This window comes from Aptenodytes patagonicus, chromosome 4, assembly GCF_965638725.1.
Source record: "Aptenodytes patagonicus chromosome 4, bAptPat1.pri.cur, whole genome shotgun sequence".
Lineage (NCBI taxonomy): Eukaryota > Metazoa > Chordata > Aves > Sphenisciformes > Spheniscidae > Aptenodytes > Aptenodytes patagonicus.
The window spans coordinates 20,672,977-21,249,692 of record NC_134952.1 but is presented as its reverse complement, the minus strand read 5'-3'; the positions used below and the strand labels follow the sequence as shown (position 1 = coordinate 21,249,692).

Below are 576,716 nucleotides of genomic sequence, written 5' to 3'. Positions count from 1 at the left end.
TTCCACAGATTAATTAACTCAAATGTCATTCTTTTATAGCTGCATGCACTCTACAGAAGAGTACTTGGTAGCTGCTGTGTGTTTTGGATCAAACAAAGCTCTGCAGGGATACAGTCATAACTCCAGTAAATTACTATTGCAGTGGAATGCTATGGAACAGCTTTTCAGATATATTCTGGGAAAAATCTTAGCCCAAATGCATTTTCAGAGCAAAAGATTCACCACGGCCCTTTCTTCACCATTAGAGGCAATCTGTAGTTGCCTTTCTACATGCATTCTGAGGACAAAAGATGCTACCTTTGCATAGACATGGGACCCCAACTTGGATCATTACACCTTGATGGAAATACTTTATTTCAGAACATTCATACCTAAGGTACAGCTATGTAACATTTATTTAGTAACGTGGGGAGTTGTTATGAATAATTCCTGTTTGTCTGTTTACTTAACCTGCATCAGGTAAACAGCACATGCACACACATCCTCTTGTGCAGTCTTGCACGTTCAGTCCTGGCACCAACCCTTGAAAATAAGACCCAAAATTAATCTCTACATTCAAAATATCTGAAAGACATTCAGTAACATATATAAAATTTGCTTCTTACTCTGTTCAGGCAAATCCCCTTGTATTTTCAAAAACATAAGTGTGTCTTCATCTTCATGGAATAAAACAAAACAGAAATAACATGACTGTGCTGGTCAGTACAAACATAAGTGTTAGAGAATAGTTCAGCAGGCTCCAATGCTGCAGGTGACTTCACACAAACTTTCATTGCCCCTTACTGACTTTGGTAAGTCTGAGTCTTTCTTCGCCCTCATCAATGGCTCTTTCCTCCTTAACGTCCATCCTCAGCAGCAACAGATCACAATCTCTTTTTCAAAGGTTTTTCCTTCCCCCCCCCCCCCCCCGTTCATTGCCATTCTTAAAATAAGACCAAGAAAAGGGTGTAGCTCTAATTATCTCCTTCCAAACAGTGTAATGATTTCCCCTTTACAATTTTTCCTACTATGGTTTAGAATGCAAAGCAATTATCCACTGGCATTGAGGGTAAATGACACCTGGTATAAAACCTACACAGGTAAACCAGTAAATATACAAACAGGTAGCAAAAATACATTGAAAAAAACTATTTCATATTTGAACTTCATACAAAACAAGTCTGAATATTACATTTATTTTAACAAAAAAAAAATCCAGTATAATATAATTACTGTAGAAACCAGAAGGATAAAAATTCCTCCGAATTCTCACCATTCTTTGAGCAACTACTAAACTAACAGTTAAAAGGGGCTGAATGCTTTCTAGGCTAATATAGGGAAGCATTATGACAATCCTGCTCCTGAGCTTCTCTGAGCTTAAATCAGCATGGGTATATTAAAATAATGTCACATAATTTTCCTCATGAAACTATCGTTTCACTGTTACCTGGAGGGATACTATAAGATACACTATAGTACTATAAATGTAAATATTCTGTACACCAAGCGTTCCGTGAGAATGGAAACTTAATGATGTTTATATTACAACATCACTGCTGGAGTTAGGGTTGTATTAGCATTTCTGTGATAACCCACCCCACCATTTCCCAGAGGTTTATAACTCAACTGTAAAAATTTACTACAAGCTGAAATTTAACGTATCAAGTCCACCCCAAGAGCAATTTTTTTTTTTTTTTTTAAAGGAGACAACCATCTGCATGTTTTGAGAATGTATATATAAATATGTTAAACATACTTTTTGGTGCTCAATTTAATGAAAAAAAAAAGCCACTAATAAAATGGTTTTAAGAAAAAAAAATCCATAACCACAGCTCGATCTGAAAATGTCAGGTGGAAAAATATGATAAACAATTAAAATATAATTTCAGAAAACAGTTTATGAAAAGTCAAAGTAATGGCTAGGGGAAAAAAATCTGATGAAAAATGCCAAGGTCTTGAATTTCTTTAACGTGTGTTTATTTTTCTGCCTTGTAAAGACCTAATTTTCATCCTGTTCTGTTTGAGGACATGGCATTGATTTTGCTGGTACAGCTACAGATTCAGTCCCTGAGATATCGATATGCTTTTAAAATACAGGTTACACTGTAACATAAGCTGAGCCATAAAAGAGTTTCTTCTCGTCAAGTATACTTCTTTCTCCCCAAAGCTCAGCATTTCCATTCTACAGATTTAGGTCACTCTGGTAGCCATGATGTCCGGCCCAAATCCCAAGTAGCTGTATAGGGATCAAAACCTTCACCTCCCTATTCTAGTGCCTATAGTTTCTGAGGTTAGTTCTTAAGAGGCCTTTTTGCTCAGGTCATACCTAATATGACTAAGATAGACACAGTTCTTTCTGTGTCTGCACCTGTATTATGAAGCTTTGATACTCACTTTTATTTCCATTGATTTTTCTTTGTTATTGCTGCTGTATACGTTTTTCCTTCTTGAATATAAATGAGGTTTATTGCTAAGGTCTAGGTTATTGCCATGAGCTGTTCTAAGGAAATGTAAACTATTCTTTCTTCTGTAAGACTCTGGGAATGATCTGAGCCCAAACTCAATATGTATTTTTCCTCCAAAGTATAACCACAAAGTTCTGTAGCATAGCCCAAAACTGGGAACTTGGGGGTGAGATGGGTGAACACACGCAAATTTGAAACTAAGATTTCAGAACTACCTTACACTTTGTTTTCAGAAGATCAAATTACCTCTGTGAAGCTTAATTTTTTGCCTAGAAAGTTAAGACGACTCTTAGTATTTTCCTATCAGCTAAAAGTATTTGTATTACAATCGGGCGTGCAATGGAATTTGGAGCAGAATTTGAAAGATAAACACTGGAAATGGCTCAGTAATCAAAATCTTGTTGTTCAGGGAACATTACAGATTTTAAGTGTGAGGACACTATTTGTTAGCTGTTTATCATTGACAAGACCTCTGCATTGTACAACTGCAGATAGACCGTGCACTGAAGAGCGTATGTGTAAAATACAAAAGAGATACACAGAACACAAGAGAATATTAAAGAACATAAAAATTTCCAAATGTATTTCATTCTTTAACATCCTCTGTTTTTGTTGAAGGATGACTGAGAGGACAAAGCAGTGCAATACTTAAAACAGGAGTCTTTAGGATGGATCCAAGCGAGAAGAAGAAATTATTCAACTGCAAAAACCTTGTGATGGCAACAGTATAAACTGATGTGCGTGGAAAAAAAAAATCACAAGTTCTTGAGCAGAAATAGCAGAAGAAGTAGTCACTTACTTGAAGCTGACTAAATCCTTTCAAACAAAACCAGATATTCACTTAGAGAAGTAACCATGAAGCCGGGAACAAGAAAAGCACAACAGCTTTGAGGATCATGATCAAATAGTGATGTCTACTGTCTGAAAGAATTTGCTTGCACTTTGTAATCAGTCACATGCTATTTCTCTCCTTAATAGTTTCTAGTCCTAGCACTCTAACACTATGACAGTATTTGTTTTTCTTCACATGAAACCACTGCATATAATTCATGTTACAGAAGTGTCAAGGAATGACTGCTATAGAGTCATTCAAAAGGTAGCCAGGATAGACCTTGAGAAGGCAGGACCTGTGCATAAGCATTATAGACAGATCTTTGCCAAAAGTGGTCTTAAGAAACCTTTGGTGATGTAGATACCATACCCATCTCCAACAGTCCTTTCCTGCCCACCAAGTGGCCCTGAGCCCAACAACTAGCCTCAGCCAGGTGACTAGCCCATCTGTAGGAGAGAAGGAAGAACAGAGCTCCAAGTGAAGCATAATTCAAAATCCGGCCTTCCCACCAGACACTTTCCAGACATGCTGTATATTGGCTCTCCAGTCTGAAGTCTTGCCAGCTTTGATAAAGTTGCTACTTTTGGGTTTTCAGAGGATCTTTTTTCTAACATTTCTCATTTTTCCCTCTTACAGCTCCCTTTGCAGATGCACTGAATGATAGTGTTATACAACTCAGCCTGGAGAACTCTCATGGAAATCAATTTGACTAATGCACACACAGCATAAAAGAGGATTATTTAACTGCAAAGAGGACGTTTTTTCCCCTGGACTGGAGAACAAGAGCAATCATTTGAGCTAGAGTTTCTATATGGAAGTTGGAGAGAAGTGGTGGTTTCCCCATGGATTAACATTTCCTGACTTTGCTCTTCACACAAAGGTTACAACTACTTATGTTATATGCAAGCTATGCATAATAATTAGAAACAGGGCGCACTGTCTAAATCATCATACTTGTTAGCATTTCAATGCAGATATCATTTTAATCCTTGAATTTCTAATGTCAACAGCAGCTGCTTAGAGTTGTCATTGAAATCTTTAATTTCTCTCCTCTTCATACTGCATCTATGTGCACACATTGTTCATTGATTATGATTTGGTATTTCTTCTAGGTTTTTATAACCTTGCAGTAGATTTATGCGCATGAGAACTTATACTGGCAACCCAGTACATGTTATACAAGAGAGGAGTTATATTTGAATGAAAAGTATTGAAGTTACTTTAGATCCTATTCAGCAGGATTATATAGCATAATAAAGGTCAGCTGTGATACATACTATTATGTTAACATGCAAAAGGATGTGTATTAGTAGATGATGGGAAGGGTTTATTTATTATAAAAGCAGGTCATGCTTTAGGAATAAGTTTCAGATAGTATTAGACAGACAGTGACGGTGGATTATTGTAGGCTTATGGGAAAAAACATTTTCATATCAGATGAAACAATCATTTTAAAACTGGAGTCAGAATCCCAAACCTTCACAGAGCAAAGAAAAATACCTGAGGAGCTTTAGAAATAAGCTTTTGTAAGAGCTCTGAGCTGGTGTGGTTGCTTCTATCAGCAGGTTTCTTGGTATTGGATCGATCCATTCATATTAAACTCATACAAAAGTCCTCACAGTGACTTCTGCACCTCATGCATCAAGAATACAAGTATTTTCTGTGATGTGCTATAGTTAGTAACAACTAACTAAATCAGGACATTCCGTGATAATTAAAAATGAGCGTTTTGGACTTTTTTTGACCAATGATTGCCTCCATCACCATTCTTCCAGATTTTCTGTGGTTTGGAAAAGAAAGGGGGAAGAATTTCTCTTCTCTGCAGTTTCCTTATGGAAGGTGATGAGACTTACAAGGTACTTAAGGCTCTGTACAAGTCAGTTCTGAAATACAGTTCATGCATTACTTATGAGATTTCACTGAAATGTAAATCTGAGTGATTTTCATTTGTTCCCTTGGTCTTAAATGAAACAACATTTAGTAAGTCCAAGGAATCATTTTCAGAGTTCAAATTCTAAAAAGAAATGTGTGGTATGGTAAAAATTATTAATAAAAAATAAAAACATGTCCAAGCAAATAAAGCTTCTGCACTATAAAACTTCACATTTGTCTGTATTAATGTTTAATGCATTTGTAAAAAGCAGTCCTGCTTTGCAGAGTATAGCCACAAAAGTGTCCTGCAACCTACTAGCACTTACGATCACAGCATGGGTCCAAAGAGGATTGTTAGAAATGCATCATCCGTGTTTGATAGATCAGAGGAACTGTACAGAGTATATTAAAGCCATATTATAGTTACTAACAGGAAAGTAAATGCAAAAATATTTCTGGGTTAGCTCTAAAATTAGATATTAACTTATTATTTGATTGGCTTAAGCACACTTAGGAAATTAGCAGTAGGTGTTGAAGCTTGCTAAAAAAACTTCAGTTATGACCTACAGAAACCAATTGCACAACAGGGACCTAAAAAAAATAATTAAAAAAAATTACACTAATCATAATGTTTTATAAATGGCATGTCTTTCCATTATAATAAAACAAAAATACACCTTGAAAGACTCTGAGGTGCTCTACAATAACCAGTTTACATCCATGTTATTGAGAGCAAAGCATAGCCCATAGTTCCTTAGTCATCTTTAAAAAATGCTTAATAAATTATCTGTAATATTTTCTTCCATCTCTGAGCTACTAACACATGTAGCATTTAAAAACAATATGAATTTAGAATACAGACAGGATACATTTGCTCTAGCATTTATTCAGATGGCTTTGCACAGGGTCATTTCAGTGATATTGCTGCTGTTCCTGCATTTGTTTCCAGGTAGGAGTACCACGATCTGCCGGTGCGATGGAAAAGATTTCCAACTACGTTTACAAGATATTTCAACTGACAAAGACATTTAAAAGGGGGGGGTTTATATGTAAAGACTGTAGATCTCATGTCGTGGTTTAATCTCAGTTGACAACTAAGCACCACGCAGCCGCTCGCTCACTCCCCCCCACACCCCGGTGGGATGGGGGAGAGAATTGGAAGAGCACAAGTGAGAAAAACTCGTGGGTTGAGATAAAAAACAGTTTAATAATTGAAATAAAATGATAATAATAATAATAACATGATAATAATAATAATAATACACAAAGCAAGTGATGCACAGTACAATTGCTCACCACCCACCGACTGATGCCCAGCCAGTCCCCGAGCAGCAGCCCCCCCGGCCAGCTTTCCCCAGTTTATGTACTGAGCATGACGTCACATGGTATGGAATGTCCCTTTGGCCAGTTTGGCTGTGCCCCCTCCCAGCTTCTTGTGCACCTCCAGCCTTCTCAGTCGGTAGAGCATGGGAAGCTGAAAAGTCCTTGGCTAGTGTAAGCATTACCTAGCAACAACTAAAACATCGGTGCGTTATCAACTTTGTTCTCATCCTAAATCCAAAACACTGTACCAGCTACTAGGAAGGAAATTAACTCTATCCCTGCCAAAACCAGGACATCTCAGTAAAAATTAAAGCACTGAATTGAGCAATTGCACAGAATTTTAAAGAAGTGTTAATATTTGCAGTAAATGTGATCCCAAATAAACGTTAGATTCAGACACCTTGTAGAACTGCAAGCTCAAGCTAGTCTCCCTTGAAAGATAAAAAAGGGCAGGGGACCTGAGCATAGTCTCAAGCTTGTTATACATACACACATGACTAGTTACAATCGGAACTTGAGACTTGAATTCTTTGTTATTGGACAAAAGCTTAGCCCTCCAAACTTCTCGGGAAAATAGCTTTAAACAGGTGAAAATAAAATACAATTAACAAAGTGGTGAAAGGATATGAAGAGCCATTTGAGGCAGCAGTACAAATAAAAAAGTCAAAATAAAGTAAGTTTTCCAACCTGAATAAATCTTTGTGGGAAATACTAAAACAAAAAAGGATAAGAGGAAGAAGTTAAATAGATCTGAAATTATGAGTGCACTAGAAAACACACTACAATAAACTTCAAGCCAGCCTCTTGGGGAAAGATTAAAAATAAGAATTGTAAACTATACGAGAAGTATTTTGCAGAAACTGTATCTTGTTCAAAAATAAAGCAATCATCTAACTTATCTTCCTAGATGCAATATTCTACAGTTTAATTTGGTAAGCTAAATATTGTTTTTGATCTTTTAGCTGATTTCTGCCTAACTAGCTTTAATTGCAATGTTTATTTTTAATTGACACTCAGCAATTCCATGAGTTATTATGCCAACAACAGGTCTTCACTATGTAAAAAGTCTCAAAAATATCTTGAAGTCAGAACAACCAATTCAAATGCTGTTCAGAAATTCTCAAAACGCTAAAGAGGTTCCAAAATGGTCACAAACTTTTTCTATCAAAGGAGGAATCCAGAATGACTTACAACCCACTCTTGTAGTTAAAGGCTCACACACAAGAGAAGCAGGGCATACCACCACCACATCTCCAAAACTGTTTATGATTGAACTGTAATTTGTAAGATAAGAAAGTTTCCAGATATATGTCATGTGATTAGGAATGCACTTTTGTGCATTGTGCAGAATTCACTTGTGTGTGTAAGGCAAATTGGTCTTAGAGGGGGATTTTCCAAAGTGTGCAGCATAGTGGGGCCAAGGGACCAAGTAGATGTTGAGCATTTAAAAAAAAAAACATATGGTAAAGTCAGTCAGACCAAGACTTCCTCCTATCAGATTCCCTAGGATTACAGTCTCATTAGGGGCAAATTCCCATTTATGGGACAGAATGGGTGGAGAGTTGAACTACTGTAATATCACATCCTTTACCATTAATTTGGCAGCAAGGAGAAGTTAAGCCAAGGTCTCCAGTTTCACAGGATAGTTGGAGAGTTTACACTAGAGAATGAAATGTACGTGGGTATCTTTGTGCTAGCTTCAATATACACGGTAATACAGCAATGGAGATGCAGCGACAGATTGGCAACCACGTACTTTCAACCCCTAGAGAGTTTAATTTTTAGTTATTAGTCCCTGTGTTGTTGCGTATGTAGCTGGAGAGATAGAAGTATATTCATTTTATTCTTAGTATGCTACAATCACACCTACATTTTACTCTGTAGTTAGACCTTTAGGGAGTAAGTTCTCAGGCTGATTATGCTGGGAAACTTCCCAGGAAAATGTCATTCAACCTTTGTACCTTCTCTCCTATCCCTCTCTGCCTTATCCACCTCCCTTCCTCCTGAAATCTTCTCCTTCACATCAAAAGTTTACTGTTATTTTGAAGCAATAGGAATCAAGGACAAGGGAGAGAGCTGGCTCTATCAGAGCCTGTGTTGAAAAGTTCCTGACCACGTGGGAGAGAGGAAAGAAACATGAATTGTTGCAATCCAAGATGAAGAAGTTGGAGGTTAGGATGCAAGGATTTTTGGACAAGCCAGTGGAAAGGGGGGTGAAGTATACATATATTTACACACACATTTGTGGGGCAAAAGGAAGTAAGATTGCATAAAGTTTCTGACATCTACTGCAATAGACTATTCATTAAATCCTTGCTTCGCCTCCATTCACTCAACTTCTTGGTACCATTCAAAATGAATCCAGGCTTAAATAAAAGAGTTCTAGAAAATATCTGCAAAGCTCTTCAGAGTGAGTACAATAGGCGACAACTTTTTGGAATGACAGAGGAAAAATGTTGATATGTTGAGGCACTTCATCCATTTAAAACCTTTCTTCCTTTTATCAAGTATGTTTTAATTTTTGTAAGTTCCTAGAGCTAGAAAGAGGCCTCTTTAATTATAAATGTGAAAGAATAAATACAAATCTTGCAACACTTCACTTTAGATTTAAGAATAAATGTGATTTAGAATATTCCTTTATTGTATATCAGTTTTTAGTAACTGGAAGTCAGAGCCAATGAAGACTGAAAGAACAACCTAACCAGCTTGGCTTGCAGAAATTCAGGGCAACTGAGAGGCTCCTCTCAGACAAAGACATAACATACAGATGTCCTAGAACTCATCTGGAAGGAACACTGTGCACTCCAATATGCATTTCTGCAGGTAAAAATGCTTTTTTCTCTGCCTGTAGTTTGCAAAACCTGCTCATTGCAATCCTATCAATATTCCATTAAATCAAAAAGAGGTATAGTTGCTAACATCCAGCCTGATGTCCCATCTTTGAAGACTCTCAGAAGAGAGCAAACTTTCTTCCTTTTCTCTTCATCACTACAGGGATCATTAACAAAGATGAGAAGGCACCACAATAATAATAAAGCCCCAGTTGTGTCTCCAAATATATGCAGGCAAATCCAACACTGCAAAATCAATAGCTCGGGCTTCACCCAGAAATGAAAACAGCAAGGCAGAGATTACATTTCAGTGATATGAACAGACAGGACTGCAGCTCTGCCAGTCATCTCACCATCTGGGCTTGGATGGAGCAAGGAAATACACTCTGGAGCACAAGCTATTTCCCCTAACCACAAAAGCATCAGCTTCTCCTAGACCCTGCACAATGGTAGATGTTAGGTACCATTTAAACAAAATAAATGTATGGAACATAGCAGAGGACAGGGGGTGGAACTGGTACCTTTGTGCTAACCCTTCTCTGAGAAGCAGCAGCTCTGGTTTCTCAGAACCATTTAGCCTGGAAATAGATCGAAAATCAAGAAGGTAAGCTGAAGATCAGCTGCTCAATGATATCAATTCAAAGTGATTCCACCAGCTTTTCAGCAGACTATCGACTGTGCATATCTGCAAGTCAACATCAGCAACAGCAGTGTGAAACTTCAGTGTTTTGCTGAGATATAAACAAGGGGAATAGGTGTTGAGTAGTGGGAGCAAAGAGAGCAGAGAGAGAGTTCAAATTATGCATAATCCCTTGATCATGCATATCATGCATGGATCCTGCACACCCTGCACATCTTTGCAGCTTTATTCTAATTCTACAGAATTTCATGCGGGGCTCGGGGCGGGGGGGAGCGGTGGGGAAAAAAGCACAGCTCTAGCTATCACAGCTACAGAGAAATCCTTTAAGTTTGAATCATGTTCAAAAATCAAGCAAGAAATCCAGAGATGCAAGAAGATCAGAAATTAAAAGCTGTGCTACTAATCACTCCTTGCATGAGCAACACATCAATTTGAGGGTGAGAGTTATTGCCCTCCTCCCCTCACCACAGCCTGACACATGAAATAAAAAAAGGCAGAGGGAGGGACCAGAATACCCAGTTAGGAACTAAACTGAGAGACCACACCATCAAAAGATGAGAGGTCTAGTCTGCTTGGGGCCAAAAGTGGTAACGATCATCATCTCCCTTGAATTTATCAACTGCAAGTCTTCTTTCCATTGGATTCTCTCCACAAACTTCAGATGACATCACTGCATAGATTACAATGCTCAAGTCTCCTTTCACAACCAGGACGGCAAGAAACATGATACCCAAGGATTCAATCCTAAATTAAATTCATATTACTGCCAGGTTTAAAAAAAAAAAAAAAATCCTGAGTCCTGAGCCTTACCAAGGATATCCTCAGGCTTACCAATATATCCTTACCAAGGGGGGTGCTAAGCTTGGAGATTTCATAACAGGAATTATGATCTTCTTCTGAACACATGTAGAGCCTGTTATGTGAGGATCACAGGATAATTGAGCTTGGAAGGGACCTCAGGAGGTCTCTAGTCCAACCTCCTACTCAAAGCAGGGCCAACTCTGAGGTCAGACTCCTGGAGCCTGGCTCCATCTTCTTTATGACATCCTCGTAGGTATTGGGAGCTGCCGTTAGGTGTCCCCAAAGCCGTCTCTTCTCCAGGTTGAACAAGCCCAGTTCCCTCAGTCTTTCCTCACAGGGCAAGTGCTCCAGCCCCCTCACCATCTTTAAAGCAGTTGAACGTTAGCTTCTAGATAGATATAGAGTACATCACAAATTCCTTCATTCATCCAGTAACAATTTACGGAAGAAATACAACAGAAGGGTTAGAAAAGAGGTTAAGATACACTTTTTGATAGCAATGCTAAAATCTATACTGGTGCAGTCAAATACCAAACTGTATTGAAAAATATTGCTATAGCATCTCATATAGGAGATAATTCATAAAATCACAGGAAAATTTGGGTTGGAAGGAGGTAATCTAGACTAACCTCCTTCCCAAAGCAAGGTCAGCTATGAAATCAGGGTTTTAATTCTTCAGACATCCATTATCACTGGCAGCAGATGAAGAATTCAACCTTATTTTCAAAAAATCCATTTCTTGCTAACTCACATTTCATTATAGGATTCTAAGGAATGAAAATATTTCATTATGAACATGGGAATTATAAGGCAAGAGGGAGGGGTAGCCATCTGTAGTAGAACACGCTGCTCCTGTTTACATTCATCTCATCAGTTTGTTTACAGTGAACCCTCCTGAACCTCTCCTTGCTAGATAGGATGCCTTCCCTTTGTGTTAAGCAGGCTTATGCTTAAAGTCAGAATGAGCAGATGGAAGGAAAAGTTTTAACAACAAGAGTGCTCTTCCATTGTACTTTTGATGACAAAACAGTACAAAGTGTCAGCAGTAGGCAGAATCTGCTGCCATCTACAATATTAGGTATATTGCCGGTTTTCTTAAATCCAGAGTAGGCTGTTTCTGAGCAACTTGATACATGCAGAAAAGATTAAAAAAACCCAGTCAACTGAGGACAAAATTCAAAGGAAGTCTTTCATTCCACGTCCTATCCTTTTGTATATAATAAATATAAAAGAGGCAGTCAACCTACAGCCTTGGTTCAGAGGTAGTGCACAAGTACAATTCATCTACCTCTCCACTTGCTGTTTTTCAGTCAGGGGTGCCTTAGGCACAGGCAGGAGGTGAAATGAATGCCTCAAACAGGCAATTACAACCTGCTTCTAGCTGACCTCCTCAGTGTTAAATTCAGACGCAGCAGTTTGCATAGCAGTTTCTGGGCTCTGCTTCTAGATTTTCCTGAACTCCTGGGATTGCTGGAGAACTCCTGGGAACTCTCTGAGGAGCATCAAGGTTCCTGCTGCTGCCAGGAAAGGATAGCTCCAGTAGGCTGCAACTTCTAGGAAGCTCTAGCAGCTTCTAACAAGATCTGGCAGCTGTTCCTGATCAAAGGGTGTTCTAATCCTAATCAGGAGATTAGGAAGGGTCAAGCATCCTTTCAGCAGGTACTGGAGAGAGGCCTAGAGTGCAGCAGTTTGTGCAGAAGGGGGCCAAAAAATCTTTGTACGTGCCTACGCAGTGGCAGTGACAAGACTTAGGGCACAATCCCCACCAGTGACTGGAGCAACTAGCCCTGGCATCATCTTTGATGACTGCGGACTGCTTGGAAGAGACTGGATCCACCCAACCAAGTGGAGCAAAAGCGTCTTTGCCAACAGGCTGGCCAGCCTGGTGATGAGAGCTTTAAACTAGGAACAAGGGGGCCAGGAGAGATGGCAACACTCAGTACAGCAAGGAAGTGATGGACGGGGTTGGCAAGTAAAGTGTGCAGCATGATGTAGGCAGAAGACACCTCAATCAATGGAACCGGGCTGAAGGGTCCACCCCAAGTCTATGCACACAAATGAAGTGCCAAAAGGATTGCATGTGTTTTCTCAGAAATCAGTAAACTGGTGCCTCTCTGAAGTGCCTATACACCAATGTTCACAGCATGGGGAACAGGCAGGAGTAATTAGACATCTGTGTGCAGCTGCAGGGCTACAACCTCATTTGGATCATGGAGACATGGTGGATTAGCTCATTCAACTTGAGTGTTGCAATGGGTGGATACAGGCTTATTAGGAAGGTGATAGTGGATCCAGATGGATCCACCATTAGGAAGGCCAGGATGGTGAGGAGGAGCAGTTGCCCTTGATGTGACAGCAGCAGACAGGTGATGAGCCAGCTGACAGCTTATGGGTCAGAATTATTGGGCAGACCAAAATCGGTAATGTTGTGGTGAGTGTCTGCTACCAACCACCCGATCGAGGAAATATTGGATTTTGTGGCCTTCTTCAGGCAGCTGGAATAAGCCTCACATGCACAGGCCCTGGTCCTCATGCAGACTTTGACCACCCTAATATCTACTGGAAGGACAATACAGCAGGGCACAAGTAATTGAGGATGTTTCATGTGTGCACTGAAGATGACTTCCTGACACCAGTGATCAAGCAGTCAACAAGGGGAGATGCTCTGTTGGATCTTATACTTACAAACAAGGAAGACCTGATCAGGGGTGTGAAGGTTGGGGGCAGCCTTGGCTGTAGTGACCACGAGATGTGGAGTTCAGGGCCCATGGAGAAGGGAACAAGGCAAATAGCAGGATCACAGCCCTGGAATTCGGGAGAGCAGACTATGGCTTGTTCAGGGACCTGCTTGGCACAATCACATGGACTATGACACTGGAAAGAAGGGTCCAGGATTGCTGTTTGATTTTTCAAGAATCACTTCCTCCAAGCTCAAGAATGGTCCATTGCAATGTGCAGAAGGTCAAGCAAAGGTGGCAGGAAGCTCCTGAAAAACTCAACTATCAAAAAGAATAAGAGGTGGCAGCAGGGACAGGTGACCCAGGAGGAATACAGAGACACTGTCCAAGTGTGCAGTGATGGGGTTAGATATACCAAAACCCATCTGGAGCTGAATCTGGCAGGGAATCTACAGGGCAGTGAGCCTCAACTCGATCCCTGGGAAGGTAATGGAGCAAATAACCTTGGAAGATATTTCCAAAAATATGAAAGACAGAGGGAGTAGTCAGCACGCATTTATGAAGCAGAAATCAGGTGTAACCAACCTAATAGCCTTTTATGATGAAATCAGTAGCTCAGTGGATGAGGGGAGCACAGTGGATATTTTTATCTTGACTTTAGCAAGGCTTTTGACACTTTCTCCCATAACTTTCTCATAGACATATTGAAGAAATACAGACCAGATTAGTGGACAGTAAGGTGGATTGAAAACTGGTTGAACTGCCAGGCTCAAAGTGTTGTGATCAGCAGCACAAGGTCCAGCTGAGACCAATCACTAACAGTGTACCCCTGAGGTTGATACTGGGGCCAGTGTTGGTTAACATGTTCATTAATGACCTGGAACATGGGCCTGAGTCCACGTGAATGGGGAGGAGTGGCTGGTACACCAGATGGTTGTGCTGCCATTCAGAGGGACCTCAACAGCCTGCAGGAATGAGCCAACAGGAAGGTCATGAAGAGGGAAGGGCAGAAGTCCTGCATCTGGGAAGGAATAACCCCATGCACCAGCACGGGCTGGGGGCCAACGGGCTTGAAAGCAGCTCTGCAGAGATGGACTCTGCAAAGGAGGGAGTGGACAAGTTGACCATGAGCCAGCAATGTCCCCTTGTGGTAAAAGCAGCCAGCAGTCTTCTGGTTTGTGTTAGGAAGAGTGTTACCAGCAGGCTGAGAGAGGTGATTCTTTTCCTTCACTCAGCACTGGTGAAGGCACTGAGTGCTGGGTCCAGTCCTGGAATCCCCAGTACAAGAGAGACATGGACATACTGGAGCAAGTCCATTTAAGGGCCATGAAGACGATTAAGGGACTGGAGCATCTATCCTATGAGTAAAGGTTGAGAGAACTGGGACTCTTCAACCTGGAGAAAAGAAGGCTCACACCTGATGGTATGAGTAAAGAAGGTGGAGACAGGCTCTCAGTGCTACCAGCCACAAGTTCAAATACATGAAATACCATTTAACCATCAGAAAAAAAAGAAATTAAAAAAAAAAACCATTTTTACTGTGAGGGAGATTAAACATTGGGACAGGTTGCCCAGAGAGGTTGTGGAGTCTTGGTCCTTGGAGATATTCAAAATCAGATTTGACATGGCCCTGAGCAACCTTCTCTGACTGACTCTGCTTGGAGCAGGGGGGCTGGACTGGACTGTCTCCAGATGGCCCTCCCACCTCAATGAGTCTGTGGTTCTGTTTGGTCGCTTTTCCAAACAAGTGACCAAAGTGCAGGAACCTTTCATTGCGTCATGTGTACACCTGTGATAACTCGATGGAAAACTCATCTGTTTTAGCTAGAATACACAAGAGTGCATTCACATCCATAACAGGAGAGGATCATGACTTATAAGCCCTGGAGTACTGTAGGAACTGTAGGAACATTGCAGTTTCCATATGCTGCACTGCAATGGAAACATTAGGAACCACTGATGGAGTAGATTCTTTTAGTTAAAAAGCCTAAGCAATAACATAGACGTTATAATTAGCTATGGATTCAAAGCTATATTTGCTGGTAGTGGAACACGCAGAAGAATTACTCTGATTTACAGTAATTTACCACTGAGGGTTTCAAACTTCACCAAAAAAAAAAACCCCTAATGAGTTCATAATATAACAGCAGAGATGAGGAAAATCCCCAGGAAGGTTTTCTATGTTGGAATATTTTTGCAATATTTTTGCATCCTTTCTCCACTCTGATTACATACAAGACTGTACTTGCTAACAAAAGAATTAGGAAGATTGAAAACACATTAATTAGAACCAGAGATGAACAAAAATGGCTGTCTAGCTTGCAAAATATTTCTAGTTTTCAGATTCTTTTATTTCGCACTGGTTTGAACTAGAAATCATTCAAAAAAAAAAAAAAGCCCCAAAAAAAGAAAATCCTACTTCAGACTAACCTATTGACTCTGGCACCTGCAAAGGAAAGCAGAGATGGAGGTTCACCCTCTTGCTCCGAATTAAACAAAGCAGGGACTTGAAGTTTGGTCTCCAGAATCCCAGTCAATGCCTTATGGGCTAATTCAGTGGAATACGTTAAGCAAAAAAAAGTCTATGGGGCTAATATGACTTTATTATCCCTTTACATTATCAAGCACTAAAATAAATCAGAGTTCTAAGGTTTGCACATTTTAGCTTCTTAGAAGATGATAACCATTATTATTTTTTAATATTTTATGGAAAACAGAAAAATAAGGAAAAAAGTTGAAATCTAAAAGGAGGTATTTCTAGATGGGAATTTGTTTGTTTTATGAGGGAATCTTTTCTACCACCAAGCACGTTGCATGGGATGATTACAATGTTAATAGAAGTCCTTTTTAGGAGAGCAAGGCATTCTGTGAGGTGAATTAGCTTAATTTTAAGAACAAAAAAGAACAAGGCAGAAGGAGAAGCACCTACAAAATCAAAAAGTTAGAACATATACTACCTGTTTGTGAATCTTATACCATCATGTGTTACAGTTATATGATGTATATATACACATAACCGCATACATGCACAGCAACATGAGATATCATTGCTGTTTGCATAGACACACCAAAGCTAGCTTTAAACTAACTAGATAGTTGTTGCTGTCGGCATAATCACAGCAGCTCAGTGCAGACTGGAAGACCTACTTGAGAAGCTTACTCAAGAGCCTTTAGTAACCCCTACCAAGACCTACGCTTCCAAAGCAATACTATAGTTGAAATAGAAAGTTTAAAACTAACCTCATACATTGGCACAAGACATAGTTAATTCAATACCACTGGAAAGATATTCTCTAACACATAAATCATCCATAGACAGACAAAGAAAATGAGCAGACTATAGCACTGCCAAGGAGGCAGTGACCTTGTAAACTTATACCACTATTACCATCACCTAAGAAATGTCTATCTGCATCTTTGTTCAAAGGTTCACATCACAATGTTTCAGAAGACACAGTCTTACCTGGCTAAGAAGCAGTCACGGCAGAGGTCAGGGAGCCTATGAGAGCAAGACAACTGAGGCTCATTAACTGAAACATCCTCTAGAACCCCTTCTTACTCCAACTGTCCGATCAGTCTCTGTCTCTTTCCCAAGCCCAGGTTATCCAAAGCCCAGAAGTATCTTGAGGAGTCCCAGGATGTGGCAGGAGCTATGAAATTCAGGCTCTTCAATCTAGCTTTCCTCCAGAAAGGAGAGAGGCAAATGGACCAACATGTAATTGTTTCAACCACCCGGGTTGTTTAATCACCAATTAGACCTCATTTCTCAGCTGCTAAGTTCAACCTATCGATTTCCAGTCATACACTCCTCGTGTTTACTGTAAAGACATGCCTCCTCTCTGCTCAGAGAAAGCAGCCACGTGTGGGCCCCACTTGTGCCCCAAGGCAGCTGGCTGTGAGCCCACTCCAGCACAGCACAGCCCCATTAGCATACAGCTCTGCCCGTGCCTAGATGTCCACCCGAGGAGCAGGACATTTTATTGCAGGCATAGCTGCACACTAACAGGTCTGAAAGCTTCAGGCTGAACTTGGCTCAGAGCAAGCATCTGACTATGCAGATACTTCAGCTGAAAGGAGCCCTTGGGTAGTGCCTGCAGAGCTCTCTGTTCACATTAGCTTTCTAACTTTTTCAGACTTCTCTTAGAATAATTTTACATAACAGGTTGGGATGGCACTTGAGGGAGGTATAGCTACATATCCTTTTATATAGGGGCTGTATAGAGGCTTCTGTACAGTACCAAAGTAAAAGCAACACTCATCCTTAGTGACTGGCTGTTAGCTGTTCTGGGGTGAACATATTTTTAGCACTATCTCAGTATTCCTGATGCTAAGACACCTTCCTGACAAAGTTTTATTAAAATCACTGTTTCCACAAAATGTTTCAGCTTCAACAAAATAGTATTTCCTGACAAAAAAAAAATAGTGCATCCAGTAATGCTGAACAGTTCTACCAGCTTCTTAAAATAAGCAAAAGCATCGGTATCGGAAACAGTGAACTGTGTTCATATGCATAGTAGGGGCAGGAAAAAAAGCAAAGAATGACAATGTAGTCCACAAATGAAATTCAAAAAGAGGTTTGCATTTATTGTCTGGCTATTTTATATACTAACCAGTATAATTCTATTGTTGTTGTAAGACATCGAGTCATCTCAGCTATGTACTATACACTTTCCTGTTGCAGAGAACAGAATGGGTCATTCTTATCTACCTTTCACAGTTTATATAGCTTATTGATACTATGAAATCAAATTTTTAGCAAAAGGATGGTCTGTGATTTTTGTGGAAAGAAATGTATAACAAAGCTATGCTTCTGTGAGTTTATCTGCATCCATCAGATTAATCTGATTACTTCTAAGCTTAGCTAAACTATTCGGAAGGAAAAACTCTGTTAGAATTAGGAGTTACGATTATTATGTCATTCTAATGTGCCTACCAAGACAAATCATTACGGAATTCAAACACTTTGGCAAACACATATTCCTGGCAGGGGAATGGACATTAACATGGCAGCAAAAGCAGTTTTTCATGCTCAGGAGACACTCTAGAGGGCTGTCCTGGAACAGAACTTTAGTTCTGGATGGGCTTAAGTCAGATAAAACCAGTTGAAAGAAATAAAATAAACAAGAATGTTGGAGAACAGAAATTTCAACAGTTCCTATGAAGAAACAAAAAAATTGCAAACCTACCATCATAGATAGCTGTAGAGACAGAAGCTGATTAACAAAAAAATATAGCATCTGATCCTGTGTTTGACTAGATGCTGAAAAGCAAAGTCCATTTTAGAAGAACAAGACGACAACGATAAAATCTGTTTAGAACAAGAATGTAATTTTCAGTTGCATGTCCACTTTCAGCAAGTGCAGTTGCTGGGGGAAAAACAAGAATCGAATCACACTTGCTGCTAAATACATATTTAATTGCTTATTTTTTTTTTTTATATTTTGTTTTGCACCAGACTGTTTACTCTGCTCATGATGATGTGGAATTAGTGCTGCAGTTTTCTGCTTTCCTTCATCAGTCTTAAAGTGCCCCCTAGTGCACGTTTAAGGAAATAGCCCAGCCTAACAAAGTGCCAGGGATGAGCACAGAGAATATTCTGGCAGATTTTATTTCATGTGAAAACATTTCATTACCTCCCTCCAGTCGATTTCATCAAATTTTAGTAGCTGAAGTGGATTCTGCATCTCTGGGAATGTGAATTAGTAAAAGTGAACCCAGTAAGGTCCTAGATTGATTTCACGTAAGAAGTAGTACTAGTCCTTTCTAGCCTTCTAACCTACACAGCTGTGACAGGGGAGATCTTGTTAGGGAGGCTGGAGCACGCCGGTATCAGCTCTCTGCACCGGCGCCCACCTGCCAGGACACTTGCAGTGCCATCAGCCCGACACAGCGGGCACGGACCCTGCCCAGGGGCCATCATCAGCCCTGCAGAGGACATCCAGGCTCCAGACCTTCTTTCCTCTACTCAGCAAGAAAGGATGAGACCCTATGACTGTTTAGATTTAGGAAAAGAAAACTTAAGGAACAGATCTACCACTTCTGAGGCTTTGGAACAGAGTGGCAGGGCCTGATACCCATCCATAGAGTTACAGCTGGCTGCGTCAAAGCAAGCAGCCACAGCAATAAATATTGCTGAAAACTGCAGTTATTTAACCACATGCAGACATTGCATTTTACATCATCATAACAGTTTGTCTTTTCCTCAGGTGTGAAAAAAATCACGAGTGCTCTGTGACACAGTGAAAGGAAGAGAGAAGAGGGATTATTCCTTTTTTAATCACAAAAATAAAGAGATATAACTTACCCAAAAGCCCATCAAGAATTATATGAAAAATCTGAAATTACCTGAGCTTTTGGTTGCCTGACTTCTGCTTGAACCACAGACTTCTCCCTCCCTTCCAAAACAGGGTACATCTGAAATGAGCTCTGTTTTTCACTCCCTGATAATCTTAACACTGCAGTGGTACAAAAGAGCTTGTTTCTCAGATGCTTGAATATTACTCCTGATGTACAGGGATCTACCTGTCTTTTGTGATATGTTATGATAAGCTAAATTCTTCTGCAGAGCTTTCCTGGAAAGAAATTGTACTGCAGTATGGAAGTCAAATGGAAATAAACTGTTACAACATTTTCAGCTGCAGAATAAAAAAAATTAAAAAAAACAATTAAGAGCGTCCTTCAGTCATCACTGTCACATATAAACCCAAAAACAATTGAGGATCAATAAGTGTGTCTAGCTGGCAAATCTCGGTGACAAAATGTCCTTATAATTAGGGCAACGTCATCTGTGGCATGCTTTCTAACTGCTTTCCCCATCCCTCCCCCATAGAAATCACTTCAATCTTGCCTGTTTAGACATTTAGGATTTATACTGGTGAGAAGAATACAAATTCCTAAAGAGAAAACACTGCACATAGACATCAAGAATATTTTAATTCCTCTAAGATTTCTTTTCTCTTTGGGATTAAATCAGAGTTCATTCTATGACCCTACATTTTGGGGTTTTATTAATTCGTGTCTAGTTACTTAGAGAGCTATTTTGGCTTGACATTATTCCTACTTGGGTTCTGTTAAAAGATCTTCAACAGCTGTTCCAGATCAGTGTAAGAATTGATTTCACATCCATTTTATCATCAGAATTAATGAAGAGAAAGAAGCATCTGACTTGCTGTGTGGTCCATGGCAAGTGGCTTTGTCTCTCTGCTTGAGTTTCTACATCAGTACCGCCTTCACAGAGACTTATCAGGAGTCACTTTTTTACATTCATACAGTAATAATCACCAAAAAAAATGCAGAGAAAATAACCAACAGCATTCTTATATGTATCTTTTAATGGTGTATTTAAAATTTGTCTAGTGCAGATTCCAAATATTTTAAAATGTCATCAGATCATAGATAATAAGACCCAAAAGATCATTAGTCCATCTGGTCAAACTAAGGCAATAAGACTTTTTACTACAAGATTTGAAAACACCCTATACGCCACAGCAAGAAGTGCTATGCAGTAATGAATTAATTTATTTATATTTGCCACAAGCAGCTTGTTCTCTCATTCTCTTCCCTGTAACCAAATTACATATGCAAAGTAGGATCTGGTAGGATTGTTTTTCCCTGCATAAATATATACATGCTGCTGTGTGCTTATATTAGAGAAGTCAAGGTCAAAAAAGTATACTTTCCATTTGAAGCAACAACTCCCACTGCAGTTCCTATAGGAGATTATTAAAAAAACCTCTGCTTAAATAGACCTTACTTTAATACTGAAGAGCATCACTTACCTGGAGAGCAAAAGTGTCTATGTCTGAAGGCTTTCTTCTGAAACTTGTACTTGGTGGAATGCTGAATGGGCCCAGCTTTTAAGCACCTTCAAGGTCTTGGGGGTTCAAATCGGGTCAAGTAGACTGGGAAGAGAATCACTGAAATGTTGTTTGTAAGAGACCTCTGAAGCTCTCCAGTCCAGTCTCACCCTCCGAGCGGGATTATCAGCAGAGCTGAAACAGGTCATCTGTAGAAAACCCCCAAAGATGGTCACCTGCCTGGGTGCTGCACTGCACTCCTGAGAAGAAAGGATAGCTAACCTGATCCTCCCCACGCAGAAATTGTGGCCGTTGCCCCTTGTTATATCATCTGCACCTTCTGAGGAATGTTTGGTACTCTCATTTTCATAACTCCCCCTCTTAAAGTAGTTGTAGACATCTACTAGATCACTCCTTAGCCTCTACTTGACTGTAAGCAAGCCCAGCTCCCTCAAAGGGCACGTGCCCTGTACTCCATCTTGATGGCCCACTGACAGACCCTCTCAATAAGTAGATTATGTATTTACTTAATTGAAACATGGCCGTGTTCTGAGTTCAAACTTCCTAAGTCACTGGGTTGCACGTTTAAACATGCTGTATTGCTGCAGACTCCAAAGCTGTGGATAAGACATCATCTGCTGGACAGGACAGTACAGGAAATAGTAGAGGGTCTTTCAGATGCTATTATGCAAGAACTCACACAGAGGATTTATCCTCGCCACAGAGAATACTGTACTGTGGCTGAAAATACCTCAAAGCACTGTTTAGGTCTACACTAAACCCCTTGCACGTGCCTTGTTTACATTCTGTATAGTTGTGCTTTCAGCACCTACCTCTGAATCATTTTGATGGGAGTCATATCACCTTACGTGACTGAACAATGCATTATGTCATGCATTAAATTGCTCATATCTTAGCTCAGCTCTTTCTAGGTATTGTCAGGTTGCATAACATCACAGTCAACCACGCCATCCTAATGGAACTTCGTAATATCTCCCTGTAAACTTTAAGTAGGTCTGGAAGAAGATTGACCCTCTTGAGAACATTGAGCCACATGAGAGACCAGTTAGCAGAAGCATAGTGCTCTTGATACTAATGTTTGTCTTGGAGCAAATATGTACAAGTCCTGGATTTACAACTAAAATCTAAAGCGGACACATCAACAGAATAACCACAGATGAAATTTCGTTATCAAACTGAAATGCTAGAAATGAAAATGTGGAATGTATTTTTAATATATATTCTACTGTTTATACTCTAGCTCAAAACAAGAGCAGCAGTGTCTGGCCTGCAAAATGGCCCTCAAATACCACCTGAAGCTGAGGCCAACATAGGATCTCCTTCTTGCAGCTCTTGTGTAAGTCACTTCCTTTCCAGTCACTGGTCTGAAAATTGCCTTTTTATCCCTGGACATTTTGACTTCAGAAAACCGCTCAAGTAGTTTTAGTTTAGAACTTTGTCAGCTTCCCTCTAGCCTGAGCTATATCATATTTTCCTCAGTCAGACCTATTTGATCCAATGCATCCAGTTCACTGGTTGCTCTGACATCTGCATTCAGACGGCCACGCCTTTCCCATAAGCAACAAACAAAAAAAATCACACACTCTGACGAGTAACAAACTTCTCAAAAGAGAGAGAAGCTGGGACAAGATTTATGACAGACAGCACATCTCAAAATTTAATGTAAGAGTTGAAAGACAGACTTCTGTTTGTAAGTTGCATGGTCCGATTTATAGTTGCTGTTTTGTAATTTTGCACATGCATGCTAGCAAATGAGAAAACAATATTTTACTTTTCTCTTCCAAAAGAAAAAAAACAGTTTAATCCTGGATTTGAAAGTTTTCTGGCTGCCCAGAGGCAATGATAAAACCTAACATCTACCCTACCTGCCAATATTTGTGTGCAGATAACTCATCTAGAATCACAAAGGTTTTGGCTTTGTTTTAATCTAGCAACTGTTCCTGAGGATTTCCATCACTTTTACACAAATGCAAATGGTTTCCATGCATTGTTGCACACCAGCAACATTTTCCAATGTCCTTCTCCAATAAATTTGTACAGAAGACCACAGCAGGAAATTCTACATGCCCCATTGGGCTAGCAATCATTAAATATACAACATCCTAATAAAAGGCAGTTTACAGTACCAGCAAAGAACTTTTCACACATTGACAACCAGTTTCTCAGCTTTTGAAAGCCGCATAAAAAGGCCTCCAGCTGCCATACAATATCTGCAACCAAACAAAAACTAATCCTTGGCAAATGTCTTTGCAAAAAATAACTACAGAGAATAATAAAGTGGTTAAAAATGGAGTCATACCAACAGGAAAAACAAACATTAAAACAATACTTTTTAGCCCCCTTTCCCATCTCAAATTGATATGACTCACTCTTCCACATCATTCTCCAACCTGTGCAAACTTTGAGGCAATATACCAATTTCCAGTCCTTCAGCACAAATATAACACCACCTGTCCTGGACACAGCCAAGTATCACATATCTCAGCATTCAGTAGTACACAACCTCCATTTAGTTCAGCAGAAGCCTAGTGCAGGCTGACGTAGTAGTATTTTGACATTCAACTATGTTTTTCAGAAAATTATGATCAATTCATGAGTGAATCTCATTTCAAAAATCTGACCAAGACAGGGGAGTACAGCTTCTCAAGGCTCTTGCTTTCCCTTCCCCCTTGGCTGCACGTGGACCTGTGACAGCCCTCAGAGCAGCAGGACCATGGTTATGATCTAGACATTAGTGATAGAGAGTAAAAGTCTTTCAAAAGCGCTTGCATTTCACTCTTTTTCGACTGCAGGAGCTAGTCAGCAAGGCAGATGACGGCGTTAGCCCCCTCCAATACAGCTAGAGGAGCAGGTGAGACCTGCACCCAGAGGAGGAACGCCAAGGGGCGAGCAAGGCCAGTGAAGTTGAATGGGGAGTATTTGGGGTCGTTATGGGCTGGGCATCAGCAGGACAGCAGGGGCCATGTTTGGCAATGCACCAAGGTACAAATCCAACCCGGCAAGAGTAACGAGAGAGGCAGACGATTTGAATCAACATCAAAGGCTTTATCACAACCCCCCCATCCAAATCCTACCCAAAAAGTATCTTGGCATTTCAGAAGGAAACTTAACATGATACTTGTGGAACAAGTCCATGTGGGAGCGAGACTATCATGCTGCACTCTCAGTAAGAATTAATCCTCCCAGCCAAAGCCTGTATTCCCAGATAGCACACTGCAACTTTCTCAGAGAAGACAGTGAGTTTGCAGCTATGTGATATGACTTAATACAGAACCAAAGGGGATGACACGCATCTGACCTATTTTAAAACACAAAGTGTGGAAACAACTCTCAGCAAGAAAATATGAGCTTTACTTTCAAGTGCAGGCAGGCCAAAGTAGCTCAATTATTTACCACCCAAGACGCTAAGGCAGAAAATAAGTCTCTCCGCTGCCAGCGTTGTTACAGAATCTCAGAAATATTTGTGTCTTTAATTACTAGATGATCCTAATATCCTTCACTAATGCTCTCCCCTCGCATTTTTTTTCCTGGTCATCAGCAGGCTCAAACTACAAATCTCATGAACTGACCCCATTTAATACAGCAATGTTTTTGTCTAGATTGTGTTACATTATTTTCTTATTTACTTTGGAAATAAGTAGTATATTACTTAAACATAAATTAGTTGGGATCAGAAAAAATGTAATGTTAGAAAGAAATAATAAAGGGGCAAATGTGTGTTTAATTTTCAACTCAGTTTTAATTTTGTACTTCCACAAAAGAAGACTAGGCTTTTCCTGCTCTTTCCATCACAGCAAGCAAAAATATCACTAATGCAGAAACAGTACATTGCAAAGGTACAAAAATTATTTCCCTATTTCTTTAAGCCTGCCCTCAAGAACTCCACATAAAAAAAAAAAACAAACAACCTAGTAGAGAATCCTTTTAAGTATTTTGACTTAAAGATCTCTTTTTTCCTTGTTGTATTTTTAAACATAGGGAACAAAATTGTTATGTGATGCATTTGTAACTTGCACCTTAAAAAAAAAAAAACCAATGGCAATGTGTTTTTTTCTTTTCTCTCTCACAAAGAAACCTGTGCAAGAATCACCTTTCAGCATATCTGCTAAGCTTATTGGCCTGGTCATACAAAAAAGCAAAATAAAAGCACAGATGTCTAACACTAGAACTACCTAAGGTAGCAAGAGCCAGCCAGGAGCCTGCTTCCAGTGACACCTATGAAGATGTCCTTTCACAAAAAGGAAATGGTTGCTCCCTCTCATCACTGATTTTAATAAGATTCATTGGCTGAGACAGCTATTCATGCAGAGCAGTTATGATCCCCTCAGACTTTCACTGACCTTCAGGGAATTATAAAAGAAGGAACCGATTTCAGCTCCTGGAAAGGAGGAGGGAGAAAGGCAAGCCCCCTCTCGCAGGGTAAAGGTAAATACTTCAACAGAAAGAGCTCTGATGTTATAAAAGAATTCCTAACAGCAGGGAAGAAGGCATCAAATCAACTGCTGTCATTTTAAATATTTCCTACAAAGGAGGAAATATGCTTTAGTGCAATGAGATATCCAGCAGTGGATTTTTATGTAGCATGCTCAAGAATTAATCTCTATGTTCAACCCTGCACTACTACAGCTGAGTCAGCACCATTCTTTTAAATGGCCTGATTCTGTAATCCTATTATTAATACCATGAAAATGACTTTCCTCTTTGCTGTTTTGTGCTATCAATGGAAAGCCACAGAACCAAAATGCATTAGCTCTCACAGGTCTCCTCTAGGATTATTTTCATCAATACAAACTGAATTAATCATGGAGACATTTGAATAATCACCACTCGCATGCTAGTGCCAGAGCTATGTCAGGAGCTGTGGTTCACTTCTGTAAAATGTTGCATTTTATTTGTGTTATTGTCATCTGAACCATGCATATTTTATCATTCTCTATCAGGATGATATCTTGCAATCTACATTGTTATTCTTTTCTTATTTCTTGGCATATTATATACACACTGTCTGCTTTATGTTCCCTAATCAGCAAGCCTAAATTTTTAAGTGGCACATGTTTACATTTATGCATCTGAAGAGGGGAATTCATCACAAGAAATAAACATAGGAAATACCAACATAATGGAGACCCCCTTTATTTTGGTGAGACGTTGACTCAACCTTTGATTTGTAGCGTTTTATATAGCTACAGCATTTAACTCCAAAGAGGAGACAGTCTACTAAGGTACCAGAGGATTGCTTTGATGGCCAGTAAAGTTTAACTCTTATTTCTGGGCAGTGCTGTAATTCAAGTGGACTGCAAATGTGAAGAGTAAAGTGCTTTAGAAAAAAATACCCATGATAAAATTGACCATTTCTAATCCAACCACGTTGGTAACCAGCGGGTTCAAGGCAATTTGTGGAGCCTGTTTAGCAACCTAAACTCTAAAGTCTTCAGCATTTGTAGAGACATATTAGTAAGCATTTTAAATGCAAAAAAGCCTCAGATAGCCAGGGTCAGAACTCTGATAAAAGTGCTGTACAGTTTGTCAGTATATTTATTCTGCAAAATAAATTAAAAAAAATAAGATGCTTCATGAAACAAAAGCAACCAAAATTCTCACAAGACAAAGGACATACTAGGAGCTCATCAAACGTTGTGATATACTGCTGAAGAAAAATTACATCTCCCTCAAAAATAATGCATAAATACATATGAAAGAGATGCAACAGGCACAATAGTGATAACAAGCAGTCTTACACACTTGCACGCAAAAGCAGGAGTCAAACACATGACTTGTACTGAAAATGATCATAGAAAAATATGTTTATGTCACTGTTAAACATGGTTGAAGCAAGTTTTCAGCTATGAAAGAAAGATATCATTATCAAAGAGAATTCAGAATAACTACAGTGCCGCACAGTTGCCATGGGCTCTGCAAGAAGGACGGAGGTAGTAACCACTGTCCCATCAGTTGTGCCCACCACTTTTCTGAGTCCTTCCAACTTCCAGGCCGCCTGTTGCAGCAGTATTGCAACATAAGCACAATTTCCCAGAGACACAAAATTTCATGATGCAAACACCCTCTAAGCAAAACTACGGAAACAATAAAGAATCACCATATCAGAAATAATAAAACTGAAATAGCAAAAAGCGACAATGTATTAAAAACATCCAACCAAAACAAACATTGACTTTCAGTGGAGTAAATATATTCATCTCCACCTGAAAGGAGGCAAGACCTATCGTTTATGAGGGGCAAGGGCTTTTATGAAAGTAAAACAGCCAATTTACACAAACATTCAACTGGGCTATTTCCTCATTAATTTTCTTCTGAAATGTTTTTTCTTCTTTGTGTGTGGAAAACAATGCTTCACAAAAGTCCACACAGGGAAAAAAAATCAAGTATTTAATCCTACCCTGTTACTGTACAGCTCCAGTTACCATAACAACTTGCTGTAGCTCTTCTCATAATAGGCTTAGAGTAGTCACAAAACCATTTTGTGACTGGAGCTACCGGTAGTATATTATTTCACATCCATGCAGCCTCTCTGTTGCCAACAGTCAAACCTATTTAATTTTAAGTGTAAATATAATTCACAATATTTTGAGATTTCATGGCTAGAAAAGTCAGACTACAGGAAATGCTAGTAATCACATCACTTATCACTCAACGTGGCACCAGATTCATCATTTAAAAAAAAAAATAATAATCAGCCTTTACCCTACTGGTGTTCTTCAAATACTTCAGTATTTCACTGTGCTTATAACAGGAAATAGACAGTATTTTAAATACATATGTGAATTTGTAGCTGTATTTTCAGTCATCTCACCAGTTCATTTACACCGAATGTGTAGTTCTCTCATTTCTATATTTTAAAATTAAATGTTATTTAAGCCTGCACTACATAACAACCCTTTCTGGGGTATCTTTTATTCCTGTTCTTTGAGAAAGTACTGCAGCTATGGAGAATGATTGTGAAATCTGCCAAAATCCTGTGGGTAAAGTTGGAAACCCGGTCTTCAATTTGGGGCTCAAATATTTTTTTGAGCTCCATTTCACAACATAGACATTCTTTCATGTAATTTATTATTAAATATCAGTTTCCCTCAGCCTAATTTTGGTAGGAAGTGTTTGTACAAAAGCTAAGATGGATCTTGATGTCAAAGTACTAGGTTTGAAAGGAAGATCCTCAAAATATCTTTTAGATGTTTTGAGCGCTAATAATTCTTTAATGAAATTATGCTGTTTTTTCAAGATAATTATTCACAGTGCCTCAGCGCAAGGGAAAATGTGTACATCCAACCTAGCCTGCTATTTGGTGTTTCCAGTGGAGCACGTTAGAGCAAAGTGCTGGGCAAATGCAACTCTCAAACGTTCCAGGTCTTCTAGACACATTCTACTGGCAGGGAAGGTAAAAGATTAAACTAAAAGCTCCAGACTTTTCTCTCCTGAAGGAGAGAATAAACACTTTTCTCCACAGGACAAATCTAAATGCAGACAGCTCCAAATTTTTTGCTCTGCAGAAAGTCTTAAAACCTCCTTTTAAGTAGGTCATGAACAGGAACTTATAGCTGATGGTCAAGATCCATCCACATTCCCAACAAAATTTTCTTCCTCTGGCTCAGCCCCTTGAAGCAGGCTACACTCCAATCCTGCATCTGGTTTTGGTGCAGCAAGACTAACAAATCCTTACCAATAACAAGCACCTACCCGTTAGATCCAAGACCCCATAGCACCTCAAAGTAGCAAAGGAGTGGTGCCCTCTAATTCTACAGGATAAATATCACAAGATCTGTGTGAAAGTCTCTGCCCTGGATGGTGACTACTTCCCCATGCGAGGGAACTCTCAAACACTCAAAGTGTGTGTGCATGTGGGAACCAGGACGAAGGTGGGCAGTGGTCCTGACGCAAAATCCCCACAGTTCCACTGGTTTTCCGTGCAATTTTCTGTACTCTGTGTGAGACATTTTAACCACCTTGTCAACTGATACAACAAAATTAGAGTCCATTTGCAGGTTTTTTGTAATTTCTTTGTTTCCTTTTTAAAGGCATTTCCTAATCTAAATACTGCCCCACTAAAGCTTATTTCTATCTAAATCATTTGTATCTACAAAGATCTTTGAGGTCTTCAGATTTGAGATGTGTTATTTTATGAAGCTTGATGTTTAAAGCATTCCTAAATCAAAGTAAACAATGTGACATATTTGGACTTAATTTGATGTGTGAAGACCATTACTATTTAGTTAGCAATCTCCTCTCAATTGTAAGTATTTTAAAAAGATCACTAAGGGAAAAATTCTGCAGTGTTACAGTCAACACATACAAGTCATTAGCTAACACAGTAACTATCCTTACCTATGGATAGAATTCTGTCTTTTACATTAACAAGTGGTGAAAAGCAGCAAGCATTTTTGCGTGTAGACATCCTAAGTGGTTCTAGTCTAATTGATTAGCGTTTCCTGAGCAGAAGTGGCAGGCTAGCAAACACTACTTTGCTGATGTCAGCTCAGCTCTGACATCAGTAAAGTCCCTACTGCAAACTTAGAAAGGACAGGTAAGTACAATGAGCAGATTTTTATTTTGGACCAATTAAAATGCTGGAGATTGAATTGTCAAATAGAACCAGCAAAATGGATATGAAAAGCAATTATTTCCAACTTTAAATATTACAATGAAAAAACGTAAACTAAAATAAAAGTGTACTTGAAGCTTCCTTGGAAAAACAGGAATATCAAATGTTGGAAATTCATTAATCTGTACAAGTTGGTCCAGCTTAATATTGTAAATTTCTCAACATGCATAACTAAACAGTCTTCTGTGGAGGGAAATGCAATGTAAAAGATAAGAAGAGGTGATGAAATAACATCAATACAAACTGAAGGTTAACAGAGCCTTACAATTCTAGTTACCTCTGTGGTCAAGTTATTAGGTTTTTACTGTCTACAAACTAATGCCTTGTTTCTATTAAAAGACAGGTGTGTGATCCATGGCAATCACTAGCCACTAGACAGTCCATTTAGATGAGGGAACAAATAACCACTCCTTTAGGAACACATTGCAAAAACCAAAGCTGTTGTCCAAGACACTGCTTTGTAAGAGACAGCCTGAGCAAAACTTGCAGGCAGGGTGAGAAGGAACTCCAAGACTTCAGTGCAAGTGCAGCACTTGGAAAAATAAATGGGAGCTTTGAGGTTCTGGCACAAGGAATGGTGGAAGCCCAAGAGAATTTTAGTTAGCGATAGTCTTAGAAGGTTTGGAAATTTGCAAACACAGAAACTGCTTCCTGTCCAGTAAAGCTAGACTTTCATACATCATCTTCATACATCTGTCATACATATGAACAGAACGGTGCCAGAGAAATGCTTGCCTTATCTCAACCCAACTCTGAACAAGCCTCAGTGGGGTCAGTCATTTCAAAGAGCAAAAATGCTAAAGGCATTCATATCCTGAGATGCTATAACAGCTGTACATCTACAAAAGACATGAAGAACCAGGTGCAAAGCCACATTCAAGGATATGTGCAAAGTCTGCTCTATTGTCATAACACGAAAAACCTGTTTGACCAAGTGAGCTTATCCTTTATGCTCTTCTAAACACAGCCTGCATGCTGTATCTCTTAACAAGCAGCTGGATGTTGCACCAATTCATAATACCCTGAGTAGCACCACTTGCAAATTACTTCCAAGGAAATGAGTTCTTAAGAATTTGTCGGAGACCTGATTAGATGGTGAAATGAATCAGTGTTAGAACCACAATAGACTTTGATCAGTTTAAAAATGGCTTGTTTGAACATTTGTAATCATTAGCAAGGTGCAAATGGGAGTGATATAATATAGTGTTGAGAGCAATTAGTTTGGAGTTCATTTTGTAGTGTCTATTGAGTACATTATTTTTATCTGGTTTAGAAACATTATAATACTTGCATAATAGATGTGACACCCATTCTCCTTGAACATTATTATAGAAGTCTTTTCAGTAATATTCATACATGTGAAAGCAGCAATAAAAATTGTATTTGCTCATAACTTGATCTTTCTCTGAGAGAAAGCTGAAGATTTTGGTGGATCAAATACTTATTCTGCCTTCCAATCTCTTTAGACATTTATCCGAAGATCTACTAAAGCAATCAATGCAGATGGAAATGAAACTTTAAGACCTAGATCTACAAGGTATTTAGATTGAATTGGTTTAGAAAAATCCAACTACACATATTAAATAGAATGCAACTTCCTTACAAAATACCATTAATCTGGAAGTTATACCTCTAGTTTCTCCCAGACTTTAAAGTATTACTTTTAAAATAAAGCCAAGCAAAATGAACATGCTCCAGAGAGAGTCCATTCAAAAAATATAGTGATCAAAGTCCCAGCGTTCTCAGGTTTTTATCAAATTAATTTCATATTTTCTATGTGAAATTCTGATGGTTGTCTCCCTGCCCTCTTCCCAGCAGTCCTGCCTCCTTCTCCAATAACAAAAATTTAAAGCTGTCTTATATCACTTTGCAGTAAAGAACAGTTGGGAAATATAGCTGTTTTAATGATAGCCTGTAGAAAAAAAAACACATTGGCTGTAGTGGTCTGAAAATCAAGATACATAGCTCAGGAAGTGACCTGCTGACAGACAACAGGGTTTTCAAAATCTCATTGTTCCACATAGTTTAATATCCTCTTTCATTAGAGTAGATCACATTAAGGACCTGAGCCAAACCATTTCAAACTCAACAGCAGTCTTTCCATTGTTATTAGTAAGCTTCGGATCAGACACCTAAGCATGGAAGTCTATATCCATGGGATAAAAAGTGCCATTTAGAAACCAGTAATAGGACTGCCTCCATGTGATTTATGTGCAAAAGCAAAAAGCACTCAGAAACAGACTAGTAAATGGGGGAGGCGTTTAGTTTTTTTCTAATGGCTGTGTTCACCATGAGTCATTTCTAATACACAACACTTACCTGTTAAATGGAACACTTCAGTCTTTCAAGTAGTTTTCCTCACAGTACCTGCATGTGAGGTATGGAATTAATTTTATCTTCATTTATATACAAAAATTTGAGGCATTTATATATGCTCACAAACAGAAATTCTGCAACAGTAAAGGAAGTTACTAAGCCAAAACACAAAGCTCATATAACCAACTTTTTCATCCCCACCTCCTAAGTCTCTTGCTTACTCAGGCACTGCTGTGATATTTGTCGCTGTACCGCTCCTAGTTAAAAAGCTACAGCTTCCTTCAAGGAAGCATTGGGAGTTCAGACCAGTGGCACCAGCATGCTCCGCAGTGGCTCTGGATGGGCATTCATCCCAAATCAGAGAATAACTGCCTGTTCCTCAAAGTCCTATTCCAGGTTCCACAAGCAGGTTTTGTTGTTTCTAGGGCAGCACTGACATGGGAATCTGCTTTGGCACATTAACCAGAGCACCCGTAGCAGCTCTGCTAACAGGTCGGAGGAAAGCAGCATATAGACAGTAGCCTTCGCTATTTAATGTTGCAAAAGCTCCTCATCTGCCAGATTATTTATGCCTTTTACTGAAGCTAAATCCTTCGAACAAACATATTAACTATATACAGAATCAGTTTCAAATAAATGATGACTTCTGCCCCGATGCCAAGTTTTCACTCAGGAGCTTAAATTTTTGTTGTCAAGCAAACCAAAACCTGCTGTTCCCCTCATTAGCACTCCACAGCTATCAAACTATTACTTCTCATTCAAATCCTTCCTAAAAACTCAGCTTGCTTAAACATGTGATTGTGGGAGACTATGTCAGTGAACTTTTACTAAGCTTCATTCATTCTGCTTTTTCAGTCAGATATTTTATGAGCGCCACAAAGCACGGTCTTTGTCATATGTTTTGTAAAGCACAGAGTAATAATCAGTAAAAGTAGTAATAAAAGGTTAAGAAACAGAGTCAAACTAATCAGAAAAAGAGGTTTTCCCAGCATCATAGGTATTTCCAATATTTTTTGTTACTGGTCACATGGGGACATGGAGGGCAGAGCAAAGCAAGGTAATCCAGCTCATGAGTTACCTCTAGTTCCCATGAGGCAGCTGAGAGGAACAAGATTAAGTGGAATCATCCCAAAACACTTCAACTATGAACTATTTTTCTGAAGCAAAATATTTCATTTTGTCTGTGCAAAATACAGAATTGTATAAATCAAAAATTTTCTGTAGAAAATTGACCGTGTTTAAAAAGTAACAATCACATTTTTCTTCTGCAGATGGCCAGATGGAAAATAAACCAACAAGCTTTTAAATGCAATTCATCCATCTTAAATAGTTTCATTGTTTGGGGGAGGGAGGGGTTTTTTAATATTATTTTATTTTAAACAATCAGCCCTTCAAGAGCGTCAAGTCACTTAAAACAGAACCATTAAAAGAAAAAAAACTAAATTTCTGCCTTTGTTGGAAAATGGGTAATCAAAAAAAAGCCAACAGTGAAAGCAAGATGATTTCAGAGAGTTAAATAGAGAGAAGCTCCCGGAGGACCTTACTAACAGATGTGGATAGTATATTACGCCATTGTTATCAGGAAAAACTATTCTCTGCTTGTAAATTAAGTTAATGTGTTAGTATCAATACTTAGGGATTTGAATAATAAAACAAATTTCAATTACCAGCACATTTCTATACTTGGTGAGGTTCAAGTCCCTTGTATCAGGATGCATCCTGCAGAGTATTAGCTACTTACAAGTGATTTCCCTGTTCATCTACCTCTACTGCTTGAAGGATAGCAGGACAGGAGCAAGGGAGGGAGGGGAAGCTGGCGTGGGTGGCAGCAATGCTGTTTCTGACCAGCCCCAAACTGAGCGCCCGTGTAGGCTCCCAACACCACCCACCCATCCACGCAACAGGGCTAAAAGACAAGCAAAATTAGCGCAGGCCTTACAGCAGTCAATTCAAAATGTGTCTAGGACTGATCTGAATAGACAGTGCAGAGCTAAGGGCTATACCATGTACACAAGTAGTGAGAAGCAGCACCCAAGGGTCTCAAGTCTGACCAAGCCAAGAGAGAGGGAACCAAAATGCTTCCTCACCTCACCTGCTGCAGCCTCACAGCTCATTTGTATTCTCCAGTTTGACCCCCCGTGGGCCTTGCCAGTGGTATCTCCTTACATTTGGGCAAGGACCCCTACCTTTTATATCCATCTCCCCCTGAGCAGCTCCACAGAGTACTTCCATATGCCAGATCCAGGTGATGCAAACCAGGGCAGGAAGCTCCTCAGTAGAACAAGGAGCTTTCCCCCCACCTTTACAGCGAGAAACAGGAAACTTGTATAATTAGTTAATTTAGACCCTGTAATGAATGTTGGTTTATGTTCTGACATTAAAGGATGTAAGAATCCTTTAAAACCTGGAAGGCAAATTCACTGTTGGTGCAAACAGCTGACTCCAGTGACATTCAGCTTGTTTATGCAAGCAGCCAATTTGGCCTGCGTGTACTTTTTGCTCAATGCTTCTGTCAGACAATGCAGAGCAAACAATATTTGGCTTCATCTCACTCTGGGCAGATCAACTATTTGCACCCAGGACTTTTTCTTTGCCCGCCAGTTTGAATTTTCCCCCAGCCCGGGCTTTGAGGTACCTTTATAACAGCTGCAAAACACATTTCATACCAAGGAGCAATTTGCAGGCACAGCACTAGACATTTCAGAGCATTGCTAGCTATTCATACAGTATTTTCTTGGCAGCTTTTCGAAATATAATACCATAGAACTGTCGTCTCTCACAGTAACAAGTATTTTCATGCATTTATCTTTTCTGTGAAAATAATTTATAATTTTTTACCACAACAGAGAACTCATCCTAGCAACGTAGAAATTTTAACCCCATAGTTTGCTTTTAATAATTCTAAAGCAGTCTTAATGAAAGCTGTCTTGACACGTGTGTACAAAACATCTCTTGCAGGTAACAGAAAGGAGGCAATAAAAAAAAAGAAAAAACCTTACATCCCCCACTGCATGCTTCAGCTGACCTACCTTCCCTCAGGGAAAGAATGGAATGCCTGATAAATTATATGCATGTTGTGAAAGCAAAGGCTCATCTCTCTGTTCCTGCTTTTTCTGTACAAAATGTACAAAGAAATACTTTCAATTTGGATAATAATTCCACATAGGAAAAGGTTTCTGTTAAGCAAGCATAGGTCATATATACTTCATTTACTTGAAACTCCTAAAACCAGGCTAGGAAGGCTCTGAACTTCGTAATTTATAAGTGATTTCACCATAAAGATATAGCATTTTTTTTTTTTTTTTTTTAAAAAACAAAGCTGTTCATAGTAGCTTTCCTCAATAAGAAGAGTTTCCATCACAGGCCAGCTTCTGGAATATGAGAGGATGACTTAGTTTAGTTGCCTTTTAAGACCCAAATCATAGAATCATAGAATCATTGAGGTTGGAAAAGACCTCTAAGATCATCGAGTCCAACTGTCAACCCAACACCACCACCCACTAAACCATGTCCCTAAGTGCCTCATCTACTCGTCTTTTAAATACCTCCATGGATGGGGACTCAACCACTTCCCTGGGCAGCCTCTTCCAATGTTTCACCACTCTTTCAGTAAAGACATTTTTCCTCATGTCCAATCTAAACCTCCCCTGGCACAACTTGAGGTCATTTCCTCTCATCCTATCGCTTGTTACTTGGGAGAAGAGACCGACACCCACCTCGCTACAACCTCCTTTCAGGGAGTTGTAGAGAGCGATGAGGTCTCCCCTCAGCCTCCTCTTCTCCAGGCTAAACAACCCCAGTTCCCTCAGCCCCTCCTCATAAGACTTGTTCTCCAGACCCCTCACCAGCCTCGTTGCCCTTCTCTGGACACGCTCCAGCACCTCAACGTCCTTCTTGTAGTGAGGGGCCCAAAACTGAACACAGTATTCAAGGTGCGGCCTCACCAGGGCCGAGTAGAGGGGCACGATCACTTCCCTACTCCTGCTGGCCACACTATTTCTGATACAGGCCAGGATGCCATTGGCCTTCTTGGCCGCCTGGGCACACTGCTGGCTCATGTTCAGCCGGCTGTCGACCAGCACCCCCAGGTCCTTTTCTGCCAGGCAGCTTTCCAGCCACTCTTCCCCAAGCCTGTAGCGCTGCATGGGGTTGTTGTGGCCCAAGTGCAGGACCCAGCACTTGGCCTTGTTGAATCTCATACAGTTGGCCTCGGCCCATCGATCCAGCCTGTCCAGGTCCCTCTGCAGAGCCTTCCTACCCTCGAGCAGATCAACACTCCTGCCCAACTTGGTGTCGTCTGCAAACTTACTGAGGGTGCACTCGATCCCCTCACCCAGATCATCGATAAAGATATTGAACAAGACCGGCCCCAAAACTGAGCCCTGGGGAACACCGCTCGTGACCGGCCGCCAACTGTACTTCCTACAAAGCTGTCCAAGAACAATTTCATCACAGAATTTAAATTCCATTGATATTCAACTATTAGTAATCCATTCCTACAGGCCAACAGCCACAGGGCACCTTTTCTAGCCTTCTATCTTTCCTCAGTTCAGCATGTATATGACTGTTTTCTTACTTTTTGTTTCACATCACAGGCAGACTTTAGCCATCACCCTGAGCTACTTTTTCAATGTAGAAATCAGACATCCAAATCTCATGTTCTGGAAGACGTTCATCTCTACTCACCAAACCCTCCCCATCTCATTCACCTTGTCAAAAACTCATCTCATTGGACTTAAAGGCATCCTGATATTCTGACTTTTAGGAAAGTACTAATTCATCCCTGGGGGCTGGGCTGGAGGCACTTCCAGGAGAACCTCCTGAGAAAGCTAAATGCAGCAAATTTCAGCTCACCAGTGCACGTCCCCTCTGTCCTGGAAGGCAGGTCAGCCCTGCTTGTCCAGGAAGGGATGTCCTTCTCCCATCTGCTCCAACCCCAGAACCTCTTTGGGAAACAGAGAAAAGGATAACCACTGCCAATTCACCACTCTGCTCCTGCCCCCTCATGCGCTGTCCCCAGCTGCCAAGCAATTTGATATTCAGTTGGCAGCAAGCATCTTGTTCTTTCAGAGAAAGTAAACTAATTGCCTTCATTATTACTGTTGTTTCTCATATCCCATTTGTGCTTTGTACCACTTGGCTCTTTTGAACATTCATCTTAAATATACACAGATTTCAATCCATTTAGAATTATCAGCGTTATATTCTGCAGGTTATTACTCTTTGCAGAAAGTAAGATTTCTTATAGGTTAACAGTATTTGGATAAGTAAGGAGTCAGTGTCTTCCTTTGCACCTTATTTACTTTTCCCCTCCCTCCACATATCAGTTAATAAAAAACCATGGATGCAAAGTGTAAGAAAATCTTATGAGATAAGAGCGGCTGCAGAAACATACAAAGAAGTTAAACAACATCACCTAGCAAATCTATAGCAAAGTCAGAAAAACTTCCAGCCTCTTGATCTAAATCCTAGACAGCCTCAAAAAAAACCCCTTTATTTCTAACATCACCTTGGTTTCATATATGACATATTTCTCATTTCAGTTGCTTGAAATACTTTCAACAGTGAAAGAAAAAATACGTGATGAGCTCTCCTTTATTTTCCTGGTTTAGTTTTAAATTAAAAAGAAGAACCTAGCATGATCCCTAAATCCTATATTTCAAAATTTAGGTTTGATTAAAAAAGGAGAGATCAAATGGATAGCAGAAAGTGTGGAAGTTTTTTGTTCAAAATGAGGCAATTTTTATTAAAAAAGGAAGGAAAACCTCTACAAGTATTTCTCACCTGTAACTTGCTATAACTATATAGATATAAAATACAAACATTTGACTCCAATTTGGTGTACAGAATAACAACTACATAGGAACAATAGTCAAAACCTAAAGATTCAGTTTTCAGGATCTTCTAATATTGAAAACTTCACTTAGAAGCATTTTTGGCTAACTATTTGATAGATGAAAGAGATACATATACCCAAAATGATCAGAGCAGATAGTGCAGCAACTAGGTAGTCTTCAAGTTGTCATTTAAGAGGCTCAGAGAGCAAAAAATACAACCAGCAAGGCAGCTGGATACACAATTTATTTTCAGTCTCTTTTCTCATATTAAAGGCTATTTCTCTGTCATAGCAGCAACATTCATTATATTTGGAGCAGTAAAACAATGAAAACATCATCACACTGTAATTGGCCTGGGGGATGCTGGCATTAGAGCATGTAAATTCTTTCAGTCAGAGGAAGATTCTGGCTCATTCCTCCAGTGATCTCCACCCAGAAACAGCTCTGCAGCCAAGAGCTCCTACACCTTTGTTATAGCTATTAGTTTATCCTGTCAGGCTTAGATATCCTAAAACACAGTAAGCAAACTCAAAACGAGCAGTCAGTCATCCCTACTGGATTCCACTCTGGCTTATAACAAATTGTGGGGTTTATGAGCAATTCCAATTAAATCATTTTGTGATGAAACTTTTATTGAAAGGCACCATAGGAACAAAACCAGCAGTGTAATTCAATTTGTTTTCTCACTAAAGATACATTGTTGATCAGTATTTTTCAAATCAAGGCCTTCTACCCTTGTGTCTTGTAAAAGACAGAGAACATTTCTCTAACCTCATTAAGTTCATAACAAAGACCAGAAGGGATACTGTCTTCAGTTTTCAAAAGATGACATATGGTGTGTTCCACAGGATTGTCAGAACTAATCTCTGAAACCTTCACCTTAAATTGGCTGGCAACTGTGCTAAGCTAAATTTATTTTTGTATTAACCCTTAGGAATACAAGCACTTTCTAGATTGCCAGCAAATAGTAAAACTAGTAGCCTCTGCAATTCCATTTTGCTGTTCGTCTGAAAGCCTCAAGGCAGTATGCATGTGCCAATCTTCAGAAGATCCAGTAGGAGGGATACTAAAGCCACTTTAAAGTTAGAAACATAGAGTAACAGATAGAGTAAATTAGATGGCAAGATAAGATTGCAATTCAAGGACAAAGCTATGGAGCTAATTTCCCAAGTCTTAGCTCATAGCTGGAGACAGTCTTACCGTTAAGGGAAGTATTTCCTAAATGTTTGCCAGACCCACTACAATATCAGCATCAGCCAGTTTGAAAACTTCTGAAAACCACCATTTTTTACATTCACAGAAAGCCATCCACACAAGGCACTGCAGTCTTGTTGGCTTTATGAAAGCTGTTCTGGTTGGGACCCAAAAAGAAACTAATTCCAACACTTCCATTCATGTATGTCAAGAATTTGATGAAACCTGGGAGACCTCTGCCTCGCTAGAGAATCAAATTGCTATCATCCTGAGCAAGGACTTTGAAGAAAGATGCTCAAAAATATCAAGCAACTCGTTTCCCCTACCCACCCCAAATTTACAAATGGATAAAACACCATTCTGTACTTCACAGATTCTATGAGGAAAGCTGACTAAATACGAAGATACTCGGTTATTATAACCAGCAATCATGTAGACAGGACAGGACTTTAGTAAAAGGAAAGTTTTTCCATTAAGTGCAGTTACCAGGTAAAACTTCTCCTTCCATCATTTCAGGTGGTCTCTTCTAGCTTTTGCTGAAGGTTGTTTCTAGCACTACTCTGTACAGCATATGAGGCTATCTAAAAAGATCAATAAGATCAGTGAACACTAGCAAAATCAGTTTTAACAATACATCCAGACTTATATTTCTCAGAAACCAGACAATGTAGGCATTCTTTGACTTAGTAGCAGAGAAAAGGAAAGCTTACATCTTTACATCTCTAGAAATCATTTCCCTTTGATCATTTCTTGATCAGACACAACAGCTCCCCTCAACTCCATCTGGAGAAGCTGCCTTAACCCTTCCTAGATTTTCTTCACACTAAGGCATATCACAGCATACTACTATTCCAAGGTGAGATATTTTTCTCATAAAACGTTTGACTAGAAGAAAAGAAAAGCCTTTTTGGAAGCGAGGAATATCTGCTGTCCCCAAGATATTTTTATCCCCTCAACTGTAAGTTAGAGATTCCTACACATTGTTATCTCTAAACCTAGCTCCTCACAGCTTCTTCCCAGCTGTATTTCCATAAACAGCTACAACCCATACTTATTTTTGATCTGCATGTTCATTGTGCTTGACTGTAGTGTTAGAAATTCACAGCCCATCTGGGTATGGCTTTTTTCTTTATCTGACTACTGCTTATTATGGCTAACGAGAATTTGCCTCTGCATGCTCCGCAAGCTGTGTATGTGGTTATTCAATCATGATACATAAAGATCATTTCAGAGATAGTCTCGGATTGAACAAAAAGTATAGGCAAAAAGTATAAGCATTCATCTCATGAACAAAAAAATCTTCAGCTGGTGTTGTTCAGGCAACAACATCAACCTACACACAGTCTTTGGGAGACATCGCTTGGATTCGCTGTGAATAAAGAGTCTTCAGAGCCAGAGACACTCTGTCACGCACCAAAAATTAATCTTGCAAGCTCCTCTAGGCAGAGAGGAAGAAAGAAAGAAAGAAAATATTCAAGTCCCTTTTACATCAGATACACATAATACACAAGTGAAGGAGCAAAAATAACACCAGTATAAACCCTTCAACTAGCAGCTCATCACCTCCATTGGAACTGCTAAAGCAAAGACTTTGTGTCAGCTTCATCTTGATCGCAGATGGAAATTGGTTAAACCATTTTCCCCTTACAAAGATTCTCGCCATGAAACTGCAAGCATCTTTGTGATCTAAAAGTTACTTGCTGAACAACAGAAATGAAACTTTAGCTTCAACAGTCCTGAAAATTAGGCCGCTAACTCCGTTGTGCCGCAGCCTATATTCAAAACTCCTGCATTCAAAGGAATTAGAAATGTCTATCTACTGTTCAAAATGGTACCTGTTGATTTTAGGGGGGGGGGGGGGGGGGTGCTGCTATACAGTCCTAATAGCATAGGTATGTCTAGATTTTTGTAAAATTTATTTCAATTATTCCCTAAAAATTAATGGTGACCTTTTGCAGTAGGCTAGTATAAGTTCAGTATCTATAGACTTTCTTACAGAGCTCTGCAGAGGCATTCTTGAAAGAAATACAGACATTACTGCTGAAATTCACATCATCAGAATACATGAAGTGTTACACCAGAGAATACTGTAAGTTTGTAAGATCAGACAGGCACAGTTGGCCTTTAATTAAAATCATTGCACTGATAAGTGTATGCATGTGTGTATATACTGAAAATTAGTTATATGCATAAAAAGTTTGTATCTTGCATAATATTAATTTACATATAAAGTAATATGTAATATAAATAATTCTCTCCTACAATGATAATGGTTTCCAGTTAGACCTCATATACAGTAAAAGCTTATGCCTGTGCCAACCATGTATAAGCACTTTTATGCTAAGTCAACACTACAGCACTGTATCAGCAAAGCATTTGGGAGCCGGCAGGCCCGAGGTTCTCAAACATCTTTGAATCCAAGCTTGTTTTACACCAGCTATATTGGCAAAAGTGTTTTGCTTTTAAACCAAAGTCTTGACATTTCTAGGGCAACAAAACTTTCTACTGTGCATTGCCATTTCTAAATATAGGCAGAAATAGTCCTTTCTGTAGCAGGTTCACAGAAAGGTATTCCAGTTCATTTTCAAGTGAAATACAAACCTATTTTCCAAAGCAAAGCAGTGAAACACCAAGGGTTGGAGAAATGGTTACTGCTGGCCTTCAGTAAGATGATGTCTACTAGGTGAAGCTACATAGCTGGCCAGGGTCTAGGTGTCCCAAGACATGTTCGGGACAGCCTCCAAAAAGTACAAAGAGTGATAAGATACTGTTTCAACAGCATATGTAGGCCCTAGCTTACACAATCTTTCCTACTGGTTTCAGTGGTCCGATTGGTTTTACAGTGCAAGTCTTCTGGCCACCCTCTGGTAGGCTCAGACTCCCAAAATGTGTTCATCCTGTCTCTTTAGGAGGGGAAGCAGCTCTCTGAAACAGCAATACACTCTTGTATGAACATGGAACTGCTGGAAACAGACAGCCCAGCACAAGGGGATGCTCTCGCCCCTCCCTCACCACATTTTCACACTTCGGTGTTTTAGCAAAAGGTTTATCTTCATGACCATAACATATTTAGAATTCTCCTTGGTGACTGCAGAAGAACAGGACCCCACACACATTTGCTGCCTTCTCTTGACTTTCGATTTAGCAAAAATTTAACTAAATCCTATCATTTAAATAATCATGACATTAACATGAACACTTGCCACCACTATGTTACTTACTCTTCTTGTATCCCCATCAGGTCCATTTAACTTATAGTTTCTCTGAGATGAGGAATAATTATTGCTTTGTGTTTGCACTCCATCATGATTGAGCCCTACTTATGAGCATTTAAGATAATAATTGCATACTTGTATAAATTGCCACAGAGACAATTCAGGCACAACTATTTTTCTTCAGTGCATGTAAAAATCTCACTTCACTTTGCTGTTATTTGGAAAACAAGATATAGCATTGAGGACAATAGGAATTAGGGAAAGAAAAAAAAAAAAGATACATATATTGAAGTCCCTGTCTAAAGACTTCAGGACCTAGGATCAAATTTTCATGCCTAAGTCTGTTCCTATCTGAACCAACTCTCTAGTGAAGGCAGAAAACAATTAAATGAAGCTCATGAAGCAGCCATCTTTGAATTTTTGATTGAAGATGAAATTCCATGCAATTTTTATTGTTTATTTTCCACTATTTGGGGTTGAATTAGCTTAACATTTGTAAGATGTAGACATCATTGAGTCTAAACTAGAAACTACATCTGATCTGGCCTCAATTATCACAAACATAATCAAGTCCCTAATGTTTTTCTAGGGGAGCAGATTTCTGCATGGAAAATAAGTAAAAAAGTTAGTAGCTCCAGTTCCACCCAATACTTCATATAAATGATGGCATACATTAATGGGACACAAGCTTTCCAAAGAGTTCATGATAGAAACATTTCAGCGTTCATGCATCAGTGTTTCAAATTCATTTCTAGTAGCATCACAACTAATTATTTGTTGTGCTCTCCATCAGACTATGAAGAGTTGTGCTGGCTTGGTTTTGTTTTTTTTCTAAAGCAAAGAACCTGAGAAAAAGTGGATATTTTAATCTATGTAAATATAAAACTACATAAAATGATGATGAGACAGTTAAGGTGATACAGATTATTAAATTAACCTTCCTCAACAGCCCATGAGGAAGGAAAGCTGGGCTATCAAAGTCAGCTGTAATTGTTTAATGTGGATGAAAACCAACAATTCAGAACTGATCACGTAACTCACAGTTAGAGTGTGAGTGTTAATGTGCAATACCTACATGAGATAGGCTCTATTGATATATTTTGAAGATCTAAAATATATTTTTTTGTAGCAATTGTTTAGAGAGATGGGGTTTTAAACTATAGTTTAACATCTTCGAAATGCAACTCAGAAATTGAACAGCTGAATATATTATTGTACTAAACACCCCAGTATTTTCAGAGAACAGGACAATGTTTGCTTAATTTCCTGAGATGTTATAGATTAAGACATTAAAATTGCATGGGAAAGCATAACTGTTCCCCTTTCTGTGCATTAGTAACATCATCATATGACAGGTCTCGAACACACTACGTGCTTTTCTGCCAGCTTAGTTTTTAGTTTATGAAACTTTTCATAGAATTGTTAGCTCTGGGAATAATGAGCAGCACAAATGTGACAGATAAGAGGCAGCAAAGGGAGATGCACTGTAGGCCAGCCCTCCATCCCTACCTCTCATGAGCGCTGTTTGCCCATGATATCCTCCAACACCGCTCACAGGCAGAGGAAATTAAAAAGTTGAATTCAAACTGAAGAGAAGAACAAAGTACAATACGCCTGCAGCACATGACTCATTCAGTATCACTACCCCCAGGCCAGAAATGTTGGGGAACAATGCCACAGGCAGTGTTTAATGCCGCCTTTAATATGCTTAGCATAAACCTTTTTTTTTTTTTTTTTTTTAAATGGGCTATACTGAGTAAGGAGATTTTTTTTTTTTTTAATTAACAATAATGGCACACAGTCTCCAGAACTCCAAAGACTCTTCCCAAATAATGAGGAGTAGTTACAGTGACAGCCTCAGCTTTTCTAACACAGTGAAAGAAGGTAACTCAGGTGTCATTGGAAAATGACATTGGCTGCAGTATTCTGCTCTGTCCACAGGCTGATGTACTCCTCAGAAGGGAGCTATTGAACATCTTCAGGCAAATTTGTTCCCGTTCAGAGCCACATGACTAAATACCACTTAGATTAAGTCAAAACCAAAAGTTATTTATTCTCTCTGCTTTTAAACAAGCTCATTTTGAGTTATCACATGGATGAACAGAGTGCATGAAAGTCTGGCTGGGTACAGCACTGGATTTCTCTTTGTAGACAAGCTAGATTCCCTTCTTTCTCACAAATAATTAAGAAAAAAAAGGATTTCTAGTTTAGACAATAAGGTTTAATTGTATAAAAGTCATGTGTCTGATGCTAAGCAAAAAAAAAAAAAACAAACCACACCGCAACAACAAATTTTAGGAAAGTTTTAGTATGTAAAGCAGGAGATAGCTTTCTTCGTTCCCTCCCTCTCCCCACCAGAGTATTTATACTCTTGGCACAGTGTGACAGAGCAATACCTTAAAAGAGTAAGTAGGATATAACTGTTTTAAAATATATTTCAGTACTGACTAGGTATGACTAGGGTACAGCCTCACTGCAAGTGTTTGTTGGTGTCCAAATTATTGGTCTACAGGAGAAGGGAGTCTTTACAGATGATTGATTGACCTTTGTAGGAGGTTAAAGAACGTTAGACCCTTTTCTCATCCATGTATTCTGTTCTCCCTATTGCTGGTTTTCTGGTTATCATAACCAATAAAAACAAAGAACTGCAGGTCAAACAGTGTTCCCAGTTGTAGAAGTAATATGCACATATTGGGATTAAGGCAATGAGTACAGACTTGTAGCCCCAAAAATTTCTACCTAGAAATCATGAGAACATATGTAAGTATATTTTCATATACAGACATATGCACACAAGAGAGTGAAGGTGATGCATAAAACACCACCTGATTTTCAGAAGTAATAGGATCCGACCCTTAAAAAGGAAGAAAAAATTTCTGAAAAAGTATGTGTGGCATTGAAAGTACATTACCAAGCTACAAACACGGTAGCTGCACTAGGTAACTGGTATATTCTCTTTTCCGTGTATGAGACCTGTATAGTCTCTCCAAAGACACTCACCTCCCTGTGGGTGTAAGTTGTCCCCCATGCTGTACACAGACCCCTGCGCTGTGCGAGCGACCATGTGTGCTGCTTCAGGAGTTTCATTTGAGACACACAGAGCCATAGAAACCAGAGTTAACCGTGCCAGGTAGGCTGCTGTTGGGGCTTACATCAGGCTGCTTTCAATCTCCCCCACTTCTACCTTCCCCATTCCAGCAACCATTATAGAGGGGGAAGAATGTAAAAGGAGAAAAACCCTGAAGCCTACAAAAGAAAAAAAATAACAAAATAGCAAATCTAGGTCTGCAGAAGAGCAGGCAGAGCCTCATTGCCAGAAATGGAGGAGTCTGAGACAAGTTCAGCCATCCTAAGTATTAGGAAAGATAGGCTGTTTTGCTGTCTAAAAATCTTTCCACTCCAATTACTACGAATAAATATCATATTTTAAGAATCTGTTCAGATGAAGGGCATGGAAATTATTTTTATATCAGATCTTGAAATGTTTGAGGTTTTTTTCCATGTTGATTCGAGAACTAACATAGGCCTCTCCATGTAAAAAACATCAGGTATCCACGTGTATTACTCAGCAGACATTAGAAATGCTAAAAAACTACTGAAATACAGGCAAATTGGTATTGAGCTACATCAAGAGAACCTTAAAAACCTATTTCAACATGTAATGGAGAGAGTTTTAGCATGTTGAACAAACTTTAAAAATCCCATTCTTGTGCTGTTTGCAGGAAAAAAACCCAGAAATTACTCCCTGCAGCCAGAGAGTCTGCTCTGATAAGAGTTTTATGTGGCTAAGCATGATTTAAGATGGAATAGTCTTTTTTCCATATAAATTGCTGTTTCTCCCCATTCTCCCTCCACCCTAGAAGTTAATTTTTAAGCAAATCAAGATAAGTAGTTTTCCCTTGAATTGGATTTTAAACACTCATCATTACAATTGTGTTAAGTACGAATGCAAGCACAAATGCCTCTCTCAGTCAGGAAAAAAATCTGTTGTGAGAAGTAAAATTTTAAAACTGTTTAGTTTTCAGGTAGCATCTCAACTTGAATTGCCTTTTTTTAAAAATGAAAATTCTGTAACTCCTAAAAATCCAGTATGTAAATGGATCCAGTCTGTTCAAGGATCTCCAATCCCCTGTTGACACAATAATCCTCTTTTTTTCATGATCCTTCAGCTTCCAATGTGTGCCACCTGTCCAATCTCGACTTTGCTGTTTTCAATCTTTAATAACATTCTAATGTTAATCGTTCTTCAAAAATAGATGAATGATGCATCTGCATGGATTTTAAAGTAGAAGGTTGAATCTTTATTAGCTGCGAGGTGATCCTCCTCTCCCAAAAACCTGATACCTTACTGGGTCTAGGCTGAAATTAAATGACCTCTTACATCAGTCAAGGAATTACAGTTAGCACTTTTAAAGCCAATCCCTTGACTCCTCCCCTCCTTACGAGGATAAGAATATACCAGCTATACCCTAAGACTCTGTTCGTTATTTACCCCTGGAAGCTGGTTTTCTCAGCTTTACCTTCCTTAAAAGAGCTGTAAATCAATAAACTCTCTCCCTGTAATATGAAATAAATCCTATTCTCACTTCCCTTTAAAGCAAAACTGTCCCTTAAAATGCAAGCAGAGACACAGCCACCTGCTCTCTTTTCTCCCAGATAGAGAAAAATGCTTCAGGCCAAAAATACACAAGCAAATCAGACATTTAGGGTCTAGGCAGTACCTCCATTGTATGGGAGAAGGACGGGCAACACTAGCAGAACAACTGTCTGATTCTCAGGACTGCCTTAAATGAAGAAAAGACTTGTCAGATTGCCAGTGGCTTCAGAAGGAAGACCAGACCCTCTCCTCCTTCAAAACGTAAGGAGAGTTAATGTCCCATAAACAGCACATTTTAAGGGCAAATCTATAAAGTAACTTTAGTTAGGGACACATTTTAGGTAATCCAACAATGATGAAATGTTACAATTAATAACTAAGCAATACTCCAGCATGCAAACTCCATTGAAACATCTTTTAATTCCAAAATATTTATCTTTATTCTGAGTAACCCCATTAATGCATGGGGGTTCAGCATTTACTTCATCTTCAGCATTTACTGTATCATAATATTCCCTTTTAATAACTGGATTTGAGATACAGCATAGACTATATCTCTTTCCTCAGATGATATTTTGAGAACTACTCAACTTTAAATTATTTTTTCTGCCTGTCAGCTGGTAATAGAACTTCCTTCAAAGGCTCTTGTAGGTCTAAAATCATCAGACCTACAAATCAGTATACTGCATGTCCTAAAGTATTCTTATGCAATCATAGATTTCTTACAACTCTCTTTCCTCTGCAGGTCATACCACATATAATGTTACAACCATCCCCTAAAATGGTTTGTGCTTCTGTTAAAATATGTTTTCCACAGAGAAAAGCCTAAATTGAAAATAAAACAACTCTGAAAACTTACTTCTCTCTTTTGATTAAAAGGCAAAATATTCAAGCAAATACGTTTTATTAAGTTGTCTCCAGGTTTTCTCAGTGAAACTACAGCAGCCCCACCAGGCAGCTGGCTTTAGCTGCTGGAAACAGCCCTTGCCGGGCTTTCCCCCATGGGCTCCCCAGCAGCAAGGCGGCTCACCAAGGCGGGCAGACGGAAGCGCAGCACATTGGTTTCAAGAGGCAAGGCAAATCATTTCAATCACTGTGAGTAGTAAAACACTGAAATGGTATTGCTAAAGGAAAATGAGAGGAACATTGATACAGAGGAAGGTCAAAGCACACAAACTGACATGTCAGAGAGAAGCAAAGATGATTTTTCTTAATGCCACGTTAAGAAGACTGGAATAGATACCGATAGTGTTTGCAGCTCATATAAATAAAATCGTGTGCAATACCTGGTAAAGTGGTGGGTGTAAAGGTTTCACTTATGCTTTCTCCGGGATAAAACACAAGTCAAAAACCTTTTGTAAGATAGCTTCATTAACATTAAAAAGATGTAAAAGTATGACATTCTTCTAGTACAGAGAGCAGCTACAAAGGTAGTAACCCTCACCTTCTGAACATCACTTTATATTACTTGATAGCAAACCCGTGTGGAAAACACATTAAACAATATTAGCATAGAGCTTCCTACTTCACAGAGAATAGAATCTCCTCACGGTGACTAGAGCAAGCTAAAAGAAAAATGATGTCGCAAAAGGTGACCTCTGAATAGTTTTATAGAGAAGTGATAATATAAACCTATTCTCCCAAAATAGAACAGCACAAGAATTGCAATTATGAGCTAAAGAGGATTAGTTCAATTGTCCTATAGCAAGGAGAAAGTATTTTGTTTAAAATTAAGAAAATACAAATTAAGAAATATGATTACGTTAAGCAGAATTCAGTTTTGTATGACCTTTCCCATTGACAACAAGGTATGAGTAATCTATAGAAACACCGGTCTTGTCATATCAAGCAGTGCATAGCAGCATTAATGCTGTAGACCTTCAAGGCTCCCCAGTGATAAATGGTTATGTTGTGGTAGCACTAGTTAGCATGCAGAATGCCAAAAATCTCTTGAGAGTCAAAATATTCCCACAAATATGTATCACCAATTACAGTTTTGTAAAGTAAACACAACAGATTTCTTACAAATTGAGCAATTGAAGGCAGTCTTCAATTTTATTCAGTAATGGGGTTGATTTATTTTTTTAGAAGCCGTAAGAGTACAAATTCATACTAGTTTTAGTCAATAAAAAGCTGCCTTTATAGTCTATAGAAATGCTAAACTTGTAGGCTTTAAGAATTTACACATAAATAAAGCTGAAGCTCAAAAATAGGGAAAGTATTCTTTCATTCTTGTTTAAAAATATTTCAGAGCCTTTCAGCCAAGCTGACTGGCGTTTTTTTCATAAATTTAAATATTCATATTTTCCTGGAATTTTTACATTAAAAATTTTAGTTATTCAAACTTTTTTTTTTGCTTTTCACAGTTAAAAAACCCTCAGCAGCATGGTTTTCTTATCATTTAATTTTTTCTAGAACAAAAGGACTTTATTAAGGGACTTTGGGAGCAGCAGCCACCTCCAGCAGCTCTCACCCAGGACCCTCCTGCCCGGCCACTGGAGCCCAGGCTTGTGCCCGGGGTCTCTGCCCAGCCTGAGGGACACGGCTGCTGTTTTCCCCATTTGCACATTCAACCGGTGGCAAAGCTGCGCACGTGTCCCAGAGACACACCCACGGACACAGAGGACACTGACGTGGCTGGTCACACAGGCTGCCACATACAGGACTCAGGTAAAACACAAGCACATACAGCCAAGTCCCCTCCTCCTCTTCAGCTGGTAGAGACAGGAGGTCACTAGTGAAGGCACACACACACCACTCTACATTCACAAGCACACACACATTTGTGGATCCCCTGAGTACCAGCACAGCTCCTCTGTCCCTCCAACACCCCTGCCCAGATCCTGGGCCCTCTTACCTGCCCCACAGGTCTCCTACTCGCCAGCTGGTCCTGCTTGAGGTTTGCTAGTGAATACACACACACACCCCTGCTCTGGGGGAGATACACTCACCCCCACAGCAGCCGGCACCAGGCACGCAGGCTGTGGCCCACAGCTACAGCTGCCGGCGCCGAGCCCCTCGCTCGCCTCGCTCACGCTGTTCCCACCCCAGTGGCTGGAAGTTAAAGACCTCCACTCGCTCCAGCGGGTGGCACGGAGACACCACTGGCTCCAGCAGCCAACACCACAGGCCAGGCCACGGGTACCCACACCCCCAGTCTGACTCCAGCTGCCCCAAATCCATTCACACCAGCACCCAGCACCTAGTCCTTGCAGCACTCACACACACGTGGGACACACAGTTAGAGTACACAGAGAGATCGTTAAGAAAGGATTTAATCAGGAGGCAGGAGAGACTGTGGTGATCAGGCACAGGGGCTCAGGTAGACGAGCATGTTGACCGGCCCTGTTTTACAAGTGAGCAATCCCTTTTATACCCCTTTTTGTCTGTGCTCACTTTAGTCCTCCCTGATCCCCTTTCCCTGCACATTCCCCCATCAGTTTGTGCAGTACCACCGACCCCCTGCAGCATCCTGGACGCTCAGGTTTGAAACCTTATCAGTTGCAAAGTCCCAGTTTGCCTGCAGTTTCCTGATAGCGCTTAAGTTTTTGTCTGTTTCTTGTCTTTGTCCCATTATGTTTGGCTGTCAGGTCTGTGTCTCTGTATTTTGGTTATTGCTTATCCCTTCTCCTTTTCATCACATTTGACAAGGTCCTTGACCAGATAATCTTACAGAAATAAATGTTCCCACGTTCCCCACACCCTTTATCAGTAGTGTGACATACCCCTACATAACTTCAATCAGAATTTTGTAAGGGTAAGTGAAATCAAGTAAAAATGCACTCCAAAAGTATCCGTGGATAAATTGCCATGAGAGTCTTCCACCTCCTATTCTTGCTTCTGGTGTGCTCAGGTAAGGACTGCATTCACACTCATGTAGAGAATTTATACTCCCTGCATTTACAAAGTGTCTTCATTTTACTTCAAAGAATCCTTCAGGGAGGACAGTCATACTCGGTGTGAGTAAAGGGTGCTTTCAATTCAAAATACTGTAGTAAGCCAATCTTAGAGGAAAAAAAAGTCTAGATAGTCCACAAACCAAAGGCGGGCATTTAGTCAACAATTCTACTTTCTGTAAGAAGGAGGAAGAAAAAAAAAAAATTTACTCTTTTTCCAACTTTGAGGAGAGGTTTGTAAGCCAATACTGTAGCTGATTCACTCTCTTTTTAAACCACTAAAAATGTAGAAAGTTTTTGGTCAAATCTAGCATAATTTTGAAAGAAATCATATTGTTTCTTTCCCCCGTGTTCCAATAGTTATTAGCTATGTGCCCAGCTAACTCCTCCCACCTTGCAAAGAAGGGCAACATCAGTCTCCAGCGTAGCACTAAGCAATAGTGCTTAAAACTTCCACAACAGAAAACCTGTTACAAAATTTAGAACAAATGGTAAGCACAGTGAGAGGATTTTTCCTAAATAGTTTTCCATTTAGGAGTAGCAATAACATACAGGCCAAGGATGGCCAGGGAGTGTAACAATGTGGGCAATGAAAACACATAGTAAACAGAAGAACTGGCATCATTAAAGCTGGAGAGAGAGGAAAAAAAAAAACCTCTGACATCTTTGGAATTCTCTGCTGCCCTCCACAGCTCCAGAAAGAGTTTCTAGACTTCAAAAGTCTGATCTCCTAGAGAGTCTAATTAAATTCTCCCCCCTCCTGAAAAAATTTATTGCTTTTTTTCTGTAATCTAAGGTTCAGAAACACTGTCATGAGGACACAAGAGATTATGCTTAAAATTTATTGCATTGGGTAACAAATAAATTATATCCAATGTTCCAAAACAAAAGTTATGTGAATTAGAGGATCTAGGATGGAGTTTTTGTCAAAGTGTTAATCTAGGTAACCATCAAACCGCCAGACCAGCTCAATCCTTCTAAGCTCTTACAATGCACCTGACAGAGCCCACACTCGCTCAGCATACGCATGTGTATTTTAGCCTAAAAGGGTTGTTTCCTTACAAACGTGTGAAGTCCTCCAGCTCCCTGTTTAACATGCATTTTGTGTTAGAATTTAATTCCTCCATATGCAAAGAATTTGACATAACACTGGTGGAAAGATTAACTCTTCCCCCAACCTCAACCCCTCCTAGGAAACTATACATACGTGGCAGTTCATACACATTCCCAAAGAAGTTGCTCCAAGTATCAGCGTTTCATAGCAATTATACTTTACAAAATATTCTGCAGCTTCTAATTGAGTCAGGCAGTTTTTATGAAGAAAAGCTTTTAAGAGGGTGGGGGGAAAAAAAAAAAAAACAGCACAGCTTATGAATTCTACCTGCTTACTGATAAATTTGACACTATTGGAAAAATAAAGCAGCTGATTTAGGAAACAAGAATTATTCACACTGGGGAGGTATACATCATTAACCATTTTTTGTTTCTTAATCTGTTCTTCATATGCCGTAGATAGAACAATTCTGCCACCTAGAGTAAAATTCAGGACCAAGATAAAAAGATTGGGTGAACATGCACTATCTGCTCAACTAATTTGAAATGGAAGATACCTTCCATGGCAGATAATTAAATGGAAATATTATGGGTTTATTCATTTTTTTAAAATCATGCTACAAAATATTTAGTAGGCTGCTTGCTATCAAAATCAGCAGCATTGCCAGAGAACGAGGTGAAATATATGATAAATACAGTTGAGATCATTTACATTTTTATTGGCCCTTTTATTACACACATCTCCAAATATTTCCAAAACTTCACAAAGTAGTTATCCATTTCCCCATATAAATAGGATAGAATTCCCTTAACAAGGTTTTAAATTAGGAATTGATCTATTTGTGCAAATCAGGAAATCGTAAACCAATTTAACAGAAAAATGGTTCCAGTTCATATCTCTCTCTCTCACACACACACACACTTCCAAATATTTCTATTTCTGAGGCCAAAACCTGCTGTCAGTTGATATGTAAAACACTGTCTGTTAGCTGGGAGGGAAGAAGTGAGGTAATAGCAAGGCAAAGTAGTTCCTTACAGAGACCTGATGATCTTTAATTTATATAAAAGCTAAGATTTTAGCATGTTATTAATATTAATTAATGCATCTAACTCCAGTTCTCCAGCTCACAAGGGTGAGGAATTGATGTTTCCTTGGATCTGAATCTGTGGTTTTAAAGATTCAGACAAATTTAAAGCAATAAATCATCCTATTCTGAGGGCTGAAAGGACACATGCTGAGCCCTTCCATGAGCAGTTACATCAAAATACCAAATAGCACATAATTTTTCCTCTAGTGACTGAAATACATTTGTCATCATGGTAGATGGAGATTTACTTCCAACTAAACAGACTAAAAATATTATTTTCTTCCTCTAGGTTCTCTGTCTCAGGCAGAGGAGAACACCCTATGGAGAGTACGCAAGGTTAATCCCCCGGCTCACCAAGCGCTGGTTGAAAAGGCATGGACAAGAATTCCCTTCAGAGGCAGGTTCTGGATGTAACCTCCAGATCACAAAGTCTTTAAAATATTTGTTGCTAGAAGCCAGGAGGGTTTGCCAGATAAAGCATCTGTCTTTTTTGCAGTTCTCTTCCTTAAACACCTGCTAGTCCTGGAGACTAGACAGTGAGATAGCTGGACCTTGGCACGACCCATCATGGCCATCCTCATGTGGTTATTTTTGTGGTAGGAAAAGCACCAAGGATGAGTTGTTGCTGGAATAAAAAATTGCCTGTGTTCATTGGCAATAATATGTTGCACCGGATGCACATAGCGCACTTCATCTGAGGATCCAAGTGTTTTGCAAACATTAATTAAGCTCTGCACTGCTGTTATGATTCACAGAATGCCATTATCACACCCAAGGGATGCAGCAAAGAAAGGCATTGAAGCAAAGTATAGGGAAGCAAGTCCTTGAAAGCACAATGACTCTGGTTCCATTTCAGATCACATCAACCTAGCTACATCCCAGAACAAAGAAAGTCAAGGATTACTCAGAACAGAGCACTTCATTTTTATATGCTTTATGAAGCATAGATAATTTAAAAAAAGTACTGGTTTCTTCTGACCATTTTCTTTTCTTGTCACTTGTGGGATTATATATTATTAACATTTCCCAGTCCTATTATTATTTCTGTTTATTCTGATCTCTTCCTAACCCTGAGTACAATCACCTTTCTTTTCAAATCTGCTAGTCTTGACCTACTTCCAATCATTTGTCCTTTGAGTATCACATTTCCTCCAAACACCCTCTCTCTCATGTTCTTTCACTTGACATTCCCCCCAGAAGTCAGAGAACATTTTCCTCTCTCAACCTTTATGACATTTCTCAATACTGCGCTAATCATTTCTGACTCCCTGGGGAGCAAACCGCTTTCTATTGCTAGGAACAGGGAGTAAATAGGCATAGTGGATCTCGGGAGCAGAGAACCCCAACCAGCATTCATTGTCCTCCACTACTTCCTTTCTTCTTATCTCCATTAAAGCAGAAACCCACTGAAGGACGTGCCCTCAGAGTTTCAATAACTGGTTCGTTTTGTGTTGTGATAGGTCTTTATAGTATCAGTCATGGTATCAACAGGAAGCCAGCATGACTGAAGGCCTCTCTGAAGTGCCTGCACACTAGCATTCACAGCATGCAGAACAGACATTAAGACTTAAAGGTCTGGATGCAGTTGCAGGGCTATGATCTCATTGGGACCATGGAAACATGGTGGGATAGCTCACAGAACTCAGCTGCTGCAATGGGTGGATACAGGGCACAACGGTGAGGAGGTGGAGTTGCCCTTGATGTGAGAGCACTGCAGAGATGCACGGAGTGCTGCCTGGGGATGGGTGATGAGCCAGCTGACAGCTTATGGGTCAGAATCATAGGGCAGATCAAAATTGGTAATGCTGTAGTGAGTGCCTGCTACCAACCACCTGGTTGGGAGGAAGTATTGGATTTTTGTGGCCTTCTTCAGACAACTGAAGAAGCCTCACGTGCACCCACCCTGGTCCTCATGCAGACTTTGACCACCCCAGTATCTGGTGGAACTGGGAGTTCCACCACTGTGTTCCACTGTGGTGGAACACAGCAGAGCACAAGCAATTGAGGACGTTTCAGGAGTGCATTAATGATGACTTTCTGATACCAATGATCAAGCAGCCAACAAGGGGAGATGTTCTGCTGGTCTTTATACTTACAAAGAAGAACTGATCAGGGGTGTTGTGATTTAACCCCCATAGGCAGCTCAGTCCCACACAGCCACTCACTCCTCCCACAGAGGAATGAAGGACAGAATTGGAAGGGCAAAAGAAAGAAAATTTGTAGGTTGAGATAAAGACAGCTTAATAAGGGGTGGAAAAAGAGGGGGGAAAAAAACAACAAAACAAAGAAAAAATATGCAAAAGCAATCGCTTACCACCAGCCAACTGATGCCCGGCTAGTCCCCAACCAACAGCAACCCCTGGAACACTCCTCCCCAGTTTTATTGCTGAGAACAACGTCGTATGGTATGGCATATCCCTTTGGTCAGTTGGGGTCAACTGTCCCAGCTGTGACCTCTCCCAACTTCTTGTGCACCTCCAACCTACTCACTGTGGGGTGCAGAGTGAGAAACAGAGGCAGCCTTGACACTGTGTTAGCACTGTTCAGCAACAGCGAAAACATTGGTGTGTTATCAGCATCGCTTTAGTCACAAATCCAAAACACAGCACCATACGGGCTGCTATAGAGAAAATTAACTCCATCCCAACCAGACCCAGTACAGGGGGTGTGAAAGCTGGGGGCAGCCTTGGCTGCAGCAACCATGAGGTGTGGAGTTCAGGATCCAGACAGGAGGGAACAAGGCAAATAGCAGGATCCTGAACTCCAGGAAAGTTGACTTTGGCCTGTTCAGGGACCTGCTTGGAGGAGTATGGTCCTGGAGAAAAGAGGGGTTCAGGAGAGCCATTTGATTTTTTTCAAGGATCACCTCCTCCAAACTCAAGAATTGTCCATCCCAATGTGCAGAAAGTCAAACAAAGTTGGCACTACACCTGCACAGATGAACAGGGAGCTCCTGACAAAACTCAGCTATCAAAAGGAAACAACAGGGACAGGTGACCCAGGAGGAATACAGACACTCTCCAAGCGTGCATTGATGGGGTTAGGTACGTCAAAGCCCATCTGAAGCTGAATCCAGTGAGGTACATGAAGGGCAATAAGAAAGGCTTCTACAGCCATATCAGCAACTTAAGGAAGACTAGGGGCAGTGTGGGCCTGCTGAATGGGACACACAGCATATGGTGACAGCTGGCATGGATAAGGCTGAGGTACTCAATGACTTCTATACTTGGGTCCTTACTGGCAAGAACTGCCTTTCAGGAATCACAGGTCCCTAAAATCAGTGGAAAAGTCTGGAGCAAGGAAAACTTACTGCCAGTAGAGAAGGGATGCACCCACAAGTGCTGAGGGAGCTAGCCGATGTCATTGTGAGACCACTATCAATTATCTTTGAAAAGTCATGGTGATTGAGAAAGGTTCCTGAGGACTGGAAGATAGCAAATGTCACATCTTCCAGAAGGGCAAGGAGGAAGATCTGAGGAACTACAGGCCAACTGACCTCACCTGAATCCCTGGCAAGGCGATGGAGCAAATAATCCTGGAAGCCATTTCCAAGCACACAAAGGACAGAAAAGTGATGAATCAGCATGAACTTACAAAGTAGGAATCATGCCTGAACAGCCTAATAGCCTTCCACAATAAAGTGATGAGCTCAGCGGGTGAGGAGAGAGCACTGCATATGGTTTATCTTGACTTCAGCAAGGCTTTTGACAGTCTCTCGTAACTTTTTTATAGACATACTGACAAAATGCAGACTAGATAAGTGGACAATAAAGTGGATTGAATACTGGCTGAACTGCCAGGCTCAGAATGGTTGTTGTGATCAGCAGCACAAAGCCCAGCTGGCCTGCCGAGAAGGACTTGGGGGTACTGGTGGATGAAAAGCTGGACATAAGCCAGCAATGTGCACTCGCAGCCCAGAAAGCCAATCATATCCTGGGCTGCATCAAAAGAAGCATGGCCAGCAGGTCGAGGGAGGTGATTCTGCCCCTCTACTCTGCTCTGGTGAGACTCCACCTGCAGTACTGCGTCCAGCTCTGGAGCCCTCAGCATAAGACAGACACGGACCTGTTGGAGCGGGTCCAGAGGAGGGCCACAAAAATGATCAGGGGGATGGAACACCCCTCCTATGAAGAAAGGCTGAGAGAGTTGGGGTTGTTCAGCCTGGAGAAGAGAAGGCTTTGGGGAGACCTTATTGCAGCCTGTCAGTACTTAAAGGGGGCTTATAAAGAAGATGGCGGCAAACTTTTTAGCAGGGCCTGTTGTGACAGGACAAGGGGGAATGGCTTTAAACTAAAGGGGGACAGATTTAGACTAGATATAGGGAAGAAATTTTTTATGCTGAGGGTGGTGAAGCACTGGCACAGGTTGCCCAGAGAGGTGGTGGATGCCCCATCCCTGGAAACATTGAATGTCAGGTTGGCCGGAGCTCTGAGCAACCTGATCTAGTTGAAGATGTCCCTGCCCACAGCAGGGGTGTTGGACTAGATGACCTTTAAAGGTCCCTTCCAACCCAAACTATTCTATGATTCTATGTTGTATCCCTGAGGCTGATACTGGGTCCAGTACCGTTTAACCTCTTCATTAACAAACTGGAAGATGGGACAGAGCACACCAACAAGGTTGCAGATGATAAATGAATGGGGAGGAGTGGTTGATACACCAGATGGGTGTGCTGCCATTCCAAGGGACCTCAACAGCCTGGAGAAATGAGCCAACAGGAACCTCATGAAGTTCAGGAAAGGGAAATTTCATGTCCTGTAATCGGGGAGAAATAACCCCATGCACCAGCACAGGCTGGGGGGCAACTGGAAGGAAAGCAGCTCTGCAGAGAAGGACTAGGGGATCCTGGTGGACAAAAAATTAAACATGAGTCAGCAATGTACCCTTGAAACAAAGACCAACAGTCTTCCAGGATGCAGTAAGAGCAGCCTTGCCAGCACATTGAGGCAGATGGTATTTCCACTGTTGATACTCACTGTAAGTTCTGTGACCAGTCCTGCACTCCCCAGTACAAGAGAGAGATGGACATATTGAAGCAGTTCCAGCACAGGGCCATGAAGATGATTGCAGGACAGGAACATCTGAAGAGTGGCTCAGAGAGCTGAGATTGTTTAGGTTGGAGAAGAAAAGGCTCAGGGGGACCTTATCAATGTGTATCACTACCTGATGAGAGCAAGACTAAGCCAGACTCTTCACAGTGGTACACAGTGAAAGGACACAGGGTAATGGCCATAAATTCAAATAGGAATTTCCATTCAAAGAAAATACTGTTTTTACGCTGAGGCTGATCACACACTGGTACAGGTTGCCCAGTGAGACATTGTGGAGTCTCCATCTGTGGAGATACTCAAAACCAAACTGAACACGGTTGTGAGCAACCTGCTGTAGGTGACCCTGCCTTCAGCAGGGTTGTTGGATTAGACAGTCTCCAGAGGTTCCTTCTGATCCTAAAAGTTCCGTGATTCTGTCATCCATGTTCTGGTGACTGAATAAGGTGAAAATAAATTTAAAAGATTAAAAAAAAATAAAAGGAAACTGCCTGATCCCCAATATGTTTCAAAATCAACATATGGCAAGAGATCAGAGATTGTTAGACATTCTCAGGAAACATACACTAACTGCAATCCACCAGCAGGTTAAGCCACCAGTCATCTCACCCGGAATAAGATCTCAGAATACTTTTGAAATGCTAGGTGGGCTTACGGAGCATGTTGAGTTCCAATGAAGTCAAGCTGCAAGACTTTTCCAGGAAAGGAAACACAAACTCCAGAAACAGGGACTATGCTTTAGCAGAGTACCTATGTTAATGTCTTCAGCTAATAGGCAGCAAGGATAAGCTTGAGCGTTCCTCTCTCCTGTTTGTGTGCACTCCATTAATTTATAGAGGTTTTTAGAATAACTAGCACCACAGATGCAAAATACATATAGAGCACTCTTTAAAGTCTTTGCGATGGTTCCATACCACTTATGCTTTACATTCTCAGTACATTCGTGTCTTTTCCTTCCCCCCATCATGTCACTTTATGAAACTCTGTTTAAGATTAAGTAAGGTCAAACCTGCTTTTTATATTATACTCTCTCCTGGCTTTTCATTTTACTTGCCACTCTTTTTTTTTTCCCCTGAAAATGAATAAGTTAGAGTATCTTGAAAGACAGAGCAGAGTTTCACATAGCTTTGAAAATCAAGACTTATCTTTGCAAGAGAAAATGCTTAGCTCTCAGAAGAGTTTTATCCCTTAATCTGGTGAGTTACTAATAATATCTAGAATTCAGAATAGTACTTTCAATTAACAGAAGCTTAACATTCATTCAACCCCTTGCAGGAAGCCAGTCATTATTGCTTTTATTTTACAGAATAATTGAACTGTCTAATTAAAAGTCACAAAGCAAATAAGTGACAATAAGAACTAGATTTCAACTTCCTGTCTGAAGCTTAACTAAATGTATTATGTTATCTATTTGTATTCATTAAAGCAAAGATCCAAAGGTGCTACCTTTGGCGATACTCGCCTTTGAAGGGCCAGAAAACAACAGAAATCTTTCACTTCAAAGGGACACCAGACAAAACAATAGAATTTTTCACTTCAAAGATTCATTGCTCTCAGGTGTTAGTGGGAATTTATATGGATCCTTAGCCATATATTTATTTTATACATATGTATGTACGTGTGTATATATATATAAAAACACACACATTTAGCTGAAGTTGAGTTTGAAGCAGACAATGTCAATTTTCTTTTAAGGAAGGTTTTTTTTTTCCCCCCGTCTTATTACTGTGAAGATTGCTGTGCTAGGTAGTAGCTATTTCATTTAGACTGAACCTGGCTGAACTGCTCTGGGTTGGGTCCTATCAGGTAAGGCCCTCAAAACGTACAAAGAACAATCAGTAGCAGTCTAGGCAGAGTGATCAAATACTTAGAGTGCACTGGGAAAGCTCAGCTGGGGCTGCTTCATCTGGCTGCTGAAACGGAAAAGAACGAAGTCCTACTGGTTCATTAAAAGCAGCTTTGAAAGACCTGCGGTTTTGTAGAGTATTTCCAGAGCAGCCATCACCACATAAGATGAAGTGGGATGTGTAAAGAAAGGTTCATGAAGCAAACTTCTTGACAGTTGTGAGCAAGACATTATTGCTACGTTTTACCACTGAAAAACAAAAATAAAGAACACCACACTACCTCATTTTCACTAAGGACAGGTAAATGATTTGCAATAGTGCAGAGTATATGTAATAGTAGTTATATTCTTACGCTATAAAGACAAAGTGCAGTCTCATACACAACAGCCATTTTCTACGTATTTCTACCTACAATCTAATTCTACAGTGCTGTAGAGGGAAAGTGTAAATAAAAATTCAGAAATTAAGGTTTTGGTTGCACTTCCAGCAAGTCTTAGCAAGAATTTGCTAGTTTCAGCTGACCATATCACACTACCAGAGATGGAGACAGAAGTGTAATAGAAACATTAGTAATAATCTTATTGGAAGACACACCCAAGGTAACTTGCATGAGCTATAAGTTCAAGTTGGCAAGTTGATGGAGCACTAGTGTTTCAAATTTATAGGATACTATTTTAAACTTAAACTTAAACTTAAAAACCACAGGTGTTGGTAAATCTTTCTGGTGTTCATACTAGTAAGCTATAAAAATTCAAGGAGGCTTCCGATTACAGATTCACAATCCAACACTAGTTTCCTGAAAAGTAATACCGATGCAATCTTTGAATTCCTGCCTTTTCTATTATTCTCTCTCCCCCAAATTCTTCCTTTCTCCAACTATACCCTACAGTATTGATCAAAGCAGGCATGCTTTGCTGTTACAATCCCCTCTTTTCTGGTATGAAAAAGCATCCACTGGTAGGACACACAGATTTCCCTAAAGTCTTCGGTAGGCAAATTATGAATGTGATATATCATGAACACAGCACTAAAACAATGATTCACCAGTGCAAGACCCTCAAGAAAAAAAGAGGAAGCAGCTAGTGTTTCAGCAGAGTTCAGGCTGCATTTCAAGTGAGGGAACTATTTGTTTAATTTCCAAGTCTTTCTGTTCAAATGAACATTTGACTTCTCCCAGGCAGGGAATACAGTAAGAAATAAAAGGCTTTTTCACAAACAGCTAAGAAATTGAGCTGCCTGCCTAGTTTATATAATTCTTTGTAGAGAAGTCATCCTCTAACGTGCGTAATGATTTTCCCTTGTGAAAAGGAGCAGCAATAATAACCAACAAGTTGAATGTTAGCATATTTGCGACCTAGCTGTCAAATCAAAATGTGTGAACTACAGTGCTGCTTTCTCCATTGATGTTCAGAATTTAACATATGCCAGCTTACACAGTGCTTGGAGATGAAGAGCATCTTTAAAGGGATGGAAAACATACGCCCCCTTCTCCCTCTGGAACAAAAGAAGAAAATTAATGTTTGGTTGTAATGCAACAAAATCAATCACAGCTCTTTGATAATAGGTTTGTCAGAGCTCCCCTGGAAAATAGGACACTTGAGAATTCTTAACTACAGTAGATACAAATCCAAAATAGCCTTTGCGGTTGCAGCAAATTACTGCCAAGGACGGCTGAATTATTTCCATACAAATCTCAGAACAGTTTGGTTCCACAGGAATACTGAAAGATCTGGCAGAAGCCAAAAAGAGAAGATGATCATCTGAACCAAAATACACCACTTTTTACCTACAGATGTGTATGGCAGGTAAGCAGCATGGGGCAAATATTATTCCCGAGTTTGGCAAAGGGTATATCTAAGAGAATCTAGAGAAAGGAATGAAAGAGTACATGTTATTGGGGATTTTACTTTCAATAGCTGTAGATAAAACAGGGGGAGCATAAGCAGCAGAACTGTATTCTCTGCTATACACTCAGGAGCAAGGCATGGGAAAGTATATGGTCTTTAGCTGTGTTAGAGAAAATGCCAGCAGGAATTTCTGCTTTTGTGCAGCTCCCCTTCACAGGACTCCTGCAGAACCTTTGTTTAAATTACAGGATCTCCAGATAATCCTCAAATTACTACCATTCAGTTTTATTAACAAGGGCTCTGAACAGCAGGAGTCTCTTCAGACATGTGGAGGAGCCCAGTTTGGTTTTCTCTTTAGCTTGCTCTAATGCTGAAGAGGACACTACAGCGCTCAATATGCTTGATTCAAAAAAAGCAAAGTTAGCTCTTATCAGAGAAATTGGCATCATGGCAGCTAATGATTACTTTGCACAACTGGCCATACTTTAAATGTCTTTATCACTGTATTTTCTACACACCCAATTCCAATCCTGACATCGTGCATGTTCAATTTGATAGCAGCTCAACACCAAATTCTACATTGGGCTGCCAAGTCTCTTTCCCAAGTTCTAAATTACATCTAGAGCATTCTAGGGATAAAGTAGTTGACGTTTCTAACATACATTTATCAAAACTGATCATCTAATCACTCTTCTACACTTGCTTATACACATTCCGTCTTTCCCATCTTTAATGAAGTTAAATACCGATAAATCTAACATGGAGCCTTGAGGTGCCTTCGTTGTTCCCATCAGCTATGCAAGCATATTACTCCTTTTAGTTTCTTAACTCTTGGCTGCTGTGTCATGAACACTTTCATTTGTAGCCCTTTGCAAGAGGAATTACTATGTTTTCCCCACATCCCCTATTCACACTACTTTGGGATGTGAATCCCAAGGATTCGAATCGAAGGACAAAGTAATACTAATTTTTTCTTTTCAAGAAAATAACCTGATTCAAGACTGCAGTAACTAGAGCTCCTCCAAGGCTTTTTCTTAAATTATATTGGCATGATTCAGATAGAAAAAGCCTCAGTATTTTAGTGAATGAGAATTTTCTCCACTCCCCACAGAGCCTCAACTAGTATACTTGTCTATGGCTGATAATAGCAACGGCACTTAGTAGCTACAAGCAGTTGCCTCAGACACATGATCCCCAGCAATGCCCAGTAGCTCTGGCCAGACCTGCCAGGAGTGAAGTATTCCAGGCTCGACAAAACAAAATTCCAATAAAAAACTTTGAACTTGTGTCCTGGTTTTGGCAGGGATAGAGTTAATTTCCTTCCTAGTAGCTGGTACAGTGCTGTTTTTTGGATTTAGGATGAGAACAATGTTGATAACACACCAATGTTTTAGTTGTTGCTAAGTAGTGCTTACACTAGTCAAGGACTTTTCAGCTTCCCATGCTCTACCGACTGAGAAGGCTGGAGGTGCACAAGAAGCTGGGAGGGGGCACAGCCAGGACAGCTGACCCAAACTGGCCAAAGGGACATTCCATACCATGTGACGTCACGCTCAGTACATAAACTGGGGAAAGCTGGCCAGGGGGGCCGCTGCTCGGGGACTGGCTGGGCATCGGTCGGCGGGTGGTGAGCAATTGTACTGTGCATCACTTGCTTTGTGTATTATTATTATTATTATTGTTGTTGTTGTTGTTATTTTACTTCAATTATTAAACTGTCTTTATCTCAACCCACAAGTTTTTCTCACTTCTACTCTTCCAATTCTCTCCCCCATCCCACTGGGGGCAGGGGGGCCAGGAGGGGAAGGAGGAGTGAGCGAGCGGCTGTGTGGTACTCAGTTGCCAACTGAGGTTAAACCACAGCAACTTGCCCAAAAAATTAAGTTTGCCTGTAACATGAGGAGATACATTGACAACAGCAAAGCAGCAGAGGTATCCCAGGCCTGATTTAGACAATGGAGGTTGCAGAGGTACACTTAAGGGCATAAATTGCACTGCAGAAACTTTTCTTTGCATTACGCAAGACAAAAGGAAGTCAGATTTACTACAAAACATAACTTCATGTTGAGGCAGATGCTGGGAGTGATGGGTTGAGCAGCTTATCAAAAGAAATCAAGATCACTGATACACAACTAATTGTTATATTTAGCTATTTTACACTAGAAAACTTGTCTGAAAAGGATGTATTCTTTCCTATTTGAAGTGTCTCAACTGAGGTTTTTGAGCTTGGGGGGTTTTTTTACTTCTACATATTAAATTTGGAGGTTTTGCTGTTTACAAATCCGAAGACATACATCAAAGCAGAAACTACACAGTTAAAGCACACCCTTGGCTGAACAATTCAGCAATGCCTAGATGTACGAATGCAAGGACTTTTTACAGTGTCATGAACCTCATTAGAAAAAGTCCATATTCAGAAGCCCTCTGCTTGGTAGGTACTGACGATACATTATCAACTTTCATCAAAACTCAGTGTTTCTTTCTTATGTCTCTGCTGCTTCTTCTGCCATAGACAGAAATTAATCAAAATCTCTGGCAATGTAAACTACGGTTATCCAGGCTGTTATATGCTCTAACTAGGCAACAGCATACTAAAAAAAAAAACCATCTGCGTTCCTGGCAGATAACATCGGATATACCATTGGAGATAAATAAAATATCAGAAATAACATTCTATCTTTCTCAAACTATTTTATCCAAAATTGCTACAAAAAGATTAACACATTCTATAGGTTGAGCAGAAAGCAGTATGGATTTTTCTTCCACAAAGCAGCATTTTCATTCACAATCCTCTTTAGGATTTTATCTCTACACCTTAAAAACAGGGTATACTGGGGGGGGAGGGGGGGGCACTTCAGCAATTACATAGTCTGTGTTCGAACTTCCCTCATATATACCTCATCTTTCCAATCATTCTTCCAGACTCCTGCATTTCAGAGTACAAACAAATAATGGTATACTCTTTCTCCTGTGCCCCTGTCCCCAGCCTCTTTCTTCACCCACACATGAATTCACATGCCTTCACCCACATGCTGTAATTGTAACTTACAATTTCTGGAATATTTTCCTATTGCTAAGCCTCCTCTGTATAAAACCAATGAGAAAAACTGGAGAACGAGTAGCTTTACAAGATGTAAGTAGTATACAGAACAAATGGAAATCCAGCAAGAGGTTTAGAAATTACTTCCAGAATATTATCAGCCACTAGCTGAAAGGTAAGACCTCTTAGAATACAGACAAACCCTGGCCTTCAGAACTTAAACATGTTTATATTTTAGATTCATGAATTCGCCAGTTAACTTCCTCTTGGAAACACTGGGGAAAAAGTGGTAATTTTAAGTACAGAAGTAGGAGAGAAACAGGACTGAAGCAGACAAGTACTGCAGCATTAAGCTGATAGGACACAGCTAAACTTTAGTTGGAATACAGATAAATTCCTTGAATAAAGAAATATTTTCCACTGTATAGCTACGTTAGCAGGTACTTAGCACATCCCTACAAGGCATTCAAAAAGAACAGGGAGTATGGGAGACCTTTATGAAACTGACCCAGCACCGGCTTAACCAGGAGCACTCTACCCCTAGGAACAGCTCAACGCCCAAAGGACCTTACAAGAGATTACCTGTCCCATTTCAACCCTATTCCACATTCTCCATCTCACCGAGGGCAAGCAGGATGCTATAGAATTTCACAAGCAATGCCATTACCCAGTAGAACTGGTTAAACTGTCAGTTTAAAAGCCTAAATCTGGCAGGGTAAGGAAATGGACTTTAATTCAATAGTAATCAAAAGCAGTTCATCTGGGGCAGAGCGGGGGTGGGTGGGTGGGGAATCTGACTTCAGTGACTGAATACCAGCTTGCTGAAGTTGTTAATTAACCAAAGCTCAGTAATATCCCATGGGATTAGAATGCTCTGTGTTCCACTTGCTTGGGTGCCAAATCTTGCAGTAAAATAAAACATTTCTTATACACTATGCTATAATAGCTCAATCAAAATTTGCAGGAGAAACTAATAGTAGGTCCCCAACAGAAAGGTATTTAGCTCTCTGAAGATGCAGAGCTGATTTAGGCTTTGCCAGCCTATATGCTTTCTCCATTGATAAACAGCCAACACTGTTTAATCAAGAACACCAAGGACAAACTGAAGTGAAACCAGCGACCAGCTCATACACACCAAAGCTACTGCTTTTGAAGAGAGCTGTATTAGACAACTACAACTGAAAATAATTTCTATACAGATTCAATTACCAATATCCTGTTTTTATTGAGGAAAAAGTAACTGATTTATTTTGCAGAATAAGTTTTCTAAGCACCATTCACATTGATCCCACAGTCCACACCTGTATTGTCACTCACTCATTTATCCCACTGCAATCTTGTCACCTCTGCATAGGCGGGACTTTTGGTTACAAGAGAAGCCGCTTTTAAAAAGCTATTCTTGATGTACAGCTAGTGCTTCTTCCTTCTCAGAGTTGCTACAAGTTAAAAGGAATATTAAACAACAGCAAGGAGTTTTGTTTTGGTTTGGTTTTCTTTGGTAGAGAGCCACAGGTTCTCAAACTAATCCTCACGCTCAAAATCACAAGGCTATGCATTATCCCAACAGTCATTTGGAAAGGCTTTTCACCTTGTTCGGAGGAAGAAAAAAAACAAAATCCCAAATCTTCAAAATATGAAGCAACTTAAACTCAGAAAGGCTCTTTCATGCAAAAGCAGTAAGACTCAGGATTTCCAAGCCTAACTGTAGCACCCTAGCTGCCAAACAAAACTGTCTCCACCTTTCCCTTCCCAGTGATATTGCCGTCAAGCTTTAATAGCACGAAGCAAAGAAATATTGGCCAGAATCCTAAGCAGAACAAGGAAAATTCATCTCACTTAAAAAAAAAATAAAAATCAAAGTTTATATACTCTGGGAACAGTCTAAGATGAATTAACATTACATAACATTTTCACTAACACAGTTTCACTTTTCAAAATGGAAGTCAGATTTATTCAACATTAAGTGTAACAACACATCAGAAATCAGTATCCACTTATAAAATAAAGCAAAGTAACATGAATAAACACAGGAAAATACTGTCTGAGACTCTCCAAGCAGGACATTTCTCATAAGACTCACAGAAAAAAAAAAAAAAAGATTTTTATATGCAAACAGACTCAATTCCCAAAAACTCAGTTTTTTTCCAGTTGTAAAGCAATATATAGCTAATGGGAGGTAAACTAGAAAGGGGAATGAAATGCATCATGCTGTACAACACCAAAGAAGTACTCCAACTGCATTTGTGTACAGCATTAACAACATGCAGTAGATGAGGTTAAAAGCAAGTACAGTGTGTATACATTAGAGAGACAGAAACTAGTCAGTCTGAAGGCTTTGTTTCTTATTTTAGTTCAACTAATGAAAACAAACAGAAGCTAAGAGCAAACAGAGGAAGAGCAGAATCTGCATGGAAAACAACATCTCTTCCCAGAACAGTAAAGCATCTTAAGTAAGATTTAAATTGTGCACATATTTACTTGTCTTGGTCCTCTTCTTGCTATGTCACTGAAACATACCTAGATCCAGTGATGGGCTTTATGCAAATATCTACATTTTTATAAAGCTGTAATTAAACAAAACAATGCAAGTCATTCAAATTCTGCTAATCTTTTAAGTCAGACATTAATATGCTGAACACTCACTACAACTCAAAGTTATTTAAATTAAAAATAAAAACAGGGCAAGACATCTCCCAAATAGCCTTGCCGAAATGTAGGTATTTTAATTATTTTTGTTGCTTGGAGGAAAGCAATGTGAAAATACACATGCTACCCAATTCATTTCATTAAGAACTATTTAAACAATTCTTTTAGACAAAAAGCTGGGATGTTTGTTAGTTCTAGTCAGTTCACAGCCTGACAGATTTCTCTTGCCCTTTTTTTTTTTTTTTAACAGCACTTTTCTTTAAACAAACCCCCAAGATCTCCTATATCTTTTGTCAGCTATTGAAAAGCAAGCAAGCATAGCACACATGCAAGTTATTAGAATTAGATAGCCAAATATAATTAACTACAAAGTTCCAAGCAATAAGTACATCTACATTCCCCTGGGGAGACTCGGTCTTACTGGGAGATGGATTTGAAAGCCGATAAAGAACACAGGTTACCTGGTTCACTTCAGAAGTTCTCTGCCTTCCACCTGAAGACTTCCAGAAACCCATTCTACCACCTAACAAGCTAATAAGCTGGTACAAATATTCAAGATTTGAATTAATTTCAGTAAGGATGATGGCTGACAATTGAAGACTGACTTTTTAAACTAAAGGGGGGTAGATTTAGACCAGATACAAGGCAGAAATTTTTCACGCTGAGGGTGTTGAAACACTGGCACAGGTTGCCCAGAGAGGTGGTGGATGCCCCATCCCTGGAAACATTGAATGTCAGGTTGGCCAGGGCTCTGAGCAACCTGATCTAGTTGCAGATGTCCCTGCCCACGGCAGGGGGGTTGGACTAGATGACCTTTAGAGGTCCCTTCCAACCCAAACTATTCTATGACTTTTGTACAGCTGGACATACTGACCTTAATTTTAAATGAATTCAAGTCTGAAAATAATTGTGCAGCAGCAAGTTAAGATACAAATAAAAACCAAAGAATTTAAGAAGGATAACTTTACCACTCATACACAAATTGCACCAGTCAGTGCTGTACCTAGTTCAACTGAAGTACAGCAGTGTTTTTACAGCAATATCCAACCATGACCTAGTCTTTAATTATATACCACTTATCAATTAGTAATTATCAGCTGAAAAAAAATACTGCATTCTAAACTTGAACATGAATCAACTATCAGTACCTGCTTATTTTTTTAACAGTAGAGGGATGAGAAAGAACTGAGTTGAATTAAAATAAAAGGAACGTAAAGGAGAAAGTCTTAATCCAGATGTCTTTAGCACATACTAAACCAAAATTGACTTTAAGACATGCTACTGAAATCATTATCTGAAACTGCTCTGAGGTCTGGCAATCATATAAGTTAGTGCTGTAACTACCAAATTTAATGCTGGGTCAATAATGGAATAGAAATATGAAGGTAATACCCTGCAGAGTACCTCTAAAGAAGAAAGGTTTTTTTCTTGGATGAAGAGTTACTGATCTGAAAGCTCTGAGACTGAATGTACCTCTCATCTCCAGCAATGTAAGTCATAAGCATTCCTTAGTCTTCTGACTTAGAATCATAGAATCATTGAGGTTGGAAAAGACCTCTAAGATCATCGAGTCCAACCGTCAACCCAACACCACCAGGCCCACTAAACTTAGGAGCAGATGAAATACTTCTAGAACTCTTTTTCATCTTCTGCAATGAGCAAGAGGAATTTCTTTTTACCCTGTTCAAATGTGGTTTCCTTACCATCTAAGCAGAGACCAACCTTCCCACTTTCATTTCAGTGAAGCATTAAATACACAGAACACACACAATTTGGTAAACTTAACATTCAAAGTTGTAAAGAAAAAAAGGTAACACAAACCCATTTTATTTCTGAAAGACTGAAGTGGACTGATAAGTACTGCCATCTTGCTTAAGTAATGTCAGATGCAAGAGCAACTGGGAATAACAGTTAAAGGTTAATATTGTTAAAATTTCTATGAATCAGTGCGTTCTGTTTATGCAAGAGAAGACTAAGTGGAGTTTCAGATCAGCACCATCTCTACAGGGCTGGCAGGGAAAGCTATCTGTTGAAAATGTGTATGACACTGTTGAACTGCTACTGAAGCCTCGAAGAATGGTTACCTAAACATTTACACGCTGTCAGGCAGTGAAACTCTACTGGCAAAAGCCTTTTTTGGTTATTGGTTATACCAACATCTGTGTTTAAGTCACTAGTAGAAAAGTTTACCAGTACTTAGAATCAAAACAGCCTTAGTAGGCTTAACTATTATTCAATGAAGATGCAACATCCAGGATTAAAATGCCTACAGCAATTCAGAGCAAGCAGTGTTTCAAACATGAGATAGTAATGCATCACTTTAGCCAGTGCAACTGGAACAGATTAGAAAACTGTATTCACCCTACTTAACATACTGTACAAGGAGATAAGCAAACAGTAAAGAGGTCCAAGAACCAGTAATTCCTCTATCTGGCTTAAAAAAAAGTTTGTTTGGGGTTTTTTTGGTTGGGTTTTTGTTTTTGTTTTGGGGTTTTTTTTGTTTTGTTTTTGTTTTTTTTTAAGGTAAGCATTCAGTTTATATTTACATTCTTCTCCCCTGCTTGTAAGTAAATGAAAAATAAATGCTTCTTTTCATACATTATAAAATTAAGGTAGTAATCGCTCTCCAGCAATGTATCTTGGAAATGGAATTAAACTATCCTGAAGCTCTAAAAGCTGGTGGTATGGGAAATGCTAATTAGAGCTCATTGCTCTCCTGTGCATGCTGTTTTCCTATACATTGGGAAGCAAAAGGGCAAAGTCTTGAAAGCTTCAATTTCTAATTAATTTTATCTTTTTAGGCTTTCCATCAGTCCTAAGTTAATGCCTAACTCAAGCTGGTATCCATAAATATCATAGGAAAACTGAAGTCAAGTATCCTTGGCTTCACCCATCTTCGAGGCTTCCAAATGAGTAACTGTATTCTTACTATAACATTATTACTTTGACTACGATGGAGACTCTTCCCTCTTTCAGGAAATTGCCCATCAGAAAGTGGAGGGTAATCCGCTACCTAGGTACCAGTGAAGTGGGCAAAGAAAAGTTGACAGATATGCCTGGAACTGCCAAAGAGCAATTTTAAATTCCATCACTGAGCAGGGAAAAAGAATCAACTGTTTTAATCTCAAAAGTCCACCATAAGCTGGTCAAAAACATTCCCCATGGCAATCAGAAATGCCTTTCCTAAAATTTTTATGCTATTAGGAAAAAACGTCACATAGCTTTAGTAAGAATTGTGGAAAGATTTGGGTTTATTCAGTTTTGGAAGAATTGGGGTTTTTTTCTTCTTCTTTATATAGAACCACACACTTGACGCTTCTTCCTTTATAGGTGAAAGACTTAAATGGTAACCTCTTCAGGGAGAAGCCTTTTAGGCAGTTTCCACAAAGGCACTGCTGTCCTGACAAAGGACTCTAACAAAATATTTAAGAAAGCAAAGATCCTAATCTTCTGAAAAATACTGGAGAATTTAAAATAGAACATGGATTTTAGCTATAAAAGCTCAAAAAAAAAAAAAAGAAATACTCTGATCACAACCATTCTGAGATTAGAGCTTAGGAGGTCCTCAGCCATTTAAGGATGATGACACTAGATGATTGTCTCAAATGACTGACATGTCTTACAGAAATCCTAGTGGTTAGAATGCTGGCTGGACTCACTGACTGCCAGACAGTTCAAGTTGCACTGTTAAGCAAATGGAGGAAAAAATGGAGGACCTTTTAAAGCACATTGTCTCACTTCTGAGATGTTGACATATGCCAGGTAGTTCAACATTAAGACTGGATTTGATGTTTGCCAGTGAGGATCTACCTTAGAGTCAGTGCTCTCAAAATACCTTAGCAAAAGGATGCTAACAGTTTGAAGACGAGCATTTCTTCTGTAGCCATAGTAGGAGCAATGCAAGTCACTTAGATTGTGGACAAATTTAGGGGTCTATTCAAATAATAAAAAAACCACGCCAACTCTATGAACTTAAAATTACAGTTTGTGCTCCAACATACAATACTCACCACTTCTGGTCATATTAACTTAAGCTTTTAGTTCTATAATATTTATTAAGTAGCAGCTACAAAGTTACAGGACAGCTGGCGATAAACTGAGTGTTGAGAGCAGTCTCTGTTCCAAAGGTTTGCCATTTTGAAGCCAAAATCTAGCACTACGATAATTTCATCTGATTTGTTTGTACAACACCATAACATTTTTTTTTTCCAGAAGGCAGTTAAATTGTGTATTTTAAAAAGATACTTAACACTTAAACTCGCAGCCAATGAAGAGTTGAACACCTCCTCTATTTCAATTTTTAGTTATACTTACTACAGAAAACTGAATTTGTCTGGTTTGGCTTCTTAGTATTTGAGCTTGCCTGACTTTGATGTCAGGATTAATAAGTGCTGTTCTCCCACTCCTCAGTACCAGATATCTTTTTCCATGTGTAAATATTTACTCTCCAGTATCAAAATGTCGCTTCATCTTCTTTGGTAATGATAGAGGCAGAGTTCCTCAAACCTCACACTGGAAGATCTACTATCCAGCCACAGGTCTTACTTTAAACTCAATTATTGCTAATGCCTTCTGAAATGCAGACATGAAAATTGAACATTTTTCTGGTAGTAGTCTTCTCCATGCTGTTTGGGAGGCAAAATAAGTTCTCTACTTTTATGTATTTTTTCCCTTTGTACATGTTCAAGTACTTCATCAGGCTTTTAACTACAACTCTGAAGGCTCAGCATTGAGGTGGTTCTCTGGCACAAGTCTTTTTGCATCGCTGCTTTTTTTGTCTACCATGTACAGAGCGTACAATCTTTGTTCAAAGAGACCACTGGTACCTTGTGCTGACTTTTTTTGCAGGTATAGCTATTCAATCTGATGATTCAGAGAACAATGGAACAATATCATGTTCTCATTATTTTCTATCCCAACAATTTTTCTCTTCTCCAAACTTTACCAAACAGTTGATTCCTCCTATGCTTTTCTGTATAGATGACATACAATCATTCTTTGTTAGACAGTAAAACTCTGGATTCCTTTGGTTCTCTTAAAAGTCCTGGTACATTGATTAATTCCTTAAGGTACTTGCACACATAAGGTCTTCATCCCATTTTCTAACCCTTCTCTTCTGTTTCACTAGCCACAATAAATGCTTCTGTTAACATCACCACCACTTCTTGAGGACAGAACTAACACATCGGTTATGTACAGTGGAACCTAAATAGAAAATGATAGAAAAGACATGTATCGCTTGATTTCAATTAGCTACAGGTTTTGAAGGCTCCTTACAAGAAAAAAAATTTAGGCAGTCAGTGAATTAATTCTTTCATACAGTACAGCATGTACATACTGGCAAGAAATGAGCCCCTAATCACAGGTCCCTGGCAGTGGCACCTGTTACTGAGGCAACCAGAATACTCCTCTGGAAGAGCTGAAACTATGTAGTCATCACTGGGTAAATTGCTTCTGTTCACTAGAGCAAGAAGTATTTCTTTGGAATGTACCTCAAAAGAAATTCCTGCTCAGTATTAATATTTTCAGACAAACTGAATAAAAGGCACTGTTGCTCAAGCAGTACATTTGTTGTCTCCAACCGTTTAAAAAAAAATAAAAAGATGTTTTTGAACAACTAGCTACTGTTGCCCTAAGAAGGCTTCCTTGTTACCCCTTAGTAATTTCACCTCTCCCTATAAAAGCTTAACATAAAAATTGCTTTTATCTGAAGCATGTCGAGTCTCACCTTTATATCTATCTTTATATCTAAAATTATGAGTTAGTATAACAGTATGCATTATAAAATTATACCATTTACTTCAGACATGTCTGAACAGCTAAATCTTCAAACTATACAAAAATAAAGTGTATGAAATCTTACAAAAGGAGGACATTAAGACATTAATAGCTAATCCAAAAAATAGAATAACAACTTATACACAGCAGTAAGCATAAGCAATGTAGCCTACAACAGCTTTCAATTAACAGGACCTCTGAAACAAGCATCAGCTAAAATTGGAACATTCCCAAGCACAATAATGTTTCCAATTTATTACCTTTACCACAGTACAAGCTTTCACAACCCAAATGTCCATTGTCTGTTGGTCTGTAAACAAAAGCTACTATCCACCCTCCTCATTTTAAGAGGGTGAATATTTTCAGTCCTCAGTCAAGTTTCATATCCATCACTTGCATAAGGAATCAAGAGCCTCTTCTCTTGTTAAATTACTCTTGGTTTTTTTTTTTTTTTTTTTTGTCATACAGCCTGCAGTGAAGTAAAATCACAGTGAAAGTCCTGGGAAAAACATGATCTTTACAGCAGGACTTGAACCATTCTAATAATAAATGCATCTAACAAAGCTTCCCATAATAAAAGCATGGCATTTCCATTTCCAGAAATCAAGTCGATTAGAAATCCTAAGTTCTACTTAAAAACCCCAAAAGATCTAAAAGTGAAAAGATTCATCTCCTCAGTCAAATACAAGTCTTTCAGTTTCATTTGCAGAGAGACTTTTCCAGTCTGTAAAACAGTAGTGCAATTCAATTAGTTCTACTTCTTTTATTTTTCTTAAAGTCCAGTAGATAAACGTCCTAGCTCTATGGAAAGATAGGAAGATGCTCCGGTAAACAAGAAACTTTGGCAAGCCCAGGAAGGCTTATTAGTCCATTAAAGCTTAGAAGTCCAAAGTGGCTTAAAAATGGTTTATGAATAAACTAAAAAAAACCCCAACAAAAAACCACCAACACTAAAAAGACAAGCTAAAAAAAAGAAATAAATAGGCAGAAATGAATGTAAACTGTCTGAACTTTTTAATGATTTCTCATTGACAGCTGGCACAACCTTTGACAGTACAGTCAGTAAATATAGTTGACCTACAGAGCATTCCATTAGGGCATCCAGTCTGGAATGCTCAAATGGAATTACATTCCTAAAGATTTAAAAAATAGAGTTCTTATAACATTACTATAGGTTTCTTCTGCCCACCTCACTTACACTTCTTCTTAAAGAGGCTTTTTATTTTTGATGGCTTTTTGTTTTTTTCACCATTTTGGTACAGGTCCTGTGGGATGCTACTTATCCTAGGAACAGAAGCAGCTTCATGGCTGGGTTTACTATCACTGCTGGCTGAAGAACACGAGGTGTGCCGAGGCTTTGGGACTGGGATCCCAGTTGAAAGCTGGTTCATGCTGCAGGACTTCTCCAGGATTCCATTATAAACTTTGCTTGCAGGACTAAAGATCATGCTCTTAGTTTCTGCCATGCCTACACAGTCAGGAGAGCCCCTAGAAATATCTGCAGTTAGAGAAGAGGAGTCTCCTGTAGATGATTCCTCCAGCGAGAATTCTTCCGGGGATACTTTCTGAGGAGAAAGTGTCTGGTACATCTCAAGACTTGCTGGAGGAGACTGCTTCCTTCCAGTGGATGAATTTAAGGAGTCACATTCCGAACCTGTTTCCTGTACTTCCCTGAGTCAGAGCAAAGAGAGGAGAAAACATAATGAAACTACTATTTCCTTCATGCAGTTAAAAAGGAAATTAATTTAGAATCAATAACATTAGTCTAAAAGCACCACCCACACTTTTCCTTAGTAGTTAATTAACAAAAAACATTGTTAAACATTTTAACTTACAACTTGCATTACATCATCTTATTATCTAAACTTAAGATAATTAATTTGTGCAATCTTGTTTTTGTGGGCGGCAGCATTTGCCCGGAATCAGTCATCTGTATCTCACTTCAAAGAACAAAAACTATCTTTCTGGCACGTGAAGTCAGAGAAGTTATGAAATGAAAGAGGGAGATTTAAGCCTATCATATACAAAAAGTTTCTTCAGGACAAGTGTCCCTACCTTTCAACAAGCTCATTTGCTCCTTCCAAAAGGAATTTAACCTTTTCCTATGAGGCCATGTAACAAGAGTAGGTACACGCTCAACATGCTGTAAGAATTGTGTTACCATCCATCTTCTCTTCGCCCAGTAGCTGACATTGCTTTTGATCCTAGTTTCAGATGTAAAAGCCAGTAACATATTGTAATGGAGAATCAGGGTTAGTTCAGTGCACCCTGGTTTGTAACATTACTTAACTGTATATGACATGCTAGCTATTTACATACACATACCAGACAAGAACTCTCTCTGTTCCATGTGGACTATATTAATTTATATTATCCTACAGATTACTTTAACTTTTGGCTTGGTTCAACCTCTAATTCTAAACCGTTAGTCTCAAATAATCCTATCAGAGTTCCAAGTGCTGTTTGCTAATCTCCGTACCATTGTTTATCAGCAGAGAAGTAAATGGCTTCCTCCTCCTCTTCGGTTCGATAAAGAGCTGGGCAGCTCGACACAGAAAGGATGTCAGGGTCAGGGGAGTGCAAAGCATGCTGAGACTGTGGAGATGATGGCACAACATTGCGTCTTGATCGACACAAGCTACTGCTTCTTGCCAGTGTGCTGGGAGGTTTTACAATGGACCCTGAGGCAAAGAAAAAGCACACCAAAACCCTCCAGGTGACATTGATGTTAACATTATCTACTCTGAAGACTAAATAGCAGGTATCTGCTTCAGCCACAGTGATTCTTAAACTTTGACATTGCTCAACTGTTTAGAGAGAAGAAAGACTGGCATCACCTTATACATTCCACATTAGATGAAGCAGCTAACCAAGACGCAACTGCAGCAGTTTGTGCCTGCCAAATATTACTCTGACCACATGCACCAAAACTCTGGCTCACTATGCTCTCTTGAGAACAAAGAGAAAGATTCTACTGAAACTCCCAACCCTTTATAAACTAAAAATAGCAGTGCTGAAATTAGTCTGTTACACAATATCCTGTATTTTACTTAAGTGGCGATTTGGAGCTTAAAAGAATATGTAAAAGTTTCGCAATGTAGGTATATCTAACCAAACAGCCAACTGAAATACACTGCATTAGTTGCAAGTTACATTAGACATGGAAGACCAATTTCATTTCTATAACGTGACAAAATATATAATTCAACCTCATTTTAAGCTCAAGAATTTCCTATTTGATAACACTTTCTTTTGCCAGGCTAACTATGAATTTCCGGAAACAAAAATACTAAGACTGGGTGGAGACAGCAACACAAGACTTGACCAGGAAAGTATCTAACAGGAAATGACAAACTAAAATGTTCCTAATCCAATTCCTCCTTCAAAAGATGATTAGACAGCAATACTTCTATGGAAATAAATCTACAGACCTGTTTTCAGGCCAGCTGATATGAGCCTCAGGATGTCTCATACTCCTCCTCAAACTGTCCCACAGAACGCATCGCTGCTTAGGTAAGACAGACCATACCCTTACTGATGTTCAAAATGTTTACCAAATACAACACACAAAAAAAATTCAATTATTTTTGTAGACAAGGATGTTTAGCCTGGCAAAATGCATTTTATTTTTTGAGATGCCAGTTTAGCATCAGGTAAATTACAGTTTCCCTTCCTGGAATCTCAGAAAAGGTCGAGTTGTCATTCTGCTTTTAGTGCAGGAAGTCACAACTTTCACAAAACAGCAAGTAGCTGCACCTTCATCAACACTTAGACTTTGTTTCCTGCCGGGCTGAGCAGAAAAGAAAGGTTTACGAGTCCCAACATGACAGTCATCATGTAACTCAACCTTTTGACTTCATTTTTGATGAACTCCCTACTGACCTGAAAAGCAGGTGTTGGCAGCTCAAAAATAAGCTTGTGTCATTACAAAGATATTCCTAAAAAAGCAAATGTGAACTGAGATAAGAGAATAAGAATCCCTTTATGAAATTTGTACTATGTGTCCAGGTAAATCAGATACTGTCCTACTCACTGGTGTAAAAAATTAAAAGATTGCACCATCAGTGAATTTTGAGAGAAGTTACAAACATTTTCGTTCCTTATAGGTGTATATACACGGGATTATGAAGGATTCAGCTATGACAATTTAACACCTAGAATTTTCTAGTACAAATGTGTGCTGGTTTTGGCTGGGATAGAGTTCATTTTCTTCATAGTAGCTAGTATGGGGCTGTGTTTTGGATTTGTACTGGAAGCAGTGTTGATAACACAGGGATGTTTTCGTTGCTGCTGAGCAGTGCTTACACAGAGTCAAGGCCTTTTCTGCTCCTCACACCATCCCACCCAGCGAGGAGGCTGGGGGTGCACAAGGAGTTGGGAGGGGACACAGCTGGGACAGCTGACCCCAACTGACCGAAGGGATATTCCACACCATATGACATCATGCTCAGTATATAAAGCTGGGGGAAGAAGAAGGAAGGGGGGGACATTGGGAGCGATGGCATTTTGTCTTCCCAAGTAACTGTCACGTGTGATGGAGCCCTGCTTCCCCAGGGATGGCTGAACACCTGCTTGCCCATGGGAAGGAGTGAATGAATTCCTGGTTTTGCTTTGCTTGTGTGCACGGCTTTTGCTTTACCTGATAAACTGTCTTTGTCTCAACCCACGAGTTTTCTCACTTTTACCCTTCTGATTCTCTCCCCCATCCCACCGGGAGGGAGCGAGCAAGCAGCTGTGTGGTGCTTAGCTGCCAGCTGGGGTTAAACCACCACAAAACAAAACCCACTAAAATCAAGGAATCAGCTGAATCCTAATCAGTCAAAGAAAAGTAGAAGTTTCACTATCACCTTCCTGTAATGACTTTGTTCCAGTCTCGTACATCTATTTCTTTATCCCCTTTTCTTCTTCAGCTCAGGATTGATTAAACAGATCTATTACTTCACACCATTTTAGCCTATCAACCCAATTGCTGTGGCACAAAGAAGTCTGTCCGGCAGATTTCAAGTTTTGTCAATCTTAAGAGATCAAAGGATGCTGGGGCAAGGTAACAGCCCAGACAGTTCAGTTCAGGTCCAGACACTGAAACAGTCTTGCTCATAACTGACCTGTCTGCACACTGCATTTTGCCTGAAGCCTCATGAGTGAGACAAGCCATTTAGCTTCTGCCCTTCCTCATGTGCATTTGTCATTTTTGTCTAAAGGATGGGAATAATTTAGCAGTTACCAAACTAACCTACAATAATTTGACTCCTGAACTGGTTTCAACAACAGATCGTTTAGCATATTTTCCCTCTCTTTCCCCACTCCCAAGTGTTTCCAGGGTTTTTTTACTGAGTAGAAATTTTAAAAGCTAGTAAATTAAGGAGAAGCTACTTCCCTCACTTTAACAAAATCAGGCTCTCATGCTTTACCAAAATTCAGAAAAACATATTTAAAGTTTTTGTAATGTTACTAAGATTCAGATAATTTTCATCACTGACTGAGACAACATCCATTAGCTAAATACTTCCAAATGAACTGAACTTTAACAAAAAAATTAAACCATAATTGCAAAAGGATACAGTAAAGTTTCAACTAAGTATGCTCTTACAAACGGTACAGTCCTTCTCTAATCGTAGTTCCTCTGAACCAACTGCACTTTGCTCTCTGGCTTCACTTCTACGCAAGACCTGAATGAGAAGAGTGACTAAAAAAAAAATCACAAGTCTGAAGTCTTATATACATATCTAAGTGTTTTGTCATTTTAGACCATCTGGAAATAATGATAATAAATGGAGGTCTTCATTTTGAAATCAGACCACAGGTTCCTCCATATAGACTTGGAAGTTTAACTCTAGGCATCCATATTTTACTGGGCCGTCCAAGAAATTTGTTGCTAAGGTTTAAATCAAAGCCTTCACAGTGAAGACGACTAGACAGAGTATTCTTTAAAAGTGATCAGAACTTGCAGTAAGTAGTGTTGCAAGGAGATTAATGAACTTCTGAATGTGGCCTGTAGAAAAAAAGGTTGGTACATTTGGAAGAAAAATGTGTGCCCAAGGCACACTAAATGAAGCCAGCAAAGTGGTGACTAGTCTCCTTACACTATTTTAAAATACAGTTCTAATTTCTTCTGAGAATCCCAGCCCTGGAAGAAAAATGTACACATTTGACAAAGTTTTCTTCCCTACTCATTCCTCAGCTTGATATTGCTTGTTTGAATAGCTACACGGGAGCTCATCTTTTTGATTTGCCTCTAGAATCCAGTTAATCACAACTTCCATGAAACAAGCTCTTGTACCGATGCAATGACTCGAGATACAAGGGTGGTCTGAATCCCCAGTGTATACCTTTTGATCATAGTTTAACCAAAGCTGGATTTCCCTCCCTCCAGCACTTGGCCTCTTTGCCTCACACTCAAACCACCCACTTATCCAAACACAAACATTCTGCCTGAAAGCTTCCCTTGAACAACAACAGGATTTTGTTCCAGGCACTAAAGAATGTTTGAAAAGCTATGTACCATGCAGCTTCTCAAAGGGTGTGATCTTCCTAGCAACTCAAGGGACCCTAGACTAACTCCATCCCTTCCATCTGAAAGAATAAATGTGCTAACAGAAACTCAGCATTACTCATTATAAATTTTGTCTAAGTGGCAATCCAAGCATGACCAGCAGACTTTCAAAACTTTAGCTGGATTTGCCCCCCACTCCCTCACCCCCCCACTGAAAGGGAGTAAAGGCTTTTTCTTCATATTACCTTTATTGCAAAACCCAGTTTTCAGTTTATGCAAGTCCAAAAAGATACATCCAAAATGCTAGATAAAATTTTGGTCCTTTTGACTCTGATCCAATCCTGTTTGATTTCAGCACTCTTCTCCCACCTAACTTTAAAATCCCACGCCTCCACAACTTTTCCCTTTTCTTTTTACTGAGCTCACCACTTACCATGAAACTGTGAAACTATTGGAGGAGTATCTTCATCTAAGTCATCTACTCCCCCTGCAATCGGGTAAGGAGGAATTGAAACTCGAGGCATAACTACCCAGCTGTGATCAGAGTAGAGGGAGGAGGTCAAGCTTGGTAGCCCAGAATTGTGTGCTATTTGAAAACCACAAATCTTCTCAATCTGTTGCCATCGATAAAGACGCTCTCGCAAACACGTCGTCAACTCAGAGAGTGCTTTCCTGAAGAAAAGCACACATTGCAATTATATACACTGTTCTTAATGATAAAGCAAAGCAACACAAGTGCAGTCATTTTAGCATACCAGAAGATCCATTAGGACTGTCCAAATACTCGCACTTCAATATCTTTTAAACTGTTTTACTTAAAAGTGCAAAACCACTAAGACACTAAATTCCATAACTCTCAAAAAATTCCATTGTTCCAGGAATAATCAATCACAAAAGAATAAGCATCCTGGTAATAATCTTACTTTGCTTCAAGAATTTTATGGTCCACTTCATCCAGGGAGGAGCTGTGTGCAACATGTAATGTTCCAAATACAGTGCTTCGCTTCTTTTTTATCTTTTCTGCCTAAAAGCAAGATAAAATGAAATGCATAAAACTAGAAGTCATATACTTAACACAGATGACAAAACATCAGCAATATTGACAGGCAGCAAAGAACAACTCAGAGGAGAAAAAAATATCCAAATGCTTATCTGAATAATTTGTATTTACTATTTCATATATCTAGCAACAGATCAGAAAAGTCTTTAAGTAGCTGAAGAGTAAGAGTTAGTACCTCATCTTTGGCGATTGCTAATTGCATTTCTGCATGCTGTCTTTTGATATTGTAATATTGTACTTCAACTTCATGCGTTAACTGAAGCCACTTCTGCAAAGCTTCAGGAACAGACCAATTACTTCTCAGCTCAAACTCCTTCTCAGCTTTTTTTAAAGCCATGCGAACCTAGCAATCAAAAGAAATAAAAGTGTCACCAAGAGTATGATTAGAACTGACAGCAGAAGAAAGTGAAATATAAGCATGTTCATACCCCACAGCAACATACTAAGGCTTTACAGAGCTTTGGTGTGTGCCAATTGCTGTCAGGAAGGCAGATCAGGCATTTCTGAAATATAGCATACGAATTTCCATATACTATATTATACTCAGATTTTTTCTATGATATATATCCCTAACTTGAAGCTTAAATATTTTTGTAAGACAGCATTTTATTTAGTACAATAAATCCAATCTATTGCTACTCAGAAGAGTGAGACAAAGCTACTATCTCTCATCTGATAACAAGATAGAAAAAAAAACCAGCTTTTGCATATATTTTTTTCCATGAATCCAACAACATTATGATAAGCTAATATACAAGGTGTATGTCTTTTTATAGTTAAAGGATTATTTTACTAGATAACAGCATGACAGACAATCATTAAGTGCTCTTAGAATTTTTCCATTCAAATCTAGCATTAGAGAAATGCTGCTTTAAACACTCCTAAGGATCTAATAAAACCAGGACCAATTTAAAGTCAACACTAAAAGTATAAACAGTTTGCAGATACCTGTACTAGCTCTTCCTCTGCATATTTGAGCCTGCTGAGCTCACATTCAGCTCCCTCCCTCAACTCCCTTAGGCGATGAGCTTCCCGTTTTGCATCATTGATCTCATCCATCATTTTGCGCTCCAGATTTTGCTTTTCCACAGCAACATTTCTATTCTCTTCTTGTGCTTTCTCAAGCCTTCACAATTGAACAAAAAAATATGAGAAAATACACAGCATTTTTGTTAAAAGTTGCAGTCCTCGGGAGAAGAAAATGTGTCCAGCAACAGGGCAAGAGGCAATGGGCACAAACCAAAACACAAGAGGTTCCATCTGAACATTAGGAAACACTTTTTCAGCGTGAGCATGACTGAGCACTGGCACAGGTTGCCCAGGGAGGTGGTAGAGCCTCCATCCTTGGACATATTCAGAAGCTGCCTGGACGTGGTCCTGGACAACCTGTTCTAGATGATCGTGCTTGAGCAGGTGGAGCTGGACAAGATGACCTCCCAACCTCAACCATTCTGTGATAATAAAGACCGTGCAAGCTTCATGAACCAGCAGCAATTACATCACACAATGTGATGTCCATGTCAGATAAAACATGCGAACTTTTAGGTGAGCCTTCATTAAAGGTGTAATAAGATCAAAATACACATCTTTATAGGCAATTGAGTTAACAAGTGCACCAGAGAAGACTTATCAGCTCTCACACTGCTGAATAAGCAATAGAAAGTAATCAGCCCAGCTCCATTTCAATCTTAAGAGCTTAAAAACAGAAGAAACGTTCTCATTTCCATGTATGTAAGTATTCCAAAGTAAACTGTAATTATATGGAAAAAAATAGTACATACTTCTAAATCTGTAGGTAAAAAAGATTGAACCTCTATTCTCTACCTTCATCCCCAAGTTCATATTGCCTGCTAAAATACCCAGAAGCAATTTCTACCCAAAAACCCGTCGTCACTGAAATCACAAATTCCCTGCAAAATGAAGATGAACAACATCCAAAGGCAGCTTAATGCAAATAATTTATGACTGTAAAGGATCTGTATTTGTATTTAACCTCAAAACAAAAGGAAACTAAACATTAACTTTTTTAGATTTATACCTCTCCTGCAAGTCAAGAAGGCTTTGCTCTGCTGTTTGGAGACTTTCTAAGTCCTTCATCATTTTTGTGATATGTTCTCTTGAGGTTCTGTTCTGTGTATATGCAAACCAGCAGCCTCCAAAACCAATAACTATAGAAACTGTTAATATAAAATCCTTCATCCAGTTGTGAGGGGGACCTGTGCAGAGAATAACATGATCATTAACTAGTTCATTGATACAGACAATAGACTTTTTTTTTCCCCCCACAACCTAAAAGGTGACAGAACCTGATGCTAAACAGAATTCCAGCTCATTTATCTCAAACCATCTCCATCTCCAACAACTACCTTTCAACCTTTCAAATAGATTCCAGAGCATTTTCCATACAACAAAAGCAACTCTGCTGTAATACAATCTACTTATTCTATACTAAAACATACATTTGATTGAGGAAAGCTTACTAAACTTTTACAATACATAGTCTGTATCTTTATTTAAATGAGTTAAGAGAGAGTTTCCCCAATTACACTTTATCAGGCCAGTAGGAACTTTAGTTATTTCTGACTAAGTTCTCCCCAGTCTGTGCCCTCTGGAATACCCTATGCTGAGTTAAAAATGCACTTGTACAAAATAAAGTAGATTTTAAAAGGGTAAGTAGCTAATAGCAGCACTTTTTAAAAGCAAAACCTGGATGGTCAAGGTACTATATCCAAGATTCACATACACTTCTTTGTTAGTACAACTTTTATAGTCACTTGCACCTTTGTAAAACAAACTTTTAAAAGACAGTTTCTGCTAGCATTAAAGGTATAATGCAAACACAATGTGCTTTTTTTCCCCCTAAAAATCTCCAGCTCAGATGTGTCAGGCTAACTCAAATCAGTCAGGCCAGCTCACATCTGGCCTGACTTTTGCAAAGTCATTCGCTACTCTCTGAACTGACCACCAAGCTCTGGAAGGGCCTCCTAGTTCAGGAATACCCGACATGCACAGTACCACAACAGATCTGTAACTGCGTACAAGCAAGCACACAGACCACTGGTGATGTGGTAAGGAAAATGTCTGCATGTGCTCAAATGGGTCATATGTGGAACTGCTGCATTAAATTTAACTGTACTTAAACTCGAGTCTGCACAAAAAACACTGGTACTGGATTTGCACCACCATCTCCTTTTTAATTCCTTGGGGAAGGTCATCCCCTCTCATTTCAGCATCCCAGCTTACGCTGTCCAAGCTAATTAGGAAGTGAATGTAACATTAGCTATAAGTGTAATTTAAACAGTCAAAAACATTTAGAGGTCACTTCTTGTGACACAAAAGCCAACATCCATCTGTCAAGTGGGGTTATACTAAAAGTTCTACATAATCTTACACACAGAAGTGAACCTTTGTCCTGATCCCAGCATCTTGATAACCTTTTTTTAATTCATTGCCCAGTTCCATAATGCATGCCAAGCAATCCATCAGTACATCCACAAAGTAGATAAGCTGTCCTACCTACAGTATCAAGTGTCACTGAAAATATTCTGTTGAATTCTTACAAATAAGAGATAAGAACGAACTCCAAAGAGTTACTAACGTGTGAGTGGTCCAAATAAAACAACGTCCAAGGCTTTAAGCTGAAGCTTCTGTCTATGGCTCCGGTCAATTATTTTCAAGTGAGAGATCATGAAAGCATGTTCATTTACTGCTATCCTGTTAATAAGACAAAACATTACCTATTGCACAAGCTATATTGAAAACTAGTCTATGGAAAGAAATACATCAATAGCATTTCCCACAGTTACATAGATTATAGTTATGAAATTAGAATGAGAGATATAATGCAATGACAGTAGTGCTATAAAAAAAAGCATATCAGCATGTGGTAAAGGAAGAACATAAAATAATTTCCCTATTCTTTTCTTTCTGGAATAATCATGAAATAAATCCATTTAGCACAGTTAAAGAGGTAATGGTATATTTGCAGACTTGTGACACCAACTCTCTAAAATACATGCAATACTCAAATTTAGTAGTTATGCTTAAGAAAAGGGGTTCTGCAGATAGTTTTTGATGTATACCCATACAACAGATTGAAAGTTGTTCAAAATAAAGTTCACTACCATACAGAATTATGTGATCATCAATAAAAGCTTCAAGAGCAAGAAACAAAACTAAGACGAAAGGAGTAGCAAGAAGCATTTATACTTTGAAATATTTTGGCAGAAAAAAAAAAATGCAACCAGCTCTTCAAAAACTGCAAGGACGCTTCTCTTTTCTTGCATTTGACCATATCTTGTTAGACTTAGGTTCACATAATTTTTCCCACATACAGACTAAAGTAGCAACCTACAGGAAATTATTTGAAACTAATCCAGAAGAAAAGTTCACCTGGGAAGTGTTGTTCCATTGACATTGCTGTCTCTAAAATTCTTTTCATATTGGGGCAGTTCAACAAACTCTGACAGCCACTGAAGCGTGTCCTCTTGAGTCCAGTTATGAACTGGAGGAAAAAAATCAGTTTACCTTTAATTTTTGTAAAAATCAATAGCAAGACATAGAAGACAAGCAGTAGAAAAGCACGTTACAGTGAGCAAGAGGGTTTAGCCAAATATAATTGCAGAAAAATTAGCATTAACATTCACCAAGGTGTTTCTGGCATTTTGCCTTTTTCATTATGTGCTTCTCAGAGGAAGCTTAGGCAAACTATACACAAACAAGCATGGAACCAATAGAAACATTTTTTTATTAAAAATTCCACAGAACAATTTAGTGTTTTGCTTTAGTTTAAATCAGGACAGCATCTCGTGACTTTTATCTACTTAAACTGATCTCAGCCTCAATCCTTTTGTCCTTGCTACCCTTGCCGAATTAAACACATCAGCAGGTGCTGTAACCATTTAAGGCAATGTACCAAGATCTTTCCCAAGATGATAGCTTAAGAACTTGTTTTCACAAGAATCTTCATAGAGGCTCATGCCTACTAACCACAAAATGGGAGCAGAGAAGAAAGGAAGAGAGGAGATTGAAAGAAAATACTGAAAGACAGAAGAAATTTAATAGGAAGACAATTAAACCTCTCAAATAGGCCCAAAACAGCTGTATTACATGTAATAATATTCCCACTAAAAAGAATTATTTAAATATGTAGAGAATAATCAACAATTTTCCTGTATAACAGCGAAAGTCTACATAACCTTTCATAGCTACAGATGCTCTAAGAAAATACTGCCCATAGATTTCACAAAAAAAAAAAAAAAAAAAAATCACATTTCTGGCCCTTACAGGCCAGCTGCTACAGCTTACAGCTTCACACTGACAAAGTTGAAGGGCAATTGTTCTCTCCATTTCTGAAGTCTGCAAACGTTTGTCTGCACATGAAAGAAATAAAGTGACAGCCTCCTTCTGGACAGACATACCTTTGCATGAACAAATATCTTTTTCTTTAAGCATTGCACTCTCTAAAATTACTTGCATGTGACAACGCTGGGCAGAGATCTCTTTAGAAACCTTATCACAAGGACACATACTCAGTGGTGAATTTTGACAGTGATTCTTTAGAAAGAGCTGCTGAAAGCTTGACAGGTAAGCTGCAGACAATTAAAATTTTTGAGTTCAAATTCATATTTCAGTTCGCACTGAAACTGAAATAAGGTCTCCTGCCTACACTCAGCATAGCTGAAAAATAAACTTAAACATTTCAGATTTTCATCATTCCAGATAACTGGAGACAGCACACGTTTCACAGACCCACTTATAGCTGTAAAAAAATAAACTTGCAATACAAACCACTTGTATTCTATCTGTATTAACGGGTACGCCTCCTTCCCACCATGCTGTCCTATTTCTTCCTCTGCTTTTGAGTCACAAACTGTTTTCCAGGTATTCCAGGTATATATCTTGCAACAGACTCAGTTTTGTCATGTTAATCTAAGCTTTTATGCAAAATGTCTGGGCTCTATTTGTAAACAGATCATTTTCACACCACAAAGATTCTTAACTGTTTTGTGAATAAGTGATTAGACTTACAAGTCATTCTAAGCATCTCAAAAGGGTGGTAAGATCATCCAGAAAAATATCACCTTAACTGCTTTCCGGAAATATGTTCATAAACTGATCCATAGCAAAAGCATTGTTTTGATGTGACATAGGAAAAAAAATCACCTAAAATAGCTACTACACACTACAGACTTTACCACTGACAGTACAGAACATGCAATTTCGGAAGCAACACAATTCACTGAGTTTATAAATTGAGGGGGAGAAAGAAAAAGAAAAAAGAATATCGAGAAGTTTCACTTCTACTGCTGAAAGTATTTTGTAGTCACTGTCAAAATTTACATAAATTTGTACTTTTTTATAATTCAGTAGTAATTTTAAACATATTATCATGTAATAAATGAGGTACATATTGAAGTTGTTTACAATAGTCAATCACATCTGTCCTACTGCTTAGACTGGTGTTATGTTTCCTTCATAGAATATCAAGGAAAATTCCCGAAACAAACCAGTTATATTTAGGAAAAACCACTTTACTATTCAGTATCTATCACTGTATCAGATACCTCTATTAGTACAGAAACTGTGAAAAGAAGCAACCAAAGTCTACCCCCAACTAGAATCAGAACTTGTACTTTCTGTATTCTTCTTACACTGTTACCTGTTTACATAAAAGTTAATATCAATTACTTTTTGGTATATGTATATACTATTATATATATACACATATATTTTTATGTGTCTATGTATATATAGATCTGGTATACAGAGCTCAGTATTGGGGCCGGTCTTGTTCAATATCTTTATCGATGATCTGGGTGAGGGGATCGAGTGCACCCTCAGTAAGTTTGCAGACAACACCAAGTTGGGCAGGAGTGTTGATCTGCTCGAGAGTAGGAAGGCTCTGCAGAGGGACCTGGACAGGCTGGATCAATGGGCCGAGGCCAACTGTATAAGATTCAACAAGGCCAAGTGCCGGGTCCTGCACTTCGGCCACAACAACCCCATGCAACGCTACAGGCTTGGGGATGAGTGGCTGGAAAGCTGCCTGGCAGAAAAGGACCTGGGGGTGCTGGTCGACAGCCAGCTGAACATGAGCCGGCAGTGTGCCCAGGTGACCAAGAAGGCCAATGGCATCCTGGCCTGTATCAGAAATAGCGTGGCCAGCAGGAGTAGGGAAGTGATCGTGCCCCTGTACTCGGCCCTGGTGAGGCTGCACCTCGAATACTGTGTTCAGTTTTGGGACCCTCACTACAAGAAGGGCGTTGAGGTGCTGGAGCGTGTCCAGAGAAGGGCAACGAGGCTGGTGAAAGGTCTGGAGCACAAGTCTTATGAGGAGCGGCTGAGGGAACTGGGGTTGTTTAGCCTGGAGAAAAGGAGGCTGAGGGGAGACCTCATCGCTCTCTACAACTACCTGAAAGGAGGTTGTAGTAAGGTGGGGGTCGGTCTCTTCTCCTAAGTAGCAAGTGATAGGACGAGAGGCAACAGCCTCAAGTTGCGCGAGGGCAGATTTAGATCGGATATTAGGAAAAATTTCTTCACCGAAAGGGTTGTCAAGCATTGGAACAGGCTGCCCAGGGAAGTGGTTGAGTCACCATCCCTGGAAGTACTTAAAAGATGTATAGATGTGGCGCTTAGGGACATGGTTTAGTGGTGGACTTGGCAGCGTTAGGTTTACGGTTGGACTCGATGATCTTAGAGGTCTTTTCCAACCTAAATGATTCTATGATTCTATGTTGTGTACTGTTAAATGACCACTCTCCATTTAAGCTAAGCATAATCAATACAGTCAACTCTTATTCTGGGATTTCATGGTCTGAATCTCTGCCCATGGACATGTTTCACAAGAAATTTACATTTGTTATGTAAACTAATTCTGCATTAGCGTAATTCCAGTGTCCATGCCTGCAAATCCCCAACTTTTTCAGGTGGAACCAGACCCTAAACTACCCTGTCCTCCCTTTCCTACAGCACCACAGTGGAGCCCTGGGAGATTGATTTATATCAGTGAAAATGTTCAGACTGTTTCTTCTTGTTGATATCTTCTGTATACTATATACTGGTAAGAAGTATTGCTTGACTTGTCTCCAATAAGACCTTATGACCAACATATATGTTTATTCTACAACAGCATACAGTACTGAGAAGCAAACTGGCCTTTCTTCAGCAGAAGCAGTTATAAGCTTACTGAAAGCTTACACAAGACAAGCAATATACACCAGGTGTACTGAAAGTCAAGCAGGCCAGCTGAAATTCATCTCAATCAGCATTGCCAATTAGAATGTGCCAGCTCCTACTAATTAGCTGAGGTTGTAACTTTTCCTTATTTTAAAACACCCAAAAAGAATATAGTACTTCAGACAGTGGAGTAGCAACTGACGATTACTTTAAATTAAATGCATATAGCATCAAAAATTAATCATAATATCCTTCCCTCTCACACCTATTTTCACAAATCGATATCTTGAGAGAGAGGATGTTAGCAACATGCCTTGGGCAGGCAGGTGTAGAAGCCACAGTTGTTTACATGCCAGTGCAGCACTGTTTCTAGACTTGCATCAGCTGTTGTATTTCAGATCACAAGTTTGGGGTTTTTTTTACTTTTTTTTTTTTAAAGTGCTATAACATGCCTGAAGGTGAAGACAGCAAAAGTAGCTTCAAACTGGCCCTGTATGAAAGCTGCTCCTTGTTAACCCACATTAATGGCTGATTAGAAGATCAAGCTACATATCACTTCTTCATGTTAAATTTATCATGTAGCACAGTGCTTCACAGCAGGGAGGCGTGAAGTAAAACAACATTACAGTATCAGTCCCAGTACTCCTATAGACCTCCTACTCCTTTCAGAAATCAAATTACATTCGGTAAGAGTGTTTCATGGCAAGGAGTGAATGACAGCAATATACTTGGCTTAAAAGTTCAGAACAGGCTGACCAGGCAATATAGAGAATCACAAGATTGTTCTGTATCAAGCACATAGAAGGATTCAAAAGCTAGTTTTGTTTTAGCAGGACCTTCAGCAGCAACATCAGCATGAAATATGCTGCCACTAGTAGGTTTTTAAATAGCATGAAAAAGCAAAAGAGAGGGGTGACCTTGACTATCTTTTCAACAGTTTAACATTACAACTCTTGTTTCCTCTCACACAGAAGGGCCAGTCTGCAGTACTGTACTGGTCTTGCCTGGAACAGAACGCAGCATTATGAACTCATCCTTAGCCAAGCCCTGCTTACATGCATTTCCAATCTCTGGATATTTAAAACCTGAGACAGCAAATGATTAAGAAAGTGCAAGGCAACTATAACACCTTTGTGGTATGCAGCTTAGTCCCAGTTGCTGCAAGAACACTTGTGCAAAATTACCTCAGAATAAAACAAATGATCACACATACAAACATAAAGCCGTTTTTTATCTTTATCCCCTAATAAATAAGGTACCAGACTTCAGGTCACCTTCTACTTACCACAGAGAAGGAAAAAGAGTTAAAGAAAAAAAATACACAAGGCAAGGGAGAAGCTTTTTTTGTATTATAGGGCAGTCTACAGGACATACTATAACATTAAAGGTCAAATATGCCATAATGGTAAAGAAAAACTGCTTTAAGGCAGTTTATAAAAACTAGTTTGTGGTAGGACTCAGATTAGTCTGACAATAGTAAACCATTCATGAACTCCAGGTTTGACCACTACAGTTTTACTCTGCTACAAAATCATTTCCCAAGGGACAAAGCTACATCACCAAGAATGCAGCACCCTACCTATTCACTATGACAGGTCAGAGAAGGGCCCTGCGTCGAGTTTACAGACTCCCTTACTATTGAGACTAAATACCTACACATCTCTCTTTAGACAGCAAATTCATATGATCTTAGCCCATTAGAGGGGCAAAAAAAAGAGAAGGCAGACACCCTTGAGACAAAACTTTCAAAGATAGTTGTACAAAGACTGGTATTCAAAAAGACATCAAAACAAATGTCCATCTGTCACCTTTGCTGCACTCACAACTAACACCTCTTCAAGGCCTTTGTAGAAAAAAAATACTGAAGATGCACCCTTGATTTTAAACTACTAAGCTTGATACTTTAGAATAGCTGAAAGGCTCTGTATATGTATAAATACTGCTTAGTTGGAAAGAAAAGGAGATAGTCAAAGCAAATACCACACAACAAGCATATACTAGCATTTACATTTAAAGAACAGACACACATAATAATAGAAGTCAGAAGGCTTTCAGAAAGCAGTGTTTTCTACCCTTTAAACAGCTATGCTAGCTCCTAGCCATTCCTCTAAACGGAGTTCTCTTTGTAGAATTACATTATGAGATTAAAAAATTTAAACTGTCACAAAAAGCATAAGTAATGTCAACTAAACTGACAGTCTTGTTTTGTACTAAAGAACTCACTGAAGCCTGCCCAGTGCCAGAAATATTAAAAAGCAATATTCCAAAACTGCTTTTTTTATTTTATTAGGCAATTTTTAAAGCTTTGAATGGAGCCAATCTTCAGGGTTCCATTCACTGTATAAGATCCTTCTCAAGCAATTACTTAAAAATAACCTCTGTTTTTCTTAATGCTAAAAGGAGACACCAAACAGCAATAGCACACTTACCATACCCATGTTTTCAGCTTCTTCCCTCAAATCTTATGTGTCTCACATCATCAGTATGTTAAACAGAAAGCAACTTTAAGCTATTTGACAAATACTTAAGACAAATATCCACATAAAGCAAGCTTTATGGGAAGGCAATTCTACTCAGCATAAACTAAGCAGCAATAGATCCAGAAGACATTTCTGCATAAGCACTAATGGGCACTGTCAAGGGCACTAATTAGAGCTTGTAATTCTCACCACAGACACCTCAACAGACTACTTAATGAAGTTTCAAATTACTGGTACCATCATTTACACTACCTTCCACCCTCTTGTTTAATGCTGTCAAATTGCATTAAACTGGTACTATAAACTAGCAGCACGTAAGAAACAAATAAATCAGAATTCCTAAAACATCTAGAAAGGGAAAGCAGTATTTTCCATGTTTCCTAATATTAAATGAAAGTAGTTTATTATTTGAGAGGCTTCATGCTTTCTAACAGTCACCAGATCACTGTTAACACTGCTTGGGAGTCTCATTCTAAGGGCCTCCCTGTGGTGCAACTTTAGTTTCCTCAACAGGATGCACAGTAAAGCCATTATAAGCAGACACAATAAGACCAGACATTCCTCTCAAAATATTCTGAGTCTTACTCACAATGATCACTACATTCAAGAAAACTGAAACAAAGATATACACAATAGACAAATTAGATACTTCTGATATCACTATAGCCTAAATTTTTGAAGAGTTACTCATAAGTTAGACAAACAATTGTATGGAGATAATTTTCTCTGATAATTCAGTTGCAATGTTTTCACTGAACAAGATCTTTACTGAATAAGCATTTACAGAATATTTACAGAATAAGAGATGAGGCTAAAAATCGCTGGTTAAAACTTAAGACATTTACTACGCAGCAAACCACCAATATATTACCTCAGACCGCACTTAAATGACTTCCTACATCAGCTGAACGAACCAATGGCATGTTCCTAGTTTCATTCCAATTTTGTTCCTACTTTTAGTTGTTTTACTAATACCAACTTTTAGATCTCTATACGCTCACCATTAGCACAACACCTTCTGAATGGTGTGGACAAAAACCAAGTATTTTTCTCCTAACAACTAAAATTCCAGATCTCTGGAAATTTCTTTTTTTAATCACTACATCCTGGACCATATTTGGCAATGAACACTGTACTGCTCATTAAGTACTGTCTTTTGATATTTAGAGTATTTGGCTCAACTTATTTCATTCAAATCAACATCGGGGAGGGATGGTGGTGTTAGGTTCTCAGTCCATTTTCCTGTATCCCAAGTTTACAGAGATTTTCCAAAATGCTTTGGACTAATAATTCTGGCTCTTCATAGCACAAAGAAAGTTTACATCAAAGTGCAAGCACATTGGACTTTCCACTTAATACAAAGTATAATAAATGTTTAAAAACAGCTTGACAGCAGCCTTTAGGGCTTACTAAATTAAAAACATGCTTATCTGGAATTACGCGCTTGCAACAGTCACCTTTGTAAATTACAACCTCATACTGATAAGTGTGTAAGCTAGCTTACTTTACTTACAATACACCCAGCACGTCAAGAGGAAATTAACACTAGCTGGACTGAATGAGTTTTTAGTCAGGTTTACGTACGCCTATAAATAACAGCACCAAAACGGATTCATGAAGATGCTTTAAAAGAGGTCATCCATTTACTACTGTAAACGACTTGGTGGAAAAATCGTTGAATTATGTCTATTTCAATAACCACCATCATTTTTAGCTACTCTTCTTTACCTACCTTCAGATGTTTTCCAGCGTTTCCACAGATCCTCAATGGTGATATGTTTGTCTTCTCTGTGCAGGTGACTATGTTTATTAGAGGCATCCTTGTATTGCATATCTTCCCTCAGAAACTGAAGAAAAGGAAAAACACCATCTTAAATGCCAAAATAACAATTTCTAAACAGAAACTACAAGGAAATCAGGCAGAGGAGAATCTTTGCTATCCCTTCCCCATGCAAGCAGCACACAATTCATGTAAGCTGACTACATCAAACAGTCAGAAAACAAGTTAAACACTCTTACATGATTTGATTTTCACAATGATTAAATCCTAGGAAAACTGAAGGTGCAGTTGGTAGTATAGTAGATTTAACAACATTATTAGTATGCCTTAGATTTACAGGGATTACAAGAATGCACCACACAAGTCACAGGGCGTACTTCTCTATTCTGAACGCATTTAACCAACTTCACCTACCTGAAGATAAGACCATGCAAGATTTGAAAATGTGCCAGTCCTTTATGGATGAGTAATACCTGAATCCTGCTATACCAGTTAAATGCAACTGCTTGAGGGATGAGAGAAAGGTTTTGACTAAGTATTACTAAAGTCTTTTAATTGGACAACAAAAATTTGACTTCTATTTCATGAAATTAAACAGAAGGCATCTTAGGGCCAATTTTCCTCTTGCTAATCATTCCGCAGTGGTTACACTCCAAGCACAGAAGCATTACACAAAGCTGTTTCATTCTCAGTAATTAATAGGAAGCCTATGTCAAAATACCACGCTTTGCCTTTTAGTAAACATGATAAAAAGGAAGGTCCTGCAATCATGTCACACATAGCAGTGTTGTACCAGTATTTCACAAGTCACTACAAAGGGGTTCTCCACATACGTACAAGAAAAAAAAAAAGCATGGAACTGTAAAACCCATTTTATTTTTATTTCACACAGGCCTAGAAAAGTTGGAACACTAGTTAGCAAACTACCTTCCATTAATAGTGGAAACCTTTCATAGATATCAGTCCCTAAAAGCACAGCATGAGCAGTCTTTGTGGGTGGACACCTTAGTGTTACCAGAAAACTAACATGAGAGCTAAGTAATCCTCCACAGCAGATTGCTTGCTTTCTTCAGTTCCTGAAGGATAAAGCTGCTCAAACAAAAACAGCTATAGATAGTCATGACAGCTAACTCAAAAACCAGCTTTTTATGTGGCTGGTCATATATCATCACCACTTCAAGCAGAAGTGAGGAAGAAGGCCAAGCTAACGATGCACTGCAGAAGACCCCACTTCTTAAAATTTAGTCCTGGTAATAATTTATCTGCAGAGCTTCCTGCATAGGCCCCATTTCTAACAAATCTAGAGATTATGTCATTCAAGAAACTGCAGGAAAGACTGAAAAGTAGTCAGTGTTAAACCATAATATTAACTCTTAGTAACAAGAGACAGTGTATGATAGCAGAAATATACAAGAAAAAGATAACACTTATCAATTACCCCTTATTAAAAAATTCCTAGTAAGAATGAAGTAAGGGAATCTAAAAACCATGGGAAGGGATTCAAGTTTCTCCTCTAACTGCTAAAATGGGGATAAAGTACTAGTTGCCTTCCCTAATCCAATCATAAAGCCGTACATGTCTTTTGGTTCCAAATACAGATTGGATGCAAACCTTCTCTCATTCACCTACCACTTCAAAACTTTTTTGATTGTCAGACATTAGCTTTCTAAAGCCTTTTGATTCCTAAAATAGTTCCATTTAGCCCATACAAATTGCACAAGCATTTTTAACTCTTCTTCCTTATGTATATGAGAAAGGCATAAATACAGATACATATACACACCACATATATACATGAGAAATATAGGAGAAATTTATGAAATATATGAGAACAATTGAAAATAGCAGCCTGTTGGGGCAGAGTTAATTACAGAACTTCTGAAACACCATGGACCAGCAACTGTAAAAAGGTACAATAAGCACAGAAAAGGACTGATTGCTGTAACTATATGTTAATGTACTAAATGTAGCAAATGTAAAAATATCTGCTGCATAACCTCTGCTGCATATGCCATAGTCCAAGCGTGAACTCTGAGTACTTCCCAAATTGGCACAACTACCACGAAGCTGGTAATTTCCACAGCTAACATGCAATGTGCAATCAAAGGCGGATTATCTTATTTGTTCCCACTCCACATTTATTAAAGGGTAAACTGAAGAAAAGGAACCAAACAATAAGAAAACAAAAAAAATCTTCTTATTCACTAATGTCTCTAAGCCATTCCAGATTAAAGTACAGTCTCACAGTTGGAGCAGCAGGAAAGAACTGATGTTTGCCCACCTCGCCTTTTCCCTTCAGACTACAAGTACCTTCTATCAACTACCATCCCCAACGTGTCTTTTGGGAACTTGTGAAAAATGTACTAAAGAGACAGAAAAATTTATTATAGGTCCCACCCTGTAAAGACTATCTCCCTTCATATGGGGGTTAAGATACATGTTACACTCACTGTTCAGCTTTCTAGTGACTGGTGCACTGCCCTTGCGAGACTCCAAATGTCAGGCGTGGACATTTGGTTTTTTAAAACAAATGTCGTAAGCCAATCAAGTTTCTGAAGCGGAACAGAATGGAATATATGCTGCATGTGAAGGTTTCAGCACACTTTGCATCTCCTTAGCTAAAACTCATACCTCAGACCAGTTTTGTTCACAAGAAATAAACTTGCTTCTATCTTTACTGCTAGTTGTCAGCAAAGGTTGTAAAATACTTTAGGACGAGAACGTTTGAACAGTTACAGGTGCTGTCAAGGAAAATCTGAATTGCTGTTAACAATACTACATACAGGGTTAAGAATAAAGAAGAGAAGATGCCAAATGGTAAACAGAAAAGCTTCAATGGGTTACATCTCACCCCAAAGCACTATAAGCTACTGTAAGAAAAAGTGTTCTGATTTTAAAAATGGGATGGACATAGGTTACCTTGGCACCCAGATAAGCAATGCAAGCAACAGTTTATGGAAAACTTGCAGCATTTCATGTCGTTCTGCTATGGAGCCCGCAGAGGGAGCAAGAGTTAACATATGAATTCACGTTCTCAACACACTGCTGGAGCACAGCCGGCTACGCTAACAAGTTGAGGGGGGAAAAAATGAAAAGCCTGATTTCAAATTTCATCACAAATACAGAAAACAAATCCAAGTTCGAAGCACAACGTTTCCCAGGAGAAAAGGACGACAGTGGAAAAGATCTGGTTTATACTGAGAGACTGTTTAGCATATTTGACTAAGTCCCTTTTTTAAAAAGGTACTGTCAACACACAAACTTGTAAGCCGTTTGCATTTAGTAATCAGTACGCAGTTACTGCTCAGAGGGAGAGATTATGCATTTATGAGAATTTCTTCAAGAAAAGAAAAGAGCCCCTCTTCTGCTCAGTCCTACCCATGTTGCTCCCAGATCCTGTGAGAATAACCACGACTGCTTCCTCAACGAGGTTCTCTAGCACCGGGTGGTCACAACGGTAAAGTTACAGTGTGCATAGCTAGAAAGAGGCCATCACATTTCAAAGAATGAATGGATTTACTAATGAAGAGATATGTGACATCAAATATCTTTCTTTTAAACAAAAGATCTTTGTTTCAAAACTGGCCTAATATGGAAGTTCTCCTTTAAGAAAAGGAACTGTGTCCTAAATTCAAGCAAGCCATAAAACCAGAACAACTCTGGTACAAAGAGAGGATTTTTCTGTTCCTTGTCATGGCAGCTAATCTCTCTTCTGTTGTCCTGGTCATTAAGTATACAAAGAAAAGGTTAGAAAAATAACTCTAGGGAGGTTAAAAGAGTAAGATCTAACAAAAAACATCTAAGGAATATCTTAGCCAACATAATTACTCAAGAGGGAGAAGGCCTTTTAAGACTACAAAGTTGAAACCAAGAAAGCAGCAGATAAGTTACCTAAAACCTGTGTGAAACAAAAAAATCATTTGTCAAAGTAGTTACTTCAAAAACAAGTAGAGAGTAAAAAAACACCACACCTAGACTCAAAACTGGAGGTTTGATTCCAAAAGTACTATAACAACTGTGCCTCTACAAAGACTCACATCCCAAAGTCCAAGGTTCAGCAGTGTAATAGGTGGAGAGGAAACTCTCTCCTCCCTGGAGGGGACAGGACTTGTGGAGCCCTGGAAAAGAGTTACAAGGTCAGGTATGCCACAACCTTCCTCCCTCTTCAGAAAGCCTTTAGTACTGTAACATTCACCAAAAGCCAGTCAACTCATAACCAAAAACTAACCTGAAGTAAGAAACAAACAAAAAAAACCCCAACAACAACAAAAAATTCTGACCCTTCCAAAAGAGGAAAAAAGACATGCCAAAATCCAATACCAGTTTGACATGGAGGGAGCACTTACAAACTAAAGCCACATGCAACAATACAAAAAGTTAAAACATGCTAAGTTGCAAAAGATGCTTGCTCTTTGAGGAGCAAATGAACAATTGCATACTTTTGCAAACACCAGTGAAAAAGTAAAATTAACCACACTCACTAACTGCAGAAGGAAGTACTCATATGCTATGTTTATATTTCGTTCTGGGTGAAGGCTCAAGTTTATGATTTTCAGTTTCACCAACTTAAAATAGACTCTCTAACTGACAAGTTTACTTTAAGAGCAATTAGTAACATCTCCTGGCTAAGTATTACTGTATTTCTTGAGCATCTGTTCCTTAAACAGTGTTATTTCCTTCAGTTTTATTCCTTCAAAAGAAAACCCGCAAAAGTTACAACTTCAGTTTTCCTATAATCCTACCTTCAGATACAGCCGGTCACTGTTAGACAGCCTTTTAGTACATTCCCTCCCACCTACTGCTACCAGACTCATTGCAGCTATTACAATGTCCCACTTATTGACCAAGTTAGGATGGCGAGTGTGCTTTTAAAAGGCAACATACTGTGATTCAGGTATGACAGCATTCACAACTGCCCACCCTATAGAAATGGCTTCTAGAGATGTTACACAGTAAAACAAGAAAACATATTTAAGCATAATAGAAACATTACTAGAAAACTGTAGGACATAGCTGTGAAAGTGTTACCAAGTGTATCTTAAGTAATCTACAAATTCTATTGAAAAAGATTATTGCAGCTCAAAACAAAACTGTAGCTGTTCTACTGCAAAGCAAACTTTGCAATCTCTTCAAAGCCAAGTTAGAATTTCCAAGGGGTATTTCATTGTAGCAGGACTAAATGCCTGCAGTGCTACATAAACAGGTGCAGACAGCTACATATTAGCTTAAGTACCTCCAACGAGGCAAGGCATGAGGTAGGTCTGATCCAAATCACATTGGAACAGGTTTCTATGCAACCGTACCCACGAAAACACATGCTGCCTCTCTCCAGGACTTCTTTGCACAGGCACAGTTGTAGACTAACACAGTCATGATGTTTTCAGGCAAGACCTGGCTCCTACCTATCCTGCTCTGAAAAAATAGACTGCGTAGACATGCTCAGAGTTGCTTACAAAACTTCAGGAGGCTAAAAGACACTCTGCCTAGGGACAAATACATTAGCAGTTGAATGATAAAATTAAATGCAAAAAAGACCTCTATTAACAGATCTAAAACTCAGGGAATCGAAGTAACCCAACAGCTTTGGGGGAAAAGGTTTGCTACGCTGGTTAGGAAGCTCAAAATACTCGTTTGAAAGATCAATGTTTGTAACAGAACGTTCTTTCACAGTGAGATGTAAAACACGCTCAGGAGGCATCCCAGTATTATGCAAAACTCTTAAGAGTGTTTTCAGTTTCTGAACCACTGCAGCAGGTATTTCTTTACCACACAGAATTTTGCCTAACCGGCTGACACTGAAGTATAAGCTACTTTACACAAATATGAACACCAGTGTAAGGACCTTTATTATATAAATGATAAGGATGAAACCAGAATACTAAGGGAACTTTAAAGGACTTTTAACATCTTGCTGAGCGTATATTTGCAGACAACAAAATGAAGCAAGGGCTCAATCTATAGCAGAACCTCTCCCAGCTAAAATTATAACACCTGGGGTAGGCTCCTGAAGTTTAACGAGGTGCCAAGATGCACTAAACAAAGGGAGATCAAGCTTTTGAACAGTCATCCATTATTTTTTTAACATCCGTTCCATACACAGCTGTACTTCCCCCCAAAAAAACCCTCTTCTGCTAAATCTTTACTCCCTCCAAGATGTAACAATCAAAAGGAAGAGAAATTCTGCGCATAAATTTGCTTTTGTTCAAGAATACAGAAGGGCTATTCACTTAAGAGTCATCCTGAGTTTAATGTTAAATTCTGAAAGTGTTTTTCCACCTCACACTTTTTATGTTCCTAATATCCAAATCATACACATTTAAAACGGGAGCACCACACTATCCTGGCATCTAGTTCTTCAGGATTTCCTGTCATGGAATTTCTTGCAATTTTGCCTGTAGTATTTAGTACTCACTACTGTCCAGAACAGCTTATTGAAATGAATAGGTCTCTGGTCCAAACTAGTAAATCATGTTTCATTCATTTTTTGCTCTCTCTCAAGGAATTACAGAACAAAGATATCCACAGACTTCTTTCACCATCTCATCTTTACACAAACTGAGTAGTCAGCTCTACTTCAGGAGTAATTCACAAAATAATTTCATGTTGAAAAGTTACACATTAAATTTTATTTCTCCAGATTCTCCTAAAATAGTAATACTAATGCATAATATTTTAATTTAGCAAGCTTGTAAAATAAATTGTGATGTACAGATGCATGTACCATTTTAACTGCTAAAAGGAAGCATAAACAACCAAGAATATGACTAGCAAATTAATTACATAATAAAAATAAGTAATAAGAGCATGAATCGGTTCTCCTTTATTATAAAACCTTTAATCACAAATCAGCACTAAAGGGAGAGTATACTGAAGCATACATTTCTGAACTCACCCCAGTTCTATAAATTACTTATTTTTAACTGAGTTGTTTACACTTGACCTCTGTATCTTCTCCATTTTTATTTCCTTCTGGATTCTTCCTTTGACTTTTTTTTCTTTTTTAGACTCCACCTCTTCATTTTCTCTCAAAAAACACAGCGTACTCTCTCGGACATTATGTTTGTTCCACCTCTCTTGGATTTTTGCATCCAAGATGCAAATATGACCTCAAGCCCTTAAACAATAGCTTCACAGAGCCCATCCGTTCAGAAATGGTCACTTCAAAGGAAGACCTTGAGCTGTCAAATATTCTGCCCCTGTCAAACTTCCTATAGCCAAAGCGCTGTATTACTATTGCTATTCCTGATCAGATCATACTAGCTACTTTTTCTGCGTTAATCACTGTACAGAAGACAATCATCCTCCCTGTTCTAGGCCACTAAAGCTAGATTCTTTCTGATTCTTGCCTCCGGAGAACATTTTAAGTCAGGCACTTCTGCATATCACCCCTGAGATTCCAACTTCTTTGACCACACTGTTAAAAGCCATTCCCTGATCGTTTCTTGCTTTCAATACTGCAGTCTCTTCCTCACTACACAGTGGTTTTTGTCTCTTTTTTTTTGGTGGTTTTGTGTGGGGTTTGTTGAGCTGGGTTTTTTTGTTAAGTAATTAAGCAAGTGCACGCAAAAAAAACTCAAACAAAATATCAAGATATGAAGTGATCTATCCAAAGATCCCACGCAAAGCTGTAAATTCATGCCATTAGCTTTGTCTGACATTAGACACACAGTAAGATATTAATATTTCAAAAACATCAAATTTATTCTATTTCTGTGGAGAGATTCCTTGAGGAAATGACTTAATGTAGGATCTACATATAGAGGTTCTTTGGAAACAGGAAAAACCTATGTAAATAGTGAACATATGATAAGTCTGTCTTACTGCTTGTGCCTCTTCATCATTAAAACGAGTCACGTACATGTGGTGCAACAGATGCTTCCTGAGGCAGATAGCCTCCCACAACACATGACTAAAACCTCAGTTAGTAATATGTTCTCCCCTTCACCTACCCTTTTACAGCCTACCTCTTTAAACCAGTTTAAAAAATTGTAATCTTTTGTATGTTAATAATAAAGTAACAATAGCAGGAGCTAGATTTGATAGAGAAATTCATATTAGCCTGCCATAATGGTAAGTATAGTCTTTTTCCACATCCTTCCTTTTTTCTCTTCTCTGCTGTACCATACACTCTGGTTTTCACACTGTGATAGCCTACTTTACAGAAATTAGTAACTGCACAGTAAAGCACACTCTGAAGTATGACACAGATTTATTATCCAAACCAATTTTTTTTTTTATTTTTTTTTTTTTAAGTTATGCTTCTTGTTTTGGAGTACATAATTCTACACTGAAAATTAAGGGCAAGTATTAGAAAGTTATGTGAATCCTGAATGCAAAAAAAATTCAAACATATGAGTAGCTATGACAAAAGCTCTTTTTTCAAGTATTTTGTAATAACTAGAATTAGAAAAGTATATTCCACCAAATTTAAAAGTTCAAGTTCTTTCATCTTCGTAAATCTCTTAAGTTATACCATCTAGTCTAACCTAGGTAACAGACCAAAGAATAAGCAAAAAAAAAAAAACAAAAAAAAAAAACCAGTCCGTGCTCAAACTAGAGTCCCTCTATCTTCCTTAGAAGACTTCAACAAATCCTTCGTGTGTTTCAATGACTAATAAATCCCGTGCTAAAAATTTAGACCACGTTTCCCCACATCAATTTCATCAGGTTCAAATACAAGCTTCTTTCCAGTCCACACAAGGTAGATCCAAAAGACTTCCAGTATCAGACAATTTTTGAGGAAATAAAAAGTTTCTTCTAAAAGTTCCAGTTTTCTTACATCCTCTACAGAATGATTTTATGTCAGTCTTCACTTCACAGAGGAAAAACAAAACTACAGCATAAAACAGGGCATGAGGAACATGAGGAAAAATAATAGACGGTGTGCAGATGAAGTGTCTGGAATCACTGTTGGGAGTTCTCAACTGGATTAGCAAATTAAAACAGTTAAATAGTTCAACATCTTTAGCTCTTGTTACCTTCCCCTCTCAAAATAACTTATTTACAAGATCTTCCTTCCTTGGTGTAAATATACACTTGTAATTTGTAACACTGTTTTAGTGCTCGTAAAACAGCAGAAAGTTATTGTGCATTGTCACATTCTTCCTGCCAAATAAAAAGCCAATGAGTATCTAATCAACATATTCAATATACTGCTCTTCCAGGAGTCTTGCAAGCAAAAACCACGCAGCATGAAGTGGGAAATCCACTACCCTGCTGTTGAGTAAAATCCCTGTATTTCATGTAAGCTTTACTTCTAATAAAGTTGGGGTTTTTTTAATTATCAGTCCTCATTCTTAATCAAAACAAGCAGCATTACCTACTGTAACAGAAAAAACCCATAAATCTGGTTTTGAAATAGTGTATATTAGGACATATTTAGTATATATTCAGACCTACCATAATCAGGTAACTACGTAACTGTGGTTAAAATGTCAGATCTTTTAAGATTATGGTAAAGATCCAGTAAGAGCGCTACAACAAGAACATATAGATTACTAGTTGAACTTGCAATTAAATTGCATTTCTCATTAATTTCAGGTTTGCCTTTAATGTCTTAGAAGAAAGCACTCTGTGAATACATATTCACCACTGATTTGTATGGAAACTATACGTACAAAAAAGCTTATTTAGGATTTTTTTTATGAAGTATTTCTTCAATAACTAAAAATGAGCTAGCAGAAGAAAGGGCTACATTTCAGTCATTTTATGCACAGTAAGTAGTTTGAATATATAGTTTCACTAATCTCTCATTACCCCAGCTATAACAGCACCCCTCATGAACTGTTCCAATTTCAATCATTTTAACAGGTTTTAAGAGTAGCTTCTGTCGCTTGGATTTATCGCGACATTCCCCTGGGACAGGAAGAAACTTAAGGTCAGATATAAAGATGGTCCACTGGAAACCAAGACAGATCTTTTAAATGCTAATAAAAAGTTTCCAATGTATAAATATTTCAGTATTTTCTTTTAACTTTCTTAACTTTCATCTATAAGAAATGTAGCAGAAGTCAAGAGAATCACACAATGCTGAAGCTCATCAGAAAGCTCACACTCCATCACTAATGTTTCAGTTTGCAGACTGGATTGTGCCTCTCCCAAACATTAATGACAATAACCAAACATTCTGCGAGAACAGAGCTAGACTATTTCCAGTGCCTGAACTACCTCACTGTGACAGTCCCTAAGGTACAGAGCAGATTTTTTCCTCCAAAGTTAAAAAGTACGTTATTTTATTCTGGATCATTCTCTCCATTGTACTGTATTCCTTCAGAAAACTCGTATCAACCAAGCATCAATCACTGTTGATGCTGTTTGTATATAATCACACAGAAAAGTAAGTAGCATCACATTAAACTTGACAACGATAATTCACAACTAAACTCATTCAGGGGGAACAATCTTCCTTGAGATGTTACAAAAAGAGAAACCAGGGCTAGATTCTTCTCCCACTCACCTCCAGTGAGAATAGGCTTCAGAACCATATGGCAATACCCTCAATTTTTAGGGGACGAGGAGATAAGGGGACATCTTCACTCCCCTTCCTTTCTCAAGCCTGTACCTGACAACTGCCAGAAAGCAGAAGCAAGAACAATGAAACTACATGGATATTTCCATTCCTACCCAGTAATTTTGAGAATCCCGATGGTAAAGTTGAGTAAGTGCAAGGGCAAGTCCTTTGTCAGGACCAAGTGCAAGGGCAAGTCCTTTGTCAATTTGGTTTGCCTACCAAACTCATTCGAGCACCATCACAAAAAACTTCAGGCAGGTCTGAATAACCTTCCTTAGTTCATAGGACTTAACCTACCATTAACCTACAGCAGGAGGTGCTTACTACTTGCCTGTAAAATGTAAGCAAAAACACATAAGAAAGCTTTCTAGACTGCTGTCTGTAACAGGTATTGTTTTGCACCATGAAGTACCTGGAACAGATCTAAGGTAAACAGGAAAGCCTAGTGATGACTTAAGCAAGAAAACCTTAGAGCAAAGAAACTAAAATACCAGGTGGCAGATCACATCAACTCTTAGTTACCTCATTGCAAGCTAAACCAACACCATTTGCCTACCTCTTACACTGATCACAAAAATAACAACTTTTATACATAGTCACATAAAACTTTCCTTTAGGCTAGAACAATGGACAATAATATTCCATTTCAGACAATTCTAGAAATTAGACTTTCCTTCCACATTTGGCTGTGGGAAGGGCTGAATTAAGAAAAACAGCAACAACTACTCAAGTACTGGAACATAAAGAGCAGCTATATAAAACAGGAGGAAAAAAAAAGACAGACCTCATGTATGCACAAGTGAAGGCTTTTTACTCCTACCTCATCACTTTCCTCTACTTCAATACCACCATCTTTGTCATCATCCATTTGCTTATGGATCATGCGGAGAGCTTCTAGGCTGAATCGGTCCTCCTCAGTAAAGCACGGTGGGCTGAGTGAACTGCAGGGATCTAAAGGGGGCAGGGGGGAAACAAAACAGAAATATTAGCTGCTGTCACTCTAGAACACGAAGCTCCCAAGCAAGAGAAAGGGCTTAAATTTCTGTATGTGTACATGTACTTCACTGTACATAGCCACCAGGTCATAGATGTCAAATTTAGCTGTAAAATAATAATTCTTACCAAAACAGTGAATGGGGGGGGCAGGGATCAACCCTTTTTTTTATCCAGGAAGGAAGCCCAAAGAATAGGCTGGAATAGTTTGATGCTTGGATTTTTTTTTTTTCCCAGCCCTGTAACTGCTATCTCCACCTCTTCTTCTATCTGTCATCCACCCTTAGTAATACATCACTGCAATAGCAAATAAAGTCACTGCGTTTTCCAACCTCCTTTCTGAAAGCCTGGGCTAAACAGAGAGCAGCGGAGGAAGCGAAAAAGAATTGTCATGTCCTGTAATTATAGCTTCATAAACAGGTAACAAAGGGATGGTAACCACACTGCAGATCAAATTCAAAGTAGATAGTACTACTGAGTGCAAAATATTCAAGGAGGACTGCAAGAGAAGAAAGCACACCACAAAGAAAATTCAACCGATAACAATACATGATACCGCACTCCTGTATGCTCTGATCAAAAACAGCAGTCACTGTGGAGCAGAACTGCAGGTCAAAAATAGTACATTTTCTTTTGCATTCATTACTGAAGGCTCATGATTTGTGCGCATCTGATGGCTCTGCTTCCACCATGTCAGATTGTTATATCTCTGTTCTTTGCCTTCCACAAGGCACACGCCAAATGCTCCAAAATTCTACAATGCATGATGATCAACCATCATTAAAGACTGGTCTTTCACTTGGCATTAACTAATACCTAGCTATTTCATTAATTCTGATGTACCAAATACCATCAAAGAACAGAAGGTGGAGAAGGATACAGAAACCATTTTTTGAAAGTTCAGCTTTAAGAAGATAGTGAATTCCCACTGTAATAGCCATTATAAAAATGCACTGATTAGTCCTATGAATTGGTACACTCCACTTTAATCATATCAATGCAAACAGAAATTGAGGCAGCACATGAGTAATTTTTGCTTCTTCTAGTCTATCAAAGGATTAAGCTTTCATGTTACTACAGAATTTATTAAAGGCTCATTTATATAAGTAATGAATGGATAGGATCAAGAGTTTGCATAGAAAAATAAATTTATTGTGTTAGTATTTCCAAACCAATTGAGTTGGCACGACTCTGCTTTTCTGTCTTTATTATAAATTTAAAAATAATCAAAAATAATGGATGCTGATAAGACTCCGCTTGCACAAGGCTACAAAGCAGAAATACCAAGGTAGCAACCATGGCATAGCTAGAATCTCAGACGCATAGTAACAGGACTGATCCCTATAGCTAGACATGAGTCAATGCATTCTTACTTTATACACCAGCTTTATTATACAGAATTTAACATTTATCTGTTATCTGTGCCCACATATGAATTAAAAAAAAAAAAAAAAACCACCACCAAAAAAACCCACCACAAAAAAAAACAAACAACTCACTGACACTGCCCCAGAATAGAGAGAGATGCTGGGTTTAGAACTACTTCGTATAAATCAGAAAGACAAATTACTAAACATTAAACCAGGCCAACCACAAACAGTTTTCAGCTTTGGAATGCAACAACTACTTCTTGAAAAAAGTGAAACTGAGTAATTTCTTTTACTTAAAAAAAAAAAATCTATTTTATTTGTCCACCTTTGTTTCATTAGAAAAGGTTTAATTTGCACAATATACAACCTTTACACTTTTGCCTTGCAATGAAAAAATTACTATCATTGGGGGGTTTAAGGACTTATCCCTACAATACAGAGTGCTTGGTGTAAAAAGGCTTCCCTTGCAATAGTAACGAATCACCTCAAAGTTCTGCTAATAATTAAATTCCAACAGCCACAAAGAAAGAAAGAATATGACACTACTTAAAATCATCTTTGTATTGCAAGATTAGATCTATACTATGTTTTAAGTTAGAAGAAAGCATAATTGTCGGAACAGATAAACAGGTCCCTCAAACATACCCAACTTGTTTAATTTGTAATTAGTTCTATTCTTACACAGAAGAAAATGTCAGATAAATAGTGTTCACAGTTTGCGAGCACCCACTCAAACACTTTTCCATTTTGTTCAGCTGAAAGCCCAGCTTTTCAAATCACAAAGGTTTTCTCAGAGTACATTTTCTCAACACTGAGGTTAATCAGTTTCTTAATCAGAGTACTTATTTATCTCAAATATGCCTTTTTTGGTTATTTAAGCATGAAGGCACTTTAAAGAGCTATGGCTCTTCTTGAGAGAAGTAAACAGGCTGCTTGTGCTTCAAATGTCCCATGTGCTGGCTCCAGGAACACTTGATCTTTCTCTTAAGAGACGATAGAGTTCCAATTGCTCCTTTTGGGACTAAGAAACATGGAGTAGGACCACATCGACTGTAATAAATATTAACCCACTCTAAACAGAATCCAGATTTACCTTCAAGCTTATTTACAAATGGTAAAATTAAACATTCCCAGACTGACAACACTTGTCATCCCCCTCTTCAGAAAACAATCTCAAAACAAAAAACAAATTACAAAGCCACAACCTAAAGAATAAGCAAAAAGCATTTCACAAGCATACCTATGAAGCCCTACCAAATCCAAAAAACAGCTGATGGAAATTTAATCATCTGCAGCTCTGCAGAAGATTCTAAAATGCAGTATTTTGCCTCACTTGCACGGCAGAAACAATTCAAATTAATACTAGATGAAGTACAGTTAGAAACTTCTCAAACATCCACTTAATTAAGATAAAAGCCAAGCGGAAAAGTCTCAAGATACAGCAAGCACCGTAAATAGAGGCCTGAGGGCCCGCAACAAATTATAAGACTAGTTGATAACCTATTTTTCACTTCGAATCCACCCTGTTGAAGGTGTTCTGGGATTCCAAACCTTCTATTGTACTTTAAGGACAAACCTAATTTCATGTCTGGACCAATTTGTCTGTCCTAGTCTGGTGTGTTGTCATAAATACACTTAGCCCAAAATCATCATCACAGGAAAGAGCACAGAGACAATACCAAGAAATTGACTCAGGGAGTGAATCTGATAGCTTAGAATTTGACCCTTCCTTTAACAAACAGCACAGAATAATTAGCAAACAAGAGAGATACACTTTAGATGAGGTGGACAAGAGGCGTACAAGCACACCATACGTCACTCTAGGCAGGAGTTATTTTACAGACCAGTTTTTAATTTTGCTCAGAAGTGAGGAAGCTCCAGAACTTCTGGTCATGATAAGGAGGTAATTTGTTACTAAAAAATTAAGTCTCAAATTAATGGCTCAACAAACTTGGCAGAGGCTTTTGAACCAAACCTTCCTGCCTGCCTTGAGTACCTCAGTAACTGCCTCCTAGCTCTGAGGCGAGAGGAGAAATTAGTCTTCACCAGTCCAGGGAGCTGCACAAAGCCATGGGTACAGACCAGTCATATAGGAGACAGTTTGATAATGAACCGACTACAGAGTTATCCAACCCGGTATACAGGAAACTTTGTATTTACAGATAAGGGGAAAGTAACACTTAGAGCTCCCTCCCCCCTCCCCCCCGCGCCCTTCCCCCCCCCTTCTCTCTTTTTCAGTGAGGCTAAAATAAGACAAGACTACAAGAAAAACTTCAATTCAAAGTTCTTCTAAACTTTAGAATCACGGCTTTTTCATCCCATTTCCTGAACGCACCAGGAGTTAAACTTACAAAGTGACACTGTCAACACAAGCCAGTAAGGAAAATTAATTACACTCATATCTTCAAGCGGTCACGTCAGCACAGCCCTTGAAATTTATTTTAGGAATACACCATTAGAAATGGTTCCAAAGCAAAAGGGTATATGCACCTCACAGTCTTTCATCTATCCTGCATTTACTTTTCCCTAAACTGTTGTGAGCATAACAAACTTCAGAATGAAAAGGACTGACAGACGAACAAATAGCTAATAATCCTGCAGTTATCTCACACGCACCCTTTTGCATATGGACACTGGAGCATAAAAGCTATGACTGTGCCAAAGCCTGTGACAGAGGGACCCTAGCCAGGTGTTTGCAGTTCCAACCTGGCCTCCAAAGCACCCGAGTCCTTAACCCTTTTTGATGCCTCAAAGAGCCTTTTTAAGAATACAGGGACACACAAAACCTTTATGATTTTCAGAGGTACCTGGAACCAGATACACACCTCCAAATTTGAAATTTAAATGCCTTTAAATTTCCCCGTTAGTTCAGTCAGAGGAACTTAGCGGTTGGGAGTTATTTGGAGAGACTGGCTACTACACATCATTTTTGTTCTGTGAGGATCTTCAGCGTTCACCGAGGAGGAAGAGCACTTTTTTACGCTAACATATGGCAGTCCCATGGAAGCCCGCAGTGTTTCCGTGACTGCCTTTTTCTGATGAATTCAGGAGTGTACCATGTTCTGCTAGTTTTATGATTCCTCGTTCCTAAGAAGCCATCTGGGATAAAGGGAAGCCTCACAGAAAAGGCAAGCACTATATACAAGCGTCAGCTTCCTAAGTACAGCTTAAAATAACTGTTTCAGCAAGCCATGATGACAGAAGTAGAATTTCTTTGCATTTTCCAGAGCCAAAGCAGGTGGCCACAATATCCCCAACCCCCACCAAATGCATCTTCATCTAACGAGGATTTCTATTTCCTTACATTTCTTTTGTGCTTTAGTCTTACACTGTACTTTAATATATTACAGTTTCTTCATCAATTCAAGAAGATTCTTTTCAAGGCAAAAAAACTTGTAAGAGAACAACAATTTTTCAAGACCTGAGTACAAATCTGTCAGGTACAGTAGGGATTGTTGAAATTACTGAAAAGCAAGTGTGTTCAAGAATTTCACCAGATGTTCAAAACAGCCATTCACAATAAAGGCAACAAACATGTTGCTTTTATCTTAAATCCTTACATAAGGTGTCATTAAAATCTTCAAATGCTTGAAGAGACAGCCTCAGAGTGAGCTTCGTTTAATCTTTCAATTAAAAGCTCCCAAAGCAAATCACTCCTACTCTTAATAATTAAACTCCTCCATATGGCAAGTAGGCTGAGCAGGATGTAACAGTTAACTTGACAATGTCATTTATGACATTTATTTAAATTATTAGAGTGAAAAATAAAGTTCATCATTGCAGCACATCTTTCCACTAAAAACATTTTAAAAAACAGACAAAATTTTGACAAAAAGGGCAGAATACAATTATCTCCTAATCATAACACTGATGTTACTTCAATGAGCTTCCTGAAGAGGAAAATGCAATAATATTAATGACAGCAGGGAAAGGGGAAGGGGTGCAACAGGAAAGGAGACTCCGGACATTGTCGTCTCCACAGAATTTTCAAAAGTAAAGTTTCACATTAGGCTTTTCCACTACTTCATATTAGAAATTAAGGTAACTTCTGAAACTATGTTTATAACTCATGCAGTAACAGCCAATGAGACTCACAGATGAAACTCTGGACTGCGGAGTCTGGTACGTGAAGCACTTGTTTCTGAATACGTATAACGCCTAGTGACTGGCAACACTTCAGTTAAAAAAGAAAAAAAACCCAAACAACTATTTGCAGTTCAGCTCTGTGAAAGCTGCCATAATTCTTTTAAAATCCACTAAACATCCTTCAGTAAAAAGAGATGACATTTCAAACAACCTTAAAATAAATCATTACCACTTCAATACGTATACAAGTGATCTTTTCATGAGAGATCCAAACCTGGTTTTGTCGCTATTGAGAAGAGTCCATTTATTCTGCTATTTCAGTATCTTTTCATATATGCAAATCAACTATATTTTTTCCCCCCACATGAAAATTTCAAACTTGATGAGGCAAGAAAGGCTTTGATTTTTCCTTAAATCACCATTAGCTCATCTCTGCTTTCCCCACACCCACAAAAAAGCTGTCTAATTCTGAACTTAAATTTCATTTTTTATACACGGGGGGGCGCGGGGGAGGGAAATCAGTGAAATCACAGTTCATTATTTAAAGCAGAAATTCAGTCAAATAATGCCATTAGCAAAACCAAGTGTTAAGACAGGTTTCGAGTAAAGCTTTTCTGATCTTTCCTAGATAAAAAAGCTTCAAAACAAACTGCAGAACAGCTGTTCTGTTAACTCTCTGATTACCTGTTAGGACATTCAAAACATCATACACTATCTTAGAAAACTATTTAAGAAGTTTGTAGCAATAAAAACGTTTACTCAAAGGAAAAGATACAAAAGGAATTCTCTAGAGAATTAAGTTTGATGTTAAATCTAATTTTGCTTTAACAGCATCAAAAGCAACTATCCCAAATCAGCAATGCTTGTTTAAAAAGGAAGTTACAAAAAGGGGGTTGAATATGTTAATCATGTCAAGGATTATTCTGACAGGACAAAATATCAGTATAAACACCTCATTTAGACTGTTAGGAAATTAATTATTACATTACAACACTGCTCTGTCTGACTAAACAAAAATCAAGAAGATGGATTTCATGGCTTCCCCATCTCCTTCCCACACCCTCCCTGAGCAATGACAGTTTGAAGGGAAGAGGAAGTTGGACAATTATTGTATACAATGGTCAAAGTAGACTGATTTAGAAGAGGAACTCCTGCCAACCCTAACAAAGCAGGATGACAGGAAACTGGGAGATGAATCTTATGCAAGCCATCAAAAATTCTCCCTTTTTTCCTCCTTCCAACCTTACTTGTACTTTAACGATACTTACTATACACACCTACAAATGAACATTCAGTTAAAAAAAAAAAAAGATGCCAGATGTCTGATACCTACTCTCAGCAATAGGAAAGTCTGTCTCACTTGACTTATATTTATTAGTACAACAAGACCAAGAAGGGAAATATTTAATGCAGTTTAAATCTAAGTTTTCATCCATGTGTCTTGATTTGGTAGTGAAGACTATTTAACACACCTTTAAAAATGTATGATGTACTCTTTGCACATTAGAGAAATTATTAACATCTAAAATTAGAATAGCTCCAAGAAAAAACAAATTTACATAGGTTCAAAGATAACGTAAATTCATAATCTCACATGGAATAAAAACACACCCTTAACTCAGACAAAATGAACAAGACAGTCGCTATTTTTGCCTTCTATCCCCTATGTGTTTAGAAGTTACAGCTATCAAAGAAACAGGACTGTAAGTTTACTATTTGAGTTCATTTGTCAACAGAACATTAATTAAGCTGATGAAATAAGCTACAGATGTGTATTCATACATATTCAGTGACAAGTAATGCGTAACACATTAAGCACATAAAAAGCTTAGATGTGTGTTGTTTTATATATTTTAGTTCTGACTAGTTCTTTTCTGCTGTTCTAACAACCTTCTCCCTTTTCTAACGGCAGGAAGCTGGAAAAGACACAGTATATCCCGTATCATATACTTTAATCTGCCCAAGAATTTGTCAGCTCTTATGGAAGAACAGTAGCACAGCATTCAAGCCACTGTCTGAATTTGGTCAGGAAATCAGAAATGTGATTTACAGGTAACCTTCAAATGCCTAACAATATGTCCATGTGATTTCTGAAGCAAACTTCCTAGTAACTGGTTTTTTAGATAAAACCTCATCTTCTTGCTTAGAATTCCATCCTTGTTAACACCTCTGCTGTGCATTAATCTGGAAGCCTGATCTTTATCCTCCTGGTGAAAGTGTAGGGTCAATATTCAGCATACCAATTTCTATTCAGATATGGCTCAAAAGCTAAGCAGAGCATGAGCCACTAAATTCTTTTCTGGAAGACAGTGATCTGCAGAATACAACCACCATTATAGTATGGCTGATAATTTAAAAGTTTACAAGCTTTTTTCATGCTAAAAGGGTAGTTCACAGCTTAGAATGAAAAAGCAGAGGGAGGGGAGCACTTGAAAAGGATTTTACCACTTTATGTAATTTTTAAAAAGTTTAGTAAAAGGCATAAAAAATTTACAGATGTGGTTTTAAGATTAAAAAAGCATCTTTTAAGACCTAAATCCTTACACTTTTAGATAAATAAACTGAAACATGCTAAAATTGTAAATTAGAGGAGTATTAGTCATATTATTTTCATATAAAATTATATATAACTTTAAACTTATACTTTTAATCACACCAGTTTTTCCTCTGATACATTTGTTTTCACATGTGATTCATAAGCATATCCTATATCCATGAATCAGGCATGTAAGCATGACATTGCTGACATTACTGAATTACTTCAGTCTTCTACACCATCCGATCTAGTATGTATATTATTAACTGTTCTAACCAAGGAATCAAATTTAATCCTCTGTGAGCACCATCTGTAGCATCGTCAGTTCCCTCAGAGTTCCTGTAACAACATGTTGTCAGGATGTATTTATACTTTAAGAGAACATACCAGAATTATACAACTGAAACCTAAATTAAAAAGATGTAACATTGTACTTACAATAAAGGAAGCTTAGCATCAGGGCACTCTTTTTTTTTTTTAAATACACATTCTGTTAAGATTCTAGCATTTGAGTATTAAATTTGTCAGCCTATGCAATGTTTATCCTTTCAGAAATACAAAGGCACTGAGTGCATAGATTCATTTTATTTAATCAATAACACCATAATGAAACACTTCCTTTTAGCACCATTCAACATACCAGTAATTTTAAGGATATATAAACATCAGTTTCTTTAAATAGTCCTGTTAGCTTATGTGAAGATTTAGTAGTGCAGATTGCTGGCTAGTTAAGGACTATCCTACTTCCAGAAGCTTACATGAACTGCTCTGCAGTTAGCACTCACATCCAAGTCCAGACTGCACAACTGGCAGTTTTGCTCCTACTAATACACTGCTAAATATTTTTCTCATGATGAATTTCACCAAGTGATAAACCAGGCTGAGAAATCTAACGATGGTGTCCCAGTTCACCTTGGCTTATTTGATGCAAATAAGATCTAAAGAGCCCCTTTAAAAACAAAAAAGTTTTCAGAATGTAAAAAAATATCAGATATTCACATCTTTGGAAATAACATATCATCATGCTATTGCTCAAACTTAACACAGATATTGATATTTACAATTATCAGAATGTTAGAATAAACCATAGTTGCACATATCTTAGATATATCTTAGTTGATACCATTGCGATAAATGTATTTTGCTACTATAAAAATAGTAGCAAACGGTGTAGTTCTCCAGTATGTATTCCATAGCTGTTAAAGTGGTCATGAAAATAGAAGACAGTTCTTACACAATGAGCATACACTGAACACTCATACTCTGTGCATACAGTCATGCACTGGAATCACGCAGAGTAGCAAAAGAGGAAGCTCAGTTCAATTAAACAACTTCAAAACTTAGAGTAAGTCATATAATGTTAGAGAGGATTAGCTCAAACTGATTCTGTTTAAAAAAAAGAATTCATATTACAAACACATGGCTCTTCCCATCAAAGAGTTAGATAGAATTTGCATACAAGTTTAAAGCAGTAGTCTTCCACATCTAGGCAAATCTCGAGAAGTCACGTGCAAAAGAAAACCGTAAGGTTCCTGAATATTCTACATTTGCCTGAACAACACACATTGCCAAATACTACTTGTACAGCTTCAAATACCGTCAGTTGTTCCCCAACAGCATGAGCATATTCAGGATGCAAGAAGAGCCAAGGCAATAATTTCACATATGCTCTAAAGCAGAATAAGCCAAAGACTAATGCTAAAAGGATTCCCACTGTTCGTGCCCCCACCATTCGTTCCTGTCCCTGTACTATCCCCTTCCTTGTACCTACATAAGCACATTTGTGCAGCCATGCTGCAGGAAGGAACAGGAAACTGATTCTGCCTGAATGGTTCTCTATACGCCTGCAAAAACACTTGCGACAGCAAAAGGATGGGGGGAGGAGGAGGAAACCCATGCAAAAGCAGGCAGAACCGCACTTTACAGCCAGTGCTGCTGCTAAACCCTGGTCCCGAGTGTCCTATGTTACAACTGAATCTTGCCAGCAACACAGTAGGTGAGCAATAAACTGAAAAATTGAATTAATGCAGTGGAACATCATCTACGCTACTTGAGCGAAAAACTCCAGCTCCATTTTTTAGATCCTTGCTCTCTCTACTAGGAGGCACAGGACAAGACAATGTCCTAGACTACTTGTTGCAATTAACAACTATGAAGTGGAAAAGTTACATGCGTATTTACCTGCAACAAGTTGAATCATGGCTGGACTTTAAACACAACATTGAACTCTACTTGAAGCAATCTGCATTTTTTCAAGTAGATTTTGTGGCCTATAAAACCTACAACAGACTTTTGTAACACTATAGCAGGAGTTGGAGTAATAGCAAACACAAATAAAACACTCCATAAGATTTGACAGTACAGTTTCTAACACCACTGTCGGCAAGCTCAGAATTTGTCCTTTCTCCAATGCTCACCCCACGAGCCTAGATAAGTCACAAGCTCCAGATGTTGCCTACTTTGGCTGCAGTCAGTCCACATCATAAATGGTAGGTCTCCAGAGACACCTCATCTCTACAAATTTACACCAGCCAAGCTCAAGGTGTCTGCTAAGCACGTCTATCCCAAACATCGCTGTAATTTACGTAGTCCCTTCATTCAAGCTTCAATTTTTTGACCAGTTACGAAAACCTAGGAGCCAGAACATGCATTAAAAATTCAATACACAGGACTATAAAAAAAAGCAACATAATAGCATCTGTCCCAAAGCTAATAAACTGTGAAACTTGGCTACATAAAGCTAAGTGAGTTTGTGTTTGGGGTTTTTTGTTTTGTTTAGGGGCTTTTTTAATTTTTTATTATTGGCAGCACAAGAAGACAGTTTTCTGAAGAGAAGAAACAGCCAGGAAGATACTTATGGAAAGCTTAAAGGAAAGAAAAAGGAAGTGTAAAGATCTTTTAAAATTTAACACTGTGACAATTGAGGTTACAACTAACTGCAAAAGAATATTGGTATAAGATATCTCTAAAGGTAACCAATGACATTAAGAGATATATAACCTACTCTTAAGTCCTCGCTTAAGTCCCAGTGTATGTTCCTGACATACATTGGGAAAAATCAAGATGAAACGAAGGGCAGTAAACTTTTTCCAGATGATGAGTACTACTTTTACTTACAAGAGTCATTACAGGTACTTTATGACATATATACATATAGATTAGTTAAACATAAAATTTCAGTGTATATTTTAGAGTCATATAAGACTTTAAACACTAATATTGATTTGTAGCTATCAGATTTTAAAAGGCTGAAGCATAAAAAATAATATCCTAGATTTTTTTTTAAACTCTGCTGGACACATACTACAAATGGAACTGGGTATCTCATGCACAGAATTACCAATGCTTCTGTTGCTATTTGCTCCCTGCAACAGACAGTAGGAAAACAGGCACAGAGCCAAATTCCAACAGACATAAGTGTTTCCGCTACATTACCTTTTTTTGATATATCAAATATCAACATGTACAGGCAGTCCATCATTTTCAGTATCAAAAAGGAAGTAACTTCCAAAAGTTAAAAAAGCCACCTGCCCATCATTAGGCACAAGGAAAAGTAAACCAGAACTGTGAAAGATTAATTCTACTTCAATACATTCAATTAGATCCCATTTTCAAAAACCCCAGGAAGTTAATTTCACGAGACCTTCCGTTTCCCACAGAAACAAAAATATGTTACAAATAGAACATATAGAAGAAACACTTTTACTAAATTAGGATTGTTTTCAAATATGTTGGGATTTCTGTCTTGTTCTGTTAGGTGTCCTGTTGCTGGTTTATGGCCTCCATAGACAAGAAAACACATCTGAAGTTCTTCATTCAGATCTCGGTGAGAAGCATGTTTTGTAATACTATTCTACTTTGTAATTTCACTTTGATTTAATCAAATACAAGGAACGTACATTCTACAGGCTTTATCTCCAAGGTCTATTCTCATGCCCTAAATGTAATACCTGACAAAGCTGACATCCAAAAACCCAACTATTCCGTGTCAGTCACGTCTATAAACCAGCGTAAGTGTTTTAATCTTTTCTTTATTAACACAGTGATTTGTAGGTTATAAATCTTCACTTTAAATCTGGTTTTGTCTGTAACCATTTTAAAGCAATTTTTATACCAAGTCATCTGCTGGGGGCAGGGAGACAATGGTTTTCTGTTCTGCATTTCTGAGGAATACTGAGCACAATCAACATACAGTTGATACCAGAAAATGGGTAACATAGTTATGCCTTACTCCCCATAACACAGAGCTACATTCTCTATTTACTCTATTAAAACACAAAGGAAACTGTTTCCTCCTTTCATTGTTTCATTTCTTTAGTAATATTTAAATTAACACATATAAGTTAACACATGGAAGAGTTTCCAGTTAACATGAAAACAGATAAATATAAAAAACACTCTTCTGACATTTAAAATGTTTGCTGAAGTTCTCTTCACACAAGTGAAGTTTTACTACCAATGCCAAACCAAAGCCAGGTGACGTTGCCACCAAAATCATGACACAAACAAGTATTTTTAAACTTACTCAGTTAACATTATCAAAAAATTAATCAAAAGTTTTCAAACTAGGAGGATACACTCAGAAAAATTTCACTCCTATTCAGAAGTTCTCTCTGGAAACAACATGAACCAAAAGTCTTGACACATGCTTGAGACAGACGAAAGAACAGCAATATTTGTATATGTGACAAGGATGGGGCTATTACAAGAAGAGAACTGAACCCAACTTTGAAAAGCATGGTTTTAATGTTACTTCAAAGTGGTAGCATCACAAATTGAAAGTTTAGTACATGCACCATATTGTAAGCAGACAGCTATCTTGCAAAATTATTTTCTCACTTCCTTTACCTATGGTAACATTACAAACAGCCTACACCAGACAGACTACGCTACAGACCCACTATCCTACTAGCTTAGCAATTATCAATTAAGTTCTCGATTTTTCCTTCTTTCTTTTCTTTAAAATTTGATTTCGGTATCTAAAATCTTAAGATTTATTTAAAGGAGGAAGTGTCAAGGCATTAAAGAAAAAAGTCTTCCATCTAGGCATATCAGAAATTCCATTTGAAAACTTTCTTTTAAACAAGTCTACAGATTTACTTCTCTAAATTCCCTATCTCACGTAAGATAATACTTACTCTCAAGAAACAGTCTGAAGCTGTTAAATGTTTTGAGTGATAAACTCTCCATCTTTTTCTCACTGGAGTAATAAGAAATTATTCTATTTTCTGCTCACATGCCTTCTTCTCAAACTCAGTTGAGTGAAAGAACCTTTCAACATGTGATTTCACCTAGTTTCTCTCCAAAGTCTACTAGTTATTATTCATATGTTATGGTCTAACACACGAATAACCTCCAGGCAGAAAAATTCTTTCAAAAATGCCCAATTTAAAGTACTTAGACTGAAGCAAAACATTATAATCTGTTTCTGTATAGAAGATATTTAATGTTTGCAACAAGCCAACTGACAATCTACGATATTCAATTTTTTTTTGTTGTTGTTGTTTTTAAGTAAAACGTTGCATTGTTTGACCATATGTATACACATGAACACACACATAACTTGCAGCATGCAACCGTGGTGGGTTTTTTTTTTGTTTTGGAGACTCATTTTGAATCCATTAATACTACATGTTCTTATGACTTGCCTTCCAAATCTTGTGCTAAATGAACTTGTTCAATTTTGTTGGGATTAAAAGAACACAAAGTTTCAGTCCTACATAATTTCAAGATCATCACTGGTTTTCAGAAAGCTGGGCTTGTTCAGTCTTGTGAAGAGGGGGCTCAGGCGATCGAATAGTAGCCTGCAGCTAACTGCTTGACAGCAGATGGCAAGCCCTCCTCAGCAGGGGCAGACCATATAACATGGGGCAATAGTCAAATTATGCACTGGGAGGGTCAGGTTAGACATCAGGAAACCCTTTTCTGCTAGGAGGGCATTGCAGCACTATGACAGGCTACTCAGAGGATGTGGAGTTTTCACCCTCAGAGGCTTTCGGGAGCTGGCCAGATGACCTGTTCTTGCAATGGTGACATTCTTCATCAAAGCACAAGTTTGACATGCAGTGGTCCCTTTCAATCAGCATCTCTATCACCTCTTTTGAAAGGCAGATTCTAGAATAACAACTGCCCCCGATACCAAGGGCCCCAATTCACAAATACAAATAAAAATGTAATACCAGTAGTCATACTTACTTATGAAATGTTAATTGTATCCTCACCATAAGTTCCTAGGATGCTCCTAGGAAGCATGTTGTTGTGAAGAAGTTGCTGACCCCACCACATTTACATCCCAAAGTATTAAATAAGTATCTAATGATAACAAACAGAAGAAAGAACAAGGCAAGCCTGAAGAAACCCTTGGAAAATCCTGATCAAATCCCAAATGGGATCTTACAGCATTGACATCTGTGCACAGGTTTTACTGCCTTTCAATGTGCATATGCATTCCTCATGTCAATAGTAAAGAATATTTGTATTCATGCATACAAATGAACTTCTCCTTAGGAATGCCTTTGCAAAATCTGTATGTTTTTACCATCACATCAGTTCAAACCAATACATTGTATATAATGAAGAGATACGAGTTTCAGCAGCACTTAAGGCATGCTGAAAGACAATAAAGAGAACAAGTTGTCAAGAATTGGTATGCCTGTAGAAGCCCAGAGCTTGAAAATAGGGTGATAACCATTCAGAAGAAAGAATTCATCACAACCAGAATAGGCATGTTCATTCAAGAATGAGCTTTTTTTTTTTAAAGCTACACTATGTTGTATAACATTGCTCTGCATCTTGTAGTTCCAGAAGAAATACTTTTTATATTAGGAGACATTTTGTACACACAACGTTATGAAGACAAAAAAGCTAAAATTCTACTTTATGTGGCCATGTCTAGCCCCAAATAAATGACAACCCATACTTTTAAGTGAGATATCTATTGCAAAAGTCTACACCTTTGTGTCACGGCTAAAGCAAAGAAACTTTCTGACATTGTTAGTTTTCTAAAGCTCCAAAATGATTCAGTGTTGTTTTGGTAAGAAGCCTCACCTTTCCCTTCAGCGATTTAAAAATTGAAACATTTGAGATTCTCTAGGGATGAATACTTAAAAAAAAGGTTTAATGGCTTTATTGACATTTACACAAGTTTAAAGCTAAACATTTTGAGAAGGGTTAACAATTTTCATACGCAGAAGGAGATGGGAAGAGAAGACAGGGTTGTTTCAAAATGCTTTCACTGCTTTTATAAGCAGAAAAAGTAATTTATGAAAAAGTGTTACATAAGTTACTGCACTACAACTGCAATCTTGATCAAAAATAAGATTCAAGATGCTGTTAGCTTAGTCGCAGTCAACAGCAGGGGGAAGGGAAAGAGAAGGGTGTGGAAATGGTAGAAAAGGAGGTAAAATAGTAAACCATCGGTTTTATTGATCTACTTAGAGCAGTGTAACAAAAGCACCTTACAAAAACATTCAATATATTCACAAAAAATAATTATTTGTAGCCTTAGATTTAACCCATATTTTGATTGGAAAGCTGTAGAAATGATTGCATATATGAAATGCACTAATACAGAGAAGCAACCAAATCAGATACATTGAAGTGAAATTAAGGAGATATGCAGAATTAATGCAACCAACACCCTGAAAAGGTACCCAAATCTATTCTAATAGAGTTCAGTTCTTAAACAGAAAGAAGTTCTACCTCAACAAGAAAAACACAGAGCTCAGAGCTCATTTGTGTGTAACAACCCGCAGCAGCACTTTACAGAAGGTGCAAACCCTGAAGCAAATTCAGGGCTTAAAACAGAACACTGTAACAAGAATTCATTCCAACCTTTTCTGAACAGCATCAGCTGTTCCATGTAACTGCACACTGAACTTGAGCATTATTTATTGAAAGGTGGGCTTTAATGCAATTAACTAAAACCTTTTCTCTAACACTTGCCAGGAATAGCTTACCTAGTAAGCAGAGTAAAGCTATTAACATTTTTAAGTAACAGTACTTAATCAGTCTCAAGCAGCAAACTGACATGTAAAAATCAATGTATCAAACATTATTTAAGTTTACTAAATTTACAGGTATAAACAATTGCAAGTTTCATTGGGCTTTTTTTTTTTTAAATCTACAAGTTTTGAGAATATAGAAGTCAGTAGGAGATGTAAATTACTGGCAGTAAAATTTAATCTCTGCACTGTATAAAAGATTCTTTGTTCTTTTTTTTTTTAAAGTGTAATTATTTCAACCCAAGTTTTAATAAACAAACTTAAACACTGGAGTTCTTTAAATTCCCTTGTTTCATACGGGATCACATGGCTATTGATTTACTGATCCCTTACAAAGGATTATCTGTTGTAGTAAAACCTGATTAATAGAATAGAATTCTTTTAGCTTGGCAATTAAAATATTACACCACTATTTTAAAGCCCTAGACAAGACTGCAAGACCACTAGACTGAGGCAAAAATTAAGTATCTACTATTCCAAGTACAGAATGCCAAAAACTTACAGAAATTGTCAAAGAAAAAAAAAACCCCACAACTTTGGTAACAGGAAAGTTGAGAGCCAAGTACAATCTTTCAAATGACAACAGAATTCTGAAAACACCTGCAAAAACGATGAAAAAAAAAAATCTGCATTACTAAAAATGCAGCCCTGTGTTGCCACCAAAGCACTGCCTTGAAAAGAATCATTCCTTTCACCATCATTTAAGCATGTCTTTCCATGAGAGGTCAAACGAACAGAAGAAATTCCACAAATGCAGACCAGTGAGGTGACAAATTAAATACCCAGCTCCAGAACATGCATTTTCACATACTTTTACTCTAAAAGCAAGTATTCCATTTATTCTAAAAACAAGTAAGAAGTAATTCCTGCCCACTCTCTATAATATGCAACATCACAGATACACACTTTTTTTTTTTTTAAAACTCCTTAAATGAACACAAGCACGCCCTTTTCTTACCTGAAAGGGTTTTCTATCTGCATGCCAATTTGAAACGACTCCAAAAAAGAGAGCAAGAGGGTGAGGCTGTCACAAAAGGAGATAATCTTTTATATGCTTAAACACCCACTTGCACTTTTCAAATTAGATCAGCATTTGTCAGAATTGTATACTTCTATGTATGCACAAAAACCAGTACACTCATGAGGGCAAATAAGTGTGTACGTAATTGCTAAATAAAAGATATCCAAAGTAAAAAAAACAAGCAACTAGGTAAAATTAAAATGAAGACAAGCAGGATTTTAGCCACAGTTTTTCAGAGGGACATCTTGATACAAATGGCCTCTGAAGACTTACCTTTTCTCACAGTACCTTTATTTTTAATCTGATAGGTATTGCTACATAATAAATGACATTACTATATGCCAAGTTCATATACCAGTAACTGAGCACAGGCCCATTGACCTACTTAAGAAAAACACTTGCAGTAGCCCAGTCAAACCCACAAGGGAGGAAGAATTTGAGAACGGTTTTCAACCTTGTCCAAATTAAGCCAAATGGCAATTTAAAAACAACAAACCTGGGCAACAGTTTCATGTCACATTTTCCTTCAAAAAAAATGCTAGAGTCCAGAATTTGTTCAGTCACCCCCAGCATCTTGATCCAAACCCTACAGTGCCACCCCGCTCTGCCCGCACACTGTACACTAGTTTGATTAATCGGTTTCTGTAGTCTAGAGAATTACCTACCCACAAGAAGATGTGGCTGATAGAAGCCACACCTCAGAGAGGTTTCAAACAGTAACAAGGAAATCAGGCCAAGCATTCAGCCATGTCTGTTGTATCGTGTCTTCCTGTCACCTCTGAGACTGCAAATTGACTCAAAAACCTCTCTCTTCTCATTAGCATCTTCCCTTCTCTGATCAAAGCTCCACTGCCTAGCCACCCCAAGGTCCCTTGCATGAGCATGAGACAGAAGAACAAACTGCAGCACAAGCCCAGTGCAAGCTGAAGCCTCTGTGGTATGTCGTTAACTAATCAGGAAGACAATAAAAGGTGATTTCATAAGTCAGTCTTGAGGTTTTCTGTATGGGTGCAAATATTTAACTCAGCTTGCACAGGCCTTCAGCAGTACTTGCAAAGCAAACATAATCGCTTTTAGCACATCACTGAGCAGTCTATGGCTAGAGCCACCAGCCTGTGGTTTTGCATGCTCAATTCACAGCCAGGAAAACAGCATGATTTGAGCAAGCTACAGAAATATTTAGTACTCCACTCAACTTGTTATCTAGCACAAAAACAAGTTTACAAGATACTACATATACTGCCAGATAGCTACAGCTACCAACAAGTATTATAATGTAAATCAAGGTGAAGGGAGAAGCACACAATGCTTATTCCTACTATACACAAGTTTAATATTTAAAAGTATAAAACCGACTATAACATTACTTTCTGCTTTCAATGCTGTCAATTCCTACAATAAATTAGGTTGCTGCTTTTCCCATTTGTGTCACTCCTCCCTCCACTTTATCACACGCACATAGCTATTCCCTACTTTGCTTGTATTGTTGTTCTTCCATTTCCCGGTTTTCTCTCAATGTCTTCCATGTTTCATTTCCAGTCACAAGGTTTTCATTCCAGTTTCTCATCAATCTCCTTATCTGTGAAAGGGGTGTTATCAAACTGTTGTCAGATAGTTTTGACGTTCTGCTATCAAATCCATCTTCTTACTGCATCTTCCTAGCCTTTTTTTAAACCATAAATATCATTTATGTCATATGTGGCAACCTATCAGTTCTCTTACTTGATTACAAAGACCGCTACTTCCCTCTTCATTCTAAAAATTCGGGTTTTCACTTTCTAAAACTTTTTTTTTTTAAAGCAATGTCAACAATTTATTTCTCCTTACCCTTCCCACTCCTGGCAAAGTTACAGTGGTTCATTCTGGTTAGTTTCTCATTTTATCAGCAATAGAATGGCAGATATGCATAACTAGACATTGTTAATCAGTTAGGGTTTTTTCCACTGAACCAGCCAAAGTAATGTTTGCATGCATACACACTACTCCAAACAAGATTAAGAACCCATTTTTTGTTTTTAATTTCTGAAAACTGTTTCTTCAAATAGGACATGGCAGAGAGGAGAATGAAGGAAATGTCATCACAGGGACAAAGACAAGTTTCTAGATGGTCAAAGACAATTACCACTCGTTGTAAATGAAGATCATCTTAAATCAGTGTAAGCGTGCCAACACTGTTGATACAGGAACATCCTTATGCCATCAGAGACACTGATGAACACCAGGGCAGAAATGCCAGAGTGATACTTAAAGCTGTCTTGCTGTGGTAGTTCATCTGTTCAATTGTTGTACATGAACTAAAAAGCCCTGGCTTTCAAGCTCTTCTGCATGTGGGCAGTTGGGACTGCCTGGTGCTGTGCAGGTTTCTAGAAAAAGTTCACATTAGCTCAGAGATCTCAGCAAAGTATTCCGTCGAACCATAAAACTTGGTCCGTTATACACTTATTTTTCACTCTGAAACAGTGGTTGTGTTCTTTCATTCCAAATTAGTATTTCTGGGGAAAGATGCTAGGGGCATTCTTGTTAAAAAGACAAACAAGTCTCGCTGCTTGTTTATCCCACCTAGAACTTTCCTCCATTAAACCAGATCACAGTAGAACAAAAAAAAAAAAAAACCACACAAAACAAAACCACACCCTGTAAGCATTTTGCTTTCCCTATTTGTTCTTGTTTTCCCAAAAAGCAACCACAGAATTTCATTTTTGCATGATGAAAAAGTGTGTTTATATGTGGGGGTTTTTTTTTAAAGATACTTTCCCTTCTGTTAGGGAACAGAAGAGAGACAAGAAATGCGATGAAACTAAAGGAAATAATATTCCCATAATTACATATTGAATTGGAGATACTGTAACTCACTAGAATCTAAGCAAAATTATCAAAGATTTGTGCATAAACATGCACAATATATAAATAAAATGTTGCTTCCTAATAGGAGTTACTCCAAAAAAAGGTGGTAGTATTCATCATTTGGCAGGTAAAATATTTTATTAGCAGAAATCAAGAAAATTTTGCCTTGTTCATTTCAGTTAGGATCCACAGGAATGCTTAGTCACACAAAACCAATAGGTTCCTGATAGAATGTCCTCCATTTGTTTGCTGTTTAACATAAAATGTTACCAAATAAGGAAAAGCTATACTTCCCCTTAACGTCTTCCTTTTATTCAGCCTACCAGAGCACTTTTACAATAAATATTGTATAAATGTGTTCTAGGAGAAAACCAGCTACATTCAGTTCTGTCCGGAAAATGTTGACTTTGTTTCTTGAAGGTAATCCAGTATTTTACCTGAAGTCAAATTCAACAGTCAATAAATCGTACAAAATCCTTTTCATAAGATGTTGTACTCAACAGAAGAGAAGGTACATGTAAAACCAAACAAAAGACAACTTTTCAGAAACAGGATACAAATGCAGCAGAGAAATATTGAACACAATGTATGGAGCAAATCTTTTCTACTCAGAGGCTTTCTCAGTTTATACCCAAATCAAACACTGAGGCTTCCCTTTTTCCCCGTCAATACTGAATAGCTAAAAGTTCAATTGCAGAAATGATACCGAGCACAACAATCATCTTCCTTCCTACTGAATTTTGCTGTTGACAAAGTAAAGCGTGTTAACAGCAAATGTCATCTATGACAATTTGAAGAGAAATCCAAGCCCAAGCTGTGGAGAGGGAGATGTGGAGGCGAAGGCGCAGAAAAACTGACCATTGCTGATCTGCGCAGTAAGTCACCTGAGGTAATTATACACATTGGAATGTTTTGGCAGAGAATTTCTTACCAGAAAGATTGCTAATTGCTGTTAACTCCATTAAGTTATTTGCTTAATAAGCAGCTATTAAAAGTTACTAAACAGAGAAATGCAGAGGTAATCACACCTTCCTTGCTTGAGTACTGTGTGCTGTTTTGCTCATCTCCAAACAGAATGAGCATAATTCCAACAGAAGAAAGGGGAGATCTTCGTATGCAAAAGGCATACGATAGAAAACAAAGTAGAGAAAAACAAACCAGTGATTTTTTTCCCAATTGATAGTATTTTGAAAAGCTACTAGCTTAAAAAAAAAAAACACAAACTGCTTTTACATGGTGTATACACAGTTATGACAATGAGTTCTACTGATCATCATGTCCAAGACATCAAATTTTTTTCAAAGTGAGATCTACACGATGGAACATAAAGCCATGTTTATATTAGGTAAGATAAAAAGCAAGCAGTCTGCAACAAGTCTTCACACCTCAGAACATAAGGCAATTAGTAAATGGTTTTTGTTAGGAAGAGTTATACTGAATCACTATGCCGCAACTATGTGCTAGACTTCTTGCAATATCCTTTTCTCAAGCCCCAGGTAGACAGCTATTTCAAGGTATTAGATAAGCTACTTCACTGATTTTATAAAATTATTATGTTCTTAAACAAGGTTTTAACCAGTCACTTCTAGACCAATGAAGGGGGAGAAGCACACAACAATATGACTAAAATCATATTTGTGAATAATAGTGTCAATTGTTGTCTGAAAGAGCTGTCTCTGGAAAAAAACTACAGTTCCAATATTCCTAAAGAGCCTCCATGAATTTCCACATTACAACACCATGGATAATATACATGGCTTTTCTCTTAAAGAAGCAGACACCAGCTTTTTAGTAGAAGTTGATGCCACAGGAATTGAATCCTCTCCCCTCTCAGGAAATGAAATTTTAGCAAAATGGTTCTGAATAACAGACGACAGCAATAGATGCTCTGTAGAAATGCAAGTAAGTTTGCCCTTTTTTAAAAGCAGTAAAAATATTGCCCAGGATCACTTTGTTCCAAATGCAATACTTCAGTGGTCTGTAAAGATCTACGGTCACATCCAAAATTTGATTCCATTAATTCTTTTAAAAAATTAGGTAACAGAAGAATATGATACATGCATACAATCCTCCTTGTCTGTTATCCAAGTCTTTGGAAGTAACCAAGTACTCATAAGTAAGGCTAAATTACTTACAGAAAAGTGAAAAAAGCCTTTAGGGTTTCTTGCGGCATAATTTCAGTAGTACTAATTTTTGGACAATCAGTTCTCATGCATACACTAACACAAATTCTGTTAAACCAAGTTTTGTTTTTTTTTTTAAAAAGAGTTAACCAATTACTAAACTCTACCTTAAAAACAAAAGGTGTTTTGTCAGTGAATTAGCTAACAACTTCCAGCCACATAACAAAAGTATGCAAGAGAGCATGCCATGAGTGGAATAAAGAATACACACTGTAACCTGCCAGGCACCCTCAGGGTGGAAAATTTCAGAATCACCACATTTCTCATATAAAAATAACTGACATAATTAAAGATGTGTCTTAATTTAGCATTTCTGTTTTGCTTTATACTTGTTTCTTAAACAGCTATGACAAAATACTGTTTACTTAACATGAACAAACACACCAAAGGAATGAGAGACAAGGAATAATCCAAAGCAACATTTCCCAGCTTCCCCAACTTGTTTACCACTGGGAACTGCATATGCAATCCCTTAAACACTACGCAAAACAAATCTGTCACCACTGCTGTCCTAATGACTTGTATGTCTAAATGCCATTAATGCCAAAGTATTTTTTTCTAGACAGATGCAACATTTTTACAATGCACTGTGCAGCACAGAATCTTCACTACTCTCCCTTGACAGAGCTTTCCCCTGACCCATCCCTCATTTCACTGGAAACTTTTACTTAGTTTCTCTACCAATGTTCAGCCAGCATCCATCTTCTGTTGAACATTCATGAGGCCATACTGGCAACCTCTCATTAGTTACTTTTATTTGCCTCTGATTTTCCTATTTCTTCTCTTCTTTCTACAATCTGGTCAGGCAACAGTGACAGCTGATTGGCACATTAAGCATTACACCAAGCAGGTGCATGGACAGAATGCAGGAGTTAATTTTGACACCTTTTGCTGAAAGCTGACTACACCACTGTTAATAATGGAATACTTCATATTCATGGAATATTCAGTTATTCACTAGTGTCAATTCATAATTAAGGTCCCAGCTCAGAGGAGATATTAATGCTATAATACCACATATAAAGTCCTTTTGCATATATTGTGTTAGACTGAACATAAAAATCATTCCCAACGTTAAGTGTTGGATCAACTATCAACTCTGAATGCAATGATACAGGCGTTCATTAATTGGGCAGAAAACACAAAAAGTCAAAAAAAATTCAGACAGTAATAAGGCCTTAACTAATCTAAATGGCTTTGCATCATATTTGTTAATTAACAACAAACTCCAGATTTCTCAAGTACTCACCCTCATATCATTCACCCCCTATCTGAACTGAACCACCTTATAAACAATGTTAAAGCAATAGCTGCACAAAAATCTATTTCCAGATTATTTTTTTTCTTTTGAACACATTGCTTACCAAGTTCCACTGGACATTCAACTGAGAAGGTAAACAACTGTGTGACCAAAAGTGAAGGTAGTATCGGACAGGTATCCAAAACCAGAGTTTTGCCGGGGGGGGGGGGGGGGGGGGGGGACGGGGACGGACATTAATTAAAAGAAATTACATGACAGAGTAAGCCATTCTATACTAGGCAAATCACTACTTCTAAATACATTAGTTATTGAAAGATTTGCATATAAAGAGTTACCCTGTATATTTCTAGAAGCCTTAATTACGTGAAACACATTCAGCTGTGCTTAGAAGTACAGTACAGAATTTAAGCATAAATGTTGATTTACTGCAACTTGCATTAGTCAGATATAACAGGTAAGAGTTCTCTGCAGATTCCAATGTTAGCCCAAAAAGGGAACAGAAATTCAGGAGAATCCTATCAGATATTCTGAATGACTAGTGAAAGATCCTCAAACACAGGACAACTGTAGCCTCCTAACAAGCTGCAGATTATGTCACTAAACTTTCTTGGAGATTTTGGGTTTTCTCTGTCTCTCTGGTATCTTTCAAAGACAAGTCTACGCCATCAGAAAAAAGACATTGCCCACAACTCTCATCCTTCCTACTGCAAAACACGTATGAATAGTAATGAACCACTAAGAGCAACTCCAATGCTTGCAAAGACAGAGTAGGCAGACCAGTATTCTGCTTGTGACTAAACCAATCAGTTGCATGGTACTGAACAATTGTGGGCGAGAATATCACAATTTCTAATTTAGCACAACATTCTGCTATGAAGTACAAAGTGTTACTTGAAGTTCCCAGATGCAATTAATGCAGAGGTGGAATTGTTCTTTCCTTTTTCAATAGCTGTGCTTCAGTCTTATCTACAGATCTAAAATATTTCTGTTAAGAGTTTCAGAACCACATTAACTGATGGCAGTCTACTCTACTTCTGGTACTCCTTATGAACATAGGCGGATTGGTCTAAAACCAGCTGAGCACCTTATACCCACAAACAAAAAAATCTACCAAAGCATGGAAATTCCTTCTGGTACCTACATGGCATTTTCACTTATGTGCTGTTATACCCAGCATTTTACAAGACCCACACAATTCCTGCATCAAAAGTTTGGCAATAGAGAATGGAAGTATTTAGCTTTTCAGTATTCCTTTCCCATTCTTAAACTGGAGCAAAACATAAGTGGTGAATCAAATGAGGTGAGAAGGCCTGTTAAGGAGGTTGGGGTACACAATCAGAACATACCAAACACGGACAAGATTTGTTGGTGTGGAGGATGCAAGGCAAGACAAATGCAACAGCATGACTCAACAGGTAAGACATTTAAAAGAATCTTACAAAATACATTCTGAAACATTACATCCTAAAAAAAAAAAATTTTTAATTTCCTTACACTGCAACCCAACCACACAGATGAAATCTGTACAACAGTTCAAAAGCTGAACTGAATTCAAGCATAGATCATCTTCTCTAGTAAATAAGTCATCTAAGAAGTCTCAAACCTTCTGAAAGTAATAAATTACGGCTAACAGGGCTATCAAAGATGCGGAGAAGGAGTTAACACCACCTCCCCTGAGTAACATATTAATTATAGCTTCCTAGGTAGTATTACTGATTTGCTGAAACTTAATCCTGCAACATTTTAAAACTAAATGACATAGAAAACAAAACTTAAGTGCACTTAAGAAGCACTGTGAACATAAATACCAAATTAATATCCAACCTGAGCAGTAATTATTCATTCTGTAGCATTCAAAAAACTTAAACACATTAAAGAAACACGGCAAAAATACCTGACTCAAAAAGTGTTTAAGTTTAGATAGAAACTTAAACAGGTTACAGGCTCCTCAAACAGGATGAGGCACTGCTCCTAGAACAGTTCTCATATAAAGCCAAGAGAGCAACATTTTTTCCCTGTATCTGAAGTAAATGTCCTCTTTACACTCAACAGAAATCTAACTGACACAGCAACTAGATTTAGTGGTGTGATCCACGTGTCCGAACAGGGCTTTCTACCTCATGGCAAAACAAGTTTACTCTGTTATAGAAGGAGCCTAGATTCCTAGCTCAGATGCCGACACCTCAAGAGATGTGAAATTAATCCCATCCTTAAAGCTTCTGATCAAGTAACACCATGGGTAAGCACTTTAACACCTCTGGGTCCTACGAACTCAACAGTGTTAAACAACAAATGAAAATAATGAATAGGTGAAGCAAGAAACTGTGCAGAGTAATTGCTACCCAAGTATGCTTTTCCCACCACATCTTGAAATTTGCATCGTCTGAAACACCAGCTCCCAAATGATGCTGCATTCCCGAAGTCCAGTATAACAACAATAGCCTCAGCACGAGCAACAGCCAGGCAGAAAAGCCAAGGAGAAGGAAGCAGGCTTGCTGCTGGAAATAACCAGTGTGGGCAGCAACAGCTGCTGCTGGGGCTGGCTGCTTCCCTCCACTCTGGGCCCTGTACCCCACCAGTAACCATCCCACATGCTTCAACCCCTTCTGGAAGCAGCGTTGACACCAACAGCAAAGCTTTCTGCCTGCCCTGCCAAATGCAAATCGTTATTTCCTTACTTCCTCTGAAAGGAATGACAACCGGACAAGAGCTGGAGGATGCCTGAAAGCCATCCTTTGGATGATGACACCTTAACAAGAATAAAATATAATTTCTGATAGTAGAAGTATTTAACCCATATTCAGATATCTAAGTATACCCAATTATCTTTAAAATCTTTTAGGTTAGGAAAGAAATAATTGAGGTTGCTTTCATTACAACTAAACTTCATATCCATTTCAATTAGTAAACAGAAAATTACTAACATGTAATCAGTAAAATCAAGGGGTTTTGCCTGTTTAACAAACCAACTCACTAGAACTTGCACTTTGAAGTAATCTGTGTTTAACAAAAGTTTGAGATAGGCCAAAGAGGAAGCAAGTTTCAAAATATTTCTAAGTGAGAAATCCAAGACCATCAGGTGCAGCTATTTCATACAACAAGTGAACATGTCAGAGCCAAAGGCTCATTATTCATGCAAATACAACAGGCTACTTACAACTCTTGGACAAGATGCACAGGAAAAGCACAATATTTACCTCGCCCTAGCACTTACAACTGCAATACTTTGAGAACTTCGTTATTAGTGCTGGCACCTGTACTTGCCACCAGTATGAACATCACAATTTGCCCTCTACCATGTCTCTAACTTACACGTACTTCACATATTAACATCAAGAAAATATCCAGGAAGTATGCTCTCCACAAAGTATCCAACAACCCTGCGGTTAAGTAAAGTACTCAAGAGAAATGCCTTATATGCTTCAGTTCCACACAATACAGAATGCTCTATATTCAAGTTCTGATCTTAAATTCACTACCTAGCCAAACAAAGGGAGCGCTCTGAAATATCCAAGCAGTTGTACAAATGGCAGCCTCCATGGTGATCCCAGGACGTATGCCAGTTTTCCACAGTGGTTTACAGTTGATGTTTCCAATTCTCATCCGTGTGCAGAAAGTGCCAGAGAACTTCATATTTAAGTCTGTCTTCTCCAAAATTCCAAATGCAAAACTTGCCAAGGAAAACATAATTACAGCTCTGTCTTGATAGTGAAATACATGTTCCTTCCTGCTTCTAACATTACTACACTCCCAATAAACAGACCAGAATTAAGCTTGTCCTTTATGATCATTGAAAATACAGCACAGACCTGGAAAAGCAAGCTGAATTATCACTTCTTCGAACACCATACTTCTCTTAATTTTCATATGCAAAATGTCCTTGTTACTAGCAGAGTGTTTCACTTCCATTTTTATTGTGTACATCAAAAACATTCTGAAAAACACAAACTGAACTAGACACATTCAGGAAAAATTTCTGCAGTCGGTTTTCAGAGCAGAACCCATGGCAAGACCAGATAGTTTCACTTAAAGTATTCACAATCATACAAGAAGCAGTGAACCTATCATTTTCATTCCAATAAGCCTTAGAAACCTTTTGGAGAGAAAAAAAAAATTTAAAAAGAGACAAGAGGCCACAAAGTCTGAAAAATTATTTAAAGTTATTTTCCCTCAACATCCTGCAAATAAGAGTGGCCTGGTAGGAACTACAGAGTGAAAGCCCATTTTCCAAAGCAAATCGGGTTGACTGATCTTCAGCAACAGGTTGATTGATCTTCAAAATTGTCACACTACTACCTATCACACTACTACCTAAAACACTACAGCTGCCTAAAATCTCCACTTCACCTACAATCAGATCTGAAGGTAAAAGACTAGAGACTGGTTCTTTCATCACAGATAGCAAGGCACTATATCTAGACTTTAAGCAGGTTAACAATATTACAGAATTCTGAAAACTCAGTATCTTCAGCTGGTATGCTTTGTCCTCTGCCTAAAGCCTTGTCAAACACTTCATAGACCCAAAAAGTACAGTATGAGAACAATGAATGACCAGAATTAAAGAAGCATTTATTAAAACATTTGTGCTGAAACTTAAAAAAAAAAAAATCTATTCAAATGAATAATCAACTACTTTCATATTTAATGAATAAATGCAATAATTTGGGTAACAAGACAATGGCTCTCTTGTTCTTTGGCTTCTGTAAGAATGTTAATCTGCTGCTGACAGCATTTTGAGCATAGAAAACTAAAAGTGGTAAAAAAAAAAATCAAAAACAGAAACGTCATTGTAATTTTACTAACTTCTGGCAGGAAAGAAATTTCAGCCTTAGGATACCATTTAGGAGACTGCAAACCAATACAAATCAACCAAAGAAACACAGCTCAATAAAATCAATTTACAAAGTGAGTCAGTGCCAGCAAAAATTTTGCCAGTTCTCAAGTTGAAAACCCCCACTTAGTAACACCTCCCAAAAACTTACAATATAAATTATGACGCAGCTTACTACAACATTATGACATTCTCCTTTAACCATTTTACCCTTATTCTTTCTACATTAGCAGTCACTTTAAACATTTGCACAAAACCAAAACTGAAATGCTAATGGAAAACAACAAGTATTTGTCAAACTGTCTTGTCTCAAACACCACAACAGTACCTTGCAGTTTTACAGAAGACTAGCAAAAACATATGAATTGGCCACACTGACTCAAAGGTGTCCGTCTAGTTCAACCTTGCACAGCACCAGTTAGCAGCAGATGGTGCAGAACAAAGGGTGATGGCAAGAACAATTTTTCCCTAAAACAACACACTTTTGGTTTGCAAAACAGTCCACTGTAATGAGTTTCCTAGTTTAATTCTACCTGTTCACGCAGGTGTGCTCTCCCCCTTCCCCCAGGAAAATGGGAAGCAGGGGGATATATCTATTTTTAAACCTTCTTCTGATTTTCAATTAATGCTCCCAGGTCTCATAGCATGAAAAATAACTACCAGTCTTCCTACAGTTGCCTCCTTTATAATACTCATGATTTCAAAGAGGTCTACCACATCCTCACTACCACCTCCTAAGACCTGAAACCCACCTGGCTGCCTCAGTGCTCTTCCATCCTTCCCTCCACCTCCTTGGCCTTCCTTGCTTCCAGCCCAGGGTTCATTCGACCTTTGCTTAGCCAATTTCAGCAAATTATTCCAGCAGAAAATGAACCCAACAACTAAACTGAAATAGCTCAGCAAGAGGAAGACGACAGGCTGAAGGCCTAAACCACAGCTGCCAACATATATTGGCTTTAGCTTCCTAAGAACTATGGCCACAAGGCAGGTCTTAAAACCAGGAGTCCTAGTTTCTCTTCATACACAAAAACATATACACAAAAGCACTGGCAAGCTTTATTCAAGCCTTTTCTAGTTTTACATACCCTTTCAAGGGACAACAATTAGTATACTATTTTCCTTTCTTCATAATTTGTAGTATTTCTTCCTGACCAACAACCAGGTTTTTTCCAAAGAACAATCCACTATTACTCCCAAAAATCTCAAGTATAACAGCTAATCAGAGCTCCAATTATTCAGTTAAATCCAGTCCAAGTATACACTTAATGGTATGAAAGTACTGAATAAAATAAGCTCCTTCTTCCTTGCTCTCCCTGCCCCACTTTTTTGCACTTCGACACTACCATCTCATCACCCTGTCACACAATATCATGAAATACCATCAGAGATCTCTGCAGGCAACAGCAGTTTACGTTGAGTCCCCCTTCATCATCCTGCTACATGTCAAACTTCCACTCACTTCCAAGCTAAATAGTATAATGCTCCATTTGTAACCATCTAGTACAGTGAAGATGCATCCTTTTTCTTCCCATTAAGATAACATTTAATCTGTGATTGTTTATCACTGTTTTGTAAGGAAATAGCAATTTCTGTGGACCTGATCACAGCTAAGGTTGTATACAGAGCTTCCATTTTGTTGAAATAAGGAAGTCTTACCACTCATCAACATCAAGAGAAATTAGAGCCTTGACTACTGTTCATAGTACACTATAAACAGACATGAGGCAACATAAAACAAGTGTCTGAGTGCTTCTGTGACAAAAAAGAAACACTTCACAGATGCATAGTTTCTTAGAAAGGATGTTTACTTAATAAAGGAAACAAACCAGTTTCACCTTGGATTCCTTTATAACAAAGTTTAAAAGTAGTCAATTGGATGCATTTAGAGCTCAGATAGGGTTTGGTTTTTTTCTTTCAAACATTTACAGCTGAATCAGAACAGGACAAGTCTTCATTATCCTGTATTAATTAAACCACATTTCATCAGTTTTGCTTTATAGAAGTAAATAGTTATGGCGGGCAAGTGATTTTAGTTTTAAGACATGAACTCACTCTTACAATAAATCAACTGGTAAAAACCAAATTAACTCCTGAAACAAAGGTTTCATTCCAAAACATGGATTTTTCTATAAGCTAAGTTACTATCATCTACAATAACCAACCTCTTTAAGAAACCCTACTAAAATCTTGGATCTACTGCTAATCTGTCTCCCCCTACAAATCTTATGGATTGCTGAAGTATTTCCTTACCTATTTTGAATGTCATTTTTCAACTTCACCGTTGGTAACATCTGTGTAAAACATTGCTTTTTGTGAGTAGCTAAGTATCCCTTACCCACCTTTCTCAATCACTTACTATTTACTTGGCATGCGTGGGCTTCTAAAATGGTTAATATTACTTTCCTCCAAAGCTGTCACGTTCTCACAGATGCCCTCGTGCAGCTGTGCACTGACCTGAAGGATCTGATCCTGCTGAAAAAAAAATTAATACCAACTTCCAGCTCAATCAATTCCCCCAAACTAGCTCACCTCCAGCCATGATAAAGTTAAGGGAGCAGCTGGAACACACACAATAGGCAGGGAGGGAGAGAAAGCAACAAGCACAAAGGAGGAGCACCCCTTTCTGCAGCAACAGCCTACACCAAGGTCAGTTTAAATCAATAACAAAGCAAGATCCTTCAAAGACTGCAGAGCTACAGGTCTCATATCACTGCCTGCAACACAACCAAAATAAGTCCAATTATCAGGAGTGCAGTTTCATAAGACCAAAACCATAAGACCATGCTTAAAACGCAGTCTTAGAAAGAAATCCCAGAGAATATGTAATACAGGTTCATACATTGAAGTCAATGGAATCAATTTCATTGTCTCTTAGCTGTACTTCAGACTGACACATTACTGCGCTGTTTCCAAAGTAACTACAATACCCTCTTTGGCTCTGACAGCAGTGTTTCAGTAGATATATTCAGGGGACATGAACCAGGTAGGAGAGAAGAGATTGAGGAAGCCATATTCCAAAAAAGTACTGGCAAAGTTAAGTCTTTCAAAGAAAAATTAAAAATATACTCTGAGGAAAACAGAGCTGTCTTGATGCATTTCACTTGCAACTAAAAATCGCAAGTAGGAAAGGATATAAATATATTTTTCCTTCCTGCCACATCATGATATAAGTATTGGAGCTACATGATATTATAGTCTAATTTTCATATTTAGCAAAACAGTAAACAATACTTAGCACTACAAAAGTAATTTCATCTTCACTTCAAAATCATCTTTAAGTCTTTAGGCAATGAAAATAACTTAAGCCAACGGTATTTTTCATATAGGCATACAATGTTACAGGAAGAAGCTATCCTGCAACCTCCTATATATAGCAATCTAGGATTAAAACTACAGTAGAAGGAAGCCTCCTACTCAGAATAATTAACTTTCATATTTGTTTCAAAATCATCACAGACCACATGGTTTGAGTGGTTTTGTTTATTTGTAACAATATAACACTTCTTGCTTGTTGTTCTTCAAATAAAAATACTGGGTAGCATTTCAAATTGAGGAAAAGCTAAATCAAGCTTGTAATTTTCAGACTATAACTAGTGAGAAACAACATAAGACTTATTCTTTTTATTTGCTTTAGGTCTAAGCATACAAACAGAAAATTCACCTGCTTACTTCATCTAGTGAGGGTAGGAGGGAGGAATGCATTTCAAGTAAAATCCTGTGGTTGGGGGGGTGGGGGGCAATCAGCAGATTGACAAAAGTTATGTTGATAATTTCCTAGCAAAGCTTACTGAACATATTTCAACAAGTAAACAGAGACTGTAGTGTAAATCTAAAAAGAAAAAAAAAATCACTTACTGAGCCATTCACTCATTCATCAAATGCTACACATAGAGGGGGGGAAAAAAAAAAAAAAAAACAAGAAACACTCAGGAGTTACTGATGACCAATCTCAATGGGAACCTAGAGGAATTATTTACCATTAAGAATAAAATGTTTGTGTGAAAATTTCCTTTCTAAATAACATTTAACTTGCAGAGAACTCTGAATTTTAATTAATTCAGTTCACACAGTCACCCGATGGAACTGAGAAAAACTGTTCCTTTATCTGTGTAACACTACTACATGTGCTTAATAATTACATACAACTAACCCCTTACTTTATTCTAAACCACAAAGCAAGAAAGAGTATTCATACCACACCTTAATGTATGGAAGGTTTCCCATTTTAAGGAGAAACTACACAGAGCTTAGAAATCCAAAATGTCTTCACCAAATTTTTTATTCAACAAAAACTTGTTTAAATTAATACTCTACCACAAAGTTTGTTTGCTTTTAAACACAGCTTTAAATAGGTTCAGATAAACTACTGTTTATGGCTCACCTCAGTTTTAGAGGCTGAGCACATGACAATTTCTTACAAATGAACAATAACCACAGAAACAAAGTACACAAAAAAAAAAAAAATCAGGTATTAAAATTTTAACTGGAGACAGTACCAGAGGGCTGGGCTGCTGACAGTTTTTAAATGCCTCATGATGCAGAAGAAAAGGTAGGAAACAAAGTATTGCCTAGAGGAAAAGGATCAAAGCTATCTTTGCATTCCTATAAATTCTGAGCTGCTGCAAAAGTTAAAGCTTCACACAATCCAAGTAGCCTGAACAACCGTTCCAATTTACACAAGTTTCTGTGGTGCTGCTTGTGGTTTGTGATACAAGCCGCAATAGTCAGTGATGGGTTCCCTCCCACCTCTGCACCCAGGGATCACCGGAGAAGTAAGATTCACCTGCAGTAGTTAACACTACCTGCACACAGGGGAAATTTTCTCCTGTTATATTTAAAAATCTTTGCTAGAGACCACAAGAATGAGATTTAAAAGAAAAGGTCAGTGGTTTTTACCTGTTAATTCAAATTCTATTCTGTTAAAATGAGTGCTGTTAACTCAAATTCTTAACTGCTCTGACAAACATGTTATTTTCAGTTTCCAAGACAGATTTTATTTAAGACTCTGGAGTACTTTTCATTATACAGATTTAAGGATTCCTCTAACAGGTCTCTGCAAAACGCCATGCTTTTGGGATTGGAAGGAAAAGGAGCAAGGTCCAGAAGAAGGAAAAAGAGAAGAAGAAAACCCCATGAAAGATACAGTAATAAACTCTCTTCAGTTAAGTTTGAAGTGCTCACAGAAATCAATTAAACAAATGCAAATTTTACAGAACCCAGACAATCATCACATTCTGTTTATGCTGATTCTAAATTTTATCAACGCGTCATTTTATTCACCCCCTCCCCCTTTCAGATATGTAAAGACAGTTTCCATAGGAACAGGAGAGACTTAGTAGTATCCAAAGGCAGAATAACACTAACTTATGTAATAACTTGAAACTCACCTTGGTTTGTAAAATGTGTATGTGCTTATTTTAGGACAACATACATAGTGGTTATTTACTCTTAACACATACCACATGTGGTCAATTTCTCAAGTTCCTGTATTTTAAAAAGCCAGTTTCACAGATAGGATGTAACAGACTAATCCCAATGAAGTCTTCTCATACATCAGGATTTCTGCAGTAAATTAGAGTCAACTCTTATGTAAAATAATACACTTTCGACTTCTGAGGAGTTTTTGACAACGCATTAAAAATTAGCAAAAAAACACCAAACTGTAGTAATTTTCCTAGCTTTCCCACAACATCACAGCTCTTTGCAATATGTTCCTCTCCCCCCGATGCCGATTGAGAACAGATATTAAATACAAAAAGGACATACAAGTTACAGCACACGAGCTAAAAATCAATTAAAAGGATATCAAATTGCTTACTTCACACAAACTTCAAAAAAGGAAACTACATTTTTAGGTGGTTTTCATAGTGATAGTATCACCATGGGAAATCTTATCAAGATCAACTGCCTCTGCCATTTGGTCCAGTCCTCCTTTGACAAATACATGGCAGCTCAACCTAGTTATGATAGATCAGTATCACTGAGGTTAGTTAGAAGAAAATGAGTCATGCCCAAGTTGCGTAGGAGCAGCTAGCCAGAATCTGGTAGGAGGTCCCCAGAAAAGCAGAGCTGTCTTCAGAAAGCTTATAGCTGAAAGGGCAACACAAAAACCTGCTGATGGAGGGATGATACTGAGTCAAGGAACTTCAGGGAGGGACACTGAAGGGTTTTAAGAAAGGGTCTACTACAGACTACTGTAAGACAAGAAAAATAAAACACCAGCTAAATAACCTGACTAATTCCCAACACTAAGCCCAGGGAAATCTTCAGAAGAGGTGAAGCTGATGGTCAAGAAAAAAGCTCACAGGACACTAGAAGATGCAGAATGCACCAGCAGAAGCACTGAAGAGTTACAATGAAAGCACTGGAAGGCTGTAAGGCAAAAATACTTAGCTATCGGCAAAGGAAGTTACAAGTGCTTGAGATCTTACCTCCAAGTGGGACTCCAATGCCACTCAGCTACATAAAGGCCAAGATTTTTCCTGGTTGACTGGTTTTTAATCTTTGTTTCAAAAACTTCTACAAATCCAGCCAGCTACAGCTGTTTTAGCTATATCTTGTAGTTAAAGACAATTCACCAACTGCTGATTGAGCTATCAAAACCTGGAAACCTTGTTGCACAAGGTTTCTTTGCTGGATTTTTCCTATTGCTGGGTTCCTCCCATTCATTATCACTAAAAATAAAAAAATACACTAAGAAATTAAAACCTAACGAAACTGAGAACAGAGCAGAAACTAATTAGATTTCAGGGACAGATGACTGCATTGAGATGCTGACAGAAAGTAAATGATTGCTTGAAGTTGACATCCTTTAGTGGAGAAAGGACTCAAAATTTCTGTCCTCCCAACAGAAATGGTAAGACCAGATCATGAAGAGCTTAACTAGAGGCAAACAAATACAAGTAATGGAATAAAAAAAGTCTGAAATACTCAGTTTTCACTGCTAGAGAAATCTACTAGCCTTAAAAAGCAGTTTGCTAGGTAAGTAACAGAAGTCTCATAGCTCACAACCTTTTAAGACCAGTGCATGCCAAAATAATCATGCAAAGATCATTTTGCTACGCGACCAAAATCACTGCACTCTTTGTATTACTCCACCATACATACATGAAGTCTCACACACAACCACCAACTTCCAAATGGATTATTCAAGCCCAAAAAGGTCACTACCGCAGTTTCACAGTCACCTTAGTGATGCAATTCTATGGACAGCTAGGCTCATGCCATCAACAGGAGGCAGGCCACCCTTCTTCTGCTCTGCTGACCCCACCTGCACAGTCCCATCCTCTCTTCTTTGCACTGGTGCTAGTGCTTAAAGCATGTCAGGAAAAGAGTCTGGTAAGAAATCCATCAGTTTTTCTGTTGCCTGCATTTCTTTTCACGCTCCTGCAAGTTAAAACAACAGACAGTGCTCATCACAACGCTGGGGGCAAAGAGGGTACAAAGTAGGAAGGGAGCAGGAACTCCCTCCCTCCTTGTGGGTTGCAAGTACTGGGGTGAGCATGCCCACTTCTACTAGCTCTCTTGTGCTAACAATATTGCTTGCATGGCCAGCTGGGGTCAACCCCAAAGAAGAAAGCCACCCTTCAACAGCCACTCATATTAGAATGGCTTAAACCAATTGTGAAGTTGCAGCTAAAAATGTATGTTTTCTAGAAACCCTCACTTCTCAACGGGCGAAGTCAGATTAATTTGAAGAGCTCAGAGTGTTAAGATGATGGGTAAGTTCCAGAATAGAAACTCAATTAAGAGGAAAAAAAGAAATCTTCAAATGACTTTCAGGAAAAGGTTACATTATGTTGTCCATTGTTTCTTCAGTAAATACAACGTAGCGCTGTAGTTAAAAATGGTCTAGCTCAATATTATAAGCCATTATTTGAGAGAAATTCATCAGCCAAACACAGGTCCAGGTTCTCTGTCTCACCTGAAAAGCAGACAAATTAATCCATGATCGTGGATTAAATTTAGACTTTTAAACAATAAAAGAATCCACAATTATCCAGAATTACAAAGCAACTTAATTAAAAGTCAATTAATAAACTGAATGTGAAAACCCAGTGTTTTCTTCAGGCTCAGAACAGAAGGTTCCTCAAAACTTTCTACCAAAAGTACGGAACAAGCAGAGCCAGAATGAATAGAAAATCGCCTCACGGTGTTCCGTCCAGTGGAAACACAGTTTTGTTGATCTGATTTTCATAACTGTGACTAAATACCTTCAGCACAGTGTCAGGTGTTACATATACAGCTGTCATTTATAAATTACCATTAAAAAGGCACATATACACAGGAAGACAACAGTAATGATAATCTACATAAACAATTAAGTAAAGCCCTGAATATCTGATGAAATATGGCAGGAGTAGAATCTTAGGCTCTTTCCTAGTCCTAAAATCAGTCATATATCCCTTCTCTGTCAAGTGTCCAGATTATCTTTACCAGCTTCTTCTCTAATCCAATAAAAACCTCTAATGATGGGAACCTGTTGAACAATCTATGCAATTTGACTGTTATAGGTAAAAACTTTCCAGCCTATATTTAACCTAAATCTCACCCACTACAGTTTACTTCCTCTTAATCTACCTCTTAACCACAGAGAAAATGGAAAAAGTTTAAAAAAATATTTTTTATATTTATATTCTTCTGTGAACTATTTCTTACATACACACCCCTCCCACAGCCTTTTCCACCCCCAAAATAAAGCAATACTTTAATATTTCTTTTTGCATCAGTCACAGGTTCTGAGCCTCTCAATCCACACTGCTACTTTCCTCTGTACTTTTTGGATTGTTTAATACTCTAGACTAGACACAAAAGTGCAATCAAAAAGAAAAAAAATAAAAGCCTTCTGTAATTTAAACTGGATCAACATATCGCAGGATAGCACCCACTTTTGCCAGCTGCATAATGTTGCTTACTCGGATCAATTTGTGACTAGAACTCCTGGATTATTTCCTACAGCTCTGCTACCCGTACACCTCTATTTGAGCATCTGATAGCCTCTTCCTAGCGCAGCATTTTATACTTAGCAGCTTTTTATCTTCTGGATTGTACTTCTCAAACCTATCAAAATGACTGAATTAAAAGTTTATTCTATTCTTCTCTAGATGAGTGTTGGCAATCCCTCCTAACTCGATGGCACATCTGCAAGTTTTATCTTTTAGGGAAAGGGTGATAGATAACGTAACTAAAAATCACCTCCTGAACATGTCATCTGTTTTTTCCCAGCGTTCAAGAGTTCCTCCAGCTTTGCAAAGAGCAACTTAAAACTACTTGGGGGTTAGTTATCAGACAGGCAAACAAACTTACGCGTCAACTGAAACGCCGTATTTATCAAGCGGATGACCATAGAACTATGTAAAAAACCTCCTAAAGATTAAAACTGATTCTAAGATGGCTCTTAACCATCCGTATTTTCCAGACCAAACTGTCATGTAACACAATAAATCCACTTATAATATGTTAGATTTCTCAAATAAATTTACTTCTGCACCAGATTCACTGCTGGGGAGGGGGCACCATGATAGTTGACAAGCATCTCAGTACTTTTACAGTCCATAAAATATTTTAAAAATTACTTTTTTCCATGCAGCCTGACACATCGAAATTGATTAAGCATGAAATGTAGACAGCATCAGCACTATACATAGCAAGAACTGTTTAATACCACCTACAACCAGATTAATTACAGTCTGGGAAAAAAAAAGCTGTTCCAACACAGCATTTTCAGAACACCCTTGGGAGGTATGACTCCTGCTTCACAGACTGCGGATGTTCCAACTTCCTTAGTTTATATGGCAAGCCAACAGATTGGACAATTTAGATTTCAGAAATGCCGTGTCCTCAAACAAGATCGCTAGATCACGTAGCCTTGAATCTCCATCTCAGAGTTATTTCAGGAATACCATTGAAGTTTCATTAATTATAATTAAAATTCACGGTTTTAAAGTGTTATGTTGAGAAGAAACTCACGCATGTTTCATCCACTGAAGTTCAGTAATTTTAGCTCAGAACGTCAATACTATTCCAAACAACATCAGAAGTTTTTCTCTGATAAGAAATGCACACTACTTGCGTTCAGAAGGGGTATGGATTTTTCTTCTTTCTGCCACCTGCCGCACTCTCCCTCCAATTAGAGAGCTTTTTGAAAAGCGCATTATGAGACATGACAAACTTGTAAATGTTTTTGAGTACTTCCTAACATGCAAATCCCATTTTCTTAAGTGAACAGTCTAAAGACCGTAAAGCTTCCTACTGTTCATTACAAGATAGATTCAGAATGCGTATAAGCAATTCAGAGCCGTCAAAGCCTGCTGAAATTAGATTATTTTAAATGTTTCAGTGCAACTGCTGTTTTTAACCGCGGGCATTACCATTTGCCGTAAGTACGATAGTATGAATAAATTCACTTTTTTTAAAAGAATTTAGTGAAGGCAAAAAAGCTTTCCACGCTTTTCTGGAGAACTCAACCCCTCTGAGGGTACGGGTTGGGACATCCTTGTCTTTACAGCGTCGGGCTCCTGGGCGGCGTCGCAGCCAGCTGTGCCACGATACAGCAGGACCCGCAAGCTCGCTGGGGCGGGTCACCTCACCTCACCTCCTCCCCCGGGGCCGCTGCAGCCGCCCAGCCCCGCCGGGAGGCCGCCCAGCATCTCGCCGGGAAGGCGCCCAGCATCTCGCCGGGAAGGCGCCCAGCATCTCGCCGGGAAGGCGCCCAGCATCTCGCCGGGAAGGCGCCCAGCATCTCGCCGGGAAGGCGCCCAGCATCTCGCCGGGAAGGCGCCCAGCGGGTGTGGGAGCCGAGGCGGGCGCACACAGCGGCTCACGGCCGGGGCCGCGCCGCGGCAGGCGGCTGGCGGCGCCCGAGACACCCACCCACCCGCACGCACGGGCGGCACCGCGGCAGCCGACGCGGAAGCGGCGGCTCCGGATCTCAACAATATCGCTATTCAACAGGATCCTGCAAATATCCTGCGGCGGGCTCCTTCCCGGGAAGGGGCAGCGGGGCCGGCGGCCGGCCAGCCCCCGCCGGGGCAGTACCGCAGTGCCGCCGCCGCAGCCGGACGCCCTGCAGACCGGCCCGGCGCCCTCTGCAGAGCCGCATCGTGGCTGGCCCCCCGGCGGAGGGAGGCGGCTCGGAGGCGCCCGGGAGCACCGCGGATCCCGCCGGGCTGGGCAGGGCCCCGGCAGGAAGGCGTCCCCACCACCGGCGGGATGCTCCCCCCGCCCCGCCGGCGGCACGCGCAGGAGCCGTTACCTGTCACAACCGCCGCCGTCTCCGCCGCAGAGGAGGCGGCGGCGCCTCCCCGTCCTCCCCGCCGGCCACCGCCAACGTCCGCAGCCTCCAGCTCGCATCCCCCTCCGGCGGCGGCGGGCAGGAGCAGCCCCAGCAGAAGGAGGCAGGTCGGCACCGGGGTCGCCGCCGCCCGCCCGCCGGGCGCTCGCAGCCCGCTCATCGGTAGCGCCGTTACAGCGAAGCGAAGGGGGGGAAGGAAGAAGGAAGGAAGGAAGGAAGGATGGGGCTGGAGCGCCGCCGCTGCCCGCGCCGGCAGCACGAACCCGCCTCAGCGCCGGCCCCACGCTGCCTCCCGCCGCTTCCGGCGGCCAGCGCCGCCGCCGAGCCGCCCGGGCGACACGTCACCGCGCGGTGACGTCACCGGGGAGGGGGCGGGGGGCGGGCCGTGCGCGGCTCCGGGGCGGCCCGGTGGTAACCGCGAGGTGCGGGGGGTCGCGCCGAGCCGCGGGAGGAGCGCGGAGAGAAACGGGTCGTCGCGTCTTCGCCGTCGGATGGCGGAAAGCATCCAGGCCGCTTGGGGCGATGGAGCGCTCCCGCGGCGGTACCTCCTCCCCGGTGTGCTGGGGAGGGCTCGGCCGGCTGCCGGCCCTGCCCAGAAATCGCGCGGAGGTTTCGTTCCCCCTTGGCAGCAAAGGCCGGACAGCGGAGGTGCGCCAGCGGCCTGAGGGGCGCTGACCGCCCTCAGATCAAGACCGGCTGCTTAGCCGGGTTCAGGAAAGGCAAACCATCTTAAAACAAGACGTCTTAGCTACGGGGGCGCAGGAATGAGACCTTGGAGTTTGTTAAATTTGTCCTTCTCACCCCGACACTGCGACAAATGCGGTCACCGAGGAGAGCTTTCTAAAGGGGAAGAACGTACGAAAGAAGTTTCAGTTGGGCACGTACAGCCGTTTCGAAACAAAAAAAATGAATGGTGTTTTGAATCTGATCCCATACAACTGAAATCAGGAAAACTAAGGCCTCACAAAGATTAAACCCTGATTTAATTGTGTTTAGGACCTCGGCAACACAATCCAAAAACCGAAAAACTTTTGCTTAAGACGTTTCCATCAAGCTGCTGAATAGGAATAGAATCTATATCACGCTTTGTCCTGTCCAAATCTGTGGGATTTTCAACCAGTCTGTTTTGAGTCATTCCACCAAGAATAACACAGCTTTAAAGACCAAATCCAATCCAATATCTCAGATACACAATACGAGAGAAAACAATGCAGCATGGATGGTAAAAGCTATATAAACATTACATTCACTATTAACTATTGCGATCACCTAAGAAGTAACAGAAGTGTTTTGAAAGGGTCTTGAGAAAAGCCTTTGCCTGCTTTGTAGACCCTACAGGAGATAGGAGCATAAAATGGAGTGGTACAAGCTGCTTTCACGGGTCAGCAGAACCCAGAAAGCTAACTGTGAATTGTTACAGCACTGTTAAATGCAGCAGGAAATAATTTCTCTAGCAACATAGTTAACATGCATACTCCATCCCAGCTGAAACGTATTTTTATGGGGAAAAAAAAAACACACAAAACTTTATAGTTGCCATATAGCATATGAAGATTTGGAAAATGTGTCTAAACCTAGCGAATTCTGTTTGAATTGTCAAGTCTGTGGGTAGCCTTATCATTTCTGTTGCTGAATACAACAGCCTTTAAAGACGAACAGTATCTGACCAGATCTTGTGCAAAGAGAACAATGAAATGCCTGCATCTTACAAAAGCTTGTTCAGTGTTGTTTAACTTTAGGGAGGGGAGCTGGAGCAGAGTAAATTCCCCAGATGGAAACAAAGAAACCAGCTGTTAATTTAATTAATTAGTTAATTTTAAAATACAAAGAGAGAGGTATTAATAAAGGGTACATGAAAGAGGCAAGTTTCCTGCGTGAGTGTGAACTGTTTTAACTGAGAGCCACTGGATTCAAAGGATATAGACTGCATGAGTCCTATAGAGAAATGCTGTACATCAGAATAGCTGCGAGATCGGGACACTAACAGGGAGCACTTCAATGAAAATGCTGTGGGCCTGAAGTAGAAAATTATCCTTGTTAAAAATCCCCCTGCAAAGTTGGTTCATTTTCACTTCTGGCTTTCAACTACAAGTTCTCAAATTAGGCAGCACGGAATGGATTGTTTTCAAGCAATTTTTCCTCATGTCCAAATGCTGCTGAGCGCCCTGCAAGGCTTGATCACAGAATCGTAGAATAATTTATGACCTCTAGAGGTCATCTAGTCTAACCCCCTTACTCAGCTCTGAGGAACACCACTCATAACCACATGCCAGTTTCATTGTGGATTGTTGACCGCTACTTTTTGAGTAGAGTGGTTCAGATTCTTTTCCACCCACCTTGTCCACTTACACAGTCCATACTTCCTCTACTGAACTACAAAGATGCTACGGATACCGTGGCAAAAGCCTTGCTAAAAGGTGTGCTGCTCTAATCACTTCATCCATAGAACCAATCATCTCATCATAGAAGGCAATCATGTTGGTAGAACTGTGCTGGTTTTTCTGAATCAACTTCTTGTTCTTCATCATCCTGGAAATGGCTTACAGAAGGTTTTGCTTCGTGGTCTTCTCTGAGAGAGAGGCTGGGTAAGGATGACTGTCCTGTAGTTTCCTGCATCTTGCTTTGATGATAGATGTGACATTTGCTTTTTTCCAGTAACTGGAAATCCCATCTGATTGCCACAGCCTTTCAAAGCTGATAGGAATCAGCACAATGACATTAGCCAGCTTCCTCAGCACTTTCACAAGCACCTCCTGTCCAGCCCTAAGGACTTATAAACATCTAATTTGCTAAAGCAGCCCTAATTCAACCTTCCTCTACAGTTAGTAGTAGTCTCCTCCTCCAAACTTTGCCACTAGGCATAGAGAACTCTGAGGCCTGAGGGCTGACCTTGCTAGTAAAGAACAAGAGGGCTTTGAGTATCTCACCCTTTTCCCTGTCCTTCATCACTAGGTCACCATTCAGCAGCAGAGCCTGTAGTTCTTAGGGTTAGTATGCTTGTAATGAAAATGATTTAGATTGTTTTCTCTACCTCTGGGTGTAGACAGCTATAACAGAAAGGCTGGAATTGCTGTGAATGGAGAGGGAGTGGTAACGTCTGGGCGTGGGGGCACCGGATGGAGCACACAGCAGCAAAAGGGCTCTCAGCATGGTCTGTGCTAACAGCACCCAAATTAGCAGGTCATCAAGACCCCAGCACATCTGTGTGCAGTTTCACAAGACACCCAGATCTGGAGAAAAAGAGCAATGAAGAAATCCTGATGACTCACAGAGGTAGGACAGGATGGAGAGACTGATCACTATCAGCTCTTAAAGGCTACAAAGAGGCATCTCCAAAATCTGCGCAGGGTCACCAACCTAAGAAGAACCCAGGAGACATGAGGAGGACTTCACAGCTTGCATCACTTGTCCTCCATGTAATTGCAATGAATGCTAGACGTATGTCTGGACACGGGCATCACAGTGCTGCATGGGCAGCTTGATCACCGCTGCCTTGGTGCCCCATGGCTGTACAGACTTGCTGGACACACACATTCTGGTGCTCCTGAGCATGACACCCTGAGGGCATGAGCGAGAGTTAAAGGTCTTTCATTTCAACTTCTGTTTTAAATAAAACCACCTTTCCCTCAGAAGGTCTGGCACTGGTGTGTGCTATATTGCTGATAGAGTGTTGCAATACTATTTCTCACAAGTGCATCTTTTTGCAGAGAGCAAACGGGTCTCGAGGCCTAGAGTCAAGCCATTTATGTTGCTTTCAGTCATGAGTCCTGCTCAGTATTAATGGACTCATACAGTCTTGGTCAAACTTTCTGAGTGTACTTTGCTGTATGGATAACCTGAGATGCTTTTTTTGAGTCCTGTACTCCATCCTTCCATTGACCTTCAGAGCAGAAAGCTATTTTTTTTTTATAGTGTATATTTTACTGCTTTGAGTTGCCATTTCTGTCAGCAGTTTTATCATCCACGTAGCCTTGTTGTGCACATTGATTTATCTAAACAGAAAAAGGGAGAGGAAATATTCTTCAGTTCTTTAATACCCATAGTTCTTTCCAATATACACATTCAGCCGGTCCTAAAAACCCCTGGAAGCAGGTTTGAACAGTAGAATAAAGGAAAAAATAAATATTTTTACTGCTATTTGGTGCTATTTACAGTCTCTCCAAACTACAAGCTGGGAATGCTCTGGGTAGATGTGAGGACTCAAGAGGAAAAATATTAACCAGGTAAAGAAAGAGGCTGACAATAACAGATGAGCAAGAAACCTGGTGGGTAAAACAGAAACAAAGCACAAGCTGAAAAAAATGCTGGGAGGTCACATTACAGAAAAGACGACTTAGAAATAATAAGCAAAAGCTCAGGTAGAAATTAACACAATCATCAGATTTATTTATTAAAAAACAATGCAAATACAAATTGACAGTAAGTTAATGTAAATTCAAATAAGCGATGATCACCAGATTATTGGTAAATTGTCCAAAAAGCATTTGATTGTACAAATGCTGTGAAAAGAAACAATCATTTCGAACAGGCTTGAGAGTAAAATTCAAATGACTTCTCTTGACTAGGGAAGTTGCGCATATCTTCACCCAAATTATAAAAAAAAGTACTAATTGCAACGTTCTTGTTCTCTGATTTCACATGCTGATAAAATCTCAAATGAAGGTGGAATTTTATAAGCTTTATATTTGCCAGGATGAGAGGATCAGTTTAGGAAGCCCTTCTCAGTTGTTTCTGAGTTACTGAAGTTTATGTTTTGAGGAGGGAAAGTCGTTAGCTCAAGAGGAAACTATACTAAGTATTTTAAGCGGTCCTGTATTCCCAGCCCTTAATGGACTAAGAAACTATGGGCCATAGATGTTATCTCAGTCCAGTAATGTCATTGGAACTGAGAGATGGAAGGGAATTAAACATTTTCCTTATCTGATGAGAGTATTAGCCCTTGTGATCTTCTTATCGATGACCAAGAGTCTAGGTAGCTCTCAAATGAGCAAATGGCCCGGTAATAGGCTGAAATGCTGCTAAAATGACAAAATCTCTTTCAGTCAGCGAGAAGGAGCAGTCATTAGCTGCAAACTAGAGCTGTAGATCTGCAAAGAACTTTTTGATTATGTCTTCTAATTTTAGATATTTTTTCCAATCGGTATTGTCACTAGTATTGCAGAAGATTTTTTTTTTCTATCACACAAAGAGTAAAGTACAAATATAAAAAAAGTCTTGAAAAATACAGAATGTTCAGCAAATGTTCATTGCAGCTGAGTCTCCCATTTGCATGGAAACTTTGCTTATGCCTTTTTCAATTTGTTGAGTCCTTCAAGGGAACAAAGATGCCATTCCAGCTAGAAGATGTTGGCTAGGCAGACTCTGGTTGGATTTTGTTTATTTCAAAAATAAACAAAGACTCAATCTGTTTACACAAGATCTGGAGGCACATCCTGCAATACCAAATCTGAAGGAAAACAATGGCAGAACGAGTGAATAAAATATTTCAGGCAGCACTTTGATTTCTGGAATCTGTATTGGGAGCCAAACAGCTTGCCAGGACACAATCTTACTGGTGATGGAGGAGCGGGAATCTTGCTATCTGACTGAATATTATTTGGCATGTCAGTTAGATTACAACAAGGTGATGGGTTGTTATATGTTTTGACAGCTAAAGGACATTCGAGAGTAACACAAAAGCACTTGTGGAAATTAATACGTTACAGATTAAGGTGATCAGAAGTATGTTAAAAACTGCCAAGGGACAATCTTGGAGATCATGATGCGACTGAGTCCCTCTCCTCATCTGATCTACTTAGAGCATACTTCACTATAACTTTTTTTGCCAAAATTGATTGCCAGACTGTAGAAGTCCAGACATCTTATTAAATTTTAAGAAGGCTCTGATTGTGGCAATTTTGCACCTCCGGTAAAGTAATAATCAGTTCATTTGTAGCTCGAACTGTCTTTAAATGATCAATGTAACCATTCTTGATGTTTAACGAACAGCACTATTACACAACCAACCCATACACGAAAAATAGTTTGCTTGCCATCTTTCTTTTTCAGTTTTCAAGCAATGTAAGAATTCAACCCATTTCAACACAGAAGTGATAGCCTTTTTCAGTGAGTCATCTCTATAGCTATCTCAGAGGGAAGGGAGTACAGATAATTTCATTGCCATATGAAAAAAAAAAAAACCACCCAGTATGTACATAATCTTTCTTTCACCTTCTCTGAATCTCAGTAAATCTCTAAATCCACCCCTACCTAGAGCAGAGACAGTCAGTGCTTTGTGCCTGCTTATTCCCTCCCTTCCTGCTAGACAGGAAACAAGGAAAAAAATTACAATCAGGAGGTGATGAGAGTCACTACTGCACATGACTAGCTTTTGTCTTATAACAAGCATGCTGACCAACTGTGTGGAGAAAAAGAGAATAAAAGTCACAATTAAAATATCATTTGGACATATAATTTAGCACATACTCGTGATCCTAGCAAGTCTTGAAGACTGCCTCCTGGGGCATGTTTAGGTATGTTTTCACTGGGAGAAAAAAGTTCGCACTCGCTTGCAAGAGGAACTCTTCAGGCTGGTAGAGCTGTGCTGGGGGATCAGTTGTAATCTCTTCAGTGGCTGGAAAGTAACTGTTGCAGTAAAAATAATGTAAGTTGTAACTTTCAGAATATTTTTTTTCTGCCTAAATAAGGAGCTAAAGCCCTGCTAGCTCGTAATGTATAGAGTTGCTCTTTACCTGAATGACCGTGGTCAGAAAAATGCTGTCAGATTAATTATTTATAACGGAAATCATTTGCCCCTTTAAGTAAATATTTGGGATAAGAACAAAGAATGTTTATGACCTTATGAAGAAGAAAGAAGGAAGTGACCAGAGCTTCAAGTGTGGTTCCGGTAGTTTTAGCAGCTGTTGATTGAAAAGTGGAACACAGAGGCCAGAGCTCGAGTGAGTAGGAAATTATATTCTCATGATCTGTGACTAGCAGATAGTAATAAAACCCCTAGTGAACATGTGTACATACAATTCTGTTGTCAGATGGTTTGTTGTAGATTGAAATGGCTGCTCCGAGGTCACAGCCAGCAGACTGTTTCCTGGAATTTCTGCAGGCAAGTTGTACATCCTGTAAACAGAAGCTCTCTAGATCCGTCACAACTCTACGGCACGTACTGCCAGGTATCGTGAGCAATGCGGTACCTAATACATAAGATCATTCTGTGGAGGCAGAGACAGCTAGTTCAAATCACCCAGAAAGTTGAAGGAGGTAGGGAAACTACTGCTGAGAAAATCAAATAACATGTATTTTGTCTTTGTCTGAATTTTTTTATGTTTTGATTTGGGTAACGGGGAAAAAAATATTGGAGACGATATCCTCAGTTACAAGGTCATTGGAAACAGACCGTCTTCCTACTTTCAAACACAACCTTGGGCATTTGGCATCGTGACTCACTACAAACAGCTGTACTTCTCAGGGGAAAAAAAAAGTGAGAGTGAAATTTCATCCATTGCTTACCTCTTCAGAAACAGTACGTACAGCTCATTTTTGTTCCTGCTTGCTTTGCAGGTTGTGATACTTGGAGGCTTGTGTGCAATGCGCCAAACGTCCCTGAGCACTGAGGTTGAACGAGCTCCATGATCTTCCTTGGATCTGGTCTTTTTTTATTCCTTTATCTGCCTTCATGATGCAATTGGGAGAGTTTTGGTTAGGGGTGGGACAAAAAAGTTCTGCCTTCAGTGAAGTTTGTCACCTTTCTCTGATATGACCTGTTTAGGACTTACTTATCTACTGTTTAATGAGTTTTAGCAGTTCTTTTTAAACTGTTCATGGTAGTTAATGGGAAACACAGGGGAGGGCTCAACTAGAAGTTAGACATCTGAATCAGAGACAGTCAACTCCTGATCCCTTTAGAATCAATAGAGAGTAATGGGAACTTCCAGAAGGTTGTTCATTTCATACTAAAATAAGCATCTAAGATCAGACAACTTTTCCTTTTCAACACTTGTTTCTCTCTGCTGACAATAAGGGGAGCCTTGCAAAACTATTTTAGCCATTTAACTGCTGGATTTCTAAAATAAGTTGAACTAGATCCTGCTCTACATGTCTTGCCATTAAAAAAAAAGAGTTGAGAAGGGAGTGGAGAGGAGAGGCAAATCAACTTCCAGAAAAAAGAAACTGAGTGATCATTTGTCTCTTATCCACTAGGGAACGAGCCGCAGAAAGTGGTCCTGATGCTTTTCCATATGCCTTATTTCACGTCCTTGGGACACAGGAATTCAAATAACTTTTAGGCCTTACTGAAATGGTATACCTAGAAAACAACCATAAAGGTAAATATTTACCGCATGGAAGAGTTGGAACACACATCCAACGGGTAAATGGGCAATGGGTAAACCTTTCCTAATGATTTGCTATTTGCCGTCATATTTACACTCAAGTTAGTTCAGAGAGTATCTTCAGAACCAATCTTGAAGGACTACGGAGAGACTCAGAGAAGCATTTGGCTCCAAAGATGCATTCCCAGTGGGAATAGCTGTGCTAACACCAGCAGTGTTCCCCTTCACCTGGAACCAGGATTTGTGATCCTTCAAAACTGAAAGTTTCGATATCACTCCAGGACTGGTACCTTCTACACAATCTTGATATTTTTGTAATCTGAAAAAAGAAAGACAAGCTCAAGAAGCTGTTAGCTACAAGACCAAAAAATTAGGTTGCTAATGTCTCCTGAATTATAAAGGTTTGAGGTAGATGTGGCACCTGTCCAGAGTTACTGGAGAGAGATTGCAGCAAACCATGAACTATGGCAGTGGGTGTTGTTCCTTAAAGCAGGGCGGTTGCTTTGTCCTGGGAGCTTTAAGCTGGAAAGAAAAGCACAACGTGTGGTGTACTTCTTAAATTATAACAACTCTTCCTTTTAGATCTAACAGATGGCCTGTAAACTCACACTGAAATAAGGGGGCTAGTGAAAATTTAAAATAAGTATTATGAAGGAAATAAAAAGCTAAAATGCCTAGCAATAATCTTCACTAAAATCTTAATACAGCACTGAGTCTTGAAAGAATGTCTCTGTCCCATAATAACCCCGCCTTTGAATGGCCCGGTCCCACCAAAAAGCAGAGTGTACAGTGTTGACCTGTTTGCATTGGAACAATTTCCTGAGCAGTATCAGTAACCATCTCTCTGTTTAAATGTCTGGACTGAATTCAGGAAAGAGAAATTTATCCTGCACTTGCCATTTAATAATCTCACCATGGTGTTTTCAAAAAAGGGGCAAAATTTCAGTCTAGAGAAAACCGAAAGGCTGCCTTACATTTGTACTGAGAACATACTCATTTCAGTTGGGTTGTGTCCAGTTTTCTGAGAGATCTACAGTAAATTCTACAAAAACAGAACAAAAAAGGAACTGCAAATATTCTTCATTAAACTGTTTGGAACTTGTTAACAAAAAATATGTATCTATGAAGAGCTATTTCTTCTGTAACGTTTTACATTGCATATATCTCTGTGCTGGTGAAAAAAAGGTGATCTTTTCCATTATAAAAGTACAACAGACTGAACTGAGATTTTATAAAAATGTTTGGAATTGCTTAGCTATAAGAATACTAGCCTTGAGTTGCAAACAGCTAGAATAACCGTAAGAATTACGGTTCCTGCTTCTGAACTAGGAAAATACAAATACGTATTAATATCAATTCCATTATTCAATGGAAAAAAAAAAATCACATCTGAATAGGCAAAGATAGACCTCACATGTCAGAGCGCGCCTTACTCTTTATAAAAAAAAACCAAAAAACACAGTTTACTCAAAAAAATCAAGATTTTAATCAACCTCTGGGAGAAAATTTTACCATTTTGTGGAACCCAGGAAAGATCTGACAAACTAGAAAAAAGTGTAAAGCCTCTAACATCGCAAATTTCTATTGTACATATTGTACACATCATATAAGATGACCTTTTTTTATTCTTTGCCCAGATTTCACCATTCTCTGGAAGTGATACTTTTATTTTGTTCTACCCTTATGTTCTAGAATACTGCATAAAGATCTAGTGTATGCAGAACAAAGACGTTTATTTGTACAAACATCCTGACCCCAACCAAAGCCTAGTAGTAGGGATGAGTTTTATGAGTGGCATAGAATAATGGGAATATATTCCATTACCTGCTTGACAGTATATACACTGCTGTGTGTGACTTCTTTCAAAGCCAAGGCGCTCAATATGGTTTCAGACAGGTTTTTTTCCAACTTTGAGTGAACACATAGGCTACCACCCAACCTGAGAAACTTCGCACTCATTATGGTGTCTGTAACTTCCCTGTTTCTCTCTCATTCTCTCCTTCTAACTGAAAACCTGACAGGTATGCAGTGCACCCTTTCTCCACACGGTTTCTCCAGTGTTTGCGTTCAAGAACTGTGACACAGGATGTTCAAGAAAACATGCCGGGCATCAGTCCCTGCTGTTTCGGGAGGACTGCACTGACAGGAAGGTCTTTGATGGATTTGACTTTCTAAGATTTCAAACCTCTTATTTAGGTCTTTATTAACCTAGATTGTTGCAAAGCCCAAACAACTACTACTTCCATCTTTTAATCAGGTCTGAATATTGATTTTCTGCCTAAATAAATAATACACGCTGCAAACCGACTCTCTACTATAACACTTACCCTTTATCCATATCACCACCTAATGCAGGAATGGACTGTTACCAAATCTTTTAAAGTTTTTCCAGGATTTCTTCATAACAGATTAGAAATGCTATCTTTCTTAGGGAAAGATGAGAGTCCTGATCAGAAATGTTTATATTTTCTTTAAACTGTAAACTGTAATTCACAAAAACAGGGAAACCAGATTACACAGAACTATGTAAGAATGATGAATATTGCAAAAAGAGAAGAGAGGAGAAGATAAAGCTCTGGAACAGAAACATCTAGTCATAAAAGTTTGAATTTCAAAATTTATACGCACATATCAAAAAGATATTTTCTCTTTCTTATGATTAACAAAACTTACTCAAGCTTTTAAATTAAAAATAATGAATTCAGAAACACCTTTTTACCTTTTAATTGATATACACGTTTTAATTGCTGAATGAAGATGCAATCTAAAGTCAGTAGAAGTGTACTTTGCTAAATATACAAATAGCAAATGATCCCTTTCTGTGTCGCAGAGATCACAGTACACAGAATTTGAGCACTTCTTCCCACAAGCTCTTTCTTTCCAGAATCACTTTCCACGTAGTGGAAGTGTGTTTTGTAAGAGTGAGGCAGAGGCGGGAGACAGACTCTCCTGCCCATATGTTAGTGGTGAGGGGTATTAATATGGATAACACTACTTTCCCATGTCTACCACTTAACTGTAGCATCTTCAGAAACTGCTTATGGTTAGAATATCTCAAATGTATCACAAACTAAAATTAAATATCTAAATATGTCTTTATGTCGGAAACTATGGAGCGACCTACTTCACCGCTAACGTGAATGCCGAAAGCAACCCGAACTTTCTTCACAAGCTGTAACAACGCCAGTTTTCCACAGTCAGAACTTGATGTTAACATTAACGAACCAAGACTGGGCTTCAAAGCAATGCTTATGTTTTTGTAACCCAGAAGGGCTTTGAAAAAAAACAAAAGGGAGAAAAGGGAAAATGTTGTGACACTAGACATATTATCAGAGAAATTTAGATAATTCTGAACAGACAGCAAATATTATTGCTTTTTACAACATATATTTGTACCGATTTACTGTTTATAATTGGACTCATTAAGAGCATAACTATCCTAAATAGAGCTTTTCAGAAAGAAGAAAAAAAAATCACAGAATGTACCATTCATGGAACACACAACCGTTGAATAAAAATGAACTATCAGATAACCACTAAAACATATGATGTGGCTATAACGTAATATTTTGTCTTTGACTATCGAATTCCAATTTGTCTCTTAGCAACATGAAACAGATTTTTTTTGTTTAAAACAAAGCACAGAAATTGGTCGCATGCTTTGCCTTGCGCAAATTGTGAGTTTTAGCTCCTTTGTTAAATATTCCATTTATTTTGGTCATAATCCCAAAAGAAACAATTCGTTCAAACTGTTCAGCCAAACACAACGTCATTTGGCAAACCGCCACGGTCCTCCATAAAGCCAATTCCCTGGAGATAATTGTTGGCACATATCAGTAGTCCAACATCTAGAACAACACACTGGTTTTGAAACATGGGCAAATACAGGCCCCGCTACATCCTCCTTCACAGACCTTGAAGTTCACCGCCGGCAACCAGCGATGTCTGACAATACACAGAATCAGGTGAACCTCCTGCGCTTAAATGCAGACTCAAAAAACGTGGTTTGCCAAAAAGCAGTATTACCGCCCTGTAATTACTTTAAGGCTGATCCCCAGTCAGTAATTAGCACAGTTTTAGACTCCGTTATAATCATTTATGTGTTGCAGTCCTACAAATCCTGCTGAACCCAAGACAAACATCCTATTCTAACCGTATATTCGTTCTGTCCCCGTTAACATCTGCACTGTTTGTCATCCGCAGAGACACGAGTACCCCGAGGTGCTTCTCAAAAGCGTAATTGGTCTGTATGGCCATCGTTTGGGAGGTATACTATTAATTGCCGAATTAAAGAGAACACTAAGATGAGACATTTTAACACTGTTTTAAAGCAGAGCACAACTGTTCCACTGCTGGATCAAAATGATCTTCCCTGCATTAATAGTTTTGTTAAGGTATTGACAAAGCTGAGCATGAAGTGTGCAGGAAAAAAAAATGCTTTCAGTGATTTCAATTAGCAGCACAGTTTATTCTGGATTCTAGAGATTTCGGATTATTCTGTGGTTATTTACTACAATAAATGGTTCTTGCAAAACTGCTCACAGACGTGCAGTCCCTCGTAACAAGTGTGGCCTTATGCTAAAAGCCTGAAGCCTCCAGAAGGGGTTTTTTTGCCCCCTTTCATACTCGTCCTAAAGCTGTAAAAAAAACCCCAAACCAACCAACCCCGCCACAGTCGTCCTTCAGCGCCTCTTCTGAAACCCAGTACCGTTAATAGGGCTATCCGGAGGGGGAATAATTCACAGGGATGGTTCTCCTGCCGGCGCTGCCCAGGAGGACAGGAAGGCTGGCTAATGCCCCCGGCCCTGCTGCCGGTCCGGGCCCTGGCCCGGGCCCTGCTTGCCGGTCCGGGCCCTGGCCCGGGCCCCGCTGCCTTCCCCTGCCCAGTAACTGCACACGAAGCGAGTTTCTGGGGGCCGGAGGAAGGCAGCTGCAGCTGGCCGTACAAACCACGCAGCTCTGTTGATCTCAAATAGGCGCTCCCGCTAATTGCCTTTCCTGTGCGGGCTCTGGCGATGAAAGCAGGCGGCGCAGCCGCCTCTGCCGGCGGCCAGGCAGGGACGGGAACGGCCTTTGGGAAAGGAGGGCAAAGGAAGAGCCCGGCAGCTCCCGCCGCCCCTGCCGCATCCTCCCGCCCTCCCCCATTTCCTCACACAAAATACTGGACAGAATATTTTACCGATATGTTAAGATATGCCGTAAAGGCTCTTCTCCTTCCTCACTGAAGATACAGCCCTACGGTTTTGCAGTATATTTCAGTATCTTTTAAATAAACTTATTTAGTGTTAATAAGCAGCTTACTAAATTGCTTTCCCCTAACTGATCTTTATACAGCGATTCCGTTTAATGAAATCCCTTCAGTCTTGTTGGAAGAATTTTATAAAATTCACTGGATGACAGTAAAAGAGGCATATGCTTGGGCATATTTTTTTTGCTGGTTTCTGGTAACAAGTAGAAATTTGTCTTAAAATAGTGTCTCTTTCCAGCCTTTTCCCTTTTCTGGGATATCTAACTGTTCTACAGTCTCCATACTCTCTCCATTTCTCATAATAAAATTTGTTACTATGACAAAAAAAATCCACTAAAAAGTAGAAACTGTTCTAGTTATTCAATTGTTCCATTACCCAGCCACCAAGATTTAAATTTCAATATATTTTTGGAAGCACTGAACAAAGATAACTTGGGTACATTTTTAGACAAGCCTATTTACTTTTGCGTTTTTTAAACAGTCTATTTTACATCACAAGAAACCTCTGACAGATCATAGCCAGAATATTAAGGTAAGCAGCAAAAAAATAATCTTTAAATGTGGACACAATTGGTTCTTGTACTGAAATGTCTGTTTATATTGATTTCAGATACGGAGGAACAGACCAAGAAAAACAATCTGGTTAAATTGAGCCACTGAAAGTCCAGCTGAGCCTGTTTAAATCAATATAATTGTCAATTTAGATATGATTCTGGTATCAAAATCTGGCCATTACTTAAAACAGCAAAAATGAAAAAGGAGTTTTAGGAATTTGGAAGTCAAATGATAGACTACAGACATCAACAGGTTTGAACTGGTCTCTAAACTTAAAGAATTAAAACTTAAATAATTGATACTACCTACGTATACAAGAGAAGTATCTAGCTGTAAGATAGAAACCAGTCATTTTAATATTTTTAAAAAAATATTTGAAATGAAAGAATGTTATTTAAGCAAGGGAGATTAAATACAAGTATCAGCCAGAATCTGAAACGCAGTATTTTGTTGGAACAAAAATGAGAAACTGAGGGCAACATGAAAGCAATACATCTTCAGTAAAGGCAATTTTTTAAAATAGATTTTAAAAAAGATATAAAAATCTAACAGTATAGTTGAAGCCTAAGGAGAGGATCTCATTCATTTTTAATCTCATCTTAACCTCATTTTTAAAGCAATTATACTCATTTTGCCTGTATACACGTCCCTCCGTGTGTGTGTGTCCATCTTTCCGTGTCTCAGAGAAGTCAACTTAAACATCTGACAAAAGGCAGCAGAGGTCTTCAAGAGATTTGCTGCTACAGCTGGTCCATACGATACCTGGCTCAAGAGCTGCATGCAGTCCGTGAAGCCTTTGGCCAACCCTGAAGTAAGAGGCACAGCATCGCCCCAGGCTCACGGAGCAGCCAGCCCGGGCAGTCAGCACGAGTGGCACAGCCGAAGATGCGTGTTGGTCCACACTAGCCGCAGAGCGCAAGGTCCCTGTCCAGCCATCAGGAGAAACGAGGGTGGAGGTCAGGAAGAGGAGTTTAAGTACTCCAGTGGGGAAGGTAGAGGGGACACAAGGGAGATGCAAGGTTGTTCGGATGAATAACGAGGTGCCAAGTCAGAGGAAAACAGACCATATTCTGTTAGTCGCAGAACTGCTTGTTCAAACAAGAACCCAACAGTCTCTATCTCTGCCTACTTATAACATTTTCAAAACTAGTAAAAATGAAAAAAAGAAAAAATATCACTCAAAAATCCCAGTATGGAACGGGTTAGGATACTGTTCAGATTCTGCACAATGTACTTGCACAGAGCAATGGGAATTAGAGGGTCAGCAGACCTCTAGGGAATCTCCCTTGCTATTTACTAAATACTTTTAATTCCCTAAAAAGCCATGGTAACCTTGTAATGACCTTACTGAGCCACAATTCTTGTGACTGCTTTGTAACATTATAATTTCTAAATTGCTACCCAATCTTACAGATTTTAAAAACTGCAAAATGCCGCATTTTTAGAGGTAGATGGGCATTATGTGTTGTTCTGAAGATGAAATAAGGTCTTGCAGTTAATACAGAAACTGAGCATCCTGAAGTATAACCAGGAATTCAGGAGAGGAGAGACTGCTCACATCTTTTAGGAATTTACTCTGTAATCTTTAGCAAACCACTTTATTTTTCTATGCCTCCATTCCCCATATGTAAAACGGGGTAATACTTGCTGTAAAGATAAAAGCTGTCACGTGTGTCCTCTTTTTAAAAACTACATGTCATAGAAAAGCCTCTAGTTAAACAGTTAAAACCATTTCTTGCAAATATTAAGGAAAGATCAATTTTCTTTGTTATCCAGAACAAAATTTCCCTGAATATCCTCATTCAGTATGTCACATCTGTTAAGCAGTTTGGTTCTTTATACAAGAAGTGATCATATGGAGTCTACAACTTTACCTTTTTTAAAATTAGCCTTATAAATATACTAGCAGTCTATAAAAGTTCAGTAAGTTTCTTACTACATTATCCTGACAGAGACAAGAATCACAGACATAAAGCTCATAACCCTATCTGAGACTGCACTTTAGATCACTTTTCAGACAACTTTTGAGCAAACTATGAAGGATTCATGTTTCACTGTCATACGTTCAGTATGTATGACAAATGATGACAACTACATGTATGTAAATTAGGCGAAGATAAAAGTCCTACGGCAAACACAGTGGCTAGATTACCCATTATGTTCTTTTGACTTTGATCCTTTTTCAGGTATTCAGATATGCTTAATCAAATCAGATTATTGATTCCAGCTTTGGTATTAAACCAATCAGTGGAAAAAGCTGGAAGACCTCACAAAAAGGTACAATGACTAACAGACGATGAGCCAGCCTGAGTGTGTAGTGACAGTCCGTCACACATCGATACAAGTTTGGATTCTGAACTGAAGCCCGAGCTGTTGAATCAGAGAGGCTGGAAAGTATGCAAAGGCATAGCACTGCTCTCCCAAAGAGGGTGCGGGGCACGGCGAGAGGACTCTTGGCATCGTCCTCAGGGGAATAGTTTGGCTCACTTAAGGACCGGCTCCAACAAGTTCTGAAGGAAGCTATGCTCAGGCCTTCTCTGCAGGGGAACATACTTTACGACACGGGGCCTTTGATGGGGCTCTGGGTAGGAGTTTAGAAGACGCCTGAGATAGCTGTATACCTACCTGAAGATGAATGGGGAATGCGTGACTACATCTCTGTATATGAAAAGAATAAACGGAAGTAGCTAACGTGAGAAAGAACATGGAGAAAATTTCTGTGAAGCGAATAAATAAGATAGAGATAGCAGAACTGGTGTATGATCCTATCTTTTTCTTAGAAAATGAGAAAAAAATTCTTGCAAGTTAAAGCATCTTTATTTTCTCAATTGACGGTATTTGAGCTGATACCCTCTAAGCTGTGAGCTTGAAAAAGTCATTTCATATTAAAAGAGAGCTTTTACAACTCCAACTTTAACATCACAACACTCGGATCACAAATTACATTTACTTAATTACATTTACATTTATTTAATATTACATGCATTTTTAGACACTGATTCACATTGTTCATTTGCACAAGTAGTAATTCTTAATGTACAAGTAATAACCATTGCTGTTACGGTGAAATTCAGTAGCATGCACTGCACACACTCGTGTGCAAAGTTATTGTTTACACTTAGAAAATTTTAAGGTCATGATTTCTAAATTAATATTACACATACAGCTTAATTTTGGTTTTATGCAGACATTGCATAGTTGATGATTAGCTTCTCAAGAAAGACTGGAATTGTGGTACCAGTATTGTTGAAGCAGATCAAGTGACAGTAGCGAACAAGAAGATTTGAAGAAGAGGCATAACTTTCAGGGTTGAAAGGTCAGCAAGCACAGCCTGGGATAAAAAACAAAAAGGCTTGTTAAACTTGACATTTGAATCAAATTTCTGTAAAGGAAGTCAAGAAGTCAGAAGAAGATTCAAATCCTACAATACTAACAATAATTAGATTCAGACCTGGCTAGAAACAAATTACGCTGTTTTATGTTAGTGCCTTATTGTATTATTTTTCATTCTAACATTTCAAAGAAAAAGCATATGTTTACGTATATAAACCAAGTAACTTTATTTTAGCCTTTAGCCTTACTTCAAATATACATGGCATCATGGGTGAATAAGGGGTCTAACATTTCAACTTGCTTCTAAAAATAATGGGGAATTAAGAATCCTTATCCTGTGGCTTGGATAGTACTTGTGAAGTAAGTCCAATGTAATGACTCAAATAGTCAATGTCTTCTCATGAAAGTATGTTGAAAAAAAAAAAGAAAGAAAGGGTCATCACAAGCTCTCAAAGTTTGAAAAAAATACATCACCAGATTTTTGGGAAACAATATATTTTAACAAATTCCTAGAGATAAACAATAATAATCTTCACCTTAACGACTTAATTTTCTTCATTTCCCATCTGTAAAATGACAGTACTTGCAGTGAAATTTCAGATTCAATATTGACAAAAATAATCTTGTAAAATTTTTGTAATATCAAAAAGCACAGAAGCAACTACATTAAAATGCACTGAGAAAAAAGGTGCAAACCGTCACAATATTTCGAAAATAATATATCCCACAAACATAGATTATATATTAAGAGACAAAAAAAATCTGATTGTACAAAATAATTTGATAACATTGCATTTTTGTAGCAAATATACTCTTTTATTTCTTTTTACTCCAGAAAAGCAGTATTATGTACTGCATGTTCACAATTTCCTTAGTTTTTTATCTAAGGTAAGAATTTAGGCAGAAAGATTTGCACTATGCACCACGTGCCATGCGAAGCTTAAGTTACTCTTGTTGGCAAAGCAACAGAAACTATTTCAATCTCCTCTAACTGAAACTTATCCTTACTTCAGCTGCAGCCAGTGATGTCACCTCCATCAGGTTGACTGCTCGGAAAGCAAACACAGCAGCTGCCAAGACTGAAAGGAAAGACCCAATATTTAAGTTGCTGACCTGTTAATTAGTAGTTAGAATTTATCTTGATGTAAAATACCCGTTCTCACTCCCTCAGAGTAACTATTTTGATTCTGAAGAATAATATACAATGGATGGCCGTGTTCGAGTTTCTTTGGCCATTCTTTAAAACACAACATTCTTCCAGAAAAGTCTGAGTGAAAATGCTTGAGTTTCAGGTGACTAGCTTTTAATTAAAAGGGACAAGGTGATTTACAATTAGTTAATTTCTAAGCCAATAATTTTAATTTATTTAAATAGCAATATTTCAGTTGTGAATATTATATAACATTAAAAACACCATTCATTTATTTTGTACTATCTTACATAATTGTATTTCTCTACATAGCTGTCTTACATGAACCAAACCCTTTTCTCTTCTCTTCACCTACTTTGCATTTAAAATCTGACCCAACTGAAGATACATGTCTTCCTTAGAACCCCCATCTAAAACCTTGCATAAAACTTGGGACAGAATTTCCTTTATAAGAAATAAGTACAAAACTTTCAAAGCCTCTTAAAAGATGGGGCTTTGAAAGAAGAAATCCAGCAAAATCTGGGGAATTCTCAGTTGCTCTAAGTACTGAAGAAGTACTTGCCATAAATGGGTAACATGAATCTTGTATTCTGTGAAAGGTGATAAACTCATTTATTGTTACCACTGAAGCTGAGAGAACATCCTATGTTCTGTTCACAGACCACTTAGCATTTTTGGAGTGCTGTCATAAAAAAAAAAAAATTACCTCGCATATTTTTGTTAGAGATGCAGTATTTATGCAGTTCTAGTTTTCTAAAAGTTATACTCTCTGACACGTATGTCATCTACTTTCAGCATTCAAAGAGCAACTATTTTCTTCTTGTCACAAAACACATTGAAGCTAACATGTATTTGCCTTACATCCACCTGGACTTAACACATTTTGTAAAAATAATTATATTACCAGCAAGAATTTCTAGAGAGTTGTATCCCAGGATTCTGTCCCAAAGAAGCAAGAGCTGATCTGTAGCTAAATAACCAGAAAATGCCCGTACCATCCATTTAAATGAAATTCGTAGCCTGCAAACAAGTGATAAACAATAGTTATTATATTTCTGTCTCCCATAATGATCAGACAGATCCTCTATAAATTGAAAATATTTTATTATTCTTCTGCATTTCTCTTCCAGGAAGAATAGCCATTTTCTCTTGCTGCATTAATAATCAATATTTTTGTTTGCAACAGCCATCAGAAAACTATTTAGCATCTCATTTGACAAAGTACTAATATCATTAAAATAGTCTGACCAAGCAATCACATTAGAGGGATCCTCAGCTATTATCACCCCCAATGTTTCATCCTTTCTGCTTTTATGCTATTATGGTGGATACCAATTATAACAAGATTTTCAGGTTCTGTTGCACTTGGTGCCATGAGTACACTACAGAATGACAGCCTCTTGCTCTCTCTCCCCTTCCAGTAGCTTCTGCTGTAACTAACATATCTCTGTCTTCTGTCCTCTAGGAAATAAATCACTTAGTTCCATGAGATCTGACATGAATAACTGAAACTTAGCTAAATAATGCAGCATTTCTCATGGAACAATTCTCCTCTCTTCTTCACAGAACATACAGAAGAAATATGCACAAAGCACATATATGCAGGTTAGAGGAAGGGCTCCAACTGACTTTCAAGGAAAAATGGCACATTGATGTTTGCACTTTTGAATAATTTCCCATAGCTTTTAAATCAAAATACTGCAGAACAGCATTTTCTGAACAATGAATCTGCAACATTTGTAGCAAGTCAGAAAGAAGTACTTACGGCTGAGCCCCAATTTCTCGAAGGTGATAAAAGAGCTGGGGCAGATGGGTTTGTAGAAGAGTCTCGAACAGCAAACACAATGACACAATGCCCTAATGAAACAAGATCATATCCTGAATACTAACACTCATCCTGTCAAATCTGATAAAACAGTATCAGCATGTAAGTATGCATGAATTTTTAATTCAAGCAATAAAACACTATTAATGATATAATACATAGCTCACGTAAGCAGGACAAACAGCTCTAATGCCTTCAGTCACTAAAGCCTTGCTCCTACAATTCTATGTATGTATTAGCAACATAATATATTTTGATAGTCCCTTTCAGCTGTAAGTTACTTATGGTATTTGTATGTCAGGGTCTAAGTACCTAGTGGGTTATTATAATATGACCTACTTGAAATATTTCCACTTCGATGAAACAGAACTCAGTTACACTATATATACACTAAAAAACAGAGGATGTGAGAAATAATATATCTCTGAAACTAGAAACAAACAGCAATTACAAAAAGTTAAATGCAAACACATTTTAAAATTTCTTGTAAAAATTACCATGAAAATTAAAAGACTCCTGTCTGACTGGTTTCCCTGCTATTAATGACTGAAAGCACAATGCACAGCCTTGAAATGGTATATCAAGGAAATGATTTTCTTTTAACCAGGAAATGTTTTCAAAAAGTAACATAACTATCCAGCACTTTGTGAAGGAGAAAAAAAAATTACTATGTTTTATTCTTCAAAAATAGAAGATGAGCAAATTTCTTCAATTGTCTTACATTCAAGACAGCTGGTCCTGATCATAAACATAACTAAATTATTTAAAATTCATCTAGTAGTGCTAAAAAGCACGTGCTGTCACATAAAGCTACTTGAGTTAAAGAAACAGACATCAACTTGATATCACTGAAACAATATCTGTATATATATGACCCCAGAAAACACTAAAGTGTGTGTGCTTACATGTTATTGATTGAAATGAAAGCAAGTACGCATTTATGTAACTGCTTGAACTGAGAAACCTATTACACAAAAGACTTGACTCTCAAAAAAAAAAAACCCTCATAAAATGAGAACTGTACTATTTTAAAGTACATGATATTCTATAGCAAAGACTAACATTGGCGTAGAAAACAACAATATCCAAACTGGAGTTACCTAATATTCTTTCCAAGCTTGTATATAGTTTTCAGTCACATAGAAAATCATGACACTGTATATTATTGTTACATAGCAAACAGAATATCAAGTGAGTGGGTTTTAATTCCTAATGAACTTACAGAGGGATGAGAAGAGATGGAATGGAGTCTGAAGAAAAAACGCACATACATCTCACGGAATATCTGATACAATTTGGAAGGTTCATGGTACAGAAAACAAAGTGGAGCAACTGAAAGGATAAAAGAATTATAATTGACTCAACACTGTAAACTGCTAAAAGAGTTCAATGATTAAGTGCATGAAGCATGAGGAAAAAACAAGTAATTTATAGTAGTACAATTTACAAAAACAATACTAAACCAATTATTTAGACAGAGATATTTTATAATAGAGTCTATCATTTGATGTAAAAAGTTAAGAAAGGGAGTACAATACATTCTAGATAATAGTTCTATATATTTCAAGAATCTAAACCAATTAGAACCTGCTTACTACAGCGCTGGCTTCCTAAGCATAAGAAATACGCTTTAAGGATAGCTTCTCTGGGGTGTAGGGCAACGATATGTTGAACAATGCAAGTTTTTGATTCAACGGTCTATAACTTCCAGTGTGCTCTTGGGCTAGTGACCATCTCCAAATTGGTTCCCCGTTTGTAAGACTGGAATAAGTTTACTGCTTGAAGATGGGTGTTGTGAAAACAAAAATATTAAAAAAATAGCTTCTGGTTGCCACAATAACATCACGTAAGTATGACTGATTGATGGAGACCTGTTTATTTCTTATAAGATCTGAAAAACACGGACGTTTGGTACTTTACTGTTTAGAAGTGTTTTAATATACCTGATTCAAAATAACAGTTGGCTACATTTGTAAAGCAGCGGTTCTCAAACTTTTTTTCAATCAGTCCCTTTTTTCTTTTTGTAAAAGTCTAGCATATAGATAAATCTATTGTATGTATATGCTGTACAAACACAATCAGTTCCCCGCGATTTCTACGCCATTCATTCAATGCATGTTTCACAGACAGTTGTTCTCTATGCATTTCTGTAATCAGCTTTTTCATCTGTCCACTCACTCACCACATCTACTGCTTCATTTTACAGGCGCATTCATTCTGGATGACAGCTTACATTTTAACATACTCATAGTCCCTATCTCTAGATTCACCTTCCCTTCCAGTTTTATTTACACAAAGATAGGGATATGGATACATTTGTTGTATGTATACATATGCACGTAGGTATATGTACATATATATATATGGGTGTATGCATGTGTGAATTCATTTTCATACATATATCAGAGAAGGTGGCTTAATAGAAAATAATGGCGTATGTGTATGAGAGGTGGGGTGCTAAGGTAGCGTGAGATGTTCACAGAAATGTGCACTTACGTAGGGGTAAGAAAAGCAGAGGGTGTTACTAGTGTGCCTGTTTTTAAGGATTGAAGATGGAGGTGGAAGAGTTGGCAGCGTGCATATGTACATAAAGGCCAGGAGGATAACAGAACAGTGCCTGACAGTTGGCACTGTACGAGTGTATGCATGCGAACATGCAAAAGTGTATAGGATTTACATAAGGACCCAGATACTTCCTCCGAGAGCAGCACAGCCTGGAATACACGGGATGCTCTGCTTGGTCCCAGCTACCTTACCCACAGCCTGGAGTTACACTAGTGTTTCTGCTGCCTTACTTTTCAGCCTCCCTCTTTCTCACAACCAGCATATTCTGAGCCCTTACAAGGACAGAGGACAGGAGGGAGGGAAGAAGCTCACACCCAGTTTGAGAGACGCTGTTCTCAAGGGCAGAGTCAAATACAAACATTTTGAAAAGTGGTTTCACGCAGAAAAATTGAAAGCCTCCTAGTGAGTACCTAAGGAAGAGTTTGTAACTAAGCTGTTCATTACTTCAAAGACTTAGATTCCCTACTCAGGTTCAAATTTGCATTTCATATTTAAATCGCCTGATTTTAGTGATCATGTGATCATTAAACTTTCCAATTAGCAAAACATAGCATTTTAAGTATAATCTTAAAATCTGCTTGCCCTGTGATGCCACAAACACCTTTGATAAATCAAAGGAAAAAACTGGAAGGCTGTAACAAACAGTCTCACATTGTTGGAGTCTCTTTGCACTAGCTGCCTTGTTACGTCAGAGACCTGAGGAGATTTTTCTGCTCTTTTCCTAGAAATCTTGTTCCTCTGTGCAGTAAAGTAGCAACCATTCTATCATTTAATGCTCCTTTAACACTTGTTCTAGGCAAATGGATACAGCAACAGGCCTTTCACATAATTCATGTTTTTAAGAACTCTTTTCACAGGTAACTTGGTCTATCCAGAAGTGATACACAAGAAAAGAGCAATCTGTCAACAAACTTTATCCCTCTATTCATATACATTAAGATGTATAGCTCAACTATTAGCTCTCAAAGAAGGAACTCCCACACGGTAGCGAGCTGTAATGTGAGTAAACAGAAACAGCCTGGAATTTTTAAAATTATATACAACAGTCTTCATACACAAAGAAACAGAATACACACGTTTAAAAGTTGCAGAAAAGTACATACAGCTTTAAACTACAATACAATAAAAAGCAATCCTGAGGTTTTAAGAGTTTATGAGAGTCACACTTACCATACATAGAAAAGCCGTGAAAAGGAATTACACCTACAAAACAAAAATATTTTTTTTTGTTCTTTCATATTTCTTTTTATCCATGTAAAAAAAAATGTATTGTTCCCCCAAGTTTCTAAACTGTATTCTGCCTACCATAGGAATAAAATATTTCCTTGTTATGGCACCTGCAGTCTTAGATCTCAATCTTATAATTATTTAAGTACAGGAATTGTATCACTTACTTCAGTACAACCAACTACGTGCTTGAACACATGCTATAGTTCCTAGAAAGCCAAGTAAAGCTCTGTTTCCATGAAGTTATTACATATAAGCTTTGCTGAAATCAGAACCTAATTTCAGATAAATGACAACCTGTAAATGTCATGCACTGATAAGGAGGGAGCAGGAAAAAAGGAGGCCAAGACCTCTAGTCATTCATGTAGTACTTGGATAAAACATTTAGAGGACTTGGCAGTTGTATCATGACAGTTCTCTCCTCCGTTCTAGCTGATCTTAGCTCCCATTCATTAATTTTCATAGAGGACCGGTAAGAGAGAGCTGCTTTGGCAAAAGGTCATAAGGACAATGCTTCATGGCTACAAAGCTGCAAAGAACTGCAGAGGCAAAAATGGAAGAAGGGGGAACAAAAGTATGTGCTACAACTGACACCACTGGAACACAGAAGACATAAAAGACAAGGCCAGAGACACAGATTTAAGATTGGTGACCTAAGGCGTAAGGCCTTGAAAGCAAGAGCAAAGAGCTTGAACGTAAAATACAAATGCAGTGCAAAAACAGGGAAAAGATTCAATAGACGGGGATTGAAATGGTCAAAATAAGAGCTGAAAAAAAGAATTTTAATAACTGAAGTAACAACAGCAGCAATAGTATTAACTTAAAATTATATAGATTAGTTATATCTGAATTTTTAAAATGAACACAAATTTTGAAAGGAAAAGACTTTAAGGTGTGGTTTGTTGAGTACTGAAAAGCTGGGGGTTAGACAGTTTCAGCAGGTATCATTCAGATCTAAGTGGTGATACAAGACTGGAATACAAGCTGCTGCACCAGAAGTTGTTTTCCTTCTCCTTCCCACACACATAGACAAACTCCATATGTGACTACTAACACCAGGCTGAATGTGGTTTTGGAGTAGCTTCAGTCCAGCTTACTCCTTTAAATTAATGAATTTTGCAGAATAACAGCAAAACATAATTTGTAATAGAAAGAGAAGTTATCAAGTATTTGAGAAAAAAAATCCTGTATCTTTCCAATCTACCACTAGAGGAGGCAACAGTATAATTCTTACCATTTGGAGGATAGAAAACAGCATATTCTTCCATTCCAAGTTTTCCTGTGAATCATCAAACCACAATTAAAATGTGATTAAACTGTTAAAAGGTATGAAGATTTAAATTAAAAAGGTAGATTCTAAGGTACAATTTATAAAAATCATAACTAATTACATTATTGACCATTTGATATTGTCTAAAACAAGCAAGCAATGCAATTGGACAGGTACGGTGTCAGATCTAAAACTAAAACGCAGCACCAATACGGGAGGAAGACAAACAGCAAAAAAGAGGAGGAAGATTTCAGCAATGCTATCCCACAGAGATTTTATTTGGGTGTGTCTTAGGAGCTCTAAAGGTGTTCGCTGCAGACCTTGAGGACAGTGAAGCTCTATGAGGGGATAAGGTTAAGGGGACCTAGGGACAGGAAAGGCATTTAAAAAGATACAAGAACAGATAAAAAATATTCAAGGCTTCATTAAGCCTGCAACAGAGAGGAAGGTGGATGGTATAGTTTTGATATAACAAAAAAATATTTAAGCAAGCTGTTGGATACAAAAGATTAATTAAGTCAAGACAATCACTGATAGTATAGACTGACCATATAACTTTTTCTCTTCCTTGCAAAATGAACGTTATATTAGTTAACCATATTTTAACTATAGAACCTAATAATTTAAAATCTACTATTAAAAAAATAACAACTTATTTAGAAATAGAAAAGTGTTTTTAAGCATAATTACAACTAATTAAAAGCTGTAATTATTTTAGTTTTAAAATGAGAAAATTCAACTAGAAAATGTAATTACTTGTATGAAAATTTATAGAATATTCAGAGATCTTTTAGATCTCTGTGTATTTTGTTCACTCTACACAGAAGAATTTAGCACAGGGAACTTTTGTCAGGTTCAATGGAATCTGGACTTAGCTATTTTCCTGTAGCATGAATTGACTGAATTAAATTCAAAATTAACCTGTGAAGCTCTTGCCTGCTACCCCATGAAAACAAAACCAGTATTTTCCAATTACAGAAATCAGTTGTTTCATTAAACTAAAAAATACTTTTAACTTTTCCTTTCAATAGTTTGCTTGCTGTGCAGCAGGGAGTTGTAATCTGGAAGGAAAGTATTTTTAGCATAAAGCACATCTCTTGGAAAATTAGGCAAAAATAGGACCTACAAGCCTTTCGGATTTACACTGCACAGGTTCAACAGAGATTTAGATTTCAGCAACTTCATTCCCCAGATTTGTCTAAGAATAAGTAGGATGCTCCCCATAGCTGTGTTTCTGGGCTGCCACGGCTCTGTGCCTGAAGTGAGACCTGGGATCCCACTGCTGTTCAGCTCTCAGGTGAGCCCTTTGCTTGTTTCAAGAAGTAGGTAAAGAAAACTCCCTAATTCAGTTAAAGAGAGAGAAAAGACCTACAAAGCAATAGAGGAAGGAAAAAAAAAAAGAAAACAAACATTGCCTCTAGTGAACATAAGAAGCAGCAAGAGGAAAACTGTCAGCAGATGTCCTGTTCAAAAAAGTACTGGTACGGGGATGTCGTGGTTTAACCTTAGTTGGCAACCGAGTACGACACAGCCGCTCACTCACTCCCCCCACCCCCACCCCCCCCCCCGGTGGGATGGGGGAGAGAATTGGAAGAGTAGAAGTGAGAAAAACTTGTGGGTTGAGATAAAAACAGTTTAATAATTGAAATAAAATAACAACAACAATAATCATAATAATAATGTAATAATAATAATAATAATAATAATAATAATAATAATAATAATACACAAAGCAAGTGATGCACAGTGCAATTGCTCACCACCCGCCGACCGATGCCCAGCTGGTCCCTGAGCAGCGGCCCCCCCGGCCAGCTTTCCCCAGTTTATGTACTGAGCATGACGTCACATGGTATGGAATGTCCCTTTGGCCAGTTTGGCTGTGCCCCCTCCCAGCTTCTTGTGCACCTCCAGCCTTCTCAGTCGGTAGAGCATGGGAAGCTGAAAAGTCCTTGACTAGTGTAAGCACTACTTAGCAACAACTAAAACATGGGTGTGTTATCAACATTGTTCTCACCCTAAATCCAAAACGCAGCACTGTACCAGCTACTAGGAAGGAAATTAACTCTATCCCTGCCGAAACCAGGACAGGGCATCACATTTGGCTAAATACACTGGCACGAGGGACCAAGGAAGAAAATGGGAACACAGAAGGTGAACGTACATGAAAAAGAAAGTGATTGGATGGCTGAATGATTCAAGAAGGAAGACAAAATTAGGAACCTCTGGGTAAAGCCAAGGCAGGTGAGGATCTAAGAAGCAAGGAAACAGAGCCCAGAGGTATGGCATTAGAAGTTGGCAGCGAAGGCAAGTGGACCAAACCAATTCAAGATCCTTAGGGCAGCGAGGAGGGCGCAGAGCAAGCTCACTCCCCTGGAGTTCAGGAGAGCAGACTTTGGCCTCTTCAGGGATCTGCTTGGTAGAGTGCCATGGGACAAAGCCCCGGAGGGAAGAGGGGCCCAAGAAAGCTGGGTGATATTCAAGGATCACCTCCTTCAAGCTCAGGAGCGATGCATCCCAACAAAGAGGAAGTCAGGCAAAAACACCAGGAGGCCTGCATGGATGAACAAGGGGCTCCTGGACAAACTCGGACACACAAAGGAAGCCTACAGAGGGTGGAAGCAAGGACAGGTAGCCTGGGAGGAATACAGAGCAATTGTCTGAGCAGCCAGGGATCAGGTTAGGAAAGCTAAAGCCCTGATAGAATTAAATCTGGCCAGGGACATCAAGGGCAACAAGAAAAGATTCTATAGGTACGTTGGGGATAAAAGGAAGGCGAGGGAAAACGCGGGCCCTCTCCGGAGCGAAACGGGAGACCTGGTTACCCGGGACACAGAGAAGGCGGAGGTACTCAATGACTTTTTTGCCTCAGTCTTCACCAGCAAGTGCTTGAGCCTCACCGCCCAAGCCGCAGAAGGCAAAGGCGGGGACTGGGAGAATGAAGAGCCCACTGTGGGAGAACATCAGGTTCAAGACCATCTAAGGCACCTGAAGGTGCACAAGTCCATGGGACCCGATGAGATCCATCTGCGGGTCCTGAAGGAACTGGCAGATGAAGTTGCTAAGCCACTATCCATCGTATTTGAGAAGTCGTGGCAGTCCAGTGGAGTTCCCACTGACTGGAAAAGGGGAAACATAACCCCCATTTTTAAAAAGGGCAAAAAGGAAGACCCAGGGAACTACAGGCCACTCAGTCTCACGTCTGTGCCTGGGAAGATCATGGAACAGATTGTCCTGGAAGCTATGCTAAGGCACATGGAGGACAGCCAGCGTGGCTTCACCAAGGGCAAGTCCTGCCTGACTAACCTAGTGACCTTTTATGATGGAGTGACTACATCAGTGGATCAGTGGACAGGGGAAGGGCTACAGATGTCGTCTCTCTGGACCTCTGTAAGGCCTTTGACACGGTCCCCCACAACATCCTTCTCTCTAAATTGGAGAGATATGGATTTGATGGGTGGACTGTCTGGTGGGTGAGGAATTGGTTAGATGGTCGCATCCAGAGGGTAGTGGTCAACGGCTCAATGTCCAGATGGAGATTGGTGACGAGTGGTGTCCCGCAGGTGTCTGTATTGGGACTAGTACTGTTTAGTATCTTCATCAATGACATAGACAGAGGGATCAAGCTCACCCTCAGGAAGTTTGCAGATGACACCAAGCTGAGTGGTGCGGTCGACACGCCAGAGGGACGGGATGCCATCCAGAGGGACCTGGACAAGGTCGAGAAGTGGGCCCGTGTGAACCTCATGAGGTTCAACAAGGCCAAGTGCAAGGTCCTGCACCTGGGTCAGGGCAACCCCCAGCATCAATACAGGCTGGGGGATGAAGGGATTGAGAGCAGCCCTGCCGAGAAGGACTTGGGGGTACTGGTGGGTGAAAAGCTGGACATGAGCCAGCAATGTGCGCTTGCAGCCAATCATATCCTGGGCTGTATCGTGGCCAGCAGGTCGAGGGAGGGGATTCTGCCCCTCGACTCTGCTCTGGTGAGACCCCACCTGCAGTACTGCGCCCAGCTCTGGAGCCCTCAGCATAAGACAGACACGGACCTGTTGGAGCGGGTCCAGAGGAGGGCCACAAAATGATCAGAGGGATGGAACAGCTCTCCTATGAAGAAAGGCTGAGAGAGTTGGGGTTGATCAGCCTAGAGAAGAGAAGGCTTCAGGGAGACCTTATTGCAGCCTATCAGTACTTCAAGGGGGCTTATAAAAAAGATGGGGACAAACTTTTGAGCAGGGCCTGTTGCAACAGGACAAGGGGGAATGGCCTTAAACTAAAGGGGGGTAGATTTAGACTAGATAGAAGGAAGAAATTTTTTACGCTGAGGGTGGTGAAGCACTGGCACAGGTTGCCCAGAGAGGTGGTGGATGCCCCATCCCTGGAAACATTCCAGGTCAGGTTGGACGGGGCTCTGAGCAACCTGATCTAGTTGCAGATGTCCCTGCCCACGGCAGGGGGGTTGGACTAGATGACCTTTAAAGGTCCCTTCCAACCCAAACTATTCTATTCTATGATTCTATGAATAAATTGAAGATTGTCAAGAAAAGTAAGACTCACATGAGAACTTAAGCCAAAGAACATCCAAAAGTGAGCTAACACTTTGGAAGATGCCATGCTTTAAAAAAAATCAGTATAAGTCTGCTCTACTCTCCGAGACCTTTGAACAGAGCGCACAGTTCTTCAGCAACATGTTCTGCTCCTGTCTACAAATATCTGCAAAATCACTGCTTTGGGAAGATAACATCTTACCACCACTTCCAGCTGCTAAATTTATTGAAGTTGCAGAGGACAACGTTGTGTATTTAAATTTGTAGCTCTGATGAAGATAGATGTTCTCAAGATTTTATCATATTGTCATAGTTGTGTGTTTATTTTGGTAAAACACTGGAGAATTATACACAGAGAACTACAGTAAAAGAACAACATTGCAATCTGGCCTTCATGTGATCAGCTTCTAAACTGTCACAGTAGAATCTGTGCAGATGTCAACTGGATACATGAAGTTTTTATTAACGTTCTTTTAAATGTAGTCTACTAGGTGTAATGAACATAAAGGAAATTCACATACTGTATTACTGCAGCAGTCAACAAAAATCTATACAACCTTTTATAAAACAATTCCTTTTACCTCGTATATATGATTTGGGTGGGGTGGCACTACTGTAAGCAAAGTGCTCCAATACAGATGTATCTCGGGAAAAACAGAGTAATACCTGTAGAAAAGACAGCATATAAAAATCAGCTGACTTACTGGATCAACAAAGCAATGTCTAACAGATTTAAGGACCTGCCTTAATTAGCACCTATTAGATGCTATTGAAGAGCACTAACATGGCTGAAAGCTCTTGATCAACAATTTACTTTCCTGTTCAAATTTCTAGGCTCGCTTTGAACTTGCTATGACTTTACCTTCACATTCGTTTGTTGTCAGTAAAATATCCCCATTCTTCAACCCTCCTCTTTGCCTCTCACCATGGGTTTATCCCCTTCTATCACATCATTAGTGACTGTGCATGCAGCTGGCTGCTTTGATGTCTATTAGGTTATTTTTCTATTCAGTTACTATGACCTGGGGAAGTCCTAGTAAGTGAATAAGCAAATGAAACATTTACATTTTTGCATGTGTGCAGTTCCAGATCCTTACATTCGCTTTTATTCCCAGGAGCTTTACAGAATGCTTGCACGATATTCAGTTCTTTCAAAAAGCACAGATTATAATGTTCACCTCGTATCCATAAGTTCTGAAACGCACACTGTATTTTGTAAAATATATTTGTATTTTTTATTGTTTACATAAATATCTAGTATTCACAGCAATTGAGTATAAAATTAAATACTAAAAGCATTCCTAGAAAAAAATTAACAATAAAGAATCTCATCCTATATGCAGTTGTAAAAAATGTAATAATTAGTATTGTACTCGAATATTTTCATGTTTTCATGCAATGAAAGACTGCACTATCAAGAATGTACACAAGAGGGCAGAAGTAAGACGTCAACTTGCTGCTGACTTTTTTTGCATACATTAAACCCTCTCTGCTCTTGTAGGTTTTAAGAGTTTGTTTGTTTGTTTGCTTGAACTGTAGCCAAGGTGTAAAAGGTGGAAATGTTTCAGATGGTGTTTCACTACATAATTTATTGTGAATAAAAATGAATGAATTTTTCCTTCAACTAATTATTGCAAACGTTTTCCAGATACCAGCATTTGTCAAAAGGAAACACGCAAAACTGAAACACTGCGACATCTGAACATCATTGCTTTTTTTTATTTTTTATGGAAAGCAGGTCATATTTTGAGACTTCTTCCTCTTTTGAACCTCAAAACCATTTCTCAGATACAAACAACTTTTTAAAAATAAATAGTTTCTTTATCTTGAACAGTTTAAGCTAAATATTATTTTTGTGCAATACACAATCATTTTCATAGCTGCCAAAATATAGCTGACAATAACAATACACAGGCAAATGTAATTCTCTGTATATGTTAACTGAGGTGAAAGAAAAAGAAACTAATCTAGAAAGGACATAAATTATGTTCTCTCACAGGGGAAAGAATGTAACCTTAATTTGAGGCCCCCTTTTTTAGGAATACAGTGTCCAGTACCAGTATCTGGAAGTCTTTAAATTAAGACTATGCATCTTTAAGAGATAGACTCTAGCTCAACCATAAGTCATGATTATACCTAAAAACTGCTGGGTGACATTCTTTGCATATATTCATTATGCAGGATGTAAGACTAAAGTATTCAAATTGAACATCTGGCCTGAAATAATGAATTTACAAATTTAACAATTTATGTATTATTTTTGTCATTCACAAAAATTATAATGCTAAAGAAAACAATGGCACAAACCCCTTTTTAAGTACAGGAATGTTTGGCAAACTATCGGATATTTATAATCAAAACTAAAAAGAAAACCACTGAATTCAAAGGACTGAGAAAGAGGAAAAAAAACCAAAGCCAAAGCTTTTATCTAAAAGAAATTACTGTATTAAAAATAACTGTATTCTATTTCAATAGCTATAAGGAAGTAATAAAAACATGTAAACTTTGGGATGAAGAAAGCAAAGATATTAAAGGAAATAAATTACATCATTTCACAGTGCTCTTCCTGAAAAGGATTGCATGCTACTAAAGAGATACCAATAATCCAACCAAATATGTTATTTTAGGCCCAGATTTTTTGGTTTTGATGGATGCTTTATCTGTTAAGTAATACACAGACAAATGCCACACTCTGATCAATGACTTGGAAAACTTAGAGGCAGTAACTAGTCATGGAAAAAAGCCACAAACGCAGTGCAAACAGAAATAATTTATCTGGTTTAAGCTAACATTTTCATTACCTATTTTATTTAGCCAATATTTAATTCCAGTTATCGTATGAAATAAATAAATAATATTCCATATCAGAATGACTCATACTGCAAAATTTTTCCAGGGGCCACAGAACAAAATAATTTGGCAGCAATGCATTTGCAAATTAGGTTGGAAGAGAAAATTATCAAGGAAAATGGATAACTTTCTTCTAGAAAAAGAGTCTGAAGAATACCACAAAAGTACCAAACAAAACTAGAGCAACTAATAATTAGAAGTTTGAGATATTCTTTGCCTCAAAGCCTTGCAGTAAAACTAGGTACTTCATTTTTCAAAGATTTTTGGTGACTCTCCTTCAAATTACTATGGATAGTTTAGTCCTTTTTATGCTTTTCATTCTGTGATCATTCTTTTAGTTAATAGAGATACATAAAAAATTATTCAACTGCGCTATACATTGAGAATGATGAACAAAATCTATTTCTGATGGTCTTAAAACAAAAGATTATACTGTATACTAGTTCATAATCCTTCACAGATTATAATTCTGTGTCCACTGGAACTGCCAGTTAATGACTAATTAATATGCCTTAGTAGTCTATGTAATGAATGAAGCAGAAATAACAATGAGATTTTCACATCCCACAATGAAGAAATAACGTTACAATAATGAAGATCATCTTTGACCCTTAAATCAAGAAAAATGTGTACACGTAAATATTTTAGTGAATAAGTATCAATGTTTGAGTTGTCATTATGTAGTCACTTTTCAAATGTTAATTCAGAAACAAATTCAGATACAGATCTTAATATTGGAACTATTTTAAGTAAGAAAGACTAAAATTATAACCTCATGAAATTGTAAGTATTAATGTTTAAATGCTTATTACGCTAAAATATTATATATGTAGACATGATTGAATAGTATGCTTAAATAGTAACGCATATTTTTATACCTATATGGACTAAGCAGCAGTAAGGACAGTTTCTTGCTTAGTTAAATTTCTAGCAGTTTTACATATTACCATCAAAGAAGAAATCATTTAGTTTCACACAGTTCTAAAACAAAAAATTAAGCAAGTCTAGCCTAACAGATGTGACTAATGAAACTGAAAGCACTGTGGAAATGGTAAGTTTGCTGCATGACATTTATGTTGACACTGCAATCAACTACACATTAGGAAATTCATAAACATAACGTCCTTCTATTTAAGGGTATTTGACAGGCAGCAATGAAGATAATTCTTTATAAATCAGCTGGGTTCCCCATTGCTAGAAGCAGCTTTGGAATGGGAGCAATCCTAAAAGTAACCATACATATCACTACCTTATTCAGAGTCAATGTCTTCAATTAAAAAATACGTCAATACAATATCTTCTACACTTATTGCAGTAGATCACTGTAAAGCAAATTTTTTTTTTTATTTTTTTTTTTTTTAAACTGGAACCCTGAATATAGGGAAGAAGAATATGGCTGACCGCGTATTTTCTGGCTTACTGCATTGGAAAGACATTGTGTATGGTCCTTCAGAGTAGGAGTTTTAGAAGCCTGTCCTGCTTAATCTGTTTAAGTGTACAAGATTAATTTACAGTATTGTTACTCAGAAGGGAAAGTATACGTAATGCAGCAAACAGATGCTGTCTAGTGTCCCACTGTACTCTGCCTACACATGAAACACAAAGGCAGTCCTTACTCTAAAGATTATATAATCCCACGGGAGTATACTTTCTAGCTTTTCTAAGAAAAAAATAGTTACATACCTGATATAAATAATCTTCAAATACAAAATAGTAGTCATCGTTGCTTGCTGTCAGCTTGACATCCTGTAATCAAAAAATACAGCAGTTTGAAGCCGAAAGACATCTTTTCAGACTCCTATAGAAGCTAAACTTAACACAGTAGTAGAAGACACTGTTTCACCATTGAATCATGAAAGAGCTGTAGTTAAGCATATACTCCACATTTTAAAATCTAAAAATGCTATATTAACTTGACAATTAAAATATTCAGAATTGAAACGTGAAATGGAAGTGCTTGGACCCCAGTGCTTTCTTCCTCGCAAAACCAGTTATTCCTTCAAATAAGGTTACTGTTTCTTTATGACTTAATGGCTCAACTCAAATGTCTCACACAAGAGCCAACACAGGCACAAGGAGAGAGTTTACAATAATAAATTCACACTAATTTTTCTTACACTCCTTAAAACCAAACCATCTAACATTTTCTTTGTTAAAAAAACAAGATATTGGTGTGATGAGTATATAAATATATAAATCACTTAATCACTGTTTAGTGAATCACTTACTTTGAAAATCAGGCTGTCCACTAAAAGGTCGTGCTGAATCACATTCGACTTAAGCTGTTCATAATACAAGATATCCTAAAATTAAAAATATTGTCATTATCAGTCTGAGACACAACTTTAATTTATATTTAAACTAATGAAGCCAATTTTTAACAATTAAAAAAAAAAAAAATCGAGAAAAATCATAAGCATGTATTCAGCTGAAAAACCCACTGCATAATTGCATTCATAATAACCCACTGCATAATGAAGCATTCTATCACTGTTTATTCTAGCTTAAGCCCTAAGAAATGAGACAGATATTTGAGACTTTATTAATTGACCTCCCCTTTAGATAATTAATAAAATGAGAATGAAGGAACTAATTCAAATGAAAGATCCGTATCTTCCAACCTTTGGGTCTCTACAGCTAAAATCTTTTCAATGCTCAAAATCACATCAATCTGTCATATCTTCTAGCATGAGTGAGTTGCTGCAAATATTTGATATTAATCTAATATGAATCTCTAAATAGTATAAATTTGTGAAAAGATGAAATGATAAATATATTAAAAAAATCTTGTGAAGATGTGCTCACAAGGCATGTGCGGGACAACCAGGGGATCAGGCCCAGCCAGCACAGGTTCATGAGAGGCAGGTCCTGCTTGACCAACCTGATCTTCTTCTATGACCAGGTGACCCGCCTAGTGGATGAGGGAAAGGCTGTGGATGTGGTCTACCTGGACTTCAGTAAGGCCTTTGACACCGTCTCCCACAGCATTCTCCTAGAGAAGCTGGCGGCTCATGGCTTAGACAGGTGTAGTCTGCGCTGGGTCAAAAACTGGCTGGATGGCCGGGCCCAGAGAGTTGTGGTGAATGGAGTTCAATCCAGTTGGCAGCCGGTCACGAGCGATGTTCCCCAGGGCTCAGTTTTGGGGCCGGTCTTGTTCAATATCTTTATCGATGATCTGGATGAGGGGATCGAGTGCACCCTCAGTAAGTTTGCAGACGACACCAAGTTGGGCGGGAGTGTTGATCTGCTCGAGGGTAGGAAGGCTCTGCAGAGGGACCTGGACAGGCTGGATCGATGGGCCGAGGCCAATTGAATGAGATTCAACAAGGCCAAGTGCTGGGTCTTGCACTTGGGCCACAACAACCCCATGCAACGCTACAGGCTTGGGGAAGAGTGGCTGGAAAGCTGCCTGGCAGAAAAGGACCTGGGGGTGCTGGTCGACAGCCGGCTGAACATGAGCCGGCAGTGTGCCCAGGCGGCCAAGAAGGCCAATGGCATCCTGGCCTGTATCAGAACTAGTGTGGCCAGCAGGAGCAGGGAAGTGATCGTGCCCCTGTACTCGGCACTAGTGAGGCCGCACCTCGAATACTGTGTTCAGTTTTGGGACCCTCACTACAAGAAGGACGTTGAGGTGCTGGAGCGTGTCCAGAGAAGGGCAATGAAGCTGGTGAAGGGTCTGGAGAACAAGTCTTCTGAGGAGGGGCTGAGGGAACTGGGGTTGTTTAGCCTGGAGAAGAGGAGGCTGAAGGGAGACCTCATCGCTCTCTACAACTACCTGAAAGGAGGTTGTAGTGAGGTGGGTGTTGGTCTCTTTTCCCAAGTAACAAGCGATAGGGCGAGAGGAAATGGCCTCAAGTTGCGCCAGGGGAGGTTTAGATTGGACATGAGGAAAAATGTCTTTACTGAAAGAGTGGTTAAACATTGGAAGAGGCTGCCCAGGGAAGTGGTGGAGTCCCCATCCCTGGAGGTATTTAAAAGACACATAGATGCGGCACTTAGGGACATGGTTTAGTGGACATGGTGGTGTTGGGTTGACGGTTGGACTCGATGATCTTAGAGGTCATTTCCAACCTTAATGATTCTATGATTCTATGAATACAAAGAACTCGGACCTTTTTTTAAACTCCAATTATTTCCTGAATGTCTACAGAACATACACAAGAGTGAAACGATGGGGAAGTATCAGAACAAACACTTCTCTGCTTTAGCTTATTCTATCCCTCTCTTCTTAGAAAGAGCTTGCAAAGAAAACAAAAAATTAAATATCGCACTATCATCATGTAATTCCGAAATCCCTAAATACCTCTGTCATCATGCCTACAACTGAATAACACAGTTTCAGATTGAATACCACAGCTTCAAACAGATTTGGAATAAATTCATAAACTAAATCAGCAGCCCCAAAGCTCCTTCCCACTTCACAAAACTATTTTGATTTCACTGTGTCTCTACAGGCACCACACAAATGCTTGTATATTCCAAGTTTTACATAATATTTACTGCCGATTTCTTTGCAAAAAAAGGTAAGTCGAGTAAGGATTTAAAGAACAAATAGGAAGTAAGATGAAATTTTGAGAGGGAGAGAATGGAAAAAAAGTAGATAACGCAACTACTAATTTATTGTAACTTGGGAAAGAGATTCTAATAACCTCATGGTTTCTTGTTATCATTTCCTAGTTTTTAGTTCTCTAGAACTGCCTTAAACAATCGCTATAGGCTGTTTGGAAGTGGGAGAAGAAAGTGGTATGAAGGAAGAGAGTAATCTTTTGCTACACACATATAGAGCAGACTTGAAATTTGTATGCAGAAACAAGTTTTCTTCTTAAAATACTTTCACCTGTGGTCACACTGTGGCTCCAAGCCACAAGTTAACATTATCACTAGTCCAGTATTTTGTACTAACCTTTTCCTTCCTCAATTAGGAAGCCATTCAATTATGTTTTACATTTGCTTACAAGAGTCCATTTTCCTGTTACTATTAAAATTATTGTAAAACCACAACTAAAAAGTAATCACTTAAATACATGGTCCATTCATCTTAACAGTCAGAATAACTTGGTATTAAGTTGAATTGCTGCTGCTTTATTCACACTTAGACGTACTGATTTCGCATGCAAGGAATTACTTCACTGAATGTATGAAGAACAGATTTCTGTATAAGAAAAAAATATTCCTAAATGATGCCCTACTGTGTGCCCTAAATCATGAGTTTAGAGTGCTAGTTTCAGTGCAGTTTTGTTTATGGCATCATACTGAACTATGATTGTTATGTTATTAATCTCTAAAATATTTACTAGCTTCCTATGCCTTAATTCAACTGCATTATTAATGGAAGTGTAAAGAATCATGTTAATTGCAATTATGTATAAATTACAGTTTAGTGTAGCCAGTGAACAGTATCTTCCACAGAAGAAAAACAGAAAACCGCTGAAAGAAATTTAAATTAAGTAGGTTTAATCAGAACAGAGTACTTGCTATTTGTTAATCCAGAATGACATATGTATTTAAAACATTTTGTAAAATTTCTTTTTGTTTTAGCAAAGGAATCAATAAAGCTAAAGTGTAGAAACTTTCCATTTCTCACCCTTCAGACTTGTGTACCTATTTTAGAAAACAATCTGGTTCTTAGAATATAGAGCAAATATTGCCTGAGTTAGAACAGAGATTTGAATCACTTAGCCTTAACCAACAGGATGTACAATTTCTGAAATATATATCCTTCCCAATTTTCCTCCTTCATTTATTTTGATTGGTGTAAATATTTCAAGCAGTTAAAAAAGTGGTAAGAATAAGCAACCTGATGTTTAGGGCACTGTCTTAACAGAGAGAACAACTGCACTCAGATTCTTCAGCAACTCGCAGAAACTGAATGCAAGTTCTTTATAATTCAGTTGAATACTTTCTTCAGTATGATTTTAAATAAAAAGGGTAAACGGTTTATCACTTTTTCTTTTTTCATAAATAATAGTTTCTACTTTGCTCTTACAAAAACCCACTAGGCCAACTTGGTCATTTCTCAGAAAATAAAACACCGTTTGCTGTCGCTGTTGTAATTTCAGCATGAATTAAAATTTCAAACACAACTCAAAACTCTACCCTGAAAAAATGAATAGCAAATTTACATTGCAAATATTAGCAGAGTAAAACAGTACTTACATACTTTAACAGTTAAATAATTTAGTAAAAAGAAGGCCAAGCTGTCCACCTGAACTAGAACTCATGAGAAAGAGTTTGGGAAACAAATCAGAAATTATTAAAAAGGGACTTGCAATGCAAAACCAATCACAACCATTCTAGGAATAATGGTTTTAATTCATTACTTGTCATTCATTTTCTCTGAAATTGTGATTGTTGTGATTGAAAATGAAAACAGGGCTTGGGAATCACACTGTTTTTTTAGACGCAACTTGACTACAAGTAGATCTTGCCCATGCCTCTTAGTAAGACAAGAGGCTTGTGATTCATGCTGTATTAATAAATTTATTCCTCATATCTGAATCATAAACAAGATTGGTCACAGATCTACTTTCAAGCCACATGACCCTTTTGCTCGGTGATCAGTTTTTCTCACTTACACAGTGAGAAATGTTTTTAAGAGCCTCATGCAGACTTCAAAAAAAGATTCAAGACTTGTTTTACTATTTTATTGGTTGCATTTCTTCCTCCACACGAGACAACTGATTACTACCAAGTTTCAGCAGTGTCCAGAAATGTGGTAGGTTTCTTAGCCTAAAATGTTTTCATTTATAAATCCAAAAACCTTACCTTTTTCATTGGATTCAACCTTTCCTCTCTGTCTGCCAAATCTTAATGTAACCTTGATTTGTAAACTTTTTACTTTTTCAAAATGTGTTGCATTTTTATATAGACCATAGCTTTTCTCAAAATAATATATATTTTTTATACTGCACCTCCAAAGATACTCCTCTTTCCAAGTTGAAACAAAGTACATTTCAGAATTGCGCTGCCCAGCCCTCTTGACCCTACCACATACCAAAATTTCCACCCAAAAAACTCATACTGTATCCATCTGAGAGCATAAGGAAAAGGGAGCTCTGAAAGTATCTCACAGGCAAGAGAGAACAGTATCTTTCAGCAGTACCCAACAAAGCTAGTTTAAGCAGAATCTAGTGATTCACCTCTTTGAAATTAAGGTGTGGATTACTCAGCAGCCTCTGCGCAGGCACAGTCCACCTGTGGCCTGTCATGAAATCCCTGGCACAGGAGCTGCATTCCCACTCCTGAACTGTAGGCAGCTCATGATTCATTTTTAGGTTACCCTCATCATTTGAATGCACTGTCTATACTTGCCTCTCCAATCTAATACAAGAAATGGGTGGGTGAAGCATAGAACTAGGAATATGAAGAAAGACTGACACTGGGGAGTCTAGAAAGGAGACACTAAGATTTGTGGGAATTGGATGAAGCCTAAAGAATGGCAATGAGCATTAATTAGGTGAGCTGTAGATTCTGGAACAAAAGTACCAGAAGCAAGTACAAAACAAAAAACTAAACAGATTACATAAAGAGATAATGGACAAAAGAGCTAAAGAAAGTCCCTCCTGGCAAATCCTGAAGAGGATCCAAAACTTATTCTCCCTTTACCAGACATCTGTGAAATCTACTTGTAAAGTACATCCTTCTCCAGTCAAAGATGACGACAGTCCATTACTGCTACTGGCTTCTCAGCTGTCTGAATGGTGCAGTGGGTACCTTCGGCAACTGATCCTAATCTAAATAACCCTACTGATAAGGCACAGAGTTACATCATGCTCCATGATGAACTTACCACCTCACCTATTAAGTTTTTAAACCTAGGAAATTACATTCAGTAAAAGCTGTAGTAAAGCAAAGCATTACTAATTTCTGCATGCTGGAATTTTCAGAATTAAGATTGATTTTCAAGCCATTAACTTAAAAAAAAATAGAGGAAAAAGCCTATAAGATAGTGAACAATTTTGTTTTTTAAGCACTGCTTGAATAGCATGCAGTGAATAAACAATAGGGTAACACAACAAACAGAAGGAAAAAAAAAATTAAACAGAATCTTAGTAAGTGTGTGCCATCCATTTTGTGCAATCAATGAGGCAGACATCCCACAGGAAAAACTGTGTTTTTGTGATTCAAGAGCATACGATAAAATACATATATACAGCAAATTGGACTGTTTGCACAGACAATATTAACTGTGACACTGTTCAGCTTTTAAATGTTTGACTTTGCAACCTTAAAAATGCTCTTTTAACACAGTTTCTCTAAAATGTACCATTACAAATGAAAACTAATAAACAATTCATTGCCAGGAAATGTGTTTACGCATTTCTAAATAATCCTGCATATAGAGCTGGTAGTTTATCATTTTTACGATTACGATGCTAGATTGCTAGTATCATCCCTTGCTTGGCTGCATATTAGCTTTATACAGAGGCTGAGCTTTACTGAATAAAATTTTCCAAACAATATTGGATGCTAACACACACAATGCTGCCCATACCAAACCCTCAATAATGTTTTACATTAAAGAAAGGAAATTCACAGTCCTTATGAGTTATAGATTCATACAGCTATAAATGTTATACAGCATAAACTGCAAATCAGAAATATTACAGCAAGAAATCTCTGCAACCACACAATTCAACTTCAGCAGAGAAACAGTACACAAGAGGTAGAGAAAAGAAGTGTTAGATAAACCAATAAAGTCTATATGAAATACAGCAGATCATAAAACAGCTACATGTATCTGAAAACTGCTTTGCTATACTTTACAAAAAATAAAGCAGTATATTCAGTATATGCAAGAAGAACACCTCAGGGTGTTAGCATTCTCGCAGTAGTTACAGCCTTACTTCTGTGAAACGCTAGTAAATGCAATCCTTAAAATGAACTATGGACACTCATAACATAGCTATAGTAACCCATGTGCTATCCTACCTGATCTATGGGCAGTCTGCTAGGTCTCAGTCAGAAAGCCTATCCCTTTAATGCATTTATATTTTTAGTACTCCAAGTCCATAAAACAACTGTAACTTAGAGCCCAGGATAACAAATACTATACTATGCTATGCAAAAATAGTCTTGGAAAAGAAGATAAAAGGCTCCGACAGCTGTTACATTAGAAGATACAGTTTCAGTTTAGCATGATAGGAAAACATTCATATGGACTTACATCACCAGCTTAGATGATTTTCTCCAACATAGCGTATCTTTTCCACAGACTTGATAATTTCTGTTCTTCATGGGGAGGGAGGGTGGATTTTGTATTTTACTGTCTTCCAATCCTTTATTTCAACAATCTCAAAGTAGTGACAAATTCGCAGTCTGCATCACTTCATCCATCCTTACTTACCACTTTTTCTTGATGTTATCATTACCATTTTCCAGCCACTTATCATCATCTTTCTCAAGTTCTTTCAGCATCATCACAAAATATTGTCTCACCAATAATTCCCTGCACGCAGTCTACTCAGTTCAGTCTCAAGGCTCTGGACCCTGTAGAATGTCTCCTAAAGGAGAATGTCTACTGCACTGAATCTCAGAATACTGTATGCATATATAGTTTATTTTTCTTCTTCATCTATAGTTGACGAGCACCATTTGCTAAGTGCGTAGAAAGTTATCTCAAGGTAAAAATATTATGTCAACGAGAACATATTAGCTGCCCTGACATAGGTGTCCACATGCATCCTTGCAATAAGTTGGAACTGAATTACCATTTATTACACAATAAAGGCACATACATGAGCACTTCTGATCAAACAGCTCATGTACTGTTCTCTAGCTTACCTAACAGTAAATTGAGTTAATACCCTCACAGCAGAGACTAACATTTTGAGAAGGTCTAAAATATTCACACTTCATGCATAGTATAAACACATATTAAAAACTACTATAAACTAGAGTCAACTTTTAAAGGATCTAACTGTGGCTGACAAATATATTAATAGACAGACATAGCTTGTTCCTCTTGTAATTAATCTAATAAAAAGGTAATTGTTGAAAATTGTCCATGTGAATTTCAGGAAACAGATTTTAATAAATCTATTTCTGTAACAACCCATGCTTTACGCAAACATAAAATGAAATATTTTATCATTTTTCTGATTATTACCTTGACTTTCAGTCATTAAAACAGAATACCTGGCTTTTTTATGCAATTATTTCATTTGCCACATTAAGATAAAAATGCTCTTAGAGCATGCAGCATTTAACAGGATATAAATAGATGCAATGTAACCAAAAACATTAATTTCACACCTCTAATATTCCTGCTCTCATAAAGAGAAAGACTTCTAAAATTCAAGCTGTCCCAATAATTTAAAATAACTTAAATCTCGTGTTGAGCATCTTAAGTAAGATGTATAATATTATTATTTCAACAGCTTGCTCTTCTACAGAAAATTCTATCTTTTATTTACTAGAAACAAAAGCCTATTTTATTTTTTCAAAAAGGAATAAACTAAGTAATTCTAATACCAGACCAAATAACTTCAACTCCTCAGGTAAGCTGTCAATGAACAAGATTTACATTTGTTTTTAAGGGCAAGATCTTACGATTGTACTATGTAGTTACCAATAAATGCCCCAGTATTACAAGAAAATGGCTACATCCTCAAGGGACATGAGATACTGTAAAATTCTCACATTTATGAGCAAATGTACATGTATGCATGTTACCTTCTATTGCAATAAAAGCCTTGCATCAAAGAATTCAAAATTCTGCAAAGATTTAAATAGGGATTTAACTTTTTATGGCATATTAGATATGTTGACTATAGCATGTCTTCGGATACTGCAAAAGATTTCATTGTTGAGGACTTGAGTCAAATAAATATAAGGTACTAAGAAAAACTGCTGCTGTACAGGGGAGTATGAAAACAATCCGCATCTTACTAGTTCCTCTTTATGTCTTTTTGATTGTATATATGTAGAGTATATGCAATAATATATAAAGCAATTTACAAGATATGTGCACGAATATGATGACAGGTTCAAATAGCCAGGAAAAAGGTATAGCGCATCTTCTTTTTATAAAACTTAGCAAAGATAAGAGAGATTCAGTCTTCTTTCCAGGACTTTTTTTCTTGTCCCCTTCTGAAAAAGTCAGCACCATATAGGAAAACCTCAGGAGCTAGGCAGATCAACTGAATAGTTTGTTCTACAGTATTTTGCTCCTATATCTGTTAAAAAATTAGGGAAGAGCCTAAAAGACTTCACCACAGCATGGACCTTTTTTATAGGCAGGTGCATATTTCTCATAAAATGTTTATCAGTTTCTCTGACAATTCAGTAGAGCATTTCTATTTTGGAAAAAGATCACTAGAAGCTATGCGCTTGCACTTTTGTGTTTTCACCCAGTCTTCATATTTTACTTTCACTTTGCTCCTTACCTCTGGCTGATTAGAAATATTGAGAATGAGGGCCCACAGATCAGCGCGGAGTGCTGTTGGACATCCCTGACGAACATATTGTTGAGCTGCAGCACTATCTTGCTCTGCTAAAACTGTTAAGAAACAAAGCAGGTAATTAATTGATATAGTTTAAGACTTCCAAAGTTTATCAAATTATCAAGTACTTCAATTTTTAACTTTACAAACTGGTTTACCATGCTGTAAGCATTAGCTAATGGGAAAATACCTAAAAGGTCTGGTTTCCACAATGCAATTTTGAAGTAGTTCCCTGGGAAACAAGGCAACTGATATTAATAAGCAAGGCTGTGCTTCCTTCTATCATAAAGTAGCACTTAGTATGTACCCTCTTAGTAGGTATCTATGACTACATCAAGGCTAGTTGCAGCTAGTAGGCTGGCATCAAGCGGAACTAGCAGCCATATGTAGCCACAAATACTCCTGTTTAACTACGAGTGGTATCTCAGTTCAAATAGGAGATTGTCACTCATTCTGGTTTTTTGTGTCTCCCCTATTTTCATATTAACTATATGAATATCTTCACAGATAACTGTGGGGCAAGAATTTTCCATTTCAGAGTGTACTTCAATAAGTTCTCTAATTATTGGTATATGTACTCTGGGGGATAAAGACTTTCCTTCTTAAAAGATTTTGTTTTTCCTTCAGACTGACATAAAACAAATACTCTACTGTTGACAGGTTTGCCTAGATGGGTCATTGTTGTCAAGCTTTAGGCTACTCTGTCATAAGGGCCTCATCTTGAATAAAGTACTGTACATACCTTAGAGCAGATGATCTCATTCCTTACTTAAATCTATAAACTTGAGAGACAATGATCTTTAGCTATCCTCATCTGGTAGAAGTGTTATTTCCCATCGAGGTTATGTGATTAACTGTACCCTCGTACCTGAAATGTCTTTCACAACAGAGAGAGAGTTGGGAGAATATTTCTGAGAGATTATCTAGACATTAGATAGGTGTTGTGCTGGTACTCAGAAGTTTTCAAATCCATATCCTCTGATTTTTCTGAAGTCTCTCAGAAACAACTTGCTTTTCTAAACTTCACTAAATTAGATATTCACAATATACTGCCCTGACATGACTTAGAAGGATGAGGTTTGGAATTATAAATCTAATTATTTTATTCCTCTCTCCTTCCCCCTCTTCTTAAATACTGAATAGAACAGTCTGCCAGTTCTCTGTTTTAACCTGCAGAGCTCTAACACAGATGGTGTGTGATCCTTTTTTCCTAAACGAAGAGGGCAAAAAGAAAAAAAAATTCCTACATTCCCCACAAAATTTTAGAAAAGACTGTGGTTCATCTCAGTGTCCATGAGCATTTACCTTATTGTTTCTTACTGAAACACAAAATATTAAAAAGTAGTTTTGCTATATACAAGATGGGGTTTACTAAATACAATAAAGAAAATTCCTCAGACTTGGCAATACATCTAATATAAAAGCAAAATCAATACATCAATGGCAACCAAAGTCATTACCAACACCCAATAGAGCATGCAGTAGGATTCCCACTGAATGAACTGAGATTTCAGTTTATGGTCAAGACTCTTAACTCATATTTTTACAAAATTTTGTGTCTTTGCATGTAGGAAAAGCTAAGACAATCTCTGTAATACAGGCTGTTCTACACAGACAAGAGATGAGGAGTAAGAATTACATTGTGGAGTTGAATGACTGGCTCAGGAAGTCTGGATGGGGAATTTATTTGGAAGAACAGGAAATGAACAGCAAGATGGACAGTGCCATAATGACTTGCTCTTGGATCAGAAAACAGATGGTGAGGGATAGAAGGAGGACCGCAAAAGGAGAAGTAAGAAATAAAGGTCACTGTTTTGTTACTGCAACAAAAAAAAAAAGGGATGGAGGACTTTTGGGATGGTACTCACTCTATTTTTTTCTTTGATGGTGATAATGTTTAGCAGGATTCACAAGAGACAGTAAGGAGCAGATATTGATGGATTTCAAACACTCCTTGTATGTTTCTTCTATAAGCAAACTTGAGCTAATAAATGATTGTTTCTTTTATCTTTCCCTTTCTTTTGTAGGTTATTTCTTAACCTACAAAAAAAGCCTGGAACTTTCTCAGCAAAAGCAGTTTACAGAGACAAATGAATGAATTTTCCATGGTGGTTAAGTATTGCAATACTTAGCAAGTTCTGCAATTGCAAATAACAATTAAAAAGACTCTGTTCTGATGCACAGGTGTAAACCCCATTACACTAGTAAGAACTGTGTGTGCAAAGAAGGAGTCCACAGTCTTTTGATTTTAAAGTGAAATTCAGTAGTGACATAAGTTCAGTTATCACCAGAAAGTTATGTCTCTATGCTTCCTATTTCATTTTTAATGAAATATCTGTGGAGTTATTTATCTGGTAGCTACTGGTAGACTGCAAATGCTTGCTTTTCTGTCTCTGTCTAAATTACAGCGGTATTACTGACTGTCTCTGTCTGAATTACAATGTTATTACTGACTATGCTTTGCATTAGTCTGTCTAAATTGTTAAAATTCTAAAAGGTATACATAATTGAGACAGAAATTTACTAAATGTATCCCTAACTAATCACAGTTTATTACAGATGAAAACAGATATATACCTTTCTGTCCAACACGTACATGTTCATTTTCAAAGAACTCTATAAAATAAAGAAATAGAAAAGAATGGCAAAAATTAAATTAAAAAAAAACCACTCCAGCTAGTAATGTATTTTATATTTTTACTACACGCCACTACATTCAGCTGATTTTTACTGTTAATGCCACTAAAAATCAACCTGAATCAGCATCAATGTTCTTTTTCAAAAACTAAGAAGAAATAATACTACAGAATTTTTTCTTGTCCGAAGGACACAAATACCAAAGTAGCACTATACTGCATGAACCTACACTTTCAATTAGGCAAGTTTCGATCTAAAAAGAAAAATCACTTGAGACTATAATGTTTTCCACTTCTGTATGAAAAGACCATTTTAAAACCTGTTTCTACAGGAATAAATGCGTACATGGAAAAACAACAGAAATTATGCACTATTTAAGCTACTGAATACTAATATATGGATATTTTCTGTAATCTTTTCTTAAAGATAGTTATTTAAAAGATGTTTGTATATATGCCTATCTGTTAGTTGGTTTAGCTTTTATTGATATTTTCTTTATTTTTGGAGACAGGTAATTTTGTTCTCTAGATCCTCAAGTGTTCAAACACACTGGAATTAACATATTTTCAACTTAAGGTGACAATTTTAAATCTTCTCCAAATCTGACCTTTCATATTTGCAATGTTTTCTATTGTTAGCTATAATTTACTAAGAAAATCACTACAATCATAGTTACAGAACAAATATTCATGGTTTATTATGGAAAAAATACACAAATTACTTGGTAATTGCAAAGTATTCTACTCATTAGTGTTCTATTTAAATGACTGAAGCACAGCATTAGCTAACCAGGAGGCACTTGTGCTGAATCATCAATACCCAGCTGTCCTATATTTAAGCCTAGTTCACTGAAGTCTTCTTTCTGAAAAGAAACAAAACCATAAAACAGTAATTAACAGTGTTTAATTCTCTAAATCACTAGAGATTTCTTCCGAAAGGCTTAATGTGAATATTTTCTAAACCAAACATAGTACTTTTAAATGCAGATATATGAAATATGAGCTAAGGTTTTTAAAGAGAAGAATCTCACATCAATTCTTACTCTAGTTTTAGTATAGGCCCCAGTTTTCATGTCAACTATGAGCTACACCTGGATGTAGTAAAGTGGTGAATGAAAGATTAGGTTAAGGATATCTAATTCCCAGCTCTTTCCCAACCCAGGTGCAAGTTTTTCTACTAGCATAAAATCCTCAAGAGACTTATCAGTGAAGCATTAAGAGCAGCTCTCCTATTTTCCAATTATAATACTAGCACCCAAGCATTTCCTTTCATTTACAATCTGACAATAAAGGGATTTAAAATTACTTTGAGAAGAAAATTAGAAGCTAACTGATTGTCAGATTACTGATCTTGTACAGCGTCAAATAAAGCTGTAGAATTAAGATAAACTACATATTTAAAGTTTCTTGTATAGAAAAAAATGAGTGAATAACACGTACAGAAGTATATTTTTGGCACAAACCAAAGCTGTGTAGCATAAAATGAAAACTTCCCTACTGGCAGATAATTTAGTTTATGCTTTACTTTTCATTAAAGATGTCTTTTCATAAAACTTTTTTATGCTCTGTGTTTTAACTACATATTTAGATTGATTTTCACTTTCAAAAGAAGAAATTTTTCATGGTATTAGTATTCTTCCTTATTGTTTAGAATCTTATTCATTAGCAAGGCAAAATAATTCTTACAGAAACCTCTTGTAAGAAAAAAATCTACTCACCAATTCTGGAATATCTTTAACTTTTAGAGGAACCTGAATTAGCCCCAGATGATTTCTGAAACTAGGCTGTTCTCCATTTTCATAATTTGGGTTTCGAAGATTCATCAGTACCTTAAAAATGGTAGCTCTGTCATTCCTTGCATATATTCAGAAATTTACATTCAGAACTCTTCTTAACATCATCAGTATTACAAACAGTACGTTCAGCATAAAACCATTTCGTGCAACTATCATATATGTATGCCCAAATTTTATCTCAACATTTTCAAAATCAAAAAGGAGCCAAATTTTTAAGGAAGTAAACATATTCTACTTTGAAAAGTAAGCTCAAATTATGAAACAAAAAAGCAGAAAACATTTTTGATATATGGGATTAAGTGCTGGCTACATAGTAATGTCTTGAGTAAAATTTACTTCCTCATCAAAGCCATTCAAACACCAACAGTATACTTCTGATGGCTACAATATCCAGGATATTCTTCAGTATTACTTTTTTCTGAAAGAATTTTTATCCATATTCTTACACTGGCAATCCTATGTAGCTTTCAGTCAAAGTGCTACATAATTTGCTACTAAAATAATTTCTTACTAAATAGCAATACACCAAAATAATCTTCTTTCGTTTAAGGAAAAAAAAAAACCCTACAGAATTGAAAACCTAAAGTAAGGATAAAATTTAAGAGACAAGGAATCATAATGTCAAGATAAGTAGCTTGGGGAAGTAGCTTGGGGAAGTAGCTTGGGGAAGAGTGGCTGGAAAGCTGCCCAGCAGAGAAGGACCTGGGGGTGTTGGTCGACAGCCGGCTGAACATGAGCCGGCAGTGTGCCCAGGCGGCCAAGAAGGCCAAGGGCATCCTGGCCTGTATCAGAAATAGTGTGGCCAGCAGGAGGAGGGGTGTGATCGTGCCCCTGTACTCGGCCCTGGTGAGGCCGCACCTCGAATACTGTGTTCAGTTTTGGGCCCCTCACTACAAGAAGGACATCGAGGTGCTGGAGCGTGTCCAGAGAAGGGCAACGAGGCTGGTGAGGGGTCTGGAGAACAAGTCTTATGAGGAGCGGCTGAGGGAACTGGGGTTGTTTAGCCTGGAGAAGAGGAGGCTGAGGGGAGACCTCATCGCTCTCTACAACTACCTGAAAGGAGGTTGTAGCGAGGTGGGTGTCGGTCTCTTCTCCCAAGTAACTAGCGATAGGACGAGAGGAAATGGCCTCAAGTTGCGCCAGGGGAGGTTTAGATTGGATGTAAGGAAAAATTTCTTTACTGAAAGAGTGGTGAAACATTGGAACAGGCTGCCCAGGGAAGTGGTTGAGTCCCCATCCCTGGAAGTATTTAAAAGATGAGTAGATGAGGCACTTAGGGACATGGTTTAGTGGACATGGTGGTGTTGGGTTGACGGTTGGACTCGATGATCTTAGAGGTCTTTTCCAACCTCAATGATTCTATGATTCTATGATAACTTTGATCTATAAAGGAATTTACAGCCTCTTACGTACTGTTATTTCATGGGTATAGATTTTAATATTATAATGTTGAGATGGCAAGGATTCTTTCTAAAATGAGTTTCCAGCTCTTAGGAAATTCTTCCACAACATCCTACCTCTACAACTCTCAGTCTTAAGTATTCTAATACCACATCAACTCACTGTCAGACTTGTAAATTAAAAGATTAATGTAAGAAACTGCAAACTCTGGAAAGAAAACAGTATAAAAGAAAAAAAGAGTGACCTTGAGGGTCACTGGTTAAGGCTAAAATGAAGATAGATTTGTTTACAGATTCGAGATTAAACACACAACTTGGCTGTTAGTACAGTGATGGAAAAACAGAATAAACTAAAAATTTCCAATATTATTATCACTAACTGAACAAGAGGAGCTCTTTAGAAATGTAATAAAATGGATAGAAAGTTTATTGTTGGGATTCAGAAATGCATTCACAATTCATAACCATGAAACAATTTACACTTAAGTCAGAAATACTATAAATCTCTACCACTACAAAAGACATTCCACTAAACTTGCACTGAATCACACTGAAATATTAATACATTAATTCTGACTGATAATTCAGTATTAGACTTCTAAGTTTTATTCTGTAAATTAGGAGGCCATCTTAACTCTATAATTCTACACTGTCGTCATGCTCTAGATTATTTGTTTCCTGTGTAACTCACAGGATATACAGATACTGATTTTTTAAATTTTATTTTCAATCACATTTTAATCCAAAATCTCCTACTGTGTCACCATTAAGTTCACTGTCATCAACAATGTTTATTGTCCATCGCCCATGCCTATTCTAGGCATAACTGGTAAAGCAAGTTCTGTTTTACTGAGATGTTCTGTGCTTGAACCATACAGAATGATGAGCAATACTGTCATTTCTAACTTTAAAGAATCAGCAGTCACCATTTTTTTAATGGTTTGGTTTGATTACAGACAAAAGCCTCCAAATTCCACACAGTTGTTTCATGTTTAATCTTTCACAATCTTCATAGATGACCTACAATTTCAACTGCATACAGGTCTACTATCTACCACCAAATAGTCTATCAGCTTCACACATTGCCATTTATCAACTTAACGTATTGCAATTTAAAATGTAAAATGATTTATGAAATCAGTTGGAGAACTGCTCTCAGGGAAAAAGTTAGCTCCAAACTGACTGTTCTTTGGAGAAAGAGAAGTTTACCACAAGTACAATTTAAAAATGAAGTTTTAAAAAAGAGACAATAGCATTTTGTTTTGTAAACAAAACATGGAGTCATAAAAAACATGCCAAATTTCACTTGCTATAAAGGACAAATGGTCTGAAATACACTTAACAATTATTTTTCCCACTTCACATAAGAGACTATAATGGATGCAAGTCAATGGCTGAGTCATTGTTTCATAAATGCTTACCTCAAGAAAATCTTTAGGTGCATAAACAGGCCGGAAGAGACTTAGATCTGAAATAAGATTTCAATGATGCTATGTTAAAACCAAGAGACGAAAAACCCATGCAATTTTCCCATACCGGTAACACAATCTAGCAATTTCAATAACTTATTAAAGCAAAGATGAAAATAATGTTATCACAGATATCATGGCTACAACCACCACATCTTCTCCAAGATTATGCTACTGTTAGTGCCTTAGTTTTGTAAACCCCAAATAAGTGAACAGTAGTCACAGGAAGCTTTTTACTTATCCCACATAAGTCTTTAGATTGAACCATTCTTAGAGATGGGGGAGAGATGATATTCAAAAGAGGGTTGGGGTTTTTTTAACAGCATAGATTGTTGAATTAAACGTACTGCTGTCAAACAAAAAGTAGGGACTAGTCATAAATAATCCATTAAAAGTATTTGCCATGGCAGAGGAGGTACTGCAATACAAACTAGTACCTTTGCAAAATCATTTCTTTTAAGGAACTTGGATATGAACTAACAAGGCAGTTAGCCTTGCTCTCCCAAAGGATAATATGACTATTTTTTGCAAGTGTTATTTTTACCTTTTGTTAATAAAACATCTGAGCTTAATTATCCATAGTTCTGAACATTTTCTTTCTATTAGCCTGAGCTTACACTAAGAGGAGCAGTGCCCTAGCTCTATAAATCTCTAAAGCACTGGAATGAGGAGTATTATACCATAACCTCTCACTGATGATTCAAAGATAGTACAAGAACTTGAAGTGAAATAACAATGAAATGAATATTTATTTATGCATAATGACACATTACCAATGAGAAAAAAGACTGAAATCAGTTTACCTTGATTACATTAATCTTTGACTGATAAGTAAGATGTATATGCTATTTTTCTGTGTAAAAAAATTTAATGCACATAGATTTAGTTGATCTTACCTGGCTCATCAGTTCCCATTTCATTCCATTTACTAAGCAATTCTTTCTGTTCACTTACAGGCCTCTGAAAGGCACAAGAAAGTAACTCTTCTTTTTTTAACAGAATGAGTAAAAACATGCCTATTTCAAATACAATGTAACACTTTAAAAAATAGATTACACTAGCAACACAAACTTATTCTGCTTACAAATTATCCCCAGCCTGAAGGTATGTTCTACTGTAGAAAGTCCAACTTCCAGTTCAAGGAAAAAAGAAGCCCATTAAATAGTTTCATGTGTTTACTAATGAATTTTAGGCTGTTTAGTAGTCAGTTTCATATTACTGAAGATTTACTGCTCATTCCATAGAGCTGTTGGACTTTGTCATCAAATTCCTGTCCCTGGCACAGTCATGAAAAGCAAACACAGCTGCATCCTTTATCTCATATGATGAACCATAGAGGTTCCGCTGCCTATCCTAGATATACAACAGGTGAAAGATAAAGAACAAAACATTCTAACATTATTCCCCAATTCCATGATCTTTAAAATTAAAGCTTCTAAATTAATAAAAAACAAACCAAAACAGAGCAGAATGAATGACAACCAAAATTAGCAATGTACCAGTATCTCTCCCTCCTAAAGTACCAGTTCAGCTATAGCTTTCTCCAGCATACAAAGCATATATTGTGTACAGGCTATGCAGCTAGAAGTTATACTGCTGAGTCTGCACACAAAAATGCTCTATTAAGAGCAATTAACGTAGCAATTAGCTTTCCAACATGCTGCTCCCTCAAAAGGCTAAGTACTGCAACAGCAAAGAGGAAGATCTGCCTATAGACTTTATCTTTTCCCAAGTTGAGTTGATGCATACATTGCCACTATCCCTGAAAATTATTCTGCATTAAAATTATTTGGAAACTGGCCTTGCAGCTTTTGATAACCATGTGTAAAATGAACATTACATTACAAGTGTGCCAGACAAGGCTTAATTTCCAAAAAATGTCAGTTCAGCAACGTAAAGTTAATAATACATTACCTTCTGCGCTAGTGGGATACTGAGTTCTGTGCACATGCTGTTTAGACTTCTTAGAATTCGCTTCTCCCAGCTTCCCTAAAACACAAAAAAATTAAATTACATAGAATTTCTTTTTCCTCCAACTGCATTTATGATGTAATAACAAGCAGCTTTTTAAAGTTATATATAAGAAAGGATAGCAAGAGTCACCGACCAACACCTGCAAAAACGTTAAGGGAATCTTTACATGCTTGTTTAAATAGAAACAACAGAGCAAACAGATTTCATCATTTACATCACACTAAAGAACCAGAAAAATTAGTTGTTCACATTTCAGATCTCCAAAAAGCACATATTTCACAATTACTGATTTTTGATATATGCTTAATGATCAAGCTTCTTTATATATCAACATTTAACCAATTTTTCAAATGATTAAAAGCAGGGCAATCAACTGTGTACAGAGAATGCCTTCTCCACTTTGTGACCTGAAGGGAGTGGAAGTCTTTCTCCACAAAAGGTATTTTAGATGTTCTCAGAAGTTAAAAAAGTTAGAAACTTGGTATTCTGTAACGCTCAGAAAAATAGTTATCCTAAAATAATTGTCAGGAAATAGTTCTCTAATTGAAGAGAAAACCAGAAGCAGACAATACCTCGGTAGCAAGTGGACAGCTTAAAGAGCAATCAGATTCTTCCGACTATTGCATTAGACTTCAAACTTAACATATGGTGCCTAATCCGTGGATAATTCCTCTGAAGTTAATGCCAACTAGTATTGACTTCCTAGGCAACTGACTTAGGATTTTGCTGCTGTGATTACAGCAGCACCGGTGGGTTTTATATCTAATTTAGTTTTCTGTGGATGATGAGTCAGGCCCCAATCAAATGAATGCAAAGACTCCTCTTAATGTCATTTAGCTCTATTTATTATTTGTTATTTGCTCTAGACACGAATTCTACAAGTTAGTTACGGTCTAACCACATGTTCCTCAAACTTAAAAGTTCTGTCCGAAAGAGGCTGCAGTTTATTAGACAGGAAGCAAATGAAGGGAAGGGCAGATGTTCAAATGTTCTGTTAAAAAAATAAAAATTATATCTTGTCTATAACTGTTTCATTTTAGCTTCCATTTACAAGATCCTCTCATGACTTTTTCCATCAAATGAAATAGCTGTCTTTCACCAGAAATTTCTTCTCACAATCAAGCCAACCCTTCACCTTCTCTTGCATAAACAAAAGAGATCTGAGTATTAACTGTAAGGAGTGTTTTCCAAATTGCAGTATTTTTTTATAATATTCTGTATAATATTTTTATTTAACTGTATTATCGTATTCAAATGCCTTCCAAATGCTGCAGTTACACACCACCATGCCACAAACTGGTTATTCTCTCACGGAGGGGTGGTGTAGAGCATTTACAGTACCCTATTTTGCTGAGAAGTGGGGTTTTGTTGCTGGAAGAAATGAGAAGTGAGAGAGCACGAAGACTACCAAGCTATATAAGATAAGAAAGTGGAAACAAAGAGAGAATACAGAGGTGTTAGTAGCAGTTTAAAAAAAAAGTGAAATCATCAAGATCAAAGTTAAGCAAAAAAAAGAAGAAAAAAAAAAAAGAGCATGGATATGCTCTAAAAGCTACAAAAGAAGCACAGAGGAGGCAGATGTCAGCTCTGCAAGACCAAGAACCAGCTCGTTCCAAGGAGCAACGGAGGCTGATACTCTCGGTGTGACTGACAACTGCCAGACCAGACATTAACCCACTTATCACACTGGGGATGCAACATATTAGTACTAAATCACTTCTGGATACTCATAAACTGTGCCATAATTCAGCCTTCAAGACCACCCAGTAAAAGATCTTCAAATAAAAGCAACCAAGTCAAAACAAAAGTGAGGCTTGGAGAGGCTGTGTGACCAACACGCTCTCCCCTCTCCTCAGGACAGTGGAGTTACCTGCAGTGAGCAGAAACAGAACGCTGTATCCTTGACTGAAATAAAAGCCAGAGGCAGAGTTCATAAAGTCATTTCATTGATGGGAACAATACATTTTCCAAGATGATTCCTCTAATTTTACAAAGAATTTTAACACTAAGAAAACACGTTGCTGGGATTGCTATGGTTACAATGATAACCTTCAGTAAAATAGTTGAACTGAGGAAGGCAGTGCTGTAATTTGCTAACAATTTCAAACATGTCTATTACAAACTGAATTAATCTTATTTTGTATCAAAGCCATTTATAAACTTTCACTGGAGTTAAGTGAAACTGGGTGGACAACAAATAAACTAAACAGAAATATGTCCCAACTGCATAAACTAGCCAGGATTACTTAGTTTTTTCCACAATAATGAATCCTAAAATTCTTTATTCTAGAAGACTAGACAGAAATGTGATTCTTTCAGAGTGTACGTAATAAGACCTACTCTGTGGGTAGAATTCAAGGTGTCTGGACACAGATTTCATTTGGTACATTTTCTCTAATCAAAACCTGTAAAATTCAAAAATAAGAGAAATACAGAAACTATGTTGGTACTGCTCTCGTTCTGATGCTCACGAACTTTTCATTTGCCCTCTGATAAGAGGCATAACTTAATTTAGGACACAAGAAACCAAATCAATACATGATCTAAAAGAGATCTGAATATCCCCTACTCCAACTTCTGTAACAAGAAGCAGAAATTCTTTTAGGAATAATAAAAATGTTATCAAATTTCTTTTGACTTTAATACTTTTCAAAGAAAACACCATTTTTCTTTAACAACTATTCAAGCACTCAAGTCTATTTTCTCAAAGAGATTTAGAAACTAGGAAAGGTGAATTGACTAGTGAAGGAAGATGTTTTAAGCAGATCTTCAGCAGTCACAGCATTAGAATATGTAGCATTGTCATTTTATTTTTTTCAGAGTCCACCAGTCTCTTTCAAGAAAGAAAATTAATAATTTAGCTGGTTTTTGTCCTTTAGGGATTATTTAACTCTTCTGGGAGAAATTAGGATATGGATAGGAACATCTCTATTATACTTTAGAAAGTTCCTAGTACCCACGCTCCTATTGAAATCAACTGTAATGTTACTCTTATTTTAAATAGACGGGGGAGTGCTCTAGCTCGTAACTATAAACCTGCAAGTCAGAATGCTTTTTTGATTGTGTGTCTGTATAGCATGTACAACATGGGGAATCTGGTCTTAGCTGGGCAAAAAACCTACCAGAATATCAATAGCAAATATAGCAGTGTAATTCAAGGTAATTTTCTAATCAAGTCTGTTGTTTATGTATGGACTTTCTTCAAAATGCAAGATCTGAAAATGAACGAAAAGGAACATAGGAAAATTTAAGAACTGGGAGGAAAGGATTTGCTTTAGCAAAGCTCCATTTCAGTAAGATCTTCACAGATTTGGCACGGAGGTAAAAAATCTAATGAAGCAAGGGACAAATGGGTTAAAACACAGATAATTATGGTCTTCTATCTTCCCAGAATTCTAAATTGCAACCCACCAAAGAACAATTTATCTTCTCAGGTCCCTGTATTTTTAGATAACCAGCTGATGCTACTCAAGTAGAACATGCTGAATTACCCTTAAGAATTCCATCAGAATTCTCATTTTTGTGAATGCACTCCAGCACCCTAGTTTTAAGAACTGCCCTACCTTCAGGAAGGTATACTGTATCACAAAAGACCACCCCGAGTTATGTCGCTGACTGAACAAATTTCAGATAAACCTACCATTTTTTTCATTGGAGACAAATTTAGAAATAATGGAACAAAACTTCAAAGAAGATCAAACAAAAATAAGTATCATTAACTCAAACAACACGGGTTCTCCACAGCCAGTAGAGTATCTCAGCTTTCTCTGAAGATAGCTAGTTACCTTAAAGTTGCCTCCCTCTGGAAAGCAACACCTTTCCCACTCCTGTTGTGGAAAGCAGCTGCTGGAGCCAAGCAGACCTACTCCAACGCAGAATTGGCTGCTCCTTTCCCATTTTCTTACTCCTTATGCTTTGTAACTGGATGATGGGGCATCATTTCTTATCTACCTATCTCCTCCTTAAGTTTACTTGTTTAACATTTCTCTCAAACCCCTGAAACAAGCTCCTAGCTTACAGCTAAAACCAGGAAAAAGGACCTGTATGGAGTAAAACACAGCAATGCAAATTTATGAATTATATATTATGGGACTATCATGATAAGAGTTCCTGTTGAGTTTTACAGTGTTTGGTTTTTGTGAACTTTGTAAAATCTCATATGACACAATTAAAAAACAGCTTCATGGGTGTCGTGGTTTAACTTCAGTCGGCAACTAAGCACCACGCAGCCGCTCGCTCACTCCCCCCCACCCGGTGGGATGGGGGAGAGAATTGGAAGAGCACAAGTTAGAAAAACTCGTGGGTTGAGATAAAAACAGTTTAATAATTGAAATAAAATGATAATAATAATAATATGATAATAATAATAATAATACACAAAGCAAGTGATGCACAGTACAATTGCTCACCACCCGCCGACCGATGCCCAGCCAGTCCCCGAGCAGCGGCCCCCCCGGCCAGCTTTCCCCAGTTTATGTACTGAGCATGACGTCACATGGTATGGAATGTCCCTTTGGCCAGTTTGGCTGTGCCCCCTCCCAGCTTCTTGTGCACCTTCAGCCTTCTCAGTCGGTAGAACATGGGAAGCTGAAAAGTCCTTGGCTAGTGTAAGCATTACCTAGCAACAACTAAAACATCGGTGCGTTATCAACTTTGTTCTCATCCTAAATCCAAAACACTGTACCAGCTACTAGAAAAGAAATTAACTCTATCCCTGCCGAAACCAGGACAATGGGAGGTATCAGACTGTGGAAACACTTCCTAACATTTCTTTGGACTCAACTTCTTATGCTTCTCTTTAGCTCTTTTTGCTCTTATTTTTACATTGTCCATTTCATACCTTCATTGCTGTTTGCAGCAGACTTGTCCTAAATTGAGCAAAGGCTTTCCCAGTGAACTCTGGGAGCAAAACAAACAGTTGAAGAGGTCTGCAATCATTTCACCTCATCAAAACATAGATATGAAAATAGTCAATACAGCAGTTCAATGGATTCAGGAATTTCAACTCACAGCAGTCTCTGCTGGGCAGGTAATGCAAATTAGCAAAGTTCAAATATTTAACCCTAGAATCTAGTGCTAACACTTTGTCTGCATTAAGATGCATAAGTTTTAAGCAATAATTCTGCTGTTTAACAAGGCAGGAAGAGGTGAGCTATCGCCCCAAAATTGTAACCGGACCAAATAGCTCAGAAAACACCAGAGGTGTGAAATAACCCGATGTTTTAAAAGAAAGGTCCTAAATATTATATCTGACATTTTCCAGGAAGCAAACAAACAAAAAAAGACCGAGTATTTCTCTGTCTAGGAAAGACCTAAACAATGACAGACTAAAGCAGCTGTATCCAGTGATCTATCTCAACCCAAACACAGGTCCAGCTCTCCAGCACACATGATTAGAAAATATGCGTTATGTTACATTAATATTCAAAGATACGTAAATATTAATGGCAGTACTTTTTCTACACTGGACAATACCACAAATACATGAATGATTTACAGCATTACTATTCATTGCTGTTAATGCTCTATCCTTTCCCAGAAAGCTGTTTTTCTTTTGAGGTAGCAAAGAGAATACAGTATAAAAACTTCAGTCTGCCACCTAAGAATGAGAAAACAGAACCAATTTGAGGAGAAAAAGGGTTAATTATGAACATTTTAAAATCTACTCTAGAATAATACTAATAGAGTTTTAATTACTGATTCAAAGTTATTCCAATAACTGATATCAAAGTAAGATGGGTTTCAGAATATTACCCTTCTTTCCAAAATTCTGAAGTAGAGCAAAATTAATTAAGATAGAAAAGGATAAAGAAAATGTCAACGAGCTCATAACAACAGAAACAGCATCTCAAATGGTGGCTGTGCATAATAAAAATAGAATATGACTTATATGGAAAACAGTTTTCTACCAGGACAAATTTTGTTGATAGCACCAAAATATTCTTTTCCAACTGTTGTGATGCTAAGAGACAAATAAGGTGAAAAAATCTACCTACAAATAAAACAAAAACAGCCTTCTACCTTCAAAACATTAATTAGATTTCCGATACCTCATGAAAGTAAATTGGTACATTTCCACTTTTATTTCTCTCCCAAAAGGTTTTAGCAACATGTATATTTGCATTTTAGCTATTTCCAAATATTTTAAACAAAAAAACAAAATCATGGAAACACTGACTTTGTAAGCTTTTTACATCGTTTATTGCTCTTTAATAAAAAAGAGTAACAAAATAAAACCTAGTTGTGATTCAACTGATCTGATCATGATTGTTTTCTTAGGGACCTATTACCTACAGTGATAAACGTGTGTGCATCTTAAAAATCAAATGCTCACACGTACCTCAGTGGTTTTAGAAAATATAATGTTAAATCCTTAGCTGTGTATTTATTACTATTTCACAACTATCACCATTTATCAATAGTTCTCTGTGAAAAGGATTCATATGTCTTTATCGAAGAGCTGTATTTCAAGAACAGATTTGAAAGAGGATCTACTGGTTTTGGCTGGGATAGAGTTAGTTTTCTTCATAGTGGCTGGTATGGTGCTGTGTTTTGGATTTCTGACCAAAAGGGTGTTGATAACACACCAACATTTTAGCTATTGCTGAACAGTGCGTACATAGCGTCAAGGCCTTTTCTGTTTCTCATGCTGCCCCACCCACGAGTAGGCTGGGGTGCACAAAAAGTTGGGAGGGGACACAGCTGGGACAGCTGACCCCAACTGACCAAAGGGATATTCCACACCACAGGACATCATGCTCTGAATAAAAAAGCTGGAAGAAAGAAGGAGGAAGGGGGGACATTTGGAGTTATGGTGTTTGTCTGCCCAAGTAACCATTACACGTGATGGAGCCCTGCTTTCCCAGCGATACCTGAACACCTGCCTGCCAATGGGAAGTAGCGAATGAATTTCTATTTTGCTTTGCTGGCATGCGTAGCTTTTGCTTTACCTATTAAACTGTCTTTATCACAAGTTTTCTCACTTTTGCCCTTCCGATTCTCTCCCCGACTCCGCTGGGGGGACTGAGCAAGCGGCTGAGCTGCCTACCAGGGTTAACCCACCCCAGAGCATAGGGATGCATAATACTCTTTGAAATAGGGCTATGAAATTTTGAAGCTAGTAAAGGTAGGACTTCTCCTACTCATTCCTAAACTATTAGAAAAACAGTCCTTTCCACATAGAGCTAAAAATATTGGTTACTGTAAGTATTGTATACACTTTTATAAAATAATAACCAATGAAACTGGTTTAGACAAACATACACATAGATCCACCTCTGTAGTTTTCGCATTAGTAAACTGATAAGAGTGATTATTTTCAGGCAGTAAATTGTGGCATTACATTTCACATCACAGAAGAAAAATTAATACAATCTGTGTCCCCAGATGCTAAAGACTGAAACCCAGGACAGCAAGATAAGACTTACTGGAAAACACAACAATATGATTGAAAAAGTAAAACAATTTTTTGAATACCTTGTGAAAGAATACTGCAATATATTTCTAGGCACAGCTGAGTTAAATACAATTTTATCCTTACCTCAGATATTTTGGTTCGATCATATTCTGGAAGCATTTATTTTTTTACATTTTTATGTGGATTTTTTTTATTTATTTCAAATGGCATATATTGGTGAAAAAATAAAACCAGTGAAGCAAAAACACTTTTTTTCCTGACACCAAAAATCCTCATTTAATCTTTTATAGTCCAGTTTCTCTTATTTTCCTTCAATATGCCTTAAGCTCCTTAGCTCTATACTTTTCATCTTCCTTTCACATTTCTAAGTACTAAATATATCTCTTCTTCCTGAAGATCTCACTATCTCTGCAGCCCGTTGTATTTCATTGCCAAACTGCCTGCCAGTGTCTCTCCATAACAGTATTTTTGTAACCCTAAGTGAAATGGCCGATAGCTACACTTTTTCTTCTTCCCAACAAAATCAAGTTCTCCTCCTTGACGTATTTCACATTGTCTCTATTCTACAATATTCACCTACCTGCCACTATATCCTACTTCTTTCATGGTTGGAGAATTACTTGAGCATTTTTTTGTATGTATGTAAAATGTCACATATACAACATCACTATTAACTTTGATGCAATTACAAATTTGTGTTTTTCCTATGGTATAAAACCTAGAAATTGTACAATAACATTATAGAGAGTAAATCTCAAATAGTCTAATCAAAGATCTGATATGAACGGTAAAATTAGTAACAACCAACCTGTGCTTTCCTCATATAGGCTAATGGTTCTTTCATATGCTCGGGCGGTGCTGCAGGATGACAGGGTGCAGGAAACCTTAAAGAAAGTATAGTATATTTTAAATGTTCACATTTTTATTTTGCTTAATTAATCCTGTATTTGTAAACCTAAACATAACTTCTTTCATGACAGCACTAGCAAAACCACTGCATATGTTGATCAAGAACTAAAAATAAGCATTATTTTTAGAAGTATTTCTTCCTCATCCTTTCCTATGGACACAAACAATATAAAGACATGTAAGTATTAATAACATTTCAACATGAGTTCTTCTTGTATTAAAAATAATACTTCCTCATAATTGCATGTATTTGTAAAACAAAATCAAATAAATCTATGAACAAATCAGGTATTTTAGAAGTGTATCCTCTTCACATCATGTCATCTTTATGATTCCCTGGAACTTTTACTATCCAGGATATTATATTTTTTCAAGAGACAATACATTTTTTGGAGGATTTCCTTTTAAAAATCAATAGTGAACATGTACATGTCCAAAGCAATTAGAACTTTGCGGTGTTGACCTAAGCAAAGTTGAATATCCATTCATAAACTGCATTATGCCAAAATATAAAAGCTGGAACAAAACTAAAAAAACCCCCACAAACCAAAACACTGATTTGTCTTCCAGTAGTGCAGATTATTTCCAATGAGTTATTGCCAAACATTTCATCCAGCTTAATTTTAACTGTCTCAAGTGTCTTTCAGGAAACAAAATTTACACAAAACTTCTCTTATAGTTAGCCTGAATTTTCATTTGTTTATATGTATTCAATCAGTTCTTTTCATATGATTTTGGGAAACCCTCCCCAAATTTCTTCCCATTTTTAACTGGTAAGGTCATTCTTATACTTGCCGCTAATTTGTTCTGGACAACTCTGTGCGTATGTGTAAAATGGAATCAATACTAACAGATTTCAGCAATGCTCATGAAATCATGGTGTTCTTAGCTAATTTCAATTTTCCAGGACTAATTTCATTATTGTTTGCAGCTTATTTCCGTGAACTCAAAGAAAGCATAAGCATTAGTCCAAAAGACAGATATTTTTCCCTTGAAAGATATGATGAAGATGAATCCTTACTAACTGATACAAGTATTTTGCTGAATTGAGTCCCTCATACTACTAAGACACACTGTTCAAAACTGGTAACTCTAATAAGCTTATTTAAATCAGCACAAATAGATTTGCATATACATTTCTTATTATACAGTTGCATTTATGGCTATATCTGTTATGAAATTCACCTTTCCACCTTGCCAGAATGTAAAGGTAACTTATGCTTCCCAGAAGTCTAATCCAAAGTTCGCTGAACAATAATAAAAAGGGAATTTCACAAATTTCAGCATGTTTATAACCATATCCCAAGCATGATGAGCACTGATCTGGTAAGTCTAGAGATCCAATATCTTAAAGATTTTTTTTAATAATTAATACAACAAATACGTGCAATGCTGTCATAAACATCTGAAAATAATTAAAATCCATTTGCAGCAACTACGTCAGCTACACAAGAATTATATTATGACTGTTGGTACCTTTGGAAGTAAAACAACAAAGAAATTACTAAAGTAACTAAGAAATGTGGTGATATTTGTTTCACTCATTCTTTAAAGTTTACTTGAGTCCAATATTTTCACTAGGACGAAAAAGAAATAACGGCACTTTAAAAACAGAAATGAAGCAGGCACCCTTAGTATGACAGATCTTGCAGATAATAGTAACACATCCTACACCTATATATACACAAATGAATCAAAAGTAAATCATGTGAGTAGAACTTATTAAATAAAAATACTAAATAAACTCACACGTTGAGTTCACTATAAACAGCATTCTGAAGCTTCTTTTCCCAACCTGTTAAAATCAAAAAATATCCAGAAGACAACTTTAGGAATTAATACTAATGGAACATGAATCAGAGGTTGCTTTACAGTCACTAGAGTCTTCTGTCCTGTCTCAATTCATGTCTACCTACCAGACAGACAGGAAGAGACAAAGAAACCTTAACCTAATTAAGGTAGGAAAAACTGCAAGTTGAGACCTGTATAAAGGTTGAATATCCTTTATTTCCATCTACTGCTCAAATAATTAAAACACAGTTTTGGTTAAATACTTATATGCTATTTTTTCAAAGCCATTATATTATTAACACAACTATAAACATTAATAGACACAGTGTTCCTGATGATTATAAATCTTATATCACTTATCATCAAATCTTCACATTATGGTTACATAGCCTATAGCGTCCAATAGAAATTGGAAATTCAACTAAGGGTAAAATTTTCAAGAGTACCTCCATGAATGCTAATTTCCATTTTCAGAGGTGACTGAACTCTTGTACCATTCAGAACTTTCAAAAAAATTACCAGTATCTTATAAAATGATAAAATCACTGCTTTGCATAGTATGTTTTTCAAAATGCTGCTGGAATCCAAGAACTTTTTCCCTTTTAATTTTCTCTATCTCATTTAATAATCTGGAATCACTGAATGTCTGCTTCTGGCTACCGTCAGCGACAAGATACCAAGCCGCACAAACTACTATTTTCATCATGTACGTCACGTATATTCTTACATAGATGAATACAAATATCCACAAATGTATCAATGAAGTATTACAAACCTGACGTCTTCAGAAAATCCTTAATATCTTCTTTCAGTGATTCCAGTTTAATTTCTGGTTTGTGTAGGCTAACCTAATACGAAAAATTAATAAATTAATAAATAAATAAGCATCAAGCAAGCACTAAAAAGTAAGTAAATTGTGTATTTTAAGTTATTAAACAAGAAACATACATGCTTAAGGTTACACACAAAGCAAACTTCTTCCTACTAACTTGACAATGGTAATTGCAGCCAAAAAAAAAAAAATCAGCCAACTTTTTCCTCACTCCGTATCTTTGCTTTTACATCAGTGCTAAAAGCTGTATGCAGGGAAGGAGAGAGAAGGCAGAGGGAGTATCCAGTGACATATATGCTTAGTATTCTGAGCAAGTACCCCCCACACTTAGCACAAATGCTAGACTCTACACATTAAAGGATTGGTCATAAGGTACACAAGTTAATAACCAGAAGCCACTCACTGTATTCTACATGAAAAAAATCAAACTGAAAATGTTCCATAACTGCTCACTTAACCTCCCACAGTTCACCTCTTTCAGATAAGAAATGCCATCCTCAAAGTTCAAATAAAACCTGTGGACCAGATATTCCCCACTGCAGCTGTGAGTACCAGGTATATCCAGCCTCTTGTAATGAAATGCACTCGACACAGACAATTAGGCACCAACCAGTTTTACAACTGTACCATGACACTACCACGCAGATGTTGCTGCAGATTTTTCAGCAACAGCAGGAGCAGCTGCTATAGCATCTCCTTCTTCTTCTATAGCTAGACCAAAAGGAGAAAACAAACAGACCGCAAAGGTCCAAAAGGACAACAATCAGAAACTCAGGAGTTTCTGTGAAGTGACTTCTAAAACATATTTTCCTAAACATGGAGTGTGGCAATAGCTGATCAACACCAGAGGATAAAGCTAGAGGTTTAGAAAAGAATAGCAACCCTGGCTGCTAACTCAAAAATAACACTGGGAGATCCGTGTGCAACTTAATCCACTGCCATGACAGCTCAAGGCATATGTTAGAAGCATATGGCCACATCATCTACTTAGAAATGTGAGATAGCTCCTACCAAAAGCTACTCAGCAATATGCTGTAGGTGTATCAGCTGCTGATTCTATTGCAGTAAGTTATGTTGCTATTAAAAATAAACTTTTGCCAGCCCTAACAGCATGGCATGCTTTAGGCCCATCGCACACAACTAACAAACTCCACAATCCTATCATTTGCCTTACAGTTTATATACAGAAAAGGGTACTTGCTGTGCTGCACAGCGTGCTGGAAAAGTTGGTCTAGATGAATTCAAAATGCAGAATTTTAAGGAAATCTTTCCATTTTCCCTAGTTGAAAGGGGGAATGGCCAATAATGCAGAGACTGATAGCATCAGCGTTTCTGCTCTTATTTTAAGTCACCTTGCCATTACAGGCAAGGAAGGCTTTTATATTTGGTTTATCGACTGCAATAGCAAAGAGACTGTAAGCATGCTTTCTGAGAAAGAAAGGTGATCATAAGCACAAACCATAAGGTGTGGTGAGTTGCATAACTCTCATGTCAAATGACAAACATATAGTCCGTTCAGCACAATGGTAAAGACAGGCAAAGGATCATCGCTAAAGGCAGGGAAACAAATAAAGATTTTCATGGGAGTTCTTGGGCAGCTCACAAAATACCCTTTTAAGCAACAGCCTCAAGGAATATCTTATGAAGGACTCCTTCTGAACCTACTTTGATGGAAAGTCCTACATCTGTTTTGGACTGATGTATGTCAGGCTGAGTTTAATTTTTTTCTGCTGCAAGGCAGTGGTTTTGTACCTCTCCTGTATGAATTTTAAATAAAGTAACATGCGTCAAACTGGGCAGATTTTGCCATAGTGTTCCTCAGAAGTTGTTGCGCACACTTTTGTAAATGTTCAACTTTGTCTTCTGGGTTAAATATGGCCAATTTTAATCCCAAGGTCTACGGGGTGTTTACCTGTGGGGCCTGGTCCACATGCTTCAAAATCCTTTTTAGATATGCAAAAAAACCCTCACAAATACAATTCATTGACAGATGATGAATCACAACAGAAAAAAAGCTTTACAAACCATTAAAAAGTGAGTTCATTGTCTTGACACTGTAAACAGTGCAAGAACTGACAAAAGTGCAATCAGGAAAATAGTATTTTAATTCTCTGCTGTTCACACATCTGTAAAATTTGTGAACTTCTGGCTCCTTAAGGAAGGTCTGACACTCATACTGATGATCTTTTTTTTTTGTGGTTTCCTGGAAATTGATATGGCATATTGCATTAGAGGGGATAGAGGAGTTCAGTCCACACAGATGACTTCCTATTTTCCCTGTCAGCCCAAAAGATACAACAGAGGACTTTCTTGTAAACTGCTGTTCCAAACAGAGCCTGTTCCCCAGCTGCAGAACAAAAAAAACAGTGACTCTCTTGTATGCAACAGGGTGGCAGTCCAAAAGGAAGCAGGACAGCACTTTGGGGAAAATTTTCTCCAAGGATTACATTAGTGCATCATCTCCACCAGTTACCGTCACCTCTTCGTGCCCATTTATTCAGTCAAGTTCTATTTTACTATTCCTAGCCCTGCTGCAGCAAATATTTCTATGCTAATCTTTAATTTATCAAAACTTTTATTTTTAGCCTGTTTCCTGTGTCCTTTTCCTTCTCTTGACTGCAAAATGCCCTACTGAGACAAATTTTCATATAAGAAATGTGAAAATTCTCCCCCAAATTATGGGGGCACTTCTGTCCCCACTCTTGTCATTTCAGGATGCAATTGCCAAAGCCTCCTCCCATTTCCACTTGTCCTTTTGTTTACTTCTGGATTACGATCGATAGATTCCTACAGTGCTACGCAGAGCTACAGAGCCACAGAAACTGTTAGGACTCAGTACATACTGGATTGCCGACCAGTTTTCAAATCAGAAATTAGATGCCTGAAAGGTGAGAATCTGGCAGATGGTCCAGCTAGCGGCTGCAGAACAACATACCCTAGCTCTGTGTAATATAGCCAAAGAAGAAAATATTTATTTTGGTAGGTAAAAGGAAATCCCTTCAGAATTGCTTTGCTGTAACTTAACAGAATGGTACCTCTTTGGAATTTAAACGGGTGTTTATGGGCACTAAATTGAAGAGTCAAAGAGACTTAGCAGAGCTGATGTTCCAAAATTACTAGACCGGGTCTCCCACAGACCTTTATTTTCCCTTTGGACTAACTGGTCTAACTTATTTCTGTGTTGCACTATGTTGCAAAAAATATTTAGGTATTTTGGTAGGGTTTGTTTGTTGTAAACTGGTTGATACAACATACTGCCTAAGTATCATTTGCATTTTCATCCACTTTTTTTTTTTTTGTAGAATGTAAACATGTTGACAAAATTTTATTTATATAAAAAGCATTACTATGATTTACACTGATAAAAATGCCTGGCTAAGGTTTATTGGGAAAACAACACCTTGATGACATTTGTACTGATGAACTGAATTAATTTCCTGCATTATCAAAATGCAGCATGTACCCACCCAGGTAGAACTAGAGACTCCCCAATTTCAATACACACATCTCGATGAACAAGTATCTTCCTTCTTTTAAAAAAAATCTGGTATTATCAGGAGGCTATCACAAGCAGGGTAGAGAGTGAGCAATATAAGGGAACAACTTGTGAAGGCAAAGAGTGACAGCCAGACCAAGGAAGAAATCACACTATTCAGAGGCTCAGTCAGGCCAAGACAGAGTCCTGAAAGGAGACAGGGATGAATGCAGCATAATTCAGCAAGCAGTAACAAATTATTTTTAACAGAAGTTAATGCCTTCCAGTGTAACTGGCATTGTGCATACTCTTATGGATTGGGCACCAGGGTTCAGGCGCTGGGTGTCCACATTAATCTACAGTCTCAGTCAGCTTTTCGCAAATCAAGAAGCAACCAGCTGTTAGACGTTCCTTCATAAAACAAGCTATCATTACAGCATTTGTTGACACCCTCTTGTCCTTCAGCTGTACAGAAGAGAGAGGATAGTTTTGGGACTTTCAAAATCTTGCCAAACCTTCTGAAAGGTGGCTTTGTATTTATGTTCTGTGCACATCATCTTTGCCTTTGATTTTGATAAGGTATCCTGCTGAGATCTGGGCAGTCACCATCATAAGTGATACTCCAAACACATTATACTTTCTGTACCTGGCTGCCAAGATGGAAGAAAATCCAGACACTCAACATTGATCTGGCTGAAAGCAAGCAAAAGGATAGCACAGAGCTAGTTGGAAAAAGTTGGTGGGTGTAGTAAATTGATTTGTAGAGCAAGTGAACACAAAGAGACAAATCTATTTGCAAATTAGCATCTAAATTTGGAAATGGCGTTCAGTCATCATGACTGGAGCAGCACTGATCATGCAAGACGACAGATGAGCCATGAAGGCACAGCACTCAAAGAAGTATAGGAAAATACCTGGAGGACCAGCAACATACTACAAAGAAGAGGCTTGACAGAACGAAGTGTTCCAGCATAACTCCAGTGTTAAACCATTTCTTTTCTCAACAAGAATAAACACTGCAGAGAAGTGATCCAACTATACTGAAATGTGGAACTGCATCAGATGAACACATAGTTTTATCCTGCTGCAAACAGTTCTGCAGATAACTTTACACAATCTAAATATTTTTACAGACTACCCACCATAATTTCTCTTAAAAGCCCCTTTTGTTTCAGACCAGTATGTACACTCTCAGAGCATTTATTACTGTTCACTATGATTTTGCACAAGTACACGTTTTTAGCTTTTATTGCTATTATTTCCCAAATTACAATAAAGCACACTACCCCAAATATAGTCCAACTTCAGCAGCAGTAAATTCAATGAAAGCTAATAAATATTCACCTTTTCTCACATACTCCATTCTGCCATTACTAGATTTTATGAGGATCAAGCCAACTTGTTAAAAACCACTTCAAGTACAACCACAACAATTTCAACGTAAATACTCTCTAAACACTTAAAATCCTACAAATCTAAGGGAGTGATTTTGGTTTTGGTTTATACTTTTCTGTAACAGAAAGAGGAATGATTCTGAGCATAACTAAACAAATTTCAGTAAGTATAAAACCCTTATTACATTGATAATTTTCCAACCCTTGTACATTTCTACAGTAATTACACTAAGGGAAAAAGTATTGTGAACTTTCTTATACAAGTAAAAATAACCTAGCAGGTGAAACAGAGAACTTCAATTAGCCTCATACAGGAATAAACAGCTTCAAATGTTATGTTCTCCCACAAGATATGCAGGACACATTTCTAATAATATAATTTTGATGTTTTAATAAATTTTCTAGGTTTTATTTGAATATAAAACTAGTGCTGCAAATAAAATACACACACACAAGGTAAAACATAATCTACATTACTAAAATAAAATCTGCAAATCAGGCTTGCATTGCTTCTGAACTTCATAATCTGTATTCACAACTGCTTTCAATTTAAAATTCACTGCACTGCAAATGTTACTACTGAACCATTTAAACCAAAGTACAAGCTCTATCAGGAGGGGATAGTAAGCCCTTTGTTAAATACAATGCACGAAAAGGAATCATTAATTATCTATGATGACTCATGAGCCTACATTTATTTGCTAAGTTTTATTAAATAAATGCTACATTTCACAGAAACATTCTCCTTCTTAATGTGATCTTTTACTTATGTAGAGATCAGTATCAATTTCTTTTTTTAACTGTTGGAGAAAAATGTCATTAAAATAATATCCTCAGATTTCTAAGATGTTTATCTGTACTCCCTTTAGAAGCACACAGTCGGGCAATACCCCAGCTGCAACACTCCTAGTGGTCCCAAAGCAAGCTCCTCTCCTTCTTTGCCCCATTTGAAGTCTTGTGAAGACCCTTACCTCTCACTTCGATTAATATTTTCTTTAAACCTTTCTGGTACTAGTCACAGGTCTGTTCAAAGAGTGATGGCAGAGTCCTCTCCTCTGGACAGTCATTCTGATCGTGACATATCCTAGCATATCTCCTCTCCACACCTTATTCATACCTTCAGGTACCTCCTAAAATCTTTTCTCACTCCCAAACCTAATACTCAATTGTCAGATTGGGGTGGGGTGTCAGGGCTGATTCTTACACTCAAGTTACCACTTTTAGCCTACTTTGACAGCCTTTATCCTGTTTTTCTACAAGTTCTCCTTCAAGCTGTCCCACTACAGACATACCTACAAGAAACAAATCTGAGAACGTCTACACAGAAAATGCCTGGAGGGATTCCTTGTATTGTGAGTCTTTCTTGTTCATTTTAAAATACAATTTAGAACCTTTATCTTTCATTTTATTTTCACCTCCTGTTCTAGAAAAGCTCTTTAGGAATAAACTACTGAAGCTTTTGCTTGGTTGCTTTGTTTTGTTTTTTTTTATTTTAAACTTCACTTGTTATTTGCCCCTGGCCACTAGAGGTTCCAGGCAACTCAGAGTCAGACTGATTTCTATTAGAGGTTTGCGGAGGACAAAAATTAAGATTGATTAATCTTAATTAATTAATAAAGCCTGGCTTCCTTCAAACATGATGAAAAACAAAGTTTCTGAATTCTCTGCAAATGAAAACGTTGTTAAAAAGGTAGCACTTTTTTCATGTTTCTGAACTGTTCCATTTTTATTGTCAGTTCTCTGACAAAGATTTTCCCTAAAACAAAATTTTAGCAAGATTTCACAAAAAAATTTGTTTTCAAACTGCATTTTGTGATTGAAGATGTCCGTGTCTCAGTTTTCTAACCACCTCTAATTTTTACCTTAAAAACATCTACATTTCAGAAAGGGAGGAGAAAAATTAAGACAAAAGCGAACAAACAAATTTGGTTACAAACTCACACAGTGAAAGTTGTGCCTGAGAAACTGAGATCAGATTTCTCCTCCGATACCCCAATAACCCCAGCAGCAATTCTACCTGTTGAAAAGCCACTATCTAATATTTTGGCTCTTTGTAACTGTTACTCTTTCCTTTCAAACACACTACAAAATATGCCCTGAAGAAATTCCAAGGCAAATGACAGGCACGTTACACCTTTTCCTGCATTAATCTCTTTGTATTAACTGCAGGCACATTATCAATATACCAAAACTCAACCTGTGAAATCAACATAACATTTATTTTCCAAATCGTCACTAACAAGCATATGACCCTACCTCTACTTCAGTCCTCAGGACAAAAATGTGATTATCTTGGTATCCACAGAGCTAAAGCTGTGACAGCAAATCATTTGGTGCCCATGCCAAACTTATTTCAAAGAGACTGTGTATCACAGTCCTTGACACTAGCTCAGGCTCTCAGTGACAGCCAAGCATAGCGCTGGTGTGATCAGTTCAGAACCACAGGGCTACTCTGTCAACTCTCACAAATAATGTCAGGATATTGTGTTTTCCCCAAAATTCTATTAACTCGTGAAAGAAACTGTTCATTTTGAGCTCTCCTTCCTAAACATTAAAAGAAGAGGTGAATTTACAAAACAGAGTTTTTAATAGTTAAAATACTGTTTGTGAGACTACATGACCTCTCAAAAATTTCAGGCAATATTATAATGGACCTTACGATCCATTCTGACTCTCATGTTTTCAGAGACGGTAAATATTTTTGAGGAAGGAGTTATCAGCAATGCCGGTTTCTACACTGACAGATAAACAGCAATCTTTGTAAAGGTAAAATATAACTGTAGTATAAATATCCAAAACAATAAGTAAGTTTTATTCTGATGCATTGCCTCAACAGATTTCTCAAAATACAGTATGCTTCCCAAAAAATAGCTTAAAAAACATATAAAAAGGGACCACCTATAGACTAATATTGCAACCAGTGCAGACTAAGCATTGTTCAGAAACTGACTGTTAACCAGCAGACAAAAAACCCACCACATCCTATCAATAAACTGGAGTGCAGGTGTGATGCATAGCGATAGCAAAGATTTCATATTTGATAATTCAACTACAGAAATACCTCATGTAATGGGAGGGAAATCAAGCATTAATTTAATACACAGAGTAGCCAAATTCAGAAACCTTCAGAATTCTGTACAGCTGCTAAGGGATGGAGCAAAGATAAGGAACTCACTGATAGGGTCTTTGCAACTGCATAGTATAGCAATAATATGACTATACAAGCATTATAAATAAAACAAGTCTATACTGTACATGAAAGAACATAAATGCATGCAAGGTCAATTAAAAAAATTCAAGATCAAGGAGAACATACAGATTCCTGACTCTTTACATTGAGAAATTCTCTAGTTGATGTATCTAAAAACTTTCCAGTCTTTCAGATCACTACACTGAACTATAGCTCTGATTTAATCTTCTACTACAAACTCTTTAAACACCTACTCTAAGAATCAACTTGAAAATTTGTTGCCCTGTTTATTTTCTTTCCCCTTAGCACTTCATACGACTAGAATAATCTTCTGACCTGTATATCTGTGAAACAGTGTTCTGCAAAGCTATCATGACAGATTTGGCTGTGGTCAATACACTGTGTTTTATTTATTTTATAGGTTACCTTTATGCTTTAATTATGCAGAGTTTCTGCTTGTATTGAGTAAATTGATATGCTATAGAGTCAGGGAGGGATTTAGGCATTTAACTGCCCTTTCAGACATCAAACACCACCATGGAAGGGCACTGCTAAGGTCCTCAGAGTGTCCACCTGTACAAAATGGCTGTACAACATAGCCATCCACCAGCAATATTTAAACACCCTGCCAAGTCTTGATGACACCAAGCTTCCCCGTGTTTCAAAACAAACATGCAAAGTATCAAATGACTGTGAAATCAGGCCTCATGGGAGACAGAGACGAATTAATGCAGAGGTGAGTACATACAGGTTTTATTATAATCAGTAAGGTAGTTGTTAAAAGAGAGTCCTGTTCTGAAATCCCATCACTGCTTTTATTGAGGACAAGGTCCTGAATTTGCCTCTCCACACCTCATATCAGGCTATCTATTTGGGATGCTGAATTCCCCAACACTTAGCAGAACCCAACGTCTACACTCTTTTATAATTCCAGCCCCCTTCAAATGATGCACATTTGCTTACTTACGTTATTTAGAGAGCAGTCAGTCAAAAGGAGCAAAGCAGACTTTAAAAAAGCATTTAGAGACCAAATCAGCAAATGTAGAAACAAAACAAAACAAAACAAAAAAACATAAAAGGCACGCAGTGATGTCACTTGCTATGGAAAGCTTTAGAGACATTCAGAGAAGAAAAGCATGTTTCATTTAAAAACCTAACAAAACTAAGGCAGATAATGGACATTCTATCCTAAAAAAACTGTACAATTTTAAGCACTGTTTGGAAAAAAAAACCCCACACAACAAAAACCCCAAAGATTTTATAAAACCCAACCCAAAATATTTCAGTAACACAATAATCGTTACAGCACCACTATTATGTTATTATGATCATGAACATTGACACAATTTTAATCTGAAACATCCTAAATGAAGTTCAGCTGAAATATGAAAATCTGGTTTCAAGTGCAGATAAGTTACTAAATATAAAAAAGCAACTGTTTTCCCAGCTACAAAAATGTACTTTCATGTGCGTTTTTCATTTATTTTCACTTCCTTTCACCAAATCCTCATTTTCTCAGGGGCACTCTGGAGGAGGAAAGGGGGGGGGGACGGTATTTAAAGCTTTCCAAATTAGAGATTGAAAGACAAAGCGATTCATTTTAGGAACCATTTGAAGCAGTGAGATTTCAAGAGGATAGTCTTCATATTCACTGCGAAATCCTTCAATGCCAGGGGGCGAAACTATAAATACAGCTCTAGAAACCAACCAGCCCGCTCCCCGGCCCCGTCGAGGAGGGAGGGAGGGGAGGCCCCCGGCCCCTGCCCCTGCCCCGGCGGAGGCCGCATGGGCTGGGCCGGGCCGGGGGCGACGGCCGGGAACAAAGCGCCGGGGAGGGGGAGCGGGAAGGGAAGGCGGGACTGTGGGCAGAGCGCCAGGTCGGGGCTCACCCGGGCCTGTCGCTCCAGCTGGGAGTGGAGGCTGGAGCCCTTCAGCCGCTGCACAATCCGCGCTATGGTGAGGGAGAGCCCGCTGTCCGGATCCAGCATCGCGGCGCGGCGCCCCTGCCCGCGGGAGCGCTGCTGCACCGGACCGCTTTCGCCGCGGCACCCCGCCTCATTAACTGGCGTTACCAGGCAACTGCGGGAGCGGGGGCGGTCCTCCGCGGCGGCGTCCGGGTGGAAAGCGATGCCTCACAGAAAAGTTCCCCGCCGCCCATCCTGACTTGAGCGGGACAGCGTCCCTTCCGCTGCCCGGTGTGGCGCAGACCCCCACGGCCCCCTCGCCGCTCAGCCCAGGAGGCCCCGCGCTGTCCCCAGAGCCGGGAAGACCGCCCCGGTGGTGCCTTCAGCTGCCCCCTTTCCCCAAGCACCTGGCAGGCTTCCTCCAGCCCGCGTGCCACACGCACCTTGAGCTGGATAACGGTTGCCTAAAGCTCTGGTGAAAACCTCACGCGCTGCTTCTGTTTCCTAAATAAACGGTTATGATGTATCATTGCTAGAAAGGAAGTCGGAAATAAGTGTAAGGAAAGCCTGCGTGTGGGTCTTGGGCTTTGGCCACGCAGCCTGAGTGCCAGCGCCTGGCCACGCTGGTGTTGGAGACATCCAAATGTGCCCAGCCTGCTCGCTCTGCCCTGCACTTCTGCGGAGCTTGCAGAGAAAAGTGTCCTTGTCCCCACAGTCTGCGTGACTCCTTCAGCCTTAGCGTGTGTCCAACCGCCCACCTAGCAGAGGCGGGTTCGTGACAGCAGCCTATGAAGGTGTTTGTAGCTGCTGTCACTTGCTAGCCTGCCAGGCCAGGTGGACTGTAACTGGCTATAAGCATTCCAGGTCCATCTCAATAATGAGTTAAATAATATCTTACATCATCATAACTTACGGCTTAATTAACCTGTCTGGCTTTGCCTTGGAAAGGACTAAGCTTTCTCTTACAGTCAGCTATTGCACCTCAGCTGAGCTGCTGCAATCAGTACCTACAAGGCAGCATCTTCTTGAATTGCTTCTCACTAGAGCTGACAGTGAAAGGGCTTCAAACCCGTTCCAGAGCAGTCAGAAAGATGAGCTTAAAAACGTTTTTAGCTGTGGTTGAAGCAGCTTTGCACTAGTATGTTGTAGCGGGATTCATATCATTAAAGCCTGAGAGACAGTTTAAAAAGCTGCTTTTTAGGGCCTAAGGTATGACATTCAGATGGTGTGAACAGCAAATTCAGCCCCAAGGCTCCTTTCTGTGTGCTTCCTGAGGAATATTAGTTGACCTGTATACAGGTGAAGTTTTATTGCACTCTTGAATATTTTACCCCTGTGTCGTGGTTTAACCCCAGCCGGCAACTAAGCGCCACACAGCTGGTTGCTCACCTCCCCCCCGGTGGGATGGGGGAGGGAATTGGAAGGGTAAAAGTGAGAAAACTCGTGGGTTGAGGTAAAGACAGTTTATCAGGTAAAGCAAAAGCCACGCATGCAAGCAAAGCAAAACAAGGAATTCATTCATTCCTTCCCATCGGCAGGCAGGTGTTCAGCCATCTCCAGGAAAGCTGGGCTCCATCATGCGTAACGGTTACTTGGGAAGACCACCACCGTAACTCCCAATGTCCCCCCCTTCCTCCTTCTTCCCCCAGCTTTATATGCTGAGCATGACGTCATATGGTGTGGACTGTTCCTTTGGTCAGCTGGGGTCAGCTGTCCCAGCTGTGTCCCCTCCCAACTCCTTGTGCACCCCCAGCCTGCTCGCTGGTGGGGTGGTGTGAGGAGCAGAAAAGGCCTTGACTCTGTGTAAGCACTGCTCAGCAGTAACTAAAACACCGCTGTATTATCAACACTGTTTCCAGCACAAATCTGAAACACAGCCCCATACTAACTACTATGAAGAAAATTAGCTGTACCCCAGCCAAAACCAGCACACCCTGTCTGCTCAGCATGGTGGGGCACTAATTCAGGCTCAGTACCTGGAGCCGACAGCCCTCATTTAAGCAGAGCAGCTGTGTGGCACTATGCACATCTCATTGGGTGATGTAAATGCAAGGAACTTTAATCCACTTAGTCCTTCTGGGAAAATCTATTCCTATGTGCATCAGTAACAGGACCATGTAATCAAATTCTCACTTAATAAACTAATTTACTAAGTCAAAGTACTAATTTTGAAAATCCCAGAGTAATTAATAAATAAGCTAAGAGACTTTAAGGAGGTAACATGGAAAAGCTGATCATTGACCTCCGAAGCCAAGCGTTAATACCCATTTTCAGCTCTGAGGATGGCCATACCTTTGTAAAACAAAGAATGTTTCAAGATTCTGAAACATCAGGTTGTAACTTTTTCACTGCTGTAGGCTCTGCAGGTGAGTGACACAGATGTGAGGAAATGAAGATAGATGGCATCAGTTACCTTGCTAGAAAAAAACAACTAGATATAATAGGTATAAAAATGCACCTGAACTCATCTTTCTGCAACCTCTTTTGACTTATCTGTGAGCACTTCTGGATAAAATGAAGTTTGAAGAAGAATAGTAATAGAAGATCAGAGATAGAAGTTCTTTAACCAACTGTAGAGAAACCTGAAAAAGTTGCTTATGCTAAATCAAAACACTGAGGAGAGCTCGCTTCTCAATTCATGGAGAGCACGGGGAAATCAAGTGCCCAGTTGTCTACCAATGCCTTGAATATCTATTCTGATTTACATCAAGTTTTCTGTCAGTTCTGTGCTTACCTGCATATATGAAGTTAGGGGCAACAGTGAGCACATTTTTTCTCTGTGTGTATTGGGAGTTAATGAAATGTTTGCCTATGTTCCCAACTGAACAAGCATACAAAGTATAATAGCTTTGTGTGCTAGTTCATAATAAAATTCTGCAAAGAGTTCACATAGAGGCAATACCTCTCCTGTTTTTTGGTTGGGTTTTTTGTTGTTGTTGTTGTTGAGGAGGATCATTGTTTTTGTGTAGGAACTTTACCTGCTAAGCACATGCAGAAAACCAGGGCATGCCACTAAGCTCTGCAGCTCAGTGTCTGTAAGTCCAGGGTTTTACATTGCAGCTGGAAGTGTGAGAGGAAGCCCTGTCCCCTTGCCTAGCACAGTCCTCAACAGCATTTTCTTTTCCAGTTTTTGGGAGAACCTGTGGACCGCCACCGGGATGGCAATATTACATTGCATTTGGCAAGCATGTCAGTTATCAGGACTGCTTGATATGTGGGGACCCAGTGGTTGGGTATGTTCCTACTGGTAGGACAGCATGGTGTCTGGCTGTTTTCCATGCTGTGATCTGCAGGCACCACGTTCAGCCAGATGGCAGGTCGTGGAGCGGGACAGAAGCTATGACACCTTGCTGGTTAGAAGTGTGAGTTCCCCTGCTCCTGGGGAATGTGGGGAAATGACACATCAGGTGAGTTTCATGTGCAATGCATAAGACTTCGCAGGTCTGCAAAAGCCATCCTTATCTTCTATAGGTCAACAGAACAGGAGAAAAAGCTAATGTCAGCTGCAGATGAGTAATTTCCTGCAGTTGACTATCTCCACTCCAAATCTGCCTTTGTTACCCTCTGCACGTGCACATCTGTCACTCTTCATCCCTGTTTTTCCAGGCTATTTCCAGTCTGGTTTCCTTCCTCCTGTGTACTGGGTTTCTCTCCGGTCAGTTATGTCTCCAATATGGGTAGGAAAACTTACTTCTTGTAAATGCCAGTCAAAGCTAAAAAGCAAGGCGATGTAAAGAGATAATCTTTACAGCATCTCGTCGAGTACTGTGAACTGCTTCTTGTGTATCCTTACCATATCCAGTTAAGAAATCTCATGCTTAAGTGCGTGCTTCTTTTTTGTTTCCTTACAAGGAGCTTACTGCATAGCAGCTTGAGAAATACAGGGTCATTGTTAAAAAATATCACTTAAATAACAGGCAGTGGCAGAAATCCCAACCAACTCTTTAGCCTGCCCCCCTGGTATCGCATGACTGGTTTAACTTGGTTCATGTGATAAGTGTTTGACAATTACTGCTTTTTCATCATGATTTACTTTTAAACTGCAAGTAAGCAACTGCAGTATAGTCAGCGTAGAGTGGTTTTATGATGTCCAGTACCACATACCAAAGGTAGCTTGCTGGTTTTATCAGAAGGTCTGGTGTAGGTGTCATTGTTTTTCTGTTGGGGTTTTTTTTGTGGTCTTTTCCTCTTTTCATCTCTGTCCTACATCCCTGAACACCAACTCTCTTCCCCATTGTGTCACACCTCCTTTTACAGCTGCAGTGCTCTACAATGTTATATCTTCCTTTACTGTCTTTTTGTGTCAAGTTACTGCAGTTAGCTATAACTGATACTGGTATCCAAGTGTCTTATATTTATCTGCCGCTGCAGGTCTGGAAAGCATCGAGAATTTGGCAAGGGAAAGTAAAAATTACATAGCCAGTATCTGAAATATTTCACCCATATTCTCTCCCTCTTTCCCCTGGTGGGTTTTAGATTGAGGAGAGAATATGAAGCAACAGATATATCATACTGTCATTTTTAAGGCCACATGAGACAAAATACATTTTAATGCTTCCAAATGATTCTGAAGACCAGTTTATTTCCTGGAGTGTAAAAGCAGGCAGCAAAAAGGAAAACCATTCAAATGAAGCACTGAGTGCCTGGAAGCTTGTCTTTTTTTCCCCACAACCATATTAGTTCACCTAATAACCAGAACTGTCTGCAGGACTGTCTGCAGGACATACCAAAGGAGGCAGTTGCCTTGTATAACACAGTAATGGGTGAGGGAGGTCAACAAAACCCCAGCAGTGTCAACAAAATCCCAGCAGTCCCAATCCCAACATCCCAGCAGTCAACAAAATCCCAGCACTCTCAAGCTGCTTCCAAGACGCTCTTCCCCTAAGGAATTCACAGCGCTCATGCTGCCCTGATCCCACCTTCATCTTTCATTCTCTTTCTGCTAGAAATGCCAAGTCATGAAGTCTCCTCCTAGGGGTGCTTTCTCTGCTGGGGGTACAGGGATGGGCAGGGACTGGGGGGGGACACTGCACCTTTACCTGTGCTGAGAGTGGGTGCATTCATGCAGTCAGTGTTGGCAGGGTAAGGGAATGAGTTACGGTGCAGAATAGAGCTAAGCATGCAATCGTTGTCACTTATTACTGTAGATAAGCCACTTACCTTTCCTTGACACCCTGAGTAATAGGGGGTTAATGCTGTCTGGGGGGGGGGCTACACATTGCATTCACCCTGATAATGTATCACAAATGTTGTGTATATCTCCAAGTTCCTTTTTTTTTGTGCTACATGAGACACTGCCAAGAGAATGACGGTGTGTGCAATCCCTAATGGCAGACTGGGTCACGTGTAAGGATGGCTGTGTCCCAGCCAACAAGTGCCACGGAAACCCAGGTTTAAAAAAACAAACAAAAAAAGCAACAACATTTTTTTTCCTGCCAAAACAAAAGGATAAGACATTAAAGAAAAAAAATTAAAAAAAAAACCCAAAGCCACACATACCCTTATCCCCCCCCAAACCCTCCAAATCTGCCTTCTTTCAGACAGGAGAGCATGGCATTTTTATCTCCTCTCAGGTAAAGTGGAAATTTTTTTGTTTGTTTGGGTTATTTTTTCATCTAAAAAGCTACTCTTGTCCAGACCTTCATTTCTTCTTTCTCCACTTGGAACCATTTTAAGTCATGAGGGTTTCAAATCCATAACCCAGATCCTCCATCTCAAGCTGTTAGCAGAACTTCACCTGTGAACTAAAGCATCCAGTTCAAACAGCTACTGTCTGGATTTCTCATCCAAGCAGGTTCTTTCAGAGAAGAACATATTCAGTCCTTTGCTCAGCATGCTCACTCTTTGTATTAGACTAATGTATATTAAACTTTAATCTCAGTTATGGGCCAATCCTGCAAGCTTACCTCTATAACATCCGCTGGTTTCTTTGTGTAATCAGAACCACAATACATTGTTTGTAGCTGATAATAGAGAGGTGTAGCAAAAACTAGAAATGCAAGAAAAGGAAATTTCTGACAGTGACTCACCCTCATCAATTTTAAGCTTTATTTAAATTACTGCCCAAAAAGTGACAGTGTATATTTTGACAAGTTTCAATACTTTATTTAAAATAATCAGCTCCTGTGGAGTAATGAGATTTTTTGCCCAAATACCATCGATGCAATCTGAAGAATGTAGGAAGCTTAGATGATGTATCTTCACTTATCAGGGCAGAAAACATCTCTTATTGCAGACTATTGTTCACGAGAAGTAATACATTTTATCTAATATGTGGCTGAACTTGAGAGCTAGGCTTGACTACCAATGACGTCAAGGATAATCAGTCTAGTTTTAGGAGTTTCACATTGCTTCAGTTCTTGATTTTAGGTAATTTCCTACCAGACCTTGGCTTTAGATAGCTATAAGTCTCCCTAGAGAGGATCATGTATCTCAGGTCATAATATCTATTACTGGTACTTTTTAATGGTATTACTAAGTCATAGCAGCAACTGTGAGTTATCAGGCATGTAAAACAAATAACATGCACAAAGTCCCTAATTTTTCTAGTATTACTAGTTTTAGTCCAGTTTTCACGTGTTTTATTATTAATCAAGTGACATGGGCTTTAGCAGTAACATTCTGTATCTTCTGATTCATAAAATCCCATGTGTACATTTACCATGACTATTAAGATATAACTACACAGATGTAGGATTTCTTGTGCTTAAAACAGAAATGGAGTCTATTGATCTAGATCCATTTTAAAGAAAAACACATGCTGAATCACAAATACAGTTTATATACTTAGTAGCATATGCACTTCATACATGACATATATTTTACATATTAATTTTAAATTGTATATTCACCTATCAGCAAGTCTGTTGGAAAATTTACACAACTATTGTACATATCCAAACCTTTTAAAAGACATAATTCAACATTCACGAGCATTTTCCCAGTACACATGTAACAGCTTAATTTAGCCACTTCTTTTAAGGTTCTTACAAATTTCAACTAATCGATCTATAAGCAAGAAATGCACTAAAAAGAGCTCTCTTAGGAGATTCTTTGTTAACATCTCCAGGTCAGAGTTTATTAGTATATAGGTGCCCCTGTACTCGGCCCTGGTGAGGCCGCACCTCGAATACTGTGTTCAGTTTTGGGCCCCTCACTACAAGAAGGATGTTGAGGTGCTGGAGCGTGTCCAGAGAAGGGCAACGAGGCTGGTGAGGGGTCTGGAGAACAAGTCTTATGAGGAGTGGCTGAGGGAACTGGGGTTGTTTAGCCTGGAGAAAAGGAGGCTGAGGGGAGACCTTATGGCTCTCTACAACTACCTGAAAGGAGGTTGTAGCGAGGTGGGGGTCGGTCTCTTCTCCCAAGTAACTAGTGATAGGACGAGAGGAAATGGCCTCAAGTTGTGCCAGGGGAGGTTTAGATTGGACGTGAGGAAAAATGTCTTTACTGAAAGAGTGGTGAAACATTGGAAGAGGCTGCCCAGGGAAGTGGTGGAGTCCCCATCCCTGGAGGTATTTAAAAGACGTGTAGATGAGGCGCTTAGGGACATGGTTTAGTGGGCATGGTGGTGTTGGGTCAATGGTTGGACTCAATGATCTTAGAGGTCTTTTCCAACCTTAATGATTCTATGATTCTAGGTATGCTAGGGTGAGATTCTGTGTTGTCTTTTCAAACCTATTGATTTCAGTGAGGCTATGTGATGTAAATACAAGCAGAACTTGGATTTTGTCTGTGACAGGAAGTATTCCCTTTTTAAAAATATCTAAAAAATGTGTGTGGTGGAGTTCTATACCTACTATTAAAAATATCTAAAACTCTGATTTTCTATTTATTTATTATACAGTATTGAGTATTACTCCACTGAAATAGCTTCTTGGTACCATATCCTACTTAGAATAGACTCATGGAATCATTTAGGTTGGAAAAGACCTTTAAGATCATTGAGTCTAACCGTAAACCTAACACTGCCAAGTTCACCGCTAAACCATGTCCCTACTTATTGCAGTAGGGGAATTTGTCTTCTGTGGAAAATGTAATAAATGTTTTAAGGTAGTCTGTTGTACTTTTGTTCACTGCCTGGAATATATACAACTTATTACAGAGTTGTGTCAGTGCGTGTTGCAAGTCTTCAACAACCAGTAGATCACCTTGAGTACATTACTTAGTGTCTAAATCGTAGCCTTCCTCTTCTTAATCATTAAGAAGTAGAACTATCAACTTCAATGCAGAACAAGGATCTCTCCCTGGGTATCAATTCTAGGCACTTTTTATTCCTGAGATTAAGATTTGATGACAAAGTGGATCACCCTGGTTATGTAGGTGGAAGATAACCAGATACCCTAACTGTTAAAAGGAGCACTCTAGTTTGGGTCACAGGGATCCTCACTTCCATTACTAGGATTTTTCAGATATCTTTTACCTTCATTTCTGCTTCCTTAACTTGATGTCTGCTCTGATAAAAAGACAACTAGAAGTGCTAGTAAGATAAACTACAAAATGGAACTGCTGAACTGAGCATAGCAAGCAGAACCTTCATAAGTTTTTCATAGTTTTGTCTCCACTGATGGTGCTTTTGTTTCCTTGTACGGACAGATGCTTTATACCATCGAAAGGGAGCACCGGGCCCTGAATGAATATCTTCACCAACTATGGAATAGAGTCTCCTCTGATAGATCTCAGGCAGTGGCAGAATTCTGTATTGAAATACTTGCAATCATCCTGTATGAGTTCAAAAGAGATTAAGTCAAAATGTAAAACTGAGACCTAATTTCTAAACACAGTTTCTCTGTTTATATACAGGATTAGATTATTGCAGCAAATGATCTGAAAAGATTGAGTACTAATACTGCCTGTTACAAGAATTTTTGTGCATATATGAAATGCAACTAAATGAACATTTTTTACTGTAGAAATAAGTTCAAAATAAGAACGTGCACAAGAATTCAAAGCAACCACCTGAAAAGAGTGAAACAATGAGGTGGAAGAGCAAGCATATGTAAAACACAGCTCTGAAGGCTGGATACAGGGCTGTTGAATAGCAGGCTACCCTGCTCTCACTAACCCCCAAAATACAAATTTGTATGCAAATCTCCTTAAAGGAAAAATGGCACTGAAATATTGTACCCAGCTTTAGGAGCACAAACAAACCCAGATGACTTGGTTTCAGATGAAGCTCTGTGCATTGAAAGCAAAAAAAAAATTAAATATACAAATGCAGTCAGGTTTTCTGTTTTGCATCACTGTTTAGAGCTCAGTAAAGAAATCTTTCCAATACACAACAAATTTGCTAAATCAAAAAAGGGACAGAGGTACTATGTAAAAAAAATTGTATTATTTTATTAATTAACAGCATACAGGACTGAATCTTATATGCTATATTGCAACATGTTCCCAGAAATACCAGGAAGCAAAATTAGAAAACATTCACAAAGGTCATAGTGCTAAAGGGCTCAAGAAAGGTTGGAATTATTTGCATTCATTGCAAAAAAAGAAAGTGAAGAGACAAGATATGAAGCTGGTAAAACAATTCAGCAGAACTGTAGAGGTTTGCCCTAGCCGAGGCGATCAGTAATTAATGTGAGCAAGCAGACATATAGCAATGTAATTGGAGGAATATGTAGTGTCAGAAGCATAACTGTGATACATTAGACAGCTAAGGTGTGGAATATTTTAAAGCCAGATTTTCCCTGATCCAGCTCCAGGAGTCCACAAGCCTGAGCTGAAGATCATCAATAGCTTGCCATAGTCCATCCTCCTCAGTGGGATGCCTCCTTACCCTCCCTAATGACTTTTGTCATCGATCACTTTTGATCTTCATAGGAAGGACCCCTGCGGCCAACACTCCTATGCGCTGTTTATTAAAAGGGCATATCTTCTGGAGCAGATAGGATAAAAGGTGCTCTCAGCTTAAATAAAAATGTGGATACACACTAGTAGCCAGTGTGGATAAAAATTTCCTGGTCTTTGTCTGAAACTGCATTGAGGCTTGCACTCATAGAGAGTAGAGCAAGGTAAATTTCTGCTGGATAGAGTGTATAGCATCAACCTAAAATACAGCATTAAAATACCTGATTGGAGTTGTTCAACAGCACTCTTGCTTATGAAGCTTTTCATTTGGGTAAGATTAGATGAATAATAAAGGCAGCATAATAAAGATCTCGATCAAAGAGGTGACACATAAGCCTGTCCCCCCACATATGTACTGACATACAGGGAAATAATAGCAGGAGATGACATGGATTCTTTGAAGGAAGCTACTTTCAAACTGTAGTTAATTTTTTTCCCCAAATAGAACTGTCAAGGTTTGCAACAAGTATATGAATGGGGCAAACTTAAAATAGTCTATAGAGCAGGTTTGGTAAAGGATTTGGAGGAGAAATTGTATGTATGCATATTGATTTTGTAATCAAATATTCACTTAGAAAAACACTTTGTTTTGGCATCATTATGCAGTGGTTTAGGACATCAAAACCCCCAAATCTCCATAGCCATGCAATGGTTTTAACTTTCAGTGAGCTTTAACTGTGACATGAGTTAATATGCTTTTTTTTTTTCCTAAATTTAGAATATTTTTAAAAAAATATCCTTATGCAGTAAGGTACTACTAGCTTTCATAACTTTATCCAAGAGGCACAAGTCTTGGAGACCTAACCATTTATTTACTCCTTAGAACTGGAAATAATACCCCTGTTGAAGGTATTGAATAGAGCTCAGTTGTGTGGCCTAAGGGATGACCACTCGGGATTTAAGGTGCTATTTGCAAATTCACAGTTTTGGTTAAGTTGGCTTGAAGGAGGAGAAAATGCACACAGATAGGAAGGGCAATAGCTATAGAAGCACTCATGAGGACACATCGAAGAAGGAACAGAGGAAAAGAAGTCGTTGTCATGTCACTAACTAAACGAGCCACCATATAATGAACAGGATGATGGGAAAAGTGTTAGCAAGGAAAAATCCCATTTTGTTTCTCATTCCCCTGTACTATTCAGGGAAATGAAATTTACTGCCTTCTTGATAAGCAAGCCGGATTTCTTCAAGGAAATATCAATTTGTACTGCCAGTTTCTTCTCAAACAGCATTAAATCAGGAAGGTCTTGGATATTTAGTAACACATCAATAACAAAAGTTTTCTATCATTTTAGGTTGGATAATATTGTATACAACCTACCACCTACTCCTTCTTAAAATAGAAAATCAAAATTTATTTAGCAATTTATATCATGATCGGATTTTTTAGAATTTATTTGACTATTTCCCACAGAATCCAATTTTAAATTTCCAGCCTTCTCTATACAAGGTCTTGTGAACGAGATATTCCAGTATGAAATGACTCAGTTTAACAGCTAATGAAATAAATAGTGCTTTACTTTTCATTTTGCCAGAACATTCCCATTTGACTTCTAGTAACAACTTTCATGAGCAGTCATTAAGAATTAAGTGAAGACTTTGGGGAGGTCTGTCTTTACAAAGTATAAAATTGCAGCTGAAGCTTCTGGCTTTCTGACTGAAATGTAAATGAGATTTAAAGAGATAAGATCGCTGTAAGATTATGGTTTGAGCAAGATTATACTTCTGGTACTGCTGGGTTTAAAACCAGAGTGAGTGAGAGTGGAATCTGGGAGCATTTCACTAGCATATCACTTAAAATATTTTAAAAACCCTTTACTTGCTCCAGCAACTTAAATAAGCAAAGCTTGTAAAAATAAAACACTAATAGTCACTGGTCTTTTATCACGGTCTCATCAGAAATACCTTTCCTACTTCAATTTATTTATGCAATATTTATGCAAAATGAATGCATTAGAATAAAAGGAGAACACTGGGAAGAAATAAGGTATCCGAGAAGTGACACAGTAGCCACAATTCGTATGATCTGTGACAGTTTTGCACTGCTTTGTCTGTACAAAAGACACTTAACACTAGTGCATTTGATTACAGAAAGGGCCAAACCAGTATGTATGAAATTGCAAATGTAAGATAATGACTTCAGGCACACAAAAAATTATTAAAAGAAATCATCCACGTTCATTGCAAATTTTCAAATGTTTGTTAAAGCAAAATCGATGGTGTATCATATAATTTTTGTGTATACAAGGATTACATCCCAAAGATCCAACTTCTGATATGTTTGTCTGGATATTTGGGAATACCATAGCATCCTGAGTCTGGCTCTATCAAAAAGTGAATGTAGAGAATTCAGAGCAGAATTTGTCCTTGGACTTTTGTTTCTCCCTTCTTTTGAGAGTTGAGTCTTCTCCTTGGCAGCTTTAAAACAGTTTTGTAATGTAAGCAAAGACTAAACAATGAAAATTAATTTAAAACTTACATGCTTTCAGTCACATTAACTCCCTGCACAATGTAATATTGTATAAACATGGGCGAATATTCCAAACTAACTACGGCAATTGTTCCTCGGAGTGTGTTTTCTTAAGAATTATATAGACAAAAGCAGGGCAAGTAAGGCCAATAATACTCTTTTAACAGCCCATCTGTGGTGAAACTCTGGAAATTATTATTTTCAGTGTTTCAATGTTTGAATAATATTTTGAAATGACTCTGTATGGAAATACTATCAAATACTCCCAGGACAGCTTAGCACAATAGTTGAAATAAATCAGAGCATTTGTTATCACTATGGGCTTGACCTGCCTCTCTCAGTTTCTCAAAAACTTATAACTGACCACTTCCTACGTCCAGTAATTGGACAGCATTATACCTATCAAAGAAGTCCAAAACACAAAGATAATTTGGCTAATTTACAAATAAAGATAAACATTCCAGAACTGAAGACCTAGAACAGAACTTCAGCTGGGGTAAGTTGTCTTTGCTCCTGAAGGTCTCCCTGTACCTCATCTTGGTTCAATAATTAGTCCAAACTGTCAGCTAGCAGAGTTCCAGTCAACAAAAAAAACATGGCCTGGAGACTGTCGCAGTAAAAGAACAAGAGTAAAACAATAAAATACTTAAATGTGTACAATGAAACGCATAGCCATGCCTAACTTAAAAATCTTACTTTCATTCTAGGAGCCCCAGAACTTGAAGGGGACAACCCATCATCTCACTGTCAGAGTACCCTTCCACGCAAAATCATGACGACGGAAAAACAGCAAAATTCTAGACATCACGTAATCCTTTGCTTTTCTTTTTATTAGATCAAAGTTAGTTACTTTCAAAGAGAGAGTATTGTTTCTTTTTGGGGATCGCTGGTAGGGGTTTATAGATGATAGTAGCTGTCTATGTTGTAACCAGTAGTAATGGTAGAAGGGTCTTCTGGAGGAGAGAAGTTTTGCAATATCTCCTAAAATTTTTAGATTCTTCTGAATTCTCTGGCTAGCTGTTTCATAACCAGATACACTACTGCAAATACTTTATTTTCTGTTCTACTTTTTTTCTTATTCTTTACCCTCACTTCATGGTCTGAATTGTCTTAAATAACTAAAATTCATACTCAAAATTCAGCTGTTGATAAGACTTAGCCCGTTAGTTACTTTGAAGAAAGTGAAGCTATGTGCCCCTTTTTAGCTACTCAGTAATAGAGAATTCATCAAAACATAAGCAAACTGTATGTTCGATTTCTTGTGCAGACTTGTGCAAATGTATGTCAAATCAGAGGACTGCTGTTCATAGAAAGTTTATGATTCCTATAAAAACTGAAGCTTTCAAGAACTACTGTTGTTGATTAAATGAATTCTTCTTATGTAAGTGTAATTTTCAGTATTTTTCTAATAGAGACAATACTTCTCTTGCTACCCATAGCTTAGGTTCCTTTAAGCCAAGGATTATATGATTCTTGGGAACTTAGATGTCAATGAACAAATTTCAATAGTATTACCTTAAAGATATTTATCATCTGTTACAGAAGCTGATTCTCCTCCAAAAATGCAGATGTCAGATCAGATGTCATGAAGCACAAAGTAACTTCTCTCCACACATAGTAAGTCACATAAACTTTGGAATCTTAAATTAAAGCCCTGGCTTCAGACATGCTGGTACCAATTCACCCAATAATTCATCAGCTGACTTTCTCTATTTCCTCCCTACTAACTGCACAGCCAGTCCCTTAATGACTTAGTTGGTGTTGTGAAACTAGCATCTCTTTATCTAATTCTGCAGAAATATGGAAATCTATTTGATCTTAATGTCATGAATATAGTGTGGCTTCTTCTGAGAGCAGGGCTGTCTGACAAATATAGCACCGGACCAAGTCTGAAGAGACTGCCTTCCTTTTCCCAACTCTTCCACTGGCTCATTGAGTGGCCTGTGCCAAATATTTCACTTTCCTGTGCTTCATTTTTTTCGTCTTTAAATTGAAACTCATAGCGACTGCAGTTAACATAACTAGCTTCTTTCATATACTCCTGTGAATTCTACTAATGAAAATCTCTAGTGGTAAAACAGTAGTGACTCTTTGTTATGTGCTTAACTGGAATCTTAAAAAGAAAAGACTGCAGTTCTCAGTTGTTACGGGGAGGGGTTTATTTAGCAGTCTGTTCCAGTTTTGAGCTTTATTAAGCAGCTGAGTAGTGTCAAGAACAGCTATACCATTTTTTGCTGACATTATAACCTATGGGGGCTGTTTCTGGTGGCAGCTCCTGATCTTTTACCTGTTTGTTACAAACCGTGTCATGACCGTACCTCAGAAAACAGTCTCAGGTGACTGGTACCTTAGAACATGTGATGGATTTTGACTTTGACTGATGTTGGTCTAGTATGCAAAAATATGCTCAAAGGAGCCCATTAATGGTACCAACACCTGATGGTGTTAAGGTAATAAAAGAAAAGTGACATCCTGGGCCATGTGTTCATGCTGGTAAGTTGGCATGTGGTTCTAGCACCCACAACATAAGGGTGTGCAGGGCTATTTCCTTGCATCCCTAGCTTGAATCCTGAACTGTCTTTTCTGGCAAACTAATATATTCACAGGGTGAAGAAAAAAAATAGGACTGTACAACCCAGGGTATAGCCTACAAAAGAGACAAGCACCTTTTAAAAATATCTATGTTCCTCTTTCATGGGTTTCTATTCATTTCTCATACGCACTTATGCATCAGTTATGATAAGCCACGAAAAGGAAAAGGGTCGGCTTCAGTTGTCCAGCAAGCATTATTATAACTTCTGCCCTCAATTTTAACAATTAGTTAGAGGGCTAGGTGTACAGAGAGAGGCAATGCAGCTGAGCCTAGTGATAGGCCAACATTGGCTGAGAAGTGCCAACATGAGTCGCAATATGCATGATAAAACACGCGGGAGGAATGAGTGGATAATGATTCATCCCAGGCCTCACTAATGGTATCTTATTGGCTGTCACAGGGTATAGGATTTTTATGCGATCTTATGTTACACTGGACAGACCATTTACACATATTTCTTTGAAGCAGTTTTCCCTAAACTTTATACAACACTTGCATAGCAATCTCTGGAGCGAAACTGAATTTCTGGCAGTTCTTTCACCCAGAAAACCCACAGAAGCTTTAACATTATGAAATTGGACCTGAAGATTTACAGAGACAATATGCTTTATTTGTCCTGTTCATCAGTGAGCCTTGAACACTGTACAGAAGCCAGAGCCATCACCTGAGAGGCCTCATTTCCTCTTTTCTGAGGAAGATGGTTTGACAGGCTGACTGGATGCCCATGAGGGCATCAAGGCCAGCTCTAATCTGTCTCACGGGTAGGTCAGTGGATGATACTGCAAACATGCAAGAAATTCAAATACTATGAATTGGCACTTCAAAAGAAAGAAAAGTGGTCACCCCCAAAATCGTTTGAAAGATACCTTGAGATGTGTCCAGATGGAGTATCATCTATCAAGACCTGTGGAGTCTTCCAGGCATTTATTAAGCTACATGCCACAGCACTGTCACACATGACCACTGGAGATGCACTGCAGGGGCAGCAAGAGCACCTTGTTCGCCTTTGATCCCCTCTGCAGTTGGCGAATGCTATTTCAGAAATCATTGATGGTACAACAAGGTGCTCTGAAGTAAATCTCATCCTTATGTTAGTTCAGATGAGTATGATATAAACCGGTCTTAATTGTAGTTACTGTGAGACACTGATAGGATTCAAGCTCAGATCACCTTGAAAAAGCTTAAAATAAATGTGTTCCTGAGAATTTTGTGTGTTCTCCAAAAGTGTGGCCTAATTCAGATCTCCCTGTAGCCTGTATCTGTGTGAGTAGCTCCACTGAATCAGTGGCCTAATGCCAGCATAACCCTGGCAAGTGAGAACAGAAGTAGACCATGACTTTCCATATATATTTCTTCTAATTCATTTATTTTACTTCATTTGCCAGGACAAAACAGACCTGGCAACAAACCCAAAATTGTTTGTAGGTTTGACACAAGATAAAGATAAGCTTTTCCAAATTCGTCATTTTACAAGTGGAGTTTCTATTTAAATTTAAGTGAAAATCTTTGTCAAATTAATGAAAAAAACAGAACAGACGCTTATTCTTCAGGAAAAAGAATGAGGCAACTGTAAATTGATGTGGTTTGGTTTTGGATGAGAAAAGCATTATACGCTTAGCATGAAATGACAGAGCACAGCAACTGTTTTGGCTGCAAAGCCGGTGTGTTCAGTATTTGACATTATAGGAGGAAAAAAAGGATTAAGACTAAAATAAAAAAAAAAAAAATTAAAAATGGCAGATTCTTTTGTTATTATGGGTTAGCAGGCCTCCTCTTTTTCGAGTACAGGGAAAAAAATATTTTTGTATACTTTTTTCTAACCTATCTACACAGGTACGCTATGGTACCTAAATTATTTCTTAATTAACAAAGCCAATTTTATTAATAAATTAGTGTTGCTAATAAAGCAGCCAACTCAAAGGAAGTTCTTGCCTAAAACTTCCAACATCCCAAATAATGCATGATTAAGTTCAAGTGGGACAGACATTCAGGTTTTTGTTTCTCCTAAATAATAAAATTACACCTGTGATTAGCAAGCATTTCATTAAAACAGCTTCCTTTTTTTCTCTCTCTTAAAGCTTGCAGGGGGACAATGAGATGATACTGATCTGCATGAGAGAGTGATCTATCATGCAATTAGCTAAATGTAGTGGAGAGCAAAATGATGTTAAAAAGGCAACTCAGAACTGTCCAAACATTAAGATTATTGGCTGTACGTTTGGGTAAATCTATGCAAAAAAATGCCTAGAAAAACAAAACTCTTTGATCTAAATATGTTTCATGCAGAAGTCCACTCCAAAAGGGGAGTCAAGAGTTCATAGCAAATTCTTACTTATTTAATCTGGCAATTTAACCAGCAGACGCTGAATCCAGCTCAGCCCAGGACCAGATGGTATTCATCCAGAACTTCTAAAGGAAATAGTAAAATTATTAAACATGATGTTAATCTCTTGCTTAGAACTACATCGTTGCCAGAGAAAAAAATTGTGCAAATGTGATGCCAATGTTTAAAAAGGGCTCCAGGGGAACTAAACCCTTGGAATTAAGAGCCAGTCTGTAAGCCTGGCACCCACAGAAGGAAAACTGGTGAGTATGGTAATAACAGATAAAAATCTCTGGACACATGGTCGGCACAAATCTTGTAGAGGAAAGCCACACCTTGCAGATTTAGAGATCTGGGTTTGTGAACAAGATGATTCAGTTTGTTTTAAACTGTAACTACACAGTTGTTGGGATTTGCATGAGAGAGCATTCCCTCACTCATTCTGCTTTTGGTTGAAATTAGTACCCTCCGGAGTGAATCATGGCTCAGTAGTTATCCCTCAACCCTTCGTGTCTATGCTCTGCCCTCTGCCTCTCTCCACTATGCTCTCCACTCATTTGCTGTCTGCACAGTACATGACTAAGCCGAGAGGCTCCACAAAGCGGGCTGCATCCAAGGCAGTTTGGTCCGTTTTGCATTTCAGCTGACTACATGAAGCCTCCGGCCATGGCTGCTGGCCTCATTGGCTTCAGCCCTCTAGCATGTGCTTAGGAAGCATGCCTTGACACTGTAGCAGGCGCATCCCTTGGGATGGGGCTGGGTGAGGGGCTCCAACCATCCTGGGGAAGCTGGCCCTTCACACCTTCCCACATACAGTTGAGAAGACAACTGAGAGCCAATGTGAGAGACATGCACTGGCTTTATAGTGTTTGTTGTACTGACCTGCAACCCTAAGGGGGTTAGTGGGATCATGCAGCAGTATGTACCACTGATGGCCAGCTGCGTCCAGGACTTCCAGAGGTGAAGAACATTATGCCAAGTCCTCCACAAGAGCTCACCGCTCTCTGACAGTTCAGCCTTTTCTGTGTGGTATGGTCATGGCAGGCTTTTTTATGCACAGCCTGGCTCTGCCACTGCCACCACCAGTGGGCTTGCGTTGGAAAGACATGAATGGCGAGGGATGAAGCCATCTGCTCACATGTAATTCAGGACAATAAGCCTGACAAATGTCATCTGAATTTGCACATCCAGAAAAAGTGAGCTGTAATGCAAACATGGCTCTGGGCTACCTTTGCTAAAGTGGAATGGAAAGGTCTGATTTCCTTCTCTCCCCAGAAAAAAAAAAAAATCAAAAAAGCACTCTCTCCTTAGGCTGGCAATCAGAGGCAATTACTTGGAAGCCAAGTTTCTGTCATCCATGAGCATCATGTGGACACAGAGCCAGTAAGCCATGAGTAACTGGTGATTCCGTGGTTGCCATGCTGCTAAAGATCTTAATAACTCAGTAGAATACATGCTGAGTTTTTCAATGACCTGCATGCATGCTTCAGGCTTCATGTTTTATTTCTTTAACTGAAAACATTATTTACTCATGCTATGGGCACAACCCACATCATTGAGCTGCTGTATCACTTCTTGGTTTGTTTCTTCATTGCTCCTCTAGAAGGAGTTTCCCAAGGCCTGGGATGATTCAACACATGGCCATCAATGTTCACAAACAGTCCTGGAAGACTTATCTGGGCTGCGGAAGCGAAGCTGGCATGGATCTGCGTGCCAGAAAGAACTACGAGAATCATGGAAGCAGGAGTTCAGGAGCAATTTAACATCATGGACAAGTAGGACTCCATTGGTCTGGAGTGAAACAGGGAACCACGTAATTAAAAGATTGGAAATAAAAAGTAGGAATGAAAAGTAGGAATGAAAGGCAATTATGAATGGAGCCCCACAGGAAGTTTTGCTACAGCTGTTCATCACTTTCATAAATGCTCCAGAAAATGGGAAGAGGGGTGAGGTAAAAAAGTTTTCTGCTGATGCTAAGTCATTTAAGGAGAGGAGAAGCAAAAACTGACTTTGAAGAATTACAGAAAGCTCTTTCCGATAAAATGAGAGAATAAAAATCACTGCAAAGTAGAAAAAAATTATAATTTTTCATGAACAGTGTAGGGCTCTAAACTAGATATTACTATGCAGGAAAGAGACTACTGAACTTACGGTAGGTTCTTCCATGAAAACATCAGTTCAATTCTCAGTAGTCATAAAAAAGGCAAATAGGATTACAGGAATTATTAGGAAAGGAAGAGGGGAAAAAACAACACAGAAACTCAATATGCCGTTTTTTAAATCTTTGATTCATCTTTATGTGTTAGCATCTGTGAAAGACTGTAGAATAACTATAAAAGATTTTAGTCTTGGGCCACGATGCTCATGGAAGGTATGAAACCACTTGTTTACAAGGAATGAATAATGAACCTGATGTTCTTCAGATATGACAAAATCATGGTAGGTACAGAGAAGTTGACTTCAGAATGATAATTCACTCTCTGTCACGATACAGGATACAGTACAATAGCCCCAGTGCAATCTCTTTGATTGCAGTGATCTCCCTAACCTTGTCTTCCTCCTGACCGCTAACTGTGTCTCCCCCAGACTTGCATTCACTCTGTTTCTTTTCTTTTTAACCAGGTCCTGGAGACTTCATGGAAGGCTCTCTGCAATCCAGTTTAGCAAGTCTGGAAGCCCAGCAGATGATGACAAGTGCACAGTCTCAGTCTGTATCTGACAACATAAGTAAAAATTAATCTCTCCCTTCAGTATAACTGAAGTATAGTTATATATATACCTATATATTCATATATAACTATGTATAGAGTTTAGTATAACTGTAGTATAGTTGCTTATTCATGGTACAGGAATAACCAAGCTATAACTCATCAGAACACCAGCAATTAATCCCTCACCCCAAAAGTATAGTGGTATAACCAGTATAAAAACTGTAGATGAAAAATGAATCGAGAGAGAATCCAACCCCAAACAGCAACACATCTATGGTAAAAAGTAATATAGGAAATACTGCTAATATCAGCCATTCATCACAACTGAAACTGATTTCTCTAATGCAGATCTAATAGAAGGTGCCAGGAATCCAGAAAGATCTCTTCCACATTAAGAATAAGCCCAGAACAACAATTTGACATCTTGCTTACAGAAAGACTCAAACTCCATTACAGACTATTTAATTCAGTAAAGGAATTGCTAAACACAATTACCCAGCCTGTGTTTTGCAGCAGGCCAGACCATTATAATAATTATAAATAACTGTAATAGCTTCTTTTGATACAGAAAGGTCTCTTAAAGCTCAAAATTGTTCAGATTGAATGCTACTTTATGACAGAAGAAAATGTTCTAAAATTTAAAGACTTCGTTGAAGTGAGTCACATACAGATGGGGAAAGCAGGATCAGTATCTCGAGTGTAAAGGACACCTTAGAAAGGCAGACATAGGCTACAAAATTTGGTCTGAGTTGGTTTGTTGCTGCTTTTTCTTCTGTAGAAAGTAATTTTCAAAGAAAAGAGAAGTTGTTAACCAGAAGTTTTGGCAGCTTAGACTAGTCTGCATCCTTTTGTTGTCTATGAAGAGCAAAAAAGCAACCTAAGTTCAGCAGTCCTTTCCAAAAAGCATCCGTTACTTTTCTTGTGCATTACCACTACTAAATCAGCACCTGTCTTGGCTGCCATTTCAGTTGTTTGGGATCTTATAATAATTTGAAATTGTCAGAGAAAATGTTCAGGAAATACTGGAATAATTAAGAATAAATTAAAAAATAAAACAACAAAAAATTTTCTATGTTTAATTAAATGGTCAACATTTGTCCTTTAATATAGGGTTGATTAGTAACACCCATCAATTTAATCATAGAAAACATATTAAAAAAATGAAGGTGAATTAGGCAGCTAAGAGAAAATCGGGGTTTCAGAGACATTGGTACCTGATGTTCAAACTTAATGCTTAATCAATGCAAAAATGGAAACATACTTTAACTTCTATTTCTTCAATATGATTTTCTCCCATTTTGAGATTCACGAGTGGAAAAATAAACCAGAATGTGTCATTCTGGATTAATTTCCTACCAACATGTTATACCTTTGAAACTGGAATTGAATCCTGCTGGACTGAATGGTTTTTTCAGCTGAGATAGTTACACATTGTATACACCGATTGCCGGCTTGAGTCGTTTTATGTCAGATTTTTTAAAACTGCAAAAATCTGTAAAAGAAATGGAAAAAATATAATTACTTTGCTAAAGAAAAGATAATTTAGAAATCAGAACTTTAGATGTAACTTTCCAATCTACTCTCCTACATACCCAGTCCAGTTAATGGCACTACAGAGCAAGGCTGGCAAGGCTGGAAAAGAAACCCAGGCCTTCCAGTCTGTGTATATCAACTTTAAGGGGTCCCGAAACTGTTATTGCTCTGCCTGTTTAACTAGAAGAGATTTTAAATGTGAAATTTGTTTTCCATTGAGCTACAGCAGGGATTTTTTTATAATATTAATTTACATTTTTGGCCATAAACAAGCTGTATACTGGAAGTTAAAAGCCCATGACTTTGTGGAAACACCAGAGAGGATGGTGTTTATGTATTCAAAAAGCAGAACTCAGAAGAAAGAGTTTCTGTTAAACAGTCAAGACTGTTGTGTTTTACACTAATGCGTAACTAATGTGCCACAGTTTATCAGTTCATGAAGTTTGTATTCAAGTCTTATACAAGTCCTTGCACTAAGAAAATGTGTAGGCTTCTGCTTATATTAACCAACAATTCTAATATCATACTTGCATAAGGTTTGATCCAAGAACATTGAAATTAGTGAGGCTTTCTATTGACTTACTGGGGTTTGGATCAGTCATGTACAGCGCTTTCATATGAAGTCAACACTTCACCAAATGAGATAAATGTAACAGCTCTTGTTTTTCTGAGCATACCCAGTCTTCAGTCTGCTCCGAAAAATGTGAAGATAAGAATCGTTTTCATGTAAGGCATGCAAAATCTTCACTATGTTTTTCTCTTCTCTGCCCTTTTATTCAGTTACTCTTACCATTTTATATGTTGTTGGTTGAGAGATGGATTTATCACTCTCATCACTCACTGGTTGTGATTTATTGGCCGTGGCAGTACAGACTGCCTCTGAGAAATATTGCAGAGATGTGAGTAGAAGCAATCTTGCAAGGGGTTAATGCTGTAGTCTTTTTCTAGCCTGTTTATAATCCCAACAGTAGTCCAGTAACAGAAGAGGGTGGATCTAAAAAAGTACCAAAGAGTGTGTGTGTGTGTAGATGTGTGTGCATACGTGCGAGTGTGTTATGTGCACGCATGCTTTGCTTTTCTGAACTGCCTTGTGTGCCACTGGAATAAATCTTGTTCAGCCTGAACAGGACTCCGTGTGCCGGGTGTTCCTGCCGGAGAGTTAGAAGAGCTTCCTTGCACAACTGCCTCTCTCGTATTTCTCCTGAAGATTTCATTCAGAGATGTATTTGCTTGCTGAAGGAATGGGCAGCTAGTTACAAACCCACCCTCTTCTTCATCAAAGCTAACCTGTGGGTACTGAAGAATGGAAATAGTTGATGCTAGCTTCCTCGGAAATGGTACCAATATTACTGCTTTCCTGTGCGATATCATCTTGGAAAATGACACTTTTTTCTGTGTGGATGATCCACCTTATCCTTCTAAAGGTATGTATAGAAAAATAGATTTTTTCAGGCAGTTTTAGTTCTAGCTGGAAGTAGAGACACTATGGAAAGAAACAGCTACACAAGGTTTTTCTGTGAGGGAATGCAAAATCAACTGCTTGCTGATAAGTTAGGATGAGAAACAGGCAGGAAAGAATTTAGTATGTGCTGGTTTTCCAAGTTAAAATTTCAACTAGAACAAGATTTGGATATAATGGAAAACTAAAACAGTAGCACTATTGGGCACAAAATGTAAACAGCTCTGCTAAGGACTGGGAGAAACATGATTTTTACTCTTTGAGCAATTCAGTAACAATGGAGTTACCTGATCTGCTACCGTGTATGAAAGTGATTAAGTATGAAATTATAGCACTCTGAGGCTGAAAAAAATCACTCATGTATTAAAATATTTTTGATTGCTGTATCGTTTCTTACTTCTGCATAAAGGAGGAACTCCCATGGTGAGTAAGTGTTGCACACTAAGTAGTGTGAGCAGAACATGCTTTTAAGAAGTTGTATTTGGCTCTCCAAACGGACATTGTATTGCATGTATTGTGTTTTAATGTTATGCAGTTCAGGTAGATCAGAATAAGTTTAAGAATTTCAGAACTTCCACTGATTTTATATTGGTGTAAAGACATAAACCTTAGTAAAACTGAATACAGAAAGGTTTTTGAAAGGCTTTACCTTTTGATTAAAGGATGAAACATACTGGTCTATGATCTCTATATTGCATAACTGATTTTTTCCTTGTGACAATTTTCAGATTTGCATCAGATAATTCGGATTCTGCTGTATTGTTTGATATTTCTGCTCAGCGTTTTGGGAAACATTCTGGTAGTTACAGTGCTGATAAGAAACAAGCGGATGAGAACAGTCACCAATACGTTTCTGCTGTCACTAGCAGTCAGTGACCTGATGCTCTGCCTTTTCTGCATGCCGTTCACCCTCATTCCCAACCTGCTGAAAGATTTTATTTTTGGTAGCGCTGTTTGCAAAACTGCCACTTATTTCATGGGTAAGTCTTGGAAGTTTACACTTATTTTGAAGACTGGCTAATGAAATAGGTAACCTCCCTGGGCTCGGAGGCAGGAGGAGCAGGAGGGGATGGAGGAGCAGGCGGGACCCTGTAATAGGTACCTATTACACAAACAATAGGTAATAATAAGTAAAAAGCTGATTGCTTCCCTCTGCCATCAAACAGTTACCAAAATCAGAGACCACCTCGTAGTGCAAATATTTGTGGTTCTAGTTTCCTCAGTATGATCCAGCAAAACACAGAGGCATCACTTAAGGTTAACTACACATAGAAATGTTTCACTGGATCAGGTTAAGTGAGAAGTATGTTGCATGATCAAGATTTAATGAGGAACCCGGCACATGTGCTTGCTTACCCATCACTGACAGAGTTATTAGCGGTGTTCAGATCACCCATCACAAATTACAGGGTTGTACAATCCTCACGGAGGGCAGATTTTGCCCACAGATTTTTGGTAGCAGTGATACGTGAAAAAAATAGGCCAAAGTAGGTGTCATTTGTGGAGCTGGGAGTTAGAGCGAGCACTTTTTGAGAACAGACCAGGTGCGATCAGAGCTCACCAGGAGACCACAAAATACAGATATAGTTTTTAGAGGCTGACTTTAAGAAGCGTCACTTTTATATGCCTTGCCATACCCTCTTTGGTTGTGGAGCCAGGAACCAGGAGTTTCAAAACGCCTGGATTATGTATGTCTGTGTAAGTGATTTTGTCTCACTTCCAATACTTCCTGTGCGTTTGCTTGTTTCTTAAAAAAAAAAAAGGAAGGAGAACATTATGTAAAGTTTTTGCTACCTTGGGAGACCCTTGGTTAATTACAGAAACCTTAGGTCCCCTTTCAACCCGTGCCCTTGAGAACTTTGATGTAATGTGAAAGTACGCACCTAAAGTGTGCGAATGGGAAATCAACATCTTTTTGTAGATAAAACCAATAAAACTAAAGGCCGTGTTTAAACAGTTATAATGAATTGCTGCCATGAATACCATAAAACATTACTGAAGCGTTGTAATCTTTCTCTTATTTCACATTGTCTGAATTACTTTATAAAAAAAAAATCCAGTGAAATATTTTTGAACATGAAGTTTTTCATTACGAAGGTGTTTCATTTTAAAAGTCAGAATGTGGATATTTCCCATTAGCAGTTAAGGTTAACAGAGGCTTCAACTGACAAACAGACACTGACATCCATTGCGTCACCTACACTCAATTTTTCATTTTAAGATGTAGGAAGGTTTATTTTAAATTACAGATAATTTGTGTAAAGCAAACTGTAAAGATACTGGCATTGTGACAAAGTTAAGAAGAAATATTTATAATCTTGCAGTGATAAACTGGGCCACCTCAGTGACAGAAATACAGACCACTGCGTTGTATTTTATAATACACGAACAGGAGAAATTAAGGGCGCTTGAAGGGCAAAGATTCTGCTTCATGACTTCATTTCTCCTGCCTTGTAACTCCATTAGCATCTCATTAAAAGAGTGATAACATATTTAATTCTCTTGAATGAGAAAACCTGATCATGAGTCAAGCAGGACACTTAAAAAAATTAAAACAATAGAAGAGGGACTATGAACTTCTGTGTTAAAGGAGTAATTAACAGCATAATCCCACCGATTTCAAATGCATGTTTGAATTTCAGTGCAATTAGTGGAGTGGATAAACCACAGTAGCAAAGAGAAGAATTAGGAGGAAAATTGTCTTCTTTCCCTGTTATCAGAATTTCATGGTTTGACAGAATGAGTCTTTTCTTTTGGACTTCTGGAGTTAGAGAAGCGCAGAGCAGGAACATCAGTCTGGAGACCCAGACCCATTGCCCACATATTCTTTGCTGACTTAATCAGTATGATATTTATTAATATTTTAGCTTCTAAATAATTTGCTATATTTTTAGTTTTCTATATGCATACAAAAAGTTAGCAAGACTATTTGAAAATAACGCAAACCTTTAAAACAAGAGAATAACCTTTTGCTTTATTTTATATATATAGGTGTCTCTGTAAGTGTATCTACATTCAACCTGGTTGCCATATCTTTGGAGAGATACAGTGCCATTTGCAAACCTCTGCAGTCCAGGGTCTGGCAGACAAAATCTCATGCCTTGAAAGTGATTGCTGCTACCTGGTGTGTTTCCTTTACTATCATGTCACCATACCCAATTTACAGCAAACTGGTACCTTTTACCAAGTATAACAACACCACAGCAAATATGTGTCGGCTCCTTTGGCCAAGCGATGTCATTCAGCAGTCTTGGTAAGACATAACTGACTGTTAGCAAATACATAATTATCTGGTGGAAAATCGGATTTCATGGTAGCATTAAGACTATTGAAATTCAAGTATTAACCTTCAGCAAACATTTACACTTCTATCATGCCTATTTAAGAAGTAAAAAAAAAAAATCATATTTTTACGCTGCTTACATTTTGACACTTGTATGGCTTTTCCCTTGTCATAGGAATGATACCCAACATGGCAATGTTTCTCACATTATGGTCTGCTAAGCCCCTACTGTCACTGTAAAGAAAGCATCTGTCACTCTTCAAGTAGGAATACTGCTTTCACTCATTTATACATAAATATTTTCAGAGAAATCCTTGATTAATCTTTGAGAAACACAGACACATACAAGCACCCCTCGGTGTGCTGCCTTGCCTGTTAATAAAGAAGGTCCTCTGAAGCAGAGAAGTAGAATATGAGAACTTGGAGAAGTTGCAAATGCCCTTCTTGAGAACTGAACCCTTTTGGTCACTTATAGAATATAGGGGCAGAGAGATGAGGGGAGAGACAGTGCTCCAAGTCCTACACATCCAGGCAGAGTAAGTAAATAGTAGCACTATCAAGCAGCAATATTAGACATTGTGTCCTTGCACGATGACTAAACACTTTAACTGCCACTGAGAAAATAAAGATTTTTTTGGATACTGAAGGTCAGTTGGAACTGGGAACAAGATTAAAGTATGCACCACTTCAGTATGGTGTATCCACAAACATAGTAAATTTGTAGTAATGCTTTCGGTAGTCTCAGGTACTTGGCAGTATGAGTACAGATGAGGAGGGAGGGTGCAGGGTGAAAGTCTCTTCTCCATGGTGTCGTTGCAGATTCCCAGGTCCGTTAGTGAGTTTGCACCGAAGTCCCAGGGAGCAGAAGAGACGTAGGCTCATGAATGCATTTAAACAGAATTATTTCCCCGACTTGTGATCACATTAGAGAAGCTGCCTAGGAGAGTAACAGATGTGCAGCAAAAGCTGCTTCTTTTAGCAAAGGGGTTGGCGGCCCTGGGATCCCTCCCTGGGGGGGATGAAAGCCCAGGTCGTGGCTGCTCTGTCCCTGCTCACGTGTGCCACGACCCTTAGCAAGGCAGATCTCAGTGAAGTAGTGACTGCCAGTACCAGGGGTTCCTTTGAGAATCAGCAGCCGCTCATTTGGCTTCTGCAAGGCGATTTTTACATAATTCAAAGCTACAGGGCATCCGACGCTCATCTGGTTACAGCAGGGAGCCCCACTCAGGCAGAGAGACTTTCTGCCCCCTCTAACCACTATGGGAGTGCCCATCTCCTCTGGGCCTGCAGAGGTTGGGTGACGGATATTTTGCAGCCACACTAGCCTTGTTCCTGCTGTACTTTTCTGGGGGAAGAAGGAGGAGAAGAGGTGGGAAGCTTCTAATTCCCAGAGCTGTCAAAATGATGCTTCATATTAGCATGAAAAAATTTCAGAAGAATCTTGAAATCCTGCCCCCCCCCCAGTTCTCACCTGGAGAAAAAGGAGGTTTTCTGGTTTTGTGCTGTTCCCCGGTCTCAGTTTGTCTTTTGATTATTCAGGTACACTTTCCTGCTACTCATACTCTTTCTTATACCTGGGATTATAATGATGATTGCATATGGCCTAATTTCTTTGGAACTCTACAGAGGAATAAAATTTGATGCCAGCCAGAGAAAATCTTCACGAGGTAACAATACATTTAGTTGTTTGGGGTTTTTTTAAGTTAGAATAGAAGATATGAGCAGTCATCTTGAGGCTACTAAAAGCAAAATTTTCATTATGGTCAGTTATGGTCGTGAACCTGCCAGATGCATTTGTTGATTGAAGTTATTCCATTATTCACTAGCAAATAATTCCTCACCTATGGCTTGCTTGCAAAGACTCTGGGCAGGATACATTAAATTTCTAATTTGCTTATTATAGAAATAAGGTTTTTGTTCTGGCCATGGATGAGGACCATTTCTCTCAATAAGCACCACAATAAAAATTGCCAAATTAAGACAGAAGCATATAATTTTGAAAACTATCTTCAGTGAATACTTGAGCAAACAGTGTTCTTACCTCTTTTGCATCAATTTGTGTAGACTTAAGACGTAAGAATATTGGGAGATAGCGGACGCAGAGCAGCTGGTACACAACTGACTCAGAAGTAGGCCAGTGCTTTCTTTGCAGCAGTTGTTCAGCCATGAATTATGTTATTTATTTAGACTTAGACGCCATTCTTCGTTTTTTATTTTGAATCACTGTTCAGAGATATTTTGCCAACTATTTAAACACTAATTTTTATGTACAGAAAGAAAAATAAGTACCTGCAGCGCCAAATACGAGGATGGAGATGGATGCTACCTCAACAAAACCAAAAGAAAAAAGAAAATGCCATTGCAACAGCTCTCTGCTACTAGCCATAGCAAAATAGACAGGGTGAGAAGCAGCAGTTCTTCTGCCAACTTAATGGCCAAGAAACTCGTCATCCGCATGTTGATGGTGATAGTGATTTTGTTTTTCCTTTGCTGGACTCCCATCTTCAGTGTCAATGCCTGGCGTGCATTTGACACCGCTTCGGCAGACCAGCATCTCTCAGGGGCTCCTATCTCCTTTATCCACTTGTTGTCCTACACTTCTGCCTGCATGAACCCTATCATATACTGCTTTATGAACAAGCGTTTCCGCATGGGTTTTCTAGCCACTTTCACCTGCTGTGCAAAGCAAAAGCCCCCTGCAATACGGGGAGAGGTTGGTGAGGAAGAGGACGGGAAGACAACAGGGGCTTCACTCTCCAAATGTTCTTACACGCACATGAACGCATCTGCACCCCCCTGAGCTGCGTCAGAAGAGGCAACAAGTGGCCTACAGAAGTCCAAGTATCTGTCATCTGGTTTTGGAAAGTGACTGTGACATCAGCTGAACATGATTTAGTTCTGAGGTAATGAAACACTTCAGCTGACAGTAAACGCAGTGAGAATTTTATGGGAAATGGATGCTATCACTGTCTGAGGTTTATATCACTTTCCCTTCAAAAGTACAAAGGAGAAAGAGGGGTCTTTGAAGATAAGTGACTTCATAAAAAGCCTTAGAAGATGCTCTATTTGTCATAAATTCTCCTGTAAAAATTGGTGTCCTTTACATCAACAGTTTCGCTCAGTTTTCGGCTGCAGTTCTGAGTATCTCTTAAAATTTCCAAGACGCTAATAGATTCTCCTCAAACATGAATACATGTATTGCAGACTTCACTTCGATATCTATGCCTCATAATCAAAATCTTTCCGTTACATCCGTAGTATTTTTTCACATTATTTTAGCTGAGCTAATACATGTTGAGATCATTTTGGTGTCACAGTCAATTAAAAGAAGAATTTTGGGGTGGGGAGAATGGGCTTGTCCATGTGAAAATAATGCTTTTAAGTAAAATAATTTCATCTTTTTTTTTAACAAAATGAAAATAAATATTGGTGACTTTGTGGACGGAATGCATTCTTTACTTAGGCAATAACCTAAATTAACATAATTTAATGTATTTTTGGTTTAAATAAACCCCATAGAACAAGCACAAAGAAGTGACTTTCTTCTGTGCAGCTGCAAGCACCCACACGTGCAAGTGGCAGGCTCTTAGATGAGCCCCAAAGGCTCTCGTGGAAATTGTCACACCGGGAAGCACAGGGATAAAGGCAAAGAGGTGATTTTACAAAAGACACAGGACTGAAGACGTAGGACGATGCCCACGGTAGTCATACATTTCACAAATATATTCACAGTCACTCCTGGCGTGGTACTGCCCACGTGGAAGTAGAAGCCATGGGATGTAGAAAGGCAGAAAGAGCAGACACAACGAGCAAAGACTGAAAGACTTTGTCAGAAAACAGCTTTTCTAAACTCTGGAACAACTGTTTTCCCCAACTACACATATTTATAAACAGAATTAACATAGAAAAAAAAAACTTTGAATGATGTAATTATTGGTGTTTTATTGAGCAAGGAATCCAGTCTCTTCCCTGTGCAGCGCACAGGAGAGTGTGGGTGTTCAGACCATGCCCTTTGCTCCGTGGAGCGCAGCAGCAGAAGTTATACCATTTATTTTGTTTTGTGAAAATATCCTGTTGGAGATGCTTCTATCTTCTAGCTGAATCAATATCATTTAAAAAACTTGTTATTAGACAGAGATTAAATTTGAGCACAGCGTGGAATGTAGATGTGGATATTAAATATAACCCCTCTCAAGTTTTTTAATCAGGAAAATCTGATCTCGTTACAGAATGGTTTTAAATTGGAAATACAGTTTGAGTTCCAGGCACCTAAATGCATGTTCTGCACTCAGTTATTGCCTGAAACGGTTTACCCATGCAACTTTGCACACAACTTTGGCTATTATTCTTTTTGCATCTAGCTTGTCCACAGACAGGAAATTAAAAAAAAGATTCTAAACAGTATTTATGCACAATCCATAGAAACAATGTTTTGCCTGCCACGTTAATAAAGTAGCACCGTTCCTGGAACGGTGCTGAGACTACTGACATCGATCTGACCTTTTGCAAATGCCCACCGAATTAAATTATGGGATTTAATTCATAACAATGAAATGAAAATTTTACTTCACTTAGGGGTGCAGGACGAGACCCTCTACAAACCCGTCCTGCATGTTGAAATTGAAGGAACAAACTTAGTTGCTCTTGGATTTATGTAGAACAGTGAGAGCAGAAAAAATATTTGTGAAGTATTTTATACCATTTGAAAGTCTGGCTTTACTGTAGGACATAGTTTAAAAATTGTTGTTTAAGTAAAAAATAAAAAAAATCATTTTAATAATATACTGGATGTGAATATTGCTGACTATGCGCTGTATAGTGAGGCAGCCTACTTCACAGCTCTGTGTGCACTTTAAAAGGCAAATTCCTTTTTGGAGATGTAGATTCTCTGGTACCTTCAGAGTCTGTGTAGCAGTACGTGCACCGTTCACCGGCTCCCAGTGATTTAGTCTGAGGATAGTGGTTTCAGATGAAAGGCAAAAGCTATTATTTTCAACAATGCCTTAATCAGATCATGGCCCCCTGTGGCCTCCAGTACCTGTGGCTGAAAGGAACAGAGTTTCTGATCGATCCCCCACTCGTAACTATCAGGGAGCACAATTTGGAGGTGATGAAGTGAGGGAGGCAGGAGAAGAAGATCCTGATGGAGCGGTGGTCGGCGACAATCAGGGAAGGGTTAGAAATGTGCCAGAACAGACACGTTTCCTTTTGTCCAAGGCTCATCTGTGCCTGTGTCACTCTTCCCCTCCATTGCCCCCTGCGCACCTTTGTTCTTTTTAAACCAGCACATTAACTCTTTGACCAAGCTCCCAAAGTCACGAGCCTTAAGCCAAATTCCAGCAAGGAGTAGGAATCAAGTTTTTAAAATGCAATATTGCAATCCAGTCATTTTGTCTTCTTCTGCCCTGGTCTCCTAGCACAGGAAATTTCAGCCTTTCTGCAACCTGCATGCATCTTGATGCCATTTTCCCTGATCTGTGCGCTGCAGAAGTCATTCCTGGCTCCGAATGTTGCCCTTTCATTGCTAAAGAGTCGCGGAATCCCCTCAGCACCCTTAATTCAGATACTGCTGCTTGTGGAAATGTATCTTCAGCAATAAATGTGGGTGGAATAAACAAATCAAAATAAAAGAGCCCATGAAGTCTCCTTATTTTAACATTAGTTTATAGGGGTTGGGGGCAGAAATCCTATCCTAAAAGTCTACTTCTACAATGGGCAGTACCTAAAGGCAAACTGTTTTCCAGATGTAGCAGACAAATAGCAAACCAATAAATTTCAGGTGTATGATGACCATAAATCTCCGAAGTCTTTCTCTTCTTCCCCTTTCTCCCCTGACTCTGGGTTTTTTTCTCCCTTTGCCTTTCTCTTATCTCTTTCAGCTACATGTCACCATCTTTTTTTCTTCTGTACCCTTCCCAGTCTCTAGGTTACTTTCCCCCCACCAACAATTGCTAGATTTTCTTTCGTCTTTGACAGGTTTATTTGCCTTCCCAGATTTACTTTCCCAGAAAGCACTCTCATCTTCATTTCCCCATATCATCTCCGGTTGACAGATTCCTGAAACACATTGCTCCAAGAAATATATCCTGCCCACAAAGCAACAGTTCTGCAATTGCCTCTTACAACCCTACGTCTGAGTTCACACATCGTCCCTCTTGGACACCGGCTCCCGGCATGCTCAAACAAGCGGTATATACTAGTTCATAAAACTGTAGCACTAAATAATGTCCAAGTTCTCCTTTGCTCCTTCTGTCATCATTTCTTGCAAGCTCTATTATTAGAGCGCACTTTAAGGCAGATGCCTAAAATACTGCTAAATACAGCACCTGGTGGTGGGTCAAATTAAGGATACATTTCACTGTTGCCAAGGCAAAATACAGGTGCTTTAGATGAAAAGCGGCATGTGGATTTGGAACTGCAGCCACTAAAGGTTTACACCCCCCTTACACGAGTCGTGGCCTCTTTTCCGATGCCGCCAAGCCCTTCTTGGCAAGGTGGTGAGGCTGTCCGGGGTCCCGCCTGCTCCTCCATCCCCTCCTGCTCCTCCTGCCTCCGAGCCCAGGGATGCTGCAACCTGCGTTCACGCAGTGTGGCTCATCGTGACGCTTTTCTGGCTTGGAATAGATTATTTCAGGATTGGACAATAGTGAAATAGTACAATACAGTACAGAAATATTGCAGCCAAAGCATAGTAAACAAACACACACTCACACAGTTTCTAACAGCATTTAGCAGGATTTCCCTTAAAGGCAGGCACTGGCTCAGACCACACGCACGACCGTACTAGGGCAGAAGGCTGATCTGAGGATAGCTGCTTTTCGCAGGACCTCACAGAGAGAGGCTGCCAGGAAAATCTGGATGAACCACTGTGTAGCGCAGGGTATAACACTGCTGGTGTTTCTGAATCAAAGCTTTTCTACGGTCAGATATACTCACACTATGCCCAGACCAGGATGCGGTAGGCACTTACTGACTGCAGTCAAACCACCTTGTAATCGTACGACTGCAATGGTGAATGCAGTTTTTTAAATGTTTTTTTCCTCATGAAGCATTAAGCTTGGAAGTATTCATTTAGGTGCTGAGAGGATTTTAGTAGCTACTCATCTCCTTTATTTTCTCAGATACCCATTTTTCCCATAGCTGATGCTTTTTTACACAAATCAAGATACAGAAACTAAGAGTGTCTTCAGATTCAAGGACTGTACTTACTTCCTCTTCCATTTCTCAGGACTTTGGTAAACATGCCTCTTTTGATTCAGTCTAAATTGAATGGATGTTGAGCTAAACTTTGGGTTCCTAGCAGCAAAAGATGCCTATTCTCAAGAGGGAAGTGAAGAAAGATAAAACTTAATGGCTTTGAGTAAGGATTATATGAAAGGAGAGGCTGTAATCTTATTACAGCATCAGAGGCAGGATGGTAAAGAGTATAAAAAGAAGTTGGGATTTTGGGTTTTTTTTTTCGTTTGTTTGTTTTTTTACAAAATGTCTTGCTCTTCCATTTAAAATATGACACAGACCAACCAAATCACACTTCACTCAGGTGTGCATGTAGGTCAGCAGTTTGCTCGCCCTCTGACCATAGTTTTCCTATCCATTTTTCTATATGCACCATTCATTTCTGTTAAACAGCTCCAGCTTTTTATGCACAATCCATCCCTGGCTCTTCTCTCATCAGTTACATCCACATCATAGTAATGGGTGCCTTAAAAATGCCAGATTTTCTGTCCAAGTGGTTTATAAAATGACCCATTTCTAGCATTACATTTTTATTTTTTCCTCCTGCAACGCTTGTTAGGCTGCCTTGGGTACCTACCAAAGAAAAAAAAAATAAAAAGGAAATGTTCGTGTATTGTAAAGCTCCTGCTTTGCTTGCCTAATGGCAAATCATCCCTGCCAGGAGTTACTTGTCTGCATCTCTACAGATAATTATGGCATGAAGAGTTTTCTTTGGCTTCCACTCCCAGTTGTGTCCAAAAAGCACTAATTTTGAGCTAGTGAGATGTCAGTTGTCCTCTGTACTGTGAGACGAGAACAAAACATCTTCATTAGCATCAGCAGGTAGCAAACAGCAAGTAGGAATCACCCCCTAAGGGGCAAACACCATTTAATTGATTTCCTGCTATTTTGGCAGTTATTAAAGATTTTAAAAATGCAACTTATATACAGTTTCATTTAAAACAGTGGACAAATCACTGCATAGCTCCCGTGAACGTCATACAAATACCAGTGTTACAAAACAAGCGTGAAGAACAGTCACACGTACAGAACCTAAACCCACAGGAAAGACGAGGGGCTGCTCATGCTCTTGGCTTGCTGTCAGAGCCAATTTTTTTTTTTTATTAAACGGACAGTGGCTCAGGGCCTTGTTCAGAGAATATTTAGCAACTGATAAGAGGCCCCATTCACGACCAAGTGAAGAATGACACACAGAAGTGAAACCACAGGGGCAACTGCAATAGAGATGACAATACCCAGGAGAGAACTGGCCAGTCAGCTGGGAACGCTGCATTGACTCTTACAAACCTGCTATGGCCCTTCTAACACCTGAGATCTTCAGGATTTCCTAGCTAAACTGAAGGTAGATGTGGAGTAACCAGAGCTGCTTCCTTGCTTCTGAAACTGGCTCCAAACTCAGTCCACATCCCTGTGGTGGCATCTGGCAGCGTTACTGTGACTGGTTTGCTGTTATTGTAAAGGAACATAAGGATAGTAACGTCCTCCAGGACTCTCTGTCTTTGGAGTTGCTTTTTCTGGTGGCTTCCCAAAAGATGGTCCTGCCACAGTCCACAGGCAAGTAGGAAAAATAACGCTATAGTTATGGCACCGAAACTAATTCGTTGTATCAGAGAGGGTGCAGCTGCTGCTTCTGCTGAAAACCCAACCTCACGTCCCTTCTAGCTTCCCAGGGTGCTACCACTAATTTAATGCAGCTCTGGTCATCTGATGGGGAAGGACAGAGGTCATCGCAGGATGAGGCGGCTGCCGTGTCTTGAAGAGAAAGAGCTTTTTATTTGCAGTCCAGATGTGGTCAGTGTTCAACTGAGTTACAAGAAAAACAGTAGTGACTAAAGCAAATTTTGGGCTATAAGGCAGGTTCTCACAGTGGATTTTTAACAAGAAAGTTCTGCTAATATCAAAGTCCTCGCTTCACTGGGATTGCAGAACTAGGAAAAGGATCCAGAAAACATATCTCCATGCCCTTGTGTTTGTTAAAGAGGAAACCTGTTTAAATAGTGTCAACTGAAATACAGTGCAGGAGAGACTGTCAGGCATAGCTGTGTGTTCCCTGGTTATTTTGCAAGCATTTTCTTCCTTTTTTATTTATTTGCTTCCTTTTTTCAAGCAGTGAAAAGTAAAAGCTGGTGGAAATTCAAAGTACATTTATTGGAAGGCAGGGTTTTCCACAAGACATCAAATGTTTATTAACATCCAATGTGACTCCTCCGCCGCACTAATTTGTCAAATATTTATTAAAACCAGGATAGACTTCCTTTGCTACACACTGAAGCCAAGACTGACAAGCCTCCAATTACAGAGGCTGCATAGAGAGGAAGAGAGAGAAAGAGCAAGCTGCAGGTGTACAACTTTGTCCTATATTGCTTTTGTGAGATTTGTAAAAGATTAATGAGACTGGTAGAAGAGCGAATATTTAGAAAGACAGTGACTGAAGACAGAGCTGAATCCGATGCACTTGCAACTGGAATGTGGTTCTGCAGAGCCCAAACATAGGGCTGGGGGAGGAATGGAAGGGAAGGTGAATGGGAAACATTTCGGCCGTGTGGAGTAGGGGGAGAAAGAATATAATAAGGAGGAAAGGACAGTGTGATCTGATCTGTGGAGAGAGAAAACCATCGCAAACACTTCTTGGCTTTGGATTGTCAAGACCCTCTTGAGAGCAAGAGAGAAGGAAGCTGTGCCCTGTATGTGAAGGAGGCATGCGGGGGGCAGACAAAGGTTTCCCTAGGCAGCAAGATGGAAGGAAAATTAAACTTCATTTTGGGTACAAAACCACTTGTTTTAGGCAAGGTTGAAAGTGGAGATTTGAAAAGAAAACAACTATTCTGGAATGAATTCCTTTTCTACAGGCTTTGCATAGGGTTTTGCTGCTGAAGGGATTCTGACAGCAGGACAGACCAGGCAAGCGGAGCTGGGGGTCTCTGCAGCATGCCCCAAGCAGAGAAGCCAGGTGGAGAAGGGCTCTCAGGGCCACAGAGAACCTGCTGCGCACAAAGTACTGCTGGCAAGCAGAGCGGGCCGTACTACGCCTGTACGAGTCAGGCATCTGTCGCGTGAGGAGTTTAAACTACACTGCCACAATATTGTTATGTTCTAGTCTAGCTGACGGGTTAAGAGAATATACCGCTATGTTCCTCTGTCCCCAAAGCCTAGTACCCCAGAACACTGCGCACCCATGGGACCTACTGAGAGCTGCACCTCCACGTCTTGTCCACCAGCCAACACAGACCTCATCTCTGCTACCACTGGCGTGGTAGGAGGCAGCCTATAGGGACCCTATATTCCGTCAGACAGAGCTAGACGTGACAAAGTTTTCAGAAACCGTAAAAACCAGTTGCGGTCAGGTAAGTAGAAAAACAAGGACCTAAATAAGCAAGGGATTATTGAAAAAAGAAACCAAAAAACCTCCACAACCAACCCCCTCCTCCCTCCCCCAGATTGTGGTGCCTGCATTTAACAGTTGCCAGTAATTGAAAGAGTTTACTCTTCACTAGCATCCTGTAAATGAACTTAGAAAGAGTGGTACTCTCTGCTAGGAGGAAATAGGTATTACCCCTCCTGCCCCACATCCAGCTCACTTTTGCTAAAGCTCTTTTTCACCGCAGAGCTTCTGTGTCCTCATTCTGACGACTGACAGCAGCAGTCTGTAACGCATCTCGGTGCTACCAGTTGGCTTCACTAGATAATGGTTTCCAAATACACGTGTCTGCTTAGACTACAGTGCCTTGTACATTCAATTATTCTCCTAACTCTACCAAGAGCAACATGTTTCTAAATTAATATAAACTTATAAAAATGCAATTTTATAACTGATTCCTGTTGCTTCTGCGCTTCCTCCAAATTTAGTTTGAATAATGTTTTCTAATCTACTACTAGATAAAACAAACTGAAGAACTTTGATATGATTTCCATACGCCTGTGGGCTCAAATGTAGCCATCTGTGCAGCTTCAGGCTCTGCTTCTGTGCCAAATATTGTTATTTACTTACATTTGTCCTTGGTCCTCTCTGGAGGAACATATTTGTGCAAGTGCTTTTGAGTACTTTCCTGTGTCTGTGAGACTCTCTCCACCTGTGTGACCAGTTATCGTAGATAGCAGTCGGGAGGGCTTTTGAAGAAGGGACACTTGGAAACACCTGCTTTTTAGTTACACGATCAGGTAGCTTTACATCCACTTTTTTTTCTTTTGTACTGTAAAATTTCATATCTGGCTTCAGTTCCCTTTACTTTGTTTCAGAGCTTTAATATGAACCTTTCTCTTTCGCCTCCTATGACTGATCTCTAATTCTGGCAATTCCCCTTTTCCACATGGAGAATGTCAGATCTAACGTTCTCACACACAGGTCACCAACAAAACTATTGCTGTTTTGTATCCAGAAAATTAAAGCAATTTTTGATTGCTCCTCCTGATGCATTTTGGTTGGCTTCATCAAACTCTAAGGTTAATTTTATTAATATTTCAGGATTTCCATGTCCTCTCTGACAAGTTACCTTTCAAAAATGTTGGACCATCTTACACATTTTGGTTTCTTGCATTTGGGCCCTTCAGCTCTTTCCATGGAGTGAAGCGAGATGTGACGATTAATCTACCTCTCATGGAGTGGCCTACCAACAGCGCTGAAAATAAGGGGAGACACAGGTGTATTTTCTAGATTTCACTCTTTGCAATACATTTGACGGACGGACAGCACATATATATGTATTGTTAAGGGAAGTAGAGGTTTGGGCAGCAAGGCGAGAGTGGATTAAAATTTTTGGCACCGGGTGAAGTAGGAGCAGCATTTTCAGGCCACTGAATGAGTACGTAGATTGTGTCTGTATTGAAATAAGAGGAAATTAGTTTAAAACATAGGCATTTAAACATCTTTTGGCCTGGGTGAGTGGACGAGGTGGTTTACACCTGCAACAGAAATCTTCCAAAAGGGATAAATCTTGCAAGAAATGGTCTAAATAAAGGTGCAGAATACCTGAGGAGCTGCTGATGACTTGGAAACCTCGTATACTTCATTAGCTAGTTCTGCTTCAAACCCAGTCTGAGGTCAGTCCCATCTAATCCTGTTTGTTCCCAAACAGCAGCTGCTGCAAACAATTTTGGGCTTACATTTGCAGATTCTGTTGTCATAAATGAGAGTTTGTCTGGGTAAGGATGTCAGAATAAAGCACAACATCCCTTTTCTCTGGGTATCCGAGAGGAAATTGTATTTTTATTTTCAAGTGTTTGTTCCCACTGGTCTTAAACACATCAGCCCAGAATCCTACTCAGGTGTGTCCAGTGGGACTTTTAATTCTGACCCCAAACACCCATTTATGGAGGGGGGGTGTGGGGCTAGGGCTTGGAACACCACTGAAGCCAAGAGTCTCCATCGGGCCAGCTGAAGTGCAGGCTTTTTTTTAATTTTTTTTCCCCCAGGTTATTTAGAGCAGATAGAACAGTTTTAGTGTTGTAGTAAGGTGCTGGAGGGTTTGTATCATTTACAAGAAAACAATTCTTCTTTCACCTTCCTAATGAATCGACATTTTAGCTCTGCCTCTAAGCTGAGATTCCTGCATCTCTCCACTCAAAAGCTCAGCTGATTTATCAGGCTGACGTATTTAGATGGCTTAGCAAGTAGCAACCCAGCACATTATTGGCATATTCCTCATCAAACAACAGCCAGCAGGGGTTTTCTGGGCAGCAAGCTACAGCCTGAAGTCTAGTAGCCCCCAGTTTCCCTTATACACAAATCCATTCTTATCCCTTGCATTTTTGTCTATGGTCTGCTGTGCCCAGATCCTTATCAAGGACCTGAAAGTACCGAAAGCAATGGTTCTTCAGCATCCTCAGTTAACACAACTTTGCTTTTCATTTGAGTGCATCAAATCACTCGTACATCCCCGAGATGGAGAAATAATTCACTCCTTGAAGAACTTCACAGTTCAACTTCAACCGGGAAGTTAGGTGAAGTAGAGTTCGTCAGGAGCTTTCCTATTAAACTATCTAATCAAAAACTTTTTGATGGAGATGAGCCAGTCAGAGTGAACCCTTTTTGGCAGGGAGAAAGCTCTAGTCCAAGACAGAATTTCTGATTTAAGAGGAGAATCAGGTTTTAGTTCTTCCTGTTCCTGCTTCAGAAAAAAGGATTTAAACCTCAGTTTGCTCCATTCCAGGTGAAATGGACCCAACTAAACGGTTACCTGGAAGACAGACTTTACAGCCTCTCTGGCCTGGGGTTTTATCAATGCCTGTAAACTATTCTTAACTGGAAAAACAGGGAAAACAGGTTATAAATCCCTAGAAAAATGATTACTGTACTTCAGTGGGATGCAGGAGAGCTACTCATGTCCCAGCTTTGCATCCAAAGCAAGTATCTTGGCCAGACTGCCTTTTTTTTTTTTACCCTTTTCCACTTTTTTTTAAACTTGCTCTGTGTGGCCCTGTAAAATACATCAAATTGGTTAGGATTAGGTAAATTCAAGATGACTTCAACTTGGATGGCACACATGCCTGACTTTTCCTAGTAGATATCTTGCATATGATTTGATATTTTATAACTGAGCTTCTTGACTGTTTACCCATGACAATTAATGAATTGCGAGAGAACAATAGATTGTAACTCAGTTCTGCTAGACTACAACAGCTTATTGAATTGTTATTATTCATCTGTTTTTTTTTTTTTCCTATTTTACATTGTTAGGTTTATAGAATAAAATGTTTCTTAAGTTCTGGCCATCAAGGCGACACCTTAACTGGTACTCGACAGAGGGGTTTCGTGTGCGATCATTCCTCCTTCTGAGGCAACATCACCGTTGGCCAGTGGAAGAAAAACCCTCCCGAACAGCATATCCTCTTGGCTTACGTGACAAGTAACGCTCAGACTTTAATGACTGCATCTATTACATGATTCGCAACTCTCATCAGCCCCGAAATGTCCAGCAGTCTGGCTTTAAAACTAGCATTCACCTTTGCTGTTACCTCTCTCCTTCCATCTTATGTTACAATTTGGTGGTACTTACGTTTAACTTAAGGTCTAAACTCATTGTTTCCACCCCCAACTGAGACCTGGACAAATGTCCTTTGCATCAGGACATTATTGTATTGGGACCGTGAATTTCCTGCATCAGAATAATGAACACAGTTCAGTTTGCATTGAACATGCCATACTGCTTTTGCAGAGAACACTTCACAAGCTGACTAGCATCCAAACATCATTTTTAAAAGAAAGGAGCATTTTCATCGGCACATAAATACTGAATTAATTAAAAAACAAGATTAACATCAATATTGTTAGTGTTCACTCTAATGTGACCAGCTGCAAAGAATTTACTTGTTAAAACAGGATGAAAGTACAGGTGAGAGAAAGAGAAGTTAGATTGTAATACAATGTGAAACTGGTTATGAACTTTTCTCAGATCCCGGCACATGAATGGCAAAACTCTACCCGTATTTCATGACTGTATTCCTCAAGGTAGCTGGAGGAACAAGCTGCAAACAGAGATTCACATATAATTTTTAAAAGCTATGACTGCATGACATATGTAAGTTTTCTCCTTGCTGTGAAGATAATCCCATGCAGGTAGTGAGCCTGGTTTATTGTTTCGCCATCCTAACGTCCAGTGAGAGGAGACAAATTTTTTTGTTTTCTAATTTAACACATTCATATTGGTAGCTGGTATGTTTTCTATAAGTTTACCTGTAAGCTGACAGTAAGAAGTTGTGCAAAAGTAGAATTTTATCAAAATTTGTCATTTCAAGCTCTGTATTCAAATTCAAAGAAGTCCAGCATATAAAGACACCCAGATCGTAAGTTTTAGGATGAAACACACTTGGCTCATGACAGGCCAGATAAAGAACAAGGTATCTTGAAGGTAGAAATACAAAACAATAAGAATCACATCACATTTTTTCTTTGGCTGAACAGCATAAAATTGTTATTAACTTGAAAAACGAACCACGTGGTAAAAAGTGCAGATGTATTTGAAAGCTTAAACACTCACCAATTGCATTTATCCTCCCAAAACAAGGAAAAGAATTTTCCCTATCAACATTACTTGTAAATTAAAGAATAAACCATTTTTTCAGACCATTGTTTGATTTGTATGTCTATTAAATCTCCAAGGTAAAACTGTTTACGAGAAATTGATTTAGAAGTCCAAAACTTTCTGAATGTGTGAAACTGGGAAGATGACATAAACACCAGTCTCACAACTGAGGTCATCACATCAAGCGGAGTCCAAAAGCCAGATGGCTCCTTAAACCCAGGCAGGCTGCAAAAAGCAGTATGGAGCAGCAAAAGGACTGTCAATACAGATACAGATACAGATGCCCACGCAAAGGTTAATCCACACCAGGCCCTTCAGAAATAATTTAATTTGCTTGGAACTCTATTCTGAAATTTGTAACAACTAATCAGTAATGTGCACGGCACTGCCACAAGACATTTTCATTTGGAAAAAAATAACCCAAACTCCTACTTCATCAAGAATTTTGTTTCAGTTGCCTACTTTGTCAGGACAAGATTTAAGACTTTTTTTTTTTTTTTTTAAAATGGTTTCGTATGGCATTCTGCTTTGTATTACAGCAGATTGCCAGACTGTGCCACCTTAGCAACTATACTTAATCACAATGCTTGAAATTATTGTTACACAAATCAGGCTGCGAGACCCATAAAATCTGAGCAGGATGAAGGAACAATGGGACCGCTTACTTTCTTCCCTCAGAAGAAGAAAGTAGATGCTGTATTAGAAGCTGCATTGACATCAAGAGGCAAACCTGCAGTTGCCTTGTCTGTATGTTGAGGTGCTTGTTTTCTCAATCTTGCAAACAAAGAATTCCACAGAATTATGTTAAACAGTGTGAGAAATTTAAAGTTCTTGCTTTCAAAGGCAAAGCATAGAAACACCTTTTGTTACGACCAAGATATGAGTACATTAAAAAACCCCAGATATATCATTTCCTATCCTAATGATTTATTTCATGTTAAAATCCAATAATGTTGCTGAATCTTTCTTACATTTTTGGGGAATTCCCAATTATGTTTTTTAAGGCAGTAAATTCAATCACCATGAATCCTCTATCTGCCCTTTCACAATTTCCACAAAGTAAAATTGTTGGCAGTGAGAGAACTGAAATGGAATTTGAAGCACACCGAATTGAGAACAAACAGAAAAAAGTACAATAATAGGAAAAAGACATAATTTAAGACATTATAGTAATACATTACTGGGGACGAAAGGGAACAACGGAAGCTAACAAGATACAAACCAACCATTTCTGTCTTTGCGGGGGAGGGGTGTCTGTATATCTATACGGTGCTGCATGAGACATGTTTCTGCAGGTAAAGAAATATTTAAAGTTCACACTGAACTAAACTCAGCAACTACATGCACATACAGAAGCATCACGCAAAGTTGCCTTGGATAAAGACCAAAAAACCAAGTCTGGATTAGCTCTAAACAGATTATGTACAATTCTGTCAGAATTGTCAAAACCAACAAGAAACACTAGAACAAACTGGCTCACTGAAAAAAAAAAAAAGTCACTGGGCTCAAAACAGAATTAAACTCACTTGGAGATTTTAAGAACTAATTATATGTTTGTGACCAGTTGGCTATTAGATAATTTCAAGACAGAAAACACAATATCTATAGGTATGTGCTTCTATCTTTTATACAATTGTTGAAGTTATTCTTCAAGCAGAACTATGAAGTTCTTAAAAAGATTCTGATGATACGGTCTGTAAGGCTGCAGTTTCTGTAATGAAATCCTTCTTTCTGTAAAGGATGGCCAATGGATAGCAATTTATTATAAATGTCTTAATGTATTGGTATAGCAACGAACAAATGAATGCAGTTTCTATTATTTATACGTCAAAGGCCTCAGTCAAGTCACTCGGGAGAAGCTAAAGTAGAAAGTAAGAGAGGGAGGTAGGGGACAGGAGTAGGTCGAATGGCACAAGGTCCCATCTTGCCTGTGAAACACATCTGTGGGGATTCGTAGAGGCGGAAATGGACAAATTTCCCAGTGAACAAATCAGCAAATAGAACAAAGGTATTTTAGTTAAAAGCAGAGAAGATTTAAGGTTTTAATGAACATAGATGAGGGGGCAACATGACAGCAAATATAATTAAAATATGAATAATAAGCAAAGAATTTCTAAATTCCGATAAAGATTCACAGGTACCTTTATATGGTTCCAAATTACATGTGCCATCTTCAGATAAAGACCTGCAGATCATTAAGGCCAGGTCTGTAGAAACTTCCATTCAATGTACCTACAAGCAGCTTAAAAAACAACCAACTAACATGTCTTTCTCCCCCACCCCACAGGACAACAGTAAAACAGCAGAGAGAGATGACAGCACATAGTCTCAAAAGTTACAGCTCACCTTACTTAACACCATCTCCTCTCTCCTAAATTATGCAGCAAAATTAACACATTCTGAGAAAAACTGCAAACTAATTAAGGATCTGGAAAAGTACACATGAAAAGTATGGGAACTGAGACTAGAATACAAAGGCAATAGTGCATGGAAAAGACGACAGCAAACTTTTAACCATCCTTTTCCATACTTGAAGGAGATGCAGAACCTGAAAGATGTCAAATTCAGAAGGCTTTATCAGATCTTTTTCAGACAGCAGTTAGCTTTCAAGTTTGCCGCTACAGAGAATCAAGACTTCCTCAACTTATTTCTCTTCAGCATACATAATTAATTTTGATACTCAACACAAAAGTATTTTTAAATAAATAATATAGGCTGTAACTCTTCGTGCTTTTGGCCTCACGCTAAGCATGTGCTACTGGGTACCAGAAATAAATATCCTTTATGGACACACTAATTGAGCACATACAGGTTTTTTCTACCCTTCTCAGAAGCATGCAACTCCAGTCTAAATAGGGCACTGTGAAAGGTAAACTACCTGTCCCAGTTCTGTAAGTCTGAATGTTCTGAAATGGCATATATTGCATGTAATCCTCCAAATGAATCCTTTCCTCTAGCCAAATAATTTCACACCATTCTCCTTTTAATCCTCTAACCTGGATTTTAACAGGATTTATTATTGAGACTATCTATATAGCTAATTGCCAAGGTTTAGATGAAGGGATGTTTTAATATCTGTAGTTCTTCATCTAAGACCAGCACCATCCCACGCAGTTTCTTCCAAGTGTACCAACACTGAAGTTTAGCAAGTGACCGTTCTCTTTGCCAAAACCTCAGATCTAATTTCTATTCCGTTCCAGAAGAATCAATCTATCATTCCAGAAACAGACTGCAGAAGTCTTTAAAATAATTTTGAAATGTAATCTGCCCATACCACCCGTTTCAAACAGCAGAAGCTCTACCAGTGTTGACTTTCTGGCTATTTTATGTGTCTTGGGAATAATGGCATTCACCTTTGCAGATGTTTCAATAGAAATCTGTAATGCTTCCTTATAGTTAAATGATCTATTTTTTCCAATGAAATCTCTCTCTCTCGCCCTTGCCACACCTTCGTAACAACCACTTCTGGCCCCTTCGCAGTCTTATGGATAAACTGGTACTTCTTGTATTAGTTTAATACAAAACTGGTACTGGTAGGTTTCTGCCATTCCAAATTCTCTCTCTGCTGTGTCGTCCACTTCCCATCTCAGAAACTTTTTTCAAGTGACTGTGTCACTTGTGCTTGCAAACTAAAAGAGCACATAATTTCTAGTTTTTCCTTATGGCCCTACTAGAGCATTCTCTCAAAGCAAGAAATAAGCTAGCTTGCTAAATTTCTAGTTCTAATTATTAACCAACTGAAAGAAATATCAGACAGTCTGCAACTAAGGATGAAAATAAGTCAGGTTTACTAGTTGCAATAATAAAGTTGCTAAAGTTAAACAATTAAACACAGTTCATTTTTTCTTATTTAATAAATAATATAAAAAAGTGAACCCTTTTTTTTTTTTTACATTATTGGAAAAAACAGTTTCTTATCTAACTCCAGCAATAATACAAGCAATAATGAAACCGATTTAGATTTTTGGGTGGACATTCCATATCCTGTTTAAGTGGAGTCCAGTGTGCATAGCCTCACAACTACTGATGACTTTTCCACTCCTGGGGTTGGTCGTCTTTTGTGTTGTTCTGGTTCCATAGATGACCTCACTGTTCATTCGCAAAAAAAAAAAAAAAAAAAAGATGAATCATATTCCTTGGTTAACATTGAAAAGAAATCCACAAAAACGTGGCAAGTTTCAACACCTGATCAAATCATAACTACTTCTATATCATCATACAGATGTTCAATTATGTTTGTCACATCAACAGTAACACGGCATTTTATCTTTAAGCCTTGTAGAAAAAAATGAAACCCGATAGCATATGCACATACACACACAGAGTACACTTGACAAAAACACTTTTATGTGGTTTACATTTCACTTTTATTTAATCCTCAAAACTGCCCATATTGCAGGGTTTTTCTTGATGAAATATGGAACTGAGCAATTAATTCTACAAAATTATGGTAAAAACTTGCTCATTTTTCTACCTTATTGCTAAGAAACTTTACAGGTGCACAGTTTGTAAAAATAACCCTTTTAAGACTGAATGTATACACATGCTACAGGATTTAAAAAAAAAAAAAAGACATTAGCATAGCACCTCCAGATAGGGCAAATGCAGTGCTGAACACAGACAGAATGTTACATAGGTAGAACTGCTCATTTATTTTACAGCTTCTAAAGGGAAGAAATTGTTCAGTCCTAAAAGGGTTAAGTAAAAACCCTAATATACTTCTTTTTCTAACAAAGCTGCCACTCAATCCCACAGTACAGTGCTTGAAAACAAAGTCAAAAGTCTGGCACAGGAAAGTATACACATTTGTTCAGTACTCATAAACACAGCTGCTTTTGAAAGAAAGTAAATAATATGGTTAATAATTGAAGAGCATCTTAGTTTCAAGATGGACACCTCTATGGAGTCATTTAATCTACAAGTGGGTAGCTTACTTCCAATAGATAATTTGTTTCACTTGGCATTAATATTTTGTATATGGGGAATTCACTGACTTAATGTCTTGAGTTCATGTCTTTTCAGGTAACCATTCTGATCTTGTAAGTCTGTGCAACGAAAAGAAGTACAGAATACCATTAACAACACAGTTGTGGGATGCCCTCAGGGCAAATAATTAGGAAAACCAGCAGCAGCAGATTATTAAAGACTACGCTAGTGTTGAATTCTGAAATGCAGTTCCAAATAAAAGAAAACAAGAAAAGGCATAGCTAAATGTGAGCACTTGATTTGCTTTTTCTTCCTATAGTTGGAACTATAACAACATTCTGAACAGACTCAATTTCTATGTATATAGAATTAACAGCAGACTTAACAGCTAGACTTGAACAGTTATAATAGTTTCATACTGAAACATTCTAAAAGTAGTTTTATCAAAATCTTGAGATATTGTTAATATCATGAAAACTGATTAACAGCTCACAAGGCCAATAAATGTAACAATATCACCCCACAGGAAAAAGTTCAGGAAGATAATATATCTGAATAACAGGACATCTTGACAACAGTAAGGACCTGGAAGACCATTTCTATACTACGGAATAACTACTGGCGACAATGGAGCCACAAGCCCAAGGGAAAAATGGGGTTTAAAATGGTCTTGTAAGCAGAACTTAGCAGTCTCTTTTTTTCACCCACTTGGCTGTAGTGTGTAGAACAGCAGAAATTAGGCTAAGTCACTACGTTCTTTACAAGTCAAGGAACATCATATCTATTGGACAAAATTATTGCAAGTAAAGAGACTGAATATAAAAAGTATTGCATTTAAATGTAAAAATTTTAAAATAATGAGTAAAAAAGCAGGTGTCAAGTTCTGAAAAGCTATTTTAAATAGTCTTTCAAGGTTAAAAGGCTTGTTATAGTTTGCCTACTGTGTGTATATCATGGTTTGTTCTTGAATACCCTCTAAATCTGATGTATATATCACTTATTTTAATTCTCAGTCTAATTAGTGATGAAAATCTGTGGCTCTCGAATTAAGCCGTACTCTAAGATACTTATGTGCTTCTAACAAAAACACTGTGAAATGATTCCTGCCACAACACAAAATGCAATTCTATAGCACGTACAAAGGTAAACAGATTTGCAAGTAAATGCCAGTAAACAGTTTAAAACAGAGATAAGGCCACAATGAATTCTGCCCTTGGTCACTGAAACGGAGATGAGGTGAGGCAGTATTCACTAGTGCTAAGAACCAGCATTGCAACTATGTCATGGGAATAAGTTTCGTAATATAGAATAGCAAATATGAAGGCCTGTAGTAGAATACAAGCACATTTTAAAAGGACAGTGGCACTGATTTTACTATTAGCTAAATACGCTTTATAACCGGTTTCTTCCTTTAACCACATTGTTTTCACACATACAACGGATCACTAAAGCAAACAAGTAGAATGGAGCGTCAGAGTACACAAATATGGTGCAGAGACAATGCTTTAAAATGGTTGTGGGTGTTGAAATTGGAATAAGTGGTCAGAAATAAAACCCCTATGAAAATGGTCAACAGATAAGCTTGTAAGCAATGCACTGTAGGAAGCCACAGGTTCACATTTACACAGCAGTTGTGGCTCTTGCTTTAGGGTATAGAAAAGGCTGAACACACCATAAAATTTGTATTTTGGCTTTTAAAGAGGAAGATCACACTATCAGAACTTGTCCTATGAGTCTATACCTAGTTCTGTGACTACAAATGAACTACTGGGGTATACTTTCAAATACAAATGAAGCAGGCAGGTCCACAAGGAGGGACAAAACATGGCAAAGTCAAAATGAAAAACAAATGCAACAACCAACAAAGTCAAAGTGCAAATGAGCCTTGAATTTATGATGGAGAGAAGACTTGAATGTTGCACAAGCTGTTGGCAGGGAGAGAAACCCACAGGAAATAAGGATGGGAGGAGTCGACATCTTCATAGTGCTTTTACGATTTTCTATTTGCCCATTTCTAAGTAATAAAATTTACTTCTAGTTATTATGGTATGATCACTTCACAATGAAAGCACGTTCTCAATACAAGTGTTACACCAAAGTCTGGCCTAATTTACTGAACAGTATGAAGAAAAACATGCTTGTTGTGATTCTCAAGTGATGAAGGGCATCATCTACCAATCCCATTTGTAGCACATACTTCTCATGGTATTTTAGTTACATGCCAACAAGACAGAAGACATGCTGCCAAATGAAGTTATTGGGAACATTCCACTTTCAAAATAAAACATTTAACTTACACTTAATACAAATTATGTACAAGATTAGAAAAACCTGAACAGATCCTGAAACATTTTCAGATGCAATATGACTGAGCAAGGAAGAGGGGGAGTAACCCAGTAACAACCCTTCAAAAACACCAACGTATGCCTGTGACATGAACAATCATTAATATGACTGCTTGAGATCCCACTTTAAAAAGAAACTCATGTAATGTTAGAACCTCATGAATTATCACTATAAATACATATTTAAAAAAGGAAAACAGAAATAACTATTAACAATGACTGAAAACAGAGCACTAAAGTTAACATACATTGCATGTATTGCAGGCAAGGCAGAGGCATTTTTTAAAGCTTTTGCACAGACTTCATATAATCTTAAAAAAAATATGCTGGCCTTTACAAGGTTCTACTTGCTGAAATAAAAACAATTTCAGTTCATAAAAAGTCACAAGACTTCAGTTTAAAAAAAGGAACAGTTCCAGCCACAGACCAAAAATATATATATTTTTTTAAAACTGGAAGAGTATGGTAATTAGATTATACAAGCATGGTCAGGCTTGGAACCTGAATATACTTCAGAGCAAAAGCTCAGAGGAAAAAAAAATATAAACTATTTGGTAACAAAAGTGTACTATATGTTGTGATACAAAAAAGGTATGGTGAAAATGTACCTTTTATACTAAAGCTTATACAAGTTCCTTGGTCCATAAAAACTATGTTGCGTTCATGTTTTCTAGTTTGCTCAACATGTATCCCAGCCACATTTTTTGTTTCTTGCCCATTAAAAAAAACAGCTGAAAAATAGATTTTCAATAAAGTTCTTATGTTTCGGATGTTTTTTTTTTTTTTATTGTGGCTTCTATATTTAAGATCAGCACTTGCAGGTAACAAGGTTCAAATAATATCACCTAAAATGGAAAGGTGTTTTTCCATGAAACCACAAAAATTGTTCAGTTCTCTTGAATGTAGCACTTAAAAGTCAGTTAAAGTCCAGACAAACAATAGTAGTTAGGAAACTACAGTTGCTGTAGATGATGTGACATTGGTTGGATTTGTGCTGACGTTTGTGTAGCTTCCCTCGCTGTTTGTATTTGTTTCACTGGAAGCCATGAGGCTTGAGTTGGCTCTGAGGATTGCTCCAGCAGCACTGCAGTGTGGTCGTGGCCCTGGTTCCGGTGTGTATGTAAAGGTAAGGCTGGTGGAGTAAATTATGCCATCGTTACGGACCAAAGTTACTGGAACCTGGACTGGCTGACGGACCCACCTCCAACCCTCTCGAAATGCAGAAATGTCTGGAACAACACATAGCATGCTCTCTGCGCATCTGAAAAACAGGAGAGTCAACTGAGCATAATAAAACTTAAGCTTAAAGAATAGAATAGAACAGAACAGAATAGTTCAGTTGGAAGAGACCTACAACAATCATCTAATCCAACTGCCTGACCGCTCCGGGGCTGAGCAGAAGTTAAAGCATATTATTAAGGGCATTGTTCAAATGCCTCTTAAACACTGACAGGCCTGGGGCATCGACCACCTCTCTAAGAAGCCTGTTCCAGTGTTTGACCACCCTCTTAGCAAAGAAATGTTTCCTAATGTCAAGTCTGAACCTCCCCTGGCACAGCTTTGAACCGTTCCTATGCGTCCTGTCACTGGATCCCAGGGAGAAGAGATCAGCACCTCCCTCTCCACTTCCCCTCCTCAGGAAGCTGTAGAGAGCACTGAGGTCGCCCCTCAGCCTCCTTTCCTCCAACCTACACAAACCCAGAGTCTTTAGCCACTCCTCATAGGACATTTCCTTCCAGCCCTTTCACCAGCTTTGTTGCCCTCCTCTGGACACATTCAAGTACCTTAACAGCCTTCTTAAATGATGGGGCCCAGAACTGCACACAGTACTCAAGGTGAGGCTGCACCAACGCTAAATACAGTGGGATTATCACTTCTTTTGACCAGCTGGATACGGTTTGCCCTCTTGGCTGCCAGGGCACACTGCTGACTCATACTGAGCCTACTGTCAACCAGCACTCCCAGATCCCTTTCTGCAGGGCAGAAAGTATACACTTGAATGTATACATATGAGTATACACTCTTCAAAGCATCCAGTAAAATGTAATCACCATAAAAGTAGTGGGAAATACTGTACCTGTACATGGTTTCAGCTTCCACATCCCCAAACCAGACACGTAAATTTGGAGTGAAGTTCTGTCCTGTAAGTTCCAACATCGCTACATCCCCGCCACCATTCAACTGGAAAGGGAGCAAATAGAAAAAAGAAGAAAATCCACAAAAAAATGTATTAATAAAAAAACCCCACCTCCCCCTCAGAAAAAAAAAGAAAAAAATTCTTCACATGCATACAAGAACTGTAAACAGTGCTGTTTCTATGAGCTGGATAAAACTGAAAGAAACATACCTACACAACTGAACTGTAAAGAAGTAACACATCTAAAAGATACTGCCAATTAATTTGATATCCTGAAGGAACTTCTAAGTTTTGATAGTGGCCACTAGAATAGAAGTCAACAAGGCTTTGAAAACAAAGAACAAAGAATCTTTCAGAGAACATGTTAGGAGAGCTTCAAGTTTTTCCACAGCAGAATGCTGACTTTCTTAATAAGGTTTCAGTCTGGCTCTCTTTGATCTATAATTGGCTGTTTTAAGAGCCAAAATCATTTTCTAAACAATCAAACAGAAGTAGAAGTCCTAAGGATATCACTACCGTAGTATTTTAAGAAATAAAATTCCTAATGTATAGAACAATATTAATATTACTCCTGTGACAGATAGGCTCATGTATTCTGAAATGTAGGTAATAAAAATTATTGCAACATAAAGTAATTTTCCTATTTATAAAGCTAGTAAGAATGTTTTCCTACAGTATTCCACAAAGGTACCATGAAGTATGTATGACAAAAATAATCTCACATAAAGAGTTTATTAAAAAAAAAAAACAAACTTACTTGAAGACTTTCTACAACAGGCACAGGTGTCACTGGAGCATGGACCGGTCCCATCCCCTCATAAAACGTGTATTCTGCTTTATCTGTGCTAATGATTGTCCAAGAAGCTCCATCATTAATCATTTCTTTATTTGGTTCTTTTGGGCATGGAGTGGCCTTAGAAAGAAAGAAAAGTTTTAAATCTGACCTGTAGACTTGTTTGCCAAATCACAGAGCTAAAAAACAACCCAGCCAGTAACAATGTCTATTATTTCAAAAACATGTTTCCTTATGTTTTTCCTCTAACAAAATGACCTAGAGAAACAGTCACATACATTTCAGCAAAACTAGTAGAAAACTAAAACTTGTGAGAACACTAACTCTCACCTATGACACTGTCACCTCTCCAACCTCCTGTTTATTATTGGGTTTTATTTTAGTTCAGCTTTCAAAGTTTTAACATTATTCAATAGCCATTAACCAACGAACTACAGCAACTAGAAGTAGCTACTTTAAAATAGATCTCGTTTTATTAATGCAAAGTGACTAAATCAGCTACAGACTGAAGTGGAATACTTTTAATTAGTTATGATTTACATCTGGCCAGGATTTTTTTCTTTTTAGAGAGTTCTTCACCATCTACAAAATGATGGAAAACACAAGCTTATGTTTCAGTGTTTGTGCAAAGACATGGGAGAGAAGCTGAAATTACAACCTTGCAAATTAGTCAGAAACTTTCACTGTCTCCTTGTAAATATTACTAAATATTACTAAATTAGTATACATACATATATACATAGATAGAAAGTACACTGACAACTATTTTTTATGGCAACAAAAGCCTCTCTGAACAATTCCATCATCTAGCAACTAATAAGGAAATTGTGTATAGGTTAAACACAGGCACAGAAAAAAATGGGACTCAAAGATTCTAATTTTAATACCTAAATTCTGTTTTCTTCCATTAAGCTTTAAGGATATCTAGGCATGTAACCATAACCTTCACTCTTCAAAACTGTTAGATAGACTCCAATTAGCACGAATTTACCAGTTCAGATGAAAGGAAGTTAAGATCAAAGCTGCATTCTCATGTGGACTCTGGTATGATCATGTGAAAAAGCAATGAAAACAGCTTGCAAGGGAAGTGTGCAACAAGGATAGCAACTACAGATCTTTCCAAGCTCAAGAACCAACTGATATTTTTATTAGAAACATATAGAGCTTCTAAATTACTAGCCCAACTTCAAAAGAGGAACTGTTGTATACTATTTCAATGCATGACATTTTTCCTACAGGTTGACTACAATTCCTGTTGGCATAGACTGACGTACTTTAACTCATGACAAATAAAACCACAGATACCAAAAATGAATGACCCTGTACAAGATCCTTGACTGGCTTCTTCAGACCTGCTAAATCCCAGCTACAAAGTGGAAGGCAAATGCCACAGAATTTGTTCTGAAAGTCCTATGTCACAAATCATTTCAGGAACACATTACTCCTTCTGTCACAGAAATCCTTGAAAGATTATGATTCCTCTTCCAGAGAAGCATTCCTCCTTGTCACTTCCAAATACAGCAGTTCACCTCCAGGCACTTTTTCCCACCCCTCTTGCCTTTCCTTTTATAGCTAAACTTTCTCAACAGGTGGCACTGGAAGATTGAAATGCCCTAACACCATGCTTAGTACCTCATGTATTGACTGGCTTCACATGGAGACAGGATGGGAAACAAACAATTGCATAACATTAACAGATAAAGGACAGAATTCCCCAAGAACTGGTAAACACAACAAGGACACAGACAAAAGGAATCCAAGAATATAATATATTTGGATTTTAAAAAAAACAAACAACCAAACACCACTAACCCCTCCCCCCCAAAAAAAAACCTCAAGAAAGCTCTATATGAAAGGATATTAAAGAAATGAAATTATAATGGATTAGAAAAAGTTGTGCTTTTTTTTTTTTAATAGAAAGCTAATTAAAGGAAAGCAAAAAGCAAAAGGTAGACCTTAACAGTCATTCTCCTTTCAAAATGCACAAAAGCCAACAGTGCAGTCCCCTCCCCGAGACTGGTGTTGCGATCAGTTTTAGTCAACGTCCTCACCAGTGTGCTAGTGAGGTCAAATCTTCAAACTTCTGCATGATCTTAAGTTTTTCAGGTAGTTAAATGCTGTTACAATTGCAAGGACATCAAAATGAACATAGAAAGCAAAAAAGTGGTAATGAGCTTCAATTTAGGTAAAAGTGAGGCTTCTAAAGAAAAATTCTGTAAATGATGCCCATAAGATACTGAACTTGGAACTGGTAGTTACAGCTTAGGATCCTGGAGTCACCACTGACAGTTTTCTGAAATCACCAGCTCAATGTGCAGCAGCAGCCGCAAGTGGCAACACAATGTTGGACACCATCAGAAAAAAAAATATTGAGAACAAGGTATCAGGTACTATTTTGCCAGTGTAAATCTTTTGTTCACCTAATTCTGGAATACTGTGTGCAGTTCTGGTCTCCCCGTCTAAGAAAGGTGAAAAAAGAGAAGGTACAGAGAGGCAACTAAAATCACCAAGGAGCTGCTGACCTTACGAGAAGAAATTGAAAAGACTGTGACTCTCCAATTTGGAGAGAAGAAATTAAGATGTTGATGGGTAAGGTGAATGCAGAACTGTTGCTCACTAAATCCTGCAAAACCGGAACTAGGAATCACTCTCAGAAACTATTAGATCATTCAAAACAAATACAGCAAAAGTTTACTACACAGAGGACAGGAAACCTCTTGAACTTTCTGCCACAGAATACTGCAGAAAAAGAGAGCATCAGCACATTCAAAAGGAATCAAACTGATGGACTACACATCTACAAAATGATACTAAAAGATAGAGTAAGGGACGCAGCCTTTAACAACCCTTAATACAAAAAGTGTGGATGCTGGTAGAGTACAACTGCATTGGACTGCATAAAGCGACCAGATCCACCTGCTTCCTGTAAGCACCATGTCCTATTGCTGCTGTTAGACGTAGATATGCACTATGCTCTGATCCAGTAAGGCATTATTTATATTCTTTCTGTATTCTCCAGAATACACGGACATCTTCAAAGAGAGATCGGGCTGGTACTTCAGCAACTGAATTTCAAGGGTTTTGCAGGTTCATGCCTCTCTGCTTTAAGCCTCTAAGGTCTCTATATTGGGCTATTTCCATTCACCCAAGAGAGACTTGTCACCCTAAAGTAAAGTTTGGGATTTTTTGTGGTTTTTGTTTTTTCTTTTTTTACAGTGACCACAGTCTGTCTAGACTCCTACTGTAGGAACTGTATTCAACAGCAAATGCTTAAGAGCAGGCAGGTGAAAGATGCTACACATGCCTGTTTCTCTCATCTTGGTCTTCTGGTCCAAAGGAAAAAACAGATAAAATGGGATTTCTCTCCTGCTACTGGTAGAAAGAGTTTATCTTCCATAGTGGTTTCACTTACCAAAGAGTGATAACAGCCCAATGTGCAAGTTAACAGATTTTATTCAACGAGTAGAAGCAGCAGGTACCTACTCCACTAAAAGAATTCAGAATAGTGGGTTGTCCTTTTACCTAAGCCCTACCCATGTGGAAAGTTCAGAGCTCTTATCAGATCGGGCTTCATGAGTGCTGCAGAAACTGAAGAGTGGTAGGATGTCCTGGTAGTCCCACAGGTAATTCCAGGACGTTGAACTAGGGCAGCTGTCAGAGAAGCAGGAGTTGCTTCTTCATTCAGCCCTTCCCACAATGTACTTTGAGAAAGATCAAACAGCAAAGCTGATCCTGAGTTATTGCAATTCCTGTTTCATCGCTTTCTCTTCTTCTTGACGAAGGTCCATTCTCCTTTACAAGAACGTATATTGATAGATATTATCTGCTACGTGATGTGGGTAGAACCTATAGATCCGGTCCCTTCTTGAGCCACAAGTCATGAATATGTTTCCTGAAATATGAACAAAACTTCTCATATTCTCTTTCCATTGTCCCAATTCAGGATAGAAGTCAACTGAGCCTTTACCAATCCTTGTCCCTTCCCTTAAATTAAGGGAAATCTTTAAAAAGTTAGCTTCCCCCTTTCCTACCTCTACCTTTCTTACCCAAGAAGCTACAGCTGTTCTCCTAAGGAAGTCCTGAGTCTTTCCCGAGTGTGGCCATCTTCTTGGAGCACAGCATTATCTCTCAACACCCTTTGCTATTTGAGCTGCCCTGGGTGTTTAAAGAAAATTGCAATGCTTAGGTAGGCCTGAACTTGGTCACAGTCTTGTTACTCTGATGGGAATTACCATGCTGAAAGTCTGCTAAAAGCATGCTAACATACACGAGACTAAAACCACAATTTGTTAGCATATTGTACAAGCTGTCAGAATAATTGTACACTGTGGTATTTTTTTTTACAGCTCTCCCTAGGGGTTCATTCCTATTATAGTAACTTGCTAGGGACATTTTTCTCCACCTGCTGGAGAAACAAATACTTGAAGACTGAGACAGCTACATTCTTTACAGACAAATCAAATTTCTGTGGCTTTACAAATTACTGTGGTCAACTACCCTAGCTGTCTATGTTTATGCTCTTAGCCAAGAGCAAGACAGCGCAACTCTGCTAAATTCACCATGAAATAAGATTATCACAAACTGTATCATTTCCTAGTTGTTGTAATCTAGAAATGGACACACAAGTAAGTGGTGCAACTCCACTGGCATATGTCAACATGTTAAGCCACAGTATCATGATTGCATGCACAAGTTCCTAGTGTGTTTCCATTTCTTGCAGTGGAGAAAATAGAATTCATTGTCTAGACAGACATGGAAGGTTACAAGAAAAAACAATTTGGAAAGGGACAGAAAGTTTGTTGCTTTTCATCCTCTGTTTTTTCAAAACAAAATATTAGATTCTCACTCAAAACCAACCGCAAAACTGGCATTCATACACATTTTGGGAATATTTGGGAAAACTTCACAACCACGCTTCTCATCTATTGAAATAGTTTTAGACAACTCACTTGAAATTGGATTATTCTCTCCTGGGAAAGGCACAAATACATTCTCTCAGTGTCTTTAAGGTAAAATGCACATTTATGGAGCTGCGATACTGGATCATCTGCATCCAATAACGCTGTTTGTTTATCTACTTTTCGAATTATCTGTGAATGAAAATTTTACATATATATTTAGGACAATTTCTGTACTTCATTACATTGGAGATTACACATGTACTGTTAGTAAAGCAAATGAAAGGTCATTTTTTTTTTTCATTTCCATGCCTCCTGTTTTAGTACCAACATTAGATTCATAATTCTCAATGCTTTTGAAACAAGAACACAACATTGAAGTGACACTCCATTCATACAGCTTCAATGTGCTGCATGCATATATATTTTATCTTTTTTGCTATAAGAGTGGGGAAAAAACTTGAAGCTTCAGCAAAATCTACTTTTGTTCCATTTCCTGGTACAAAAGAGCAGTAGGGTCAAGTATTAATAGACTTCTACAGAAGCTTCCACCATTGATAGCATCAACAACATTCTGTGGCAGACTGGTTGCTGAATGAGAACAGTTGAAAATAAGGGTTTACTTTAAAGGTATGGAGATGTCCTTAAGTACAGTTTTGCAAACACAACAATCATAGCGTATCTTAACAATAGTTGGTCATTAAATATTACTTAAAGACAACTGCAAAGAACAATTGTTCCTTACATCTGGCAGTTCAGTGAAAAAGTATCTGCTGACTTAATTCAGAGCTGTTATGCTAATTTATTTTTAAAAATTAAAAAAGTTATTCCCTTACAGACAGTGGAAATCTGTAGCTTGGAATTTTAACTCAACTTCTAGAAAAAAGTTTAATACTTCATTTTATGCAACATCAGCAGAAGCAGCAGCCAAAGTGCTTGAAGATTTCTAAGCCGACAATCAGAAAGCCAACCATGTCCTCTGGGATTTCTAATGATAATAAATGGCATTATTAGCAATATAAGTTTCAAGGTTAACCTGTTTCTTCAAAGTTCTTTGCATTAACCTATAAAATATCTGCAAGTTACCTTTTAATCACATCACCTTCAATCAATCTTGTAAGGCAGCATGACAAATGTTCCCAATAGCAAACAAAACAGGAACGTTTAGCCTAATTTGTTTTAATCTATTTCTACCTACAAATAAGGTTTCTGGAATCATAAATGATGGCATCTCCTTTCGGCAATAAAAAAATACTAACACAAAGCCCACAAATAAAGTGAGATCCTCTTACTGAATTTCATGTGCACTGAACCAGATCAGTAGTAACCAGGTCTGGATTTTTCTGTCAAATAATGTGATTAAAAAAAAAAAAGAAAAAAAAAAGATCTATTTAAACGATCATTTTATACCACTTACTCTGAGCAGGCTATCTTCTTTTTTAGCTAAGTTTGATATTGGGAAAGAATTTGTCATTACAGTCCTAGTAAAATAAGTCTGTGAAGGGGAACAAAAACCTGCCTGCAGGGAAGGTTGGTTTTACATTGGCACATTCTAAAAATTGTTTTTACTTAAAAGTGGAATTAGCAAAGCCTTGTATGAAATTCATAATGGGCTGACAAACCACAATTTCACAGAAGATCTCATATGAAGCATTGTTTATTATCAGTCACATAAAATTCCACTTAGGCTGGCATTTAGTGCATAAAACAGGAGAAAAAAAAAATCTACAATTATACTTAAATTTATTTACAAAAAACATTACTGTGTATCCAGCAAAAAAATTTTTTTTTTGGTTCACAAACCTTAAATGGTTATAATCAATTTTGTATCTGTGACACAGACAAGGGCTGAAATTGTCTCTTTCTAAAAAAAAAAAGTTATTCCAAAGGCTTTTCCAATGTTCCATATTTAAAACAGTGTTAATAAATGTCCAAAATGCTTTTGCAAGCTGATATTGGTATAATTATGTATCCTTAGAAATACACAGAAGTGCTTTTAGATTCAAATCAGTAGAACATTTTTAAAGCTGTGCTGAACTCAACAAATGGAATAGTCCTACTGGCTGCAAAGACTTTACTCATCTATTCGATATCAGTATTTAAAGTATTTTGCTACACTGGGACCTACATTACTGTTTTTAAAATAGACATTTTCTTAAGGACAGCTTGCAGATTAACCTACTTTGGCAGGTTTGAATTCTGAAAAATTCTCTATGCTTATTTTATGAGCTGTTCTTTGCTTACAGAATTAATCTGCAGGTATCAAAATACGCTTTTATTAAAATGAATGCCATTTTCCATATAAAACGTATTACCAAAAGGAAACATACAAAGCCAAAAATTGTAAACAATGCAAACCCAACTATGCAATTACTCTAAGTAGCCATCTACAAATGAATTACAGCATTGGAGAAATTAAACTGTACCAGTCTTGGGAGTGCCATGCCAGTTACTGAGCATACAAGTTTGACAGTCTGCCCATAATGAATGTAGCCGTCTCTCACTGTGAATTCTTCTCCTTCCGATTCATCATCATCCACTGTGTGAAACAGGAATTTTCACATTATTTGTTTTAATCACTGTTTTCCTCGATAGGAGGAACATTTAACATCACACTATTACATCAAATATACACTCAGTAACAAAACAAATCTGCATATGGGCAACTAATACGGAGGAAAAAATGCAGGACTTTTTTTTTGTGGGGATGAAGGGAGGGAAGTGAAAAAATATATTGCTTCATTTTTACTTACAGAGGTGAATGTAAAATGCTCCCCACTGTTGTGAACTGGCATGGAAATTACCACCTTCTACGTGCAAATATCTGGTGCTAACTGTTTGGGATCGAAGTCTATTAAATAGTGCCACTTTTGTCCCTGACGCAATACATACTGCAAGGAACACATACAGACTTGAGATTATAAAATTACTTCATTATTACATAGAAAAGTAACAAAAAGTCACAAATACAGTAAAATAAACTGATGAATACTGGAAATCAAGAAATAATTCTCAACTACTGGTTAATATAGAAAGTATTTATATTTGTGACAGATCAAAAATAATCACAAAATTACAAGAGGGATAACATACATAGTGGCTGTTCTCCAAAGACATGCTAGTTCACAGAATTTTGCCACTTAGCCAAATGGGCCAGTGCTTGCCAGCTGAAAACTCCCTTCTGTTCATAGCTCTCCAACAACTGATTATTTGAGCAGAAGCTTTAGCTTGCCCTTGTGAATTACTCAGACAACTTTCAGTGATCATTTGAAGTATATTTGAAGTATAAAGAAAAATTATTTTTACAAATAACAATCAACTGAAAGGAAGACAGACATAACTATGTAAAATTGTAACCATGCAACTCAAAATTTTCTCAGATCTGAACTTACTTATCATTCAAGAGAGAGAAATGCTAAGTCTGCTCCCGTAAAAAAAAAAATCAGCAACCAGCATTTTGCCGTCAAAACGGGCGTGTTCCTTCTACTTGGTTCATATTCACTGTCCATCAAAACTATCTGTCTGAATACAAAGTCAACAGTGGATACTCTGAGCTCACAGGCGTGAATTGCACAGTAACAGATTGCCTTTAGCCATGTGGAAAGCTAGCGGCCACATTCCATAGGTGAATGGGTTCCAGCCCAACACAGATGGAAGAGCCTTTTAAAGCACTAGTGAAGAGAGAGAGAAAAACAAACAAACAAAAAAAGGGTCTCTCTTGAGGTGCTCCAGTGGTATGCAGGCAAAAAACTTTGGAGGAAAAGCAAAAATGCTCCCAATTATATGTTAGCACCAAAGATACCTTTAGTTGAAAAACACAGTAAGCAAATAAATCTGGATGAAATATCACCATACAGATTTCTTAACCAATTACTTAAAAGGAACCATGCAAAAGATATTAAAAATAAAACCAACATGAAAATGGCATTAGACAGTAAGAAAGCGGCTGTGATGTGACTAAGTGTAGTTTGGATAACATGCTACTCATTTATCACAATCTGAAAGCTCTCTCTTTGATACTGATCAAAACATCCTAAGCACCAGATCATCGCAGCTTAAGAGATCCAACAGCTTAGAAAGCCGAGGTAGAGCATTCTTTATGCATTTGTCTACAAGGATTCACTCCTCAGAATAAAGTTTTTTTGGTGGGCCTTTTATATTTACTAAATAATAACTGTGACTGCATAAAACTCCACAGCATAACCTATCTATATTGGAATACTTTAAAATACACTGATGTGTACAGTTCTGAAATACATTAGAGAAAACAGAAATTGAAAATTTCATTGTATTTACTTTGTAGTCAGACATCAGAATACAAAAGAAAAAATTAGTAGGAGACAAAATGAATTGCTACATAAAGAAAAGAACTGTAAAATACTTACAGTCTGCATTTTTCAGTGACTGTTTCTTTTTAGAAGGTTTCGAGATGACTTTGATCCGTTTACTGAGGAACACACCGATGTCGTCACTATTGCCATAGAACATTTTTACCGATAACATGAAGTGCTTTCTCTTGTCTGAGTCTGATATGTATAACGTTTTGGCAGTGCAATAATTCTGTAGGTGAAAACATACTGTTGTTTCTTCTTTCAAGTCAGCCCAGTTCAAGAAACTATGTATATTTAATTATTAACAAAATAGGAAAACTGATGCAATAGTTTCTAAAACACATCAGAAACTGCTTTTTCTCTCTCTTCCATAGGGATATAATTTATGACTACTGTTTAGCTTTGTGAAGTTTAGCACCCGACTTCAGTACTTTAGCATCTTTCTAAAGACCCTTACCAGGACTGGAAAACAGATGATTAGAGACTGTAGCTGTGTCAAAGCCATCTCTGAGCGGTTAAGAGCACTACTAAAAATTACATTTGAGTAGAGCTATACAGGTAGTACACTAGGCATTCACAAGAGGCTGCCTGTGCAGAAAATGTGTTGAGCCAAACTTTTCTTGAAAGGATGGGAGACAACTGGGTTTTGAAACACTAGGAAGTTACTTTTGGCTAAGTCTTTATGGTAGGTGACAACAGGAGCTTAAAAAAAAAACCTCAAAAAGAACTTTTATTATTCTTTTTCTATTCAGCAACATATGAAGCATTTCTAAGTAGACTGTGCTGGAAATAGTAGGTAGCTGTAAAATACTGCTTAATAAAACAACCAGCTAAAATGAGCACTCACGTGCTGCCAGTTCTATTCCAACTGTTTAAGTCATCACAAGTATCTTGAAAAAAAATCTTGTAGCAATTTATATCACTGTAAAAAAATAACCTACTAAATTTATTAAGATGCTATTTTAATTGTATTTTTATGCAAAGGGACTTAAAGACCACTTCTAGCAGCAGATGTTGTTCAGATACTTCCTTGATGAGATTATCCATTCATGCAAGCCAGGAAGAGGGACACAGAGTTTGGGCCAGAAACTTTACTTCAGTTAACCACTGATGCCTACCAAATAACCTAACAGTTTACTGACTCTGAATCAACAGTCTACTAATGAAAGGTTAGTACCCTGCTATGATCCCATCAACCAAATCCACCTATTCAACTGTCCTACATATTTTTGAGGGATTTTTTTAAACCACTTATGTAGTATCTGCTACAGTGTAACAAAAGTTATCAAAAATAAGCAAGGGCATTTCTTGAAATATGCACCACGTAGCTATAATAATATCCTTTGCAGTAATCTGAGTGGTTTATTACAATTCTTCTACCTTTCCTTCCAAGTTGAGCTGCTGCATTTCTTGGTCACTGTTTCCTATTCCAATGAAGGCGCAAGGTTGTGACTCTTGCTCAGTGCAACCATCCCGTTCCATTTGCTCTTTTTTTTTCTTCCATCCACTGCCCATAAGATACACACATGGAGGAGGACAAAAGAACCTGAAAATGAAAAATGCATTATGAGATTACACACAGCTTTCAAGAAAATTCTTGAGACAGAAACTGTTGTGTACCCGAAACTTTCTCAGCCCATTCACACTTTGCATTAGAGTTTATACATGCATGCCCTTCATTTGCCTTGAAGATTTTCTAAAATGCAAATCAAAAAGAGAAAAAGCAAGGAAAGTCAGCATTAGTTGCACTGTCACTGAGTATCTTTCCAGTTCAATATATGATAGGTAACAGTCTGCATCCCCTATAAAACCAAAACGCTTTCTACCCTTACAAAGAAGAGATTCTCAAAGAAAATAAAAGGGCCTTGAAAGTGATGAGAGTGTTTTGCTTTTGTAGGTGCTTAACATGATGCAGCAATTAATACACACAGAACAGTTCCACAAACTAATTTAATGGACAACTGCTGACTATAATTCCTAAACATTTAGTGTTTCATCATTAGCAAGGAGGAAGTCTATTCTGTCCAAGCATAAATCTCTTCTGTTTTTAAATGGAATAGATGATTTTACATCTTCGTTGGTAACTGTAAAAGGTATGATCTAGTCTTTAGCAGCACTGACTGAAATCAGTCTAGATGCTACTTACAGCAACATGTTCAAAATTAAATGCAGCATTATACATACAATACAATGTATTGGTGTTGAAGTTTCTGCAAATTGTTAAAACACAAATCCTAATCACTTTTGGTTTTAGTTTAGCCAACAGCTGCAGTGTTTTTATCATCATTTAGTTAAGATCAAAGGTAAAAAAGCAGAATGAATAGATCCAGTTGTGAGGTAGCTAAAGAGGCACGAAGGGAGAGAATAACTGAAAAAGTTTAATTATTCAATTTATTTCAAATTGGAGAGTAGTGCTTAACTTGACGTTCCCGAAATCCAAAGACGACTCCTACCTTATACAGGTAGGTAGGAAGGATTTTTTTTTTTTTTTTTTTTTTTTTTTAAATTTGGCTTGGGGCAACTGAATTCATGGATTATTTCTATTAAATACCATATAAACCTCAATTAGTGGAAGTCAGCTTTAGTATGAAAATCAAGTCTAATACACTTCTTTATCTCACCTATTCAGCAAAATTACCTTTATTTAAGATATAAAATGCTCTTCTAAGTAACAGAATTCTTAATAGATGAAACCAAAGTCCTGAGATAATACTCACATAATAATAAAATGCAAATATTAAGAATCCATATAAGTAAATGCAAAGATTTGTAATCATTTCAGTTAATGCACACAATTAATGTATATTCTTTGTTAGAGAAACAACCAAATTTTAAGTTTTACTGCAATTCAAAATGTCTCAGTAGTTATAATGAGAAAAAATTACCCCCTGCAGGCAAAAAAAAAAAAAAATCAAACTTGCTGTCTTGCCAATAAATCCACAGTGAAAATTTTTCACTTAATTTCACTCTTTTTTAAAAACACAACAAAATTGATGATATACCAATATGCATGCAGCTTAAAGATCTATGAACGTCTTTCAAAAGTATTGTGCCTTGGTTTGAAAAAGACTGCCTACAAAAGAGAATTTGTAGAAAGCAGCTCACTACATGACATCAAAAGATCTGCACGATTGAGAAGCACATTAATTTGTGAAACTGCTCCTACAGATTGCTTTTTAAACTTAATTCTAAACAAATAAAAACAAATGCTGTATTTCCTCCATTATGATAATCCATTTCAGCAAAGACTTATAATAACAATTATTTGCTCCTTTTATTGCGTTCATACTGTTCTCAAACATAGAAATTTTGATAAATATGGAATTATGAGTTAACAGAAAGCCACTTGTAAAAGCAAACTATTCAAAGTTTAACAACTAACATTTTTTCATGTGCTTATTGCATCAGTTTTAACTATTTATATTTTACTCTTTGGGGTAATTATGGGTCATATGAAGGCTCTGGAATTTTTTTTCTTCCAATTGAAAATGTAGAACACAGAGAACCAAGGCAACAGGTAGAAACTTGCCAATTTGCAAAGCAGATGTTTCCTGATGGAACTGTCAACTTGAGAAACTACACAATAACTACCTCAAAAATAAAATTTAACACACTTGCAGTAGCAGCACAAGAGAATACTTCCACTAGCCCAGCCAGGAATCATAGAGCTGAAATCTATAGTTATCTGACATTAGAATGGGTTATTGCAATTTTATTGCTGTAAGAATAGAAGTTCTGAAATTTGAAAATCACCATGAATAGAAAGATTAAGCAGTAATAAATGTTATCAAACAACACACACTGTGTATCCCCTTTTTGCTTGCTATTCTGCTTTTTGCTTCTTATCTTCTGCTACCTGACCTCTGTTCCAGCTTTCTTCATGAAGATGCTGAATGATGCAGTAGGGTTATATTTAAGAACACCGTGAGTTTCTGTTACATGCCAATTAAGTCCTCCCGTCCCTACTACAAATTCTTGATCTCAAAACCAGGAATGCATTTCCTACTTTTCAATTGCATTTGTTTCAAACATTACATCAGCACAGATGACATGACCTAATTTCCTTCAAATGCTTCTCTATCCTAAAGGAAAAATGATCTTAAGAGGACTTATGTTTGTGAAGGAGACAGTGCAATGACAATGGTTAAAATCATAAAATTCATACTAAAGTACAAGGTGCATATTCACTTTCACATGACTGATCTGATTTATATATCCTATACCACCCCACATCTAGATGTAAATACCATAATTGTTGTTAAAAATCTATTCTGAGGCTCATCTACTCATTGCTGCAACTTTTGGCTTGTTTTAGGAAAACAGAAAATCAAAACAAAGCAAGAAATAACAGCTTTGGCATTACACTGAGAAAATTTCTACTGTAGACAATTGTGATCACATTTTAAAAAATCATTATAGATACACACACACATATATATATATATGGGTGGGAAGGAAGCAAGAGGTTAAGAGTCACCTTTTTATTAGACTGGCAAGGGGTCAAGCGAGGGCAACGATCATCCCCAAGTACTGTTTAGGAGGCCTACTCTACTTTGCCATCCCAGATAGAGGACCACCATCATGTTTCCCCTATGAACAATACTTTTCAAATGGGGGTTATGAACTAACTCCAAGGTTAGGAAATGCAATTTTTTGGAGAAGAAACTTCAACAGATGCATTTATTCAAGAGTTGATCTTTTGCCAGAAAAAGCACACCGCATAACTAGTCAGCTTTTGAACTCTCAAACTCGAATGACAATACAAGATCTTTTCAGTGTTAATGGATGTATCCCACTAATTTTCTTCTCAACAATTATAAGGTATTTCCAATAAAGAAATTATACAGAGACTAAAAATTGATATCAAACTTTATTAATGGAGCAACACTTTGCAAAAAAGAAACCAAACCCCTTGTATTCCAAGTACGTATAACACCATAAAGCAGACATCACACATTTACCTTTCTTCCTCATGTACTCTTTTTTATTTATCTTACTGGTTAGAACACAAGAAAAAAAATCCCAAACTTTTTTCATAACCTTTTTCAGTCCAGTTTTATTCTAAACCAAGTCCTTTGAATAACTGTGGCCACTAGATGGCAATGAAGACCTATAAGAAGCAAGTTTTAACCCATTGATGATGAGAAAACAAGCCACAATAATTAAAGCACTCTTTTTAAGTTAGAACACAGAGAAAAACCTTGGAAAACTGACTTACTGAACAAAGAAAGAAACTTTTGAAGCCGAGACAATTTTAAGTTTGGTTAAAACTTAAAAGTTTTAACTTTTAAGAGTCTGGACATTCACAATTTGAATGGGTTTTCTTAATGTGTCAGCCTCTAACTCACCCTTCAGATACAGACAAGTACAGTGTGGGGGCTTTTTACTTCATATTTACAATCCCAGGAACTCATGTATAGAAGAGATTAACTACAATTTTTCTATCCAATATAGTGTGAGTAAACCATGAGTATCCTCATATTTCTAATTTTCACAGACGATTAAAGAAAGTATCTTTGATATGTATAAAATAAGTGCTGGAAACAGGTTCTCTCATTAATAAAACATTTCCAATGTAAATAGAAATGTAAATGTTTATGTGAGAGGCTGGCTTTCAGATCACTATAAAGAGGAAAAGAGAGAAAGAAAATCACCTCCCCAAAATAAGTAAAGTAATTGAGGTAAAGTAATTTCCAGTATTAGTGATAGGAAATAAGGTAGGACAAAGTTTGGTGGAACAAATGAAAATACTCTTCCTTTGACCTTTGATTTACAGGGCCTACCTCTCTTTTTTCTTTAACCACAAAACTAAAGTAAGACTGAGTAGGAGGTAAAAATTCTTCTGAAGTATTAATCTGACCTATACTAAAAAGAAAATTATGTTGGAGGGAAAGGCAGCTGTGTCTGGTTCTTCTGAGCTTGTTCAGAATTTTCAGTACAAGAAGTAATGGTGGAAAATCATGTAGGATGTAATTTCCTCACTGGATTTATAACATATTCTTTTAATACCTCTTCTCTATGCCATGAGCAGACTGGCAATTCCTTGCCGAATGAGCAGTAAAACAACACAGGACATTCTTCCGTGAGGTAAACACCTAACAACTTAATCTAAAAAACACGAGATCTGTTAGGGATCAAGTCTGTGAGCTCTTTCATTACTGGAAGTATAACAACCAGGAATGTCTTTCCTGGACAAAACCTATTCCACCCTTGTTGGAGCTGCATGACAAGATGCAGATTCAGTGCTTCCTACTTGCTGATATAAAGCACAGTGACTGAACCAGGGTAACATTTTGGGATACCGGGTGTCTGCAAATACTTCACGTATTTAACACATCTCTACAACATTTTGTAGCGGACTCCTAGTTTCTCAGAAGAGTCTCTCTGTGATGCTCCTCCTATGCACCTTCCAAGAATTTGTGATCAGTATAATTAAAACGATGGGCAGTTTTAAATGAAGCTAACATTGGGACTGATACTAGCCAGAAAAGGTCAGAGGATCAATCTCCAAGAAGTAATGTGCCTTCTTACACTACAATGTCATGGGCTGCTCAAGTGAGGAAAGACCATAGTATTACCAACCTCACGTTAGACTCCGGGCTCAGTAACTCAGTACAGCAAACAGAAGCAAGCTGTTACTCATCTGTTCTGACAAATCTGTTCCATCAGACCAACTGGAAACTGAACATTTTTCCATGGCAAGAAAACCAAGCTGAGATTTGTCTAATGATGCTCCCCTTTATTCCAAACGACTTGAAGGGAAGAACAAGATAATTTTTAGTGTTTTCTGAGTCTTGACTGCAACAACAGAAAGTGGAAAGCTGAGTCTTTGGCTTATTGAGAACAATATGCCTTCAATTCCTTCAGCCCCTTCAGTCAATTCAGGCCAATCAATACAGAGAAAATATGTCACTTCAAGCAGACAAGCTACCCTAACTGAACTTGCCAGGAAGCAAGGAGTAGAAAGCAAAATAAAATCAGCTCATGTCATTGCTGCCTAGTTCTGATGCATTCAATGCTCTTTTTAAACCACAGGCTTCTGTTCACAAAGGTTTACTTTTTCAAATCATCCAAGTCACCCCTGTGTTCATCTTAAAGAAGTCTTTGCCTTCAGGAGGATTTAGAGGTGTCTACCAGCTGGTTTTATGTTCAAAGTGACATTAGCAGGGAAGTTTTTCCTTTGTACCTGTTGGTCAATTCCGAGTCGGTCAGGGCAGGAGGTGTGTTTGTCAATTACGCACGTTGTTCTGAGCATGAAACTACTCAGCAGTCTTCTGTCCTTTTTAGGAGCTGAAAGAACTAACAATATCCACTAAAGAATTCAATACAACAACAAATAAATGAAAAATCATTAGGTGCTAGGGTGCTAAGGGTGAAGTAGTAGAGTCATGGGGTAGGCCCTGGAAAAGGCTATGCTCTCAATAACAAGAGCATTAACCAGAGGGCAGGCACGCTCAGTTCAGTGAAGGAAAGTAATTGAGCAGAAAGTACAGGAGCTCCTTCGCTAACAGCTGTAAAACAAGACACAACTAGACCACTCTCAGGCTAATCAGTAGTGATAACGTTTAAACTCAGAACAGCATGTAATCCACAAATACCAATCTGGCTCACAGTCTTTGATGAACTATGTCTTGGAATCCAAAACACTTCAGTCCTTTAAACTGTTGAATGTTCACACTGTTCAGACTCTGAAGAGAGAAGTCCCAGTGAACAGTAAATATGGAAAAAATACAGGAAGCGCAAGCCAAACACCCACGCTCATCAGGACTAAACATCACCTGAGCCTCTATCAGCTGAATGCCTTTGAAAGATGACAGCCATCCAAAGGGAAACATTAGGCAAAAAGTCTTAAATTCAACTAAAGTCCATCCCTGAGCTTCTTACCTCCTGGCTTCTTTGTTAAACTAAACAACATTAACTTTGGGAAGAGCAAGGCTAATAAGAAGAGTTCACTCAAAAAAGAAAGAAGCCTCCTTTAATTAATGTTATTTAGGGACAAGTATCAAGAACACGCTCAGATTAACCCAGAAAGTCTCCATGCACGTGGCAACAACCTGGAATTGTGCTTCTGGGAGGCCTATTTAAACCAGGCCACACTACGTGAGATCTGCGCCGTCTACAGTGCGTTTTCAACAGAGTATTTCACCATCTACTAAGCCTCGTCAAAACACTGAAAGGTAGTTATTGTGCTAACCTTTTAATTATGCCATGCAAAGTTTATTAATGATAAATATTTTCCATGACCTCACAACAGACAAGGTTTAAAGACTGGAACAAAAGGTGGAAGTTTGTTTAGGGTTTTTTTAGGTTCTATATTTACTTGAAAGACATGTCAAATCTAAGAAATCATTCCTTTTGTAACTTGTATTCTTAGTTACAAACATGGTGCTATTTAACTTATTCTTTATGGATCAAAAATTAACCAATTATATCCATGCCATAATGAAGTCCCATGGAAAACATGAAATTTCTCCATAAAAACAGGTATGAAATAGGCTTCTGTCTATAAAGGAAAACAACTCACTTCAGAAATGGTATTTAATGTAAAAATGGTGAAAACGTGATTGACCAGTTGCATAAAGCAGCCTTAAACCTTTACTAATTTTGCTCAGTCCAGCAATATGAAGAACCAAAGGGCACATTCTGCTATGAATAAAACAGAAGCAATTAAAAAAGCCTAAAAAAACCCCACCCCAAAACCCTAAAAAAACCCCTAAAAAAAAAAAAGAAAGAAAGAAGCTAATTCATTATTCAGTTTCACTAAGTACCTTAGGGCACACATGGATCCAAGGATTTAATAAATGGCATTTTTCTGTACGCTGATAACAACAGGACATCATTACTGATGCTAACAGTCTGGGAATTAGCAGAACAGTACCAGACAGTCTAAATGGCGCATTAAAACATAAGAAAAACTAAAATATTTAAACTGAAAAATGAAGTCTTAATATGTATTCCAAACTTTCATTTCATACCCATATCAGAATGGCAATCATTTCACCATCATATTATTTTATAACAAACATCCAACCATTTTCATTCCTAGTCATCTTTTGCAAAGCTCTGAAATTCTCTACACTTATTTGACATGCTTCCATTTTTAAAGAGGTGAATCTGAGATACCTTTCATGAACAAATGCAGCTGTGCTGAGATAGGGAACTGAACTGCACCTCACAAAATCTAAAGTGGTAAAAGAATGCCTAATTCCAGTTAGCAATCATTTCAAGCAGTGAGAAACCAGTGACTAGTTTACTGAACATTACCAGTACTTAGGTAATGTATGTGCCACCGTGACTTTAACAGCATCAAGTGAAATATACACAAATATTTTCAAGGCAACAGGAATTTATGGCAACACTATGAAACACACACAGGAGCTTTCAGAAACTGTTAGCAAATAACAATTTGAAGCTTTGCCCTGTATTCTTCAGAACAATTATGTAAGTTTTCCAAACAGTAATGGAACTTATTAATCAAAATTACATACTTTATCTTTTTATTTTCTCCCTTCTTTTGATGCAATTTGTTCTCCAAAATGATGATACACAGGACAGCTTTGCAAAATGTTCCTGCCCTCATGAACTACTCTGGCCCCAGGAGAACAAACCAACTGAAGTTACAGATAGACTGTTTAGAAAGTCACTTTCTTATCTTCAGGCACACCCCTCATTTTTTGGGAGTAGTATGCTTAACTCATCTGCAGTGATGAGTTAACTATGCAACTCTTGAATGACAATACAATCTGAGAAGATAACAATCAGAGGTCCCTATATTGTCATGATAAATCTTTTTGGCTGTTGAGTTTGCTGCAAACGGTTAAAGTTGTCATTTACTGCTAGTAAGGCCTTGCAATGCAACCCTTTTGCATTTAAGCGTGGCAGTGAGCAAGAGGGCTGTACAGTTATATAGCAGATAGAAGCAGACAAGTATGCTGTGTGTGTTTCAGAAAGATCTAAAAAGCACTTTGAGTAAACAATTCCATGGAGCTGCAGAACCTGGACGCTGCCCAAAAGAAAGGTCTTGAGACACTGGCTAATAGAAAAGACGACACATATTGAAAGACAAGTACTCAGGCACAGAATACTGAAGAACAGTTGAAAATATAGTCTGCATCTCTGTGATTCACAGACATCAGAAGTGTGATTTAGATTGGTAGCAATGAACTGAGAACTTTGCAGGCTTAATTCTAACATTCCTGTTTTCTAACACTTTCATACATAAATATGTTAAAATCTCAAATCTCAGAAAACTGTAAAAAACATAATGATGTAACAGGACTTACACAACAGTGGTGAAAGAAAGGTTAAAACTTCAAAACCACTAATGTGCTGAATATGTGGTCTTTTGTGGTGAACAAATATTAATAATACAAAGTATCTGAAAACTAACCAAATACTGCACTATTTATTTTAGTGAAATTTAAGGTAGGAAAGTATCATTTATACTTAAAGAAAATTCTATTTCATCATGAGAGGACTAGAAATCTGCATATGAAGGACCACCCTACTTGCTTCTACACTAGTCATGCAATAAAAACATCACATAGAGAAGACTGCAGGAAATTCACCTTTGCCTAACAAGCATTCATCTTCACGTCTCCCTGTAGATTCTGTCCCTTAGAAAACTACCTATTATTGTAACTTGTACTGTACTGATTTTTACGAAAGAATGTTTATCGTAAATATGGTTATGATTGCCCTGTCATTCTTTTTAAAGCTATTACAGATCTGATTCAGAAAAGTCTCTTACTGAGGCTAGCAATCTCCCTTTCATATTAATTTTAAATTACTCAGGAAAACACTCCTCTACAAATAGTCACCATTAATCGCCTTGTTTACTCCAGACTTAAAATGGAAGGTTTAAAATTTAAGCCATTTTAGGTCAATGGAAGAAAAACTTCACCCACAGATACAGAACCTGTTGGTAGAAACAGGCATCACTACATTGAATGCCACAGGTTTGCAGCATTTGTTACATAATTAAATGATTTACAAGAACACACTTTGTTTTATGTTTCTTCAGAATATAGTACAATCTGAGGAATTCTGCAATGTACTATGTACCAGACGACACACTATAGTTTCCCCAGCTGGGAGCTGTAGAGGGAAGCCAGGAAAGAATAGACACTTACCTTTTTTCATTTCCATACGATTTCTGCGCAACTTTTGCATGGAGTATTAGCACTGTTTGATCACCTCGCTCCTTTAGGTAATTTCGCATTGCTTCCCTAAAAATTAAAAGACAAAATAAGCTTTGAAAGTTCTTTTGGTTTTGTTTGTAACTATAATAATCCAAAGACAGCTTTAGGACCAAAAAAACCCCAAAACACCTGAAATTCAAAAAAGGCAACCATTAATAGGGTCAAGAGGAGTTTGTCTTGTTTTTTAAGACAATTACACAGCAAAAAGAAGCAACTATCTTGCATGAAGCTAGCAGTAGGGATCTGTGGTCATTTACAATTACTACATTTTCCAGAAAAAAAGATGCTTGTGATATAAAATCGTACAAACGCCAATCACTATGCCATGTTCAAAGCCCAATTTTATAAAGTACCATGCCACAAATATTTGATTAGAACACACTTTATTAATTCAATACTGTCTCCTTAGCCAATTTAGTCTCTCATGATAATGACAAGTTGTTCTGAAATTTTGTTTAAGCTATTAACTAAATCAATGCAATGTTTATATAGTTTTCTTTTGGTTGTGAAGATACTAAGAAAAAGTTAAATTCTTCAGCTTATTGTTTGTTGTGGTTTAACCTCAGTCAGCAACTGAGCACCACAAAGCCGCTCGCTCACTCCCCTCCCCGGTGGGATGGGGGAGAGAATTGGAAGAGCACAAGTGAGAAAAACTCATGGGTTGAGGTAAAAACAGTTTAATAATTGAAATAAAATAAAATAATAATAGTAATAATAATAATAATAATGATACACAAAGCAAGTGATGCACAATGCAATTGCTCACCACCCGCCCACCGGTACCCAGCCAGTCCCCAAGCAGCGGCCCCCCCGGCCAGCTTTCCCCAGCTTATGTACTGAGCATGACGTCACATGGTATGGAATGTCCCTTTGGCCAGTTTGGGTCAGCTGTCCTGGCTGTGCCCCCTCCCAGCTTCTTGTGCACCTCCAGCCTTCTCAGTCACTAGAGCATGGGAAGCTGAAAAGTCCTTGACTAGTGTAAGCACTACTTAGCAACAACTAAAACATGGGTGTGTTATCAACATTGTTCTCACCCTAAATCCAAAACGCAGCACTGTACCAGCTACTAGGAAGGAAATTAACTCTATCCCTGCCAAAACCAGGACGTTTCATCTAGTTTTCTAGAGAAAGCCTCTACTTCCTGCATACAATCAGGTTAAAAAAAAAAAATTAGATTTTCTATTGTTCATCATCACTGTAATGACAGACGTCATATAAAAGCTATAATTACCTCAAACACACCAACAGCGATTCCTTGAGAGAAATAAGAGAACAATACACCCTATCATTCTTCTGTATAATAATCTAACTGCTCATTAAGCAGCATGCCAAATTCAACACCCTAGGGTTTAGCTGTGTCGGAGTGCTGACAGGAACACTTTTAAGTCCCTGGAGGAGCTTTTGCAGGTTGAATGCCCACCAATGCACTCATCTTCAAAGTCATCAACCAGAGAAACAAATTATGAATTTAACAGGAAGTCATATGAGAGATGAAACCCTACAGAAGAGGGATTTTTGGGGGTTTTTTCTGTGAACTGCACCCAACTGTTGAATTCCCTTTGGACAGATCTAGAAAACCAAACATTTCCAGTGAAAAAAGATGCAAGATAAAAAGCAGTATTTTGTGGACAAGACCTTTTCCAAAAGAAATCCCCACATATAGTTTCACAGAGGAAAGCAAGCAGATTGGGGGGTGGGGCGTGCTGGACAACAATCCAGCTTTGCTAATGATGTTTTGTAAATTCTTGCATTTGTCATGCCTACGTAAGACAGTGATGTGTGTGCTAGATTTTCTGTGTAAATAGCAGGATATAAGAGCAAAGACTTGAATTACTGTTTTAAATTTGGACTAACTTGATCTATGTACATTTGACATTGGTAAAACTGATGTTTATCCATGAAAGCACAGATGGAAGAACTGTCTTAAAGCGCACAGACTTACTTTATTTACAACTATTGTTTAAGAATATATTTTAAACCACAAAACAAAATTCACTGTGAAATTATTATTATACATTTCATTATGATATACATTAGCTGCATTTAAGTGGTTTAAAAACTTATCTGACAATTTGAAATACTCTATTAAGAGTACTGTCATACTAAATTAAGAACATCTGTCACACTAAAAACTTTAGACTTGACTACCATTAAAAAACAACACTGAAAACCAGCAACCCACGCACAAAAACACTAGGTGCTATCTAATGTTTATTTAGCATTGTACGAGGAAGAAATTCTGCCTTTTCTACTTGTCTGTTGCTACAGTGGACTTGTGCAATCCAAGCTCCTAGGAGAATTAGGAATGTTCCCCTCCAACCCCTCCCACTGATAAAAGAAAACACATAACCATTGCAATTCTTACACGACATTTTTCATTATTAAAACTTAAAATTCTCCACGAAGGTAGTACTATTATAGTTTACACATAAAAACAACCAGCACAGTATGAACAAAGTAGTGTTGTTCAGCTGGATCTTGCATGACGATGAATAGATTATTAGACAAACAGGACTGCCTTTACACAAAAAAATCAGAATAATTTTCCAATAATTGAACTAAATGCCTTTAAGCGTTTACAGATACATTTTTTAGCATTACATAAACAAATCATACTCTTAAAAATTTGTGTGACGGTTTTTTCCATTTCAGCATTTTTCTCCTCAGAGGAAGAGTTAGGTTGCTTGTTTCCAGTCTCTATCAGTATAGAAAAGGTTTACAAGATACTGCTTTGAAGGATGGCTAGCAGTTCCCAGATGCCTACCCTGTACTCACAGAAAGAGTACCTGGCACATCTAGTAGCTAAAATCCTGCACACGAAATTTAGAGTCACTATAGTTAATAGATAACTTAGTTAAAAGACCTTACACTGATTAGTCATAATTTTATTGTTGTTCTTAAATCACAGAAGAGAAATTCTATCAGTAACTTCAGGGTGATACTAACAGGTGTTACTGCTCAAGATGGAAAACAGTTCATGACTTAAACTTAGTACCTTTAAATATCCCTGAAAATAGGTAGACCAACAGGAAACAGCAATGTTTTTTCAGTTACTTCTAAGTCAGTATAGATCAATTTTGCACTGAAATGACTGCATTTAACAATGACACAAGCTAACCTGAAGCTTATCCAGAAATGCAATGAGACAGATAGCCCCAACACAAAATGTAAATACTCTCCTCCATCCCATGCTTTACACGAGGCATCATGATTTCATTCAAAACAGAAGTAGGTCAGAGTGACAATGGGTTTCCATGTCTTTATACAGCACTATTACCACACAAAACCATAAAAAAATTGCACATCTTTTGTACTTCAAGCAAACAGTGGATTTTAAACTCAGTAGCTACTTATAATTGGCACAGTTTGTGGCACAGAATAATAAATATTTGCATAGACTGTGTTACAACAGTTTGAAAAAAATGGTAACTACTTAACAGCTTCTACTATAAATACTTCCCAGGCAGACCAGGAGCAACTCAGGCACGGTACTCCAGTCACTCTAAACACTTTTCAGAACGGATTGACTTGATGGTACTATTTAATACTATCTCTGACTGTTTAGATTTCACCAAAAATTGGTTAAGATCACTGACAGCACTGTGTTCATTTTGCTCTTACCTGCTGCATGACAGGTAGTAAAAAGTGTTATTTTACATGACCTCACCAGACACTTTTACCCCAGAACAGAAATCCGGCTCATTCCTGGTGATTTACAACTAAGGAGATTCACATCCTAGTGAATAATATACACTAACTGATATGTGAAGACAATACCATTTTTGAAAAGGCATTTTGAGCATCATATTAAAAACAAGCCACTCACTGTTCAAAATTTTACTTCTGGCTGCTGATTGCATACAATAATTGAAAAGCTCTGATATTTAAAATTCTAGGATTAGCAAGCCACAATTTTTTAACTTAGAAATCCTTCTGAGAATGAAAAGGGTAACTTCAGAAAATTGTTAAAAACGTAATTTCTTTACTGCTTACCTGGTGAGCCGTTTCGGTTGAGGTCGCTCTCCAAATTTCCTGAAAAAAGAAGAAGTTGCTAATTTAAAACAAAAGTGTTTAGTCATAATTTTACAGTGAAATACTATTCCAATTTTACAATTCTTGAAAATGTATTGGAATTTGGTGTCTTTTCTTTGTAGTTTCCTAGATAGATTACTGTTAAAATATCAACCACCTCCTTGCAACAGCTTTTCCCACAATAGCAGAGGCTTTTTTTATTTGGAACACTAGATAACTTTCTTTGCTAGTCACATTTACTTTCTCTCTGAATCACTTTTCAAAAGTTCAGATATCACAAGTATGTAAATAACTAGAAGATCTTTGCCATAGCATTGACCAGAAGTGCCAACAATTTCTATATGTTAATAACTGCTTTTTAACAGACTTATCTCTGAGTTGACAAATCACAGTGAATGCTTCCCATCAAGACAATTTCTCAGAAATCTGTTTTTCCTTAATGACTTCTTACAAAAAGGATGACAACGTATTTCATACGTGCCAGTACAGAATTATAAGAAAAATCTCTCTCATGGAATGTAGCCAAGCATGATCCAGAAATATCCTGCTATACACTTAACGTTTTTTAGCCATAAAGTGTTTTGACACAGCTATATTTCTTTCAGTGCTTTAACACTGTTCTTGAGAGACAGTACACTCTTTACACTAGGTTAAGACTTTCCACAAAAGTCTTTATTTACATAAGACAGTGAATTTACACAGGACAAACATTTTCATTAACAAAAACATTCTCAGAGTAAACCAAAATGGTCAGGTAAAAGACCTGAAAAAAGGAAGGCCATACCCAGCAATGTACATCTGCTCAACCTGGTAAGGAAGTATAACCACAAGCTAAAATGAGGACACAGAGGGAAGAGAGGGGAGGAGAAAAAAAAACAAAACCAAACCAAACCAAAACAAAACCACTGAGGCATAAGCGACTGTGCTTCTGCTGCCAGTGTTCATAAATATCTCTATGACTTGCCGAACTCTTTGGTAAGTAGGCATATCTTTCCCTTTATGCTTCCTGGATAATGAAAAACCCCTCCCCTAATACTGCCCTACAACAGTGTTGGAGGCTCCCTAGGACAACAAGAATTTGATCGCTAAATGACATGACAAGAAATTCCCCTGTTCATGCAGTGGATCCGTCCTGAACTCTACAGCAACTGGTGGTGGAATGATTTGATACATTCCTATTTCATTTAAGTAATTCTAGAAATGTACAAAGTAAAAATACATAGCTATTGCCATTTATATAGTTGAGCCGAATAGCACTCTCCTGAAAAGACAGCGACAACAACATTCAGCAAATTTTGAAGTTATTTTTCAAGACTTGAGAAATTAGACTTCTAAAGTACTGGTAGTCCACTCTATGTAGAGGAATTGAATAAGCAAGTGACGCCAAATTATTTTTTTCTGTTTAAACAATGAAATCAAAACTTACTTTTCCGACCAGACATAAGTTCCTTTCACGTTTTACTTTGTTGTTGTTAGTATACTGTTCACTTGTTTGGCTTTGTTTTAACTTTAAATGAAACAATGAAACTAAAATTCTTGCTGCAAGATTTGTTTCTATATATTTTAAGTTTCGAGGTCTATTGGATACATACTTCATTTATATTTTTCTCTGTGGTATGTATCACTACATTGATATTTGTAATCATAGAATCATAGAATCATTGAGGTTGGAAAAGACCTCTAAGATCATCGAGTCCAACCGTCAACCCAACACCACCATGCCCACTAAACCATGTCCCTAAGCGCCTCATCTACACGTCTTTTAAATACCTCCAGGGATGGGGACTCCACCACTTCCCTGGGCAGCCTGTTCCAATGTTTCACCACTCTTTCAGTAAAGACATTTTTCCTTACATCCAATCTAAACCTCCCCTGGCGCAACTTGAGGCCATTTCCTCTCGTCCTATCACTTGTTACTTCAGAGAAAAGACCGACACCCACCTCGCTACAACCTCCTTTCAGGTAGTTGTAGAGAGCGATGAGGTCTCCCCTCAGCCTCCTTTTCTCCAGGCTAAACAGTCCCAGTTCCCTCAGCCGCTCCTCAGAAGACTTGTTCTCCAGACCCCTCACCAGCCTCGTTGCCCTTCTCTGGACACGCTCCAGCACCTCAACGTCCTTCTTGTAGTGAGGGGCCCAAAACTGAACACAGTATTCGAGGTGCGGCCTCACCAGGGCCGAGTACAGGGGCACGATCACTTCCCTACTCCTGCTGGCCACACTAGTTCTGATACAGGCCAGGATGCCATTGGCCTTCTTGGCCGCCTGGGCACACTGCCGGCTCATGTTCAGCCGGCTGTCAACCAGCACCCCCAGGTCCTTTTCCGACAGGCAGCTTTCCAGCCACTCTTCCCCAAGCCCGTAGCGCTGCATGGGGTTGTTGTGGCCAAAGTGCAGGACCCGGCACTTGGCCTTGTTGAACCTCATACAGTTGGCCTGGGCCCATCGATCCAGCCTGTCCAGGTCCCTCTGCAGAGCCTTCCTACCCTCGAGCAGATCAACACTCCCGCCCAGCTTGGTGTCATCTGCAAACTTACTGAGGGTGCACTCAATCCCCTCATCCAGATCATCAATAAAGATATTAAACAAGACCGGCCCCAGTACTGAGCCCTGGGGAACACCGCTCGTGACCGGCCGCCAACTGGATGTAACTCCATTCACCACAACTCTCTGGGCCCGGCCGTCCAGCCAGTTTTTGACCCAGCGCAGAGTCCACCTGTCTAATGCCAAAAGGTAACTAGAAAACCCAAACAGCTTTGCAGTTTGGCAGCAGGGAAGTTATATCCCAAAGCCTTTCTGCTTCTACCACTTATCTTTTCAGGATCTGCCTAGCTTCATCTCCCAAGCACGCCCTGTGCCTCTGATTTTCCCTGGATAACAGTGTGAGTAGGCGTGCATATCCCACCCCCCTTCCCCCAGTACTATCTATGCAGTTACTGCTCTCCCCTGAAGACCTAGGATCATTGTATCTGGCAGAGGATTCACCTGTCTGTGCCTCACAACTAGACAACAGATTACCTTTAAGCAATAATCTACAGACAAACAACATCCCTATAGATTAGCTCCCTGATTTTGAGTAGAACTACAGTCTTTGTTTCAATCCCTCTGCACATTTTAATTCACCATGAAAAAAATTGAGGTGCCTATTTTGGAGCAAAGGAGGCATTAAGCACACCACACTTGCTTGTACTGTGGCCAACAGATCCAGTCCAAGATGAGGACACTAGTGTATCAGAAACTGCATTAACACAGAAAACCTCCCAGACAAAATCTTACACTCCCCTAAGGCAACATCTACCCATGCAGAACTCTGGAACGCAGCAGATACATTCCCCTTGCACGTATGCTTATTGCTGCCTAAAAAGAGCTTTATTAACAAGGCATCTACACAAAACAGTTGCAATTACATAAAGAAATAAAGCCCACCTTTTTCTTTAGTCAAATCCTGAATATACAGCACAGGAAAAAGTACCAAAATCCCCATTCTTCAGAGGCAGACCTAAAGCACTGAGTCGCTCTAGAGATGCACAGCGTAAACTCTGATCATCTGATGCTCAGTGCAGTACCTTTATAAATCACATGCCAGCTTTCCCTAGCCTCCTCCATCCAAAATAAAGTTAATGTCACTGTAATCAACTTGTGAACACGTATAAATGCTACCCTTAGCAACATGAACCTTCCAAAGAGATGATGCATAATTCTATGCATCATTTGGTAGATCTGGTAGATCTTTTATTATTCTTTCAATATACATTAGAGGGAGAGGTAGAATAAGAAGAAATTACATATTCACATTTACTTACTGTAAGTCAAATTTTTTACTATCTCTAAATTAAATTCAGCTACTTTTTCCTCGATAATGTCCTCTTGACAGATGACTGATGGTTATGTACCCTAGCCTTGGTGTCAATGAACAGCACTTTCCTGTACCACCCCAAAATCATTCCAAAGATCCCATAAATGTTCTTCAGAGCTAAGAACTCTATGACTTAACCTACAAACCACTTAGATTAGTAGACATTTTCACAGGGATAACTATATTTTAGGAAAAATTAATGAGACTTGTACAGGAATGCTATAAATCATACTATTTAAATAAGTGACCAATATGTACATGAATAAGGTTGACTGACATTGCATTCTTACACATCCTGTAAAAAACCTCCCTAGCTCAATAGCAAGAGTCAAAGAAGTTAGAATTCAAGAATGATTAAGAATGGAATAGGAAACACAGACATTACCATGTCATAGCATTATTCTGCCACACCCCCACAATTCTGAAAACTGCCTGAAGTTCACTGAAAACGTAGCGGAAAAAAGCTATCTCAGAGTAATAAAAGATACCACAAAAGTCAATATGGGTGATCAACAGTTTTCATATGCAATTGGCTAAAACTCTTTAGCCTTTAGTGAGAGTGAGAGCATGAGGAAGAAGTGACAAACAGAGGCAAAGACCTAAGAGACTAATAAAAGATATGCAAAATGTGAAAAGGAGATGGTTATTCTCTCTCACAAACACAGGAATTAGGAAATATATCTAATATCTGAAAATTTCATTTTAGAATAAAAAAAAAAATTTCCGTGCTCTACAAACACTGTTATAACTAAGTTGTGAAACATATTGCTAGAGGATATCGTGGAGGCTGAAAGCACAAATGGACTCAAAAGATTAAATGAAAGTCTGGTACAGGACTCCATCAGCTTCCATTCAGCATGACCTATTTTTTACAACCTTGTTCTCAGGAAAACCTAAACCACATTCTACCAGCAGCAAAGAAGTTACCGGGAGTTAAAAAAAAAACAGTCTACATTTACCCTGTCTTTCATATTCTTTCCTTAATTGTCCATTAGCAGGCACAGTCCAGTATATATACTCCCATGAACCTGATATATTCCACAGCAGCAATTGCATCCAGGATGTCAGATTTTCAGTCACATTGCAAAACTCAAGATATACAAAAAAAGACATGAAAATTTAAAAAAAAAAAAAAGGCATCACATGTATTTCATTTAACAGTTCATCTGGTTTACTCTTTCCATATGTTTGCAACTGGATGTAGATACTTGTATTGACAATGCAACCTGAAGTACAAAAACATCAGTAACTACCACGTAGAAGAAAAGACTAAGAGGCTTTTTAATTTTTCTGATATTAAGACAGCCCATTTGAAAGTGCAAGAAACACATTATCAATGGTTTTGTACTAAATGACAGATGTTGTACAAGCTATGATTGCTGTTATTTCAAACTTTCGTATTTGACTGACATGTTGAAAAATGAACCAGTTCAGACATTTCAAGGTTACCTGTCAGAGATGACAGAGACTGCAACATTTTTCTTGCGTAAGTTCTCCCTGGATTTCACTGTTCTGGAATTTCTTTTTATATTCAGTATTTCTTTTCCTCCTCTTGTTTACATCTTGAAAATATGCAGATTGATGGATAACAAATATACAGGAGAGGAAACTAAAAATGTGTCATAGTTCTATTCCTATAGTGGTTATTAAACAAGCTAAATATATATAATTTGAAATCTTAATTATAAGTTATATAACATTATATCTGAATGCTCTCCAAGTTCCTTTCCTTTCCTGTTTTTGTTATCTTACTATCCAAGACTAAGCGCCATTTCAGGTGTATGTATTGGAATTCTGGACATACAGTCAAGTTACCGTTTCAATTCACAAAACTAATTCAGTGCAAACTGTATTTTATTAGTATTTCCCTAACACACTGCACTGCAAACATGAGTGTAAGCATTAGTCACACCATAATCACTTGCTGTTGCAGCAAGTTACACTTGTTCTAATAACTCTTTTCCCAGTCTGTAGGAATAACTTTTCTCCCACATCATGTCCCAAGTCATTCTTCTTTTCAAGTCCATCCTTTTTATTTAGCAAGTCCCAGTTCGCCATTCAAACTTCTTTTCCCCATTCACAGAATGGGAAGTGAACTTACTCTTTTTTTTACCTCTTTACTGCCCATCAAGTAATGAACAAGTGCGCTAACATTAATTTTACAAGTACACTAACTAGCTTTGCTCAAACTTAATATTCTCAGGTTAGGTGAAAACATGACACAACATATAGGGTAAGTTTCAAACGTTTTCAGAAAATAGCAGAATGCCAAATCCTATTTGGAATTCCTAGCTCAGATACAATATGTACTATACTATAGTTTTCTATGGCTGCAGGAGCATGAATTTCCACTGTTTCCAGCACCTACAAAGGAGCACAAAGACAAAGAAACTCCACTTATTATATGCCTCTACTGTAAGTACCAAACTTTTTTTCTGTTATACAATCTTACTTTCTGGAGATAAACATAACTGTTTGACTGAATATTTTTTTCAATGGTTCTATGTGTGAAGTCAACTTTGGAAGGAAAAATAAATAAATTAAAATTAACCGAGGCGATTTTGCCATTTGCAAGAACAAAATTACTAAATATATATATATAAAAAAAAAAAAATAATCACATGCTGTCCCATTCTCAACTTTAACTGAAAATCTGTGGTCACTAAACTGCTCTAGCATCCTCCTCCCTGGAATATGAACTTCAAATTTTTCCGGTATTGGCCTTCAGCCAAGAGCATCCTTTTTACAGTCCCTGAGAAAGTCCATTCACCTTTATTTACCAAGCACAGAAGCCTTAAAACAATATTTCCACAACATTCAAATAGAGGCAAACTTTAGCAATTTGCCTTAAGAATTCTATCTTCACTTGGCCTATAGACTGACAAAATTTTTGGCATCCAGTAGGAATAGCATGGATCTTTCTGTAAATAATGCTCTCCAGAAAGGCAAAAAGCAAAAGAGAGTTGTCAAATTTGAATACAGTAGGAATAACAGCTGAGCAGAAAGCAAGCCTGTTGGAGGGGCCAACACGAGGGGAACAGCAGGAAGGGTGAGGACTGAGAATGGGAAGACATGAGTGGCAAACTAAGACTTGCTAGGTGAGAAGAATGGGCCTGAGAACTTTATGGGAGATGAGGCACCAGAAAAGCCTGTGGCAAGGCAAAACATTCAGATTTAACCCCAGAATATACAAAGACTAGTACAAATACGCTACAGTTACTGTTTTCTCTGTTGACTTTTTTTGTGACAGAAGTTTTCATGGTGTCTTAAAAATTTCAACACTGAAAATAAAAGCAAAATACTTGCCTTACCCTGAAGAATCCAAAAACATATTATAGCAGATATCCCTGTGTTGAGATCTGAGTTGAAATCTCTATTTTCTTTTTGCCTTACACAAGCATGAAGAGATCATCATGGGTGTTGGGGGCTAAGCCTGATAGGCAGCTAAGCACCACACAGATGCTTACTCCCCCACCCGCCATCAGACGGGTGAAGAAAAAAAAGCATGAGTAAAAAGCAAGAAAATTTGTAGGTAGAGATAAAAATTGTTTAACAAAGGAGAAGTGGAAGAAGAGAGAAACAAAACAAAACAAGCCAATCACTCACCACACAAGCCAATCACTCACCACCTCCCACAGGTAGACCAATGCCCAGCCAATTCCCAAGCAAAAGCTGGGCAACCTCTCTAAACTCCCCTCCTCTCCATTTTATTGCTGAGCATGACATTATATGGCATGGAATAGCTCTTTGGTTAGTTCGGGTCATCTGCCTGGTTCTGTCCCCTCCCAATGTCTTGTGCACCCCCCAATCACTGTGGGGGGACGGACACGGGGCAGAGTGAGAAATCAAGAAGGCCTTGACGCTGTGCAAACACTGTTCAGTGAGAGCTAAAACATTAGTGTGTTATCAGCACTGTTTTGATCACAGAACACAGCACCACACCAGCTGCTATGAAGAAAATTAACTCCATCCCAGCCAGACCCAGTACGATGAGAAAACTAGAGAAAAACCGATGCTTTCTACATGGGAAGCAAGTGCCGGATTTTGAAAAGGCACAGAGTGCCTGTTCATTGGAAAAGTTTCACTCCCAAACATCCGACTGTCAAATCATTTCCAACTGGACCTACACACTTGGTGCTTTTGACTGATTTAGCAAGGGCCTAACATTTTTCCTGAATAGCGAAACCAATTCTTTATTAGTCCAGTTACATGATAGCACATATCACAGTATTTGCTGCAGAACATGTTAGAGGAACTCTTTAATAAACTACAAGAGATGACTGTAATACCTCAGTATGGATTCTGGAAACAATCCCCAGACAAGTGCTCAGAAGGAAACTTCCCTGGAAGGAAGTTATCCCGTAACTGTTCAGTGCAATCATTCCAGCTCCTTCTCCTGAAGCACAAACCTCTCAACATTGTCAGAAATAAGATACGGCAATCACTAATCCAGGGCAGTATAAGACCCGGAGACTGACTGAGTGGCAAGTCCCACTTGACTTAAACAAAGCTGTCAAATAAATAGGTTTCGAGACAAATACAGTGTGCTTCACATAGGCTTACTAAGGGATAGAGATGATTAAGAATACTGAATTAAACACAGAATAGAGTGACTGAAGAAAGTTTTTACTTCCTCAGAGGTGGTCTGAGGGAAACAATGCTTGAAACGGGAGGAGTCTAATGAAGAGAATTTCAGATTTTTATATAATCTCTAGAGAAGTTCAGGATACACTATGCAATTCAGAAAGAAAGAACTTAAGAAATTCCAACCTCTGCTCTCCACCAATATGAAGTGACAAAGAAGTTTGGTGAGAGGTTGAAGTGAAGTTCCAACGTTTCTAATATCTACCCAATAGCTGGTATACCAAAAGCCATTAAGTGTGACGGGTTGGGGAGGGAGAAATACTGCCATTTCAACTACTAGATGTATATTGTAGTTAGGAGCGTAGCAAAAGAAAACTCTGTGCTTCGCTTAATCCCAGTTCTAAAAACATGGTCAACTGTCAAATGCAACCTTCTCCTAGACCTCTTACATAGCCATGAAACTTGTGAAAAAATGTGAAGAGTTTGGGGTTGGGCAGTGAGACAAAAGCCTTTTAAAGAAAGAAATTAAAATAAGACAAGTCATTTACAGGTATTTTTTATCATTCTCCCTCAACTTTAAAACAACTGCTACATACATTTGAAAGAGTTTCTAGCTTTCCAGATAAGTTCAGCCTTTAGCACAAGATGACCCTTGTCATAACAGGACCTATTGTTTCTACCATAAGAGACAAAAATACTTTTCAAAGAATTCATTTCAAGTTGCTATGTGAAAAGTTATCACAAACCTATTAAACGTGGTATACTACAAGCTCACCAGCATGTGAGCTCACTAGGTTTGCCTACTGAGGTTAGGAAAGTGAAATACTAGGTTTTCTAGTTTGAGGTTTTATATAAAAGTATTCCTTTTCAGCTGTTAACAGAGACATCATCTGAGAAAAGCTGAAAGAGATGGATTTAAGTAGTATCCTGGGACTCTGTTTTCTCTTTCTTTTAATCCTCTATCCTCTGCCCATTTCCAGCTTCAATTTCCTTACCATAGACAAATTAGTGAGGAACTGAAGCAGCACTGAGGAAAGTTCATACTCATGGATTTTAAACATGCTTAAAATTATCAAAGCCAACATATATACAACAATGCCCATGTACAGGACACATTGAATAGTTCTCAGGAGCTATCCCTTAATCTTCCATTTGTTGAAAACATGTCATACAGGTTAAGCAGTATACTGCAACCTACATGGTAAGACTCAGCTACTCCACATCAGCCTTGTTTTGTTTTTGCAGATTTCTACATTTAGAATAACATCTTATATCAACAGTAAAAGCAAAGCAGCAGATGTATGTTTTAAAACACAGGAATTTTCTGTTACTGTAAGCATATTTTCCTGTGCACAGATTTCTGTGAAGACAAGATGCAAATACTGAAAATATTTCTGTGCATTCACCTACACAACCATATTCTCTTACAAACATTTTAGAACACAACTCCCAAGGGAAAAGATCATCTACCACTAGGAAACATTATCCCATCTGGTGGTTTCACAGACACAAAGAGAATTCCTACGTATTAAAAAATGGCCATTTATGATCCGGCATGAGCTGGCATATAAAAAAAGACCACAAAATTTCATGCAGTGGTTTCTGCTATGATTAGTCTCTGAAATACACATTAAATGTAGCTGTTGATTCACATTACTTTTAATATTTGTTTGCTGTTGAAGATAACTGATGCATTTGATTTCTATAAGTGTGCCTTATTCCACACAGATATCCTTTATTTTTTAAATGAAGCTGAAAATAGGGCACTGTTATGATTTGCCAATGGTAAAAATGCGGAGCTCAAAAAAAGCAATGTTCTACAGGTTTAACACATGATTAAAAAACCAAAACACCTAAAGGACACAATTTCTAAGAGACTAATGCAAAAGACATATAATTGGATATATGAATTCAGTTAAGATGGAAGTAAACACAAGCAATTGGTATTACTTATGCTCAAATAAAACATTTCACATTTATGTTTTCCATGGATGAGGATATTGAATAAATGAACCATACAAATGGCTAAAACAAAGGCCTTCAGAAGGAATATTTTATGTTCTCCAAAACAAAAATGGATTCAATATCCACAGGTCTGATCATTAGGGGAAACAGTTGTACTGCCAGTAACATCCAGCACTAAACAACCACCACACTGCAAACACAAACTAAAGGGCAAGAACTAAACTAAACAAACATATTGTCAAAAGAAAGGACAGGTGATGAAGTCATTCCTCTCTCATCCACTCTATACTCCACAGCCTACGATTCCACACAACCTTAATTCTTCACAAAGTTCTGAGCAGATTTACTTTTCTCAGGCTACCCACCTCCATGTCCCACACGTTTTTTCTGTGGCCTCCACTGATCTTTATAGTTGTAACTTAATGCCATACAGCCTAATATGACCCAACCTACACTGTGAGTGTCCCTAATACTGTGGCGTTATCTGTGTAGTATCTTAGAGAAAGGAGTTTTTAAATCCTTAGACTACTCATGCCCTAAACCTTTTATGGTCTTCTACTATTTCCTTTCACTTAGCAGAACCACAGAAGCTGTTGCCGTGCTACTTCCTCAATAAAAATACCACTGTGGCCATTACTCAGTTCTATGAAAGGTGTAGAAGACACTGAAAATTATGTAGATCCATTACTTTGCAGTGATACATGTATCTTAGGAGCGTTTGGGTTTTTTTTGCTATGAACATACTTAGGTTTATGTAATTATGACATATGCAACTAAATACACAGATAAATGATCCATTTCAGAGGCTCTTTTTTCTGTATCACACACCTGAGGTATGGAAACTGCTGAAGAAATTACACCTATCTCCCCTGTCACTCCCTCCAGGTGCAACTGCGTTCGTAAGCATGATCCTCTAGAGCTGATGAAGTCAGCAAAATTACAGTGTCCAGATCACCCATCACGCTGCAGGCTGGTTCATCATTCAGGATGAACACATGCACTAACAGAGTCACATGCAGTCATCAGCTCACTCTCACTTTCGCCTGCCAGCAGCACTTAGGCCCTGATTCTCATTAGGGTGTCTACTGTAATAAATATTGCTGTAAAGACTTTGTCCTGAAGATTAGTTGAACTAAAAGCTAACTGATTTTAAAAAATACAGTTTTCATACCCACACATAACATACAAAGAGCTAACCTCAGCCAATCTGCTTTGAAATACTGCTGACCCAATATACCCTCTTTCTTATCCATCCTACAAAAGGAGATAAAATTAATTAAAACCTCACCAATCAAGAATGTCTAAGGGACATGAACAATGCTAGCATTTGTCCTACTCCTAAAGTCCTTTTCTCCCCTCGAAAGAGCGAGTGATGGGTGGTCCAACTGCACTGTGGCCCTTTGGAAGTAGGGGGCACAGCAGCCCCTGAAATCACAAAACCAGAAAGTTTTTGATCGATACACAAAACATTCCCTCTCTCCAAGGAAAAAAAAAAAGACAAAAAAAAAGACCCACCTGCTCCAGGGTGAATGCCACCAACAATGCACTATCACATCTTTGTACTGCATGCTCCTGTACTGCTCCAGCCTATACTTAAAGAATTTAAGTCCTCCAGCACAGGGAACATGTTACGTGTTTGAAACAAGTCTTCTACTGTACAGCACTATATACACTTTTGGCACTATATCAAATAATACTGACATAAATACAATAGAAAAAGCTCTGCTTCATTTAGTCACGCCCTCTCACTGGAAGTCACTGGTTCAATTAGAAACTCCCTCTCCCTTTTCTGACCTGCTTTCATCCTCCCACATTGCTTTCATTATTGTCCTCTCTTTTTTCCAATCCCCAGAAAATCACAGAACCACAACTGCAATTTAAATACAGCTTGCACCGTATCAGTAAATAGGCTCACTTCTAAACAACTTACAGAAGTGAACAAATTCACTTCTTTATACTAGTCTACCTACATTTGGAAAAAAACTTCATCCAGTAAATCACTATACTTGCACATGATTCTAAAAATCAAAGGTTAGTCCAAAATGGACATAATTTTAATCCAGACAGAACTCACACAACTCTGCCACGCTAAGTAAGGCAAGAAAGTCAATAAGGTCAGCTTATTTAAGAACAAGAAAGTGCCTAAACATATATCTGGAGATGTGTTCCCTGCTTTTGCTTTTTGCTGTAGGTACCTGCTGCAAGAAGCTACAGTAGCCCAAAGATCTCAAGTATACCAAAGAACTTGGATGTTATCAACTTAAAGCATGCCATTAAAATGTTAGAATGGTGTAGAATGTGAAAAACATCATCCAAAATTACTCCATTTATTAAGATTCCTTTATATTCACATGCTATTACTTCTTTTTGATTGACTCCCTAATAACGTTGGCTCAAATGTTCAGTGGAAACTGCAGATTTGCACACACTTACCTTAGCAACTGAAAGAGTTATCAGCTTGAAAAATCAGCATGCCAACAGAATCTCAGTCCCTAAAACACAATATAATTTGGCTCAGCTATTGTAACTGCATAGGGAACGTGCAATGTAAGGCTCATTAGTTTTATCTTCATCCACTCAAACCAAAAAAGAGTGACTGCTAGGAAAAAGGAAAACAACTGCACATAGTTCACAAAATTGGCTACTAAAATAATGGTGAACTGCTAATACATAAAAACAGTCTGAAGCATGCTTCCACATGTCCCACATTCACAGCTTTCAGTGACAACTACTTTACTCAAGAGTACGGTTATTAGGATTATTCTTGTCCATCTAGCACAGTAAATTTCCACCTGGCTCTCACCTTGCACATCATCTGTGAATAGATATTTCGTGAGTGAACTTGACTTTCATTTCCTAAGAAAGTCATTCTATGTCCCCTACTAAACCATAATTTAAGTACCAGCAGGCCTTTAAAAAACAAGCAGCTACCTTTTCTTTTAAGAAATTAAATTTCTAAATATGATAAGAACAGAGTTATTGAGTAATAAAGGAGTGCTTTTTACAGTTACCATAATTGTAAATAAGATTTAGTCTGAAGAAGGATTTTTTTAGATGCGTGAGGAATCAACTTTAATAAACCTACTGATTGTTGCTTCTGTTGCCTGATTACTTGACAAAAGTCACACATTAGGCACAAGATGAGACTTTTTAAACCACTTTCCTGCCAATGTAGGAACCTTCCATTATACTATAGTACCTCAGGATTTGCTCAACCTTGCTTTCAACGGTTGAATGTCTGCAGTGTTAGAGAACAGTTTCCCCTCTTTAAATACACCTTCCATCCTCAACTAGAAGATAAGCATTCATCTTCTGTGCAGAAGGCAACTTAAAAAAGTGAATAAAAAAGAAGCACAAAAACTTAAGGTTCATGGTCTTCTTTGAATTGCCACCGTTCACTGTAATGCCAAAAATACATAATAGAAGCAGAAATTGTGAATGATTTTGCAAGGAAGTGGTAAAGAACCATACTGAACTTGCAAAGGAGGAAGATTCTCAAAAAGCCAGCCTAACCTCACTAACCATTAAGGCAAATATGTATTTCTTTTGAACACATCTTAAAGAGGTAACAGGTTCTTGACAGGGACAGTCATTGGTCAGCTCAAAATTTCTAACCACTGCTCTATTAAACTAATAGGTTAATCACTCTTCCATGTGCTTTTCCTTACTCTACACCCACATAAACAAAGGAGCTTCATTACTACAGCGACTGCTTCCTATCAGCAGAAAAACAAGGAGAACGTACTAATCTCTCTCTAAGGGGCTTACTGTCCCGCTCCAAGCTCCTCAACCAGCTTCCCCCGCACCACCTGCAGAGCTCAGACCTTCAGAGGGAGCCAACTCAGCCCATCAATCTGTCACATCACTAATACACTAGGAAGCATGAGACAGAGGGAAACCAGTGGTTTTGGTTGCAGAAAGCTGTTCGGTCACCTCAGCAAATTCAACTTTAACAGAAGCCAAAAAAGATTACACAGAAGCAGCAGCTAAGCTTGTTTTCTCTTACATTCTAGCAAGCCCGTAACTCTCATGGAGAAGAATTATATGTAAGAAAATAAAACACAGAAGAATTCTCTAACCTAGAAAGTTAAAAAAGTATATGCACTACACTATTTTAATTTTTAATCGAGTCAGTTGTTTCCTTTTGTTTAAGGAAAATGACTTGCAAAAAACAGGTCTTAAGCATAATTAAGAGATCTTACCAGCAGACTAACATCCTTAGTCAAAGTTTTGCTTGGGGTAGTTACAAGACTCTCACCCCACATGCAGTCAGAACTTAATGCAAAATGACTAAGGATACTAACATCTCTACGGTTTAAGCAGACCAACTCTGACAAGTCTTGCTGTGACAGTTTAAGTCACCACTATCTCAAATGCCTCTCCCACCTCTCTGCTAGGTCAGGGTAAGCAAACGTGTCTGTGTCCCAGCCGCTCCAGTTCACAGTTGGACTGTGGCTTCACAGGCAGCTGAGCTGATTTGTCACCACCAAACACAGGTCTTGCCTGCCAGCTTCCCCCTGGCTACACTGACCTACCCTTACACACCAAACTCCAGCACTTGTCAGACCTTTCCACAGATTGATTCAAATCAGTAACCCAGAACAAAAACTATCTTTCTGGGGAGGAGAGGGATGAGGGAAGGGAAGTGAATTTTATTGATTCAGTCATGAACCCAGTGAGTGCCAGCGCCACCACAATGCAAGCAACAGGAACACTCAGAGGAGAATGTGACCTCCCACTTCGGTAGCAGTGCGCTATTAGAAATCTGGTGCATCCACAGCTTCAGTTGGGACCCACTTCATTGTATTTTAAATAATATAATAAAAAGAAAGCCACAATTCATACATTCCCTTTACTGATCTTTTTTTTAGGAACTGTAAGCTTTGACAGCAATAGTATATATAGTGCTTAGCCCACCAAAGCAAAAGTTTCAAGAGCCATTTTTAAAAATCTTTACTATGTTTTTATACTTCTAAACAACACCTTTAGGAAATGGGGATGAGTCCCTATCATCTCCTTCCTCCAGCAACTCAGTCAGTTGAGTCAACTTTTTATATTTTCGAATGTTTCTTTTTTTTTTTTGTTTGAAACACAGTATTATTACCATCTGTACCCTCTCCTTTCATTCCCTTTCCTCCTCCAACTTCCAGACTGCTGTAATCCTTCAAAATGCAAAATGGAAGCAGCTCCTTATATTCATTAAAAGGAAACTGCTAGTTACATAAGCTTACTTCTATGCAACTATGTCTCATCCACTGATTCTAAATTTGTAAAACAATTTACAAATTATATCAGTATGTAAGCAGAGAATAGGTTATCAGCTCATAAGCAGGTTTCCATGCACACAGTAATTTCCAAATTAGCAAATAAAATTCATCTCTTCAGTAGATTAAAATGATGATACAAAACCTGTGAATACACATACTTTTTAACACAGCCATATTTGGCACCAACCTGTTTTACAAAATTGCAGGTTTTCCTAGATTTCAGATGTTTTCTTACTGCATCACCCAGGAATTATGTGGTTACACTAACATTAACTGGGCGCAGTTGCAAAATGAGCTGTCAGTATCCTAGAATTAATCAATCTCGAGTATATTGTTTCGTAATTAAGCTTATGAATACATCAGCCCATGAATATAAAAACAGCAGCAATAAACACACATCCCAGAAAAGAGGGAGAATTATAAGGCTCTTTTTCAACTTTCTAGGACAGCTAAATCATTTGGAGGCTATTCTTCATCATCAATCTTTTTCACTGTGGTTGTGCTAACGGTCTCCAACTGGGGAGCTTTTTATATAAGCAAATTATTCTCAAGCCTTTAAAGTCACATCACTAGACAGCAAAATTAGGTGATATTCCCTCTGCAGTTTACAAACCTGTGTTTTAATAAAAACATAAATGTTTTAAGCTATTTAAAAGCTTTGGATTTCTTGTTGTTGTTGTTCAATTGATTCATAGGTAAATTATTTCTATGTTTCTAAGAGATTAATTTGTACTTCAGCTACAGCCCCTGCAATAATTAAAAGAGCATTCCTACATAGGAAAGACACAGAAATTCAGATTCCCATTTAATAAATACTTGACTACTGAAAGAGAAAAAGGAAAATAGGGTATGTATAGTAACAAGTATATTTCTGTTTAAATTATATAAGCTAGAAGTTCCTTTCAATTTCTGCTACTTTTAATTGCAAAAGTCAAATATTTAGAAACAAATTGCTAGAGAAATATGATCTCCACAATGCCTATCATCAAATACGATAATACTTTTAATAACTGTTGTGGTAAATGGGTCAATGATCCCCGACCAAGATAATTAAACGGACACTCCAAAAATACACTTTCACTCCTCCTTATCACAGTACATTTACAACAACCATATGAAAAGATTAGATTACGTGTCTGAGACGTCAGCAGGCTAATACCTTATCATCCTTTCTTCTGGTATTATAATATTACAGTTCTCTTACGTAGTTACACATGCTCCTGTTGTGCCCAAATAGCTTTTATGGGGCATTTTTCGTAAGAAAAAAAAGCCTGCAGAGCACAAATGCAAAGCAGTTATTACTGTCCATTTTTTTAAATGGAAATTGTGTGAATCATACTTAATTCAAGTAGCCTTGCTTTTCAGGTTTGTCAAGTTTAAACTCCACACAGATGCAAATTACTGGTAAAACTTCTCCCTGCATGTTAATGAGGTACAATATAAACTATGAAGCCAACTTGAAAACAGGAATGTTTGAGACAAATTTTACTTGATCTAGGTATTCGAAGTGTTTAAGGAACTAATATTTTAAAAGAAAGTCTACCCAACAGCACTTAACTTCTTCATGATCTTGAACCTGTGACTGCTACAACACTAGTTTCCCAGAATAATGCCTGTGCTGGCACAAATTTTTGTGCAAGGATTTTACTGCATGATAAGCGTGCCTAAGCAGTGTTGCGAAGACTCCCAACTGCTGAGCTTTGAACCCAACCTCTTTTCAAAACATTGTCTCATCCTTTCAAGTACATTCAGGCCAGAAGGGAAAGTAAATTGTCAAAACTGTTTTGAAGTACTAAACAACCAAATTTAAGAAGTCATTTCAGTTAGCAGCTACCACCGTCTCACTCATATCTTGACCAGTTTAAAAATGATCACCAACACAGGACTGCCGAGCGTATAATACCTGGAACACGCTAATCAATCGGGAGATTTCCTTCCTGCAATTCCTGCCTACTGCTGCTTCAAACAGGGCAGACTGAGCTCTCCAAGCAAAATGGGAAAATCATGGACAAATGCGATCATTAAGGTTCAGCAATCAGATACATAAACTGAACTCCTGAATTAAAACATGCAGATACCTGTGCAGCCAAGATAAATGAACAAAAAAAGTCTCATCCTAAAGAAATTGGGGGGGATGACCTGTATTAAAAGTTACAGCTTAGAATTCAGCATTTTAGAGAGATGGTATGTTTTCTTCCAAGGCATTAATGCATTCTGGAAAACAGGGACACGCTAATGTGTCCACAGAGCAGACTTAGTATTCTGCTAGCAGCTAATACTCCTTCACTGCTTTAGTTTCCCAGTTTACTAAAAAAAAAATGAAGCTTATGCTATAAAACTGATTAGCCATCCGTGCAGTAACTTTGGAACCCATAAATCAGTTCTAACTAAGTTTAAAAAGAAAAAAAGAGTTTTTAAAGACAACTAAGTTGCTATGAGTTTTATGAAAACCGGAGGCTGGATAGATATTTCCAAAATACTGGTGTCATTGAAAAAGACAAGCAGAACTTGGAAATTACATACTGTTTCACAGCTGGTCACTTTGCATATGCCATTTCGGCAGATAGTAAGCATATGCCTTAGCTATACTACAGCTACACTTTGCCTATTAGGGATGAAGGAGCTCATGGTATTGTCCTGTAAACTTTCCTCACCATACAGGGCACAAATGAATAGGAAACACAAGTTCTTTAGTCCCGCTGTTTAGAGAACAACTTGGAGAACAAAAAAACGCTGTTACTTGACAATAGCATATGCAAAATGCAGTCTAAACAAATGAAGAAAATTCAGAATGTCAATTCTGAAGCGCTTAAATTATCTTATAAGGTTATGGGAAAGTTTAAATACTGTCAAAACAGCATTCACGCATATAGAATACAGTACCAGCATTTCATCTTAACAAAACTTTTCAATTTGTTATCTACATGCTGTTCACCCAGGCATAAGAAATATAGAAACCAACTGTTTGCTCTACAGTCAGATTGTAAGGAGAGGGTCTCCAGAATTTCTAATGACAGTAATAAATTATGAAATGCAATTTAACTGTTGAGTTACACGCAATTTTAGGGCCCCTGCCTTAAGTGGATTTGTAAACCAAAAAAAACTCATGAGTTGCATACTAAATTTATTTATGACTATAAACCTCTTGGAACAGGTATCAAATTATGTTATGTTTACTAGCCTGAAGAAAGCCTAATAAAACATTCTGGCAATTTAAAGATAAACACCAGAAAAGTATTTCACTGTGTAACTTAATATTTGGTTTTTTTAATCTCCCCAGTGGTTCACAGGTTGTTGTAATAGTTTTGTGTGCCAAGTTACCTACCATATTAGCTATGATGGTGTCTAGCTCTTTAAATAGATGGTATTGCTATGGGGACAGAGGAAGAACTGCTGGACTGTTTCTATGATGAGAAGGGTAGTGGGAGAAGTGAAATGTGAGCAGCAGGTTTGGAAGCCTGAGGTATTTTTCACTTCTGTTTTGTATTTTTTCCATATACACAGGAAACTCCCTTGGGGGGAGAAAGACCAACTTCCCTACAGCTAAATACAAGAACATGTGTAAAACAGAAAAGCCATAAAGTCTTCAATGTTTCCATACCTTCAAAAAAAAAAAAAAAATTTAAAGAATCAGACAAAAAGTTCAACACTGAGATAGCAAAATCTAATTTTCCCGCCTCCAAAATTTCTTCAGACTGCAAAGTCTTTGCAGTAGTAGAAAGTTCAAGAGAATCAAGAGACAGAAGATTAGGATGCCTCCACACACACATACACACATCATCATCTACCTTCGTATTTAGAGTTCATTCTCTTCCCCAACCCCAGACTACTGTCCGTCCATTCCCCTCCACTCCCTTTTGCTGCTGCAAAACAAGTGAGGCAATAATGAGTAAGAAGGGTAGTCCACCCAGAGGTGCAGGGCCTTCTGCTCCCACTGCTAGTGGATGCAGGGATTATTTTTATTCAGGCCAAGGCTCCAGCAATCCATTTGTCCATCTCCAACAGCAGGATTAATGGACAGCTGAAGAAGAGTAAGAACCAGAGAAGCCTAAAAGGTACTTCCCCTGAACATTCTCCCACCTATGACTGTTTTCAGTTCAAGGGATTTCTGAGCCCAGTGTTGATGCCAGGAATGAACACAGCTTTTATTAATAACTGGACCTCACACAGTCCAAGCATACTGTAGATAGTAAAGGACACACACTATGTGCTTTGGAGACCAGTGGGGCAGAGAAGAGACCAAGGGAGAGTTCTGCTATAGAACAGGGCTACACTAGATGTGCAAGGGAATCGCAAGGCAACTTGGCATCATCAGTATGATCAGCCTCGAAGGGTCACCCCTCCCCAGAACTAAAATTCAGTTTTAACACGTCAGCAAAGTCAGTTTCATATTGGAGTGACACTTGAAAAGCTTGCAAATCACATGGCTCAGAAGCAGCAGATGCTCACCACTGACCTGACCGCTGCAACAGAATGCCACAGCTGTCTGAAGGTACACACAGAAAGCCAGCTGCAAGTGCGGTATGATAATACAAATGTTTACTAATAAAATTAACTACAAACAGTAAGGGAAAGCATAATGAATCTCTACTAGTCATGTATTTGCTTTTGAGAGCGCTAACTGAAATAAATAAGAAAACAGAGCTTCTACATTTGAGGGTCCCAAGCAGTTTTGCTTTGGTACCATGCAATACAGCCCTGCTACCAGATGTTTCTAACTTTTGAGAACAAAATAAGACCTTTTTTGTTTGGGTTTTTGTTTGTTTTTTTTTAAAAAAGAAGCTGCAGACCCAGCTGAGTTGTTTTAGGGGTTTTGTGGGGGTTTTTTTGTTTTGTTTGGTTTGGTTTATTTAAGTTTTTTTTCCCTAAAGAAGGGATTCTCCAGGTTTCCCCAGAGATTGGCAACTACAAAGCACGATGTCCTTCAGGAAATATATCTTCATTAACTACACGAACAATGCCATGACAGGCACCCAACAGCTGCTCGACTATGCTGCTTTTAATAGTTACAAGATCTGGTCGACCATGCCAGCACACCTTGGGACAAACCTAAAGTATACTCACCATCAGGGCACCACTCTTCACAGTACACAAGGAGTATAGAGAGATCCCGAGAGCTCCAGTTATCCTGACTGCTTTTGTAATGAAAACCAACACAGTCCATCCTTTCAGGTATACTAGAGCCCCTGTTAAAAGGGCTCCCTGAACCTGCATGCCACCCAACAGATAAAGTTTGCAAGCAGTATGAGTTATAGGTGAATACAGGCTACTTAGAGGAACGATACTGTGCCAAGACCTAGGGCACTTTGAACTCGGAGTCCTCAAGAAGATGTTTCTAACAGCTACAATTAACTGTAGACACTGTAGAAAATGGACAGAATAAGGAATCAAGAGGACTGAGACAGAAAGGCAAAAGCAAGTGGACAATGCAATAAACAGCCTCAGGCGGAAGAAAATGTAGTGGATTCCATTACAGGTTATTTGGCAAAGGAGAAGCTGATAAATGATTCAACTCTTGGGAGAACAGCATGAAGTTACTTTTGGCTTCCAAGACAGAAATTAAGAAACCAGCTGAAAAAAGGAAGCAGCCACAGACAGAAGGAGCAATGAAGATCTGGGACAAAACTTAAGTGTTTGCTTCCTGTTTCTCCAGTCCAGTGTTGCAAGACTGAATGTTCGAAGGTTCCTTTTACTAAAGAAGAAAATTTGCACACATCGAGCCTCGCTGGCTGGAACTGTTATTCAGTTCTGATATCCAAAGGACATGCCTATTTGACTTTTTAAATTTTGTTGCAAAATGAAGGGGGGAGAAATGCTTTAGCCAAAGGGCTACATGAGCTGCTTAATCACTGAGAGTAAACTGAGGCTCACCGTTGAAAGAAAAAGTGCACCAGTGTTACACATCTACTTCAGGAATATCTTGATGTTATCCTTTCAAATACATATTTTTTGTGATGCAACAATAGCAGACAAGCTCATGACAAGTGTATCACAAAATCTACAAACTACTGAAGATTCCTTCTCTGATGAGAACAACAAATGTAGGAGAGAACTACTTCAGTCAAACTGGTAGTTTTTAACCTATATTAAAACACCCCAGTATGAATACTATTTCTCTTAAGGTTCTGAAAAGGTAATAAGAAAAGCAGATCTAATGTTTGTATTCAACCACTGAACCAGGCAAAAAGAAAAGTTACAATTTTATGCAGAAAGTTACACATGCTCTTTTAACCCATCTTATGTTAGGAGGAACTTTCTATATAGTAAATATTAATTTAACTTGTATAACAAAACTGTGTAACAAACAACCTGAAGTTTATCTGTATACACACACCCACTCCCCTTTTTTAGGCAATGCAGAATTTAGCTTTCAAGACCTGGTCTCAGCTTTCCTTTGTTTGCTTTCATCACTTCAAAAACAATCCTTTCTCCCAGTTCTGTTGCTTTAGAAATGAACCATGTTAGTAAGAACAAAGTGTCCTGTTTCTTCACAGCTTTCAATATACTCCCTACAAAGCCACTAGCAACAGACTGCAGTCTCTGAATTCATTCAAAGTTCTATTTTATCCATCCCTCTTGGGAGTAGCAAAAGGATAACAAAATAGCAATAGCTTCCCATACACTTCTAAGATGATGAAGAGGACTGAAACGTGTCAAAAGAGAGAAGGGTAGTGAAAGGAAATAATGAAACTCCTCCAAAATAAAGTGATCCTCCACTATGTCTTCTTCCTACCCCTCCCAAAATACATTTCCTGCGCTCACAATATCAACACTTAGGATCTTTCTTTGGCTTTCCCCATATAACTTAATTTTCTTCATCTCTCTGTATCAATGTTTTGTCTTTTGCTACACAACATATCTGGGGTTCTTGAATTCTTTAGATTCTATTTTCTCTCCAATCCTCACCAGTTCCTTAGCTGGGAGACAAGCAGCATACAAGTGCTCATTAGACATCCCCTCTCACGATCAAAGACACCGATATGTCCAAGCTCCAAGTTCCAAAAAGCAAGGGACAGGGTTTGGACTTGATTTAAAACATGCAGTTGTTCTATCACATTGGTTGAGTAGTAACAGTGACTTCCCCATTCTGTAAATAATGGTGGTGATGCTCTAAGCACACCACAAGCCTTACAGGGCTAGTAACAGCAAAAATTGGGGGGCAAAAAAAAGGAACATGACAGATTCAGAGTAAGGAGCAAGACTGTTGGGAAGTACTCTGGAAGCACTGCTCTGGACAAAGGTAAGTGAACACAGACTGCCCAGGAACAAAGAGAATAGGGCTTATAGAGAAACTTCACAGAAAAAAAAGGGGAGATAAAGTATTCCAGTGTACTACTCCATTAAAAAAAAAAAAAAAAAGAGATGTAGAAGCAAAACTAATTGAGGGCTGGACACAAAATTCAGAAGAGAACAAGACTGAAAGCAACTAAATAAAATAAAAAACAACATTATTTCAATATGCTGTATATATAACAAGAGGAAGCAGAATTGACCGGATCTAAATTGGAATCAGAGGAAAGGAATGTCAAGCAGTGGCTGTACACATTTTTCAACTAATGTCAAAACAAAAAGGAGGACATGTCAGTTAGGAAAGCAATTTGGATGCTGGTAGAATAGTATCTTCCATCTTAAAAAAAAAAAAAAGTTATATAATTACTGAAGGAAATTGCCTAAAATCAGGACATTAAGTAGGAGAATACTGAATAGAACAGAGAAAGTATCAAAAGTGTCACCAGTAAAATCTATGTTAAGAAAGTACCTTAAATAACAATATCCACAAATTGAATGCTATGCACCAGAAGCAGAGGAAACTTCCAGTAAGTGAAGAAGTCTCTTATCACTACAGATATAATACTCATCACTGCCTAATAACTTCTAGCAAACATAGGTCTGTTGCGTTTTGGTTTTTTTAAGAACTGTTCTAACTGAAAAAGATAAACTTTAAAATTTGAACCGATGCAATACGACTTTCATGACCATGCAAACTGACAAGTCTAACCAGTCTATTGCTAACTTTTAAGTGCCACACAGCAATAAGGTGAAACAGCTAAGAGTCAGTTCAATTTTTCTGATTGCTTGCTAAGTATTGAACAATATAAAAAAAAAAATTAAGATTTTGTCCAGAAAAACTATCTGGATGAAGCACTGGAAAACCACTGGTATTTCCAGAGAGTTCTTTCTTATATATTTTATTTCTGTATGGAAATTCAGCCTAGATTCGGGGAACATTCACGCAAGGACTGGCTTCAAACTGCCTTGACAGGTACCTTCAGCATACCTTCTGAGGTCAGCTTTTATTTACTGCAGTCTCAAAAGCTACATGTAGATGCAGCAGCTAGTCGAAAAGAACAATTATGCTTACAGCTCAAGGGTTCCAATAAAAAGAGTTGTCCTATACACTTGCAAATGACTAAGAGCCTGGTCCACTCTTCCTTTGCTACCATTTGAAGTATGATTTATCACTTCAACAAGCTAATAATTGTGAGTAAAACTTCTCAATAAGACCTTTTTTAAACATTGTTTCATAATGACTCCTACAGGTATTTTGCCCATTGCAAATAAAAATGCAAAAAGTTCTGACATTTGTTCTAGCATAGTTCTCATGTTTAACACAGTTCTTAGTATTTTGAGAGTGCTGCTATCTAAACATAAGCACTGCAGACACGAATCTTTCTTACTGTATTATCAAAACGGAACATGAACCTGGCCAACATCTGTATTATTAAATAAAATAGATATTAGAATAAGTTTTTATGCCTTAACTTTCCTGTTTCTGATGACCTTTATGGCAAAAAATTACTTTGGATCTAGAGAACTCCCTATTTTCTATCTCTACATAATATATTCTTCTACCACTCTTGCAGACAAACTAAGAGGCACGTTCACCTCCATAATCAGCAGCAAAACAATTAATATTAGAAGCCACCCTTGACAATTTAGTACTTATATGAAGATCTCTCAAACTTTTACATCATGATTAGGATTCAAAGTTAGTATCATCTGCGCTGACTGAAAGAGTTTGTCACAATGCATCAAGCATGCTTACAAGCCTCTTCCAAAGACGAAGCCCGGTCCCAAATACTTATTTTGATTAACTGCTCTGCATAGCTTATTAATGAGAGATTTGTAATGCACATGTAAACAAAACAAAACAAAACCAACACCAACCATGCAATACTAAAAAAAAAAAAAAAGGAATGCAAAAGGAAAAGAAAAAAAAACCAACAAACCAAAACCAACACCCCAGGACTCAGTGCTGGCAAAGAAGCGCTGAACAGCAGAAGAAAAAAATTTGGCCAGAAAAATACTTGGACAGAAAAGACACGTCCAAAATAGTTTTGCTATATCCCCCTCACTTCTGGAAGATATTACATTATTAAGGATTTTACTAGTCATCACTGTATATCTACTACAAACTAAAAGTGCGTGAAAAGAAACACACATGCAGAATAACACCAGTCTTTCAACAAAGCTTTTTCTTTTCTGAATTCTTACACTCACTACTGAATCCAGAGAGGGCTGGCTGATTTGGAAAGTGGTAAAGTATTTTGAATTTTAAAAATAAATACCTATGCAGAATAATTTCTTCAGTAGTATAAAGACATGGCTACAGCACACTGCAGCACCACTTCATTTTTCTTCATGCCACATGTAACCACTGGTCATGCCCTATCCATTGCTTTTATGTCTCAATTATGTAAGAGCAGCATCTTTCTAGTGTCTATTCTAATATCCCTCGCTATTACCAAAACACATTAATTATGAATACAGTCACTCTTAGTCTTCCTTACCATACCTTTCTGTTACGCAGATTAAAAACCTAAGAAAGTCTGATATCTTCTGACCATCTTTCACAACCACAGTAGGCAGAGAAGACACGATGCCACCTGTCAAAATCCAGCAAACTCTGAACAGCGAACGGCCCATAACCACACTGAGCAACGAGAACTGAATCAGGAGACAGTAATTCTATTTCCACCTCTCCATGTTTGACCTTGGCAAGTCACTGGTTTTTTGTGCTTGTTTTTTCATGTTCAGGACATGAAGGGCTTTTACACAGACGGCTGGAACAACAACAACAAAATAACTGAGTTAGTTTAATTATTATTTATTCTGTTATGCCAGGCCTTAGAACTCTTCCACAATGGCATAAATTCAGAGTGAGCACAAGCACCTCTGATTCTCTAGACGTTCATTTTGAAGTTCCCTTTACGTAAGGGCACTGGTGAAAGCAGTAACCCATTATCAGAGACACCCCCCCCACCCACTGTATCAAAAACTGATAAAAGCTTAGTTTCACAGATTCTTCTGCTGAACAAACAAGTTTAACCTTATTTTCTACACTGGCAGTTCCTAATCCACAGCTTGCAAAAGAAACACTGCCTGCAAGATCCTCTGCCACTGCTCCCAGACAAAATTAAATTACAGAGTTAAAACAAGAGCTGCCAGGAAATGGAAAGTAGGATATTGCCTAGACAGTATTTTTTACTCTGTGCCATTTCTATGGTCCGACAAAAATTAGGGACCAGTATTTAACAGAATTCAATTCCCTCTCTCAAGCTTAGAAAATTCTGAATTTCATGGCTGCCTGATCAAGTTTCATTCTGATACCAAGTTTCCTGGTAATCTCCCAAAGCACCACACACTGAAAATATGCCACAAGTATAGCTTTGAAAAAAACAAAGCGCAGATGAAATGTTCTACAGACCAAGCAACGTTATCAAGAATACCAGTAGAAAGACTTTTTTCTGGCACATACAAAAAATGTCTACACTTGTCCGTACTCATAAAGGTAAAATTATAAATGTTTGTTCTGCTACTCAAATAACTATAAATAATTAGATTAACAATCAAAAGACTGACTAGGACCCATTGCAATATATACCCTTGAATCTCACCTACCAGAAGTAGAAAAATTAAATGAACTAACAGGTGTAATCTCACACAGAGCAGTCAAAAATGACCACTTGCCAGTACAGTTTGTTGCCTATTACAAGTGTTCAGGATTTTGAATATATTTATTAAATGGTACTTCATACCAGTTAGTCATGCAATTACAATGAAAAGGAGATACTTCTTGCTCCTGAATAAGAAACAAATGAGGAAAAGTTATACCTTAACACAACCACCTTAATGTCTTCATTACAAGCATATGTGAAGTAATATGTGAAGCAATAAAAACAACTTTATTTAAATAATTACAGAAATATATACTTATATTCAACAAGAATGTTTTCAAGACTTATCTACATAAAAAGACATGTTCAAAAAAGAGCCTCACAAACTTACTGAAGAAACATGCTGTTGACTGAAATGTTCAGATCGCTTTAGAAAGAATAAATCATGCCCCAGCAGCATGCCATTCATCGAATAACCTGATTAATCAAAATAGTAAAACATTATAATGATTAAATCTTATGGTAAAATTTCCAAAATTACAAAAAATATTAAATGGAACACAAAAATAGTGTTTATCCTTGTAAAGTTACAGCCTCTGTCTATTGTAAGGAAGTAAAACTGCAACCTTAATCAAGAGATTTCTCACACTGTACATACTGAAACCCCTACCTTCTTTCCTTTCTTTGTAAAAAAGTTTACCACTGCAAATAGGTAGTTTATGCATTTACAAGCAAAAGAGCACGAAGACACATGGCCATATATCACTACCTGGCTAACTAAACTCCAGTTGAAGAGTATGAAGTATTTTTTAAAAAAAGAAATTATTTTAAATAGTATACATAGGCTCTGAAAAATGGACTATGATGTCACATAGAAACAGGCAATGAAAGAGAGTTTCTTTAGGTTGTAAAGGGTACTTAACATTTTTTTTTAAAAAGGTAGCAACCACAAAATACACAGACACAAGCGAATTATGAGTAAAGAGCACCACAACATAAGTAGAACCCCAGGAAATGAGATAATGTCAAACTCTAAGTTTAGCGCTTAGTTTTCCAAGACTCAGTAAGAATATAATGATATGGAAATTGCTACTTTCTATTAATAATTTTCTCTTGAAAGAAATTTATCGGCTGTTTCCTTTTCTGAGTTTTTATATTGGAAAGAGATGACCATAATTCCATATTATTTACTTGCCTCATATAAACTTAATTATTAATTATTGCAATTATGTTCAATACAAGTATGAAAAGTGTATAATATTAGAACATTATAAGCATTTCCACATAAAAATAATTAAAGTTCAGTAAGATCAAGAACATAACTTTACACCTATAATTATAAACTTGCCTCAAAATACTATAGACTTAAAAGGCATATCCAGTTTTGTCAACAGAATTAAGATTTCATCTGACAAGACAGCTAGTGACGTTTACCTTTTTCCCTTCTTCACCTAAATACACAGGAAAAAATAAGCAACTCTGTAAAAGCAGGCAGATACTACAATTGCTCAATTTTTTAAAATACTGCAATAACATAAATAAATAAAAAAATCCACTTAAAAGTACACCTTCCCTGTGAAATGCTCTTGGGAGGCAGTGATTTAGCACATTACAGTGCCATATAGGTCAGTTAATAATGTGCTTGCAATTAACAACCAAAGAATTTAAGGTGGCAAGTAGTACAAACATAGAAAAGATGTCCTGAAACTTTAAAATTCTGCTGACATGATTTGCTCTCCAAATGTGAAACTAATATTTTGCATAAACTACATTTGAATATCTATTGGGAATGAACAATGTATTGCATAAGATAGAACACTTGTTTGTATTAAATATATATTTTACAAATCTAAAATTACAATATCTCTCTTCAATTTTATCAAAAAACAAACATAGCGTAGAATAGGTATGTATTGCACCATAACTGTACTCTTCACCAAAAATTAGTTACTAACTATAAAACCTTTTTTCAAAATCTTTGCCCATAAAGGCACCACAGGTCTTTTAGGAAGTAGGTCTTTTATAAGTAGCTATAGTCTACTTTAGCTTCTTTTCACATTCTTTTTAAATACAGAAATTGCTTAAGTTCAAAATAATGAAAAACAACCCTAGAACGAATTATTACTGCAAAGTAGAAATTAGCAAGTCAGAAGAAAGAAACTCTCTCTTATTCACAAACCCACGATCATTTATGCAATTCATAGTACGGAACAGCATACTTAAGAGAGAGTTATCTTTGCAAAGAGATATCGGCAAAGGATATTGCCTTTTAACTAGCAGTAAAAAACACACACATATTATGCCTAATAAAGCAGTCTACAGATTACTTCTGGAGAAATCAAGCTATAAAAAGATTATTTTCAAAGTTTCTTTGTGCTCTGTATCAACCAGAATAAGTCAGAAATTACAAAGAGCTACTTAATACAATGAATAAACAATGGAAGCAAATAAAACCCAAATCAAGAGATTAACGTCATAAAATTGCTCCTACTGAAAGTACAGAAGGTTAGAAGAATATTTGCAAGCATCTCAGAAGACTCCTTCAAGAATATAGTGCTCAAAGATTTCCCAATAGCCAGACTTAAGACACTGACATGCTCCTTGATAATGATTTAAATTAGTCATACAAAACCATCTACTCATTTGATTGTAAACGAGTTTTTCCCAACCTTTAACACTCATCGTGTGCATATACACAATACAATAGCTGTAGTTATGCTATTACTCAAATCTTAATAAGCACTACGTCTAAACCTCCAGTGACATTAAAAACTGTAGCCTGAAGAGCCCATCCTTGAATTCTACTCCTATCATCTATATAATCCTGTTTCCACTCCTTGAGCTTCACTGAAACCATTCTCACTAACATCTCCTGCCGCCTAACCCCATGATGAGGCTCAGAATCAATACGTAATTCTTATCTTCCTAGACCTGTCAATCACCCAAGACTACCAGCAACGCTTCTTTTCCGGAAATATTCTCCCTGGTTTCCTTGGCATTGTTGCTCTCATGATTCATCCCTTATCATTCTAATTGTTCTTTCAGCGTATCCTCCTTAAGGAGCCTCCTCATTCACCTGTACTATTTTATGAATCATTTAATAGGTTTCTGTCTTGCATCCCTTTCCACTCTCCTTCACTTTATCCAGGGCCAGGATTCCAATTCAACTATTAACTCCCTGCCATTAATCAGAAACGTACTTTCTACTTCGTATCTCCTGTGTTTGTCCACGCTAACACCTCAGCTTGCATCAGTCTTTCTGCATACAGATGCCTCGCTATCAGCTCAGTTTCAACATAGACAAAACACAGGTCTTACTCTTTCTATCATTGCTTCAGTCTCCTTTCCACCACTGCAAGTCATTAACTTTCAGGACTATAGCATCAGACCTCAAACCATGGTTCTCTATAGGTCCTAGAAATAACCTGGTTTTGAGATCCCGGCAATGCCCACCACATCATTAAGACATGCCTTTAGTAGCTTAAATTTTATCCTGTGACCACAGCAGTTCACATCTGAACTAGTGAAGCATCCTTCTTCATGTTTCAAAATCCAGAGTTGACCCTGTTCTATGTATGCTGAACAATCCTCTCTAGATAGCTTTTTTAGCCTAAGGTCAGGTCACACAAGTCTTCCCCCACCCCATCACTTGAGCAGCACCTGCTTCACTCTCTACTTCAAGACCCTTACTGGTCAATGTCCTCATCCTAAAATTACTAATCAGGGTGTAGATGTAGATGTATCAAATGTAGTTCTGATAAACTGTTATATTTTCATCTCTGAACTTCTCTTCTGTTGCCCTCATGGTTGGGAGAGCTCCACAAAGCAGTACCTTCTTTCAAAAACCTCCTACAAGTTTTTCCATAGTTCTCATTAAAAACAAACAAATAAACAAAACTACCAGATGGCTGGCATACCTAGACCACTACGCTAAAATTCACTGCACTGATGCCAAACATTCCCCTGTGTCATCACAGATCTGACGTGTCTTCCCTTACCCTTAAATCATTTAGTATTCTGGGTCAGGAAACACCTCTTAACCACAGAACTTTGGGATGACTAATTCAGACACATAACTTAAATAGTCTGTTACTTAGAAAAGCGTTACTAAAACAATTTTCAACTTTACAGTGCCTATGGAAAACACCATACCAGTGATAAGCCCACTCAGTTATTTTTGGTTTTTTTCAAGGCTTCTCAACCCGTTTGAAAAATAATCCAAATACTATCTTGTATACTGCTATTACAGAGGTTTTAACTGGTAATCAAGTACTGAAACCTGTTCATCATTTTTAACTACCCTTTCTAAATTTTGTTCACTTGTTTGTTGGTATAGGAACCTTTGCAAGGATTTTTTTACAATGGCTTCTTGCATTATTTTCTAGTATTTTAAAGATCAGGTTGTCCCAGGCTACAGAGAAGACACCATTCCATATTCTATGTTGTTTTAAAATGACACAAAATTAAGTTCTTAGGATTAGAAATTCTCTCTGTCATACGGTTGTATTAGGCCTAGCACAGCAATTTTCAAACTAATTGAGGCCTACGGGTATTTTCATAGTATCAGTAATTATTTAAAACAAAGTGTTTTGCACTCAAAACATGCTTCTCTAAATAACATTTTCATTAATTTTGTCATCTTAAAATGATGGGTTTCCCTAAACCGTTCACAAGCAAAACCAAAAACACTCCACAAAACCCCACAATATTATCCTATTATCCCAGCTATAAATTAGCCACTTCATTTTAAATAATAGTTCAAATAGTTAATAATTCATTTTCAGTTACTTGTTTCATGTTTCTGTGTACTTTCTCATTATATTTAGTTCTGCCACTAAATTGCCACTGTGCAATTTAGGTTCAGTCATAATGTACATACAAACAATTTTGATTAAAACGTTCCTTGTGATGCAAGTAGCAGGAGTGTGCCACATGCTGCAAACAAGAAACAGGTAATGTACTCTGACTGCCCCCCAAAATTATTGCAGTAAATTCCTACTATTCCATTCCAACACAGCATAAACCTATGTACCTTAATTTAGGCTTAGGCATACAGTTTTCACAGGAAAAAACTGTGGGTTTACATTCAGCTTACGCTGACTGCAGAAAAGCTTTATCTCAAAGTTTGAGCACCCATAAGAACTGCAAGCTGCCCATTAAAATACAATGCAGTATTTGGGTACTACATTCTTCAGTTACAGCTTTTTAATTTCAAGCACTTTTTTCCTGTGCAAGTCAGCTTTTACAGAACAATCTAGAAAGCAAACTGTCTTTACCGACTATTTTGAAAAAAATTCAGCTACTGGAGTATCATCAATTTTTAATCCTAATACACACAGACAACTCAGCATCAGAGCCATATGACAAAAACAGGTCATACAATAAAAAAATCAAGGCTCCTTAATGTAACGTAACTATAACATCAACCAAAGTTAACAGACTTCATTTTACAAACGCTAAAAATATTTAACAATAAGAAAACAAGACTACTTGTGCAGAGAATTATTCAACTCTCAGGTTTTGAACAATAAATTTAGCACTAAAATCCTAAACTCTTTTTTTGCTCTTGTTAAAATGCTATTTTTTCTAATGTTCAAATTATTTGATCATTTATTTTAAGAAAAATAATAATCTACAGTTGTTACTGTCAACATTTTAACAGATCTCCGAGAAGGATAAAAGTAACGTCACAAATGAGAACACTTCTGACAAACCTGTAATAATCAATAAACAAAAGGAAACGAAGCCCAAATATTCAGATGAGTAAACTAACAGAAACGTGGAAAAACTTAATTGCTAACTAGAGCGCAGACTAATACGTAGAGCAAACTTTAAAAGCATTTGTTCCCTTCTTTCAACTCTAACCTCTAAAACAGTACACTCCAGGAACCATAACAAACAAGACCAGCTTCCCTAAAGAACATTTAATTGGGAAAACGTGTATGAGCCGCAAGATGCCTTTATCAGAAGAGAAATCAAGCAAAAGCTTCAATTTAGTTTTCGACAAACAAGAGCGAGGAATTGGAAACACTACTGCAGCCAAACAAAACAACAAAATACCATAATGCTACCTTCTCCATGAGAACAAAAGCTTCAACCACCAACTCCACCCCACCCCCAAGCAGGCTGTTGCTCTCTAACCACAGAGCCAATGCTGTAGACAATGTAATCCCACAGGGAAGACAGAAGGTCACAGACATGCTGCGAAATCATAAAATAAGGTCCACGTTTTAGAAACACACAGCAGTTCTTTCACCAGTCAAGATTTCATTTGGAACAAACAGGTGGAGTATAGAAACGGCCTGTTCTTCTCTTGACTGTCCCTTCCCTCAGCACATAGAAGGAGGTCACACGTGCTCAGTGCAGTCCAAAATTAAGGACATGGCACTTACAATAAGCAGCAGAATTCAAGATGTGGTGAGGATGGCAATATGCAATGTAACACTGCGCACTGTATTCCAGCAGTGGATCTGTTGTTATTCATCAGCTGTAGGTGGCTAAGAGGGTGTCACTTATTACAGTGACACACGCTGCAGCTGGCTAGCCATGATTAAGTATTACCCAGTCTGGTTGAAAGGGACGGCAACTATCATTCATTATGACCCAGCACGGCTTAGTGGGGTGGGGAGGCTGCTACCCTTCACTGCAATGCAATATTAGGAGGAAGGCAGCTAAAACTCAACAAAGCCCTGGGAACGGTGCACAGAGAGGAGAGAAAGGAAACCTCAGTTCCCTGGCCTGAGCGAACGGGTGTCCTGCTAGCAGGGGTGGAAAGCCTGATCGCACTCGGCACGACCGAGTGCGCTCCACCGCAGCCGCGACAGCGACAGAGCCGGTCCGCTCCGCAGCCCGGGCCGGGGGCCTCCAGCCGGCCCCCGGCGTGCGAGAGGGGCTGCGGCAGAGCAGAAACACTGCGCTCAACTTCTCCTAACCACAGGAGCAAAAGCCTTTGTCCGAGCGCTCCCGGTCTGTGGCCGAGGGAGCCCGGAGGTCCTCCTCCTGCGGCAGGACGAGCTGGGGCGACAGAGAAGGGAGAACGGCCTGTGCCAGCCCTGGGTCCCCTCCGCGCTGGCTCCGCCGCTCTCTAGGAAGCCCTCAGAGAGGGACTCCCTCCGGAGCAGCGGGGATGAGCACTGACCCTGCACGGAGTCCCGACCGGTGTGCCCGTGCCGGAGAGGCGGCGAGCAAAGGAAGCGCCCAGCCTTGCCGGGACCTCCGCGCCGGGGGGCCGCCGGGGGGCCCGGCCGCTCGCGGCCCGTCACCCGGGGCGCGGGGGGCCTCCTCCCGTGTGCCCACCCGGGGGGGATCCCAGCCCCCCGGGGTTTGCGTCTCGGGGCCTGCCCCCGGGCCGTCCGGACGGCAGCCCTCGCTTCCCCAGAGCGGCGGCAGAGGCGCCGACGGGCGGGAGCCGAGCAGCCGGCGCCCCGGCACCCCCAGAAACAGACGGCTCCCGGCGCGGCGCTGCGAACCCCCCGCACTTACCCTGTCACAACAGGCGCCATCTTCCACAAACTCTCGCCAAAACTCCTACTCTCGCGAGAGCGCCCCCCTCCCCGGGCCCGGAGCGCGCGTGCGCGGGCCCGTGAGACACGCGCGGGGCGAGGGCGGGGCGGCGCGCGCCGCCCACTCAGCGCCTGGGCTCTCCCCTCAGACACAACAGCCGAGGCGTGGGAACCGCGCCGCTCTCGCGAGAGCGGGGCGCCGCCGGCCGGCGGGCCGAGCGGGGCGCGGGGCAGCTCTCGCGAGAGCAGAGCGCGCCGTCGGGGGGGAAGCGAGGGATTCCCTCTGCCCGCTCGCCCGTCCTGCTCCTGCGCCTTCCCCCGCCGGCGGGGAGGGACGGACCAAAGCGGGGGGCGGCGGCGGGGGAGGGGAGAGGCGACTGCCAGCGCGCGGGGACGGGCCGCTGCCGGGATTGGCCGGGAGCGCCGGCGGGGGGAACTCGCGGCCGCCGCCGCCTCTTCCCCGCCCCCCCGCGGGAAGCGCGCGTGGGGCCGCCCGCCTCGTGCTGCCTGTGGGCCCGGCACATGCGCGGCCTCGGCGGGCTCCGGGCGGCCGCGGGCACCTGGCCTGGGCCCCGGCGGCGCGGCTTTCCCCGCCCGGCTGCGGGCCCTGTCAGCAGGGACGCGGGGCCTTCGGTCAGCGCTGGGGGGAGGGGGGTAGGCGTCGGGGTGTACTAGGGAGACGGAGGAGGTTTTTTCCCCGGTATAAAATGGCGATTTTCTCAGGAGTTCAAACCGGAGCGTTTGTGGAAGGTTTGTCGATAAGTGAGATGCCCGCTCTGTCTGAGTCACTTAAATCCTGCAGAACCAAACCCGAGTTGGTAACTGTTGAGCAGCTGGGGTTTCCTACCAGAGCTGCGAGGAAAGTCAAAACCCGCTGACGGGAGGTACCCTGTATCGTTGCTTTTGACGGCTCCCTCGGGCAGCACAGAGCGAACGCTTTTGCATTCCTATTTATTGAGCTTAAAAATTAATTCGTACAGAGCTCGGAAACCAGTGGGGAAATGGAAAAGAAATGCTTTTCCAAATAGTGAATAAAAATTAACAGCAGGAGGCTGGGATCTAGATGCACAGCTATTAGAAAGACTGTTAGATTTCTTACATAGAAACTTTACATCACTTTTTTGAAAAAAGCAGTTTTAAATGAAAAGCCTGTTTTCATAATTTTGTTCTCATCTGCAACTAAAATACGTAAGATACGTTTGTTTAGCAAACAAAAACCGTTGCATCTGCTAAGACTCCAACCAATAAAGGGAAGCTTGTGGTGACCTCTCGGGTAGGCTGCTGAACGTAGGCACGGGAACAGAAGGTATCTGCAAAACGAAATTACCTGGATGTGCTCCAACATTTTGACATAACAGGAAAAGAAGACCCCAATTTTGGATTCATTTAAGAACATTACCGTTTCAAGGTGAGGGTCTGGTCGTCCATTGGAAGACCATGTTTGAAAATTAATCCTTTTACATCAAGGATTCTGTCCTGTCCGTTCAACTTCCTCTATGTCTTTAGTATAACATGTCAATCTAACTTCAAGCACAAATGCAACATTGATTTAAAGATCCACTGAGATTCCAAAACCCACATCATTTTAATCACTTCACCTCCGTACCTCTGCTGTCTCCCGAATTAGGGAAAAAGATAACGTTTCAGTAATCCCGTGAATATGATTTTGGGTTTCTCTCCCACATACGCTCTCCGCTGCTAATACTATTTCAATGAATAATGTCTGAGATAAGTAAAATCATGTTTTAAGAGAGCACTTGGCAACGAAGTTTGCTGTAATTCTACTCACTGTACAAACAGCTATTGTTTGCTATCATTAAGGGACTTTTCCCATCGTGATTTCCCCCTCCTCATTAGGTATGAAAGGACTTTGATTGGCTCCCTCATAGGCGCAGTTCTCGGCAAAAGCACAATGCATACTGGAAATCCTCTGTATTGTTTGCAAAGAGCAACTCATAATCCCTTTGGAAATCTCTTCCTAAAAACATCTTCTCTCTTTTTTTTCTTTTTTTTTTTTTTTCTTCTCCCAAGGCTAAAGAATGATCTCAGCTCGTGCTAGCTCCATTGCATTAAGAATGGTTTCTGGATATTTGCCATGGACTGTCTCTAGATGGTCATTTTCTGGGGCCCCTCTTTTAGTGTGTTTTGAATCAAACTGGAAAATCTAAAAATACAGCACACAATAATCTGCAGTGTCTAGACTTAATATTTTACAAAGAAGGCATTTTGATTAATAACCAGATTAATTGGATACTGGAGCAGGTATATTATTTCAAAGAATTAATAATTACAGAAACTATTGTAGTCCTTTCCATCACTGACAGAGGTACATTATAAAACAAATAACCATTGAATTTTTTTTTCTTTTTGATTATAAACAATCTGTAGTTCAAAAAGCCAGGAATGCTATTCAAATCAAAAACAATAGCCTGAAATTATGTGAGTAGCTGGTGGAAGGAAAGATAATAAAACCAGAGGGTTTTTTAATATTGTTGTGCATTGAATTTTCTTCTTGCTGCTAAAAGTTTGTATTTCACAGAGTGTGAGCAATTCCTGTTGACTTTATTGGAAACTGAAAGCATCTAGTACCTCGAGGAACTAGGCCCCGCTTTCTGGTCTGTAATGAATGTAAACGCTTCCAGAGCTGAGGTAGAAAAACAAATTTAAATACAAGGTTTGTACCATTTAAAATTTTGTGTTTGCTATGCAAATCGGTAGTTTGACTTCTTGATTTAAGCCCTGCTGAGGTTGGTGGAAGGATTCTGAATTAGGCCCGTCGCTTCAGAGACGATTTGGAAGAGCATGGCTTGGAGGCGCCTTTGAAGGATGTGATTTCAGCAAGTGTTGGGCTTCACTCTTCTTCCAAGCAGATGCTCTGCTGGGTGACTCCAGCTGGGTGCTCAGAATCATTAGCCGCCTTTGAAAACGGAAGGCTGTTAAAGAAGGAAATCCAGTTTACTCTTACGTGTAAACTGGGGGACAGAACCACCTCCTTCTTTGGATTCACCGACATGCAGATGTGGACAGAGCCAGGTCCGCGTGTCTGTGGTAAGTGGATGCCAGCAGCTTCATTTGGGAACTCATGTGGTTCCCCATCCTCTCAGGATCTTACTTCGCGTGGAAAGAGGGGAAAAGACAGGGAGTCTAGCAAGAGCCCACAGAGTCATTAGGGATCAGGCCCTCTGTGTGGATGGGGAGGAGGTCGTTTGGCCCGGAGTTTTGTCTCACCAATGGTACTGAAGGAGCTGCCGGCCAGCAGAGCATGAGCAGCCCAGCTCTGGAGCAGAAGGGCAGACGGGAGCAGGGAGTGCTGGATGCAAGATGTGATAAGTGGGCTCAAGATTTCAACAGCTTGTTCAACCAGTCTGGACCAAACTTTCTCCAGCTCAGCCTTGGCTCTGGGCTTCCCCTAAGCTCATTCCTTTGGGCACAGCACTAGCTAAAGTGCTGTCTGGCTTCTTGTTTAGCAACTGCCTCCTGCCTTGCTGGCTTGGAGAAAGATGAGGAGACAACAGACCTGCACCCATTTGTGTAGAAGCACCCCATGTCTCTTACGTGCTTAGCACAAGCATGTAAGGAGGCACGCAAGGGGACAAGAGTTCCCTTCTCAGCTGAGTGTCTTTTTATAAAAAATAAGTCATAGTGTGTCTTGTAAAGTCCTAGCTATTTATAAAATCCAGTGACCTTAAAAAGCATGGTAGGTAGTAGAACCACACAATTATCTGAATCTTCATTATAAGCAAGATGTTGCAGTTTGTATCTGATAGTGTAAATCACACATTCTAGCAGTAGGTACTGTGATACAACCCTGCTGGAATTTTATAAGCACAGGATGTACAATGTGGTTTAACCGCATGTCTAGGAAAGCAAATAAACAGGCAGTTGCCCACAGAACATATCTTACATCTAAACTTCGGTGTATATGCCAACAAAAGTTATCGCTTCAGCTGCTGGCTGGACAACTCGAAGTCAGAAGCGCCTCCGCTGTTTGAAATGGAAGCTGTTGTTCGACATAGCTCAGAGGATTTGCAATGTTGTCTTGAGGATGATAGGGATAAAGGATAGGCTAGTTAGCAATCTGCAGCAGGAGCATTGTTACATAGTTTTCGCTTGTGTGTCATAACCTCGGAGAGGACGGTAGCGGAAAGAACAATCTGAATCTGCGTCCTTATGCCAGTTAAGGCATAAGCATGCCTTAGTGTGGTAGTTCCCAAAAGCTACAGTCAGGCTTGGGCCTCACTCTAGTGTGCCTTGCACCTTACTCTAGTGTGCCTTGCAAACAAGTACAGTCCCTTCACAGAGCGTTTTTATAATGTAAAGGCAAGATGCGAGAAGTGAGTATAGCAAACAATAGGAAGGAAGAGGGGGAGGGAAGATGAGGTTAACAGTAATAACATCATGTGGTTATGTAGGTTAACAGTGTGAACAGCTTGATGACTGACTTCTGTAACCTTTTATTTTTAAATACTTTTCTAGAGCACAGTTAAGACACATTGCATTGTATTAAATTTTGCTCCTCACCCTGCCCCAGGAAAATATCTTCAGTTATTTTCCATTAGGTGAAGTTTTCTTTCTGTTTGCGTGTAAACTATCCTGCATCTCTCTTCTCCTTAGTTTTACTGAGCTCTTCAAAGAAACAGCTATCCACCTCTGAACCTCTCTGACACAGCACTCCTCTCCACTCGTGCACATGGTGCCTGTCCACCAGTTACGTGTGGCACCAGGTTATTCCCTTAGCCCTGCTCTCCACACACAGCCCTCTTCTGCAGCTGGGCTGTCTGCAACGGTGGCTGGTGCCATCAGCCTCCCCATCCTCAGGGTGCCCCTGCAGGTGCCACCAGACTTCAGTGAACCTGTGAATTGGCTGGAGAGTAAAATGTCCTGGAGGCTGGCAGAGCCTGCCCACCACCCACCAAGTACCTCCAGCCCCTGCACCCCGGCATTCACAACCACAGACACCGGTGGAGCGGAGGTTCACCGGGCCCCACCTTGGTGCTGTTGGGAGCATGGCTCCTGTGCCACCCTGATCTCATGCCATGGTTAGTGTCTGTACCCACCAAACCAGTTCTAAGATTAAACCGCAGTACGCAGGATTACAAAGTCATTACTGACAAGGAGTACAGCAGGATAAACTGTCAAAATCTCTACGCTTCCAAAGTGTGCTAGAGACGATACAGCTCCTTTTCAGTCTGTCTGCTCCCTGTAGGACTGACTTTGAGCAGAGTACACCAAAGGAAATTAGTTGCATCCCACTGAAATCAAGAGGACAGGAAAGATTGAACTAGTCAGTTAGACTGTGAATTATCACAAGTAATTAACAAAGCAACAGGAAGATTTAAAGATTATGATATGGCTCCACATGTTTTATCGATTTTATTCACATATAAATACAAATTGAATTTGCAATGCTACAGTTTTGAACCAATGTGAAAACAGATGTCTTTGTGCGGGAAAACTGTTTAACCAGAGCTGTTGTCGCAGTTCTGTTGTTTTCATGATGTATATTAGTTTACCATCTACACTGCCAGAGACGTGCTCACACCCAAGCCTGTGATTTGGTGACTGAGTTAGAGCTGATTTTTTCAGCTAGTCTGCTTTCCCATTCATGAGGAAACGTATGCTGACATGCTTCACCTTTACCTGCAAGTAAAACGTGTTTTTGGAAAAGCCTCCGAAGAATGAAAACTCATTTGGTTCGACAAAACACGAGAGAAACCCACACTCTTGATTATACACATTTTTCTGCTGGATATAGTGCTTAAGGGAATTTCAGACTAAGTATAACAAGGTACAAAAAAAGAGCTCAGCAGCCTCCTTTAAAAGAAAACCACAAACTGCACATAACCCCTTGATAAAACTACCACTAAAAACCTATTTGACATTATAAACCAGCCCATTTTTCTATGTACTAGGAAAGTCTAGGTCCCAGTCATAACCACACACTACGTCGAATGGGAGGAAATATAGACAGAAATCCTTAACCTGTAGTTCTACATAGAAATACGTGCACACAGGAATTTTCCTAGTTATGGGCAGAGAGAGGAGTTAGGAAATTAATTGCTTCACAAAAAGTATAAAGCTAGGTACCTCATAAACACTATTTGGAGAATTTAGCGATGGTTAAGCCTCATGCTGGTCCTGTACGAAGAAGTTAAACTAATTTTGTGTGTTTAGTGGCTTACAGAGGCTGTCCATGGCCTCAGGCCATGAAGATAATACTTGGGTTTGGGCTGTTTATTTAAAACATTGAGGAAGTTATACATGCCTGAAACAGATGATTTTTTCAAGTAGTCTAAAGGCATGGTCAAAGAACACGTAATCCTAAGAATAATTACCTTGTAATACTGCCATGTTGATATCTATTAGAATTATTTCTTTTGTCAAGAACAGTTGCACAAATTCTAGTTGTTGTGGACTTAGTCTAACTTTCATACCACTCTCATTTTGAACCTCTGCTGTTCTGTAGCCCATTTTCCATAATCCTCATCCTGAAAAAAGAAAGACTGTTTCTGGCAGTAATTAATGAAAATAAATTCCATACAAATTGCCTGAGACTATTTCATTGCTCAGATCCAGGGTGGCTGACACTTGTGAATAAAATAACCTTTCGAATTTTTTCCTTTTAGGGGATTACACATGACCTTTTAATGCTAAAGTTCATTAGTGCTTGGATATCATATTGATGAGCTTTGTATAAATGAATGGATGAACAGATAAGTCATAACTAAGGTAATGAGCTTATAGCTGTTATGGAGGTAACTGATGACATGTCATGGATGCTAATTAATTGAAGAATTTCTGTATAATTTTATTTCTTGTCAGTCTCAGTTCAGAATTCACTCTCTCTTCTTTAATCTTAACAAGCGGTGTTTCATTTTTAGTGTTCCAGACAGCTGTATCTTTTTTCTGGAAATCCAGATATCCAGCCATTCTTATTACTCATGGCTTCATTATCAGTTTGTTTTTCTGCTCATTACTGGCACTGACCTTGCCAAGAGCTAAGCACATGCATAATTTTACTCATGCGATTAGACTCATTAAAGCTAATGGGATTAGTCAAGAAAGTAAAGCTACTTCTGTTTAAGTGTTTGTTGTTCGAGGTAGTGCGACTAGAAACAAGATCAGGAAAGTCTGGAAGGAATTCAAACTGAACAATAATTTTCATTAAAAGTCATATAAAGAGAAATTCAAACATTTTTTCCCTTGAGCCAACCCTGATGGGTGATGAACACGAGGTGGTTTCACACTGGAGGTGAACAAGGATTTCCTAACATTGTTTTTTCTTCAGAAGATGGGGGCTTGTCAAAACTGAAGCTGGTCTCAGCAAACTTTACGAGGTCATTTCTCAAGTCTAGGATGAAATTTCTAAATGAAAGATAACGAGCAATATGCATCTCAGCCAACACCCCAGTGGCAGAGGCTGGCTGTAACCTGATAGCAATGTTGCGATGCTGCGACCTGGAAGACTTCGGGTCCCCTCAGGAATATTTCATTAACATGGGGAGTTTGAGAGGGGCAAACCCAGGACAGATTTCCCCTGCACAGAAAGAGGGAGCTTGCTCTGAATTAACGTAAAGGTGCCCGCTGTCTCAGAGGAATGGCCTGACAGTTTGGACGTGGGCTTATAGGTTGAGGGTCTTTTGTGCGAAATCCTCAAGAGGTGTTTATGCCGGTATGGAGTGGGGAAAAAGTCTGAAGAAGTTTTGTGGAAAAAGAAATGCATTTTCTTGCCAGTACTCCTGCCCTACCTTTGTTCCTCATTTTGAGCGCTGCATGTCTGCCTTTCTTCGACCTGCCCGCTGAAAGCCTCACAGAAGCATTATAGCAGCCAGAAATACAATGTTTAGAGCGTAGCTGGTTTTCAGCCCCTTTCTTTGATAGCCATCTTGGCTGGGGCTGGGAGAGGAGGGGCAGGGAGCAGTTATTCTATCCATCCCAAGGAAGTTCCCTTCTGGACCGTCAGGACAATTTTATGGCCATTGATAACACAGGCCAAACACACAGTGGATGATTATTAACTCCAACACGCTATTATTTGTCATTTTTGACCTCTGATGAGATGCCCCATATACAATGAATTATAAAAAATCTGGCCTCTCACTTACAAAAACAAATACCAACTGTTCCGCTATCATTCTGAAGCAATAAATCTCCCATGGCCTTGGAAAAAAACATCACTTGTGGACTTTCACCCATTTTATACCTTCCTTTCAAAACAAACACTTATTTTGGTCCCTGATAAAAACAAATACAAATTACAATGAAAACTTATTAAAGCTACGGTAGAGGCTATTTGTAGTCTAAAAGTCAAAGCATTTGGTTAATACTGACTCCCGTACCCTGGCTTTTTCTGGGTAGAGGTTAAAAAAACAGCAAATCCACCACTACCGACTCTAATATTGGGGGTGGTGGGTATCTTTAACTACTACTAACTTTTTTCTAGGAAAGCAACTGATCTATGCCCCAGTGCACAGAATTTTATTAACGTTGGAAAGAGCCATGTGGTGTTCATACAGTGTTTAATCTCGATGAAGTCTCAGCGCCCAAGGTTTTCTGATTAATGTCAGAAAGGAGGAAGACTGGAGTGACAGTTAGGGTTTTGCCAGTTTGTACTGTATATACAGCTGTTGCTGCGCAGGGGAGGGAAACGCAGGGTCTGGCTGTCTGTTCCAAACAAAAAGAAATGGCACATGCTATTACTTCCAGATCATTGCAGTCCCTGCACCACCATCTGCTGGGGGTCAGAGCAGTTGTCCGGGTCGGCGTCAGTCATGCACAAACTCAATGCCTTCCACCGAGCTGCGCCCAGCAGTACATATTTACAAGAACAATAAAGCAAACCTGCTCCCTGGACACAGGCACCACAATGCTCCGTCACATTGGGAACAAAGGGGCACAACGAAAGTTGATATGCATTACAAAGGAGGTTCTTGGGGATCACAGCTTTGTGATTTCGGGCCGTAACACAAATTGAAGGGAAGAAAAACTGTCACCAATAAGCCCAAACCTAGTGATCATTGTATTTGTAATTGACGTAGCATCGCTAAAAGGGTGCCTGGGTCTCTGTGTTTCCCCTTTACCTGTTTACAAAGTCCTCTGGAGAAGATAGTTAAATGGGAAAAGCTTTAACGATAAATGTTAAACACTTGGATATATTATTCTGTAACAGCAGCGAGATGATCTCTGCCACTTACCCCAGCTTGTCTGTGCGTATCTCTTTTTACGGGGCTTATGCCATGTGCTGGAGCGAGGTGCAGAGAGCCCTGACTGACGTAAACTGAACAGTTCCTGGAAACAGGATGAGTACAACTGTGTCACTGTGATGTTGAAACCAAATGAGCAGTTTTAGCATCTCTTTGGCCTGAACAACAACTAGTGAGTAATTAATTTCTTCTGCTAAAAACGGCTGCTAAAAATGGCTGCTTCAACAACACCAGTGTGACACATCAGGTGTTACTGTAGGGTATTGCAAACCTTTCACTTCGTGCTGTCCTGCACCCTTAGCTGAACATACGCACACAGACATGACACCTTTGGTGCCTGGAACTGGAGGTGGGTCACCTTGCTGTACATTAAGGCATAAAGGTAAAGCACAACTTTTCATTTTGATCTGGGCTAGCTTGCCGCAGGGCTAAGTCCACTGTTTCAGCGCTGCATCAAAATGGAAGCAGGGGAGCAATGGAGCTCAGTGCAGAGACATCTGCATTGCTCGGGACAAACTCGGCAGTATTCAACTGAGTTTATTAGTTTGGTCTCAGCATCAGCACTGTTAAAACAGGCAGCAGTGCCAGCATGGGGTGAGAAGAATGGGCAGCAGCCCTGGAAAGCTATGAAAAGGGCAGGTGGAGCTGGACCCAGAACATTTTTAAGGGAGGCTCATTGCCAAATAACTAGAAACCGTGCTGTACTAGCAAAAACACACGAAGGACTGCTGTACTCCCTGCCTCACATAGCTGCAGTGTCTGTCACAGCACTACCACATACATAATCTTTGAAATTTCATCTGATAATTAGTGGTTTTGGCACAAGCAAACCCAATCTTGTCAGGCCCTATCCTCAGTTGCTTTTTACTAAGCTCCACTCTGGGCATTTTTGCATAAAGCCTCTCCAGACCATGTAACGTTTGACAGCCTTCTTGGATGCTTTGCCTGAAACATAATATGGAAGAGGAGACCTCCAGGTAGCTGCACCCACATGCCTTCCAGACTCCACCTCCCTGGCCTTGCTGGCACCAGGACACCCCAGCTGCTGGAGCCGCAGAGCTGGTTCTAGAGCCTGCAGGGACATGCGGAGCAGCCTTTGCCGTGCTCCCTCGGAAAACGTCACCAGGCTCAGTTACATATTTGTACTTGGAGGGCACTAGCCCTGAGCCATTCGGCACGGAGCTGAACTGCACAGGTCCGTACTGCAATTAGGCAGCCTTTCAGTGTCAGATCGGAACTAAAAGAAGGATTTTTTTTTAACAATCTAGTGCTGTGGAACTGAGTTTGAAGCAAAAAGTTGCAGAAGAGTAGTCAATGCATAGTTTAGATACATATTAAAGTGTATGCGAAGTGTAAAAATCTTGATGTCTCCAGTTTTGGAGAGGGGAAGGCAGGAGATGAGAAGCTGGCAGAGTGGGCTCTCTTGGGACACTAGTAATAAAATGGAAGGATAAAGAGCCTTTAACCTGTAGGTAGTTGATGTAAATCTGCCCCAAACGTGTAGGGACTGAAAGTCCTTCCCGTCAGTAGTCCCAGAGAAGTGATGTGTTGTCCTGTGTGTCTAGTCCACAATAGACAGGTGCTACATCGTGGAAATCATCCCTTTTGGTGCTTGCTTGCACCTGTGTTGGCAGCTTTATTCTAGCAGCCAGTGACTAGATTAGCACGGGGAACAGGCTGGGTTTCTCAGTCATCCTTCTGGACACAGTTCAGACATATTCTTCAAATAATGCTGGGGAAATTTAGGGCTAGTTTCATGTAAAGTATTCAGGGGATACTTTACAAGTCCTGTGTTTACTAACAAATGTGAAACACAAGAATAGATACATTCTGCCTAATAAAATAACTTTTCTGATAAAAATAAAGCTTTTACTTAACAAGCAATTGAATAACCGTGTTGGTACTCTTGTTCTATGGCACGTTCCTGCTAAACCATGTTCTTCATGGAATACTCCCTCCTCCTCAACCATATTGTGGCATACCTAAAAGAAATGGTGTCCTGGATAAACTGTATTCTTAACTTCTGTTTTGTAAATCTGTCATTGTGTGAACAAAAGAGTTCAGTTTATTTTTTTTGCCTAGATGAAATGAATTTATGTAGTGCCTGGCCCAGTGGGTATCCAGTCAGGCATACAGCTTAGGAGTCTAATGCTGAAACCACACAGCGTCCAGGGGCTGCACTGGAAACTTTTTGTTTAGGTACTTAAGTGGGAGATGAGCTGTTGGGAAAATCTAGGCCAGAATAACAGTTTTTATTTTCTTCATCAACATCACCCTTTATCTCTGAGGCTGTAGATACGTTTTTATAAAGACCAGTTCTGCGAGTTACCAGATCTCTGGGCAATACAAACTCAGTCCAGATTAGGCACAATAAAGCATATACTGAATCAACCAGAGCACATAATACACACACATAATGGCTGTTTATGCCAGCTTTATTCTTTGTGCTGCCTCAGTGACAACTATAGGAGAAAAGGTGATATTTGATCAAACCCAAATTTGCACAGAGGCAAGTTTTTGCCTTTTTGAACAAATTTAATCTATTACCTTAAGCTGTACCAGTTGAGTACATTGCATCAAGAGGCGGTGACATTTTTGATCCGGGATTAACTTCTGTAACTTTGGATTTACTGCCTGGTGGAGCCTTGGCCTGATTTTTACCCCCAAACCACTTACATGCTGTTTCTTAACGTATCTGCCTTGAACTAATTTACAAATCTACTAACCTATCTTCTTCCAAATCTTTTCTCTGAATTGCTTCTGCAGTAACGTTTGCCAGAAGTTTCTAATGCCTAATGGCCAGATAAATGGCCATTAGGAAATAATGGGTTCATAAAATACAATTATGTAGCTTTATGAAAGTAATATTTTAGTGATTTGCAGCTGGCCTAGGGCACACATATGGTTATTGCGGACTTCTGTTGCTTTTGTCCTCCATCCTTTCTCGCTGCTTGCTCTACCCACTTACGGCATTGATATTAGTTCCCTGAATTTGTCTGATTGAATAAGTCTTTGCAGTGGTATTTCCTAAGCATATAACACAGGAGGTTCCTCAGGCATACTGGTGATGCTTAAAAGTTCAGGAGGGAGAAAAATTTATTCAAATCTTTTAATATTTAAATATATTTCTTCCCATTGTTTATGGTGTTACTTTTCATAGTTATAGAAGTCTTCTGAAAGGATGATTGAAAGGGTTGTCTTGCTTTAATCAACTTAGTAAACTTTTGTTTTGTCCTTTATGTTGATTACAAAAGCAGCTGACATCATTACTCCGTTTTACTTGCACCTTTCAAGCCATTGCAGTGTGTTAATGGCTGAGTAGCACCTCACTGAGCAACAGAACTCTGCTTGCTCAGTTTAAATACTGCTGCAAAAGTAGCACAAGAGAAAAATGGTGTCTTTAAGGTCCTACAGAAACTCTGCTAAGCTGGAGTAGTGGACTGGAAAGAGATGTGGCAGAGAGAGAAATCACAGAAGTGAAGGAAAAAGGGGTAGAAAGGCAAAGGGAGAGACTGTTGCTTCGATAAATAGAGAGAGGGATGGCTGAGCAGACAGCATCAAATTGCTCCCCATCTCTGTTCTGGCACTTGCGGGTCTATTGAAAACAGGCCAGAAGGACATGCTGAATTTGTTGCTCCCGTGTGCCAGCCTTTTCTGCAGCAGCGAGAGAAACCAATCAGTGCTGCTTCAAAAGCAGCTGGAAACTGAGAAAACCCTGGTCCCCTGCTGCCTGGCAAGCAGCAGTACAGGGTCTTCTCGGTTTCCAGCTACTACAGAGGCTCCATTGACAAAATGTGTGCGGCATTTGAAGGAGCACAATGTGACAATGAAAGAACCTGAGGGAGACAAAACAATGAAGGGGGAGAAAAGAGGGAGGGGGGAGAATTAAATGGGAATGTGGGAGCAGATGTTAATCACTGCAAAAGGGGTGATAAAAATAAATCATCATTGTCATATTCCACACTTCTGCACTGCTTTATCAAAGAATATAGTCACGATAGCAAGACTCGAGAAAGCAAAGTAAGACTTTACTAATGTTCACTCTCACCGTCTCTCTGAGATACAGACACGCTTACTTTAGTCTCCCACTTTCACAAATACCATTATGAAGTACAGAACGACTGGAAGACACCAGGTTCCACACCGGGGACCATGTGGTGCTGCAAACAGGACAGTTCACATCCTCATTCTCCGTTTCAGAGAGAAGCAGAAAGAGTTAAAGAGCCCTGGAAGCCAGGAGGATGGTATGTCTTACTGTTGCTCAGAACAACAGGGAGAGAAAACAAATGCTGCCTGAAACAAAGCCATGGAGCTGGCTCATTTTCTCCTTTCCCTTGTACTTCACTGCACTGGCTAAGAGAGTAGAAACCCGGGTATCACCGATAGCTCAGACCGAAGCAGCATGGCTAGGTTTTATTTCTTTTACCTGTCTGCCTGGCCGTGTGGTGGGACATCTAAGAGGGGCATCCAAGAGCCTGCGGTAGCGTTTTTGTAATCTCCCAGCTGTCCCCGCTTGCGGTGGTTGTTCAGGGTGAAGGGCAGGCTGGGAGTGCAAGAGCCAAATTTTGTTACAAAGCAACTGAACTGGAAGGAGCTGCCCAAATGTCCTCACATGGCTCATGGCCTTTCAGTCCACGAGTCCAGCTTGAGCTACTTCCAAGTAAAATGTGCTGAAACGTATACGGGGTGAACACAGGGTGTTCAGCACCAACAGTTTCACTCCAGATAGCTGCTCTTATTGGGAATAACTTGGCAATGTAGACATGCAAAAGAGATTATTGCTTGGGAGAGAGCACTAATGTCTACAGATTTTCTGGGAATTCTTGGTACTTTCTGAAAGGTCAGAGAGTGCACTATAAAAATTGAGGCAGAAGAATAGAAATGCTATTGTTAGTTTCTAGAGGCATATGAGCCAGGAACCGAGAAGGGGGTGATTTCTGTATTGCCCAAGTTGGAAGGGAGTAAGCTCAATTTACCTGCATCTGCCTTCAAGCACCCTGCTGTCATCATCTTAAATGAGTTTTTCTTTTTAACCAAAGGAAGGCTTCTGCCCTGATGACAGGAGTTTTGAAATTAATAAAGCCTTCTTAAAAAATTCTCAGTTATCATTCAGGTTTAAAATAAAATGCTTCCATTTGCTCTGTTAAGTTGGCAGTTACTTTTATTCTTGAGAAATTACTCCTGTAATGTAGTTACTGCTTAGGTTAAAAAAAAAAATCTGTTTCTCCAAGCAAACTTAATTTGAGCATGACCCATGGCATCTACACAATCCCCAATTTTTAGATCAGTGATCAATTTGTCTTTCTCTGTAGGAATGGTACATACTGTAGAATGGAACTGATTTTCTTGTGATATTTTTACTAGTCAGTTACTGTGTGTTATAATTTTGAAAGAACCTACAGGTGCTTTAGCAGTTGTAAAATGAGACCACCATCACATCTGTCTCATCAGAAATCCCCCACTGTGTAGCAGTTTAAGAATGAGATGGTGTTTACTTTATTATTTCATCTGTTCAGTTCACGTATAGTAGAACAAAATTGATACCATATTTTCAAATTTACCATTTCAGGATTTTTCCATCTGAACTATAAGTGAATTTAAAGCAAAGGTATCTTGCTTCATCTGTAACTTTTTATGTCATAGGAGGAGGTGATAGCAAGGGCTGTATAGAGGAACTACCAGCACGATAAACAAACATGTAGAGATACCTCTCAAAATATTGTGCGAAAACCTATTTTATACTTTTAGGGATTTTTCTTTTTTTCTTTTTTGGGTATGTCTCATGGGCTGGCTATGTCTACATTAATGAGTAATTCATCGTAACAGAAATAGATCGCCGTATTGAAGTAGTTAGGGCTGAGAATCAGCGTGTTCATTATGAGCACTCCAAGGATGTGAACTTCAGGCTACCTTTAGCTTGATCCCTTGATTGGCTCTTCTCACCATGCAAGTGGTTTAAAGCTGTCCAAAGGCCCACTGGTTGGTCTGGACTCTTACATCGCCATTGGAGGATGGAGTGCATTTCATGTGCGCTGGGCAGAGCTTCTGGGTTAGTTCCCTGCAAAGGGAATTCAGTGCTTCTCTGCACCAAAACTGCTCTGTGAACCAAATCAATGTGCAGTAAATGGGGATGGTCAGGGAATGGGGTTTCTTTCAAAACTGCACTACTGCTCTGAACCAAAATGCTAATGTATAGGCAACCATATATATTTTTGTGGCTTTGGGAAGACACTGCATATTTTTCTGTTGTATGCAAACCCAGCAATTTTGCGTGGTAATGCTCATATATCTGCTTGCATGCTTTTCTGGCCAGCAACCTCTGGTAAGTTCTTTGTGTTTAATGATGTAAAGACCGAAGCCAGCTACACTGAATCATTATGTAAGCAGAGAAATCCTTACATATGTACTTCACATGCAACTCAGAAGAGCAGATTTTATTTTATCAAGTGATAACAATTGTGGTCCTCACATAAACAATATGAAAAACTGGTTTCCAAGCTACGTGATGAAATAACTGCGATGTAAATTGAGGAAGTTTTACTCCAATTCTCCAAAAAAGAGAAAGTGATGGGTTTGCCAAATCAGGAAAAGAGACTAACTCTCTCTGATCGAAGAAGGTCCTGCTCTACACAGGATTTCATGAGAATGCATAAAGGGCGAAGGAAAGAAAAAGTCTGGACTCATGTAGGCTTAATTTAAAGCAATGTGCTTGAAAATTCATTCACTTAAATGTTGGCTATTAAAATAAATGAAGTAAGTCCCCTCTGCCTTCTCAGTTGGAAGAAAACCCACAATACTGATCACTTCCCCTAGCTGACAAACTTCGGGCAGTCTGCGGGAAAAAGGACACAGATGTAGTAACTCGAAATTATACTTGGGATCTTTAAGCAGCAGATATTTAAAACTTCACCTACAATAAAAGTTTGGTTTTGCTGCTAGGATCAATCTTTCTCTTTCATATCTCAGCTTGTATCATAGACTTCTCTTGTTACTTATGTTTTAAGCAATGAGTACAGCACGTAAATATATTTCAGCATCTGAACAAGAGAACGTTTTCTTTCCAGCTCACTTATTTTGATACTTAAACTTGAAAAGCAAGTTGATACATCCTAAAGAAACCTCTGTCTTTTGCTTCTACATTTCTCAAGGAAAAAGTTAACCAAAAGCATCAGTCAGAACCTGGAAAGAATCAGATCTGAAGTCTGAAAAAAGTAGTTAGCTCACCAGAGGCGATTACAAGTAACATTAGAAATGCAGATACAATACAGGACATCGACGTATTGATGATGAGATCAGAAGTCAGAACTCCCGAATGCTAATTCTGACTTTGTCAATGATTTTCAGCTTTTGTCAAGTCATTACTGTTTGAAGTTTCCCACCCGAGCAAAGGAATATTAATGCTTCAAAGAGCAGAAGAAAGAGTTCAACACTTAAAAATTTACCTTGCTGATTTCTAGATTATTTATTTGAGTGAATCATTACTTTGCTCTTAAAACGCTGCTCTGAATTTCGCTTACTAACATTTCGCTGGCTAACTTTTTGCACTGAATGTTTTAATTTTGATTAGTCACATTCATTTGTGTAATTTCAGTTCCCTGGCTGGATTGCCAGAGCTCAGGCAAGTTTCTGGTGCAGCTGCTGGTATGAGTACAAAATCTAGTTTCAGTTAATTCTTGCGTATATGATTTTCGCATTTGCTCTCAACAAATGATCAGGCACATTTTGAATGAATGCATGTTTCCAGAAAGCCAATAGAAAGGAATGTAAAGTGCATAGTGAAAAAGCATTTGACTGCTAAAAAAGAGAATTCCTACGGTAGTGTACTCTATTGGCTTTCCTCTAATACTCTTGAATTTCTTCCACTGGGGCCTGATCCATAAAGGGATTTGGTCACTTAAAATAGCAATTAAGTTCAGAGTATGAGCTGTTAGAACTTCAGCTCAGCTTCTGATTAAGCTTAATAGAGAGCACCCACGTTTACACCATGGATTATACCCGCAATCTGTCTTCCAGGTTGCTTTGCTAGCTGCCAAAAGGAACAGTGGCACCTAAAACCACGGGCACTACAGGAAATTCAGGCAAATGTGCTCCGCTGCCATGGAGGTGCCTGAGCTCCCTGAGAGCCTCCTTATTTTGACCCGGAGGCTCCTTTGGCACCTGCACTTTTGCATTTGCACATATTCAGAGCCACATCTGTCAACTTGCAGCTTACTGCCATTGAGACCTGACTCATAACCCAGCTTCGGTGCAGCGACACCGGGGCTCTCATAAGGGCTGAGTTTGGTGTGAGCGGCAGGAGCAGGACAGATTTTTCTTTGTAAAAGGCAGAAGTAGGAACTGGTGCCACCCACTTTTGTGCAACACCCAATTTGGTCCAGATTCCTGCCAATAATATTTTGAGGATTGCGTCCCAAGCTGTAATTTTCCTATCCCCCGATTAGAGACTAAATTTGCCCAGGGAGCTGGGAGATGCTGCTTCCTGGGGAGCTAAGATGTTGTCAGTCAGCTGTGGCTCCAAACTCCTGGCACGTCACGCGCTAATTAAAACCTGCTTCTAGAATGTCTTTTGCACTTATGCCTTGAAGTGTCATTCTAGTTTAGGAAACTTTCAGAGACAGCCATGCTCTGCTCCTTTCTGAGTCAGAGAGGACTCAAACCTACATTTTCCACCTCCTGGGCTTCCTCTGCCTCAGCACACCTTATGTCCCTTTCTAGTTCTGGCCCTAGAACAACACAAGTGTATTTGTTTCCTGATTCAGAAGATATTTTTGTAAAGTTTTCCACCTCTTTTTTGCAAAACTAGAAGTTTCCTCATAGTCAGACACTACAGATAGCCTCAGATTTAGTTTTTAATCTGGACCAGAGGTGGTCCACAAGGGTGTTCAGACTGAACAGCTCAGTCTGATAAGAGACCAGGAGCTGTTTGTAAAACCAGCATCCAGAGTTTTAACATCTCCTAGGTGTTTCTGATTTTCTTCTCTCAATTTAACCCAAAAATGTAAAGTATCTTCCCTTCCACCCCAGGTTTACGACAAGTTTAGAGTTGCAGAAGTTGTAACAACTGCATCTCCCAAACAGATTTTTTTTTAAAATTTGATCAGGCTTTTTAAATTTAAATTCAGTCAGCCTTTTTAAATTTGATCTCTAAAGAAAGCTTGCAGAACTCCTGAGCAATTGTTAATGGGTCACCTGATAAGTCATGGAGATCAATTCTTCTTATCCTCAACCATTACATCCCTATTACAAGAGAGTACACAGAGACAGACGGTGCAGGCTTTTAGTTTAGCTTAGTCCCTGCAGATTAATTAAAAAACAGGCCCAGTGCAGATGATGCCAAAAGAAAAAGTCCAAAGCATAAAAAAAAAAAAAAAAAAAAAAAGAATTACATCATTTCCTTGTATCTTCCCTAAGGACAAGGGATTGGAGAGTATGAGTCAGTCTGAAGAAATGAAATAAAAACAGCCCAGCTTTTAGTGACTTTTCCTTCTTCTTACCTTACGGTGCAGAGCAGGCCATCGAGAACGAGAAGCAGAAATCTGACTGCTTGCTAGGATTTAAAATAGGAGTGAAGGTGTGCACGTGGATAGCTTGGCTTTACAATTTGCCAAGATATAGTGACCAGGAAAAGTGGACTTGAATGTGGGGCAGCATGGCCTCATGGACATCACATTTACTGCTGCCTACAGTCAACTACAAAGTAGGTGTGCTCTGCAGCTAGTGGGTGAAATATTTTCAAAGTTCCTCAGAGAGAAGAACACGTTGCGTGTCCTTTTGGGTGCTCAAGCCTCTTCTTTATACACCTGCTTTCCAGTCACAATACAGAGGTGCTGGGAGGATGAAGTGGTAGATGACTTACACACTACTGTTTTGGTATAGGGACAGTATATTTTGTCCGTGACTTACGACTTGCGTATCACTTTGCCATGTACTCGCCTTGCTCTCCGTCCAACATCACAGTGTTAAATATTCTGGAAATGACATTTAATAATGCAACCTATTTTTCTGCTTAATAATTCAGTGAGTGAGAATTATCTGGATACTAATGAACTTCCTACTGTGTCAAAATGGTATTGTTCACTTCTGTTTAAATAATGCTTAAGATAATGAAGGATCGGCTGTTTGGGCCAGGGGTTCATTTGTTAGCATCATTTGCAATTCTTTTAATATCAAGGATATTCACCAGGTCAGCGTCTCTGAGGAGGCAGTTACACCTATGACAATAGAATGTTTGTTGTGTGCTCAGAAAAAAAAAAAGTGGGTTTGTCTATGGCTAACGTAGACATATTTCTTCACATGGAAATCTGCATTTTGGAGTTAGAAGACTAAGTGTCCTCCTCCAGCTTTATGCATTATCATAGGAAAGTGGTAGTCATGAGGCCAATTTTAACATCCACAGTACCTTCAGCAAAAAAAAAAATCATGTTTCTCCATTAAATGTCACCATTAGTTAAAAGAAATTGGATTTTTAAAGTACATAGGAGAAATATTTACTTTTTGTGAAAAGGCTAAACTTCTATTTTATCCCTTGTAAGTTCCCAAGTGTATCTTGCTTACAAGCTGCTTGTTCGCCTGTTACTGTGCTGTGATACATATTCCGCTGCTGGCACATGTTACAGTGTCTGGGAGTCCACGCAGCACAGGAGCTAAGAAATAGATGTTTCAGTGTTGCTTTGTGCGAGGTACCACTTTCAATGACAGAACAGACAATTCAAGAAATTACTCTAATAGACATAATTCTGTGTGATAGACATTGGTGGAGAAAACAAAAAAGGCAGTACAACGTATTTTTGTTCACACTCTCCGATGTCAGTGAAGTCTTTCAGTGATCAAACCCGGTAAGTTCCAGGACTACCCTGGAGCCTCCCAGGTCAGAGCTTACAGGGCAGAGGGCTTAATTACCCAACTCAAGTTTCATTGTCCCCCGATTCCCGAGATTTCGTTTCAGAAGGAAAGGATTTGGGGTCTCCTTTTGCCCACATTTTTACAATTTTTTATTCTTTTCTGGTTTTCACCTCTAATTTCCACAGTCTCTTCTGTCTTTTTATATCATATTCCTTCCCTGCTCAAAATAGCTAGTCTGGCAAGCACAAAGACATTTAAAGGACTTCAACCAAGTTAAGAGTGTGTGTAGAACTGATGGAGGATTTAAGATGAGAAGATGGGAAAAACCTACCTGGCAGTATACGTATAATTTCTTTTAATAGAGCCAAAATCTCCTGAGATTCATTTGATTGTATCACAGTCTCAGTTTTCATATAAAAATAAATCCCTGTGAAGAAATATTTATGCCCATACTGATGCCGGAGCGTGCACGCTGAAACAATAGCTGTGAGCAATGCTGATCTGCATCATGGAGTTAATACTTCAAGGAGAGGTGTTCAGTAGCTTCAGGGCTCCCTGACAACTTCATCAAATGACTCCACGTGCCAGGAGGAGAAAAATGTAAAGACCCTATTAAACCCTCCAAACCCTTGGCTTTTGCAGTAATGACCTCTTTGCCTCCGTCAGCCTATGAGGGGCAAATGGGAATGAACCGTGGGATGGGCGTGAGAAGCCAGGACCACTCAATCTTCATGTCACGCTGTGCCTTGGGCAGAGGCTTGCAATCATCTGACCCTGTTCTCAGCATCTGTTTCCCCGAATTGCAAATAGTTCCATTGCCATCATGCTGTTTTACCGTCCTACGAATGCAAATTTGCCCTATGACAGAATGAGTCCTACCTCTGATGGAATAGATTTCGCCATCTCATATCATGTGTGTGCTTTATGCTGCAGGTTCTGCGTAAGCCTAAGAAAAACCTCCTGATGTGTACTACTGATTGTTTACATATGTTATCAGAGGGAAAAAAAACAGGAAAGGAAAGCTGGCAGCTCACACTGCCAAGAGACCTGGCGGTGGCTAGAATCACATTCAGATCATTTCCAGTCAATAGGCTTTGTTTTCGTTTTAAAAAAAACCCTTCCTAGAAAGTTCCTGCACTGTTCTTTTTTCTCCGTTATGATCAGTCCAGAGGAATACTTGCAATGACTCCTGTCCTTACGACCAAAGCAGGCAACATCGGGAGATGCTTCCAGACAGAAAGTGGAAGGCCTGGTAAGATACTGTGCTTTATACAAGTTCAAAATATGCAGTGCTGCTTGGAGCTGTGATCACGGTTCTGTGTGATAAAGGCCTTTTAATGATAATGAAATAAGGGACTTGTGATGCAAATAGAAATTGATGCCAAAAGAAGAAGGAACAATGCGATAAAGTTTAGGACCTAGGCATGTTTCTCATCTTCAGGTCAAGCTCTGCAACGGGACTAAAAAGGATGAGTGCTGGAGGACTGGGACTCCAGCTGCCTGCCTCTAAGGATCGCCTGTAGCAGAGGGAATGTTTCCTTGGCCAGCTAAGCCAGAAGAGCTCACGGCTTTTCTGAAAACAAAATATTAGAGGGAATAGATACCGAAGCAAGTTTAATTAGAGTCTAACTCAAATTCTCTCAAATGTGTTTAAATCTGTGTTGTATCAGCTGATCTGTGCCCATTCCCATGTACAGGCAATACTGGAAGCTTTATTAGGATGAAACAAAAGTTGCAAACTTGCATCAGCATCTCAAGTACTACAATCCCAGCTAGTCCAGGCCCAAGCTTCGGGAGTCCTTGGGTTTCAATATAAAACTACTCCCATAAGGTTAAGCATTTGGGGACTCAAGATTGCAGTTTTTGAAAGTGCTGACTCATTTTCCAATAACAGCCTTAATATTAACTCTGCCTGAAGAGATACAACATAAGCAAAAATAAAATGTAAACTTTAGTATCAGCATAAGTATTAGACATTCATACCGGCATCATCCAGAAAAAAAAAAGAAGGTTCAAGTGCAAGCAATTACAGTTCTAAAGACCTCTAGCATGAATTCTGTGTGAGAAGATGCAGTGTTATTAGCATCAGCATTTCTTTTGACATCTTAGTCATCAGGAGCACAAGGATAGCAGATGTCATGCTGCAGTGGCAGTAGGGCAGTGATAAATTCACTTCACATCCAGTGTCAGATTCCAGATGCAAAACCAAAACACAAGGATTATCTTCTGTCGTTGTAAGCATGTAGAAAAGTGACAAAAGCTATCTGCTTTTGACATCTAAATGAGATACACTGAGGAGACTACAGTGACGATCCTAGTTTTGCTGTGTCATCCCTAGATAAGGGAAGACCAAAGAGCACCTTTTAGATGCTGAAGTTGCCTACAGGTTACAGCATGTGCTACTTCCCTCTGCCACTGGAGATACGGTCACGCCAGAGATTCTGGATGTTAGATCACATGCCCCAATACACCAGTGCAAGACATAAAAAGTTGTCAGTGACACAGGAAAACCAAAGTAATGCTGTAGGCTGAGATGTCAGAGAGACGACAAAAATTATAGCTGAAAAGAAAACCAAAAAAGTGATGTTACTCAGTCAGAATTTGGTGGGAAACTACCAGCTTCTGCTGTATTTTTCTTGTGAGAGGGACAAAGACGTTTTTTCCTAGAGACTGACAATGGTAGGACACTGGCGTGCGGAAATTTCGTATCTGGAGCCATTCCAGACCAACAGAAGTGGAAAAGAAAACAACCTTGAAATAAATGGACTTTGGTGCCCAAATCGTCAGCCAGAAGACCTAATCCTGATCTGAGCTACTTCAGATGGCAACAATCATTTGTGCCAGACCCCCAAACTTACCCCCATCTATGAACTTTTTACACGTTTGGTAGTAGGGGGGAAAGTTGGATGAGCTAATTCTGGCTGAGGATATCCTGGTTCCCTGTTGCAGGCCAACCGGGAATATTTTTGAGTTTAGCTCTTCTGCAAGAACTGTCTGACTTCTTTCCATGAGAAGAGTGAAAGAAGACCAACACTGTTAATCATTTTACAGAAAAGCCATCGTCCACCTTCATTTCACACTCATGACTCCTGCAAATGTTAGACAGGCTCTGGCTCAGAGCCAGCACATGGTAGTGGCAGCAAGAACTCCTTTCCATTAGTTTCTTTAATTCATTGTTTCCCTTACAGACCTGAAAAGAGATGAATCAAAAATAAATTCTTGCTTAAAAAGGAATACTGACTTGTTCATTAAACCTTGTTGGGGCACTGGGTGCAGGCACTTGAACGATCTGGAAAATATGAAAAGAACTTGGCTGGGGAACAAAAACAGAGCTGATACGTGATAATGACAAAAGCAGAAGTAGAAGCTATATAATACAGGCAAATTCCTATTGAATGCCTCTTTGTCTTGCTTTAAAGAAATACAGAGAAGCACTCAAGATGTACAGATAACTAGCCAGTGTTCCTCACTGCAGAGCTCAAGGAAAGAAGGAAATGCTTCAAGGGTTAGTTCCTGGCTATATGGAATACTGCTGGGCTGAAAGCAGTCAGCTGGAGTTCATCCTGATAGTCCCGCAAACCATTTTATCACAAAAATGTACAGTAATCAGTAAGAAACAGCCACAGTATTTTCCCACCACTTTGTGCTTTATAGGCATATGGGGAGGGGGGGAGAGAGACTACAGCGTGGGGTTCACGCTGCATGTGAATAGTGAGCTTGGCCCATGTTTAAAAAAATGTATCTTGTGGAAAGGGGAAAAAAAGGAACTATGATTGCATGTGAACTTCAGCTCTTCCTCTTGCTTACTAATTATTTGTTCTGTTTGTAAGGGCAATGCTTCTTGCATATTTGTTCATATACCGTACCGAAGGAATAAAGATGAGTCAATAAACTGATGGACGTTACATTCCGTAATGTCTTTGCATCTGTCTCCACTGCTACACTACCAGCTGGGGAGAGACTCTAGAAGCCTCAGTCCTGCTTCACAGGCTGATCACTAGCTCAATGAAGACAAAATTTCTCCTACTTACAGAAATATGAAATTAGAAGCAGCAGAGTATTATACCTTCAGAGAAAGTGGTATTGGTTACTTTCAGAGATAAGAGTATTGGCTTAGCCTTCTCCACGGAAGTGCACTTTTAGCATCTGTTTTTTATTTATGCCAATCTGGGTCTTAAATTGAAACACTGTATTTCAATGTGATGTTTCATAATGTTTTTGATATACAGCTTTCATTGTCTCGGTGTAAGGGTACAACTCTATCGTCTTAAAAAACAAGATGTGTTGTGCGCCAACAGACTTTGCAGTTTAGATTCAGGAGTACAATCGCTCTTCAGGTTGTGCTCAGTTCCCAGGTCAAAGTGCAGACCTGCTTTAATTGGATCCTTTGAACACTGACATCGAAAAAAAAATAATTATAGTGGTAGTAAAGTCAAAGGCAAAATGACCCAGTGAGGTTTCTGGTTCAGGCAAGTTCTTACATTGTTGTGCTTCTACTAGTTCACTTCCAGCTGACACATGATGTAGAGATAGTTGTTAATGTGCTACGACCCAGTTATTAGACAGAAAATTCCAGTCTTGGCCTCAGCGAGATAATTAAGATGAGTAGGAAGAGTTTTTATCCTATTTTGTAGGGTTAAAAGCCATAGGATTGATGGCATGACAGCAAACGCCTCTCCTGGCATTTTAGAGACACGTTTACTAACTCAGTGAAATTACGATACAGTCTTTGTCCAGTTTGAGGCATTTGTATTTTCCTCTTACACTTACACATCACATCCCTGTGGCCAGGATGGAAGCATTGGTTCAGAGGTCAGCTCATCAGTTAAAAAAAAAAAAAAGTAACAAAGTTTTTTCTACAAATCTGTCAAACCTGAAGTGCTCCCTCCTGGTCCTGATGGGCTGCAGCGGCATTGCTGTGCGGTTTCTGTCTAGGAGGCCGTGCTCCTAGAGATCACAGCTCCAGAGCAGCCCTCTGCACAAGCAGTCCTGGGACCAGGGGCTGGAGGGGGGCTTGGGATCCTACTTGAGCCAAGAGCAAGGAAGCCTTGGAAGCTCTAGCTTTAACTTTATTTTGGCCTGCATCTCTGTAGCAGTCAGCTTGCAACGCCAGCTCAAGCCAAAATTTGCCTGCCTGCCAGGTGTCCTGCGACAGAGGAGGCTGCAGAGGTTTATTGCTAATTCAGACTGACCTGGGCCGAGGGTCCCAGGGTTTCCAGGCTCCCAGCCCAGCTGCCTTTCTAGGCTCCCCAAGCCCACCTGGAGTCTTGAAGCCATGGCAGAAGCTGACATGATTCCTGTTGATTTCACTACTGCTTACTCTGACTAGCAGCCGCTTCCTCAAAACTGCTGCTCTGATCCCTGGACAGCACCTTTCATTTTGGAAATTATGTGTGTTGGTATTTCCAGAATTATTTTTTTCACTTTGCCTGCTCGATGGGAAATTTCCTAGACTTTTTTCCCCTCTAATCTGAACAAAAACAAATTTCAAAATGCCAAAATTTCATCCCTTCAGGTATTCTGGGGTTTGGCCACCTCCAGCATAAATGTTGGTATTTAAATCCCAAGAAAGATTTAATAGATTCAAAGGGAGAGACTCTCAAAATGCAGCAGATTGCACAGGGTTACTCTAACAGAGGGAAAGGTAGAGCTCTGCTGACGAGGTCCAGCTTCTTTATGTTTAAAATTTGAGAAAGTTCACCCCATGAAGGGATTGTAGCCAGCTTCTTTGGTTTTCCACATTCTTTATGCTGAAGTAGAACTGGAAATTCAGAAAAGTAATTTTTGCTCCCTCTGCAACTCTGGCAAGGTCTCTGCCGAGTTGTAGAACCATCGCTAGCCTTTGTGAAGACAGCAGCTGTAATTTTTAATGCTCTCCTTTGTGGGTTGTTTTGTAAAATGTCTCCTTTTAAGACTGACAAACAAGCGCCTAATCGCTCATGAAAAAAAAAGTTAATGTCAATGCATAAGGAAAAGTCCATAGCTTCCTAATTCTTAACCTTCCTGTGCTCCTGCAGCTGAACAATATAGAATTGTGTCAAGAAGGAAAGCACGTTCCCAGTGGTACCTGTCTGAGCTTGGGATTACACCGTCATTAAAGGATACACCTAAATGCAGTTTTAGAAGGCTCCAAAGCTGACATTTGCCTGAACATCTAGTGTTGCCTTAGTTTTAGTACTGGTTTTATCTACCTTCTGCTGTTAACAGTGTATATTTTTAGATGATTCTGGGGTGCTATGGTTTCCAAACCAGGAAGCCCTTGCAGCTGCAGCCATTGTGCTGGGTCAGATGAGTAGGAACAAGAGAGCAAAGCATCACTGCTTTGTAACTACCATATCTCTCTGCAGGGCTTCTGAAAAAAAATTAAAAATAGCTTCCTGCTTTAGCAGGAAACTTCCTGTTATTTATATAGTCGTCTCTGTCACCTAATGCAAGGTGTCAAGTTTTTAACTGAAATTTAATGTATCAAGTATTATACCTGCATGAAGCTGAACCAATGCTCATTTCCATTGCTTCACTCTCATGGGCACGACTAGGAGTGGCATGAACAGAAAAGCAAAATGAGGAAGTTTTTGGATGATTGTTTTCTGCTAGAAGTTCTCATTCTTTTTATGTTAGAAGGAATTTTGTGAGGCGGGAAAAGAGTCTCTTACGTAATGCACCTTCAACATGCTGTATGTGCTTTCAGCTCTCTATTTTGCCTCCAGCCGAGCCTTCAGGAATAGGGCCTTTAACCTTGCAGATATTTAAAGCTTCAAGGCTGTAAACAAGTCACAGTAGAATATTATTTCTTTGTGCGTTAAGGTAGAAGAGAACAGTGTGGTGTGGCAGGATGGTATTTGGCACTGTGAGACGATGCGGCTAAAAATTAGGAGACTTATTTTTTCTGCCTCTTTAATATTTTAATTTTCTTGGCAAGTGTGTCTTCATTACATATTACACCTCCCATCCCTGTATCATCAGTAGAATAAAGGCTATTACAGAGTCTTTGGAGTAGCAGGACAGAAAGTATAGTGTGGGTCCTCTTACTGCAAATCAATTCCATTGCCACAGACTGCATCTGAATTTACAAAGGTGCAAGCATGGAAATGGGCAATCTGGCTCCATAGGCAAAGTACTGTTTTACCGTTGCGGATCCAAGGAATCCAGAACCCCAAGACACAGCAACCACCAGGTGTCCGTGCTGCGGCTTTTCCTTAGGGAATGAAGGTACGAACCCAAACCAAGACATTTTTCTTGGTCTGTACTACCACCATAAGAGGTTTGCTCGTCAGGAACAGCTGTGTACAGGTACCTATCGTTTTAAGTGATGAACAAGAAGAGGAGTATCAAAAAGCCCCGCACAAGCATGTGTTTCCTGCAAAACTCTCTGTGTCCTCTCTTCCCTCTGCCTTGGCAGCAATAGATGGAACAAATCTTTCCAACTTACAAAGGTGCAGTAGGCTTTTCTGCAGTCCGTTTTCGTTGCCTCTCCCCAACTGTTTTGGCTTTTGAGGTAAGACTGGTTTAATTTTTCACATCTGCTAGGATTTGGCCTGCATGTTTTGTTTTCTTTTTCCTGTGTTATTGCAGACTTGTGCCCTTCTTGCTTACTTATTGATTGGCAGCCAGATAATGACACTCAAGAACTGATTTTTTGTGATGGTTTTTTTTTAGGAATATCTTTTTTCCATGGTAGAAAAAACAAAGGCAGTGAAATTGAGTTTAAAAGTTTAGCATTCACAAGCATTGGTTTTATTCAGAATAACTTTCAATTTTCTCACTTTAAAATACAAACAACCAGAACTGTTATAACAACAATGGTGTCATAACAAGTCCCAGATTTGTTCATTGTTGTCCAGCCTGCTTTTAATTGTCTGAATGTTATAAAAGTAAATTTAAAAGTTTTGAATTAGCAGCATTTAAAAATCTGTGCAGATCTGGAACTAATAAGGCTTGTACTGAATATTAGTTCTAGAAAGGAAGGCTATTTCAAAAGATATTCATTTGTGGCCATTGCAACCTTAAGTTTTGGCCTGAGTTGACTTTGTACAGAACTGAGGGACATTATGTATGATGTTAAGAGAGAAGCCAAGCCCAGAACTCAAGAGGATGGACAATGCTACATGTGATCAGGGAAACAGGGACGCCTGATAATGTAAGAGCAGTGAAGAAATTGCAACCATATTGCTGTAAGACAACACATAAACAAAGGCACCAAACAGATGGGGTAGATGCACTTTTGAGAACTGTGTGTGAAGGCAAGTATCGCTAATTTGGATTGCAGAAGAGATGGAAAAAAAACCCCATGTGGATTTGTGCAGCCACCTGCCATTAACTAACCTAAAGTCAAATGAAAGTTATTGTGTGGCTAGACAGACAGAAAGGAAGATTACTAAAAGTATTAAAATGAAACAGCTGAGCTTTCCTACTACAGCTACAGATATAAGGCATAAAGTGAAAGAATAATCAGGAAGAATTTGAACCTAGTAATCATTAGATCAATAAAAAAGAATTCGTTTAGGACAACTGGGAGCTTAAGAATGTAAAAGCAAGCCCAAAAGTGATGTTTTGGCCAGGAACGTCTGGACAGGGAAATTTTTTTTTTCTAATGTCAGCAGAAAACTTTGTCTAAATGTCAGCAGCAAGAAGAAAATGTGAAATCGTCAGCAAAAAGAAACATACATCATTCCTGAACTTCCATGTCACCTATGGCAACTTCTGGGAACAAGCTTTTCTGCAGGGAATACTACGAATATTTACTGGCAATAGATTTCAAATATTTTTAAACATCTCCCTGAAAACAAAATATGTCATTGGATGTCCACTGCAGAATGGCCTTCTGTATCTGAAAGGAGAAAGAAGTGAACAGCACACCTACTTTTAAGCAAGATCCAGGAAGATTTTCAAAAAAGCAAGGCTGAGGAGGGTAAGGTTTTCTGGTTTTGCTGTACAGACACAGTTGATCCTAAAACGCTGAACAAATGAACCCAATATAGCCTTATAAGTCATTGTTCATCACAGTGAAGCAGTTACGTAGGAGCCCTTTAAAAAACCCTGAATCAAATAAGAACCGGTAGAGAAAATTCGTAATAGGTTATTAGCAGATAAATGTGGGAAGTGTAGCCACGCTCTGGTATGTACCCAGTCCACCACTGCTTCCCAGGTCCCACAGGTCCAACTGGCTCATAGCACCTTACAACCGTAAGGGCTGAAAAATGACAGCAGCGCCTCCTCATCACTTTCAAGCGCGTGAAACTTTCAGACGAGGCCACCACAGTCCAAACCACTCAATCTGCGAGGCAGCATATGTAACCGCAGCAGAAGACTGGATTGCCCCCTATCAGCCAGGCTGGCCATCAGAGCCCTCTCCTGCTGTGAAATGCCCCTTCTGACCAGTTCAGAGGAGGAGCTTGTCCTCCCGGCTGTCCCTTCCCCACTGAATACTTGGCGGTGGTGTATCCAAGGCGCTGCGGGGAGCTCTTCATGGTACTACGCCCTACTCCTCGTTTTGTGGGATGGGTTGGAGTTCTGGGCTGAGGTTGATAGAAAGTGCCTACGTTGTTGGACGGAGGGAGGGCTTGGCTCTGCTGGTGGGGTAGAGGAAGAGGTCCTTATCTTTGCTTGCCATAAAACCAGAACAAGTTACACCTAATAAAGAAAAGATGATTGACCTGCAGGTAAAGACTAGGGGTAAGTAGGTATTTCTCTGCCTACTACCATCCGAGTGGGATGGTCATTTTGAAGCTACACTTAAAAGTTAGTTTGATGGAGTTTAATAACCCAGCACCTAGGGACAAGGGGGTTTCTTTGAGAAAATGTTTTGGGGCTTGAGTGTGGGGTTTTTTTTAAATTGTGACACTAGCTGCATGAAATGTATGTTCTACCACAGAGTCTATGCCAGGACTATGAAACCCAAAAGTTAAAGCATGGCATAGCTTAAGACCACAATAACGCACAATTTCTGGAAGAACTAGACCTATCCTCTATGAGCGTTCATCAGTAAACAGCACAGATTCTTATTTTTCTGCTTAGAAGAAGACAAAAAGGACTCTCAGAATACCTAAAAGGACAATACCCTTTTTGTATTTTTGTACCACATTCCCACCCTGTAATATGCTAAGTTATTAATTTTAGAGCCTGATTACCAGATACCGGACTATATAATCCACCACTTTATTTTTTAGGGAGAATACTTCAAAAAAGCTAAGTGAAACTAATGCAATTTGCATTAATTTTGTCATAATCAGAGGCATTCCTGTTTACAAAAATTTACCTCTGAGTTTTAAGAAGACAGTAAGAAAATGGCACAGTCCCGTCACATCCAGGATTACCATGTAACACACTCAGTAAGGGGGAATTTAAGCCACTGTTGTCTGTTGTGTCACAAACCAGAAAATTTAAGTCCCATGCCTGCAGAGGCACAAAGAGGAACTGCTGTGATCCTTTAGACTGTCTCAGGCCACTGAAATGGTAAAAGTGAGGAGAAGGAAGCACTATCTCCACTCAGTGCAGTGAATAACCTGAATTTTTAGCAAATAGGCATGTAGGGGTTTTTTTAGGAGTGAGTTAACACTGGAAATTATAATCGGTTCCAAGCACTTCACCCTCAAGCTAGGAAAGCAAAAATCCTAAATCTGAGGAAACAGCAAAGCAGGAGCCTCGGAGTACCATATAAGCCTGTTAAAAAACAGATGCCTACGCTATGGTTCCAGGAATTTAAAGGCTATGAAAATAAACCAAATTTTACCATTCAATATGTAAGCAAGAGGCTGCATCACTACCTAAATGGCCTGCCAAAGCTAGATAGCAGTATGCACTAATAGTTCAAGAACACCTTGATAGTGCTATTTAGAACACAGATTATTACTCAAAACTTTCAAAAGTGCAGCTCCCACTTATTGAGGTTTCTGAAGATTAGTTGAAAACTTGGCTTTTTGCCATGTGGCCTACCTGTCTACATGTTATCTAAAGCTCCTATAGGGTGTCTCACAAAATGGAGCCCAGATTTTGGAATATAATCCTTGACTGGAACTGTGCAAATGTCTTGCTAAGAGAAATAAACATTTGCATTGCCTCTTCTGAGTTTGTGCAGTTCTGGACATACTATTGCCATGGAAAATTCAGGAATATTTGACTGGTTCTGTTAAAGAAACATCTTAAGGAAAAGGTGAAATAAATCTCATGCCTATGCAATGATTCAATGGATGTACGGTTATAAAACCCAAGCTCATGGAATTTTGAACCCAACAAAATTTTTATTTTGCTGGATTGGAAGAGCAGACATTTTATCAACACACAGGAGATCCTGCAAATTTAATTTAATCATACTGCATAATTCTTTTTACTTAGTCTCAAACTAAATTTCAGTGATCCAGAAAAATCTGAAGTGCCATTCTTTGATATAAGATTTGTAAAGTACCTTTTTGTGTACATATATCACACGCACATGCATGTCTGCACGCACCCACGTTCTCTTTGCTGTCATTTCACCATTAGGTTCTATATAAAAACTGTGGAGGTTCTTTGGATAAAGTCTGATGGCTCAGAATACCCACTGAGGCTGAGAGCAAGCCAGAGTTTCTGGAAACCTAAATCCTCTCATTTTAATAGTTTTGAAAATCCTTGGCGTTTAGCTTTGAACTTTAACCAAGAAAAGTTATATCTTATAAACAATGGCATTTGTTGATTGGATGAAGGACTAGATCAATATTGATTTTGGCAACTTGCTTTGGCTGGGTTTGCCTGAAGAAATATGCTGGTTGTGGTGTTAAAAAGTTATGTCAGTTCCTCAACATGTGCCTCTTTTTCTTGGAGCATTGCCTGAAAATTAGTTTCCAAAGTTACTTCCAGAAGTTAACCTAGAGGCTGGCCTCCTCAGCAAAGGAAGCTACACAAAAAATACTGGAATATAATCTATTATTGTGAGCTAACAACAGCCTTCTGCTGAGCTATCACCACGCATGAAATAAAACCATTCAAGAAGAAAGATTAAAGACATATAAAACAATGGATTTTTGTTTCACAGAAGTGCTAACGCATAGGACCCAATTCTCATTTCCATTGAGTCTGATTTACACTGCTCTTGCAATTTAAAAGGAGCTGTAAATTAAATGAGTAGAATGATGGCAACAAGATTTTAGGCACTACAGGAATTACCTAGTGGACACACAGCAAAATAGGAGCCATATGATTTCCATGAATCAGTTCCTGATTCAAGACCAGTGCTATGAATGAACAAAAATATATCTTTTAGAGAAAATGTGCCATTTTCATTTCAAAGTTTCCACTGAGACAGAATCTACTGCAGACTGATAAATTCCTGCAATTAGCATCACAATTAAAATTTTCATCTCGTTTTGATTTGAATTTTTCTCATTTCAGCTTCCAATGTTTGAGCCTCTGACACGACTGCTACAGGAAAGAGACACTTTGAATGTGGCTATCTATCTACCTATACATCTATCTATCATCTACCTACCTATCTCCCATTTCCTGTATGTGCTGTTAGTTCACATATCTTTCTCCTCTCGTGGTGCTCAGCCCTCTGATGTATTTCCAGAAAGCAATCATAGCGCATCCCAGCCTTTCTTTTGCTATGGTAAACAAGACAAGCTCCTTCATGCCTGCTCTACAAGAGCAATTTTCCCCATTTCGTCCAGGTGCCTGCTCTACCCGTGTGCAAGTTTGAATTCTCAAACATGAGTGAACAGAGTTTCCAGATAACATCTTATCAATAGTCTTGGCAAATAGCATTAATATTTTCCCACTTTCAAAAAGAACTTCACCTCACCTTCCCTCACCATCCTGAGATTACTTGTCACTTTTTGCGTTCAGGTCACTTTGTTCCCCTGACTGCATCCTGCAGCTGACTAGCCTTTTTGGGGTTTTTTTTATTGCGTCCTGATGAGGAACGCCACTTTACAACATAAATTAGAGGATGGAATACACCTCCTCTGTCTTTAGGCGCTTTCAGGAAGTGATTCAGTGAGAGAGGAGCCCAAGACAGGTGGGATAAATGAGCAGCAAAAAGCTCCCTTTTCTACATGTTGAATAGAGATGCCTTTTGAAAACTGCTGTAGTGGAAAGTATTTCATCAACAGATTATGTGAATACAGGATTGTATTTCCCCTCCCCTAGAAAAGAACATTTTGTTGCTGAACATTTTTGGATTTTCTGCATTATTTCTAATTTTCCTTTAATAATGGCTAAATACACTGCTTGTGGTCCTCTCTGGTCATTACTTTTGGCGCTTGGTTTTATATCTAGATATATAAAAAATGTAATTAAATATTTATGATGTATGGGAATCGTCCCTTCCCCCATCCTATTCAGAACCAGGGATATTTTCTTAATTTTTAACATCCAAAATAATCATTTCTTAAGGCCACACAAAGGAGACAAAACAACCCCTACTCCCAAGGATATATAAAGTAACATATACTTTTTGATGATATATATAGAAAACTTTTCCAATGGACTGTCCTTTATTAAATGGCTTCACTTTCACTTTAGCATCAAGTTTATTTTTTAGGAAAAAATGTGCTGTTTCAAGTTTTTTACTGTTGTAAATTATTGCTAATGAAAATGGGTTATGAATCACATTATAAAAATTAAGTTTATGTTAAAGATGTTAATCCACCATAATTTAAGGGTCTTGCTCTTATAGGAAACTGTTGCACTTATAACAATCTGTGAAATGACATATTCATTCCATAGATTTTATCTTTTTCCCCACTATCATGATGATACAATAGTTCTGTGTGACTATTTTATTAATAAGGTAGGTTTGCATCAAACTAAAACTGAGGAATTTGTGCCCTGTATGTGTAGCTGCCTTTATAATTTTCATTGAGCAACTTTTTCCTTAAAGAATTCAAAAGTATTTTACAAACAAACAAACAAACATTCCAGCTGCACATCAGAATTATTTTATTAAATAAAGGAACGCAGGTAGCACTGAGGTATGGAATGGTATGATGGTGTCAGCCAGTTTAGGCAAGAGGTGGATTTCAGGTGGAAATTAATTATGGGTTGGAATTTGACCAGTTAAATGTTACTCTTCCAAAAACCAACGGAGAAAATTTAATGGCAATAAATGTTCTGCACTTGGTTTTGCTTAGTTTTCCCTTGATATGCAGAATATAATTTTGGAAGCCTGCTTTACCCTATGTTAGGACAACCAGAGTGAAATGATGCATCAGTAGAGCTGCTGTCATAGAGTTCCTTTAAAGATTTTGTGATGACTTTTTCCATTCTCAAAAAGTTCTTTTGTTATTCCAGAAAACCTTTCCAGTGTACACTCAGTTAAATGTAAGTTTTTCATCACCAAATCTAATAATTTCAGGGAAAAGGAGAGAAAATGTTCTAAAAGTAAGTAGCCCTCTTTCTTTACCGTACAAGAAAATTTTCAGCCAGTTTTGTAAGCCCAGCACTTCCTGCAGTCATTGGGAGTCTGCTGCCTGAGTTTTGATCAATGCCAGTTTTGATGGCAGAGCCTGTTACCAGTTTGAAGTGGTATGTGACAGAAGATTCTTTAACATTTTACTCTAAGTTTGGCTAGATATCTGAAATTCTCTAACACTCTTTTACCTGAAATGCTGATTCTGAATTATCATGAGAGCAGAAATAATTTCCTTACTGCTCCAGAATTTGTCAGACGTCTGTGGGAGCAAGTTGTATCATGCGATTTCCGTGTCTCTGCCCCTGACCCTACTTTGCCAAATTCAGTAAGAACACCCCAAAGAAAAAAGTTCTTTCTCCAAGGGCTAAAATGAGATTTATTTCCTTTTTGCCCCTGTTTGCTCAATCCTAATACACATTAAAAAGATTCTTTACCAGGCCCAGTCCATGATACTAAAATCAATCCAGACTTCTTGAAAATCTCTCAGCAATTCAGAGGTGACCTGTCAGCTGTATAGCCGTTATCTTGTCTGGCTTCTTCTCTAACGCACAGTGCATTTGATGCAATAGCATGTCCTTGCCGCTGAGGCCAAACCAGGGCCACGGCGGCAGTATGTCTTGCTGGAGGCAGTGCCTGCACTGGATTCAGCAGAAGGAACAGTTCCCTCCACAACCATCTCAGTTGGACCAAAGTGGAGCTGTTGGGAAGGACTTTCTTTTCTGTTGGGCTTTTAGGGGAGGCCTCAGATCACATCTACTAGGTCTGGTACTTTTGTTTATTGGATCAGAAAGCCCTTTATCATAAAATTGTTTCTTCCTCCATGAGCGTGACTTGCAGACTCTCCCCTACCTTTATCACCTACCTAATACATAGCTTGAGCTCCTGTGAGTCTTCGTGTGTCCTCCAGTTCTTTAACCATTGCTGTGGATCCTCTTTGAGTTCCCTCCAATTTTTTGAGATCATTCTTGAATGGTAAAAACAAGAACTGCACTATTCTAGGAGCTGTTGAAGCAATGCCAAGTACAGAAACTCTTAGCCAACTCGCTTGCTTGTTTTCTCAGGTTGATGTTTTACGTAGTGAACTCCACCACTTAGCTCCACCCTCCTACTAAGAGGCAGAGAATAATCAATGAGGTTATCAGTCTTCTCTGAGATCCTCATCGAAGGCCCACAAATATGAGACATAGGTTCCCCAGCCGTGCAAAAGGCACGTCAACCTGCACACCCACATGCCAGGTCGCAGTTCAGTGAGATTCGGATGCTCGCTGTCTCCCCACCAGCTCCTGGGAGGGACTTGTGGGCAGGCAGGAGCCAACACACAGTTCAGCCACATGCCTGAAGTGGACAACTAGAATACAGCCATCTTGAGGTGCTTCACAGCAGGTACCTGCACTACGATTTAAACATATCCAGAGAGACAGACATTCAGACTCTGTTTAGAGGCCCAAAACTGTAGCCATACGGCTCACAGAGAGAAAATAGCTAGAAATACAGACTAAAACCACAGTCTCTTCACCTTCCAATATGAGATCTCTCAAAACTAGGCATGAAAGGCATGAAAGGCAGGGAAAACTGACCTCAATAAGAGTGACATAGTTATGCTTCTTTATAGCACCAGGCACAGATCATTTAATTAACAATTCTTACATCAAGTCCTCTTTTCTGGAAAACGTATTGCTAAAAGAGCCAATACGAAGTGGGACAGAGGCAGAGTAATAATGCGGAAAGGTTTAAGAGTATGTTTAAATAGTGTAATAAGCACTTGCAAGACTTTCATTGGGTCTGGTTTACCATATCGGCATGTGATGTTCTTGCAACGCTTTGACCTCCTGAGCCACAGGATTGACAGTCTCCTACTTTATCTCCATCCCTCTCTATCCCTCTGGCTTCTGGGCTGGGCTACGTTATTTTAAGCTTGAAGTGGAAAAAGGAAGTTATTCAGATCTTTAATCTGAAATTCACTAACTCTACATAAAAGAGTAGACTTCCTGGTTCATATATGGAGCAGGTCATATTCCTCTTTCGCTATGACTGTCAGATCTGTGATATAACCTCCACAAACCCACTGCAGAGAAATTCAGACAGATTTTAGAGAAGTCGTTTACTTTTGCTAAATATAAAAGGGCAGGGACTTGCTTTTAAATACTGAAATTTTGCTTTAAAAGTGATCTTAGTAAGAGAAGGAAAATGAGTCAGTAACATGTGGAACATATATTATGTGTGAGACATCTTACCCACGCAAGGGGAGAGGGGATACAGAGAGGAGTTTTGCCTGAACTTTTAAAAACCTCAGAAAGCTGCTTGCTCCTTACCTTGCAGGACACCACATTTCTTTGTTCATATACAAAACCAGTCATTATGTGTATCCAGTCTTCTAATTGAGCAGGCTGCTCAACGACACCCTTCTGTCTAGTATGACTACTTCGAGTGGCATTGCCAGTGTAATCTACCAATAGAAACATATTAAGTGGTCAAGGGAGAATCATCTGAGTTTCAGGATAGCTCTTAACATAGGGTGCCTCCCATCTCACATCCTGCTGCGGTAGCAGCAGAAAAAGGAAGAGGCTGGAAAGCTTCTGACCCAGCCAGCTTTCCACTGCATTTGAGGCCTTCTGTAACTCACAGAGGCCCAGCATCAGCTCTGTGATAACTCTGTCACTCCCCTTTCTCACCGTCCCTCTGGACTGTTGCACTCTCCAAACATGGATGTGACTAATAGGAGGGAAACAGGATAAAAGCAGGACTGTGGATAAAATTATGAAATCACATGGCCAGTTGGCATCAATCAGGTTCAAAATTCACAAAGTTGTCAGAAAGAGAGATCTGAGATACTAGACAGGTCTAGTACCCTTTACAAGAAACACCCACATGCTTTTCTGTCTTGTAACATTTTCCCCTTTGCACGTGTGCAAGGCAAGAGCAGGCTATTACTGCTTTCATTTTACACCAGAAGAACTGAGGCCCAGTGGTTATAACTAAGCAGCCTGGTGCGGGGACACATAAATCTACCCAACTTAATCCTGTGCGGCAAAGCAGGCACTGGGAAAAAAACAGCCATGCTTGCTTGGCTAGTCAGCCCTGCTGGAAAGCAACCTGTGCCTTGCTAATGAGATTATCCTGCTTCTAGAAACCAGGATTGCTTATTCAGGGGCTATCTTTTAGTATCTGAAACTTGGCTTTAGAAATTACCTTGGTATGAAAAGGTTCATAGTTGGCTTGGTCATCCCTGCTTGGAAAGATACCCAAAGGAACCTCCTAAAAGTACTGAAGACTTTCAGAGGAAGTTAGGGCAGAGCAAGCAGTTGTACCCACATCTGTTTGCCAAACTAACCCCCAAACCGATGAAACGTGTGCTGCTCTGTCAATGGCTGTGGAGACTCTCATTCACATGAAAAAGCTTTGACTTGGGCTCCTGGGTATATCAATGGTCCCACTGAAATTATACTGCTGTTTTCATAAGCTATTTCTTTCCTGTGAATACCTTGGAAAAATTCTTAGAAGAGACTTAAATGAAGACAGTATTGTAACTTGGCAAGTTCACTTCAAAATTCATTAGCGCTCATTTTCTGTTTTCCTTTGCGGAGCTCTGGTGCCTGTCATCAATAGTCAAGGGGAGAGATGGGGGCTGTTTTGTTTTATTCTGATTCTACAGAGGCAAATCCTATTGGCTTCAGTGTTTGGCCCTAAAAAATTATGGAACTTCCCCTAGGAAGCTGCAACTTTAAAATATTCTGTGCTGATGCATTTTTAAGTCTGCCCAGATGTAAAATGTTTACATGAATTAACTTCACTTTTTGAGTACCTGAGACAGAAAGATTTCCTAATTAAAGAAGATATATTCTGTATTAGTCTTTCTTATCTATTGTGATTCAATCCATATGATCAATCTATATTCCTTATGTCATGGATTGCAGAGATCATTCAACCGTGATGATTTAACATAGTGCCATGCTGTGTTTGTACAGAAACACTGCACAAGGGAGATTCCAAAGGGATTTTAGCAACCCCCGTCTAACACAGGAATTTTGAATAACATTACTTGGCCATAGGCAAAAGAATTTCCTTTTGGCAGTTTTTCTCTCCAAAGAAAACACAAAAAGTGGAAGTTAGATAGTACTGTTATTAGAGCTTTGTTGCAACGAGAGAAAAAGTGGTGTTCACAACAGCATGGATACAGCAGCAGCTGAGAGACAGCTCCTCTGCTGGACCTTCATTTGCTCAGCCTCTTTCCTGGATTCAGGTCTTCACGGAGCTGATCCCTCTCTTGGACCATGCCTGCACATCCCGCTTCCTTTTCTTAGAATTCTCTATATCATTGGGAGTTTTGGAGGGCAGAGAGCAAGCAATGAGATCAATGTTGAGATTTTTCTATTTTAAGTGTTAATTACTAAGGAGATGCTTGGAAATATTAAGGTTTGCTCTGTGTGAAGTTCTAATGGAAATAAAAAGATGAAGACTGAACAATCCTGTCAAAAAACCCGCAAGCGAAAGAAGCCACCCATACTTCCCCTTGGCTGCAACCTGAATCGTGTAGGAAGCACCAGAACATAGCAGGTCTGTTTCATGCACTCACTAGAGCCAGGGAAAAAAGTTAATATTTTCATAGAAAACATTTCAAAATAATCTCCCTTCTGCAACAGTTTTTGGGTTCTCAGTTTTTTTCTGGTTTGTGTTTTTTTCCTTCGCTCTCCTTCCATTTCATCTTTACTGGTGAAAGAAAAGAAAGCAGAAAGGTGGTAAGTGATCTAGCTAGTTAGATACATAGGTAGGTATCCTGCAGTGACAGGGCAGTAAATATGCCTTGAGGTAATCAGGCCTGTTGAATTGAAATTTAGTTTTCAAAGATTTCCTCCCATACGCTCAGCATGCGTCAGACTCGTGCCTCAGTTCCAGTGAGTGGCATGCCGTGCTGAAGGCATTTACGCAGTCATGCACGAGGTAGCTAATGGCACAGTGTGACACTATTTGCTGTCCAGCCGAGAGAATATGTATTCCTGCTCCATTGCGAACACAAGACAGAACTGACTCTGAACAGTCCATTTATTCTTTTGACTGCCATTTATCACCTGTATATGTTGACTTGTAACTTAGTCTTGTTTCCATTTACTTCTCCTTTATGCTGTGCATGGACAAAGCAGCAGTAGATCCTTGAACAGTTCCCAATTTTCATTAACCGTTCTCATGTTAAGTTTCTGTTCCTAATTAACTATGCCTAGAACTGCTTTAGGCTTAGAGAACTGGCTCACTCTTTTCCTTTAATCGTTTCATGCCGCATTCTGATTGCATAAGGTAACAAAATCATAGAGCACTCCTCTTCCTCTGTTAGACTGAGGTCCTGTTTTAAGTCATCCCCCCCTGGGTGCAAGGCTTTCTGTATTTAAAAGTTGGTTCTTATTTTTAGAGTCTCTTTTAGAGTTTGGCATTAGACACCTAGCAAATCCAAATTGATTCACACAAGATTTTTTTTTTTCTCCTTCTTAATACCACCAAATAGATGTCCCAGGCAGTTGCATAAAATGACCAGGCAGTCTGTAAAAGGTAGTCACTGGTTCCTTTCAGAATTTCACAGATGTGACCTGGGTGCATAGGTAAGGCTCGGTGCTCACCAGACATCTTCGGCACTAGCAGACCGGGCTGTGCCCGCCGTGACGTGCAGCACCTCCTCACCCTGCTTCACCTGCCCAGACCAAGCTGCTGCCACAGATGCTCACGTTCTGGTCATGAGACCCACCTCATGGCATTGCAGCCATACTAATTAGGTTTTATTACTGGTACGCATGGTAGCACTCAGCAGAGAAAGAAAGCGGGTTTTTGAAATGTGATTTAATCTGAGTAACTGAACTGGAGAATGATGCAGAGAAACGGAGCTGGAAGGGAAACCAACATATCTCGGAGAACGCAGGCATGAGTCAGAGTCACAGGACCCTGAACACTCGAAGTTCTAGCGTGTAAAGCTAAATATGAAAGGACTACTGGCTTTTCCTTCCATCTCCTTGTTTTGTCTTTCTTTGGGACATTTTTTATGGTAGCTTCTCCATCAGCTACATGGAACACCAGATGAACTAAAAAATACTAGTTTTCTGCCTCTCGGAATGAAATGTCGTTTGTAACAGGGTAGTCCTTTGCACCATGAAGAGATAATATGCACTAGAGGGTGACTATTTCAATTTCAGAGTTGATTGTGTTACTGAGGTAAACGGTGTAATAAAACCCAGCATTAAACTTTGAAGAACTTGAGACAACTTTAAAAAAATAATTTCTTAACAGAAGACTTTCTAGTCTATGTTTAGACTACCATTTAAATGGCTAATAAAAATTTGGCCATAAGCCTGCTTCCCTCCTTCTCCCCCTCTTCTCCTAGTGCTGCAATTTACAGAAGCAAAAAGAGGAAATCTGATGATGACGTTTTTCCAACTATAGAACAATTTTTGCTTAGTGTTCCCTGCAGTGTTCTCTGCCTAATGTTCTCATTTCTTACTCCCTTTGTACATGACAGTAGGAAGAAATGGTTGCTGCAAGAGTTGGTGTGCTCATGCTTGCTTTCCTTCAGAGAGCAAGGCCAACGTGAAGGCTGAGGATCCAACTGCACAGCTTTTAGCCAGGGTCCCAGGTAGCTCCCGGTGCCCAGCCTGAACCCTATGCTGCCACACGATTACTTCTGTGAATGCTGGATACACTGCCCAGGGCATAGCTAGCACCTTGTAACTGATTCTGTTGAGACTACTGTCTGAACATATCCTTAAGTTATTTCTGTTTATTATGAATCTTTAAGGAGATAGGCACATAGCACAATGACACTTCCACAGTGATTTCCATCAGATGGTCTCAAGATATTTTGCAAGGCATATTTGTGAGAGGAATAGAATAGAATCATAGAATAGTTTGGGTTGGAAAGGACCTCTAAAGGTCATCCAGTCCAACCCCCCTGCCGTGGGCAGGGTCATCTTCAACTAGATCAGGTTACTCAGAGCCCCGTCCAGCCTGACCTTGAATGTTTCGAGGGATGGGGCATCCACCACCTCTCTGGGCAACCTGTGCCAGTGCTTCACGACCCTCAGTGTAAAAAATTTCTTCCCTATATCTAGTCTAAATCTACCCCCGTTTAGTTTAAAGCCATTCCCCCTTGTCCTGTCACAACAGGCCCTGCTAAAAAGTTTGCCGTCAATACACCTTTAGAAACTGGCAGTCCACTATCCCAGAAGCCCTAGGACTGCTGGTGTATTGGCGTTCAGTGGCCTTTCTGATAGAAGACAATATCAGATTTTTTTAGAAGACAATGAAAAAATCATTGTAAAATAATAGTTTATTTATTTTTAAAGGAAACTAATAGTGACTAAGTCACTGGACCAAAACCACTAATCCAAAACTAACGAGATATGTCGCACGGACACATCCATGTCCAAATAACAAAAGTCTCCCTCTGCCTGTTATATAGAAGAGTTTATAAAGTCAGGAAAGATTATAGACAAAAAGGCTGAAGAAGTTCAGAGAAAAATGCTTGCTGAATGAAGCGCTGGGTGAGATTACATCTGAGAAATGAGAGGAATGGCCCAAAACTGATGAACAGGAAATTTGGCTTACTTGGTGAACAACAAAGGGATAATCCTTTTTGCTTATTGCCCTTTTGTGTCCATAATTTGATGCCAAGAGGGCTGAAAGGAGTGAGATTTACCTTCGTGGCACAAAATGCCCACCATCTGCTGGGACTTGAGGGTTCTTTATGGCATTGTTGGACCTTAATTCTCCTCATGCTAAGAGATGACGTGGGCAGACAGAGTCGATGGGAAGGATCCAAAAGATAACCCCGTTTCTACCAGCTTCTGTTAACTTCTGAATGATATCCAGCATGTGAGGCTCAGGTTCCTGTTCCCAGCCTCTCCCTCCTATCTCCTTTTCCTTCTGCAGTTCAGTTAATCTTTCTCTATTCTTGCCATCTGTTTAGTTAGTCTGTCCTAAACTGTTTCTTTTGCAACACTGCTGCAAGCCTGCAACCAGCAAGATAACCGAGAGCGCTGCCTTTGACAGCCCAATACTAGTGTAAATTCGCCAGGTCTCAGAGTGGCTGATAAGGCTTTCTGCTACTTTTTTTTTCTTTCTCTAGCAGCAAGCTTGGAAGAAATAGAATGAGAAAAGGACTCTGCTGCTGTTTTGCTGTCCTGTTCTCCCTCTCCTCTTAAGTTTTTTTGTCTTGTGTTGTCCTCAAGAAACTAGGAGTCAGTTTTAAGTAAGAATAACAAAATCACCTTTTTTCTGTTCTACCAAATGGACAGTTAATACAATAAAAGATTCAGAACAAGGGAGTGAAGGAATCTTCACAAGAACTTGCTGCAGCTAAATAGAAAGGGAAGAAGAAGGAGAGTTAACTCCCTTTCCTTCTTTGCCCAAGTTTCAAAAAATGTCCAAGTGATTATTAACGCTGACTGTTTGTCAGCATGCCGTAAAAGAGATCACGTTAACACCTGTGATTCTCTATGCCCCATAGTTTCATTGGAAAGAACTCAGAGCAAATGTGCCTCCTCTGCTTCTGCCTTCTTTATTGACTGCCTGTTTGTGCCATTGCTGTAATCAGTGCACATGACACAATGCACGCTTCAGCCTTAATATGATATTTAGAAAGGCAATTAAATGCTCTGGCATCTTTATAAGAAAATTTCCCACCTTCATAGTGTCCATGATGAAGGGGACAGAACTTCTCAGCCACTAAGTTCTTCTCCTTAATCACTTTATGGCAATGGAAATTTGGTATTTATACCTGTTTCAAATATGTTCCCTTGAGTCTGTTTCTTTTTAGAGAATGCTGCTTTTTACTTCCTTTTTCATTGAGTTCAGCTGATGACAAAGCGTAGCAAGGAAGGCTGACTGGAAAATTGGAATTCTGTTTCATTAAACTGCATCTAGTTCCAAAATTTGTTTCTGTATGCATGCGAATGCAATCCACGACCTTTCCACTGAAAACAAAGCACAACTCTGAGACAAAGCCCGCCGAGAAGGTTCATAGTGGCTGCACTCCCCAGGAAAGGGTGAGAGCCCTCTGGAGAGTTTTCGCTAACCGGACTGGGGTTGGAAAGTCGGTTTTCCACAACTGGGAGAAAGCCAAGGCCTTTCTTTTAGCTTGATCTCTCCTTCCCTCCATATATCATCTGGAGAAGCTATTTTGCCAAATTTTGGTGAACTGACATTTCAATGTTTGAATGCTGCAACAAAATGACATTTTCTGACAAAAAAGATTTGTCAGAAGACTCCTAATGTTTTATAGTTGAGTGCCCAAATAACATTCTCTGTACAACTCATTATTGTATAATCCTTTTTGAAAAGAAGCAGCCCTCTAATTTTTTCTCTCATCAGTTGCACTGAAAACAGCACTCCAGTCTCGACACTTAAGAATCGTCTTTTATCCCACAACTGACGACCACACAACTGTAGAAAAATAAATTGACAGCATAACATTCAAGAAAACTGAACTGTACAACAAACCCAATTCGTAAACAAAAATTAGACTCACTTTTTTCTGAACCCTTGTCTTTTTCTGCAATATTACTTGAAGGGTTTTGTATGCATGACTTAGCATGGAGAAAAACATATTGCAAACAACTGAGCTATAGGTGAAGCTTGAGCCACAGACAATAAAATGAGTTCTTATTGTAGCTGAACTGGCAAGGTAGCCCGTTCACCTCTGAGAGCTGAAAAGGTACCCTCAAGTGTACTGTGACATACTTTAACCAGCATAAAATGGAACTGCCGCTAAAAATATGGATCTCACCCTTGATGCAGTTTATATTTCTCTTTCCCAACTTCATCTCATCTGTATGGTCCCTTCTCACACAAACAATAGGATAGCTTTAGCTGAGCTTCTCCCTTGACCATGTTCACCATGAGGCCTCCCAAGCATGTGCAACAGGAAAAAAGGATGGAGCAGAACTGGGAATGAATGAGCAGCTGGAGACGGACAGAACAAGATTTTTTATTCCGGTGGCAATGCCAGTGTAAGCAGAATAACGGCATTTGCTGCTACCTGGTAGTTTCTCCAGATAAGGTCACCAGAAGCTGCAAATTTCCCTGTAAAAGTTGGGTTATGTGGAGACCTATTTTTTATGTCAATTGTCCCTCTGCATTTTCAGTACAACAGAAAGGAAGCATATTTGGGCCATCCTGAGAAAACCCAGTTTCCTGAACCGTAGCAGATGGCCATGAACTCTTTAATAGGTGCTTGGCATCCCCCAGGCCTGGGCTGTATTATATCAAAGGTAACCTGCCTGGCACATGCAACAGCAGCATGTGATGTGCAGCATAACACTGGATTTCACTCTGCCGTCAGAATTTGGAAGATTCACATACATATTATTTCTCCAGCTATCGGGAGTCGGAGTTACATGCTTAAATTCTTCAGTTGAAAAAAACAGACTATTTTATTGACTAAACAGTATTGTTCCTCTAAAAAAACCACACACAAGACATAAATGCAGATGAACTGTTAAGTAATTTCCAATAGTTTGAAATACTTATATTCATACCATGCTGGTACACTTTTTTTCATCAGAATACATTTTGCACTCATTAACAAAGGTGCTATTCCATTTAAGTCAATTGGGGCTTCTCTGGTGCATCTTAGAACAGAACTGAAGCCAAGGTATGTATCTTACTCAGTTCATTAGACTCTCCACTGCTGTAGATTAAATAAGCAAGTATGTCACTAAATCTGTTCAGCATTAAAATGATACAAAATGTATTTTTCTTCTTCCAACTAAATAGTTTTCTTCAAATCTGAACCAGATGGAAACACAGTGAGTTATCTGAGATGAGCTCATCTGGACTTCTGAGTGGAATGTCCAACATTTGGTCACACATCTTGAGATGTGAGTTAGGGTCTGAATGGGGAAATTTTTATCATCTTATGTTTACTCTTGTGGATAGGCTCATTAGCTTCAGTGGACAACAAGTAAAATAAATGACGCGCACACACAGAGCAAGACCATGCAGGATACATTTCTGTATAAAATCTCTCAAATGTAGTTCGCATTCCCAAAGACAATTGTCCCCCAAAAGTCCAGCAAACACAATAAGTGGAAACTCAGCATCAAAATTAGTTAAGAAATTTGGAGCGGCTCTTTTTTCCTATGTCTTCCATTAAACCTGCTTTTGCTATGTTTGTCTGGGAGATTAATATTTCTGGGAGCACGCTGACTTGTAAGTCTTTTATGGAGCCAAGCGTACTGTTGCCATTTGACTAATTAAAAAAAGCAGGCATCTAAATTATTCCTTTTTATAGTTATGGAAAAATTATGAGGGGCGTTTACAAATGTAAAGTGGCAGATATCAAATCCCCTTGTTTACAGGATTAAAAACAAACTGTTCCAATGAGAACTCGCTCCCACATGGCAATGCTACCAGGAGCTACATACATTTCAGCCGTAGAGTCATCTTCTGTTGTTAGGTACACTGAACGCTGCAGTGAAACTGCTCTTGTGTTGAAGAAGTACCTGTCCTTTATTAGCCTAATCAGGCTAACCTTGCCTCACTGAATTCAGGGGAGCTTTGCCATTGCCTTCACTGACACTAGAATTTTACCTTTAGTCAAGAGCCTGAATATGAAATGCGTTAAGCTCCCACATTTTCAGCAAAGTAAATGAGACCTGAAAGTACTTAGTACCTTCTCCACATTATGCACATCCCATTTTTAGACAGTCTGGTGACGGCTGCTTCAGGCTAATTTACCAGGCTTCCTGATAAGATAAATTAGCATAGGTGGAACTCCTCTCCGTGAGAATTAAGCTGCTTCTAACATTTAGACTGAACAGGTTTGGTTCTTTACAGTGTATTGAACTGGGGCCAGCATACTTTTAATGTGCAACTCTCCTGACTCCCATGAGCAAGTTGGAAGAGTCTATTCTGTGGCAATGAAGAACAGAAAATCTGTATATCTGAGAGAGATTTAGCACCCATCTGCCTGAAAGTTTCTCCAAATTATACTATAGGTTTTTGTTGTTGGGTTTTTTTGGGGGGGTTGGTTTTTGTTTGTTTGTTTTTTAAAAACCACTTCCTATCACAGTCCTGGAATAAAGGACTCACTCAGGACATCACAGAACATCAAAAATCACAGAAATTAAACCAAAAACATTTCTAATCAGAATGGCCTGACTTTATTCCTCCTATGACTCCACTGCAGTTCAGTAAGTTTTTTGTATTTATTCTTTCCCTCTTTTGGAAGGAAGACAGTGAAAATAGCTGCATTTAAAGAAACTTCAGGCTCATAAGACAGCTTTCTATTCTGAAGAATTCAGAGTTTTTGTGGTTTGTTTTTTTAATCAAAATCAGAGACACGAGATCTGATTTGTATTGGTTAAATTCCAATTTATTCCTCTTGCCTAATGTTTCCTCCTGGCTGGCCCTGCATCTTCAGCCTTGTGTAGCCAAGAGGAATCACCAGGCATGGGGACGTTAGTGGAATTTAAACTGACTAAATCTGGGCCTTGGTGCCTTCATTTTGTGACTTTTTTTTTTTTTTATATCCTTGAAATGCTTGACAGAGGCATAAGAGCTCATGGACAAAGATCTAGATTATTATTTGAACAGGAAAAGATGAAACAGAATATTCTGAAACATAAATGAATTTGCACATGAACTCAAAGCTGAATTTATCCAGCAGAAATTTCTCTGTAGGCCTTAATGGACACCAGAAAGAATGAAAAATAGTGGGATTAAAAAAAAAAAAGAAAAAAAAAAAGAATCATACTTACTGGAGCTGTGGACATTCTCAGGATAATTAGTTACATATGTTTTGGTTGTGCCCTAGGGTAAAATAAGTTCTGGGATGAGGTAATAAATAAATTAAATGTGGTTTTGGAAATAGTTATCCCTAACTACCCAAAATGTCCACTGCTAGAAGAATTTGGATGCAGCTGACTTTGGAAATCTGAAAGGACCACAGAAACAACTTTTATAAGAGCAACAATACTGCAAAGAAGACACCGCAAAAACTGAAGTCAGCACAATCTTGAATGCTGCTGATTGATGCACTGAGCTAATCTAATTGATACATTTTGAAAAGGTTTGTTTGAATAAGCTAGGTAATTTGGAAATGAGGTATATAATAATGTACCCCCACATAAAGTCATCAATTATTATAGCACCAACTGAAATACTAGCTGCATCTTTTGTTCACGTGGATGAATTCTATAAATACTGAATTGCCACCACCTTTTTTTTTTTCTTTTTCACTTTTTAGAGTGGAAAATGTAAATACAGCCTAGCTTCACTTATCATGTCATATGTTCATTTACTATTGTTACTCAGTCTTGCTTGCAGTACCTCTAGAGCAAACTTTTTTTAACTGTTATGGGTCAGATCCAGGCTAGATCCTGTCCTGCCCCTGTGATAAAATACAGAGCCTGCTAGACGCAGCCACTCTGAGAAGACAGATTTTAAGTCCTTGACTAATCACTAGGCTTGTACTTAGGGCCAATTTCCATTTTCAGTGGAAAAGACAGATTTCAAGGATTTGACAACATGCTGGGGCTTTATTTGGTCTTGTAGGGGCAAGGAGCTATCAGTAAATTTACCCGTCTCCTGAGGTTTTAGTAAATTGCATAATTTCCTTCTCACAACGTGGCTGATTAGCCTCACAACTTGTTCATCAAATTTTCCAGAGGACTTCATACAGATCTCACCATTTTAATCGTATTCTTGGGTTGGACAACAAAATACTAATACTTAGTCTACAGGATCTAACTCATTTCTACATGTCTTTGCTGTAAAGTCAGCTATTCAGTTGTTTGACTCCATTTTAGCTCTTCTCATTCCTCCTTCATTAGATGCAGCATGATTCTGGGCTGGCAGCTCCATAAGAAGAGCCTTCAAAGTAAGAAGGATTCTCCCAGTGGGAAACAGGAATCAGCAAGTCCAGAATCTGGTGTATGTTCCCAGTGCCTCTTTAGCATTTTATTAAACAAATGGACAAATCAAGGCCAGGCCAGCTTACGACTCCTTCCCCTCTGTGCCAGTTTAAGCCTCAGCCCGGTCAGAGATAATGGAAAATTCAAATTAGTCCGACATCCAAAGGATTCTACTCAAGGCCTAGACTTTGGTCTCTTCTTAGTCAGGAGTTCCCTAGTCTTTGGATTCTTCCATCAGTAATTATTAAGAACTTAGCGAAAAGATAACAACAAAAATTAACTTCCAATTCTGTCTTCCTGTTCTCCCACTTTTTTCCATTAGAATAAAGGTATAGATGTTTTTCACTTCTCTTTTTAACTTTGAACAAAATAAAGGGATGCTAGCATTTCACACCTTTAAACCGTTCTCAAGTACTAAGGAGTAAAGGGAGATCCCAGAAATCCCCTATTTAAAAAAATAAATAAATAAAATTCTGGAATGTTATAAACTGCTTTTTCTCATCCTGAAATATTCAAAACAACTACCAGACTGTTAAAAAAAAAAAAAAAAATTAAACCATTTTCTTAAAGGAATTATTTCCAGAAAGGTGCTGGAATCTTCCAGCTAGCCCTGTCAAGGATATAAGTCTTCAGATTGCCACTGCCTTATCTCCTACATCTAGATGTTCCCTCTTTCCCCATTACGCTGGTCTAAATAATCTGCTCAGTCCCTGCTCTCTAAGACACAGCCATGCGTCTTGTTCTTAGAAATCCACACGTGAAATTATGCACAACCACCAATTGCCCATCACAAGAAGCTATAGGACAACATCAGTTCTATTATTTCTGCTATCTGGCATATTTTTTTTAAAAAAGAAAATTAAGAAAGTGCTAAATTTACCAAGTTCTCCATACCTGATAAATACCTGAAAATAATGCAATTTCATCACTGGCCGGCAATGGATCTAGTCTTTTAAATCTATCTCATGCCTTAGGTGACTATCAGCAGAAGAATTTTTCAGATGGACAATGGCCAGGTCTTCAGTCCCCTGCCATTAATATAGTCACTTGTATTAGAGAAGAAGCTCTGAACACCTACCCCATGAAGTTAGCAGAAATTTACTCTCATTTCAGCATCTGTATATACCTATACAAGGCCACTAACAGAATCCAGCTGAAGTATTTTATTCCACAGTCAGGTCCTCACTCATCTGGGTAACTCACATTGAAAGCTGGAACCTCTCTTCTCTTTAAATAAACAGAGATGTCTAAGAAATGAAGGAAGTACCCAAGCAACATAAGAAATTAGGTATTTAACAGAAATCTTGAAGGCAAGAAGTAACTCTACAGACAAAAGATATGGAAATGCTCAGAACAAATTCAGGGCCATCAAAATAACAAAAGAAGAGATGATTGTTGCTGTACAAGACTAGCAGAGGTAGACTGATCAGAGACAAAAGACCTGTGTTTCAAATAAGGAGCTTAATCAATCTTTGTTTGGCTACTTACCTCATCTGAAAACTGTTTCAGCTGTGGTAGGATTTTACTTCAGACTGACTAACTCTAACCACAGCTTCTCCCCTCTTCTTGTCATGAAATCAAACACTACAATTTTACCTCACATTATTTACCAAGGTTAGTCAAACCTCATGAACACACACCCAAAAGAGGAGAAAGAGAAGATGGGATTTGTGGCTAGCTGATAAGAACGTATTTCTGATGCTAATTATCAACAACTGATAGGAACACCCTCACAGATTAGGAATCCAGTGTTGAATCATTTCTTAACAACATGTTTTTCTCCTCCTTAAGAATACAGGTTACAGCTGGGAAATATTGTTCACTTTATTAAAATTATTATCATTATTATTATTATTACCAAAGCTTCCGATGCAAATCTGATAGTTGCAAGTTCTAGCTTCATTTCCCTTGTGCCTGTGTAGCAAACACTTTATTAGTCAGCTCTCTAGCAGAGCTTGCAAGGAACAGGGACTCCCCCAGCACTGCCTCTGAGCAACAACACAGCATGAAAAAGTTGCTCCAGGACCCAAATTCTTTCCCCAACCTTGCTTACATACACTGGACATGCATGTAATCGTGCTGTTAATCCTTTAAGCACTGACCATTATTTGCTTATTTGGTATTTGTTCCATGTACCTCCTGACTACTTCTCTTGCCATGTCTCTTTGCTGAAAGCCTCACTTTTCAAGTCTCCCAAGCCTCTAATCGCTTTTCCTTTTTTCACTGGTCCCCTATTCCTATATATTCAAGTATCCATCCCAAGACTTCTGCAAGCAGGTAACTAATGAATCAAAGAGGAAGAAATTGTCCACTTAACATCACTCAGATTGGATGCCTCACTGCCGAGTTCCTCAGCTTTTTTTCCTAGATGTGAAATTATTTGGGGCGACTAACGGATTTTTAAAATCTGTATGAATATTCACTTTGGGCATGAAAGCTAATACAGGATGCTTGTGCAAGCACCTTAGACCTAATTTACGTGGACCGTCATCTTACTGTAGAGAATACCAGGTGAGTGTTTATTAACACAGCCAGAACTTCTGAAGAAAAAGCTGTGTTCATTTTCTAGTAGGAAGGTTCCCTTCAGGAGATCTTCTGATGCTTCTGTCCAGAATCAGGCTTACAGTAATACCCATACCTAAATCCACATCCCACTAAATACCTTCAGAATGACCTTTACCTGAAAGCAGTATTAAGAAAATTCATCATATTCAAAGGAGAACAAGGACTGCACCTACCTCAGAAGGCTACAGATCAGTGGGTGTGCATGAAAGTAATCTGGGAAATACTGCTGATTGCCTGTCCTGTTCCTGTGTGGTAGAAGCACCACACCTTCCCAGAGTGCCTGAAGTTGACCACTGTTCCTAGTGGACTTTCCTCCGAAAGTAATGGGCCTTAGCCAGTCCCTAACAAAGCTGAACACTCTCTCCCCGCAACCTCCCAGCAAAGTATGTGAGCAAAAGAAAAACTGGAGAGAAAACAAACAATGATGCGGGGCAACAAATGGAAGAGAGGGAGAGACTTCACTGTCATAGGTTAGAAATGAAAAAACTGTGTTTGGAGATGGAAGGAGACAACAAACAGAGGACCCTTCCAAGGGTCGCTGAAACCAACCAAGGAGCTGGTGGATGCTGTGCAGCAGTGCTCTGCCCAGAGACATGTCAGATGAGAGAATGAAAATCGGCTGAAGTCCCTCCTGAGGCTGTGACAGAGCAGCTGAAGCGCAGCAGAGGAAACTGATGGGGAGGTGTCCTACAACCTGGTGGGTCTTGGGTTGAGGCACATAAATAAAAAGGCAAGGGGAAAACTGAAACCAAAACCTGATTAAGAGGTTTTGAAGGAGCCTTAAGAGGGACTGCCACGTGGTGAACTCTATATGCTTGTACATCGTGGTCTTCCAGTTGCCACAGAAAGGACATGTGTCAAGGGACCCACACAAGTTGCACAGTAGCCCATGTCCTTATTATACAAGCACGTCCACATAATACCAAAGATACAGGCTAAATCTAAAAAAGTTGTACGCGCAACTGTATTTTCTCAACTCAATTTAGCAACACGTTCTGTCCAAAGCCATTGAAAATCATCTTTTAATAGCAGTCACCGCCTATGTTCTATCAGCCTATTTCTGAAACATATTCAAGGGTGTTACAGAAACATGAGGTATTGTGGGTAATCTGGACTCTGCGCATAAGTGGGCAGTCACAAAACACACATTAACCATAGTTGGCGACTAGAGTTAGGTTAGAGTTAAGCAGTTTTCTACAGGATTGCACTTTACAATGGTAGGAGGGAAATAATCTTAATCACATAAGTAGAACAAGTACCACTGATTCACTTCTTGCCATAATGGTATGTCAGTGCTTGTAGACCTTGCTCCAAAATCCTGTGTTCTGAACAGCAGCAATTTGCAGTAACATGACTGGTAGAACTTAAGTAAATTAGGATTCATAACTACTAGATATAGGGCTATGCATTGCATCATTCTTAATGTATTAAAAGCTAATAATCATCTTGATTTTTTACAATATCAAATGCAGGGCTTTAGCTCAACTCATACTTATTTTTTTTGGCAAGCAGAGAGCTGCTGCTGTAGTTGCACCACCAGACTGGCATTCAAGAGATGTAGGGTTAGCCACACATTTCCTGTGTGACTTCGTATAAATTGCTTAATCTCTGTTTCTCAACTCCTCATCCATGAAACAGAATTATTTCCTTGTGCCACAGCAATGTGTATTAAAGCACATGTATTAATGAGCAGGTACAATGGTGACACAAACTATATAAAACGACACTTAGGAAAATGTCAGTATTAATCGAAACTAACAGTGAAAGTTCTCTGTATTCATACCTGTAATTTATTCCTAACTTAAGACCACTCTACTATTTCTGCAGACCTATGCCAATACCCCACTGGTAATTTTTTTCATTTTCTGCTTAATTTTCTGGAGAACATTGCAAAAATACTGTGTTTTTCTGGACAGTATTCTATCAGAATAATGTTTTTACTATTTCTTTCAACATGCTGTGGCTAAAATACATGAAAAAAATTCAGAGTAGAAGATCATCAAAAACTATTTACATGAGAAAGGAAGTATCATACGAGGAAATAATCCCACAAAACTGTCTCCTTCAACAATTTTTGCCAGTGATAAAAGTATTATTGAAAATTTGTCCAATGTGAAATTCAGGTGTGTTAGAGATGAAAATGTAGGTAATGTGATAGGTAGAAAAAATGCAAACAGATTATAGCAATGCCTACTTTAGGACCTTTGATTAAAAAATGCTCTGGTTACGTCTTGAATATATTGGAGCCACCATTTTCATGGCAGGTAAGGGAAATGGGGAGGCGAAGAGTGAGGGATGATGTAAGATTGCACAATTGCTCCACGTGGAGTGAATCTGCTCTAGCACTGAGGAACCCTTTGAGGAAGCTGGGAAAAGGAGAAGGGTGTGGCTGGTGAAACCGTGCGTCTCAGAGCCATAACCACATGTTTAAAATAGCGTTGAAAAAATACACTCTGGACCATCTTTGTTGTTTTTTAGTGCAGTAAGCTTTCTACACAACTCCTTTAAAACAAGCATGCATACAGAAGGAAAAATAGGAGCCATCAGCGGCATAAAGCATGTCCTTAATTTCCACACTCCTCTCAGTTCTAGGCAAGAAGGAGCTCCCAAAGCCAAGACTCTATGTAGTTATTGTCTAACTGAAGTATCCTCTCTAGTGATGCAGTGACAGAAACTGTTTATTATTGATTCCATAGAAAATGAAAGAAAAACAGGGAAAATGCTCATTCTCATTCATAATAAAAAGAAATGTGTGGGCTTATGCATCATGAATATAGATAGGTCACAGTCAGGAGGAACATAGTATTCTGGTAAAATGAGTTTCCACTTTATTTTTATTGAAGAAGAATATTTCATTTAGGCAGGGCAAGAGATTTTTCAATGCTAAAGAAATAACAAAGAAAGCCATGCAACTAAAAGCAGTAACTTCGCTGAAGGTCTCTTTCTAACCAGTTATTTAAAGGGAGGGGAAGTAGACATGGAACTACCACAATCACAGCTACTGTTTGAATTTGACAAAATGCTTCAGGGGACAGTAAAATGACAGAATGAAAACGAAAGAGATCCTCAAAGTGATCCATCTCAAAGCAGGTCAAAAGGCCTTTATGTCACTTCGTGCTAGCCCCTATTTCAAAATGGTTCAGAAAGCCCTTTCCAGAGGGCAGCAGCCCCACACCTAGCAGGCTGAGGCAGTTCTGAGTAGCCATGCAAGAAGCTTCTTTTCTCCTTGCGTAGCTGCTTCTTTTTTTGTTTCGATTTAAACTGAGGGGTGATACCAAGGCATGTACCCTGACATGACACCAGGATTTGAGGTTTTCATTGTATGGAGTCAGTGCAGTTGTTTGATTAGTTACTAAGATAGAAGGAGTCCTGAATAAACAGGTACAAGGCAGCGCATCAAACAACCAAAAGGTATTTTCATGCTGTGTCTCAATGTTGTAGATCTTTCTGTAGTGGATATGGTATTCACATCCTTAAACTTGCTAGGAGAGGGCCTGTCTGAGTCCTCTCACTGAGGTCTCACAGACTATGAATCATTTAAATTCTTGACTGGACTCATCAGCCTTATTGCAGATATTTGCTCTCTCCTGAATGCTGGCTCAGGGTGATATAAGCAGGTCGTTCCCTGAAAAGCTGCTCTTTTGTCAAGGTCTGTAAAGCAAAATTTACAGAATCACAGAATCAGTCACAGAATGAGGTTTGAAGGGAGCTCCGGAGGTCATCTGGTCCAACCCCCCTGCTCAAGTAGGACCACCTAGGGCCAGTTGCCCAGGACCACATCCAGGCAGCTTTTGAATATCTCCAAGGATGGAAACTCCACACCCTCTCTGGGCAACCTGTGCCAGTGCTTGGTCACCCTCACAGTGAAATAGTGTTTCCTGACATACAGAGGGTTTGTGATTGTTTGTGCCTGTTGCCTCTAGTCCTGTCACTGGGCACCACTGAAAGGAGTCTGGCTCCATCCTCTTTGCACCCTCCATTCAGATATTTATATACATTGATGAGATCTCCCTGAGCCTTCTCTTCTCCACGCTGAACAGTCCCAGCTCTTTCAGCCTTTCCTCATAGGAGAGATGCTCCAGTCCCTTCATCAAATTAATGGTCCTCCACTGGACTCTCTCCCCAGTAGAGGTTTTACAATAAACCTTCTCATAATTGGCCAAGCTGAGGAAGGACTGTATTTATTTCTTGCTTTCCAAGAAAGAAGCATTGGCCAACACCAGCCTTGTCTAAGAAAGTGTCATAACTTTCTTCTTCTAACATATGCCTTCTAGCTTTGCACACTCTGGGGTCTTTTGTAGAGGAAAAATGAGCTAATTTCAGAGCTGAATGGACTTCATTATGATCAAATAAGCTTTTCTGAACTTTCAAATATTTTGGCAAACTTAACTTGGCTAATTGACCTTGCTTTCATCTGAGGCACTGGCATCCCGTGCAGGAGCAGGGGTAGGTCCCAGTTTTGCCCTCCCATGCAGGGGTGGCTCGTGATGCCTGCCTGCTGTGCCGTGCCAGGGGACACGCACAGAGAGGCACCTTCCCACCCTGCTCTTCCCACTTGCAGCACAAACACCTGCAGCTCTGCCACTCGCTGCCCGGGGTTCACAGGCACCGTAAGTGTGTGGCCATTTGAGATCTTCTCTGTTGTCAGATATCCACTCCCTTTCACCCCTGAGGAAAAGGTGGCAGGTTAGGTCCAGCCTCTTCCTCTGACTGTCCTGGGCCACATCTCTACAACACCATGAGGAACAGCGCAGCACGCTCCAGGTGAGAGTCGAGCGAGTGGGCAGGACCAGGTCTGGGCAGTTACTACTTCGGATCCCCAAAGCAGTTCTGCTGCATTTGTACACTGTTGGGTTGAAGCTATTAAGCAGAGGTTTCAGCTGGAGTTGTGAAAGACTGTGATAAGCTCCTGGAAAAAATGTAAAATCTCCTTCATGTGAGGTTTATAATGACAAGTTAAAAATGACCTGTCAGGAAGATGTATGGATACCTGATCCTGCATCAGTGCTGGGCAGTTTCAGGTCCAAATTTTTTCCACCCTGCCGTTTCTACAATACCTACCTAAGAGCTTCCTATCTCCACTAGGAATCAGTCCTTAGGTTGAAATTCTCCAGTCTCAGCTTCCTTACTGCACAGCCATGCATAGGCCCGTTGAACCTGAATAAAATCACTTCCAGCACTAGTGCTTGTAGTTACTTCTGACTCATCTCATATGGGCAGCACACATCAGGATGGCACCATGCCCCCTGGCTCATGCAGCAATCCCAGCCCACCACCACCACCTCAGTGATGTTGCTTGAGCCTACACTCTCCTTCTCATACAGAGAATGACCTTAAAGAGACCATTTCACCCCTCTTGCACCTGTTTCACATTTGCCTTGATTTATTGATCACAAATCCAAGTGCAGGAAGGAAATATTTTCATACTACTTTGTAAACTTTTCATGTCACCTTGTAAGTTTCTATGTGTATTGATGTGTTATTACAGAAAACATAGCTCTTGTTGGGGAGCTCACAACTACTTCTGGCCTGGTAATCAGAAAAGAATATTGCAGGAGGGAGAGTCTACCAGATGCTCCAGAATACTTTGAAGATTGATTGCAAATATTTTTTTTGTTTAGATTGAGCTGACTTTAGATTAATTAGAACTGCAGTTAATAAACAGTGAATGACTTTATGCTGAATGTTGCTGCCAGTTACTTCATTTAACTGTGCTCACAGTGAGAGTATTAAAAAAGATCTTATGGGAATCATTACATTCCCTCACTGTGAAAGGATTTCTTCTTGTTTATCTTATATACTCTTACTGCCAGTTCAGGCATTCAGCTTTTAAAAAGTTCCCCATCACTTTCTTGGCCTGACACTGCCAATTCTCAACCACTGTCACCACCCTATTACCAAAAATGTGTACAAAGGCTGCCATTCATATCTTTAGAACGCTGCCTTTTTATTATTTAGCTGTGATATTACAGTTACTACTACAATACTATTACAGTAGTCCCAGTGTCTATCATGATAGTAACATTTCTGATATGCAAATACCAATAAAGCAATATCACAGCCTGAAGTGGTTACATCATTTCCTATGATCCCCTGGTTAGGACCCAAACCTTGGAGCAATGATATCTGTATTCTCACACTCATGCCCCCTCTGCTCTCTTGGGCCTGTCTTCAAACATTTGCGTCCTTCAGTTTAGTCATTTGTGAAACAGAGACAATGACACCTTTGTAGACCTTCTTTATAATGTTTGTGAAAAGCTTTGAAATACCGAGTTTAAAAGACACTAGCAAAACCCAAAGTAAAGTTAGGAGGCTCTAAATGGCCTGGTGACAGGGGAAGAAAAAACCCAGACTGTAGGCATGATAAAAGATTAGAAACAAAAGCTGTCTAAAACAGTCTTGCCACCCGGCATTCACCAGGCTTTTGTTTAGCTGTCCCAGAGATCTGCTAGACTCGTGCCCAGGGTAGTTGGACTCTGGGAAACCCAAGCCCATTGTGCCCATACTCCAACCTGGCCAGCTGTAAGCCAGCTGTGGTCTGCAAGCTAGGTCACCATGTCCAAGCTGAGATATCCTGTGTTAGCACGATCATGCACCTTTCAGGTCAGAGCTTGGCCATATTCAGTTAGCTCAAAGGACTCTTGGACTGTCTACACCAGCACAAATACACCTGGCCATATTCAGTGTATTCCCCATCTCCAGGCAGGTGTGGTTATTGTTAAACCTCTCACTGTAATAATTTTGCATCTCACAAATACTAGGCCCCTATTTACCTCTGTTCACAAACTTGTTTCCCCACAGTCCTTGTTCTTTAGGAAAGGGAGTTACAGGTTGCTGCATCAGAAGGGACTCATGGATTCTCAACAGAGCTGACAAAAATGCATTTTGCCTCCCTGGGGATCAGAGGTCTGACTATTTCTGCTATTGGAGGGGAGGGCAAAAGGCAGAGGTAGGACAAAGACTGGGAGGAGAGCCCTCATTACTTATCCTGCCATTGGAAGAGGCCCTAAGCTCAACAACTCCTGCCCTCTTGCTCATCTCTGCTGAAGACCATGGTGGCAAGCCAAGGAGAAGAACCTCTAACCGACCAAGCAGGCTGCAGAGCCTTTTTGCTGCCACTAGACATGTGCTGCCGTTGATAATGCTCTGCTCTGCCTATGCAGCTGGCCCCGACTGAAGCCTACCTCTACAAACAGCACTATCCGCCTCCAGTGCCCCCCCAGCTCTCGCCGTGAGTGTGGGCCCTGGAGGCACTGGCAGCCATGGCTGCGGGTGTAGAGGAGCTGCTGTTGTCCTTGTGGTCTAAACCTTTGTCTCTGATAGGACTTAATGCCAACTTCATCTGAGAAGAGCTTTAGAAGATCTGTGCAAGCAATTAGAGGATGAACCACCTCCAAGGAAACTTTCTCTCTAACCCTTATTAGTAGTTAGAGGTTGGCCACAAAGCAAGTAGCTTTACATTCTCAGACTTGCAGACACCATTATGATGGACACCCTGACAGGAGCCAATTCAAAACAGATACACGGCACTTTGTTTGGTAACGTGGGTGCACTGGTTTGCGTGAGGTACTAGCGCTGCAACTCTGTACTGGATTGACATGGCTTTATCTTTCCTAAGCACTGGTCTTTAAGAGATTAAAAAAGAATTTTTTTTAATCTAAAGCCAAAATAACTTGATTTTGACAAGACTTCAAATTGCCCTGAAACCAAAACCAGACAATCTATGAACGTTTAGAAATGAACTCTGTTATGAAAAGTCATTTATGTTTAGGGGGTTTAAAAATATTATTATTGACATCTCATGCAGTAGTGTAGCAATGCTGTCTCACAGGACATGTAATGTTGTACAATACCTTCAATATTCTATGAGCTGATTCTCATGTTTTATTTTATATATGGACAGCTGCGTCTTAGTCAAGGCAGAAACTCTTATTTTATGGATTGGGAGGTCTTCTGTTTGTACTGTGACACATTTTTTACAGAATATTTCAACAGAATTTCCATTCCATGGGAAGTTTCAGACTGTTTTCATTCTGAAGGAGAGCAATTTGCAAAGTGACAATATTTTCCATGACATGGAAATCCCAGCTTTTAACTCATTCTTGTCCCAAAGCAAGGAACTGTGTGGGTGACTCCTTCCATCCCACTCCCAGCTCCAATGCCAATCCGGTCACTTCCTGCATTACTTACTATTGCTTTTCAGCTCAGGATTTATGTCTCCAAGGTTAGCAGGTATAACTCTGAGTACAGGGCTAGGAGGAAGATTTCATGAAATGAGCATGCCATTTTTTTAGAGGTGGCTCTCTTCAGATCAGAATGACACTCTAAAGCTAAAGTCACAGCCCCAGATTAAATATATATCGTGCGTGACCAAGCCCTGCATTTTCCAGGTCACAATAGTTATTATGACCTGGTCTTGAAGGGAGTTGGGTCCCAAGTTGTACAACTATCTTGCAGATCCTTTTATTTGCATGAACAGCTTCATCTGTAATCATACATGTACCATCTGCAAAGTCCTGTTTGCAATTCACATAAATTATTAATTCACAGCTTAAGCTGCACATTTCCTCTATTAGTCACATTTCTTAGAGGCTTCTCATTACTGCAGCATATGGAAGTCCTCTTTCCCTATGGTGCTGTGCAGTGATTAATTGTGGGAATCAAAAGGTATGTAAAAGACATAATTTAGGACCAAACTCAACATAGAAATCTCCCTAGCACAAACCTCAAGCAAGCAGTAGAGTTACTGAAAGTTTGTATTACTGCAAGCTTTTTCAGTGTTTCAAGACAATGTATTTTCAGCTTGCCCAATACCAAATGGACAACAGGAGTCTGAGAACTGTTTGTAGGGATTAATGACTAGCTGGGAGGAGCTGATGGCTCAAACGCAGTTGAGGGCCGTTAATCGTGGACAGTCATTAATTCTCAGGCAACGCCCAGTGTCAGAGTTGTTACTCTTATGAATTGTTGTTCAAAATCATGTGTATGAATGTTTTTAGGGTTAGGTAGTTATAGTCAGCATGTATGGGGCATTTCTAGAAAATTAACGCTTTGTATGTTAGGCAGATTGCTTATGTCAGCTCTCCCCATGGCTCTCATTTGCTAATATAATTTATTTTGGATGATGGATTGTGGCTTATGTTCTTATACACTCCCAGTACAGGACATTTAACTCACATCTATTGATTTTTCAACAGCTTCCCTGTCCGTTTGTGTGTGTGTGTCCCTGCGTTTTAAGACAGTGTATTGCAGAAGACAAACTCCATGTTGATACATCTGACATGACTTGTAAAAAACAAAGGAAAGAATTTTAGGTAAATCACAAATGAAAGGGAAAACCTCCCAGGATGTTGCAGGTTATGTGAGTATGCAAGAAAAGGACAAAGGAATGTAGAGCAAACTGCTGACAACAGCCATACCTGCAAGGTATTCTTAAGTCAATTGCAAACATGCAGACGCATGCCTGTCGGACATGCTGCAAACTTCTCCAAGATGGGTACAGGACTGGTAAAAATGTGCAAGTTCAAAGAACTATGAGAAGCTCAGGAAAATGATGCTGGCATATGAACTAGTTTTCTTATCAGGCCTCCAATTAAAACCTTGCCAATGATAGATAACCTATATCTATTTTTATGGGTTGTATGAAATGAAGATGTAGTTTCAGTTCCATTCTCAGCAAAGGCCTATTTGCATCACATAAGTCATCATCAGAGAAGATGTTAATATGACTTCCTTGTGGGGAAGCCAAGACCTAAAGGACTATGGAAAATGAAGCTTCCTTTTCCTATTAGAGTTGTTTTCTCCAGGTTGAGTTGGAAAGATATTGGTAGTGAAACACAAAACATATTCCTGTCCTATGTATGTCTCCCAGGTGTCTCAGCATGCCTAGTTAACACCTTTCACAAGTGCAATATCCATTTTTAACGGTCCTTTTAAGGAAAGAAAAATCTATTGTTTTCTTGAATATGACTACTAAAGCCAGCAAGCAGACATATAAAACAGAGAGCACATGAGCAGCTGCAGATGTAATCCAGGCAGCCAAAAGACTAGTGCGAGCATATTCTTCTCAACCTCAAAGCCTGCCAGAGGACATCCATCCTCTCCTCTCCTCCCTTTCAAAACACCCTTTGCCATCTTGCAGATCTGTTTATTTTCCCTACAAATCCCTAGGTTCTGATGGGTTTTCCTGAAATAAGAAAGTAAAACCCAAATTACTGGTGGGAGGACTTAGAAGTCCTACTGAGATCGAGGTTCTGTAAGAACATACCAGTCTCCAGTATGAGCTTATTACTAATCTTGCCTCACATTGTGCTGTCTCTGAGGGCAGAGCATTTTAGAAGCATTAGATTGCTCTGCAGGGAGAACTTTTATCTTATGCATGTGGAAAACAGAAGAGTCAGGGAAAGAAGTAAGGAAAGAGTTTAATTCTCAGATAAAACTGGGTACTTAAGTCACCCTTATAAAACATAGAGACATCCATGCAAATTTGAGAGTTGTATATTTCCATGATAGGGAAACTGCCTCATCTGCAGATGCAGCAGAGTATTTTATGCACACCTGTTTGACTGCACAACAGCTTAGATCCTTGATCTTGCAATGAACTCTTCATAAGCAGGTCCCTGTGCGTAGGTGCTTATTTTTGATAATGTAGCCTCTAAGTCTCTCTTCAGAATAGTTTTAAGGTTTCCATGAACTTTGCTCAAAAATGTGCCAAAAGACTTCCAAGTAACAAACATGCTTTTGCAATTTACTGAAACTTTCCCCTTGTGTTCCAGAGAAGCAACCTCCCCATTACTCACCAGAGAGACACATGAGCCAAGGAGGAAGGAAAGGGAATCAGCTAGTAAAAACAGGCAATTCCCTTCTTTAGTGTCTACACTTAGTCATTAAATAAAAAATAGAAGTGAAATCCAAACTTTTTTTTTCCAAATGGGTCATTGCCTCAGTGAAGATTGAATAGATGAGGACTATTGGTATCTTGGTTTTGATCAGAACTTTTTGTAATCAGTTGCTTTTTCAAAATAATACTGCTGCACTTCATACCGTAGCAGGAGCTGTTGTGCATTTGAGGTACTCTGCATCTTTCCAAAGGAATGCAGTCTCCCAAGTATATCTTTTTACACTTCTTTAAATGACTGGTGAACTATATTACCCAATAAGCAAGGGGGTTGGGGTATTTTTGCCAGATATTAATTTTACTTGGAAAAAATTGAGTCAAGGCCAAGGCACAAAGTTCAGATCTAAATCAAATTTATTTTCCTCTGAAGTTAGAGTGTGTTGCAGCCTGAGGTTTCCAACTGACTCTTTTTAAAAATGGACTTTTACAAACTTGCAGTGTTGAGCTTGCTTGGGTTCTAGGCTCGGTTCAATTGGGAATTGTAAAATCAGTTTTTGCAAGCTATGTCACATGGAAGGACAAGCACAGGAGATCATAATGTCTCTTCTAGCCTTAAGAATATGGCAATGAAGTAGAAGTTGTATTTTCAAAGGAAAATGTCAGTTGATACATGATGAAATGGTAATTCCTGTTCATTTCACACTACAATGTATTCAAGGCCCGAGAGTGATATTCAAACCTTACTTCCTGCAAGACAGTAGTGTACTTAGTAACACACTGGGTAGTATGAGTTGTACACTTGTAACTCATGAATCCCCCCTGCAATTTTTCAAGAGTAGTCAGCGGTAGGTAGCAAAAACCAAGCACATGACTCCTTTTTCTTGAGTTATTCTCTGAAACCTTTCTCCACAAGATCACTGGAAAGATTTTGGGGGGGTACCTCCTGTATGCTTGCTACATCAAAGTGTAGAAATCCATAAAATAATCAGCGTTACATTGTCAGGGAAGTGTTCTTTCCATGCATCGTGGCCAGAGCAAATTCTGAAAGGCTTTATGGTGCCAAAGCAGTTGAAATAAATTGAAAAATGGCTATATTTAGCCATCCCCCCAGATTTCAGTTTCTGAGTATCATTCGGCTGCAGATGAAGGTGCAGAAGAACTCACAATCATGGGTCAAGTTATTGTAAATCAGCTGAGTCCCAGGAAATACCTGGCTGTACACTTCCAATTTGGCCAAACACAGGGTAGTATGGCTTAGTTTAGCCATCTTTCCCTGCAGGCAAAGCTACGTCAAATTGCCTTATATTTTCCATGGGCTAGAAGCATTCACACTGGATTTACCACGTCTCAGCTGACAGATAGTAACTTATTAAACATCAGTATGCCGATGAGGATTTTGAGCCCACAAGATTTCTGAGGCTTTGAAAAGAAATAATTTCTAAAGTATGCTACAGAACTTTCACCTACACTGCTAGCTATACATTCGCAAATGCTTTGTGGGTATAAGGTGCCGTATTTGCAAACTCAAGCAGACGTGGCACTTCAGCCTCTTTCTCTCCTCCCTCCTGCTCTCACGAATTATCATCCTATTGAAACAAGCAGGCTATTTGGCACAGTTGTAAGTGTGGTTACATAACAAAGCCAAAAAAAGCGGCTCCCACAAATCCAAACCACAGACTAAGTCCAGTTTTAGAAGATAATACGTACAGTAGTGACAATGAGAATTATGCCATAAGAAGGAACAACTCTCTGACTCCATTGCCCACAGTAATTATGTTTAAAGGCTCATATGTAAATAGTCCAAAATACAATAAAAATTGAGTATAATAGTCAGGATGGCATTTTCCATTCATATCTTTTTCCCACACCTACAAGCCCAAACTGGAGGTAAGCAAACTAGTTTGTACTGGGCATTCCTTCACTAATGTAAGAGCTGCCTCTGGAAGCAGTACTAACAGCATTCTGTGTTTATATACACAAAAAGATGATGGAAGAAGGAAAAGGAAGAAAGGATGTAGGCTTCAGAACTAGCATGTCTTGAACTTCTTGTGGAAGAGTCAAAAAAGTGCACCTATAGAGTCTTAAGAAGTCTTTGCTGGCCCAAAATACCATTTGACTCCTTTCTGAGGCACACATATCTTAGAGGCAGATGCACAGCCACATTCCTGTGCTTGCAGGCATCGAGTAACAAGTGTTTGGAGATTTTTGGTAGGTGAAACATTATTTTTCTCACTTTATTTGGGAAATGCTTCTCATTACTACCTTTTCCAGCAGTTTGAAATGAGTCATAAAAGAACTGGCTGATTGTCAGATAAGCTGCCTACACGGGGCTCCCAAAGCATGTATCCTCCAGTGGAACTCGACAATCGGCTAGAGATTCTTCACTGTTTATATTTGTTTTGTAACTTTGCATTATGAGGACAAGAATGAAAATGAAAAGCTATGTGCTTTGTTAATGGGAACTAGAACAAGAACGACATGGTTTTGGCTAAACTTGAATAGAACAGTAGTTGAGAATACAATCAGTGAAAAGAACAAGAACTTTCAGATGCTGTAAATTGTGATATTCACAGGCTTAACAAAGTGTCACACGTGTCTTGAGGTTCTGGCCCTATTATGCGTACTTATGTTTTAGTCCCAATGGTTGATGTAGGAAAAAATGCGTAGCTACCATTTTATGAAATACTTGATAGAACTGGAATTGATTATGAATGACGAGAAACAGAAGTGGGTTTCAGACACTCCAGAAATAGAGTCACAGCTCTCGTTTAAAAAAAAAAACAAGAAAAAAAAAACCCAACAAATAAAGCAACCCAATCCCCCAACCCTAAAGCTAAGTTGAAGCATATGAAACACAAGAACTAATTCCTTATTTTTACACTAACAGTTGTCTTCGATATGTTGGCAGGTTGAGTGTTGGGTAAGGACTAGCCAGCCTTGTCCAGGACACAATTTCTGATGTTTCTTGAGTCTACAGAACTCTTTGTCTGTGAGAACAATTCACAGAATGAACAAATAGAAAATAGAGTGTGGCTGCGTAACCATTTTAGACCAGAATCTTCTACTGGACAGGAGACCGATAGGGAATTAATACCTGTAAGGTTTTCACTGAAAGTGGTCAAAAAGAGAAAGCACACTGGCTGAACAAGGTACATGCCCTACAGATCTTATGCATAGGATTGAACACTTAGGAGTGGCTGATGGAGTGAAACCAACATACCACTTTTCTGGTTTGATCAGGACATTATCAAGCCCAAGTTCCTCCTTTCACCACTGCTCTCTCAGTGCTTTGCAGCTTTCTCACCAAACAGGTATGCTTCTAAAAAGAACCTCCTCTCTGGAAAGTTCACTCACCTTAGGAGAACAGAAATACTCATTCATTAATGTCTTAACCAGCAGCCCAACTACCTGATGTTAATTGTCATCAACATGTAAATTCCAAACTGCCCACACTGATAAGAAGTTCATCATGGTTCAGAGATGTCTTGAGACCAATGAATCAGACAGACAGAAATCACTCTTTAAAAAGTGTAGCACAATTACAACCAGAATATTTCGTTCACTACGTAAAACAGCTCATCAAGCCAGACAGTTTAATTAAGATGTTAGACTGAAGCCCTGGAATCTGTAAAGAATCATCAATATACAGGACTGGCAAGATCAAGTAAACCCACACAGGAAAAAATGTTCCATCTTTCAACAGATACCATTACCTGTTTCATCACTTCTGGATGATCCCATCCCATATACATATGGCAAAGCTCAAGAAAAGTGGTAAAAAAATAGAGCCATAAACTATGAAACAGTTCTGTGGCTTTCTGTATTGGTAACAGTGCAGAAGAAGTTTGTCTGCCAAAGATGGAAATAGCCAGTGCCTCAGTCAGAGAGATTCACCTATCAAGCTCCTTGAAAAATAAGTAGTTTTTCCACTCCTCGGGAAGGAAACACTATCCCCTGAAGATGTCTGCAATTGCCATCTCATTTCTGGGCAAAACTATTGAAAACGCAGTAACCAGAAAGTGCCAACAGCATACAACTGCCAGATTTCTGGAGGCCTTGCAGTCAGGGTTCGCATCAGGACACAGAATAGAGGCTGTCTTTATTGCCACTCAGGCTACCACTAACATAGAGAAAAGCCTGATACTCCCATAAAAAGCCATATGCAGGGGTGCAATAAGCCACAAAATGCTGGATACAGAAAGAGGTGACCCTACACTGTGGTACCTGCAATGTCTTCTTTGAAGCAGAGCTCAGAATGACATGTAATTGTATCTTCTGTACAGGCCTTCACCTGCATGTTATCCTTTTTCTTTAATAGCTACACAAGATTGCTGGTGGATACTCCAAGGTGGCAGAGGCACAGCTGATAACACTGCAGGGACACTTACTCTCAACAGCTACAGCTATTACTATTATTGAAAAGACAGAACACATACAGGAATTCAGCTCTGATAAAGCATGGCTGGCTGGCTCAAGCTGAACTTAGGCAAGACTGAATCAGTGTTGGTCAGAAAATGCTTTGAACGGCCTGAAAATACTCCCAAAACCTTCAGAGTTGAGCTATCACAGTCACGTGGTGAACCAGGGCACTGACTGATGCCCTGCTAGGTGTGGATGGCCAGAGGGCATCTCTTGCCTCCTTTGCTCTGCTGGAAAACTTGTTCCTTACTCCTTAGTGAAGATCAACCCATGCCTTGGTCAGATCCAAATTTAGGCAGCTTCATTTGCTGTAGCTAAACAATTTTTAAGCATTAACAGACTTCCTCTGTCCTTTTTCTCATGGACTCAGACCACTGTGTCAAGATGCCCTTCCAGAAGCTTTGGAAGCTGGTGTGAAAACTTGCTCCTAATTTCTAAAGCAGCCGATGGGCTAAACCCCAGAAACTAAAATGTATACTGATCAACAAGCCTCTTCAGCTGCTTTATCCTCTGGGACAACGCAATCACAATGCAGCTAAGCCTTCCACCACATCATGGCCCTTGTCTCAAATAAAACCCAAACAACTTTCCTGCCCTGCAAAGAACTCTACCCTAAGCACTTTTTTTTAAAATGAGTATGGGCAATGTACCAATGTACCAAATGTACCAGAAACAACATTTTTGTGCCATTCTGGTGATACAGAACAGCTGGAATGGACCTTGAATGATTTGACAACCTGGGATCTAAGCTGGCTTCTCCCCTTTTCCTTCTATTTTCTTTTAAACAGTCCCCCAAGCAGTTCTGAAGAGGAACTCCTCTTGCATACTGTATACTAATCACCGTTTGTGTGCTCCTCAGAATTAAGCACTGACTTCATTGCGTGGAAAGTCTTTAAAAAAATGTGGAGGTGTGTGGGGGGGAAGTCATTTCCAAGCGACATTCCAAGCCCCTCCTTCTCCCTGGCTCCGAGGAGTAATTACTCAGCTGGAAAATGAAACAACGCTGCTATTTTAGTGTGGCTTAGGACCTTGGGCCTGGTTTCATGTTTCAGATTAATGCTTTCTGTGCCTTTTGGAAATTCAGAATAGCAGAAAAGCCACCCTTCAGAAAGAGCTGCATCCTATAGATGCAAGGCATTCTGGAGACATGTATGACTTGCTGCCCCTTTCCTATTTTGCTGTGTCCCATTGAGACACATAGCTATTTTCCCTCCCACTTGAATGAACTTCTAACCTGCATCTACAAAGCCACATCTGTTCTTCCTGACCCTCTGTCCCGGGTCTCTGGTTGCTCTGTGATGAACACTTAGTATACTTTGTTGCAACACACTAATAAAGCAAAACAGACTAAACCAAACTGTTTAAAAATGAAGTACCAACATAAGCCACTTCAAGTCAACTGAAAAATCTCGTCTTATGGTATCTTATGATCCTACCTAATTCTAGTCTTAGTAGGACACGGCTGGCTAGAATCTCAGATCTTTAAAAAAGGAGCTGAAATGCTTTCTTCAGCATATTCTTTACTATTTCAAGAAGCAACATGTAAGTGCTTCAGTTAGTTCTACCACTTCTTATATTCCAGTGTGGTGGTCGCTCCAAGAATATGGACACATCAGGGCAGCGGTGAGATGCCACGCAAGGGGAACTTTGACATAACCTATCAGTCTGAGGAACAAATTGAAGCAAGGTACCACTTTACAGAAACAAGACGTTGTGTATGTATCCTGTTTTTATTCCTCCTCAATATTGAACTTACCTATTTATGGGATCAGTATCGCTGTCTATCACCACAATGTGCAAATGCTATCTCTAAAAATTAGCTAAATGCCTAGATTTCATGTTGTTTCTGGTACATTTGGTATATTGGTACATTGCCCATACTCATTTTAACCACTTTACAGAAACAAGACGGTGTGAGACCAAAGTTTGGAAACTGAGAACAATTTCCAGATTGTGAGAATAAAGTAAAGAATAAAAGAATAAAAGCTTCCAAAAGCAACGTGATCAAGGAATTATCAACAGCTAAGGAAAAAATTATTAGAACACTGACTCAATAACTTGTCTTTATAATAACAAATCAGAATGAAATAAACTATGAGCTCTGTGAATATCTGTATCCTAATTTCCACACCTTTAAAGGATTACAGAAAGAAATGGATATCATTTTAATAGCATTCTATAATCTATCTGCTCCTTTATTTGTATATTCTAGAAATGGTTTAACATTTAACATAGGAATTGCCAGATCCACTCAGACACAAGGTCCATTTAGACCAGAATACTGCCATTTAAGTGTCCAGCAGGAAATATTTCAGCAAAGGGCACAAGAAGCCTCACAAAAAAAAAAAAAAAAGCCAGACGTGATATACTTTGTAGCCTTACTTTCCACCCCAGCTCTCCATACACTCTCCTCCTCATCACTTAATAAAAGATGAGGGTCCTTTGCAAAAGTCTGCATGCTCTTCAATGTACCAACAATAACAATCCATACTGCTATAAATTCTTTCAGCAAAAGTAAGACAGTTTATTAATAAAGCATGAGAAGAATGAATTCCCTGTGGGAATGTCCTACCCTGTGGGTAGGACATTCACCTATAAATCCCACGTACACGGTTGCCAGCAGTAACAGTTCATAGCAACTAGACTGTGCAGCATCAGATCCCACCGTCTGCCCTCTGCTGAGAATATTATTGACCAGGTGATTGTCTCTGTTTGTGAAGTCTGGGAACGTTTTCAATAGTGCAAAAGCAGACACACAGACACACCTCAGGTCTACCATATGTGTAGAACAAATACCTGGCTGGTTCTGCAAAGTTCAGAGCTCTTAAAAATTCTGGCAACATGCATTTCACTTCTGCTTTACTAAGGAAAGCATACATTTTATAGGGAAAGTACAAAAGTGAAACCTCACTACTTCAAATAATTCCTTCATACTTCAAGAATTCTAATAATTCAAAATGATTCATTGATCTCTAACAGGCTGCCTAGAGATGATCACAGAGACTCCTACAAAGCTTTGCATATTGTCACATTCTTCCTCCTGGTGATAAGATATCCAGAGGTGGAAATTGCCATCCCTTAGCTCCTTAACAGTCAACAGAAATTAGTCTCCAAAAAACAAATTATCACTCTTTTCCTTATGAAAAGCCATGGTAACTCACTCACAGCAATAATAGGACTAGTTCGCCACGCAAGTACATAAACCCCTCCCTGTTCTTTTTGATGTCGCGCATCCAAGTTACTCTTTCAAATCCCCCAAACAATTCAGCCCTATCTGATAGCAGTCATAAGAGAAAGTGAAAAGCTGTGCTTCCTCAGGTAAGCTCTAATTTTAAATCCCGCAGATGCCACAAGGGTCGTCTTGTTCTTTGAATGACATAGGGCACTGTTGCCACCAAAGTGGTGCCATCACTTCTTCCTATGTGTTGCTGAGTCTCCACAGGTACTGCATAAAAACTTCCTTCAATCACAGCTATCTTGCAAGAACTTCAGCTGGAACTTCTTCTGTCAACACTGAACTTGGGGTTTAGCCTTTGTTTAGTGAAAAAACTCCGGAAATATTATTACACTCTGTCTACCTCCAGAAAATGGTGAGACTTTGAACTTTATTATATTTCCTGAAGTCTTCCAGGACCTACCATAAATTGCTGCTTCAGGGAGCTGTTCCAAGAACTACGAACCAGGTTTCTAGAGAATAATGCAATATAGTGGCAAAGTGACTGGCGCAGGGACATAAAGTACAGGGACAGCTGAAAAAAGATGGCTGTTGTTCACTGTTGTTCCTTGTACTAATAGTATGAGTTCATATCTCTAGCCAAAGCCACAACAGTTAATAGGTTTCTTTTTCAACACAAATATGTTCACTTGGGGAGAGAATATATAAATATTTTCTAGCAAGCATGGAACTTTACTCCAGAAAAAATTACTTCCTTCCTTGAAGCCATGAGAGATTTCATGAGATTTTCCAATCCCATGCCCTAGCCTAGCAAGCTAAGAAACACACAAATCCTTAGAACAAATAAAACAAGAGGCATCAAGTTACATAATTATTTAATAAAACACTTAAATAAAAGTTGAGAGTATTAGGCACAATTTTGTAATAACTTGGTCAGTTAACTATAGCTTTTGACTCAACACCTTTTATTTAATATTTTCTCTGTTTTCCACACTGTGGAAAATAGCACAACTATTTTTATTCAAGATCACTGAAATTGGAGACAATTTCTGCTGCAGCATGTGAAAAAGAAGGAAATAAATCCTGATCTTCAGTTTCTGAATGATAGGGCACCGCTTTAAACACTTCCTGTTTGGGCCCTGCATGCCCAAATTGTTTCTCTGGCATTTTGTCTGACATAGGTGAACGAAACAGTCTGAGGAATCCAAGCCTGAAGTTTTCTAACACCAAACAAATGTTACAGCCAGTAGAAGGTCTGGATCCTAAAAACTGAGCTTCATCCAAAACAAGTTTAGGGATTGAAAAAAAGAAAATCTATTGAATCTTTTCACAGAAAGTTTTAAAACAAAATCCAACAAAAAATTTAAAATTAAATTTTGTTTGGTTTTTTGCTCACTTCACCCTGCTATGGAATGTAACAAGTTTAGTAGAGTTATGGGGATGTTCCTTCCTTTACTATTTTCATGTCTACTGTTTCACTTACTCAACAAACTTCCTTCCAATTGGGAAACTTAGGGAGCAACAAAGCATCATGACTGTGGTGCCCTTAAGAGTCATGAAGTTACAGAGTAGGAAATAAGCTCTTTGTATGTGAAGATATCTGGATGTTATAAAATTTTGTGGTACTCTTTCTTAAAAGGAGGAAAAAAATAAAAATGTAAAAACAACTGTTTGCCCCTTATTTTTAAATGAAAATTCATTTCATGTCAAGCCCCATGATGGAATTGCAACAGCATTCTAATATTTGGTTTTAATTAGCTTTCTATTTTTTCGCCTGCTCTGTTCACTGCTCTATCAGAGCTGGTGTGCATGAGTTTTTCTTGCAAGAACTTGGACATAGTGGCTGAAGACATTTGAGGATCAGGACAGATTTTACCTTTTAAAAGTGAAGTGGTAGAAGCTAGGACAGTGTTATCTACCAGAGCAGGGCTCATTCGCCTGTGGCACTGACAGATTTCCAGTGTGTTGGGGTAATTCCCTGATTAATTTCCTAACAATTGCTTTGTCTGCTTTTCTCCCATATTTGTGTAGCTACTTTCTTCTGTCACCTGTATGTCCTTCCCCTTTTTGCTTTGTCTGTCTTCACCATCTCTTTGGTCTCAGATGGGTATTCCTCACTCTTTATCAATGCACTTCCTTCAATACAAGGAACTTTACTGGTGCCAGCATTAGTTATCTGTGTTTAAAACACCTACAGAGAAAAAAATATTTAATAGAGTTTCTCCCTTTGTGCTGATTGTGAAATGCAAAATATTCCTCCTCAGCAACACAGCCCAAGGTCTCAGTACTACCACTTTTTCATATCCATCTCAATTCCTTGCTGCAAGAATTCTACCTAAAAATTTATTAATCCCTTGCTTGTGTCTTCTTATTTCTCTCCAAAAAGGAAATAACCTATTTCAAGAGACTCCTCACCGCCCAGGAGTCATGACAAATTCAGCCCTGGGGAGGAGCGGTGGCTCCACATTAGCCAAAGTATACACTGAAATGCTGTTCTGGTGCTTATGGTTTCCAAAGAAGTGTCATGTGGCAAAGATGTCACTTGGTACTTGATAGTTTAATCAAACCCTCAGGGGTAGCAGACATTAATTATCTTGTAGTCCAAAAACATTATTCCCTTCCCAAAGTGACATCATTTCAGTATGACAAATGCATCTCCTTTCACTTTTCTGACTGGAAAGCTAACACCAAATAATTCATCAACAGTATCATTTTTTCTTTAATGGCATTGTTGCTCGGGTGGAAAACATTGCACAAACGAAGAATATTGCCATGAGCACAGAGGCGAAAGTCAGGCCTCTGAAGTAGATTGAAGCCTCTCCCATCATGCCATCTTTTCCTTAGCAGGTGTTAAGCAGCAAGTTATTCTCAGTTCCCACTCATCTGTTGGAAACTAACCTTGACATTGGTTTCCTTTCACCCATTTACAGATGTTTACCTCTCTGTGAGGTGACTTTTCAGGTGCCAAGTGCTTGATGTCCTCCTTGGGTTTCCATTTAAAAGTGCTCTGCTGAGGTGTAAACTTACTCCAGTTTGCAAGGAGACTTTAATTCAAATGGGCATAAACGTTTTGATTATAGTCAGAGGGCCAGGCTGGTGCTGAGGTTTTGCACTCACCTTTAACAAATGGTTTTGTTTACTGCCTGGCCAGATGATAATTTTGTCTGGCTACACTCAAGAGACATCAGCATTTCTAAAGCATCTCTAGCTATCTAGGAAAAAAGCCAGACTCTAGCAGTCACTCTCTTCTGGCAGAAGCATTAAAATCTGGTATTCGATTAAGTTTCAGGTTTATGACTCGGAGAAGGCACTCCTCAGGGGCAGTTTCGGCATGGAGCAGGCAGGTGTGTTCATCCCCAGGCCCATGACCTGCAAGTGCTGCTGCCGGCAGACCTCCTGCGCAGGGTAGCGCTGGCGCTGGAAAGCCAAAGCAGCCCTCAGGGCCCTGCCAGCACCCCCCCCGGGGCTCCCCCTCCCTGCCCAGGGCCCAGGAACCCATTTCATTATCCCCTGGAGCCACCAGTCCCTGCCCCAGCGGCACCGCAGCAGGGCCCGTCTCCCATTCCCCACAACCCTGCCCTGCCCGGCCATGGGCCCCACGTCCTGGCCCAGCCTCAGCCTGTCCCTAGGAAGGTGCCTGATGCCCGGAGCCGGGGCTGCCCCAGTGCCCCCTGGCTGCCTGCTCCTGGCTGGGGCGGCGGGACGGATCCGGCTGCCAGGCCTGGCAGCAGTATGCAGTACCACAATCAGCAGTGTCCAAAAGGGAGGCTCTTGCCAGCAGCCCGTCAGGCAACAAAAGCACCCTGCCACCATTTTAGCTGAGGAAAACAGAAAGAGCTCTTGGAGCTGCTGTAAACCGGTGACAGCTACCAGCACGGCTTTCATTTATTTCTGTGAATGTCCTTAGATGCAGCAATTGCTATGCAAGTGGTACGTTTCATTGCAGTCAGCTCAGTTTTTGCTTTTAGCTGGAAATTTGTTGGATGGCAAGGGTGATTTCAGAGTGGCTGGTGAACTACGGTTTGCTGGAAATGGCCATTTCAGCGGTCATGGTCCACTGTGCCTGGGCCAGCACCCCTGCACGAGATCGGCAGCTGTCATCCCAGTGGAGACCCTGCAGTAAAGGGTCAATTTGGGAATGACACCTCTTGGGATGACTGCCCCTCCTATATGTAGCGAGGCTGTGAGAGAACGTCTGACTCCCAAGAGCAATGCAAAGCTGTCACACACGCTCCTCCGGAAAGCTGGGCCCTCAGCAAGCGCACAGGCGTTTAAAGCAGGTGCAAGAGTGGGGTTAGATGGTATTTACAGATGGCTGTGTGTAGAGCAGGCAGGCAAGAGAGACACAGCACCTGCTCCCAAGGAGTACTGCAGCTTCTGGCAGGGGTGTGCAGACTCTGCATGGTTCCTCGGTGGGATGCTTGGGAAGAAACGAAGCGTGAGACAGAGGAAGCAGGAGACACAACAGAGAGAGAGACTCTTAGTCATAAAGCTAGCAAGGGGTGAATGAAAGCAGGGTGGAAATGACAGATTTTTGTCTTGACGTACAAACACAGGGATTTCCCCCTTTCACGTGGAAGTGAGAGCTTGGCCATGTGTGGCCAGATATTGGCATAGAGTTTCATATCCCCCAGATTCACCCCCTCATATGAGCATTCTTTGTACCACAGACCTGTGTTGCTCTCCGACACATTGGCTTTTCTCCACGCAGCTGGCAGATAATGTAATACCATGGGGGCCACTTAGTTTCACACTGTTTTTGTCCCCTGCCCCCGCCTTTCAGAGTGATGGTACAGAGTCATGGAGAGAAGAAAGGGCAAATACAATGAATCAGAGCTTTCTCCAGCAATTCTACTCTGCACGCCAGCTCGGAAGGGTTGGGAGAGAATTTCCTCTCCTGCATGGTGCCATTTTCTCCTCATCCGTATCTGAAGGTTTGTCTCAAGTTGCAATCCTATCATCTCACAACCTGCAGTTTTACCTTCACTTGTGCCTTATTGTGCAATATTGTAAACACAATCTTGCTCATTTGACCTGCATACATGACTTTAGCTCTACTGGACTTCTAACTCAAGCCTGTGCCATCTGTGGCATAAACATGCTACTTCCATGTGCTACCTAGTTGCACACTAATAGTCCTCTGTCTAGGAAGCCACTACACTGACTCACACAGGGTTTATTTACAAGGTACATTGCAGGCAGATGTTTCGGCACTCCGAGCCGACTGGAAGCTGTGTAGCCATGTTAGAGAAGTGTTAAGCCACAGCTGCAGGTTTATGAGTTGGGCTCTGCACCCTGCTAACTACAGTCACAGCTCAGAGCACAAGCAGAGGGGGCTCACTCTGCTGGTGAGTGACAACATAGCTATAGATATAGGTATAAGGAAGTGAATAATAATAAGAAAAGCCACATACAAAAATTTGCTGGAATGAAGACGTCTGATATGTTTAACTTTGTTGAAGAGTATAAAGTTCAAAGACGGCAACTGCAACTTTACGAAATCCAGCAATGAGGAAGTAAACATGTATCACTGTATAAGGTTATTAATCATAGCTGGATCAAAGGTCCTGTTTAAAATGAACAGGATAAGGTAATAAAGACTATCTGTGGAAAGTGAAACATCACAAAGAAGCAATCAAATGGTTTATCAAAATAATTGATTTTTGGATGACAGCTTGATCTGCATTAGTAGGGGAAAAAACGTGGTTTCTGACATTAGCACCTATAGGTCAAAACAGTCTGAAGTTTATCCTCTGTTTTATGAGACTGAGTCAAATTATGTGCAACAAGCCTCAGATATGGATAAAAATCCAGTGTCAGAGGATACCAGGGCAAGGTATCCTCTGAGCCCTCAGAGTCTTCCTGGCAACTGCCATGCTCAGTCCTCAGACCATCGCTGGTGGTTCATATTCCCTCACCTTTCTTCCCCCTCAGGCTTCCCAGCACTTGCTTCTGTCATTACCGATTAGGGTATGTTTAATGTTCAGGTGACCTAAGTTGCTCCCTCATGGCTGGTAGCCACCTTCTCCGCACCCTCAGCTAAGATGGAATATTTTACAACAGATGAAAAGTGTGCATGTATCATCTGGACCTTGAGATTTACTTATACCCCTCCAGAGATGTTTCAAGGTGAGCTATTTTACTTTACCCTAAACTTGAACAGAAGCATGCATTTAGATACAGACTTATCTCATTCTGTCTTAGGGAAAAGAATAACAGAGGGACAGGATAACAGAAACTAATGTGTGCACCATCTTACCTGTGCTTGTTATTACCGTAAGATTTAACTAGTCCTAAACTTTTCAGGTCCCTCAGCACCTGGAAGAGGAAGTGCAGTCTGCCTTCCTTCCATGTCCTGACTCTACCTTATAGCCTCAAGGCTGATGCTTTTAAATCTTAAAGTCCTTTTCTCCTAATTTTCTTCCCCAGGGTCTCCTTCCCCTTGCAGACTCACCTGTAATGCACATCAGGAAATGGTGGTAAGCCCACAAGTCTCAACACTTGAATTACTAGCCAGGCATCAGCAAGTATCTGCCAACACCAACTACATATCTGCAGGAAGGAAGGGGTAAAACCATCTTAGACTGAAATCACCACCTGCCCAGCTGTAGCTCACAGCATGGTATAAGTAAAAAGGCAAAACATACATATAACGTGCCAAAAAAAGTCTGTCTTACCACTTAGTTGTACATGGCAACTAAGGGAGCCCATACATGGTAAAAATCAGTTTAATGTAGGAAGTCCTCTTATGTGATGAGGGAGCTATAATGTAGTGTACTGTCTTTACATTTTTCTATGTACTTAAAGGATATGCATCTGGAATGGTTCCACATTTTCAGTGTATAAAATCTAATTTTGTGTTTACTATTCAACAGAAGCCAAATTAATTCAGTGTCCTGCATCAACAACATACTTTGATAATCAAATTATGTATTTAATACTATCCCATAGAACACGAACTCTGACAGGTCCAGTCTCCTCTCAGCCCCCAGTGAAGTCCACAGTCTCATTCAGTCTTGGTTGAGACTTGAAGAACTGCACGTAGTAAAATGGTGCATGCAGAGGGAGGGCAGGAGAGCTGCAGCCTGCAGCTAGAGGGAAGGAAACAAAGCATCGTAGGTATGGAACAGATCTCTAGGCACCATCCAATCCATTTGCCCACCTTATTACTTCTTCTAGTTTTTGACACAGGCTTGGAAATTTATATTATTCCACTCTTCTTTACCGTATTTGAAGATTTAAATCCCTCCTCAATTTGGTTATTTGCCATAGGTATGTTTTGGGTTCCTATCCTCTTAAAAGCAAAATAAAACAACAAATCACATATCCTAAGTATTGTTCAATCCCTCCTGGGGTCAAGCAGTCTCGCAGAGCAAGCTATTGCACAGGGAGGACTACGTGATGTGCAGACTCCATCTGCCCCTGAAGTGTGTGTGCAGCACCGGGCCAGCAGCGTGCTGAGCCGCGGCTCCGTTCCACGGAGACACTTTCCACGTTTATTGTTCTTGATTAGAAAAACATTCCAAATTTTAGAATTGACATTTAAGACTGAATAAAGTTCCAGTTTGGTTTTATCAGGGCAAACTTTAAAATAGATTGTCTATTAGCCTTTGTTACTATATTTCTTTTACGAGTGTGAGTGGGAAGAGCATTAAGGAAGGCCATAAATCAGATGCATACTTCTGGTGAGTGCAGGAAATCCGTTAACCTTTATGTTTCATAGAAATAGGAATAAATGTGGATTTATTCATATTGTCTATGTTTTCCCGAAACATCACCCGAGGAGGCATTTCCAGAAGCAAAATGATCAGAAGAAGAAAACAAAGACAACAAAAAAAATCCCCCAAAAACACAGTGATGCCTAAAGCACCAATTAAAAGCCATTGCCTCCTACTCATATAAGACAGAAGAAGAGACAAAAAAACCCCTGCATTTTTATTTTATTTTGGTTTTTTGGGTTGGGTGTGGGGGATAAAGAAAGAAAAACAAAAAAACCACACCATGGTATTGAGACTTGAGACAATTCTCTTAACACCGATAGCGTGCAAGCATGTCCATTGGAAAATAATCTGCCCTTAGTGACTAACTCCCAGCAGAAAACCTGGCTGCTTGCCAAAATGTAAATATCCCTTCATGTATGCAGGAAATCATTTACAGCAAACCCAGAGCTGGTCTAGCAGGATGGGAGAATCTGAGCAGTGCACCATCCATATATTCTTATTGGAATAGGTTAAAAGGCGCTCACAGCAGCAAGTTATGGATGACACCAGTGAGAATTTAAGCATGCAGCATAATGGTAAAGCAATTAATAAGAGCAGTTGCTAACAGTTGCACAATGGAGGAGTGTTTTAAAATTCCTGTGCTCTTTAACAATAATATGGAGAGACGCTGTGAAAGGGGAAAAAAAAGCCTGGCATGGAAGGGACATTCCTTCAGTTCCTCTCAAAAGTTTGAAAAACCTCTGGATAGGAAAATAGTATTGAGCAGCCAATTCTTTCCACATTTGGCTGAGCCCAATGCCCAAAATACACAGAACACTACTTCACTTTGAAAGGATTGCAATACTCCTATCTGAGTCATCTGAAAGCAAATAAAATGAGACCTAAACAAATAAACCTAATTGTGCACGGAAACAAATCCAGCTCTCCAGCTTGGCCATGGCTTTGTTTTTGTTAGTTTAAAGCCTGCATATGCAGTTTTAGTGGCATCAGGAGTTATACAAATATTGACAACAAATTGCCAAATGTTGTTTTTTTCCCCTCAGTGCACAGTGTGAAGAAGCTGGGGGAATGCTTCTAGGAACCTTCCCTAGTGCACTGAACCAAATCACAGCTTGATGGGATCCGCTCCAGCCTCTTCTCTGAAGGGTAGACACTAATGAGATTGAGCTTGTTGATTGCTATCGTCAAAGACTTTTATTTTTCAGTCGTGAACTCTGCTGAACACAAACCCAGGCTTTCGAAACGTGGCTCAAATGTTTGCACCATAGCCAGGGCATTGTCACATGCTCTGTCCTCCACCCCGTGATTTGTTGCTAGTTTGTGTCATCCTTAACCTGCTTCTCGTGGTTCGGCCAGGAGAGAAACAACAATGACAAGTGAGAAAACCAAGCTGCTCTCCAACATCCTTCCTTTAAAATGCTATTGCCACTTGCTGGTTGTGGAGAAGGGGCAGTTGTCTTGAGATAGAAATCACTTATAAAATCCTGCTGTCATCTGTCAAAGGTAGATTTTGATCAAGTTGGTCTGAATCCTTAGCAGCTCACAAGGAGAAATGAGAATATGTCAAATCCTGATCTGTCACAAGCCGAAGTTAGCAAAAATATATTTACATTTGAATTTTAAATGAAGCCCAGACTTTCCTCTGGCACAGAGCCAATGAAACAACACATTTTCTTCTTTTTCTTTGCCTCACGTTCACAGGACACCTACAACTTTTATTATTCTAGCTGGCTGGATAACGAGGTTTCCATTTTGCAAAAACATAAACTTTTAATCCCAGGTTAAAAAGGAAGAATTTTAGAATTGAACAAAGACCCTGAGAGTTTTCACAGAAATCAGACTCATGCACCCTCCCCAAAAGCCCAACGGTTAAGACACTTATCTACAATACTGGAGAGATGAATTCATATTCCTATTTTTTCTGATTCATCCTGAGAACTTAGAACTTGGCCTTGTACATCTCAAAGATTACCCAACTACCAGGTTATTGAACACTCTGCAATGAACTTGTCTCTCTTTCTCTCTTTTTTATCAGAAATTGCATGCTACACATAAGAAACTCCCCTAAGAATTTCATCACAAGTACTGAATTTCCAGGAAGAGTTTTAGGTTTTAGGTTTAACATCTCCAGCAAAATGTTCTTGACTAATTGTACATCTCTTAGCTTTCACTATTATAACATCCACTCTTCAGTTATTATAGCATTATATACTCAGTATATTCAGTAAGACCTCAGTATATTCAGTAAGAAATTAATGCAGAAGCATCTACATAAGCTTTCTGTATTACATTTCTTATCACGGTGCAAGTGTCCCTAAGCACTTGCACAGTAAAGGGTGAATCATTAAATCAGTGGAAGGAAGGCATAGTGGAAAGGCATGAGAACTTGTGGGTTTGTGAGAAAGTGGAGGAAAAAAGATCCTCTCTATTTCACTAACTCTGGACCTTCATAAAAAAACAACACAATGCTTGGGACTGTTCGTGCTGTGAGCAAACACTGAAATATGACAAGGCATCAAGGCATGTTGCGTTACATGATATTCAGGCAGCTGCTGTGATGGCAGTTTCAATCCACCAACTGGTGCAACGAAACAAATCTGCAATGTAAAAGCTAGATTTCCACCAAAATATTTCATTAATATTACATGCATGTAAGTCAGGGAACTCAGACTACTAATCCCCACAGCTACCCTAAGTCAGCCCTGGAGGACAAAGCAACAACGCAGCTGCACAGATAGGGTCTCAGAAGGTATTCTAGGTTTCAGTTTGCCGACTGGAGCATGCAAAATTTCTCTAACAATGTTTTGTTAGTCTATTTTCTTTGAAAATTGTTGAAGGGGGAAAATACCCATTGCTTTTCTGTGGAATGCAACTATGAAATGACTGCACACCAACACATGAAGATAGCCAGATATAGCCAAATTTATATGAACACCTACTAGTGGAAAGTCCCGCCCTGTGCAACAGAACTCAGCAACATGCTTTAGGTCAGAGGAGGAGAAGAGAGCTGAATCTTCTTCTGTCCTTGATTGCAGTTTGGACGCCAATGAACTTCATGGCATATGCCACCCTTGAATCCTGGCCTGCACTAAAAACAGTCCCATCCCTCTCTGAAGCCCCACCAGCCAGTCTGTCAGCACAGAGGATGGGTTGCCATAAGCCCTTGCAAGAGGTGCAGACCCATTGTGCACAGCTCCAGAGCCTTGCTTGCCCCATCTCAGCTGAAATACCTTGCAGGTCCCACACCATGGGGGAGGGAGAATGACCTATCACCAAAAGTCACCACCAAGGCAGGAGAATGACATACTTCCTAGTGAAATAAGAGAGCAAGCAGGAGGGCAGGTTTTGTCTGATTTAGCAAAGCACCTTCTCTTCATGGAGAGATCCATTCAAGCCGCTTTCAAATTTCCAGAGATTAAAGCAACAGGGAATGAGGAGAAATAGAAAGGAAAGCAGCATCTGAAGCTGCCCGTAAAACAGGGCAATGTATGTCTGGATAACAGATTACTGGACATAAAGGGCACCTCACCAGCCTGCTCTCTCCCCACCTCTTCTGTCTCTCTCTCTTTCTCACATACTCACCCACTCTTCCTTGGGCTGAGCACCTTCTTGAGCACTGAGGCAAGTCAATTAAAACCAAATAAAAACTATAAATATCACACATAGGAAGGAGACTGCCCTCCCAACACTGACAGCTGCTACTGCCAACCTGAACTGCACAGGGGCACCGAGTGTCGTCCCTCCTGACCCTCCCTCCCACCAGCTCCCTCACCCGACAGCTCCCAAGACGTGGAAATTTCAGTCTCCCAGCGCAGCATACAAACTGCCCCTGAGCATGACAAGGCAAACTGTAATTTTCCACCCTGGCTGCCGTTGTGGGTGGTCACATTGGTGTATGCTCGCATCTGCGCAGTGCTCGACGCTGTGGAGTGTACAAACTGTTCCATATGGCACGCGGAGGGAAATGTCCCGTGCAGAGAGAGACATGCTAGCAATACGTTACAAAGCTGTATTTAGCAGTCACGTTACCATATAGAGCTCCTGGTCTGTATTCGACTTGGCACATCTGAATTATTATAAGGATAAATGAGAAAAATCATACTCCTCAGTTCATGAAAACGTAGGAAGAGTGGCTACTAGCAAGTCTGTGTGCTTTATTTCGTGGTTTTACCTGTCGCCCTTCTGCTTGGTATTTGCCACATGTTTAACTGTTTCTTAACAATCTTCACTGTTCTGTCTAAGGAGCTTTTACTCCTTCCTCTTAGCTTTCTAGGCCACCTACTTGTTTAATATCTGATCTTCTCATGCAATTATTTGACTGCTATTTCTGAGACACTTTGTCAAGTTATTTACCTTGCTGAAGTGACATAAGTTCTTCCCCCCCTATCCGCCCCCTGTCTGTCTGGTTTCCCCCCTCTAGTCTGGCTGAAGTGACAAACTCTCTCCCCTAGCCAAACATTTGTTTTTACAAGGTATTTTTATACCATCACCTCTTCCCTGCATCTCCCCCGCCCACCCACCACAAACATATGCTGTGGTGGGAGGACATTCTGGTTTCACATCATTTGCAATGTTAAGGTGACAAATTTCCCCTCCTTCAAGTAATTTTTTTTTCAAGATCTGGTTTGCAAAATGCAAATGGCAAAGGGCTAGTTTCTCTCTGCCTTTTTTACCCTGTGCATGGAGATGTCCTTCTTTGCTCAGAAGAAATCAGTGGAAGAGAAAGCAAAAACTGCTTGATTTATGTTATTTGAAACCTATTTGTGCTATAAAAAGATTCAAAAATATACAGAAAGAGTATTGTCTAGGTTGATAGATCCCTTTTATTCATCCCAAGGAAGACAGGAATGATGAAGGTTTCCAAGAAAGTAGGCAAATGTAACCACCCTACTGACTTCATTAGTCTATCACAGTCTGTTTTTCCCCTGTATTAAAATGCACATGCAGTCACTTTCACACAGTAAAAACAACCTCAAGTGCTCTAAGCATCAGGCTTGGAACCATGAAAAACATGACTGTGGCCTTCATCATACCCAATTAGGGGTACGTGTACTCAGCAGTGATTCTGGTGTGGTGGAGAAATGCCTAAGCCAGCTTTAAATTAGGCAGGAACAATCTAGTTAAAACAGCACAGAGCCCAAATTGGGCTCAGCCACTCTAAATATTTACCCTACTCTGAGCTAGAGGTTGCAGGGGCACGCATACTACCACGACTGGAGAACTTCCAGTACCTACATTCACCACTGCAAAGCTAGGTCTGATGTGCTAAACATCCTGGTCATTCTAGCAGCATACACGCATGGAATGGGCCAAATTAAGACTGTTTTTATAAAAAGACTGAGTTTACATGGCAGGATGGCTGAAAAATGCTTTTTATATGGAGACTGTACCTATTCAGCACATACCATTAGACTTTTTGAAGCGGGATAAAGTCTTATTCCCTGTCCCACGACCAAACTGAATATTGTTCCAGGATGTCAGCTGCATTTTAATTCCCGTTTTATGCACAACTTCTAGTGCAACACACGACGACCAAAAAAAGTATGCACCAATAATGCATCTTTGTTAATTTAATCTTATGATTTTTGCCTGATATAAGAAGGGCAAAGAAAGATAAATTTGAAAAACAAAACTGGGTGGGTCCACTCACTGCCAGCAGCAGGGGGAACAAAAAGGGAAAGTACTAAACAGTGAAATTTATTTATACTGTGCGGCAACAGGCTCCAGAGAACAAATTATTAGCAGAAGGAGCCAGTCACAGTGCATGCAAGGCTTCCCTCAAATCAAACAGATACGGCTGTCACTGTGGGCAGCCAGAGAGCAGAGAGAATGAAAGAGAGAGGAAAAATCCTCTCCACAGACTGAAAACATTCTGTAGTTAAGGGACTCAGAGCAGAAAGTGGGTAGGGCCTTTTGTTTCACTTTGGTTCTAGCAAGGTCATTTGGGGGAAATGTCCGCAGAAAACCACCAGGAGTGAGCTAAGCAAAGGAGAAGGGAACAACACGAGTTTCTCAGTAAAAAAGTACACAAGTTGGAAGGACATGAGCTGCTTGTCCATCCCAAGAATTTTCAGAGATTGCCCCCTTTTGCATGTTGTGGAAAAGTAAGAAGAGGACCACCAGACCATCGCAGAGGAGCCATCCACCAGAATTATCTAGGGATACATCGGAGAGGAGAAGCCATCCCCCAATCATTCTGGAGCCATCAGTCTCCAGGGCTCTGCTGGAAACTGTTCAGGGCAGTGAAGTTCTGCTGGCTCCTAACTCATCGCCTGGCACATACGCAGAACCAGGTGATATTTATTTGGCAGCACATTCTTTACTAGAAAAACAATATGAAATCCCTGCATTAACACCCTGCTGTTGGCTAAAGATACAGTCCTCTTCTGTATGCCACTGAAGACTAACAAGCGACCTCTGGATCTCAAAATAAGCATCCAAAGAGGTATCTGTTGGTCAATGAGTAAAATACACACGCACATGAAGAGACTACGTCTCTCCCTTCTGGGTCACTGGACATTTCCCTGTATTAGACATTAGCTGAACATTCACTCAGCAGGTAGACATGGCACAACCTAGCCTGAACCTATTTTCACTAGTGATAATCTACTCAGTACTTCACTTTTTCCATTTCCCTCCCCTCAGAAGCAGCAGTAGAAAAGAGAGATGTATTTTTGTGACTTGTCTTCTGTCTTCAGTCCAGGTCTTAGATTTTTTTTTTTTCCTCCTAAAAATAGGACAAATGTATCTTTACACTAAAGTGAGTGCAGCTCACGTGTACCTACCTGAGCTAGCCGTGCAGTGGCCCACTCAGGTCCTGTTACCAATATAGCTGCGTCAGCATGAGCTCAGCACCAGCTGCAGAAACCATCTATGCAGCTAAGGAAACACTCGGCCCACTAGCCATAGCAGTACCAAACTCAGTTTAGGCTATATGAATGGCAGTATCCAAAACAGGCAGTAAAAAGCTGGCTCAAATATGTCTGCAAACACTGGCACTAGCCTACCTTTGTTAACGCTTTCAAAATGTTCAGAGATTTTGGGTGAAAGATGCTGCATCAGCACAAAAGCATTCCCGCAGCAGTAAACACACTTGGCTGGACCACTGCCTTTTCTTGAGCTCTGATTTGCTTCAAGTAAATACAGTCATTTATTGCATGTTTCACCTTCTCGTGGAACATCTGCTGTCTGTGAGGAGCCAAATAGCAGACAGACTCTCAATCCTCCTGAGATACCTCTGGCTAACAGCATGCATAGCTTTCCTCAGAGGCCAGCATGTCACTGAACAGTTGGCTTACTATAAACCACCGCATGCTGTAGGTGTTTCCAGCTGCCTCACGCTGCGTTTGTGTCACAACCCGCGTTCCTGAGGAGCCTGTGCAGTCTGAGCCATGCTTTATACCTACCCTGGGAGCAGTATGTTTCTTATAAAGCAGTTCTTTCCATCCACAAAGCAGAAAACTAACAGAAAAATCACTGGCTCTTGAGGGAAGGTCAGGAGTAGAGTGTGAAAGTAGGGGGGTTGAGTGCTAGTAATACTGCTCAGCTTATTAGGAGAACATCTCTTCAGGAACAGGGAAGGATATGAAGAAAATGAATAGACGAAAACCACAAGGATAGGGGTGAAGTCAGAGGATGCCGGATGGTCAAGACACACACAATGAACAAAATGCAAACACTGGCTGAAAACACGCTGAGGAATTTAAATTTCATTCAAAACACAGTGAGCCAATGAAAACATTCAAAGGCAAAGGTAGATATGACAGGAGCCAAAGGAATTTTTGCTGTAGGACTGTCAGTAGACTGAATGGAAAGTAAAGAAAGCAGAACTGTGGCAGGCTGTAGGAATTTGGCTGCGAGAAGCCTGGTCTGAGTCAGGCTGCTCACTGTGGAGGAGGCAGTGTTAGAGATGAAGTCTGAGGGCATCATGAGGCTGCAAAAGAGGGAGAAGCTGGAGCAACCTTTGAGTGACACGAGGGAGAGGTAACACAAATTGCTCCTCCAAAATATGGAACAGGTTAAGGTAATGCCCAGATTCTGTACAATGTACTTTTGGAGAAGGTGAGCCAGACTCCTACCAGTTTAGGCATCTGTAGAGTCTGGTTACTTTCACTGTCCGCAAAGGAGCTGCTCTCAGTTTACACCAGCTTAAACCTTGTCCCCCTCCGTACTCAGTGTTACCCATCTCAGTTTTAACCATGTAATGGCTTCAAGCAAGAGCACAAAGTCATGCTAATCCAGCCAAGAATTCCTCAGTGCTCCCTCCCATCCTGAGAAAAGTTTTGGATATCACAAACGGATAATGACAGATGGTGGCACGTAGACCCCTGTGCTAAACTAGTCAAAGCCTAGCAGCTGAGGCTTTCCCTACATATCTGAGAAGGTAGGCTCACATCTATTCCCCTTGTTTCAGTTTTTGAAAGTTTGAGAAGAAAGAGTTGGGATTTTTTGTTTTGTTTTTTAAAAAAATCTTTAGCCAAGCTGTTTTGTTTTATATTAACATGTTGTATTTGTCTAGCCTATTGAGTTTAATATAGGTACAGGTTTCTTCACCCCTCCACCCAACTATCTCAGGAAGCTTGCCCCACTAAAATAAAACAGGACAGATATATCAGTACCTTTTATTCAAGGCTGAAAAGTGGGAGCTGCTGCCACAAGGGCAAGATACACCCAACTAGCCAAACAATGATATCTCATCTATGGGACAAGCAGAAGCTCCCCACTGTCACTGGGCTATGCACCTGTGGAGGTTCCTACCTCACACAAGGCCAACTTCACTGGAGTTGTTTGCCTCAGTGTAAGGCAGCAATGGTATCCTGCACCTGCACCACATTGCCTGCAAGAACAGGACTCACATTACCAAGCTGAGCTCCAAGGAGTGGGGACAAAGCAGAGCACGCTGAGGGAACTAATGTGTAGAAGAAAGTGCAGAAGTGTGATTATGGCTAAAGGAAAACTGAGGACTTTACGTTCCTACATGTTCAAGAAAAAGCTTTTACTCCTTATAACAGGCAGTATTCAGGGACTGACTTATTTTGAGAGTCAGCCTCTCTTTGGATAAGTACATCACATGAAGTGTGAACAGGAAGCCAGAAGCATGGGCAGAAAGCAACTGTGGCCAGCAACTGTGGTCACTCAGGTAGTCTGTACAAGCCTGCTGCATCGATAAATGTATAAAAGTGACAACAGCTTTTGGAGGACAGAATTGGAGAAGATGACCCAAAGGCAGTTAAGGTGATCTTGTCATTCGTACACTCTACAGGCACATGGAAGACTACCAGGGACTAAAACTTGGATCCTTTGCATCCCCATGAGTATTGTAAACACCTAACTATTGGCTAGTTTTGGGGAGGGAACACTCATTCCCATCTCTTCACACAACAAAACCTTCAAAAGATTTATTTCCATCCCTGTGTAAAGAAAGGAACATCATTTTAAATCTCAGAATTTCAAGGAACAGAACAATTGTTTACGACACATGTTTGTAAAGAAAATAGTCCAGTTGCGTCAAAGCACGTAATTTACCCTTACAGTACAAAGGTAAAGAGCATTCAAACTAGACTGTTGACCTAAGAGCTAACGAGGGCTACATTTTAACCTTGCATTCAGAAAAATCTTGACCGTAACTATAAGGAGGCTCTCTTGCCCCATCTACTGGTCAATGGGAAGACTGGATTTACACTACAATTAAAAACGGCAACACTGAGGCCCCGATTCAGTTGAAGATTCTCAAGTTCTCATTTCTAACTTTAAACAGATGTGTAAATGCCATTGACCGTAGCATTTCAGTAAGCACATAAGTGCTTTGCCGAACTGGAGCCTAAGGCTGTTTGTTTATCATGGCAGGAATAGGGTAATGACTTCTTTCATTCTGAAAATGCATTCTTTTCAAAGAAAATACTAGGACAGCCTGTTCAGTAACACTGGCTTGTTAACCATGAAAAATTAGATAAATATGCTTCTTTTGTTCTGAAGCGGTCTAAAGTCATTTAATACTATAAAATAGCAGTCTGCAGAACCCTTGTCACAAAGCAGCCATATGCACTGCAGCTCAGTAAGGTCATCACAAGGTTACCATGGCTTCTTAGAGATTTTTTTAGAAGTATTCACTTACTAAATAGCAAGTCCGATTTCCTAAAAGCCTGTTGACCTTATACTTTCCATCACTGTATGCAGCGCATCCATCCCTCTGAAGTGGGTCTGTTCCTTCAGGGGACAGGCTGGAGTCTAGAGTGAAAATGTGAAGTCTGGGTTGACTTGAAGAGGCCTTTTACCCTACCCCAGGTAGGAATACTTGTCAGATGTCTTGCTTTGAGCACATGCCTTGCTCTCATCCACATTCTTTGAGGGCAGCACCTGCATTCATACTGTAACATCCCCCTGCTCCACTACTTCCACGCTGGTTGCATGTCTGATCAGATGTGCCTAGGGAGAAACTGCAGCCAACAGAAAGGCCACCAAAACGGCTGGCAGCAAGCTGCCCACCAGGTAACCCAATATACCTGCAAGCCAACTCACCATGAGATCTTACAGCCATGCTCTCTCCATGTGACTCCAGCAAGCCTGTGACAGATTGCTTAGGCAGATACTCAGTATGCAAGTAACTACACTTCCTGCATGACACACAATCTCCTGCCCAAAGGACTGTCGTGTCTTGAAAAGTCTAAGCAGAGATGGGACTAAACTATCAGCATGTCTGCCTAGGCCCAGGCATGAAAGTTCACAGAGGAGTTATTGTCACAACCACAACAGAGAATGATGAACTGTCATTCTCAGCAAGCAGAGCCCAACATTGTCTTCAGGAAGCACAGGTGGCAAAGCACAAGTGCGACCATCTACCTTAAGGAGCTATGACTCTAGTTACCCAGCAAAACCTGTGAAAATAAACTGGCCACAGCATGGAAGAGACTGTAAAGGAGGAAGAGGAACAGCATCCCCACTGAGGCTCATTCATCTCAGGTGATAAACCTGAGAAGCAATTATGACTACTTTTAAATATATCATTTCTATAGCAGGCAAGGAAAGAAATCATTGGCAGTAGATCTAGACCTCCTGGTATACCAAGTGATGTGTTGTACATGAGAGTTCATAAAACACATGCACTACTCTGAAGGTCATCACGAAAGGTTTGCTTACTCTCCTCCCAGAAGTATATTTTGGGCTGAGTTATTTGTCTTAAGGGTATGGTCAAATGTTTCTGAAATTGCTGGAGTCCAAGACTCTATAATGGAAAAAACAATGGATGATAGTATCTTGGAGCAAATGCTTGCACAGCCTCACAACTGCAGCGTAAGCTGGGATCTAGCATTTCTAGCTGACATCCCTAGAGAGGTCACAAAAACGGCCAAGAGATTTCTCAGATGAAGCATGTAATAGCTAGCACCTCAGTTACCTAGGGGCTGGGGTAGAAGAAACACTGTCAGTGTCCAGAAGTGTCTGCAAGGAAAGTCCACTGAAGACAGGCCCTGAGGGCTACCTCCCGGAGCTTTCTGAGCATCACAAGCCTGCTGGGAGATTCCCCCCAGGCACACAACAACCTGGCATACCTGCACTAGACAGCGGGGGAAGCAAACAGCTGATGGCTAAGGTGTCACCCAGGATGGTGCACAGAGATGTGAACTACAGGCAGTGCCCAGAACTGCTTGCAGTGTAAGCTGGCTTCAAGGGCAGGTGCTTTGGGAGTCCTGTAGCTAAGCATGCCCGGCTTCCTCAGTAATTCCTCAGCTGCATGGGACCAGTAGCACAACTTAAGAGTGTTTCAATTCTTCAGCCTCTAAAATACTGAGTGATGGAAGAGGGGCCAGAATTTACACCTGAGAAAACAGGTGCCAACTGTGCCGGGGCTTGTGAATTCATGCACAACTCCCCGTGCATGAAGACCCACCCAGAGAAACATACCTCCCAACAGCTCAGACTTCCTCCCTCCTGTGAGGATGCATGGCGCTTAGCTCCCCCAGTAGCCACCCCCAGAGCAAAAGCTTCAACACTGTTGTGCTGGAGGGACCCACTGAGACCAGCTGGTTGGTTGGAAGCTACTGGAAAAGGAGTCATAACAGGTAGTTGTGAAAGAGGCGACCCTGCTGAAGAAAGATGCTGAAAGAATGCTGGCCCAGTTTTACTAGCCACAGAGTAGTATCGCTCTCGAAAGCAGCCTCCACGGAAAAGGGTCAGACTTCATTAATTCTCTAGTCCCTCATGGCAGACACGTTTGACAGGCCAGGTTCTGGCTTGTTAGGCTGGGAAAACCCACTCTGTTCCCTATACAAGGCCAGATTTAGACATCTGACTTACATCACGGCCCAAAGTTTATTATGTCAATCCGAGCTGATAAATAATCCAGAAAGTGGCAAAAGCAAATGTTTGGCGAGAGCTTTGAATATAAACCAGACTTTAACTGAAAGCTATGACTATGACTGCAGATAAACCATTCAGTTTTTCTGTTGCCATCAATGTACATGAGACAATCCTCCTCATCCCATAACTCCCCAATCTCTGCCCCATTATCCATGTTCAGAAACAATCTTCAATTGCTATTTGCATGGCACGGGACAAATTGAGGACCCTTTTTTTTTTTGTAAAACAAGGTGAATCAAACATCCTGTTCCTGGTTGTGAATAATTCTGTAATTCATTATGTTAGTTATATAGATACCTTTGAAGGGGAAAATCTAGCACTATTCTTCTCTGAAAGAATTTATTTTCTTGGTTACATAGCAGAATTGAGCACAATTTTTCTCCCCTTTTACCTTTTTCCTGGGAACAAAGTCTGCATTCTTCAGCTGTGATCCCTCAGGCTACTGGTTGGGTTTTTTTTTTTTAAATAATAATGCACAAGAAGAATACAAAGACAGGGTTCCCTAGAGACTGAACCATGTATTTTATATCAAAAGGCAATTTGCTTTCACTGGAAAATGAGCAGCACAGAAAGTACTAAACCAGAAGTTTCATTTTACATTCAGATATTAGGGAGTGGGCAATTATCCAGTTGATTAGTCTCTGTTTTGGGGGTTCTTCTGGGGTGCAGGGGTAACTATATCTTTAGTCACAGATATTCTAAAATTCAGAACAGGAATAGGCAAAGCAACTAGTATATCACTTCTTGCTACCACCACAAGCATTAAGAATATTCTTAAACATGCCACTCACTCACCAGGAAATAAACATCAGATGGAGCTGGAAATCACTGCTTTGCCACCACTCAGCTTTGACACTGCCACTTTCCACCTCCTTGCAGAAGTCCGGCAGCACCTTTCCAAGCACCACCTGCGTCAGGGCACACTGTAACATCCCACGGGATCAGCCAGCTCACTGACATAAAACTAGGCTCAGGTGCTGGAATCAGCCCAGGGGCCGAGTCCCAGCTGGCAAATCTAAAATAACTTCCAGCCCAAGGGAAATGAGAAAGGAGTGTTTAGAAAGAGTTTGCGCAGAGGGCTTCCAAATAGTAGTAGCCCTCCTTTAGAAAAATAGGAATACTGCCTAGGCTGGAGATCAATAGACAGTTTGGGCTGTCTGAGGTGTGTTGGAGGGATGGTTCTCTTCTTGTCCTGAACTGGGCTGAGCAGCCCCCATTCTTCTGCTGGTAAGTAAAAGGAGTTTGCACAAATTCTTGCTTTGCTGGGTGGAGAGAGGTGTGATTATCACTCGTGCCCCACTGCATGCCTGCCTTCTAGCCTCCAAAGCCATCCTGCCAGTGAGGCTTCAAAAGGGAGTATGGCTGGCCAGTTTGCCCAGAAATAGCTCCTCGCCTCTCCTGGCAGTGCAAACAGCTCTTCAAAAGCCTGTTCTACCCATACTCTCACTAGGCAGTAACTGCTGGTTACCACTCCCTCATCTGTGGTGGAAAAAGCAAATACAGCTCTCTAGCTTGTCTTTGCACTATGGACACGTAACGAGTGTGTTCGTTGGACAGGCCCCTACTCAGATAAAGACTGAGACTTCACCATGACCCTCCACTTACCTAAAAATACTGCAGGCTGAATGGAGCCTCCTGGCAAGACAGATAAATCCAGTCAATGGCATGTGTTCCTGCCCAAGGAATATCTTGGGTCCTTTCTTATGCATAATTCCTCTTCAAAAACTCCCTGTCACTTCCTACAACAGCAAATATATGGAGCAACATTGTACTAAATATAGTAATTCCTCAGATGCCCCGCCTCTGCAAATTTAAGTGGATGTGGCCCACCCTTCATTACTTTTATATAAAGTATCACTGTGATGTTTTCTACGATGATACAAGATGGTAAATCCATTAGAATTACGAGGAAGACTTTCAGCGTAACAGCTGACATTCAACTCAGAAATACTCATATGAAGCTGACCATAAAGAATACACACTTAGAATATGCAGATAGTTTTAAGGGCTCTTCTCTGCCATGTTTCTGAGAGGGAAGTTTAATGGTAACAGGGTAGTCAACACATAAACTAACACAAGAGAACAGAAGATACAACTTCTGTTCCCATCCAGGTAATATCAGCGAAACAGACATAAATATTACCATACTGCTTGTATGCAGTAGAGGTAACATTTCATAAGCTGTTTCATACACAAAGGCGGCTATTCACCCAGAACACGGGCTTGAAAATATCAGAAGATATTTTCAGATAGTTGGGATCTGAAAATCCTCCTTAGGATCTATTTCAGGACAGATAGACCATGAGTGAAGAAGGTCCCTATACCATAAGTAGGAACTACAGTATTTCCCTCGATTTATCTCAAAACCTACAGAGGAGACAAAATTGCTGAATCCTGGAAGAATTAAGTAGTAAGGAGCCTCATACCTGTTGTAGACATTTGCCCCAAGAGCCAGGTCCCTAAGCAAGGTAATCCTAAATGCTTCTTCAGAATGAAACCGTGTTTGTGACTCAGCATTTCTGTACTACCAGCAGAACACCTAACATGGACACTTCTAGTATTGGAGCTGTCTGCCTGCAAATGTAGATAGGAAAAATAATCTAGAAGATGAGAAATCTTCCATAGATTTAGGGCTAGAATTAGAACCTTGAAGATTCATGACAGTCTCAACAGAGAGTAGCATGCAAACTTATTTTATCTTGGAAGACAGAAAATAACAGAAACAAAGTATCTTTCACTCTTCTGAGACAGACATGATCAGAACTCTAGCTAGAACATGCCATCATGAGAAGATTCCTGGAAAAGGGTGGGGCGAAGTGACTAACTGTAAATAGGGCATGAAATTGGATAAAGTAAGTCATCTTCAGAATTTCCAACAGAGCATACAGATCATATTCCAGGTAGTTCCCAAAGGATGTGACAGTTCACAAACGAATCACAAAGTGCCATCAGTATCATTCCACTAAAACCATTGGCACAATTGAAATATTATATTTTTACCTTTATCTGTATCTCTTCTGTGATTCCAAAAGATGCAAGCAAAGGGAAACTTCTTATCTTCTTGAAAGCAGTCATTATCTGGATGTCATGCCTGTCTTGTCAGGAGCCTTTCTAAGTGAAATGCACCCAATGACCTGTGGAAGCCAGAACCACGTGTAAATTGTTTTGCACCCCCCTGAATAATTTTGCTAATGAATGCACATGTGACAATTCACTTAATCATATTTTGTCAGTAAGGCTTGCTAACTGCCCCTACTCTTCTGCGAGTTTGATGAGTGATGGTTTTTCTGACTAAATAGAACCAGCCTTGTGTTCTCATACTATGTTTGCAGCAATTTTCTATTAGCCCACCTGGTTCTTATGAGCCAGTAATTGATAACACAGAGACAGGATGAATATAAACTGAGCTTTTGAAAGAAACCAACAGCAGCAAACATCTCTCCTATCTGCCTGGGCTGGAGAGGCAGGTCACTCTCATGATGTTTAGGTAGTTCTAGCGGACCCAGTCTTTCATTTTATATGCATTACGATTTATCCAGACAGAAAGAGTATGAGGATGTCCGGGTACTTCCAGAACTTCTTTTGGAAAACATCTACCTAGCTGTTCTTCTTTCCAGAAGAGCACACAAGAATCATGGCAAACTGAAGTAATGAAAAGTGAGGACACAAATGAAAATTCCCAAGTAGAACATGTCAGAGTATTAATCTGGCTACTTAATTGGGTAACCAGCTTGTCAACATGACAAAAATTCAGGGGATATATTCCATCTGGATTTTAGCAAAGCATTTGGAACAATGTCACGTGGGAAACAATTAGTAGCTGCAAGAATTGTAAGCGAAGTATGGAAGTAGCTAAAGCGGAAACGACAAACGGGAAGTCATTGGCCTGGAGGGATTTTACTGGTGGCATTCCTCAAAGGACTGTCCGGGGACAAATTTGACATAATTGTTTGGCACAAAAAATAGCAGTATACTAATGAAATGTTCTGATTAAACAACTTGGGAGGCAATGACAGTGCAAAAGAGTAGCTGGAACGGTAGCTATGGGACAAAATTTAACTGTGCTAAGTGCAATAGGGAATAATAATAAGAGTTTTTGCTATGAACCAAAAGCTTGCCAGCTGAAAACAACTAGGAGGAATTCTGACACATATTAGTAGGATTGCCAGGCTTCATGTATGGGAATGCCTCCCTTAGATCCTCACAGCTCCTTACAGGCTCCTTCAGCTAGTGGTGCTGCTGGCATCGTTGCTTTGATCCAGAGGCAGAGAGAGGTAGGCAGGGAGCAGGCAGCAGAGGCCACAAAATCCATATTAAAAACACACAGAAAATGCAGGGAGAAGTAATACCCCACAAGTTCTTAATGTGGGACATGGGATTTTGGACTGAACTATCAGAAATTCTTTGTTACATGGGACATCCAGCAAGCCTGTGTTAGCCACGCACAGGATGACCATAAGAAGGAGCAGGGGAATGGAGCTCGTTCCAGAGGAAGCTACAAGCAGTGAAGATTCTGTTACCAAGACTACCGGCTTTCCAGGCTTCAGAGGACTCCTAATGCTGCTGTTCAGCCAGTAATGGCACAAGTTAGAGTTCTTGTATGAACCTTCCTCTTACCTGTATGTGAGAGGACATCTGGATCTAGAGCTGGCCTGCTACAATCACTGGCACCCCAGAAGTCATAGATAATAGACCAGGGAGCAAATGCTTCTGGTTAGTATACACAGTGGCTTCTCTTCATCCAGGGTGGAAGAATAAATACATTCCTAAACTGTGCCTGAGCCATCTAGTTCTGGGAGTGAATGAGTGGCTGAGGAGAAGGACTCCTCCTACAGGATTTTCTGCTAAAGTGATGGGAGTACTTTCCTCCTTCACCCTGATTGGTATTGCTGATATTCACTGTACTGAATTACAGGAAGAAGTTGATAGTGAAGGAGGCACCTTTCCCTGTGACCCGGGGCCTGAAAGATACTTTTCAGCATGAGGTCCCTTCTAACCCAAGTTATTCTACGATTTCTGACCTCTCAAGGTAGGCTAGAGCAAAGGATAGTTATATCTTTTCTCCTTAGATAACCTCTTCTCATGATAACCTTCTTGTCTTGACTAGGAACCTCCTTTAGAAATGTTTACCTCTGATCTACTGGGGACGAAACAGAAAAGAGGGAAAGAGGTATCCCAATTTGCTCTGCGAGCAGCAGAGCCTATGAAGGCTGTATTCCAATGGATTTATGTCCTATGTCCCCCATGCTCCTGCCCATTCAACTGACCAGTATGCCCTGTCTCCTCTTCGTATCCACCCCCTTACCTCCAAGGTGTTCCTCCAGGGCTACAGGAGGAACACTCTTTTCCCTGCAGTACCTCCAGTTCTTCCTCGCCTCCTTTAACTGCCACCCAGCTTCCCCTGCTCAGTACTTGTAGCTCTCTTAGAAGACTTTTAGCTACTTTTTTGGCATGCAAAGGTCAGAAGGGAGGACCCATTGTTACAGAAGACAAGGGAAGTGGCAAGTCAAAATACTGAAAACTGCTGAGTGTCAGAAAATTGCTGAGGCATCTGGGCCAGTAACAAAAGCTGACAAATTTTCTGCTTTTTTGTGCAACTAGTAACATTCATATTGGGTTGCATTTCAACTTACATGTAGAAGTTTATACTCAAATTTGGAGATCGTCTAAAAAAAAACATTAGTATTGTGAAAAGCAGGTGAGTTTTCCTGTTGGACTCCCAAAATATAGAATTTCCATACCCAGAGCATAATATTCCAGCAATATAAAGTCCTGGGAAATTTCAGAAGTTGTTTCCTTTTGGACAAGATTCTTCAAAACATTTTAAGTTCTTGAAACCAAAATATCTGATTCCCACACAAATCCAGACCTATTTTTCTCAACCATGAAGAAAACTTCTCAGACAAGAACCAAAAATGTTTTCTAGAGCATCAAAAAAACCCCACCCCTGTATTTACCTTCATCATGCTTTGCAAGGAAGGGGAGTACTATTATTGCTATTTTCCAGATGGAACTGAAGCTCCAAGGCTAAATTACTTACCTGCTGCCAGACAAAAGCATGGTGGAACACGGAACTGACCACAACAGTCCTAATTTCCAAGACAGTGTCTTAAACACTGCACCATTTTTCTTGCAAGGCCCACATAGTCTGCACTATGCACAAATACACCTCAGATCATAGGATAATATGTGAAAATGAAAGCTTTAATATGCTTTGACCTGCACTTTGTTTTTTGCTCTCTCCTGTTATACATTGTCCACATGGAAACAGTGTCTATTCTGCAACACTTTCTCAGAATTTCCTTCCACTAGCAAACACACTATTTGGGCTGTGTGGCACCACAGAAAAAGCCAATGCAGCTTTTAATTTACTGCTGTGTCTGCATGTTAACATGAAGAAGGTCAGTAGGAGTGTACACAGTACTGAGAAAATGAGTAGTTAATTATTGCTAGACTGCAAGAAGGGAAAATACATGATTTATTTTGGTTTAGGAAACTGCAAATCACGAGAACTGCTTCTTTTTCTGGATTGTTTTTTGTGGGAGGGCATATGTACAGTAAAATTTGCAACAATCAGTTGAGGCTATTCAATGTGCTTTGAGTATTACAGGAAAAAAAAAATCCCCTCTCATCAGTGGGAGCAATCTCAATAAACAAAGTACAATATTCAGCAAGAAAAATCCCATTTTTCGTGCTCATGTGTATAACCTGGCAACTTGCTAATATCTTTTGCCATGCTTACTCCTCCTGAAGTGCTTGTGCTTGAGGGTTTCATTGCATCATCAACAGTCTATAATGCTTCAAAACTAAGCTGTGTTTAGACCAAAATGCCAGATTTGCTCTTCATGGCACAAGTTTTAATAATTTTAAAACTTATAGAATCATAGAATCATAGAATCATTGAGGTTGGAAAAGACCTCTAAGATCATCGAGTCCAACCGTCAACCCAACACCACCATGCCCACTAAACCATGTCCCTAAGTGCCTCATCTACACGTCTTTTAAATACCTCCAGGGATGGGGACTCCACCACTTCCCTGGGCAGCCTGTTCCAATGTTTCACCACTCTTTCAGTAAAGACATTTTTCCTTACATCCAATCTAAACCTCCCCTGCCGCAACTTGAGGCCATTTCCTCTCGTCCTATTGCTTGTTACTTCGGAGAAAAGACCAACACCCACCTCGCTACAACCTCCTTTCAGGTAGTTGTAGAGAGCGATGAGGTCTCCCCTCAGCCTCCTCTTCTCCAGGCTGAACAACCCCAGTTCCCTCAGCCCCTCCTCATAAGACTTGTTCTCCAGACCCCTCACCAGCCTCGTTGCCCTTCTCTGGACACGCTCCAGCACCTCAACGTCCTTCTTGTAGTGAGGGGCCCAAAACTGAACACAGTATTCGAGGTGCGGCCTCACCAGGGCCGAGTACAGGGGCACGATCACTTCCCTACTCCTACTGGCCACACTATTTCTGATACAGGCCAGGATGCCATTGGCCTTCTTGGCCGCCTGGGCACACTGCCGGCTCATGTTCAGCCGGCTGTCGACCAACACCCCCAGGTCCTTCTCTGCTGGGCAGCTTTCCAGCCACTCTTCCCCAAGCCTGTAGCGCTGCATGGGGTTGTTGTGACCCAAGTGCAGGACCCGGCACTTGTCCTTGTTGAACCTCATACAGTTGGCCTGGGCCCATCGATCCAGCCTGTCCAGGTCCCTCTGCAGAGCCTTCCTACCCTCGAGCAGATCAACACTCCCGCCCAGCTTGGTGTCGTCTGCAAACTTACTGAGGGTGCACTCGATCCCCTCATCCAGATCATTGATAAAGATATTAAACAAGACCGGCCCCAGTACTGAGCCCTGGGGAACACCACTCGTGACCGGCCGCCAACTGGATGTAACTCCATTCACCACAACTCTCTGGGCCCGGCCGTCCAGCCAGTTTTTGACCCAGCGCAGAGTCCACCTGTCTAAGCCGTGAGCCGCCAGCTTCTCGAGGAGAATGCTGTGGGAGACAGTGTCAAAGGCCTTGCTGAAGTCGAGGTAGACCACATCCACAGCCTTTCCCTCATCCACTAGGCGGGTCACCTGGTCATAGAAGGAGATCAGGTTGGTCAAGCAGGACCTGCCTCTCATGAATCCGTGTTGGCTGGGCCTGATCCCCTGGTTGTCCCACTCATGCCTTGTGAGCGCCCTCAAGATGAACCGCTCCATAATCTTGCCCGGCACCGAGGTCAGGCTGACAGGCCTGTAGTTCCCCGGATCCTCCTTCCGGCCCTTCTTGTGGATGGGCGTCACATTGGCAAGCCTCCAGTCGTCCGGGACCTCCCCCGTTAACCAGGACTGCTGATAAATGATGGAGAGCGGCTTGGCGAGCACCTCCGCCAGTTCCCTCAGCACTCTCGGGTGGATCCCATCCGGCCCCATAGACTTGTGAGTGTCCAGGTGGCATAGCAGGTCATTGACTGCTTCCTCCTGGATTACGGGGGGTTCATCCTGCTCGCCGTCCCCGTCTTCCAGCTCGGGGGGCCGAGTACCCTGAGGATAACTGGTCTGCCTGTTAAAGACTGAGGCAAAGAAGGCATTGAGTACCTCAGCCTTTTCCTCATCCTCAGTGACAATGTTCCCCCTTGCATCCAATATGGGATGGAGATTCTCCTTGGCTCTCTTCTTGTCATTAATATATTTTGTAAAAACTTTTTTTGTTGTCTCTAACGACAGCGGCCAGATTGCGTTCTAGCTGGGCTTTTGCCTTTCTCATTTCTTCTCTGCACGACCTAACGAGATCCCTGTACTCTTCTTGAGTCGCCTGCCCCTTCTTCCACAAGCGGTAAACTCTCCTTTTTTTCCTGAGTCCCAGCAAGAGCTCCCCGTTCAGCCAGGCCGGTCGTCTTCCCCGCCCATTCTTCTTACGGCGTATAGGGACAGCCTGCTCCTGCACCTTTAAGACTTCCTTCTTGAAGATCGTCCAGCCTTCCTGGACCCCTTTGCCCTTCAGGACCGTCTCCCACGGGACTCTCTCAACCAGCGTCCTGAACAGGCCAAAGTCCGCCCTCCGGAAGTCCATGGTTGTGGTTTTGCTGCCCCCCCTCCTTACTTCACCAAGAAGCGAGAATTCTATCATTTCATGGTCGCTAAGCCCAAGACGGCCTCCAACCACCACATCTCCCACCAGTCCTTCTCTGTTTGTAAACAGCAGGTCGAGCGAGGCACCTCCCCTAGTAGGCTCACTTACCAGCTGCGTCAGGAAGTTGTCTTCCACACACTCCAGGAACCTCCTAGACTGCTTCCTCTCTGCCGTGTTGTATTTCCAGCAGACGTCCGGGAAGTTGAAGTCCCCCACGAGAACAAGGGCTGGCGATTGAGAGACTTCTGCCAGCCGCTTATAGAATGCTTCATCCGCCCCTTCATCCTGGTTGGGTGGTCTATAACAGACTCCCAGCAGGATATCTGCCTCGTTGGCCTTCCCCCTCATCCTTACCCATAGACACTCAACCGTACCATCATCACAATCGTTGAGCTCTATACAATCGAAACACTCCCTAACATACAGGACCACCCCACCGCCTCTCCTTCCTCGCCTGTCCCTTCTGAAGAGTCTGTAGCCATCCATTGCAGCACTCCAGTCATGAGCACTTATCAGCATACAACAGCAGGCCTAAACTTAGTACAACCAGATCTTTCTGTTGGGATGTCAAAGCACTGTTTAAAACTTTTCTCCAGTCCTCCAAAGGCTGAAGTTATATTTGCTGTTCATATTCCAGCTAGAATAAATAAGCAAAATGCATTCATATTACAGAATAGATATGATAACCATTTTAAAAACATTCTAAGAAGGCATTTTTGTCAAATGTTTTGTCCCAACCTTTCTATCAGAACAATCAGAACAGGCAGACCAAAACTAGCAAATCAGTTCCTCTGCAAAAGACAGACTAGTCCCTCCCAAGTACTAATTATGAATAATAATAAAATTATGCATCATTATAAACACATCTAACATTTTTGTGTGATTGTGTTGAAAAATAATAGTTGTTGAGGGCTGCAAAAGTAGCAAAAACTCTTACTTCCAGAGAAAGATAAGGATAGAGTCCTGGGGAGCACAATTTGCTAGACTCAACTTCACCTGTTACTGGGTAGCTAGGAGAAGGAGAGGCTTATGTCCCGTGTCCACGAGCAGAACAAAGCATTGTCACAAAGCCCAGAAAGCCAGCTGCAGGATTAGGACTTCCCATGTGAGTCTCGGGCAAGTCTCCAGGCAACTGGCAAATGCCAGAGCAATCATAGAAAATTTCAGTGTAAATTCTGGAGAATTATTGCAGTATGTTCCTTGTTGACTTAACAGTTTTATCCAGACAGAATACCAAAGGTTTGAAAAAGACATTCACCATCCTAGCACTTTAAAGACATTCACCATCCTAGCACTTTAAAGACATAGCCAGTCAGCCCACTTTATTAGGTGGAACACAGCAAGTGAGAAGTGATGATCATTAAAACCAATGTACACCGTTTTCAGAGCTTAGATTTACTTCAGTAGTATTCAACAGATATGCACTGCTGCAAGTTCTGTACAGGCAATTACAAAACTTACCAAGAGTTTTTGCACTGGAACGAACTAGATATCACAACCAACAGGCGTGTACAGTTCTATAAATATAAATGCTAAATAATTGAGTTCATGTACTCAAATGTTTTGCAACATTTAAGTAATATGAAGGCAAAAAGCTCAGCACCTGCTGGCAACAGCCACTGTTCTGAAACCATCTAACATTTTTCCAGGCAAGATCCAGACTCACCAAATTGCTCAACTTCACAAAGTAAACGAGTAGCAGAGATTGTCTTATCTCCTAACTCCAAACTAAGTAATTTAATATCCTCTGTCACACCATTTATCCTGAAAGAGCGGTTTAGTAATTGTTTCACACTACCATGATGTATGTTTTTTAAGCATTTGCATCACCAAATGACAGAAGCAGCATTATTGAACAATTCCCAACAACTCCTAAAACTCTTTCTTTTGCAGCTAGTCAGTTATAGATGGAGTATCTGCATTTAAGCAATACTGTATTTCCACTGGGAAGGTATTTTAGACAAAACAACTTGGCTAAAACTGCCTGATGCATCCGTATAAAGTTTTGTTCAAGAAAAAAACCAAGGCTCCCTCATTTCCACAGTCTCACTGAAGAAAGGTTTAAGTGATAAAAACCTTTGTTCTTCAGTTTGATTCTTCTTTTCCCAGCAAACACTGAATTAGTTTTGCAACAGTGTTGCTCTGTGCTATATAGTGAAACTTCTGTCAACATCCCTACAGTGAATGCATACAATCACTCTGACTTCAGCCATCATGTGAAATCACCTGAGAACTCAAAGGAATCAAATATGGTCACATTTTCCCAGCAAGCAAACCGAAAAAATTGTAATGCTTATAGTGATAATAGGAGACTAAAAAAAAAAACAAACTCAGAAGAGGAAAGGTGTCTGACTGGGAGGGGAATGACAACAACAGGTAGAAAAGGAATAGCAAGTAACAGAATGGCGGTTTGGAAAAGAACACTGTAAACATCGAGTCTTTCATCTGCCTTCTTAATAAAACTGCGATGTCCGAAAAAAATAACAAACTAACATCTGCTAACTTTATAAATAACACTCACTGCGCATACATTCTTCATAACATATATGATCCTGCAATGGTCTTTAAAATGTTGTGTACCATAATGAAGTGCTAAAAAAAAAAAATCAAGAAAAGAAGATAGTATATTAAAGTTAAATGTACATGCTATACCTGTACTCAAGAACAGTATCGATTAGATTACAGACCATAACTGTAGCTTCTAGACTGTTTCTTTCTTTTGAAATCTGGAAACACATAGTTTATTCAGAATGTATTAAGACAGACATCCAATTTGGGTAAAGATTTTCAGTAGGGGCAATCCTTTACTCGCCTGTTCTAATGATCATTATGCTCACCATGAAAAAGTGCTTTTTAAAAAAGATACTTCACAGTATCTGCTTTTCTACCTCAACATTTGGTGTTAACCTCCTGTATCAGGTGTACCAGTCAAGGTTTTGGCAGCAAGGAAGGCAGGCTGCAGAAGTCACCCCATGCCGGCCACAGACAGTTCCAGCTGTCTCTGCAAAGGACCCACTGCAAGACACAGCTCAGCCCAGCAGCCAAGTGGGTGGCACCTTTGTGAAAAGACCAGACAACCAGAGGAATGAGAGGAAGAAAGTGAGGAACAGCAGTATGAACACCAAAGTCAGAGAAGAAGGAGGGGGAGAAGGTGCTCCAGGCACCAGAGCAGATACTCCCCTGCAGCCTGTGGAGAAGACCACGCTGGAACAGATATCCACACCACGGCCTGGGGAGGAACCCACACCGGAGCGGTTGGGTATTTCCTGAAGGAATTGCAGCTCATGAAGAGCCCATACAGGAGCAGGGGAAAAGCGTGAGAAGTAAGGAGCAGAAGAACTGTTACAAACTGACCATAACCCCCATCCACCGCTCAGGTGACCGAGGGGGAGGAAATAGAGGACTCAGGAGTGAAGTTGATCCTGGAAAAAGGGAGGCAGTGGGAAGGTGTTATTTTAATTTTTGTTTCTCACTATCCAAATCTATTTTAATTGGCAATAAACAACATTAATTTTCCCCAAGTTGAGTCTGTTTTGCCTGCAACAGTAACTGGTAAGCAATCTCCCTGGGTTTACCCAGACCCACAAGCTTTGTCATCCTATTTTCCCCACCTGTCCTGTTGAGGAGCGGGAGTGAGAAAGTGGCTGGGTAGGCACCTGGCCAAGGTTAACCAGCCACAACTACTTGCAAAACAAATGAAAAAATACTCATTGGTTTAAAAGGAAGAAATTTTAATATACAAATTTACACTTACCATGTTATATTTTCTGCACTGATCTCTCTTGGTATATACTTCTATCATGTTTTCATAATAAAACCACAAAAAGTAATTCTCAAACTAGGGAGGAAACTGCAGCGGTCTGCATGAATTATTCTATTCATAATTTATTCTACAAGTGTTTACAGATTAACCACAAAATAATTCCTCTTCCCTTTTCTCAAGGAAATAAATATTTCACTTCTGAACTCAAGAATCATTCAGCTCTCTAACAGTCTGCGCACTATGCCCCAGCATCCTCTGTCAAAACTAGCATGTTTTTATCTCTTGGGATTCCAACCAGTAGCGTTTGTTGCTCCTCACGTGCCCACACAGCATATTCAGAATTCTTCTCCAGCGACACCCAAAGACACACTTCAGTGAAAGAAGAAACAGCTGAAGATGTCCATCTTCAGTTTTGCCTTGCAATACACCCAGCCGGCAACATTACTTTCTTCCAAATGGATCAGACCACACTTTTAACCCTACAAATCAAATATGAGAATACCAGCAGTTCATAACTAGACTGTTGGAGAAAACAAAAAAAAAAAATTGGTCTGCTACTCCAGCCTTGTGTAAGAAACAATGAAAGAACCTAACAATTTCTGCACTGAACTCACAACTCTGCTTAAGCTTGCAAAAATATTTAGAAAGACAACCTCATCTTGATCTTAAGCTTCAGATAATAGAAAAATCTATCACGCCCATAGGTAAGGTGTTCTAATATTGTTGGAACAACGATCTAGAATTGCACCTTGCACTTGAATTTGTCTAGATTTCACTTTCAACTAGTGGATCTCATAACTTCTCAGCAGCAGCTAAATTTAGATGAAAAAGTTATGCTGAGGAGACCTGGTTACCAAGTACCTGCATCTTGAATAAATCAGCCAGTTCAGTCCTTTTCAATGTTTAATAAAAAAGGCAGGTTTACCAGACTTCTATTTCACAATACTCTTCCTACTCCTCTTCAGCATTTCACCACTTTCCTGGAAAGTGATTCCTGCACTGATGATTTAACTGATATGTGTACTAAGGACATGGCATTAATCCTATTTGGTTTTCCCCTGCTGCTGTTAGGCTTTTCTAAAAATAGGAGTAAGTTACCATTTAACATACTCAGATATGAACAGTTTCAGCAAGACAAGCACTCTCATGTCTTTAAACAAGAAGTGTCAACTTGAAGTGCCATAATGAATAGCCAGTTCCACTACCTATGAAACAATGAACTGTCAAGGATGGTCTGCCATACTTTAATTTTTATTCCCCTAATATGCTTTTCTACACCTTCTACTGGCAACAGCAGGGATCAAAAAAGGTATTAGCACTGCGTTCCAAATTTTCCTTTATGTGTAGTGGATTTCTGCCTTATCTCTCCAGCCATGAAGCTGGAAGGTACTGACAAAGCGCTCAATAAATTGTGTTCAGCTGAGTTGTAAAGCAGTGTTCCACAAAACCAGGGTGCAATAGTGTATTTTTTTACAGCTAGAGCTCAGGCCACCATGGTTCTTGTTTGCTCTGAGCTGGTTCACAAGTTAATTTCTGGTGTGGAAACTGGCATCTATTTAAGAAACTGTGAAGATAACAGAATCTTTACAACTTATTTGGCCAGTTAAGTCAACTTAAAAGAAGTTTCATTAAATCCATAATTTTCAAGTGAAGAATTAGCCTGAAAAAATATTTTCATGGTAAGTTTATCATATATGTATTCTTTGAATGTATTCTTCACTGTATTATTTAAATCCATATAAATATTCAGGTCTTCCTTCAAGAAGGTCTTTGAAACAATCAATGCAAATATATAAATCAAGTATACCTGCAGGCTGAATATCCTCTTGAACAATACCAGCTCGGTTTATTGACTGTTCTTTCTCTGGAAAACAGAACAGAAAGGACACTACTAAAAAAAAAAAAAACAGAAAATACCAGACATCTTGACTGCACCCAATAAAATAATATTGAAAATTTTATTCATTCTGGATGCTACACAGTAAAATCCTGGTGAGTAACCACCTACACAATGCAAATGTAGTATTCATACTTCACTGAGAAACTAACAGCTAGTCTGTATTGAGAGATTACAAACAATAAGATAATAATCTTAAAAGTAATGACTACTGTTTAGTAAAAGATGCCAAAATATCTGCCATGATCCCATCACTTAAGGAACGACTAGTACTTTTAGGAGCTATCACTCATATGCTCAACATAAAACTCCTCAAGAAAAGATTTATTCTTTCCAGAATCAGTGATCCCCATTTTCAGGCCCTGAAAGATCTTGCATCTTACCACAAGTAGATTTCATGACAGCATCTATAAAATTACTGCTTGTAAACTTTGTGAAATGAAGTATTGGAGGGATATTTTCCATATAATAGGCCTGTCTCAGGCTTTTCTTTTTTGTTTGAAAGATTCAACCACTTCCAAGAAGAGAAGTGGGCAAAACCATATTATTTCCCCTTATTAAATGCCCCTCCTTTTTTTTCCCCTTCCAGTTAAGTGCTTTACCACTGTGGCACTTTGAAGCAGGAAGTCAAAGCTCAGCTGGATTAGCCTTTTGCCCACTACCACTGAACTTTTTAAGCCTTTAAAAAGTTGTAGGGTTCACATTCTCAGGGGAAACTCAGAACTAAGCTCACCTTAAAACTGAAACTTTTCAGCATCCCATCCCACTGAGAATGCACAGGCACTACATGTTATTAGGCTGTCTAGGTACAAGCCTAATGCTACCAGAGGCTAGCAGGCATATCACAATAATTGATTCTACTTGCAAGGGGCAAGAGCTAGAGGCAGATCCAGCTTCTCCAGTTCTGTTCACTGAGCATGGTAATTGCCATTCCATCCTTTTTAGCAGACAAAATCTCAGGGAACTGTCTAATTTCAAAGGAAAAGGTACAAAACCCAGACAGAGAAAACAGAATAAATTAGGGCAAGGAATCAGACTTATTCTAGGACATGGAGGAGAATGATATTTAGTCTTAGGTGGAGACTAAGATTGGAAGAGAGGCAGAGACCAAATGGGAATCAATCTGAGAGGTCTGGGAAGACACTTGAAGTGAACAGAAAGAGCTGTTAACTGGTCAGGCAAAGAAATGAGTGCAGAGAAGTAACAGATGAGAACTGTGGAGATAGGACATGGAACAGTCAGTGGGGAGATTGGGCTGGGGCCTGGAAACAACTTGGAACACAGGTAAGCCAAAAAAAGGACAGTGAGGAAGAGCCAGTCTTGATGAGAGGACAACCACCTCACACGGCGGGGTTAGGAGCCGAATCTCACAGTTCAGCAAAATCACAAAATCTACTGTGAAAATGCCCCGGTATCAATCCAAACAGCAGCTGTCAACCCACTGTTTTAATTAATCCAAGTGGAAGAGGTCTGTGCTGAAGACCTCAAAGTTTCAACACTACCACTAAACTGTGTGTTTCATATGAAGGAAACAGTCTTTTTTAAAGCTAGTTACAGACAGGAAAATATTAGAAACATCAAGGCCACAAACTGAGGTACTAAAAACTTACAAAATGATAGCACTTCTGTATGAAATTAAGTCAAATCCCTGTGTGCACAATTTAAGGTACATATTAACAATTTGATTACATACATTTTTTCTAAGTATCTTCCATTTTATTTGTTAAACTGCTAGGAACTCCTCTGAAGATGTGTGAGAATTGTGCAGAAAAGTCGTCTTCCTGAACATACTGTGCCTCATTTGTGTAGAATTTGGGAGATACACAAGAAAAACAAGATTGAAGAAAGAAAAGATAGCATTTCATGTTTACATAGTTGAATGTCATTCCAGAGAACTAAAATCCATTCTTGCCTTTTGCAGGATTACTATGTGACGCTAATCCAAATGTCTGACTTCAGACCCAGTGTCCCAAAATGCAGAAATACTGAGTATTCACCCATAGCTCAAGCCAATGGGAGATGTGAGCTTCTATAGAAGTTGTCATATAGCTTACGAGACTGTACTTGGAAAAATCAAATCCTTTGTACCTCAAAGGTTAAAATACTTCCGCTCAAGTACCACAACTGTGAAATTCCATGTTCTTGTCTAAAGTATTATGATAACAAATGCTTGTGCTTCTCTCATACCACAGCGATGAGCATCAAGAAAAGCACATAGGAAATTAATAAAGGTGCGATCAAAGGAGAGTTTGAGCAGCATGCCGTAAGTAACGTTTAGAATCGGGTATTAAATAGCAAGTTTAAGCACTTGCTAACTGCGCATTGCTCATCTTATGTGCTAAATGAAGATTTTAAAAAAATCCCTAACCTGCTGGGGAACATTTGCTCATGTAATTCATAAGTACAAAAGAGGACACTGTCCACTAGTTCTGTTCTTCCCTTAATGCTGAGTTGCACTTCTGATACTGTATTTTTGGAAAGTGTACAATAAGCAAAAACGAGTTAAAAATAAGGTTTTTAAACGGGAACACAGAGTAGAAAACCTATCTTTGTGGGCAGTTTCCAACTTCACAAACATAGCTGCCTTAAATAAAAACTGGCTTGCAAGTTAAACTTTATTTCAGCTTTGATGCAAGGCTAAAGCCCCTCCAAGAAGATCAATAGGTTTGTTACCCTTTTCCTTTTTTCTTTTTCCTTCCTAGAAATCTCTTCAGTTGTCTCAGCAGATTAACCACATGCATCTTCAGGTTACCGCCAATAGCTTGCTTAGCTTTATAGAAGTTAAAGTGAGGCGACGAGCCTGGTTACACCAAACTTTTCCCCACTTCCTTCGGCGGCAGTTAACAGAAGTTTAGGAGTAACAGGTGCTCTCCCTACCACTCCCACAGCCCAGAGTGCCCGCCTGGAGCTGCTGAGGCTTCACACCCAAAGCTTCAGGTGCCCTAGAGTGCTCGAGAGCTGCCTGGTTACAGAGTCAGTTGCGGGCTTTGGCTGGTTTTCTGTGTTTCTGGCAGGAAAGTGGGGTTTTCTTCAGCAGCCAGTTTCAGAGAAAACTCTGCAGACCGAGACCAGCTCTAGCAAATCATCACAATCGGTAAAGAGTCTGTTACCACGTTTTAAGTTAAACTTTTCAATTGTGGCTGGAAAACATCTTGAACAACTTACAGAATCACAGAATTGTTTGGGTTGGAAGGGACCTTAAAGATCATCTAGTTCCAACCCCCCTGCCGTGGGCAGGGACACCTTCCACTGGACCAGGTTGCTCAAAGCCCCGTCCAACCTGGCCTTGAACACCTCCAGGGATGGGGCATCCACAACTTCTCCGGGCAATCTGTTCCAGTGCCTCACCACCCTCACAGTGAAGAATTTCTTCCTCATATCTAATCTAAATCTAACCTCTTTCAGTTTAGAGCCATTACCCCCATCCTATATCACTACATGCCCTTGTGAAAAGTCCCCCTCCGGCTTTCTTGTAGGCCCCCTTCAGGTACTGGAAGGCTGCCATAAGGTCTCCCCGGAGCCTTCTCTTCTCCAGGCTGAACAACCCCAACTCTCTCAGCCTGTCCTCACAGGAGAGCTGCTCCAGCCCTCTGATCATAACTTCTTTAACTGCATCTAAATCCTCACACTCACTTCAGAGAACAGCTAAAGGGTGTTCGTAACCACGTGCCGGCCAAGAACTTGAAACAAGAGTACTACAAGTTTTATTATTAAGCATCGCTTAGGCGGGCAGAAAGCCTCTCGGGAGTTACTCACCCAGCGGCAGCCCCCAGCACACCCGCAGCCCGGGCACGCCCGCCTGCCCTCCCGCCCCCCCGCAGCCCGGCCGGGCGCAAACCCGCTCACAGCGCCACCGCCGGGCCCCGGCCCGCTCCCCGCCTCGCCGCCCCCCGCGCAGGGACTCACTGTACTCCTCCGGCAGCAGCAGCGGCCGGAAGTAGATGGGGTAAAAGGCCGCCCCCACCACCGCCACGAAGCCGCCGAAAATACCGAGCGTGCGGGACAGCCCCACCATCCCCGCCGCTGGCCACAACCCGGAAGCTACGCGGCTCCCGCTTCCGCGACGGGCCGGAAGCGGCGCGGTGAGGCACCTGCGGACTCCGCCCCCTCCGGCCTGGCCCGGCAGGAGCGGTGCGGCAGCGGGCAGCGCCCCCGCGCGGGGCGGCGGGACACAGCCCGGTGCCGGCGCCCCCCCGGTGAGGCGGGGATGGTGCCGTTCGTTACACACCCGCCGCGCTACCTTGAGTCGCGCCCGACCAGGCGAACGGCGGCACCTCCCGGGCAGCCCCGCCGCCCGCCGCGCCGCGCCCGGCATCTGTGGGGAGGCCCTGCCCCGCCTTACCGCCCTAAAGTCACCCCGCGGCCGCGCGTCGCCCGCCAGCGGGACCGGGGAGCTGCCCCGGGCGGGAGCCGCGCTGGCAGCACAGAATCGGGGCGTGAGGGTGGGGACGAGGGCGGGGGGAGCCACCGCGGAGCCCCCGAGCCACGCTGCCGCCGGGAGGGAGGACGCAGCCCTGCGCCGGGGTCCCGCCCGGGGCGCGCCGCTCCCGGGACGCCGCCCGGTGCCTCTTCTGTTGGGGCGCGCGGGGGACTTTGAGGTGCCTCACAGCGCGGCCGGGGGGGCCCGGCACCCCCCAGGGGTCTCGGCGCCTGGGTGTCGCCCGGCCCGGCCCCCCAGCGCCCTCCGTTCCCCTCTGCACCTGCGGCGCGGGGCCAGGCGCGGCTCTGCCCTGCCCTGCCCTGCCCGGGCGGCGGCCCCTCCTCCAGGAAGCCGGATCTGCCGCATCCTTGTCGGCGGGGCCGGCCGCGCACTCCCGGCCGCACTGGGCAGCGCCGCCGCCTCGGCGGCAGCATGGGGCCCGCGGCTGAGCCCCCCGCCGTGCTCCGCCGCCCCCCTCTGCTCCTCCTCCTCCTCTTCACGGTGAGTGGCGGCCGGCCCCGCACCTGCCCCCGGGCCCCGGCCCTGCCCGCCGTCGCGGTGGAAGATGGTGGCCGCGGCGAGGGCCCGGGCCGGGCGGCGGCCCCAGGGTGAGCGCCGAGCCCCGCGGACGGGGGCTGCCCGGCACCCGGCGGCTTCACGGCGGTGCTCCGCGCTCGGCCGGGCCGGTGCGGGCTGCAGGTTGTAAGCGCGGGGCGGAGAGGGAGGCGCAGCCCCGGGTCGGGTGCCGGAGCGGGTGTTCGGGGGATGCGCGGGGGGCCGCGGCCGCCCGGCCTGGGCTCGGGCTCGGGCCCGCTCCGGCCGCCTGGCCGAGCCCGGGGCCGCCTCTCGGAGCCAGCCTGGCCGTTATCCGGCCTGGCCCGGCTCCCCCCTCTCCAGCCCCCAGGGTTACGCTGCCTTATCGAGCTAGGGAACGTCAGGTCGTTAAATCAAAGTGTTAAAAAGCTTTCCGTCCTAGGTGACGTTGAATTTCTGGGTTTGAAAGAAGGGGGGTGCCTTTGACATCTACTTACAGATGCACGTGTGAGTATGGTGTTGCACTGACTTACGGAAACAACTGCATTTCAGGGGCATCTGCTAAACTACTTTTTCCTCTTTTATGCGGCTAAACACAAACTCCGGTTAAAGTCTTTGTATGCCTGTACGATATTGATGCTGATCAACACCCTTTTTGGCATGTCTCCTTTTCGCACATCTTAAAATCTAGCATGACGTGGCAGGCGCTCACAGGTAAAGGACTACGGTTATCTTCAGACTTTGTGCAAACAAGTGCAGTTTCATAGGGTTATGTGGAATTTCTGCAGGGGTGAACTCAGGGAAGGTCCTGCTGAGATCTTATTCCAGTGAGTGAAAGAATGGTTTCTTGTCATTTCTGTAATATTACACTACTGGAAATTTTCACTTTCCTACCACTTGTTGTGATTGCCTCCCGCAGTGATTTTTATCCCACGTCTGATGGGATGACTTGGGTTAACTCCTTCAGATTCAGCAGGTTTTAAGAAAAAGATCAAGACAAAAACTTCTACAGCTTTTGCGGCTAAGCTGCCCCACACAACAAAGCCTCTGTGTCCTCCTTGTTGAACTCTGCCTAGTTTATGGTAACATTTTGAATCCAGCATAGCTGGCCTCTTTACTGTGCTGGGAAACTTTTATATTTAAATCTGATAATCACACTCATTGTGTAATCCTTTCATCCTCGCTCCCTGTAGTCGGAGATTATGCACAATTAACTCTGCCTTGTCTGAGATCATGGAGAGGGAAGAGCTAGGGTTCCTCACCGAGTAGGAACATTTAGATAATACACATGCTATGCAGTGCACTGGGGAGCACTGGGTAGAGGCAACGAAGTGGTAACACAGTGGTACCACAATGCTTTGTAGTGTCTACCTGGTAGACTTGTGCATTTTGTGATAACCACATGGCATTACTTTCATAATATATTACCATCTTCCTCATGACACAGCCCCCATATCACAAGGATTAAGCTGTTTACCAGTACTCCTTATTGCGAGATAAAAAATATGTAAGAAATATGAATGATAACCATCAAGTAGAAGAGGTTTAGAATAATTTGTGGTTGCTGCTATGTGCTTTTAATGCTTTTAGAGGTATCTATAACCAAAGAATTATGTAGGAAACATAAAAGAACAGTATCTTTGTCAAGTCAAGCTCTGAAAGTTATTCAAATTAGTATTAAAATTAAGGTTCTCTCATCAACTTTTATATCCGTATTTGTGTACGTGTGTTATTACATGATATGGTGGTAACTTTTCCAATGGACATCAGCCTCCTATTGCTATTCCTTTCTTAACCTCTTCATTACACAGCATTTTTACAATACCCATTTTATAGAATGGGGAACAAGACAGAGAGGAAGGCTGTCACTCTGAAGAGACTACCTATTGTAGAAAGCCTAGATACTGACATTGTGGAGTGTTTTGCATTTTTATAGCATTTTATTTGTTCAAAGTGTATATCTTGGTGCTTACACATGTGTTTATGAGTGTTCAGTATCACTGCACATCTGGCTTCCAGTGTTTCTTGTCAGATACAAGATGATAAAAAGTACTTGGTTGTTCTTGTGGAAAGTGACAAGTTCAGAAAGACCTAGGAACACTAAATAAATCTAGTTATCTAGAGTTACCCAGCTGCTAGCCATGATATCCAGCTTTCTCATCCAAAAGTTCCCTCATTCAGTTATGTCTTCCAGCTTCTGCCTTAAATAAAGTCAAGGTCTTGGGGTAAATAGTCTCCTCTATGCACAGTTGTGTTCCACTTGAAACCCTTAGAGCTCTTTTGTGCCTTTAAGGAGGCAGGGATCTGGGGGAAAAATAGCATTTGATCACATAGTTAAATCCAAAATCCTCATCTATAGGAACAAGGAAGTAGTATAGGTAAACTTAGTTCTGACTTTTCCTAATATTTACACCTTCACAGGTTTTGCTGGCTGGATGTTTCTTCAGTGTAGCTCTCAAGGAGTGTCAACATATCCTTAAGAAATAAAAAGCAAAATAGTTTATCATTAGGGACTTTTAGTGATCCCCCTATTGGATTGTGGGCAAGGTCTTGTCCTCCAGGTGAATGACACACAATTCCGGTAATTAGAAATGTACTAATGACTTGGCCGAAGCTTTTAAATATTTTGAGAATCACAGTGAAAAAGCCATCAATCTAAGGTCGATATCCAAGATAAATTTCAGTTCAATTTGTTTAAGCTTAGCAAAGTTAGAAGTCACCCAAAACAGATCTTCTCAATCTAAGCAATCTTAACAACCAGCTTCCCTAGTTGTTAATTGTCCCTAAGTGACAATTCTGAATATTTTAGACGGATCCGGGGACGTGGCAGAAGTGCCGTGCTGGTGGCTGGCCCTCTGAGCTGAGTAATCCTCAGTATCCTTGGCAGTGCATCAAGCCGGACGCTGGCTGCAGAGCAGAAAGAAAGAAGCTGTTTGAAGCCTTAGAGACAAGAACTTCAGCATGGAGGATAATCCTGGTGTAGGTCCAAGCACACACTCTCAAAATATAACGTACATAGCTATAGAGAGCAAAGACGGAGCAAATGCTGCCTGCTGGTCTTGCTGCTCAGATTTGTAAGTCCATCTTCAGGACAGGAACATTTCTGTAATAAGCTCCTACACATTTTATGAACATGAATTCATTCTCAGGAAACCACTGTGAGCTGCCTTAGTTGTTACTCTGCTCTTCAGGTACCTGCATAAGAGGTAGCAAAACTAGCTAACTTTAAAAAGATACAGAAACATCAGGCTGTGCCAGCACAAGTGAACAACAATACGATGAATAAATGCCAGTACATTTTAGTATATATTCTTTAGGCCTGGTCCTAGGAGCATGTGTAAATAGCGTGACGTGTAAGTCAGTATCTTAGACCGGATTCCACTTGCGGAAGGGCCGAAGGATACGCCCTGTAAATACAGTTTGTTTGTAGACGCATATGTAACTTTGAGAACTTGATGTAGGGGAGTTGTTACCATTAAAACCTTGATGGTAGCTCTTCGGTAATACACATCTACTTGCTGTGTGAAAGAATCCTGGTATTTTGGAGTTCGAGTATGGTATATAAACCTTCCGCTTGTGCAGTGTTCTGTTATTGCTGTGAGTATATTAGTAATCACGTAAACTTAGATTCTCTGGTTAACGTGTTTTGTGTTTTGGGTTTTTTTCCAGAATTTTGTGCCATCCTTTGGAAAGGAGACAGTACGGACAACAGCCGTTACTCCACAGTTTGAACAAAACATGGATTACGTGGACTTTATTCATTTAAACATTTTAGAAAAGAAAGTTCTTAACAATTCTGAGGTTTCAGTTCAGTATTTATGTTCTAAGCCTTGTATCGTCAACTTGGAAGCAGTAGCTTCCTCCGAATTCAGGACTGGTGTACCAGTGTATAGAAGGAGATGGAAGGATGAGAAAAACCTTCACATTAGCAGAACTCGACAAGTACATTTGAAATTTCCGAGCATCATGGTTTACAGAGATGATTATATCATCAGAAACTCAGTAATAGTGCACAGTGTGATATTATATGCATGGATTAGTCACAAATCAGTTAGCAGCTATGATGTTGAGCAGAATGAAGACTACCAGAATGCAGTTGCTAAGAATTACACTTTTTTAGAAGCAGTTCCACCTTTTGAACGCCCATTTAAGGACCACAAAGTTTGTCTTCAGTGGGGTGCTGACTATTTGTGGATGCTCCAGGCCAACAGGATACCTCAGTGCCCTCATGAAAGTGGTAGGTGTAATGTCACGTTTTTCTCCAAGGAAACTAAGGAGACCCAAATAACATCTTTGATAAGCTGTTAAAAAATGCATACCTGTAGTAAATAGTAAATGTTATGTAGAATGATTTACTTGGCAAAGAGTAAATCAGAAACTTATTTTTAAGTCTTTATAGTGCAATAGACTTTATAGTACTTCTTTTTTTTTGCCCAAAACCATTATGGACAACCACTTTTGCTTTAAAAATTAATAGTTTTAAATTAAAAAAAAGTGTCTTGCCAACTGTAGAAATTACTGAAACGCACAACTCTGCTTTCTAGATTTTCTCAGAGTTCTGATTTTTTTTTCTGTCTGCCAATCTGTAGCTTTACACCTGCTGACAATTCTTTTTGGCCTCAATATATATTCAAAGCAGAACCTAAAAGGAAAAAGGTTATTTGCTTCTAAACGGTTCTCTCCTAGAAAATCCCATAATGGTATTTGTGTCATTTATTTTCACTGCATTGGCATGTAAATTCTCTGAAGACGAACAGGGAAGCAATGATGTTGCTGCCTTCAGGGGCTTTCTAAAATACTTGTTGGAGACAGCATGTGATCTCTAACAACAGTGTGAAACATCTTCTGTATTATCTAATTATATTATAGATGAAAACACTATAACAAGAAATAGGAGGAAATAACATTTTATTTAAATTTATTTTTTAAAATAAGCTTGTAACAAATTGCTTGGGGTTTGGTTTTTTGGGTTGGGTTTTTTTGTTGTTGTTTTTGGTTTTTTTCCTAGGAAAGCTGATGATACGTCATGGCCTTGAAGATCTTTTTCCTGTTTCTTAGCAGCGGCAGCTTTATCAGATTTATTACAGGATTAAGCATATCAGTTAAGAACAGAATTGGTATCTATCCATACATAGAGTATAAACTGGAGAGCTGAAAATGGGAAGCAAGTCCAAGAGCTGTGGAGTAATGTCACGTGGGCGTAACCAAAGATAGGATGCGATTTAAGCAAATAATATAAATGAAGATTTCTTCCTTTAAGTAACTGGTTCTTTAAGTATCTTAGATTTACATGAGTCTGTTCTTTCCCTGCTTCTAATACCAGCTGGAAATGGACTCCATTTCACTTTCCGTGGGTTATTTGGTCCAAGACTGTAATTAATTAAATGTTAATAATTTAATTTATGTAATTTAATAATGTAATTTAATAACAACAAGTGAACTTGTGTTTAAGGACTTACTGAAGGTTTGTGTTAATTTTTAATCTGTTGTGTGATTCAAATATTTGACTATATGAATGTGAGCTGATGAATTAGTTATCAATGCTTGTTGTCTGGCAGATTAAGAAAGATTGTATTTTGCAGATGGCGTCCAGATTCTCAACTTTATATATGCTTCCAGTGGGGAGAAAACAGGAATTGTGAAGAAATTTGAACAATTTGAAAACAGAGAACTTGAGACAGTCAGACAACATCAGATTGATTATCCCATGTAAGTATAGGCAAATAATTGAAGTGGGCTGTAATTGATTATTGAAGGCTATAGAATGTACTTAAACTCTTAGGCTATACCACAAATTAAAGGAATACTGCCTACTAATTTGAGAAAAGGCTCAAAAGGAAACTAGTTATCAATTCCTTCTGTTCTCTGATTTCAGTTTTGGACAGGATTAAGCTGAGCCTCAGAAAGATACTTACAGTACGTGTTAGTGCAGTGCTGTGTAAGAGATACCAATAGTAGGTGTAACTGAGCTGGTTAGGTACAGTTAGGAGGGTGAGTTAGCTGTTACATGCTGTCACGATCAGACTGCCGTCTCATGACTAGTTAGCCTGGGGTTTTCTGCATTACAAAGAGATCTTCATTTCAAACATCATTTGCAGACCAAGTGCAGAGTAGGGTTTCTTGCAAGGGCAAGCAGTGTGGAGCAGCTTTTTCACTATGAATTCACACTCTAGTTTATTTTGCAGCTGACGAGCCCCTAGTGATAGAGTCCCCTGCCTAGATAAGTCTTCCAGCTTGAGCTTACACTATTTCCTTCCATCATCCCTGTGTAAACTCTCCTAGTTGGACAGGAGTAAAACCCCTTAGCCCCTGCACGCTGTTCAGTTACAGAGGAATCACTCTGGGAAGATGATCTTTCTCTACTCTTCTCCTCCTTCCCAAAACTGTCACAACTCTTCAGTCATATTTTGCAACTTCAGAGGAAAAAGTATATCTAGAGATATATAAATATATCTCCCTTCCACCAGATGCTGTTACCCTGGCAACATTATTACAGAAATAGGAAATGATCGCAGGAACTGGAACTTGCGTGCTGGTTGGTGTTTGGCCTGTGACCACAAGAAGAGTGCCAAAGAAGACTTGCCAGATAGGGCAGGTTGCATACAAATTACTAGCCCTGAAACTATATCTCAGAAGTCATAAGTACAGAGCAATTTTTAGCTCCTGGCTTCTTCAGGATGGGTGACAGCCTGCTTTGCACAGCCTGCTGCCCTTTGCTCACCAGCACAGTTGCATTCTGCTTCTGGCACTGAGAACCAGAGCTCAAGCTCTGGTTGAGAATGTATGGCATGATTTTATGCAGCTCTTTACCTGCTCCACACAGTTCCACCCTCTCTTGCCTTCGGGTGGTGTCTCCAGTGTTAACATAAAGCGTTGCCTGTGTGTTGCGGTAGCTGTTAAGACGAGGAAGAGAGTTTTCCTTCAGCTCTCTGTATGTGAACAGTGGTTCCCCGCTGCACCAAAAGGCCAACAGAAGCAGGTAGATCTAAATGAAGTTACTTGTTTGACTTCAGTCAGGGATTTGTAAAGAAAGAGGACTGGAGATAGACAACTGTCATTTGAGGTAGCTACCAGTGGACAGCCTGCAGCAAGGATGGGCTGGGACTGTAAGGAACTACTCACACTGTATGACATTCTGCAGCAATGGGGGATGTGAAATGAGTCAGCATTGTCCCAACTGTCCTAAGAAATTTGTCCAGAACAGTTGTGTGCTCAGACTGGCAATCAAGGATTAAATGGAGACTGCAGCATTTAAGTTTGCTGTATTGCCAGAGATGAAAGATGAAAAGAGCGATATATAAGCATAAGCAGTACTTCTGGAAGCACAGTGTTTGCCTGCAGGTCATAACAATCAATATACAAGTGACTGTGATTTACAAACCCTTCTACCTCACCCATGTACCATCTCTGGAGGATATGGTGTTATTAGCTATTGAAGGTGTAGACTCTATTGGGAAAAACTTCACTACCTTTGCATTTTTTTTTTTAAAGCAGGAGGAGCAGGTGTTAGGCTTTCAGACCTACATTGGTTTCGTTTAGGAAAAGATACAAGGTACTCTATGTTCAGCAACTTTTTGAGAGAGAAGCAAGGCAAGCTGACCCAATTCTAAAGTATTAAAAACAAATACTGACTTTTTTTCTTAATTATAGAAATACAAAAAATGAATAATATCTTTTTCTAAAAGTCACTAAGAAAAGAGAACTTTATCGGAGATGATGATAATTGTAATGCTTTGCTGGGTTGTACATTGGAGGTACGGTTTTCAAAGGCATTCAGCATTGGCCTAACTGCTGTGGAAATGTTATGGAAATAAGTGGTCAAGTTTCTGTTAAGAGCACTGAAGCAGATTTAATCTGGCACAGAGGAACTCCTTTAAATTAGATACTGTGGTATAAATTCTGCTTTTAGTGCCTCAGCCAGCTTTGTACAGAAATTTCTAAGTAGATAGCATTGTTGGGTCTTCGTTTTTTTATTTTGCACTGTTCTATTGTTTGCACAAGCTCCACCTTTATTTATCCTGTGATAGCTCTGTGACAGCTATTCATACCTACCTGTACTATCCAGAGGCTGGATTCATTTTTAACTGCTTCTCCCAAGCACATTTTCACAGTTGGCATTTACTATAGAAGACACAGCTTAGTTTTTACTGGCTTCCACAATCAAGATTACAAGACCATGCATTTGGGGATTTTGTACTGTAGCCTGCATGTGGGAGGTTGGCTCCAAGTTGTCTCAGTCGTGTTTTCAGTTCCCTATTGATGTGGGATCTGGCAGTAACTCTGACCCACCATTCTGGAATTGATCCAAATAACACTCCCTTATTCTCCTCTCATGTTCTTACCACAAAAGTGCGCGGTTAAAAGGAGATCACAGATCCAAGAGTCCTAAGTACTGTTGCTCTGAAGGTTTTCACTGCAGAGGATGTGTTCTGTTCTGAAGATTACATGTGTGAAACAGGTTTGCTAAATTAAAGTGAAATGCATGCTTTTCAAATTAGACAGGGAGATTTCTCATCAGGAGTGGATTTTTTGTTTATTTTTGCTCATGCAGGTTCACCGTTTCAATCTGGCTATATTTACTCCATCACTGTGAAAAGGATCTGTGTGGTATACTCTATTTTATTGATCCGAAAGAAATGTATAGTACTCCTGCTGTATTTCTAAATGAGGAAGGTAAGGGATATTATTAATGGCCTTCAGAAGGGGTCTAATATAGCCTTTATAGATCTGTGCCTAGGAATAACATAAATATATTATCAGACCTATTTTGTTAAACTGATCCCTTGCAAAATGCTTCTTTTTGACTATAGTGTCTCAATAGGAAAGTAGCTACTAAATTAATAGGGTAAAACTGAGAAGTAGTTGCATAGCATCTAGTCTTGGCTAACGTCAGAAAATGTCTGCTTTGTCAGGAGAATAGACTGAATCTTACAGGTCAGGAACATAGACTGGGATTAAACAGTCTTATCTCAATGAACAACCTTTATTATTATTATTGAAGTATTATTTTAATATTGTTCTCAATTCTTATATACATAGTACATGAAAATTTTTGAAAATTTGAAATAGCCTCAGAAAAAGTCCAAATGATTCAAGGTCTTGCCTATATTGCAATGTTCAAGAAGCACAGTCTATTTCCCTGATCCAAAAAAAAGTTAAGAGGTAGCACTGTCTTAGTCTAGCAACACTTGCAGTAGAGGAACATTCCTGCCAGAAGACAGCTCTTCAGCCTCTGATAGAGAATGAAATTCAGCAGCTGGGGGCTGGCTGGCAGGCTCACAGAGTAAATAAGTGTGCAGAGTTTTAAAAGTGCACACCTGGCTTTCTCATAAGACATTACGTTTTTTTCCCCTTTGCAAGTTTCACGACTAATCTTTTCCTATCTGTTACTTTTGCTATTTCTATTTTCTCTGTCTTGTAACCAATCTAGATAATTAATCTATACTTTCTAAACTGGATGCTTTTCTTTGAAGAACAAACAAAAATGGCAGCTCAACTGGAAGTTATTGGCTTGATAGAAGATTTGCTTGGAGAGGTTTTAGGGCCGGTTTTATTCTCAGTGTTAGACTAGATTATCATAATAGTCTCTTCTGGTCTTAAGAGCTCAGACCATGAGTCTAGCTTCTGTAGGTCCAAGCAGTAGAGGGTAGAGTTATCTTGTACTTGGTCATTGCACTTTCACGTGCTAGCAGTTGGGTGTTGAGTAGATACCATTGTCTGCTGTTTCCCTCTGCTGTTTGCTGCAAGTCATGTCTGCTTTCTGGTGTTTGAGATCAACTGTGGCACACTCCCTGTTTGCCTTATGTTTAGTGTGTTTATCCCTCAGACAGTTGGTTTTGAGTCTGTGGTTTCATGTGGGAGCCTGGGCATTAGCATCCGAGATATGTAACTGAAATGTGGAGCACGTTTCCCTGGGATTCTGTGAAAGCTGATGTATGGCTTGGCAAGTGCCCAGATCTCTGTTGGTGATGAAGAGGATAAAGACAGAATCACTGTGAAAAATACAGTAGGAAGCCCATTCTTAATGTTGGTATTTCTGTGGTGTTTATTTCCTTTTTCTTCCTTTGTTGCTCTGTCAGGTTACGTGCATATTCAGATGCACCTCATGAGAGGAGATGACCTTGCAGTGAAAACTAGCTTCAGCCTTCCTCTAAAGCAGTGGTTTCGACTGGATCTCTCTTTTAAGGGTGGACAGGTATGCGTGCTACTGAATTACAGGATCAAGGCTGAGATACGTCTAATTTGATTATGCCTCTGACAAACCCCTTAATAGTTGAGGCTGAGAGAAATACTGTAATTTGTACACACTCACATAGCAAAAGAATGAAAAATCTAAAACTAGAAGTTGTCTGGGGATGTTCAGACCATCTGACTTTGAGAAATCAACATAAATGCTTAAGATAAGAGCCTAGAATTACTGTGTATTCAGTGGCTCTCTTCACGCACGGTTGCTCTCCAGAGACCTTATTGACTGTACAGGCAACCAGGACTCCTGGCTTAGATACCTTGTCTAGGTACTTTAAGTTACATGGTGTGAATAGCTCTGAGAGACTTTGCACTTGGAGGCTTAGGTGTTTTTACTATTCTGATACGAAAATTTAAGTGTCTGGGCTTCTGTACAGTAGCATGCCTCTTGCCTAGATGTGTTGGCTAATGGGAGGCATGTGCAGTTTCCAAGTTTTGCATATTTGACAAAGTGACATAGGATTGACTACCATTAAAAGACAAAAAAATATTGCAGTATCCCTCTGTAGTAGATAAAGTACATAATTTACATTTTAACAAATCACAATTGTTTTTTCACAAAACCTTCCAAAAGCAGCTCTGAAAACACAGGCTTCCTGCCCAAGTTCTTGTCTGAACCTCCAGCTATTAAGATATTAGGGTGTGAAAATAATCAGAAACCTTAGTCTTCTATTTCTCAACTTCTTTCTCCTTGAAAATGGTTGAATAGATTACATTCTGAATTGTAAAAATAATTGCTAATTAATGGCAAGAACAACTAAGCAAATTTAAAGTATGAGGTAAATGACTGATAAAGCTGAAACAATGCTGTACTGAGAGAGCAGTGTACAGGCTAAACTACTGCTGTTCCTTTTGCACCCTACCTTTTTTTAAGTATGTAAGTGGTGAGCAGATTGATTGTCTTGCAAGAAAATCAGGTAGAAACGTGTATTTACTTTTAATAAAATATGCTTTTAAATATATTGTTAAAAGGAAAAGTGAAAAAAAGTGGTTCATAGAATCAGAACTGTCTTTTTCTGCTTGTTTAAACTGTAGTTATAATTTAAGTTCATGGGAAAGGGACGAGCCTATGGATTTTGAAGCTCAGCTTCAGGTGCAAATGTGAAAGTTAATGTCAATATTGATACAGGGTATATTAGTCTTGACTTGGTGGAAATTTGATTAGATTAAGAAAAAATATTCTTCCATCAGAGAGCAGAGTGAATTTATTCAGATGTGAGATAAAACCTGTGGTCAATAAATTTCCACTTCTGGACAAAATAAGGGTGCCATGAAGAGTTTAATGAGCACTATTGTGGAAAAAAGAGGAAGTAGGACCAAACTTAAAAACATTTCAGTACTTAGTGCCATTCTCTGGAATGGAAAGGCTGTGGTGCAGTTCCATCTTACTGACATGTCTTCCTGTAGTAAGTTTTTAAATGCTACAATCCTCAAAAGGTACAGAAGAATCTCCTTATTTAGGCACTTTGTGTCCAACGAAGAGCAATGAAGCTGGTGAAGGGTCTAGAGAACAAGTCTTCTGAGGAGCGGCTGAGGGAACTGGGGTTGTTTAGTCTGGAGAAAAGGAGGCTGAGGGGAGACCTTATCGCTCTCCACAACTACCTGAAAGGAGGTTGTAGCGAGGTGGGTGTCGGTCTCTTCTCCCAAGTAGCGAGTGATAGGACGAGAGGAAACGTCCACAAGTTGCGCCAAGGGAGGTTTAGATTAGATATTAGGAAAAATTTCTTCACCGAAAGGGTTGTCAAGCACTGGAACAGGCTGCCCAGGGAAGCAGTTGAGTCACCATCCCTGGAGGTATTTAAAAGACGTGTAGATGTGGTGCTTAGGGACATGGTTTAGTGATGGACTTGGCAGTGTTAGGTTTACGATTGGACTCTATGATCTTAAAGGTCTTTTCCAGCCTAAATGATTCTATGATTCTATGATTATTTCAATTCCATTGATTTAGATACGTTTAGTCCAGCATGATCTGAGACAAAATTAGGGAAGGTTGGGAAATTGAGGCATCGAGAAATTAAGAGCCAGATTTTAAGAGCATCTGAAGATGCAGATGAATCCCTAAAAATACCTAGGCACTTGAAAATTTTGCAGGGTTGTTTTGTGGGTCCTTAGGTAACTTTTTACAATACCAACATGTATGCAAATCTTATCTTGTCTTCCTTCTCGGGCATCTGAATTCCTTTAACCATTCTGGCACTGAAAATCTACTGAAAGTACATCTCCTGTAGAAGTAGGAGTTGAACCCATATTTTTTTAAATCATGGCCTGTTACATTAGCTTTATGGCCATTCTTCACCTGTAAGCTACAATTTCTTGAGGAGATCAATATTCTCTTCATTTAGCATCTCTGCTATGTAAAAGCAAAACAGCCTTTCACACTTTGGAAGAATAAAAGCTTCAGCAAAGTACAGATGTCTTGTAACTGAATACAGGAAGGAAATAGCTGAAGTAGGCAACATCTGTGCTATTTTTGCTATTTTTCATTGCTCATGGTTGGCCAGGACAGACCAGTGCCAATGTTTTCCATTAAACTCTTCTGACATATGGCGGATACGTGACACCATCCTCTTTAGTGCAGACGAGATGCAACAAGCTGCAGCTGTAATCTTCTGAACTATGAGTTCAAATGGGTTAGTAAATGTACCTTGTAATATTTCATTTATTATAATTAATATTTTGTGTTCTTTTAGATAGAAGTAAGCAGTGTTGGGAAGAATTTGAAAAGACATCATCATCAGTCTTTTATGTAAGCAGCATTTTCCCCTTTGCTGAGTAATATGTGTGTATGTGTTCAGATATGGAAAATGGGAGAAGGAGAGCACAAGTTTGTAACTGAGATTCCAAATGATTTTCAGAATGTCTGTGGTCTTTTTCCACTCTATGCTTTCAAAAACAGTTTGCATTACTGTTGTAATGTGCTCGTTGAGCATGGGCTGAATAATTTTGTTAATGCCATGAGCTAGTTGAGTTAACGTGCTGCGTGATCTAGTACTAGAGTCTGATAACCCTCATAAAAACTGATTGGAAGGTCAGCGGCATTAGGATCAATCTTCAAATGAAGTCTTGGCCTTACCGAAGTCAAGGGAAGTTTTGCTGTTGCTGTGAGAGAGCTAGGATTTCACCGGTGAAATTGGTATCCACTTTGCTTAGGTAGAGAGCAAAATTTCTACCAAAAATGCTCTTGCCCTATCCTTTATTCTAAGCAACTGAATAATTTTTTAAAATGGATCTTTAATTGTTCTCTTTCACTGTAATTTAAGATTGACTCTTTCTTGTGCAAATAATTAAAAAAACCCTTTTAATATGGAAACTATGTAACAGTAAATTGCATGGCAGAATTCAGTGGTGTTCCTTCTCTGCTATGGTTTACAAACCAGAAATTGTAGATTTATAGATAGTAACTCTAGGAGACAGATAACTTAAATTTTCATATGCCAATTTTAGAAAAGTGCAAGGGAGAGGTGGAACTGAAATCTTTGAGGTTGTGTAATGATGCATAAAACATCAGAACATACCTACAGGTCAGAAAAACAAAACACCCTGCTGGTTTAATATGTTTGTAGACAAGGGATTTGTTAAATTTACTACAGAATTTATCACACTAAATTGCAAAGTAGATTTTGAGCATAAACAGACGAGAAAAGAAAAAGATACTGGCTGTCAGTTACGGAAATTCTGAAATACAAATTTCCTTTTTTCTTTCATAGTATGTCTTGATAGCCAGCTTACTTCTCTTTCATGTTCTCAAGTTTTAGGGAAGATTTCTATTATGATGACACTGCTGGATACTTTGCTGTTGGAGGCAGTGGATATGTAAATGGTATTGAAGCGTTCTTTGGACCTGTGAAATACTATCGTCTCAATGTGTTGGAAACAGAACAGGTAAACAAAAGCAGTATTTGGAAATGTTTAAATATTAGCAGCCAGCTATGGCTGTATTTTTTTTTTTTTTTTTATCCAAAGCTCTTACCAAGTGATAAACTTGCTATGAAGCATAATAGTACTTGGGAATATATAACCAAAATATGATCATTTTCTGTTCTGTTGAAATCTAGGAATGTTAGTTACCACTTCAAATGCTAAAAGATAAGACTTCTAGAAATGAGTATGTAAAGCAATGTTCCTAAATCTATATTTAAGTAAGGACTTATTTTCAGTATTGCTTTGTTTCCCAGAGCTTTTGATGATACAGTATTAAACATATTTGATTAATTTATGGTTTTGTTGAAATCGGTGATAAAAGTCACACAGGCTTGGTCAATTTTGGAAGTTCATCCATGGTTTCTTGGATTGTGCTGACTGTTTAAAGTCATAGTCTATTGTGGCCAGCATCAGGTTGTCCGGCACGTGATGTGCCAGATAAGCTGATTGTAGTAAACAATCTGTTTCCTTTTATTATTTGCCTACAATGCTTCTTTCTAGCCAAGCATAGACAACAACAGATACTGTAGATGCCATTTATCTATTATTTGCCTTTTTATAGATTTCTAACCCTCTTCATGACAAAGAAACAGTGGAACAAATTGAACTGTACTATGAGAGATGTATGGACATTCAAGAAATAGTTTATGAGTACAGATACATTGTAAGGCAAGGTGAAAAAGTGCAAAGAAATTGTAAGTGTTGATCTATGAGGTATGAATTTTAAACTGTCATCTTTGGAGACCTGTTTTCTTTCTTTTTATCAGAATCTGGATAATGATCATCAAAAGTAAACTTAAATTTAGCCATAACAAGAAAAAAGGCAATTTGAAGAGTTTAGCCTTGTTACTGGTAACTGAAACTGTGGGTTTGTCCCTGCAAAGGCTTTTGTGCCATGGAATACAAGCTTAAATCATGTTCTTGATATTTCTTCTCTAATAAGACAGGTGCATAAAGGGACAAAGAAACACTTTCAAGCTTACATGTAAGCTATTCAGTTGCCTTTCTTCCGTTTTATTCCCAAATGACCCTGAAGGCACATGTATTTTAAGCCCTTTCCCAAAAATGGGTGGGTTTTGCTAGAATGTCTCTGCCACAGTTGCCTAATGTGCAGTAATTTACAGGTTTATACCAAAGTAACCACTTTAGTGAAAGAAGAGGAACATAGCTTAAATGTGTGCTGAAAACTAGCTTATGTTTCCAGTTAGAATTTGATCGCATGCATTGTGACCAGAGTATGGAAGAGAGTAGAAGAGATCTTATGTATTTGTAAGTGGCCTGTGCTAGCTGTATGAGTTTTTAGCACTACTTTGTGTTAAGGATGTGCTCATCTTGCCCATGAATTTTTAGTTTACCCTAGAAACATCTTTTTTTCTACCAGAAGCTTGTTTTAAAGACCAGCCAAGTCATCTTTCATGTCTTAAATATGTTTTTTTCTCTAGGTTACTATGAAAGCTATTATTTGGAGCTGATTCACAAATACGGAGAAAAATCCAAATGTGATGCCTTCATGTGGGGAAAAGAGCTCAGGGAAAAGTACCACACTTTGTTCAAACTGTTACAAGAGATGGATTTCAGTGCTCCAGATGGTAATCATATTTTATGTTATTGTCCTTAAATAACTCCACGATATATACGTCATGTAAGTTAGTATGTACTTCAGTTCGATACATTTTTTTTCCTATCAGCTAACTTAGTAAAGGAGTGTCTTATATGTTGTGCTGCAAATGAAGGATGGCTTATTATGTAGAAGGAAATAAGAGATACCCTTACTTTTTTAGTGGTTAGTTGAGACGGTCTTTCGGATTTTTATTCACCCTTCCTATTCAATAGTACCTTGTATCTCTAGGAATTTTCGTTGTCTGCATTGAGAATACCATTCAGCATGAGAAATAACAGAATCTGTCTCAGTCCCATTAAATTAAGGAGGGGAAATCAATTCCTGATTTTAACTCTTGCAATAACTGTGCATCCTACATTTTATTTTTAGTGTTAGAAGATGGAAGTGATACAGTTCTAGAAGTTGGCCGGAGGATATTTGAGAAGGTTGCAAAGAGTCTGTCCAGCACCGATGGCCTCAGCAATATGGGCTCCTCTGTCCCTCTCTTGCTGGATTCCAGTTGTTGTGGATACCATAAGGCTTCCTATTTCCTTGCAGTTATATTTGAAACAGGGCTCGGTGTGTCTGTGGATCGTACAAAGGTAGTATATTTAATATGTTTGGTTATGTCTGTGAAATTAATTACCTTCAAAGGCAATTTAGAAATGGGATGAATTTATGATCAATTGAATTAAAAAATGTGAAATGGCCTCCAGATCCAGGCTGTGGTTGAAGGGATTCCCCAGTACAGCTACTCCTAAATAGCCTGACGGCAGTGAAGTCTTTATGAAGTCCTGATGGTAGGAATCTTTATCCTGCTCATCCAGAACACGGAAATCATCATTTAGTAAGATCTAAAAATGGTGGTAAAGTAAACAGCATGGAACATACTGCTTTTCCCAGTCACTGAGGAGGTAGGATGAGGTAATAACCCTCGTGTCACCCACAAGTCATTTGTAGATGGGTATGAAAAAAGTCTCACATCAGACAAATCTCCTAAAGTGGAAAGGTTGCAGAGTACAGTCAGGAAAGAAGTCCCATTTTACAGTGTGCAAAAATGTGGCACTGAGTATATTATGGTCAAATGATTAGAGGTAACAAAAGTAGAACAGTTTTCTTTTGGAAGAAAACTGACCATGCTTCAGCTGAGCAACTGCAGAGCATGTGAACTCCTGACCTTTTAGGCAGGTTGCAAATAACTGAAATGTTTCCATGCAATTCCATTGCAAGGTCAAATAAAGGGGAGGTGTTTATATATAATCACTGGAAGAGGGCTATACTGAAATTGTCAACAGATATTTAATTGTCATATAATAGTGTAATATAAAATGTTCATAAAGAATAGCAGATCTGCCTAATGTGGTTACAGGATACTAAGTCAGAAGAACCCCTGAGAGGCCAATCTGAGACCAAGCTCACTCCAGTTTCTCAAACACAAGAAACCTTAGACAGGAGCCTTTTTTATACCCTAATTATGGAATATACCTAGTGCTAATTATGGAGGCTAAGTAATTTCATTATTGAATCTGCTTCAGACAGTGTAGGAAATAATTTAATACCCAGCGCAGATAGGACACCACTGTTTTTATTACTGTGCAGGTGAAAAATAATACTAGTGCTGAAAATGGTTTTGGCAGTGCGGTACCTAGACTATTTCTAGGACCAATTGACATGTATCTCAAGGGAGCTTTGTGCTGAAACCTTGTCAGCCACAAATCCCATCTGTCTAGTCCTGTCAGATCCTTAGGGTAAGATTTTCAAGTGCTGTTTGGTAACTTCCATGTGTTTCCACTGAATTCAGTGCGAAAACTCCAGTTGACATCAGTGAGACTAGTTAAGTCACTGCTGAGTATAAAAAGTGTCAGAGTATAATTAACACAATAATAAAGTAGCATTAAAAAATTGCCGCACACTTAGTGGTGGCAGAATAAGTGCAATACTTGAAAAGTACTTAGAGAGTCTAGTTTTTCTTTCAAATCGTTCTATACATATAGAAGACATTTTAACTACTTCAGGGCTGTGCTTGATTCTGCAACTGTGTTCACATGGTATAGCTAGTATATCAGCTACCAGTATGAACACTTTGTTCCCTGTAAATCTCCACCAAAGTGCTAAACTTGTGACATGTGCAGTGGATTCACTCTTGTTTATGTCTGTTGATTTTTGTCAGGGGCTGCTGTATAGTTTGGTTGGCGCTCAGGGGAATGAGAGACTTGCTGTGATGAATCTTGGCTATAAACATTACCAAGGCATTAATAACTATCCACTTGATTTGGAGCTGTCATATGCTTATTACAGTAATATTGCAACAAAGACATCGTTGGATCAACACACTATAAAAGGGGAACAGGTAAAAGAGTTATAAGTGTATCTGAATTTGTCTTCTGTGCAAATGACTTTTTATATATCAATATTAATTATGTGGCCAGAACATTTTTGTCTTGATTTACAAATATTAGCTCATCTGATTGATGGCCCTGCCCATGGCAGGGGTTTTGGACTAAATGATCTTTAAAGGTCCCTTCCAACCCAAACCATTCTATGATTCTATGATTGTTACAAAATCCCCCAAATTATATGTAGGTATCATTACTCCATTTCTTAGCAAGGGGGAAACCAAATCAAAGTTAGGCTCAAATCCTCAGAATTGTCCACATGCCTGTCTTTCAGTAAAGTCTAAGTCTTATTCTTGGCCACTCAGATTTTTAATTATTAATATAATTGGATGTGTTTATTAAGCAACTGATCTGCTGTTTCAATAGCCGAATATCATGAAGTTCATGCGAAAGATAAATTGTCCTCTCCATACTTACACCTTTTCTATAATCAGATGACAAGATTTGGCTGTTAAATAGCTATCTGATGAGATAAAGTTACAGTAAAATGATTTTAGAATGAGCTGCTAAACAGGAGGTAACAGAACTTTATCTGTAAAGAATGCTCAAGGTAGGCCAGTACTAGGATCCTGGGTTATCAGAAAGAATGATTATTGTACAAAAAATAGAGAGATTTTGATTGCTGAAGAACTAAAAATCAGCAGACAGCCACCTAGATAAGAGTGCTGTAGGGCAGGTCTTCATCAAGCTTTCTGCCAGCCTTTTTTTAATCTTTTAAGAGAGATTTCTATAGAAACTAAAAACCTGAAAAGGCTTAAAAGCACTTCTTTGCCATTATTAAGTGCATTTAAAACTACAAAGGTGGGATTTTTTTTTTTCCAATTGTTGACGTCTTGGCATACCTTTCCAGTGTAGAGTGGACTTACAGTTTTGTACTGTAACGAAGCAGTAAATGGTTTTTACACTGGATGTAAGGATGGTTCTTAATGCACTGGCCAGCAGAGGGGTGGTGAGAATTTTAAAACCCAGAATTGATCACAATTTTTTAGGGATAAACAGGAAATGGGCAACATTTTCATTTTGGTGGCAGATGTGTGAATTCATTGTGTAATAATTTTTTTTTCTGTTCACCTACGCTTCAGGCATTTGTTGAAACTATAAGGCTGATGGATGATGAACTGCTAAAAGCTCAAACAAAAGAAAATGGTGATGTCTTTATGTGGTTAAAACATGAAGCATCAAGAGGAAATGCAGCTGCACAGGTATAAAGTAATACATTTCCCCTGTCTTGGTTTTATACACATATCATGTACATACATCTATAGACTATGTAGAAAAGTTGTGGAGGAGAGTGAAGCGGACAGGCGTTTTCACTTTCCACCCAGAATTCCTTCTTTTTTGTGAGCTTGAACTATTTTTCATGTTTCTGTCTGATAATATCCAGTGACTATGCAAAAAGCTATAACAATGATGCAAGGCAAAAGGGACGAGTTGTCAAGACTCAGCAGCCTCCTTCTCTGATCATTTTCCCTGGTTTGTATTTGACATGGTGCGGTTATTGCTGCTGATCTGAGACCAGCAGCAATATGTTGTAATACTGAGCCATTTGCGTGCATCAGATCTGCCTTTATCACTTACCTCTGCACTTAAATCAAGCCAGATTTTTGTGGTACTGACAGCTGTAAAAAATAACCCTGCTGTAGATTTAATATCACTACATTTCACCACTGGGAAGCCCCCTGAATATTCCTGATAACCAACTGTTTTCAAACTGTTGAGGACACATAACTAGTTTCTTCACATATTTAAAATCCATTTAAGCCTGCAAAAGTCTGCTCCTGCAATTCCAGTTTCAGTACTAGCATTTATAACATCAGTGCTTATGTTGCTTTCTTTTAGCAACGATTGGCTCAGATGCTGTTTTGGGGCCAACAAGGAGTGGCAAAAAATCCTGAAGCTGCAATAGAATGGTATGCAAAGGGTGCAATAGAAACAGAAGATCCAGTGTTAATATATGATTATGCCATTGTATTATTTAAGGTAAGTCATGTGTCATGTTTTCCCTTCAGAAAAATCATTCCTATGGCATGGATGTTTGTAAGTTATCTGCAGTGACACACCATGAGAGTGTATACAAGTGGTTTTAGATTCCCTCTGAAAATCAGTCAACAGTTATGAAGCTAATGTTGATATGCACAAAAATTTTAAAAAGAGCAAGTTAAAAGCAGTTTAGTCACTTTGTTCCTAGCCAAATTCAGGATCAAAATACCACCTAAATTGTGGATCCTAATTTTCCCTAATGGCTTGTCACCTCAAAAATCTAACCAGCTAGTAGGCATAGGCTTTGGTGTAGAGATGTAGGTGAAAGTTCGATCTTTTCTTAGAATGCCCTTTATTAGATCTCTGGGAATTTTTTTTTTTAGTAGGAATTAAATAGTCTCTGCATGCAGTTAGTTTTTCCCTGCTAGAAGCAGTAGACAGCAGAGGCTAAACTCAGGCATAAAACACCACCTGAGTCAAATAAATTTTATCAGCTAAGTGGTGTCACCCATAAGACATTCAACAGTACTAAGGTTAGAGATGTTAGTGAAGAACTGTTAGGTCTTCATCTCATTCCTTTGACAGTGGAGGGCTGCTCTCTACAAAATCCTTGCTTAAGTTTTGCTTGCGTTAATTTTGAGCACTGATAATCTGTTTGACCTGTCTGGAATTAATTTATATGGACATCTTCAGCGTAACATCTGTGTATTTCCTCTGGAGACATTCTGACATCCTTTTTCAGGAAAGCTGAGAGCTCATGCTCATTGCCAAATCATGAACAATCTATGCACCTTTGAATGCTATTCATTCTTCCTTAGTTGCTGAAAATTAAAGGTCTGTGATATTATTTACCCATAAAAATCACTTGGATCGACTAGTGAAATAATTTTTCCTAGGCAGAATCACTGAGATTTTGTAAAGCTATGAATGAAGGATGAGCACAAAGCTGCTTTTTTTGTTGTAGCTGTTTAAAGCTGAATAACACCTAGTAAATAATAGTCTCAATGTTAAAATGCGTTTTGAATGTGTATATGTGAATTTTCATCAGCCTGTATTCTGTATTTGTAAACAATGATTGTTTCACATACCCATTTCCTAGGGCCAAGGTGTGAAAAAGAATACAAAACTTGCTTTGGAATTGATGAAGAAAGCAGCAGCCAAGGTAAAATGTAATAAATATTTTATTGTAAAACTCCTTTACCAGGTGCTAATAATAATGAACTCTGACTTAAATAAAATGCATACTATCACAATTCTGTGTAAATACTAGTTGCTTCTCCCAGTGTCTTCACTATGAATGGTGAAAACCTTATTTCCCCATATTGGGAGACTAGACCACTCAAAATCAGCCAAAATTTCTATGGAAGAAAAAGAATTCTCTCTACTTACATCTTCTAGAACTTGATGATAGTTAAGTGACTTACAGAGTCAATAGTTGATCCAGGAGTATGTTTTTGCCTCAAGTTCCTAAGCATTTTCTTCTAGACCATACTAGGTATGTTTTTTCATAGGAGTGCCTACCAGGCTTGAGCTTTTGTGACATGGTGATCTCTCCAGAGTCAGGTAGAGATAACTGCCATCTTTGAAAATCCATGCCAGCAGGCTTTGCTATAATAACAGAGCATCTTTAAGTTGTAACATGAATCAAAAAGAGTAAAGACCGAGGTCTGGATTGTACTTCCACAGTCTGCGCTGAGTGATGGTGCATTCCTGCAGCACGAGAGCTGAATGCAGAAGAATGGTTGCTTCCTGTCCCACCACCCCTGAGCTGTGGTGGTTTATGTCTAGTTCTCTCTGCTGAATCAGAACTCCTCCAGGGGATGCTGGTGGCTGGAAAAAGACTTGTATGCGCTTTCTCTGGCCAGCTCTTCTCTACTCTGGGGAGAAGACCTGGATGTCCCAAAGCCTTCTGGTTTTTCCATAGCAGGGGGAAACATTGACAGGCACCACAGAGAAGAGGAGCCTCACTCCATTTAATGATCTAGTACAGTCAGATTACCCAGGCCATGGTCTGGTCCTTAGTATAAAAATAAAAGGGTACCTAGACCTTGAGTACCTTCCTAGCTCTAGAACCAGAACTGGTTAAATTACTGACAACGACAATAGGACTTCACGGCTGACCACCATCAGAAAAGAATTGTGCCGGTTCTGTCATTCCTTTGAAACAGGAGAGACTACCTGTTCTACTGCCTGTTTGGGAGAGGCTTGAATAAACGGAGTGGTTTTCACAGTGTGATCAAAATTCCCTTGACTCAGGGTCTGAGGAACAGATTCCAGGAAGCATCCTAGAGACAACAACTTCTTTAGTCTCCTTGAACTGAGATACTTACGTTTTTATGCTCCGGTGCACATTTTCTGTACAAGAATAACACCATAATTATTGAAAAGTTTAACTGCTTTTGCATTTAATGGGTAAGCTAGTAACACTGTTCAAATCTGAAAGGAAAAGGAATTCCTTTCCAGAGGGCCTTTGTAAGTGCCAGTAGTATGCAGTTCTTTCTACTGAGATTACAGAAGGAGACTGCGCAGTGTAGAAGCCAACAGTAGTGAGCAAATAACTTGTATTTGTGCACTGAGATTTTTTAGGCAGCTTTACCTTATGTCACTGTTCTGGCATGGTTGCTGTTAAACATACATTATAAAATAAGAGTAAATAGCATGTTCACATTTATTGGTACAGAGTAATTTGAACTGCTGGCATACTTACAGCCACCATGTGATCCACCAGTTTATGCAAGGAGGCGGTGACTCATTGCAACCAAAATAAAAACTGTCCCAGGAAGATTTTCTCCTCTTGATCCGTAATTATTGATGCAAAGGTGCAACTTAGTAATGGCACGTAGCACTATCTTAAGCAGATCTGTATGGTGTTGTCAAATACATTTTGAAAACAGCATCGCAAATTTCTGTGTTCATTGCTTCCTACTTATTCTTAGGGAAATGTTCTAGTTTAAAAGAAGTGGTTTTTTTGATTGCTAATCCTGTCAACCAGGTTCTGGGAGTTCACAAGAATAGGTGTCCCATTTTGGCTTTGCAGAGGAAACAGGTGAAAAACAGTCGCAGTTTGTTCTTGTCAACAAGTACAAATCTGAATGCAGACACGGCTGAGACTCTATACAATAAGACGACACTGAAGTCTTATTCCTTGCTCTCAATATGAGGCCACAAAGAAGAATAGCGTGAAAAAAAGCCAGCAAACCTTTATATCCCATAGTCCCAGATTAGTATAATTTTGGCTGCATCCTTGTGCCAGGCATCTCGATAGGCAAGGTTATGAGAGCATCCAAAGTCGAGCAGCAGGTTGGAATTGTGAAGTGACCCAAAGCAAAATCAAATGTGTGACCTGAAACTGCTCTTCTCCTTCCCTAAGGGCTTGCCCCAGGCAGTGAATGGATTGGGATGGTATTACCACAATTTTAAAAAAGACTACAGAAAAGCAGCCGAACATTGGTTAATTGCTGAAGAATTGGGAAATCCAGATGCATCGTACAACCTTGGTGTCCTTTATTTAGATGGGATTCACCCTGGAGTACCTGGTAGGAATCAAGTGAGTAAATATTTAATAGTACTATTTCTTACATATGGGCCCAGTTTAGAAGTTTTTGCTTCATTCTTGAGACTGCTGTGTTCACTCTGAGTCAGATTTTGATACCTTTTATCACAAAGAAGGGTGTCACTGCGGGATTCAGTCACATTGCTTAGAGAGATGTTACTCAAGTATCTCAGTCATACTTATGTGCGTGTGTTTGTGTTCCTTTTAATTTAGAAACAAAGCAGGTGCAGGTTTAGCTCCAGGGACTGCCTCTGCTTTCCTCCTTCCAGTGACACCGGCCAGGATAGTATGTACTCTCACATCGTGTGATCCTTCCAGTTTCTCTCAGTTTTAGATTGGAAAGGATATAGGGAAAGGATGCTTTCCACAACAGATGAAAGCAGCAGAACCTTGTCCCTGAACTTGTAATCAGCTATGCTACATTCACATAGCGTCTGCGAACCTAAGGAACTGCAGTAAAACACCTTCAAGCCAGACTTTCATATGTAACTGTTTAATATAGTCCTGATAAACTGCACTATTTTGATTTGTCTTTCTGTGACACGGTCCATTTATTTAATTTTGCACATGTAAATGAGAAAAGTTATTTTCCCCTAATAGGAAGGGTCTACTTTGGTTATATTTCTTTTAATTAACTTTGCAAAAAATGCTCTGTGTAGGTAGTTCACGACCGACAGCACAAACATAGTGAGGTAGGCTGTAATAAATACAAGCAGACCTTGTGCTTGGAGCTAAAAGATGTTTCCAGTGTGGCCTTTGAGTTCTGAAATCTGGATAAACTCCAGCCAGCGAGCATTTCTGCTGACAAGAGCAGCAGTGCTCACTGACACATGCATTTGACAAACACGTTTTCCTTCCCTGGGGACCAAAACACTCATTTCGGAGTGGACTGATTATAAGAGTACACCTAAAAGCGTCCAGGTTTCTTTATTCACCAAAGCCATGGGAAAGAAGTACTTTGTTATGGTTGTGATGGATACCCTGAAGTCCATGCTCACTCACAGAAAACGTATATCGATGGTTAAAAATTTCCTGAAATAAATTATTTCAGGCTGTATGCTGCTGTGGTTCACATTACAGATTACTGTTTCTGAGTGTAAACCATGGAGAGTCACACAGGACTCCCGCTTCTGTGGCCCTGCCTCTGCCTACTCAGCCTCCATTATCTTTTATAAGCCAGTTTCAGAGGCTTGAGCACTGTGGTTGTGCACTGCTGGACATACTGAGCAGTGCCACTGCTCCCCAGCCTTCACTTGGGCATTGCCAGTGTAAAAGTCCCGTTCTGTCTCTTCTCCAGGATTCCTTATTAATCTTCCTACTAGCGAATAACTAATTTTACTTTTGTCAGTGCACACAAGACTTGTATGCTACCAGCTGTTAGTTACACATTTAGACCCTTTTCTGTTTGACATTCAATGTATTACCAGAATTCATGTTTTTAAAAACCTTTTTCCAGCCTAAACTGTTAAAAAGTTAGAAGAAAGGAATTCAGTTCGCCTAAGTACATTAAAAGTAGTTAAACTGGCTTGCCCTCATTAGCCAATTGCCTCTTTGAATTCATTTGATGAGATGAGTCCTGGGAAACAAAACTCAATAAACATTAATAATGCAGAGTTGCTAATTGTGTCTTGTTTCTTCACAGACAGTTGCTGCACGTTATTTCTATAAAGCTGCCCAAGGAGGACATATAGAAGGCACTTTACGATGTTCTCTGTACTACATCACAGGAAATATGGAAGACTTCCCTAGAGATCCAGAAAAAGCTGTAATGTAAGGAATGAAACCATTTGTTAAAGGAGAATATATTTCTGGTGGGATTATTTTGATTATTGGTCATTTTTTAAGTCCATAGTGTAAATATCTTGTACGTCATGGTGCTTACCTCCTCAACACAAGGTTCTTCTGCAGTGAAGTTTGATCCACATGAATATGTGTATTATTTAAATGACCAGTAGATTTTGAGAGATGCTGAGTACTTCTAGTACTTTTTTCTTCTGGAACAACTCAGAGAGGTTGTATCTAACAAAGCAATGCTTATTTGATTTTCAAGAAAGATCAGGCTCCTGATGGAGAAGAATTGGTATTTTGCATCAAGAAAAAGACAGCTAATTAGTTACAGCACTTACTAACTTATGTTTGTTTTCTTAAAAAAAAAAAAAAAAAGTAAGTAATTTTGCCAAGAAAAAACATAGGATGTCTCTGGTGTGCTCATGGAGATGAATGGACAAAATGTTCTCATTCAGTCAACAGTTACAAGATGACTGCAGCAATTACTGTGAAATCCGATAGTTTGCCTTATGGAAGAAGTCAGAAGGTGATCCCATATCCTTTTGTGTCCTTTGAGTCAGTGTGAGTTGGGATAACATTACTGGAGCACAGCTGTTCATTTTTTATCATTTGTTCTTTTCTACAGCTGGGCAAAACACATTGCAGAGAAGAACGGCTACTTAGGTCATGTCATCAGAAAAGCTCTCAATGCTTATCTGGAACTTTCATGGTATGTTTGTTCTGTTCTCTTCAAGTTCATTTTCTATTTTTCACTTATTTCATAGCATGATAAAATAATTAACATTGGGCCGTCACCTCAAAAAAACACAAATAGCAGCACCACTGAAATCAGTAGCAAAACACCCATTGACATAAAGGGAAGGAGGAGTTGACCCGAAGCATAATTCAACAGTTCTGACAGAATCAAGTGAAAAAGAGGGAGTTTGCAGAGTGAAACAGTGTTGTATCTGCTGTCTGTGATTTTCATCCGGTGGTACTGTAGCGTGTAATGTGCACTGGATTAGCCAGAGGAACGCCTTTCACTTTTAATATTCCCTCTGTTCCAAAAGCCATACTTCACTTTCTCTCTTCTGTATAATTCCATGTCATGAAAACTCGGGCTGTTGGATGAGATTTGTTCTTTTTTTGTATGTTAATATTATCTTTTCTGTAAAGTATAATAGGAGGCTACAATATCCAATGAGCCAACCAAGAGGTTTCAAAATAGCCTCCAGGTTAATGCTCCATTTTTGCAGCGACCTGTAAGCATGAGCATCAGATACTGTACATGCAGGCATCAGACTGTCATATGTGATTAAGACAATGGCTCATTTAGTCCTGCAGCCTCCCCCTGCTAGTACTTAATTAGTGCTTCAGGCTTAGGAGATCTACAAGAAACTGTCAGTGGACTGTTCTGGAGTAACTCATTCCTAGAAGTTTCTTTTTATTTGGTCCGTCACAGACATTTCTCCTGACACTTGACCTCACTTTTCAACACTGAAAAACTCTCAGTTAATATTTTTGTAGCATGTTCTGATGTACAAGCCTGTGACTCTACCCAGCTCACTCTGCATACAGTCGCATGAAAGTCCTGTGCACGTGACAGGTAGAGTGTTAAGATCCCAGAAGGTCTGGTCTCAACAGCTAGGAGGAAAAGTCTGCTGGAGTCCCAGCTGAGATGCCAGTGACTGGGAGTGTATGGGTCGTTACTTATAAATATGAGTCCTAGTCATCTCTGGTTTTAGGAGTATGTTCATGTTGAAATCTTTGCTTCTGAATATTTCTTCAGGTACCTTGCACAGGTGTAAATTGTTACACTGCCAAGCAGACCAAGTAATATGTGTTCCTCAGTTGTTGGTGTTAGCAGCCACATGTTCTACACACCTGTTAGTCATGGTAGTTTGATCTTCAGAGACTGATTTAAAGGCCTTAAATGTAGTTTCTTTTCTGAAATGCCCTTTGAGACTTAAGGATCAGAAGAACTAACTTCCCAGCTTATGTATCCTGAATTCCTTCTGTGATGCCAGGTCTCCATTGTCCCAGATGTTTTTACAGGGCAAGTACAAGGAAGAATTTGTAATCTTGCAGAAGCAGTTGGGAAAGAGGAGGTTACACCTGCTAATTCTGTAAGGGCAACTGCTTTCACAATTTAATTTAAAGTTTCTTTGCTTAAGCACCTACTCTTGAAGTCAAATGCGTATTTAATCATATTTGCTTCCAGTTAAACAAACCATTGAGCCCTGAAACTTGCCATGCTTTTAGCTTTGTGTTGTGGAGGAAGTCACTGGAAGCATGACCCTTTCATAGGAAGCTTTAGTGGGAAAAAAGTACACCAAGTGTTTTTTTTTAATCTTGTAATTTTAAAACCAAACACATGTTTTTAAAGACTTCCTCTTAATTTTGAATGCTTAGTCTTCATAATATTGAGTAGATGAGTGACAAAGAACATGAAAGAGATGCTCTCCTGGAACCAGGAGCAGCACTGTACCACTGTGCTGCAATACTGAATTGCTATACTGCAAATGTAAAATTAGCTTTTATTACTTGCTTTACAGTCAGTGCGGTGCCTAGAGTCCACAGAGAGACTGAGACTGTTACTTTATTCACACATTCAAATATAATGAGAGATAATTCCTGTTCCAAAGAGCCCATAGTCTAAAAGGACAAGACAAACAAGTCATAGAAATAAAAGGGTAAAGCATACCAAAGAAGTACTCAAATGAACGTTTGACAGATATATATATACACAGCTAAGTTAATTACAGATTTTTTTTTTTTAAGTGGAGGAGGTAAGAGTCTTTTAAGAATGTTTTATCTGAAACATTTAAATAGATAATTGAGCTCAATATCAATTCAATTTTATCATCGGTCTTGCACTTAGAGTAAATGCACACTGGAGCCAATCTAGCTTCAATGCAAGAGAGAAAACACTGCAAATTGTTGAGATCCAGCATGGCTTGTTACACCAAGCATTGCCAGTAGATGTAGCTGTTGCATGGGTTTGCCAGCCTCTTGCTTTTAAACCTTGTACCAAAATTTTGCTCTTAGGTGATTTTACCAATTTATTTAGTGGTTGGTTTTTTTTTAACTATAACTAAAATACATGTTATTTTTGTTAGGTTTTTCACTAATTTGTTTTATCTAACGTTAGGCATGAAGCTCTGCTGCATTATGTTTTAGCAGCTGAAACTGGGATTGAAGTGTCACAGTCAAATTTAGCACACATCTGTGAAGAAAGACCAGTAAGTAAATGTATTCACAACTCATTATCCTAAAAGGAACACTTGTTAATAATAATGTGATCCTAGTCTCTTATCTGTGATATGAATGGATCAATTATTTTCTTTCCAGGACCTAGCAAGGAAATACCTAGCAACTGATTGTGTTTGGAGATACTACAATTTCTCTGTTTCTCAAGTCAATGCACCCTCATTTGGTATGAATAAGGAATTCTTTCTGAATTTTAATTTTACCTTTTTTTTTTTATTTCAAATACTATATTTGTTACAACTTCTATGTGAGTGAGCAAGTTAAGGGAAGAGTAGTTCCTGCTTATTATACATTTCCTTTTTAGTGTTTTGATAGGAATATCGGGGAAAAAAGGTGTATTAAGTCTTGTGTTTCAGCACAGCTTTTCTGAGAATTTCCTTTTTTATGGCATAAAATTTAAATAAAATAAAAAAGCTAAGCCCTGAGAAGGGACTAGATATTTAGGAGCCTGAGCAACTGACTCAAGGTTTAAGAAAAAAAAATAGCAGTAGACTTTAGGAGCTCATGCTGTTTAGTTTATCAAAGAGAAAATCCAAAAGCAAATATACTTCCATAGCATAACTGAGTCATGAGAAACTAATGAAGGCTAAAGGATTCCATATCTAATTTGTTACGAGTTTTTCTGTTAGGGTACAGAGTTTATCAACATTGGCATAGCTTACCTTGGGGAACTAAAGGATTCTCTGTTTTTTTTTTTTAAAAAAAAGCCTTTCTGGATGAGATGGTTTATTTACATATAAGCTACATTCCTCTGGGCTTAAATTTTACTGCATCTGTGACTTTAGTGACTAAGTCATTTTGGTGCCTTTGAAAGAGTTATTCAGTATTTGAAAACATTGATCTGATTGTCTCACCAGAAGGTTTAAGTGTTTTGTAATAAGCACATGGAAAAGTACTTATTTATTTATATTAAAAGTAAAAATAATTCAAGCTATTCATTTAAATACACAGCAGCATGGAAACTGAATACCACATTGATACAGCCTGAAGCCACAGGAGCTGGCAAACCCTGCTAGCTTTCATGAGGAGTTTGCAGATGCCTTAGCAAGGTGCAGTTTGGATGACCCTTTGGCAGATGCACTGGTAGAATCTTATATTAGAGAAGCTTCTGAAGGTCAGACTCATGGGGTGAGACTGTGATTCCATTCAAGTAAAGGAGAGAAGACTTGCTGGCTTCAACAGGGAAAGGATGTTAGTACTTTATCTCTTCCTCACATGAGTAACATAAGGGGAGTTTTATCTCAGACCCCTCTCTGCAGTAGTGAAGGATCAAATCCCCAGTGTAGGGCCTGGGACAGAGAGTCTAACCCTGGCAGCAGAGATACCCAGGGCTACATTATCAGTGCAATACAGGGTGACCTCAAGGCCACTGCTTATTGCGGGAGTGCTCTCCGGGCCAGGGCTACAATGATGCAGTTGGTATGGTTGAGGGGAACTCTCTTCTTGATGATTCACTACAGCGTTCATGGCCTTCCACTCTGCATCTGTGCCAGCCCGTCCACGTAGTCTTTCTGCCTTTGCTGTTGGGTCAGTGACCAACTTGCTTCCTGGAAGAGCTCTGCTGTAGTCCACTGTAAAAACAGGTGGGATTTCTAGAGGTGTAGAAGTGTTTCAAACCATTTGGGGAAAAGCTTAGGTCAGGTAAGTGTAGACATGGTCATGGGAGTTTTTAAACTCTTTAGCCTAGATTAGTGCAATGTTACGCTTACTCCTGTCTGGGTCAATGCCCACTCTGTTGGCGCATTTCATTACTGTGCAATATCACAGAAAGATGTTTGTAAAATATTTGCTGGGCTTTGCTTCCTTCTAGACCAGGAAATTCTATACCTGTTGTTGTCCTGGGTTGGGTTGGATTTGAAACTAATGAAATTATCATCAGCAAAGTTCTGTAACTTTTGGGATGGGTTCAGCCACCATGGTGACAGGTACAGAAAAAGCACTTAGACAGCATGTTTTTAAGTCTCATCAAGTTAGTAGGGCTAACATGAATAATAAGGCTACAGGTTGCCCAAAGACAGATTCAGCAAGTGAAGAAGGAAAACAGTATTAAAGTTTCTAAGTCTTAGTTTTTGTAAAAGTAGCAATATCATTCACTAAATTCATTAAAGAGAAACCATGAGAAATTTCAGCCAGGATAAATGTTTTCAGTAGTCAGTCTGATGTAAAGTAGCTACAGAGACAACCAGAGAGAAAGAGTACCTTTTTTTTTTTTTAATATGCTGCTTTAAATAGAATCACTATTAACTTCTCCATCACATTAATAGGTGGTTAATTTTACCTCTATAAATACTCTAAATGATCTGTTACTGGTTTCTTCCACAGCTTATTTGAAGATGGGTGATTTCTACTACTATGGTTACCAGAACCAGTCTAAAGACCTTGAGCTCTCAATACGGATGTATGCACAAGCTGCATTAGAGGGAGATTCACAGGTGGGTCTGCAGTTGTAATGTGTTTATAAAAAAACATCAGAGTTTAGAACAATCTGAGGATTCACATGAGACTGGCTATTCTTCTTGGCTACATCCGTGCGCTGAAGAGACCTGCTATAGTAAGTTATAATTATTTCAGAATACCATATGAGTCAGGAGTTGCTGTTTCATGATAATAAAAGGTAAACCTAGCATACATGGACAGTCCTAGAATTAGGCTGTTTTGAAAGCTAAAGGTGAATGGCCTAATTCAGTGCTACCCTACCTTGACACAACTGGTTCTGTTGTGACCTTGGTATTTTTGCTCCTGCAAGGGGGAGAATTAATAGACTGCTGAGTTTTATTTCAGTCCTATGCTCTGCTATTTTAGGAAATAAACAAGACGACTGGTTCATTTCCCTTGGTATATTGAGGGAATCCTAAGGTGAATTTTCTTCACTCCACCAACAAAAGCTTCATCTTAAAATGTTTTATAATGAAAAGATACACCATGTCACTTTACCAAAGACATGGAGTGTTTCAACACTGAGTGTCCTGCCCTCAGACCCTCCTGAAGTGTCCTAGGTGCGACATTCTGTTCTCCCTGACTCTATATAGTATAGTAGTATCTTGTATGTGAATTTGTTAGAGGTAGCATAGTTGGGTTCTGTTTTGAGGATATTGGGACAAAACATTACTGCTAAACTAGCAAAGGAAAGAAGAGAGGCATGAACAGTTACTTTAAAGTACGAAAGCCAAACTGATGGGGAATCCTATAATACGTCTCCTGTGTGTTCATCTTAATGGCTTTGAAAAGACATAGGGATGCCTAAGACTTGTCAAAACTATAAGATCAAGGATTTAAATTGTGTGGATCAAATTTCTGCTCTCAGTTTCACTATTCAGATTGCTATTGATCTATAGAGCTATGTGGAGGGGTGTTAAACAATAACGGAACAGGAATCCATTTCAGCTTTCATTCTAGATTTCCCTAGTAGATAAAAGATTACAGTGTGATATGGTGGCTGTGTTTAAAGAGCAACTATAAATGAGAAAGCTCAGATCTTTTTCCAGATGGTTTCTAAGAAAACAGTGTCACGACAAATGAACGCTAATTCTTTTGCATTTTCAGTATTTATCTGGGTATACGGTTAGGAGAGAAGGCTCTTGTAATTACTCAGTGAAGATCACATTATACTAAATTAATTTATAGAAGACAGTTATAATTATTTAGATACTTGATGCTTACGTTAGACCTTAAATATACATGTGAAAAATTAATGGTTAAAAAGTGTGTATACTTTTTTATTGTTAGGGTTTCTTTAATTTGGCCCTTGTCATGGAAGAGGGCAACTCCATACCTTCCTACATTCTGGATCACTTGGAAATTGATCAGGCATTGCGTTCTAGTAATACTTCACTTCTTCAGGAACTTTATTACAGGTAAGTCTTTTTTCCTTTTAATCAGCACCTTCTGTTTTTCCATGTGAGTAGCATTTACTCTGGAGAACAGCAACTTCTGTAATTATTAGCTTTGTTCACTTGTATGATTTAAGGCAGATTAAGGTCAACATGCTTGAAATGCTTGAACTGCCTAAATATATTTCAGTTTATGCCTGTTTTGAGAGACCTGATTATATGTGGTTACCTGAAATAGTAGGGACTAGATTTAATGATCCAGGAGATCTTTTCCAATTCTGTATATTTAAGTAAGTTCCTAAGTTAGGCACTGACAATTTGTTTGCTGTCCAAAACAATCTTTTAATGATAAATACAGCATAATTTGAATGTGGAATTTAAAAGTATGTAATTGGGATAATAGCAGTCCTTCCTATTTCTTCTGCAAAGACATTCCAGCCTGTTTCTGCTCACACTGTGCCCCAGACCATCCTGGCACAGATGTTGTGGCGCAGAATATTAGATACGTGAGAAGGTTACGCGTCTACTGTCTGAACTGCCTGTGCCAGCACTGTTCATGCACAAACCACCTAGAGACCTCTGGTTCTGGTACAGAACTTAGGTTTCCTTTACCTGGGTAAAGCAACACGTGTTGAAAAGCACAGTGGGAATGGGAAGCTTACACAATATTTGGTGGATTTGTGGAATTGCCTTTCAGATATTTAAAGAAGGAGGAGTTGATGGTTAATACATGTGGCTGTGAACCAAGAATGAGTGGTTTATCTTCTGTTTCGCTACTGAGTGTTGTGTGACCCAAAACAAGTGGAGATGATATCAACATTAAAACCTCATTTGTCAATTCACTGAAATTGTTCTTCACTGCAGTTAGCCTGAACTTGTACCCTAAATTACCTCCACTCCACATGAAATTACCAGTCAGATAAATAGGGCTTCTGGTCCAGGTGGTCCATCTGGGATTGTAAGCTTGAGTCTGAATTCTGCCTTCACTCGGGCTGAATCCACCTGCTTTGCAGTTAGAATAACTCCAGAGCTGACAGCACTGCAGGGATTTCCCATCATTATACACTTTTGTCCAGAAGGGCACATACTTTTACATACACACACTCACCCCACCCTCCTCCTCAGCTTGGTAGAAAAGAATCAATTGTGGCTTAAAATAGGTGCCTGTGATTTCACTGTCTAAACTGCCCTAGTTGGTGAAGTCCTAACTGATGGAACTGAGAAGCAATTCAGCTCACCCCACAACGGATACCTCGTAGCTACTCAGATAAAGCACTGTTTAAGCTCTGACTGCATTATGTAGTGCTCCATTGTCTCTAAAGGGGGTTTAGACACCAGTCTCCTGCATAGGAAACTAGATTTTGTATGTCTAATCTTGAATCAAGTCTTACTGCTGTTAACTCACGTTAGTTAGAACAAAGTGTCTTGGGTGTGACCTTGCACTGTGATTGCTTGGCAAGGGTAGCCTGGGTGCTTAGACCCATTGTTGACTAATATAAGAAAATAAAAATATACTCCTAGGGTAAGGTATTCTGTACTTAATGCGGTTAATCTGGTATTTCTATGAATTTTTACTTCACCATCTGTGAGACAGTGATGATAATATCTGCTTGTTTTTCTGGGTTACTGAGGTTTGCTGCAAACCCAGTTGAGATTCCCACATGACAGATGCCACAAAATTGGAGAGCAGGACTAATTAGTTGTTTTAATCTTCTTTTTGTAGGTGCTGGAATAATAGTAACCAAGAATCAATTAGTCCATGCTCATTAGCATTGCTTTATTTTTACGTGAGAGTTTTCTGGAACAATATTTTACAATCTACTCTGGTATGTATTGCTCCTTTGGAACATACACAGTTCATTTGGAGCACTACCTTGGCTTTGCACTGCTCTGATGTGTGTTTTTAAACTTACTGTCACAGATCTACTTCATGGGAACCTTTCTTTTATCGATTCTGGTTGCATTTGCAGTGCAGTATTCCCAGTCTTTATCTGGTAAGTATTTGTCGTAGTAAAACCGAAGAAAGAGGAGTGATCTTGTTATTTCAGTGAAAACTTCAAAAATAAAAGCAGGGATTCTAGATTTGGTAGAGCTACCTCTGAACAGCAACTTCTTTGACACGCAAGTCATTTTTTGATCATTGAAACGGGGTGGATAAAGCAAGGCATAGGTTTAAACCTATTGGTTTCTGGAGAATTTCCCTTGATAAAGGAGATTCTTAATAAAAACATTAACTGCAGGAGATTATGACTGGAAATAAGAGATTATTTCCTATGTCTCAGCATGCAGTATTGCTGGAGTAATTGTATGACTTTGATTTCATACGTTGTCTCTGCAATATGCAATGAGACTGTGTTCCCTGTTTCATATGACTGGATCCATTCAGATACAAGGTGGCAGAAAAAGTGAGGTTCACAGAGCTGGTGCACTGGAGTAACTTAAGAGGAGGCAGTTCAGCCTCTTCAGACCAGTAACAGAATCAGTAAGTACAGTCAATCAGCACTTGCAGACTCCTGCTGTCTTAAACTAGAAAGGTTTGCTGTAAGTTCTCTGTTCCGATGGGACAGAGAATATTAAGGGACAGAAAACCAAATGCCAGACTTCAGTCTTTTATAACTCCCATTATTTTCTCACCATATTGAAAGAGATAGCAGAGACAAAACTACATTGCTCAGGAAAGGGAAAAACACCTCTACCATCACATGCAAAAAAAAATGAGTCGTCATTTAAAAAACATTGCCAGCTTCAACCAAGTGTTTCACTTTAAATTGCAAGGCAGGATCTGGATGGGGAAGTTGTGAAATGAATATTACCAGTTATGAAAAGAATTTCTTCCACTAAATACATTTTCTTATGTTGTGGTTTAACCCCAGTAGGCAGCTTAAGCCTATGTCAGAAAATACTGTTTTCTGACATATTTCTGTAATAAAATACAGAAAAGATTGCTTTCCATGTTGACAACCCACACCTACTATAGGGAATAGTATTTAAAAAAACCCCCCATATTAAATGTAAAAAGATTATTTGAATTTTATAATTCCTAGATAGCATTTAAGACATATAGCTGTGAATAATATGCTGATTATGGAAATAATTCTGAAACCCTGCTTTCCTTTCTTACCAGCTATAATTGATGTAACATATATATATATGTATATATATCATACTACATATGTACAAAGTATATAGTAAAAGCTACAGATAGTCTTCTTTCAATATTTCATAACCTTTGAGTATTATCTTTATATTGTGATTTTATATCCACATAATATTTAAATATTGATGAATAGACTTCCTAGACAAAGTGAGGTCTTTTTTAATCATTTCTTTTGATGTTTTTCCGAAGCCCGTAATTCTCGTGGAACAAGATCAGAACCATCGTCAGATGAACCTTCTTCCTCAGGGAATAGCAGCGAGGATGCTACCAGACTAGTACAGCCAGACGAATCTACTTTTTCAAACGATTTAGCACAGCAGGATTCAAACCCTCAGAATCCTCTTGTTATGAGCTGAAGTGTAGTTTTCTTAAGGTTGATGTCCCGTTGGGAAGATGGGATATCAACAACCACAAATCAACCTACCCTATTGGTGGCATTAATAATGCAGTCCAACAGCCAAAATGGTATGGGAATTCACTGATCTAATTTCTCCACTATAGAGGAAAACCACCTCTACAATTTATTTAACACTCCAAACAGATAATGCAGATTATCTCACTATACCCAACACACGATCATACTGTATTTCATTGAAGGACTGGAAGAAAACATGCAAAGACTTTGCCTAATTGAAGAATGAGCAAACTTCCCACTGGTTTTGATGAAGAAGAAATTTTACTCAGATATCTAATATTTTATTAAATTGTCTTCACTGCATTTCAGCTTATTTTACTGGTGAAGTTACCAGAGTTTTCTGAGTTGGAAGCATGGAAGCGATACAGAAGTGAAACCCAGTCACCAACACTTTTCCAAGTTCCATGGCACACCTGCCAGGACTTCAGTACAAGCAGTAATAACAATTACTTTTTTGGCATTTTATATTCCATCCTAACTCTTTGATGTGAAAAGCGTGTGTTTTGTTTTGAAAGAAAAACACCAGGAAGATTTGCAATATGATCACAACGTAGTAGTTCTGCTGGCTAACCCTTGAAATGTCAAAGTTTCACGAGTGTCAGCAGTTCCCTGGAGGACACAGTAGTTAATGTTTCCCGCTCTGCCAAAGAAAGTAGCTTCCCTAATGAATAGATAAAAGAAAATTTAAGTGTGAACAGGTGGCACAAAGTGAATGAAAAACTTATTTTTGGATTCTTACATAGATAACATTGGAAAGGATTTATTTCATGTTCTGCAGTAACTTAAAGGCACCTGTTTAAATGACAGTTTATTTCGTAAATGTTAGATTGGATCTATGGATAATAAATATGGAGTGCAAATACCTGACAGCTTTAAATCAGGCAGAAGGCAAGTGGCTGTAGGAAAGGTCTGACCTTTAAAGCAGGTGTCCATGCACCTCTGCAAAATGATGTAGATCACAGACTATAAATTACATCAATCTATGCATTATTGAGGGTTAAATCCACTCTCCTTGCACTACATTATTTACTCTTGTAAATAAAAATATTTTTCTAATTCAGCCTGTATGTGAAGGATTTTTTTTTTTAAAGCATCTGTCAGATGAAATTCTCTCATGATAATATCTTGCTGTTGCAAATTCTCAAGAACATTATTTAGATGTCTGTTTTCTTAGCTTCAGATAGGACAATCAACCTTTGCTTTCTTTGAGGAATATAGCATTCTCACAGAGCAGACCTGGAAGAGGTTTTGGTTTGTTTTTCAATCAAGACATGGGATTTTTCAGTAAGAAAGGAATTAAAGGAGGGAAAAAAAAAAAACCACACAAAAAAACCCCCAACACCTTTAAGAGAGATTAAAATATATATATATAAATGTATGTATACACATATCATCAGGGTATGTTTCTCTTGCAGAAAACTGAAAATTCAAAAGTGTTTGGAGAAGAGTTGATACTTCAAGACAGCAGTTCCATTGAGTAAGCAAGGGGGAAAAAATCCAGAAGTTGAAGCTTTTTTTTTTTCCTCTCCCCACATATAATGAGAAAGTGAATTGTGTGCCATGTTACTGATTTTTTTCATTTATTTGAGCAAGAACAGTGCAAATAAATAGAGTACTTTTTGTTCTTAGTACAGTTGTATAGAGAAGCCATGTAACACATTTTGTTGTGCTTTTTATGGATAGCTTGGTATTCCTTTCTACTAAATATTTTGAAGTGTTACAAAGGAGCTTCACTTTTACGTCCTAAACAGTTGTGGACTTGCAGGGGTTATATGCTGTGCTTTTGGTATCTATTGCAAATAGATCACTAGGATTTTTTGTCTGTTTTGAGTTACAAGACCTTGTGTGGCTAAGTGTGATTATATCAAATCCCTTAACACAAATGTGTGGATATTTTAAGAATACTCTCAACTTTGCATTTATCACTTAATAAAAGAAAATAGTGTGCATTTGTAGTAAAGCTGGCAAGGTCAGCTGCTGAACCCGGAGATATTGCAGAAAGTCATGTGTAGCCTTTAAAGACGACTGGACAGTTTTCACAACATAGGCATGAGGTTAGGCACAAAGTGGCACATACAGTTAGAGTGGTCACAAAAATCCCTAACTATTGGGACATGCATATGGCAAGTCTTGCTTGTAGTAAGCCCCACACGTAAGATGGATTTATTATTGTCAATGTTTAACCTCAGTCGGCAACCGAGTACCACACAGCCGCTTGCTCACTCCCCCCACCCCCCCCGGTGGGATGGGGGAGAGAATTGGAAGAGTAGAAGTGGGAAAAACTTGTTGAGATAAAAACAGTTTAATAATTGAAATAAAATGATAACAACAATAATGTAATGATAATAATACACAAAGCAAGTGATGCACAGTACAATTGCTCACCACCCGCCGACCGATGCCCAGCCAGTCCCTGAGCAGCGGCCCCCCCGGCCAGCTTTCCCCAGTTTATGTACTGAGCATGACGTCACATGGTATGGAATGTCCCTTTGGCCAGTTTGGCTGTGCCCCCTCCCAGCTTCTTGTGCACCTCCAGCCTTCCCAGTTGGTAGAGCATGGGAAGCTGAAAAGTCCTTGGTTAGTGTAAGCACTACTTAGCAACAACTAAAACATGGGTGTGTTATCAACATTATTCTCACCCTAAATCCAAAACACAGCACTGTACCAGCTACTAGGAAGGAAATTAACTCTATCCCTGCCAAAACCAGGACAACTATATATGTCATATTTACATGAGTGACAGAGTCTTTACACAGAGAGTGCTGCTTTTTTTTGAAGCCCTTAGTGAAATATTAATCCCAGGGAAGTTTGATGGTGGTGGCATGATTGCAACCCGTGTTTTGAAATCTTGGGATTCTTAGAGCAGCAGTGGTTCAGGTTGCGTACATATGGGTCAGAGTCAAGTGTTAGCAGTCAGGCTGACTGCATTTTCCTCTCCAAAAGTAAGCCCATGTTCTCAACTCTAGTAATTAACTAATTTGAGGAGGTTTGCCAGAAATGTGATTTCACATATGTATTTTGGAAGACAATTGCTGAAGCTGCAATATATTTCTTGATGCCAGCAGTTAATAGTTAGGTCTTTGTTTATTGTTACCTATTACATCAGAAGTTCCACCAAAGAATAGTTAAAATATGTTAAGATAAGCAACTCTTCACAATAAACTGGCAGTACTTAAGGCCGAAATAATAAGTTACATTATTATCCTTCACTTCTTATAAGATCTAGGAGGCTATTATTTGACAACCTAGAGAATCAAACAATTCCCGGAGAGAGAGAGAGAGAGAGGATGGTTAATTACACAAAGCGGCTACATAGTTCTACTACATCCGCAAGAAAAACAAAAACAAACAAACAAAAAAACCCAAAAAGCGGGCATCCTTATGTGGGTGATTTTGTGACCACTGAATGATGCTGTTTCCCAGTCCATACAGTGATGAACATTACATCCCAGGCATGAGTGCATGCTTAAAGTTATATATTAATACATGTTGAAAATTCATACCTTGCAATAGCAATTTATTCAGTGACAAAAACGGGGCCAATTCATGAAAATTAGTCCTGGTACTATACTAGCTACTAGGACGAAAGTTAACTCTATCCCAGCCAAAACCAGGACAATTGATTATGATTATATATGTAAGTATATCCCCTACTGGGACTTTCATATTCCCATTTGAGCTACAGGGAAAGCATAGACAGTCTTTCAGAGCACATGGCAAACATGGATTATCTGTGAAGAGATTTGTCTTATAGCAGACTCTTGTCTGTCTAAGCTGTCCTCATTGACTAATGGACTATAACATTTAACACTGGCTGTTGACCCTTATCCTGGATGAAACACAGCACAAAGGTACAAAACAGGTTGAATAAACTTCAGCTGAGGAATTTCACCCACACACCCTCTCCTCCCTCCCATAAATACATGAACTGCATTAAGAGACTAGGATGTAGAAAGAGAACAGAAGGGAAGGAGACAGCTGGAATTTTTTAAGAATAAGCCCAGGTGTAAGGAAGCTAAAAAATGATGAGGGAATTCTGAGCATGGAGCAATTTCCCACGCTGTCTTCTAAGATCTAGCTGACGGGAGTAATTCCCGAATAATCAACAGAGCATTGTAAATGGAGAAACAGCAGTCACTGGGATATAGACATACTGGAAATGCATCACAGCTTGGATGCTTATGAAGAGACCTAATTCCTATGCCAGAGGGCCAAATTATTATTTACCTTAAAGTAACAGCAAGTCTCTGCCTAAATACGAGGTAGCTGTGTTAAAAGCAGCTGCCTACAGGTTCACATAAGTGAGCATCAGAACCAGAAAAGTTCAGGTGTAATGAGTAACCAAAACAGAAAGGAAGAGATCACTTGCATAATTGCAGTACATGCTTGCGTTACAGTAAGCATTAGATATGTTTGGAAAACAAAAACAAAACAAACCACACACTTGCTGTAGATTAGATACTCTGAAGCTGTGAGGTTGCAAACATAAATTGCACTGGTGCTATGTGCCCATTAACTTAAGGGATTTGGGTTGTTTGGTAAGTGCTATCAGACATCCATCCACCTTTGGGCATCTTAATAACCCCTTAGAAAAAAAACTGGCTGCAACAAGTTTGTTTATAACTCTGTGTTCAGTGATCTTTCCTCTCTGCTAATGTACTCCTTGACTTTGCTCTACTCCCCGGTTAGCGTTTTCCGATTCCTGTTGTTCTCCCTCATTTGTCCACACTGACCTCTCTCCTTAATCACTCATCAGCCTTCTAGATAGCTCCTAATACTCAGCATTGCTGTTTGCTCATATCAATTCTGCCAGGTGAACAGGAGAAAGCACAAGTCCATTAGCAGAGCCTAGCACCGTTTTATGACAGTCCGCCAAAGTAGGAACCGAGATACCTGCATGGCATTTTCTATCTGTTCATTATGGCGTGGCCTTGAGTCATGGATTTACACAACAAGTATCTTTAATTGTGCAAGTTGGAAGCAAGTCTCCCTGGCTAGATTGTATTAATAAACTAACAAAGGCCAGGCTCCACTATCTGGCTGTGATTAGTTAAACTCTTCCTGAGAATCCAGTTGCCTCGTGTACTGCTTGTTGGGACCAGTTCTGGTGCATAAAACCCCCCAATGGTGCCAGGTGGTTGTCTAGGAGGGCACTACTTGAACAGGCTCAAGTTAGGCCAGGAAGCACACTGCCAAATAGTGGAGATGATCATAAGCCACTGCCCAAGCACACCCTTTAAGCCTTGTTTAAATTAATTGTGCAGACGAACCGAGACTGCTGGCACCTCTGATTTAGGCTGCGAGACTCCATTCTGCCCCCATGCCCCAAGCAACTGCTCTAAGATCAGCCCTTCTGATCTCACCAGCCTGTTTATCAATGTGTGCCTTCCAGCAGTCCAAACATGTTCAGAGCTGTTTTGAAGGCTTGCTTTATTGGGATCAGTGTGCTCAGCAGGTGTTTGTAGACCACAGGACAGCCTTTCCAAAACACACCAGTACTGACTGAAATCAAAGTCTCTACTCATGCTTTGCCTCATTCCGGGAAGACCAAAGCATAGTTCTCCCCTCTGCTCTGCAGAGTTGGTTAGTGGCAGTAATGCTGTCCCTGCCTCTTTGTCCCTTACCAACTCCATCTGCTGTCCTTCCCAGCTGCCAAGGTTTAGAGGCTCACATCTGCTCATTGGTGTTATGTTGCCCTTCCAAGCCAGCTCCAGTTGCACATGGACAGCTCTTCCGATTTCATTTCCGAGTCAACCACAGCATGCTAGTCCCGGAAAGCAAGTTAACCATTTCAATTCAGTTGGTTACAATACCAATAGGGGAAATCCAGGTATACCTACTGTAATGAAAATAGCTGGAGCTGTCTACATTAAACAAATAGGAGAAATTGTGGAGAATCAGAAGTCTTTCCTCTAGATATTTTTAAATCTCACTGCTCAGCTGTGTCTGGTCCCAAGCAATAAGTTATATATCAAAATCACCAGCAGCCTTCAGAAGCACCAATATTTAGGAGTTAATTTACTGACCTGGAAAGCTGCAATAAAATAGAGACATGAAACCAAATATTCCAAAGCCTAGAGTAATTCTGGCCAAGTTCTTCAGATACCCAAATTGGACTAACAGTAATAAAAGTGGTCTCCTACACTCATTAAAAACATGTAGATGTCCTTAGAGAGGCTGAAATCCACAACAGAAGTTACAGCCACGCAGAGAGAACCGTGGCAAGTGCAGATGTGACCCTCAGAGGCTCTTGGGCCCAGGGTCCAGAGGCAGTCTGGCAGTGGTGTTGCTGCAGAGCCTGTTTCTCAGGTTCTCCTAGGGCAAACTCTTCTATCACATGTGACACTGCATTATTGTGCTCTGCAAACATACCCTCTGTGCCTTTCCAATGTTAAAGGAGATAAAAAGCTTCACCTTGATATCTTGTGTATCTGGTAAGAATACACAGGAGATCCCTGGCGCTTGGATACTATCAGCACCACACGGGTTTGCACAGAGGAACAGCATATGACAGTTGGTTACACTGATGCTGATATCAGGGATAGGAAACACCTTGTTCAGCATTTTGAGTAATAAAATACCTTATATACCTTTCCAAGAAAACTTTATTACCCCATGTGCTAATTCAGTTAGCAAGAGGGGAGGAAGGGAAAAAAAAAAAAAAAAAAAATCAGGTCACCCTCCAAAGCCCTACCTTGTGCCTATTCATACCTTGTACCCCAGTACCATTGTCCTGAGAATATTTAGATTCTCTTGTGATGCATTAAGTGCTTGTTAAGGGTACGTGCATAAAATAAAAATCCCTCTTTCAGTTGGAATAATTTTTATGGTCGTAAGTCTGCCTATAAAAACCATAACAGGTAAATTCCCCAGGCACCCACCTACCCCACCACCACTTGCAGGTGAAAGCAGAAGTTTAGGTATCTACCCGCCACTTTGTGTGCCTGCCTTATATAATTCCAGAACTATTTGAAGGGCTGAAGATGGGAGCTGGGTTTAACAAAGGCCCCTACTGCAAATACGTGAAGATAGATACAGTCGATTCTTTCACTGAATCCAGTAAAAGGTTTTTCTTTGAAACATTCAAAAGATTATGCTAGTGTTAACAACAAGTTCCTTGCCTGGGCTATCCCAGGTGCTATCAGTAAGTTAACCTCTACTTGCTCTTCAGTGCAGAGATAAATGTCCCTTTTCAGCCAACAGTACTGGGCAAAGGTCCAGACAGCAGTAGTACTTGAACCCTGCTTGAGTATAGGCCATCTTAGATCGCTGGTGTTGAGTGATAATGCCACAGGGAGCAGCACAGCATTTGAACACCCATAACTGGTCCAGGACGTGGCTGGACTGTGATGTGGGGGTTGTACCCTGTAAGTTTTCCATACTGTTAGTCTTGCCATAGTTTCTGTTCCACCAGCCCAAACATAGGTCTCAACCACTCAAGGCTAGTCCACGCCAATGTACATTTATTGACACAGGTGAAGTAAATTCATGAGGTGCATAGTCTACACTGCAAGACAAATTTATTTTACCTCCATCAGATTAAGAACATTGAGTCACTCTCTCGGCAACCTCCTCCAAGGCTTCTGCTTGCCAGAAACAAACATATGAGTGCGTCCTCAGGACTTGTGTCTCACCAATAAAAACCGTAATGAACTAGATCGTTCCTTTGAACATTTGACTTCCGGATGAAATATTGTACACATTCAGCAAAACACGGTTTCTGATAGAAATGGGTTATTGTTCCAGAAAGACTGGACTTTATACCACCATGCAAATAAAACAGAGTGCTCCTGAGCAGTTCCTCTCACGGTAGAAAGAAATATCACATGACTGTCCTTGTGTTTTATGACAGAAAAATGAATTACTCTGCTAGACCTGGCTGTAAATATGAGCCTCTACAGGAATATTTTTCCTATTCAAAGACCATGGGAGAAAGGCCCACAGGCCTTGGCAAGTGTGAGTATTCAGGAGCTAAAGGACAAATTTGGGAGCTGAATGTCCAACTTCATTAAAAATTAATGTTTCTAACAGTTTCTTCCACACAAAGGTAACACTCAGGTAGTCGATTTTTAAGAATTCAGACTAGTAACATTCTCAGTCCAAGCCTTTTCCTGCCTTACAAGCTGGAATTTAGATACCTAATTTTTGTTGATGTCTGCAATTATAAGCCCCCAAATCCATTTGAAGTACCTGTCCTTGTTTTTGCCTAATTTGCTCCAGCATTCTTTAAGACTCAGAGAAATAGCAATAAGGAACTCAAAACTCAGAGATATTTGTGGTACATCTTTCTGACTAACTTTGATTACAGCTTCTGGTTACTGTAAATGCCAAAAAACTGTCTGTGTGAAGGTGCCCCAGTGCCTAGTACATCCAAGAATCTGCTACTCTACTGCTGCCTTTATATGTATATATAAAAAAAATAAAATAAAAGTTATATACATAATACACTGATAGGGCTGTGTGATTATTCTACTGCCTTTGTATAAAAAGGCAGCTTTTTTGTTATCAAGAACAGCTTTGTGACTGGAGAACCCACCCAGGACGAAGCAGCACTCAACAGCCTCTTAGTCCGAGGAGGTTCATGTCTACATCTTTCACTCCACAGAAAACTGCCCTGTCCCTACAAATTATTGATACATGAGAGAAATGTGAAAGTCCTGTCAACATCACCTGTATTTGTGCCACAGGAGATATGAATGGGAGCTTGACTTCATAACGTGTCTACTCCATAAGCATTCTCGGGAATTGTTTTACACTCCAGTACTATTGTAACTCAGAGGCAGCATTTTGGGCACTGCTGGTATTCATGAGTGTTTTCTTGGTTGCTACCTAATCCTGTGGAAACCACTACAGGGCTAAGATTTCTACAGGTGGCTATGTGCAGAACCATCAGCTTGCTGAAGGTGCCAAGGGGATGTGCAAAGCTGCCCAGCCTAGCAGCCACCTCACGCATGGCCCCAGCATGATGACTTCCCATCTTTTGGGGTTTGGTGGTTTTGTGTGTGTGTGGGGGGGGGTGGGGTGGGTGTTTTTTTTGTTTGTTTGTTGAGGTCTTTTTCACTGGTGGTGCCTAATCCATGCACCTAATACTCTTCCCAAAAGACTAACAGGAAAAAAAGCAGCCACCACATGCCTGTTGCACCAACAGGTCCTAAATTCAGCAATCTAAATTCATCTCTTTTCTGCTTAGAGCTTTTGAGCCAGCCCTAGGCTGGAGACACCCAGGCTAGCTCACAGTGAGATCAAGTCCCTGAAGCGGTATTGCCACCTCACATCATCCTGGAAGTGACAATCCACACACACAGTATTGCCATGCAGTATATAGACTATGCCACTTGCAGCTCTGGTACTACCTACCTATCACTAGGCTGGAGGACCTCAGCATCATATTGCACTAACCCTCACCTCATCATCCTCTCCAATGGATGGCTTCCCAAGCCGTGTGGTGGTTCCTCTCTCAGCTGCCTAACTTCCCTTCCTTTGCACAGAGGTGTTCAAATGCCTGAAGCTAGGCAGTGTAATGGCAGAAAATTGTGGTGCTTCAGCTTTCCTTCCAGGACAGGAATTCTGCCGCTCAAGGCAAAGCAAAACTAGTGGGATTTTTGCTATTATTAAACACTGTATTGCCTCACAAACTTGAGTTAACCATAATGTAGTGTTTGTCAACTCCACTTTGTTTCTGTAATTCAGTATACTGCATACTTTTTTAATAAAAAGACTTTCAGATAATAAACAACAGGTTATGATCTTCCAGCATATCAAGACCTTTGCTACAGTAATATTTTCTGCATGTTTATCTTGATATGTAATATGTTTAGAACAGTAGTGTCAGTAAGTGACTATCTGATTCTCAAATGGTTTGGTCAGAATCTGGCCTGATCTCCTGTCAACAAAGTCCTTCTTTCCATTTACTTATATCACTGTTATCCAGCAGTTTTCCTAGTCTGCTTGTGGGCTGTCCTGCCAGCTATCAGCCCTGCACAACCCCAACCCAATCCATCCAGAGCTCCACCAAAGCAGAGAGTGTGTAAACTGGGTTTTAAAGACTGCTTTGCCACCTCAATTAAGGCTCATATCCATTTCAATCCATTGGAGAAACGAGCACTCCCTCTTAACTACTTCACAGCTGAGAAAGCCACGTCCTTTTTAGCATTTTATCACACGATACAACTGCAAGGCTGGTTCAATTTCCATTGCTTTTTTTATGGACTTACAGAGCCCTAGGTGACACTGGTTTGGTTCAGATCCCCTCTTCTGGCACAGCATGAGCTGGGGCTTCTGGGAATAGGCTGGGCCCGTTTTAGTTGATGGTCCTGAGCAAAGACAACAGACAGCTAAGGAATAGACATTGGCCTGCATCAGGGTGATTTTGTGTGGAATTTCCTCACGGCTTTCCTTATTTAGGTCCCTCCCTCCCATGTTTCCCTGTTCCACAGGGGCAAGTGGTGTTGTGGGGTGGATGCTGAGGGAACAAGTGCAAACACACAAGGCCAGACTGAATTCCCACTTTGAACTTCAGCTGGCTTTTCTGCAGGATGCCAACTAGATGGACAGGAGTTGTATCCCCAACCTCAGCAGCGTCCCTTGTTTCACAGGAAAGCCTCCTATCTCAGGGGCTGCCCTGACGAGTTATACCTTCACATGCAGGTGCCCCTACACTCAGGGGCAGGCAGGCATGATCAACCCAGGCAGCAAGACCTTCCTCAAATTATTTATTTAACTGACAAGCCACCATGCCCACACAACAGCCTTGGGTAATCTCTTTTACTTAGTAATAAGTATGGTTTCAGCTAGAAGTTCAGTCTCAGTGAGCACATAGGACACCAAGTCTTGTCCTTGCTATAGAAGGAAGCCCTAATAAGTCCCAACATTGCTACATTTTTTCTTCCCTCTCTCCTGGGTCTCTGTCATATTTAACTTCTCATGCTTAGAGCCAAACAGCTGGATAAATTCAGAAAGAAAATAATAATAAAGAACAAGGAAAAACCCCACAAGCACACCTCACCAAAGCCTCTCGTACTGAGCGCAGGAGGCTGAGCACATGAGGTAATTCCTGCATTCAAATCCTAGTCTGGCTCTCTCATCCAGATTATTCCCCAGGCACAAGTCAGAAGCTCCTGCTGCTGCTAAAGTACCCCTGGCCAGGTCTCTCAACAATGTTTCTACCCAACCTTTACTGCCAGGTACTTCCAACATGAGCAACCATACTCAAGCTTCCCTTCCTTTGCTCCAGCAGCTCTAGGATCAGCAATTGCCCCGTTTCTTACCCTCCTTTCCCCTGGCTTTCTCCGGTTTCATGAGAAAGCACAACAAGGGGATGTTCTTGTCCTGACTTGCCTCTTACTTTCCACTGTCCTTCACCTTATCTTGGGGGGAAAATAAAAAAAGAAAAAAGAAAATCTGCTCAGCAAACACAAATTCAGGTACCCTTCCCGAGCCACAGCTCTAACTCAGCTCCAGGGCTGTCTCCTCCTGTCCCAGCAACATCCCTGCAGGTTACCTCCTTGTGGAGGGCTGGCGACAAGCATTTTGTTCCCAGGCACTCCTTGCCAATGCCTCTCCTCACCACCACCACCATGTCCTGCCTCCCCTACCACCCAGGCGCTGCGTGCAGCTTGCATCTGTCTGCACATCCTTCTCATGCCATTTTTCTGGAGGTTTCTCTATCCATCCCTACCTAAAACTCTCAGCACTTCAGTTCCTGTAACACTCTTTTAGATAAGTTGGCTGCATTGTATAGTGATGGTAACCAGTGATAGTTAACCATATTTTATGCCTCTTTTTCCTCACAACAAAAAGCAAAAGCTTTCTTCAGAAAGACAAGCATTCTGCTCTGTATTTAAAAGCACCTAAAGCACAGAAATCCAATCCATCACTCCTAAAGCATTATAGCAATAATGAGCCATAAGTACATGTAGGTATCTGTTGCTCCACTTGTTTTTCCTCTCCTAGGGACAGAATAAAGTCTTAACCAACATTTATCCATCATGTCCACTACACAGATAGCAGACATAATTACAAATTTTATTTTTACATAAAACCTTCACAGAAATTAGCTCATGACCAGGGAAGGGGGAGAAATTAATAACACTCCTACGATAAAAATCAAGGAAGAGATCCTGAATGAGTACATCTTTCAGAACATCACTGATATGCCCAAGTAAAAGCATCCTCCCCTTCCTGCAAATCTCCTCTGCTTCAAGAAAACACTCACACTGAATAGAAATCTCCTTCTCTTCTGCTATAGTACAATGGATTCAGACCAACTAACTGGTGCTAAATGATAAAAAAATTAAACACCTCCTCATTAAACAGGCACAGTCTTAGACTATGTGTATCCAAGACCATCCTTGCCTACCATGAGCTAGTCTTCAGACACTTAAATACATAGCAGTTTCTGGCTCATACCCTTAAACCAGAAGCTGACTGCCCATAACAAGGTTTTTCTTCTTCAGTCAATTTCCAGCTCTTTTTCTATCACTCCCTTTGGTTTTAAAGCATCACCAGCTGTGCCCCAGGAGCTCTGATTTAGCTATTTGAGACACTTTGTCTCTCTAGGGCAGTTTTTCCTCATCTTTTCTAAGCTGAAAAGCTGCTTGAAGCTTTTGGGGGGGCAGAAATTCCCCAGCCCATCTTGAATAGTGTTAATTAGTAACTCAATAGATATTAGGTAAAATTTTGAGTGTTCATTTATTATTTTCCATTTCTACTTCATTTGTTTGATTGCATGCATGGAAATACAGGTGGATATTTACAAAAACAATTACAGCTACTTGTGATATCTTACACAGCACCAATTGTCCTACTAGTCATTTGCAGACCTAAGACGAAGAAATGCCTATCGTATAACACGCACATTCAGGCATAGGCACACTTGGAAAGCTGTGCCCTACAGAGGCCAAGGTCAATGCCTGTTCCCAAGATGAGTGAGACACCTGGCCCAGGTGAAGGCATTTTAAATTCCTCTGGGATTTGCATCTAGGAGAATTGCCAGGACATTTCAACAGATGGTGCTGAAATGGCCCTTTCTACTGATGAGATAGGAAATTCATTCTCAGCACTGCGGTATTTTCCATTAACCATAGTCTGTTTTGTTGAAGATGCTGTACGTATGCTGAAGGAATTCTGCTGTCCAGTCTCCCTTGTCATCTTTTAAAAGGTTGCTAAACCTTTTAAATGGTTGCTAAACCTTTTAAATGCTAAATTTGATGTGAAAGCGCTAAGTGTTCACTCTCTAGTGAGGAACAAGGCATTTCGCAAAACTGATCTATCTGACATTTTGGCTTAAATCTGCTCCTGAGCAAAAGAGCCCCCACTGAGCTCCCTCTGCATGCTGCCCCGTGCCTGAGCCAGCTGCAAGCCCTGAGTCCTGGTGGCTGAACCCCTGGGAACCGGGGTGTCCTCGGGACCTGACAGCTCCCATGCTGGTGAAGCAAGCATGGGGACAGCCCCAGGAGAACATGCCTGGCTGTTGAATCCTGCCATATCTCCTGATTCTTCACTACCCTACAAATACTCTAACCCACAACAGGGGTTATGCTTTGCCTTTGTGGATGCTCCGGCCGAGTCATCCTTCCAGATCTTACCAGCTCAGCTTTTTGACCCAGAACAGCTTCTGCGATATTATCTATAGTGTCCCTGTAGTAAGATTTTTTTTTCATTGATTGAACCTCTCATTAATTACTTTTATTCAAAAATTACCCTGTGGTGTGTCCTGAAACAGTTTATTAATTGAGTGACAACGGCTGAATAAACGTAGCTTCAAATATTCCTCCCAGTACAGCGCAACAGGTCTTCCCCTGCAAGGCACTGCTGCGTGACAAGCTGATACGACGTGAGAGAGCCCCAAAGTTTTACACTAAACTGCGGCATGCTGTAATTCAGGCCTGTCATCTGTTACACATGGCTGAGACATCTTGACAGCTTTTAAAGTTGCCTCTCAGGGCTTACACCTCTCTGACCCACATCCAAGAGGAGCAGCTGAATATGGCTTGGGAACAAGTTAGTTTTACTAACAGAGAAAGAGTGTTTGTGCTGCTCTCAGGCAATATCCATATCCATCACAGGACAACTAGTCACAACAGTAGAAGACCACTTAACAAGCAGAATCTCCAAATTGACCAGGAACCAGACCTCTCATTCTCTGGAGGGGCTAATGATGACCTTTAATGATCCACACAATTAATCTGTCCGAATATTTTTCACTTACTGATTTCAAGTGTTGTCTTCCTAGCTGTATATATCTGAGCTTTATAGTCACTAGTGCCTAGTTACTCTTTCACATGGATCTCTCTTCCAGCTGCAGATGTATGTCCTAAATGTACCAGCATGCAGTGCTTGCACCAAACACATCAGCACCCTCTGTGTGTGTATATACCCGAGGAGAGATGGCCTGGCTGCCATCCTGCAGAGGGAGAGAGGTCTCCTCCATCCCTCCCCAAGCAGTGCCCAAGATGAAGCCTTGTGATGGGGTGCCCCTGAACACTGAGTTGCTTGCTTTCCTCAGCAACCTCAGTGAATGCTTTGAGTCCACTTTATTGAGGGCTTTGTTGAGATTGTGAATGCATGGCTGGTGGTCTCCTACCTGACTAGGAGGTATGCACAGGAGGTGCTCCATCACATCTGTGACCATGAGGTATCTAGAGGACTGCCAGCTCCATGAGCCTGGGCTTAGGATGCCTTGCTGTGCTCACCAGGTGTTTTGTTTCACTCCAAAGGAAGTAAAATGGATTCCTTTCCCTGCATTTCAAGCTAGCGTTGAAATTGCTGCTGATGAGTCCAAAGTGATCTCTGCCTGCTGTGATGTACATGCAGTCATTTAACCACCCGGTCCCACCTGTCACCTAGCCCCAATATCAATTTCACCTCATCCAACCCCCAGAAGTCCTGCCCTATTTTGGAGCTCTGTTCCTCCAGTCCCACTCCTGCTCTGTCTGTGATTCCTCAGCACCCAGCATCCCAGGCTTGCAATGTGGGGGACAGAGGGGACAAAACGAAATATCATTCCCTGCCCCTATTTTTCCCAAGCTGGGTGAACAACAGCTTGGGCGTTCCTTGGTTCAGCAGCATTGGCATGTTTGAGGGAGGGGAAAAGAGCTGTCCCAAGCACACAGGACTGAAGGCAGAGATGAGATCCCACCTGAGCTACAATGAGCTGCCTGGGACTTTTCCTGCTCCTTTCCTCTTTCCCCTTTCTGTGAGAGAGGTGTCAGCTCTGAGGGCAGTGAGGACATGCCCAGCCTGGCCAGAGGTGGCAACCAGGCTAAGCAGATTTCCCCAGGACACACTTAGGCCCCCAAAGTTTCTTTCAACTTTCAGCATGCGAGCCCACAACCTGAGCCATTGTGCTGCCATTTTCTGTTCATCAAGCACGGGCCAAAGGATGCTCTGCACCTAGCGGGTCAGAGTAGCCATGTGCTTCCCACTCTGCTGGGGAGTGTTTAAGACTGTGTTCTAGCACAGTCTTTGAGGAAGACAAAGAAATTACCTTGATAGGTACCTTTAAAAATATCTTTTCAGGCAATACAACAGCCGGAAGCAACAAGCAAGAGTCAATACCATAAGTTCGTATTATACAGCAACACCAGAGCTAGCCTTCTGCTGGCAACCATTTGAGATGCAGTGCCTGAGGCCATTGCATTAGTCAGTTAAAACAGGGCTTAATGCTACCCTAGTTCACAAGTGCATCAATTTTCCTAATGTCAATTATGGTTGCATGTTGCCTAACCAAGGGCAGCATTTGGTCCATAAATTGTTTGCATGCCCTGTAATTTATGTTTTTTGCATTGTGTAAAAACAACCAATCTATCAACTGTGGTGCTGGTTGCAAAATATCTTCTCCTGTAATTACCCTGATTGTTTATGCCGCCGTAATGTGTCCTTAGATGTTGAGCAGTGTAAAAAGATTGATACACCCCAAAAGTGTAAATGGTAATTAGGGAATTTCATCAGGTACTGAGTAAGATGGAATGTTTGTCACATTTTAATGCTAGCCTTCGCTGTGTTTCTCCGTCTTGTTGAAACACTTAGATCTCAGCTGCCAGGGGAAACCTGCTTAGGGACAGCTCAATGAAAATCAGTGTAATTACTATCTAATATGCAAAGTAAACACTTAGCTCTCATATGAATCACGTATTTCCTTTGTAGTAGAATTGTAATAAAGGGACTAAGATCTACAGAATATTCACTGTAAAAATATCGTGAGTGGGTTTACACATACAGTGTCATGGCTTTGGCATGTAGCAACACCAGGATTGGCCATTAGCTAGGCAAAAAAACATCCGAATGCAGATAAAGTGCTTGCATGGAAGCACAGCCTATTGAAATTATGCAATTGAAGTGTGGCTTGGCATTCCCTGGTATCTGTAGAGAGTATATCCTCCCTTACGCAGCTTTTGAAATAGTGGATTTTTGCTCAGTACTACTCACTATTTATTTTTAAATGAGGAGGTCAGATCCTTTGCTATCCTGTGTTGGTTAAGCTGCTGCCAGTGGTACCTCTCCAGTCTGCACGCCCAAATAGTTTTCTGTAAATTAGAGAACAGCCTTTCTCAGCGGCATGGCCAGTGGCTGTCTTGGGGACCTGACTGGGTGCCCACCACTACATGGTAAGCTGAAGAAAGAGATGATGAAGCATTTAACCTGCATTCCTGACTAATGAGAACCCTTCATAGTGGTAGGCCTGGTGTAGTTAAATGCAGTGTTATCAAGAATTTGAAACTGAGGGAAGTGAACGTGAAACTTCAGCAGAGGGTAAAAAAGCACAGGAGCACCAGAAGGAGCTGTGGACCACATGGTTAAGTTGCAAGCAGAGAGGAAGAGGACTGAGACCAGTTGCAGGAGCAACTAGGCAATTATCTGAAGCATTGTTTTGAAGATTTCTGATCAGTGCAGCATTTCATGACATACCTGCTGTTAAATACCTATAGGCATTGCTGAACTTTGCCCCAGGTAGCTCTGCAAAGATTTTGGAAACAGTGAGACGGATGGCACAACCTGTGCGTGTTTCCCGGATGCGCTTTGATTCCTGATGGACAACGAGTCATGGAGGGTGATGGCACACAGAATTACAGTACTTCTGCATGGGTGTAAGAAGCTATAAGTTTTAAATCACGGGCCTAGGGTGCTTACTGCTTACATTTTTAGAAGAAGACAGTTTACACTGTAGTGCATAAATATTTGTGTTCTGAGAAGTACTTCTGTATCTTCATTTCACTAAAATATGGTGTAGTTGGGAATGACAGTTGCTTTTGGGGCTGGTTCCTCAGCTACTGTTGAGCTTATAGATAGGAAGTTTAATGACCTTTTTTAATAATCTTTAAGGCATTTAAGGAGTACTTTTTGTTTCTCTCTGTCTGCTTAATTTTAAGCTCCATAGGCCACGTGTGATTAAAAAAAGAGCAAGATGGCTATTTTTGCCCAATTATAAGCCAGACATCACTCAGGTCATGGGATATAAGAAGCATTTTGGAAACGCTCTGTTGGCCATCTTTCATGTAGAAGGGAGAATCTGAGACTAGCAGAGCGATACGTGTAATTGTCTATAACTCATCACATATCCTGTTGTTACAGCAGCCTTGGCTTTGCTTTCCCATACTTACCTTCACTGAGGACAGTCTGCAGAACCCTGCTGGAAAATATCTTGACCCACGCCATTGCACTAAGAAATTGTTTTATATTTTTCTTCATATGAAAATATCTCTCGTATGAAAACGTTGGACACACAGGCCTCTGGTGGTTTTCTTTAGTGCTTGATGCTAGCCTCATTTCTTGTACATTGCATCAGCTCAGACTAGAACTTGTCTGCATACTTACTTTTCTGCAAGCTTCCATGATATGTATATAAACAGATATTATGAAAAGATCTTATTTTTTTAAAACTTCTCTTTATTTTTACTTTCAATGCATGAGGACAGACAAGATGAATATTCATAACAAAGTATAAAGCCATATACTGTCCTCAAAACAGTTCAAAGATATAGAGTTTAAGATTTTAAAAAAGTATTTTAGAAGCCTTGTATTTCCAAAATTCCTTATTACAGACAATTCAGATCTTTTAGAAAAGTAGAGTTCGATAATCTTGTGCATTAAGCCATATTATGAAAATATGTAGGTGTTTTTCGTCTTTAAGAAATCTGTCTCTGCATTGCTAACAATCTTTACGTAACCTATTGATGGAGCCAACAGCCTCCATAATACGCAGTATACACAGTTACAAACAATTTGAAAAGTTATATTACAAAATATACAGTAGTACCTTTTTACATTTTTATAGATAAATTTTGCATAGTTTTCAAATATGTAGTATATAACACAATCACGAGTCTTTTTCTGTATAACTTACGAAAAATTCTGTACACTCAAATAATTATAAATAAAGTGTAAATATCTTTTGGTAAGAGTAGGGGGGGAAATATGCCAGGACATGTTGTGCTGTCAAGTGTTAAACAGAAATCTTTGCCAGAATCTGCCTAAAACCATGGCACAATATGGCCTGGAGCAAGGAGAGAGGAGAGTAAGAACTGAATATATCATGGGGGAAATGTTACAATGAGGAACCATAAAGTACTGGTATGTCTGACTATTAATATTATTACCCTGATTCTTTCATAAGAACTGCTTTCCCACAGTTGTTATCACTGTGCTTGACGGTTTTACCTCAAGATGCAAAATAAGGTGCACATTGTTTAAGAAATGAGTGAAAATAGATGAAAACGTTTCCTGTTTCAATGGATGGTCAATGGAAACTGGAGATAACTTGGAAAGGATTCTGGATATTTTTCTCATATTTTTTCCAAAGAAACAGAGCGTGGAACATGCACGCTGGGATTTAAAGAAACAGATTCTGAAAGCATCCAGAATTGTGAGAATAAAATGAAGAAGAATTATTGAAGATATGAAAAATCCACTTTAAAAATGAGATGCTGACAACATTCTGTTTCAACTATAGGAAGGACAAGGAAAATAATTTTTAAAAGAATAGTTTGGCATAACTCTGCTCTCTGCTACTAAACCCCAAAAGAGCAGAACTATACCAAAACTACATGCTTTTGGAAATTCAGTCTGATTCTGAGCATTTTGTCACTGGTTCACAATTATAGAGACAGCTGGAATCTCAGTATGAATGCAATTTGCAAACACATTTTCAGCAACATAGTTTGCCAGTTTAAATGTCAGTTTAAAAAAGTAAATGAAAACAATTTTCACTTCTAAAATATACATATTTACCTGATAGCCAAATACAAGCTATTGAATTCCAGAGCTCTGCAGAAAACGAACAACTATTCAGAAGTAAATGTGTTGTAGTAGCACTGAGCGGCTATGTTAAACTAAGGGTCTTCTCAGCATTTCCATTACAAATTTAATTTACAACTCAGCCATGTAAACTGGCTTTAAATGACACTTGGCCTACACTCAGCCACCTGATTTTTTTTAGTGGTTGGACTTCAGATATTATCCCATACTCACTGATATCTAAACTATTGAAGGCCTGCAGAAGTACTCAGTGCGTCTTTGAAATGCTCTTTTTCTGGCATTGAAATTATGCCTTTTGTCAGCCCATGATTCAGAGCAGCCTCACGAGCATTTACTAAAACATCAGTAACAGTATGATCTGAGCACAACCAGCTTCCCACCAAGTGCTACACTACCTATGGATTGACTACACATGGTAGTGACTACACTACTTACGGATTTTATTTGGGATTTGGATTGCTATATACAATTGCCAGTAAAATTCACATTATTTCCAAGGAGGGTGGTTCAGAGCACAAAGTGATGGTGCAGAGTGAACACTCCTTTCTCTCCAGTAAATGTTACCGTATGTCCCGCGCTAGCCATAATCTGCTCTCCAGGTTCCCTGTTTTGTAGCTCTAAAGCCAGTCTCCACCACTACTCTGAAAGGTCATTTTGTGGCTCAGCCAAAAGGAGCCACAGTTGCACACAGATCTCCTGGCGTCAGCCCAGGCTTGGATGGCTGTCTCCTCCCCTACGCTGGCCACTTGTCCTCCCTCCTGCACCATTCCTCTGACTGTGGAGTTACGTGGTGACAGGATTGGAGAGGACCATCTGGAGAGAGGAATGGCCACACAGCCACATCCTGACTCCATCAGGCCCTTTGGTAGCCACCCAGTGTCTCCAAACCCAGTGCTTATGCTTCAGCAGGCAGAAGGATCAGCAATTACTTTTATGGCCTTTAGTTTGAGATAACTCCCCAGTGTTAAAGGAGACAGAGCAGGCTCAAAATGGGCTTATGCACACCCTTATGCTTGAGTAGGACTCCCAGAGCTTCTGAAGAATGTCCCAGCATTTCATTTTCCTTCACACACACAGAATAGATTTTGTCCATACTGGGAAAACTACTATTTTCCATTTTGACCACTGCAAACCGGCCAATGAAAACATTAGAATTCTCTGGGTTTTTTTCTTTTTTTTTTCTTTCCATTTCCAGAGCTTTTTAGGTATTATAAAGTAACTTCTGCTGAATAAGCCGGTAGGTTAGAAAGGGTGTTCTACAAGTGCATTGTTTGTTTGTTTGTTTTTTAATTGTTTTAATTGATCACCACTCCTTTCAGCCCTCTCTTCATGGGACTACATCAGGATTTCTTTTGTTTGCTACTGATAGCACTGGATGAAGGTAGCACATAGTAGATCCTCTGTAAGCAAATCTGTCATTAGCTTTTCAACTGATCAGAGATTTTCTAGGGACTCTGTCAAGCTTGTTTGACTCTGTTCCTTGATGAGTGATATATCACTGGCTGCAGGAACCTAACAAAATGTTCACTCTGTCCTCAGTGCATTGTCCAAGGTGGTTTTCAAGAGCCTGACTGTCCTATGCTGTATCTCTGCTAATGGGGGTTGAGCCGCTACTATAAGGCTGTGTTGTTTGTGCCTGTTTTTTCAACACAAGCTGCAGTTGGTGCCCTTCTTCCACCTCTTTCTTCATCAGCCATTGCAATGGTGTTTTCATAAACCTCCATAGTTTTTAGCTGCTTGTCTTTGGCACCCTCCTGTTCTGCATTGACTTTGCAGCACTTGCAGAAGCCGCAGCAGTGTTTCCCACAAAAGGAGAGCGAAGACATAATTATATTGTCCCAGGGCTCTAGGGAGTGCATCCAGATGGGTAGGAAATCCCAATTTTGGAGTTTCTCAGGCAGTGAATGTGGTCGCTTTGACTGCATAATATTAATTACAATCACAGCAATAAAAAAAGCAAACAGGGGAAGGCAAACACCCAAAAGGACTGGCAAGCCTGCCAGTGACAGACCAAATACAAGCAAAGGCAAAAGAAAGAAGCAGACGAGAAGATAAAATATAGCAAACCATCTGTACTTGGCTGTTACGTTTCCCAAGGTCTTGGACATGCGGATTGGCAGCCGGGTAAAAGGTAGTGGGTAAAACAGAATAATCCCAGAGATATTGAAGAAAAAGTGGCACAAGGCAATCTGAAAGCAAAAACAATTGAGAAGTTCATTAACTAAAATGCCTTTAAATGCTCCTACTCACATGATAATAACTTCCAGTGGCACTAAGACTCCATAGTTTCCCTTCCCTTGCTTCCCACTGTTTTTCTTGTCTTTCATGCCTTTTCACTGCAAGGCCTTTCCTAGCACGAAGCAAGGACTCGGTAATACCTTGTACATTGTGAAGATCACTGCCTACACACAGGGGACAGAATTTGGAAACAAGGCAAGCCTAAAGGGGACGACATATCTCCCAGCAGATGGAGAAGTCTTAAAATGCAGCTTTCAAATGCAAGAAATGGAGTCCATCAGAAATAAAGCTGATAAACCAAACAGCTATCGGGAAACAGTCCTGCTGTTAGTAAGGCATGAGAACTACACGAGAACTGTTCATTATTGGGTTCTGCATCTATAAGTTTCCAATTAAAAGATAGGAAGTGTAAATTAGATATTGCATACAGGCTATTGATAAATTGTTAATGGTACAAACCTGTATTTTCCAAAAATTAGCTAAAAGTTTATAGGGCACTGAGGAGATTCCTGGAATGTGACTTTGTCTGGGTCTTTTATAATAATTTGATTCACATTCTTCAAAATTGTTTTTTTTTTTAAAATAAGCGTAAAGAGACACCTACTTGCTAAAGCTTTCAGAAGTCGCTTAGACAGAATAAGCATATACTGAACAAAACAGTACGTTCCATGCTCACCTTATACTATTTTCATTCTATAACTGTTATCAGACTAAAGTAAACATGAAAGTACAGGGGTTTATTTTTAAAGTACATTATAAAAACAGCAAGTTATCATGAAATCTGAGCTTGGTCAAGATAGTATCTTCTCATGATTACATCTGTTCTGTCATGCCTGAGGACAATAAAATGACTTCCGTAATTTTCTTAATTTATTGTGGTTAGTAAAAAACATTCATCCTATTCACAAAGGAAACTTCATTATCTTTTCACTCTTTGATGTAGAGGGTTCATTCAAATGTTATCTTCTGTCTGGAATGTTCTTTACCTGGTGGTAAATGGAAGCTCAAAGCCAGGCTGCCTACTTTTCAAATAGTCTAAGGCAACAAGGAATTCAATAAGACCCACTCAGATTAGATTGACAATGAGAAACTATATGTCCTGATACTCACTGCAACCTCAGGTAGGTAGACAGCTTGCCATCTTACGGGTTGTTACAGCCTTCACTTAGGTTACAGGAGTCCCTATACACTGCATGAACAGAGTTAGGGTCCTGAGGAGGGAACTTATGGAAATTAGTAACCCTCATAGGGGACTACCTAAAAGGGCTGTCAGAGACGCGGGCACTGAATTCTAAGCTGCAGAGATCCCACGATCAGGGTCAAGTGGCCAACCCTGTCTCACTTCTGAATTAATTCGATCAGATCAAGACCAATTTATGAAAGAAAGATTCTATTGTATATTGACATTCTGAGAATGCTTATTCAAAGCCTTTTTCTCTAGTAGTTGAAATTAATGAGCTGCCATTAATAGGTCAAAATCAAGCACAACATCCATGGCATATTTGCATCAGAGCCAATTTTGTTAGGTTTTTCTTCAGAAAAGTTGCAACTTCTAAATGAAGTCAAGGAAGCATTGGCTTATACTGACCTGTAATGAATATTTTAATGTACTCCCTGGACTTGCTAAAGCTGCAAGTATAGCTGTTGTGGTTGTGCCAATGTTAGCTCCTAAGGTAAGGGGATAAGAGCGCTCTATGCTTATAACGCCAATGCCTAGGAGAAAAGAAACAGGGTTGAGTGGTTTCAGAATGATGGAGAGGATAAAACATGGGGATAAAGAATACAGTATTGACAGCTTACCAACAAGGGGTGTAATAGCAGATGTGAAAACAGAACTACTTTGGACAATGAAGGTCATACCAGCCCCTGCGAGCATAGCCAGGTATCCAGCTAGCCAAGTAAAAGGAAATGGGAAATCTAAAAAAAATAGAGGGAGAACATTGTCTTTAGTGTAACAGAATGTCTATGTAACAGTAACACAGCAGTGAAAAGACTATTAAGCATTTCAATTGTAGATACATTGTCTGCATATTGTCTCTTACATGACGATTTTGGGTCAGAGTCACTTCTACTACTCTAATTTACCCTGTTCGCTGTACTCCCTCTCCAGCCTTCTACCACTGGATACAATTTGAGAAGAATACTAGGCTAAGTAGACATTTGTCCTGACCCAGAGTAGCAATAATATTGTAATACAATTAGGTACCAGAAATGTTTCTACAGAGGTCAACACAACACCTTCTAGGTGTCTTGAGTGCCTTGGTTTCAGCAACCAGGCACCTGCTGCATGGATCGGATCTTCAGAAAGCTCTGAAGACCATCCTGAGAAAATCAGGTTGTTTGTTCTAACTAGTTTCAAGCAGATCACCTCCTAAAAGTTTACTTGTTAACTCGTGCAAAGAAAAGCTAATCACACTGATTAGAGAAACTAGGCACAATGGTCCCCGGTTTTCTGTGGATTTATGAGTGAGCCAAGAAGTCAGGAATTACTCAGCTGGGAAGACACAGAGGAACACAGAGTAGATCACAAATGAACAGTAACCAGCAGCTGATTACTTTCTACCCCTCGTTTTTGATTCGGGCAGTGTTCTTTGCCCAGGAGAAGAGAAGACAGCATGGGGACCACTTTGTTGCCTTCCCCATTTCTGTGAACCCTCTCTTCAACCACAGCCAGAGACATGCCAGGACTGCTTTTCTCTGCTACAGGTTCTAACCTCTCCATTCAAGGGAGGATGAAGAAAAAGCAAGCAAGTGAAAAATAAAAACATTTGCACTCAGTGGATCCATGCTGAAATACGCCTGGAGAACACAGCAAAGGGAATTAGATCATTAGTCACCACAAACTGTTTTTCAACTTAGTTTAGAATAAACATGCAGGCTCCGTGCCAGAGCAGGCAATCACAATCTCAGCACTTCGGTGCTATCTTTTGAGGATGGAAACATTACATTTCTAACAGCTAATGATTATATGTCAAGAAACAGAGCCTGGACTTTGATCGCTGTTGCTGTTAATCTGCTGCAGTTCACAAGCAAGCTGTTCATTAATAGATTTTCAAAAGAAAGAAAATAACACGCTGAGGAGAAAAAATGTTGGGGGGGAGGGGCAATTTTGGTTTAATACTGTTTTCTTTAAACTATTCTATAATATCTGCCAGAACATCAATAAATGTGCTCAGCGTCCTTGTCATTCCTGAAAACAATCTTCAGGAAAAGCAGATAATTACCAGTGTTGATTGTCTTCTTGATAATGCTCGCCACTTGTCCTTTAAGCACAGAGTTTAATAGCTTAACTATCATCACCAAACAGGAGCACAGAACAAGCAGGGACAAAGCCAGAAGGATGAGACCAATGGCAAGATCAGGCAGGTCTGTGGCTGCAAAGAGATGCTGGCCTGAAAAAGAAAAGGAAAATTAATTAGCCTAGCTACATTTTTGCTTCTGATCCCAAGCCCAACTCTGGTTTTCATACATGCCCCCAAGAAAATGGAACCAAAGCACACACAGCTTGAGGGGGTGATGCAAAGAGTGAAAACGTCACCTCCCTTGCTCCACAAAAGCCATGTCTAAGAAGGGCTCTTGTATGGACACGCTTATAAAATACACAGCGGGCTCTCCTGCGGGGCAGGAAGGAGCTAGGTGACCATGTGCAAGGGAGAGGAATATAACAGTGTGAGGAAATTTTGGTGTGCTCCAAGCTGGATGGTGGGTCGGCTCTTCCCAGAGGTGGCTGTGTGCCTGAGAAAGGCTGTTCAAAGTCCTGAAGGGCATGCATAGGGATGGAGATATCCAAGCAACCATTACAGCGAAGTAACTGTAGCTCCAAGCCACCTGAATAGCAAGAGTGACATGATACTGAAGACCTCAATTACTGATATCAGGGAGCATGGAAAGAGATCCATCTGCAGCCAGATACCATGATGATGCTGGTAACTCCAGCTGCATAGCTATAAGAGAGCACGGGCTGCTCTGACTGCACCTGCAGTAGTACCTTGTGTCCAAATACAGGCGAGTGCCTCTCGATATGCCTCTGAAATGGTCTGTTAACACCATTAGAAAGCTATATACATTTGTAAAGATATCACTGAAGGAGAAATAGTTCTACTGCTTACATTTACTGATATATTCTGTTTCAGTTACATTCTTGATGGTCCATGTCGAATTTCCTTCAGTCCAGCAAAGGTCAGGAGATGTGCAGTTTTCTGGAGGTGGAATTGTAACATTCTGCAGTGTCTAAAGATTGCCAGACAAAGCAGATACTTCAGTCACCTACAACCCTTCAATAAGAGCTCATGCAAAGTTCTAGGTTTTTACTGCAACCAAGCATTCCTCAACTAAAGGAGGATTTGTAAGCTGGAGTGTCAGCTGGCACCACATTAATGACAAGGCAAAATTTCTTGCATTCTTAAAATAAATGGTTATGCTGTTACTCAAGTCAATCAATACAACATTTAAAGATTAAAATATCCCCCAAACCTTCTTCATTGTAATAAGCATAGCACCAAGTCGTCAGCAGCTAAGAACCTTAACTACTGATGTCAGGGTTCATGGAAAGAGGTTCGTGTTGGGCTGCAGCTGGGGGACAGTGGCATTCCTTTTCCAGCCAGTACCACACCTTCCCTGGGTGAAAGAAAGACCCCTTTACTGTCATCTTAAATGTAGTTAATGGTCTGGTGAGTATTGCACAGGACTGTGATTCAGAATACTACAATATTAGCGCAGCCTCTGTTGCTGGATGAGCACAAGCTGCTTACGCTGCCTTTCTGTGCCTCCGTTTTCCTACCTGTAGAAAAAGAGGTGCTGCTATTACTTTCCTTTTTAAAGCTCAAATGCTATCAAAGAGCTAATTACTAGCACTATAATTAGCATTAGTATTACTGACCTGAACCTGAATTTCTATTTATACCGCAATAAAACCTTCCTTATAAGAGCTCCTAGCCCAGATCTGTTGCATTCTGACGCTAGGTCCATAAGTCCTTATGCAGATTAAGGAACAGTTTGCTGACTAAACTGTATGGCCCCACAACAGCAGCTGACAGCTAAATGGACTCTGAACCACACTGCTGAACAGGAAGTATCTTTAAGACATATTTGAGTGATTCTCTTTTGCAGAAACAAAGAAATAGAAATCGTATTTTCTTGCTGGGCACTGCCTGCAGACACCCACATTCGCATTCCCCTCCAGCTGATGCAGATGGGCAAAGCCAGGGGTGGATCCACTGCCCCCACATCTTCAGGGAGCGCCTGGTCTCCAGCCTGTCTCAAAACATCAGCCTTTACAAACACAACACAATGTTGTTTCTTGCCTTCCTGAATTTTTTTCAGACATCTGAGTTTCAAAGCAGCTTCATTAGATCAAAATGTTTATCCTTATGTTTTGCTTTAAACATATGGGGTCTGCATGTATTTACCCCTGCCATAAGTCTCTTTAATCATTTTTGCCAGAAATGAGTTTAACCCGCTAGGAATGTAAATCATTTAAATGACCTTGCTCTTCCCCCATCAAGTTCAAGTCAGGAGTTTCATGTGGTTTTGTAATTTGACTATATGCTTGGGCAGTAGTTACACAGCCAAAATATAGACAAACACAGAAAAAAGTGTGTATATGGACATGTAACCTGCAGCCTACACTTTCAGTGTAGTTGCTTACTACTGTAAGGGGGGACTGTAGGACTCAGGGGCTCAGACCTCACTGAGAGTTAGGCTGTGCCTGCCCGGGCAGTGCAGCGAAGGGGTAGCCAAGTGCCGGCTGGGGGCCTGAAAGCAGTACAGCTGCCTAAGCATCATACCTCCCCTGAGATGAAATAACCAGCTCCTTAGCAGCGTAACCTGAGCAGAGTTTTGCATTAGCACAGCTCTGCTCCCGGCACTATCTCCCTAGCTAGCATTTCACTGGCCATCCAGACTGTCATTCAATAGGAGCTGGGCTCCTCTAAAAACCCAAGCTCTTAATTTTAACCTCTGCTGTGTGTCCTTAAGTATCTTTTGCCTCAGGACTTCAGGAATTACTTTTCTATACATACCAACAAATAGAATAGTCTAATTAGAGATCCAAGGAACATTTAATGCTCTAATTGTTAGTTAGCTGAAAAACGCAAACCAAACATTCAGCTCCACAGTTTACCAAAATACTCATTGGTGTCGATCTGGGCAACAGATTCCTTCAAGCTGCAGTGTTGCTTGGGTGAAGAGCAATGGGAGGTAGCCCCACAGAAGCTTTCTCCAAGGGCAGTTTTCCAAGAAAGCTGCAAAAAACCAGCTGCCACCAGATCACCCTAACACATGTAAGACTAAATCTGGTTAGATCAATAGATAAATGGTGGGCAAAGAGATATTTTCTTTGGCCTATATTGCAGATTTTTTCCGCTTGCAGGGAGTGGGTAGGAGTATTGGAGTTTAAAGGCATTTGGATGTGAAAGGAGTAAAAGGCTTGGCTCCAAACCACCAGTTCTGATAAGCAAGGGCCTGCATGGTACCGAAAGCAACCAGGTCAAGCTCACCACTGGTATGACATCCTTGGTTTAAGTGGAGCAACAACTACATTAAATTGTTTTCATTCTTTTTCTGCTGAAAAAAAAATACTCATTTAAAAAACTAATTTCACAATCCTATGATAAGGAGTGTCAGCTACAGATCAGTAATGTATTTCCTGAGGAACTTGACAATGAATTTAGCATGATACTCACCACATTGGTTTCAGTTACACACCAAATCTTTACCAAGCTTTTGTTCTTTGCTGATTCATCATTTGTAGCAATTGCACTTATTACTGATTTATCAAGCTTTTAAAAAAAAAAAAGGAAAAAAATATTATTCTAACTTGCATCACACACTTCTGTTCAGCTCTACTCAAGTAAGTCCCTTTGGAAGCTCAGCCACGTAAAGCCTGCATAACCATCTCTAATGTTGGAGCTGCTGCCCCACAGGTAGGAGGGGGTTTACTCCCAAAAAAAGGTACAACTCTATGCACACAAACACTGTGCCTCATTCTCCCCAAATCACGCTCCACCTCATCTCACCCTTTCTGTTTAAACAACTGCACTGACACAACTGCCTAAATGTGTTTACTGTCATTTTAGGAGCTGTGCACATCCCCTGTGGCCTCCATCTGCCCCTCCAGATGTGTGCAAGTTTCCCATAATTTCTGTGTCATCTATGCAGATCCTATGCAGATCTTCTGGATGTGCTAGGTTGTCTCAGCTAGTACTATCTGCCAATGTCTAGGCAACAGGCTGCCATTCCATCCATCCCACGTGTCTGTATTTGTCCTCACCTGCCTTCCCAGTCCTCCTAGCTAGATCTATCATCATTAAGGTGAAATGTGGGGGAAATAGAAACAGGAAATATAGAGCCAGGACTTTATGAAATGTGAATAAAAAGAAGAATCCATTTGCTAATGAACTCTACCCCGAGGACACAAAGAAGTGAGTGGGACCCCCCCCCCCCCCATATTCAGAGCATTTTGATTAGCTGTGACTGAACTAAGTAAGCGGCTTCCTTGAAGAGGGAAAGAGCTTACCTCAATGATGAGCTTTGTAAAGGGGTCTGTGAGAGCTTTTAGTAGCTCAGGGGCATCCTCACCACTTTCAAGATGAAAGGACTCAACTATAGCATTGGTGAGATGGTAAAGATAGCCAGAAATAACTTCAATGGGCAACAACGCAAACACAGCGAGCCAGTTAAAGAAATCATGGATTGTTGCCCCAGCAAAGGCCCTGCAAGAAGAAATTAAAAAAACAGAGCTGCTGTTAGTTAAACAACATGTGCACAACATCAATTAAATATGAAATCATAGAGGTGGGGATGAAGCCCATTTCAAGATGGGAATCATTTCATTTCGGGGGTCACAGGAGATGGTTACTTTGCTATAGAGCGCTAAGTTGTCTCCACACAGTTGACTGAGTGAGAGAGTGAGCCAGGTGAGTGAAACAAGACAAACTAGAAAAGGCAAAAGTGACCCTTAACATGAAGTTGCCAAGAGTACTTGTCTAAAGAAAGAAGTGGCTGTACAGCCTACATTTGTTTTGCCTCTCACCCATTTTTGGTACATTTTTAAACCTGAGGGATTAAATTGTTGCCTCTGGGACCTGTTCTCCCTGACTCATTGGGGGAAGATGGCTCTGCAGCACTCTCACATGTTCTTGCAAACCACTGGTGTACAGCTCCCTTCCAGCTTCTCCTCCACAGCCTGAGGAGCCACCGCTCTTCCCTCAGAGGCGCTCTTTCCCACCTTCCTAATAGCTGCTTGTGGTCCTCTTATTTCTCTGCAATCTGCCTGTATTTGTTTTAAAATATAGCTCCTTAAATTAAGCGTTGTGAAGGAAGAAAATGTGAAGGAAAAATTCCTTGAAATGCTAATCCTGTAATTTAGGTTCCTACTGAAAAACTGCTTGACGGGAAATCAGGGGGAACATTCAAAGTAGGCCAACAAAATTGACAGTGCTACCGCCTTCAGTTTACAAACTGAACTTATTGTTAATGATGTTAATGAATGTTAAAAATCAACTTCTTTCTCATTATTATTTAAATTCTTTTCCTGACCAGATACTAATAGGCTACTTTGGTGTTAGAATTTTAGTGACAGAGAATAGCACAACCAAAGATTCAGGTCAGTAAATCTTGGAGAAATATGCTTTGGCTAAGCATATTTCATACGTCTGGTATGCCATAAACAACGAGGTACCAAAGTTTCATATCCCTCCCAAGTTTACTGCCCAACTCCAGTAAGCCACGAGCTCTCTCAGTGATAATGTCAAGTGGCAGTCTAAAAGTTGTCACTGTATATATTTGACAGCCAGAACACTTCATTTCTCTACAGTTACCAGCTCTTGCTTACTGTAGACTTAAAAAACCTTCAACATTGAAGTCTCTTTTAAGGAGAGTAGACCAAAATACTGTAATATTAACTTCTTGTACAGCCCTCCCATAATTAAGAGGTGGGTGGTATAGTGGGAGCAGTTGAAAATTTATCCTTGTGCAAGATCCAGTTAAAAATTGTGGATTCTTACACAAACACAAAACTTTTAAAGGAACCCACTATACTTTTCTTCAAGTATATGAAGCCATATATCTAGACAGCATTATACCTTGGCCATGGCCATGCTTGTGACTTTCCTAACTAGACATTCAAATTTTGGTCAATAGAAAGGTTGAATGGTAGTAGTAGTGATAGGGAATATACAAGAAAACCTACAAAGAAGGAGCAAAAACAACTTTTCAGATCTAGTGTTTAAGTACAATACCTTCTAAATTCATTCCTGTCCCCGGCTTGCATGAGTGCCACAACTGTGTTTGTAACTGAGGTGCCAATGTTTGCTCCCATTATGATAGGAATAGCTGATCGAACAGTCAGCACTACAAAGCGGGAAAGGAAGCATTGAATGAAAAAATCAGATCATCAGCAAGCTCTTTGCTCCAATGAAAATTAACATCTATTAATGTCACTGGAACCCTGACTTCCCTTGATGTCACTGGGATAGGCGTTCCAATCCAGATATGTTTGCTTTAATCAAGCCCGCTGGGAACGTGGTACTCCCATAGTCCCGTGATCCCCACCAAAACTGCAGCCCATGGTTATCCCTTTTCGCCACATGTTAGAGGGCCAGAGTAAGATAAAGTCTTTTCTTTCCCAGGCATTGTCCTACTTACTGCAGAATTTTGAAATGATGCCACAGAAACAAATGAAGTTCAGTAACTGGCTAACATGAGAAAAGTATGCAGATACTTCCAAAATTAATGCATTCAGTGACAAGGCTTCCAATGATTTTCATTGCAGTTATGGACTTACTATTACTACTACTACTACTACTACTACTACTACTACTACTACTACTATTATTATTACTTTTAAAAATTTGATATCAGGGCAACAGCTGTGAAAATCTTTTCCTGCAGTCTCTACTCTTACACCCAAAGCTTCTACAACTTCAACACAGGTGGGAACGTTTGCATCCCAGACCAAGATTTATGAGTGATCTCTAGGAAGATACCATAAGCAGACTTACGTGTGGAGGACACCATGCTGACCACAATGGATGAAGAAGTGCTGGAGCTCTGGACCATAACGGTCACCAGAACTCCAATCACCAATCCCGCAACAGGATTAGACAGCACTGAATCATCTTGAAAAATGTCCCCTGCTGCTTTACCTACAAAGAACATATTCTCGGAGTGAGGGAATTGCAAGGTAAAGTCCATAGGGATTATCAGAGCATTTAATTAAAGATCATTCAACCATTTAATTGATACATATATAGCCATGCTTGCCAGCCAAAAAATGTACAAGGTGATGTAGCCCAGGGATCCAAATTCAGGTCCTGAACTCTCAGCTTCTCAGTTATGAGAGAATACTTTATTTTCTCTCATTTCAGTGACCGAACAAGCTCTACTGAACTCTGCAGAGAAGCATATAAAACCACAGCCATCAGAGGAAAGACTGTAGGACAAACACACACACATGCATAGATTTAAATGCTATTATTGCCTTGATATTTTTGGTTACTGCATCAAGGAAAACTGTTTTAATGATCCTGGGTAATTCTGTTCCTGTAGCTTTCTGTGTTGCCAAAAATCCAAAATACTTCCACAGAAGCTCACATATTTCTCTGATAACCACTTCTGAATCCATCAACGGAATTCAACCCTTGGAGATAGGTAAATGTAAAAAATACATTTCAATAGTTTTCATCTTTGAAAGATTTGGGGGACATTTGAGTGCTGGATGCTTTGATCAAGAGCGCAATTTTCATATTTCACCCTGTTGAAATGTCTTTCACATGGGACAGATTTATGCACAGATGTATCCATGTAAACTGTCACAAAGTAACAGGAACCTACTAAGAAATCAGGGCCAATAATCCCTACATCAACAGCTCTTTGGAATTTGAGAAACAAAGGCCCTTTTCAAACAAATTAAAGGCAGTCTTCAATCAGAGCTACTTCCTTCTGAATCTATATCTCAAAACATAAATCTATGGAGAATGTTCTTGAAGAGTCATACTTGTAATTTAGTCACTCAGATGAAATATACTGCCTCATTCATAGTTTATTTGTGGTATTTTAGACATTTTCATACCTCCTACCAGTTGAAAAGCAGAGCTCAGTATATCCAGAGAACACACGAACAAGTAGAGTAATCCAAGTAGCATAATAAACTTCCCTATCCCATAGAGCACACGAATGATTTTTCCTTTTCTATCCAGTTCTGCAAAACAAATACATTATGCATAAAAGACTTGCTTGATGCATCTGGTGTTCTTTCTGGAACAGTCTAGTGCACAAGCAGAGACTACGGAGTCAAAGACAGTGTTGTGAGCCCAGTGTGTGATTAAACCCGAAAGAATGTTCTTCTTAATCAAATTTTAACTGCAGAAGCAGGTAGTTCGTTTACCTAGTTTTACCATGTAAAAGCTTTTGGTATATGACAAAAGCCGTATGAAGTCTGAGACTGACCCTCGGTTTTACACAGTCGTTCTACTGAGTAAAGAAAGACCAATAGGAGCCTGGATATAAAACCATATAAGTTTTGGATTGTTTTCCATATATCTCCTTGTGTTTTAAGGAGGGTAGGCAGCATGATTTCCAGATTCTTCTTAACTGACTAAATGTAATATCCCCATTCACCGTTGGGGAAGGTGAGATAGAGTGTAAAGCCTACATCTCAAAACTCCACAAATCTTAAATTCAATTCTGCAGCAAATATCATTTCAGAAAAAGAACTGAGACAAAGAGAAGTGACGGAAAAAATAAAGGCAGGTAACTTATTTACTGAGAAATGGCTACCTGACCACTTGATCCCAGTGTCCTGCAGTTCCGGCAGAGCCCATGGGTCGTCTTCTGGCCTTGTCTCATCTATCAAGGCTATTGTGGAAAATGCAGGTTGAATTTCCCCTTTATTTCCAAGTGAAGCCACGTTGCCTGATGAAATAGAACATTAAAAAAATGGTTTAATTACTTTCCATCTTCTCCAAGGAACCCCAAAACTTATATATCTCTCTAACTCACAGGTAAGCACACATTACCTTTGTGATTTTCTCCTTCTTTCCCACCCATGTTCTGGTTTGGTTTGGAGGAGTCCCCAATATAGTTATTGGTTTCAGGCTTTTCCACCTCAGGCCAGGGAGCCATGATCTGTGACTAACAAAGTAGTGCTGATTAAAATGTGCGTGCAGTCAAAATATTCAACTTAGAACAGGGTATGTGAGAAATGCGATTAAGTTTAAGAGCAAAAGAGATGGAAATGGAATGGAAGCAATTTGTCCTTGAACACAGCTTTTTACTAATCTTTATGAATTATTCCTTTATTTGCAAAATTGATTTCTTAATTATTTTTTATATCACACAGGTGATTCTTTTGTGCAATTTACACAATTAAAAAAAATTATTTCCATCTCATGCCTGTATTTTTGTTCACTTTTAACTGTCATGAAAGCAAAGATTCTTCTGCTTTCCAAACCTTCGGCATTTCTTTTCTTTAATTCATTTTATCTCCTTTCAGCAAAAAGTCAGAGGGCTGTTTTACTTTCTTCCACCTTCTGGATTTAACTGACTGCCTTTACCAAACTGGTAATTCAATATACAGACCTTAGCAAAGAAAGTTCTTCCCTAAAGCATTGCCTAGTTTGGGTCACGTATGCTGAACACAATCTTCTTGTTGCCTTTACTGGTTCATTCCCATGGAAGCATGGAGGGGAACGTGACCCTGGGCAAGGTGGAAGAAGATCCCAGAGTCTCAAGCTCCAGAGTGATGCTTGCTGAACGACTGGACAAGAGCGTAATTAGACCGCAGTGGCCATTTGCAGGTCTATATTTGCCTGTAACCCACAGCTGATGCTGCAAGTGAAGCTGAGTTAGTGGCAGCAAGGTCAGGCTCACCCATCTCACCTAGGCTCTCTGCCTGAACCTCTTCCTTCCTGATCCCTTTTGAGCACATTTGGCATGCATTGTAATATTAACCAATAATAACTTAAAAAATAAGATCTCACATGCCCAAATCCTGCCGGCACAGGTACAAGCACGTGTGACAGACCTAGCCTAGGCACAAGAGGAGGAGGCAGCTGTTCCTTGAACCAAAACCTGGAAGAGCTCTACTTAGTTACTTCACCAATATCAGAAGCCAGAGGGAGGGACATGAAAGAGGGGGAAGGCGACCATGGGGAGCCGAGGCAATATGTAATAATACTTCTACCTTTCCAGGCTTGTAAGGCTGTTGGTTAGCTCAGCCAGCATGACCAAAAACTCAGCGGAAAGGATGGGAGAAGTGAACCCTACCCAGAAAAGCCTCACCTTTGGGTCTGCCTCTTCCACCCTCTCTGCCACACGAGTCGGTCAGTGCTGCGGGCAGAGGTGCCCCATGGCCACCACGTCTGGCACCCATGCGGCTGAAACATTGGTGAGTGAATTTGCCTGCAATGCTCCTCATAAACAGGGCACCTGTGCCCAGCCTCCAAAAGTCAGTGTCAGAGTTGGTATCATGCTCCCATAAACAAGGTTCACCTGCATTTAGCGGCCACCCTAAAGGAGTATAATTAATCATTCATTTAATCATAATCCTTTATGTAGCTGATGGTGAAAATATTTTGTCCCTGCCCATGTCAATGTCACACATCCTCCTCCTTTAGCTGGGAAGGAAATGTCACAGACAAAATCACTCATGTCTTACCGTAACAGAGGACGGTATTGTTTTCTGGCACTCCACAAAGAAAAGAGTACCTCCCCTTCCACATTAGCAGAAAAAATTATTCTACAATCCCATTAGCAAAAACTATGCTTTTACACATTCTTTATCTGTGGTGTAAGATCCAGAGCAGCTCCCAAGATACACAAAGAAAGATCTCAGAACAGATGGAAGAAAATCACTCCTGCTTGTTGCAGCAAGGGTTTCCATTTGCTTGGAGCAAATTCTCATATTTTCACCCATGCCAGAACAGCCTCCGAGCCCCACCCATGCCAGAACACCTCCGTCTTGTTAAACGAGTTTCATTTATACATGTTCAGCATTTAAAGAGCTCTAAAAAAAATAATTGCTCAGCACAAGTGCTTCTTAAGTGAAATGCAATTGTGAAAATGCGTTGGAAATTCAGATGTGAAGTTGTATTGACAACATGTTCCCACCATGGAGAGACACAGAATATGCTGGACACCACCAGCCCTAGAGATGCCATCAGCACTTTTACAGCTTTTCTGTTATGCTCTGTATGGAAATGAAGGATTCAACCTGCATGATTACTGTATGGAAACTGAGCTGATGCGCTCACTGGAGAAACTGGAGCTTGAAAACTTCAGCAGACAAACAGCATCTATGTCTCCTAAATAAACTCTCCCCATTCAAGAATTCAGCAGGGCATTTTTTCATAATAAGCATCTCTCATGTTCCTGAGGTGCTCAGGATCCCACAGGTATGTCATGTATTATTATTTGTTTTTCTTTATGTGATTAAATACCCTAGAATGAGAGCTGACCACCTCTGTGGAGGAAATTTTTTTATAGGTATGTATATAAAATTATTTATATGATTCCTAGTCAACCTCTGATTTGGGAAGGTAGACTTGAATACTGGAGGTCCTTACAGTATTGGCCTTGTGCATTTTGGTTTGCAGAGGTATTACTAGAAGAGCCCATTCTGTGTGATTGGTATCAAGGACTGATGAAAGCAGAACCATCTAGATCCTTGAAGCACTACCAAGGCTGTCAGCTTTCTCCAGATCCTGACTCTTAAGAGGAACAGCTGAGAAGATAGTTTACAGCCACCTGATACTCTGTTTGCTAGAGTCCTGGCCACAGCTACTTGCTGTTAATTAATCGCTGTGCTATGAGTATAATCTACGTTCTACAGTTTTCCCTTCCAAGAATTTTTCCTTGGCCCAAATACAGACATTAACATATTGAGAAAATACTCAGAAGAAAATCTGGGTGCTGCAGAGTGGGTGGCAAAGCTAACTGCATCATTCCCTGGCAGCTCATACTAGCTGCGTCTTTGGAAAGGCTGACGTCAGGTGCGGTATAAAAGACCAACATCATTTGACGCAAGATATAAATGACAATGAAAACCCTAATAGTGGTTTACTTTTGAACACCAAAGACATAACTACACTGCAAAGGAACATGTTAGAGAACGGGCAGAGGATGGGCTGGTCACGACACACGCCACAACAAGGAGCTACGTTCAGCTGGATACACCGGTCCAGGTCCAAAGACAGGATAGCCACAATTGCGGGATGAGGTGCCCGGAGTGATGAGCTCTGCCCTGGGTGTCTCAGCACTGTGCGTCCGGTTCCCACCTTAGCTGGCAGGAAGCCGGCCAGGATGCCTGCACCCAGGGCGTAGTCGTGGAGCTTGCATCCGGATAAGCATTGGCGCTTTGGATATCCACCTGTTCGGAGCTGTGCTGAAATGGGAGTTAATTTCCTCCTGAAAGTGGCAGGTCAAAATATGCTATGCATATTGCAAAGGTCTGAAAACTAATGCCTGCACAAACTGTAATCCAGTCCGTTTCGGTGAACCTCGCAGCAAATCCTCTCACACCATCATGTGTGCTCCTTTCGTTGTAAGTATAGTCTTTCCTCGCATTCGGAAAATGCTAACTATGTGTGACATCTTTTCTAACTCCAAAAGAAACTGAAACCTCCCGCTCCTAAAAGGGAGATAGAGGGAAATCAATGGCATTCAAATTCTGAAACAAAATGTGAGAGAGAGAAAGTCGAAGCCAAAGTGGGCTCCCATGGCTTTTATATCCATACTGACTCTCTCACTGCAGCATTTCAAAGAGTTAAAGTCTCTGGGGAATTATCTGAGCAACACTAGGTGTCACGCAGTTGCGCTGTATTGCGTTCCTCAGTGACTCATTGGACTGTAACAGCATTGCCTCGGTTGCAGGGCTAGACTCTCGGTGCTTTTCAGTTTTAAATCAGAAACAGTTGTAAACCTATTTATTTTGCTGGACTTAACACGGAGAATATGAACTACCACTTGCATGTGCCTGGACGGTATTGTTTGTACCTCTCCACCCGTGACAGTTTACTGAAAGGCCACGTTGTGCCTGAAATAAGAACTATGAAGCAGTAAGCCTTAAAGAAATCTCACCTCCAGGGGAACAGACCCAGTCAAACCAAGGTGCAATAAAGGTACTGGAGAAAATAGCAGTATTTTCAAAACCAACTGGTAATAACTGCAACAACCACCAACATGACCATACATATGCCTACAGGTTGCTTAAGCAGCTCCAAATCAAGTTTTGGGTTCAGCCAGGCTTTCCCCTCTCTCGCTCTCTCTCCTTCTCTCTCAGCTTTTCTACAAAAACACATCGCTTTCTTGTCATTCATCACGGTGCTACGGTTTTTATGTTAAAAAGGGGTTATTCAGCTAATCTGGTATCTGACTATATGACTTAGTATATACAAATATTTACCACACATACTTCATAGGAGTAAATACCAAGCTACATAGCAATCCTTCTCATACACAGTTTGAAGAAATATTGTCTTTTCCTGCTCAAAATGTATCATTTCCAACACAGAAGCACATTATGTAGAGACAGGAAAGGAAGGATCCTCAGCCAGCACAATTTCATTCAGTAGCTTTACCTCAGCTGATAATTTTGCCCCAGAACCTGTTCCATGGCAGCCACAAAGCCCCAGGTGCAACAGAACAGGCAATAACACCAGCAATGATTCAGCCTTGCTAGGAGCAAGTCTTGTCTTTGCTCTGGCACCAGCCGCTTCCTTGGGGCTTTTTCTCTGAATAAGTCAGCAGGCTTAGCCAGGATGTAAACTTTCAACTAATGTAGTAGTAAAGGAAAAAATAGCTATGTGAAAGCTAAAAAAAAAAGAGCATTGTGCTCACTTTTTATTCCTACGGATCCCTGAGACTTATTGCTCACAAGCTTGAATCTAACGCATAGCAAAACTAAAAAAATATATAAAACAAACTACTAAAGAGAACTTATTTCTCAGCAAGTGCAGAAAGAAAATGAATACCAAACATTAATTTCTGCATTCACAACCAAGCAAAGCACCGGACACTGCCACTGAGGAGCCAGAGCCAGGAAACATCAGTGAACTACTTGAAATGCCTACTAGGTATTTAAATAAAACAATTACCTTTTTAGAATAAAACAACAACCAAAAATAATCCCACCAACAAGGAAATACAACAGATCTACCCCATCTCAAACACAAAACACATAGTAAAGAATCAAGAGAGGAAAAAGTAATGACATTAAAAAGACTTACTGATCTTATGGAAGAGCTGCTAATAAAAGTTACTGAGAAACCAGTTGATTTCTGCCTACTGCCACATTAGTTGAGCTAACTACCTTAGACTAATGTATTCCTTTTACCTCCGTGTATCAAACCAAATTAGCATAAGAAAATGTTTCCATCAAGAATAGCCTGACACAGCCATAGTGCAGCACACAGACTTTACACACTATCTATGCTAACACACGAACCGACAGTATTTCCTTCCAATGTTTCATTAATCATATCCTAGACATTTTCCAGTATCCAATACCACTGATTACTGTGACTTAAAATCTCACTTCTTTTCAATCCAAATAATAGTTAAAACAATGCTTTCTTATGCTATAGGCAGTTATTTCTGGGGTTTTTTTGAGAGCTGCTAATAAAATGCATTTTTTCTTTATCATATGCCATGAAAATAAATCTAGTTATTTGCAGACAAAAAGTAGCACAGTTAGTTTTTAGAACAATGATTTTTTATCACTTCCTTAAAATATAAATGCAGTTGAAAGAACACAAGGTGAAAATGCTAACAAGTGGATGACATTTCACATGCCACTCCAGTTCCCCACGTTAGCTTTCTGTTGCCATTCCTTGAGCCGCAAAAGCAGAGCTTTGGATTTATAAGGTAAACAAGTTCAAAAAAGAAGAAAATTTGGTCTTAGTTGTTCTTACTTACCACTTCTTTATTCCCAGACAACAGAGTGAACGGATCAACTGAGCAGCCACTGAAACCTGCAATATATATAGACAGGTGTTGAGCAAAGTTTGCTTTCATCACTGCGCACTAACATTCCTATTTTACAGTCCAGAGGCACTGCCTACCTGCAACTTAATGATCACAATCAACCTTTTTTTAGCAGGAGTGGGCAGCAACCAAGACTGACAAGACTATGGGCTATTTCACACTTATCACGTTCTAAAAAATGTCCCATCAGCATTTAAGTACGAGTTACTAATGTGTTCATGTGAATGCTGGGGAACGGTTTGTTCCTGCCTGAAAAATTGCCGTCCACCTGATCATTCAGTAATCTTTTTTCCAATAATAATTTTCCAAAAATATTTTGCAATCTCAAAAGTCTGTCAAAAGGGTGTGAAGAAGATGTAGTACTGTTATTTGTCTGTTCAGGTGCCTATTCATCTGCCTAAGAACAGAAGTGAAAGAGAATCAGATAAAAAGCGGTGTAAGTAGGAAACATGTAAGAACTTCTTTGAGAACAGAGGATGGAGTTTCATTCTTATCAGTGCTCAATGTTTACAATTAAGGTGAGCTCATTAGCATTTTGGCTGTGACTCTCCTTCTAAATGAGATTTAAAGATGTAAGGACACCTTTGATAATTGCATTCAGAATGCTAGCGAGGAAGAAGACTATATGATAAATAGATACGTTATTCAATAAATACAGTACAGTATTACAGATTAGACAAAGCAGTCACTAGCATTGCTGACTGTTCTACTGATAAGCTTAATGGGGAGCCGGGGGGGGGCGCATTAGGCACTGTAGCTTTATTACCTTCGAATTTTTTCTGTTTCAACAAGCAACTTATACTGAGAAAATAAGCTGTAAACCAGCAGCCTAATCAGCAGATCTTCTTTGTCTGCGTGTACACGGTCATATCTCCCAGCAGCTTAGTGACTTAGTAACTTAGAAAAATAAAACTCTTGCTTTTTGCAACTTTCGGTCCCACAGAGATGCCCAGCCTTTGGAGCTGTGAGTCAGAACTTACTCCTCACCTGTGTTGGCATCAGAAATGTTTAGTAAGTGGTGATCATAAAAGCCTCCGCAGCCCCATACGCAGCATCGCATCATGGCAGTGGAACCGCCGAGCACCTCCCCTGGCCGCAGCAGCTCTGCTGGTGTTTACCCCACTGCCCCCCATTACCCTGGGCACGGCTGACGTTGGAGCCCAAGGATGAAAGCACCGGCCCTGCCTTGCCCTTCCCAGCTGCAATTTGCACAGAGATAGCTATGGAAAGGAAACTGATTTTTCTTCTGTGCGAAGCAGAGAGCAGTCCAAAATGGAAAGAAGTGATGGAAAATGGACCCAAGGTCCACCTTGGCGGTTCACAGGCTCAGTTTCCTTAACAGAAGTGTACTTTAACATTGCATCTAAAAATAGTAGTTTTTCACTGATGCCCTACATGTAGCAAATCAGATGAAGATTTTAACTGGGAATCCTTGTGTTTCTCTGAGCTGTGGTTTATTCTCTTCTGAGTCACTGTTTGTGAAACCCAGCTCTGACAGTGAGAAGCTATGAGACGGGCACGTTCCAGGTACCCAGTTAGGGCTCAGCCAGCACGTGGTGATGTCTTCCACAGCATTGTTATTCCAGCACTGCTCATTCCATTTGCTAAGCACAATCCTATGCGCTGACCATGTTAATGTCTTAAGAAGGCAACAATCCTAGATCAGACCCATCGTATTCCCAAAAAAACCTTTAGGAAAGAAAAACCAGCTGCTCACACAAGGCAGATCTACAGTCTGCCTTTGGAAGTCCAGGGTGGACCTTCTGCAGAGTCAGCCTGGAAAAGTCTCCATAAGGAGCTAGCCACAGGGGATGAAGGTGGGTGTTATTTGTCCCAGACGCATTTCCCTCATTCAGGATCAGAGAAGAGGCTGAAATTTTTCCTGGGACACCAGGGCACTCGGAGCGATAGTCCAGAGCACTTTTCATGCTTCCAGCACAGATTCAAAGGATGCTGCTGTTAAGAAAGAATAACCCAAAGCTCTTTCTTCCCCCTTTAGGGTTTACTTTGAAGCAACTGACCTAATTTCAAAAAACATTCTTGGATAGGGAACATTTAATAAAACAAAGCAAGCAAGAAAATTCCAAGGGTCCTGATTTCCTACCACAAAGGTGCTGGGTTACTCTGCAGCTACCTGGAATAGTACCTGCCATAGTCTAGCATTTAGCAGGAGGTGCAACCACAGAAAATATTTCAAACACAGAATGAGAAAAAATTCCTGGCATGTGCAAATTCTGTGAGAGGTGAACTCTGTCCAGTCACTGCTATACGTTGCAAGAAGTTACAACACAGCCAAGAAACATGTCTACATAAAAGACATCTGTGCTACAAACTCCCTTACAGATCTCCCGCACAAAAGGGATACTTGCTGTGCAAGTGTCAACCCCGTTCATCTTTAAGACCCAGGCCCTAGTACAGTAAACCAAGTGCACCTAAGTCACAACTAAAATAAAAATATTTAAAGGGAAGTAAAAGAAATGATCATCCATCCTGCAAAGGTATCAGAGCAGCCCAAGATACATATTCACTAACAATAATATTCACATGATGAGGTTTGCTGTTTTAATAGACACAGCTTCAAAAGACAGCATGCATGAGCAAGACTCGCAGCTAACATCAGGAGAGAAACTGTCTCTCTTACAGTTTAATTTAATTTTCAGTGTTCCACAAATCCAAAGAATGCACAGCTAAACACTTCCCGTGCATTCGAGATGTTGGGACTCTAGAAAACAGCTACACAGCTCTTTACGGAGGAGAATTGGTATTGTTTCCATCATTTGGAAACAACATCGGCTATTTTAACTTGTTCAGAAACCTCAAACAAATCTAGTTGTCTACATTTGGGAACTGCATTAGTGTAAATTAGCCTTCCCTCTTCCGGATATGTAAAACACAAAGCCCTGATCATTGAAGAGAGAGACCAGTGCTGATTTCAATATGAATTACAGCCAGAACAGTTATTTGGTTAAGGACTTACCCCTATTCAGCTGAAGAACACCTTCCTTCTTTGTGCAACTACCTGGAAGAATGCAAGCACTGGCTTTCTCTGTTGTCTGAAACATATTCTGTATGTAAACATTTTAACAGTGCAGTTTATTAATGAAAACGCCCGGTCAGATATGTTTTATGAATATTAAATTCCACATTGGTATACACCTGGGTATTTACTAGGGATCAGTGATAGTAGCAGACTTGGACCCTGGCATTATATAGGATGCTTTGATTTTGGGACAGAATGTAAATGCTACAACTTTGTAGTTGATGAATTAATTTATTTTCCATTAAGAAGTGTAAACTTGTCTTTGAAGCTTCAGTGCCTACCAGGAAATTGTCTGCTTTTAGCTATCCTGTACTCTTTTGCTTTAGGTGGGTGTGGCTGCAATGCATCCTCAGACCAATTTTTTGCCCAATATTTCTACTATGGTTGGAAATAGTAAAGCTGAACTCCTAAGACTACTTTGACAGCAATAAGAAAACACCTAATTTCATGTATAAAGAACCTGGATCCTATCACAAGGTTCTGTATTACAATACTGTGCATTTCGTCTCACACAAATGATACGCAAAAAAATTAATGGAGTTACAGTAGTTAACATACTTCCAGAGCTGAGTAATGATTAAAGTCATAAAGAGGCAGCATTCAACAGAGCCAATGCCAGGAACAGGAGGGGGAAATAAAATGTGAAGTGAAGGAGTCACAGAGAGAAAAAACTTCAGGAAGGGCTTTCACAGATAAAAAGGAAAAGAAATATTTCAATACAGGAAAGAGTTTTTATGAAGGAATAATATGGCCAACAATTTTAGACAGATACCTGTGTTTGAAAGGAAGAAGGGACTCTGTTTTGGTCTTATAATAATTGAGCAGCCCCTTCATCACAGAACCAGCTAATTGCCATTACAGCCATGCCTCAAACATTTTTGTCGGTACAAATGCATCCTTGGGCTACAAGTTAGTGGGGTTATTTTGTTCACATCCTCTGTGATAGCTATGCTTTCCATTGAAGTCACATATTACAATTGTTTTTATTCTTCCTGGAGTATCTTATGTTAAATTCCTATTTAGTCGATGTTTTGCTACTAACGTATATCAGTACCCATTCTCAACATTTACCAAAACGTAAGGGACTGCTCATCCAGAGCCGGCAGTACAGGCATAGGGGGACCGTGGGCTCGGAGCGGCAGGAGCTCTGCCCAGCCCTGCAAGGAGACGGCAAGTGCTTCTTACCCTTTCCCAGGGGAGGCACAACGACAGGCAAAAAGGCACAGACTAAAACATGGCACATGTAAAAAAAATGCACCAACACTAGCCTGAATTTGATTTCAGCCAGAATGCTAAGAATACGAATTTTTTGCATTTAGTGTCACCTGCTTTGAAAACTAAAGCCCAGATCATTTTCAAACCATTTTTTACCATAGCTGCTCTAAACTTTTATTGTTTGTCTTGAATGTTTAACTAAAAGGTTTAAGAAATGTCCATTAAAAAGCCCCAACCCCAGAACAAAGATCTGCTGATGCTTTAGGGCAAGAAATTTTTAATCACAAAAGAAACCAAATATTATTCCCATCTTGCTAACCTTTCCTTACTCTTTTTATAGTCTCTCCCCTTACCTCGCCCACCCCCCACACCCCCTCTCCTCCCTGCTACTGTTCATTCTCTCAACCAATCTTATATTCCACATCCTCCCGTTGCCTCCCACTTTGGACACATATTCATGAATGCAAATAACATCTTCCCAACAAACAAGTAACAGGGAAGAGGAAGAAGAGAAGAAGTGAAGGGAAATGTGAGAGCCCCTAAATAAATAATAGTATTTACACTCTTATGTAAACCTTAATTTACAGATCTCAAAGTGCTTCGGGAAAGTAGGCATTGTTGACTCCTTTATTATTCACAGGCAGTTCAAAGACTTTTTCTTTAAGAAATCCGTTGTTTTCATCCTACACAATTTGTTAACCCTTGGCTGACACTGGACACGGTGTTGCCGGTAGCAGGATGAGCAAGTATAATTACCAGCCAGCCAGCTGAGCGTGTTTACACTGAAGAGAAGACTCATCTCACATTTCCAACCTGTCCATTTCTTCTGCACCTGCCTTGTACAGCCTGCTGGCCTCCACGCGCTGCCTGCTGAGCAGCTGCTCGGGTACAACAGCCACGTATACAGCACAATAAGTGTACAACACTTATTTCTCTTCTACCTAAATGACTTCTGTCTAAATTGAGAATGACTTAAAATGAGGACTTCTGCCAAAATAAATACTCTCCCACAAACATACTGCTCTTTCAAAGGGTACACATGCACTAATTCTGTATAGAATTGTACATTGCAAATAAAACATTAAACACCTCAAACTCTAGTTTAAAAACTGCAAATTATTTCACCAATGACACTGTTTATTACTTACTGTTGTGAAATGCTTGGCAGTATCTCCTTTCTAAGTCTTCATCCCTGAAACAGCTTTTGGACAACTCTAGGTGAGTTACCTAAAGGCGGTTTGTTGCCATAAGGTGAGAGAATAAATCTGTTTTCTTTGAACTTACTTTCCATACAACTAATTATCCAACACACTAATTCTGTACAGATCTTTAAACTAGATCTGCAAAATTAACAGCAAAATCAAACCATATGGTATTTAATAAATCTCAAATACAGTAACTTTCCTTAAAATATAGTTCATGAGCATTTACCCATGATTGTCATCTAATATTTCAGCCAGAATAATCAGTAAAGGCTCTCAGGCCAAGTTGTCAAAGAACCGGGTGCGAGGACAGGTCTCTCCAGAGTGAGCACTACTGTCATTTTCTTACTGCATTAGGCAAATTAATTTTGCTGCACAGTTGTGAGATCCTGCAATTAGAAGACCTCTCTGTGCCACACATCAGAAAAATTTTCTCCTTCTGTCACAGCAACTTCTCTGTGCCACATAAATTGTTTTGATCCAATCCTACTGTCACCTGTAAAAACTGTGGATGGTTTTGCAGGATTTTATTCTCGGAAAGATGACGCTGTACGTGGTGCAGGAACCATCCCCAGTCTCCTTGCAGTTTAAACTGAATGTTGGTCCTCAGCCTTCACAACAAATTCCACATGGAGAAATGTAATGTTTCTTTTCTTTAACATAACTCTATTCCCGTGGACTTCCTATAGACTTCAGAAGTTTTTAAGATGCATGTAATGAGTGACTTCACTAGAATAAGAAGACAGTCTCTATCTGTTAACGGCATAGCTTCTTGTAAACTACTGAAAACTAAAATCTACCACAGACACATAATTACAGTTCCTGTTGACTTAGAAGAACTTACATGTACATATGAAAGACATCATGTGGACCAAGGCACTCAGGCAGTAGCTGCTTTTTAATTGTTTACAGTTCATCCTTTTAGACAAATATTTTTGGCTTTATAAGGGGTAATTAAAGGAGTAATGAGACCAATATTTGCTATTCCAAAGGAAGACTGTAATAGACACAACGTAAACCTAAAGAGGAATCCAAGACAGAAAGTATTTCCTCACAGCCCTCAGCCTTAGTTGATACGCAGGGTTTTCCCTGCCTGTTTCCATTAAAGAACAGAAACCAATGCGAGTCTTTACTGCAGTTGTATCTCTTTACACAGAAAATATATAACAGCCTTTCATGTGGGAACACACAAGGCAGAACTCAAAGGTATTGAATAAATCTCTGAACCTTTGGGCTCAGTGCTGGCAGAAAGATGCTTCGAGCAGTGAGGCAGAGAAAAGTAACCAAAGAATTTAAAAATCAAATCACAGCAAAATATTCTCTGTCCTTTTCATAAGCTGGATTCATGGAACAGGAATTTGAACATTTCTTGGAAATATAGAGGAATACTTCAGGGATACCTGACTCCATCATTAACTTTTTTTCTTAAAGCAAACAGATCCAAACTTTGGCTGATCGCTCAAGTCCAAAGAGGTAATACTATAGCAGAGACCATCTTGCTGTAAAGAGTGGATGCTGTTAACTATTAAAATGATTATGAACAATTCCTCTGCACAGGAAAATATAATTTTACCTCTCTAAAACAGATTGATTGATAAACCTCTGGATATAAGGCAGCTTCATCGGGGGCCCAACTTAAATGCCTCTATGCAAACGCACATAGCATGGGGAATAAACAAGAGCAGTTAGAGACGTGCGCACGCCTGCAGGGCTACGACCTTATTGGCATCACAGAAACATGGTGGGATGGCTCCTATGACTGGAGTGTTGGGATGGAGGGATACAGGCTGTTTAGGAAGGACAGGCAGGGGAGATGAGGAGGGGGTGTCACCCTCTATGTCAATGACCAGCTGGAGTGCATGGAGCTCTGCTTGGGGATGGATGAGGAGCTAACCAAGGTCAGGATTAAAGGGAAGGCAGGGACAGGTGACATTACAATGGGGGTCTGCTACAGGCCACCTGACCAGGAAGACTGAGCAGAAGAGGCCCTCTATAGACAGATAGAAGCAGCCTCATGCTCACAAGCCCTGGTCCTCATGGGGGACTTCAACCACCCCGACGTCTGTTGGAGGGACAAGACGGCAGGGCATAAGCAATCTGGGAGGTTCCTGGAATGCATCGATGATAACTTCCTTCTCCAAGTGGAAGAGGAGCCAGCAAGGAGAGGTGCTATGCTGGACCTTGTTCTCACCAACAAGGACGGGTTGGTGGGGAATGGGAAGCTCAAGGGCAGCCTGGGCTGCAGTGACCACGAAATGGTGGAGTTCAAGATCCTTAGGGCAGCGAGGAGGGTGCAGAGCAAGCTCACTCCCCTGGAGTTCAGGAGAGCAGACTTTGGCCTCTTCAGGGATCTGCTTGGTAGAGTGCCATGGGACAAAGCCCCGGAGGGAAGAGGGGCCCAAGAAAGCTGGGCGATATTCAAGGATCACCTCCTTCAAGCTCAGGAGCGATGCATCCCAACAAAGAGGAAGTCGGGCAAAAACACCAGGAGGCCTGCATGGATGACCAAGGAGCTCCTGGACAAACTCGGACACAAAAAGGAAGCCTACAGAGGGTGGAAGCAAGGACAGGTAGCCTGGGAAGAATACAGAGCAATTGTCCAAGCAGCCAGGGATCAGGTTAGGAAAGCTAAAGCCCTAATAGAATTAAATCTGTCCAGGGACGTCAAGGGCAACAAGAAAAGCTTCTGTAGGTATGTCGGGCATAAAAGGAAGGTGAGGGAAAATGTGGGCCCTCTCTGGAATGAAACAGGAGACCTGGTTACCCAGGAGACAGAGAAGGTGGAGGTGCTCAATGACTTTTTTGCCTCGGTCTTCACCGGCAGGTGCTTGAGCCTCACCGCCCAAGCCGCAGAAGGCAAAGGCGGGGACTGGGAGAATGAAGAGCTGCCCGCTGTGGGAGAATCATAGAATCATAGAATCATAGAATCATAGATTGTTTTGTGTTGGAAGGGACCTTTAAAGGTCATCTAGTCCAACCACCCTGCAATGATCAGGGACATCTTCAACTAGATCAGGCTGCTCAGAGCCCCGTCCAACCTGACCTTGAATGTTTCCAGGGATGGGGCATCTACAACCACCTCTCTGGGCAACCTGTGCCAGTGTTTCACCACCCTCAGCATTAAAAATTTCTTCCTTCTATCTAGTCTGAATCTACCCTCTTTTAGAACATCAGGTTCAAGACCATGTAAGGCACCTGAAGGTGCACAAGTCCATGGGACCCGATGAGATCCATCCGCGGGTCCTGAAGGAACTGGCGGATGAAGTTGCTAAGCCACTATCCATCATATTTGAGAAGTTGTGGCAGACTGGTGAAGTTCCCACTGACTGGAAAAGGGGAAACATAACCCCCATTTTTAAAAAGAGAAAAAAGGAAGACCCGGGGAACGACAGGCCAGTCAGGCTCACGTCTGTGCCTGGGAAGATCATGGAACAGATCCTCCTGGAAGCTATGCTAAGGCACATGGAAAATAAGGAGGTTATTGGTGACAGCCAGCATGGCTTCACGAAGGGCGAGTCCTGCCTGACTAACCTAGTGGCCTTCTATGGTGGAGTGACTACATCAGTGGACACAGGAAGGGCTACAGGTGTCATCTATCTGGATTTCTGTAAGGCTTTTGACACAGTCCCGCACAACATCCTTCTCTCTAAACTGGAGAGGTATGGATTTGATGAGTGGACTGTCCGGTGGGTGAGGAATTGGTTAGATGGTCGCATCCAGAGGGTAGTGGTCAATGGCTCAATGTCCAGATGGAGGCTGGTGACGAGTGGCCTCCCACAGGGACGTATTGGGACCAGTACTGCTTAATAACTTCATCAATGACATAGACAGAGGGATTGAGTGCACCCTCAGCAAGTTTGCAGATGACACCAAGCTGAGTGGTGCGGTTGACACGCCAGAGGGACGGGATGCCATCCAGAGGGACCTGGACAAGCTCGAGAAGTGGGTCTGTGTGAATCTCATGAGGTTCAACAAGGCCAAGTGCAAGGTCCTGCACCTGGGTCGGGGCAACCCCCAGTATCAATCCAGGCTGGGGGATGAAGGGATTGAGAGCAGCCCTGCCGAGAAGGACCTGGGGGTACTGGTGGGTGAAAAGCTGGACATGAGCCAGCAATGTGCGCTCGCAGCCCAGAAGGCCAATCGTATCCTGGGCTGCATCAAAAGAAGCATGGCCAGCAGGTCAAGGGAGGTGATTCTGCCCCTCTGCTCTGCTCTGGTGAGACCCCACCTGCAGTACTGTGTCTGGCTCTGGAGCCGTCAGCATAAGAAGGACACAGACCTGTTGGAGCAGGTCCAGAAGAGGGCCACGAAAATGATCAGGGGGATGGAACAGCTCTCCTATGAAGAAAGTCTGATAGAGTTGGGGTTGTTCAGCCTGGAGAAGAGAAGGCTTCGGGGAGACCTTATTGCAGCCTGTCAGTACTTAAAGGGGGCTTATAAAAAAGATGGCGGCAAACTTTTTAGCAGGGCCTGTTGTGACAGGACAAGGGGGAATGGCTTTAAACTAAAGCGGGGTAGATTTAGACTAGATGTAGGGAAGAAATTTTTTCTGCTGAGGGTGGTGAAACACTGGCACAGGTTGCCCAGAGAGGTGGTGGATGCCCCATCCCTGGAAACATTGAATGTCAGGTTGGACGGGGCTCTGAGCAACCTGATCTAGTTGAAGATGTCCCTGCTCATTGCAGGGGGGTTAGACTAGATGACCTTTAAAGGTCCCTTCCAACCCAAACTATTCTATGATTCTATGATTCTATATATTTTTTGGCTGTTCTCTAAAGCCTCTTCAAACTTAAGCCTAAGTATTATGCTTATTGATGAGCATAAATTTTCTGGCATAATATGACCTAATTAAGCTCTTGCTTTTGAGTCTTGCTAAGTATCTCTGTCACTCTGTAGGAGCATATTCATAATAATCCATTACTCAGTTAATCCACTTTCATTAAAATTGTTGCAGTATCAATAAAATGACAATATCACAAACATAAGACTTCCATTACTTTAAAATTGTTTCTTTGTTTAAGTAACAAGCATAAATTAGTGCAGTGAGAAGGCAAGAATTGCTTCTTAATTGTACTGGAAGGACTTTTTTTTTAAACCTGAAGGTAACAAGTGTCATTTTGCATATGTTAAGATTTAAAGAGGTGTCTCTGTTACAGCTGATGTGTAACTCAAGACTCAGAGTTGTAAAACTGTAACTTTATGCTAATTTCAATAAATTATGTATAGCCTATTTACAAATACGTTACGTGCTGTCCTTGATCCCCACACCATGCTCGGATTGGTCTGCTATTTATTTATCGGCTTGGTCTCCACAGGCCTCATAAATTGTTACTGGTTACAGGAAATAAGGTTTGACTTATCAGCCTTCTCCCCGCTAGTCACAGCAAGGGATTTCACGTGCCATACACCACAGTAGCACTTTGTTTTGTTATTATGTGAATTTGAAAAAAGTCTGTAGAGCTTCTTTATTTGAAAAAAATTACTGAATAAAGTAAAAGAGGATGAAATATAGAGCTTGTGATATTCAGGGATATTCAAAACAGACATTTCAGCATAATTATTATTTATTACTTTTCCACAGACTGAAGCCCTTGATCAGATTTAATTGACCTGTGCTTGCAGTTATTCTTTTCACTGAAACTTAGCATCAGGAATAATGACCAAGACTTTTTTCAGCCCAGGTGCATTAAGGACAACAGGGCACACTGCACCTGGGATGAAAGCCTGTCCGAGGCACTTGCTTGGAACCAGGGATAAATGGTGCTGGGGCTGTGGGTAGGAAGGAGGCACCCGCCTGTGCTCGCTGCCCCAGGCTGCGGTCCCAGATGTGTCCCTGCTCCTTCAAGGATGCTTAATGCATGCTCCGACGGCTGCACCAAGGCCTGAGGGCAATCGAGCACCAGTTTCTAGATGTGATGGCTTGGGAAACACATGGCTATTTCTCATGAACGAGTAAGTAGTGTGAGGAAGTACAAGCCCTGGAAAATGGGAACACAGCAAACTATCAAGGTTTCCAGTGTAGGTTACAGTGTGATTGCACACATCAAACAAGTACACAAGACTTGATCCAACTCCTTCCCCTTTTACTCATAGAAGAAGTCCACATAAATGCTGTTATCAGTTGCAGTTTGTCTTTCATGTCTGTGATACGTCATGCCCTTGCCTGCAAAGATAAAGCACTCACATGGCAGGATGTTACAGAGATGAAGACGGCAAACCATCACAGCAAAGGGTAGCGTGAGGAAGGAGAAATAGCTCCTACAACCCACTTGTTTGTAATCAAGCATGTTATTGTGTCTCTTTAACTGACTTACTGATATTTCCTCTGGAAAGTCACTGCTTCTTGTTGTATTAGTCCCACCATTTTCTGAAAGTAGTGTAGTGTTTACTATGTGGGCAGATTCAGCTACTGGTTTTGCACTTTGGAGATTAAAGCAGACCATAAATGGTATTAATGCAAAGCCAGCACGATCAGTTCAGGAGGCATATAGAACAGTTTCCAGCACCTTCGGTGTATTTTGTAAACAAAATGCATAAGGCTAATTATGTCTGACAATAGTATAATATTACATCTGATGTTGTTATAGCACATTTCACATTAAAGGGGATTAATCTGTTACAGCATGTTGAAGATGTAAGATTAAGAGAGATACAAATGGTTAAGAGCAATTCCTGGTGAAGGACAAGTTAATGTTACCTGGGATAGATACCATACCATACACGAAATACCAACACATCTCTATTTTGCAATCCTTATTTTAAACTTTCCAGATTTCAGGTGGTCCTGAGCTTAAAATTTTCTTTGAAGGGGAGGTCAGGGAGATGCCCATTTTGAACAACCATTTCTGAGAACTTTCTCTACTTGAAAGTGCTTTCTTAAAAGAAGTGATTTAGGGCAGTTTTATCCATGCCGGTAAGCACAGGAACGCTGGGGTGGCCAATCTGAGAAAGCTGAAAAACTTTCTGTTGAGTTGCTCAAGATGTGCCACCTTTCAGTCAGGCAACAGCATCAGGTCACCTCTACCTGTGGAGCAGTTCCCTGTGACTCCCTGTGACCCCTTGGTCGCCCGGTCAGGCTGCCCACAGCACCCCAGCTTGTGCTGCTGCTGTTTGAAAGAACATTTGGGCTTACACAAGTTGTAAGAAAACGGTGGAAACCTTCCTGCCCTAGCCACAGCTCTTGCTGGGATGCTCTGCTTTGAGCCGGACCCCCCAGAGTGCCATCAGTGCAGAGCATCCCCCCACCAAACACCTTCCTCCTCTGCCGCCCAGGCAGGCAGCCGCACTGCACCAGGTCCCAGGGCAGCCTGACCGCAGCAGCCCGCAGCTCTCCCTTGCTGGCAGAAGAGCTGAATTCATTGCAGGCGGGAGCAGTCATGGGGCTCACACCGCTTTAGGTGCAGCAGGCGGCTGCTGCTCCGTGGAATGCAGGAGCAACCCAGCACATCGGGGCTGCTCACCCCATGCGGCTGTCCCGGCGTAATGTGGCAGCACCCACTGTGGCAGGTGCACCCGCCCTGACAAAGACTGGGGGCATTAAAACCACTGTGTCCTTACTTTTCACACCCTTACTTTCGCACCTTTAAAGCGGCAAGCGTTGACCATCACGTACACACCTTGGGGCAGCGATTACGGTCACGTATACACCTTGGGCAAGGGGTAAGGAAGTCAAGGCCCTCGGCCAACCAGAACTGACCACAGGTCAGATTCGATCAGGGTACAAATGGAGCCCCACCGGAGGGCAAGGGGAGCCGGTCCTCCTCGGAGCAGCGGGTCTGCAGTCGGGGACTCTCCCCTTGGGTCGGGATGCTGCCCCAGGAAACTCCTTGAGGTTGAGAGCCCTCATCTTATAGGTGAGTGATTGTGCACATTTTGGATCCTCATTTCTAAAACCTCTAACACACAGGGTGAGATGTGCAGATCTCATCCTCCCCAACGAATTTACAACTGGCCAGAAGGAAAGAAAGTTCACAGATCTGGAGGTTCAAGGCATAACATGCTGATGCTTTGACTAGTCCACAGATCCCGGTGATACAGTAGAACTGTTCACAGATAAGAAAATGCATAGTTTTTTGTGGGCTTTGGACTGCAGGGATTGCAAGAAATGTTTGCAAGATACAGCTCCACCTTTTTGTTATTTTTTCTGTTCTGAATTAGGACAATCTGGATGCTAAGGCCATTTCTGCCACAGTATTAACTCTGGCAGGTGGAACAAGCCTCACTAAAGGAATTTTAGCCTTGGCTTGAGATTCAAGAAGTTAAAATGTGGCATTAGAGCTACAGCGGAGTTTCTAGTGTTGGAAGGTGACTCCTTTGCCATAGAAGAACAGGGAGCTAGAATTAGCTAGATAAGCTACTGTCCCTAGACTTACTTCTCCAGCTAATGCAAACGACAGTTGACTGCTAATATTCTTGCCATCCACCCATTTTGTATTTTATATATGTTTAGACTGATTTCTAGTATAGCAGTCCTCAGGGTTTTTTGGTATGATACTCTGAACCTTGTCAATACTGATTGACTGATAAACATCTGTCAGATAGCTCTTCACCAACATCACACTTCTCACACTAATACTTCTCCTCCAGATTTAGATATTACCTCCCTTCTGAGAATATACTTACAGTTTTGCAGGAACACAGATGAGGAATTCAGCAGGCCTAGAAAATAAATGTTTTTATTCAAAAAAATTTGTGGGTTACCACAACCTACCTGCACTTGACTTTCTGTTTTATCAGCCTCCATATAATAATTCTTGCCTTAAAAATTGTTCTGAGACCTTGCACATTACAACATACCTGTATCAGTTTGATCACCGTTTTCTCCCTTCCTACATGGATAACATGCTACACTCCCTATTTCCAGTCCTGTTGTCTCCCTCTTGGACTGGCAGACATTTAAACCATCTGACCCACAATCCCCTCTGCCCATCATCTCAGAATTTTGGTTCACAAGTAACCAGCTTGCCCAGCGCACTGCAGCTCTTGCTGCTGTTCCAGATATGGTCCGTATATTCCCACACCTCTGACCCTAAGAGCTACCCTATGTTTTTCCCCAGGAAGAGTACTCTTTTTCTCTTTTCCCTTCTAAGATGCACTGTTGACTTGGTGATCAACAGGAGACACAGATACCCACATAGCCAAATTTCTTTTAGTTGCAAAGAAAGGAAGAAACCATTTGAGCAACATTTAACAAATCCACTTACCTAAAGCCCATCATGGAGTAGATCCTCCCTGTGCTAGGTGTATAAGCAAAGAAAAATTATCTGCTATTTAAAGACAAAACACACACTTATCATTTCCACAGCCAGAAAAGGGTTGTACAGAGGATTTGTTCTGTTTTATACTTGTGAGCCTTTTGAGGGTCTAGGCTTTTGAACATAATATCACTTTTTAAAATTCTCTTTTTATAGGTAGATCTTGGAGGTGAGAACTGCCTTATAGAGCGTGTCATCACCTCAGCTGCTGTTACATCAAATAATAACATACAAGAGCACACTGTATCTAGGTGCAGCACAGGAACTCGATGGAAACCCTTATTCACCAAATGCAGTTGCATACAAACCAGTGTGTCAGAAATGCCTGAGAAACAAAATGGCGGCTGCTTTCAGTCATTACAGTAAATACTTTCCTACCTGACAGCAGAAAAATTTTATTTAGTGTGTCATGCAGAGCAGCTGGCATAGCCTTCATCTGGTGCAGCCTTCATCTGGTGCTAAGTCACACAGCTCGTGCCTCTGAAAGGTACCTGCTGAGTTCAGGACTACTGCTCACAGCCAAAGACACAAGCAGACAGAGCCAGCTCAGGATGGCTGCTAATCTTGCAGTGGCAGGTCTCCTATGCCCACCTGAAATGAAAAGGCCAGGACAGAGGAAGACTCTGAGGAGGAGAAAACCACTCCATTGCTCTTGCCTACAAAACCAGAAGTGGGAAAAACTCACAGGAAATTCCTCCCACCTTTCCTGGGAACTTGGTCAGGCTTGCCAACACAGCTTGAGCCTTGTCCAATACAGAAATCACTGGGTAGGAGAACCAGCATGGCAGATCTCGGGGACCCTGGAGAATAAGGAAGCCACTCTACCACCCTCCACTTTTAAGCCCTTTCAATTAACTTTGGTTTTCTTACATTTGATTCGAAACAGCTTGTATAATTTCTCATACTTTGTAGAAGGCCAGCACAGTAAACATGGGCTTGTATTCAACAATAGTGTACATAAAGGTAATCAGGAACTTGGAACTGAAGTTAGATATGTCAAGCCACTCATGGCAGCTTGATGGAACAACATAATACTCCAGTGTCTCACTAGCCACATATTCAGGGTTTTGTCATTTGAGCGCTTCAAGAGAAATGGGAGCAGATCACTCAAGCTGCCTTTCTGAAGCATTGCCTAAAACCCCAAGGAGTCAGGAAGGGAGGTTGGAGTTGGAGGTCGGTGTTTGGGATCTTCCACTTCTTAGGGAATGCTGATTTGTCAAAACTCTTTGTGATTCATACATTCTATAATGATAAAACTTCTGAAGGAAAGGTTTCTTGGACTAGGAATTAGACTGTTGTTCAAAAAAGAGGAAACGTTTGTGGGATGTGAGCCAAGAAAGTTTAGTTCATGAGTAACTTCCAGTAGGGCTTGACTGTACATCCTCTTCTAACCACAGCTATTCCACACAAATATCTGTGGACAGGGTCATTTGAATAGCAGTTGCTGGGGTCAGGAGCTACTTGAGCTCATTTTCACTTGAAAAGATTAGGAGTTGATAACCTCAGCAACTCAGCAGCAGAGCTGACTTTGGAGCAGAGGTGGCCATCTGGCAGGGGCCTGAAGACACACCTCATTTAGCTAATGCAGTTCCCTTCATACAATGAGAAGTGACCAAAATTTTCAATAGCAACCAGCATATCAAATTTTGTCTGTTTAACACCAAGTACCAATTGTCTGGTGAGTAAGACTACAAAGGAAACATGATAAGATTAGAAACGTATATCTTATATTCACCTAGTGGTCCAAAAATAGAGAAAACCATAGTCTTTTTATTGTTGCCCATATCGGATGTGTATCACTCTCGGATGCAAAAAGAATTGAGGGCCCATGTGTGAAAGAAATTTTGCACCCTAATAACAGCAAGTCACAGCAAAGCTCAGGAAATTTAAAAAAAAATCATTTATAGGCAAATAAAACACAAAGGTCATAATAAATGAAAGTTTAAAAGTTAGAAGTTCAAAGAAGGGAAGGAGGAGAGAAAAAAGATAATGGGTGTAGACAATAATTACAGTACCACGTGAATAATGTAGTTGAGTACAAGGCTTAACATGCTTTAAAAAACCCAAACCAAATAGATGTACAAAACAGAGTTTCCAATTTTGATCATTGCCTTAAACATGCCTCTTCTACTGACTCATAGGAGTAGTTTGAGGACAACACTTTTAAGAGATGCTCCCATGGAAACGCCTCCCTCATGCTGTTGCTTGCCATATATTCCAGATACATAAGCAAACTATAAGATAATTCCACCTTTCTTTGAGCATTAATTCACGTTAAAATTCCCTTTTCTCAACACTACTGCTTTTACATTCATATGATTCAGATGTTTAAATCTGATTAGATCTAACAGTGGCTGTTTATAAGAATAACAAACAATTGTCAAGAAGAGGTAAAAAGTACTTATGGAGGTAATGTGTATCATCAAAGAACTCAGAGATCTGTAGAGTTTAATGGCATTATTAAAAGCTGGCATTTCTAGTGATATAGACCAACAAGAAAGTACATGACCTTTCTATTGCTGATCTTAACTTCCTCTGTTTATAAAAATGCAGCTTCTCTGTAAATCCCTTATTCCCACTGGAGAACAAGAAAAATAGGTTATTTCTAAATCCGGTATTCATTCAAATGCTAGGCAACAAGACAAAGTAAAATCAGTTCTTGAAAACTGAGCTGAAGAGAGAAAGAGGGCAAGCTTTCAGCCAGTCCTTTCAATACTGGAAATTGCCCTCTAGTAGCTTCCACTCCACAGAAAGAAATAAAGGACATTATTGTTTTTACATGGAAACACATGTTGAATATTTACTTTAAAACCAGGATTTTAATTGTAAGATATAGCTACTGATCTGTAACTACTTTCAATAATTTCAGCTCGCATTCCTTATTTCAAAAGGACCTAACTACAAAGGTGATATGTTTTGTTCTCATAGTTCTCTTGAGCTGGTTCCTTGTTTCCATCCTTTCCCTCATCCTCCCAAGTGTAAAAACCATCTGACCACTGGAGCAACAGAAACACTGACGTTCCTTTCTAGTCACTGGAAAAACATGAATATCTCCAAAAACTGTTTCATTCACCTACATAAAAAAAACTTTACCTAAAATAGATTGATCTGCCTTCTGTTAACTGTAGGCAGCCTGGACTACTACTGGTCTCTTCAGAAGCTAAGTTCGATGAAATGAATACTGGCATAATAGTCACTGTTTTGTCATAATCTAAAAAAAAAAAAAAAAAAAAATCCTCACAAATTCCTGACGTCTGTATTTCACTTACCTCCACATGAAGACTTTCCCTTTCAACCTGTGGATAAGAAAGCACTATAAAAGCACTAAGCAATACATGAAGGTGCTGGAAGAAGTCCATCTGCATCAGCCTGGCACCAGCCTGGGCCAGTCTATCTTCAGGTACTTGTATTATGCCAGCTCTTTATATAGCTTTACATTGAACATGCTCAGGCAAAAAGAATTATGAGGGTTTTTTATCATGTAGGGTTTGTTCTGACAGCATACACCTTCACTATAGAAAGTCTTGGGAGTAATTTGGAAGATGCAGCAGATAGAAAGGCACAGCAAGAATATTTGACATCCAGAAAGAAAAGAGAAACAATCGGGAATTGCAGAAGAGCACAGGGCTGCATGCTTGTGTTAAAATGACTGTTAGACAAATGATGTAAAAACCCTGAGAACTGGTAACCAAGAGAGGCACTGAAATAGCTAGCTTTAGCCTCACAAGGTTACTCTTGTTAGTTTCCAGTCAATCACAACCAATGGAGAGAGAGCTGCTCTTCCAGAAGGCGTTCAGTGTAGCAACTTACCACAGTACCACCGCTTTTTTCTCTGCTAACTGAAGAGACAGCCTACAAATATTTGCTCATCTGAATTCTTTCCCTAAACTCATTTTCTGAACTAAATCAGTATACTGTGACTCCTGCTGACTGAGGGGTTACATCAGGGTAATAACCTTCGTATCTTGAGCTCCCAGAAGGCAGTGATAAGCAACTTTCCTGTCCACTGGACTAGGTTGAAGGACTTGATGACTTTAGACATAGCAGCAGCGAGGCTTCTCCTTGGGAGGATGGGGCTTCCTGAGAGAATAGGACAAGGCAGACCAAGCCCACCTGTGAGGCACTGGGGTAAGGCCAGAACAGAGAAGTAAAGCACTAAGAATATTAAGGGATGGTGCCTCAAGAAGGAGAAGAAAATGGGGGGAAAACCCTCCATGTTTCCAGTTATGATGTAGGCTGGACCGCAGTCTGAGCTTGCTGTCTACCAATGACCTTTGCAGAGATCTGAGATATATTTACATGCCCCACGGAGTCAGTATTTAACTTTGGTGACCTACTGCCAAACCAGCTCCAGAACTAAAATAGTGTAACTGCATCACCTAAGTAGTGCTGCAGAGAGGACACTGTAATCAGTCTGGAGATAGGGCCATCCTACAGCAGCAATACTCTTCAGGTGCCCTTGTGCTGCAGCCACCTAAGTGCATTGTACCACACTCACCGGTCTTGGAGAGTTCAGCTAAGACGATGCACAGTGCTTTGCAAACATCAGCAGATATCACAGGTGTGAAGATTGAGTGTTGACTTTTGAATTACACAGTTCAGGAAAGAAATGTTATGGGATATTTAAACATAGTAAATACTCAGGAACTCTAATTTACGTCCAACTCACAAGAAGGAAGTAAATAACAGTGCCCCAAACCTAATGGCATGCAAAACATGACAAAGGAAAGATTCCCCATTGCTCAACTCTTGATTGTACGTGCTACAGAAACCTCAGCTTTGCCTCTGGTGACAAACAGCATGCAAGGTATGAGGAGATTGCAAGCCAATGCTCTGTGATTGCAAGCCAAAAAAAAGAAAGAAAAGATAAATTAGATGTTTCCTATTGATGAAGACATGCCATTCTCAGACAAATGGCTAACTCCATAAAACACGTAGTGCAGCAGAAGTAGTTAAGAAGCTCCTCCTTCCCTTTTAAGTAGTCGGGGGATTACATCTCTGTACAGTTAAAATCCCAAACCAAGCCAAACCTAAGCAACATTGCTTGACTCTACGCAAGTGAGAGGAAGACTGAGTTTAAAATAAAGACACCCTAAAATATGCGTGTCTTGTCTAACTCCACTCTTTTCATCTTTCCGCAATAGTGGAACTTTTTAGATTAAAAAAAAAAAAGCATAACAGACTAATAACATAACAGCCTCCTGTTCAATATAAAGAGTAGTCCAGCTTCACCATTCCCATCAGCTCAAGTTTGTAGTTTGGATATTCTGTAGTGTATTTCTGGTATTTCTAAAAGAACCTGAAAGAGGTTGCATCAGCTTTGTCCTCTAAGAAGCTACGCCTATTGCTCTGGATCTATGTTGCAAACTTCTTTTACACTTATTTTAACTACTGTTAAAATTCAACATGTATCCTAAAGCAGTTTCAGTTATTCCAGAAGTAACATTAAGACTTTAAATAGATGCTTTTACTAACTTTGTACACCAGAGTGCTGGTTAAGAAATACTAATATATGTAGGCCTAGATATAAGAATTTGTTGCTCCACCTGCAAGCCTATAAAAATGTATAGTCATGCAATATGTGACACCTAATCCCAAATGTGTCTCTTTAGCCTATTTATTCACATTCAAAAATCTTATTATTGATTTCTGTTAGACTTGCGCTACATTCATAACTACGCTGAATTTATACTATATCCAGTTACCAAAATCAAAAACAGACGTTTTCCATTGACATCGGTGGGACGGGGTGTTAACAGCTTCTAGATGAGCAAGTGCTGGCCGATGTTTGATGGAAACTTCAGAGAATTCAGTTCAAACATAAGACCCATTTGCATCCACAAAAGCGGGAAGGAAATGGGCAAGTGTTACGTATCTGTGGTTTTCTGTGTTAATAATAATTAATGCCAGACACCTTTTTTCTTCATCAAAGTTTATTCACTAAAAGCTTCATCCTGCTGAGACTTTTCAAATGGCCTCCCTGACTTCTACAGAACTAGTCTTACATCTGAAGCAAGTAGGACTGAAAGAGAAATTGCTTCATGAGATTACAGTGAAAGTGCCAAGGGGCACACCTTGTTGAACAGCAGCGTGTGTCTCAGGCTCCTTGCTTGCTTACATCGGTCTCCATGAGCTGCTGAAACAGAGCACAGATACCTCTAAGGGAGCAGAATTCAGAGGTGCCGCCACATCAGTGCTAAGCAGTGTCTGAACTACCAGGTCGTATGTGATAGGGTGCAGCATTTCTCGAATGCAACTACCTTGATTTTGGATCCAAGCACACAGTTCTGTGCAAAGGCACTGTTTATGAATAGATGAGCTTGGGTTGGCACTACTTCAAGTCTTTCTTGTGCCATCTTCCAGTGGCTGGCGCTGACCTGTCCTCTGTGAATTAGAAGCCCAAATTCCACAGACATCTAATGAGACCGGTTTTGACATTACCAAGGGCTTCATTTTACTGTGACAAACACTCCTCTTCTGGCCAAAATGGTCAAGTTACAGGCACACATGAGGAACCACAACATCCCACGTTTCGCAGCATTTCTTCAGCGTCTCTTATTCTCATAGCTGTTTGTATGGTTGATCACCAACAGTCTTCATGTCTCTGAGTATAATTAAAAATATGTAATAAAACAGTATAATAACAACAATATACATATAGCATAATAAAATAGTTCCATTTTTAAAAAAGAATAAAAATAGAAGCTAGCCTTGTAAGATGAGAGGCATGGATGGGACTGCAGGCTGTGAGGTGCAGCTCTCCACACCTCTGCTGTATGGGCAGCAGAAGTCCAGAGTCACACCTTGCAGCTATGCAGTTTCCAGAGCAACATAGAGGATGCTCATAATCAGCTGACGAGAGGCTTAACCTTTGAGGCATTGGTGGTGTTAAATACTAAAATCTAGGCTCCATGCATTTGCTTGCACTTCAGCACAAAAACCCTGCAGAACCATCCTTCTCCTTTTCGGTGGCCCTATAACCCTGCTATTCACTTGTTAAGCTTTTCACCAAACACAGATAATAAATTTTCTCCATCATTTATAACACTCGTCTTCGGAAGGTTTTGCTAAGAACTACTTGTTTTACTTTTGTGTTTTCTCCTCTCTGCTGATAGCCTCGTAGCCAACGAAGCAGATGGAGCTGAAATACAGATGCAAACAAATAAGTAGAAAAGTGATGTTAACAGATTCCCCCATTTCACAGAATGGTTGAAGAACATGAAAAAGGTCTGCCAGAATACATTTCTTTACATCAGTTCTACTTTTCTTCTATTTTGCAGTATCTGAATGACCAAATGCGTCCAGCTGGGGTGGCAATGAACCGCAGATAAAGATAGACAAAGAAGCTGAGAAACCTAGATTTTTTCTGGCCTCTGAAAATGTCAAATTCTGTGGGCTAAGCCTCTCTTGAACATTTAACATTGCTTCATTCCTGCGAAATATCACAGAAGACAGCTTTATGATCCAATTTAAAAAAAAAGGTTTTGTTTGAAAAGCTTGTTAGCCTTTCAGATAAAGCAAGCTTAGCCACAAACCTATCTATCAAAGTTTCATTTGATTACAAATAAAAAATCCAAATAAAAAGGCCAAACAAACACCAGCCAAACCTGAAGACTTACATACTCGGGATTCCCGGATTCTCTCTTTGTATTTTTTGGCTTTGTAGTCATGATTATTCGTTACTATTTTTAGCACCAACAACAGTGCTTCCCTGAATATTAACAAAACAAGCAGAGTCACATTCCTACAGTGAAAGGAAAGTCAAACAGACAATAGAGCACCCCAACCTCGTTCTAGGAAGACTATGCACTATGGAAAGAGTAAGTTCAAGTAAATGAATAACAACCCCTGTGAAGTTTGCAAGTACTATGTCTTGACCAGACATGCACAAGCTGGCATATAATAGGACCCAACTATCTTGGTTCCTGGGCCAGTGATCAAAAGGCGTGTTTCTCCGTCAGCAATGCAGACTCACCACCCACTGACTTCTCAGGGAAGAGCTGAAGCTTCCGCCTTTGCAACCAAAAAGAAAACAATATCCAGAGAGATGGCTCTGGATAAAGCAGCCTTTGCAAGAAATTACTTAGGGAACAGTAACAAATGAATGCCGAGTTTTAAAGCTGCATAACACCCAGAACTGCAGGTATCTGCAACGCTGACCAATTTAGCACTGCATGCTCGGGTTGTCTAAAGAATAGGTCTTATTTTGGAAAATTGAGAAAGTTGAGAGAGTACAAACCAGTGAGCACTGCTTTGCATAACACACATTGCAGGTAAGAGGGGCAAGTAAAGGGCTGCATTTTCGTGTCCTCGCTCACCGTAAGCAGCACCTTTCTCACTACAGTAAGCCTGTTTAAATCACCTGGCCTATAGAAAAGCTTTCTCAACATAAATATCAGAATATAATGGATGTATTTTTCCATTTACAGACCTGGACCTGCTCTAGAAAGACAAGAGGAAAGACTCCCCTAATAACTCAGAGAGGAAGAACAAGCAAAGCATATTTAGGTGATTTGTCCCTCGTAGAGAAAGAAGCAATGGCACTGGCATTAGTTTACTAATAGGCTGGAGACTGCTATCCGCTCTGCTTTCTCCTCCAAACCAGAGACTGCAGCTGCCATACCTTGTTGCTTAATTGTGATGATAATTTTAATTGTTTCAGTACCTGAGAACATGCACTATATCCTTGAAATACAATTGAGAAAGTGTAGAGTTCTAGAAAAGCAACAACTGAGGAAAACTTATGAAGGAATTATTTATTATCTCCTCTGATTTGTGCAACTGCAGTTGCTGAATTTGACCAAATGACTTTGCATGATACCCACAATTTCAGATTAAGTTGAAGCATCTAGCTTACAGAAAATACTTAGTCTTGTTTTAAAGAGACCAGATGATGAGAAAGCCAACGCGTCCCTGAATTAACTGTTTCCAGGGTAAATGATCCTCACAGTTAAAAACATGAACTGTATTCCAAGCTTCTCTCTGTCCATCCTTAAGACCTTGAATATTTTTCTTGATAGAATAAAATTAAATATCTGGTACTATTCCAGTTCTAGCTTGAGCACACTTAAAATTGCATCTGCTGACCTGCCAAACTGAAAAATTCACATAGGAGTTTAAAAAAAAAAGATTTTAAGGGCAGAGCAAGTAATTTTTCCAAGATAATTTTTTACTTCAGAACTGAATGCTATAGTCAAAACAATGCACAAATCTATTTTTCATTTTCTGTATTCATCCTAGCATGCTTATAATTAGATGATAAATTTAAATGGGTTTAAAATTGCAAATGGACATTCACAGATAAGAAATATAAATTATGTTATCATGTGGAAGCAAAACCATTGCAAAAATTAAAGAATAATTCCTATGTCTATTTGTTTTGTTCTATGGTTTCTCCTCCATTATTTACCTTGCACATTCCTACTACCCAAACCTTTCCCATGTCAGGTAAAATTTTGATTAATCTTGGTCATGTATTTACATTGAAGACTATGACAGCAGTGGCTGAAAATCGGCACGTGTACTAACAGACTTTTTCCATAGCTAGTAAAATTTTAATTCATCTCCATCATGTATTTACATTTGAAATTGCATCACCTGGGACCGACTGACACCAGCTATGTTGCCTGTTGGTCAACGGACTCATTTCCCAATGAGCAAGCAGCTGAATCACACAAACCTTATTCACATTCAGCTCTGTTCACCATCCCTCAGGTTTAACGTCACCAGAGATGCACTGAAAGACTACATTATTCCTTGCCTACAAAAGTGGTTCGTTCCAGACACAGCAGAACAATATCGTGGCCATGGAGATAGTGCAGTCCCTCTGCCTACAAACAGATTTCTGTAAATCCACAGACGACAACCAAGCATCTTTTTTTGTTGCTATATTTACTTTTTAATTATCTTTGTTCTTTATATAAAGTATTTATGGACATAAAAACAACGGGAAGTTTAGTAATAACGAGCGCCAGGTTATGCACAGGTGCCCCAGAAGAGACAAAGGGTGCAAGAGGTCCCTCCCCTGCCCCCATGCAGGAGGGTGGTGTGGCTGGAGACCCATGGGTGCTGCAGCTCTGCACCTACTGGCACAGCCTGAGGCAGGTACCCGGGCTCCCCTGCACAGCGCCTGCCAAGGACCGTGCACCTCCAGCCGTTGCAGTAGGAGAGACCAAATAACCCCCACCACACACCACGGAGCAGCCATCCACTTCTAACCCCTGTGACGGGTGAGCAGGCAAAGGATTTGCAAAGGGGGTCCCATACTGCCAGCCCACACCAGCCCGGGTTTGTGAAAGGTTGGCTACTCCAGAAGCAGGATTTCTCAAACTTGTTGTTGTTATGTCTATACTTACTAAACAAAAGGTATTGGGCCACACCCTATCTCATGCTAGGTGACATTCAGATGTAATGCAATATTTAATTTCATGAAACCTGTCTTGCCGAAGTTTGCGATGACCTCAGCCTAGGTGCTGCATCCTCACCTTCCTTTGACACAGGTGCTTGCACTCTTCTGCATAGGATGTTGCCTTGCTTTTGCTTCACTGCCAGCCTTCTGCTTTTTCTTTTAATTCTCTCACAGTTCTGATAAAAAGTGTTTGCCTTTCTGAGCCCTCTGCCACTCTCCTCAACTTTCTGTTAGCGTCCTACAAGTCTTTGACCTTGGTTTCTTTCTCTTCACTTTCAAAAATTCCTCCTAGAATCTCAAGTGCAAACAAATTATAGCTACAATTTCCATGCCACTGAAGTGCTAAGGGTAGAGAAGGTCTTATGATTTATCTTTTTTTTAAAGTTAGACTCATTTGCAAAATAAAAATAGTGTCTTGTGTTAGAGAGCTTCTCCAATGTTTTGCTGACTGGTTTTGTATGTGACTTCCCTAAAACTTTATATACAGTATAAAAAATTAAACAAGCCAGAGCTACTGCAGAGCTGAATTCATTCATATTCAGTCTTACAAGATTCACTTCAGTTTCACAGAATCATAGAATATCTCGAGTGGACCCATAAGGATCATCGAGTCCAACTCCCAAAAAACCTGGGGAAAAAAACCTGACCCGATAGTGTATTATTTGAGAAATGGTATGATATATAACAGACTTGCAAATAACAAGCAGCAGCATAAATTTTACACGCGCAGGCTTACACGGCTGTTCTTTGACTTCTGAGTACCTGCTACAGGCTTTTTATGCTTTCCGTTAATTCCTTGAGAAGCGCACCCACAGGTTACCTACAGAGATAACTGCAGTGGGCTGTTTTGAATGTTATGAGCATGGGAATAAAAAGCTATGACCATTGTGAGACAGATCTTGGCCCTTCCGAAACAGGTGTCAAAATCTCTACTGACAACTCCACATAGCCTTTCATTGTCATGTTTAAAACCAATGCGTAGCCTATTTTTGAAGCTTGATAGAATATGTACAGTCTGCACTAGATGAGGGTATTGCTATGCTTATGGTAACTATAAGCACACCCAAAGAGAGCAGAGCAACACAAAAGCCCTTAAAAATACCAACAATAAAAAGAAGTAACGGGTTTTATACTTAAAGTCATCAGAGCTGGCTCCATCTCAGCACAGCTCTGGCCTCTGTGTGCTCCAACACCGCAAAGCACACGTCAGCCCAAAGCGGTTGGAGCGATGGCAGGTGGAACCAGCACTGGGGCTAGGACTGGGGAAGCCTGGTCTCCTACGCTTGTGGTGGCCTCAGTGACACTGCTCACCACCGAGGCAGGGAGTGCCATTTAGCCGGAACAAAGGTGTGTAGAAACAACAGACTGGGAGAGGAGACAAATGAGAGTCTGGCAAGAATCGATTATCTAATAGTGAGGAGTTGCAGTCATAGCTGGTCATCGCGGTTGGCTAGATAAGGAGATTAGGGTTTAGAAATTAATAAATTGTCTAGGATGAGCAAGAAGGAGTCAGATCTGAGGAGGAGTACTGGTAAGGCTGGTAAAGCGTGTGAGACAGAGCCAGGAAACAGGGAAGCTTTGAATGGAGGAGGAGACTGAGGAAAGAAATTATGCTTGAGAGGGAGGGAAAGATTAGGAAAAAGGGCAGTTAGGTGCAATAGGAACGAGCTAAACAAGCAAAATGGGAAAAAAATATTGGGGCACTGATGGGGGACAGGACAAGGGCACCCCAGAAAGGAGAATGGTGTCTGGGGAGGGGGAGAGGTTTGCAGGTAGGAAGCTCAAAGAGCTTGGGTAGTGATTTCAATAGCGAGCTCAGGGGGACATCTAGGGCTGGCTGGAGAAGGAAACTGGTAGAAGATACTTAGAGCAGAGATGACGACAAAGCAGCCAGGGTGCACAAGGGACAGGGCTAGGTCAGGCTCAGATTGGAGAGGTGGGGAGAGACATGACCAGCTTGCGGAAAGGGAGGAGATGAAGGAGCAATTGAGTCTGTGCCACCAAGTACACACTTTTCTTCAACCCCCGGGATGCAATCCAGCGCTTAGGAGCCTTTTCAGCCTTTCCCCGTGTCCAAGCTACAGTGCTACTTTCTATTTTAAACAGCAGCACACTTGCTTTGAATAGGAGTGCCTGCAGGAATTAGGAGTTCATATCATGTTGTTAACCACCACCTAGCCAAGAAGCAGTTACGGATCTGTTACAAGAAACTTGAGGGTTTTTTGTACATCACTTTCTGATCTTTGAGTTCGAGTGGTGGTTTTTAACCTAAGTATAATGCTGTTTATTATACTAACGCTTATTACAGCAAGTGAGAACACAGAACTTGAAAAATTGTGAACAAGTACCATCAACATTATCTAATGATTCATCTAGCCTGGTTAAGGAAGCTGTATAACTCATTAAGGGCATTTTGGGAATTGGTTTGTCATGAGAGAGAATGCCAGACAGTTGACCTCTGCAAAGAACTTTTTTTCTCATTATTTTAATCTTAGACAAATATTAGAATTACAGAAAGGTATAATTAATCAAATCTGTTTATTAATTTCATTAGTACAGCAATGAATTAAAAACAGTTATCAGAGTAGGAAAGTACTTCTAAATCACTGTTTATCAACAAAGATGAAGTTGAGCTCAGAAGAGATCATCTGAAACCAGACAATTAGACATTAGCTTGATGAATTTACTGATTGTCTTTCTGGTCTGGCCACCACCAGCTATCAACATCTAGCTACAGGGTAGGAACATACAGCCAGTGCAGGGGGAGGAGGACTGGGCTGCACCTTGGTGACAACCTATTCTCAGATCAGTTTACATCAGCAATAAAGACTGACCCCTTTGAATATATCAACCGACTGTAGACCTGTATTCCAATAACTCTTATTTGTGCTTGAGAGAGCGGGTATTACATAAAACTTTCACTTGCAGAAGAAACAATTTCACTTGCATTTAGGAAAAAAAAAAACCTTTTTTAAGACCACACAATGACAATTTGAGGACCCAGTTTTCCTGTTATTCTTGGGATATATAACATATCTGGCAGGCAAATAGAAACAGTGTTGACAACAAAGTGATTTATTTTTTTGGATGCGAATCAAATTCTTTTTGCTACGCATATGCTTACACATACATGTGCAAGTATTTGTTGCGAAAGACAGCTTGATAGCTGCACATCCAGATTGTTGTCTTTCAGAAGGGCAAAACCAAACTGAACCTACAGCAACCATAAAAATGTATTTACTCACTAACCTGCTGATATGTTTACACCAAAACCAGATGAGGATCATGCACTCCCGTCAAAGAAGGCATTCATTGTTTCAGGATGCCCTGTGAAATTGCAAGTTGTATTTCCCTACCTTATCTTCATGGACTTTCCTGTCCCTCCCCTACTTACCCCAATATTTAGAATGCCCTTCCTTGTGCAAAGCCCCTCAGGTGGTGGTTTAAGTTTTTCCCCAGAGCAATGGGGAGTCACTCTCTTGTCTGTCCCTTGCAGGAGAGGCATTCGTTTTTGGTCTACCCCAGTGTTGTCCTTTGTACTATGATCTAAAACCGCCTCAGGTCTTGCCTTCCCCACGCTCACCTGACCATGGCCCTCTCACAGGGGTGTCTGAATACATCCTTTTTCTTTTTTTTTCCCCCCAGATCTGCAGCCTCCAAAGTTTGTTGATATCACCCTGAGAGTCCTTGTCCCCTACGGTGCCAAATGATCTTAAAGACAAAACAAACAAAAGCTTATTTAGGAAGATTTCAGGTGAGACTAGGAGACTGAAAACAAAAGTATCACAAGTGTAGAACATAACCCAGCTGCTATTTAGTTGGATACCTTCCGAGATGCTTTTGCCTCCCTTGCCTGAGAGTTCCCAGACATATCCCGTTAGCTGGAGCCAAGAACACAAGTTTTACAGCAACATGTCAGCCAAGTGTGGGTCAAGTTCAGAAATTTTCTACAGCAAATTAGAGGAGGAGGGAAGGTTGGGTCCCATCTTCTCCTCCCTCCTTAAATTTTACAATTAGCATTACAATTGTAAGTTTCATTTAGTACCTTCTTCTCAGTATAAGTGGCCTTAATATTGATAAAGCTTCTTGACAATTAATTCTGTTAATTTACTTGCTGAAACACACACGGTAAACTATACAAAACAAGTGGAAGGGACACTAGTGCTGTGCTGACTGGCATGTTGAAGATTTTGTTTTTACCTCTATAAAATGAATTTATTTTGGTCGTCTACTCCAAAACAGCTATATTTCATGCACATGCTGTGTTTCTGCTCACTTTCCTACCTTTTACTTTAGCAGCGTTTGCCTCCTCCGTGTCTGCACTTCAGGGATGCTGCAGAGCTCAAGAACTTAAATATTAGCAGTTACATATTCTAAGGAAGTGTCAGGAATCGAGGATACTCACTTAAGAAACATCATGCATCTTACTGTCTGCAGCCTCCTCTGGAGAACAGTCTTCCTCCACCTCTTCCTCTGGGACCACTTAAAGAAGATGAATCAACTCATAACTTGACATGCCTAATTATTACACACTAGTAACATTCAAGGATGTTGTCAGATAAAGAAGAGGGGTGTAGCCTCCATACGAACATGCTTTCCTACTCTCAAATCGAAGGCCTTCCTTTAATTAGAGTCATCTAATTAATTTAGGTCCAAATGAAGCTTCACAGGCAAGGGCAAATCCAGATGAGGCATCATAAATAAGCAATACAAATCGTTCATTCATCCTATAATTATTAGATGTTTTCAAAACAAGCCTTACAAAGAGGCTGAGGTTCCTATTGTTTCTATCAGGAAAGGAAGAAAAAGCTTCTTTAATCACCTTATTTTGAAATATATTTGTATAGAAGATGACTAAATGAATAAATACAGTAACCTAAAAAGTTTAGAAAGCAATTAAGAGGGGTTTTAAAATTATTTGAAACAGCTAAACCTATTAGAATGATGGACAATCAAATCCTTCCTCTTGAAACAGTTCTGGCAATTAGCCTGTATTTCCTGACTTCCTGATTATGGAAAGGTGGCTCATATTTTTAATATAGGCATTTCTAACAGAGGGAATCATTAATCCACCCCAAACACTACATTTCACTGCAGTCAGAGATTTGTACTGGATGACTTTACATGTTAAGTCCAAAATACAGTGGTATTCTGGTACCAAGTGATGAGTCAGCTGTCTAACCAATATTTAGCTACCAGTTTCCCATTTGCTTTGGTCCAAACTATCTTTCAGTACACACTATCCACTAATACTGGCAGGAAAGGATGGTGGAATGAGTCCAGCATTATTTTTCCAATCGTTCTTTTTTGGGGCAGCAAAGAGATGCAGCTGAAGGGTGCTTTATTCTTCCAGCTACGCTGGCAACGTAAGACAAATGAGATGTCAAGAAAGAGCGAGCCGCAGCCTAGTGGGATTTCTGCGACAGGAGAACTGGCTTGTCTCTCTTTCTTTGCACCTGACCAGTGCTCACCTCCAAGGTAGCACTGCTCACACAGACTATGGAAACATAGCAATTGCTCTGGAAAAAAAAAAAAGAGCAGACCTCATGCCATGGCTTAGAAGGCAAAGCCCTGTGCAAGTGAAAGAAAAGAAAGAAGGAGTAGGGTCTCTATTTTCATCTCTGGACTCCCACAGCCCACCAGCTCTAGTTTATCTGTGCTAGCATGTAGTACACTACTTTTCTTCAAGTTCTTTCACGTATCTTCTGAAAAGCATCTTGAGACATCAACCAAACAACTGAATCAGACACAAATTTAGGGAACGTGATGCTAATGAAACATTCACAGCAACTCTGCCATTTCTTCTGAATCCATATAGAGGTAAAATCATTCTCCCCTCTTGATCTGGTTAATTCAGACAAACACCACTTTCAGTTAGAGCAATTATTTGAGTGAAGAAGTAGATTATAATGACCTCGGAAGAAGGTCATTAAGCTTTTTCAAAAGGCAAGCCAAACAGGTTTTTAGAGAGAAGTAATATTTTGGGTTTTTTCAATCAATCAGTTGCCATAACAGACAAACTTTCAGAGACTAAAGAAGCACTTTTCTTCCTTAAAGCCACTCTGCTTTTTTCCAGCTATAACTGTTGGTCTGATAAAACATATTAATTTCTCCCTATAAATATTGCCTTTCAGAACATCACAGATGTGTCAAAACTACCACTACAACAACTGATTGTGATAGGTTTGTATACTAAAGAGTCATTTTAGGACAAACTCTGAAGGAGGATTAAACCTGTGTCTCTGAAGTGCCAATAATACAGCCACAGCATTTCAGATGCACAAATGAAGACAGTACAGATTTGAATAGGCCAAATGAAGTTCTTAGTAAGCAAAGTACATTACCCCAAAGCACTTTTAGGATGAACTCCAAATGGTCAAAGCATGGGACAAGATTACTGACACTGGCTGACCTACACACCTTCATATCAGAAGAATCCCAAACATAACGATTAGGTCAATAGAGAAAGTGTAATGAGGCCTCCGGCAGGTCATTAAACAGAAGACACTGGCATTAGAAGCGCGCATCTGATATAAAGAAAAACATTGCTTGAAGGCTCCCAGAAATAAAAGTTTACTTAAGGTGAAGACAAACAGGAATTCAATAGCAGCTTTTACAGTTAGAGAACAATGAATCCTGTAAATATTTTCCACTCATTTAATTTAAAAATAAATCCACCTAATCTGTGTTCTCATTTTCTGCATTTGTTCTCTGTTCTTATTACTGCAAACAATTTGAATAGGTAGAATATTCTTAGAAAGTGACTTTCAAGCAATTACTACGAAGACATCACTTTGAACATATGGCAGTAAATATACATGCTGAAGGCAGACTGACCAAGTGTAGCTTAAGCAAGCAGAGGGAAAAAAGAAAAAGCAATCCTGTGTAGTCAGGATTGTAGTCAGTACTTTCAATACATAAGTATTGAAAGTAATGGGTAGAGTTGGCTTCTTAAGGCCCATATTCACTCCAGCCACATGCTCCCCCATCTCCTAGTCTCCCTAGTAGCACAGTGAATGCACTGAAGGTTTCTGAAATCAAACTTCACAACATAATTTCTCCTTTTTTCCCCCCTTCTGTTTCATACAAAATAGTGGATCTCATGGCTTCTTCTTAAACAGCTTCGCCTACTCAAAGAGAAAAATGCTTCTGTCTTTCTTCTCCAGTTGGGCTCTCACACTTTTAACCATCCCAGACCTATTCATACCTGGGTCTAACAACTGAAGGACCAGCCAAGAAGGCATGGCAGCATTCCTTTAGCATCACATCACAAACAGCGAGAAATGGGAAAGCACAGGTTTAATCAGAAATCTTAAGTCACAAATATGGTCCTCAGCTGAAATAGAAATGACATAAAGGAAAAAGGACAGTATCAAAAGGCTTCCATGGTTTCTGTCCCCTGATACAAAATTAAAGTTTGGCCTTGACAAAGTAATGAATGTGCCATCACCTGGACCTTTGAAATAATTGTAGTGCTTTATGTACTAAAACATGCAAGTTATCCAGCAGTCAGGAAGTAGTACCACCAAACTTCTGAGGGTTTCTTCCCACACAGACCCTCTTCTTCCCCTCTAGGTATTTTGTTTGGCCATTTCTCTATGTTGTCTGGATGCTCCAATGGGGCTATCAAGTATCTAGAAATCCTTGATAAATGGCCACTCTGCATATACAGACCAACCCTACAATATGTGCACAGTCACTGTGGCAAGCAGGTTGAAGGCCGGCAATTTTTTATCCAGAGGCAGTAAAAATAAAAATCACGCCTTGCACCAAAATCTACACCAATCTGTTGTGCGCATGCATCAGGTCCACGCATATTTCAGATGTGCTCATAACAACAGGAGCACGTGCCCAAATGCTTCAGTCCCATTCTCAGGAAAACATTCCTGATTGAAGCCCAGATTTTCAGAGGTACCTGCCTGGTGTGCAGAACCTCTCACAGACACATGAAACATCCAGTTAGTCCTGGTGAACCCAGGAATAACTAGAACCAATGGAGATTTACATCATCCAACAAAACTTGAGCATTTTTTTCTGCACATACTCTCCGTGTGCTCATTAGAATTATATTAAAAAGAAGGTTCAGGTTGTTCTTTTACCAAAAACAATTCTGCTTGATAGAAAGATATGAAGACATGACTACCTAAATGAGTTGCTGTAAGCTAAGGTAGGGTGTGGATTTACGGCAGACTAGGCATTTCACAAAAACTGCCCTTGAGCATGCCCTTATCACATGGTGCCAGTGAGCTGACTCCACTGTCGTTGCACGGTAGCTACCTCACACATGCTACCAAATGAGAGTTGTGTGCGTAGGCACTCACCAGTCAGTAGCTTATTTTTATAAATCCAAACACTTCCACCACTATGCCATATCTTGTTTGTGGATCCATACACACTGGTCCAGATTTTTAAAGGAAATTGGGCATTTAACTTGGCCGTTAGGCATTTAACGGATTGGCACAAAGCAAGACTATGCTAAGTCACTGCATATACTACAATAAGGACAACTGCCTAGATTTTCTGTTTTAATGAAGAGATGCACCACAAGACTTTTTAAAGCACAGCCCCTCCTGCCTATGTGAACCTTTTGAGTTACCCAGAGCTAAGCTAATAACAGATAGCCTTATTAGCATGCAGAAACAGTACTGGGCAGGTATTGGGAGACACCAGAAAGGTGTGCTCTATTTCAATTCACAGTTTTCCAGATAGGTAAGAAACTTCAGTTAGATTTTAAAAAAGAGGCATTACATATTTGGCATTGCATTAGTGTTATCAGCATTTGCCTACAACACTTCGAAAATAAACCTTTCATTATGTCCAGACATGATTTACAGATAGAAACACTGTGTTAATTTTAAGATAAATTCTTTCTCATGTCCAGATCTGATTTACAGTTAATTTCCTTCAAATAAAAACGTATGACGCAGATTTCCATTTGCTTTCTGCCAGAAACTTCTATTTTTAGATGCAGAGCAACTTTATACTCCTTTAATATGCCTACCACTCCTATATAGCAAATGGTGCACCTTAGTTAAGGGCTGACACATTCCATTAGATAAATAAATTCTGCAGAATTGCTGACAAAATTGTATCAACATTGATAAGAACAGCAATGTGTTTGGACCTCCTACTTGATGGAAGCCTGCTAAAGAAAATTACTTAACAGCAGCTTTTTTTTTTTTTTTTGGTCCTTTTTATATGTGGAAATAAGCCAGAAAAAAAAGTAGCTCTCCAGGCACACTCCACACTGGAACCAAATTGCTCTGATACAGAATGTCCTCCTGCATCTGTCGAGTCTGGACTACTCTGGAACCCTTCACTGGCTCCCATTTTCAAGGCACAAGGTCTCATGTCATCAGCTTGGCCCAATATTGTCTCCACCTATGTCTCTCCCATTTCTTCCCACGCTCACCTCCCACTCTCCATGCTCTGCCCAAATCACTGATGACTGATCCTTTTGGATTCTTTATCCACTCCCAACTCTGGACCTTCTTATATCCCACCCATGCTAACTAGAAACAACCTCTCAGCCAGTATCTACCAAATATTTTCCCTCCATCAAGAGCACCCAGAAAACTCCTCTTCCGATAAACACTCCACTGTTAAAGGTTATGAGGATATGTAGAAACCATGAAATGATATGTACTGTACTTTATGTCTGACCCTTTGTCTGGCATATGTTCGGTAACGTATAGACAATATGGATAAATATTTTGTTAGCTAAAGGAAAGTAGCTAAATAGTTTTCTTGTTTTGCTTTTCTTTTTCCCCAAGTGACAAAGCTGGTTTTAGTTTTTCAATAACAGTGAAAATTTGTCACACATTGGATACACACATATGGGTTTTTTTCTTTTCCCTTCCCTATCTCAATATCAAGTCAAATGGAATTTTCCTGATTAGAAAAAGTTTTTCCATCTATCTTGTCTCCGTGATGGCCTGTGTTTTATATTTTATGCAATGATGACAACTTCAAAACCATGTAGTTTTGGGCCTCGCACTACAAGAAGGACGTTGAGGTGCTGGAGCGTGTCCAGAGAAGGGCAACGAAGCTGGTGAAGGGTCTGGAGAACAAGTCTTATGAGGAGGGGCTGAGGGAACTGGGGTTGTTTAGCCTGGAGAAAAGGAGGCTGAGGGGAGACCTCATCGCTCTCTACAACTCCCTGAAAGGAGGTTGTAGCGAGGTGGGTGTTGGTCTCTTCTCCCAAGTAACAAGCGATAGGATGAGAGGAAACGGCCTCAAGTTGTGCCAGGGGAGGTTTAGATTGGACGTGAGGAAAAATGTCTTTACTGAAAGAGTGGTGAAACATTGGAACAGGCTGCCCAGGGAAGTGGTGGAGTCCCCATCCCTGGAAGTGTTTAAAAGACGTGTAGATGAGGCACTTAGGAACATGGTTTAGTGGGCATGGTGGTGTTGGGTCGATGGTGGGACGCGATGATCTTAGAGGTCTCTTCCAACCTTAATGATTCTATGATTCTATTTGAATACACATTGGGAGAGTAACACGCATTTACTGCTTTTCCTGAAATAAACAGCCTATTATCCAAAGCGTGGAAACACAAACAAAAAGGACTTGGTTTACCAATTTCATTTTCCAGAAAGCCTCTGCAACACAAGTTATGTCAGAGTGCAGTGAAGATCATGTAACTCAAACACTCAAATGTGTTTCAGGGATCTATAACAGTCCTTGCTGCAAGCTTCTGGGAAAGAATCAACTTCTGGGAAGAAGTTTTTCTTCTGTCAGCTTAATGATTTTGAGTTATTTCAAACTATGAATATTTGTCCAGATGTTTACATTACTGAGGAAATGTTAGGTAAGTTCCATCCAAACAATGAAGCAACTTCCAGCAATGAGTAACAGAAATAGTGCCTCCCTTACATATTTACTTCAGTAAATGTCTAAAAGCAATCCCATAATGAGGTATTGCAATGAGAAATAAAAGACACTGGGAGGATCGCAACATTTGGAACAAGAACTCTTTCACCATGATGTAGATAATGTCTGTGTAGGAAGAGAGACTTTGTACTCACTTTCATTTCTCATGGATGTTCTCACTTATCTATTCTTCTCAACGCTTCCAAATTATTTCCTGCTTTGACAAAACAAAACTATTTTTAGAGAATTTCTCAAATCCAGAAAAATGTTTTAAAATAACACTGGGAAAGCCTACTAGAAAGAAAAAAAATTTTTTTTCCCCTGCTCAGTCTAACTGGCACTATCAAATATTTCCTATTTTATTTAAAACACTCCCATAAACTGAGAAAACAAGATCCTGGAAATAATTACACTTAAAATAACCCACAATTCTGATTGAATAGGAAGTAATTTGAAAACACAAATGCAGTCTCCCTCACATCAATGATCAGCTCCTTCAAAATCATCCATTATAAAATTGCCAGTGCTTAAAATTAAGCATTAAATTTTGTCAAGGATAGAATTACATAAGCACATCCTTACTATTACATGGGTTTTAATTGGAGAACATGTGGACAAAATCAGAACCGAGTTTTACCTGTAAGCAAAAGTCTAAGTTAACTAAGGAAACTACTAGATTACAAAAATACTATTTACTTATTTTTGCCATATGACATTTTCTCTATTTTCTGCAGAACCAGTGAGCAAAGTTGAAACAAGAGTGTCACCTATGCAGCTTACACAGCCATCTGCAACATCATGAATGCTTTTTCAAAGTTGGTGCATGAAATTTTTACTATCTATGCCTAAAACATTCCCTCACATCGCAAAACAGACCTCCAGCTATCATGGAGCTATAACACCCTGTGTCAGCCCCACATTTTCAGAGGGCTTCTAGACACATAGGAGGACTACTGAGATTTTCAATGAATGCGAAGTCTTCCTTTTCTAAAACAAACAAACAAAACCACAAGCCATGATCTAAAGTGTTAACAACAATAATAATGTATGTTCTTTAGGAACATTACTGTAGATAGCTATGTGTCCTGGTTTCAGCTGGGATAGAGTTAATTTCCTTCCTAGTAGCTGGTACAGTGCTGTGTTTTGGATTTAGGGTGAGAATAATGTTGATAACACACCCATGTTTTAGTTGTTGCTAAGTAGTGCTTACACTAGCCAAGGACTTTCCAGCTTCCCATGCTCTACCGACTGAGAAGGCTGGAGGTGCACAAGAAGGTGGGAGGGGGCACAGCCAAACGGGCCAAAGGGACATTCCATACCATGTGACGTCATGCTCAGTACATAAACTGGGGAAAGCTGGCCGGGGGGGCCGCTGCTCGGGGACTGGCTGGGCATCGGTCGGCGGGTGGTGAGCAATTGTACTGTGCATCACTTGCTTTGTGTATTATTATTATTATCATCATCATATTATTATCATTTTCTTTCAATTATTAAACTGTTTTTATCTCAACCCACGAGTTTTTCTCACTTGTGCTCTTCCAATTCTCTCCCCCATCCCACCGGGGGCTGGGGCTGGGGCGGGGGGGGCGCGCGCAGGGAGGAGTGAGTGAGCAGCTGTGTGGTACTCAGTTGCTGGCTGAGGTTAAACCACAACACTATGACATTTGCCTTAGGTTTAAATAAGGTTATGACAGAAAGAGTGGAAGTAGTCTCCAAAAATTAGACCAGAAAACAGCAACCCAGTGCCCTGATTGCAGAAAGCAGCGCAGGATTTCCACCAGTGCTGTTTCTCTATAGGCTTCTCACCTTGGGCAAATCCCTGCCTCGTATTAAGAGTTGGCTTAAGGAGCAGACTTCCACTGCGGAAGCCTGCTATATCAATGCAGCAGCTGGAAGAATAAATGACAAGGAAGGTAAAGTATGGCATGATCCATGTCCTGCCATGGTTGTTCCTCATCCTACAAAACAGATAGTAATACTTCCCAACCTCAAGGTGTCGCAGAGTGATGGTATTTTCAGATATTACTGAAGTGCTGACACATAATGCTACTAACTCAAACTGTATTTGGCAAAGAGACTGAATTTAAGACAAAACTTTCTCCTGTGAGAGGGAGCTTCAGGAAACAATCTCAACTGACATCACTTCCCAGTGCTGACACCTTAGTGACATAATACCATGATAAAGCTTTATTTTACTGTCAAGTCTGGTATCCTCTTGTGAATCTAAATTGAGCAAAAAGGTCACCTTCCCTGCATGTTTACTACTACTCTTCAAGCACAGGCAGCAGCAAAGTTCTTGTGAGCAAAGACACCTGAATCAGCTTATGCTGGATAGAAAGCGGTATAAGCAACACTGACTTTGCAATAGATCAGCAAAGGAACAGTAACAAAATCCATTCCAGAAGTGATGGTAACAAACAAGAGAGCAATAACGAAGAGCTTGGAAAGATAATATAGTTACCAAGGCAAACATATGTCCAACCTTTAGTGAGGACTCAGGGAAAAATGCTATCCCTTTAAAACACCAGTGGTGTTCTGTGTAGCACCTAGAAGTCTTGTTCAACTCCTGCCTCAGTCCAGTCATACTTAATTTCTGAGATAGTCATAGCATTTTGCTATAAAATGCCCCCCAAATCCCTGTTAGAGCTTTGAACTTATTCAACTCCTTTATATTAGATTTGAAAATGAAGTCATGACATTACCTGATAAAACACACATGCTGTAAATCCATAGACCTAGACCACAAATGAAACCATAATGGACGACAACACAAAGTGATTTGAGTTTAAAAAAAACCCACACCAAAACACATACCAAAAAAAAACCCCTTACCAACCCACCCCCACTATTCACAGAACAGCTCCATAAAGTTAAGTTGGTCTCATTCTATACTTCAAGCATCCTAAGATGTTCAAAACCACATGACATCCAAAGGTAAGAAAAAATATTGTCATAACTGGACATGAGTCTGGACCTTGCAGAACACCCTGTGCTGATTTTGCAAAAGTCAAGCTGATTCGGTCTGAATTTGCATGTTCTCCTTGAAGCCCTATGAAAGGGAGGCAAGTATAGTTTCCAGGTTTAAACATTTCCCTGATCTCAACTCAATGGCTTGTTTCGAAATATCATCACTTAAATACAAACTTTGGCTACCTCCCCAAGGCACAAAGTGCGCAGAAGGAGAAGTATGTGTCCGGTCTCAGGCTGTGGAAGGAACTCAGATGGAGAAAGAATTAAGAACAGTGAAGACAGGTTTCTGTTAAAAGCATTTGCAGATGTGTGGAAGTGGGCTACTTCATTCACCAAGAGTGACCTGCAGCTTCTCAGATGATCAAAATATTACACTCAGGAATAGTCTGAGGATGCAAGAGCTCCCTTGTGAGTTCAGGCTTGTTGCTAGCACAGCTTTGGAGCTGCAGGGCAGAGGACAGCACTTTAGCCACAGCTACAGCAAAGTCCCACCCATGAACCAGAGCTTAGGACCACACCGTATATGGTGAACAACAGATGAACAACAGAAACACAGACTGAAGGATACAAGCTGTTCATTTAAAATAGGCTTCGCCTTGCACGACTTGGAACATAGTATGACCTAACAAGCAAGCAATGCCACTTCCAGCCAGATGACTGCACTATTCTTCCTATATACAATACTCCTTGTATATACTTTGCATAGTAGAAAGGGGATGCAACCACAGCAAACTGAATTAACTTTGCTGGTTGTGCTGGTTTTGGCTGGGATAGAGCTAATTTTCTTCATAGTAGCTAGTATGAGGCTGTGTTTTGGATTTGTGCTGGAAACAGTGTTGATAATACAGTGGTGTTTTTGTTACTTTGAGACAACTCAATTCCAACATGCCTACAGGGACTTTGCAAAAGCTGTCTCTTACTGAAGTGAAGCTGTGCCAGAGTTCCTGATGGATTTTGTTCTACAAAATATGTAATTGGTGTTTTATTTCAACAAATTGTAAACATTTTTCTTGTGTTTGTTTACTACTCCTCTTTGACTCTTATTGACTGTAAAGACCTACAGATTTCTGCTGATGTTATGAAGTGAATCAGGTGAGGATGTTCACTGACATCGTCTAAGCTTTGCTTTTGTAGCTGTTCAGTATTAAGGTAGGAGTGCGGAGAGGAGGGAAGCACTCTCCCCTTGTTGGGAGATCTCCTTTGACCAGGACTTTAGAACCAAAGGCTGACCCTGGATTAGTTTTTTGCTGGGTTAAGGACAGGGTGGCACAGGACTTTGGCTAGAGCTGAGATCATGCCAGTAAAATATCAATATACTCAACCATGACTGATAAGGCTGTTCCTTCACTCAGTACTGAGTGATCAAGATTCATCCCAAGGAATTACCAGTAATCTACAAAGACAAAATATACTGGGGAGACAGGAAAGAGGAGACAGTGTCTCCTCACTCTCCTCCAGCTGCAGTTTGTTTAAAATCCCTTATACTTTGGTCATCTCAATCTATCGCCTCCCTGAAAACCAACTCAAACCAACTCTGAGTGTCATTCTTCCTGAGAGAGCCATCAGATCCCTTGATTCAAATCAGATCTTACTTTCTCTCAACCTTCTCCAAAATACGGACTGCATCTTTATAAGAGGTTATCACATCTCTTATTTGACGTGATTATTTCAATACTTCTGCCAACTACAGTGATCCTTCACATCAAAAATATTCATTCTATTTTTAAAAGTATTTTAAAATTTAATAGATAGGAAAAGAGAGAAAACCAAGACACACTGTAATTAGCCATGTATTTATGGATCACCAGCAAAAGTCCTTGAATGTGAATCTCCCAGGTACAAACCATATCTTCTTGTTGGGGAGCACAGCACACCTAGCATTGCAGATCTCCCTGCAGTTGAAATAATACTCAAAATTTGTAAGGAAGAAAGTCATCTGGGTGTGAAGTAACTGAAAAGTAAAAGCCCAGTCATATAGTCACTGCTGATTTCAGATTAGTGGCTGCTTTTATTAGAAGGCAGAGATCATCCTTGAGACTTATCTACTAAGCAAGGAGCTTCAACTTAAAAAATAGGTAGAAGTGAAACTGAAAGCCTTGGTCACTTGTTACATGTAGGGCACCATTTTAGGAACATCAGTGCCTTTTTAAATTCCTATGAAGCACTTAGCTCTGCTGGTTTATCTCTTTTTTTACAGTAGTCTGGACATGGATACCGAGTATGAGGAACTCTTTTTATCCATTTATTGTAAGTCATTATATCATTGACCCTGCATGACCACAATATGTCCAATTTCTGTCAAAGTTGTGGTGAGAAACCAGACCAAGAAGTAGGTCTGATCTAACTGTTGCAATAAACATAGTAGTAATTTAAAAAAAAAATCTGCTTTTAATTGTGTCCGGGAGCCTCCAGTGACCTTTTACAGGGATAATCAAAGGTGGAATTTGGCCCAGAGCAATTTGCTTTTAAGTTGCATTCAAACATCAAGGTGATTAATAGATACCACAGAGAAATCAACATACCCTTAAACTCTGGCCTGGTATTTTAAGTCGTCCAAAATGATCTCGTCAGATACATTGCTGAAAATCTTCGCATCCAGTTCTTGCTCTCCACCTTCCCTTCATGTTCTCTTTAGACTGGGTCCATCCTTTCAATCTTTAAAAAACACCTGGCTACATCCATCCATCCTCTTTGCCATTATTTCTTACGTAATCAACACTGCAGCAGCAACTTAGCAAACCATAAAGCCAGACAGTATAAGAAGGGAAGCTGATTTCATTTTAAAATAAAACAAAACTGATTTCATTCACTCACACACACTCATATCCACATACTCATAGGCAGCTGGATGTGTGTGTCCAAGTAGTCTGTGCAAGGTTCAGGAGCCAAGACTCCTGAATCGAGGAGGTCTGTCTAGGACTCCTTGTGACAACACGGAGTCAGGGAAACAGAACAGGGAAAAGGGACACCAACTATTGTGTTCTTACTACTCTGGGCTCTTCTTAGGCTGGCAACCGTGTGCTGGTTTTGGATAGGCCTTTTTGTACCCTTTAGGAACTGTCAACTGAGCCGAAACCAGGACACCTCAGGAAACCGTAGGTTACCTCAACAGTGTAAAATAAACACGTGACCAGATGAATAAATTCCTTACCTTTGTCCCTGTGGGTCTTATCTGTAGTGGCTGTTTAGGAGATGATTTTCAGTGCACCTGAGGGCAAGTCTTCATCTTCATTACAGAATTAATATATGAATTCTCTTGAGAATTACAAGAAGCAAAATTAATCTCCGAAGACTTTATTTTAATAACTAATTTAAGAAAAAATGTACAGGGAAAAATGATTGCACCTCTAAATCTGTAAAAGATTCACTAGGGTGAGAAAAAGAGGGTTTTTTCAAATCCTATTTTCTGGTCACTTTGGAAGAAGGCCTTGAACCTTGCTTTCTCAGGTGGCTAGCACGTACCCTAATCTCCAGACTGTAGAATCAAACATTTTTCAGTCAAGCAAACAAATAATTGGTTTGTTCAAAGCAGAACAGATTCAATGACCTACTAAGAGAACTCCAACACCAGATTCAATATGCAACAGCTCTACTGACATGGGACTGAATTCTTTTTGTATGACAGTAAGAGTATGGATTTGAAAATAGAGTCTTTTATTTCCTATACTAGGCCCTAAGTAGTTATTTTCTTTTTCTCTTAGTAAGAATAGGCTCACTCTGGGAGGTAGGGCCTCTGGTGAGAACTAAACCCGATAGGATTCTTTACTTTATCCTCTAGGTTAAGTGTGAGAACTGCATAAAACCACCCAAGGTCTTCCGATTCACAGGAGCAGGCATGATTACATAATTTGCACAGAGCTGCCAGCAGAGCTGCAAAGCTGCCAGCTAGGAGCAGCAGCCGTATAATACCCCCTGGGGGAAGAATGCTGGAACAGCCACACTACATTTATATCCCATTACAACTTACTTCAGCTCTGGGACTTGCTGGCACCAACGGTCTCCAGACTGATTTGCTAGCAGCTCTATTACTTAACCTAAAGGTATGGTTAAATGCATTTTATTCACCTACAGGTGGCATTTCTTCTCTTCCACTTCCAGAGGTGGTGTGGTTTTTTTTTTTTTAGAATTAGAATTCCTCCACAGTGGCATTCTCCATAGAGATCCCTATGTCATTTTGCATATCCCTCCTTGAAACTCACCCTGGGACAATTCCTTTCATCCTCTCTCCTCATTCATATGCATTCTCCTTTCTGATTATGAAGTGATCCATGCTGAAGTCTTCCTTCCCCTCTCCAAAATGTCCTCCTTAGACTGCTACCACTGCTCCATAGCACAAGCTAAGCCAGCTCTTCCCCTAAACCAGCTTGTTAAGGAAGAAATTAGATTAGAGTCACAATTCCAAGAGCAACAGCTAGTTTAAGGTAGCAAGAGAGATCTCCTCAGCTATTACTGCAGTATGTAACAAGACACGAGCCAACTCTGACTACAGATATTAACACAGGCCACAGAAACTTACTAAAGGACTTAAGTACTTACATAGATGGCTTTCCCATTCTGTCAAGGTTTACATATAGGCTTAAAGTTTTTTTAAGTAGGTTTTTCAAAGCCAAGCAGCATTAGGACCAACTGTAGATATTGTTACAAAAATACACATCCCTTCTCCCCTCTGCAAAAAGAAACAGTTAACTAAAGCAAGCTTTTGTTCACTATTTCTCTCCATCCATCTCCTGTCTTTTTGAACAGCTGAAGTGGTCATTTATAAAGGCAAGTATAAGTGTGCAATGAAATCCATGTAAGTGGGAGGCAACAGTACCGCGGCATGCCCAGGTTGTGAAGCAAAACAGCACCAACTGGTGAGAAACTGAAGCAGAAACTCAACAATGTGGCAAGTTTGCAAGTCATGGAGATCAGGCAGAAAAGGCATGGACAAAAGGTCTGGAAAAGGGATTACACAAGGTGAACAGCAGAAAATAAAAGAAAAGCTGCCCAAGATCTTTAAAAACATAGAAATGCCACATAAAAAAAAAGGTAGATATTAAAAAAGAGGCAGCAGTGAACCACAGAATCATTGAGGTTGGAAAAGACCTCTGGTATCGAGTCCAACCGTTGACCCAACACCACCATGCCCACTAAACCATGTCCCTAAGTGCCTCATCTACACGTCTTTTAAACACTTCCAGGGATGGGGACTCCACCACTTCCCTGGGCAGCCTGTTCCAATGTTCAACCACTCTTTCAGTAAAGACATTTTTCCTCACGTCCAATCTAAACCTCCCCTGGCACAACTTGAGGCCATTTCCTCTCATCCTATCGCTTGTTACTTGGGAGAAGAGACCAACACCCACCTCGCTACAACCTCCTTTCAGGGAGTTGTAGAGAGCGATGAGGTCTCCCCTCAGCCTCCTCTTCTCCAGGCTAAACAACCCCAGTTCCCTCAGCCCCTCCTCATAAGACTTGTTCTCCAGACCCCTCACCAGCCTCGTTGCCCTTCTCTGGACACGCTCCAGCACCTCGACGTCCTTCTTGTAGTGAGGGGCCCAAAACTGAACACAGTATTCGAGGTGCGGCCTCACCAGGGCCGAGTACAGGGGCACGATCACTTCCCTACTCCTGCTGGCCACACTAGTTCTGATACAGGCCAGGATGCCATTGGCCTTCTTGGCCGCCTGGGCACACTGCCGGCTCACATTCAGCCGGCTGTCGACCAGCACCCCCAGGTCCTTTTCCGCCAGGCAGCTTTCCAGCCACTCTTCCCCAAGCCTGTAGCGTTACATGAGGTTGTTGTGGCCCAAGTGCAGGACCCGGCACTTGGCCTTGTTGAACCTCATACAACTGGCCTCAGCCCATCGATCCAGCCTGTCCAGGTCCCTCTGCAGACCCTTCCTACCCTCGAGCAGATCAACACTCCCGCCCAACTTGGTGTCATCTGCAAACTTACTGAGGGTGCACTCGATCCCCTCACCCAGATCATCGATAAAGATACTGAACAAGACCGGCCCCAAAACTGAGCCCTGGGGAACACCACTCGTGACCGGCCGCCAACTGGATTGAACTCCATTCACCACAACTCTCTGGGCCCGGCCGTCCAGCCAGTTTTTGACCCAGCGCAGAGTACACCTGTCTAAGCCGTGAGCCGCCAGCTTCTCGAGGAGAATGCTGTGGGAGACGGTGTCAAAGGCCTTGCTGAAGTCCAGGTAGACCACATCCACAGCCTTTCCCTCATCCACTAGGTGGGTCACCTGGTCATAGAAGGAGATCAGGTTGGTCAAGCAGGACCTGCCTCTCATGAATCCGTGCTGGCTAGGCCGGATCTCCTGGTTGTCCCGCTCATGCCTTGTGAGCGCCCTCAAGATGAACCGCTCCATCATCTTCCCCGGCACCGAGGTCAGGCTGACAGGCCTGTAGTTCCCCGGATCCTCCTTCCGGCCCTTCTTGCAGATGGGCATCACATTGGCAAGCCTCCAGTCGTCCAGGACCTCCCCCGTTAACCAGGACTGCTCATAAATGATGGGGAGTGGCTTGGCGAGCTCCTCTGCCAGCTCCCTCAGCACTCTCGGGTGGATCCCATCCGGCCCCATAGACTTGTGAGCATCCAGGTGGCATAGCAGGTCATTGACTGCTTCCTCTTGGATTATGGGGGGTTCATCCTGCTCGCCGTCCCTGTCTTCCAGCTCGGGGGGCAGAGTACCCTGAGGATAACTGGTCTGCCTGTTAAAGACTGAGGCAAAGAAGGCATTGAGTACCTCAGCCTTTTCCTCATCCTCGGTGACAATGTTCCCCCCCACATCCAATAAAGGATGGAGATTCTCCTTGGCTCTCTTCTTGTCATTAATATATTTGTAAAAACTTTTTTGTTGTCTTTAATGACAGTGGCCAGATTGCGTTCTAGCTGGGCTTTTGCCTTTCTCATTTCTTCTCTGCACGACCTAACGAGATCCCCGTACTCTTCTTGAGTCGCCTGCCCCTTCTTCCACTTCTAAGAATGATTCTTAGAGACCTAAAGATTAGTATTACAAAGAGTGGATTGTGTGCACACTTGCTGAGAATATAGAAGTTCTTTTGACTACAAAACTATCAAGAAAGAATGAGAACTCACAGCAGAAAAAGGTTGAATAAGCCTTCGGTTAGCATAAAAAAAAAAGGATGATGAAGAGATCAAAGTGCCAAGTGAAATCATTGTGTCCAGACACCACCAAAATCCTGAAAAACTTCTAAATCAAGTATTTCCTATCACCCTTTTGAAAACAGATGCATAAGCACATTACTGACATTTATTATTACAGAAATCTGGTAGCAAATTAAAAATAAGTTTGACAGAAGGAATCAGCAATGCATTCAGAAGCACTGACCTAAACTGGTGCATTCATATAGTGTCACTGTGAAATGTAGGAAGCACACATGTACTTATTGAAGCCAGAAACAAAACCCCCATTGACTCAAGTATATCCAAGATTGGACTAGAAAGATGCATGGAATAACCTCAGGGAGATTTCTGAAGGGCATGTCCCTGTGGCATGGGACACACCTGCTATTAACACAAATTTAGAAACAATTATGGGCAGGACAGATCAGATTTCCATATGCCCATGGACTAAAACTACTTAGCAGAAAGCACAGCAAAACAATTGTTTCCAAGCACTCTAGTGTGACAACTCTTCAAGTTAGATCAGAAGCAAAAGTTTCCTGGAAGAACACAAGGCCATGCTTACGCTGAGTGGGTTCTGTTGTAGCAGCAATTTCTCATCAAGAGTAACTGCTCTACACAGAAAGAAAATCCACAGCACTTTTGAATGGGCACTTCTGCCCCTCCTGTCCTACAGCTTCATTGTGCCTCCAACCATTCGCATCTGTTAGATGAGAACGCTGAACAGCAAGCAACTTTCAAGGAGATTGGTAAGGAAGGGAAAAAATAAGTCTCTCTCAAAACTGAACAGCTTTGTTTACAACAGTTTCCCCCAAACAGTCCAAAAACTTCAAAATTCCACTTTAAAAAAGTTACTTAAAAATGACGTATTTCAAAACAAGAGAAAGAGGATAAGTCTAGTATTTGATTTTTGCAATGCCAAATAGCAATTTCAGAAGATTTATTTATTTTTGAAGTACAGAATGGAGCACATGCATAAGACCTGGTCCTCTTCACAAATACAAGGTACACTCACTGTTCTGAAGGAAGATCATGCATTTAGCAGCATCGTTCATTCAAAGAGCTGAGTTTTAAGTCAGCTAAGACTCTGACAGCTAGTAGGGAAGAAGAAAACATTTTAGATTTCTAAACACTGTTTCTGGCTTCTACTGCTTAGCACTACACCATTCCTACAGCAATATATAAATTAGCAAGGAACATGATTATGCTGAAGCCTATGCATGACATACAATACCATATCAGAATAAAAAAAATATATTCTCTGTTGTGACTTTTCATTACAAAAATACCAGATGGAGAAGACAGACTTTCAGGAACAATCTCACAGAAACTAGGCAGGCTGAGACATACAAACATTTGACAAAACATACACATACACACACACAAAGTTGCACTGAGGACTAAAGAACTGCAGATTGAAATACTGTGTTACTGAGGTCAGATATTATCAAGAGTTTTTAAAAGTATGTATTTAAGCAACAATTGCTAGATGTTGTTGTCTAACTAGTCTTATGCTGATCTGCAAGCTTGTTATTGGCCATACACACTCCTAAATTTCAGCTCTACCAGAAGCTTCTGTACCCATTACTAGAACACGAAGTCTGAGAAGAAATGAATTCGGTCCCGAGTTCTGTTGTTTTCACATACAAGTTCATTTTATCTTAATATCAGTATTTAAGACTGAACAGGTTAACTACAAAAACATCAGTTGGTATTTCTTTCTCTCCTCACCTATAAAAAAATGCAAATGGAAAAGCTCTCAAGGAAATTTAGTTCATACCAAACCATGTGCCAGACAAAAAAGGGTCAAATAAATGTGCTCTAGAACACAGTCTTAGCTGAGAAGCAATACAGAGTTCTGACACACAACATCCTGCTACAGCTGCTTGAGTAGGTACAGCATACATCATCTCAGCAGCCTGAAGTTAGATTACAGTCTTGTCCCTTTACCAGTATAAAAGCCTACGTCAAGGATCCAGACTTGATTCACGTTCTTCAGTTTCATCAGGTAGTTCCTCAGCAGATGGACCACACACATTGTCCTGGTTATCTGCAGACTGATTTAGCTCATCAGGTTCCCCAGCTGCAATCTGAGTTGTTTCTTCTTCCTCTTCTTCCTCAACTTCCCCATCATCCTCTACATCCATCTCAAACACCCTCACATGACGGAGATTTGAACTTAGCTACGGAGAAATTAAGGAGTTTCCGTTAATAAATAAATAAAAGCACCAATACCATTTTAAATGTCAGCCAATAGCTTTGAAAATTGCCTTTATCTTTGAAATGGAGGTATCAAGGAAATTAGCAACTTTTTTATTGCTCTGCAGGCTGAAAAGTAAAGCAAGTAGACCTGTTAACTTCTGTTGAAGTTTTTCCATGTTGTGTTATGAGAGAGGTACGACTGTATCCTGACACACTTATAAAAGATTATGAGAGAATAATCTATTTGTTTAAAAAAAAGTTTTGATAAATCTCAATAAATTAGCAAAAACAGATTATCACTCTCTCCAGTCATAGCATTTCTTTAATAGTTTACAGGCTTGTTCACAGATACTGTACTTACCACACAGGAAACTTTTCTAATGCCATTTACAGAAACATACTGAGCTTTCATATTCTCCAGCACTCTCCACTGATTCTCCAAGACGACAGTATGTGTGCATATTTCACCACTTTGCTCATCCAGCCTGCACATAACAAGAAGAAAAGCACAAAGCTAGTACATAAGAAACAATTCCAGTACTAAGAAGAACCTCAGTCAGTCCAGTTTTTTACGTCTAAGTTTTATTATATCATATGCCACAAGCAGATAAGCATTTGAAACCACCATAACGCTGCTACAGATATTCCAGAGCAGGGGATCCAACTGTGGAAACACTGCATGTTTTAACTGAGGTAAAAGATTACAGCGGGTGAGAAGGGAGTTGTAAAGCCTGATCTTCCCGCAAGTAACAGCTACAGCAGGAGGATGAGGGCAGCTTTCCTTTAAACCTCTCCTCTTCAAGAAGAGGAGTTTCTGAACAAAGTCCTGGAGGCGATGCCTCCACTTACACAGAAGTTTGGCCTCAATGACCTTTCAAAGACATATCACTCCACCCCCACTCATAGGGACTGTATGAAGGAACTCCCTGCCTATTACAGTGGCCAGGATTAGTTTGAACTTGCTTTTAATATTTTCTGTTCATTCTTCAATACACAATTTCTTTGTGGCATAAAAAAAATATTTACAGTTCAGTATGGCTCTTTATTTTGAAGTAAAAATGTATCTTAAGCAATCCACCAGAGAGGCAGAGGGAGAAAAAAGAAAAAGCAAGTGAGGCACAACAACTAAAAGATTGGATTCACCGCTTGAACTACATTGGCCTTTTTTGTGTGTGTGTTCACCTCCCCCATATGCTCTCCTCTCCCTGCGCCAACACAGAGGCAGGCACCAATTCTGATGTTTCAAGGCTAAGCTGACAGTAGTTGTAAATGTGACTACCAGGGGAAAGATCGAGAAATCTGTGTATCAAGGCAGAGGTATATGAGCGAATATGCTGAAAACATCCTAAATTCAAGTATGCTGACCAGCAAAGTTAGCATTCTCTAAAGAAAAGAAGATTTCTGATTCTACAGGATGTCTTCAATTGGTCCTCCTGTTTCATGAGAGCCATGTACACAGGTAGTATTCAGTCTCAAAAAGGTAAAACCAACCCCAACCCCAAAAAACCATAAAACGAACTCTTTAGGAAGCTTCGATCTCCCCACCCCACTCTCCCCGGCACAAAAGGAGTTATTGCCTTTAAAGTATTTACACATACACACACAAAGCATGAGTGTGTGCTCATTCACAATTAGAATATTTGCTTAATCTGCTTTTCAGTTCTGCATTTTCAGACTTGCTCAAAGTTTTTCAGTACCTTTTAGTAGAATCCCAGATGAATTCCCTGTCTTGGTCCTCATCTGTGTATACTGAAGATAAAGGCAGCTGAGCCAAAACTCTCTCCTTCCCCTCTTGTTCCACACTCTCCTTCAGAACTACAGTTACAGTTTCATCATCATAGAAGTGTGCATCTAAACAACTGTAGCATCTATAGGAAAATAATTTAGAAAGCATCAAGGAATAAGAGTGAATACAGAACTAAAATATTTTTAAGTTGCACAACATTCACGTTAAAAAGTATTCGGTAGTTAACAGTGAGCTTTACTGTAAACAATAAAAAAGGTCAGTCATGCAGCTAAGACACTGAATGACAGCCATAACCACAGCAGACTCCTGTACCATGCAGGAAAAATGATTCTGAAGGAAAAAACAAAACAAACAAAAAACTTACTAGCAATCTTATTTTTTCCCATTTCAGGTGAAATGTAAGAAACAGTAAACACAAACACCAAAGAAAATTTAGAAACACAACTGAAGGTACTGAGGGCAATCACATCCACCCTTTCTACATGAAAAGGATGAGCTTAGTCTGCCATGCCTTCTAAGATGCCTTCATTCAGGCATATCAAGTCTCACTCCATCTTACTTGAAGAACATCACAGATATAAGCAAGAGCTGTTTCCAGCTAGCTTTGTTTCTTGTATGTGTGCTAAAGCTCTAGTTTTTAACTACAAAACTAAAATTTACTTGACCTTGAGATGAAGTGCAAAATAAGACTCCCACAATCCTGCAGCTTCACGCACCTATGCCATTTCTTACAGTCTGACTCACCCAGGGACTACAAGCTGGCCCAGCGTCTGAAGTAGTAATGTGCAGGATAAAAGCCAAACTGTAATGCCCAAAAAATTAACTTAATGCAAAATAAACACTAGAAAACATGGTCTTCAATTCAGCAATCTGCAATTCTGGAAGAAAAATCAAATATACTGACCTGGAGTCTGAGCTCTCATTTATACTGTTGTTCAAGAAGTTTCCAAAATCTACTGCAAGAATTCCATTACTGACAGACCTAGAAGAACAGCATTCATTATCTCAGTGACTAATTTCTTTTCCATTCATAGAGAATCCAAAATTTCTAACGGCAACTGTGGTAAGAGACGGTGTAAGCCTCTCTAAGCTTAGCACAATACACAGCTACAACCCAAAATGATGTAACTGGTGGATGGGAACTTTTTGATTTCTTCTGCCCCTCAGCAAAATGTGACTAATGGAGTCAAATGGGAAACTGTGTCTGGCTTGTGGGATACAGTTCTTTGCTGAACTCTTGGCTCAGTTGTCCTAGTCTTCGGTCCGTTAAGTTACTTGTTACTCAAATCTACAGAAAACAAGTTTAGACTGTTTTAGATATCAAGGAGGGAGGAAATAGGATAGAAACTACACCACAAGGCTGTAATTTTGTCATATGCAGCTCTCAACTGGAAACACAAAAGATAGTTTCACCATGCGTTTAAAAATTCCCACCCCATCACAATTCATTATCTCCTCAAATTAAATGACACATTATAAAAATCAGTATTTTACAGAGAGGAGGAGTTTTTGTTGTTTTCTAAACCCAGGTCATTTCAGTGATCCCACTGACAGAATGCATCTTAAATAGTTGCATCAGCGCAACTAGGCAGTGACAAACAGCATCTTGGACACAGAAACTCCTGAAGGTACACAAAACGACACCCCAAAGAGATGTATTTTATTTGTTGCACCTATGAGTCCACCCCCCATTTTTCCTTAGAGTATTAAATTACAGGCTGCAAGGAGTTAATCAAAGAATAGTATTTACAATAAGATAAAGCAACACTGAAAGCATGATTCCCTGTAATTTTTCACAAGTTTGCACAAGCATTAATTCTGTGAGGAGCAAAACTAAGGGAGCCTGATTTTTTTCTTAAGCCTAAAACCATCTTGGGTCTTGTGATTAGATTTTCTGAGTCTAATACAACACAAACTCCTGCTGCAGTTTCCTACTGCACTTCCTAATGTCGTCCTCATTTTCTCTAGTATCTGAGAAAGATGGTATTCATGCTGCTCATTCCTTCTTTTTACAAGAAGATTCAAATTGTAATTGTCTCTGTACACATGTGCCAAAGCTCACAAACCACCTTTCCCCCTTTTTTGTCTTACCTGGAAGTATCAGTATGTCTCCTCAAAATGTGTATTTTAGAAATAGAATTTTCTAATATGGTGAAGAGAACATAATGTATATTGGATGTTTTATCATTCCACCTGTAATGGGGGGGGGGAAGGAAATGAAAATTTAGGTCAAGCTTTATGATTGGTAAATGACATAGAACAAGGAATAGCAGCATACTTACAGAAATGGTAGTTTAAATAGTTGAGGTGTGGAATCTTCACTGAAAAGGAAAAAACAAACCAGTTTATAAAATGCTACTGTAATTTTGTGCAACTGAGCTTTAGAAATAGTGTAAAGAAATACCTTTGAGAAGTTTTGTAGAGAGACATGCAGACTGCTTGATGCACTGACTTTCCAATTACATCCTAACAAATATAATGAAAATAGACCAAAAAGTGCAGGCAGTTATTTATAATTATACACCTTTTTAAGACAAAAAACCACAACCAAACAAAAATACCTGAGCACATCTGAAAGAAAAATCCACCAATATTTATGCTGGAATAAACATCCCTAATGCAAACACTCCTGTCACTTGACACACTTGTTTCATGTTTCTTCATAATACGTAGGCTAATGTATTGCCAACTAACACAGTTATCTAGTACATAGTGCATACACCCAGCTAATTAACGTTAAAAATACATCCCGATAATGTCGGAACAGAAGGCGTGAAACAAAAAAATCCTCCATTATGCTCTCCCTAGCCAAAGGCTTGAGGCATCCCGGCAGTGGTGAAGCTAGGCTACATGCTACCACCTAAGTTGTAGGCACTCGAAGGCAAAGATTAAAACTTCAGGCCTTACTAAGCATGACTACTATCTTCAGCTGACTGCTACCCCTAAAAGAAAGTTATCATTTATATAAATTGAACTTACCGCTGGCTTTTGTAAACACCGATCAATGACCCCTTCCATTTGCCTTTTGACAAAATGCAGTGATTTCTCAGGATAGTAGGGAAACAAAAGTGGACTTTCTGTAAACAGATAAAGTTCATTTAAAAAATGCTTGTATCTCTATAAAAACACACTACACTGTTATTATAGTGACAAATTGGAATGAGTCCAGTGGAGGGTCAGTAAGATGGTTGCAGGGCTAGAGCACATGCTTTACGAGGAGAAGTTGAGGGGGCTGGGTTCATTCAGTCTAGAGAAGTGAGGGCTAACAAGGAGGAACCTGTTGCTCTCTTCAGCTGCCTAAAGGAGGAGTTACAGAAGACATCGTTTTCAAAGCTGCACACAGTGAGAGGAGAAGATCTAACAGTCATAAGCTCCAGCAAGGGAAATTCCAATCAGATATAACGAAAAAAAGTTTTCACGGGGACTGGTTAGTCACTGGAGCAGGGCGCCCAGAGAGGCTGCAGGATCTCCATCCTTGCAGGCATAGAGGACTCAACTGCACAAAGTCTTGAGCAACCCAGCCTAGCTTCAAAATCAGCCCTGCTTTGGTTGGATTAGGTGACCGCCTAAATTATTCGCTGATTATAAATTCTAACTCAAGTAACTAACTGGATTACAATATGAAACAAGATAAATGAATGAGAAACGAAGGCCTGCCTGCCCCTTCAGCTTTTCTTCACAGCCCATTCAAAATTGCAAGAAGACAGTTGCATTTACCCAAGAGCTAGAAACACAGTTGTCATAAAATATCTTGTTTAAGCAAAACAATTTCCATACTTTTTATAGTAGCTATGATTTGGCTTCAATAGAACTGATTTGTTTTTATGAAATGAAATACTCTGTAAGAAGACATTTAGCTTTTGAGATAAATCTCACTACTTATTTTAAGTACATAACCTGTTTTTTTTCCAATGTTTAGCTGGAAAAAAGATAAAAATTTCATCAACCAACAAAGCAATATAAAACACCAAAGAAGGGTAGAAGGTGTCAATGACAGAAGCATTACTTGTCCTATAAACCCTGCAGTTCTGAGAGCAAGACAAACATCTCGATACTTGCCAAATTAACACCAACAAAACCACTTACAAACCATCTCTACAAACAATCACGAATCTTGGGTAGTAACAGAAACGGCCAGTCAAGTAGTCTACACATTCAAAGTATCAAACAGATTTTCAAAGTATGTTTAAAAATACACTTTCTAAATACTACTTTGCCAAACAAAAATGCTACCACTTCCTCCCTTTTTATTGAACTAAATAGGCAGAAAAAGGCAGCTATAGCAAACTCTATTACAAGACAACTTCTGTTGTAGAAGTTTTACAGTCTATGGTTTCTAAAGTTAAACAAGAATCATTTTCACCATCATCTTGTTATAGTCTCTTACTTCTTTTTCACCACTAATTAACAAAATAGTCTCAGACTCCAGTCAAAGAGAACAAGTTAGGACACTTCCCCCAGGTATGACCTAAGCGTAATTATTACTTCCTTGAACAGGAATTAAGCTCTCCTAAAACAGACATCTCCTGGGATTCCTTCCAAGCCAACATTTCTGAGACTGGTATATAAAAGCTAGGAAACTCCTAATACCCAGAAAATGGTAATTGACTGGGTAAGCAGCTACATAAAAACTGTGTAAAATAACAAGGCCCATTTATTTTATTCTACTCAGATGGAGACCCATGACTAACACTACAGAAATAACTCATAAGCATGAAAAAACAGATTACTTTTCTACATTTGTTACATTCTATGTATATCTTTGATTCACTTTTACATTTTACTAAAGCACACCTTACCTTTCAGGTGAGTACTATTTTTAAGAAAGTTAAACCACTGGTTTCCCTCTGTATTAGGTGGTGATACAAGGTCATCGTCTTCATCTTTCAAGTACTAGAAAAGAAACAGACATTTGTAAGATTGCATTTTAAGAATAAGGAACATCAGAATTCATCTCCAACATTGCTCCTCACAAGTCCGTTAAACATTTCTCCTTAATTTAACATGCCCTACTCTTAAAACTAAATATTCTACCCCTTCTTGAAACAATAAGAAAAATCAACTATTGTCTAAGATCATATAGTGATATTTCCGTAAGAAATTGATTTTTAAATCAAGTTTGAGCATAAATGTTTTGAAATCTAGTGATTAATGGCATAAAGACAACACATGCATTTCAGTTTTACGTTACTATTGCTGGCTGTGAAGAAGTTTCATCTTTTTCCTAAAAATACAGTATATGTAAGGTAAAACTGTAAGATATATTTTTAAACACTCCTTTTCCTAATAATAGTAGAAAATAATTAAAATACTCTCCTTTACCATTTCTAGAATGTGCAACACAGCAAAAGGGACAGAGAAGAAAAGTGGGCACAGCTTTAAAAGCTTCTCCATCTAATGATTTTCTCATTTATTCTTTTTCCATTTACTCCCTAGTTCTTTACCTGGCCAACTCTCTCCACATTGAAGTATTTTCCCTTACGATTGTAAAGTTCTGGTGCCTGAAAAAATAATGCAAACAAAACCATTATTTAAACCCAAAGTTAATGAGAAGTAGTGTACAAAAAGATGATTGAATTATTTTATTATAGGATTTTTCACATTCAATTCTTGGCAGCAAAAATACAGTCAGATGCTGTACTTGGCAAACCAATATAACTTACCTCATTGAAGTGTTCAGTAAGAAAATCAGCAACAAACGTGATATCTTTTTGAGTCATCTAAAAGAAAAAAAACAGTGAAAAAAGCAGAGGATAAGAAATACATTTCAGTGAGCACAGAACACATGTTCTGTAGGCTGAACAAGCACAGCTCCCTCAGCCTGTCCTCGCAGGGCAAGTGCTCCAGCCTCCAACCTGCTTGGGAGCCCTCTGCTGAACTCACTCCAGTTTATTCATGTCTGTCTTGTACAGGAGGGCCCCAAACTGGAGAAAGTATTCTAGATGCGATCTGATGAGTGCTAAATAAGGAGGGTAACTACTTCCTTTGACCTCCTGGCTGTGCTCCTGTTAGTACAGCCCTGGTTACTCTTGGCCGCCCTTGCTGCCAGGGCACACTGCTGGCTCATGCCCAGCTTGCATCCACCAACATCCCCAAGTCCATCTCAGCAGAGCTACTCCCCAGTCAGTTGGGGCCCTGCTGTGCAATTGCAGGGGGTTACGCTTCCCCAGGACAGAACCTTGCATTTGCCCTTGTTGAACTTCAGGAGGTCCCTATCTGTCCATTGCTCCAGCCTATCTATTTCCCTCTGGAAAGCACCTCTGCCCTTGAGCATATTAACTGGTTCACCCAGTGTGATGGTGTCTGCAAATCTGATGCAGGTGTATTCCACCTCCTCTACCGGGGCATTGGTAAAGATGCTAAAATGCCATTCCAGTTACCTTAGTCATTTAGGGCGTATAAAGAGCTGCTATACACAGAGGTCTTGCATTCACATACAGTGTACTAAAAAGAGTAGTATTAACAAAGAAAACGGAAAAAGTAGTTCATGCGAGACAGCATTTTAGTGTGAATCTGCAGGCATCAACTTTCTCAAAGAAATGACACAGACACTATCCTTTAAGTTTTGGAACAAAAATAAACCTTTAATCTTGCCCTCTAAGTCAAGAAGAATACAGAGTATACCACCATTTATTAGAAAACGTTACTACTACCTTGTTCAGCTCTGGAAGCACATGATCTTCTGACATCCTCAACATGGCTGAGGGAAAAATCATATTCTTACTGCATTAATATTAAAATGTTTTCCTAATGTTCTTAATTTTCCATGGCTATGTAATAAACCACTGCTGATAAAATAGGAAAGATTGATTTGTCAGAAGCAAAAGAGTCTGGAATGAAGAATTATTAATTGAGACTGAAATTAAGCCTCACTTGCCCCACTAGCTTACAATACAAATCTTGGAGAATTTTTATCTTTAATCTTCTCCAACTGCATTGTACCGTCTACAGGACTGAGATAAGATTATTATAAAAAGGGTTCATAAGAATTTATTCATGTACATACTAAGAGTAGTAAAATGGATATATATAAAAAATACTGTCATGCCCAGAATAATTTTAAGAGAATTGCACAGAAGTGATTTTAAATCAGTGAGGCTTAGATAAACAGTTCTCTGTTTAGTTTCAACACAAGCAAACACAGTGAACATTTAATTAAAGTTCTAACATTATGACAGAGAACTCCGATAGCTCTACTTTCTGCAATTTTTAAAACTAAAATTATTACATTCCTGCTAGTAAGTGCTAACACTGCATTTCTGGTGCTTTTACAGTATCCGGTAAGACTGCTTAGTTTTTTGTAAAGTAGTTCTAAAAAGATCAATTAAAAATTATAAACCTATTCATAACCACTTTTTAAAACCAAGCAGGCTAAAACATAGCGTTCTGCACTTCCTTCTAGCATTTTACCTGCAGCTACCCAGCTACAATTGGAGGTGGCTATTAAGTGCATCCGGACATTCAGAGACTGTTTACATCTGTGCACAACCTTACAGCTAACTAGGTCTCCACAGGAGAAAACAGCAAGTGACAGAGTAAAGGAGAATTAGACTATACTTCAAATTTGGTGTAAACTAAATAAAGTCCTTTAATTTCTTCAAGTCAAGACCAGCAAATTGCTCATGAAACAGACAACAGTTTGGAGTAACAGTACAGGATAAGAATATACAATACCCACTGTACACACACACTACCTTTAATTGAGAACGATTAAATTTATGATCTATGTGTTTAATATTATAATTATTCTTGCCTCATCAACTGTAACCTTTTAGATGTCCAGAAGTTTTCTATTATAGAAATAAATAGATGGTTATAACTGGAGATTGGCTTAATTACCTACCGACATTTCAATGCTTAGAACACAAAACAGATATTGGATGCTTACTATGTCATCAAGCTTACCAACATACAGCCATCGAAAAAATGCTTTGAAGTTTTTCATACTACTGTCGATAACTCTGAGCAAGAAACAAGAAAAGAAATTACCAGATTTAAATGTCACAAGCTGCTCCAGGCTTAAGTCCCATCTTTACTACTGAGAGGCCTGCAAGCACTATCAATTGTTTAAAAAAATGCCCAATGCAGCCTCCCAGGACAGACTATTATTGGGGTATGAGTCTATGAGATGGAGTGAGACAAGATAAAAGCTCACCACCAACAGAGGAGCCTTGCTCTCCCCAACTTCCTCTATACCCAGCCACATATTTCCCCTTAGATAAAGGACTCAATAGACATGATTTTTAAATTCTCCAGACTTTATACTTACTGAAGCAGCTCATTTGCTTTCAGGATGAAAGAACCAACAGCAGTGATAGCCTCTGCAAAAAGAGCTAACCATTATTATTAAGCTTTCAAAAGTGAAATCAGAGTGGGTAAGTAGCACAGACACTACTGTACCTTCAATTCCGGATGCATCTAATCCCAGACACTCATATTTTTGTTTCCATAAAGCCATTCCTTTCAATTCGCTCAAGTGGTATAACAGTGCCTCAGAGCCACTAGGAAGGCAGAGCAAAGAAGTATAATCTTCTAGTCACCATTCGGAAATTCACTGCTTCACTGCATGCTATATCTTTATTATCTAATGTGCAAAGTGGAGAGCTTTATAAGGTTGTCTGGCATACAAGAGTTAAAGTATCACTTCACAGAAAAGCAAATATTGTCCTAATGATTTTAACCACCACACAAAGTTGGTGTGAATATTTTGCATATATCCTACAAACACACCAGGCAGTGATATACAGGTGATGTGTCATTGAGATTGTTCAAAATACTTCAGTAGTTCTCCATTACCCAAAAATAAATTACTACATTTTGCCATGATCATGGTCTCCGCACCAGCACACCTACATAGAAAGAACCACTGATACAGCACACTGTCTTTTAGCAAAGCATAAAATATGCCATTTTATCTAGAATTCATTGGACATTCTGTGACTTACCTCTGCAAATGACTTATGACCAACTTTTGTATGCTGGAATAGGAAGACTCTATGGACTGACCGAGTTTTTTTAAACCCTGTTAAAAAAGAAATACAAACATAATAATGTTCTGTTAACTTAACAGAACAGTGATTAAAAGATATTGAAATAGATTATTTTAATATGTTAAAAAATATTAACATACCTTTACCGTCAGTTGGTTCATTAGCAATGCCTGAAGTTCCAGACTAAAGGGGGTGGGGGAGAGAACCAAATATGCGTTCATTTTGTATTTCAATATCAAATGCAAATGCATACTCAGATAAAACAACAGTAACTACCTTGCTTTGCCCCATAACAACAGCTGCATAAACTCATCCTGAACAGAAGTGGTTGTATTCTTTTCCTGTCAGTCAAAATGATTGAAATAGATGGGTAAAGAAATTAAATCCAGGTTACCAAATAATCTCACAAACACTACAATTAAAGTGTATCAGAAAACCCACCCATATCCTTGAATGCTGAAATCAGACCACTGATCACTGGAAATTTTCTAGTATTTTAAGTTCTTTTCAATTGTATTACCCAGTAAAAGTTCTAAGCCATCACCAAGAATCTATTTTAAAAAAATAAATTATTTGATTCAACTAACTTCTAGCCATGGTCAATGAACACAAAATTTAAGCAAATCCAAGAGCATCTCAATCATGGCTGTCATACCTGCTCTACTGAACTAGGTTGTAAGTGCTGGTGGGCTGTTACTCAACATTTACAGTATTCAGTTTATCAGTGACTGAAGAGCACAACCTTAAATAGAAAGCACCTGATCAATAGCTGTGCAAGCTGAAAACTATCACTTTTGAATAATTCAGAATAAACAAAATAAAGAAGTATCGCAATACAATCGTGCTTGATTGTACTCAGATATCTTCAGCGTCAGAGTACTTGACACACAATAGGTTCCAGGTTGCCTCTGAACTTAGAGACTGTTATCTGGAGGCATTATGCTTAAACAACATTAAGATATGCAGTATGTTAACATGAACAGCAGGACTATTGAAAAAAATGTTTTTCCAAAAGAATGGTTAATACTACAGTACCTGTACGAACTTTGTTAGCCGTGAGTCCATCTGCATTAATATTTCTTCCCACGCTTCACACATGCACGTCAATGACAACTTTATATACTGTAATACAGATACAGACATTAGCATTATTCCCTCCCCCTGCTTCAAAACACGTGCAAGAACTGGATGTTACAATACAAAGGGAGGATATACTGTAGATATTATATAAAATTTATTATCAAACTCCAAGTTAGAGCTCTACATTTACTTAAAACCAACTTTAGCTTCCTACTAGAAAACATTTATTTCACTTGCGTTAAGAATATCGAAGACTGTAAGAACTGTGGTATTAAAAAGATGTCATAACACAGCTGTACCTGTAACAGAGTTGAAATGTGAGTAAACTTCCGGGCCATTCGAGTTACCTCAGGTAAGTAACTTGATAATAGACTAGTGTCCAGCTATAACAAACGAAACAAGCAACAGTTAACGGATGATTTTTCTTTTAAGAAATTTTAGATTACAGAAATGAAAAGACAGATGGGGAGGACTCACAGAAAAACTGTCAATTCTCATTTCCTTAAAGTTGTTTTTAAGAGGAAAATGCATTTAATTCAAAGGGGCAATAAATATTTTTAATACATCTATAAAAACTCCTGATGAAGTTCCTCATTTCAGAGTTCTAACAGTAATAGTTTTAAGGATGACTGTTCTGGATAGACTGGATAATCAGCAGCATCGCTCCTATGCCTTTGTGTGCAGAATGAAGAAAAACTGAGTAACTGTAGTTGAGAAAATGAATATTATATTTAAAGAATATTTTTTTTGTTTTTAAATATATTCTTTTTAAAGAATATATTTTAAAAGAATGCCTCAAGATCATCATCATCAGTCTCATCAGTGAAACTGCATGTTAACATGATAAATCCAAAAGCTAGATCAGGGTGAACTTCAGAAAGGCTGTTTTTTCTGCAAATAATGGGAAAGCAATAAAACTACCAGAAAGTAATTAAAAAGCAGGTTTACTTTTAAAAGAACATTTTAAAATTACTTTACTTGCCTGAAAATATGTTATCTCTGCCTCGCTGTCTGAAGAGTCTCGTATCTCTGCAATAACCGATAGTGATTTCAAATCACTAGATAAACATAGTCCACGACAAGAACCTGCCACCTGAAGGATTCCAGTTTAAAAATTAATGAAATATTGCATTTCTGCTAAGATGTATTTACTGCTTTAAAACATTCATATATAAAGAAGGCTGTGTTCAACGACATGTAAAAACAAAGTGGAATTTTCAGCAAAGTGGAATTTTGTTCAGGAACAAAAGCACTCTTTTTACTGTGGACTAGTGTTGAACTTTATTTCATTTGAAACAAGATGTTAAAATCGCCAGAGTTCGAATGTCTTTCCAACAATAACCACACAATCCAATTGAGAGAAACAACTCTTCCTTTCTTTAAACTTCAACAACCCAGTTTCACTTATGTGTAAGCATACATATGTATTTTTTCATTCAATTCAGCTGTAGCTTGGTATATTACGAAGAAAAAACATGGAAAGGAACAGAATGTACCCCAGTTACTGTAGCAATCTTGAACATTCCGTAAGCATAAATCTCAATAAATCCTGAGCTGCCACCAAGGACAAGAGCATTAAGCCTATAAAAATAGAAGAATATGTGTTGATGAACATGCTGGAACAAATTCTAATGCATACAAATATAATTCTTAATACTTAAATGCCATCCATTTACTAAAGATCCTCTAAAGAATGACTGAACAAAAAGAAACACTGTACTACTGTCTATGATCCAAGAAATTTAAAAACAAAAAAATTATTAGCTTGGATTTCATTGATAAGACCTGCCTCTAGCATTTACAGAAAGAGTATTAATTACTAAATTAACTGAGAAAATAGGGAAAAAAAAAAATAACACAATTTAGGCACAGCAGTCCTCCTTCACTAACTTTATACCTTCTAGAAGAAAAAAGTAACAGTTTCTAGCAACAGCCCACCTACCAATACAGGCTGCAAGGCATTCTTACAAAACTACTTTTGTATTCCTCTGAGTTTATACAAACTACATGCAGAGTAAGTTTGTTGCAGTCACTCAGTGGCACTCCTCAGCAAAACCTCAAAGGCAATAAACATTTGAAATGGACGCAGCAGCAAAGGACAGCCACAAGTAACAGCAACATCAGAAACGAAACCCAGTTCAAAGAGTAGGGTCTGGGACAGACAGATCTGTGTTTTGCTCACTTATTAAAACCAACCTGCTACAATGACTTGGGAAAAAGCTCCTCTATGACCTCTCCCTTTTTATCTATGTTTAAAACATTAAACTTTGGACAGGGAGGTTGTATATTGCTGTCATACATCCATACATCTTCAACTACTCATATTTTCTTACATTACAGTGAGCAGTAATGCTCTCCAACATAAAAAATGAGGATGTTTTGCATGTCCCCTTATAAATACGAAAAAATTAACTGCAACTTCTGCCTGTTACACACCTAAATATATGTTAGAGGAGAATGTTTCCGTTAAAACCAAGACAGAACTTAACAAAACAGTATCTGAAAAACTTTTGGTTTGATTAATTGAATGGGTGAAGGAGCACAGAATCCAGAAAGCTCCTACACCACCAACAGCCCCCACGTCTCTCTTTCTAGCAAGGAAGCCCTACTGTAAGAAGAGATATCACGTCTTAAAAAGGAGTAACTGGTGATAGACAGAGATGCAAATTTTGAAATAAGAAGGATGATTCTCAGTGGTGGGACTGTAAGGAACAGTGAAAGAAAGCAAATGGAAAAACAAGGCACAGAGGTTAAGCGCCCTCCTCAAGGATGCACCACAAGCACTCCACAAAGCCAGTCTCCGTCTGCTAAACTACACTTCCTCCAGCTGCTCCTCATGTGTTTCCTAATAAGAGATATTTATTTTAAAGTAACTCTAATACAGCTGATTTCAGAGCTAATTTTAAGTTTAGCTTTGTCACACTCATGCAAACCCACAGAAATTCCCCATCTGTAACAAGCACTCACAA

The 576,716-nt window shown here is 39.7% G+C and overlaps 9 protein-coding genes across 20 annotated transcripts in view; 3 read left to right on the top strand and 6 right to left on the bottom strand.

Moving 5' to 3' along the window:
- Positions 1-73,481: 73,481 nt before the first annotated feature.
- STIM2 (stromal interaction molecule 2) lies at positions 73,482-144,448 on the bottom strand. 2 transcript variants are annotated; one of them, XM_076336069.1, is made up of 13 exons: positions 144,138-144,448; positions 104,576-104,706; positions 93,198-93,312; positions 85,200-85,311; positions 84,406-84,521; positions 82,846-83,023; positions 81,756-81,933; positions 80,983-81,150; positions 80,671-80,771; positions 80,181-80,419; positions 75,734-75,935; positions 75,310-75,458; positions 74,793-74,925 (listed from the first exon to the last, which is right to left on the bottom strand). In XM_076336069.1, the coding sequence occupies exons 1-13, from the start codon at positions 144,334-144,336 to the stop codon at positions 74,888-74,890; spliced, it is 1,926 nt and encodes a 641-aa protein (XP_076192184.1). In that variant the 5' UTR covers positions 144,337-144,448; the 3' UTR covers positions 74,793-74,887. The 2 variants fall into 2 exon arrangements, with proteins under 2 accessions (XP_076192183.1, XP_076192184.1); XM_076336068.1 differs by lacking the exon at positions 75,310-75,458 and having other exon boundaries at positions 73,482-74,925.
- A 16,650-nt stretch (positions 144,449-161,098) lies between these two features.
- Positions 161,099-218,814, bottom strand: TBC1D19 (TBC1 domain family member 19). Its single transcript, XM_076336067.1, has 21 exons — positions 218,681-218,814; positions 208,676-208,748; positions 207,859-207,904; positions 206,009-206,084; positions 197,724-197,798; positions 196,706-196,769; positions 195,762-195,808; positions 192,863-192,973; positions 191,935-192,007; positions 191,086-191,124; positions 188,452-188,564; positions 179,293-179,367; positions 178,748-178,810; positions 174,796-174,880; positions 169,638-169,682; positions 168,347-168,379; positions 165,834-165,943; positions 164,552-164,643; positions 163,691-163,806; positions 162,645-162,715; positions 161,099-161,634 (listed from the first exon to the last, which is right to left on the bottom strand). The coding sequence occupies exons 1-21, from the start codon at positions 218,777-218,779 to the stop codon at positions 161,560-161,562; spliced, it is 1,581 nt and encodes a 526-aa protein (XP_076192182.1). The 5' UTR covers positions 218,780-218,814; the 3' UTR covers positions 161,099-161,559.
- A 22,660-nt stretch (positions 218,815-241,474) lies between these two features.
- On the top strand, positions 241,475-247,713 carry CCKAR (cholecystokinin A receptor). The gene is made up of 5 exons (XM_076337585.1): positions 241,475-241,595; positions 242,359-242,610; positions 244,622-244,883; positions 246,453-246,580; positions 247,187-247,713. Exons 1-5 carry the CDS (start codon positions 241,475-241,477, stop codon positions 247,711-247,713), a joined length of 1,290 nt encoding a protein of 429 aa, XP_076193700.1.
- Positions 247,714-261,647: 13,934 nt separating this feature from the next.
- RBPJ (recombination signal binding protein for immunoglobulin kappa J region) lies at positions 261,648-424,446 on the bottom strand. 7 transcript variants are annotated; one of them, XM_076336059.1, is made up of 12 exons: positions 419,083-419,192; positions 294,792-294,830; positions 290,730-290,825; positions 280,978-281,143; positions 279,652-279,826; positions 278,020-278,157; positions 277,693-277,805; positions 275,318-275,458; positions 270,333-270,488; positions 269,516-269,619; positions 268,640-268,699; positions 261,648-264,256 (listed from the first exon to the last, which is right to left on the bottom strand). In XM_076336059.1, the coding sequence occupies exons 1-12, from the start codon at positions 419,094-419,096 to the stop codon at positions 264,124-264,126; spliced, it is 1,335 nt and encodes a 444-aa protein (XP_076192174.1). In that variant the 5' UTR covers positions 419,097-419,192; the 3' UTR covers positions 261,648-264,123. The 7 variants fall into 7 exon arrangements, 6 of the variants coding, with proteins under 6 accessions (XP_076192174.1, XP_076192176.1, XP_076192178.1 ...); XR_012995163.1 differs by having other exon boundaries at positions 264,221-264,256; positions 268,047-268,699; positions 419,083-419,191; XM_076336061.1 differs by lacking the exons at positions 261,648-264,256; positions 419,083-419,192 and adding exons at positions 421,288-421,421; positions 424,328-424,446 and having other exon boundaries at positions 264,276-268,699.
- Positions 350,013-430,913, top strand: LOC143159361 (uncharacterized). Of its 4 annotated transcripts, none has more exons than XR_012995165.1 (3): positions 350,013-350,196; positions 396,620-396,724; positions 396,939-397,145. XR_012995165.1 is itself a non-coding variant. In XM_076336065.1 (3 exons), exons 1-3 carry the CDS (start codon positions 350,127-350,129, stop codon positions 430,668-430,670), a joined length of 471 nt encoding a protein of 156 aa, XP_076192180.1. In that variant the 5' UTR covers positions 350,013-350,126; the 3' UTR covers positions 430,671-430,913. The 4 variants fall into 4 exon arrangements, 2 of the variants coding, with proteins under 2 accessions (XP_076192180.1, XP_076192179.1); XR_012995164.1 differs by having other exon boundaries at positions 396,620-396,752; XM_076336065.1 differs by lacking the exons at positions 396,620-396,724; positions 396,939-397,145 and adding exons at positions 404,642-404,691; positions 430,320-430,913.
- Positions 430,914-431,114: 201 nt separating this feature from the next.
- SMIM20 (small integral membrane protein 20) lies at positions 431,115-437,108 on the bottom strand. Its single transcript, XM_076336066.1, has 3 exons — positions 436,967-437,108; positions 432,971-433,027; positions 431,115-431,642 (listed from the first exon to the last, which is right to left on the bottom strand). Exons 1-3 carry the CDS (start codon positions 437,073-437,075, stop codon positions 431,605-431,607), a joined length of 204 nt encoding a protein of 67 aa, XP_076192181.1. The 5' UTR covers positions 437,076-437,108; the 3' UTR covers positions 431,115-431,604.
- A 744-nt stretch (positions 437,109-437,852) lies between these two features.
- On the top strand, positions 437,853-475,208 carry SEL1L3 (SEL1L family member 3). The gene is made up of 24 exons (XM_076336056.1): positions 437,853-437,981; positions 441,684-442,251; positions 443,597-443,723; positions 446,566-446,687; positions 448,094-448,209; positions 450,950-451,005; positions 452,009-452,141; positions 452,743-452,875; positions 453,623-453,769; positions 454,171-454,382; positions 455,951-456,130; positions 457,259-457,378; positions 458,016-458,156; positions 459,256-459,318; positions 461,527-461,703; positions 463,352-463,479; positions 464,123-464,206; positions 466,628-466,718; positions 466,828-466,912; positions 469,069-469,178; positions 470,473-470,600; positions 472,300-472,402; positions 472,498-472,570; positions 473,923-475,208. Exons 1-24 carry the CDS (start codon positions 437,913-437,915, stop codon positions 474,087-474,089), a joined length of 3,333 nt encoding a protein of 1,110 aa, XP_076192171.1. The 5' UTR covers positions 437,853-437,912; the 3' UTR covers positions 474,090-475,208.
- A 16,805-nt stretch (positions 475,209-492,013) lies between these two features.
- On the bottom strand, positions 492,014-508,950 carry SLC34A2 (solute carrier family 34 member 2). Its single transcript, XM_076336055.1, has 13 exons — positions 508,922-508,950; positions 507,658-507,772; positions 507,419-507,553; positions 506,712-506,840; positions 505,642-505,785; positions 504,880-504,991; positions 503,157-503,352; positions 502,324-502,419; positions 499,750-499,870; positions 498,865-499,032; positions 497,441-497,557; positions 497,229-497,353; positions 492,014-495,591 (listed from the first exon to the last, which is right to left on the bottom strand). The coding sequence occupies exons 2-13, from the start codon at positions 507,761-507,763 to the stop codon at positions 495,016-495,018; spliced, it is 2,025 nt and encodes a 674-aa protein (XP_076192170.1). The 5' UTR covers positions 507,764-507,772; positions 508,922-508,950; the 3' UTR covers positions 492,014-495,015.
- Positions 508,951-560,630: 51,680 nt separating this feature from the next.
- Positions 560,631-576,716, bottom strand: part of ANAPC4 (anaphase promoting complex subunit 4) — a 20,346-nt gene continuing 4,260 nt past the window's right edge. The window contains exons 7-29 of one of the 2 annotated variants that reach the window (XM_076336053.1): positions 575,244-575,328; positions 574,730-574,840; positions 574,047-574,130; positions 573,703-573,789; positions 572,944-573,008; positions 572,808-572,850; positions 572,623-572,699; positions 572,078-572,178; positions 571,947-571,998; positions 571,583-571,638; positions 570,331-570,377; positions 569,341-569,397; positions 569,122-569,178; positions 568,477-568,570; positions 566,657-566,754; positions 566,082-566,143; positions 565,960-565,998; positions 565,769-565,870; positions 564,582-564,659; positions 563,628-563,798; positions 562,292-562,415; positions 561,679-561,911; positions 560,631-560,822 (exon numbers count right to left, since the gene is read on the bottom strand). In XM_076336053.1, coding sequence (XP_076192168.1) covers positions 561,696-561,911; positions 562,292-562,415; positions 563,628-563,798; positions 564,582-564,659; positions 565,769-565,870; positions 565,960-565,998; positions 566,082-566,143; positions 566,657-566,754; positions 568,477-568,570; positions 569,122-569,178; positions 569,341-569,397; positions 570,331-570,377; positions 571,583-571,638; positions 571,947-571,998; positions 572,078-572,178; positions 572,623-572,699; positions 572,808-572,850; positions 572,944-573,008; positions 573,703-573,789; positions 574,047-574,130; positions 574,730-574,840; positions 575,244-575,328 — 1,906 coding nt within the window. In that variant the 3' untranslated portion in view covers positions 560,631-560,822; positions 561,679-561,695. Of the gene's footprint in view, positions 561,912-562,291; positions 562,416-563,627; positions 563,799-564,581; positions 564,660-565,768; positions 565,871-565,959; positions 565,999-566,081; positions 566,144-566,656; positions 566,755-568,476; positions 568,571-569,121; positions 569,179-569,340; positions 569,398-570,330; positions 570,378-571,582; positions 571,639-571,946; positions 571,999-572,077; positions 572,179-572,622; positions 572,700-572,807; positions 572,851-572,943; positions 573,009-573,702; positions 573,790-574,046; positions 574,131-574,729; positions 574,841-575,243; positions 575,329-576,716 lie in introns of both variants that reach the window. The other variant, XM_076336054.1, reaches the window with a different exon arrangement.

Bases quoted from the DNA above. Each gene is read 5' to 3' on its own strand.
- LOC143159361 (XM_076336064.1), top strand. From the start codon at position 350,168: ATGCTTCCAGACAGAAAGTGGAAGGCCTG. The intron at 350,197-396,619 runs GTAAGATACTGT...CTTATATTCCAG, and splicing joins GACAGAAAGTGGAAGGCCTG to TGTGGTGGTCGCTCCAAGAA. The intron at 396,753-430,319 runs GTATGTATCCTG...CTCCTGTATCAG, and splicing joins TTACAGAAACAAGACGTTGT to GTGTACCAGTCAAGGTTTTG.
- SLC34A2 (XM_076336055.1), bottom strand. From the start codon at position 507,763: ATGGCTCCCTGGCCTGAGGTGGAAAAGCCTGAAACCAATAACTATATT. The intron at 497,354-497,440 runs GTAAGCTGTCAA...CTTTTCTCCTAG, and splicing joins TGCTATTACACCCCTTGTTG to GCATTGGCGTTATAAGCATA. The intron at 495,592-497,228 runs GTCAGTATAAGC...TTTTGCTTTCAG, and splicing joins CATTAAAATATTCATTACAG to ATTGCCTTGTGCCACTTTTT.
- SEL1L3 (XM_076336056.1), top strand. From the start codon at position 437,913: ATGGGGCCCGCGGCTGAGCCCCCCGCCGTGCTCCGCCGCCCCCCTCTG. The intron at 456,131-457,258 runs GTAAAAGAGTTA...CCTACGCTTCAG, and splicing joins ACACTATAAAAGGGGAACAG to GCATTTGTTGAAACTATAAG. The intron at 470,601-472,299 runs GTAAGTCTTTTT...TTCTTTTTGTAG, and splicing joins CTTCAGGAACTTTATTACAG to GTGCTGGAATAATAGTAACC.
- SMIM20 (XM_076336066.1), bottom strand. From the start codon at position 437,075: ATGGTGGGGCTGTCCCGCACGCTCGGTATTTTCGGCGGCTTCGTGGCG. The intron at 433,028-436,966 runs GTGAGTCCCTGC...TCTGTTTTCCAG, and splicing joins GCTGCTGCCGGAGGAGTACA to AGAAAGAACAGTCAATAAAC. The intron at 431,643-432,970 runs GTATACTTGATT...TTTGATTTGTAG, and splicing joins AGAGGATATTCAGCCTGCAG to GGTTAAAAGTGTGGTCTGAT.
- STIM2 (XM_076336068.1), bottom strand. From the start codon at position 144,336: ATGAGCGGGCTGCGAGCGCCCGGCGGGCGGGCGGCGGCGACCCCGGTG. The intron at 80,420-80,670 runs GTAAGATTATTA...GCTTTTCTTCAG, and splicing joins CATAAAATTCTTGAAGCAAA to GAAAGCACTCTCTGAGTTGA. The intron at 74,926-75,733 runs GTACGGAGATTA...GCTCTGACTCAG, and splicing joins TTCTCTGCTGATAAACAATG to GGAAGTACAGGAAACAGGTT.
- TBC1D19 (XM_076336067.1), bottom strand. From the start codon at position 218,779: ATGCTGGATCCGGACAGCGGGCTCTCCCTCACCATAGCGCGGATTGTG. The intron at 197,799-206,008 runs GTTGGTTGTTAC...TTTGTGTTTTAG, and splicing joins CCTATATGAGGAAAGCACAG to GGAAGCTGGGAGAAGCGAAT. The intron at 192,008-192,862 runs GTGAGTAGATTT...GTTTCTTTTCAG, and splicing joins TTAAAGATATTCCAGAATTG to AAAGAAGACTTCAGTGAACT.
- CCKAR (XM_076337585.1), top strand. From the start codon at position 241,475: ATGGAAATAGTTGATGCTAGCTTCCTCGGAAATGGTACCAATATTACT. The intron at 242,611-244,621 runs GTAAGTCTTGGA...TTATATATATAG, and splicing joins AACTGCCACTTATTTCATGG to GTGTCTCTGTAAGTGTATCT. The intron at 246,581-247,186 runs GTAACAATACAT...TTTTATGTACAG, and splicing joins CCAGAGAAAATCTTCACGAG to AAAGAAAAATAAGTACCTGC.
- RBPJ (XM_076336058.1), bottom strand. From the start codon at position 328,899: ATGGCGCCTGTTGTGACAGG. The intron at 279,827-280,977 runs GTAGAAGAATTG...TTTCACCTACAG, and splicing joins AGCTCAACTTGGAAGGAAAG to AATTATTGCACTGCCAAAAC. The intron at 277,806-278,019 runs GTAAGTAAAAAT...TGTTTCACACAG, and splicing joins AGCATTTTACATTCACCTCT to TGGATGATGATGAATCGGAA.